Below are 418,076 nucleotides of genomic sequence, written 5' to 3'. Positions count from 1 at the left end.
TCAGAGATGAGAAGGAATCTTGGCAGCTTTGAGTGAGGGTTTGCTAGTTTGAGTTCTGTGGTCTGGATTTTCTTGCCATCTTGCAGTATTGTTTTGGGCAGTGATGTTCAGATTCAGCATCTGGAAACAACTGTTAACAAGGCAAAGGCTCTATCCCAGGTGGAAAGCCTAAGGAAGCAAGAAACATTGAATCATAGAAAATTAGGGTTGGAAGGGACCTCAAGAGTCCATCTAGTCCAACCTCCTGCTCAAAGCAGGACCATCCCTAACTAGATCATCCCAGTCAAGGCTTTGTCTAGCCAGATCTTAAAAACCTCCAAGGATGGAGAGTCCTCTACCTCTCTGGGTAACCTGTTCCAGTGTTTTACTACGCTCAGTGAGAAAATTCTTCCTAATATCTAACCTAAACCTCCCTTGCTGCAACTTGGGACTGTTGCTTCTTGTTCTGTCATCTGCCACCACTGAAAACAGTTTGGCTCCAGCCTCTTTTGAATTCCCCTTTGGTAGTTGAAGGCTGTTATTAAATCCCCCCTCAATCTTCTCTTCTCTAGACTAAAAAAAGCCCAGTTCCCTCAGCCTCTTCTCGTAAGTCATGTGCCCCAGCCCCAAAACCATTTTTGTTGCCCTCCACTGGACTCTCTCCCATTTGTCCACATCCTTTCTGTAGTGGGGGGTCCAAAACTGAACACAGTACTCCAGACTTCCCTTGACCTGCTGGCAACACTCCTACCAAAGGAGCCCAGTATGCTGTTAGCTTTCTTGGCAACAAGGGCACACTGCTGGCTCATATTCAGCCATTGTTCACTGTAACCCCCAGGCCCAATCCTCCAGTTGTCTAGGTTACTCTGAATCCTAGCCCTACCCTCCAGCATATCTACTGCTCCCCCCAGCTTGGTGTCATCTGCAAACCTGCTGAGGATGCGCTCTATGCCATCCTTCAGGTAGTTGATGACTTGTTTCTCTTTTTCCAAGCAGAAAATCCACTCAGACTCCAGACAGTCTCTAGTGTTAACTTAGTTTGGTGGCCTTAATTTAATTTCCTAGAGTGAATTCCTACATCACAACTCCTGCCCCCTTCAAAATTGATATCTGTTTAGCTTTAATAAATCCAAAGATTGAATAGACACTTAGATGGAACTGCTCTGACCTGTAATGATGGGTCTTGTAATTAATGTTAAGATGTATTTATGAAAACTGATGCTTACATTTCTGACTACTTTACTGTATCTGCTCTCTTCTTCAGTGCTATTAATCTGACTTCTTTCTACAGCATTGTAATTTCAAATAATTTTAATATTTGGTTATTTTTTTTTCTAATCCAGCTGTTAAAATATTTGTTTTATGTAAACATTTCTTGTCCTAAACATACCATTTCTCTTTCTCTCTGTCAACCTAAAGTGTATTAAGCTGTCTTGAGAAGATTTATTGGGAATTGTATGGACCTCATTTCCTAGCTAAATGCAATCTGTGTTTTATATGGACTTCTACTGGCATCTGTTGTCTTGTAAACCACTGCATAAGACCATTTAGGCAAAGGAACTTCTTTGCTGTCATAATGTAATTACAGGGAAATTCAAATGAAAGCTGTAATTCTGCTGTTTCCTAGTATGTCCTTATTTTATCTACTCTCATATAGATTTCTAAAGGCTGTATATATTTTATACAATGTAGGATATAAATTAATTTTAAGAACTTGTGAAGGCTGTATCCTTAAACTATCTATTAACATCCACTCTGCCTAATCAGTGTGATTCCTTTCACTGAGTGCATATTATGACAAAGACTATAAACCTTCTGTTACATTAATAGTCTCAATATAATGCTTAGATATTTCACTATGCCAGGTATAAGCACAATTTGATTTCAACAAGAAAATTTATGGCACTAGGGAAAAAAGCATCATTGTGGCAAGATACTCAGTTTAAATGGATAGTTCCAGCTCCACTATGGTGATATGCACCAGTATAAAGATCTCAACAGAATAAGAAAATAGTGATGTTTCAGGGTAAGTATTTGTTGAATTCCCTTTTTACCTTGCCTATCTGGAATCTGCAGCATGATAATAATGGTAATGCTGTTTTTTGGAGAGGGACAGTCATTTTTAAAAGGTCGTTATTTAAGAATGGTCAAATAAAGTGCATCCTTTCCTACGTCAAACCTGACTATGTAGAAGTTGACCTGAATTACCTCCCTTTCCATAAGGGTAAGCTCTTCTTGGTAGTAATACCATGTTCTTATACCTGGCCAGGGGAAATGAAAAAAAATCCTTAAGTAATGTCAGCCATTCTGAGTTCATGCTCTGTTCTTGGGGTTGAGAGGGAGAATAATGTTGGCTCTCTAGTCACCTTTCTACTTCGCTTCTACTTAGGGTTGTTTAGCACTTTCTTCATAAAGCTACTGCTGCTGCTTATGGTGTTAGAACAGACCTTCAAAGATTGTTTTCTCTGGCCAAGATAGTTAAGACACATAATGTGCCAGCCAGGCTCTGTCCTTGTCCAAGCAACGTTTGACAGACCTACTTCACAGGATGAGAACAGCTGGTCAGCTGCATTTATTCCCTGCCCTGTTGCCTCCTCTCCATGTACGTGTGTGTTCCTTTACTATACTGGGACAAAAATATGACCCATTCTATTTGTCATTTCAGCTATTCCAAGGATTTCTATTAAATGTCATTTTTGTATTGACTGACTTTTTTTGTCATCACAAACTTTCTCTAGTAACTTTAAAACAGCTTCTGTAGATGTTGGAACTTAGTTGCTTTGCAACTGTATTTTTGGGGGGGTTTGTAGGCATTTTCATCCATATGAAAGACAGTTTCAGCAATACAGAATAAATCTGTCTTTGAGTTGTATTTCTGAGTAGGAATTCTAAGTGTCATTAGGCATAAGCTGACTAACAGAAGTAAGCAGTATTCTGAAGGCATGGAAACCATTGTTTTGTGGGACTGGCCAGTTGGCTTGGTCTGGTCTCCCATACAAGAACATTCTGATTTAAAATTTCAAAAACTCTAAATACAACATGGAAAGGTGTAGCATAAATTGGCTGCTTACAAAATTGTTTCTGGTTATTTGTCCTGTATGAGAAAAATAAAAGCATAAATCAATCCATACAAAATGTACTTATGTTAGTTACACTTATTTATTTAATTAAAACAAACAAGGCAATGCTATCAGAATTTTTTCTAATTACATGGCTTGTATACCTGTAGGGAAAACTGGTGTATTGCAATAGCTAATAAAATCACTCTGAGCAATAGTGAGTGCAATATGTGAAACTTGATTAACAACCTTGGCTTCAGATACTATACTTACTTTTTTTAATGGCAAGAAAACTCCCCAAACTTCTAAAAGTTGCTACAGCTGTTGCTCTTTTTTTTTTTTTTTTCCTTTAATATTCAGCCCTTCACTAGTACTTCCTGTCGTTGCCCAGAATTCAGTTTTTGGTTGTCTCATCTCTGAAATTCCTAGATTCCAGCCAGATAAAGTAGCACTGCTATCATGAAATTCATAATGGGGAGACTTAAATACCCCTCTATTAGCTTTTTGCTATTATGAGATATCTAGCTCAGACTAAAAAAAAACCTAAGATTTTATTTTTTCCCCAACAGAATTTATTAAACTGTTTGAAGTAATCATACAACTGTTTCAAATGCTTTATTTAACTAAGTTGAAGGATAGAAGTGTTTTAGCGTTAGCTGTGCCTGTCATTGAATTCACTGGTACAACTCAAGTAGGCTTCACCAGTTTCAATGTTAAAGTATTAGTGAACATATTTTAAGATCTCCATGTCAAGTTTTTCATTTTCATTTTCCATTTCTTTACAGATGCCCTTGTTTTATAGTTTTGGAAGTTTTTCTTTGTGAACTACTTAGCGTTAAATGCATGTTTGAGTGTTCTGTTTTTTACTGGCATAATACCAAGGACAGAGGCTGAACTGCTCTTAAAAGAAATAGTGGACATTATGTAGAAATAAATCAAAATTGATTTCAGTATTAGAAAGTTTCATTTCATTTCAGTAAATACAAAACCCAAAGGCATGACCTAGCCATTGAGCTCTTGTTTCATGCCTTGAATTCAGGAGTTGGGAGATACTACAGCTGTGCTCAGATTTGTACCTGATTAGGTAAAATAGATGATTTATTATATTTAATTTTTGCTTTACAAGTTGTTTCTAGGCTTTTTATGTGATGCAGAAGTGGAATCTGTGGAGGGGATAAAAGGCTGAACTCATAATGTTGTAATCTGTGTTTGTTCTGCACTGACATGGTTAATCATCTTTCAGACAAATAATTATACTTTCTCTTTAAAAAAAATGGCCAAAAACTTTAGAGGTTCAAAGAGGTTCTTTTAGTCCCTTGACATGATCAGGAAGGGAAGGATTTTGTGGGACTATCTAAGGCCATTGGACAACCCACTCCCTTTGGAAGTCAGTGTGCTTTGGATACCTTGCTCCTTTAATCTAGCCAACAAAAGTAATTTATAATAGTGAAGACATGATGACAAGGACTCCAATGCTGACTTGTGTAATCCTACTATGGATGCTGGGCCCATACTAAAATTGTTAGGCTAGACTGGAATCTATTACCATAGCTTCATTATAATTGGTACCTGTTCTAGCTAGATTAAGGCCAGAGGCTACCTGCAATACAACTGCACCGTATCGTCATGTTTTCAGTTATTTATTCATTCAGTTTCAGGCTTTTGATCTGGCAAATTAAAATATCAGCTACAAATATTTTCCCTTCCTACTTCCCACTCACCTGTAGACACAAGGGTTTGACTTCAGTTGCAAAGCTTTCCTTTTGCATATAACAATTTGACTACTTGAAAATTAGCAACTTCCATGCTTTGACAATAATTAGAACAATGTAGACAACGCAGAGAAGGGACTGAAGAATTCACAATTAAGGAATGAATAACTTGTCGATCTGCCCATTCTAGATATTCACTGGGATGCTGTGTTTGGATGCATACATTAGCTCTGAGTATTGTTCAGTTCCTCTGTCTAGGTATGCACAAAGGCAGTGTCTTTTTGTTTTGAAACATATTCCCTGGACATAGACCTTCTGGTCTGGCATACCTTTTTGGGAAATGGGACCTCAATATTAACCCCTTCCTTTATTGACTTTCTGAAGGAGGATGCATAAAGCACATGTATACTATTTCTGTCCTTGCCATTTAAGGGGTTTTTTTTTAAATTCAGAGTTCCAATTCCCTACTGCTGATCTTTGCTCCTCCAGCACAGTGTTCTTCCTATTGTGACTGGGGGGAAAGAGTGGGGCAGGGAGAGATTATGAAAAAGACTTGTCCTTTTCTACCCTCTAATACCCTCTAGCAGGCGACACACTCTCATTGGTCAGCTTCATACTCAGATTAAATACAGATTCAATAAACAACCTGCCTTGGGAAGTGGTGGAGTGGTTCTCTGAATAGTAATCAGCTCTTAGTTCACAGCTATTTCCATTCAAAGTTTAAAAATCATCATTGAATACTTCTGCTAAGGACAAGAAGTGTTGGAAAATCTTCTTGTATGTTTAAACTCAATATGAAAGCTACTGAATAAGTATTAAAACAGAGTATTTTCAGTTAAATTGGAGGTTGTGGATGATCTGTACACATGTGATCCATCATAGTATTGCTGGATTAAAACAAAAATAAACACAAGGAAAAAGAACAAAAATATGCTGAGAACTAAATTAACAAACTGCTACCAGCTTATTACTCCTGTTCATGATATTTAGGGAAAATAGCTGGAATAGAACAAATATATTCATATTGTTTTCTTTCTGAACCTGTTTAAAAATTAAGGTCCAATTACTGGCTTTAATTCTCATTTCTGAAATGTGTACGCCAGGTACAGTGAGAGACATAATTACTTACAAAGTGCATTTAGAAACTAGGATGAAAAATGCTCTACAGCATTTCTATAGCAGTGTTATTTGAGAATGCAAATGAATGCACACAAAGGGCCAATGCCATAAAGAACAAAAACATGTTCATAGTCTATTCATGTTTAGAAATAAAAAAGCATTTGAACAGACAAGAATATGAAAACTTGGAGAAAAATGTTGACACATGATTGTTTTCTTCTATTGTAATAATTTGTACAAATAACTCCATGAAAAAAAGGAATGACCTTGTTTTTATGTTAACAAAGCATTCTGTTCAATGACTTAAGTTGCTACAATAATTCATAACCATGATTCCCTACACACCAGACACTACTGTAAACCTACCAAAGATCTTTAGGAAGGAATACAATTAGTAATACTATATAAAATCATGAAACATGTCATGTGTTTTCTTACTACACTTTCCAGTTTATGAACAGCAATGACTAATGATGTAAAACTATCTAAGAGAGGCCATAAGTTATATAGCCCAACCTATTTAATGACCTACCTAGGGAACCAATGGATTTCACAAATCAAACTCTTCATTTTTGTATACTTCTTTTATTAGAAGTGATTTACCTATGCAGAGCTTGTATGAGGTCATATCAAGATGAGTTGGTTACTAAAAATTTTAAAAAATGAACAGAATTAAAATCAGCCTCAACCTCTTATGAAAGGTGTGGCCCCAAAAGAAAATCCTTGAGAGCACAGTAGCAATGTTGGGAATGAGGATACTTCATATGCCATAGTAAGGAACCCAAACAACTGAACACCTAAGGAAGGGAGAAGAACAGAAGGAGAATACTGAGAATAAAGCCAGGGCAGTCTCCCCAGAGACCATGACACCAGTACAAGCAGATACAGTCTACAAGATGGTAATGAATGACAGATAATCGAAGTTGGGCACATAACTTGGAGAATGGATATCAGCATAGTTTTAATGCATGCCATCCTTGATGAAGACTTGGGCATGAGAAAAGTGTCAGCAAACGGCGAGTTCAGAATGTTATGCACTGATCAGAAAACAGCATGAGTTCATATTACCAGGGAATTTTTGAGATGGCCTCAAACCCCCCAAAAGTGGTGTGTGTGTTATTTAGAATGATGTGGGTTTACCACTTGGATCCTGAGACTCCACCAGTGGTTCTTAGCCTTTGTGGACTAAAGGCACTCTGGAAAAAGCTCTTGCTTTTTAAACTGCAGAAAAGTAATTTTTTCTGTTGCAAATAACTCAAAAAGACCACAACAGGTCAGAATGTTTTTGACACTGGATTCTTATTTGAAATCTCTGTTTTTTCTTGTGAATCCTGCTTGCACTCCTAACCTTTCATGACACCCTTGAAAACATTGCAAGGCATCCTAGGGTTCTGTAGCAGCCTGACTGAGAATCACTAAACAGCACAGCATGTTGTGGAAGTGCAAAGACAGTCTCGCTCTCAAAAGTTCAAAATAATGACATTGGACAATAGGTTCTGGCCCAAGTTATTTGGGACAGTGGAAACGAGTTGCTCATGACAGACTACCTCTCAACAGGCAAGACCATGGATGAGAAGTATGATGCTAGAGAACTGTTGTATTTGTAAGTGCAAACCATCAAGAACAAGAAACCTGAATCGAGGAGCTCCGCACTTTCCATGCTACAGTGACCAAATGTGGCTTTGAATTGTGGCTTTTCCATCCATCTATTTCTCAGATTTGCCCCTCTGAAATCTATTTGGTACTCAGCCAAAAGGAAGACCCCAGTGGAAAGTTTCAGTTACGATAATTAAGTAATTGTAGATCCTGAATAGTTGCTGGATATGCAAGACAAGGAGATCTATGACAGGCTTGCTATGTTCCAGCTATGCAGGGTCAAGAGGGATAAGATTTAAAAAAGCAAGAATTTGAAAACAAGATCATTCTTTGAAAGCTAGAAACCAGACTTTCTGATGTTTTTTGCTGTGTAATGAATTTTAGGTGTCTCCTACTGAACAACAGCACAATCCCTGAATATAGCTCTCCAATCCTTACATTTTTTCATGCAGGTATATCCATTATCGGCATGTGAAACTAGATTGGAAGTGAGCATGAACTGAGGTGTGATATTTAATTGTTCTGGTGGTTAGGCTTAGAATTATTTCAAAGGTTGAGCAGTTAATAGTTAACGTGAATATCAGTATTACATATTATTTAGGCCCAACAATAATCGAGAATTCTGTAAAATCACAGGCTTATCAAAAGAAAAAAAAGCTTGTGAACTAAAGCTAAATTTTAAAGTAGTATTTTCAAAAGAGACTTAAAAAGGTAGTCAACTAAGTATATTATCTTGAAAGTCCCAGCCTTATCTTATTAAGTCTAGCCCATTTTCTTCCTCAGTTTTTGAGGTTTAAAAGTAAAAAAATAAAAAGTCTATTTCATCTTTAAGAATATTCTTTCGGCTTCTAAGACTAAGATAAGATCATTTAAATTTAATAAAGGGAATTAGTTTGGGGTTTAAATCTTGATTATACATTTCCAACATAATATTCATAAAAATATCCGTTTTTAAACCAAGATGGCTATCGTTATTATAACAATCTAATATGCAGCCTGAGAAATGTAAATATACAATTCTTCCATCAGATGTCTTTACATTAGGTTTTGACTAACATCACCCCCCTCATGTTTTGATAGAACTTAATTCTGTTCTCATCACTTCGGTGTCTGAGTTTAAGTTGTCCTCTTGATTCAAGGAATAGGATTTACTGCTGCAGAAGTGTCTCAAAATCATGTTACAGATATCTTCTGTAATGCATCTAATTTAAAAATAAGAAAAGAAGGTATTTTAATCTGAACAGCAAGGTTCTGTAAATCTAAATGTTTGAAGATTAGATACACTTAGGTAAACTCGTGCTGTAAACTTATGTTTGTATGTGCAAGACTTTAGTACTGCATTTTGCCTTGGAAGTGACAACTTGTTAATAAGCAATGTAGCTAATGAACCAGTAAAACTACTAGCCTGTATGTTTTAAACTAAGATTAAGCATAATGTAAATAGTCTGCCTACTAATAGTTGCAAAATTAGTGCAGGGACATTGTAGTCAAGGTGCTTGTTTGACACTGTTGCTGTAAATTATATGGCCCAGGGGCCAGATTCAGCTTGTGGAGCCTCTACTGGAGGGCACTAGAAGTTGAGCCCTTTGGGCCCCATTGAGCATGACTATTGATGGCGAGCTTAGCTTGCTGCTACAGGACTCCACTCTCCTGCCAGTCCCTGCACTGCTTCTGGTCCTGCCCCTGCTGAACCCCATGCTGCTGCCCCAGTGGCCACTGCGACAGACTCTATGCTCTGAGTTAGATCCAGCCTGCAAGCCCTGTAGTCTGGATCCTTCTCTGGCCCCAGGTGAGTTTGACATCCCTGGTTTACAGCACAAGGTTTTTTGTTCTGGCATCAATAGCTGTGGAGATCCTATCAGAAATAAGATAGTGGCTAGGGATGTGGCCACAGGAATGCTTAGAGCCCATTCAAAAGGGGAATATTTCAAAAGGGCAGCAGCTGGTATGTTCAAATGGTGAATGAGCTGAGCAAGATTCAAATGAAACGAAATGTGTATGAAGGAGTGTTAAAGGTGGAGTGGTTTTGCTGCATTTGAGTCACTTGCAGCTCATTTGCACACAATTACGCTGTACCAGTTGGTGCCCCTTTTGAAACATTGCCCTTTTTGAAAAGGCTGCAAGGGTTCTGTGATCACATCTTCAGCATGCGTAAATTGGATTAACTAAAGTCTGTTTTACATGGCTTCATCTGGGCTATTATTTTGCTTATTTCCACATTTTTTTTTGCTGAAAATTGCTTTTCCATAGAAACATTTGGCTTGACCAAAATATGTAATGAATCCATACTGATTTTCCAAACTCTTTCAATTAACTCCTCAATCCTAAAATTCTGTAGGGAGGAAGTTGAAGGAAAATCAAAATGCTTCTTCCACGTTATACTTTAGGAAGACCTTTGAATATAATAAGAAGAAAATAAATATTGTATGTTAAATATTTTAAATTTAACAGAATGTTTTGTTTCTGCCACTTCAGTTTCTTGGTTGCCTAAAACTTTTTTAAATGTTTTTTGGAACTGCCAGTGAACCACAAAAAATAGTGATTCACACAACTCCAACCAATTGCTGCTGAGTGAAAATTCAGTTTTAACTGCAGACCTGTATTACTCAATTCACTTATACAAGTGATTTCAATGAAACTGAAGCGATTATGCTGTCCTATTACACAAATAAATCCCAACTCAGGGTTACTTCCAGAACTCAGATTAATTTTTTTCATTTATTTCCAAGAATTGGGAGCATAGAGTTTGGAGAGGTGAGTTGCATTTAGACAGCTGTCCAATCATCATCATCATATGTAGTCCTGCCAAATTTAATCTATTTTCTACAGTTAGCATTTTTTTCCAAATATGGAAACAATACCTAGCACTCCTAGCTTTTGTTCATTTATTCATTTTTATTACTCTGTTTAGAAACATAAGATTATTGTTAGTGTGATTCATAGATGTTAGGGTCGGAAGGGACCTCAATAGATCATCGAGTCTGACCCCCTGCATAGGCAGGAAAGAGTGCTGGGACTAGATGACCCCAGCTAGATACTCATCTAACCTCCTCTTGAAGACCCCCAGGGTAGGGGAGAGCACCACCTCCCTTGGGAGCCCGTTCCAGACCTTGGCCACTCGAACTGTGAAGAAGTTCTTCCTAATGTCCAGTCTAAATCTGCTCTCTGCTAGCTTGTGGCCATTATTTCTTGTAACCCCCAGGGGCGCCTTGGTGAATAAATCCTCACCAATTCCCTTCTGCGCCCCCATGATGAACTTATAGGCAGCCACAAGGTCGCCTCCCAACCTTCTCTTGCAGAGGCTGAAAAGGTCCAGTTTCTCTAGTCTCTCCTCGTAGGGCTTGGTCTGCAGGCCCTTGACCATACGAGTTGCCCTTTTCTGGACCCTCTCCAGGTTATCCGCATCCTTCTTGAAGTGTGGGGCCCAGAATTGCACGCCCGATAGAGGGGAAGTATCACCTCCTTGGACTTATTCATCATGCATCTGCTGATGCACGATAAAGTGCCATTGGCTTTTTTGATGGCTTCGTCACACTGCCGACTCATGTTCATCTTGGAGTCCACTAGGACTCCAAGATCCCTTTCCACTTCCGTGCCACCCAGCAGGTTATTTCCTAGGCTGTAGGTGTGCCAGACATTTTTCCTCCCTAGGTGCAGCACTTTGCATTTCTCCTTGTTGAACTGCATTCTGTTGGTTTCTGCCCACTTGTCCAACCTGTCCAGGTCTGCTTGCAGCTGTTCCCTGCCCTCCGGCGTGTCCACATCTCCCCATAGCTTTGTGTCATCTGCAAACTTGGACAGAGTACATTTCACTCCCACGTCCAAGTCACTGATGAAGACATTAAAGAGTATCGGTCCAAGGACTGAGCCCTGCGGGACCCCACTGCCCATACCCTTCCAGGTCGAAACCGACCCATCCACCACAACTCTCTGGGTGCGACCCTCCAGCCAATTTGCCACCCACTGGACCGTGTAGTCATCCAAGTCACAGCCACTTAACTTGTTCACCAGTATGGGGTGGGATACCGTATTGAAGGCCTTCCTGAAGTCTAAGTATACGACATCCACCCCTCCTCCTGTGTTTCGTAACCTGGTCATAAAAAGAGACTAGATTGGTCAGGCATGATCTGCCTGCCACGAACCCATGCTGGTTTCCCCTCAGCATAATTTGTCCTGCCGGGCTCTCACAAATGTGAGCCTTGATAATTTTTTCAAAGACTTTGCCAAGGATGGAGGTGAGACTGACTGGCCTATAGTTACCTGGGTCCTCCTTCCTCCCCTTCTTGAAGATGGGGACCACATTGGCCCTTTTCCAGTCCTCCGGGACTTGGCCCGTGCGCCACGAGCTTTCAAATATTCCCGCCAGTGGCTCTGCAATGATGTCGGCCAGTGTGTGTCATTTTGATCTCATCTGACAGACAAAAAAACAAAAATCTAAACAACTGTCCTGTATAGCAGGAAAAGTCAAATAGTTCAACTGCCTTTGGATTTCTGTATTTTCTCCATTTGTTTTCCTCTCCAACTAAAGGATTGAGATGTGTGACACAAGAATCTGACTTAAAAATGTAATTAAATTTAATAACATAAGCCCTTGTTATACTTGCATCAACACAAACACTTATTCTCTCTGAAAACTGAAGATCCAAGCCTAGTTTATTCAGCTGAAATGCTGTTTGCAAGAAGTAATGAACACTGCACTTTTAACTTTTTTGCAACATTGTAGCCCAAATGGGTAAAATAACATAGAAATTTAAGATGAACACTAACCTGATAACCAGCAGGTAGCCAGACACTTAAGAGATCTTTCCTAGCAGCAGGTGGGTGAAATGTACTGGGTATTTGGAAGTTATACAAAAGTGCTTGCACTAGCAATTTGTTCTTCATTGTAGCCTTTAGACCAGTGGTCTCCAACCGTTTCAAGTGGGAGATCACCTTTGGCATTTAAAAGCAACCCAAGATCTACCATGCGCTGCTGCCCCCCCTCCTCCCTGCCCAGCAGATCTGTGGAGAGGGAAGGGGGTGGGGGAGAGCAGACTGAGGCAGAGGGAGAAAAACAATATTTGAGGGTGCACCTCCCCAGCAGGTAAGTCCCACCCATCTGGGACCCCACTCAACTTACTCCTGTTATATTTGTGCTGCAATTAATGTCTTGTTGCAGCATAAATGGCAAAGGTGCTACACATGCACTCAATTTAAACCACTGTAAAATGGCAAACCAGCCAAAAGTGTTTTATATATAATGTATGTATGGCAAGGCAGAAAGCAAAATTGTAGGGAATCTGAGATCAGATCCCATTGCACCATTAAATGAACATGTACCAGAGCCCTTAAGCTTAAATGATACTAGCATGTTCACATACAAGAAGCTTTTTACTGTTGTGAGTTTTAGAATAGGGAGGTCCACAGACTTGTAATTTTTTGGCCTCACTTTTGCAGGCCAAGGAGAAAAGTTCAGGGTCTTTGATGTAATTCAAAACAAGGAAGTTACCTGATGAAATAGATGATAAGTGTCTTTCTAATGCCCAGTAAAAATGCATTTGGGTCCTGTAAAAAGAAATTAAGTCATAAAAACAAGAACTGCAACTCTTGTTTTTAGTGTTTCAACTAACTTAACCTGGATTTATTTACAAAATAGCAGCTGCAAGTATACCTGTACAAATAAGGAAGTATTCAATTTGGATTCAGATTCGGCCGATTCAGAGGACAGTAATTCAATTTGATGATTCAAATAGCTGTTCTCATTCACTTTGGCCAAATCAGTCAGAGATTTGGCGATTCTGATTGGTCGGGGAGAGGCAAGCACAGCCAGGTGGCTGAAGGCTCTCTCCCATGGCTCCTCCAGCTGTGCCTGCCTCTCCCCAGGTGGGGGAAGCTGTGGGAAAAGCCCCCATGGCTCCCCTGCCTGGCCTCAGCCTCTCAGCATTTAAAAAAAAGCCCCGCACTCACCAGGTGCAGCAGTGGTGATCAGGGCCTCTGGGGGCTCATGGCAGAGCACCCCCACACAGCATGGGGATCACCCTCCCCCCCCCCCCCACACACACACACACCTGTCAGGAGTTGGTGAGCATGGGGTATTTTTTAGTGCACAGACACTGGGGCTGGGCAGGACAGCCATTGACAGGACTGGGAGAGTGGGTGGGGGATGGAGCCTGTTCAATTCGGAGATTGAATCTCTGAATCAGATTTGGCCAGATCGATTTGGGACAGTGATTTGAATTGCCAAATCAAATCGCTGTCCCCCAAATTTAATACTAGCTGCTTTGCACAGGGCTAGTGCCTACATCAAATTGAGCTCTTACATGAAACAGGGGCTATATATGTCCAGCTGATGTGCTACCATTTCTGAAATGGTTTCCAAGTGCGATACACTTGAAAACATTTGAAACGTTACGTTTGTCTGCCTGCCCTTAAGTAAAACTAAAGTGACTGGTTTGTAGGCACTCTTGTTACCACTCACTCATAAGCATCCCTTTCAACTGAGGCCAGGTCTATGCTACAAAACTTTTGCTAATAGTTATTTCTGGAAGTGGCTTGTAACCAATTTTGTTGTTGCAGTAACAGCTCCATTTTTTCTAGCATAATTATTTTGGCAGCATAGTTTGTCAACATAGCTTCTTGTGGGATGGGGGCCTGCAATAAGTTGAACTGCCCAAAGCTACACTCTTTCTAGCACTGGCTGCATTCATGTGCAGATCTAGGATTTTGAAGAGGGGGTTGTAGGCATGTGGCATAATAATATGACAGGACACATAGAAATCATAGAAAATTAGGGTTCGAAGGGACCTCAAGAGGTCATCTAGTCCAAACCTCTGCTCAAAGCAGGACCATCCTCAGCTAGATCACCCCAGCTAAGGCTTTGTCTAGCCAGGCCTTAAAAGCTTCCAAGGATGGAGAGCCCACAACCTCTTTGGATAACCTGTTCCACTGTTTTACTACCCTCCTACTGAGAAAGTTTTTCCTAATATCTAACCTAAATTTGCTGCAACTTGAGACCATTGCTTCTTGTTCTCTTATCTGCCATCACTGAGAACAGTCCAGCTCCATCCTCTTTGGAACCACCCTTCAAGTAGCTGAAGGCTGCTGGGGAGTAGTAGATATGCTGGAGGGCAGGGCTAGGATTCAGAGAGACCTGGACAGATTAGAGGACTGAACTAAAAGACATTTCTTGAAGTTCAATAAAGTGCAAAGTCCTGCACTTAGGATGAACAATCCCATGCACCAGTACAGGCTGGGGGCTGACTGGCTGGGCAGCAGCTCTGTAGAAAAGGACCTGGGGGTTACAGTGGACAGTAAGTTGAATATGAGTCAGCAGTGCTAAGAAGGCTAACAGTACTATGTCCGGGTTTGGGTCGCCCACTACAGAAAGGATGTGGATAAATCGTAGAGTCCATTCTCCAGTTAAAGAGAAAACTAGAAGCTTTACTAACATGCTAGGGGGCTAGCATTGTAGTATTCAGTTAAAAAATCAATAGTTATTTGTTTTGGCTTTGGAATGTGCAATAATTTGCTAGATATGAAGTTTTTTAAAAAAGCAACACTACCAGGCAAAAAAAAGTTAAAAGTTATTTTTATCATCAGTCCTGTTAAAGTTAAATGTATGTCTCTTACTTAGACTCATAAAACAAAATCTCACCTTGGGCATCTTCATAGCGCACCTCCAATATTTAACTGGCACTTATTTCTATACCTGAATTAAGCTTTTTAGCTAGAGCTAAAAAGAGTCTACGGGGCTGTGAAGCACAAGGGAAACATTCCCAGGAAGTAACAGAGACAAGCAATATTGCAAAAGAAGGGCTAATTTGAATAGTGCAACATCAAGACCATGAGAGAGGAGTCAGCAATGTTTTTGTCCAGAGTACCAAAAATATCCTTAACTCAATTCATGCTTGAACTTGGTGTGCCAGGGCAGAGTGGAGGTGTGAGGGGCCCGATCCTCACTGCTGGCAGCACATGAACGCATGCACATGCAGCAGCTTGCAGCAGGTGGCAGGCAGGCTGGCTGCAAGCAACTGAACTGTGGGCTGGAGCCCTGGCCTGGCACTTGTAGCTGCATACATGTGTTGGGATGCACAACCCTGAGCCCCTCATCCTCAATCTTCCCTGAGGCACACATACACCTGTCACCAGCAGTAAGTTGGATGGGGCTCTACAGATCCTGGTACAGTGGCTTGCAGCTTCCCAACTGCCTGCCACAGCCAGCCCAGGCTCTGGGCAGCTACTGCCTGTCATTGGAGCTCAGGCTGCTTGCAGCAGGGTTTGCAGCCTCCTGGCTACCTGCTGTGAGCAGCCTGGGCTCCGGTGGCAGCTGCCCAGAGCTTGGGCCAGCTGTGGCTTGCTGTGTAAAATGGTCTCAAGTATGCATGACAGGTGGTTGCCGATCTCTAGGATAGAGGTTGTTAACACCTGGGGAGTGGAGACTGATTTCATGGCTCCCCAATTCCTATTAATGTAATAGACTCTCCCAGCAATGCCTGACTAGAAATATGGCTGCCCCTCCCAGGCAGTTGGTTTTAATTTGGGGTGGAGTGGGAATCAAAGAGGGGTACAGCTGCACTATTGCATCTACAGCAGAAGAGCTTTGCAAGTCTAGTATATAGGCTACCTATACAAGCAAAGCATCTAATAATTTTGTCCATGGCCTCCCATCTTAGTAAATGCCTGTCTCCTGTTAACTACTATACACTAGCTGTACCTGTGCCTGCCATTACCCCACAGTAAGGGCCAGCTAAACCCAGAACAGACAAACAAAACTTACCCCCTCTTCATTAGACCATACAGACTTTTTTTTAACCATTTAGGGCTTTACCAGTCCAGATGATACTTTCTATTCCAGAGACAGCCATTCCATGTCTTAGGCAAATGGTTGTGGTGTGTGAATGTGTGCTAACAGGCCACCTGACAACCATTTTGAAGCTAACCTAGAATGCGAGACAGTATATAGCCTGCTATACCCCATATAGTAATTTAATGCTGATAGAGGACAGCAGGACCTGTGATTAGAGTTGCAGCATACTTAACTGTTGCGGAAGTGGGAGGGGTGAGCAGGGAAATATCTAGGAATTAATCAGTCACATCACTCTGGACAGTGGCTGGATTGTTAGTGCTTTGGATTGTTACTGTAGTCTAGTAACCCCACATGTATCAAAATCCTCTCTAAATCACCATCAACTCTTATTGAGATTAGCAAATTGCCTGAAACTCAATCTTCTCTCCAAAGATGGAAGAACTGTTTAATGGTGCTGGTTGAGAATTTGGCAACAGAGAAAGCACACTTATATAAACTGAGTCCTAGGAGAACCCCATCCAGCTCCAAAAAAGTTGGAACTGATCCATTTTATCTACTCAGTCTTTCGTCTGCTGTCCTACCGTAAATCTGCTGTACAGGTCAGTGGATTTATAATCCACAAAATGAAGGCAAACCAATTAACCACAATATAGACATTTGAAAAAAAAGTTACTAAAAAAAGTTACCAGTACAATTTATCCCTCTACCTGGGTAGACAAGAGTCAAAAAGTGAGAGGCACTGTAGTATTGGCTTTTGCCACCACAGCATTTTCTAGATCATGTTATTAACATATACACTACTGGCTGATAATAGTTACTGTTAGCAATCTGGCTAATTTCTTATTGGGAGACTGTATAAACACCTTCCCTCAAGATGGATCTTCACTTTCCTTAGGAGTGCAATGATCTCCATCAGTGGACAAGATAGTATTTTTCTGCTTGTTGTCAGCTGTTAGGATAAGCAATATAGAGAACACATCCAGAGTAACTTGAAGGAATCTCCAGTAGCTTTCAGAACAGTTCTCTCATCAGAGAAAAACTGAATTTTCAGAAGTTTGTTCTTCATTAGAAAAAACAAAAACAAAAAACAGAACAAAACACACACCCAAAGAACTTGAGAGACTTCCTCAGAGCATCTGCAGTCAAGATTCACAGCCATAGCAAGAAGAGATATTAAAAGAATTTATTAGGAATCAGGTTTACTCCATGTTTTCCATTCCAGGCAATCCAAAGCTCTCATTCCTTACGTTTAGTTTCAGGTCATCTGAACACCCACAATGATTTACAGGTGCAAAAGCAAAAAAGGTACCTTGAAGTTACTCTATCAACAGTAGAGAGTGGGTACATCTGCACGTGCAATTAATTTGAAGCAATAAACTACTTGTGTTCAAACTGCTCCAGTACTATCTTACAGCAGTTACTTTACTGTCACCTAATACCATCACATGTATCTATGGTAACGCTTTGCTCTGAAGCCAGTTAGTCTACTTCTCAGTAAAGCGCATGTGTGGACACAGCCAGTAGGACCTAAAGTCCTTAATAAAGTAGTCTACCTAAAAGTTGTCTTCAAGGCCTTTAAGTACTCTTATATCATCAGATTTTCCATCCAAAGAATGGAGGATGGGAGTCACCTCCAAGGAGGATTATTCTGCACTGGTCCGGTCCTGTAGGGAGCATACCAGGAAAGCCAAGGCTGCAACTGAACTCCAGTTAGCTTTGAGCATCAAGGATAATAAAAAGTCCTTTTTTAGATATGTGGGGAGCCGGAGGAAAAGCAGGGGCAACATTGGACCACTGATGAACCAGATAAGGCAACTGACAACTGACACCCAGGAAAAAGCCAACCTATTAAATAGGTACTTTCCGTCAGTCTTTCATCAGTCCCATGGGATGCCCGTGCCCACTACAGGGCAGGGAAGTCCGGGTGAGGGTGATCCCCTGCCCTCCATTAATGCTGACTTCGTGAAGGAACATCTTGAGAAGCTGGATACCTTCAAGTCAGCCGGCCCTGACAATCTTCACCCCAGGGTACTCAAGGAGCTGGCAAGCATCATAGCCCAGTCTCTTGCAAGGATCTTTGAAAACGCTTGGCGCTCTGGTGTAGTGCCTGAAGACTGGAAGGTCAATGTGGTGCCTATCTTCGAGAAAGGGAGGAAAGTGGATCCGGCTAACTATAGGCCCATCAGCCTGACTTCTATCCCGGGGAAGATCTTAGAAAGGTTTATTAAAGAGGCTATCCTTAATGGACTGGCCGACGCCAACATCTTAAGGGATAGCCAGCACGGGTTTGTTGCGGGTAGGTCTTGCTTGACCAATCTCATTTCCTTCTACGACCAGGTGACCTATCACCTGGACAAGGGAGAAGAGATTGATGTCATATATCTTGACTTCAAAAAAGCCTTCGATCTGGTTTCCCATGATCACCTCTTGGAGAAACTGGCCAATTGTCGCCTTGGGTCCTCCACGATCCACTGGCTGGAAAACTGGCTCCAGGGTCGGACCCAGAGGGTAGTAATTGATGGAAGTCAGTCATCATGGTGTCCTGTGATCAGTGGGGTCCCCCAAGGCTCTGTCCTTGGACCCATACTGTTCAACATCTTCATTAATGATGTGGACACTGGAGTCAGAAGCGGACTGGCCAAGTTCGCCGATGACACCAAACTTTGGAGCAAAGCATCCACACCAGAAGACAGGCAGGTGATCCAGGCTGACCTGGACAGGCTCAGCAAGTGGGCGGACGAGAATCTGATAGTGTTCAACGCCGATAAATGCGAGGTTCTCCACCTTGGGAAGAAAAACCCGCAGCATCCTTATAGGCTCAGCAGTGCTATGTTGACTAGCACTATGCAAGAAAGAGACTTGGGGGTCATCATTGACCACAAGATGAACATGAGCCTGCAATGCGATGCTGCGGCTAGTAAAGCGACCAAAACGCTGGTTTGCATCCATAGACGCTTCTCAAGCAAATTCCGGGACGTCATTCTCCCCTTGTACTCGGCCTTAGTGAGACTGCAGCTGGAATACTGCGTCCAGTTTTGGGCTCCACAATTCAAAAAGGATGTGGAGAAGCTTGAGAGAGTCCAGAGAAGAGCCACACGCATGATCAGAGGTCAGGGAAGCAAACCCTATAATGACAGGCTGAGAGCCCTGGGGCTCTTTAGCCTGGAAAAGCGCAGGCTCAGGGGTGATCTGATGGCCACCTACAAGTTTATCAGGGGTGACCACCAGTATCTGGTGGAACGTTTGTTCACCAGACCGCCCCAAGGGATGATGACTAGATCGAATGGTCATAAACTACTACAAGACCGTTTCAGGCTGGACGTAAGGAAGAACTTCTTTACTGTCCAAACCCCCAAGGTCTGGAATAGCCTGCCACTGGAGGTGGTTCAAGCTCCTACATTGAACACCTTCAAGAGCAAACTGGATGCTTATCTTGCTGGGATCCTGTGACCCCAGCTGACTTCCTACCCTTTGGGCAGGGGGCTGGACTCGATGATCTTCTGAGGTCCCTTCCAGCCCTAATGTCTATGAAATCTATGAAACTTTTTAAACAAGTCTCTCTCTCTAAAACTAGGCTTACCCTAATCTGAAAATTCAGATCAGTTCATAAGAAAGCCTTATTTTTTATGTCAAATACTAAAAGAGAGCATGCAGTGAAGCAGCAGTCAACTGCAATAAATTCCATAGTAGACAGGAAAAAGTATAGCTATTAGCAATCTCAAAATCACCTATGCATTTGCAGAGGGAAACTTCACTTGTTATTCACGCAGAATTCAGCTTCTTTCCACTTAGTCATCTTATTGCTCTCTTCCCCCCCACCCACACACTTTTGAGTTGGGATTTTAAATGTTTATTTTGGGGGAAGGGGAGTGTTTAAAAATTTAAGTGTATTGCTGTTGTTTAAGAGTAGGTATTTATTCATTTGCAGACCTTCAGTGCTTCTCTCACACATTAAGTCTGCAGAGACCAATCGAAGAAAAAAAGCCACCACTTGCTTATTTTTAAACAGACTTGTAAGTCCTTCTAAGAGGAAAGTGAGCTGTCAAGGACTGCTGTCAAATAAGATCCTTTTTAAACAAAAAATTATTTAATTAAATATAGTAACTATATTAAGTCAATATGATGTCATAAGATTGCCTCCCATGCTAGTACAACTAAAAATTTCACCCCTACAAGATGTGTCAGTTGCATCCTTTTTGGATAACAAAGACAGGGCTTGGCACCTTTCAGCAGTCAGAACCATGCTGTGGACTATGGTGTTTCTTATATGCCAATAAGTGTCTGTTTTGCTGTACTGAAGCACATCAGTTTTCTCCTCTCCCCTCACAGACTTGGTTTGAAAGAGTTACGACAAGCTATACAGAATATGAAGGTTTATTTCAAAAGAATACATTTGCAAGAATACACATAGATGCACTCAATGTAACAGTACCTTCTGCAAAAATAGGTTACATAATACCCAGAAATGCAACAAATGTTTCTCTAAGAATCAGAAAGCAGAGAGATTATAGCCCAAAACAACTTTCAAATGGAGGTTTATAAGTGTATGTTGTGAAAGTAGCTAACTTTAGAGCGTGACACCACAGAGCTAATGCTGGTAAATTAAACTGTTAGCACATAGCTGAAAACTATTCCTTTATTATTTTTTCTTATTTTTTTTCTTTACAGGATTAACAAATATTTTGGTTCCAATCGTCTTGCACAGCTTTAGTGCTCCAGGGAAAATGCTTATCAAAGATCACAAAAAACTATCCAAAAGTACAACGGAACTATTAAAATGCCTCCAAAATGGAGAAGGTCATTCACCATGTTAAAATTAAAAAAAAAATAAAATAATAATAATCAGGATTTCCAGACAAGATTTCTTGCTTGTTGTATCTAATCAGGTAGAGTTTACAAGAGATTTCAATAAGTTATCTTGAAACAAAGCAGCTGTGGATTTTAGAATCTTCGTGGAGGTCCACCCTTAAACGGTTTAAATCCTGAGCCACTTCCCCTCTGCATAGAATTGCCTGTGATCTGTACAACTCTATTAATTGGTGAAGAGTTACTGGAAACAAAAGTTTAAAAACAAAAATGTTAAAGAATGAAGGCAAGTGGGAACATAATTTCAACAGTTACGTATCTTTGGTGTGCACCTAAACAGGGCACTACTGCTCATGTAACACAATTATTGACTGGGGAACTTCAGAAGAGGCTGGATAAAACATGAAGGTTTCCTGACAATGTTAAATGTATTACAGGACAATACAGCAATGTAGCCAAACACTGCGTCTGTTCAGTAACGGTTTTCAAGTACTAATATTATAGTGTCATGTAACAGATTTAATTTTATTATCATGCCAGTTCAAATTAATTTAAAGATACAATCTGTAGTGCAGAAGCAACCCCTTCAAAACTGATTAAGTGACAGTGACCATTTTTCATGCAGAAGGACTGTTTGCAATTCAGAGCTCCAAGAGCTTAGTAGTGAACTGGGAAGAGGGGTTTCTGTACCTTGCATGTGGAGATATCATGCCACCTCCTCCACGTCCATCTCCCATTCTCCTTGCATCATGATATCCACTTCCTTGAGAACTAGGTCCATGCCACTCTTTTCTTGGTCCAGTTTCCCGACTATGGCGTTCAACGACATGCCTGTCTTCATTATAATGCTATGAATATACAGACATTTTTCATCTGATAAAAGGTCACATTAGCAAAAGCAAATTGTAATAAGTGACTTGAAAGAAATGACTTTTGGATTCCATACAAGTGCTGCATTAAACAACTTATACCCCGTAAAGGCAATTTATCTGTTTCTGACCTAGCAGAAAGGGCCGAAAGGTCAAATTGGCTTATACATTAAGCTTAATGGTCTCTGAACTTGTGCTGCAAGAATTCTCTTGCTGAAATACTATTTCTAGACCTTGTTTTTTCATTAGATGTATCTTAAGGTATTGCAAACTCAGGTACAAGATGTGGGAGGCAGTGGGGTTCTAGAGACGGAACCCAAGTCTGGATTCCTAATTTCCCAGCTCTGCCACTGCCCTGCTAGTAACCCTGGGCAAAAAAAATTCACACTGTATCCATTTCTCCTGTTTGTAAAATGGGCACACCACCACTTTGAAAAGCATTGTTGTTGTGTCTTTTATCCCTGCTTATTATATAAGACTTTCTTCTGCAGACTTTAAGTAGTGGTCTTTTCTACAAATTGCAGTGACAGTTTTGGTAATACAAAGTTAGCAACGTCAACCACAATAAGGCCAGCACTGTCCACGTGTAAAAGAATCTGAAGTCAGGACTGGTTACAAACACAAGCTATGCAACCGAGGAAGATTCTATTCAGGGGCTACATCTATCATTCTGAAGTCACTTTAAGTATGTTAGATCCAAGGGAAGATGTGGGTAGTTTCAGGACATTAAAACACAGGAATAATTGCTTATTTTTGTATTATACAGTGTCATGCAATTCAACAGTTAACATTATGGCCATATGGTCAGCTCATTCACCAAAAGAATTTAAGTGGTATAATCAGACATTCTTAAAAATATACTTTTATAATTTTATAAAAAAAAAATAAATGTATAAAAATTAAGTTACACACACACACACATATATATATATATATATATATACTTACTTGCCCTCCACCACCTCTTTCTCCCATTACTCCTCGTTCTCCCTCCCTACTTCCATAACCAGAAGCGCTGCTACGGCTACCAGGAGGTGCACTTCTCACATGTCCGGACACATCCCTTCCAGATCTCTCTGGTCTGTCGCCCCTATAAAGAATTATGCTTACAATCTTCAATTATTTTAGACTTATAGCTAATAGTAGGCAAAAACTCCTCCCAGTTTTCATATTTTGGTTTCCTACTAATATACAAATAATTTCTTAGGAAGCACTTTAAAGGACCGAGTTGAATTGGAACACTTGCTCCTGCTTCATTAAGTTATGAAACATGTCTGCTCAAAAGTGCATGCAAAGTTTGTTTTCAACCTACTTTTCCACATAAATATTTCTTACCTCATGCTACTTGGCCCAAATTGATCACAGAGAATAATAAGCAATATAGACTAGTTAACAGTAAACAAATTCTTCCAAAAGCCTACTGGAATTGAACTTTGCCATTTTCTGGTTTAGTTTAAGGCAAGTTCTAAAGAGTTAGTGCTATACTTTGGTTTTGCTGGAATCATTAAATATACAGCTCTGGTCTGATATCTACGAGACTTACCTGGAATCTCGTTTGTCTGTGCTTAAGCCTCCCTCACTTTTCCAACTAGTTTGTCTAGGCGGATTTGAACCAGTCTCTCTTGGATGCCGACCATGGGGTATTTCAGGCCTATCATGAATTATTACTGTCCTTCTTTCATCTCTATCTCCTCGTACTTCTCGCCTATCAGTATCTCGAAGTTCACTTCGGGGCTGTGGTGGTTCATTTCTTCTGGACTCACTAAAATTTTTAGGATACCTCTCAAAACCAGGCTCCTCTCTTCGTGCTGTTGGACGTGTCTTTTTTCCTTCACCTTGATTTACAAAGCGTTCACGCCTGTAGGAGATGAAGAGAAGAAGTAATTTGCTTAGTTTAGTTGTTTTTAACTGTATCAGACTCCAGGCACTCCTTGGAAAACGCCAGCTCTTGGCTTTCACTTGTTTCTCGACTACAGAAAACAAACAGAGCAGTTCTGAAAACTTAGGGGGGGAAAAAAAAAAAAAAAAAAAAAAAAAAAAATCACTACAGGCCAGAAGGGTTTCTGATATTGTAGATCCCCATTTGAAGTCTTTAAATTTAATCTCAATAATCACAGTGTCTGCACATCTGAAGACTGCTGATATTGGGCCACACCCCACATAACTCTTAGAAGGATCTCAAGGCACGCAGGGTGCCATGGTAGAGCATCACTGGCCTCATCCATTAACTTTTCAGCCACCGATTTTTTTTTCATGCTACTATACATATGAACAGGTAGATGAAGTGTTTCACCTATGTTTTAAAAATCATGTAAACAAGCCTTCCCTCTTGAGTGTTATGTCCATAGATTTCTATTAGGCCTGTGCCAATAGGGAGGTATTCAATTTGGATTCTGAGGACAGTGATTTCATTCAGAGATTCGGATCACTGTCCTGAATAGATTTGGCCGAATTTGCTTCAGAAGATTCAGCACTGATTCAGAGAAATTTGGATCAGCCAGGGAGAGGCAGGCACAGCTGGGTGGCTGTAGAATCTCCCGCAGCTCCTTTGGCTGTGCCTGCCTCTCCTTGGGCAGGGGGAACAGTGGGAGAAGCCCCCATGGCTGCCCTGCCCAGCCCCAGCACTTAAAAATTCCTGACACTCACCACTCTGTCAGTGGCGATTGGGGCCTTTGGACACTTGTGGCAGAGTGCCCCACCCCCATGCAGCATGGGGATTGCCCCCCCACCCCCACCTGGCACCTGCACAGCAGCTGCCCCATGGCACGGGTGCAGTCCAGTTCAGCAGGTCGCCACACTATCTGGGAGCTGGGGCTGAGCACTTCTGGGCTCCACCTAACACATGGAGCCACCCCAGCTCCCAGAAAGTGCACAGCATACTGCCAAGCCACACTGCACCCGTGCCATGGGGCAGCTGCCACGTCGGTGCCAGGCAGGAGCAATCCCCACTGTCCCGTGCTGTGCGAGGGTGAGGGGTGGCTCTGCACAGAGTGCTGAGAGGCCCCAACCATTACTGCCAGAGCCAGTGAGTGTGGGGATTTTAAGTCCTGGGACTAGGCTGGGGCCGGGCAGCCATGGGAGCTTCTCCTGTAACTCCTCTGGCTGTACTTGCCTCTGCACCGGCAGGGGCAGCCGTGGGAACTATGCCCTGCTGCTTACTGCCCAGCTGGCACGGGGAGGAGACAAGGGGGGTGCGATACAGGCATGGCTCACTCTGGGTGGCAACATGGCATAGCCCCTGCTCCCAGAGCTACCATGCCCAAATCAGTGCTGGGACTGGGGGCTTTGCACTCCCCCCTGGCAAGCAGCAGCAGGTCAGAGCCCCCGCTCCCAGCATTGCCATGCCCATATCCCATGTCCCTCCTGGAGTAATATGTCCACCTGCCCTGGCTCGGCAGTTTGTCCCAATCCCAGCTCCAATCCCTCCCTCCCCCCAACCCCAACAAACTTACCAGGTGAAGGCAGTTGTGTCAACTGCCTGTTTTGTCTATGGCTAAATCTCGAAATCAATTTGGATGCTTCAGATCAATTTGATTCAGATTCGGAGATTTGGTCCCCAAATGAGGCCATATCTCCTCCAAATTGAATCGGCTACCAAAGCTTTGCACAGACCTAATTTTTATGACAATGCTGAAGTATAAAAATCACCCATTCACCTGGGTAAAGTACTAAATATGTCCAAGTTGTGCTGTCACCATAATTTGAGCATCTACATTTAAACTAACTGGACAGGTATTGTAGGATGAAGCATACAGAGGACTGTAGGCTGCAACTCCAAAATAAGCACACCAAGAAATTGCTTTTTTGTATTAAGAAATAGGCTGGGCATATAAGAGTTTAAGAAGAGGAATGTTCAAAAGAAAAATCTGAATTACTATTAGCTTGATGAAAAAGCTGAAGTAACTTTTACAAATACTGCATTCACTAATTTTTTTTTTGAGGTAGAGGAAGTGATCATCAAGCTCTTTTTTACAGCATTTGCCCCAGTTCCAACGATTCAAGTCTTAAAGACATGATTCTGAGCCTCAGAGCCTTCAGTGGGCATGTCTATATGTTCACTGATGCACTTTTACACATTTTCTGGGAGTGGAGGAGGGTACTTTAGAGTCACTCCAAGAGCCACTCAAATATTTTTAATACTCTGTGAAATGTCTGTCAAATCTCATGCTTGGTAGTTACTATCTGGAAGCCTACCTTTCAAAAGACGATGATGGAACCGATGAACTTTCTGGATATCGCCCCCTTTCTCTGTGGTCATAGTCATTAAATCTATTTTGCTGGCGATTGTAGTCTGAACTATGGCTAAAGCGTGCATCTGTATCCAGGGCCATCTTTTTAGTTTCATTCCAGTATGGATCATCCCGCCTTTAGAAGGAACATACATTGTATATAGTAAATTTTCAAAAAAAATTGAATTGTGGCCTTTGCTATAATACAGAGAAAACAAGCTGTCAAATCAAGCCTTTCATCTAGAGACAGTCTGAGAAAACTGACTCCAGCAATGCATTGGGGAAGTAGTATGTATATACAAAGCCTATTATCCAAATGACCTTAAAAGGAGCAATGAAATGAGTCTAAATTAGATGACAGCAGTTTCCATTTTACCTTGGACAGCAATAGGAATACTTTTCTCATCTCCAAGATGAAACACCCATACAAATGCCCAAAACAAAATGCCAACGATCTGCCTATATCACTGATAAGATTTCAAAAGACCTAACAGCCCTCTACCCCCACAAATACTGTCTTCAGGGCAACGCTACAGGAATTAAACATACCTACATATGCTTGATGGGCAAAAATAGCATATAGAATGTCCCACTTATCAGACATTCAAATACAAGACTATCTGATTTTGTCCATCTATTTGCAGCTTTAAGTGGAGGTTTTGTTGTAATGTAACTTTTAAATTAACATCTGAAATCTTATTGGTCTATGAAGTAGGTGCAAACACTTGTGAGGCAAGTCAGTGTGGCAGTCACAACCACCCTGGAAAGAGCACAGGTCCTTAGCCTTTACTGAAAATATTAAAACAGTATTAGTTACGGTTTCAGGTCTATTCTTGATGGGCAATAGATAAAAAGCTAGTTCCAGTCTCAGGGGTCAAGCAACTGATAGGCAAGAACTTCAGTTACTGACATATCTACTTCTGCCCAGCAATCTAGGCACTAAAGTCTCACTGCTTTACCAATTCACTAAGCCATCTATCTCCCAGGAACTGCTAATTAAACAGATATCAAGAGATGGCAACTAGAGCGTCCAGTCATTTAAGTCAGAACAGTTATGTTTCAGCAAACATATATGCAGCTATGCTTTTACTGGAACTCGAGGATTTAAAATCAAAAAGGTGCTTCCCTCCACAACATAGGAAGACAACCTTGCAGTTTGTTTACATAGATTTCAGGAAATATTAAAATTACTGTCCATAACAAGTACATAAGTACTTGTTAATGCAATATGTTGGCAAGTGTTCAGTGGCAGCTGAGAAAGAACGCCCCACCCTGTTCTTTAAACAAGCCTACTTTAAAGTCTGAGCACATTTAATGGTAAAAAAAGAAAAGAAAAGATGGTTTGGTACTAGGATGAAGAACTATAGAATACACAACTTAAAAGCTATACTACCTGTGGTCTACATCCCGTGGACGTTTCAAAGAATTTCTTTTTTCCTGTTCATAACGAAGCTGCTGCTGCTGCCGACGCAGTTCCTCTCGTTCACGAGCGATACGCTCTGCTTCTTTGCGACGTTCCTACCAGAGAAGAAACAAACAATGAGACCCTTACGTCTGTGCTAAAGGCAGGCAGCTGTCAGGGATACAGAATTAATCCACTTCCACTCACAAATCTCATCAAATTCAGTTTCTTTATTAATACTGGGGACTTTTGCTCTACATAGTAGAGCTGTATTAAGCAGGGTTTCAAGCAACTTGCTGTTTAACAGCAACTAAGACTATAGACAGATTTCTACTTTATGCTCTTAAAAAAATGCTAGCACTAAACAAGAACTACATGAGTTTGGTTTACCACCTCATTAGCAGAGACTGGTCACCACAGAAGTTTTACATGCTTCTAAAATTTGTGTTGCCCCCAATATGAAATTGTTTCGTATACATACACCACAGTCTGGAGGTAGGGGAAAAAAACCCACTCTGTGTAAACCACTGAACAGGGAGAGGGTCACTTCGCCGCTGCTCAACCATTTGCAATGTTGACCGCTGATCCATTAAAACTTTCAGCCTATTACATTGTGGCCTGCAAGCTTGGTTAGTTAAATTTGTTTTTACTCTGTTTGATTCTTTCATCTTAAAGTGGAAGGGATTAAATCCAGTACCATACCCTGATATGATGTTCAAGTTGTGCACAATTGACTGTACCTGTTCAATACGAATGCGTTCTCTTTCCAAGCGCTCTCGTTCCATTCTCTCCCTCTCCAGTTTTTGCCTTTCTATTTCCAGTCGTTCCCTTTCCCTCTGCAAGCGCTCACGTTCTTCCCGTTCACGTATGATTCGAATACGTTCCCTCTCCCTACGTTCTCTCTCAGCAATTTCTCTTCGCCTAGAAGTGTTATTTACAAGTTACGCCACAAAACAGTCATCCACGTCTGGCTGCATTCCCAGGCAAATATTGTCTTTGAATATCTCTGGCAAAGATGCTGGTAAATACCTTTTGTTTTTTCTTGCAATTAACTTTCTCCCAGGCCTTAGTTTACTTGGTTCAAGCACACTGACTTTTGCTACACCAGTTGGTGCTAACTCCAGCAGAGCAATAGCCATGTAGGAAAGTCAGCAATTGCTTCCCTGAAGAAAGACGGTTCTAATTTTGTAACAGCTGGCTGTAGACTGACTACAATTCTTGCTTGTGATAGACAAGACACTCCCTAACCCAATGATTCCCAAACTGTGGGATACAACCTCAAGTGGGGTTGTAAAAACAGAGGATGGGGTTGCAAGAAATATAGTCACTTTAATCCCAAGGGTGGGCAAAGTATGGCCTGTAGGCCAGATCCGGCCCACCAGGCAATTTCATCCGGCCCAAAGGCACCCACCAACTAATTGTACCCTGCCCAGCTTGCTCCCACCTCATGGACGGAAGTGCCCAGCCCAGGCAGCATGCAGCTTCCAGGCAGGGCAGCTGCTGATAATGCTGTAGCTACTGCTGGGGACCTGCTTGGCTTCTCCATTGCCCCATTTGCTCCAGCCACCAGGTAGGGAAGTGGTGGGGGGCAGGTGGAGGAGGACCTGCAGCTGGGAAGGGACAGCATGGAGACCAAACCCAGGGGGGAGTCATGACAGCAGAGCTTGGGTACACACAGTGTGGGTACCCCACACATGCCCCCATTGCTGGCAGCAGCAGGAGCTTGAGGTGCTTGTGGCCTGTGCAGGTGCTGCTGTCTGACAGCATGTGGCTCCAGCCAGCACTGCACATGGCAGCAAGAAGCACAGGCCAGCCAGCCTGCCTCTATTGCGTAGGACTCCACATGGTGCATGTGCGGCTCCCAGCACTCAAGTATCACCGGGGGGAAAGCCCCATGCAATGGAGACATCCGCCTTCCCTGTCCTCTGCCGTGCAGGTCCTGGAACTCCGCTAGGAGTGGAGGGGAGCTCTGCCCTTGCCTCTTGCTTCCCAGTGGAATCCCAGACTTGCATGCAGGGGGTGGGGAAGACAGCTGGTTCCATTGCACTGGGCTTCCTCCTGGTGATGTGCAAGTGCCAGGAGCTGCACATGCACCACGTGGAGCCCCGTGCAATAGAGGCATGCCAGCTTGGTTGTGCTCCTTGCCTCTACCTGCAGTGCTGGCTGGAGCTACGTGCTGCAGGGTGGCAGTACCTGCACAGATCACGAGCACCCCGATCACCTGCTGCCAGCTGTGGGGACTGTGCACCATGGGGAAGAAGGATCCCGCCCCATGCAAACCCTACCCTAACAACCCCGCCCCCCCCCGACACATACAGCCCCCCAAGATACCCTATTGCCCCATGCCACCATGGCTGCACAGCAGGAATAGTGGCATGGAGATGTGCCCTGCACTGCTGCCAGGTGGGCAGGGAGCACCTCACCTTAGTGATCATGACATTATGGTGCTCCCTTCCATGCCAGGTCCTGCCCACTGGGCTACAGAGCTCTAGACGGGAGCATAGCAGGGCTGGGAGCCCTGACCCTGCATCCTCCCTGCCCCCTATAGGCTCCATTCCAGCCATGGTGGCCACTGGGGGGTTGAGAAGCAGCTAGGCTCCACGCTCTGATCCAGCCACAGCAGCCGCTACCTCCCACAGGCAGCAGCCAGGGCTCAGGCACTACTGGGGGAGTTGGAGGCTAGGAGTGAGGGGCCATACAGAGGAAGTGGGATCATAAATAGGGTCATGCTGAGGAAATTTGGGAAGCACTGACCTAACCGCTTTGTCACCACTATAATGGAGCTGCAGCTATGGACACATGGGAGCCTACTATAGTAGATTTACATCTGTTGTTAGGTATTCCCCATACTTGGGAAATGCTACCACCAAATGTATTTCTTCATTTTCTGGGATCAAGCCATGCAAAGACATTATACCCTGTTCTGCTGCAAAGAAATCAAGAATGGAGATGGAACTGACTACAAGCAGCAAAAGAAAGATGATTTTCTTCCACTGTCATAAACAGACAGTGAAATATTTCTGACCTTACAGAATAGGTTCTCTTAAAGGTGATTAGGAACAGTCAGCATGGGTTCACTAGCAGCAGGTCATGCCTGACCAACCCGATTGCCTTCTATGATGAGGCTCTTCGGATGTGGTCAGAGTGGTGGGTGTAGTGTACCTTGGCTTTAGCAAGGCTTTTGATTTGATCTCCCACAGCACTCGCACAGGCAAGCTAAGAAAGTATGGGGTGGATGAATGGACTGTAAGGTGGATAGAAGACTTGCCAGAGCATCGAGCTCAGAAAGTAGTAATCAATGGCTTGATGTCTAGTTGGCAGCCGGTTTTGTTCAATATCATCACCAATGGACTTGGAAGAAAGCACAGAGCGCACCCTCAGCAAGCTTGCAGACAACACCAAGCTGGGGGGAGTAGTAGATATGCACTAGAGGGTAGGGCTAGGATTCAGAGTGACTTAGACAAATTGGAGGATTGGGTGAAAAGTTTCATGAAGTTCAACAAGGACAAGTGCAAAGTCCTACATTTAGGCAGGAACAGTCCCATGCACTGGTATAGGCTGGGGGCCAGAGTGGCTGGGCAGCAGCTCTGTAGAAAAGGGCCTGGGGGTTACAGTGAACAATAAGCTGAATATGATGCAGTAGTGTGGCCTTGTTGCCAAGAAGGCTAACGGCATACTGGGCTGCACTGGTAGGTGTGTTCCCAGTAGGTCAAGGGAAGTGATTATTCACCTCTATTCAGCACTGGTGAGGCCACATTTGGAGTGCTGTGTTCAGTTTTGGGCCCCCCACTACAGAAAGGATGAGGACAAATTGGAGAGAGTCCAGCAGAGAGCAATGAAAATGGCGAGGGGACTGGGACACGTGACTTCTGAGGAAAGACTGAGGGAACTGGACTTATTTAGTCTAGATAAGAGAAGACTGAGGGGGGGATTTAATAGCAGCCTTCAACTACCTGAAGGGGGTTCCAAGGAAGATGGAGCTAGACTGTTCTCAATGGTGGCAGATGACAGAACAAGGAACAACAGTTTTAAAGGTGCAGCAAGGGAAGTTTAGGTTAGATATTAGGAAGAATATGAAAAATTTTTGGAAGCAAATTTGGATTCCACTTATGTTGACAACACTTTAAGCCAAATGACATCTTGGAACTTGATTCTTAAGGAAAGCGATCTGATGAGCCATGATCAGATTTTCTAACAGTAGCAAACATTTGCTCAGTTAAGGCTTAAAAAAAAAAAAAATCTTAAATTTTTAAACCACTTACCTCCGGAGCTCAACTGCTCGTCGTATTCGTTCCAATCGAACCATATGTTCTCGCATTCTTTGTTCCTTCATTTTCTCAAAAGGCAAGATATCTTTTCTTGCTCTGTACTCTCTGAACTTCATTTTATCTTGAATGATACGCTCTTTGTTTCTTAATATCTGTGCCTGTAGACAGAGATCGCAGCAGTTGTTTCAGAAGTCATGTGTGTCTAGTAACACTTCACAATATCACAGCTTCAAACTACTCAGTAATACTTCAGATTATGCTGCATGTAAGTGTTACTTGCTCATTAAATGGGAGATTAGGTAAACTGAGGATAATGTAAAGTCTGACCATGACAGCACAACACACTTTGCAGAAGCTTACTTTGTCAAATCTTCCCCTTCTCACTGTCCTCGTGTGACCTTGGTCTCCTTTTGTTTGGTCTATAACAACCATCTGACCCGAACTTTTTCCACCTAAGGGGAGAAAACACACAACCAACCAAAGTTTCAACAAGCAGAGTACAAGTTAGATTGCGGAGTAACAATTTACAACTGACCATCAGAACTACCAGATAAAACTGTAAAATCTGATATGAAGCATTTGCTACTGAAATATAAGATATTAAGCCTTGAATTGAAGAGATAATCCACATATAGGAATGTTAACGTTCCTGCCCTCTCAAAGAAAGTAATATAAAAAGATATTCTAGTAGTTAGTTTAAAAGCTCTAATAGAGAACCCTATTTGAGCATGAAAGGCAAAAAAGTTTTTAGGTTTATCTGCAGAGGCATTATTTGCTGCTACAAAAGCAAGAAAGATTCAGTAAGAAAAAGCAACATAGCATACTTATTCGCTTCTTTTCTTCATTTTTTTTAGTGGATTCTTGATTAGGGCCACTTGATCCATTATCACTCTTCTCATCTTTACCTTCGGTTTTTTTGGCTTCTTTGCTTTCTTTTTTCTCTGATTTGTCAGATTTCTTTTCCTCTTTTTTGGTTGAAGGAGTTCTTGTTAGAACAACAAGAAAAGCCAGTGAGAAAACTTTGGATTATATGGTTTCAGAATACACTCTGATGCCCCCTCAAAACCTAAAGTAAAGCGAAATCTTACTTGTTAGTTTTGTCACTTGAAGCAGTCTTCTTATCCCCCACACTTCTACCAGAACCAGATTTCTCATCACTTTCTTTCTTCAATTCCTTCTTGGAAGGATCACCTTTTACCTACATTTAAGAAAGGTATGCATGTGTATATACACACACAAGCAAATGATCCCAAAATACTCCTATTCTAAGAGTATATATTAAACTTACTTTCTCAACTGAAATTTGTTGTCCGTGAAGTTCTGTGCGATGAAGGTGTGCAATACACCTAGCCACTTCAGTACTAGAAGACATGGTTACAATACCATAACATTTTGCTCCAGGGCTTCGTGCATTTGTGACCACCTTTGCACTAAGGACCTAAATAGACGAAAGTTTGACAAAAGAGGAGGGAGAGCTGAATGTTTTTAATGAAATTGGTCAAATGGGCTTATCTCTACTCTTGGGAAAACTGAAGGGCTGAAAACTTTACCAGCTCCCAGATCACACAAGGTATTTCTGGTGAAACCAGATCTGATACAAATTTAACAACACTTAAAAATACAGAGCCCACAAAATAGAAGATTGAAAGCTAGGACCATTCAATTTAGATGGAGTCTGTTGCGTGGATCCAAGTTAGCAACAATCAACACATGCCGTCAAATACCACTTACATTTTCAAGTTATTTGGCCCCACTGGTCAGTTCTAACATGGCTCTGGAACCCAAAGGTTTAAGACCACTGTTTCCACTCATCCTCTTTCATAATACTGCCAATTTGAGTTGCCAGCAACAACTGAAGATCCCAGATCTGGTAGCAAGCAAAAGATAAGCCCTGCTATATGCCATAAGTGACCCCACACAGAGATGGGAACCTCTTCAAGAGTCAGTTAATATCAGGCAGGGAGTGCCTTTATAGAGAAACAGCCATTAAGTAAGGTACCACTCCCTGCTTTAGGAAGTCCAACTTGCAATGAAGTACTGAGGTATGTTTCCTTGATTTGGCGCACACCGATGCAGCAGTGAGAAACCTCTGCAACAGGTGCAGGAAACAAAGGTTTTCAACTAACATACAAAATTATTCATTAGAGTATCTTCCTGTCCCATTTAAGATGTCAATTTACAACTCTCTTATTTCCAGTTTAGACTGTATATGAATCCCAACCCCCTGCACGCCCCACAAAAGCATGTAAATAGAAGATAGAACCTGAAGCTTTAACATCTGTATCTAAACATGAACACTTTGGAACTTTAACATCTGAGAAAATATGGGAGACATAGGATTGTGGGTTAAAACACGTCAGCTAGGTGTTTGTTAGAATAAATCCAGTATTTCTAAATTACTTCCCTGCCCAACCAACTAGACCCCTGCACAGAGTAGTGGAAAATATGGAAGAGTTTTGGTGAAGCTGGGCTGTAAGAGGAGACATTGTAGTTTAGGTACCAATCCAGTCCTGTGTGTGTTACTACCTCCTTGCTATTTTACTTCAGGTGCTCCAGTAAGAAAATATTTCCTCACCACCATAATGCTACTGTATGGGTTGGGAAGAAGGGGGCAGGCACAACCATCTTGACTGAAACTCTTAATTATCAACTTGATTACATTATGCTCAAGTCATCTCAGATCTTATACTGCTTAAGATAACTATATCTTAACCAAAATTTGTGATGTTAAAAAAGTTGCTTCAGGTTTTTCAGTGCAAGTAATACCTTTCCATATTTGCCAAAGAGATTTTTCAAGTCAGCAGCTTTTGTGTTAGAGGAGAGACCGCTAACCCACAGGTTTCTAGTTGAGCTTCCACTGCTACCGCTCACACTGCTTGCACTTCCTGAAACAAGGTGTCATAAGAGTGCAGTTACTGAAGATGTGGTCAACCATTACCACAAACATGCAACAATTCAGACTTTAAATTATTTAATGACCTCCCTGCCTTAGTCTGACCTGTTGTATAAAATACACACTATAAAATTTCATCCAGAAACCAGGCTTAATATAAGGGTAACTTTTACCTGAAAGGCAGAAAAATGAGACTCCAATAATCCCAGCCCAAAACATTAGAAGTGTGTTTCTAATGTGAAGGTGTTGCTTCAGCCTTGGCCATTGCCTTTTGTTACACCTCCCTCTGATAGATCAAAAAGCACCCCGAATACCTATTATTTTCTTCCCATTGAGGCATTCTTGCAACAACAATAAAAATCAAACTGCCTCGTAATCTTTACCTGGCTACTCTTACGTTCCCCTCCCTGCTTGGTACATTAATTTTGTGAGAGCCTTGCACTCTGGGCTCACAAAACTATGCAAAGAAACAGTTGTTCCCAGAATCTCTCAGAGTTGTCCCTTTCTTGGACTACTAATCCAAAATCCAGGGCCTTAAATATAGCCAAGTTCAAAATGCAGTTTTGTTGCCTGCCTGCATGCCTATAAATAGGCCGCAACCTTTCAAACACAATTATAAGTTCTTGACTCGACATCTTATCAAAGGAAGCTGCATTAATAAAAGCAATTTTATCCCCAACTGAAAACAGGACAGAACAACACCAAGATAGAAAATTTGTTGTCAACCTTGACTTGTAACCCTTGCTTGCTCTTTTTCTAAAAAACATCCTCTTCCTCTCCCTAAGTATCAAGGTCAAACTGACTCATCTGTAATTCCCCAGATCATCCTCCTCCTTGTTTTTCAGGAGAGCACTATATTTGCCCTTTTAAATTATCCAGGACCTCACCAACCTCCAGAAGTTCTCAAATTGAATAGCCACCAAACTTTAACCTTCTCCATATCCTTTATAACTAGATTGTTTTCTTCAATCTGTAAGGGATCTACAGTTTCTTTGGTCTTCTTCTTGACATACTTGTTGTATCCCTTTTTATTACTTTATGTCCCTTGCCAGTTGCATCTTATATTGTGCCCTGGCCTTCCTAATGTTGTTACATATGGAATAATACATTACCAGAGCAGCCAACTTGCGGCAAGGGGCTCAGTCAGCCACTTACTGTGTCATGTGGCAGTTTGAGAAAAGGAGCAAAAAAAGCAGAGCAGAAAATTGGGAAATGGCACAGGGAAGGAAACAAGAAATATGGCAGTAGATTGGGTAAGGGAAGGGGATCAGAGTGGTAGTCAGGGAGTGTGCAGGGCTAATTTCCAGCCTGATTGCCAGAAAGGTTGCCCCACCCCCACTGATGTTATATAAGTGTATTACATATTAAATATTATATTGAATAAGGAATGTGTAGAGCACTTTTTACATTATGCTGGAATGTTATTACTAACTCTACAAAGTTATTTTAAAATGTGAGCCCAAGATGACCAAGACAAAATAGACTTACTGCATCTTAGTCAAGTGATTTCCTTTTTATTTTTTGATTTATCCATGTATGAGACAGGCTACTGATAGGAGGTGGTGAAATCCGTCCTTGGAAAGTTTTTAAAGCAGCCTGGACAAATACTTGGTTTAGTTGGGGATGATCTTGCCTTGAGCAGGAAGTTAGACTAGATGACTTCCCAAGGTTTTTTCCAACCCTACTTTTCTGCTAACCATGAATATACAGATACAGTATTCTAAGAAAGCAATAAGTTTATGTTCAAAGATGCTTTTCTCCATTACAAAATTATCCACACACGTTAGTTTTCTAAAGAATTTGGGGAGAATGGTAGTAAAAAAGGGTTAAGTAGCATGAGTATTTAAAATAAAAGCTCTTCACGTTAGAGACTGGTTCAGTTGGTTGTTATAATAGGCTCGTCTGCTGCACTTTATTAGAAAAATATTTCTTATATCAGAAATAGCAATAGCAAACATTTTCTAGGGTATACCAATACTCAAGAACTTAGGTTCTGTTAAATATACAACAAGCAAATACTTATACTATTTCCACTGACATACATATTTGAAAAGTTATTTATATCTTCTTTTTTAATATCATTAAAGTTTCTACACAAATACTTAAAAGTTTTTCTTCTTAATTTATATAATGCATCAAGACAGATTTCTGACTAATTCAGAAGTGTACATTTCAAAAAAAATTAAACCACCAGAATCAGACATAATTGCCATTCTTTCTTACAAAAGCATGAAGTAGGCAGATGCCTTCTAAGAATTACCTCAGGACAGTGGCTCTCAATCTTTCTCTATATAGTCTAAAGGCATCTTTGATAAAATGCCAGCTCTTAGTTTGCATTTGTTATTTGTTTGTAGAAAAAGTTATTTTGTTGTGAAGAATTCATACATCAACAGGTCAGAACCTCTAGGCTTAATCTTATAAATAATGTTTGTACATTTAGTGCTAAAATTGAGTGGTGCCCCACAACACCTTTGAAAGGATCTCTAGGTACCCTAGTTAAGAATTACTGGTTTAGGACTAACTGTTGACCTGTAAAGAGCCTGGATACAAAAAAAATCCCCATCACGTAAGGACCAGTTTATCCTTACTATTAGTGACTTTGACCAAATGAAATCAGTTATTTAAGCTGTTACTTCATGGAGATGTTCTCTAATAAAATAACCATTTTGTCACCTCAAACTAAATTCCAACTATCGCTCAGCAAAAGGGACTAAACAGCATTTTATGTACTGCAATGACCAGCCTTGAAAAATTAAGGACGTTACCTTTATCATCCTTGGATGTTGTCTTGCTTTCTTTACTTTCCTTAGCAGAGCTAGAGAGGCAAATCATCAAAAGAAAATTGAAAATACAGCATTTGGTAAAACACTGCATTTTATACTATTACTAATAGACAAATTAACATTTCAAAAGAGGGCTGGACTGGGTTTGAACAAGTGATTCCCTTATGGATTCTTGCACTGATTTTCCCCAAGATGCCTGAAGATCTAGATTTTCTGACAATTCTATTCAGAGGACATATGGCAATCTTCTCCAGATTTCAGGACGGGGACTTGACTTCATTTTGTGTTCTTAGAACCGATAGCTGTTCATTACCATCATCACAAGGACATTAAAAAAAACAAAACCAAAAAAACCAACTTTTCAATTTGAAAAATAAATAAACGCCGACAATTCGACAACGCAATCAGTAGGACATAGCGTCTATACGAAGATCTTGAATTTTAAAAAGTAACTTATGGCGGTCAAAAAAAAAAAAAAATCTATTAGGCAGGAGCATAAGGTACTAATTATAAGATTCTTGCAGCTACCCCCTTAATGTAGAGTGATCTTATTGAATGCTGGTACTCAGTATCGTAAAGAACTGACATAGAAAAACAAACCTCTTTGCTTGACCAGAGGCCCCAGTAGACGAGGGACCTTTCTTCACTGTATCCTTTTCTTTATCTCCAGATTCTGCTTTCTTCGAACCTTCTCTGGCTTCCTTCTTGACAGGATCACCCTTCACGCAGTCTTCCTTCTTACCATCTTTATGGTTCTCAGTCATCTCATAGTCCTTGCTTTCTTTCTCCAGGCTCTGTGAAGTGATGTCCTGCCCATCTTTTGGCTTACTTGCTTCAGAATCTGTAATTTTCACATTTTTACCTGTTTCTAGGAGGTCATCACCATCAAAATCCAGAGTGATGGCATCTTCAGCCTGGATTGTAACCGATATGTTATCATCCTCAGCTTCTTTCACAGACGTGTTAGCTTCCATCTCTTCATGAGCCGTGTGATCAGCCTCAGCTAGGCTTTCTTCTGAAGGAAGAGGTTTAGATACTTCTTGTGTACCATCACCAGAACCTGCTTTATCTAAGAGGATTTAACAGGAATAAATATGGCAAAACAAGAAGTTTAAACAATTTCATATGCATAAGCTAGAATAGGACCTAGAAAATACAAAGCCAGTTATTAGCACTGATGGAAGGTTAGAAAAAACACATGGTGTATTAACATTTATATATATCCTTTACCCGGGATCACTTATTCTTCATGGCAAATTACAGTTTCTAGAGACAAATACCAACAAACACTAGGAGTCAAAGCGGTTCCATCCTGGAGATACTTTCTATGAAGAATGGTATCCTTTTTCCAACTTAGAAGCTGTGCCATAGAAGACAAACTTCTTTCAGATGATGCAGATCCTCGTAGTTTGACTAAATCAATCTTTGAAGATTCCTGGTTGCAAGTCTTCTAGCCTTCCCAAATCCTTGAGAATTACAGTCTTGGAGAAGGTAAATTAGGCTTCAGTGTAATTTCATTGTAGTCCTTCTGTCTTCCTTTCTATGCAATTGCTTGGCTGTCAAGATAGGTGTCCAAGTCTGCTGCAGAAATTGAAGCATGAACATGAAACTAGAGTTCGTAGCAAAACTGCTTTCAGTCTTCATCCATTTTGCAGATGTTTCCATATTCATTCCCAGTCCCAGAGTTCTCATGTCCCGTGATCTTGCATTCACATGGAACAGATGAGTCAGCTATCAGGCCCTTTGCAATCAAGGAGTCCGTAGTTTTATCCTGTAATTTCAATACTGTATTTATTCCCTCTTGTGTAAAGTGACTGGGCTCCATGTTCTTTCTAGTCCACAAAATGTAGCATCCTTTGACTTCTCTCCAGAAAGTCTATCTGGTTGATCAGACATGTTAAAGTTGTTCTGTACTTTCGTTAAGTAGCATAGCTTAAAAAAAGCCTGGTGTTTAGACTCCTCCATGTATTTCTGAAAGCCTGCTTTACCATCCTTTGCATAGCTTGGAATTTCCAAGTGGCAGTGAGTCAAGATGATGATGGTCCATAATTTGTAGAGTTTTAAGGTCAGGAGAGTAGTGTAACCAATAGTCAAGCACCATCAGTTACTGCAGTGCAAGGTGTTTTGAACAAGAGACTTACCATATATTTAAAATAAGAGGCCTTGAGTATTTAGTTTGGGCATTTTGTTCAGTTAAATAAAAACAAACCCACAGCATATCCATATTATTCATCCACCACAGTAACTGATATGTGCTATAAATCAGCTCTGAAGAGAAAGATAAACCCATTGATAGAATGGATTCAAGTCCTGAACTTAGAGACAACTGATGCTTAGTACTGAAAACAAATCTAATATTAGTCAACAGGCTGAAATGTACACGTTGAGTTCCTTATTCTACTTTTTTTAAAAACCCTCTTAACTCTACTAAACTTCAAAACATACCTCTCTCACTTTCTTCTTCTTCACCATCCTGTAAGAGAGGGAAGTCAAATAAGCATTTTTTTTGCTTTTAAAACTAAGTTCAAGCACAAGAGTCAAGACTATCATCTCTACAGGAATCCATATTTAGGCACAAGCATTAAACTAAAACTTAACTAGACGTTGGTCTTCGTGCACAGTTTATACCAATGGTAATAAAGGTGAGTCTAAACTCCTTATGAAATTCAAGCAGCTGTGCATAGACACTACTATTTTCCATTTGAGAAGTCCCTGTTTATGAGATTGCAACTGATTGCAATATGCCAATTTCTAACATTTTTAGCCATACTGTACTGTGTTCTATATACTAATATCTGTGAAACCTCATGAACCATGAGGCCATATTACTTCTTATTCTGTTGCACTGTTTCATAAAAGCCAGGCAGCAGTTAACTACTGCTAGTTCTGAAGTACAAGAGACAAGACAAAACTAGATAATTATATAATGCTCGAAGCAAGGGAAAACTAATATAACACATTCTTCAACGTATCTACTTATTTAGGTGAAAGTTAACTTGGAGAATGAAAAGACATCACTTTTTCACTACTGAAATAATACTCCCAGAAAGATATACAAAATACTTTTATATTAGAATGTCTTCACACGTGCCAGAACCCATTGGATCAATTTCAGCACTTGAAGTATTCTTTTAAAACAATAAATGGAAAAATCATTTCCAAAACATTGTTTTTAACATTCTAAATATCAAAATGAAGTTCCTAACTGAAAAAAGCAAATTTTAATACTTGACAGCTATGGTGATAGCAAACACAAAGGATCCTTTAAGGAGATACTCCGAAATATTTGCTGGTCAGTTAGCCAAGCTTATATGTTGAGTGCCTTCCTTCAAGGCAGGGGTTTTCGATGTTTTTGGATCAGCGTACCCCAGGCAGACAGACGCGGTGTGGGAGGGGCGGAGTGGGGGGTGGCACGTGGCTGAATGCAGAGTGGCAGCAGCTGTCACGTGTGAGCTTCCCCCACGTCCAGGTGGCACCTGCGCGGCAGTGCAGGATAGCACATGGTAGCACTCTGTCCCTGCCCACCTGTGCATACCTCCTCAGACCTTCTCACATGTACCCCTGGTTAACAACCCCTGTTCCAAGGTATAGATCACTTCCTGTTGAAAAGCCTTAACTAGTCAAGGTCATGCAGCCTGGAACCTGGGAAGCTTTAAACAGCAACTGTTTCCAGTCACCTAAAGCTCAAAGCCTAAAAACTGATTTCAGAAAGGTCACTTTAGATCAGCCTTTGCTTTGGTTTCCAAATCCATAAATGTAGGAAGAACAGTTCAGAACTTACATGGGTAGTTGGAAATGTATCATCTTCTGTTTCTTGACCTTCAATTTCCTAAATTGAAAAGAAAAAAAAAAGGACTTGCTAAATAGCAACAAACACTTACAAAAACCAAAATCTCAAAATGTTCAGCTAACACAAACAAGCGTTTCAGTTCACAAAGCACACGCTCTCAATTAAGGATGGACATTGTCAAGTAGTCCTCGTGGCTTATGCTTAGAAGGCTAGTGGGCTGCTTTTGCTGGCACCATTGATGAAGTTAAGGATGCACCAAAAAGGTACTGGGGGAAGAGGTGAAAAAGAACCCCACATCTCTAGGAACAGACTTTAAGGGTTTTGGCAGAAATCTGTCAACTAGTGCCACCTTCATTTCAATAAAATAGTCATTTCAATACTATTCAGAGACAAGTTAAGAGCAGAAAGGACCAAGCACTCTCTTTGAGGGAACTGGACAGGACAACCTAAGAAAGAAACCAGTTTAGCTTTCCAGGTAGTTTTAGACAGCAGACAATGGAAAGATGACTTTTTCTGATGCAAGTTCGTACAGTTTAACAAGTGTGGCAAGGTACCTGGCTTTCAGAGTCTCTCTCTGCATCTTCTGTTGTCTCTGCCTGTTCAGAGTCATGATCTCTCTCCTTTTCGGGAGGAGGCAGCTGTTTAGAATTCAAGTTCTCTTCATTTTCACCAGCTTCTTCAAAGTCCTTAAGTTCATCATTTCCATCTTGATCACTTGCATCTTGAGCCTCCAATTCATTTTCCTTTCAATGTGAACAAGATCTGGTATAACTAGAAATATTAGCTAGATTTTTCTTCCAATAAAATGTAGAGCGACTGCTTCTTCAGAAGGGTTATCACATCTAAACTTTCAACATCGATTGTTTATGTTGGTCATTCCTAGAGTTTCCACTTTGAAGCCCACTTTATATTCTCTTGTAGAAAGTTATGCATCAAGATAAAAAATATCGAGCCACATACTTCCATGTGCTTTGAATTCAATGAGCAAGCGTCCTGTAGACTTGTAAATACCTGAACAACGTTTTCAGATTTCCATCTAAGTTAGCTTTTGACAAATGGAGCTTTTCAACTAAGACTTAACTCCATTTACCCAATTAGAACAGACCAGTACATATTTTCCAAAATTTACTTTTACCTTAACAGAGGAATCATCTTCAACTGAAGCATCACCACATAGTTCATCAGCTTCCTGTTTTCTACCTAAAAAGACAGGATAAGCTAATGACGAGAGTTTAAGTCTAAGGATATAGGAAGTGCCTTCATATGCATTAGTAGATGTGATGGGAATTGTAGCTGTTCTGTATAAAGAAACAGCTCACCTTACTCGCTCATCCTGGTATAAATTCCACAACTTCTAAATGTTTTAAGATTGACCTCAAAGACTATTATAAAAATGAAGTTATACAAGCTACTACCACCAAACCGGCAAATATGGTACTTCTAGCATTGCCGCCTTTCTTTCAATAATTGTTTTTTTGGCTGCTATTCTCTAAATAATATTTGACTAAGAATTATCCTTACGTGTCTATTAACAAGGACATTAAGCATTACAGTTTAGAATTAAGACTTCAGCAAGGAGACACACCCATAACAACATGATCACTTAAATTTTCACTTAATTAAGAAGTTAAGCATACATTTCCTGTTCAATTTAGCACCCTCCCTTCCAATTATGGGCAAGTGTCACTAGGTAATGCAATTCCCTCTTCCCCAACAATAGACCCACACCTGAACTGCAGTAGTGGTGAAGCAGGCACATTTGCCTTGATATTTCACTATGTCAACTCTGACTCTTTTGCAGTATCCTACACGCAAGGCAATTTCTGAATATTTTGAAGCTTGCAAGCTTCCTGAAGCTAGAAGACAGAAAAAAAGGGCAGATGAAGACTCTCTCCATTTGTTACACGAGAATCTAGTTGTCTTTATTTATGCTTTATTCAAAAAGCATTACAGAATTCTTAATCAGCATTTTATTGACTGTTCATGTTCAGAATGGTACTTGCCTCTAGGTAAATATTTCACAACAGAAAGGAGTTTCATGAATATAGCAATATGGGTAAAGTGTCCCTTATTCAGTTTGATAAATCCATTATTAGATCAATTCACAAGTTCTTTTTTAAATCTGTTGCCCAAACTTTTAACTGTCTTAAACAAAATGTAATTTGTGTGTTTAGAATGCAATACCACATTTATTAGCAAGTTATAAAAATGGCAAATTAAGTCAGATTCTTGACTCTAAGGTCTCAATTATGTGGTTTTGCAAACAAAAGATTCTTTCCACTCCACAAACTATTCTGATCTTGGAAAACCCTAGATTAATCCATAAGTCTTCAGAATTCCACTATTTTCTGCCTTGTCTCTATTTATATCATTCCAACAGCATGGTAGGATCTATATCAAAGTATGTATGAAGGCAGAATGCAAGACAGAGCAACATGATCACACAGTGACTTGGACATATCCGTCAGAATTCAAATTTGCTTCTTTCAAAAGTCATTTCTCTAATTTAATGTTTTGTTGCCTTCGTACAACTTCTCCATGTTCTACAGTAGATCCTTAAGCTCCTTCTGAACCCACATCCAGTCACCCACAGCTGGTTATAAGCAAAGGCACCCAATGCCAAGGCTTTTAATAGAGGCGTTGTTTCATTAAAGAATGTTCAGTCTCTAGCCTTTTCACAGTAAAGTCTAATTCAACTGCTTGTTGTGTTCAGAAAAGGAGATTAAGTAGAAACATCTCCTGGGGAGTTGACATAAGACCCCCTCAAACTGAGGATTACATTCAGCAATGGCATCTTGGAAACTCAATTTTCTTAAAAGTAGCCTCATCATACAGATAACACAATAAAAAACTTCCATATTTTTGTTTGAGGGGATGGCTCAGATCAGACCCAAGGACATCTGTTTGAATGTTAAAGTCTCTCTTAATATTAAATCCACCAAAACAAAATATTGCAGTAAGGTAAGCCCATGCTTATTCCTCGATGTAACAGATATTCAGCAGCATGAGAAAGGATCCTCAGAGACTGGTTTGAAGATGAGGACTGAGAGCCAAAAAAAAGGATAAAGTATCAATATGGCCAACTCAACTTTTTGATTCAGACGACTCAGATCCAGAATTACTACTTAAAAGCATCAATGCAGTCTTTCCAATGCTGGTGCAGTAGAGCTTCCAGCTGTTGGCAAGGCATCTTGACAAGACACAGGCCTTCACATACAGAAAAGGAAGCGTTTGGTAGCATTCAGTGTTGCTATAGACTTTATTACATTAATGCTGGCCACTCGCAGATGAATCAAGAAGTGATTTGTATGCTATGCCTGCATTGTTAAGACCCCCATCACATGTTTTTCAGACAACACAGGAAACAAAGTGCATAATACCACTGTCATTTAAAGGGACACAAAGTTGTGCTTTGCATGTCTGTCAATCTGTAACGTTGCAGTCAAAGAACATCTTCCAATCCAAGCTATCATGCTGGTAATACATGATTTTGTTTCCTACATGCTAGTCATCTATTCAAAGGCACTTGAGACACCTCAGCCAAAGACTGAATATCTGACCTAGAGCAAACAATACAGCACTGTCTGGAAGGCAACATATCAATTACAGTTTAGAATAGTCTGACTGCTTTGGATGCTATACTTAACCAACATATCTATTGGTCACAACTGCCAGAAAGTTGTAACCTGCTCTATCTGTATGAACCTGCCTAAGCTGCATCACTCCTAGCTTGGACTGGCCAAAAAGATCAGAACGTTTCTAAACTAGCAAAAAAACTACACCATCATACAAGTTTATCTTCCATCTAATTTACATACTCCGGAAAGCTATTTGATTCTTCCTTGTTTGCTGTCTTTTAAACAAGTCATAATTCGCTGGTGAATGGGCTCTTTGGTCTGCATCTTGATAAAAAGGATAGGATTGGGAGGGGGGGTTGATTTAATCAATAAAAGATTCCAGCCAAATCCTTACCTCCAAAGAAAACAACATGTGGAAGGGGTTAATACACAAACATTTGGGCAAATATCCCATACTTTCTTGCATATAAAGACATACCCATGACTATAATATTCACCTTGGTTTTGAAAGGCAGAATGAAGGGGGTCAGAGGAACAGTCTCCTTTGGCACTTCAGAAGTGACTAGTTACTATATTGTTTTAATTAAGAGGTGCATGCTTCAGACATCAAAATGTCTACAATGGTTTTTCAAGTAGAATAACATCCCTCCCAATACTAAATCAGTTTCAAGTTTCACTTCAATGAGATAGTTGAAGAGGCACTTGGTAAGGAGTTGATAAAGGACACGTGAAAAGTGATTTATAGCAATTTGATTTTTTACAATTTTGGGAAACAAACAAACAAACAAACAAACACACTTTAGTTTTCACATTCTAATATTATAAAAGCCTAAGTCTATCCATCTGTCTTGCTTTATTCACACTCTGATTGGCTGTCTTGAGGCAGGCAGGCGGGTGGGGAAACGACTCAGGCCTCTGTCTCTGCCCTCCAGATCATTCTTGACAGGCAATTGGCTAGTATCAGAATAAAAAGTCAACTCATAAGTGTAGAGCTCTCTGTAGTAGTTTCAGAAATGGCGCTCTACATGACAACAGTTTCAAAAAAGCAAGCTTGCTCATTTTCTTCTTCAAATGGTAAAAAAAGCTTTATTATTTTTACATTTCTAGTTAAAAGCTCAAGTTAATTCAGTCCATAACTTAACTTAGATTATGGACAATATAGTTTCTGTGGTGCCTTGAAATGTGCGCTAGCTAATAAATAACTTTTATACTAGGAATGGGCAACCTATAGCCCACACACAGTTTCTGGCCCAGACAATTTGGAAGTTAAATTATCCTCAACCAACAGCAGGCAAATAGCTCAAGAGAATCTCTCAAGTAACAAGCTGATTAACCATAAGCCTTCCTCACTGAATCTAAGCTTACATGAACAGCCTTGGTAGTTAGCCAATAATCAGAACAGAATGGGAGCGTTCATGAGAGCAGACCAAAAATGACTACTTGATTCAGAATGAACTTTGAAGAGTTCACCTTTGTTTCCTCATTGCAACTGCCAGACACAAAGCAGATCATAGCAGCTAACAAGATCAGAATTGTTTCCTCGTTGGTACTTTTAAACCATGTTAATCATAATAGAAATTTGACTGAAAGGGGGGGAAGAATGAGCATGAACATTCTATTTAAACATTATCCTTGTAAACTAAAGACTTGGACTGCATTTCAGATTAAACCAAGTCATTTACGTAGTAGAGAGCAAATTAAGTTGTATGTTAATGCTAAACCAGCACTTCTCAATCCATGGATTGCAAGAATATATGAAAGGGTCACAGACGAACTTTAAAAATGGATCAACCGAACTTAAAAAATGGATTATCCTTTAAAGGAGAAAAATGTGGGGAACCATGGCTTTTCCCTTGCAGGCTGGAAGAGTTCTAGCCTGCAAGGGGCTGCTTGGGCCCCCCTCATTCCCCACACACTGGGCAGCTGGGGCCTAGGGGTAGGGGGTCAGGAGTTGAGACTGGGTTGAGATTAGCCACTGATGTTTACAAATGGGTCCTGGTACAAAAAATGTTGACAGCCATGGTGCTAGATGGACCATTTGTCATTTAAATTAAGACAAAAACTTACAAAATCATATTGCAATGTTAGAAGCAGGGAACATCCAGTAAAATGATTAGATAGCAGGTTTAAACATGCATGAAAGGGAACCTCCTTTTAAAATTAACCTATGGAACACTTTGACATAGGATGGAGAAGCTGATAATTTAGACCAAGTTCAAAAAAAAAGGACCAGCCAAATTTATGGAGGAAAACTTCATGAACTTTGGTATTGAACATGAAAGTTCAGGGTGAGGCTTCAAAATTGGGACTTTTAAGCCTCCGAATGCTATAAGGCAGTGGTTCCCAAACTCTTGCGCACCACCAATTTAAAACGATACAGCCTTAAGTAGCACCAGCAATTTTTTGTCATATAAAGTAACTATAATAAATCTGTTAACGCGTACCGAGAGGTTGTCTGTGTAGCACTAATGGTACCTGTACCACAGATTGGGAGCCGCTGCCGTAAGGGGAGAGGGACAGGCAATGGCCCAGTCTGGACAGGCCTTGCATAAATACTCCTTCCCCTCATCATCTACTTTCTACTGCTGAGAAACAGGTTTGTTCGTTATGCAGGCACAATGAGCTATGGGCATATGGCCACCAGGAAACTACAAGCCCGCCCCCCACCACTCTGCTGGGACTTTCCATCTTCTATGTCAAACTTTTGCTTTGCCATGAAGGGGGCTAAACAGCCTGGTTTTAGAATGGAACCAATTTTTCTTAACTACTGGAATGCTGTACAAACTTGGTTGAGGGTGTCTTATATTCCAACACTCCCACCAGTACAGACTCTGCCTACAGCAAGAATTTTGCAGAACTGCTCTTGTGTTCACACAGCAAGTCATCTATCAGTCTTTTAAAGCCTGTCACATAGTTCAGGAGTAATGCTGGAATACTACTCCAAATCAACACTCCAGTCTAATCACCTAGATTCATGCAGCGTTTCAAAAAAGACACTCACTTGGGAGTCTTCATTCCTCATTTTTCATCAGTTACCACAAAGGATAAAAAAAAAAGCTCATGGGAAAAGGGACAGCACACCTTTTACTCAATCCATTTTCAATGTTCCAGGCAATGCTTTCTCAATCCAGACAGACCTGATCAGAGGAAGTGGAGAGACCTGGCAATTTCACAGGTATGAAGAGTCACTATAAAGGCAGTTATTGGGTTTATGTTCAGAAACCTCTTTCAGTAAGCCTCTGAAAAAAAAGTTTATAGTTGCTTGTTGAACTAAGAAGCAGCTTCAGTCTCCCCACCTCCTTAACTATTCTGAGGATTCTACACCACACTACCCCCAATCTAATGGAACCAATTCCCTCAACACTCCCAAGCCTCTCCTGTTCATATCTTCCCCACCCCAACAGCAGCAGCATGAAGATTAGTGGTGTGGCCAACCTGTGGCACAGGAAGCCTCCATGCACAGCATGAGGCAGACCAAGGAGTTCTGAATAAGTCTCTTGCATAGCCCCTTGGGGCAGCAAATCAGGCAGGAACACATGACATGGAGCAGAAAGCAGAGCAGAGCGGGCAAGGGAAGAAGTGCTTGGAGAGGGTGCAGGGCTAACTTGCAGCACGCCTGCCAAAAATATTGGCCCCCAAGGGGCTATGCAAGAGACTTATTCAGAACTCTGGACAGCAGTGAGACAGCTAGAAAACTGGTTACCTTCACTTTGGGTATGTTAAAAGAAAAGAAAAAAACCCCAAACAAACAGTTCAGCAGCAGCAAAAGCCCTGGAACATTCTGACTGCAGATAATTTGGAAGATAATGCTGCTTTTGTTAATAATAGATGAAATGATGTGTCTATACGTGCATATGTATATACATGCATAAAATGTGGATAGAGATGTAGATTTTAAAAGGACAGCTTGCTTCTGAAAGACAGGCACAGGACATCTCCTGCAAGGGACTTCCAACAGAAAGTTAACATCTGAACTTTAGGTGTCTGTATTCTCAGATTTTTGGGGAAACAACAAGGTTTGACAGACTATTTCACGAGAGAGGAGAAAAATAGAAAGAAAGCAGAAAGGAGACCAAGTTAAATCCATGTAAACAACAGTCCAAGTGACAGGAAGTTCACCAACTGTAGATGCACCAGTCTCTTTCTCCTTTCAACACTAAAAATTGTTTTCACTGGCTCTGTGACAACTAAGATCTGTTGGATCATTTATGTCTAAAATTATTTCCTGCAGTTATTCATCTAAAGAAAGGGAACTTGTATCATATGTGACCAAGTGTATGCCAACGCAAGCTAGGCTTGTGCTTATAATTTTACTAGCCTCAAATCTAAGCAAGGAGAACCTGAAAACAATTCAGAATACTGAATGATCACTGTTGTTAACGAACAATTATTCATTGGACTCAGTGAGTAGTACCCACTTACGATCAGTTTCCTCAAGTTTGCAAAGCATGTGCCTGACCATAAAACCTTAAATCTCAATTAAGACAGCATAGTGTCTTTTTGAAAGGGAGAATCAGTGCACAGGTCACATGCAAACCTACATTTTAACTCTACTAGAAAGCTAGAAACAGCATCTTAACTTGAATCTTTTGACTTCTTGACCCTTACAGCAATATCACTGGAAGGTAGAACTGTTGCTAGGAAAGTATTATAGTAGGACTACCTAGGAATAAGCTTCTCAGAATCTGGAGAGTGAAGGAAAAGTAGAAAAAGGAGAGAGAAAAATCCCTGCCATAGCAGCAAAAAGAACAACTCAGGCTGCATTTTGTATGACCAGCAGACAGCAAGCAGAGATCAGCAAAAGAGTTTTTTGGGTTTTTTTTAAAGCTTCTGTACAGTTTTGTTAACAACAACAAAAACCCAAAACAAAACAAACAAAAAAAACCCCAACACAACTCTCCCCTACCTTAAGGGGAACAATTTGGTTTCACTTCCTTGTGTAATTTTCATATACTTTCCCCCACTTCTCAAAGTGAAAACAGCACAAATTAAATGATGCTGATTATACAAGCCTGTTTCTGTACTAGATCAGTTTTCATTCAAGATGATCAATTATTTTCAAAATGGTATTAGTCACCTCCCTCACACTGTACTGTTTCTGTTTTCAAGCTGAAAGGCAGTTTTAAAGCAGAAGCTGTTCGTTTTCAGAACAACTAGCCAGCACCTGTATTTGTAGGAGGCTGCCCCATGCATAGCGTGCGAGCTATTGGGCCCCAAATAGGCATTCCTCGAGCATCAGCAGGGGAGGAGGGGAAACAGCCTTCCCTAAACGCTCTTGCAGAAAAAAAGAACAAAATTCACTGCTGCACAGCAAACAAGAGAGTCCAGCCACCATCACAAGCCCTTCACGATCTGGGCTCGGGACTGTCAGACCAGCGACCTTTCTACATGTGACCAGGTCACCTTTAACCCGATCAACACAACATCAATGCCCGAGGAATGAAACGGAGCGTCACAGTACGAATACGAGAAGCACAGGAAGGTTTTAACCTTTGCCTTTGGTTGGTTTCTTGGTGGGCGTGTCAGTGGAAACGGTTATTTCGATGTTCTCTGGATCTCCTCCTTCTTCTTCGATAGCCTGCATAAGACACCACGAGTTAGGATGGATGCTTTACCCGGTTTCAACCCCAGGTCCAGGCTTTACACCAAGGATGAAGCCATCCCAGTCATTTGCCCTCTTTAAGGGCGCAGACAAGTGGGGCGGGGTGGGCTGCACTGCACGGGCACCCGAGGGGAGCAGGGGCGGGGAGCGCCCAGCCCGCAGCAGGGGCAGTCGGCCCCGGTGAGAGCGCGGCGTTTCCACAGGCCCGCAGCCCCGCGACAACCCTAAGGGCAGCTCGGACATGCCCGGGCCCGGGCCCAGGCCCAGGCCGGAGCTTCACAGCGCTGCAAGGTGAAGGCCGTGTCCGGGCCGGGCCGGCGATGGCGTCGCAGGGCGGGACGCGGCCGCAGGAGGCCCAAAGGCCGGCCGGGCCGGCGCAGGCCCCGCGCCGCCTCTCACCTGCTTGAGGCGGGCGATGAGCACGGTCTTGACGCCGGTGATGTCCAGGTTGCGCCGCTTCAGCTCCGACTTGAGGTCGATGACGCGCAAGTCCGTGATCTTCTTGCTCTCGGTGGGGGGCAGCGACGCGGCCCCGGCAGGGGTGGCCCCGGCCCCCGCGGCGGGCGAGGAGACGGCGGCAGCGGCGGCCATTTTAGGGCGAGTGAGCGCGGCGGCGGCGCGCACAATAAACTCCCTCCTCCCCCCCACCCCCTGCCGCCGCCGCCGTCCAGGACCCGGATGGAGGCGGCCACGGCCGGGCCCTGCACGCATGCGCACAGCCGCACCTGAAGCCAGGCCGGGTCAGGCGGGCAGCGGGCAGAGGCTGTGGCCTGCGCGATTGGCGCTGTATTGTCCCGGCTCCCCTGGGAAGGGGCCGGCCGCGGCCGCCTGTGCCTGCCCCTGGGAGGCCGGCCGGGCTCTTTGGGTAGATGTGATATCTTTTTTAGACGGAGTAGTTGGGAATAGTTGGGGAAAAGGTCCTGGCAGGCTTTCGGGTGCAGCCAAGGTGGAAAAGAGGCCGTTTGTGAAAAAGGAAATAGCTGGACATTAGGAAGGCAAAGGGCAGGAAAGGAGGCAGGTAGCAGGAGGTGCTTTGCTGCCCAGGCCCGTTGGGAAAGTAGCTAACGGCGCAGGTCGGACTTGCCCCCTCCGCTCCAGTCCCGAGCTGCCGGGGGCTTCTTTTACGCCCCACAAGAAGTACTCCAGGAGCTGGAAATGCTGCGCCGGGTAGTTCAGGCATGGCAGGCCCTGCGTCTCCCAACGCGCAACTGGGAGCCTTGTTAGAAGCTTACTTTGTGCCTGGTTTATTAGAAGGTACAAATTATCCCTAAACTAACTGTTATTTCTACAAGCCAGCCGGCCCTACTAAAGACCCTGACACCGAGTATGCCCAAGTGTTGGTGCACTTGCCTTTCACATCTGAAAGCAAAGCAAAAGAAGTAGTGCTGTTTGAAAGACTCTATGTGAATGCCTAATTAACTATACATACATCATCAGTGATTCTTAATCTCAAGATTTAATGCCTTTTAGTTGCTATAGCAAAAAAAAAAAATCGCTATTTTCCCCTCTATATCAACAGGAAAACTATAAATCTGTTAATACTGTGTAATGGGAAAGTGAGAAGACAGTTGTAGAAATTGGTTTCTGATCTGTAAGTTACTCTAGTTCCAGTGTAATTCAGCTATAGGATAGTGAAACACCACAGACTAATTGTAAATCAAAACTGATTATTCTCTATTTGGTGATTAAAATTATGTACCTTGGCTATGAAATGACCATTTAATCCCCTCATGTGAAGTCAGATTGTGGGCTGAAAGCAGTTTTTTGTTTGTTTTCAGTGTAAGTGTCCTTAATTTGGTCATTAGTTATGATGTGCAATGAAAAATGTAAAAATAAGTTTGATCCCACTTTACAACAATATGGATTGATGCAGTATGTCAGAGAGAGCCAACATTTTGTGTTCAGCCTCTCAGATCTATGACATATGACTCTAAAAACGGAAATGGGGTGAATAATACCATAGGTTTTTTTCCATCTCCAGCTTCTGCTATCTTTTGAGATATTTTCTGTTTTCCAATTTCTCAACAGTTTTACAGTTATGTGTGAGGGGTGCACCTCCAGTGAAATCAGAGCTTTTGAAAGATGCTAGAAGGATAACATTAGAAAACTATTCCTGTATTTATCCAAGGAAATATACAGCACAAAGAGCAGCAGTGTTTGTTTTAGCTTCTGGCATAAGATTCAACCTTCTTGTGTTTCATGTTGTGCCCGCCTAGTCTTGAGAAAGCGCTCCCTAGCTGCCTTGGAGCGTGCACCTGGGATTGGACTCAGCACTTGTTCCTGCAGTCTCAGTATGGGATCACATTCTCTCCGAGGGAAACCCCAAAACTTGCCTGCCATGACTTTGGTCTTTCTTTCAGTGAGGTGAGGCTCCCTCCTGTAGTCCCCTGTGGGTTGGTCATGCTCCCTAGCAGGAGTTCTTGGGGCTCCACCTTCCCTACGCCCCAGCCATACATCAGCCTTTATGACGGCCACTTGATGATCTGTTGGCTCGCCCTCTGGTGTTGACTCCTGCACCCTCCTTGTCTACGGGGCCCTTCATGCCCAGCTATGGCCTCTTTGGGATGCTGGGCCATCCCCGATGTTCCTTTGTGCCTTCCTTAATTGCGCTACAGCATGTAGCGCCACCCTGACCCTCCAGGGTCCCTCCGGGCTATTAACAAAAAGGAATGAATTAACAAAGAAAAAGGGGAGCAGGCCTTCGCCTGTCCCCATTCACAAGCCTGGCACCTGTGGCTCTTGGAATCCCTCGATGCCATCCTTGTCCCTTCAATAGCTTGTGGGCCCCTCTGAGGGGCCCGTCCTCAGGCTTCTCGGTGCTAGCCGGTGCAGCCTGTTCCCGGCGTGGGAAGGACCCTTGCCGCTCGCTTCCAGCTGTGTCTCCCCTGTTGCTCCTTTGTCACCAGCTTTTATTTCGGCCAGGTGGTGTTCGGCGATGATGTCATCTGCCTGCACCACTTTTATCTGGATGTGGAGCTGGCTGATGAACCACATGGGTGCTCTGTTCCAGCACAGCTCGTTCATTTCTTCCTTTCCTGTAACAGGTAAGTTTGTCCTGCCTTCAGAGCTTTCTTTGTGGAACCAGGTTATCTCCACCCCAAGTCCTGCCATGGGGAGGGTCCCTCATGCCCTCATCTCCATTCCCCCAGGACACACATTAGCCTGAATCTAGAGGATTCACAAAACAGAAAGTGGGGGGCACAACTGCCTATATCTTAGCCTCAAACAATGTCATGTTGTTACTTAATAAGAAACCATATTCCCTGTATTATGGATAGAATAATTTAAAGTGACATCCTGCTAATGTTGCTGATGCTAATATTGTATATTGATTAGTGTGTCCTCCCCCTTTCCTGGAGAACATAATGGCTCTGTAGTTAAATACTATGCTACACCTTACATTTTCTTGCATTTGCCTCTCTGGTGCCTCTGCGTTCTGGAACAGGCCATTTACCACAATTACAGCCACTCTTCACAGAATACGCCATTCACCACAGAAACAGCTACACAACATAGTGGTAAAGAAAACATTGTATAATGGGAGATCACTTTAAACATGCTCAGCTGCCACAGTGAGGTTTGGCTATCATCATCCAACACTAAGTTGCAAAAAAACAGTTCCGAGTACCTTTTGCACACACATGCAACCCTGAAAGCACGTGTGCATCTGTGTGTAACACTTCATTCCTCTTTTTAGGTTTTAAGCAGGTTCTACAATTACACATTGCATTTATAAGGTTTAAAATGTACTGTGGTGCTTTTTGCCACATCTATCCAAGTGTTAAGCATATGTTTAATTTGATGCAAGTCATCCCATTGAAGTTGATGGGACAGCATACATGTGTAGGCAACATTTTTCATGTAAGTCTGCCGAATCAGAATCTCAATGATAAATGCTTGTAATTCCTCCACAGTTCCTGATCTAGTTTTTCTGACAGGAACAATACTCCAACTGGTGTCTGGAGATTCCAAGGCTGGCAATTAACAGAGGGCCTGAATATGGAAATATCACAAAAAGTGGACAGGCTTGGACTCAGATACACTCAATAAGACTGAATTCCAGAAGCAAGCTAATTCCTCTTGCCCTGCCTTAGTTTCATTCTTGGAACCTTATGTTGAAGTCTGTCATTTACATGTATCTGTTGTGGCTAGTGATACAGCCTGCTTCAGTTAGAAATTGTAACAAAACAGCCCAGGTATAAGTCAGCCAAAGATGAAAGTTTCTGTCAAAGCTACTGTCCAGGAATCCACGGACAGAGACTGTTTAGATTCTAGACTTTTAAAGAGTTAGTGGGCATACACCCTCTACTCCAGGAGCAGTCCTGCTCTTTCATAGATTCCTAGATTGTAAGGCCGGAAGGGACCTCAGAAGATCATTGGGTCCAGCCCCTTGCACCAAGCAGGAAAGGTAACTGGGGGTCAGGTGACCCCAGCAAGGTGACGGTCTCATCTCCTCTTGAAGATTTCCAAGGTAGGTGATTGTACCACCTCTGGAGGGAGCTTATTCCACAGTCCGGACACCCTGACTGTGAAGAAGTTTTTCCTAGAGTTGAGCCTGAATCAATCTTCCAGGAGTTTGTGGCCATTACTCTTGGTTTTCCCCTCAGGTGCCCTGGTGAACAGTTGCTCACTGAGCCCTTGATGTACTCCCCTAGTGTAGCAGTAAGCTGCTCCAGGTCCCCTCTCAGTCTTCTTTTTCTCAGACTGAAGAGTCCCAGATCCATCAGCCTTTCCTCATATGGCTTGCCTTTTAAGACTCTGATAATATGGGTGGCTCTTTGTTGGTCTCTCTTAAGTTTGTCCACGTCCTTGTTAAAGTGTGCCCAGAACTGGATGCAGTACTCCAGCTGCAGTCTCACCAGTGCTGAGTAGAGCAGAAGAATCACCTCCTTGGTTTTGCCAGAGATGCATTGATCGATGCATGCTAGAGTATTATTTGCTCGGCTGGCTACAGCATTGCACTGCTGGCTCATATTCATACTGTGGTCTATTATTACCCCAAGGTCCCTTTCATTCATGGTGCTAGTCAGTTTGGTGCTGCCAAGCCTGTAGGTATGTTGGAAGGTGGAGCACTTTACATTTCTCGACGTTGAACTTCATCAGATTCCGATTCGCCCAACTTGTTAGCCTGTCTAGGCTACAGATACAAGTGGACCTATCTTAAAGTGTGACCACACTCCCCCATAACTTGGTGTCATCTGTGAACTTGGCCAGTGAGCTCTTCACCCCCCCACACTCAAATCGTTAATAAAGATGTTGAAAAGTACTGGACTGAGTACCGAGTCTTGCGGGACACCGCTGCCCACTTCTTGCCAGGATGACACAGACAGATCCGTTCACTATGACTCTTTGGGTCATAGTTCACATATGACTCTCCTGCAGCTAGTTTCTCACCCACCTGACTGTCTCAGAGTCTTTGCTAATGATTCAAAATGCATTCTTCTGCCAATTGGCATTTTTTCCATCTTCTGCTAAGGTGAATTTTCTTCATCCAGGTCCTTAGTTCTTCCAGAGCCTAAGAGAAGCAGGAAAACAGTGAGAGGAACTTTGTATCTTTTCTCAAATGTCTGAGTCGCTTCATATAGGATTGAAATCCCTGGGACTCCACAGCTGAGAGTTCTGAAAGGAAGAATGAGGGGTTCCATGCTATCCTCTGTAGTATCCATTATCAGAAATGAATGGATCAAATCTGGGGCAAATCTGCCTATGCCTATTAGGTTCTATGGTCAGCGATTAGCACTCTAACAGTGTTCAAGGTCCTATTAGTATAATAAAGGAAAAACTAAATCATTAAACATAATTGCAACTTTGTTATTACAGTTTTTAATATTGAAAGAGCATTAAAGGGCAGTTTTGAAAATTGGCTACTTTCTGCAAAAATCTTTGAATAAGGGTAATGTTCTACTCCCTACCCCTCTCCATGCAAAACTTCCCACTCAGTAAAATGCTTCATTGTTGGAGCTAGTCTGACACCATTTTCACAATGACCTTTCCCAAAAAAAGGCTGATATGAGATCAGTCAGTAATTGCCAAAGCAATTTCTAGCAAGTGTTATTTGGGGAGAGAGGATATTTGAATACTGCCAACAGCTTGTACTCTGAGGGGGAGGCATTAGCAATCATAGTCAATAAATCTGCCATGAGGGACAAGGCTCCATCTCAGGCAGTTGAGTGGAGCTCTGCCAGAGCATCTAGAGCCTTTGACTTTGAAATTGGTAGAATTTTAAGGTAATATTACAAAACCAGGCCAGCAAGAAAGCTACTGACCCCAGGTCTCTGTCACATTTAAGGATGTCCTTTTACAATACATTGTTATTGTTCATGTGATGATCAAATTATTAATGTGCTAGTGAACAATGCTGTAGTCTAGGTAGGAAAAGAGGGATCTTCTGGGTCATCAAGGCCTGGCACCTGCCATTACAAGCAGCAACATAATGTAACCTCACATACATACATTTATCAAGCTCCATTTTAACAGTAGTTTGGTTTTTGGCTTCTACTCAGACTAGCAGTGTGAGAAGGGAGACAGGAGTCCCCCCAGCATGGCCCAGACCCCTAAACAGAGCACCATGGCACTCACTGCAGGAGCAGAGACGGTTGCAAGTGGGAAGGAGACCGGAGCACAGATGCAGGCATAGTCGCAGGCTCAGCAGTTTCGCAGCTGCCTGAGCCTGCATATCAGAGAGAGCAGGGAGCGTGGCTTCTGAGCAGCGCGGGCTGCTCAAAAGGCATCTGGGGAAACAGCTGGCGGCAAACCAGGGGCGGAGGGGCGGAACACCAGCTGGGAGATGCCAACTCCAGAGCTGGGAGGCCCCAGCTCTAGCCACAGTTTCCCAGAGATGGGATCAGCCGTCTACCTGGAGACCCCGACCAGCAAGGTAGGAGGCAGGCTTAGGGGTTGGCAGGAGCCAAGGAGCCCCACTGAGAGGCAGCAATCAGGTGGGACGCCACTGGGGAGCTGCAGGGCTCTGACCAGGAGCTCCAGAACTGTGGCTGAGGGCAGACCCTCAAGCCCTCAACCATCTTCAGATAGCTCTGGAGGGGGCAGAGTATGGGGAACCACAAGCCCCCTGAAGGGGGAGAGGAGTGACACCGGCAAGAGGAGCCAGGATGACAGGACCTCAGGTCAGCCAGGCTCTAGGGCGGGGATGCCAGAAGAACTGGTAGGGGTGGGGCACAAGGGTGCCCCCCAGTACCCCCACCAGTCAGAGGGGAAGAGGACAAAAAAGCCCCTGGGTGGGGGGGTTAGAAAGGAGCCCCAAGAGGAGAGAGAGTCAATCTTGGGAGCTCCACCGGCAGGTGCTGGCATTTACAGTTGAGTTAGAGATGACCTCAGCAGGGACAAGTTTATTTTCTTGAAGAGGGGAAAACCAGCCCAAAGACCAGGGGCAAACACCTAAAGGTTCATGGCTCAGAAGACCCAGCCCTTGCAAGGTGGGCAGTGTGGGGAAGATCTGTGGGGAGCAGCATCAACCCAGGCCAAAGGCGTGGTAAGGGTGGGGTAAAGGGGAGGTTTGGAGCCCCACAAAGACACCCTTAGGGTCAAGACCCCTCCGGGCCCCCAACTGTCTCCCCAACAAATAACACCAAAGACATGGCAGGAGAGAAAAAGGGGCAATGCCTAGACCATCTTAGTGGCATTGGAATAGGGTTTCACCCTGACATCGCTGTGGGGTAGGGCACTGATGAAGAGGTCTCCAAAGCCTTACAAAACCTACTGGCAACAGACAGGTTGTTTCAGAACCTCCTGGCTTTGACCGTAAGAAATTTTCTTCCAATTTCCTGCCTAAGTTAATTCATGGCCATTGTATAACTATTTGTTCTTGTGCCAATATTGTCCTTAGGTTTAGACAACTTTTCATCCTCCCTGGTGCTCACCCATTATGATAGCCAACAATCATATCCTCTTCAGTATTTGGTTTGCAAAGCTAAAGAAGCCAAACTCTTCTAGTCTTTTATGACAGGCTCTCTACTCCCCTGATTTTTCCATGTAGCTTTTTCCTGTACTTGTTCTAGTTTGGGTTAACCTTTATAGAACATAGGTGATTAGAAGTGAACGCAGTATTCCAGATGAGGTAATACCAATTCCTTGGATAATGGTATTAGTACTTTTCTATCTCTATTGAAATTGTCCCAACTGGTATATTTTAGATTACATTTGCCTTTTTCACAGGGTGGCTCACAGTACCCTTGCTTTTTCCTACCAGCTCATTTCCCATTGAGCTCCCAGCTTATATAGCAGTTGTTATTAGTCTATACATGCATGACCTTGCATTTTGCACTACTGAATTCAGTCCCATTTATATTACTTGTCATCAAGATCATCCAAGTCTTTTTGTCATATCTTGATCATCCTGTTCATTGAGAATACATCCTAGCTGTGTATCATAAGCAAATTATCAGCATAATCTCACTTCTTGTGTCAAGGTAATTAATGAAAATATTAAACAAACACGGATTTCAAAACCAGTGTTTGAGAAGCTCCGTTACTAACCTTCCTCCAGTCTGATACTTTCCCTTTCAGCACAACATGCTGCCATCACTGCTTTTTTAATTCTTTACTCACCTTACAATTCTTCTAACTCCCATCTTCTCTATCTTAACTAGTAATTTCCTAGGTAGCATCATATCAATGCTTTTCTGAAGCCACACTAAATGAGATACACTGCATTTCCTCTGTATAGAAATTCAATATCAGTTTAGTCTGTGATGATCTGCCTTTAGTACACCTATGTTGCATTTTAGCTCATTTTCTATTTGCTTCCATGTTTTTACTCTTTATTTTAAGATTTGTTCCAACACCTTATATAATATCAAGGTCAGACCATTGGGCTTGTATGATAATGATGTTCATCAGCACAGAGGCACAATGGCTAATGGAAATGAGAGTATTGAAACAGAAGTTACCACAAGCAACATGTAGCAAAATTCAAAGAGCTTAATGAGCAGAAACTGGATACGCCTTATTCCAGAGCTATGAAAACTGACATGTGAAATTGTCCCAAAGATTTTAAAGAAATCTAACAAGTTGGGGACAGTTTTAAGAAATCTAACAAATCAAGGACTGACTAGAAAATAGCAAAAGTTGTAGCTGTATTTAAGAATGGGGAAAAAGAGTGATCACCTGAATCACTTTTTTCTCCATTCTTTGATCACTTTGTAAGCTGCTGCATGTGCCCCTGTGTGCCCCCCCATGCATCTGGGGCTCAGCCTTTGGGGGGGCTGAGCCCCCCCACCTTTCTGCCGCCTGTGCTTAAAGAGATTCCAGGCTTTCTCCATATCCATAAACTCTTCAGTCTAGGTAGTGTCACTAAGTAGTTCCCTTTGTTTACCAAGGTTTGCTTTTTTATGATTGAAACCCCTAGGTACAGACCAAGTTTTTAAAAGCTTCTCTTTAAATTTACAGTTAAATCAACTCATGAGCCAATGTTCTGTTCTATAGCTTGTTTATAATGTTGTCATTACCAGGGATCCAGGTTTTCTGTTTGCCATGGAAAAAATGCGTGTAACCCAGGCAGTACTCCAAAAGGTACCCCCTCTCCAATTGAAGGGATCAGAGCAGGTGCACAAGTGCTGTGGGAGGTGTAGGGATTCTCCTCCCACTATAGAGCAGAGCCAGACCACCACTGGGGACTTAACCACATACCTTTTAATGAGGGAACATAACAGGTATAATCAGGGGGTATAGTGGACACCACAATGCCCCAAGGGGCAGGATTCAACAAAGGTTAGACACTTACAGTCATTGGCAAAAGACAGGGGTAACAAAATATAAAACACAAACAACAGAGCAAACAATACTGGTTGGGGAAATATAAAAAAAGGCACAAAATACAAAATGTCAGAGGACAAAGAAATATAGGGCCTAGGTCACTGGAGGGGGAGAAAGGGGGGAAGATGCAGTGGCTCCTGTCTACTGCAAGAAGAATTTCTCCTTGTTAGCTCACTCACCCCAAGTCAACAAAGCTGGGACTTGAACTCAGTTCTCCCACAGGATAGGCAAGAACACTGCTATACAGCCACCACTGCTGGTATAGCTCCAAACTGCTAGGGGTCTTGACCTTCCTGGAGCCCCGGCCTCACATCAAGCTGTCTGGCCTCTTAGTGGAAGAGCTGGAAGCCAAGCTGGGACCCCTCAGGTTGCTGCTCAGATCCTCCTGCTAGCTACAGCCTCTTGTAGGGGGTCCTGGAGCCCAGCAGGATGCCTCTCTTGTCATCCACATACCGTGCTGCTGAGGGTCCCACTGCTGCCTGCAGGTCTTGCTCCTTCAGGCTCTTCTGGGGCAACTGCTTCCACCCTGCTGGCCCAGCTCTTCAAAGCTCCTTCCTCATAGTCCCTCACTGGTCTCCTCTTGAATCAGCTGTGCTGCCCCTTTTATCCCCCTCCAGGTGACCCAAGGGGCCAATCAGGGGACATGAGGGGTGAATCTCTGGGCCTGATTGGTGAGGAAAGGGAATCCCAAGTCCTCCAATGGTCTTTTACCCCTTCAAAACCCCATGGGCCAAATCATTACCAGATTGGTGAGGAAAGGGAATCCCAAGTCCTCCAATCATCTTTTGCCCTTTCAAAACCCCTGGGCTAGGTCACTGCCAGCTAGCCCGTCACATCTGGTAAAACCCAGATTTTCTCACTTCAAGGAGAAAAACCCTGATGCTGTGTGCATTCCTGGTGGAGGGGAAAGGGGGCAAATGCTCCCCAGATTTGTGTGCAGGGCAGATGCAGGCTGCCCACTGCCAGCTCAGGCTCCCTGCCCTGCTGCCCTTTCCCTGTGGTCTCCAGAGCCCAACAGGCGGGACCTGGCAAAGCAGGGCAGAATGGGGCTGGGAAGCTCAATGCCACCACCTGGAGTCCTGCACCACCATAGCGAGGAGCCCTCTGCCTCACCTGGCAGTAACAAGGTTGGTGGCATGGAGATGTGCTCCTTGCTGCTGCCGCTATGGCAGTGTGGAGCTCCTGGTAGTGGCACGAGCCTCCTCGCTCTGTACTGCTGTGCCAGGTCCCATGGAGGGGCGGGGGGGTGGAGCAGGGCGGGGAGCCTGTATCTGCCCCCTGTCCTCCAGTGGGCTCCACTCAGATAGTGCTGCCTGTGGGGAAGGGGGAGTTGTGTCCGTGCTCTGCTCTGCCACAGCAGCTGCTGCCTCCCATGGGTGGCAGCTAGGGTTTGGGCAGTGTTGTGGGGTACAGGAGGCTGTGGATCATCCCTGGTCCCGTAGCCCTGGCAGTTGGCAGGGTTGGGAGGCGCAGGGGGCTGTGGGTGGGGAAGGGAACCGGCAGGAGTGGGGGGCTGTGGGTTGGGAGTGAGGGGCATCAGCGGGGCCCAGGGGTTTGTGGGTCAGGAGTAAGGGACAATGGCATGGGCAGGCCACTGGCATATCAGGACTGCTCAGCACTACAAAGCAGTGTTTTGTGGGGGAGGATAGCTACAGCTGGACCTATGTCCTGGTGAGTGGAGGGGCATGGGGAGCTCTAATTTTCCATGATTAAAAAAACCCAAATCAAATGCCAAAATGTATAGATATTTAGAATTTATTATGATTGAGCACTGGTAGGCTTCCAAATTGCTTTAAAATTGTAAGCCTATCAATAAAACATTCAATTTATATATATATATATATATATATAGCGGTGTTTCATTTTAATCATGGAAAAATACAGATTGGGGGCTTTTTAATCAAAGAATTTGCAATATTTTATCAGAGAGTTTGCGATTTTTAAACCAAGAAAAGTGGGATTCCTGCTCATTACTTCCTGAAAGCAAGTCTACAACAGTATCACCTCTCGGCGGTGCTGCCGGAGCCCCTAGAACTTGCAGTATTGCCAACTCCCAGGATTTTTGGCGTTTGGGAATGTGACTTTCTTTTATATATATATCATTATATTGTATTTATAACAGTATATATAATATATAAAAGAAAGAGCCAAGTCTCGCATTCCCGAAGCGTAGACTTTAAGAACAAGGCCAACGATCCTGAGCGCTGGCAGCACTGAACTAGAGTAACCCAAAGGCTGATGCAGAGGGAAGCAGGCCCTGTGCCCCGCCCTGTCTCTGCATCACGCCCGATTCCTTATCGCGCTTGGCTTTGTCACCGGTCTTCCGATGTCCGAGCTACGTTTTATGCAGACAAGTTTCCAGCCCTGGGCACGGGAGAGGAGACGGCCAAGGTGAAGCAAGTGCTCCAGGAAAGACCAGGAACCAAAGAGCAGATTCAATTAATTCAGCATTTACTATTTCAAAAGCTTCTGCGCGGCTCACGCTCGGCCCGGCTCTGTGCCGCGACTGTTGCAGCACCCGGGGCCGGGCAATGGCCACCTCCGCCCGGGAGGGGGCGCTGCCGCGCAGGCCGCGCCCTTGCAGGCGCCGCCCGGGGGCGCTGGCGGAAGGAGGAGCGCTGTCCGGCGCGGCTGCGCTTTGCGGGCTGCCGTAAAGCAGCGGCAAGTGTCGCGCTGCCCCTGGGGAGGGAGGGAGGGAGCGGCGGCGGCGGCAGCGGCGGGGGCTGCGCAGCAAACAAAACCGCGAGCGCCCGGGCTGCGCCTGCCGCGGGTTGCTCTCGGCGCGGCCGGGAGGGCCGCGGGGCAGGGCGCGGGGCCTGGCGGGCCGACCCGATACCCGCCGCCCGAGCCGGCGCCGATGTGTGAGGTAGGTGGGGGCGGCTCCGCGCCGGGCCGGGCTCGGCCGCTGTCCGGGGCGCGGTGACGCAGCGGGGCCGGGAGCCCTTTCCTCCCCGGCCTCGGCGAGGCGAGGGGCTGCTCGGCCCCACGGGTCCCCGCCGAGGCAGCGCCTGCCGCCCGCGGGGCCCTTCGTGCGCCTCGGCCCCGCCGCAGTGTCCTTCAGCCGGGCCGCGGGGGGGGCCCTGGGGCTGCACCTGTTGAAATCGGGGTCTGGTCCTGCCTTAACGCGAGAGCAGGCGTCTCCCCGGGCCCTGCCCGACAGGGTCCTTGACAGCTGTGGAAGGAGGGGAGGAAATTGTGGTGCCAGAGAGGGGGAGTCGCCAGCCGGCTCCGCTGCTGCGCCGCTCCCTGTGCTTTCCTGTTTGCTGCTACGAGGGTCTTTATGGGAAAGAAGCCTTCAGCCACCACTAAAAGGTGAGCTGCTTCCTTAACCTTCACCTTAAGCTGGAGCGTCTTTGGTTTAAAGAGCTGCCCCACTTCTTGTGACCAAGTCCTGGATGAACCAAAGCAAAAGTCACTCATCCCAAGCTGGCACTTGGTGGTCAGTGACTGGCTGTAACGGAAAGTGATAAAGATTTCCACTGAGCTGTTGTCCAAACTGGGGGGGGCTCGTATTAAATCCTTCTTTTAAAGAAAAAAATCACATGGGTTACCTCCTTGCAACAAATAGAGGTTATGTATTTCATTTCAATATGAGGGCCTATGGAAGTGTTAACCGCAGTGCTTCACAACCAAGTCACAGTTGAACTCTCCTGGAAGGTATTTATAGACGCTCGTACTGTGGCATTGGGTGAGGTCTGAGGCAGAATGACTGACTTGCTTGGAGTCATCATGGTTTCAGTTATCCTTTCAATTATCACTGCTAGTGAGTATGGTTTGTGTGTCTATGAAATGACTTGACAGAATTGCATCTCAATGTCATCATGAGGAGTACAGTTTCTGCTTTTTCGTGAAGATGCATGCAGCAGCAAAGAGTTGTCTGCAAACTGAAGAATATCAGCACAACACCAGTATATATGCTCTTTTTTTTTTGTTTTTATCTGATAGTTGTGTTACTACAGCAGCTACGTTAGAAACATTTTGCTGAAGTGTTAAATTGGGGGTTAACCTAAAGCTTCAATAAGGTAAATTATCTTGTAAGGCTACAACTCCTTGATCCTAAGTTTACTATGTTTGCCTTGGAGTAATGTTCCTAGTTACCAAAAAATGATGCCTGCAGCTTTACTGCTGAACAAATCGCAATTTATGTAACAGGCTGAGTTTAACCCAAGGCTGAAACTAAGCACGCTAAGGATATTTCTGGAGTGATTGTCTCAATGTTCATGTACTCTCTTGTTTTGTCAAGTACATTTTTACGTGCATCCATGCTGCAGAGCATGCTCTGTATGCAGGTGGCCATGTACACATTGTTCTATATTGAAGCATTGGTTGTTACAGTTGCTAAGGCAGTATTGAACATTTTTTATTACTCCCTACAGTAGAGAGATGAATTCATAGTGTATCATAGGAGAACATGTCTGTCCTTCCTGGGGCCCTGTACTGAAATGTTCCTTGCCTGCCAGCACATCTAGCCAAGGTGTTTCTGGCTCTATACGCTTTGCTTCATGTTCCTTCCAGCTGGAGCCACGCCACAGATTCAACACCAGAGGAAGAGCTCTTCCTGCTTGTCACTGTGTATTGTTATTGCATGATACCAAGAGAGGGTGCTTTGAAACAGTGGTGGAAATTCTGTAGCAGTTCTTGTTCTCTAGAATAGAGGTGGCTAACCCTGGCATACATGCCACAAGTGGCATGGCCAGCTGGTGCATATGGCATGTGGTAGATTGCACAGGAGACAGAAAGCAGACCAGGCAGTGGAAGGGGATTAGTTTCAGACTTGGGGAGGGTGTGGGGCTAACTTGTGGCATGTATGACAAAAAGGTTGGCCCTTGCTGTGCTAATGTTGTGGCAGATTTGTGGTTGGATTCCGCCCTAATGCAGTTGTGGTACTTGATGCTTGCTGACATCAGCTGGAAATTCCCCCATGCATAGACAGGTATTCTTGGTACAGGACATACAGCACTCTTGGACTGTATTATTATGCTGATCTTTGATAACTAGTGGTGGCTACTGAATTTGTGCATTAGAAAGCATGCATTTGCAGAGGCACATGTGGAGTATGTCAGGACGTGAAATGAGGCATTGCTGGTCCAGAAGTGGTTTGCTGTAGCAACCTTGGGCAGCTGCAGGCCTGTGGTTAATCAGTCTAATGTTGGCAAGCCAACTTTTCAGGTTGGGCTAGCAGATGTTTGAGGTGTTTGAACACTGTGTTCACCCACAGATAAGTGTACTGGTTATACCCACTGGAATGATAACTAAAATTATCTTCCCAGATTGTGTACTGTGGTCATTAATGGCACTTGTGATGGGCAAATGTGGGGGGGACGGGACATAAATCCCAAATGGAAAGTGTGGATTGTTCTGCATCTCTATAGATAGACTTGAGATAAATGAGATCTGATATTAACTTGTTGAGTAACTAGGGACTTAGAAAAATATGTTTAGGGTTTGTATACCCACTCTTCTAGGGCACCCTGCCATGGCTTTCCCATGAGGACCTAGGAAAAGAAGGTTTAATTGCATACTTTACAGTTGCAGAGTGGTAGTGTAGTGTACACTTTAAAGGCTGTCAAGGCAGGAAGGTGTTGCCTACCAAACCATTGACAAAATGCAATCTGCATTATTTTGACATTCTGTGCAAAGCCAATGGTGTAAAGAGTCTTGAGTAACTGTTTTAACCAGAGGGTGCATTTGTCTTCACTGGGGCTGAGTTAAAGCAAGCAAGGGACTTCAGGGATGCCTTATTTACATATATGCATTGCAGGGGGTTGTGAATATGATGATGCTGTGTTGTGTTAAGTTGTAATGTACATGGTAAGGTTTGCTAAACAATTTACAGCGTTGTTATGGTTTTATGATATTGAATTTACATGGATTAAAATTCTTTATTAAAATGTTTGTACAGAACTTAGTGCTACTTCTTTTTCTGAAGCATGTGTGCCAGCGCATAGTGCACTAAAATATTTTATTAATAAAACATATCCAGTACTTTTAGAAAAAACCAGTGTGGGCATCCCAACCATGTGTAAACATATAGGTACAGAATGAGTGAGCCAGAATGTAGAACAGGCTGAGAAAGGAATGGAGTTACTCAGCATCCCCCTTCTCCAGTATCAACATTGACTGGAGAAGTGCTTGGAGAAGACTCCGCCCTTTTGTTCTAAGGTTGAAGTCTCCCAGACTGCAGGTTTCTACTGTAACTTGTCCTTTTGTTCAACCACTGAATGTATTTAAGGAACTCTGACAAGTCTGTTTTACTGCTTGGTCCTCTTTTAGACTTAATCTTTCTCTTTAGTATTCCAGATAATCATCTGGCTTGCCAAATATATTACAGTAATTCAACTCTGAACTGTCTCATTCCTGGGTATATGACTTGATTATATCTTCTGCTGTACATAGATACTCTTACCATATCCTTTATTTAGCCTTTATTCACTGGCCTTTTCAGAAGTGTCTGCCAGTGACACTTGAAAGGCTGTAGAAATGCCATGTTAGGAGAAAGTATTTGAAATCAGTTTTAAAAAAATTGGGACTTGCCAGGAATGGAGTCTCTTCAAAGGGTCCTGGTAAGAGTAATGGGTTCAGAATTTCAGAATGGTGAAGCTGTGAAGGCTATAAATCTGCTAGAGAGTCCACAGTGGGGGAAGGGGAGGTGATACTGTTCTCCAACAAGTAGGATTCCATTATTCTGCAAAGGAGGTATTTTTTGATCTGGTGACTGAGTGCACAGTCTAGTGAGCCATGAAGACAAAAGTTATAGTTTGCTTTGCCCAATGATCTCATCAGCTGAGTGACTCAAATGTCAAGCATCGCCATGCAGGAGTGGGTTAAAATTTGAGTGAAACTTAGCTGAAAGCATTGTGATGCAGAGGCTTGGTAGCAATGAAACTCTTGCTCCCTTGCAATCAGAACAGTGCATAACAAAAATGGATAGGACATCAGATGCTGCTTTGAAAGAGCTTTAGACCTACAAAAGCTACTGGGACTTGTAACCCAGGCACATTGGGATGCTGTGGCAGTAACTGGGAAATGTGTGACCAGGCTCCAAAGAGCAGTGTACATTAATGCTGGCTTGTGCTTGTTCTTAACTTTATTTTCCTGATTCTTTTCTTAATGGTAAGCATTTATTTAGTAAATATGAATTGTTAGTTGCTTGTTCAGATGTTTTCCTTTGGCATCCATCTTGGTTCCAAGTGACTGGGGAGAGGGGTGGTGGTGGTGGGGAGAATGAGGAAGGAGAATCAGGGAAAGAGTGTGGTGTCTACACTCAGAACAACTAAATAAATCACTTCTGGTATCCTTCCTCACAATAAATGTATTTCATATTGCAACATATCTGGGAGTAATTTTCAGGTTATTATAAACATAAAAGTAAAGCTGTCAGATGACACTCACCAAATTCTGGCACTGGTTCCTGCCTCCTCTCTTGGCTGTTCCATCTTTGAAGAGGTTTTGGGAAGAAGGGTCCCAGGGTCATGTTTATGTAGGGCATCAGGGGCCTGATTCCAATTCTGGAGTCTATTCCCAAGACTTGCCCTGTTCCCCACCTCATGCTACTGAGTTCCTCTGTCAAAACAAAACAAAACATGTTCATAAGATGTTTCTGGACCAGAACTGAGCTCTGTATTGGGAGTGGTATTTGCAGCCTAGTTGAGGCACATACATGGGCTTGGTGTTCCCTTCCTCTGCCTTGTAGTGGGTAGACTTGTAGTGCTTAATCCATTTCCTGCCCTGGAAATCAGTTTGGTTGAATCCTCTCAAATATCCAGACAGCTGGCAGAGATACAAATGCAGGTTTCTGGTGCTTCTTTCAACATCATGGGCCTACTGTTATGTTAGAGGTTGGTCAGCAACTTGGTGTGCTCCTTTGGTCACTAACAGGTTCTGGACTTGGCATCTTCTTGGGAAACTGTGTATGTGAGAGCACTGCGCCATAGTGGTGTGGGTAGTGTTTTGTATACTGGAGGCTAGTAGGAAGTTAAAAGGGCTATAACATGCAGAAATTGTGGAGAACTGGCCAAAAAAGAACTTAGCAGCTTGTGCTTAAGCTACCTGCACACTTTTAAGTGGGTGAGTAGAAGCACATCTTAAGGTTCAAAGCATGCGTTGGCCTATGAGTTGGCCCATATCCCTGCAGGTATAAGGAGCAGGGCCGATGTACCTGTAAATATGCCTTAAGGTTTCCTTTGAATTGGACAAGCACTGTAGCATGTCCTATACCTAAAGTGTGGACTTTAGGTATAGGATAAATAAATTAAGTTAGGCTCTCTTGTTGCCAACCCAGTTCAATTATTTTGGTTCAGTGAATTCTAATTACTCTTGCTAGTAATGTGACTTATTCCTAACAGAACCCAGCAGTCTGCAGCAGTGGTTCTCAACCTTGTTAGATTCCAGGTACCCCTTGAAAAATGCTAGTTCTTAGCTCTCTCTCATTTTGACTATGTTCAAAATAATAAAGCAATCTTTTGTTCCAGAGAATTCAAAGACCACCAAAGGTCAAAAGGGTTTTGACCCTATGGATTCCTGTTTGATATTTCTGGGTTTATCTTGTGAATCATGTGAAAACATATACCTAGCCATGTTGATATGGCATGACACCCTTAAAAGGCTTGTGCACGCCCTGGTTGAGAATCACTGGTCTACTGGAAAACCTTGCTAAGTATGCCACCTTTTTATAGCATTAAAAAAGCCTTAAATCTACTAATTAAGCATGCATCTTTAAAAAAAAAAAAAAAAAAAAAAAATCCCCGAAAATATGGGAATATATTTGACTGGTAGATAATTGTGTGCCTTTCCCAGCCTGTGAGAATTCTGTCCTTGCATTAGTATACTGGGAGATATTTTACCTTGAATTCACTCTGTAATAGTAGCTATCAAAAGGGAATGTCCCTGAATCTTTCCTGTGTTTTATAGTGATTGATAATTTCACAGTATTTCTGTGTAGTTTCCATTCCTATTTGCTTTTCTGTGCTTTTAAGTAGCTGTCTTTGATAACCTTCCCTCTGAGTATTTATAATTGGGCAGATAAAAACAAAATGCATTTAGTAAACCTATTAAAGCTGGCTGTCACTGTATGGTAAACTGTTTAGTGACTTTAAACTTGCTCTTACTAAAATGGGTTTTAAAACATTCTATTTTTAAAGGTTACTAGGGAGTATTGTTGTAGCTAGCAGGAAGACTTTAGAGCCTCTCGTAGGCTTCTGGTTGAATCTTGTATTCTTGGCATAACTTCTTTTAGTTTATTTGAAATTTTAGTTTTTAAGTATTTCACATAATTATGTAAGTTTTACATTTCTTATTCTTACGAATAATTATGACTGTTTACCAGGATTATTGAAGGTAGCTGCATGTAATAATACAGTTTCTAAAATCAAAACCCAGAAAACCCAAGCTTTAGAATTACGAGCTGGTCAACACTGAATTGCCCTAATGCAGGAGTGGTGAACCTACAGCAGACATACCACAAGTGGCACAGGTATCTTGTAGAGGTGCACCAGTATATCAGTCCATTGGCACTGATAAATGCCACGTGCATGCACACAGATACTGCATGCATGTGGCCTGGAAATCAGCCCAGCAGCTTGGAGATCAGTGTCTGGCTGATAAGTTGGGGGTGGGAATGGGGCAGATTGAGGCCTCCATGGTGGGAGAGGGAATGGGGCTGGGGTGGGGTAAGGGGTGGAGCTGTGAGTGGCTTGTCTGGGGAGTACATAGACGGGGGTGGGGGCAGCTCCTACCACTGCGTGCACCTCCAGGGGAGGCATGGGGGGCAATGTGTCCCCTGGATTTGTGCCCAGGGCGAGGGCGGGTGCCTGCTGTGGGGTGGTGCTGGGGCTGTGCCAGCCTCTTTCCAATGGGGTGGGGGCTGGACTAGGGCTCTGCGTGGGGTGGGCAGGGGCGGGGCAGGTGGCGGTGTTGGGAGCAGGGGATACGCAGGGTCAACAGCAAATTTTGCGGTGGCTGTAGCCTGGCCTGAGCACAGACCTGGGCTAGCCTCTCCCCACCTAAAAGGGGCTGCCTGGGGCTAGGAGCTGCCTCTAGCCCCAGCCTGCAGTGGGCAGCCTGCCCTCACCCTGTGAACAAATCCAGGGGGCACATTCCACTCATGCCTCCCACTAGGGTGCACGCAGCAGTGGGAGTGGCATGTTCTCCCCACGCCACCTGTGGCTCCTTCCCCTGCCCTGCCCTGGCTGGGCAGCACCTGCCCCAGCCCCGCTCTTCTTCACTGTGCGGGCCTCAATCTGCCTTCCCACACAGCTCTTCTCTCCCTCCCCCCACCTCTCCCCCTCATTCCTTCTCCAGCAGACTTGCAGGCCAGACGCTGCTCTCCAAGGATATGGCTTGTTAATAATTGTCCGTCGGTATCAGCAAAAAAAATCTTTAAAAAAGATGCACCCGTAGTACCTTGTGTGGCACAATGGCAGATCAAGTGGGGGGAGGGGATTGGCACCGTACTTGAAAGGTGCATGCCTGCCAAAAAGGTTGGCCCCCTGCAGTTCTAATGTTCTTCCTTGTCTTTCATTTGGATTTAAGTGGAATATCACATGATGTTCAGAATTACTATAGCAGTCTTTAACTGTCAAAAATAATAATATTCTAAATTAAATTCACAGTGAAATAAACAATTTTGTGTGCCACTCCTTAAGTTACCTGATTGTGCACCTGCATGGACCCCACTTCCTACCACCAGGGTGGTTGGTTGAGGTCAGCTGATCCTTCACATCCTTCTCAGGGGTTTATAGATGGGAACAGGAAGCTGTCAGCTGTCTTCATGGTAAATAGTTGGTTGTGGATGCTGTTAACTGGTTCAAGGTGACTGCCAACAGTATAAAGTTGGTAAATAAGACTAGAAATGGCTAAATTAAGTAGAATTCTTTTTTTGGGGGGGTGGGGGAGAGGGAAGAGGAGGGGTTAAGCTCCTTATTGAAATGTACAGGCCAAATAGTTTCACCATTAACAAACTGCAAGGCTAGTGTTCTCTCAGCTTGCAGGTCTGGGGTTTTACTTACTCATGTTGCATGTCTAAAGTACCAAAGGATTTAAAACTACAAGTTATTCTAGTGTGGTGTTCACCAGCTGCCTCATCTATGTAAATCCTTCCTCCTAGGTCTTGTCTTTTTGCCTCTTTGTGGGGGAGGCACGTAGCATATAATTGATGGCTTTCTCTTGGGCCAGAAATACAGGGCTTTCCAGATTCCTCAGAATAGATTTCCTCAATCCCAGAAAACTTTTAGAAAAGCCTGTGAAAGAATGGATTACCAACCAAAAAATTAGTCATGATTTTTTGGGGTTGGAGGGGAACACAAGGTATTTGTGGAGGTATCCTGAACTCTGATGATAGATTTGATTTAAATCAAATCGATTTTATATTTCTGGTCAGGAATCCTCGACTTTATTCATTGTTTTCTACAAAAAGTGCATTCTTGTTGTTTGATATCCTTTATTCATTTAACTTCTTGAAACTTTGCACTTTTAGAGAAAGGTAAGGCCTTGACTGTGTGTACACAAACTTGGAGAGATTCATAGATTCATAGATGTTAGGGTCGGAAGGGACCTCAATAGATCATCGAGTCCGACCCCCTGCATAGGCAGGAAAGAGTGCTGGGTCTAGATGACCCCAGCTAGATACTCGTCTAACCTCCTCTTGAAGACCCCCAGGGTAGGGGAGAGCACCACCTCCCTTGGGAGCCCGTTCCAGACCTTGGCCACTCGAACTGTGAAGAAGTTCTTTCTAATGTCCAGTCTAAATCTGCTCTCTGCTAGCTTGTGGCCATTGTTTCTTGTAACCCCCGGGGGCGCCTATGTGAATAAATCCTCACCAATTCCCTTCTGTGCCCCCGTGATGAACTTATAGGCAGCCACAAGGTCGCCTCTCAACCTTCTCTTGCGGAGGCTGAAAAGGTCCAGTTTCTCTAGTCTCTCCTCATAGGGCTTGGTCTGCAGGCCCTTGACCATACGAGTTGCCCTTCTCTGTACCCTCTCCAGGTTATCCGCATCCTTCTTGAAGTGTGGCGCCCAGAATTGCACGCAGTACTCCAACTGTGGTCTGACCAACGCCCTATAGAGGGGAAGTATCACCTCCCTGGACCTATTCGTCATGCATCTGCTGATGCACGATAAAGTGCCATTGGCTTTTCTGATGGCTTCGTCACACTGCCAGCTCATGTTCATCTTGGAGTCCACTAGGACTCCAAGATCCCTTTCCACCTCTGTGCCACCCAGCAGGTCATTCCCTAGGCTGTAGGTGTGCTGGACATTTTTCCTCCCTAGGTGCAGCACTTTGCATTTCTCCTTGTTGAACTGCATCCTGTTGTTTTCTGCCCACTTGTCCAACCTATCCAGGTCTGCCTGCAGCTGTTCCCTGCCCTCCGGCGTGTCCACTTCTCCCCATAGCTTTGTGTCATCTGCAAACTTGGACAGAGTACATTTCACTCCCTCGTCCAAGTCGCTGATGAAGACATTAAAGAGTATCGGTCCAAGGACTGAACCCTGCGGGACCCCACTGCCCACACCCTTCCAGGTCGAGACCGACCCATCCACCACGACTCTTTGGGTGCGACCCTCTAGCCAATTTGCCACCCACCGGACTGTGCAGTCATCCATATCACAGCCTCTTAACTTGTTCACCAGTATGGGGTGGGATACCGTATCGAAGGCCTTCCTGAAGTCTAAGTATACGACATCCACCCCTCCTCCTGTGTCCAGGCATTTCGTAACCTGGTCATAGAAAGAGACTAGGTTGGTCAGGCACGATCTGCCCGCCACAAACCCATGCTGGTTTCCCCTCAGCATAATTTGTCCTGCCGGGCTCTCACAAATGTGAGCCTTGATAATTTTTTCAAAGACTTTACCAAGGATGGAGGTGAGACTGACCGGCCTATAGTTGCCCGGGTCCTCCTTCCTCCCCTTCTTGAAAATGGGGACCACGTTAGCCCTTTTCCAGTCCTCCGGGACTTGGCCCGTGCGCCACGAGCGTTCGAATATTCCCGCCAGTGGCTCTGCAATGATGTTGGCCAGTGCCTTCAGCACCCTCGGATGGAGCCCATCCGGGCCTGCCGACTTAAAGGCATCCAGTTCTTCCAAGTGACTCTGCACCACCTCAGGATCTACGTATGGAAGTCTGGTGCCTTGCTGCTGCCTCTCTACAACCCCAGTGAGAGACTTGTCGTGCCCCTCACTTAGGAACACTGAGGCAAAGAACTCGTTGAGGAGTTCAGCCTTGTCCCCCCTGTCTGTCACCAATTGTTTCTGCCCATTTAGCAGCAGTCCTATTCCTCCCTGGGCCTTCCTTTTACTCCCAATATATCTAAAAAACAATTTCTTGTCCTTTACTTGGGTTGCCATCCTCAGCTCCATGGTAGCTTTGGCCCGCCTAACTGCCTCCCTACAAGCACGAGCAGAGGAGGTATATTCATCTTTAGTGATCTCACCCTGTTTCCACTTTTTATGTGCTCCCCTTTTGGCCCTTAGGCTGCCCTGGATTTCTCTGGTCAGCCATGGAAGCCTCCTGGCCCCTTTCCCTCTTTTGCCTCGCTCGGGGATCATCTTGCTTTGTGCCCGAAGGATCGTTTCCTTTAGGCACAGCCACCCTTCTTGGACTCCCATCCCATCAAAACTCCTACTCTGCAGTGCTTCCTTGACTAATCGCCTGAGTGCATTGAGATCAGCTTTCCTAAAGTCTAGCACTTTCACCCTACTAGTTACCTTACCCACTCGCCGTCTTATGTTGAATTCTATTATAAGGTGATCACTGTCTCCCAAATGGCTACCGATCTGGAGGTCCCCTATCATGTCATCTCCCGTTGCCAATACCAGATCCAGCATGGCATTCCCCCTAGTGGGACCATGCACCTCCTGTGTCAGGTGGAGGTCCTGTACACAGGTTAGAAACCTGCGTGAGTGATGGGACCTTGCTGTCTGCGTCTCCCAGCAGATGTCTGGGTAGTTTAGGTCCCCCATGACTACTGCCTCTTTAGCTTTTATGGTCTCCGAGAGTTGCCTCAGGAGCTCTGCATCTATTTCTTCCCCTTGGTGTGGGGGTCTGTAGCAGACCCCTACCACCAAATCCCTTTCTCCTTGCCCCCCATGTAGCCTAACCCACAATCCTTCTACTTCCTCAACCTCGGATTCTGTCTTGATGAGGGTTGATGTATATTGCTCACTGACATAAAGTGCAACCCCCCCCCCCTTTCTTCCCCGACCTGTCCTTTCTATACAATCTATAGCCCTCAATATGTACTGCCCAGTCATGGGATGAATCCCACCAGGTCTCTGTTAGCCCCACTAAGTCATAGGTGTTTAGTGCAAGCAGGAGCGCTAGTTCATCCTGCTTGTTCCCCATGCTCCTAGCATTAGTATATAGGCACTTGAGCCCTGCGACTGGTGCCTTTGCTGCCCCCCCGCTCCGAGTCCCATGGGGCCCATTGTTTCTTACCTTCTTGTTTCTTACCTGTTCTGTAGTGCTGGCCTCCCCATGGCTTTCAGGTTCCCAATGTTCTCCTTCTTCAGGCTGGGCTGTCCTTGTGTGTGCCACATGGTTTGGTGGTCCACAGCTTCCCTTGCCCTCGTACTCCCCTCCCCCCGACGAGCCTAGTTTAAAGCCCGCCGGAGGAGATCCGCCAACCTAGTAGAAAACACACGCTTACCTTTGGGGGACAGGTGAAGCCCATCCCAGCTGAGCATGTCCCTCGTCGTGATGTGTGGGTCATTGTCCAGGAAGCCGAAGCCTGCCTCGAGACACCACTGCCGAAGCCGCCAGTTGGTCTCTCTGTTGCAGTTCTCCTGCCGTCTTCCTCGTCCGGTCACTGGTAGGATGGAAGAGAAAACCACCTGGGCACCGAACTCCTTCAGCACGCCACCCAGAGCACAGTAGTCCGCCATCAGGTGATCGGGGGTTCTCCTAGCCGCATCATTAGTACCCACACGGACTAGGACCATGGGGTAATAATCGGTGGGCTTGATCCTGGCCTGGATTACCTCCGTCACATCCCGAATCTTTGCTCCAGGGAGGCAGCATACCTCTCGTGCCGAGGGGTCCTGGCGACAGATGGGTCCTTCCGTACCTCTCAGGATGGAGTCTCCTATGACGAGCACTCGTCGCCTCCTCCTCTGGGTCATCGTGGATCTCTTGATCTGTTTGGAGTGTGAAGAACGTGGTGTTTCTTCTTGTTCAAGGGTTTCCTCCTCCCCTTCCATCTCCTGCAGGGTCGCCAGGGCCTCGTACCTGTTCACCAGTCGGACTGGAGAAGCTGGTACCGGTTCGCTGCGTGCTGCTCCGGTCCTGGCTGTGACTGTCTGCCACTCTGCTGTGGAGGGTATTCCCCGGGGTGCTTCTTCCTTTGGTGCCTGGGCCTGCAGGGAAAGGAAATAACTATCAATTTCATCCTCCGCCTCCCTGATCCCCCTCAGCCTGCTAACCTCCTCCCGGAGCTCCCTCACCTGCGCCTCCAGAGCCCTAAGACGGGCACCTGCCGGACAGGTGTGGGGGCCCCCAATCTCTGCCCCCCCCCCCGGCCCTGCTGGGGATACCCCACAGGCCAGGAGGTAGGGGGACACCAGCTCCCCCATGGGCTCGGTCTGGGTGGAGGCCTCAGACCTGCCCCGGGTAGCCTTGTCCCCCTGGGCAGAGGCCCTAGCAGCACTCCTCGTAGACACCATTCTACAAGCTACTGTTTGTAGACCTGTGCGGTGTCTACGCCCTACCCCTACAGGAGTCCCACTCCTGGCCCTCCTGGCCCGCCCTCCGGCGCAAACGCTGGCGTGCTCCCACAGAGCGCGCCTGCTTGCGTGCTCTGTTTGCGCTGCGCGGCTCCCTACCGGCTCAGCTATATGGGACCCAGGGGGCTTCCCCTCCGGATCCGGCTCAGCTGTGCCGGGTCCCTCCGCCCCACTTACCTTCGGGGGATCAGCTGCTGCTGCCCCCGCTGCCGATTCCTCTGTTGCTGCTGCCGCCGCCGCCTCCAGTCAGTTGGTTGGTAAAAAGGGCACACGTGCATGCGGGACACACGTGTGCTGCCTCCTCTCCTTCCCGCTGCTGGTTCCCGAGAGAGACAATAGAGTTGATGGGTGGGTAATTGGGTTAGTTATAGCACATCTCCATATACTGCTATTAACAAGGATGTTATTTCTGGAGATGACAAACTCTCCCTATGCCTGAAGAAGGGCGTTTGTGCCCAAAAGTTTCCAAAGAACACATTTTTCCAAATATTTAGTTGGTCTAATAAAAGAGATTGCATCTACCCAACGAACCTTGTCTGCCTATGATCTCTGGAGACACAAATCTGTAGTTTGAGAACTGAAACTAAGCATCACAGAGATGCTTAATGGGATCTTCTAGACCAGGGGTTGTCAACTGGGGATGTGTGTACCCCCAGGGGTACTTGGGAAGGTCCTAGGGGGAATGTGCGGGCAGGCAGGGATGGAGCACCACCACCCACTACCCCATGCTGCTGCCTCCCAGGAGCAGGGCCTGGGGGTGGGGAGTGGGGGGTCAAGGGCAGTGGCTCCCTTCTGTGGGCTGCTCACATATTGCCCAGCTGGCCGGATGTGGCATGGGGGGTTGGGAAACGAACATGCCGCGGATGCCGCCACCACCCCCCACCCCGTGCTGCCACTGCTCCGCATCTAGCCGTGTGCCATCCCCCTCTTCCCTCTCCCCACTCTGTGTCCAGTCACGCACCCCCTTCTCCCCCCTGCTCTGTCTGCCCGTGTGCCACCCCCCTCAGCTCTACGGCTGGGGTACACTTATTTAAAAAGGTTGAAAACCCCTGTTCTAGACTGAGCACTTAGTCCTATTGGGTAGAGTGGTTTTCTTTAATCTTGTAGTAATATATAGAGGAGCCCCTGGGAGCCCCATAAGATTGGGCCCCTAATATACATGGCCTGTTGTGACCTATTTATAAAACTTCCAAAAAGGTTATGCGAATATATTGTCTCAAATAGTATATAATAGAAGTTATAATCCCTGTTCTATGATGATATCTTTGAGCTTTAACATATCTTAAATTAAAGCTATCTTTATATGTTTATTTTTTTTAAAAACATCTTAAAAAATAAAAACTGTGATTAAATAAAAAAAAATCTAATTTTTAAATTAAAAGAAAAATTTTTATTTATTTTAAATTGTTGATTTTTATCCACCCTGTCAGAGTTGTTGATCTACAGCCCATTCACTGGAGAGGAGTATGATAGGGCTTCTTCCTTAAATTGAGTATTGTTTGCATTCTTTCCACCTATCCAGGAACTGGAGATGTGGGTGGGGGGAGGCGGGGAAGTAACAGATTCTTGATTACTAACTAGATGCTAGGAAGAAGGTAGGGTAGAGATGCACCTTTTATATACTAACTAAATCAGAGATGCATAAGTTTTGTGAACAATAGTTTCACTTCATCAGATGCTATGAAAGGACATGCAGAGAGCAGGCTGTCAAATAGGAAGTGATTTGAATCCCAAAGGTGGGGAAGGAAGGAGAGGAGGTATTGCTGAGAGAGGCAAATGGGATTGAATAGAAAAACAGAGTAGTAAACCCATAGGGACACAAGATTCATATAAACCAATCCGGATAACGGGATGGTAATCTGTATGTAGTCCCTGTCCCCGTCTGTGGATGATTTCTTGTTCCCGAACTTTGTATTCAGGTTGATTTTTAAGTTCTATTGTCAGAAACGGTGATTCTGAGGTCAGCGATGGAACGTCCATGGAGGTTAAAGTGTTCCGCTCTTGTGTATTTCTGGAACCGATGTCAGGTCAATGTCCCTTCATGCTGTGTCACAGGAATTGCCCCATCTGGTCAGTGTAGACAGCAGAGGGGCACTGTAAGCAGGTAATAGTATATCTGACACTGGCAGAGGAGCAGGTTAATGAACCTTGACTATGTATATTCATTTTATTTGGTCCAGTGATGATGTGGTCTTTGAGGAGTAAGAGCTGGCATCCAGGTCTGTTACAAGGCCTGGTTATTTGGTGAGAATAGGAGTTAGATCAGGGTTTCTCTTGGTGGGAATCAGGTTGCGGTGGCAAAACTGGAAGTTGCACAGTAGGATTTCCTGTTTCGCTTTTGTGTGCTTGGATTGGTTGCTGGGGGACACCCCCTTCCCGCTGCACCCCCCCCCCACTCAACCAGTGGGACCCCAGGATATTTTGACCTTGTGTAAGTGGGACATAAGGTGCAAAAGGTTGAGAACCACTGAGTTAGATGACTAGTTGCTTGAGAGATGCCATTTGAAGGGTGGGGAGAGCTTGCTGTAAGCCAGGACAGGATTACTCCTTGTGACTACCCTTGAGATGATCATCACTTTTACAGGAAGGGCTAGAGATCATTAATGATGTGTTCAAACTGGGCAGCTAGAAGGATTCTGTTACCCTTGTCACCGGATTGATGTTGTAGGAAGTCACTTGGTGCTGCATGTGAGGATTGGGCTCCAGAAGTTCTGTCTCACCCCCACTTGGCCCTGCATACATGGGCCATGGCTCTTGGGGCTCCCTCTTGACTTAATGACACTGTTAGGGGCTGGATCTGGTCTGTGGGTTGAGCATACCTGATGTAAAGTGTTCTTGGGTATGGACATGCATCCATTTACAGCTGTTGCATTCTAACAGTTGCATGTGGACCAGCTGGGAATGGTAGAAATGTAGTAATACAATTGCTCCAGTTCTAACCCTGGATGAAGCAATGTGACAGGCTTGGGTTTTCTGCCCTCCCTTGAGTCTGGAGCCCCTAGTGCCCAGACTGGTCTGCCTGTGTTCCCTAGCCTACCCCACATCTTATCCCTTGCCTGCCATGACCTGATGTTACATATATGAAGGAGAGGCTGCCCATAGGGGCCGGGGTGACCTGCTTCTTAGTGCCTTTTACTTCTCTGCCCAAACTCCTCCCCTGCCCCCAGCTCTAGTTCCTCTTTAAGAGAATCTTGGTTGCCTTAGGAGTGAGAATCGTGACCTCCAGCTGCCCCATAGTTATGCCCATATCTCGCAGATGACTCTCATTTGCCCTTTGTAGGGGATCTCTCAGTCCCAAATAGACTCTGGGCCCCTCAGGCTCCAAACCCTTGTCTGGGTTTCAGCTTTCTCAGTCTTTGCCCTTTTTATCTGGCTGAGACCCCTGGGCCTCTGGGTTCCTGGGCCCCAGCCCATCACGTCTCTGACCAAAGCTAGTCTCACAAGCACCTTGAGTACCCTGCTTTATGGTCTCCAGACCTGCCTGATAGCCACAATCGGGGCTTTTAGTTGCAAAAGAAAACAAAGCCAACATTCAGAGGGTTAACCATCTGGTTTTATCTCAAACTCAACTCTCTCAGGGCCATAACTATTGTCATATTCATCAGGAGTAGCCTCAGTTCCCTCAGCCCTAGGATACTTCCTTTTCCCCTGGCAGCTATCTGCCTCCCAGCTCCTTTCCCTACAGCTTGCAGGCCTGGACTGCCCACCCCAGATCAGTGTGTGGGCTTTATATGTAGCCAAGCCTTGCCCCTTCTAGTCAGCTGACTGCTGCCACTGGAGATGTCTAGTGGTTCCTACTGAGTTTAATAAGTTGTTGGGCTGTTATTGCCTTGCAGCCTTCCCAAAGTTCTTGGCAGGCCCAGGTCTTGAGGATGGAGTTTTTATTGGGGCTGGCTGTTGCAGCAGTCTGCCCCTGTGGGCTTTGAAAGTCCTGCTCCCCTCTCTGATTGTGGTTGACAGGGTTGGAATTCCCCATTACAAGCAGTATTAAAGTTGAAGCTTTTTTGCTACATTTGTATTGTTCCTGGCTTTTCCCCACAGCCGTTAGAACGTGGCAGCTGGTGTATGGTTTGGGGCAAGAGTCCTTCCTCTCTTTTTGAAACATCTCTGGGGCTAATTACAGACATTCAAAAAGCCCGAGCCTGAATTGATTTAATCTTTGCAGGTTAGTCTAACCTGCATAGGTTGAACTGGCAAACAAGTGATTAGACATTCACTTTTGATTCCGGAAATGCAGGCATGTGCCTGCAGTGGCTCAGGCTAGAAGATGGGAGGGGGGAGGGGGTTAGAGCAAGCCTTCCCTTCCCTTCAGGCTGGGGGAAACTGAACGGGGTGGGGGGATGGCATGGCCAGGCCCCAGTTGGCTGAGTGTGACTGAGGGGTGTGACCTTGGCCTGCAGGGATACCAGCTGGGGTCTGCCCAACTTCTCTCCTGTGCTCATGGCTCAGCACAGCCCAGGACCCTCAGAGACCCCCTCCCAGCCAGGGGGCAATCCTACTGCGCCTTCCCAGCCACTGGGCCCAGAGTTTGGTTTAGGACACCCCAGGAGCAAAGGCCAGGTTGGGGGGAGGCAGGGAAGCAAAATGGCCTCAGGCCTAGGTTGGGACATGCACAGAAGGATCTTGGCAGTGGCAGCTCCATCCTGAATGTGAGTTCTCCTGAGCAGAGGCACCCAGGGCAGGGGTGGGGAAGGCTGGGGAAGGGCTCAAGTATGTCGGCACTAGCCCAGGGCAAAGCCAAGCTGAGCTGAGCATGTAGCTGAGGGAGCAGCTCCTGCCTAGCGGCCCCTTCTGCCCACTGGAGAGTGGTCTCTGGGCTGGCCTTGGCCCTCACAGTGGTGTGCACAGCATGGGCTCAGCCCCAAGCACTATTACCTGCGTCTTCCAGGCTGCTGACTTTTCCTGTACTCAGTGGCTGGACAGCATGGCCCTGTGTACCAGGCACCAGGCGTGGGGCTCTACCCCTTTGGCTTCTCTACTGCCACTGCTGTCATGGTGGGTCTGCCCTCACTGTACTGGTAGGCGCTACTGAACTGCAGGCAGGTGGCAGATGGTGGCAGGGAAACTGTAAGCGCAGCATGGCCCTGTGTACCAGGTGCCAGGCACTGGGTACTACCCCTTTGGCTTTCCTGCCACCGCCATCTGCCCACCCAACAGCCAACTGCAGTTCAGTAATACAGGTGGCACCTGATTAGTGGTGGCAGGGAAGCCATAGGGGTAGAGCCCCATGCCTGGTACACGGGGTCATGCTGTGCCACTGTATGGGAAGAGTTAGCAGTGCACACCCAGTGGCCTGGAGGATGCAGGTAATAGCGCTGAGGGGGTGAGCCCATGCCGTGAACACTGCTGCAGGGGCCGGGGCTGACCAAGGCACTGCTCTCCAGTGGGTAAAAGGGGCTGCCAGGCAGGAGCTGCATGCTTGACTCATCTTGGCTCTGTCCTGGACTAGCACCAACACACTGGAGTCCCTTCCCCGCTACCCCCCACTCTAGCCTGGGTCCCTCTGCTTGGCGGGGCTCATGTCAAGGGTGGAGGAGCCACTGCTGCATCCCTCTGCGCATGTCTCTACCTGAACTTGAGGCTGTTTTACTCCCCTTCCTCCCTCAATCTCGCCTTTACTCCTGGGCTGCCCCAGGTGAAACCCTGGCCCTGATGGCCGGGAAGGGGACCTCTGGGGGTCCCGGGCTGTTCTGAGCCACGAGCAGGGGGGGGAAAGTCAAGCAGACTTTGGCTGGGTTCCATGCTGGTGGGACTGGGGAGGGAGGGGGGAACTTAAACCCCCATTCAGCTCCCGTTCGCTTGAGGCTGCTGCCAGGGCTGGCCACACCCCCTGCTGCTCCAGTGGCAAATTTGGGTGGGGAATACCAGACATGGGCTGCTCCACCCCGGCCAAGCAGACCCTGGTTGGGGTCCCCTGGGGCGGAAAGAAAGGGAGGAAGGGAATCAATCCCCTCCCTGCCCCCTTTGCCTTGGGGGGCCATGCTGCATGGCATCTGGTTACACTCCTGCCCCTGGAGCAGCAAGGGGAGAGGGACCCTGACAGGGGCTGCTGTGCCTCAGCCAGGCAGACCCCGACTGGGATCCCCCAGGGGGAGAGAGGGAGGAATAAACCTGCTGCCTGCCCCCTTCATCTCAGGGGGTCATGCCAGGCCCACATATGGCCACACTCCAGCCCCTGCTAAGGCTAGGGATCAGAGGGGTGGGGCCAGCTCTGCTCTCTGAAACAGACAGTACAGCCCAGCCCAGGGCTGCAAAGCATACTGGGATGCTGGGGGACTCTGATTTAACTTAAACCAGGAAGGGGTCTGGGACAGAAGTTCCATAAACTGGTTTGACCTCAATCAGTTAAGTCTGATGCTACATTCAACCAGGTTTATCTTAAACCAGTTTCAGCCATTTTGAAACTGGTTTATGTGCACTGAGCTTCTGTTCTGTTACAGGTTTAAACCAGTGTCTGATCACTTAAACCAGTTTTTTCTGTCCCTAGCCCAGGTGCATTTGAGTTCATACTCCTTAACAGTTAGGAGACTGTGACTTGCTATCTGTACTAAATAACTGCAACCTCCAGTTTAGTTGCTCTGGAATTCCTTACTGCACTCCCTGGTAGTCAGCCCCACTTCAGATCTTGCTATAAATAGTTCGCAGTGAAGGCTGTTGGATCAATCTGCTGGTGGTCCACTTGAAAGCCCACAATATCATAATTGTCCAAAGTTTGCAGTGTTGCACTTTTCACCATATTTGTACTGTGGACTCTGAATTGCTCATGTGTATAGTTTCATTGTTTCTTTTTCTAGAGCAATAGTATGATGCTCTTCTTGATGCATGTTTAATTTTATCTTTCTAGGCCTTCCTTGCCATTTTCCATGTCTCAATGGACTCCTGAATGTAATATAGTGTATACTCTGAAAGCGGATATGAAGAGTGAAGTTCCTTCTGATGCACCAAAGAGACAGGAAAATCTGAAGGGGATCCTCTTGAACCCTGAGCCCATTGGGGCAGCCAAAAGTTTCCCTGCAGAAGTTGAGATGATTGCCAGTAAAGTAGGGAATGAATTCTCTCACTTGTGTGCTGATTCTCAAAAGCAGAAGGACATGAATGGCAATCGTCCAGAACAAGACAAAGGTATTGTGGTGCGGAAAAAGCGCAAGAGTCAGCAGGCTGGCCCTTCATATGCTCAAAACTGTGGTGATAAAGAAAACCAGGGAATTCTTGGACTAAGGCAGCACCTAGAAACACAAAGTGAAGACAATGATTCATCTTTTAGTGACTGTGTCTCTTCACCTTCATCTAGCCTACATTTTGGAGACTCTGATACAGTAACATCAGATGAGGAGAAGGAGACGTCTGTCAGGCACACTCAGGCAGTATTGAGCGCTACAAGTAGAACTCATAGTGCAAGGTCACAAAAGTGGCCTCGGACCGAGACAGAATCTGTACCAAGTTTATTAATGAAAAGGCCCTGTTTTCAGAGCAGTTCATTAAGACGACTCCCATATAGAAAGAGATTTGTGAAAACCAGTTCCTCCCAGCGGACACAAAACCAAAAAGAACGGATTCTAATGCAGAGAAAAAAACGGGAAGTATTAGCTCGGAGGAAGTATGCTTTGCTACCCAGCTCTAGCAGTTCCAGTGACAATGATCTCAGTAGTGAATCTTCTTCCAGTTCTTCCACTGAAGGGGAGGAGGACTTATTTGTATCACCTGGTGAAAACCACCAAAACAGTGCAACTGTTCCCTCAGGTAACTAAACTTACTTTTTGGAGTGAGTAATCTAAGTGGTTATTCAATTCTCATGCTTTCATACATGTGTGCTTTTCCTTTTTAACATTTGCATTTATAGTGCACAATTTAAAGTGTTTGCTTTTTTCCTTTTTAAAAACAAAGTACTTAGTGAAGGTGAACTGATATGAATGGAGTAGACCATCAATACCACTTTCACTAATGAAAGATTATATTAAAATTCCAACTGTTAACCATAAATTTTAACTTTTCAAATGAACTGTGCCTTGTAATTTACAGTAAGGTGGTAGTTCCTAAAGTAATCCCCTGACCTGTGGAAATGTCTGGTCATGAGTTGCGACATATCTGTCTTAGTTATTAAGTTGTGTTAACAACAGTATTATTTTCTAATAAACAATTGTAACTTAACAGGAGTGTTGTCTGACTGCAGAGTTGGAGAAGGCAGAGACATTTTTTCTGTTAACATGTGATCTGCTTGGACTTTCAGTAGAGTTTTTTTTATATGGTCACAAGACCACAACCGAGATGTAACATACTGCTGGGCAGGTGGTGTCAGTGAAAGATTTGTCAAAACTTGAAATGTGGATATTGAATTTAGTTGCACTCCCTAAAACCTTAAGTGTGCACACACCAGCACTTACTTACTTGAACACTTCAGTACCCACTGCAACCCTATTTCATAAGTTGTTCTGAAGCATAAGGAGCCTAGAAATACTTAATGTTTTTTGTCTGGGAGGTGCTCTGAGGCAAGTTTCTCTACCCCTGAACTAGGAGCATCTCTCTCTTTCATGGTGGAGAAGTGTAAATAGAAAGGGAAGCATCATGACTTACCCAAGGGCACACAACAATAGTGGCATTTAATTTGAAGAGTTCGGATCTTTTCTTTTAAACATCTTCTCTGCTAACCATACCCCACTTTACAGATCATCTTTACTTAAGTGGACAACGTTCTGTGCGTTTTGCTCACCCTTTTCTTTCTTTAAAGAAACGAGTGCATAGTGTGTTCAGACAGAACAGATTACTTCCTTTTATCAGTCTAGATTAGTGATGCTCAGCCTTCCATTCCCACAGGTCGGATGAGTGGTTTAGGGCTGATCCATGGGCTGGTTCCTGCAGATAGGGTCAGTGTGTGGGTTGGATCTAGCATGGGGTCAGATTGTAGGTGTGATCTGGTATATTAACACAATCCAGCACATGGGTGCTCCCCATTAGTCCAGAAATTTGGCAGCAGGGGGCTAGTACAGCAGTAATTACCATGACTCTGGAAGCTGTGGTGATGATTAATGCTGGCAGTGCAGGAGCAGTAGCAAATTTCTGGACCTGTGTGGAACCCTATTGGATGATGTAGCCCCACAAGCTGGATTTGGTCTGTAGGCTGGAGTTTGAACACCACTGGGCTAGAGACTTTCACTTTAGAAAGTAAAACTTGGCTACAGATTGCCTGCTTTCCTTTCCCAGTCGGTGTAAAATAACCAAAACGACAGTAACAACTAAAAGTATGTTTTGGTGTGAATCCAGTCAAAAAACTGGCAGTGCAGAGCTTATGCTAAATACTACATTATTTCTCACAGTTCATTATAGCAGGAAATTCTCTCTGTATCAATATGCTCTATTATACCAAAGTTTTATTTTTACTAATGCAAGAAACTGAAATAATACAGTATTAAGTTTGCCAACTTAAATGAGTAGAAACAAGACTAAATTTGCGGATTAATGCGTGACCATGATCATGTCTCTTCGTATCTGCATTAATTATAGCAAAAACATTCTTCAGGCTTTTGCTAACTTCTGCATATATTTGATATGTGTATCTTTTTTTATACTTTGGTCATGAACTTGTTGATTATCTCAGTCCATGCAAATGTATATAAATCGTTTAGTTTAAGAAAACATTGCCTTAACCAAAGTACCTCCCACATTCTGGCCAGCTTTCCAGTTATCTCCTTTCACTTCAAAAACCTACATTTTCAGAGGGAGTCTATTTTATTTTAAATGAACTAGGGTCATTAACATTCTTAGAATCCAGATAGCGTAGGGATGGGACTAGCAACAACAAGGAAGCTGGACAAAAAGATGCTTCCTGTTCACTAGAGATAAAGTTACATTTATATAAATAAGCTGTCTTGTTTTTTTGTTTTTGTTTTTTTTAAAGGGTTTTTTCGGGGGGGGGGGGCTGATACCAGTTGCTGATTTATTAATGAACCATATTGGCTAATACTGATCCAGTTGCTGATATTCAGCCTGGCAGCTTGGAGAACATCGTCTGGCTGGTAAGTCTGTTTGGTGAGGGGCAAGGGGCATGGGAGGGGTGCAGATTGAGGCTGCAATGGTGAAGGAGGGAGTGAGTAAGGCAGGGGCAGGCACTGCAGAGTTGGGATGGGGGACGCGGGGCAGGGGCAGGTGCTGCACCTTGTCCAGGGGGCGCAGGGCAGTGTGCATGTGGGGGGGGGTGGGATTTCTGCTGCTGTGCACACCCCCAGAGGAGGCATGGGGGGCACATGCTCCCTGGACCTGTGCGTGGGGTGAGGGTGAGCTGCCACTGCAGGCGGGGGCTGGGGGTGACATGGGGCTCTTCCTGCTAGGGTGTTTGGGCCTGGGTTGTGCTCGGGCAGGTGGTGGCAGCGCTAGGAGGGGAAGTTATGGGAGGGCTATAGTGAATTTGGGGGGGGGGGGGGCTGGAGCCCCCACTCCCAGTGCCACCACCAGTCTCAAGTGCAGCCTCAGCCCAACCCCTCCACCAGGAAGAGCCTGGCACTGCCCCTGGCCCCAGCCTTCAGCAGCAGCTCGTCCTCGCCCATGCACACATCAGGGGGGCCTGTGCCCCCCATGCCTCAGCTGGGGCTGCGAGCAGTGGTGGGAGCTGCCTCTGGTCCCAACACTCCCCAGACAAGCTGCTCACAGCACTGTCCCCCACCCTGGTTAGGCAGCCCCTGCCCCACTCCCTCCCTCACTGCAGGGGCCTTGACATGCCCTCCCCCACACCCCTTCCCTCCCCACAGACTTCAGGGCTGGATGCTGCTCTCCATGCTGCCAGGCTGCACCAAGGCGCCCCTGGGGGTTACAAGAAATAATGGCTACAAGCTAGCAGAGAGCAGATTTGGATTGGACATTAGGAAGAACTTCTTCACAGTTCGAGTGGCCAGGGTCTGGAACGGGCTCCCAGGGGAGGTGGTGCTCTCCCCTACCCTGGGGGTCTTCAAGAGGAGGTTAGATGAGCATCTAGCTGGGGTCATCTAGACCCAGCACTCTTTCCTGCTTATGCAGGGGGTCGGACTCAATGATCTATTGAGGTCCCTTCCGACCCTAACATCTATGAATCTATGCATGCTGCTGCCACGCATATGCACGTGGCATTTATTGGCAACGTTATCGGCCACATCAGCCAAAAAAAGCCGATTGCCAATTAATGTCAATTTTCCTTTTATAAGTGCCAATAGGATATAGACCAATGTATCAGTGCACCTCCATTGTATACTAGAGTTTCCTATGGGGAAAATTTCCAGCATTTTTCTTGAGCGAAGGAATGAAAATTCCAACCGTTAACAGTGAATCCACAGTGAAGGCAATCCATAGTTTGGAAATATGGTTGTATCTAAATCCAAGACCAATTTTAAATGATCCTCCAATAATTTGATTCTAGAAAAAGAAAATTATAACAAATGTATAAAACTTTCCATGTCTAGAATCTAAGGGTGTCTACGCACATGCTGCAGGTTGGGAGGAGGAGGCATTTTAATTACAGCAGCTCTTGGAAGCTGCCCTAATTTAAAAAACCCACAGCGTCTCATGCATTCAGCGTCCCACACTTCAAACTGGCCGTGGGGGTACTTTAATTGATCATTTGAGCTTTAATTAAACCCCCCCGCCGCCATTTTGAAATGCGTGGATGCCGAATGCATGTGACGGTGAAGTTGCTGGAGCGTCCTGCGCATGTACAGGCACCCAAATTTTTGGCAGGTACAAGCAGTGGCAGGGAGGCAGGGTGTCATGTGGCCTGACCCCAACCCTATGCCGCTTGTCCCTGCCACCACTTGATGCTGCTGCCACCCCCCACTCCAATTCCTGTACACTCCATGTATGCTCCCTCCTGTGCCCATATTGCACCCCTCCCCCTTCCTCCCTTTACACCCCTAAGATACCACTTGCCACATTTATCTCTGGCTCCTGCTGGAGGCTCAGGGCTGGGAGCACGGAACCTGTATTGCCTCTGAACCCAATCCAGCTACATAGCAGCTGTTGCAGTAGTGTCAGCTTCAGCCTGAGCCCCAGAGCTGGGGTCCGAACTGTGGCTGTTGCTGTGTGGTCAGGTTAGGACCAGAGTCTCCATGTGTTCCATGATCCCTGCCCCTCGCCAGACCTGGAGCTACAAGGGGAAGGTAAGCTGGGTTGGGGGGCAGAGGATGAGGAGGAGCCTTGCCTGCAGCTCCAACTCCAAACCCTTGGGCGGGGCAGGGCTCGTCTTAGGTTCAAGTAAATATGGTAAATGATAGACAGTCTCTTAGGAAACTGTGCTGATCATCTGAATAATGACCAGTAGAATTTTAAGTATTGCTAGTGATTTAAAACACTTTAGATAACAGCGCATTGTTTTAATTTTTTAGAAATATTGTTCGTAGATGCTAGGGTCAGAAAGGACCTCAACAGATCGAGTTTGACCCCCTGCCTAGGCAGGAAAGAGTGCTGGGGTCAGATAACCCCAGCCAGGTGCCTATCCAGCCTTCTCGTAAAGACCCCCAAGGTAGGGGAGAGCACCACCTCGCTTGGAAGCCCATTCCAAATTTTGGCCACCCTTACCATGAAGAAGCTTTTCCTGATATCTAGCCTACATCTGCTTGCCATCAGTTTGTGACCATTGTTCCTTGTTACCCCCAAGAGGCACCCTGGTGAACAGAGCATCTCTGATCCCTTGCTGCCACCCCCCTAATGAATTTGTAGGTGGCCACAAGATCACCTCTCAGCTTTCTCTTGCAGAGGTTGCAGAGGGCCAGGTCCCTCAGTCTTTCCTTATAAAGTTTGTCATGTAAGCCCCTAACCATACGAGGTGTTCCTGCTAACACTTTCTTATGATTTGTGAGCCAGCTTCTTTCTTCCTCTAACATGGAAAATGAAATATATTTTGTGATGGCTATGTAAATAATAAAAGGGATTTCTGGCCAATGTAATGCAGTTGCCAAGCGCATAGATTTATACTTTTTTCCCTTGTCATAAATGAAGAATTGATAAGCTGTGAAATTACACCTCAATTTTAGTTAAGTGTGTGTGTTGGGGGAATGTCCCCTGCTTCCTCCCCCACTTTTTGTCTCCTTTAGGTTGTATAAAGCTCTATGGCTACCTCTGCTGCTTCACAGGTCCCTACAAGTATAACCTCTATTTGGAATGTGACTATAACAAAGTTAACCTAGAGTTGGAAATACATACCAGTTATGTTTCAGGCTCTTATCTTTTATGGAAAAAGTGGAATAGGTTTCTTGTTTCTAATTGTCTAACTAATTTTTTAAATATGAGGTGGCTTTTTTAATGTACTTAACAGCGTTTGGATAGTTTTCAAGCATTGCAGAGTAGTTCTGGTTTTAGGGCCAGTTAGGTCAAGGATCAGAAAATATGACCCAGTGGAAAAATATTATGTTGTCTCCGAGCGATATGAGGACTGTTTTGTGCACATTGTGGTGTGCCCAAACTGTGTGGGTGGGGTGGGGTGGGGAGAAGGGGGGGGCATTCAGAAAGTATGAATGGAAGAGTTACTTCCACAAGGGGTGACCCTTGTGCCTTTGGAAGTCCCTCCCATGAGTCTTCTGGTAAGCCAATTTTTAGGTGACTGGGAGTGGTTACTGTTTTAGTGTGAAGATGCAAATACCATTTTTGAGGCTTGCCAAGTGTACAGAGTTCACTTCTAAGCACTGGAAAGAAGAAAAGACATTTGAAAAGAAACTGTTAAGAAAAACCAGGCATAGGGAATATCTGCATTTTAATAACACCCCAAATTAATGTAGTGTTCTGTTTCGTAAGTGACTTACTTGTGAGTGCTTATTTAGAAGCGTAGTTTGTACTTTACAGTTACGATATCTCACACAGTGTATTTTTTGCCTTTAAATTGATACCCTGTATCATCAGAGATGGATTTCTGGATATCTTTGCAGTATTTTCTACTACAGAAATGCTATCTCTTGGTTACTGTAAGGAACTGAAATAACAAACCTCAGTGACAGTTGTCTGGTGCTTTGTGGGGTTGTCTGCAGGTTATTAAACCTGTCTTATAATGATTTGTGATATGAATGAAGAGCATGAAAGATGGTCTTGTTTCTTTTCCCTGTGCTTATACTGCATTATTTTTCTGTTTTAATTCTTTTCTTGCTTACCCTCATCTCCTGAGAATCAAATGACCACCAAATAAATATCCAGCCTCTTAAAATAGCTATAAAAAGCATGCATAATTTACCCTGATTTAAACCTCAAGTTAATCTAACCCTTGTTGAAGAAAGTAGGTACTAAGGATGCAGAGCCAAATAAAACAGCTCTCCTGAGTTTAACATGCAAAGACTGAGGGAGCTGAGAGCTTCAAGTAATGAGCAACTGTCCATGACTGCTGGGTAGTTAATCTTTATTGACTGTGGGTAAACCTTAAAGGACTTCAAGAAGAAAACTGATAGGGAACAAGATTTTTTGACCTTGTGTTCTAGGTTTGGCTTTTTTTGGGGTGTGTGTACTGTTAAGTGTTTAGGGAAAATCTGATGAAACTTTTCCAGCCTTTGAAAGTGAGAACACCTGTGACTATTTTGGTAAATCCAGAGTCATCTTCTGGGATGTCCCTATCATCTTCCAGTTCCTACTAACTAGTGTACAATGGATTGGCATGATTCTGGCTCAAGGTCAGGTGTTGTAACCCAGTCACAGCTTTATAAAATTCTTCTGATTTGTTGTGGCAGGCTTGGTTTATTAGCCTTCGGTGTAAAATGGGAGTGGCACTTGAGGAACCTAATCTGAGAAGGAAACTGTAGAAAAAGCCAAATTTAGGGAGGAAACTTCATCTTATGTAGCTTGAGATGCCAGTAAAGTCCAAAACCACGATAAGCCAGTGGAATAAGCATGCTGAATAGTTGTAGCTTACTAGAAACAAATTTGTAAGACTTTAGAGATGAGAAATGATTAAATGTATGTGTAACGGCAAGTCTTACTCTGGATGTGAGCTGAAGGGTACATGAGTCTACCCACCTGTAAATGGGTACCTGGTCACTTGGAAATGCTGTAGGCTATAGAGATAGGTGATATTTAATCATGCTAACCTGATGGGCTCCAAGACTGCTTGACCCTTTAACTTATTTGTCACCCTGATTCTACCAACATTTGCCAGCGCCAGGCATCCTAAGGCTTGGTCATTGAGTTCAGTAACAGAAGGTAAACAGTTAGTAGAAAAGCAAGCTAACTAAACATTGCTTGTTCTAACATACCAGATAACGCAGGGGCAGGCAATTATTTTGGGCGGAGGGCTGTTTACCTGGTTTTGGCAAGCTGTCAAGGGCCACATGGGTAGCTCTGCCACCTGGTCACCATCTTAGGACCAATGTCTCGGGGCCAGCACTGGTGGGGCCCAAAGCAGGGCGCAGGCTGGCAGGAGTCTGTGGAGCCGGGCTGGGCTGCACCAGCAGGGAGGGGGGGAGCTGGCCCAGCTCCATAGAGCCTCTGCCAGCCGGGACCCTGTACTCCTGCTACCCTGCTCTGGGCCCCGTCAGCGCTGGCCCTGGGACACTGGTGTGGGCCCTGTGCACCCATGCGAGTCCAGAGCCAGCATGGGGCCCAGGCTGGCAGCAGGGGCAGGTTACAAGCTGGGGCTGAGCGTGAGGGAAAAGTGGCCCCTCACCCACCCCGTGCCCAGTGCCCCACGCCTGAGATAATGTCTTTGTGTTTTTTGCCAACAATAGCAGGAATTGGGCAGGGCCTATGGAGCAGCTGGTTGTGATACAAAGGGGGAATTGCCTAATTCCTTCCCTGCCACCTCCAACTACTTTTCTCCTGTTTCAAGGATGAAGAGAGTAGTTGGCACTTCTCCTGGGTGTTGCATCTCAGTTTCCTCTTAAATGCCACAAGAACAAAAGTCTCAACTTCCCAGTTGCCCATTTTGGTTTCCCCTTAATGTTCCTACGTGCAGTTAGATTGATACAGAGCTACACAGATCACTAAAAATGGAAAAAAATTTTAACAACTTGCACTGCAGAAATCAGATGTCCTTGTCCCAGAAGTAGACCTAGCTAGCTTTATGTTTGTTTATTTGTTTTATAAGTGTAAGGTCTCTCTTTAAACATAAAGATCACTTATGACTAATAGGCAGATATTGCCTTTCGGATCATGAGCATCAGCATAACATCCAAATTTTTGTTCATTTCCTTAGGATACGGTGCTCCTAAATGAGTTGTATGCCTTTTTTTAAAATGTTATCTGCCTACTTTTTCAATTGATTGGAACATTCTTTTGTGAAGTCTCAAGTAAAGAGCACTGTGGTATTTATTCTAATCTACTTCTTATACAGGCATAACTTATAAGAAGTAGATTAGAATAAATACCACAGTGCTCTCTTTACTTGAGATATATATGAAAACAGTCTTTTCCCATTGCTGGAACTTAGAATTCTATGTTCACTTGGCATTCAGAAACTCCTTCTCTGGTTCCATAAACTTTATTTTTTCTGTATGCTTGGGATGACAAACTCAATTGGCAAACATTTACTTTGTAAATTCTCATAGCCTCTTGCTTATCTCGCAAGCAGTTTTCCAAATTTACTTTTGAGGGTGCAGCAGTAATGCAAAAGAGCAGCCTTTCAGAACGGGGGATGACTGACAGATTTGCTGTGAACAGATGAAAAGCTAGACCTGTATATAGGTTTTGACGCATGCATCGGTGCATTGAACTAAATCCACCTTTTCAGGACTCAAAGCTAGTGATGGTGTGTAAATACTAGCTGTTCCTTACTGAAATCATTACCATGATTGGCTAAGGATTGAAAATACTTTATATAACTGGAAGCAGAGAGTCTTGTTCATAGCACTGGATGTTGGATAAGAAAACGGAAACAGATATTGTTTGCCTACGGCCTTTGGGAGGTATAAATTAGGAGAAATTTGTTTACTCCTTTTCCCAAAATGTGTGTGAAAGATGTTATTTGTGAACCATCTTTTTGTTTTTAATGCGTTTCATGCTGTGTTTTAGTTGTTTTTTTTAACTGCTGTGTTGAAATTTTATAACTACAGCACATTACATATACCTATTAATCCACCCTGCACTTCTGCATTGTGTTCTTATCTGTTCCCCCTTGTAGCTGACTACATGTCAAATGCTGTAGTGAACAAGGGACCATTATAGAGTCATACTGAAGAGTAGAATACTTGCTGTCCTGCATGTAACCTGCCAACTACACTTGCTCTGTCATGCTTCCCACAAAGCTGGAGGAAGCCTGATCAGTAGAGCTATGTGAAATTTCTCTGGGTGTTTCGTTTCGAAGCTGTTTCGAGCTCGAAACAGTGAAATTGAAATGAAACAAAAGGCTTTAAAACATCTTTGAAATGAAACAAGGGCACTCAGAATGTTTTGCAAGTTTTGAAAGGTTTTAAGTTTTGAAGCCAGGCTTGCTTGCATCTGAACAGAAACTAAGGAGAGGGGGAAGGAGGAAGAGTGGGGAAGGACTGCTTTGATATTGACATCTAGCTCCCTGTTAGATTCCCCAGCTCTTCCCACGAGCTGGGGAATCGAACTGGGAGCTGGGGTAATATTCAGGTCCCTGAACATTTTCCCCAGGTCCTGGTTGGATTCCCCAGTTCTCCTATCTTTCCCCCAGCTCTGATCACTTCCCCCAGCTCTTCCTGAGGGGTGCAGGCCTCCAGATGATGCAGGCTGACAGCAGGCTGCCACTGACAGCTGGTGATGGCGGTGGCTCTGGGCTATTTCCCCAGCTGGCAGCAGCAGCTTGCTGTTATCCCGCGCACAGATCTGGGGGCCTGCACTCCCTAGGAGGGCTGCAACGCTGTGTCAGACTCCTCCTGGTGGGCACAGGCCCCCAGATCTGCTCATGGGATAACAGCAGGCTGCTGCTGCCGGCTGGGACCAGCACTGGGTGCAGACCGTGCCAAGCGCCAGAAAGCCTGGTGCTGCCACTGGCCCCAGCCAGCAGCAGCAGCATGCTGCCATCCTGCATGCAGATCTAGGGACCCATGACCCCCAGGAGAGCTGCAGGGCTGTGCTTGACTCTTCCCATGGGGTGCAGGCCTCCAGACCTGTACGTGGTATGACAGCAGGCTTCCACTGCCGGCTGCGACCAGCGCTGGGTGCAGCCCATGCCGAGCGCTGGGAAGACTGGTGTTGCTGCTGGCCCCAGCTGGTAGCAGCAGCAGGCTGTCATCCTGCGCACAGATCTAGGGGGCCTCCGGGAGGGTTGTGGGACTGTGCCAGGCTCCTCCCAGGCTGTGTGGACCCCTGGATCAATGCTTAGGATGACAGCATGCTGCCGCTGCTGGCTGGGGTCAGTGCCAGCACCCAAGTCTGCCTGGGTGAACTCCAGAGTCTGGCACAGCCCTGCAGCCCTCCTGGGGGGTGCGGGCCCCAAGAGCTGCACACGGGATGACAGCAGGCTGCTGCTGCTGGCAAATGATGAGTTTTGCTTTGAACATTTCGAGGTGCAATTTCCCAGAATCTCCTGCACCTATCTCCTTGAAACTTGTCAGGCTTCATGCCCTCAGAAGGGGCTACTATCCCTGCAAATTTCGTCCAAATTGGGCAAGAAATGACAAAAGTATAGGCATTTTAATGATTCCTCTTTATAGTCGATGAGCAAAAAGTTGAAACAGCAAAATGGTTTTGACGAAATGAAATGGAACAGTGAAACGAAACACTGTCCCTTCACAACGGCGAAACGGAAGTTGAAACAAAATGGTGCTGTTTCACACAGCCCTAATGATCAGCTTCCCAGTAGGGGAAAAAAGCAACCTTATAATACAATTAGACTAGCTGAACTTTATAAGCCACTTCCCAAAAGTAGGTACAATCTGCTCTAAGTAAAGAAGAGGAAATACAGTGCATCAGAAATGTAACTATTTATGTTGCAATATCCAGGTTTAGTTGCTTGTTACTGTCAGTGTACAGCAGGGGTGTCCAACCTTCTTGAATGTGGGGCCGGATCACGAACTTTTTATCACCCGGTGGGCCGGTGAGCCATATTCAAAGACCTCACAGGAAGTGACATCACATCAGGAAGTGATGTCACGTGACCTTTAACACCAATGAAGTTGCAGGAAGTTGCAGTGAAATGGGTCTGGAAATGTGCACACGTGTGTTGCAGCAGACAGAGCCAAAGCAGCTATTGGGATGTGCTGGGAAGCACATGCACATGCATGCATGCACGCACGCACACACACAGCCCCAACCCAGCCCCAGCTTTATATGGGAACTTACCCCGTACCTCCATCTGCCCTGGCCCGGTCCCAAGGTGTCCCCAGCTCCACGTGGGAACTTACCTCGTGCCTCTGTCCACCACGCGTGCAGGCAGGGCGCGGGCCATGCTGCAGCTCCCCAGGCCACATGCTGGGGACAAGGGGCAGAGCCCATCCCCAGCTTGTCCAGTCAGGTGCAGCTGGGGCAGTCCTGCTCCGTGCAGCCCTCGGGGCAGCTGCGGCAGGACCCAGCTCACTGATGAGCTGGGCCCCGCGGGGGTAGGCAGCTCCCCTCCCCTCGCTGCCAGCTGGGGCCCACGGGCCAGCCCTGCCCGCCTCGCCGCTGCTCTGCCGCCGCGGCTCCGTGTGCTGTGCTCTGCCACCGTACTCCGCCACTGTGGCTCTGTGCTCCGCAGCGGCTGTGCCGCCACTGCTGCGGCTCTGCCAGTGCCGCTGCCACTACCGTGGCTCCACGCTCCGCACTCTGCCACCACAGCTCCACCGCCACTGCCATGGCTCCGCGCTCCGTGGCGGCCCCCCCACTGCTGAGGCTTTGCGTTTTGCTGCCATGGGCCAGATAAAATGGCTTGGCAGGCTGCATGTTGGCCCATGGGCCGTATGTTGGACAAGCCTGGTGTACAGTAACTTAGTGCCTTTTACAAGTATGTAAAGTGTTTTGAAGCCATGGGGCACTCGAACATCAAACTGCTGTTTTAATACATTTGTTGATGAGAGAGCATATTAATTTTGTAAGCTAACTAGAAAATGTATTCAAACATCAACAAAAATCTTATTTTGGTCAATATTTTGTTTAAAAACCTAAATGAAAGGATTTCTTTCTAGTATGCACTGAATCAAAGCCAAATAAAGCATATTTTGCTTGATGCATCTTGGTTGTAGAGTGTTTCACTTATGCATCAGAAGTGCCTAATTTGCTTAACTGGACAATGCAGTAACAATCCCAGCCCTGATATGTTACCTGTTGCTTACATCACAATTAGCATGAGTTATTTGCATATTTAAATGAATAAGCAGCTTACGTTCGTAGAACTGTCCCACTGTCTACTTGTACGGTAACTATAGTCTGTTTAACTGCATAACTTGTGAACTGACTAGGAACTGTTTATTCTAGAGCTGCTGCGGAGGAGTATGGTGTTGAAGGTATGGCCAAATCTGCGTGCTCCCTGTAACCCAAAACAAACTTCCCTGTTGCACTATTTTGTAGTGCTGCATGGAGCACCTGTAGTGCTACAAAGAGTCACTCAGTCCCTCAGCAGCCCACAATGCTCTTTTCTTCCTCTGCTGCCCTTCCCTTGAAAGGGAGGGGGAGAGTTGGGTGGACAGTCACTGACTGCAGCCTGCCTGCTTACCCTTCTCTACTGGGACAGGCTGTTAGTGATTTGGGTACACAACCCCTGTGCTTCCAGTGATAGGCTGGGGGAGAGCAGAACCCGAGGTCTGAGCAACACTGTATACACCCCTGGCTAGAGAGCATGCTACTGACTGCCTTTGGTGCAACTACCTAGCACTTCAGCACCTCTGTTCACATCTCAGCATTATACTTTCAGACTGCACTACAAATGTACATTTGGCTCTGGCCAGAGAAACAAGGTAGTGAGGCTTAGGTGCATAGAGCCAAGCACTGATAGCAGATGGCAGATAACATATTTTATCCAGCATGCTTCACAGATACTTGAAGTGGGCATGAACATCTGCAGGATCCCAGCACAAAAGGCTTTCCTTTGCATTTAATTACAGCTAAGAGAACATCCTAATGAGGACCTGTAGCTAGTATTTTTTTCACACAAGATGCTTTGCCTTCACAGGCATTCTCTTAAATTAGTTCATAGCAGCTGACTTTAATTGAAAAAACGCCCCTCTTGAAAGAGTATGTAGCACAGTGAAAGGTAGGAGTGGGCAATTATGTTGGCGGGAGGGCCGTTTAATAGCTTTTGGTGAGATGTTGAGGGCTGCAAGGGTAATCCCACCCCTTAACAGGTACCCCACCCTAAGCACCATCTTGCCACCAGAAGTCCCTCCCCTTACCCTCCGGAAGTACTCTTTTTGGGAACAGTTCTTACCATCTTGGAACCAGAAAAAAACCCAAACAAATCGTATACTAAAAATCAAACATCTACTATAACATATTTGAATTTTATTTCAAAAAACATTTTTGTCCTGATGGTGCCTCTAGAAGTGGTTTGCAAATTGACTCAAAATAAAGCCTTACAACCCACACCCAATATACAGGAGTGTGTATGTGGGGGGTGAGGGTGGGTTACGGGGGGGCTTTGTGTGGCAGTGGGAATGGGGGTGGGAGGTTTGTGGAGGGGGTGTGGGGTTTGTGTGGGTGTGAGGCCTCCTTTCACATCCCCTCCCCCACACCACGGTGCACAGCCCCTGCTGGCAGTGGCAGCAGGTGTTGGGCCCTTGGGACACTCTTGGCCCATAGCAGGCAGAATGTTCTGGTGACACATGGCTCCAGCTGAGTCCCGGGGGCTGCATGTGGTGACATGGAGCTGGCCCAGCCTGCTGGTGCGTGCCTTCGAAGCAGACCAGGCTGGCTTCGTGCCAGCATGTGGGGCTCCTGGCACTACAGGAGGGAGCCACGTGCCATTGGGCTAGCCTTGTGCTTCCACATGGGACTTCCAGTGGGAAGCTGCATGTGGTGACACGGAGCCCACCTGGTCTGATGGCACACTACTCCCCACAGCTCCCGGTCCACATACCATTGTGCTGGGCAGGCTTTATGCTGCCACATGGGACTCCCAGAACTGCAGCCAGGAGCATGTGCCATCAGGCCAGGTTGGGCTGGCTCCATGTCTCCACATGTGGCTCCCTGTTGGAGTGCTGGAAGCCCCACATGGCAGCACAGAGCCAACTTGGTCTGGCCCTATGGTGCATGGTTCTCACCTGCAGTGCTGGGAGTCCCACGTGGCAGCGTGGAGCCAGCCTGGTCTGGTTTGAAGGCATGTGCCAGCAGGCCAGGTTGGCTCTGTGCTTCCATGTGCAGCCCCTGGAACTCAGCTGGGGCCACATATCACTGGGGGGCTCTGACTGCTGTGGGCCATAAGCGCCCTGAGGGCCTGCTTCTGTTGCTGCTGCCACCAGTGATGGGGTCCCACACTCCCCCACAACCCTTACATACCCCACGCCCACCCACACACAAGCACACCATCAGGCTGAGTGGGCTCCCTGCCACCACATGTGGCTCCTGGCACTGCAGGCAGGAGCTGCCCCCCTCACTAACCAGCTGTTCAGTCACCTGTCATTGTGCTTGGTGCCTCCACATGGGGCTCCCAGCTGCAGTGCTGGGAGCCCCAGGGAAATGGAGGCACAGAGCCTGCCCAGTGTGATGGTGCATCACCTCTGAAAGCCTGCACCTCTCCGACCGGCTTTGAGGGGCAGCTGCGGGCTGGTAATAATTGTTTTTTGGAGAGGCTCTGTGGGCCAGATAGGTCCGGCCTAGCAGGCTGGATCTGCCCTGTGGGCCATATTTTGCCTGCCCTGGTAAAAGTCTTTCTTTGGTATTGCCATTTCTGTTCATTTTTTTCCCTAGAAGATGCTTGTGACTTCAGTTGCTTCTATTTCCAAGAGTTCTGGTAACTCCTAGGAGTTGAAAAGGCATCAGTTTGTCCATACTTGTGTGCGTGCAAGGTGTTCTGTTTTGTTTGGGATTTTTTAATCTGTGGTGTATAAATTTCCTATTTTGAAACTGGCTTGTGGTCAAACAAACAAAACAAAATCCTTTCCAATTCCATCAGAACTCTTTCTAGCAGCTGAAAAAATGTTTCAGGATATAACATATCTCAGCAGGACTGGCAATTCTTTAAAGTACTTTTGTTTTAATTAAGAAATTTCTCTAAAACATTCTTGCTAGCCTCTGGATGCCCTTTGTTTTGATTAATAGGCATATTCATAGATCACTGTAAATATTATTGTCTCCTAAAACTAGCAGTAGTAGTGCAAGGGGAGAAATGCCATTCATTTGACTACTAATTTTAAAAAATAGGTATTATTACAAGCCAGGATGGTATTTGTTCTCTAGTGGGGTTAAAGGCTTACAGCTGTTAATCTTTTGCCTAGTTTATCAGTCCCTACCTACATCCTGTTTCTGGGCTGCTACTGTTCAACCAACAAACATTGCTTTAATTGTTGTGTAGTGCCTTTTTCACTTTATGGTTTCTGTAAAATAGCAGTTATTTGACCAGACACTTCCATTGATTCTATAAGTTGTATGTTAAACATGTCTTCCAAACAACTGTGAACCTGTCTTTCATTTGACTTATTTTAAAATATCCTGCGTTTAATTTTCTAAGTAGCAAACTATTGGATTAATTGAATGCCAGCTTCCAATTTTGGTATTGTACTGGTAGTTCTCAGATCTTTAGGGGTTTTAAACATAGAAGAATAAACATTGCTGCTAGTTCTGCTTTTTTTTCTCTAGCTTCCCTATAAGCATATGGGGCATTTTTACATGTACAAGTGCCACAGTGCTGGTCACTTTGAAAAGTGCCTGGAGCTCTGACGCTTACCATTGTATAAGCGGCGAAATGCACATTAGTGTTGTGAGAGCGATGGCGGTGCGCTTCTGAACTAAAATACATTGCAGGTGCTTTAGTTCAAAAGTGCACCACTGTCACTTTCTGTGCATTGATGTGCGTTTCACCACTTATCCAACCACACGTGATGCAGCACAGTTTGCCTTAGCTTGCATGCAGAGTAGACTCAATTGCTCCGAAGTGGCAGATCTCTGGTGTGTCATGGGTCAAAAAAGTATATGTATAAATGCCCGTAAAGTATGACTAAACATCTTACCAAGTATTCACTCTGTTGAAAGCAGGTATGTATAAATGACTCCTTTGTACAATTGTTACAAAAAACCAGGTCCAAAATCTATACTCCATGAAATGTGACAATGAATAGGTACTTCTACCTCTCAAAATGTTATGAAATGGATCTATGTAACTTCGTGAGACTGCCTTATTTGAGAGTGGTTTGCCCTTAACTGTCAGGAGAAAATCAGACAATAGAAAGTAAACAAGCAGCAGGAAATAAGTTTTTGTTTTAGTTTTCTAAAAGATCACTTGCCAAAATATTAAACATGAAATAATGTTGGTTTGGGTTGTTTTTGATTTTCACTAACTTGAAATTCCCCTTGCATGCTTTTAAGTTCTCCATGTTCCAGTTGTAAGGAACTTCTGTATTTGCCTGCCAGAGGCACCATTTCTAGCTTTAGCATCAGCGACAGATCAAGAAATAGAAAAAAGGAGAAGTTACAGAACTAAAATAAATAAATAAATAAATAAAAGGACACTCTCAGTACTTCTAATATGTCAATAGCAAGTTGTTGAAAGCATAACTATAATCAATCACTTGAACAATTATTCCAACTTTTAAAAATTCTTTAAGCTTACTTTGAAGTCCATCTGTTTTCCTCCATTGCCGTCCCCTGACTGCCACACTGCACTGCCCCGTTACCAGGGGCATGGGCAGGCAGCGAACGCCAGTGGGGAGCCCAAACACTGATTGCAGCCAGAGTAATGAGGAGAGCAGCAGTTGGGCAGGAGCTTGGAGCTGCAACTTTAACCACTTGTGGGTCACATGCATCAAAAGTGAGCTGTGGCTCACAAAAGCTTATGCATCTCCGATTTGATTAGTCTTTGATATGCACTTCTGCTCTGCCTTCTGCATGATTATTTATCTACCTCTCTAAAATTAGGTAAAATTGGCTCATTTGGGAGGGGGATTCCTGTTTTTATACTCTGCAAAGCATTCCAGGGAAATCTCAGCAGAGGAGCATATGTAAAACTTCCTGCAGGGAAGGGATGCCTTGCTAATGCAAGCCAGAGTCATAGTTGTGGTCCCAAAAAAGTGCACCCTCATTTTTCAGAAATCTCATGTTCACGTGGTCATATTTAGGTGTTTACATTTCTTTTTTCCTTTTTTCTAAATGAGAGTTAGATGCTAGCATCTCTTAGGAACTGAGCACATGCTAGTTGTGGCTCGGGTGTGAAGCATTGGCACACATTGCTTCCAAATGGCTCTTCATTGCTTGCTTGCCTAGCCAGTACATTTTCAGAGACAGCAGCTGAGGCATGCTTGTGTATAAGTTGCTCACTTGCTTCAGTTGCCTCTAATAACTGAGCTCTGTTAGTTCTAGGTGTGATAGCCTGATACTTCTGCTAAGTCAGCTGCCTTGCTTCCACTGTGGTTAGATGACTGTTCTTGAACTTCACTTCTGGAGCAAGCTTGACTTTCTATAGAGCTCTTTGATTTATTTTATGACCTCTCATGCTCTTGCTTGCTAAATAGCGTTATTGGAGGGAGTTGCTCCTCCTACACCAAAGCTTTGCTTTATGCATCAGCCTTCCTCTGGGCATGCCCAGAGATAATGGAAGACTGGTATTCTGTAGTGGATCAGGGTGGATCATCTGGCTATAGCAACCACTTTGTTCATACCATAGGCCTACATACAGGAAGAGGAGTTGCTTATGCTCCTTTCAGTCCAGTGGTCCCCTTGAGTGGTAGGGTAGGTCTTCCACTCTCCTTGAGTGACACCCAGGTAAAGAGTGGTTCTACTGTTCCCCATCTTCATGTTTTGTAGGCATGGCAGTCACAATCTTATTTAGCACTTGTGTAACACAGTTTACTCTGTTCCTGTGGATGGTGACTCAAAACAGTTCTCTTCAAAATGTCTAGCTGTCAAACGGTACCTAGCAAGTGGATAAAGATTTAAAGCCACAAAGATCTTTGTGGTTGGGGCTGGCTTAAAGCATATAACCATACAAGCCTAACAGCCTCAGACTTGTTCTGTGGAGCCTTTGTCTGACCCTGCTGCAATCTCTGTCTGTCTTCCCTTTCAACAGCTACTGACTGCTTATCATCTTCAATTTGTCTTCAGGTAGGTGATTTTAAAGGGGTCTTTGGTGTAGAAATAGAATCTAGAAAATTGGTCTCCAGTCAGATGGGTAAGCTCTTACCAATTAATGGCCTGTCCACTATTTTCTTAAGGACCTTTTTAAAGTATTTTCTCCTGAGATAGCTATCTCCAGTTATTTTGTTTCCTACCTGTTAATAACAGCCAGTTCATAATTCAACTCTGTAGTTGAGCATTATAACATTAAGATGGTAAGCTGTTGTGCATGTAATTATAAATAAATGGGAAATACTCCCACCTTGTTTGGTAAGTTTATTTGTAATTTCATGACTGATCCTTACCCTTGTGCTTCAGTGGTGAGCTTCCAGGATCCAATGAGAGTTGCCATAGAAAAGGAGTGAAGAGTGCAGCTAGAAACTGTATAGGAGCCACTCTTCAGACTCTTGGTCTTGGTCTTCCAACAAAAATGGTCTATAACTAGAGCAGAACTGTGAAATGTACATCAGTGTGTCTAGTGAATACAGGCCTCTGAAGTAAGAAAACTTAATCATGTGTCTGTAGGTCCCTTGTCTATTTGTGAAAGACCTTTAAAAAACAAAACAAAAAACCCAAACAAACTTTGTTCTGCAGTTTAATACTGATCATCTTCCACTTTCCCTTTTTAATTTTTTAGATGAGGATTAAAGTCTTAAATAGGAAGTGGTGCTGGTTATATTTAAAAAAACAAAAAAAAACCCATAAAACCAGCAGTATTTATACTGTGCATCAATAGAGATTCTTCATATAAATCATGGCTGAGGAATGAAATAATGAGGTGGTACAGGTAATGACCAAAATGTTTGTTTATGAGCTGTATGGTAGAATGTTGCACAACTATTTCCAGTCTGTCTAATCTTTGTGCTTCCTGGTTTTTGGTTTTTTTCCTGTGCACTAATTGTGGAGGAGCTTAGGAGTGATGTCAAGCTGGAGTATCTCCAAAATTGAGTTGTCTAATCCTGTCTTAAGTCTCTGAAGATGTCGCTATTTGTAATGGGAACGAATGAGACTTGACAGATGCTTTTGACTTGGTTTGTGCTAAAGTTTGTTACATAATTTATGCTGCAGACTGTGTCCTTCTTTTTATATGCACCATAAAACACGCATTAAAATGGTCTCTTTAAAGACGAATAACTTAAATTTATCGTTGTAGGGTTGTGATAAATGTTTCATCCAAACTTTCCTTTCTCTTTGTTCCAGGAAGTATAGATGAAGATGTTGTAGTGATTGAAGCATCCTCCACTCCCCAGGTCACTGCCAATGAAGAAATCAATGTTACCTCAACAGACAGTGAAGTGGAGATTGTAACAGTTGGAGAAAGCTATAGGTGAGCTACCCCCTCTCTGTCTCACACACATGGAGCAAGACATCTGAACCAGCTTGGCAGTATTCTTAAGCAGTAGGATGGATTGATTTGGCTCGGGTCAAAAGTGGGTTAGCACTAGCACTGTCAGTGCTACTTCTCCTGACTTGCATGGATCTGGCTTGCCAGGGGTTGCCAAACCCTGATTTCTGTTAAACTGTTTAGTTAAGTCTTTTTTTTTTTCCTTTTTTTAACTTGTTTGTGCCTATATTTGTTTGGTGTATCATGGTCTTCAACATTGATTTACATTGTAGCTTGACCACAAATCAGATTAATGTTCAGGATTGTTGGTGTATATGGAAGATTAGGTTTCTCTTCCATAACTTAATTTTTTTAAATTTCCAGTAGAGGTCCTTTGTTTAGAACAGTGGTGCCCAACCTTCCTGCCCCATAGACTGCATGGGGTCAGTCCATGGGGCAGATCCTGCCTGGGGCTGGTATGTGGGGTCAGTCCCTGTGTGTAAGTCAATGTTGTGGGGCCCATCTAGTGCACAGGGATATACTGTCTGGCTCTTGGGGCTCCTCATGGGTCTGGACATTTGGCAGTAGGCAAGTGGCAGTTAATGCTGCTATTACTCCTCTTTCACCAAATTTCCAGACCCCTGGGAAGACAAGTGGGCTAGATCTGGCCCCCATCGTGGGGGTTCTGGTCTCTTCCCTCCCACTTCAGAGTGCTGTTTCTCTTGGGCTGTGCAGTTTTAGCACACTGCTTCCAGTTTTAACAGGGGTTAAATATGCACAGCTTCAGAGCTGTTTGATCAGTCCACATTAACATACATTATTTATTAGAAGCATTCACTGAAACTGCAGAAACATTTAGAAAGACTCTTCAGATACCTCTCAAGTTATCACTTTCAGTGTTCTGTGTTCCAGATAGGCTTTAAAGTGTCAAATTGATCTAGATCCACCTGATCTGTGCTCATAGAACATTCATTCAAGACTTTGATTAAAGGTAGATGGAGTGTTGTTATATGTCCAGCTTTCTCTTTGCACAGCATCAATTAAAAGTGGCTTGTGTACAAGCTGTAAAGGCTTGAAAAAGAATATTGAGTAAAAACTATTGGCTTATTATCTTCTCAGTTACTAAAATATCCTCCCATTGCTGTCACTAACTCCAGTAGAATGAGGCTTTTATTTATCATGTTTTACTCTTTAGTTCTCAAGGCATTTTGATGCCAGCTGTCAGTATAAAGGCCTTACTAACTTGCAGATTCCGGGTAAAGAATCTGTCATGTTCAAGTATGCTTTATGGAATGATGGAACAAGATTTTTTTTAATTTAAGACCTAGTTCTGGAAGCATTGTTTCTTGACAGAAGCCTCCCTAAGGTACCTGCATATGTGTCTACTTTCTGCTTTTTTGTAGTTTATACTGGCAATTCTGATAATTAGCTAATGACTGAGGATAGCCCTCAGTGCAGCTTTTGGTTTAAGGACTCTAAGCCTGATCGTTAAATACCACAGTATCCTTCTAATCGGTCCGTCATTTCTTACCTTAAAGATATGCGAGTACTTCCGCTTCAGACCTCCTCATTTGGTCTGCTCAGGCATATTGCAGTGGTCCCAGAACCACATTATGATGGTCAACTTTCTACTGTGCTACAGCATCAACAGTGCCATTTAGGATGAACCTGGCGTTCTTATTTAAGATTCTGTGAATAAAATGGACGTTATAAAAGTTATTTACCATTCTTTAAATACTGTTCAAAACAACATAAGTGGCTTGTTCTGTTCTTGTGTTTTTGTATTCTTTGTTTTCTATTTCACGTATGTTGTATATAAGTGAGACAGGTTACTGCATTTTTTAAAATCTAGGGATGTATTTGTGTGTTAATATATACATGTGTGTTAATATCTCAATCGAATCAGAATAACAATGTAAAGACCTTGCAGTACTTTAATCCCTGTTTCATGTTTTTTTTTAACTTACTGAAGAGACATTCTTTCTGTTTTATCATAATTCATTTTGAGTAGGTAGCATCACATTTAAACACCTTATCTGCCTTCAGGTTTTTAGTGGTACTTGAGCTTGTCTTGGATTCAGTACTTTTGGATGGCTGTAAATTTAAAGAGTAACCTCTTTGATTCTCAAAGTTTTCTGGTGCTCTGAGCATTAAACATAAACAAAATACTTGTAACTCATTTTTTGGCAAAATCCTGACATTATAATATAAATATGTCAGCCCTATCAAAGGAGATGAGGTACAATACATGATATCTGAATCTGGTCCATCTCAATCCATGTGGATAAAGGTGTTGTGTTGTTTTTTATTAGTTTGTTTTTTAAACTGGTTAAGTGGATCTTTGCTCCCTCATAAGCAAAACAAAGTCCTTTGTTCTGTGTGGTTATTTCACAACACTTATTTTAAAAAGTGACCATGCAAAAGAACCTTTAGCCAAGCTCCAAAAAATACCCATCTGATAGAGGGCTAATTTTCAAACAGGAAGAAAAAATTGGATGAAAACTATACTTGCTTTACTGGCCTCTTGAAGTTGAAACATTACTAGTAAAAGTCAGAGAGCAGGAAATATAATTTTAAATGCAGCTTTTAAACTTGTCTGGCTTACACTGGGCCCTTTTTATCAATTATTAAAAGATTTTAGAGAAGAGAAAGATACTGAGTAAAATTATGCCTACTAGCCCTGGGAAGATGTGAAACCTAATATCCTCTATGAAATGGAATTACCGGCTCTAAATCTAAAGGAAAACAAAAAGCAACTGTTAGGAGACAAGCGAGTTTTGTTGGAAATGTTTTGTTCCAACATTTAGACCACTTGGACCCAGAACAGAATATCAACTAATTGCATGACATAGACAGAAAATGACATTGCTTACTTATCACTGGGAATGGGGTGAGGGAGGGTTGAAAAGAGGACCCTGGAATTTTTAAATTCCCTAGGAAGGGTAGTGAGAAGGGAGAGTGTCTTAATGTGCCAGGTGCAGCTGCTGATGCTGATGCACCAATGTTTGGGAACTTTTTTTTTCTTGTCGTGGTAGCACCCAGAGGTGATGAAAAATCCTGTAAGGGTCTTTCAAAGAGCCAGCCTTATGTAGGGTGACCACAGTCCTTTGAGGGAAATCTGGGATAGGCAGGGCAATTTTATGTATGCACATCCCCTCCCCCTTCCCAACCCTGTGGCTCCCAGGAATGGGGCTAGAGAGGACAGTGCAATGTGCATGTGCACACATGAGTGTGGCCCCCCCCCTCCCCCCACTTGCTCCCCCAGACTCTGCTTGCAGCCCACCAGAGTCCAGAGTGGCTGTGGTTCCTGGAGAAAATCAAAGCAAAAGTCCTAGATTGGCATGAACTCCTCCTTCTGTGCCTGACCTCTTACTCAGGAGCTGGGCACATTTGTGCCAGTCCAGGACTTTTGCTTCAATTTTCTCTAGCAGCCAGGATTCTGAGACCAGTGTCCAAAATCTGGGACATGTAGTCACCCTAGCCTTATGCCAACTGCCCCCCACCACAGCAGTGAGCTTGGCTTTTCAGTCCTTATTGCCCCATCCCCAGGTATGACCCACAACACCTTTGCCTAGGCCCTATACTGATCCAGAAAAGCTTTTCCTGGAGGATGCCAAAGAGTAAGCCCCAGCATGTTCTCTTCCGTTGGGTGACCAAGGAGCTGAGACTGTGCTAGGAAGCTCAAGGAGTAGGAAGAGGTAGTGGTTCTAGGCCAGTTATTCCCATACTACCACAACTTGGTTGATGCTGGCTTCCAATTTTTTGCTACTAATGCCCAGACCATATCTCTGCTGTGGGAGTTAAGGGAGATAGTTGATCATTTCACCATTGGTCTTAAATGTAGTCAATTTGAAGGAAATAAATAACCCCAAAATGATTCCAACAAACTTCCTTGTTTTATTAGAAAGGTCTTTCAAAATGTCAGATAAAGCTTGTATCCAAAACTTCTGTTGATATTTTTGTGGCCTAAGTTACCATAGAGGTGACTTTAAAATTTTCCCTCTTCTGTCCCAAACTATACGCCCTGCATATGTTCCAGCCCCATATATTGACTTCTACACTGAAACCAGTATCACATGAGAGATGGTGTGACAAATTCTGAAAATCTGTGTTAGAATGCTTCCGTGAGAGGTATACAGGAAACCAGACAAACTTAATGTAATGTAATGCAGCAAACTCCTACCTTGTTTTCACATTTGGAACTGTTAGTTTGGAGGAAACGCCTCCACCTCTACAAGCTATCACCACCTCTCAACACATCAGCAAATTCAGCACAGCACAGTAGCAATAACTTTCTGTGTACATTAAACACAAAAGTAAGCAGTTTTGCTGATGAGCAAAACTAGTTTGTTCCCTGTTGGAGGCTGTGGAAAGGGGGGTTTCCTTGTACAGCTCCTTAAACCTCCTTCCAAACCCCAGAGGAGCTAATACACAAAAATACTTATAGCTGTGGCTACCAGGTCTTTTCTTGGGCTACTGCTGATGTCCTCTGTCACTTGGTTAAGTGTTCAGTGTTCACTCTGAATGAACGCTGAACTCTGCATTTGTGGTTGAGACGTTTGGAGATGGTTGCTCCTGAGCTGCTAAAGGTTTAGATTCTTGATGGTGAGTGGGAGAAGTGGTTGGCAGTTGCTGTAATACTGACTGCACATCCTTATTCAGAGGCCAGTGGCAAAGGTGATTCATCATTGTTATATCCCTCTACTATTTTATAGCATCAGGACCAGCACATTCCTCAAGCTGGGAAATGGCAATACAAACCATTCCAAAGCCCTCTTTCTGTTTCTTAAGTAACTACCTGTCATAGTACCCCCATTTTACCTTGTCTGCAGTACTGGTGGTATCTTGGGATAACTGGGGACAAAGGACTCCAGCTGTTTCATGTTTCTCAAGTCTCAAGCAGATTATATACTTTTGTCTCCTCATTTCCTTGGTGAAAGAAAAAAAGCTCTAAGGCTTATGCATTTGTGGTCTGAACCTTTTTTTGTATTGCTCCTTCTACTTGCTCCTCCTACTTGCTGCCTACTCTTTTAGGACATTGTTCCCTAAGATGCTCTGATTCCCAGGAAGGATTGCCTTGGGCCATCATTTGGTCTTCAAAGTTGGTCTCTATTAGTTCTTCCCAAGCAATTCGCTTACTGTCTGCTAGGGAAAAACTTGCTTCTCCATGTTGCCCAACTTTATGGTTGTAGGACATGTATACATTTCTTTAGTGGCCATGGTATGGGTACAAATTTGGAGGCTTTTATCAGTTCTTTCTCTCCCTCTCTTTTGCTGCCCCATTTTCTCCCTCTAAGCCTTTTAATATACTGCATATGACCAACTGGAGTAGCTGCAGAACTTGCTAGTTACTGACAACAGTGTTTGCACCCTTGCAACACCATTTAGAAGTTATACCCTGTATAAGGAAGTGATCACTGTGCACTGCCTCTGGAATTTTTTTTCCTTGCCACTAACCATGCAGAGGAGCAGTTATACACCCCTCTGACCATACTGCTTCCCCTGCACTCCCCCCCCCCCCCCCCCCAGCTGTTCCTGATATAATGCAGTCTTTAAGACTCTCCCCTGACTAAAGGTGTTCGTCTTGCCTCTCTAGCTTTTCTTATGTTGCTTCCCCAGTGGCTGAACGGCCATGTAGTCAGTTGTCTGACCACTCTTTAACACATCACTAGTCCAGGTACAGCTTTCTACCCTTAATAACAGTTTATACTGCACTTCTCTGAGCACCATGTATGGCATGGACCCCTAATAGCAGCTGGGGGTGCAACCATCAGGTGTCTGGAGCCCTTGCTCCCCCTGCCATGTGTATGGAAGGAAGTCTGTCTATGGCTAGCATTCTTGCTACCTCTGGGCTCCAAGACTGAGTTCCTCTCAGTCTGTATGTATCCCTTCATAAAGAAGTGTACACATGTAAATGTTAAGTTTAATCTGTAAGGGTAGTTGCCTACTGGTAGCTTTTCTCTGGGATGCCATCCTTTTTTTTTTCTTTTTCTTTTCTTCTTTTTGTTCTGGTTGTTTCCCAGTGTCTTCTGAAATGGATCCCTACTGCTTTTGCTCACTATATTATCCAACTGTACATGTACATTCAAGCAACCATTCTGAAATGTAGTCAACTGCATGCTGTGTAAATAATCCTACATCTATCCTTTCCTCCCATCTTGAAATTTTTGTTCCAGTGTTGTGGAACTTAATAATGGACTGATTGATCTCTATGATTGTATTTTAATTGCTTTGTAGTATGCAACTCGCCCCCTTATGTTCTTTCCCCATCTTTATAGAGAAATCATTATACAGGAGATAGTCATTCTGCTGTTGGTACTGTAGAAAACAGTTCCTTCAGTATGAGGGTAAATGTTTCCACTTGAAATGCTTCCTAAAATGGCTGGGTGAGGAGAAGGGTCCAATGTTGTATTTGAAAGGTTTTTAACATTGTCTGGAGCTAACCTTGGCCTCCCTAATTCCACCCGTGGATCCATAAAACTGGTGTGTTGCTCATGATAGTCTCATGAATTGGATACGCAGAATTTTGGAAACACTTCTATGTTCAGGTTGACTAAAACCAGTTGCTGATACAGAATCACAAGTGAGGTCCTCTTTACAGCACCAAAGCTGTTCATCATCAAGGTTGTACCAGTTTTTGCTTTCTTAAAGAAGAAAAATTCAGTCTAGATAAATGTAAACTTTATTTCGTTTAGGGATAATCTCAACAAGTAGAGCTTCATTTTATTACCGGTTTTCAATTACTTTATTGTATTTTACTCCTATGTAGATTTTAACACTGACCCTGTGACTTCAGGCAGTGAAGTCAGTTAACCTGCCCAAAGGCTTTGTCCATCTGCTGCTTAGATCAGTTTTAAAAATTCATGTGCCATGTTCAGGCTTAGTGTCCGAGTAGACTGACAGTTGTATTTGTTGCAACATGGCTGACTGATCCTGTGTTGCATGTAAGAATATTTAATGTTGAAAGAGCTGGATTCAGCTTACTTGCAGAGTGCTGAAGTAATTGAAACTTTGATAACCAGGGTCATCTCCCTTGCCTTATCACAACTATATCATGCACCATGTCCCTGCCGCACTTTTTATGTAGATGAGCATATCTGACTGGCAAAGTGGACTCTGACTCTTCTTCCTCATGAGATTCTGCTTCCAAGTTTTCTTCTTTCATTTCCAAGGGTCTGTGCTCTGTAACTTCTTCAATGGGTTTTCTACTGAGAGGAAACTTCTGAAAATGGCCTTTTTCTTTATTGCTCTGCACTGTTCCTGAGATGCTTTACAGCTACTTGGCACTGGGGTCTGCTGCTCCTGTTCTGCTTTGTGTAATAAAAATTCACTCTTGCTCTAATAGCCTCTGAAACATGTTTTTAAGCACTCTTTTTCTTCTTCCTCTCTCCCTCCTGACACTTTTCAGAGGATTGCTTCTTTAAAGATTCTTTTCGCATCTTGCAGAATGAAGAGGGTTTGAACAGACAGGCTTGGTGAGGTGAAATTAAAATCAATTAGTAATTATTACTTTGGGCAGCTGTGGCAGTGAGCATCCTGGCTAGGACGGAATGATGGACAGGACTTGCTGACAAACTGGTCTAACCCTGTTCTGACGGTCCTTAATCTGTCACTTTACCCAAATGATTAAGGTTATATCATTGATTCTAGACCATTTCAGGCAAACTTAAAAAACCAGCAGGCTGCAGCCTACTTTTCCTGTCTTCACATGAGTAAGATGAACAAAGCTGAAGCAATGCGTACTCATCCAGTGAAAAAACATAGTAACAGGAGTGAGTAATATGCTACATGGCCATGGAATTTTCCACTGCCCAGTCAGAATGAAACTGAAGTTGAAACAGAATAAAATACTGCTTGTCTTGTTTCTGAATTCTTAGGTGAATTTGTCTGTCTGTCCTGACAAGTTGGCTAATTCTGGTGAAAATCCACGTTAGTTTTTCTAACCAGCTCTAATGCTCTCTTTTGGCAAACTGACAACCAAAGCTTATTATTCACAGTTCTCAGATGTCTGACCCAATAGACTATAGTGATTTTGTTGGGAAACAGGGTAGTTCTCCACAGTTTTTAGAATGTGTCTCCATCTTGCAGAATGAAGAGGGGAACAGACAGGGTTGGTGAGATGAAATGAAATCAATGTGTGTGACACGTATCAACAGTAATAGCCAAGACATTGTGGCAGCTTTCTCTATGTGGGGCTTCACTTTTCATTCCACAAAGCCCTTTCAGAGTGTACCTGCTGCAAGAAAATGCATACTTTATACTTTTCTTTCCGACAGACTGGAGAATAAAAACTGCACTAATATTTGAAGTTTTAATTCTTTACTCATGTAATTTAACTGCTTAGTTAATTCATTCAGCTTCATTGGAGACAATGTTACATAGGAGAGATGTTGGGATCATGAGACCTTCCAAAAGCTTACCTTTTTTTTGAGGCTGTAATAACTACAGAATCTGTGCAGGTTTAAGCTGATATAGCAAGTTCTTTCTATAGAAATAAAACTTCAATAATGTGTATTCTGCCACTTCACTCTCTCCTAAATGGCATTTATTTATTTTTCTGCAAAAAAAAATTGGCCTGTCGAATTCAAAGCAAAGAACTTTCGTTGTTTTTTTTGAGACTTAGAACTAGAAATCGCCTTTCAACTTCAACATGTTATAAAAATAATAGCCTCTTTTAGCTTCCTAATTTCAAAGTGGTTACCAATGCTAGGGGATACTGTAGTATTTAAAAAAAAAAAAAAAAAAAAAAAAGCAATAATCTTGTTGACATTTTATTAGAGAACCTGATTCCAGTAGCTCTTACATCATGAATTATTTTACCCAAAAAACCCAAACTAGTTTGGCATAAGAAATTAGAATGTTTGGGGTTTCTTGTTTACTTACTTAATGTCTTTATGAATATTTTTACTACTTCATACTTCTTTTACATTTTCAGAGACTCATGGGCTTAGCAGGATTCAGTGTTTATCAATAAATGTTGATAAATATTAATTTCACTTCACACTCACAGACTGATGAAAAAATATTTCCATCGTTAATGCTCAAAATTTATAGAAAGTGGACATAAGAAAAATGCTGGCTGATGGTGTGTGATGGCAGGGTGTGATGAACTGTGTCAAGTGTGGTTTGGACTGCAACCCCTAGAAACACAAGGGGACTGGAAACAAAGGAAGAGGAAGTGACAAAGTGGACAGGGGAGCTACAGGTGAACGGAGTTGGGATGGATGGCAGCTCTATGGCTCAGTTGGCGGCAGTGCTACACCCCCTCCCCCCCATCTCTAATGTTGCATAATCCTGAAAATTTTAAATGGATAAAAATTGAAATCAGTGCTTAAAAATAAATATTGATATTATCTGTTGAAATGAAAAACAATTAAATAAAATAGAATTTTTAGGCTTAGCAGAATATGTAATATACAAGTTCATAGAGGTTGTTACATGAGTTAATAAAACTATAATAAAATTATCTGCTCTATGAAGGACTTCTCTTAAAATGTATCAGTAAATTAAAGGTCTCTTAATATGTTTCAGGAATCATCTATTTTCTTATAACTTGGTGGTTTGTTTATGGATCTCTTTATACATGTTTGTATTTCTGTGTTAATTTTTAGTGAAAATGTTTATCCTTTCCTAGTCCCTTTTGAATGTTCGTTTGTATTTTATGCACTTCAGTAATCTTTCATTTTCACAGCAGCAACACCAAAACATGATATGTATTCTGAAATAAAAATCCAGGTCAAAGTTGTTAATATGGAAAATAGTCCAAGTTATATACTAAGGGAATAGCCATAATTATTTTAATGGATGGAGTACATAAAACTAGTGCTCAGGATATATCTAGTATTGGCTCTTTGTCAGTGTGATCCAGGAGACTGATTCCTGTTTCAGTTCAAGAAAAAAGTCATCTTTGTTTTCCACTTGCTGAATTTCTTGAACTCTTGTCTGTTCTCTAGTCTGCTTTAAGAGCTGTAACTTAGATTCAGTAATTTTGAAAAGATGGCTAACAAATAGAACAACATTAATAAAAGTAGTTATTTTTAAATGAATGTGCACCATTTAGGTATCATGCTAAACTTCTTGACTCCCTCAATGGCATTTTTGTCACACCTGGTCCTATTAGTCTCACAAAAAGTCTAGATTTAAAGGTTCTGCTTTTACTGAATCAAGTCACAAAATTAATGCAAACACTTGAACCAAATAAATAAATATGATTTTCCATCCATCAATTCTACTGACAAGGGGTGTTTGAGACCTTGTTTCTTTCAGAAGTTACAACTAGTGCTTTATAGGGCTGTGCGAAGCTTTGGTCACTGATTCGGAGGAAATTAGGGTCGGATTCGGAGGCCGAATCTCCAAATCCTAATCGAATCAGGAGACCCTTATCTCTCTAAATCGAGTCAGAAGCCTCTGAATAGATTCGGAGAGATTTGACGATCCCATCATAGACACATCTTTATATGTTTTTTCTACGTACCTTGAGGTACCAGGCACGGCTCGTGAACGCTGAAATGGTAGGGTGGATGGAGCATCCCATGGGAGCATGGGGAGTCCCCCACATGCTCAGCAGCAGACCCGGAAGTGGATCAGAAGTACTTCCGGTCCACTTTCGGGTCCACCACCAAGCGCGCGGGGGACCCCCCCCCCTCCCCCCGCGCTCCCGTGGAATGTTCCATCCTCCCCACCATCTCAGTGTTCATGAGCTGCACCTGCTACCTCAGGGTACGTAGAAAAAACATATAATGCTGTGTCTATTGCCTGAATCGCTGATGCTCCAAATCGGAATCGAATCTTCAGATTTCAGATTCGGCCGTATCAAATTGGGACAGTGATCTGAATCAGCAAATCAAATCGGTGTACCCTAAATCGTGCCGAATCTGAATCAAATACTGCCCGCTTCGCACACCCATAATGCTTTATTGATCTAGCCTCTTACTAAAATGTAACTTTATGGGCAAGTGGAAATACAAAAGCATTTTATATTTGATTCACTTTATGGCTTTCATGTACAAATATATAGCTGCTAAATACATAAATTACAATGACCCTTCCCCCCCACCCCCCACGGGGGGGGAAAAAAAAAAGTTGAAATATGAACCAAGCCCAAGTATCATTCTAGAGGAATGGAGTGAGAAAGTTGGTTATTTTCTCTGATGTCAGAAAGGTTTATTGTGTTCATTTGTTTGGAGTTTTTGTCAGAGTTAAAGATCTGTTCAAGTGATGTAGTGGTAGGTTTTGGCAGGAAGCAAATGTGGATGACAAGCTTGTGATGCAAACATGGTAGAGTTAAAATGCAGGGTTTTCCAAATTTAAAAATTAGGTGGGCTTAAATATTACACAGGTGGATACCTACCACTGCAACTAATAGCCAAAGGAGGTTCAGGTACATAATGTCTTAATGAGGATAAAAGTGAATTTTTACCCTTTTAAAGCAGCGGTGCTCAACATCTGACCTATGAGGCAGTTTTATATGGCCTTCAGTCCTCCACACGGTCTGGCAGTTTGTCTCCTGCACTGCCAAACTTCTGGAAAGCGGGATTTGGAGGGAAGGGGGAGGAAGTCCTGCGGGACCAATCTGTTGTTGTGGGGGCTGTGCTATGACCAGATCTGGCATGCTGTGGCTGCATCACTCATCTGGCCCCCAGGACTGGAAGGTTGAGCACCACTGCTTTAAAATAACAGTGGGAAGGATGGTAGACCTGGGAGGCTGTATCAAAGGGGCAAGTAAATGGCCACATTTTATGGTGTCCTGCCTATCTGCGTTCCAGACAATGACCCATGCTCCACAATAGGTTTCTTGGATTAGAGCATCATTAATAGTCCTCTCCACATGGATTCTGTGGCTTGCTGGTACATAGTACGCAGCAGTAGAAAAAGTTATGGAAATCAGGGTATTCATGATGGGCTTAAAACCTTAAAATAAATCATAGTGTACAAGAGGTGGTTCCCAAGCTGGGGAACTGTTATGAAAGAAGCTACTTTGATTTATCAATATATTTATTTTTTCACTAACTGGAAAAGCTGGAGTGTCTTATTCATAATGGTATGGTGTCTTTACAGATTCCATCCTTCATCATTGGGAGACAACAAAAAGCAGATTTTCTGAACAGCATAGAGAAAGCACTCCTCAACTCTTTAAGATTGCATAATCTGCCTATTATATTGTCGTTAATTACAGAACCAATAAATATTTTAAATTGAGGAAGGAAATTCACCAAAGGCTAGTGTGGTGAATAAGAATCAGCTTGCATTCAGGACCTGTAGATTTGGAAAAAGGTGTCTGCTGGTTTTTTCTTTACTTTTAATCTCTATACGTTTCTTCACCTCAAAACTGTATGTTGAGATGTAGGCTAGGTTTGTTTAAAGTACTTATTTAAGAATTTTAGGGTAACAGTAGACATAATCTCAAAGGAGTCTAATTCTAACAGTAAAAATACTGGAACAAGCTGATGAAGGGGAGAGCCTAGAATCAGTAAGTGGGTAGAGCTAAGATCATTTCCTGTGCATTTCCATATTTTTTTCATGTTTGACTTCAGACATCTGAAAATCCTTGGCTGTAATGCTGGTATTGATCAGGGTTGGACAGTTTTGATCAGTGGGATTTTTTTTTTTTTTTTTAATTGCTGGTTTAAATTATTTTGGTTGTAACTGAGCTTTGGCCACTTGCTTTTCCAAAAAATGTTTTGTCAAAGGTTGGCCTCCTTAAGAAAATGGTTATCATTCTGTATTAAGGCTATAAAATGATATTTTGAAATGTATATGTATTAAGCCTATGCACAAATTTTCAAAAACAAACACTGTCAAAAGGATATAACTATAGATAGGAAGCATTATTTTATAAAAGTTATTCTTATGTATTAAAAATGGCATTTATTTGAACTAATACACACAGATTTACTAACTACCAGTTGGTACCATACTCTACATCCATTTAAAACAAGGCATTGAAAAATGAAATTAAATTTTTAATAAAGAATGGAATCTGAAAATCATTTCAAGCATACAATTGTATTTTTAAAGGAAGAATATCTCAAGTCAGTTTTTTTTCCTAAATAATATTTAACCTAGGAAAGGTAAATAAGAAAAAAACACTGCGTTTTGCATTTCATTCTCTTCGATTATTCTCATTTGGAATTTGGCTCTTTTACCTATTTGGCATTTAAGCTTTTTACAGCACATTACAAATTTGCTTTCTGTCTCCATTCCTAACCTGTTTCTCAATTAATTCTGGATGAAATTAACAATAAGAGGATGTTTTTCTACACAAGTGGTTGTTATTATGTATACTTGTGGATGAATTACAAAGGTAACAAACTTCATTGAAGACCACCATGTTCCTTGTTTTGCATCAATCCTCATAGCATGCCTGGAACTGAATCACAAGGTATGAAAGCTTAGGATTAGTTTCTTTCACTGTTGAGCAGTATCTTAGTCTACACTTACTGTATTTTCTAACATTTTCATGCACCCTAAATAAGACAAACACCTTGGTTTTTTGGAAGGTAGAATGTAGAAAAAAAAGTTTTGTTTTTTTTTTTTTTTTTCCTGGAGCCATGGCTGACTGTGATATAGAACAAGTTCTCCTGAGCACATAAAGCATCCAGAAAGTCCAGCATCCCAGGAGATAGCCTGGTTGAGGCAACAGGAACTTCCAGATGTGGTAGGACAACAACAAGGCTAAACCTGGGCTGCCCTGGTAGGTGTGGTGCCAGCAGGTCAAGGGAAGTGATTATTCCCCTCTGTTCAGCACAGGTGAGGCCACATCTCGAGTACTATGCTCTGTTTTGGGCCCCCCACTACAGAAAGGATGTGGACAAATTGGAGAGAGTCCAGTGGACGGCAACAGAAATTGGGAGGGGGCTGGGGCACATGAGGGAAGACTGAGAGAACCAGGCTTATTTAGTCTAAAGAAGAGAAGATTGAGAGGGGATTTAATAGCAGCCTTCATCTGCCTACTGAAGGGGGTTTTGAAAGAGGATGGAGCCAGACTGTTTTCAGTGGTGACAAAAGACAGAACAAGGAGCAATGGTCTCAAGTTGTAGTAAGGGAGGCTTAGGTTAGATATTGGAAAGCATTTTCTCACTGGGAGGGTAGTAAAACACTGGAACAGGTTACCCAGAGAGGTGAGGGAATCTCTATCCGTGGAGATTTAAGACCCAGCTAGACAAAGCCCTGGCTGGGATGATCTAGTTGGGGATGGTCCTGCTTTGAGCAGGAGGTTGGACTAGATGTCACCTCCTGAGGTCCCTATCAACCCTCATTTTCTCTGATTCTGAGGCCAAGTTTCAGACTCTTTCAAGGCCAGTAGTAAGACTTTTACTACTTGACTACAACATACCAGTTCTTGTGAATAATAAAGTGTTGTTTCTATGCCACTACACTTGTCAAGATACAGCAGACTACATGTGGCAGCTCATTCGTCCCGAGTTTACTCTGTGCTCTTTCAGGCACAAGCTGCGGTGCTCAGCCAAGAGCTACTGCTCTAAGAGACTGCCCCTTCTTGCTGGACGAGAGGCAAACTGCAAGCATCTTGCAGCCAGTAGAGCATAGTGTCTGTATGCTTCTAGTCTAGCAAAGAAGCTTCCTCACTTAAGATTCATGCCTCAAGTTTTGGGAGAAGTGCAATTCTAGAACATTCTCCTTTGCCAAATAAACCCTTGTTTGGATGGTTAAATAGTATCTAAATGGCCTGGAGAATGCAGTGAGGATCATTAGCAAGATATTTTCCCTATATTTAAAATGACATACATTTAAGAATTAAAGATGCAAGCAGATATGCTGGCAGAGACGGTCTTGAACTTCCCCCTTTTTTAAGACTAATAAAACACTCCTTTGCCCTAGAAACCTACCTGTCTGGGGTGCAAAACTACAAACAGGGTGGCAGTTACTAGATTGAGATTCACTCTAATGAGATTTGAGTTGTTATGGGCTGTTGGTGTTGGACCCTGTATTTGGAAAGAATGTTCTCTTGTGGGAGGAATGAGTAAATGTATTAAATTGCTACTTGTGGTCTTGTATGTTCTTTGAAGAAATAAGAGGGAAGTGGATCTCTCCATTAAAGGAAAGTTGTAAATACGGGGCTAGAGAAGACAAAAACAATTTGGCTTCTCTATAACGATTCAGAGCCCATCCTGTATTCCTTAGGTGTATTTGTGTTCTTTGCCCCAAGAATAAAGGCCAGAATCAAACAAGCCAAAAATCCTATTTTGCCTTATTGTCCACCACTTCATTTTATAATTTCTTTTTATATCATCATATACTACGTTCTGTTTTAATTTTGTGTAAAATGATAGAATGGATAATTTGTGTGTTTTAGCAAAACACATGTTATTTTATTATATATAATTCTATTTTTCATTTTAATGTATTGTTTTGGCAAAAGCTATAAATAAAGAACTAATTTTGGGCTGATTTTTTTTGGGGGGAAGGGCATATGGTATTCAAGTAAATACAGCAAAATTAATCTCTTTATTGTGGAAAAAGTTTGTAGGTTAACAAGTGAGCTGGGAATTGCACAGTTGTTAAATCTAGATGTGACTCGTTTCACATTCAGTTTTGGCTCTTTGTTACGTATTCTGAATAGCTACTTGTGTTACCTCTGCAGTTGTGGCCACCTTGATCTGGCGTTGGTCAAAAGCAACTGCTATAGCTTTTAATTGCTCATGGGGGTGTTTTATCTCTCTGTACAACTTCGTTGTTGATGATTTTTTACTATGTTGTCCAGAATATCGCTTTTGTATTCATTTACAGTTTTCTTATAAAACAAGCTACTTATCTATCTTGTCTATCCTAGCAGCTGGGGCATAAGAGAACCTTTAAAGTTGCTAAAATGGCTTTCTACAGCATGTTGGTTTCAAGAAGTATTTTTGAACCTCTTTGACTTATGTAACAGGGTGAAGCCTATTGTGAGTTGTCATTTTTCCAGAAGATTCATAAAATGAGATGCGTGAGCATAGCTTGGTGCTCTGGTATTCCTGGCATGTTTATTAAACACAAGTTTCTTCAGTGTTCTCTCCTTAACTTATATGCTCTTAAACATAATACATATTTAATATATTTTATTAGTCTTGATATTTAGCTTGTGGATGGATAAGTTGAATGCATCGGATATAAATTTCAAAGTGAAAAAACAGAACTGTGCATTCCCTTAGGTGTGGGTCATACTTATTCTTGCCACACTTCCTTAAGCTATGCAAAGCAAAATTCTGTCATCCCTAGATCAGAAAACAGCACATTTCTAATGGGATAGAAATCCAAAGGTTATATTCCAGATTTTTCTTAAAAGCACAGTGGTAGTTCTGTGACGGCATGTGGCAAAATAAACCTCAGATGTACGTGTCCAGAATGCTTCACATTGCCAATCTACTGTTCCAAGTGCTTGTTCCTTTCATTTAGTAGTTAACAAAATGGATACAGATAGTGGTGTAGAACTGAGTGGTGGGAGGCCATGTACTGCTTTTTCTAATTTTTACTATACATGAGGGGCAAATGTAGCTTCTAACTGCAAAGGTTTTTCTTTTAGCTTGTCTGTATTTTCTAGCTGTATAGTGGTTCTGTCTCTCCAGGTAGACAGTGGCAATATTAAACTAACAACCTTTAATTTGGATCTTAATTCTGACTATGCTTGGATATTTGTCTAGAACAGAATACACCCAAAGCTGTGATCATACTAATAAATATACTTCTGTTGTAGTTGAGGGGGGGAAAAAAACTACTTAAAATGATGTTTATATGTTGTCCTCCCCACAAGGTCTCGTTCAGCACTTGGACACTCAAGATCCCACTGGAGCCAAAGCTCTAGCTCTCATCCTGCAAGACCTCAAGAACAGCGAAACCGTAGTAGAGTTTCCACTGTCATACAACCACTGAGACAGAACGCAGCAGAAGTGGTGGACCTTACAGTGGATGAAGATGGTAAGTTACAGTGGTGATTTGTAACTAATGAAAATGTTCAAGAACGAGATCATTAATCAGAAGACAGAATTACATTTCATAGTAACAAATCAATATTTGGGAAATCTAACACAACCTTAAGCAAACTGATCTCCTGGGTTTTTTGAAAATGTTCAAGTATCTTAACAAAGCATTCTACTTGACACAAGATAAGTTATTCCAAATGTGTCATCCTTTGATTTTTTTTTTTTAAATTTTTTTACCCCCTAAGTTTTGTAGGTCAATTTAAGTAGCCAGAAACTATAACTCCCCCTTTCACCCTCTTTATACATATCACTTGCAACAAGACGTTCATTTTCTAGGAGGAAAATGAGTGTTGACTGGTAGAAAAGAGTTGTTTATAGTCCTGCTTCAGTGTTTGATAGTGAGAGAGAATTTTTCTAAAAAGTGTTGTAAAAAGCTAGTAAAATGACAATAGGCTTATCTGCTAGAGTTCTAGCACTGACATCTGGATCCTGCCAAAAGTTTGGAGAAAAAGAAAAATTGCGCAAATCTAACTTTGTCACCAGTGGTGCTCTTCCCTTTTGCAACCACCCTGATTGTCTGGTGCTTCAATTGAAGCACCAGATAATCAGTCAATATTACAAGACTAGGTTTCCTTTCTTGGAGATGGCTTAAAGTGCATCAACCTTTAAATAGGTATGGAAACACTGATTGAAATTAAGCAAGAAAGCAGGTTGACTACTTAAAAGGAGAGCATATGTTTTTGTAGACTTGCTGCTCAGACTTCTTACTTAAAGGTGGGAATACATTTATTCCTTTGGCAAATGATGGTATTTAATTTCTCTTTCATAATAAACCTTGCTACAGCACATTTTTCCTCTGTTTTTTAGTTGACTGCTAGAGGAAGCAGGTTTTGAAAACTGTCCAAGAATCCCGTTTTCAGAACCATAGTTATTATAAACCTCGTTTCATAGACCAAATAATTTAACATTGTAGGGGAAGCGTCCAAACTTACAGAACTGATGTTTTTAATGTTATTTATTATAACTTTCACCTTTGCAAAGGTGTGCTGACCGAACTATTACAGCCTTCTAATACTCCTAAGATTGCATTTCACTTGATAAATCTGTTACTCCTGTGAACCACTGAAATTACAAATATGAGGTATGCCGAAGGGTTTATATTGTTTCTAAGCTAGCAGCATAAGACTCTCCAGCTACTAGTTCTTCTGAAGGGATCATTATTGCCAAGTGAAGCAGAATTTTACCTCCATTTGGAGCTTTTAGTCATTTACTTCTCCAGATGTTAGTATATGAAAACCACAGCAGAGGCTATCAGCATGGGTTAGTCTGTAGTAAGAGTGAAGTATTTTAATGTTGGGCAACATTCTGGCAACAGATTTGCCTTTGGAGTTTACCAGGTTCATGAGGTTGAGGAGTGCATAATCAGGTCAGTTTGAGATTTTGGAAGGCCCCTAGCAGACATTATACTTAAAGTGTAATTAATAAGTTAAATATGTCTTAAGTAGTAATCCAGCCACTTGTTAACACAGTGCAATAAAGCAAGACATAAGCCACAAAGTTAATACACAAAATACATGTAATAACTTTGTGGCTGGTTCCCGTAGCACCTTAAATTGTACATGTGGCCAGGTATAAGCTGATTGGGGCTCCCAGCCTCAGACTCATGAAACCCTTGACTGATGTGCCCCCTGAGGCTGCGAGCACTGATCAGCTGACTGCCACCCTCAGTGTCAGGCGTATATTAGATTCAGGGTCTCTAACGTGGCCCTGAGGTGAGGAGCCGTGATCAGCTGCTGCTTCCAGCTTTGGGGGCACATCCCATATCCCACGTTCATACCTCCTGTCATACATGGGTGGCACGGCAGGAAGTGTGATGGTTGGAATTGCAAATCAGATTTCATGGCACCTTTAATTGAACGTTTGTGAGGGATCAAAGTGCCCTATAGCCATCACTCATGGAAAAAATAATCTAAGAGATTTTTCCTAAACACTTTTCCCAGAACTTCTGCTTTTAAATAAAACTCATACCAAGCAGCGCCCACAGAATACTAAATGCTAACATATGTGTATACCAAACTTTAAGCAATATATTTGAAAAGCTCATGAGTGTTGGGACTTTGAAAAATCCCACATACTCCTTCCTTGACAAAATGCTGATTTAATCATTAAATTTAAAGAAAATATTTGCTGTTTAACATTTCTATCTCAAAATTATAACTTTATCGTAATAAAAATACCAAATATCTCTCTCTTCTGACAGCCCAACAGAGACTTAATAAATAGGTCAGGTTGCTTCAGATGTTCTCCTGTTTTCTTTCATTCTGATTCATAGAGACCTGTCATGAGACACTAGACAGTTATTAGGGAGAAAAATTTGAAACTCTAAAACAAGCCAGCCTTTGATCTTAAGTTAGACTTGAATTGTCTTAGTGTGCATCTCTTAGTCTTTTAATCCACTACAGTTGCACAATGAAAAGTATGGTTTATCTCACCTGTCTGTTTTACTTTCTTCCCCAAATTAATCCAGTAAAAGGTGGCATCTACTCTTTGTGTTTACTGTGCTAGACTGATGTATTTATTTTTAGCATAGACACTAAAACTTAATTACTGTATTTATGTGCAAGGTTTATTTTGGTTTCTCTTTTTTAGTATGTCAAGTCAGGAATTACTGAATTCATGTAAAGAACATCTAAGATGTTTCCATGCATTTTGGAAAACCATGGGATCAGTTTGCCAAGTTTGCTGCTTTTTCATGTGCGTTAAATGTGTGCTGTGAGGTATAATTAATTATATATTGTTTGCTTAGGGATGTTTGACAAACAGTAGTAAGCATGTGAGCCACTGTTTGCCTCATCAAATACCAGAATGATTTGATTTCTTTTCTGTTTATGTCTAACTATGGCCAAGTAAATAAAGCTTTGTGTGGTTTGTGAAATCATTTAAAATTGACTCTTAAAGTGTGACTTGACTAAGAAGTAGGAGGATAATGAATTTTAAACCTGTTCTTAATTTGGAGTTTTTGTGCTTCTGGTGGAAACAGGATTTACTTTAACATTATATGTCTCATTAGCCCCTTTGTTCGGTCTTTCTCAACATCTGGTAGAAATGGGTTCCAAAATGTCCTTCAGGATAACAAGTAATGAAAACTGAATTTTTTTAACTTGAAAAGGCTCTGATATTAGTGCGATCATGATGATCTCTCTCATTCCCACACATCCGCAGAGCCCACAGTTGTGCCAACAACCTCAGCTCGAGTGGAATCCCAGGTTGTGAGCTCTACGTCCAGTACCAGTTCCAATACCTCTACCTCAGAGCCGGCCTCTGATGCAGCTTCAGGTGTCTCCAACAGCCAGCCCTCTACGGTGTCAGAGGCTTCGACTACTCTTCCCAGTAGCAGCACTGCTGGGACTTCAGCTGGAGGTACAGAATAAGAAAAGAGTTTTCAAAGTCTGTCTGCTAAGTTGCTTATTACTTGTGAGAATATGTTTAGATCTGAATTTACCTTATTTAAAGGTATTTGTGCCTTTTGTCTTTGTGCAGATCCTTTTTAAAACAAAATAGCAAGTCAGAATTTTCCAGAGTAATACCCTGATAGTGTCATGTTAATAACCTCTAGAGAGGATTTATGTCCCCCAATAAGTGCGCTACAGAAGAGAGCTCTTAAGGTAGTTTCCCAGATTAAAACAAGCCAAGGCTTTCTCCTGCCTGTAGCAAAATATGAGGTCCTTAGTGCTGCTTGGCTCTGCCCAGGGCTTATACATAGATTGTAAGGGGCTGGAAGGGACCTCGGAAGATCATCGGGTCCAGCCCTCTGCACCAAGCAGGAAAGACAACTGGGTATGTTGGCTGGGCATGTTAACTTTGTCGGACTTTAACTGTGTCCCAGCAAGCAACCCAGTTCCACAGAGATGAGTGAGGCCCAAGCTCACTTGTGGCCCCCACACTGCCTTTTACAGCTACATGGGTATTTTCAGAGAGGTAGGATCCAGGTAAGAAGCCTAAATCCTTCCCTGGGAGTGAAGCCTCCCATTTCAATGTGGAGAGGTATTCAAGAAATGTATATCTTACAGAAAGCTGAGGTGTTCTAAGGATTTCTTGACTTTATCCCTGTGAAGGTAGTAGGGCAGGGTGGCACCTTGGATATTATCTAGTTCAGAGAGGCAAGAGCCTTCATAGGCAACAACCTATTTTCATAGCCTCTGACAATGGATTGGCAGAAAGAAAGGGTTTATATAGAAGGGAAAGGGACAGGAGGAGGGGACACTCATAAGAGGTGAAGTGGGGCAGGTTGTTGCCTATAGCTCATGCCTCTGAACGAGTTAGTTCAGGGGTGGACAAAATGCGGCCCGCGGGCCAGATGTGGCCCACCAAGCCATTCTATCTGGCCTGTGGGGCCCCTAAACAATTTAGAAAATTAATATTAATCTGCCCTCAGCTGCCTATCATGTGGCCCTCGATGGTTTGCCAAAACTCAGTAAGCGGCCCTCCGCCCAAAATAATTGCCTGTCCCTGAGTTAGTTTCTAAGGTGCCATTGTTTTCTGCGTTCTGCCTTACTGCAGACTAACATGGTTAACCACCTTTCTGTCCTGCGGACTGCATCGTTGAATGATGATCTCTTCTCCCTAATAGGGGACTTGCATTTTCCATCATCTCTTCTCATGACATGTGGCTTATGAAGGGTGGAAGGTCTGATGTGTGCCTGCTCCTTTCTCTAGCTAAACAAGACTTATTCAGCAGGACCCAGGTGTAGCAGAGTTCTCCTTCTGTAGACCCCAATAGGGTGCCCTTGTAGACAGCACAAATTTGGGGCTTTGCATCTGTTTGCTTCACCATACTGAATAGTGATGGGGGTCAAAATTGCTTAAAAAAACTAGAAAAATGTTCAGGTGGAAAGAGTTAGTAAAGTAAGTAAGTAAGGATCTATCTTGGAATAAGCATTAAAGAGGGGGTAAGGTTAATGAATTCATTAGCTTTTAGTGCTGGAGGCAAAAGACCTAGTAGCTTTTTGCAGACATACTTAAAACCTGGAGATTGGAGAGTAAGTCAGAACTGGCCCCAGTTATAAGTACACCCAGTTTGGGGGCCCACTAAATTTATGAAATATAAACAAACAGGAGGGTAGGTACCACCATTAGTAGTAGCTTAAGGAAAATTCATTACCTGAAGGAAATCTGTAGATTTATGGGGTATAATGCCATCAAGGACCAATCTAGTTTGACTTCCTTTAAAATACAGACTTTTGTATTTCACCCTGTTGAGCACAGTAACATTTTCGGCTAAAACACAGCTTCTTGAAGCACATTAGGTAGCACGTAACAACTTGAAGCTCTTGCGGGGCAGGGAATGCTTTCTGTTTTCAGTACCTGCATGTTGCTTCTTCCATTCTAATCGTAACCGAGCAGCTAACAACGTTCCTATGAGGTGGAGGATGTACTGTCATCCCAGTTTTATAGTTAGGGAACTGAAGCAAAGGCTAGCATTTTACCAAGGTCTCCAAATAATCTGGTGACAAAACAAGGAAATGCTGTGGGGTCCCCTGAGTTTAAGGCTAGCTCTTTCCTCTTCCTTTGTATAGTATCTCATGGTCTGCTTTGGAGTAATATTCCAGTCAGTCCAGTTCCTCTGACCATATATATAAAAAGATCTAACTGAATAGTTAATTTCAAAGCATTCATTAGTCAGACTTTAAACTATTTTAATAGCCTTTTAAAATATTTAGTAAGTGTTACTTGTTCACGAGATGTAATTTTCCTTGCTCTGGATAGGTAATTAATTGTTGTTTTATGGGTCCATATTTGATTAAATGGAAATATTACCCTTTCAGCTACCATGTACAGATACAATTTCTGTTTCATTGACTTTTTGTTTTCAACAACACTAAACTTGTTTAATTTCTTTCTTTAAGATGATGTAAGGAGAACTGCATCTAGCACTACACTGGAAACTGGCCCTCCTGCTATGCCAAGGTTACCATCATGCTGTCCACAACATTCTCCATGTGGAGGATCTTCACAGAATCATCATGCATTAGGACACCCTCACACAAGCTGTTTTCAGCAGCATGGCCACCACTTTCAGCACCATCACCACCACCACCATAATCCTCACCCAACTGTCCCACTGTCTCCTTCATTCAGTGACACCAGCTGCCCTGTTGAAAGGCCTCCTCCAGTGCCAGCGCCTTGTGGAGCAAGCAGTAGTTCTGGTGCCAGCTACCATGACCAGGCATGTTCAGTTTTTGTGATTGTTTTCACTTTGTTTTTAAGTGACATTTGAATGTATTATATAATTGAGTAAGATGCTGCTTTGGGAGTTCATTTCTCATTGCCTTTAGTGAGCATTAGAAAAGGCGCTTACGATAAGAAAATATAAAGCGTAAGTGCTGTTGAAAAATTTGAAAACCAAACAAAATACCTTGTGTGTTAACAGTTGTCACTTTGTTATTTGGATCCCTGTCATTGGCTTAATTTTTTCCTGTTTTATTAAAAAAACAACAACAACAACAACAAAACCACCCCCACCATGGCTCCAAATACACTCCAGAGACTTTATACCTTAGTGCATCCAAAAGTTTCTAGCAGTTTTCACCAATATGACCTGTAACCCCACGAGGTTACAGTGCATCAGTGAATAATTCAGCCATTACAGACTCAAAACATTGATTTAAAAAATACTACTTGGTGTATGGGCTTCAGTACTTCATTTTACATTAATTTTAAAATACTTTAAAGCTTTAAAGTTCCTTTTAGCAATGACTCATTTGTACATTTAAAACTGCTGTTTTATACTCTGGTGACTACATTTTAGAACCTATGATGATTTATTACTATTAGGCATGTACATCAGGCACAACTAAGCAGAATACTAGAGCACCTGTCTCTGTCTCAGCAAATGTGCAGTGTAACTTCCTTTTGGGCATCAAATTAAAATTAGTACTTAGTGAGCCAGTTAAGGTACAATAGAACATATTGAAATTAAACTGGGGAACTCAAAGAAGAATGTGAACATCCTTATCCAATTCACCCTCCTTAATGGGGGCCAGTACATTTTATGAAATGTAAATAATCATACCTAAAGAACTTTAAAGTAGGGCTGTAAGAATGTTATCACTTAAAAATTTATTTTGCAAAACATTGCTTTTGATGCAACACTTAAAGGGGGGTGGGGGGAGGGCTTATTTTAAAATATATAAAGAATTGCTTGAAAACAAGGCAGGTTTTTTTTGTTGTTTTTTTTTTTGTACAGCAGGCTCTGCCAGTGGACTTAAGCAACAATGGTATAAGAAGTCATGGAAGTGGTGCTTTCCATGGAGCATCAGCATTTGACCCGTGCTGTCCTGGTTCTTCATCCCGAACTGCAATCTATGGGCATCAGGCTAGTGCTGGCCCAAGCCAACCAATAACAATAGATGGATATGGATCAAGCATGGTTGCACAACCCCAGCCCCAACCTCCTCCACAGGCTTCACTCTCATCCTGTCGACACTATATGCATTCTCCTTGTAAGTACAGCGTTTTATCTAAAAAAAAATAAATAAATAAAATAAAAATACAACTTTGTGAAATACGGGAAAGTAAAGCATGGCAGCATTGATTGTTTTAAGGTTTTACCATCCACTTTGATTTTTAGCTTTAGAAATAGCATTCTTGCATTCTAAACTATGGGATGTTTTACGCTTAGTAAACTGTCTGAGTCCATCTAAAAATCCTTCCAGCACAGAAAAATTGAAAGGGGGGAAGGGTCCAGTCTCTCTTGCTTTGTGCATTATCCAGGGTAGCATTTTTTTGTTTATAAATGAATTCACTGCCTTTTCAGATACCAGCTTTATTTATAAATTGTTGTGGGTTGAGCTTGAAATAGTGAAAAGTTCCTTTTGTTGCTGTTTTGTTGAGTAGCAATCCTTCTTTTGTTATTTTAAAGTCTTTTAAACTCATATACAGTGGTGTGGAAAACCATTTGTATTTGAGATATTAAGAACTGAACGTTTGGTAATGCGAAGTGATGCATAGAGCATAATTCTATTTTGGCTTATTGTTCAGTGGAATCCTGACGCATTAATTCTAAATTGTAGTAAAGTCATATCAAGAGCTTTGACACACTTCCTTCTCTCTCTTGCTATTTTAATTGTTCACTTTCTGATGCAGTGAATATTGGATGCTACTTTCTCTTGCTGTCTATCTTAGCTTGTTTTAGAGATTGGTGGCCCTTATGCACTCAGTTCCTGCTAAGGATGTGGTTTCCTCCATTATTGACTGATTGATTTGGTATGATATCTTTTACCTTGGTCCTAGTGTTGCAACAAGCTCCACTTGGGCACGCTTAGATGTAAGTTACTATACCACACCTTCTCTAAACATGCAGGATCTACCTGTATGGCAGCATGGCAATTGCTGCAGCATTTGAATATCTGGGCCTTTTGTTAGTTACCACTTCGCTTCTCACAAAATTTCATTTTAAAATAATGGGTTTGATAAGTTCTTTTAAAGATATTATACATAATTAAATCCTCCTTGTAAGGACTGTGGTGTCTGAAGGGCAACATAATTAGCATTTACATGTCAGGTGAGGTTGCCAGAGGACTTCCTTTCCTATAACACTTACACTTTGAGAGCAGCAGGTAAAGCAAACTTGTTAAGAGATGTTAGCTTTGGGGTTTTTTGTTTTGGTTTTTTTTAAGTGATGATTACAGGTAAGAACTAGCATGACATGGTGTTATTTATGCATTGGTGCACATATACACAACAGAATAACTTCTCTCCCATTCCTATTTATATTGTGAATATTATGGATGATTTAAGAAGAAAAGGCTTGCATCATCCCACTAGTCCTGATGTGGTGTGGTATTTGGATTTCTTCCAGACATTTCCTTTTTTACCATATTAGCAAGTACTTTTTAGGGTAATGTGATTTTTTTTTTCCCCTCCCCCCCCTCCTCTCCCCACGCCCATCTTTCCTCTGTAATTGATGCCCATTGCCTTGTGTGGTCTTCTACCTCCACTAGGCAAATCCTTTGAAATTTGACTTTCTGGTTTTGATTTTGTTCATTTAGGTTGATGGGGCACTTTATCATTTCTATCACTTCAGTGAATTTGAGACAGTCATTGTTAATTCTGGCTTTAACTACGCAATAATAATGGTCAAAAGCCAACTATTCCTATAATGATAATGTTATTATAAGAGTGAGGATGTAGCTGTGATAAGATAAATGATAAAGAAATGTGTGTAATATAGTTGAGTACAGTACCACAATGATGTGAAACCATTTTAGTTTCTTATACACTTACTCAATAAGCTTTATGTAATAGATTGAAAATGGTCAATGTTTTTATTCCAGATGCTTCTTTGACCAGACCTCTTCATCATCAAGCTTCTGCATGTCCTCACGCTCATGGAAACCCACCTCCTCAACCCCAGCCACCACCTCAAGTGGATTATGTTATCCCACATCCAGTGCATCCTTTCCATCCTTCAATTTCCACCCATGCATCTTCTCATCCTGTACCACCACCTCCACCAACTCACCCTTTAGCAAATGCAGCTGCTCCAATTCCACAGCATCTTCCAGCTACACACCAGCCTATTTCCCATCACATCCCTGCAACAGCACCTTCAGCACAGAGGCTGCATCCTCATGAAATGATCCAGAGGATGGAAGTCCAGAGAAGAAGAATGATGCAGCATCCAACGTATGTCATAAGTGTCGTGAAACAGTAACTAAACACTTAATTAATTCCCCTCAGGTTTGTAAAATGCTGCATGTGACTTTTGGTTGTAACTGCATGGCTAGATGACCATCAGAATTAAATCCTGGTAAGAAGGGGACCTCTATTGTTATACCACAGCTGCTGCCTGAGTGTTAGGGTTGAACCTGTCCTCTTACCTCTCAAAGTTCTCTCTCCAGATAAGGTCACTGGTACACTGGAAGGAACATTATTGCTTTTGTTGGCCATGCTTTATCTATCCTGGGAATACATGGGGTTCGTTTTTCAGGCAATTCTGAATGTTGTTGTCATTATTATTATGAATGCTTAATGTTAGTTTTCAAATATACTATAATTAGAACTATCACTCATCCCTGCTGTTAGCTAGATTTAACTCACTCTGGCCAGCTTCCCAGCACATCCTTAAACTTGTTTCCACTGTAGAAATTGGCAAGGTTCTCTTTATACATTGACACTTAAAAAACAAATTAACAGCTTACTGCCAGAAGTGATTTATATGGTCAAATTTATAGAAGAAATTTAGATACATTATTTAAATAACTTAATTTCCATGTACATTAAAACAAATGTTAGGAGTAGCAATTATTTGACTGTTTCCTTACAGTGCCTGCTGAATGATTTGAGAAGCACACCTTAACAGGAAGGAGCTGGGCAGTGTTTTAGCTGGATTATCTTTGAAAACTTGTGGTGATTGGGAGAGGTCTCAGATATAGGAAAAAGGCAAATGTAGTGTCCATCTATAAGAAAAGGAGGAAAGAGGATCTAGATACCTGAGGTACCTTCCAAACCTAATTTTCTATGATTCTGTGAATATGTACCCAGGTCTACAGTTATTCTGGATCCATATTAATCATTTTAAGAAATTGCCCTAAGGCTGTGGACAGATAAGTTACAGATTTAAAATGGAGGAGGGACTTTCTGCTCATGTGCATATATCATCTGATCAGCGGCAAGTGTCCCATGTATGTTTCTGTCCCACAGTAAATAGAAGGTAAATCAGGACAGCTTACCTTAAAATTAGAGCTGCTAAATTACCTTGTTTCACCTATTATTTGCAGAGGAGAGTGGGTATGTAAAACAGTTGCAATAGATCAGTTTGAAACATGACACATTCCGGTCCTCTAAATAGGTGTAATTGTTAGATTTGTTCATAACCTTAGTATTTTCTTATACTACTTTATTAAAATTTTTAAAGAGAACATGTCACCAAAGCTGCTGTTTTAATGTTAAACTAAACTAAAAATAAATGCAGTTACCAAACTAATATCAAACCAAGGTCAAATGAGACATTTAATGTCAACAGCAGTTTAGAATTAAAGCCAAATATAAATCAACAATTTATTTTTTAAAGATAACTCTTACAAATTCTGAAAAGTATTTTGAGAAGGTGGCTGCTTGGTTGTGAATCCCAACTAAAGAATTCTTATAAATTCTAATCAAATCTGATTTTGAGCAATTAAAGTTAATGCCAAAGCCAAATTATCTAATGCCTTGAACCACAGCTTTTGATTTAAATAAGTTAGTTATCTCAAATATGTGATCAGGGGTAACATTTTTCCTTCCCCTCCCAAACTCATTACAATACATAGTCATGTCTTCTAGATGTTTGTATAATTGTAGACTGAAGATTTTTACTTGGTACATCATGCTGGCAGTGTGCGTTTTCCACTTCACAAATTAAGCATGAAAGATGGTTCCTAATTAATACCTAGTTTTTTGAATGACCATTGTCTGGATTTCAGATATCAGATCAGTCCAAAAGTGGTTTATATATGACAAAAATTTTTGTTTAATGGGTGGATAATCTCAATATGAGTAAATTACATCTTCCATGTTTCTTACTTGGTGTTCTTCTGTTATCTTAGACGTGCACATGAACGGCCTCCTCCACATCCTCACCGAATGCATCCCAATTATGGTCATGGCCACCATATTCATGTGCCTCAGACTATGTCCTCCCATCCTCGACAAGCTCCAGAGAGGTCTGCATGGTTAGTACTTTAATTACTCTGGTGTGTCCTGTGGCTCTTTAGGTGTTAATTTATTGGTATATATCTTATGTTCATTGTGAGAATTGTATCAATCATGCTGTCTGCATCTTAGTTCAATAAACTATGCACATATACAGGAGAAAATGCTTAAAGATAAGAGATCTCTTTAAAATGCCACTTTTAAAACTCACTACTTCAACATTATTTGCATCTATTTTATAAATCATTGGAAGTTTCTGCCACTACTTCAGAAATGTGCGTGTGTGATTGAATTAATTTGGTTCCAGCTATTGCAATGAATTCTGAACCTGAATATTGCTGCAAAGGTATTTTTTACAAAGAACATTTTTTCAAGTTAAAGGTGCAGACCTTATTTAAGCTATTAATTACTGTTGGTTCAATCTGGTGTATGTATGAACTTTTTTAAATTATTATTTCAAAGACATTTGCCTCTGATATGGTTCTTTACATGGAACTTTACTCCTAGGACCTTATGGTATCAAAAGTGCTGGAAAGTTCTAGAAATGTAAAAAATGGGTTTGAGCCACTAAAAAAAAATCTGTTGCTGAAATGATTAATAGTAAACTGCAGAGCCATTGTTTTGAGGAAAATATAACATCCTAAATTACTAATAGAGTTGATGTGCCTAACACATGATTCCTATGATGACAGTTAAGCTTCTACAGATTTGTTAATTTATCTTTGCTGATTTAAAAAAAAATGTTTTTAAGCCATCTACTTAGCCATAAATGCAGTCTGGGAAATGGTGATATTAGTAAGAACTGGTTTAATGGAAAAGACTTAATTAGTCTATCTTGGGCATGCCTACATGTGCATTGAGGCACGCCTAAATTTTAATGCACATTTAATGCGCATTAAAACAATTTAGGTTCACGTCTACATGTGCACACATTAAAGTACATTAATGTGGTGCACGCAGGCTGACATGGGACCAAACTTAGTCCCAAGTCAGTCCATACACAGTATTAATGTGCCTTAACGCATCTAAACTTGTGTTAATGAGCTTTAGCTATTTGTGCCTAAATTTGATACCTGCTTTTGCAGGTATCAAATTTAGGCATGAATAGCCTAAAATTGCCATTTTTAAGGCACATTAAGGGCGTGCACGTGTAGACACTGGGGTGCACTGATAAAGATTTTCTTGACCAATACCGATGGCTGCTTATTAACCAGCCATATCAACCAATACCGATCTGATAGCCGATTTACACTAATGCAGCCCAGGAACTTGGAGAGAGCAGCCTCCTGCTGGTAAATCTGTGGGAGGGGATGGGGCATGGGGGAGGGAAGGGGTGTGGGGGGCGGCAGATCAAGGTCCCCCATGATGAGAGAGGGAGTGGGGCAGGGGCTGCCTAACCAGGGTGGTGAATGCAACCCCCCCCCCATGCCCCCCAGATTCATGAGCTGCCTGTGGCTCTGTCCTACTCCTGGGGTCACATTCACCACCCTGGCTGGGTAGTGTCTGCCTCATTCCTCCCTCACCATGGGGGGGGCCTCAATCTGCCCCCCGCCCCAGGCCCCATCCGTCATCATTGTCCCGTGTCATGTCGTCCCGTTTCCCACTCCCCCCCCCCCCCCCCCCCAACTTATGTGCTGGACATTGCTCTCCAAGCTGCTGGGCTGCATTCCTGGCTGTGTGCATGCTGTGGCTGTGTGCATGCATGCGGCATTTATTGGTGACAGTATTGGCTACACCGGCCAAGAAAAGCTGATTGCCAATAACATTAATTTTCTTCTTATTGGTGCTGATCTGATATTCGACTGATATACTGGTGCACCTCTAGTAGACACGCACCCTTAATGCATCTTAAATTGGGCTAAAGCACCTTAAATTGTCATGTGTAGATGCGCCCCTTGTGTCTTAATTTTTCTGAGCATCTTTAGAAGCCATGATATAAATTCCCAGAACATTGGAGTTGTGTCTGGGGGCAAGAAGTAACTGTTTTAAAATGTTACATTTTGCTTCTGCGACAGGGAACTGGGAATTGAAGCTGGAGTGACTGCAGCCACTTATCCACCAGGCCCATTGCACCCTCATTTGGCCCATTACCATGCACCTCCTCGACTTCATCACTTACAAATAGGGGCTCTTCCTTTAATGGTAAGATCATTTATGGTAGTTATGTACTACCTGCATGTCTTAAAGCATATCTCCTCCTTCATGCAAGGTGTGTTGCTTTTAAATTGGATTGGTAGGAACTGTTGGGAAAGTTACTTATTGGACTGAACAAATGAAGAAAGATTTACTTTATTGATTCTGTTTATGATTCTGCTTCATGGAAAGCTAGAACAAATAAAATGAGTTTAGGACACTAACGTTTCAACTTCAGCCTTGTAAAATGGAAGACATCTGAATGAAATTGCCTCTTGCATAATAATGCATTGACCCTCTGCATCTGATTTTTAAAAGTTCAGGTCCTGCTGTAACCAGCTTCAGAATACTAATGTTTTAACTTACCAAGCAGTATGCAAGAAATTAGTATTGATGCTTATTTTAGATTTCACCTTACAGCACAGTAGGAGTTTATATACGTGTAATTGTTTCAAGATAACATTGAATGTCAAATAAACCAGTTTTTTATAATGAACATCTTTTAAAATGGAGGTTAAGTACATACATTATGTTAATGAGAATAATGGCACAGGGAAGCCAAAATATTGGTGATGGAACATACTTTCTCTTGTTTTGCTAAATTACGAATTTATCCTACGTGAAGAGACTCAGGGAAATTAACCCAAATCAACTAACAGCATGACTTTAAAGTGGTTTGATTAAACTGTACTAAATCTCCAAATGGTAACTCTTATTCTGAAATAAAATGGCTGTAATCCAGTTTCATTTAATATGTTTTGAAAATGAATTTAACTAAACCAAAGCAAATCTCCATATAGGATTTTTAAGGATATTGTTTGAGCCACATAGGTGTGATAAATTAGTCTGAATTGAATGTCAGTGTGTAAACAAGCCCTAGAATAGCTATTACCATAGAGAAGTTGATTTTAATGGTATAAAGTGTATCTTCCCTACCATGTACAAAAATGAAGGCTAGGGGCAAGTTATAAACCTGCAACCTCTTGGATGAATGGTTTTGCACTTTTTATAACTTGTTTGCACATTGCTTTATTCTTTGCTAGTTAGCTAGCATGGCAAAACATCTCCCAGTTCCTTAAAGACATTTCAGTTTCTGATGCATTGTTGTACAGTTAGCACACCTTGCTGCAAACCTGTGCCTTGGAAATATTTGAAAATAAAGGATGATTAACTTCATGATTAGAGGAATCGCCTCTTTGGAGCAGTCTCTATGTATTTCTGTACTTTAGTATAGTTAAATAGCTTCTGGTCACTGTCAATTTAAGTATGTTACATTTTCATCTTTGTGTTGCACGAACCATCTGTGCAAATCCTAATTCTCTGTGTACTTACTAAATTTGGTCAGTTCTTCTTTGACAGGACAAAACTGGGTTTTTAATTTCACTCTCCTTCCCCCTTTTTGTATTGGTACAGTATATAGGAAATAAACATGAATTATGAGTTGCTTTTAATACAGTTTCCTAATGCATACGGCCGCTGTAATAGTCCAGCAAATTATATTAGCATCAGAAAGGAGTGAAATTCAGCTTCTTTGCATAGTTTTGTAATAAAATTGAAACAAAGATAACAAGTCTGTGTGGTGCAATATCTTTCTGACCTTGGAAATCTTTCATCCCAAATCTTCAGAATTCAGATGGCTCTAGATTTTCATCACTTGGGAAGTGGTGGACATTTTACCAGATGTCATAAACTTGCTATGTATCTATTTTCACATGGATGTGACATTTCACAGATCTGTGGCTTCAGCTAAAATGTCATTTTAGGGAGTGCATTGGACCCTTTTATAGGCTATTATGTTAACAACAGAGTAGGGGGAGCTGTATACATTTTAGATTCTGGCTTCCACTCCATAGGTTTATAATAGGAATCTTTTGTGTCTGAAGGTCAGGGGTAAGACTTTCTTCATTCATGCATCATTGTGTAGGGACAATTAAATGGAAAAGCTGTGGTTAATCCTGGGAAGGCTTTTTTGTTTTGTTTCGGATTTTTTTGTTATTTAATCCTGGTCGGGTAATTTATAGATTAAGGAGAAATTGTGCATTATAAGGGAGACTTTTTTTTTTTTTTTTTTTACATACAAAGCAATTGGCATGCCTTGAAGTGCAGTTATGTTCTTCCTGTTACCTTGTGATGGTTAAGGAGGGAAAGCAGCACTTGTATCATTATGCCGTGGTATCTTTGGGGTCAACTGAGTCTTTCTCTGGCAGAAGACCAGTGGTTAAAGTTAAGATTATGAAACGAGCATTTAAAATTAATTCAGGTCTCTTAGAAATGTGAAAGGAGCATTGGTAAATGGTAAGCATGCCTTGAGTTCAGTGTCTGTTGTGTAAGCTTGGTGTTAAGAATTTTATGACATGGTTGTCATGAATGTAAAATTTCCTTTACTGCTGTGTGCGCCACTAAACTGCAGTCACTTACAACTATGTAAGAAGATAGCTCCTTCCCTTCATACACTGGCTGAACTATGTGCCAGAAGAGCTGCTAAGATTACTGCTTTGTGCTTATTCCACAATCCCAATGAGACTTTAGGAATTGTTTGGGGTTATAAACTATCATACTTCACGGTGCGTGGTCGATCCTAGTTTCCCAGTGCGAAAAGTTAGGATTTTCATAGGCACGGCGTATAAATCGGGACTGGGCTCAGCACTTGGCTGGCATGGCCCCATTCTGTGGGTGGTGCTGCCTGAGCTGCACCAGCCAAATGCTGGCATGGCCCTGTCCCCTGTGAGTGGCGCTTGACAGTGCTGCTTGCAGCAGACAGGGCCAGGCTCGGTGCTCAGCTGGCACAGCCCCATCCCCTGTGAGCCCAGCACCGCTCTCAGAGGATGGGACCGAGTGCTGAGTCCGTCCCCATCCCCTGCAAGTGGTGCATCCCCAGCCAAGTGCAGAGCCCTGTTGAGCAGCGCCGGGTGCAGCAGCCTCCTGGTGCAGATGAAATCATCAAATTTCACTGCTTCCAACTTCTTTTTTTAGAGAAGGCTCTGCTAAACAACTCACACAATTCCTAAATTACTCATGTCTTGGACCCATTTTTTTTTGTAGACGTGATGGTGAATGGGAAACAGCACTTAGCTGATTTGATTTCCTCTTGAATACACAGCAAAGGCCAGATCCTGTTCCACTTCCCAGGCTTCTACAATCCTATTCCATTCTGTTTGCATTTCTGGGAGCCATTACTTCTTGTAACACGTTCATCTTAGCCTTAAGACTTAACTCCCAAGAAATGAGGAAAAGATGGAGCCACAAACCTTTTTGCCTTAACAGTTTTTCAGAGACTTGAGCCAGGGTAGAATAGAATCACATTTAAATACTTATGTCAGCTCAAACATCTAACTGTTTAAGCTGATAGAAAATAGATTAGTACCTCTTTGATTCTCTCAACAATAAGAAATTATTGACACTGCCACTTTAGCAGTGCCATGTCAACACTTAGCCACTTCGTCTGAATGGGCTCATTTAGATGCTGCTCTCTATGCAATAATGTCTGGCTGCTGTTCTGCCTATAAACATCTCTTGTAGGGTGCTGCAGCCCTTTTGTACAATGTGAGGATGTGAAGGGTGTGATAACTAGTGGGTTGCTTAGGTTGAAGTGCAATCACTATTTTAATGGTACTCCGCTTGAAAACTTTTTGATTAGATCCACGTGATTTTAGTTTAAATAATAATTTATTTTATTATTTTGCATTTTTATGTTGACTTAGCTACATAAAGGTAGATTCACTTTGACTGGCTACATAAAGATAAAACTACAATTTGCATGCTTAACCTAAAATTTTACAACTTTATCACATGTTAAAAACAGTCCTGATTTTCCTAATATAAAGGTGGCTTGCATTTCTAGGGGCTTTTTTAATGAAGATGGGGAGCGAGCTAGCTTTTTAGCTTTTAGGGCAGGGGTAGGCAAAGTCTGACACACGGGCTGGATTAGGCCTATGGCAAACTCCCATTCCCCAGAAGCCACTGTGGCAGCAGCTCCTTTTGGTTGTCGCCATTGGACCCAGCCCTGCTGCTTGGGCATCCCGGCACATCTTGCCCACACCCACCACCCGGGGCAGGACCCAAGTGGGCAGGGTGGGTGGCTGGGATGGGGCTGTGGCTGGGAGCAAGATGGGAGGGCAGGGCCAGGGAGGCCACAGGATCTTGGGAGGGCCAGGGCAGAGCCACGATCCAGTGCCCACACGCCCCTGCGATGAACCTGGGTTCCGTGGCAGGGGCATGCAGGGAGTAGATTACAGCACTCCCTCGGCTCTGGCTCCAGATTGCCTCGGTGCAGTTGGTTCTGTTTGGAGATCCTTACTTGTCCTGGTTCAAGTGCCACACGCTTAGCTTGTAGGCCATGATGTTGAAGAAGTCAGGATTCAAGTAGGACATCTCTTGTGGAACAGAAGTCTGATCTGATTTGGGCTAGCTTTGTGTATAGATCACAGAAAGACTGAGAAGTAATTGAAAGTTTTGGATTTTTTTTTTTATAGAATTGGATTTAGAGCTTCATTACTCATTTCTTAATATCCCTAATTAGAGTCTCTCACTGGGACAAACTTCTTTTAGAGGTCACTGGAGTAGAAGTGCAGAGAAGCTTTGAGATGGCTGAAGTGTAGTCCAAGAACCTTTGGGAATGGTACATTCCTCCCCACTCTACCCCTAGACTGCAGTCTTGCCAAATTAGAAAAGACCATGCTATGGATTTATCTGGCCATATATACTGTTGCTATTTCACTCTGTTTAAGAACTTTTACAACAGTAGTTCTTGGCAGATCCTACCATCCCTGACAAACCTACTGTTCTGATACCTCCTTCTCTGTTGAGACTCAGCATTTGGATTCATCTGAGATGACCTAAATTGAGGCATTTCAGTATTTGAACTATTTGCCATCTGGGAGTGTGATTAGAAAAACCCCAACAACACACAGAAGGGACCTTTTACTTCTGCGCCTCATAGATGTCTCTCTTTACAAGAAGTGCCAGAACACATCTTCCTGAGTGCTCTTCTGTGCCACAAGGATGTACTGTTTTAAAGGGCTTTAATGTATTAGCTTATCAGCCAGTGATTCGGTCTTTAACAGTCATGAATGCTATTTATCTGTTCTTTATGAACCTGTATATACAAAGCTCTGTCATCACTTGAAATTTTAGGAAGACTAGTTTTAATTTTTACTCATGGAGGGTTGTCTTGGATTGTGATAAACTAAAACTAGTCATTGGATTGTATCTGAAGTATATAGATTAGCACACAAAGGTAACCTGTTGTTTGTTCATCGTGGCTGATGTAGTAACCCAGCCTCTCTTCCTCCATTTGTTTAGGCAGTAGATAAACTTCATTACCTGAACGTCTGTTGAGACCTGTATTGCCATGTAACATGATCAGATTCACCAGTGGTGGTTGCTGCCAGGAAAAAGGCAGATTAACAGCTCTTGAAATATGCTGCAGGAAAAAGAGGTGAAGCAGATAAAAGTAGTTGTGTAAAAATGTGTTCCTAGCACAGTATTGCACTTGCAGCTCAACTGTGGGGACATGAGCAAACTTAACATGCATTTTGCAGTTTCTGGCCAGTCGATGTAGAGACTAAAAAGGTGACCCAAACTCTTAAAAATGACAAATAGCAAGTAGGTATGATGTGGATCCCCCTGACAAAGCATGTTGTATTGGCTCTGGTGGTCTGTTTAGTGTGCATTGTTGCAAGAGAACTTTGCCCTTCACTAAGGTGAAGATAAATTAGTAAGATGCACTTTTCTTGGGTCCAAGAATGCTAAAGCATGCAGTGTTTATAGTGGGCAGGCAGCAAGCTAGGATTCAGGTCAGTGAGACCATCCAGGGGCTAACAGCTATGAAAAATTATAGAAACTTGCAAGGCAAGATGATGTTAGAAAGACCTATGTGTATACGCATTTTGCTGTTTCTCACCCCCTGTTCTCTGTAAACCATTTATCTCCTTAGCTGAATGAATGAATAAATAAATAGTTGGTTTTGAAGAATCTATTTTTGAATCCCTAATTTTGAATGTCACACTTTTCTGCAGTAAAAGAGCTGATTGCTGCTAAAAGGGCTGATTGCGCCTGTTTTGTTAACATGGTTGGGAAGCAGGAGGGCCAGACAGTGCACTTAGAATTCATAGATTCATAGATGTTAGGGTTGGAAGGGACCTCAATAGATCATCGAGTCTGACCCCCTGCATAAGCAGGAAAGAGTGCTGGGTCTAGATGACCCCAGCTAGATGCATATCCAACCTCCTCTTGAAGACCCCCAGGGTAGGGGAGAGCACCACCTCCCTTGGGAGCCCGTTCCAGACCTTGGCCACTGTAACTGTGAAGAAGTTCTTCCTAATGTCCAATCTAAATCTGCTCTCTGCTAGCTTGTGGCCATTATTTCTTGTAACCCCCGGGGGCGCCTTGGTGAATAAAACCTCACCAATTCCCTTCTGTGCCCCCGTGATGAACTTATAGGCAGCCACAAGGTCGCCTCTCAACCTTCTCTTGCGGAGGCTGAAAAGGTCCAGGTGCCCTAGTCTCTCCTCATAGGGCTTGGCCTGCAGGCCCTTAACCATACGAGTGGCCCTTCTCTGGACCCTCTCCAGGTTATCCACATCCCTCTTGAAGTGCGGTGCCCAGAATTGCACGCAGTATTCCAACTGAGGTCTGACTAGCGCCAGATAGAGGGGAAGTATCACCTCCTTGGATCTGTTCGTCATGCATCTGCTGATGCACGATAAAGTGCCATTAGCTTATGGTTGAGAATGGTTGAGCTGCACAGTTTCACTCTTAAGAGATGAAAGAATCCAGGCTTGTTGCACGAGGGGAGCATTCAAGAGGGACAGAGATGTCTGTAGTCAGGGCCATCCCTAGGGTAGGGCGAATCAGGGTGCCCGCCCCGGGCTCCGTGCTTTGGGCGCTCCATGGAGCCAGACAGAGCGGCTGTGGCCCCTCCTGTGGGGCCCACCTGGAGCTGTAGTCTCAGCCCCGCGTCACACAAGAACAACGGAGACCCCCGCCGTCCTCTGTTATCGGGGGTACCATGGCCCCACGCAGTATTAAGGGACCCCTGCACAGGCTGATTTGCCCTGGGGTCAGCACCCCACTATGGTCGGCTCTGTCTGTAGTGCAGCCCACCTTTTGGCCATGACAGACTAATTAATTCCACATTTGCCTGCGTACTGTTTCACTCTTTCCCAAAAAACAGATACTGGAAATTCAGGGGTGTATTATTTGTGAAGAAATATGGTAACAGCAGTTTCTACTGCTTAGGTTTTGTCAGGGCAAAAGTGAAAAAAAATCTGGACAGTGTAGCATTAAGTGGCTGTTAACTGACGCATCCTCTTTGTTTTACATGATTGACAGGGAGCAGAAGGAGCAGGCTCTGCTCCCTGACTGCTGCTATTCACTCACTCACTACAAGGAAAGATTTTTTTTTTTTTTACTTCGTTCTGCCTTTCAAAAACAAGTGCCGGATCTTATTCCAGGGGCATACTGTATGCAACAAAATGTGGTATTCTCCTTCCAAATTGAACTTAACACAACTGGGATGACTTCTCTGGCATTTCAGAGTCCCACTTCAGAAAAGGAAAAAATCCAGATAAGCAAATGAATTTTCTTTTTCCTTGTGGATACCCAGAGTTGCATGATGCACTGTAACTGGGAAGTAGCCAGCAGTGCAGCACATCTCCCTATATGGGAGGCAGACTGGAAACATCAACAAAAAAACAAAAGGACCTACGAGGATGGAGTGTTTCAGTCCTCCTCCGAAGGACAAGCGAGTGCCCTTTAGAATTTTGCCCGAAGGGACTTTTAGGCACAAACATTTATTTAAGAAATAAAAAGACTGGAAGACCAACAGGCAAAGCTACTCGTGTAAAGCCCTTTGCCATTCTTGTCAGGAAATGACAGCATTCTTACTTGCGTGTCATCATAGAAATAGGGATCTTCTGGACAATTTAAACCAGACAACTTCCAGAGATGCATGGGATGTACGTACGAGTGTTCTGCAGCACTGTTTGGGGTCACCTCTCTAATCTTAAAATTGTACCTGATCTTCATGTTTTTATGTAAACATCTTGAATGTACCAACTGCATCTTAAGGGTGAGGTTGTCAGCAATGTTTTTGGGCAGGGTGCCAGAAACACCCACAGCTTCTACTTGTAAGATGTTGGAGTGCCAGGGGTGGATGGCGCGGGAAGCCATGAGGGGCCCAATCCTTTTTGGGGCAGCACAGCACTGGCCCCTTCCCCACTGTCCACCCTGAGGCATGTGCGCCAAGCAAAATGCCTTTGCGTGCCACATTCTGGCTCCCATGCCAGTGGTTGCCTACCCCTTTCTCCTGTTTGTATAAGTTTGAAAACACAGAGGCAGTTCACTGTCCATGTCACTGAAAACCATAATTTGAGGATAGAAAATTCCGTGGCAAGCCAGTGGATCATCTGATCTGGGATAAAATTATATGGAAGGATTCCAGATGGATAAAGCCTTGAGTCTAAATTTGCTCTAAAAAGCAAAACGTGGTTGGTGTCCGGCCAGGATTCTCCGAGTTGTTGCTTTGGAGCTCGGGAGGATCTGGAAATAAAAGCTGCCCTGGAGCAGGAGTGTTCAAAGTGATAAATGAAGAAACCTGAAAGTAGGCATTCAGACAACTTACCTTTTTGAGTTAATCTGACAATGCAAATAAATACTTTTGTTCTAATTTTCATGCATGTGGTTGGCATCCTTTAGTGACCTATAGGCTTTTTTGTTGTTGTTTGGTGCTTAAATCTAGGATACCCCTTGTTACAGTCTCAAGAGCAGAGGTTGTTCATAATGAAGGGTTAAAAAGTACAAAATATACAATGGCACTACTGTAAAGAGAATTACCCTTGCTTCACTTTAAACATTTGTAAGTTATGCTGAACTTTCTTGGAAGTGTCAGATTCCTGTGGAGCTTTTCATGTAACTAAAGCCAGAGGGAAGGTTAAGAGCAGAGCGGTTCTGTGTTCTGGAAATGCCATGGAGGGTTAGGAAACTTGTAGAGTACAGAAATTGATCACCATGCACATTTCCCATGCAGCCCCAGGTGTGCTCAATATTCGAGGGGAGTGTGCATGTGCCTCTGATAGATGCCCTGTTTTTTGAAAGCTTTAGTTCTCTCAGTTTATCCTATAAACACGGCTGCATGCTGGCTATGGTATTTAGCTTCACTTTTACCGGTAAGTAACTGTTGCAAATCAGTTTTAAGTATTGCATAACACTCTAGCTATGTACTCTTTAGATTGATTCAGACTTGGGATAGCCCCCTCCCCTCAGCCCCTCAAGTTATTTTGCAAGAATTGGTGGTGACAGCTGCTTGCTTACGTTTTGTTTGCTTCCAAATATCTGCTTAGTGTGAAATACTTTAAAAAAAAATATGTTTATAATGAGAGTTTAATCTTACACTATGCTCCCATCCATAAATCTCTACTTAAATGCAGTCAATAAAATTAAGCATTTCTGAATAATCAGTTGTAAGAATACATCGTAGCTGTACCAAAACTAGCTTAAAGGTGAAGTCTGCTATTGGCATTTAAAGTTGTATTACAAATGTCAAGTTTTGAGTAGTGAAAATAAAATTAAAGTTAAACCTAAAAGTGTATATGCATAAAAGCACTTTCCTTTTATTCTTTCTTTTCCAAAATAATCAGGACAGAGAAATATTTGGCACAAAAGTGAAAATCAACTTTTCCTTGATGTAATCAGGATGAACTATTGACATCTTGACATCTCAGGATGAACTATTCTGAGCCATCATTTATAGCACCTGTAGCTAGTTGCCTTCATTGAGGGGAAAACTGCATTTTTTCAGAAGCTAAAGTATGGGGGCGTTTTTTTTCTCTCTCATTGTTCCCTACAACACAGTTTGCAGTTTGACTCAGTTTTCATTTTAATTTGCCACTTGTTTCTAAAGCAAACTGAAAATTTCGCCCTACCCCCACCCTTTAAACAATAAGCGCTAAAGAGGACAATTTTTATGAAAAGTATTAAAGGTATATTTTAGACATTGAGTCAGCACTGTTAGTCACTTGTTGTACCCAAGGCGGCCAGTTGGGATAGCTCTACTGTGTAAACGTGGACCCTGCGCCCAAGGAGTTTACAATCCCAGGTTCTTAGGGTTGTATTTGAAAGACTTCTGTAAGCTGAGAGTTGCATCTTGGATTTGCCTTCTAAATTGTAAGCATGCCAAAACACATGTTGCTTGAATAAGATAGGGCACTGACTATTGTTATAGAATGAGTGTTTACTTTGATTCTTCTGTGATATCACAAGTCTTATTTGAGAATCAACAGCAAGTTTGATAGTGATTTCACATATCAGTTTGAGGTGTTGAGTTTAAATATATACAGATTTTGGTATGGAGTGTTTATACAACTCAGGCTGTGACTGAGCATTGTCAAGCTTAAACCTTTTTTATTTGTTACTCAGATGGTGTAGAGAACTATTATAGAGTGTCTAGTTTGCCATGAGGATTCTCGCTTCTGGTTATATTTAGAGAGCAGCCTGATAAGGAAGCTCAGAGGTAGCATTGCAGTATGTTATCAGCTGGAATTGTATACACTAGTTCAAGCCAAGCAGTATAAATGATGAAGAGTGACTTGAATAAAAGCAAAAGGATCTTATGTTTTGCAACATGAACAGTAAAATACTAAAACTGTTCCAAATAGGTTTAACTTACGTCTACTATTTGAATAGGTTCCAGACATGGCGGGCTACCCTCACATCCGTTACATTTCATCGGGATTGGATGGAACATCATTCAGAGGCCCTTTCAGGGGCAATTTTGAGGTTTGTAATAGAATAAACCTAGATCTATGCCAAAATGTGTCATGAGGGAAGGAGGGGAGGGTATGCTGCAGGACTAGTTCTGTATTTGAATGCAAAAGAAATGTAAGCAAATACCGTTTAATTTTTAGTTTTCGGGGAGCTGAGATGCTAAAACCTGAAACGTTTCTGGAAAAACGAATAAACGGTGACCTTTTTCTGGACAATGTAGCATTAGGTGGCTATTAATGGACACATCCTTATTTTACTATAAATAGGATCTGATACTTTCTAAGACATGATGAAAGATACTGGTGCCTCTAGATAACTATACAAAGATCCACCTAGCTGGAGTGGAGTTTGGCACTTTGACAGCGCTGTTCTTTGTTTATCATGTAGTGCAGGAATTGAAACTAAATACAGTATCAGATGCAGAGAGTTAATGAACTAGTTCACTGAAAAAAAGTCTTCAGTAAGAGCTCATGATCCTACTAAAACTGTGGTGCTGGAGAATAAGAAATCAGTCACTGTAATTCCATCTTAAGTCATTTCTTCTTTTTTGAGCCATAATGACCGAAAGCAAACATTGGAGTATCATTTTAATTACTTTTTCCTCATTTGACACAAGTATGTTTGAACATACTGATTGGTTGTTTCTAGATGATAAAAACGTTCCAGTGCTTTTGGGAGTAAAACAGTATTTCCCTATATCCTAAAACATCAAACAGTGCTGTGTATTTGTTTGCAGAGAGCCCCAACTTTTCCTGCACAACATAATTTAATTAAAAATTTTGCTTCTTTCAGGTAAATTGTGTGTAAGTGGGAAAATTTAATGGTGGTTTCTGTTCTGTCAAGTGGATAGAACTAGCACTTAGTTACAGATATGTCCCAGTTTTCACACTGGTTCTCTCTTGACTTCAGGAGCTGATTCATTTAGAAGAGCGATTAGGCAATGTTAACCGTGGAGCGTCCCAGGGAACTATTGAAAGGTGCACATACCCTCACAAATACAAAAAGGTAAGGAGAATATCTCAAATCACAGAACTGCCTGTTACTTTATCTTCTGAGGATATAATAAATACTAGCACTTCCAGTATTGTTGAATTAGATATTTCAGTTCATGACCAAGGACATAAGTCTTCTCAATGGGCCCAATTTAAAGGATATTGAGCAAAGAAATGTCAATTTTGAGGTTATTTTCCATTTTGGAGTAAAAAATGAGGATGGAGGAGAGTCTTTAAGGGTGAAAAAATAATTCCCAGATTCTTGAGGGATACAGAAAACTTGCAGATCTGGAGCTCCATCTCTTTTCATTAAAGGTACCAACTTTTAAAAAGTGACAACAGATGTAGTTAATTTAAGGGCTGCAGTTGTTTTATATAGAGATGAGGAGTGACTTGTGTCATTTTGGGTATTTGAAACGTGAAAAACAGTGCCATACCTTGGAACGTGTAAAGGAAAGGAGGTCCATACCTCTTGAGAAGATTTTCAGCTCAACTCCAGCCCTTGGCCATATGAGCTAAAATGTTGATGCACTAGCAGGTTGGTTCATACAGGTCTTTGCCCTAAGTAGAAAGCTGGAAGATTGAATCTGTGCTCTTCATCCTCTGTGGCATATTTGACCTAAGATGTAGAGCAAGAGCCCCAGAATTATGCAGTATTGTCTTCCCCAGTCCTCTCCTCCCCTTGCGCTTTCTGTATGGTCCTGTCAGTACAATATTCCTTTTAATCTTCAATTCATTTTACTGTTTCTACATTGTATATTCCATAAAGTGCTGCTGATTAGCACGTGTTGCTGGATTCACTATTATGGCAGGGAATCTGAAATGCGGTTGCTTGGGATGGGATGCTTTGCCTTCCTAAATGCAGGAAGTTGCGGGAAGTGGGTTTGGGTAGTGGGATTCAGGAAACAAGTGGAAGTAGTTGTACTACAGAAGTGATGCATATTCACTTTAATGCCACTTTTTTTATTAAGGAGAGGTTTCTAGATTTTGGTTCTTCCCCCTCCCTGGGGTAGTTGGCTCTCCCAGTGTCAAGATATCAACAGTACATCGGAAGCAAATAATCATGTTTGTTATATTGCTGGTGAAACAAACCATGAAATAGCTAATTCTGACATTTTTATTATCATCAGACTTTTGTGTTGATGCCTCCATGGAGTATAATAAATGCATAATTCATCCTAAAAATTGCAACAGCACTGTTTATATCACTGCCTCCATTATTCTGCTTAGGCTAAAGTCCTAAAAATCCTATTTTCAGAAAACTTTTGACTCTGGAATAGTTCTGTGGTGACTTAAACATAATCCACAGCCATAAGCCAATTTTTGCCATCATACATCCATTTAACTCTGTGCTCATTTCTATACTAATTCTGTACTCTGTTGTCATTTCAGTTTCTGAGCTGTTAGAAGCATATATTTGAATAGTTAATTTAAATGTGAAATGTACTGTGTCAGTAAATACAATGTTGAATATGCCTAATAACAGATTTTACTCAGTTTGTCAATAATGTCATCTCTGCTAATAAGGTAACAACTGATTGGTTCTCACAGAGGAAACTGCACTGCAAGCAAGATGGGGAGGAAGGAACAGAGGAAGACACAGAGGAAAAGTGTACCATCTGTTTGTCTATATTAGAGGAGGGTGAAGATGTCAGGTAAATAAATGCTACTAGTATTTAGTATTCAGCACGAATGCTGTAGCTATAAGACCACCTTTGGACATGGAGAATACCAAATGAAAGGTTTACAAACTCAGTTAATCCAGAACAATCAGTCTTTCAGTTAGAAATAATTAATTCCTATATTGTTCTTTGTTTATAAAAACAGTAAAACTACACAGTAGTATGAAACTCTTTAGGGGCCCATTTGTACTTCAAATTCACTTTCCTTTCCAACAGTGGCCAATGCTGTTGGTCCAGTGGAGTAAAAATCTTCCTAATATATGCAGTGGATTGCATGATTTTGTATGATTGGCAGGAACAGCATATGGGAAGGTTTCTTCAGTTAGCACCTGCAGTTGCAATCATAAATTTCAAGGGGATGCAGTCTCAGCTAAGCTTGAATGCCAACTGCAGAGTTTCTTTTTAAATCTTAATATGCTGCTTTCTTTGCAACCTTGGACAATAAACTCTATAGGTTATTTCTACGTAGCCAAATTCTGTTCTGCTAACGTAAGTCTGGAGTAATAATACTGCTGGTCCATCAGATTTAAGAAAACCCATGCTGGGACAAAACATGGGCCCACGTAGCCCAGACACCTCTGCTGTGACAGACAGTGAATACTAATAAAGGAGAGAGAATTTTAGCACAACATACCTAGGCTGATCTGTCCTGTGCCCCTTCCCACTTCATGTTGTGGCATTCAGAAACCTAAGAAGTTCTTAATTTTGAAGCTTCACTTTTTAATAATTGTCATGTTGAATCCCTATTGATGGACCTAGCCTGCATGAATTTGTCCAATCACCTTTTTGAACTAGGGTTGTAAATATAATTTTTAAAAGTATCCGTTTAACCTCCTCTAATTATATTGGTTAAATGGTTAACAAATAACACATACCTAGTCTCAGCTGGGGTATGCGGAGCCCCCAGGCTAGTGCCTGCCCTGCTGCAGGGGAGGGGCCACATCCGCCTGCCTGGAGTAGTGCGGGGAGCCAGGGGCACGCACAGACCTGCTTGGACACAGCTGCTGCTGGGAGCTACTCCCTGGGGCCTTCGACGGAGGCAGGGAGGTGGAGGCAGCAGTGACAAGCTCTGCCAGACAGCGCTGCCCACAGGAAGCTGCAGGTGACAGCAACAGGCGAGGGACTTTCCCAACATGCTGCAGCCCCTGGCGTGCTGGGAGGGAGAGCAGAGGAGTTATAGTACTAACCGTCCCTCCCCCCGCCCCATTCTTCCCTCCCTCTTCCTTGCCTACTTTTCCACCTTTCTGTTCCTGAGGTACTGTGCTGCTTACCTTCCCCACCAGATTGTGCCCTGCACTAAATGTTAACTGGTAATGCATTACTGGTATAAATATAGTTATCATCTAAATGTTTAAACTTTCACATCCCTATTTAGAACCTGATTAAAAGTAAAAGCATCCGTAACGTTCTACAGCAAGGAGTTTTGTAAGTTTAGTTGCACATTGTCATTTTTGACACTGTAACAGAAGAATCTGTCCCAGAGAATTAAACATAAAAAGGCCTATTATTTGTGATCCTATTGACATGTAACTTAATTGGATGTATCCTGTGTTCTTTTATTTTGGCTAGTGTCTATTTTATCCATTAGAGTTCAGCAGCTAAGAGAAAACTAACATTAAAAAAAACCCCATGTATGAAACGAGCAGTCAACTTAGAATGGAAAGTCCATGCTGTTGTTACTATCAGCTTACGTGCAATTTTTTTTTCTCTCTCAATAACAGGCGCCTTCCATGTATGCACCTTTTCCACCAAGTGTGTGTAGATCAGTGGTTGATTACTAACAAGAAGTGCCCCATTTGCAGAGTGGACATTGAGGCTCAACTGCCAAGTGAAAGTTGACACCATTTTCCAGAACTTTTGTTCCTCCCTTTCACTCCCTTCCATCCTTCCTGGTACTGCAGTCAACCAAAGATGGCATGACTTACCTGCGCAGATTTGGAAGCATTGAACCTAGAGTGCTGTCTCTGCTACATGGTACAACTAATGCTAGACCTACAGTTCATGTAGACAGTTGAGTTTCAATGTATTTATAAAGCTTTTTTAGGTTTTACATTGTTTTTCTTTTAATTCATTTTACTGTATTTTTTGCATGGTTCTTTGTATTGCATTTGTTTGCACATATTATGGGCTTTGTGACCCTAAACTTGCAGGCAAGATTAGCTGCTTTAGTAAGTAGAGTTGTGTGGTCTTTTTTGTTTTTTTATTTTATTTTTACATAGCATCAAGCTTTGAGAGTATGATTTCATTCATTACTAACCGTGGATCCTTAATTTAATCAATCACGTATTTTAGTTTAATGTAAAAATATCATCTAGAAAAGGATAATATTGTGTATTAAGACATTCCTTAAGTAGGAAAAAATGGCTGCTGTATATTTACAATATCAGTTCTGAGTCAAATACCATCCTTAATACGGGGAACAGAATACAAACAATATTCAGTCGGACTGATACAGATGGAATACTCGTCACCAGAGTATTGTCTGATCAAATTTGTGTTATGTTTTTGAACTTGCAGCACAATGCAGATATATTTGAATGTCAATATTAAACATTTAGACTGCTGTTCAGGTTGTATTTATCATTTTCTTCCACTGTCTAGAAATTTGAATCCCTAACTTAATATTTGCTGCTGTGAAACAGCTCTAATGAACACTAAATATTGATTTCAGTTAGCTGGATTGTAGATACTTGCAGATTGAATGATTTTTTTTTAATGGAAACGGAAGACAGAAATTTGTTCAGTCTTCTACAAAGTACTTTAAAGTATCTGCACACGTTGGTTTTGTAAAACCATTCAATCAGGACTTAAAACTGCAGTTCTTATGGCAGGTATCCATGCATTCATAGAACTTTTAAAGATCCCAAATCTTTCATGGGATTTTTATTAGTTTTAAAGTTAATAAAGTTAGCTAAACCCACTTGTCTCTTGTTTTATTTCTCACTAGTAACTTGAAAACGTGTAAATCTGTGTAGAAACAGACACAAATTATGTGGTTACCTAGTCTTGCCTTGATCATAGATTCCCTCTTTATAAATTACCAACAGTCCATCACTGATTAAAATATTTTCTATAGATAAGATCTGCTGGATAATATAGTATATAGAATTAAGTTAACATACTAACATTTCGCCTTGGAAGTTTTAATCCACTTCAGGACACAAGTTCCTTATCAGAATTCTTATACACATAGCATAGTATAGTTTATTTAAATGTGCTCAACAGATGCTAAAAATTGCAAAAACATTAAGACAGTATTACTGTCACCACCTGGAAGAGATGTTCTTATGGGATCATATATGAACATGTCAATAAGCTTGCGTTAAGCCACCTGCTTTGTAAGTGGATTGAATAATAAATACCTTTGGTTTCCCTTGTCTTCGTCCTTCATAATCAGATAAGTGTAAAACAGTTTACAGTATAACATAAAAATCAAAATGTTTTGTTTACATTAAACAATTTGTGATCCATTTATAAATGTGACCTTATCTAATTTGATGCCTGTTTGTCTGCTTAAAGCTGCTTCCCCTCTTTTTAAATCAGTTTGTTAGGAGTAGCATTTCTAATGCAGTGTCCATTGCTGGCAATAGACTTAACACCTCTGCAACTAAGGCATTAAGCAGGGAGAAGTTTTGTCCCAACATTTGTGATGAGTGGAATTTTCAAGCTTAATTGCTTTGTTAAAGGTAAATTTAATTTGATGGCTTAAACCACTTTTGTGTTAGATTTGGGGAGTATGGTGGGAGAAAGGGAACGTGTGATGATTTTTTGGGGGGTTGCTCCAAACTGTCAAGGTTTTAAATTAAACCTGCTTGAAGACCATGTACCTGCAGGGAACTGTGGGTGGGTGTGTGACTGAAGCTATAGTGGGGAGAGTTACAATGAGTAAACATTTACTGGAAAGACCCTAAGGCAAACATCTTCCATTCTTCAATGTATGTGAAGAAAGCAAGAAAAGGTAGATCACCACTGATGCTGCTCACCTGCTAGGTACTTGATGGGACCTGGGGGAAAAAAAAAAGACCTGTGGAAATAAGCCCTGAGGTGCATGTTGAGTCCACTTTGGCATTCCCAAGGAAGAGAGAAGCACAGATATTTTGTGGGATTTCTTTATGCACCAGATTTGGCTGCCTGGTACTAGAGGTATTTAAGTGGCCCATGAGTTGACTTATTTTATAACTGATACTGATGCTGTGTCTTGCTTTTAAGTGTATACATACCATGTTGTAATGTGATGTTAAACACTTACGTATTTGCCAGGAATCACAGTTTCCTGATATTATGTGCTAATGCAGGGGCTAATAAAGCTGCAGCCTACTCTTATTTCCAGAAAGTTGTGACCGGACATAATTTAAGGAAAAGAAAATAAATGGGCTTTTGAAATGTCTACCACTTACTGTGCTTTACTTGCTTAGATGCATTGCCTTAAGTTTTCTGCAGCATCTTTGACTTTCAAGATAAGATTCTCAACAGTATGCATCAAATTACTTTTCATATAAAATTCCATTGTCAAAACAAATCCTTTTGTATGCAATAAATAAAATGTTAGACTGATAGCATTTGAAGGCTGTGTTTTCTTTCATTAAAATAGCATTCATGGTATGTTTTAATCATCTAGTTTATAAGACTTCATCCAAAGAACAGCTCCCTAGCATTGCTGTTTATGTGTGTACATACAGTAGATTTATCTGGGGAGGAGAGAAAGAGTCTCCAATACAGAAGGATTAATATAAAGTGCTAGCTATATACAACACTCAATATCTATCATCTTAATTAACAGAGCAGGTTGTTTTGAAATACTGCACCTGCGTGGCCTTGTTAGTTTTTCCACGAATAGTCATTTATACGACTTCCAGAATTCTGTCCACTTCTGTTGTTAAGATAACATTTAGTCTTTCAACTGGGTTTACATGTATATTTAAGTATGAAAGAAAGAAACTGCACAGAACTAAAATTTTCTCCTTCAGCAGGTGTTGCTTAAGTACTGACTGAACCAATGTAAAAGATGATACTTGAGTCTAGGAAAGTGACAGGAACATGGGTAGAAAGGAACAAATCCCCAAAGCCTCCATGTGGATTGTTGTACAACAGTTTCCACATCCTTGATTGCATAAGAATTGAAAACTTGAAAGTAAGAGTGTGCATGCTTCCTTCTGAAGAAAACTGACAAAATGATTAAAACAGCTTGAAGTATCCCAAACCAGAGTCATACCATACTACATTTCAGTATGGTAATGTGTACCATATTTCAGTGCTCATCTTTGAACTAGTACCGTTTCCCCTGAGGTACCTTGAGTTACTCGGGGAAAGCTTGAGTTACTCCAGATATGATGTCTGGACAGTACACATGTTAGGCTCTAAATGAGCAAACTTCTAATATATGAGAACTCTTCCCATGAGTTTGTTGAGTAAGACCAGCTTAAGACATCTCACGCAGGCCTTTCCTGTTAAAAAGGAGTCCCTGCTTAGAAATACCAGTTTAGACTCTTGAGCCAATGCAGTAAGCCAAGTAACTACTTAGAAGGGCAGCCATCACAAAGAAAAACTGAAGTATTTCTTTACCCAGTACAGAGTAAACAAGGCAGACAAGGCCAGGGCTCTGCAACACCAGCAGCATGGCAGTGTTCTGAGGAAGATGGGCTTGTTTAAAGAAAACCTATTAAAATGAAGGGACAGGCACAGCGACACAACAAACATGCTTAACAAAGCATGGACCACACTAGAAAGGTTAGCTATAGAGCTCCATAGCAAGCAATTGAAAAAGCCGGCACTTGAAACCTTATTATCAAGGATTCTGGTTTTTCTGTTTAAAAATCAGATTCTCTGATAAAATCTATGTTTTTCCACGATCAAAATGAAATAACACGAGAGAGAGAGAGAATCAGCTGTGAACACATTTTATTGATATAGTTACAATTTTAAAGTTTGGAAGCCTACCAGTACCTCAATCACTATAATAAAATAAATGCTAAGTACTTAGGGTCCAGCTGCAGCTGTTCCACCCCCTCTCTTGCTTTGTGGCACTGAACAGCCCTGATATGCTGGTGTCCTGCCCATTAGGCCTGTGTGAAGCAGTTAGTATTTGCTTTGGATTTGGCTGATTCGGGGGACAGTGATTCGATTCAGTGTCCTGAATTGATCTGGCCACTGCCAAATCAAACAGGCCCCATCCCCCCACCTGCTCTCCCAGCACCCAATGGCTGCCTCACCCGAGCCACCTCGCTCTTAAAAAAAAAAAAAATTTAAAAATAGTAATAATTTTTTTTAAAAAGAGCCAGGAGCTGGGGCAGCCATGGGAGGGGGCTCAAGGGAGCCTGGGGGAAAAGGCCATGGGAAGTAGTCATGGGGGTCCCCTACTTTCCAGCATGGAGTCTGGTCCTGCTCCCTGCAGCAGCAAGCGGGGACTGCCCTTATCTCCGAATAGGTTCAGAAAGCTTTGAATAGATGCGGACCTTTTTACTGGTCTCCCAATTCACAGATTGGGCCGGATCTCCTCCAAATCGAATCCGCACCCGAACCTTTGCACAGCCCTGCTCCCATGTCACTGCCCTCGCTCCCCACCTACAGCCTCCCAGCCCTCCCGTGCCCCTCACTCAGGAGCCACAGCTCCCCCCCCCCCCCCCCCCCGCTGGTCTCACGCTGCCATGTGCAGGCCACAGATGAGGCGGAGGGCCGCCAGCACGGCTGGGGGCCGCGGCTCCCGGCCCAGGCCCCACGAAGCGCCCGGGCTGGGCAGCCTCCCCCATGGGGGCCTCGACCCCCTCCCTCCCTGGGGCAGCGGGGTCATGCTGCCCCGTGCGCCTCCTGCTCCCGGGCCTCGGCCAGCCTGCAAGGGGAAGCCTGCTGTTTCCGATGCTTTTCTGTTTTAAAGGAGCGTTTTTCTCCTTAAAGAGAAAACAACCAGCACTTTACCACGTTTTCCCGCGGGCAACGCAGAACCCGGCTCCCTGCTTGTAGCCCCTCCTGCTTCCAGGGTCCTTCTGGCTGGAAAACACCAGACCCAGAGGATTTACAATTTAAAACAGGGGGAAGGGAGCACCCAGGGACGGAGCCCGGCCCCGCCCGCACCCGGCTGTAGCCCCGGGACGGGACGGGGCGGGGCGCACGGAGCCGCCGCCGCGCCAGCGCCAGGGGACAGCGCCGCCGGGGTCTGCAGAGCCCCGCGCGCACGCGCAGCGCTTCCGGACTCGTCCGCACAGGGGAAGGGGGCGGGGCTCCGCAGTTCCCAGTAGCCCCTGCGCGGCCGCCTCGACCCCGAGGAGCCTCTTTTAAAGAGCCGAGCGCATCCCGTGGAAGCTGCCGGCTCCTTCCGGCCCGAGGGTCATCGCCATAGCAACGCATGGGGCAGGCCCGGCGGACAGCCAATCAGGTGCAGGCATTGTACGAAGTTGTCCAATGGCGGGTGGGCGGGGCTGCATTTGAACCCGCGGGCGGCGCGAGGAGTAGTCTTGCAGCTGACGAGTACTTGAGCGGCTGCAGCTCCGAGCGCCCGGCCCAGCCGCCCTCCCGCTCCCGCTCCTGCTCCTTCTTCTTTTCCTCCGCCCCCGCCCGGCCCCATGGCGCTCACCCGGCGCGTCGCGGTGAGTGCTGCCCTGGAGGCCCAGCCGGCGCCTGGCGCGGGGGTTGGTCGAGCTGAGGCGGGCCGGGCTGGTCCCACCCTGCGCTTCCCCCGCTCTGGGCCTCTACGCTGCTTCTCCCGGCGAGCGCGGGGCCGCCGCGTCGGGCATGAGGCTCGTGGGACCCCCCCCCCCCCCCCCTCCTCCGCGCGGGGCCGCCTCTGGCTGCTGCGAAACCCCGGAGCCTCGCGGGCCTCCCTCCGCCGTGCAAGTCGGAGTGGCGGCGGCGCCCCCGCCCGGGGACCCTGCGGCCGCCTGGGGAGGCTCCGGGGCGCCGCGGGCCGCTGCAGCGCCGGGCTGGGACCCGGGCTCCGGCGGGAAGCTAGGAAGCCTGCGAGACTTGAAACGAACGGGGGTGCCTTGGGGGAGCGCGGCGTCCCGCGGTGGCCGGCCGGCCCCAGCCCAGGGAGGAAACCCCGGGGACACCCCTGAGGCACTTGCGTTTTGCCAGGAGCAGCATTAAAACTGAGTGGTGACTTAAGGGTGGCTTGCTTTAGCCTTCAGGCAGTACGACCCTCTCTAGGCCACGTGGCCGGGCTCTTTCTTAATGTCACTGGGCTGCTTTCAAGGAAGTAAGTACCCCACAGTAACTCGACTTGTAAGTCACAGAAAACTGCTTCCTTGGGGGGGGAAATGGGGTACAGCTCTAACCTCCTTCAGTTTGACAAGGCTCCCCATAATTGCGTGATCTCGGCCTGCAGCGTTTTGTTTTTGCCCTAAGCATGAGCTGTGGTGGGGAAGGACATGGTGCAGCAGTGGGTACTGCTTGTGAAAGGGCTCTGATGGGTGACTGCTGTGGAAGAGCTGATGCCTGCAGATCTTTTGGGATTTGCCTATTGTGAATTCATGCTCTCTTCTAGGTTACAAGGGCGGTGGACAATGCTATGATAGGAATCAACAAAGATAAAAGCCAAATGCCTGGCAAAAGAACTGCTTTGGAAGAGATCGGAAACAAAGTTACAACCAGAGGAGCACATGTAGTAAAGGTAAAGCACTTTAAACTCCTAGGTGTGGAAAAGCATTGGATTAATAGTTGATGGGTAGGGGTGCACCAGTAGAGAGGGGTTTTTTTTGGCTGATACTAGCAGCAGATTTTTAAGGAGCCATGTTGGCTGATGCCCATCTGATTCAAATACACAGCTGAGCAGCTTGGAGATCAGTGTCAGGCTGGTAAGTGTGTTGTGGTGGGTGGGAGGGAGGGAGGGAGGGAGGGAGGGAGGGGCAGATCAAGGCCCCCATGGTGAGAGAGGGACTGGGGCAGGCACTGCCCAGCTGGGGTGGGGCAGGGCACAAGAGGGAGCTGTAGCTTCCCCAGGAGGCAAGGGGGGAGGGGCAGCTCCTCCCCTGCACATACCTCGGGAGGGTTTGGGGGGGGATCTGCATGGGGATTATGCTGGGCACTTCTGGGGTGGGGGCTGTGCCAAGCTGTGCTTGGGGAGGGTGGTAGCACTGGGAGGGGACTGCAGGGGGGAAGTGGGCTGCAGCCACCCCAATAATTGCCATAACCCTCTCCCAGCCCTGTCGCTGGGAAGAGCCTAGTGCAGCCCCCAGCTCTGGCAGCCCATCCTGCCCTGTATGCTGACCTGGGGGCACACTCCCCCTGTGCCCTCCCAAGGTGAGCATGTTGGTGGGAGCAACCCCCCTGCATCCCCCGGACAAACTGCTCATGGTTCTGTCCCACACTGTAGCCTGGCTGAGCAGCGCCTACCCCACTCCCTCCCTCACCATGGCGGGGGGGGGGTGTCTCTATCTGTTTTTCCCCCCACACACCCCTTCCTTCCCTACACACCAGACTTACCAGCCTGACATTGCTTTCCAAGCTGCTGGGCCGTGCTCCTGGCCACGTGCATGCTGCGGCTTTGTGCATACACGGGGCACTTATCCACCGCGTCAAGCAAAAAAGCTGATTTCTGATGCTGTCAATTTTTCCTATATTGGTGTGGATCTGATATGGGACCAGTGTATCAATGCACTTCTATTAATGGGGTTTGATTTGTGTGGCTTTTTTCCTGTTTTAATAGAAAACAGAAAGCTTAAAAGCATCCATAAAGCCCTCCAAAGGAGGTAACAAGTCAACAAATGTAACGGCACAATCAAAACATCTAGCTGCGGTGAAACCACTGAAGGAAGCCAGTGTTCCAAAGGTAGGAGGAAACTGTTTGTTGTTGTTGTTCTCTGGCTCTAGACTTGGAGCCTGCCTCTTCCTAGGCTGGAAGTGTACCATTTGCCCCCTTCAGAGAAATCAGAATGTCCCTATGCATCTCTGGGCTTGCAATATGTTGGTTCATTACTCCTAGTAAGGGGAGGAAGAGGATACAGGAGAGTTAAAAGTTATATTTTGTTAACTGGATTTTTTTTTTCTTTTTTTTTTTTTTATTAACACAAGCAAATGAATAAAGAGAACCTGCAAATCAAATGTAAAGATCATTAAATGACTCCTATACATGGGCAAAGTTCTTATGGCAACAACAGACATCTTGGTTCAAGATGATGTCTGTGCCACAGTGGCAGAAATTGTGGGCTAATACTACAGGGTTACTCTTTCTATTGTTGGGGGGGGGGGAGGAAAAAGGCTTAAAAAGCTGTCCAGTTACTAAAGCAGTATGGACTTTACGTTGGTTGCACAACGTGTGGGTTTTAATGACTGACATATCAAATAGATTATGTCTCCAACCCCTATGGACATATCCATGAAAGAAGAGGATCTATGCCAGGCTTTTTCTGATGTACTGCTCAGCAATGTTGAAGACATTGATGCTGATGACTGGGAAAACCCTCAGCTTTGTAGTGACTACGTAAAGGATATCTATCTATATCTAAGGCAGCTTGAGGTATGGATGCTTACATTTTCTCTTACAACTGCAAATGCATTTAAGCTTAAGCATTCAGTCAATCACATGGGTATTTCTCTGAACAGTTGCAGCAGCCAGTACATTCACGCTATCTTGACGGGAAGGAGATCAATGGGCGCATGCGTGCAATCTTAGTTGACTGGCTTATTCAAGTCCACTCAAGATTCCAGCTTTTGCAAGAAACCCTGTATATGTGTGTTGGCATTATGGACCGTTTCTTACAAGTAAGTGTCTGGAACATGATGCTTTATAACATAAATGTGGATCTGGCAAATCCATTTAATGACTATACTTAAACACCGAACAAGAGCAAACTTTTCAAATGGGTTCTGGGTTTCAGTTGCCTGCATATTTTATTAAGTGCATAAATTACTGAAATGAATGCTATCTCTTATCTCCACTATCCATTTAGTAACTTAACTGAACTCCATTCCACTGTGCCAAAAACAGTGAAGGGGGAACAGCTGTCAAAAGGCTGCTCTTCCCCTTCAATGCAAGGGGACCTAGCTAGTTCCAGGACCAGAGTTATCACAGTAGTGTGTGCTTAAGGAGCATTTTTGACAGTAAGTTCCAATAAGTGCACATTGCAGGAAAGAACATAGCCTTGCTTCGTCTTGAGATGGAGAGCATATTTTGCTTAAATGAATAATCATACTGGAAAAACTAAAATTTGTCTTTATTGTGCCCAGAATCGCCTAGTTTCCCGAAACAAACTTCAATTGGCTGGTGTGACGGCACTGTTTCTAGCTTCAAAATATGAAGAGATATTCTGTCCTGACATCGCAGACTTTGTTTATATTACCGATAATGCCTACACTACTGCTCAGATCAGAGAAATGGAGGTGGCAATTCTTAGAGAACTGAACTTTGACCTGGGGCGTCCCCTTCCACTCCATTTCTTACGGAGAGCATCAAAAGCTGGCGAGGTATGTGCTTGGCCCAATTTTAACTTGAAGCATTCATGCTGAATTTCAAGGTAGCCATTTTGGTTGGACAGTGTCTTTTCAAGCCCTTTTCTGGACTTGAGGGATGCCAGAGTAAAATGGATTTAAAGAGAGGTGGATTAGAGAGCATGTATAGCAGAATGCTGTTTGGTATGTGGTGGCAGTTCTTTCTTTTTATGAAAGAAACAGTGGCTCAAACACTGAATTGCAGAATATTTTTAGATAATAGATTGCACATTGCTTCACTTATGACAAACATGCTGGGAACTAGTTCTGGTGGTAACAAGATAAGGAACTGATGCAGCTAACTGAAGAAAACAATATAACTGAAGTTTCACTAGATAAAGTACTTCAGTGTATTCTGGGTATTTCGGGCCAGATAAGAAAAAAAACAAAAACAAAACAACAAGTCAGAGGCCTGTTCTGAAGTGCTTAGGGACTTCCATGTAATGGTAGGTAGTTCCCTGCTGAATCTAGATCCAATCTGTATTGGCAGGATGTCCCTTTTTTATAGTGCATGGGGGAGCCTAGAGAGCTCTAGTGTTGCATTTGAGTTCAAGATCTAGCACCCTCTTTCTCTGACTTCTGGCTGTGTACTAAACATAAGTAATGTGCTGCAGCACTGGTTCTTAAGCCCTCTTTTTGAATCCAGCTCTCCATTCTTTGCCCAAGATGAACAGAACAAAATAAAACAAAAACAGTAGACTTGGACAGTGAAACTCCCACACCAGATGTGATTTTTTTTTTTTTTAAACCTAGCCATATGGTATTTGCTGCAGTACAGTAAAGTAACCCTTCTGCTGTTTTCTAACACAACAATGTGAATTGGGTTTTAGTTTCTAACCTAGAAGAGATGCTCAACCCAAGTCTCCCTTCTCATGGAATCCAGGGTAGGATGCCCTTTGAGTGGGGCAGTTGCAGTCTCCATTCAGGGCCACTACCAAGAAGCATATCTTTTTTCATTGCTGCTTGGTTGGCTGTCTCTTATTTCCAGGGTCCAACACTGACTTGGAGTGGCTGAAGCATGTCCCCAAGAATAGTGCTGGCATGTGTACTCAGGCTCATGCCAAGCCAGAGCTGCACAGTCTCATTTTCTTGCTGTTAGGCACTGAGCAAGAGCATGTTTCTCTCTTCCATGAGGAAGTGGCATAAACCAGTATGGGTGTGCAAAGCGGACTGTATTAGATTTGGATTTGGCAGTGAACTTGATTCAGATTGCTGTCCCCAATCTTTTTTTTTTTTTTTTTTTTTAATTCAGCCAAATCTGAAAATTCAATACTGATTTGGAGAATCAGACTTGGACATAGTGTGGTTTTTTTTTTTGGGTTTTTTTTTTTTTTTTTTTTTTTAGTGTTTTATTTTCTACATGCCTCAAGGTACCAGGTAGTTCATTAATGCTGTGATACTAGGATGGATGGAGCGTCCCACAGGCGCTGGGGAGCCCCCCCTGCACTCACTTGGCAGCAGACCTGGAAATGGACCAGAAGCACTCCCAGGTGCACTTGGGGGGGCCTGCATGCTCCCTGGTGGGCCCAGAAGTGCTTCTGGGTCTGCTGCTGAGCACGCTAGGGAGCCCCCCACACTCCTGTGGGACGCTCCATCTGCCCCAGCATCGCAGCACTGATAAACCATCTGGTATCTTGAGGCATCTAGAAAAAAACACTTAAAGCTGTGTCTATGTCCAAATTTTTCCAAATTGATTTGGCAAGATTAAAGGGTCTCCTGATTCAATTTGGCAGAGATTTGGCAGCCAAATCTTTGAGTCGGGGGACTGAAGCTTCGTACAGCCCTATAAACTAGCCCTAGGAAATTGAATTAACAAAGCAGATGCTGCTTAACTTTTTAATCCTTTTTCAAATGCTACCCCAATCGTGTTAAAGCCTGGATCATTCTTCAGCTAAAGAAATGAAGCTTCACACACTAACAAGTACTATCCGGCAGGCTGATGCTGAGCAGCATACACTAGCAAAATACCTAATGGAGCTGACGCTCGTGGACTATGATATGGTGCACCATCATCCTTCGGAGATAGCAGCTGCTGCTTTGTGCTTGTCTCAACAGGTTCTGGGCCAAGCCAAATGGGTAAGTTTGTTAGTCTTCCACTTTGATCAAGATCTGTGGAAGAACCATTCTTAATACAGACTGAGTTCCAGCATTACAAATGGCTGAAGGACTAATATAAATGCAGTGGTACCTATAGGGTGCTACTGCACCTCAGTACAGCTTTGTTTTTAACCCAAAATGTTCAGGCCTCTCAGTAATTGCAGGTCCAGTACATAAGTAGCTCTGCTATTTTGCATAAAGGCTATGCCAAGCAAGTAACTACCACCACTTTTTTGCATTTTGCCTGCCCTGCATAACAAGATCATATGTCTGGAGTATTTGCCTTCAATATTAAAGGTTGTCCAGGTGAATCAGGAGACAACTTGATAGCAGGACCTAACAGCCAGTGAGCTACTTAATTGTCCTGAGTCCCACTTCTGAAATTGCTGACTCTTTGGCTTTCTTAAATATTAGACTGGTGACTTGGCAATTGCCCCTTAATCAAACTTGCAGGTTCTTGGGGATTGGAAAGATTTACTTCTATCACTGACCACCCTGTACCATGATACCACAGATAGTCTATCTAGTACACCAACATTTTTGGGACGTGCCAAAAGTTTCCCACAACCTCAACTTGCGAGAAGTTGGCATGCCAGTGGAGGAGCTGCTAGGGGCCTAATCCTTGTTGCGGCAACACAGCTCCAGCCCCTTCCCCACTATCTGCCCTGAAGCATTTGCACCAAGCATAATGCCTTTGCATGCCATGCTCTGGCATCTGTGCCAGGGGTTGTCTACTCCTGGTCTAGTAAATAAAGACTACCCTGTTCCAGTAAATGTTCTGTAGTGATGATCATCCTGTCTCCTTCAAAGCTGCTCTAAAGGAGAATAGTTTCCCACCTGGACTGGGAGCTGAGAGAGGTTCTTGAGCTCTGTTCTACAGCTCTGACTAAAGCATTTGACACGCCCCTTGCTATGGTGGGGATAGTCTCTCCCGCTTCTTTGTAGTTGTGGGTTTGGAATTGTACTGAATAACTGCCCTGCCTCTCCTCCACGGAGGATTGGGCTGTCAGCACTCTGGCCATCTTGTATTGCAGGGAATAAAACAGCAGTACTACACTGGGTATGCGGAAGAGAGTCTACTCCTAATCATGCAGCATATGGCCAAGAATGTAGTCAAAGTAAATGGGAATCTAACAAAATATGTTGTAAGTATTGGTCACTCTTAACTCCTGTTCCTATACTGTTGTGTAAGTACCTACTTTCATTTCCTGATAATCGAAGATCATGCATTTCGATAAATAATATCCTGTAACAGACTTATGGTACAGAGTTGCTTCCATTTTTGGCTAAGACTTGTTTTTTATTGTTGCTTTTGATGTTGGCTCCCTGTATACCTTGTAGTTTCCATCTTGAAGCTCTGTTGTATTAGCATGGCACAAAATATTGCAGTCCATTTGTCTAGACAGTGTTGTTCCTCTCATTCCTGCAGGCTGTAAAGAACAAGTATGCAAGCAGCAAACTTATGAAGATCAGTACACTTCCCCAACTGAACAGCAAAACAATCAAGGACCTAGCTGCATCTGTCGTGGGATAATCTTAGGTAGCAAATTCTTGTTCCGTGCACTTTGTCAACTTGCCTACTGAGGCAGAACTGCTGCTTTTGTACATATCTCTTCTGTTTTGATACAGACGCTTCAGATTCACTCTGAAAGCAGACTTTTTAAACTTGCCCTGTGATACATGTGTATATCTACAAATAAAGCTCCTTTATTAAAAATACTGCTCCTCTTTATGCTGTTTACAAAAAAAAAAACAAAAAAAACCAACCAAACCCCCCAAACTAGCAAGCTGACAATTTTAAAGTGCAGGGATTTTCATTAGTCAGTTGTACCAAGGTTCAATTCCTTGCTGTAGCTATAAGCCACCTTACTTGTGACAAGACTGAGGTCAGAAATCATACCTGCTTCTTACCTTTTTTTTAACTCAAATAGCTGATTTGACTCATTCATTTGAGTACTGCAGGCAGTTTACTGCAGAAATCCCTGCATGAGCTATAGTTGAGGGAGTAGAACAGTCCGAGGTAAAGTCAGACATGCAGAAGTTGTACTGGTAGATCACACTCTTTACATCATTGGGCTTGATGCCCAAAATAGCACTGTATTGGAGGCAAACAGATCAACTGTCACTTGTGATTTAGGTTCCTCCCTTGACAAGACTCCAAAATTATCGAAGTTAACTATAAGTCACTTCTGGATAGTAGTGAGAATGAGGCCCCAGGTTCTTCGTATGTTTAAAAAAAAAAAAAATAAATCTATTCTCTCTTTCATGAGGTGTATTAACATAATTCATTCTTCAATCTACTTCAGACTACTCTGTCTATGCTACTTGGGAGGGGAGGTGTGTGGACAGTGAAAGTGAACTGAAAGTTGAAAGGGAAGCTACTGGCTCTGCTGAAAATCTCCGTTGTGCCACTAATTACTCTTGCCTCTCTTCTAGCAGACAAACTTCCAGATTTTATCTTCTCTCTTATGGTTTAGGTTTTGTTGTTGTGTTTTGTTTTGTTTCTTTTTACAGTAGAAGGTACTCCAAAGAAACTACTGGTTAGAAAGTAGATGCTAATAACTGTCCTGAAGTTGCAAGCATGTGCAAAGGTGCATGATTGCTAGCTTTTGAGTTTTCTCTTCTAATGTGTGCTAGTGAAAAGGGCCTAGCAATGCTGCAGACCTTTAATATTTGACAAGTTGGATGGGTGGAAACATATTGGGATGCTGGTGCTTTTCATTTCAATTGGTAAAACAGTGTGGATAAAATACCTGAACTGGTCTTGGAGCAAGAATTGGAACCCATGTAGTCTCCTCTAAAAATAAAGAATAACGTTGTCAAACTTTTTATTTTGAGAGGCTAAACTTTATCTTTTCTATATTACAAGGTAGAAAATAGGTTGGTTGGTTGGGGGGGGGGGTGTGTGTGTGTGTGTGTGTGTGTGTGTGTGTGTGTGTTAAGGTGCAGTGAGCTGAAAACTGCAGGGATGGTGGCACAGCTGAGTCCATGAAGCCTACCAGCTGTCAAGGAGATGGGTGCAGTGGGGTTCTGGGGCCCTGCACCCCTAGTTGCTAACGCAGACTAAACTCATGCCATGGGTGCTTGTGCAACTGACTCTCTGTCTTGGGGCAGTTGATTATATTGATTATTTCCTCTCCTTAGTCTGTCTAGTTTTGTAGGTGTTGATACATGCTGGTGAAGTTACGTAGTAGTTAGGTACTGTGTACTGAGTTGGTCCCTGAGTGAATCATGATTAATTGGTAACTAGTAACACAGTAGCTTAGCAGCCAGGCCTGCAGTAGCCCCAAGCCAGACACAGTTTCACAAGCACCTATGTCACAAATCTTGCTTGTCCACAGCTTGAGGTGCAGTTTTTCCCCCAAACATCTGCAGAGCCACATACTACACGGCTGCACTCATCTAGACACAGCATGATTGGGTTTACTTAAGTTGATGAGATGTTGGAGGGTATATGTAGGACCTCTTCATGTTTAAAACCTAGGGTACCTCAAGAAGTAGATGGCAGCTTGCTGTAAATTCTTGAAATGTAAGATGGTACTTACGAATTTTTGTGCCTATACCTGTTTGTTTTTACCTGCTCCATGCTGTAGATGGTGCTCATATGACTTATGAGAATATGCATTATACTTGCCTCTTCCCAGATGAGTCCATGTAGTTTCAGACTGGGGTGTGGATGGGTGGATTTGCCCTTTCTTTGCTCCCCCTTTGCTGAACATGGGTATGCTAGGAGCCTTTATCACTCTGGAATGAGATTTGCTTGTGCGAATGCCTGAAAAACAACAAATTGCAACCAACAAGCCAACTAACTCCAGGTCACTGGTTCTTGTGTCTCTTTATTTATGGCATTTCAGAAGAAAAAGTACAGATGCTGATTAACCTGTATGATAAGCAACAGCTATGTTTTAAATGGTGGGGGGAGGTAACTGGGCTTAAAAGCTTTAACACTGACTTTATCATTTGAAAATGAGTAGTGCATATTTTATTTGTAAGTACCTGGCACAACTTCTAGTCAATCTACTTTATAGTTAAGTACAGTGAAATACTACGTTATACATTCATATATGTTTCTACAATATTAGAATTTTTTTATATACAGTATATGATCTGCTTCTACAAATGTACAGCTCAAGGTAAAGAGATGCTTCCTGCAACAGGTACAGCATTAAACAAATCCAACATGGGCCAGCCATATTCTAATATAAATCAAGGCAACGTTGTTTAGTGTACAGTACTGCTTTTTTTTTTTTTTTTTTTCTTTTTCTTTTGCAGTGCCTTTTCTTGGAGTCCCTAGACATTACTGGCAAATAGTAAACGAGCTCTATTACATCTGTACACAATTACTTTAAATATACCATTGCCGTGATACCTAAAAACAATCCTAAATCTTTGACATGTAGCAGCATACTTTGTGTTCCTCAGAATGATTGGTATCAGAGGAATGTGCATATAATGCTCTCTTCAATTATAAGAAAGAAACTACTGAGATTTAACTAAAGGCACTTAATTATACAACCCTTCTGAAGTCCCTGGTCCCAGACTGCAAAGCACCTTGCAATTTCAGGAAAAACAAGGTTTGAGTGCGCACCTCTGTTCAGTCTGCGTTCAAAAGAGGTTTAAATACAATAAATAACTTCTTGGTCAGTACATCCACACTTATGTTTGAGGCATGGAGTTGCACAATTCATCTTACGGACAGTAAACGGAGTGACTCTTTCCTGCTTGTACACAACTCCACTGGAGAAGATGCTGCTAAGAATTACAGGCCTCTGAGAAAAAGGGTGGGAGGAAACCTCCCTCCTGCATCTCAGTCACTGATAGCTTCATGCTATCCTTTATTTAATAAAGCCTCAGTCCTTTTATATCTTGGTCACGTAGTTGTTGGGGAACAATCCTTGCTTCCCTCGTAATCGCCCTGTCCACCAGCCAGAGGGATCTGCAACAGAACAAGCAATAACACCTTCAGCACTCTTGTTTTTAGCTTTTAGAAAGAGACAGGTACAACTCTTCCATGTGCATATTCAAACTTGGAGAGCCTGGTTTTATTAGCCTTTCAAGTTCATTAAAAGGCTTTATCTTTCCTTGGTATCATGGTAGATGGGAAGGACAGAGGGTAGGACTTAAATGATTTGTTTTCAGTTGATGTGATGTAGCTATAATAGGCCCTGGAGGCAAGTGTAAGACTACAGCAGCATGCTTCCTAAACAGGACAACTAAATTCAGAACTCCTATTGGGGTGCTAATGTGCCATCATTAAGAAGGACCACTCTGGCATGAGGGTGTATGATGGGGGTTTCCTGGTAAGCCATGAACAAGCTTACTAGATATGTTGCATGGTAGGTGCACCTCCCCTGCTTCCACTACATTATGCTAGGAAGCCCCAGTGTCCTGTGTGACCCACCACCCCCATATGGTGCTGTGGCTCTCACACTGCATTGGGTTATCTAGTCTCTCTATCGCAGGCTCTGTGAGCTGCCTCACATCACCCCCCCTAGGTGGGGGCAAAAAGCAGAAGCTGCAGGGAAGAGGAGCCCAGAGACTGGTAGTGGCAGCAGCAACATGGGGGTAAGGGGGAGGCAATGCCTGGACTGGGAGGCCAGGGGTGACAGGTTAACCACTGGGGATTGGCCTTGCGCGGGTGACAAGCTGATGGTTGGATAGCCTCAATAGTGGTTGTGGAGACATCTTTGAACTTTGAACCCCTGCCCCAAAAACCCCCCGAACCCGCTCCATTTACATACCTTCCTTGATTATATCGATTACATCATTGGCATTAAAGCTAAGTTCATCTGTGTCCTGAGCATCGTAAGCATATAGTGCCCTGCACTGTGGTACCTGAGGCTTGGGTTTTGGCTGTGGTTTGGGTCTCCCTCCAGCTGGTGGGGGCCGGCTTGATGTCTGCCTGCGAATGCTGCAGGAGTGGGGGAAAAAAAAGATTGACAGAGCAGTCGCTCACTGTAAGGCCATTAACTCATCCAACCCTCCTGCACTAGCACCCTGCCCTTGTCTAATGTTCATTACAAGGTTAGCTCCACCAATAAAAAACCCTAACTGTATTTGAAACACAGATCTACACATTTAGATTACCCTTTTAATCTGTTGACCTAGAAAGAGGTTCTTTTATAAAAGTGGAGTATTGGTAGGACTGGGGCTCTATGGCCCTAGCTCACAACTGCCTCTGGCAGTATTAAAGCATTGCAGCATTAATAACAGCCTAAAACCAAGGTCTTCTATGGCTTTATCTTGGGTGTAGGGCCTTCATTTACAGGTCTAGAAATTTTGAATGGGCTCTGAACAAGGAACTGGTTTACACAGATGCAGCAGCAAGAGCAGTTTGATTTACGAAAACCATTTGCTTGGGTCTGGTCACAGCCAGGGATTGGAGGAATAGCTAGCTGAGACATGATGAAGGCAGGCTGGGCATTAGCAGGAGAGGGTTAATATTCTAGAGTTGGTGGGTTTACCCTTTATAATGCCAGTAAGGTCTCAGCCATTACAGATGTGATAAAACTGGAACTCCTGCTGCACAAAGTGATGGTTCAGATAAAATGTAACTGTGTTACCAGACATCTGAGGCTTGGAGCCACCAAATATGCAGCTGCCCTGCCATTGTTTGTCTGCTAGCAATATTATAATGCTTCTCCCTTGGGAATGAAATATTTGTGAAAGAGCAGCTGTCCAAAAGACTGTGCTAGTGTTTTGTTTAACTTGGTAAAAAGGATCATTAATGTTGAATACAGAGATAATGAACTAGAAAGATGATGCTCAAGAGAGATCCCTGCAGCCTGATCCCTCTCTCTCTGGGCCTTTCACTCATTTTTTGTTCCCATGAGATAAAGAGCTAATATAACACTGGACAGTCTTCCCTCTTGTGATTTTACATTTGCTTTCTATGACCAGTCATAAAGTAGAGAAAATGTTGGAGGTTTTCTCCCCTACATGAATGCTTGTAGCTGCTATTAATGTTGCTGGGAGTTCACACATGTAGCTGATGACTGATATTTTTAGCGGATAAAAATGAAGTCTGTAACTACTTCTGTTCCTGAAGATTGATTTCCTGTTGGAAACCTGTGCAGGAGGGAAAGGGCTCTTGGAACTGAAATTTAAATAAAAGGCAGCTGAAGAGGGTCTAATTCCCCTGAGCCATCACTTGTATTTGCAAGGCCAGATAGGAAAGTAGGCTCAGCCTTTAAAGTGCATAAACAGTGGAAATGAATAGTGGTGCTTCAATAGACTTTGCGTATATGTTTAACGTACACATTTGCTCCTCTTTGAATGGAATATGAGGTGTGCTGCCCAGCAACTGATAGAGAAGGAACAATACACTCTGGATTCCAAGAGTAAGAAAAATGATGGCTTTAGTATCTGATGTGGAGCTTGGGGTACAGTCATCAGACATTGCTTCAGCCCTGAGTGGATTTCTGAGGCCATCAGGTCCTGCAAGCCCTGTGGCAGCCCCAGAGAAATCAAGGTAAGTGAAAACTTCAATGCACATGTGACAGCTATTCTGGCAGCTGGCTGCCAGCACACAGGTGTTTCTTTCTAGCTGTTCACACCACCACAGATGGAGAGCTGTGCTAACAACAAGGAAGAAGAGGAAGAAGATCTAGCCACCTTTGAGTGGTAGAAAAGAAAACAGAAGTTCAAAGACATGCCTGCTAGATCCAAATGGTCTCCTTGTAACTGTGAACCAAGCGACATGCCTGATTCTTCAGCTGTAGCAAATAATCATCCTGATGGTAGGCAAGACTAAGGCTTCTCATTATTTGACGCCTAGTGGAAATTTTAAGCAGCTGTTGACAGCTGGACTGTAGCTTAAACAATTGCTTGCAGCTCCTTTGAGCAACTGAAGATCTGAGGTATGAAATGTTCTGTTAAAGTTGTTCTGAAACTGCCCAAAGCTTTATTGATATCACATTAGGAGAACAAGTGTTTAATATATGTTCCAGAAACACAAAATAGGTTAAATGTTCTGGACACTCATCCAAAAAGTGACTGTTTCTTTCATAGCCAGCAAGTCTTCTAAAGCAGCTGTGATTTGCACTTCCGGTTTAAAACTTTGAATGAGCAGACATCCCTAGTCGGATCTAGATGATTCAATACCCGTGTGTGCATGCGTTTCCCAGGGAAGCCACATAATTCTTAGATGATGCTGGCAAGAGGAGATTGGTCTCTACCCTGTAGGCAGACAATCCTCCATCCCCAGTGTAAGGAATAATTAGAAATAAAACTAAAAAAAACCTCAACACTTTCTCTGAGATTCTCCCCTGCAGTTTTCATTTCGGCACCTGCTGCCCAGGGTTTTATACGGTAAGGCGAGTTGTCATGCTGTAATTAACAGGTTGTTGTCAAACACAAGCAGGGCATTTTACACCTTGGTTATAGTATTAAATGAAATCTACAGCTTTGCAGGTTGGGTTGTAAGGGTCAGCAAGTTTTTCCTTTGGTCTGAGTGAGAGATGGAGAGCTGATTTCTTCTTTTTATATTTACAAAAAATTCTGATAGAGGTGAGGCAGGCCTGGGAAAAGTGCATCAGTAGAATAGCCATCACGTTAAAAGACTAACCAGCAACACCGAGCCACAAAAAAGCGTGTTAGAGGATGACAGTGCAAGAAAATCTTTCATGGTCACCAGCAGATGGAGCTGCTTATCATTAGATGTGATCCTCTCTAGCACAGAGAGCAGACAGACTCGGGGTGGATGTTTTCAATGATTGTTATGATGCAAGGATTACACACAATTCTTGGTTTAATACAAGAAATAAACTGTCTTGTGTTGGCAAAAATTCCCATATATTATCTGCACAGGAATTAAAGGGTTGGGTTTAGGAAGTAGTTCTTTGCTTTGCTTGCTGTGGGACACTTCCCCCCGCCCCAGTTCTACCAAATAGTATCAAAACTCTTTGAGAGGATGTAGTGGAAGATGCTGCAGTGCAGTGGTCTTTACTGCAAAGAGATCAGATCATAAGATGTGGCTTGGAAATGCATACTGCACTGTACCTAGTGCAAAGCAGCTGTCATAGAGGAAGGGGGCAGTTGGTATAGACTAGGATAAGAATAGTAAAGCGTGCTGATTGATCAGAATTTGCTGTGTTAAAAAGGCAGAAACATATCTCAGGCCATATCAAAGTCACAAGCTCTTCTCCCCCAGGGTTCTTCTTTTTATAGGGCACTTTATATTTCTCTGTTTTCAGGCTACCGAAATACTTCTCATTGTTAAATAGACATGAAACTAAATTATCGACTGTTAACTCTCATGTTTAACTGAAGCCGCTGTTATCATCTATAATTCCTCCAGACAACGAGACAAATTACCACTATGAGTTTGCAGGATATTGGACTCAAAACTCTATTGTAGATACAACCACAGTAGTACAACATGAGTTATGTACAAAAAAAATTGTCTCTTGCACCAGCTGATCTGTAATGGAGCAATCCTGTTCTGCAGGGTCCATCCAGCACAGCTAGGAATCAGACAGCCCATAGATTAAAGTTTTGTTTTAATGCCATAGCATATGAAATAGTGTTGCAGACCTTTGTGTCTGTGGATATGCCCCACCCTCCCATTTTAACTGCCAGACTGTTACTGCAATGCTATTTATAATTTTGCCTTGCAAAAAGGCTAAAGCAAACTCCCCAGGAATCAAAGAATTTAGTCATGCCTTGCTCTCTCAGAGACCTTCCCTGGCTTCTTATTGAACATAAATCTGTCTACAGACGCCTACAGAGCTCCTACTGGTACAGCCTCTATGGTACATGCTGGAATTCTTGATTCTTTCAAGGTCTGAGCATACTTTATTCTCTGATCCAGCAGTGTGCCGCTTATTCCAGGAATTCTCCCCTCCTCCTCCCCCATTTGGAACTTCATATCAGCCTGCCTTTCACAGACCAGCGTATGGGTTCTTTCTACGTGCTCTGGACACAATTACTGCTGTAGCTGCTTGTGATTTCTCTACTTACCCTGAATTCATACAGTTGTCAGAAAAAAAAAGAAAAATCTTTGCATTGTCTGAGCTGGGGCAATCTACATTATTCCCAGTATGGGCTGAGGAGGACAAATAATAAAAACAATACCATACCACCAAAATATTCAAAATTGGGCAACAGGAATATATGATCTTCATTCCATGCTCCTGGCCTTAGAAAATCCATCAGCTCTCTATATGCTTACAGTTTTTGATGTGTTTTATACCAAAATTATTTTCATGCCTTTTTTCTCTCCTTTCGTACTGTGAGGATTAATTAGTTCATAAATTACTTGGCTAAGGGAAAGAGTTATGTAAGTACTGTGCTAAGCGTTACCACATGGTAACCAAAACTGCACTGAAAAAAGGGATGCCAAGCTACAAGATGAGAACAATTTTCAAGTGTGTGTGTGGCAGGAGGGTCTAAAGGCAGGTTATCCAGACATCCACTGAGATCTCTGTATTATGAAGAATGGTTGCTTTTCTGTAAGGCTGATACCAGATGGGTAGGTACTGTACTACATCACAACTTTAACCAGCATTAGATCCAGATGAAGTGAAGATGATGTGCCAGGAGACCACCTGGCACAGAAGAAAGTCAAACATTTGTCTACCCTCTGAAGAACATGTTGCATTAGACACTTGCCTTGAATTTGAGAGGAGTGAATTGGAAGCCACTCCCTGGATGATGTCCCAGACTGAAGGCAAATGTGATGGGTTGTCACAGTGAACAGATGACTAGAGACTGGGCAAATCAGCATTTCTGCCAAAGCATTTTTAGTACATAAACTGATATATCTGGCAAAGTGACTCACTATCAGGTTAAAAACTTGACTGACCAATTACAGCCCGGCAGAAAAATGTTATGGCCGAGTTTTAAAAATCTGCTTATAGAGTAGCAAAGGAAATGCTGAAGTTAACACAGCTGTGTGACTTCATAAGAGTAGCTGGTGTGGGATGGAGCAGAAGGACCGCTACTAGCATGTGACCTTCCGAGCCTCCTTGAGAAATCCAGCCCTCCTTTAGCAGACTTCCTTGTATGGTGGTGACTTTGTTTTTACTTCAACCTCTTTCTCCACCTTTGGGCGATACTTGGGATCCAGCTGCTGTGGTCAGTGAGGGCTTAGACTCAGCAGTGAGTCACTTGGAGCAGTGGTGCAACATAAGCTAATTGCTGCCAGCTGGTTTTTTGCTGTGGTGGGCCTGGCCAGATGACTTCTCCCACTTGAGAGAAAGATTAAGTATCCACTCAAAGGACTGTTTGGGGAAAGAGAAGCCAGGAAGTGGATGAGATGAAAAGAAATTGACTATGATGGCAGTGGTCTTTATTTACCCATGGCCTTGCTTAAATATGCCTTTAAGTTAACATAGTACCCCTCATTCCATGGTACTTCAGACTGAATGAGTAACACTTCATCATTTTCAAATAGGCAAAGACTGAAACTCAAACTACATTAAAAATGACAGTACATCCCCTTCCCGAGGTGACAGTCAATGAAGCAACAGCCAATTCCACCCTGAAAAACAGTGACCTTGCTCTCCTCTGTGCCATTCTCCCTGGGGAATTGTAAACTACACGATCTCTGACCCTCTTTGCTTCGTGATGGAACTTCAGGCTGGCGGTGGGCCAGAAGTCCTAGGTGCAGTCATCCGAAATATGCCAGTTGTTCTGGAATATTTACCAGTGAAATCATAAAAAGCCTTTGCCTAAAGGAAAGGATGGGGCAATACAGATTCCTTGCAAGAGTTGCAATGAACAGAAGAAACAGGCAGAGAATGTAGGTCAGAGGTACTGTTGAGACAGGATGCCCCACACTGTAACACAGGAACAGGCAATTATTTTGGGCAGAGGGCCGCTTACTGAGTTTCGGCAAGCCATCGAGGGCCACATGACAGGCAGCTCAGGGCAAATTAATATTAATTTTCTAAATTTTTTAGGGGCCCCACGGGCCGGATAGAACAGCCTGGCGGGCCGCATCCGGCCCCTGGGCCACATTTTGCCCACCCCTGCTGTAACACCACCAGAAAACCTACCAGTGTGTGATCAAATGTTTCCTGTGACTACCCCTTATCTTAATACAGAAGTTAGCTGTATTTCAAAATAATCCCATAACATGATGCTCTGTGTTGTTATTCTGAATGGTGATCTTTGATGGTGTAATTTCTGAGCCTCATTCTGTCATGCTAAAGATTGGGATGCTTACAAAAGCTTCGTTTTTTATAATTTGGGCCTAACCACTGGGTGTTGGAAAGTTGCCAATGGTGCCCTCAGCTGAACAAAGCTTGCTTCTGCCCTCACCTGTTTTAAGTAAGCATCACGTACCGCATGGGGCAAAACAGAATGATGATCAGAATGCAAGATCTGATCATCTTGCAACACCTGCTGGTGTCTTGCTGTTTTAATCAGCAAGACACCAGCAGGGTGTACTCAATGTCTGTTTATTTTAATAGGTCACAGCCTGCAAAGTGAAGCCTGAACCAAAAAACATCCCTAAGCATGATAATTAATCCTGACTTCAGAGCAGATTTTACTTTTACCCACACAAGCCACATTTATCCTATTATACTGTATTCTGGAACATTTGGATCTCAGCCAAATGAATCTGGATTCTTGGTGAAACCCTTTCCCTCGCTATACCAGATAGGGAGCTAAATGCAAGAAGTGAGAATTGCTTATGAAAGATGAACAGTGTTTTTCTAGAATAACTGAATATGCAACAGCTTTTGATCCTGACAATTAAGTGGCATCCAAATTCCCACTAAAGCAAAGCTCTGCTAATCTACAAAAGCAGAAGAGAAATCTTAGTTAGAAAGGAGGAATTTTTATGCAGTCAGTGTAATAATGACTGCATTAGATTGCAATGACTGCACATATATTGTCTTTAACTATATATTACATTAAGAAATTGTAGTACTTGGGAAAGTACTTGATGTTTATCCCAGAGCCTAAAATAATTTGTAGATCCATATGTCAGTGACAGCCTAAGAAACTGCTAAGCTTGATTGCCCCAGGCTGGACCAATATATTTCAGCCATGACTTGGGGAGTCCATGTAGAGTTGAGAACACAGTTCATTTTCCAGGACACATTTAGCCCCTGGTCTCTCTGCTCTCTCTCTCTCTCTCTTTGCCAGTTGTGGGGCTGCTGATACTGACACCTTTCCAGTGGGAAGCAGGTAGAGCCCAAAGGTGAGGGGTGGCCAACCTCTGGCACAAGTGCCATGAATGGTACAGGCAACCTCCATGTGGGATACACTGCAATCAGGGAGGACAGGCAGCACAGCATCAGATAGGGCAGGGAGCAGAAGGCAGAGCAGCAGATTGGGCTGGGGAAGAGGATAGAAGGGACACTCAGGAAGGATGCAGAGCTAATTTGTGGCACTCCCAGCAAAAAGGTTGGTCCCCACTTACATAGGCCATCAGTAGACATCAGCCAACAAGCTGAGTTTGGATAAGGACTTGCATTATTTGGAAGGGCTTATTATTAACTGGGAACAAAAGTACTCTTTCTCTTACTGATTTCAGCTCATAAACCTCAGCAACATGGCAAAGCAAAGGAAATGTTTCCCTAGAGCATGAATAGTTGTCATAGTAACAGATTATAGGGGGGAAAAAGCAATTCTGAGCTATTTTCTGTTACATTTGACACCAAAAGTAACCTGGAAATCACTTTTTGTTATTTTTCTTTCGTACTTTAATCATATCCAGCACAAGTGTTAGCAAATGTAGTTTGGTACTATCTTATCTTCATCATGTACAAGGCATCACTAATCCAGTAAATTATGAAGGAAATACTGAGAAATGTGTATCTCAGTTTTGATTCACTAATAGGTAACTTCCCCAAAGTAACTAACAATTCTAATTGCCCATTTGGCTTAAGTCCTATTAATGTGCATCCTTCACCATGATATTAGGATCATCTAACAGGATCAGATTCCCTCCTCTACTACAATCTACAGTGCCATGGCATTAGTAAAACCTTACCCAGCAACTCCTTGATCCGGCACCTTAAGGAAATCCAGGCTTTGTGGCTGATGTGAAATCTTGCCTGATCCCCCTGAAAGTGGCCGTGGTAAAGGTGGACATGCCATGCTTGTATTCAGATTCTTCTGACTGGCTCGTTGATTTGCTGGAACTTGGGGATGTGGTATAAATGGCGTGGTTCTTATCACTCCATTTTGATGATGACCTAGAGAAGAAAAAACAAACAAACCATAAGCACAGGGAGTATAACCTTGAGGATATTAACTTTTCCAAAAGCGGTCTCCTTTCTCTGGATACAATTTGTGTTGGCAACTTAATTTGAGAAACTCAAAGCTAAATTCAGCTAGAATTCAGAAGTTTGGTCTAAGCACAGACCCAGTTCCAAAGAAAACATCTCAGGGTCATGGTCTTCTGAACTCCTTGCTCAAAGTAACATACAACTACATAGCTATAAATATTTGCCTGTTTGACAGGAGTACTAAAAAAGATGTATACAGATCCTTGCTTCTACTTCAATAGCTCAAAAAGAGGCTCCTGTTCTGAATTTTGAAAGCAATAAGGATGACAATAAACTAAATGTAACAGAGTTTAATATAACCATGCAAAGGAACTTCTGAAACTTGTTTGCCATCCAAAACTTGTTTATTACATACATACATATTATATATACAGTATTTCTCATAATGTTGAACTGATTGTTCACATTTTAAATCTCATTTCAGTGTTGTCCTGTACAACATGATGAGTTATAGGTGTGATTTAGTGTGAAATATAGCTGTGCTCTTGTTTTCTGTCTCTGAAACAACATTATGCAGCACTTAACACACTGTGCAGAACCCTCGTCTCCAGACACGAATTTAAAACTTGCAGCCACCCACCTCTGAGCTCACTGCAGCTTATGAGCAAAACCCTGCATTCCTTACATGCCAGAACTCCCACTGAATTCAATGAGAGAAAAGCAGGGTCTGCCATGACTTACGCACTCTCCCCGATTCTCTCCTGTTCCTCCTTATGGTAAGAGGCAGTAGCCAGCCGAACTACTAGAACAGTGAATAGCTATATGGAAAGGGGAGTCCATTAATTATTGCTTCCTCTGATCCCTGGGTTCTGGAAGAGCTTACTGCAAATCTGGGAAACACTGGCTTATTAATGATATTTTACAAGCTTCAGTGCCAAAAGCAACCAAGCAGGCTGGATTCTCTAAGATAGTCCCACATTTAAAGGCTGTGTCTTAGAGACTCTGAAGACTCTCTGAAATTGGACTTTCGTCCTAAATTTTAAAACTTAGCTCTGACTGACACCAGGAAGCATCCTGCTGCATCTTCTGAGAAGATCCCGCAAAATCCTGCTGGGCATTGTGGGAATGTGCTAAGCTGCTTTCAGGTCAGGGGGTGGAAGCAAGATAGTTACATTCACATGACACTATATCCATTTCAGCTAATGAGATCTTCCTCTCAGTAAATCATGAACGAAGCTATACTTGGTTGCTCCACTTCTACCCACAGTACCACAACAGAGTGATTACCATAACTGGAACCAGAACTAGGGACAAGTGCTGCTGGTCCCAGACTTGGCTCCCTGAAAGATGGTTGCATCTTCAGCACCAGAGACTAGGGCAGTAGGTTAAGTCCCACAGTTTATTCCTAATCCTGTATCTAACCTTTATACATACTAGAATCATATTGCATCATTTCTGACCCCTAGATAAAAGGGAATTACCTGTTTATGGTTGTATAAATTAACATATACATGATACTCTGTCCTTCTATGGTTCTAATAAAAGTCAAGGTAGTCCACAAGACATTTTTAAGGTTGGCAGTGGTCCATTGGTTCCAAAAGTCAGGGAACCACCATCTTAAATAACTAACATGACTGGCTGACACTGGTTGGAAATAAGGTGGAATAGAACTATATTTAGTTGCATGGAACTAATTTCCTTAACCTCTTTGTAAACTTTCAATCAGTAAGTTTTAAATGTTTTGGGACGCTCTCTCAAAGTGGTAGCTTTCCTAAAAAGGATGTTTTCTTGAACCTGTATCACCATATTAACACAAACTCAGTAATATGAACAGTAAGTGGCTTTTAAGTGTTGGGCAAAAGGCAGGGTAGACTGCACCTTATAGACTAACTAAATCAGAGATGCATACATTTTCATGAGCCTGTGCTCACTTCCTCAGCTACTGTGAAAGGACACATTCACAGGGAAATTATTTTAAAATTTCTTCTTTTTGGTTTTTTTTTAATCTAAAGGACAGCACAGTGAATAAGCCCAATGTACATGTCTTTTATATTCCAGCATCTTTCAAACTGTGGAGGTGAAGTGTTTAAAAATATTATTATAAATAAACAAAGTCCTCTTTGGTTGACTTTTCATGTTTCACTCACCCCTGAATAAATATTTACTATCTTATCAGAACTTAGAAGTAGTGGATTGTAAATCTATTTGGTGAAGCCAGGCTTAATGACAGCAGTGCCAGCATCCTGCTGCTTAATTAGTACCAAGTAACTCAACATCTTGAGAAACAATTCCATGATGTCCTCCATCCAAGACTTGTACTCAGCTCCATCTTGCCTGTGTCAGAACTGTAGCAATTGTCCTACTGTTACCATTTAACTGGGTGAACAGCATAACGTTTCAAATCTGGAATTTTCTCCTAACACTTTACTTGTGTAAAATGAGTGCCTCCGAAAGGGAGCAGTTTCTACAGAACTCGTGGGCAGTATTGGGTCAGTGGAATAGTGCTGCGGGTTGAGATTCTAAACAAACCTTATTGTTAAGGGCCTAAGAAAAAATAAAAGATGACTTCAGTCTGGGTTTAAACTCTGCATGCCACTTACTGGCACAGCTAACATGAATCAGCATTCAGTGCATAAAAACCTGTTGCATAACAGGATGGCATTATGAGGCATAAATCACGTTCTATTGTTTCTGGTATTTGAAAGCACAGAGACATTGCTGAGTGCTGTCTAGGCCAGTGCTGTGTGTATATATTTTATACTAAACTGTAAAGTGGAAAGGGGCATGGAATTGGTTGTAGTTGATTGTTTTGCAGCAAGTAGCTGTACATACTGGCATCTGACAGCTGAAGTGTGATATCTCTAGCTGAATACTACTCGACCCCAAAGGCTGATTTGATACAGAGCCTACTGCAATTATGGTGATTTCACAGATATTTTATGAAGCGGGGGGAGAAAAACCAGTGCAAAGTATTCACATCCCCCCCCCCCCCCCCTTCTGGTTTCAAGAGGCAGATTAAGTATGGAGCACTTTATAGTTAAAGAGGTTGAAAACTTACCTGGGGGAGGTGGAGCAGCCCTCATTGGGTAATTCTGAGTTTGAGTCCTACCGAAATTCCCTCTACTTTGTGTAATGTTCCGTCTAGTGGGACCTAAAAGAAGCACACACTATTCTGTCTGATTGCTATTTTATGCGCAGTATTTATTTCATAAGTCCAGCTCCCCATTTGTGATCAGGGGGAAGAGTATTTGAAACTCAGGGTCTGAATCGCAGATCTTGGCCAAGGTTAAACTTTGCTCAGAACCTGAAGGATTGGCAAAAGTGACTTAACACCACGTTTACAATTCCACCCACCCAGCTGTGGTCCAATTCACGGTCTGGCAGCTCTAAGTAGTGTCCATATGCCAGTAGGGGCTATTTAAGAAGTTAAGAATAGTGGGAACAGTGGTGCTCTGACCACACATTTTTACCAAGGAGATATCCACTATGCAAGTGGGTAACTCTGGGCCTGTGCCACCAGGAAACTCTCCCATCCCAAGAGAGATCCCAGCTGGCTTGCTTTTTGGCACCTTTGCCCCACAGGAATAACACAAAGCCCAAAGTAGACATATCATGGCTAAGAACTCTTCTGTTTTTAATTGCAGTGCTGTTAAGAAAATTGTGCATGTATTACTGGGCATGAGAGACTGAAAGGTGTACACCAGAAGAAAGTTAAATCTGGTTTGGACCTAATTCTTTGGTGGGAACTCAAGTTAAGTTTCTGAAACCTGTCATGCTGTTTAATCTTTTGCTACGCTTAGAACAGGCCTGGGCATCTGTTTGTACTTAAAATTCAGACTTGTAAAAAGAAATATATTTCTGGTACATCTGTGACTTTTCCTTAACCTGAGGAGATGGCACCAGAAGACTGGGATGCAATACAGGAGAGGCTTCCTCCTATCCCAGCCTGCCCCCTCTCTTAATGCGTGCACACCCCCGCAACTTTCAAAGGCCTCTCCATGAGCTATATGGGAAATGGTGCTCTTAGTGTTCAGAGGTGGAGAGGATGATCCTGCCCTAAATGAATGGCTGATGTGCTGTGTATACTCTTTATTCTATGCTAAAGGACCAGATTACTGAAATGTCAAGGCCATACATTTTACATGTTTCCACCAACAGTCACTGTGTGCTGCTGAAGGAGATAGGGAACAGCCTGAGGATAGACATTTGTTATACCATTTAAGTCTGTTACCCATTCTTTCTGCGAATGCTTCAGAGAAACAATGAAGAAGATAGTGTACATGGTGGACAGGAAAGAGAGATCGGTTCAGTAGGCCAGTCAAAGGGAAATGAATACTTACGGGAATTCTTTGGTAGCCCTGGTCCGATGCTGACCTGCAGCACCTTGTTACTTGGCTTGAGAATAGCCAAATCTCCTTGGCCTTGCATAAATTGCACTTGGCGAGAACCACCAGCACTCCATGGTCCCCATGTCTCCTTTTTCAGCTTTACATCAAGTCTATTACAAACATATGGATATAGGGGAAAAAAGAAGCACTCACATACAACAGAAGAGTCCATCACTATTTGTTAAATACCTTGTAATTAAGAAAACCTAATAGGGCCCCAGAGAGCTGAGAAAAGTACATCCAGAGTAAACAGATTGACAAAAAAAACAGACTGAATCTTGCTGTCCCTTTTTGTATGTTATTTGACATTTAACTTTTCACAGGGAACCTGCATAAACAAGATGCTCTCAAGGGTGCTGTAAGCTTTGAGGCTGCATGTTAAAAAGTCTGAGCAGCTGATGTGCCTACCATAAACCAAAAACATCTAAAGGAGGTCATGCTTCTTAACTAATTGTGGCTTATGCAAATTACTTAATGTACACATGCAATCCTAGTTGCTGTGGATAATATACAGGTACTCAGTCTGTATTTTGCAGGTGCACTAGTGTCTTCCTTGGTAAACAGACACCGCTGTCAAAATTTATATATCTTTTGCAGCTTACATCTGGAAATACATATTTATGCAATATACAGACAGGCTGGACAGCTAAGGAAGTCATGTTTGATTTTGGCAAACCCTCAGTTCTTATTCACTGCATTTAATACTGGCAAAGCCCAAACTGTCACTGGTATTGGCTCTGAATTCCCAATCTGTAGGAATATGTGGAGTGTTTTGTATGTCTCCCTGCACACTTGTGGCTGTCAAACTAAAATAATAATCTCCTTTTCTCTCACGTACTTCTTACACTTCTCTGGAGGGAATAAAATAAACATGCAAGTCCCAGGCTCAGTGTCACTAATCTATTTACAATGTAGGAGTATTAGCAAGTGCACACTTTATGGTTTCCAACAGGCCCTTACAGCAAAAATGCAGGCATAAGATAGAGGAAACTGGCCCCAAATCCATTCAAAATCTCTGTGTAAACTGAAAACTTCTTCATGTTTGCTGTTTGCCTTTGACTTACCTCAGGACACCACCCTCCTACCTCCCAACTTGCAGGCCTCTGTTCTGTCTTTCAAACAGCCACCTACCACAATAGCCTTTTCTAGGCACAAATATCACATATATCACTACCCTTTCTGCAGCTCTAGCTTAATATCAATGAAGCTGGAGAGTATCTTCCCTTCTCAGAATATAAAACATTACCCAGCTACTCTGAGTTACTATCGCCCTGTCCTTCAAAGGAGGGAAGGTTTGGATGGCGGTCCACATAGGTGTGCAGTGACTGGCCTGATACTCGCTGCATGCACACACACATGCACACATGCACAGACACACGCACACACCCTCTGCTGCAGCATGCTGGGATGGGACTTCCCCTGGTGTCATGTCTCTGCAGCTTGATCCCTGTCTCAGTAGATGGAGCAGTTGGTTCTGCAGCATTAAGGTGCCACTGCACACAGAGAATGAGATTTGGGAGGTTACCAGTGGTTGGCCCTAAGCTATTATTCTGCCTAGCAAAGGAAGTCCTCTGACTTGCTCAGCACACGCTTACATAGATATTTATAGCTACTGACAAACGTGAAAAAAACAACCACCCAGTGCTTTAAGCTTGGTGCACCCCCACACCAAACACAGTGCATGCCCAGAAGAGGCACTGTTTTAGTTTGACCTGGCTTGCCCAAGGTCTGTATAGATCGGGCACTTCAGTGGGCCTTTTGGGCACTTTTATCTAATAGCCAACTGAATCAGATATTAGATAAAAGAGCCAAAAATCCTGCTGAAGTGCCTGATCTATACAGACACTGGGCAGCTGAGTAGAACTAATGTGCTTCCTCTTTCAGTAAAGGGCTTTTGGGGGTTTTTTCATGTCTGTAAGCAGCCTATATGCTTGGCTTCTCCCCTGCCACTAGTTCTGTACCAGAGGATGGGATAGGGAGCCGAGAATCTGATATTTACATAAACCCATTCCTTGAACCCAAACTGAAGCAGCAAAAAGAAACATATACTTTTAATTTCTCTTTAAAATCCATTGTGCAAACCATTACTCACGTATTGCTAAATTTCAGAGGTAGTTTCCTTTGTGTTTTCTCCTCATATCGCTTAGATAAAAGGCTTAAAAATTCTGTTTTGAAGATGGATTCAAGCAAACTGTCATATTCCTGCTCATGCAGAATGAACATATCGTCCTGAAGTGTGCTGTAAAGAAATTGGACCACAAATCATTCAGGCAACAAAAACATTCTTGTGTTTTAATAGAATTTGAAAGGCAATCATTATGACTTTAAAAAATAATAATAATGAAGAATAAATAACTGAACTCTGTTTTTTAGGTGATGGATTTTTGTGTGTGCAGCTGATAATGGAATCCCCAAAATAATCCCCATATGAGATATATGACTGTGAATTAGTTGGTTTAAGTTAATTATTGTTTTATGAAATGGGAACAAGGGCTACAATTAAAAACTCATATCCTTAACAACAGCAAAGCTGGTGATTAAAACTGAATTTGTAGTATGCTGTGTAAAGTTTAATTAAAACACTGAAAACAAACTTCTTCAAATGAGACTGAAACTCAGGCTAATAGAAACAAGCAAATACATTTTAAATGAAGGTTCCCAGTCCTATGCTGCTTTGCCTTGGACTTCAAGAGTCCTCCTCCATTGCCATTAGTGAAACAATGCTGACTTAAACCAGGTGCAGATCCTACATGCTGCTTCATTCAGACACATACAGTAGAGGTGCATTGATATATCAGTCCATATTGTATTAGCACCAATAAAAGAATAATTGATATTATTGGCAATTGGCTTTTTTGGCTATGTGGCCAATAATTTCACTGATAAATGCAACGTAGATGTGTGCAACTGCAGCATGCACGCAGCCAGGAATGCAGTCTGGCAGCTTGGAGAGCAGTGTCCAGCCAGTAAGTCTGTGGTAGGGAAGGGGTATGTTGGTGGGGCCTGATCAGGGCCTCCATGGTCAGGGAGGGAGTAGGGCTGGGGCAGGCACTGCCCAGCCGGGGCAGAGCAGGGTGCGGGATGGATCTGTGGGTGGCTCATCCGGGGTGGGGTATGAATCTGCAGCTCCCACTGCTGTGTGCACCTCTGGAGGAGGCACAGGGGCATGTGCCCCCCAGATTTGTGCAAGGGCCGGCTGCCCTCTGCAGGCTGGGGACCACACCAGCCTCTTCCCAGTGGGGGCTTGGCTGGGGCTGTGCTTGGGGCGGGAGCAGCTGTGCTGTGGGGGGGCGGGGGGGGGGCCCACAGGGTGGCTATGGCAAATTTTGGGATGGCTGCAGCCCACCCCATAGCCCCCGTCCCAGTGCTGCTGCCACCCGCCCAACCCTGCCTACCCCAAGCACAGCCCCGGCCCATCCTTCCTGCCAGGAAGAGGCAGGCACATCTCTTGGCCCTCACCCCATGCACAACTATGAAGGGGCACATCCCCCCTGTGCCTCCCCCAGGGGTGCATGCAGTGATGGGAGTTTCCCCCCTTGGATGAGCCGCCTGTGGCTCCGTCCCACGCCACCCCCACCCCCAGCTGGGCAGTCCCTATCCCTGTCCCAGCCCTACTCCCTCACCATGCGGGGCTTCCATCTGCCTCCCCCATGCCTCTTCTCTCCCCAACTTCCCTTCCCCACCACAGACTTACTGGCAGGACACTGCTCTCCAAGCTGCCGGGCTGCATATCAGCAATTGGATCAGTATTGGCTGATACGGCTGGTTAATATTAGGCCATTGGTACTGGACAATCAGTGCACCCGTAATATACAGGTATCTTGCTGAAGTCACAGCCTGCAGAACTGGGGAACTGGGATGATTCTGCATCCTTCTGCAGTCCTCAGAGGGGAAAATACTCTCTTGTAATTCTAAGGACCCTGGCAGATTAATTAGCTAACATCTTAAGTAGTAATGTGGCCACACGTTAATGCAATTAATTGTGCAATAAAATAAAGAATACGCCACAAAGTTGTTACACAAAATATGCGTAATAATGTTGTGACTGTATCCCAGGATGTCTCAAATTGCACGTGTGGCCAGGCTGATCAGGGCTCCCAATGCCCATGCACCCTCAAGGCTTGACTGCTGCTCCCAAACTTGGGGGTGCATCAGAGTCAAGGGCTCCAACATGCCCCTAATTCTGGGAGCCCCAATTAGCTGCCACTCCAGCCACAGGGGCACATTGGAGCTCTCAATTCTGATATGGTCCTGAGGCTGGAAGCAGGGATCAGCTACCTGGCTCCCCAATTCGGGTGCAGGGGGAGTCTGGCATCACGGTCCCAGTGCCACAGTTGTGCTTCATGCTACGCTTGTGTGCTGATCGGGATCGCACATCAGATCCCATGGCTTTTTTAGTTGAACGTCTGCCACAAACCTTAGTCACCAAAACAGGTATAATATTATTTCCACCTTAACAGCTTTAATAGTTCTTGTTTATATTTAGTGGCATCTTGTTACACAAATCTAAGAGTAAGTCTGGGTCACCAAACCAGTAACTTCTGAGCTGAACCACTGAGACACTGCCTGCTCCTGTCTGCCCCACATTTCTCTGTGTTAAAATGAACCAAAATCCTTACCTTCCAGCACTTCACAGACTGAGTTAATTATTGGTGCATCAAACACCAGTATTCAGCATATTTATTACTGTATTATTGATAGAGACCTACAGAAATCATGATTTCACAGAAGTGGGCAGTGCCCACGAAATCCACAGGGAAAAAAAAACTTACTGAAAATAAAATTCTGGCTCCCAGAGGGGGCTCACTGAGGTGGGCAGCAGGCTGCCAGCTTGATGGCTGCTACCCCTTGCCACTGACTGGCTGTGAGGGCGGCCTGTTATGTGGCCCTGCCCCTCTCCAGCAATCAGCAGGGAGAGGCAGGGCTACATGACAGGCTGCTCTCACAACCAATCAGTGGTGAGGGACAAACCACTAGGATCCTTTGGCCAATCAGAAGTATGGGGTGGAGGGGAGGGGTGCACCATGCTCTTCCTGCAAAATGGCTGCCAGAATCCAAGTTCTGCCCACGAAATTGGCAGGCAGCCACCTCGAATTAGGCAGGTCCCTAGTGACTGACTTCATTTGCGCTGTGTTGATTTACACCACTCCAACTGGGTCCTAGTCTCTTCTTTCCTTTTTTTGAACAAAGATTTTGTTATAATGATTCCTTGAAGAAAATGTAATGATTAGCATTACATTACAGCTGTCCCTTTTGTAGAGTTTACTCTACTACAGTACAGCTGAAGTCAAAGTCTCTCTACTATCTTATTTATTGTAAGCACCTGTTGCATCTCTGATACATGCCAGTTTTAGCATTAATTTAATATTCCATATCCTGCAGCTAGGAAATGAAGCTTTTTGCAGGAAACTGGGAAAAGATCCTAGAAGTCCTTTTTTTTAAGGGATGGAATCTGTTGCTCTAATTCACCTATATTTTTTATAAAAGACTCCAGCAAATTAAAACGTGAGGGCATGGATATTGGGGCTACATGCACAACCAGGGACAGAAGTGAGGAAAAGGGTGTTCGATTTGTCACAACCTGTTCTATACCCCCCAGCCCCACATAGGCATAACTGAAAAGCTTCACTTTATAGTAGGGTGTCAAAGACACACAGCCCATGAGCCAGATTCAGCCCACAGAGCCCTCTTATCTGGCCCTGGTGCTGTCCCTGGGTCTCACAGTTCACTCATGTGGCACGCATCGGACTGGCCCCGCATGTATGTCCTCAAACCAATACATGCAACACTGGCTCCAGCTGGCTCAGGATCTGTGGTGCATGTGGATCACCTGGACTAGCTGGAATGGGTACTGGATCTGGCATGCTGGGGGTGGGGGGAGCGGGGCCATGAGTGCCCCATATGCCAAATCCAGCACCCACTCTGGCTGGTCGCGCATGGCTTGTGTCCCAAACTCTAGCTGGTTGCATATGACTGGCATCAAAGCAATCAGAGCAGGCACTGGATCTGGCATGGCGTAGGGAAGGTGGTCCATGAGCCTGATACAGCCTGCAGGTCTGAATGTGTTGGACACCCCTGCTTTAGAGTGCAGAATGAATGAAAAATCATTAGAAAAGTCTTATATCATCATCAAAAAGCATCCCCTCAACCCTCTTGGCATTATTCTGGTTACAGGCATACAGCCACTTACAAAAGCTTGCAGATATATTTGTTCACCCACTCAGATTCAAACTTATCCTTGGATCTGTCCACTGCCTTACTCATGGGTTTGGGCTGCAATTTCTTACAGATGTTAGCAGTTGCATACAGTTTTTAAAGGCACCCAAACCAGCCTGTGGCTTTGATTACTGGCATCTTTTATCTCCTGCTCTGACTAATGACATTAGAAAACACTGTTTTACTGTTTAAATCTCTTCTCAGCATGTTATATGTCGCATACTAAGCAAAAGAGGAGGCCTTAGTCTGCAGTTCTTTGAAGAGAAAAACCATTCATTAAGCTTTCAACAGTTGAAATCCTGTTAGATTTTGAGTTAACATTTATTAAGAACGGCTGCTTTTTAGATGATAGTTTATTAGAGGTAGCTGCTGGCAGAGTATTCAGCAGCGTAAACATCCATGTGTCTTAGTCACTGCAGCTGAAAGCAGGGGCAAGCCAGGCTTCTCTGCAGCCAGGTGAAAGGGAAGTTCAAATTAGATGGCTGTCAGCAAGGAATGGCTTCTTTTCTCTAGTAGGCACATGAGGTTGTAAGCTTTAAAGGAAACGTCATTGATGTTTAACAGATCTGGATATTTATTACTTCAGCATAACTTATCAAAATAGAACTAGTTAGGTCAGGGGTTTTCAGCCAGGAGTACGCGTAGACTGTCATGGGAGTCCTTTGCGTATGAAAGACCCCGGGGGGTATGCAGCAGCAGCGTGAAGCCGCCGGCACTTCCGGGACCCCCTCTCCTGCTCATCAACCAGCTACCAAGGGTACCCCCGATCAAAAAAGATTGAAAACCCCTGAGTTAGGTTAAGTAATCAGCACACAGGGCTCCTGTTTCTGAATGCAAATGCTCTTTCGTGCAGCTAATAGTGGCAGAATTGAGTTTACTCACTGTTACAACCACCTACTTCTTGGTGATCTGGCTATGATGAACTTACCTCTTCGGGCATGCCTTTTTATACCTTTCCTTTCCCAGCATGCTTACCTGACAGCTGGCCCTTTAAATTTGGGACAGGCAACCAGCCACAGCCCTTTGGTGTTCATTTTCTATCTGGTTGCTATGGGCTGCAATTTCTTCCCTACAAACTTTTAAGCAGGTTTTTTTAGGTGTCTTCCACACAGAACGGGAAGAGAACCTATCTGTGTGCTGTAGGAGCTCTTGGTATAATTTACAATACAAGTGCCAACATTGCCATTTCCTCCTATGTCATTCCTTGTTAAGAGCTAAATTTCCATATGCTTCCATATACTTCCCCAGCCTTACAACTTCCCTCTGATTCCTGTCCTCCCACTCCTGTCTCACCCCACCCCCCAAACACTGTGAAGCACTGAGCTTTCTTATCAGGGGAAAGATGATGTGTGAAAAGATGCATTTAAAAAAAAAATCGTGTAATTTATAACTAGTATAGGAATGAAAATTTTACAAACAGAGCAAAAGTATGACCTATGATCATGCCAAATAAAGCAACACTGAGAGAGACTGTTAAGTGAAGTACACGTGCAGTAGGAAGCAGTGCTGGTGGTTCAGTAGGTGGTACCCTTCTTGATGAATTGAGTAGGAATCCCTCTTATTTATGGTGTTGATAGCACTGTACTGCTCTCTGGGTGAACTGTAAAACCCAATTTATTCACAGTCATTAAAGACACTGTGGCATTTTAACAAGAGCCTGGGAAGCAGCTTCATATTTTGGATAAAATCTATTTTGCAACTGTACAAAGCCACATAAATAACCATGATTTTAACATTTTTCTAGTATAATTACATTGGGCTTAACTAAAATGCCCCCTGTTGCTTTAACTGGATAGTCTTCACCTCATCATAAATGTATGTAGTATCGCATCTCCTGTTAACTTGAGTTGACCTTCTGAAAGCTACTATGCCTTTAAATTGTATAAAAAACATGATCTAATCTAGTATATTATAGAGATGATAATATATTGTTGAGATAACAGTTGCTTAGGTAAACTAGTATTTGAAAAATAGATTATTATCTTTTTTTCTCTCTCACTGTACTTCACCCCTGTATAAACACACACACACACACTCTTTTTTGGTATCCCTATTAAATTACCACATATTGAAGGAAGACTATAATCTATACAAGTATTGAACCATTTGAAATATATATATAATAGAAGAACATTTCAGATTCATTTCAAAGTTGGCTCAGTGATCAAATGATTTAAAAAAGATGTGGAATATTTAAGGCTGAGAGATTAATTTAGTTTATGAAAGAATTAAAAATATGAAAAACTTTTATTAAAATCTCAACGTGGCATCTCTAAAAAATTAGGCCTGGCATTTTTTGTGCATTAATATTCGGTGTTAGTTTCACATACATGCAAACATATAGGCATTAAAATTGCTGCAGGAAGATGTAATGAATTCAGTAAACAATCTATTGAGAATCTCAAGGAAAATTTTAATTCTTGCCACCCGAGTTCTCCGATTCTCCATAATGGACAAATAATATTTTTTGTTGCTTGTTTCTTACCCCATTTAACATTATTTTCCTAAATCAATACAGAACAAGACCACTATGCAAGGCTTGAGATCACTCTAAAATGGACACACCTTTTCCTGCTACTAGAAAACTAGAAAGAGCTGTGAATTAAGAACAATATAGAAATCTAATTTTGCTCTTTGCTAAGCACCTCATAATGTCTATCCAAAGGTTTTTAAATGAGCTAATGAGCCAGGGATTTATAAGTGTGTACTTAAAATGGTGGTAGCTCTGGCAAACTGGAAACAAATGCAAAAACAGCAAGACTGTTCTCTTTCTTTGAGGGATGAAGTGATTTTGATGAAAGTCCATTTGTCTGATGTGTAATCTCTTCCTGTTTTGTACTTAGTCACCTGGAAGTGGGTTTCTCAGCTTTATATGGATACAGAAGCTATTTCCTGCAATCTGGGATTTGTTTGGCACTGAGTCAGCAGAAATGCTGAGAAACCCACCGGGATTAAAGGCTTGACATAGAAAGGCAAGAGTAAAAATGTCATTTCAGCAGGCTTTACTGGCAGCACACCAAGAAGCATAGGGCTCATGCACAGTGTACCTAAAAATCACTGAAAATTACTCTTGGGAGGGGGAGTTTGGATCAAGACTCATTAGCATCTAATTAACATTAATTACAGTGATTGATAATTCTGTTGCAAAACAGATTTTCTGGGAAAACACTTGATAAACTGAACTACTGGTAAAGACAGTACCACTTTAACTGGCACTCAGAAAATGTGTGTGCGTTTCTGAACTTAGCATATTGACAAAAATGGAAATGAACTGTAGTTTCCAGAACTGGTCCTATTGTTGTCATTAATTTTTTAATTAACTGAGGAGTGCTCATGTGATTTCAGCCTTTGTAAATCATCTCCTTTTTCCCATTTCTACAGGGGATTTTTCCCCCCTGCCAGGAGAAAAGCCCCTGGCTAGGTACTGACCTTAGAGAAACTGTAAGAACTCTTTCCACTTCAATCTTCCTCTTTAACACCTCTTTCACCAGGCCCCTCTCTGGACCTTGCTTCACTTTTTCACGACCAATTAAGTATATGCACTTTGGAGTGAGGACAAGGTCTCGCTTCACACCCTGAAATGTAAAAAATAAATTTGTGGTACTAACAAAATGTGGAGGCACCTGTGATCATTTAATGAGAAACACAAAGATGCTCCATAGGCATATAACATACAGGCAACCCCCACTTAATGTGGTTTCAATTAGCGCTTTTTCACTATAGCGCTCATTTAAAATTGATACCTGATTTCACTGAGCGCTCAGCCACTTTTGCTATAGCACTCAGTGGAATCAGCAAGTTTTGGCGAGAAGGCGGGGAGAAGCAGCAGTGGCGGCAGCAGCAAGTGTGTTGAGTGGCAGCGGGTGGGGGTGGAGGGTGGGGAGAATCCAGGCATGGCTGGTGAACACAGACTGGGGGGGGCAGTGGAGCATCCCATGGAGGGGGTGCGGTTTTGCAGCTGGCCGGGAGCAGGGTGGGGTTTACAGCCAGCCAGGCATGTAGTGGGGAGGCTGCAAACCCCCCTGCTCCCGGCCGTCTGCAAATATCCACACCGCTCCTGTGGGATGCTCTGCCGCCTGAGTTCACCAGTCGAAGCGGTGGAGATGGTGAGGAGCGCGGGGCCTGCACCAGTGCCCAGAGCCAGGGCCAGTGGGGGCCTGCACCCAGGTGGGGCAGCAGGAGTACAGGGCCCAGGGCCAGGGCTGGCAGGGGCCCAGGCCCAGAGTGGGGCAGCAGGAGTGCCAGTGCCCAGGCTGGCACATGGGGTCAGAGTGGCCGGTGGGCAGGCGGGTGGGCAGAAGCGGCAGCAGTGAGAAGCAGCGAGTGGTGGGGACAGGCATCAACGCAGGGTCTGCATCAGTGCCCGTGGCCAGGGCCAGCAGGGGCCCAAGGCAGGGTAGCAGGAGTGCAGGCCCGGGCTGGCACATGGGATGTTCCATTAAAGCACACTGGACGTTCCATTAATGGGTAGCTCCAAAAAGACACGGCTGGACTCGTGATCACTGGGTTTTTCCCTAATCATACCTTAAATCGTCTGTCATATTTTGTGACAGTATCAGCAAAATCAATCTTTTCTCTCTTGCCCACAAACTGGCGTAGCTCTGGATGCTCTTCCATGCCTATGTAGTCCCCAATAAAGTTCCTGTTAATGCTGTTTCGCCTTCTTTCTTTCTTGTTCACCAACAGATCTGAGGCTTGAATACCCAAAGTAGTCATTAGTTAGTGGTATTTACTAAAGAAAGAGCTAAAAGGACTTTATATTAAGTTTCAAATTAGGAGGAAATAAAAACAAAAATATTTGTCTGAAAGAAGGGGGCAAAAATATAAGTTTCCCTGCTAATCCTTTCTACTGGCTGGGATGCACTTTCAGTCAGGCCTATTAAAACATACTGATGTCTGTCTAATAGAAATGAAATGAAAGCACTTCCAGAATTGGGGAAGCTCTGGGATAAATCTAAACTCTGATTAATGAGGACAATAGATATGTTTGAAACTGGTGGGGTTTTAAGTGGGGGGGGGGGAGACAGACATTTCTAATTTAACACAAATGGTTAATAGTACATGAATCCAATCCCTTGAGTGTTGCAGTAGTCAAGACCAAAGGAGCCATTAAAGGCCTGAACATACTCAAACACATGATTTGGGACTCTCTGACAAAATAGCTCTAAAAAAGCATGCAACTGTTGTGTTTAGCAATATTTTCCCCTGGAATACACGATAACAATGCCAACACCAGAGTACTATTCAAAGTCCTTTGCTGCCATAAGAGGTTTGTCTTGTAATAAGCATTCAGACTTAAGAGTGTGTCATTTCCCTAGAAGGCAATTAAGCATGACAGCTATAATGCTGAATTTGTACTAGCCCCAGGCTACCCAGGTTCTGTTTAACTCATGGGAAGCTGCTTTTCCCTCTTCCCTTCAAAATGCTAGTTAACATTTGTCCCCCAGCCCTTCAACTGGCTAGCAGAATGCGCTTCTTCTTAAGTCCAAGCTTGTACTGCAGTGCAATTGCTTGCACTGCAGATGGGAGGCATTTCTCTTGTTCTTTTTGTTTTATTTCTGTCTTTGAAAAAATTCATTTAGTTCTCGCAGCATTACCTACCTTCTTCTCTCATCTGTACATATTTTTTCTTGGCTGCATATTTCCGCCAGGCCTTCTGGATTGCCCGAGCATATCCATCATACTTCCGCTCTCTCATCTCTTCCAACAAAAATAGCTGCATGTAGGGAGGTAAAATAAGCCAAACAGTTTGAGGATTAAGATTGCTTGGAAAAAGCCATGTTTTACTTTTAACCAACCATCTATTTGCTTCACTCTAGAACAGGGGTAGGTAACCCCTGGCATGGGTGCCAGAGCATGACATGCAAAGACATTTTGCTTGGTACATGTGCCTCAGGTTGGACAGGAGGGAAGAGGCTGGAGCTATGTTCCCACAACAAGGATTAGGCCCCCTCATGGCTCCTCTTCTGTCTGCCCCTGGCATGCCATCATGTTACAAGTTGAGGTTGCAGGTGTTTGTGGCACTCTGCCCAAAAACCTTGCTGACCCCTGCTCTAGCACAAAGACTGCCTTACATGCAGGAGGTACTACAAGGTGGCTAGATACCATCTCCTGCCCAAACATAGCTTCTAAAAGATCTGGAACCAAAATTGAGGAATTAACTATAGAAATCATGACATATTTTTATTGATATAATTGTGTTAGGTACAGATATTTCAATTTTCTAATAAATATACTGGAGGCTGTTGCCAAACCCAAGTACATTCCTCTTGCAAAACTGTTAAAATCCATAAGTGGGTCATGAATTCCTGTAGAAAACATGGAAAGCTCCTTCTAGGATTCTGCATGAAGACACCATATCTCATGTGTTTTACTGGTCACAGAGTCCTATACGTAGTTGCTCAATTTTGACCAGAGACTGCCCAATAACTATCATGGCAGATTTATAACTAAACTTCATAACGTACAGGATTGATACATTCAAAGATGGTCTAGTCTGACAGCATTAAATCATGCTATATGCAGACAAAACCATGTTTAGAACCAGTTGTGGTGCTGCTACAACATTATTTAAAAGTTACAATGTAGACAGGGACCTGCATTTTAAAAAACATTCCCTTAACAAAAATAGCTGTGGCACAACAGCATATATTCTAGCAGGGCCCAGGGATGCCTACAAGCATGCATCAGATTATCTAATGTAACAAATGAGGGGGTAGAAAAATGCAAGTGAAGCTGACTCAGCACAATACCCCGCCATGTAGATGAACAAACTGAAGATGTAAATACTCTTCTTTCACAAGCTTCTTTCTGTTTTAGTCATCTGAAAAGCTACATGTAAAAAGTTGCTCAAATTTTTCATGCAGAAAGGGTGTTTCCAATTTTGTCTCCCCTTCAAAGCACAGCATCTGAACTCCAGGGTAGGTGTGGAAGTACCTAGCCATGATTTACAAGCTAAATCCTGAGATTTTAAGAAAGAATCCAGAGTGTCAGAAACATCCTGGCCTGTTATACTCTTTTTGACTTCTTGGCAACAGAAGAATTGTTCTTTTATTTTTCTCTCTGGTCAAAAAATCAGTAAAAGCTAAGAGCTGGCATTTTCCACACAGTGCTTTGAGTCTAACAAGGTTGAGAACCACTGATGTAGCAGGTCAGATTTAGGTGATCAGAACAGTAATTTCTGGTCTCAAATGTATGCATATTATAGGAACTCTGGCAGAAAAGAAAAAAAAAAATTCTGGTATGAAAAGCTCTACAGCTTATCTAGCCAGTCTAGTAACTTTCATATCTGGGTAAAAAAAAGAAAGGATTGACATTAGGAACACATACTTTATATTTTACTTGCCAGATTTAAGATTTGACCTGCTGCTTCCACTGCTGACACAGAGCCAAGTTCACAGCTTGACTCCAAGCACAGATATGGACAGCAGTATGTGTGTCAAGATACAATGTAATTGGGTAACCCTCAACTATTCATTAGATTTAAACCTGATTGGGACCGTTACAGCCATATCAGGATAATGTCAAGGGGTTCTCCAGGTGATGACAATCAATAAAGTACATTTTAAATGTTAAAACTTCCCCTCTCCCACAAACTTCTGCTGTGCAACAAGAGAAGATATGCTGGGAATTAAAAATTGGCTATGCCTCCCTAGTGTTTCTATATTGAGGACTCTGTGTTTGTGTGCATGTACTGAAATGGGCATGGGAAGAAAAGGGTATTTTTTCTACTGAAATGTAGAACTTAAGTCAGTCAATGTGGAGATTAGATACAAAAATTTAATATTGAAAAATTACCACAAGCCTTTTAGAAACTGGCTTTACTTCTGTGTGTTGACTATCTAGTATCTCAAAGCCATGCACAGAATGATAAAACCTATGCAAACATGTATGTAAAACCCCAATGCCATAAGAACATCCTCCCTATAATCAACTATTTTAGTACTGGATACCACCCACAAACATAAAACAATCCTCCTCACTCAATTCTAAAAGTATAGGATATACACGCTGACATTGATTTGAATATTTTGATAAAAAATGTGAGAAACTGGGTCTCTCCTTTGTTATCCCCACATAAAGAACCTGATGTAATCTCCTCAACTACTGCTTCATATTTTTAGTGAAAGCTTGTTGCAATTTTTTCAGTGAAATGCTGCTTAGAAGTAAAATACCAGTTTGACCAACTGAAAACCTAATGGCAATGTGTTACTTTCACTGAAACTTCTGGTAAAGGTTTTCAGGGTGTTAGGGCCTCTGACCAATCAGGCCTGGCTGGGCCAAGCTCTTGAGCTTTCACTTCTGACCTTGATCCTGGCCTAATGCGACTTCCCACTCAGCCCTTTTAAGCACACCTGCAGTCTCAGCCTTGTGTTCACTACTGTATCCGATTCCCCTGCATCCTGACTCGCCTTTGGCTTTGGTTTTCACTGTCCTGATCTTGGATCTTCCCTGGAACTCGGCACCCAGCTTTCTGATTCTTCTGGGTTCTGCCCTTAGCTTGCACCTTGTACTATGTCTCTCATAGCTCCCTCTCGGCTCTCTGGGGACCTGGTCCCGCATTTCATGCTCCATTGATCCAGACATCAACCTGATGCCCCAGTAACTGTACCCTCACCTAGCTGACCTCCTGGTTCCCTCCAGGGCCTTCCCCCAGGCCAGCTGCCTATGCCCCAGTCGAACCTTTACACTGGGCCAGGATAAATATATATATATACACACACATATACACACACTGTATAAAAGCACCCAGTGAGATTCTTGATAGTGGGCTCAAGAAGTGAAAGAAATACTAGCTCTTATCACTTCAAATTCACATACTTGGTTTTATTAGTATTTGCATTAGAACAGTTTCTGTAACTGCGATAGGATAGACTATATTTCAGTGCATCAGTATATGGCACTCCAATTTTTGTTTAAAGGATTGTTATTTTTGTAAGAGAACTCTTTCCTCCTTTCTTAGTATGACTGTCAGCAGCCCCCGCATCGAGCTAACTTTGAGATCAATTCACAACTGTATTGTCCATTTGATGGTTACTATATCTTGCTAGAGTGTTATACTACCACAGGCAGTTTTTTTCAAGCTGCCAAAAAGACATCACTGAAAAACAATGTAAACAATATTATCTGTTTTAGTCACCTAAAAAGCTACATGTAAAAGGTTCCTTAAATTTTTCATGCAGAAAGGGTGCAGATCAGAAAGGATTTGCTTTAGAAAGCCCCCCTCTTTTTTTTCAATTTACCACCTAAAATCCTGTAAAGACTTAGAAATGCTATGTAAAAATAGTGTCATACATAGATTTGAAGTAAAAGGAAACTTAATCTAGTAAAAACAACTTTCACAAGGGCCTCCCTTGCCTTTATACATAAAGATGAAGTTATTTATTCAGGTGTGCAATAGAAATATAAACAACCAAAGCCTTCTGCCATACATAAAATCTTACTTCTCAGTTATCTGGTAATCTTCCATATACAGAAAGCTTACATCATTCCCTTCACAAACATGCAAACGTTAGATAGGAATTTTAGCCCTCAGGATCAATCACTAAACTCCAATCAACTGCAGTGGGGGAATGATCAAGCTAGTAGCTAGTGCACTTAAGATTACAGCAACACTACTCATGTTGCCTTTTATTTTTTTTGCTCAGTCCTATGGATTGCAACATATCAAACCAAAACATCCAATCAGCTGTAATTTAAGGCCATCAAAGTCACCCTCTCCCTCATCCAATATAAATATTAAGATTAAAAAATGCTCTCACTATAAAATAAGTTGTGAAGTAAAATTCCCAGAGAAAAGTTATTTAAAAATATATTCATTATGTAGTCAAGTTCTTTCACAATCCCTTAAAGCAAAACAAATTTTATTTCTTCTGTGACATCATAGTATTCTTTTTACTTGGACTACAAAAACCAGAACAAAACAAATATCAAGAGACAGTCTTTAAAGGCTTTCCTTCTTTTAAAAGAAATGTGACCCTAGCAGTATGATGAATTTAATAAAATGAAATTTATAGAATAATGATTTTGGGAAATACAAACCTAGCTGGAAAATGTTTGCTTTCATCCAACCTAGTGGAAAATTAGGATTCTAATTTAAAAAAAAAGTTTCAAATTCTTTGCTAACCACTGTCAAAAACAGTGTGATTCTCCCCCTTCCCCCAACCTCAAAAATTGAGGAGGGTGAATATTTTTCAATATTTTCAACCAACTCTCAAGAATCTTCCATGAATTTCTCCCTCATTATTTCTACTGAATCTTCCAGTAGATATTATGGATATATGACTTAGTTTTAAATCTAAATCAGACTGGACGCCAGTCTAATATAATAAAAAATATAAAGAAACTTTTCCTGGTTAAAGATACACTACACTGTCTCTTTATGTCATTATGTCTGTTTATGTCAGAAAAGTTAATTTCCATGTCCAACAGTTGGCTGGGATGATCTAGTTGGGGATGGTCTTCCTTTGAGCAGGAGGTTGGACTAGATGACCTCCTGAAGTCCCTTCCAACCCTAACTTTCTATGATTGTATGACTGCAAATGAGCTAATACCTTTTTTTGATTTCTAATTTGTGTGTTGGTCAAAATGCAAAGCTATCGTAGTAGTGTAATTCAGTTATGTGACTATGGCCCCTGGCAGATGTTCAACTAAAGGAGCCATGGGATCTGAAGCACAAAACCAACAATTATGCTTCCTGCCATACTACTCATGACAGGAGATGCAACTGTACGACCAGGGATCGGATTCTAATGTGTCATATTGCTGGTGTACGGGGAGCCTGGGATCATGATGTGATTGTGACTTTATACAAACAGTGCATTAAATATCATTTTCCTTTTCAGCTAGTAGGAGTTGAAATCCTTAACGTTCCTGAATAATCAATTTTATCTCATAATATTTTGTGGAAAACATGCAGCTTTTGTTATGACTGCTAAGAACATCCGTAATTTTTTTTCCTTTTACGTGTAAGACAGCAGTCTTTCCACATGATCAGGCATAGCCCACTTACTGTCTGAATTCCTGGTACTTCATACAGCACAAAATGAATGTCTAGACTGAAAAGGAAAATCAATAGAACAATCAATAGGGCAAAGGTTTCTGCTTTTACTTGCATACAGAACTTAAAGTACTACCTGAGCAAAGTAATCTCCGATTTCAAACCTGTCCCCATGCACAGTCATCCATAAAACTTAATCTGCCTCAGGACTGATGATAAATGTGTGGTAGTGAATGAGATACATTTTTCTTAGTTAGATTGAACTTTTCTGAATAATAAACTTAAAAAGAAGAAAAGATTTTTCAATAGGTGTGCACCAAAGTTTGGCAACTAGGGATAATTGCAGCCCCCCTCATGCACATTAGGTGTGAGATCTGAGTCACAGGCATTTTACAATGTTTGGTGCTTATCTAGTAAAGACAAACATTTCTTCACCATAATATCTTGAGGGTTTTCTCTTAACTTCCTCTATCAGTTAGGAGTATTCTTTCACTGACAATTTCCTATCTTGGACCAACGGTTATATACTGTGACTCCCTCTCCTATGACAATTTATGGCTACCTAAGTACAGCCACGAAACCTTCATGGGAAATGTAAAAGAAATCTCTACCAAAGCATCTTTACCTTCTGTCTTCTCTTGCTTATGAAACCTTCTTCCTGCTCACTGCTTGAAAATAAATTTTTAGCTCCCTTATTACTTATTATGTCCCTTATACAGGGACCACTAAGCCTTTGGATACAAACATCTATATATCATCTGCCCAACCTATCTAAATTGACACTGCAGGCCTCTTGCATAGCATCTGGGTAGGCAGCTACCTATCAAGGCTTAACACTATCCTGTTTAAAGAGGTAGGATCTGACATACTCACAGACTCTGGAGCTTTGATGAAGATTTTAGTTTTCCCAAGCTGGAATTGGTCAGGGTCCATGTTGACTGACTGAAGCAAGTGGAGAACTCCTTGTTTCTCCTCTCCTTTCCAGGAAGGCCAGGTTGCTTTTGTCAGAATGGCATATCTTAAACAGCAGTGAGAGAGAAGAAAAATAGTAAATTTTGGCATCAAACAACAGGAGTAGAATGTCGCCATCTCTCAAGCAGTGTTCCCCCACTGGGCTTGCCCATCTGTTCTGTCTTGCGCCAGTATTTCTGACGGGGCAGATAGTAGAAGGACATATTATTTTAAAGCTTTCTTCCTTTCCCAAACTGATGCTGTTCAGTGTGAATTACTACAGTGTTCAAACTTCCCAGTCTCTTATTGTGCGAGTGTGACTAAACTAAGCATTATAAACTTTGCTTCCTTTACTCTTAACAATATCTTAACACACATTTATCAGCAGTAAATTATACTCTGGTACAAAGTATCTCATCTTTTGTCCTTCACTGATTCCTTTCCAAACATGTAAGTAGTTCTTCTTTCCTGTGCTGCTTACTCTCTCCCATAGTCCTGTTTTGGTCATTTGAAGCATCCCTAATTTGTAAGGAAATGGGTAGTTTCAGTGCAGTGCTCTTCTTGTCTCTGAGCCACGAAGCCCTGGCTTGTCCTCTGCTCCAGGAGTGCAGACTGTGACACTCTCCAACTGCTCAGAGATTAGAGATGCTTTGCAACTGGCCATAAAGAAGACTAAGGGAATGAAGCAGTGAAATGCTGTAATGGGGAACAGGTTACATGTTTGGCCAGCTGGAGAATGAGGTACCTAGTATTTACAGCCCTGGAAACTAGCTAACTCCCACAGTACAACCACTTGTTAGCTGCCTAGTTTCCAAAGGCTTACCGAGATAGAAACATAACATTTTGTAGCTGATGACCTGCAGTTAAAATGCTTTCTTGTTTCACTGTCTACTGATGTGTTAGGTTTTAGATACTTCAGTATGTCTAGGGTTAAGTAACTTTTTGGAGCAGCAGTTATGTAGTCTGGTTTGAGAATCAGTGTGGGAAAAGATATTCTGTTGAAATCCACCTCAAACCCATGCCAACCCTCCTTGCAATTGATATTCATCTCCATTTTGGACAACTTTAACATAACTTTGTTTTCCTAACACTTACCAGGCATGCTAGGTGTACAGAGTGAACGATATTTATTAGTGGTAATAGTGGAAATAGTGGTTGGTGCTAAACGCTGAGTTTGGTTTCGTTTCCTGTGTTCATACTTTTCATAAAGATTCAGGTAGCTTTTTCAGTATTAGTGAATGTGTTCCCAAACTCCAAAAGGTTCCCAAATTTTCACACAAGGAATTGTTAGAAAATGTATATTGGGGCATCTCCATTATTATTTCTTCTGTACACAAAGTTACTCAATCAAACAGGGAGCAAAACCAATGCCATGCAATTTGAGTGACACACCACACAACATAAATAACAAACCATAAACAATTAAAGGAAGGAGACAGACTGAAGAATCCAGCAGATAAATTATTTGTCTGAACTTCAGCAAAAATTGGGATAGCTTGTAAACAACTCGGTAAAGGGGCTATATTTATAATAACAAATTGGCTAGCTTTATGCACCCATTAAGGGGAAATGCAGAGGTACTATTGGCTATGATGATGCAACTTGGACAATACAGGATCACTATCTTAGACTTGCATATGCACAAACTGCATGAGAGAAATTTTTATGTGGAGAAGTAAGAAGAAATAAATTAAATGCCTTCCCTCCCATTTAAGTTAGACTGGATCATAAGCACATATATTCATCAATAGAGTAGATGCAAGTAGGTTAATGTCTGTATCTGGCAGAGTCTAAGTTAGTGTAAGGAAACCTAAATGACACCTACATAAACAGAAATGGGACAGTTTAATCTTTTCAATATAAATAAACTCCACAGACACAAAATAAAAATGCATTTGAAACTTCCTTTTCTCACCAGTTACATCCATCATGATCATTTTAAACATTCACTACATGAAATGTCTTTCAGCATAGCCACATTAGTGTATAATGTGACAATACGATTGTATCATTGTGTACTACCATGTGACACAGCACACTCCAGGCACATGTGTGTATCTTACAAAGCTGTTCATTTCAATTAGTAATATTGCTTTCCACATATCTAGGCTGTTCAATCTCACATGCAATTTGAGGTGGCAGAAGGCATCAAGCACAAGCACTAGCCTGTGGCTAAAACACTTCTGAAAAAAGGCCAACTCATGACTGCCAAAAAAAAAAAAGTAATCCATTCTAAACCCATAGTAAGCAGCTAGGTCATATGTCTAAATATGGAAGCATGGAGTTTAGCTTTTGGATCGGTTATGCTTTAAAACACATAGGCCTTTTCAGTGACTTTGGCTTTTGGCATGCAAATGTAAACTTCAGACATAAAAGTCTATTCAGCCCAGAAATCACCACTTATATGGAGCTGCCAAGGAGCTCCCAATGAAAACAACTGTACAAGCATGCATTTCCTGTCCATCCCATGCCTCGGTCCACTTTTTACTCACACTGACTCATGGTGTCAGAACAGAGCTTGTTCTGGATGTTAGGGAACTGTGAATGAAAAGGGTGCAGGAAGAGTTTTACTTATAACAAAAAGTTAAACTTTACAAAACTGCTCTGAAACAAGGGACTAACTCCTACTGCAGGCAGGTTGCTTGTAGATCTCTGCATATGAGCAAGGAAGTAGAATTCAATTCACCTTCCTCCTTAGCTGCCATGCAGCTTTCATTGTTCAGACCTCTTATTCAGAGAGATTTCCGCATCTGCATGACCCTCACACATGGTCAGTGTTTCACCACTATCTAGCAGAGGCTATATTTAACAACTATTATTAGTTCATTATTCTGCCTGCCAAAGAGCATGTATTCTCTAACTTTTAACTCTCAACATAACATTTTGAGGCATGCTAAGGCAATCAGGAGCACATAAATACTGGAAGTAGAATAATGTGAAGGGTTATTCCAGGATGAATCATTCCAGGATAGAGAGACAATTTATTTCTGGAATAACTCTGACTTCTCTGGAGCTACTTCACCAGTGAATTTGGCCTAACGTTTTCTAAAAGAATACACAGGCTTTATATATCCTGAGTTTGGTTAGGATATCCCAAATATCACTCTTGACAGAGTGAATCTGGTTTTATACATGACATCTTCGTACTGAGACTGAACTGGTCTTCCTGGCTGAGGCATGAAAGTGAATGAAAACTATTGTCATGCTTATTATTACAGACCTTCCTTAACCATAAAAGTGTTAAAAATCTCTGACAGGGAGAGGTGGCTATTCTTGAGCAGCTTGGTTCTGTCCCCTCTAAGGGATGCAGATGGTAATGTTGGGTTGACCTTCCGATCCCATTCTTTGCAAAAATAACTTAGTTTAAAAATGAAAACCTTGAATCTCAAATGTAGCACAAAAGCTCTTAAGAAAAGAACCAGTTTGCCAATCTGCCATGATTTGATCCTAAGTAGCTGTACATTAATTACTTCAATAAAAGTTGAAATACATATAAATATTTGAATGAAATTACTTTAATTTCACCTCATAGGAGCCAGTGAATAGTTTAATGTTTTTCTCTATATACAGCACTAGCCAGCAGGAGCTCTAAAACATTCAGAAGAAAATGGGTTTCATAGACAGAGTGTTCTACTGAATAATTTGTTAGCTCTTCATTCCAGTTGATCCTAATTCTTTATCTCTGGGGAACTCTCATAACCCACCTTACAGGAGGAACTGACACTTCAGGTAAACTATGATGATTCTTAATGGTAAAGCTGGCTTTTAAAAGCCCATGCTTCTTTAAATCTCTTAATAAAATGTAATCCCTTAATATCTCTTAAACAGAAAAATCACTCCCTGTCACACCTCAGTTCTCAAACTCAAAGCAAATCTACCAACCACCTTCAAAAGGCAAGAGGGGGGGAGGGGGGGAATCATTAGCCTATTACACAAATGTACCAGGGATTTAACCTAGACAGTGACTTCACGGTCCATTATAATCTACCAAATACTTGCGAATCTCTGCACTTCACAGGTGATAAAACCCTCCTGAATGATCATGTTCTTCAATTATCAGATTTTTACTGCATTTCTCCTGTCTGTTGGCTACCTGCTAATTTATCTTGTGTCCTATTTTTGCCTACATATGGAGCTGTGCACAAGCCCTTTGTTCCATCTGCCACTGTGTCTGCTTCTCTGTGATACTCAAAAGCTTATCTATGTTTCTCCCAACTATGCAGTTAGTTCAATAAAAGATATCATACACAAAAATTCTTGATCTTTACATATTTCATGGACCATTGGGACAGAAGTTACACATAAACTGGTTTATGTAATCAGAAACTGGTTTAAACCTGTAACAGAACAGAAGTTCGGTGCACATAAACTGCTTTCAAAATGGCCAAAACCAGTTTAAGATAAACCAGGTTGAATATAGTATCAGACTTAACTGAGTTAGGTCAAACCGGTTCATGGAACATCTGTCCCAGATCCCCTCTTGATTCAAGGTAAATCACAATCCCCAAGCATCCCAGGATGTTTTGCAGCCCTGGACTGTGCTGTGCTGTCTGCTCCAGCAGAGCAGTGTCTGTCCTGCCCCTCTGCTCCCTAGCCAGAGGAATATCATTGCTCCAGCTGGCAGAGAAGGGGTTGGTGGGGGGAGGAAACCCTAGCACAAGACCCCAGCTGCAGGGAGAGGGGGAGGAGGAGAAGCCTGGCAGGGCCAAGCTCTCAGAGGGTTCCTCTCCCTCCCCATTTGAGCAGGGAGGGGGGCATGGCTAGGCCCTGGCTTGGCAACCTTAGCCACACCCCTCCTGTCTGCTTGAGCAGGGAGGGGGGAGAACAGCCTCCGAGGGCTTCCCCCTGCCCCACCAGGCAGACCCCGGCTGGGGTCAGTGCAGGCCAGGGTAGGGGTATAAACTCCTCCCCCCATCCCCGTCATACTCAGGCAGCTAGGCTGGGTCGGGGACTGGCCACACCCCACCCTTCTTTTGAGTGGGGTAACAGGGTGGAAGCCTCTGATGGCTTCCCCCCACCTCCCTGCCTCAGCCAGGAAGTCCCCAGCTGGGGTCAGTGCGGGCCAGTGTGTGGATTTAAACCTCCTCCATCATAATTAGCAGGCTCCCCTCCACTTGAGCAAGGAGTTGGGGGGAAACCTCTGAGGGCTTCCTTCCCTTCCCTTTGGCAGTGGCTGGCAGGCTGGGAGGCATGCTCTAGTGCCCCCCCAGCTTCTGGCCTGGGCCACTGCAGGCACATGGATAAGCAAGTGAATGTCTCTTCACTTGCTTATCAGTTCAATCTATGCAGTTTAGACTAACCTGCAAAGATTGAATCAATTCAGCCTCGGGCTTTTTGACTGTCTATACTTAGCCCATGGCAACAACATCACTTCAACAAAGACTTAAACTGTATGTTTCATAATAAAGATCATTGGGAGAGAACTGAAAGCTTTCATGGCTTGTGACATTTTTTTCTCTATTCACCATTACGCAAACTACAGTCCATGAATTTTCCAGTGCCATTACTACTATACCTCTGCAAAAACTTTTTGAAGATTCTTCTGTATGCATAGCCTGCTCTCCTTACTCGAATATTTTCTTTCAGTCCTAAATATTCCACTTGATGCTTTACCCTGTGGACAAAAAGAACCCAAATGAGACTTAGTATTCCTTTATAATTCCAACATGCTAGTGAATTGATGTATCCTTACAATTCTGCATTCTGTCTAATGCTTCTATTTCCAAACCCATGCAGATGTTTGTGCATTCTTACTCTTGGGAGAATATGGAGGGAATAATATATCTCTCCAGGGTGGCACTAAATCTTGTTTCTCAGAAGGACTCATATTTGCATGGCACTTCTGTCCCTTGTAAGGGAGTCTCATCTCATATTTTGTTCTCTGTTCTCTGTTTTGTTCTCTTGGTTAACCTCATTCACATTTATTTAAATGTCCTTTTTTTTTAATCAAATTTTAACTTTCCAGTTTGAGTTTTTTTTCCATTTTGTTTAAATGAAAGCTCTAATGCCTATTTCAAGATTTGATTAGTTCACTGTTCTTGGTTCTAACACTTACTGACTTGTTTTCTTTTTTTCTTCAGCCATGTACACACATTCAGTTTCTCCTGGGAAAGCAGCTGCTTTCTGAGTAGAAATCATGAGTGTACAGATGTTCAGGATTTTTCTCCCAGAGCAAAAATGACCACTATAGGAGAAAAATAACCCAGGAACAGCCAGGGTTAAATGACTCCCAAGACTCTTGGGAGAGCGAATGTCTGTACACAATCTCTTCTGAGATCCTCCACTATCCCAGGGTTCTTTGCTCCTGCCCCCCACCCACCTTGCTCCAGGAGACATCATGTCACTCACTAGATTCTACTGCTGCAGCTAAACAGGGAGCAGAACAAGCCCTCTTCATAATCTCTACATGGGCTGTAGGGAGGTGCAGGCTGAACCCGAGCAGTCAGGGTCAGCTGTAAGCAGCCCCCCCGCCTGCACAGTGTCAGCATCAGCAATGCAAGTTCTTTGCTCTTCAGGGTTTCAGCAGGGTCTGTTCAGCCATTTCCGGGTAAGTTTTTTTTTTTTTTTTAATTAAGAAAACAAACCCAGGAGAATTTTCCCAGATCTTAGCAACATGTGTACATAGCTTATGTAATTTTCACGTAACTTTATGTAGCTTAAAGTTAAGCAATAAGTAGGCCTACAAAAGATCTGAATGTGGCTATTTAGAATCAAGAATATTCAAAAAGGGCTAAATTTGATGGCTGCAGAACCCCCCAAAAGCCACATTGCCACTTTATAGCCAGAAAGCAGACTGTTTGGTTAGCATGATCCTGTGTATCATGAATACTAGCTCTGCAGTGCCGTGGGCAGGCTCAGAGAATGGCCAGAGTATGTCCAGCAGTTTTCACACTGACAGTTCTGGTGTCATAAAGACCCTCAGGCTGTACTAACAGTTTCTAAACTCTGTACTCTCTACAGACTGGGATGCAAGACCCCATTCTTTTGGTATCTCTACAGTTTTTTGTGTAAAGCCCTTTTACATCGGTTCTGCACACTGGCTAATGGTTTCCACTTACATACCACAGGAGAAAACTAGGGGTGCACTGATAAGAGATTTTTTTGGGCAGATACTGATGTCCGATTTTTAACAAGCCATGTTGGCCAATACCGATCCAATTCTGATATGCAGCCCCACAGCCTGGGAAGTGGCGTCTGGCTGGTAAGTCAGTTGTGGGGGAAGGGGTGATGAGAGGGAGGGGTGGGGGGGGCAGATCGAGGCCCCTGCAGTGAGGGAGGGAGTGGGGCTGGAGCAGGTGCTGCCCAGCCAGGGTGGACGGAGCATGGGATGGAGCTATGACTCATCCAGGGAGCACACGGAAGGGAGTGGGGGTGGCTTCCGCTGTTGTGTGCACCCTGGGAGGGCATGGGGGGCATGTGCCCCCGGATCTGCGTGTGGGGTAAGGGTGGGCTGCTGCTGCAGGCTGGGGGCTGTGCCAGGCTCTTCTCAGCAGGAGGCTGGGCCAGGCAGCACTCTGAGCGGGCGGTGGCAGTGCTGGGAGGGGGGCTATGGTGAATTCTGAAGCCTCCCCCAACCCCTCCTCCCAGTGCCGCCACTGTCCACCCTGAGTGCAGCTCGGCCCAGCCCCCACAGGAAAGAGCCTGGTGCAGCCCTGGCCCCAGCCTGCAGTGACAGACTACCCTCACCCTGCACAGATCTGGGGGGCACACGCCCCCCCCCATGCCCTCCAGTGGTGCACGCAAAGGCAAAAGGTGCCCGCCTCCCCCATACCCCCTAGATGAGCCGTGGCTCTGTCCCATGCCCCAGCCCCAGCCCCACTTCCCCCCTCACCACAGGGGCCTCAATCTACTTCCCCACGCCCCTTCCCTCCACCAGACTTACCAGCCAGACCGGGCTGCTCTCTGGCTGCTGGGAGACACTTATGGCTGCGTGCATGCTTCGGCTGCACACATGCAATGCAGCATTTATCAGCCACATTATCAGTCACATCAGGCAAAAAAATCCAAATTGACAATACTCTCAATTTTCCTCATATCGGTGCCGATCCAACATGGAACCAATGTATCAGTGTACCTCTAGAGAAAACCATCACAGGAAAGGTTTGCCTTTAGTATTTCCTTCTCCCTTTCTGCAGGTGGTGACTATACTTTACTTTTGTTGCTGTTGAATGAATCTTATGATTCTCCTTTGAATTTTCTCCAGCTCCTGAATGTTTAACATAGAGTAGTTGAAGGAGCAACTGTCTACTAAGGTGGCTTACCCTTTTTTTGGTTTCAAATTTCAATTTGTATAAAATAGTATAAATTTAACTTGCAATAAGAAAGACTGCTAAGGTTTTATTAATGTAAGATTTACAAACATTAAATTAAAAAAAAATCTTTAAACAAAGACTTACAAGTCATAAAAGGTAGGACTAGAAAGGACTTTTATTTTTTAAAGGCTCCCTTACTCAGCATTTCTTCCTTCTGTATAAAGATATTTCAAATTCTCATTCTTCTTGACCATCACTTCACTGAATGTACTGAATGTTTAATCTGAGTTTTGAAAAAATCTGAGTATGTTTTGAACTCATTCCAAGGCTTCTTGTACAGTAGAATTGATGTTCAAAAAGATATGTTCCTGTTTATAGCTTTCCTTCCTATTCACATCTGGAATAATGCAGTGAAGCAACAATATTACTCCCTTTTTCTTACCATCCTGCCAAATACTAGTTTCCAGCAACACAGAATTTTTGAGACATTTCTATTTTTCCTTTTTTTTTTCTGGGAAAAGTACTCTGAAAGTCTTCAGACATCACCCATAAACAGGTCAAAGTCTGGGAATTCTGCTAATGTAGCAACTTTGAAATTAAGTCTAAGTGGCTGTGCCAGCATTCAAAGAAAAACATGTTTTAGAAGAAACACCCCAGTTTCTGGAATAAGCAAATAATCCTGCTATATCTTAGATTTGATACAAGGCTTCTCTTAAAGTACAAAATTATTTGGAACTATTCAATTGCAGTAGACACCTACAGTAACATGGGTTTTAGCAGCAAAAAGTAAAACAGACTTCTTTTGGCACAGTTTCTTTAACAAGACGACAACAAAAGTATTAAAGTCCAATAACATGCTTAGTAGTGAGCAGATTAAATATTCAACCACAGGACATTTAAAAAAAATATGTGATCATGCGTGTGGTGCATGAAACAAAATGATCACAAGAAGATACTTATTTCAAAAGCTAAATTAACATTAGTCAGCAAAGTACCACTGGGTAAAACCCAATTGTGTGTATTTCCAGTGTCACTGAACTTTCCCATAGCAGTAGGTTCACAAGACTACGTAAGGAAAACAAAAACAAAATATCCCTTCGGTTAATCTTATGAACCTTCACTCCAAAAATGAAACTGTAGTTCAGAGTTTTATTTTGGAAATACTTATGACTAAACATAACTTCTTCTGGTGATATCACTAACAGCTACTTGTGTTTAGCATTTTATTTTTCTGGACATAATCTAAAAAATTGAAATCCAGTTTAAAGAACAAAAGGCTGTAATTTCAAAAATAGGGGAGAAGGACTTGTTCTTATGAGGATAAATTAAGTCGACCTGCTTCTCTGCACTTCATCACCAATGACCTTAGGATCTGTAGGACAACATCCATTTTTGCTGGAAAACTGGAAAAAATTTTCCCCAGCCTTGCTCTGAAATGAGCGCGCATTTTCTTGCAAATGTGCCTATCAATACTTTCCAAGAAAAGAGGCCTGTTTTCAGATTTTTTTAAACAAAATTATGAAACCCTTACATGTTTCATGTAGCTTTTCAATTTGTCACAATCTTTTTGTACACTTTCTCAGATCACTTTCATCCTTTGGCCCAAATTTGAGTGGGAAGTTGCCAGTGTTGAATGGTAGGATTTTCCTGAAGTTTTTTTCTTCATTTAATGCCAACATCTAAATGACAGTCTCAAGGTGTGGTCATGGTTGTGGCTTTGGCAATGAATGATCTACATCTGCACGTGACTACTTGCTCATGAACCAAGTGGCAATAAGTGAATTCTAGTATGTCCCTGATGTGTGGAAGAACACTCTTGATCCATTCCCTTTCCTTTAATCATAACGCTATCAACTTGTTATATGAGAAATTATAATTATTTTAGTATTATTTAAATAATTTAGTGTGCCTGATTCAAAAAAGATTTTGAAAAAGAAAGGTGTGTATCTTGCAACATAAACAAATGTTATACTCATTTCATATAATATTTTATTACTTTTGGTATGCATTAACTTATTTCAAACGCTTGTTTGCTCATATTGGGGTGAATTCTCTAGCAACAGCTGTCATGTAAAATAAGATAAAAAATATCAGAAAACATTTGTTGCAGTAAACCCACCCTGTGCCAATATTTTGGGTAGTACAGACAGACACCCAATACTATGATCCTCAGTGATTTCTGTTCAAAGTGCTAGCTCATAAACATTTTAAATTAAACTAGAGAAGTAAAAACCTGCCATGCTACTTTTATATAGTTTTCTTTTGTACACATATTTGCTTTTATGAATCAAACTTTGAATTATAAAATATCACATGGGTGCCTGCCTAGCTACCTAGTAAGTGTTTTCCTCCCCCTAAGGAAAGTAAAAGTAACAAGTCCCATCCTGCTAACGTGTAACACTGATAATTTTTTCTTACTTGCCTAGTAGAGTTAATCAAATAGGTTCTGTAAAATGTGATTACCCAGAAAAGTTAAAATAAACTATTAACTGTGAATGCTAATTAGCATGAGGCTACTGTTCTTCTCAGCCCCTCTACCCCCACACCACAGTTTAGGAAAGGCAATTGAACAAATGGCTATACAGGAAACCCTCACTATTTGCAGGTTTGGCATTCGCAGTTTCAAATATTCGCGAATGCTGAACCCGCATTTTAAATACACTTTATACACTTACGGGAGTGCCTCGGGAGCTTCACGCTGGCTGCTGCCAGGCTCCCACTGCTGTGCCCCCACCCCCGCCAGCCGCCAGGCGCACTGCGTTCATGAACGCAGTGCCTTATTCATGGATTTTGTCATTCGCAGGGATACAACAGGGGCAGGCAATTATTTCAGGCAAAGGGCCGCTTACTGAGTTTTGGCAAGCCATCGAGGGCCGCATGACAGGCAGCCGGAGGCAGATAAATATTAATTTTCTAAATTTTTTAGGAGCCCCGTGGGCTGGATAGAATGGCCTGGCAGGCCGCATCTGGCCAGCGGGCCTCATTTCGCCCACCCCTGGGATACAAAACCATATCCCACGCGAATGGTGAGGGTTGCCTGTATAGGCTTCCTTTCTGAAGGCTTTCTGAAAGCTTCTCTAATGAGTTATCTTTAGGGTGTCTGCTTCTGTTCCTCTATCATGTGATTTACAAATTTTCTATTTCTGTGGCTAAGAGGAAGCCTTGTTTGGACTGCTGCTTTGACTCTGCTCCGCTACATCCTTTGCTTACTCATACCTGCTCTCCTCCCAGTCCCGAGGTTTCTTTGTCTCATTGGGCTTGATGCAGCGTATGTAATGAGGTGTGCATTTCATCAGGGTGCCAACAAGATCATTTGCTTGTTTCTGTAAAATGAAGAATATTGTTTCGATATGAGCTGATTAAGATGAGTGATCTGAGATGTATCTACAATGGGTCAGTCATCAAATAATCATTTTTTGGCTGAACACTACTTGTTTGTATAATAGGCAGCATTAGTGAAAAAGGGGCTAAATCTGACACTACAGATACTATTCAAATATGTATAACTACTATATGAAAACATTTATGTGCTTGGGAGAAAAGGCCACAATTCTGTTCAACTTGCTAATTTTGAATGAAGACAAGGACACTTAACTCCACAATTCTGAGCAATTATCTCTTTCTGGTATTGTAAGCCCACCCTTGCTCTAACAAAAAATGAAATTCCATTTAATTGATTTAAATTTTAAAATGTATCAGAGCTTGTCATGAGTATGTGTATATAGTAAACAAAATCAATCAACAAAACTGCATATCCATTGAGGCAGTGTTTTTCAACCTGTGGTCTGCAGATCCTTGGGGGTCCACAGAATATAAGGCCTGTACGGAGTGGCTAGTATTCACCTCAGATTCGGATTTGGCCAATTTTGGGGGACAGTAATTTGATTCGGTGATTTGAATCACTGTCCCAAATCAATTCGGCCGAATCTGATTTGGAGATTCAGCTACTGCCAAATCTTCAAATCACCCAGGCCCATCCCCCATCCGCTCTCCCAGCCTCGGCAATGGCTGCCCCCACCCACCCCAGCTCCTGGCACTTTGAAAAAAAAAAGCCCCAAGTCACCAGGTGGTGCTGGGGAGGGGGGGGCGATCCCTGTTGCCCCCCACTGCGTAGGGGGGTCTGTACGAGCCCCGCAATCCCCCCCTGCTCCTACAGCCCCCTTCCCCCCCATGGCTGCCCTGCCCACCCCAGTTCTGGCCCTTCAAGGAAAAAAAACCCCAGAACCCTGGACTCACCAGTTCCTTCCCCGGTAGGGGGCGATTTCCACTGCCCCACACCATGTGGGGGGCTTCTGCACGATCCCCCCAAAGCCTCGGGGCCTCTGGAGCTGGCGAGTCCTGGGGGTTTTTCTCTCTCTCCCTTTTTTTTTTTTTCCTTAAAAGGCCAGAGCTGGGCTTGGTGGGGCAGCCATGGGGGGGGGCTGGGGGAGTGGGCGGGGGTTGGGGGGCTCGTGGCAGAGTCCCCCAAGCAGTGTGGGGCAGTGGGGGGCAGCAGGGACTGTCCCCCTGCTGGACAGCACCCAGTGAGTGGGGCTTTTTTTTAATGCACTGGGAGCTGAGGTGGGCAGGGCAGCCATGGGGGGGCTGAGGGGGCAAGCGAGGGTTGGGGAGCAAGCAGAGGATGGGGCCTGGCAGGGGTCCTCCCATGGTCCTCTCCCCCCTCTTCCAGCCCCCCCACCTTCCCCGCCCCCTACTTACTAGCTCTGAGTCTGGGTCCAACTCCCTGCTGCAGCGGGCGGGGACTGCCCGAATTGCTGAAGTTCTCCGAATCTTTTCCAAAGTTTCGGAGAACTTTGGATCAATTCAGACCTTTTAATTGGTCCCCTGATTCAATTTGGATTTGGAGATTCGGCCACCAAATCAGGCTGAATCTCCTCCATATCAAATCAGCACCTGAAGTTTTGCACAGCCCTACAGACTATGTCTAAGGGGTCTGTGAAAGATAACTACGATTCATCAAAAATATGTGAATACCCACATTTTAAAATTCAGAGGGATCCACACCTCCATTCAAAATTTCCAAAGGGGTCCACCCCTCCATTCAAAATATTTTAGGGGTCCGCAAATGAAAAAAGGTTGGAAACCACTGCATTAAGGAACTCAGTCAACTTCCTCCAAAAAGAAATAATCTTCCATTCCCAACCCGCTGCCCCAACTCCAAGCCACCTCTGCAGAAATGTCATTAGTAAAGAAGACTGTCATGGTACAGTGCTGGAAAGGAAGAGTAAGCTAAGAGATAAAGGTGCTTAAGGCGTCATCATCATCCTGTCTCTAGTCCTAAATTCTTAAAGCTAAAGGCTGTTAATGTGAGTGCCTCAGCTGAACTTGACCATCAGGGTAAAACTGAGGAAAGAGCAAACATAGTATAGATTAGCAGCCAAACATTTTCAAGGTTTTGGGGTATTTGGATTTGGCTTATATTTTCCAGCCAGTCTCTTAATAAGAGGCTAGATTCAAAACACTGAGACCTGATTCATTGCACAATGTAATGGACAGAAAGGCTACCATTGACTTCAGTGGGTGCTGGATGACGCCGGGAAAGGGGAGGGGGGAGGTGTGCTTTTCTGGGCAGTAAAAAGATCCATTATCTGTAGTTAATTGTAGAATGTCAAGTGGCTGAGTGAAGGGGCTTATTCATTATGCACATGCCAGTGCTGTTATAACTACTATCAATTGCCATTTTGGAACATTCACCACTGAAGATAGAATACAGCTGGGCAAAAAAAGCAAAACTAGTGAAATACTGGTTTGTGTACACTGAAACAAAGTTACTTTACGACCAGGGCAGCACTATCATTGTCTTATTTAAATAAGAGTTTTACATGGTAAAAACTGCTTTTATTCTTTAAATAAAGACAGGCATACAATAAACACACACAGATGCACACAAACTGAACATACTTTGATTTTACTGCCAGCAGTGGTTGGGCGGCCTTTCTTGTCTGCTTGGAGGTTTTCAGGAAATAGAGCCTTTATAAAAGGTCTGGAAAGGAATTAGCAAGATGTCTATATGAATGGACAGGGCAAACAGGCACTCTGCAGACTACAGCTAGATCAAGGCATACATCATAGAAACTGGTAGCTTAATAGAACATAAATGGTTATTTGCAATCATATATCTCTTTAATATCAACACTTTCAAGAGCTGTTGCCATATGGAACCTCTGCCTTTTCAGTTATCATCTTGGCAAGCATATGAATTTCTGAAGGATTACGAAGTTCCAGATTCAAGGAATATTATTTTTTAAACTGTTAACATTAATCATTAAATGTATATAGTGATTAATAATGCTTCTTTGTACTTTCAACCCATAATCTTTCATCTGTTCATTTTAAAATGTTTTACAAATCATTGGGTTAGTTCCTAAAGCACCACACTTGGGGTCTCTCCAGATCTTAGCAATGTCTATTTTGTTCTCTGAATGTTCCTATATAATTATTCACATCTATACAAAGTAAATGCAAACTGACTGCAAAATGCTCTTTCTGTTTTGGTCATGTTTTACCCCCACTTAATCACAGCGATCAAAGATTATATTGGGTGCAAAGCAGTAGAGAATCAAGCCCCTTGCATCTATTTTAACCAACATATTTATTCTCAGCTTTAAACATTTTTTGCCTACTTACAGCTCACTGCTCTGCATGAGTTCAATCAGGTCCATGAAAAGAACATCCCGATTCCGTTCACAGAAACCATCCATATCATAGGATACCTAAGCAAAGTGAAATCAAATGTTGGTGGTTAATTGATAATTTGATAATTAAACAATATTTAATCTCTTTTTCCATCCCCATTTTTTCTGTTTCTGGGAGATTCCTTGGTAATTAATACACCCCTGTACAGCATTTACCTCATGAGTTTGCCCAGTATAAACAAGCTGATATCCACTATGCATTTAGAATATAAAAAAGAGCTGTAAGCAGCTGGATAATGGTCTTGGAGTAAACTTCATTTCATCCAGGAGAAAAAAGCATTCTGCATAAACAAGGTTTGCTGTAATACACTAATAAACATGGCAGTATTGAAAAGTTTTAGAAGTAGTCAGGGGGGTTTCACAGGGCTTAGTGGCAATATAAGAACATTTGTGCGTTTACTCCAGAGAATTAATAGATTTCTAACCAAGATGATAGCTAAGCACTGACACAGTTTGCTTAGAAAAGTTATGGAATCTCTATTAATGGAAGTGTTAAATTCAGGTTAAACAAATGTTTGTCTAGGACGGTTTAAACAGGACTGACCCTGACTTGAATGGGTATCAGATTAAATATCTCTATATAAATCATACATGTATTTTGCTTTACTTAGTAAAAATGCCTGTACACAACATCTTGTCAAATTAATTATTTCTCTTGTAAAATCCATTTCACCATTTGTTTCTGTGGGCCTTGTATAGTAAAGGATAGTGTCATCCATCAGTAAAATATCACAAAAATGGTAGCCTAACATACAGAAACCCATCTCTAATTGTATAAGTAACCTATTTTGATCAGGGGACAAGAACTATTCTGAACTTGTATATGCTACTCAGTAAGAAAACAAGATGAAAACCTGTCTTCCAGGTAGTAAATGGCTTCAGTTGCTTTGGAGGGAGAGGGGGTTAGATTTTACTCTGAAGATCATGTTGTGTTATTTTTCAAATGGCTTATAGATAGTATTAGATACCTGGCTAGGAGATAAGTTATATATAATATGACATGATCAAGAGCAGATCCAGAGGGGCTACAGTGGCATAAATGTGCACCCCTCTTTCAGTTGATGACAATGCAGAATCAATATCTGGGTACTTTTGTAATTACTGTCCTTTTTGTTTGGAAATATATTAGACAGCACATAAAATAAGTGTCCTCTTCAAAAATTATTTTTCTGTGGCACCTTTCCAGCATAATGATGAACGATAAATCCCTGGTTCCAGCTGTTGAAATGTTCATGAGTCCCAATCTGCATCTGGAGTTTCTGGAGTAGTGTTTGGTCAGCTCCTTCGCCCACGGCATGCATTGTGGCGCACACATCATCCAGAATGCTCATAATCCCTGGGGGATTCTGATAGGGAAAGCACAAAGGGAACAAAACCAAAATGGTAATAAGCTACATGCAAAGCAATACTGGTATTTTTTCAGAAAAAGAGAAATTCTTCATGCTGAATTAAAACATCAGATCAAATTTATCTCAGGTATAATCCCCCTAAGTGGAGTTATAATAGAGAGAAGTTTATCCATTAGCAGGAAAGATCAGGAAGAAGTGCAAGTCATAGCTAGAGCGAGCTAATTAAAGGGGGACCTAGCAAGTATGTCAAAAGAAATCTTTCCTTTTTTAACTTAGAACTCTTTCCCAGATAGAGTTACCTTCCTTCCAGCATCAAAAAGTAACCCACATTTTAGATAATGTAGTTTCTCGTCCGACAACTTGCCAATTTTGTTAATCAACATCCTCAAAGTGCAATGTGGCACATATGCACCCTGTATCTTACCATTCCTTGCATGTAGATGAGAGAGGCAAATTTGGGAATGCTTTACTATATTATCCAAACCAGGAGTGCTCAACCTCCAACCCACAGACCCATAACATCTTGCCCATGGGCCTTCAGGAACAGCTGAAGCTCCATGCAGCCAGCTCCAGCCTCAGCTTCCCCACCAGGTGTCTGGATTGGAGCTGCTTCACCCCACTACCCATGCATCTGGATTGGGGTTGGGCTGCTCCCTACCCCTGCTTGCATCGAGACTGCGACTAGGCTGCTTCTTACCCACCTCCCTCTCCTGCCCCCAACCAAGCATCCAGATGGGGGACGGCTCCATCCCGCCCTACCCTACTCCCACCCCCATCCTGGGCAGACAGATTAGAGTCAGGCTGCACAACCCCCTGCAGCCAAATTGGAACCAACAGCCAGATCCAGCCCATGGGGGGACCTGGCATTGTCCATCCAGTCTGCTCAGCAAAAGTTGTGCATCACTGATCTAAACTAGTCTCAAAGACTATAGGGTTTGTATGTGGATATATAGTAGAGTTTGGGAAGGTGGGGGGACTTCAGCTCCATAGGAAATTAGTATTTTTTTTCATTCAAAATCATGGTAAGTCTTGACTTGATTGACTGCAATGCAATCCCAGTGATTAATTTAGTTAGACAAAGAAGTTCTCAGTTTCTTGCATCTGTATTTATGACAAAGACTCACCACTTTGTTTTCTATGAGATCACATACTATCTTGTTATTGAAATAATCTATGGGTGTCCACCTAATTCCTTCTTGCACATATTCTTCCTGTGAGATAGAAAAAAAGATCCAAATATTCAGTCATTTTATTGGTTTACAAGTGGCTTTTGGATACTGCATATACAAATTCACCAGGATTTAAATATGTTTACATAGACCTGTCAGCAAACAATGCTAGAAGTATTTAGCTTTCTAGATGGTGAATAAAAACTTGTTTCCTGTAAGTTTGCCATATGCAGCAAAAATAGTTCTTGCCTGGCCTATTTCTAAAGATGCAAATAATGAGCTATTTCTTTTGTGGAGAATTCAAGCAAATGGTGGAGTTATGCCAGGGATGAGTCTGGCCTTATCAAAGTAAGTTCAATAAAATGATGGTAATAGTGGACACAAACACAGCAGCTACATCACCTTCCTCTGCATCTCAGACCTCTTAAGCCTTCCAGATTTCAGATTTATGGTTGTGTTATGTGAAAACTCATACGGCACAGCTGCAGAATTTACAAAAGACTAGTGCATGTTTTCATTCAGATGGCTTGAGCAATTACTAATAAAAACAGAAGTTTTCCATCAGCATATCTTTCAAATTCTATTAAGTAAATATTAACAAAACAAGCTTCACAACACCTGAGGCAGGAGATGCAGTTTTGGGACCAGTTCTGCTGTGCAGATGTGGCATGGCATGAGGTGTGATTGTTGAAATTAGGAATTGGATCCTATGGCACCTTTAAATGAATGTGTGCCAGGGGCCTATGTTGCATGGTGTCATTGATCTCCCATGTAGAATTCCTCAAAATTTGTAAAAAAATTAGGGCAGAGAATGTTTATAATTTTAAAAGGTAAAACAAGTGAAGTGAAAAGAAGTACAGACAAATTAGCTAAAGTCTCTTTTTCATTAAATATAGGGAAAAGCAAGTGTGGAGGAAACTGAGAAATAGTGTTTTCCTACTTAACTTTTTGTGCCATGGCCAATGAAAATGCAGAGATGGAATCAAGCTGCAGTTTTCCATTCTGTCAGTGAGTCAGAGCACGCACTAAGTCTCTACAGAGAGTCATGAGACTGCATGAGTACATTGTATGAGAGACTCACTTTTGTATCATTGTTGCAAGGAATAATTGTGTCTGCAACTGCTGTTTACATTTTCAAGGCTAGCCAGCCACAAGGAGTATTTCTTTGTCTTGTTTTACAAGGCAAATTTTACTGTCAACAATTGAAACCTCATTCTACCATCAAATGAAAGGGTGACAGCTGGTACTATGAATTTGAGCTCAGAAATGATGACTGGTTACCTGTTCTGCTTTCAGTGTCAGTTCTATAAAAATCTGCTGCAGTTTTTCATTAACAAAGTTGATGCAAAACTGTTCAAAACCATTTTTCTAGAATAAAACATAGGAAAAATTAAAATGTTAGCTTTGTGCTCTACATCCAATAGCTTTTCATATATTATATTATCAATATCCAGAGAGGTTTCAATGGACCATTTTCAGTGCTGGAGAGTAGCTGATTTTATGATTATCCTGCGTATTGCAAAATCTGAGGATCAAGGCCACTGACTGAGATTTTCAAAACTAATTTTGTTATTTTATTTTTATTTCATAGATTTCATAGACACTAGGGCTGGAAGGGACCTCGGAAGATCATCGAGTCCAGCCCCCCTGCCCAAAGGGCAGGAAGTCAGCTGGGTTCATAGGATCCCAGCAAGATAAGCATCCAGTTTGCTCTTGAAGGTGTTCAATGTAGGCGCTTGAACCACCTCCGGTGGCAGGCTGTTCCAGACCTTGGGGGCTCGGACAGTAAAGAAATTCTTCCTTATGTCCAGCCTGAAACGGTCTTGTAGTAGTTTATGACCATTCGACCTAGTCGTCACCCCTTGGGGTGCTCTGGTGAACAAACATTCCCCCAGATACTGGTGGTGACCCCTGATAAACTTATAGGTGGCCATCAGATCACCCCTGAGCCTGCGCTTTTCCAGGCTAAAGAGCCCCAGGGCTCTCAGCCTGTCATTGTAGGGTCTGCTTCCCTGACCTCTGATCATGTGCGTGGCTCTTCTCTGGACTCTCTCAAGCTTCTCCACATCCTTTTTGAATTGTGGAGCCCAAAATTGGACGCAGTACTCCAGCTGCGGCCTCACTAAGGCCGAGTACAGGGGGAGAATGACGTCCCGGGATTTGCTTGAGACGCATCTATGGATGCAAGCCAGCGTTTTGGTCGCTTTACTAGCCGCAGCATCGCACTGCAGGCTCATGTTCATCTTGTGGTCAATGATGACCTCCAAGTCTCTTTCTTGCATAGTGCTAGCCAACATAGCACTGCCGAGCCTATAAGGATGCTGCGGGTTATTAAGTGAGATGTTGCTGCTAAGCACTTAAGTTTGTATGAATACCCAGAAAGTTCATATTCCCTTTGTTCTGATTGGTGGGGGAGTGCTTTTTCCTTACCTGGAATATTTCAAATCCATAAATGTCCAGGACCCCAATGTTATATTCTTCATGGTCCTTCTCCATAGCTTTATTAATGGACTAATAAAAAAGACCCAAAGAAACAGAAATAATGTTTACATAAAATAATGTATAATTTATATGTATAAATAATAACATCTGAACTGAAAAACTTGGGTTTCTACAATAACAAACTGTTTCTAGGGATTATAACATTGCCACCCACCCAAGGGAATTTAATTTTTACTTAAAATAAGCTCTGTCATCAACTATCAGATGAGTCCTATGTAGGGGTGCAGCAACAGAGATTTTGGAGGCTGATACCAACAGCCGATTTTTAAGGAGGCATACTGGTCAATACTGATCTGATTTTTGATTCGCAGCCCTGCAGCTTGAAAAGCTGCATCCAGCTGATAAGTCTGTTGTGACGGAAGGGAAGGGGGGAGGAAGGGACGTGCAGGGGCAGATCAAGGCCCTTACGGTGAGGGAGGAGTGGGGCGGGGGCAGGTACTGCCGAGCCAGGACAGGGCACCGGACAGAGCCACAGCTCATCTGGGGATTGGGGCAGGGAGGGCGGTTCCCGCCACTGCGTGCACACCAGGAGGGCACGTGGAGGGGGAGGTGCCCCTGGATCTGTGCGGGTTGAGTCAGGCTGCAGCTGCGAGCTGGGGCTGGGCCTGCACCAGGCTCTTCCCAGAGGAGGCTGGGCTGGGCGGGGCTAGACTCGGGGCAGGTGGTGGCAGCACTGGGGGGAACTACAGGGATGGGCTGCAGCCATCCCAAAATTTGCCATAGTCTCCCCATAGCTCCCTCTCCCAGTGCTGCTGCCCGCCCTGAGCATAGCCCCAGCCCAACCCTCTCCACCATATGCTGGGAAGAACCGGCACAGCCCCGGCCCCAGCCCACAGTGGCATCTCACCCCGCCCATGCCCTGAGCAGAGCTGGGGGCACACGCCCCCTCCCATGGTGCATGCTGCAGCAGGAGTGGCCCCCCCACACCCACCCCATCCAGATGAGCCGCAGCTTCATCTCATGCCCCACCCTGCCCTGGCTGGGCAGTGCTTGCCCCAGCCCCACTCCCTCCCTCACCGCGAGGACCTTTATCTGCCCCCCCCCGCCACTTCCCTCCACACTCCCCTTCTACCACACAGACTTACCAGCTGCACGTAGCTCTCCAAGCTGCCAGGCTGTGCTCCTCTATGTGCTGTGCTGCCTATGTGCTGTGCTGTGGCTGTGCGCATGCACAAGCATTTATTGGCCAAATTATTGGCAACATCAGGCCAATTTCCAATACAGCCAATTTTATTTATATTGGTGTCAATCTGATATCAGACCAATTCATTGGTGCACCTCTAGTCCTATGTTATTCTGTTGTCTAGTTGAGTGAGCCTTTAGAACTACTTCTTAGACAACTGTTCCCATTAGAGTAGTCAAAAAGAGAAACAAATCAGGCAAAAACCAATAAAAAACTGTTATAAGAGCTCAATATTGAATATCTTCTGCTCATGAGCAAAAATTACTTCCACTAATTTTCCTATTCTTTGTTTTGCTCTTTCATGTTGCTGACAGCAGTAATACTTGCTAAAACCAGTGGAGCTGCCATAGTGAAGTGCCCCACCTAGAACCAGTATCATGACCACAGGCAATGGCCAATGTCTGAAGCTTCTCCCTCACCATTCCAGCCTAGCCTTTCATTTGTAAGCGGACTATGTTGAGAATGGTGGGGCGGTGTGGGGGGAATGGATGGAGAAGAATGGTGTCTACTGGAAAGCAACAACAATGGGACTCTGAGGGAAAAGTGTCACAATTCCTTCTGGAAAATGAGCTGGGGTGATTCAGTATCAGGATGTAGCATTTTTCCTCTATCCAGTACCTAGTGTTCCCATGGTGTGACAGGGCTGCTTACTCTTGCCACTGTCCAGAGCATCTCTTGGCTCTATGATCGAAAAGCCCAGGTAAATTATGACTTATGCCAGCTCAGGTGCCTGATGGGAAAAGACTGGTTGCACCTCTTTGTTCTACCCTTCAACAAAACTGCTCTAGGCCCTTGATCTGATGAAACAGCAGTTGATTTGGCTATGCTATCTGATGGTGTGTGTGGATGGGGGAAAGAACAGCTGTGTGTTAGAAGTTAATGTGTTTAATGATAGAGGAATATAGTACAGTGAGGAAAAAGTGGACAAAAGTAGAGAACTGTAGGAAAAGCCCAGGCTGAATCTTTACTCTTTTCTGCATTTAACATTAATAACATTATTAGATTAAAATTCAACTTACGTCCACCAGGAAATCAAAGACACGGGCATGAAGGGCTTTGGCTAGAGCATCTCTGGTGTAGCAGGCTTGTTCCACATTTAGTGTCACATTAATGGACTCTGATTTGCCTCCCCACTTACTGTCCATCTGCCTGCTGGTCAGTTTCTCCTTTAGGCGGTCCTGGTTAATTCCCAAGAGGAAAGCAGGGAAAGCCAAAACTGCAAGAACAATCAGGGTTACTGTTTTTTAGTCTTTCAATCATAATCCAACACAAAACAAGGAAACCCACAAGTATCTCAAGTAGCAGTCAGCAGAAATAAACTTGCCAGGATGTGGTAAAAAGGGACTTATTGCTCAAAACTTCCTCTAAACCCTCCAAGAAATAATAGTTCAACTCTTTATACTTAAATGCATTGAATTAAGTTGTACCCTCCCTCAGAAAAGTCAGTTTCTCCATCCCAGTTCTTGGAATGTAAAAGCCCACCTAAATCAGAGTTTTCAATACAAATATGTCACTCCTTAGAAAAGATAAAAAGAAAGTATGGAACTGAAGCTGTGAGACATTACATGCAACTGACACCACATTTTTGGTCAAACATATACAATCTTCCAAATGTAGTGAAGGAAGGTCATGGTTACAAGGTTCCAGTGTCTTTTTTCTTTCCTATCTCCTGTAAGTATGCTCCCCCTAGTACTCCTGGACTCTTTCGGTGTCTTACAAGTGCTCCAGGGTGCGGGTCGTGGGGGGTGGAGGGGCACTTTAATTAGAGTGCCTCTCAGGAGTGTCCCCAGCCCCATTTTGAGGCGTGGCGATGCTGAATACACGTGATGTCGAGGCTGCTGAAGCATGGTAATTATCATGCTCCAGCAGACCTGATTAATTGAGTCTGCTCTGACATGTACTAATTAGCACATGTCAGAGCAGGTGTCAGGCACATGTGTAGGTGTCCTTTCAATCTGCCTGGGGACTGTGAAGGCAAAATTTCTAAAGCAGCTAATAACTGCATTTATCTCTTCATCTTTCATTGTGGGGCCTGTTTTTGAACCCACGTCACCCCAATAGGATATTAGTCCAGATTACCCTTGAAACCTCCAATGAACTTTCCTGCCATTTGCTTTCTGAGGATGTGTTGGGTGTATTCAAGTTGGCATGGCCTCATGACATTTATTTTGGAGTATTTTAGCTGAAGCAATGTTTAAGATATTAGAAAACTTGGAGAACTAATAGTGGATGGGAGAGGACTGAAGAAGAGCAAACATAGTACTATATTACCTCTAAAACAAAGAAAAAGTAGGACTTAGGGAATTATTAACCAATTAGCCTAATGTCAATGTCTAGGAAGATATTGGAACATATTTAATGAATAATCCATTTATATATGCAATAAAATGATAGACAGCATATCATATCAAACCAATTTAATTCCCACCTTTGACAGAGTTAAAGACATAATGTATAAAGAAACAGTATATGTGTTATACCTTGACTTCAGTAAGACACATGATTTTCTCATAGGTGAACTAGGGAAATGTGGTATATACATTACTAAGGTGGGTATGCAACTATTTAGTTGGAAATCCACCTCCAAAGAGTAGTTTTCATCCAACTGGGCAGTAATGTCTCACAGGGGTCAGTTTGGGATCTTGTGGTATTCAAAACTTTCATTAATGTCTTAGATGATGGAATAAGAGTGCCACTTATACAATATGCAGAGAAAAGTCAGCTGGGAGAGGCTGCAAACCTCTTGGAGGACAGGTTTAGCATTCAAAATGATCTTGATAATGTGAACACGTGGTTTAAAATAAAAAAAAAAGATTAAATTCAATGAAGACAAGCACAAAATACTACACTTAGAAAAGAAAAAATAAACCCCCAAATACAAAATGGAGACTATCTGGTGAGGGATAAGGGCCCAAAAGAAGGATCTGGGAAATGGATCACAAACTGAATGAGTCAACAATGAGATGCCACTGCAAAAAAAGCATATGTCCTTTTGGGATGCACTGACAAGAGTGTTGTATGTAAGACACGAGGCTTCACCACTTCTGTGAAGATTGAAATGATTACCCTTAGCTGAAGTACTCAGTTCATTTTTGGGCACCATACTTGCAGAAATATGTAGAAAAACTGGAAAGAGTCTAGAGGGAGCAGCAAAAAAAAGAATCTGTGAGGAAAAGTGGAAAGAATTTGGGTTTATTTTTCTAGAAAAGAGAAGAAGAATAGGTTAGACAAGGAGTGTGAGGGTAGGCCAGACATACTCAATCCCACCTCAGTGCAGAAGGATGAATCTGCTTACCTTTTAAGTACTTTGCCAAGCCTATGTTTCAATATATATATAAAATGATAATATAGGACCACGTCTTTAAGCCCTTTCTTGGTTCTGATGTAGAAAACCTTATTATAGCCTTGACTTTTAATAGCACTGTAATCTTGTCCTACAGTATTTTCATGTACAAGGTTCTTTGCTATTTAGTGGGATGTTGCTAGGCTCGATTATTGATAGATCCTTGTATCCTTGTAATCAAGGCCTCCTGAAGGTGGACCACAGCTGATGGGGCACTCCAGCTGCCTACCACTGATGTAACGTGTTACTGGTGCAACAAGTAGCAAGAGAGGAACAGGACATGCACTAAATGTAGGTCCTATTCCATAGTTACATCACCTCATGATTAACCTGAAGGAGATGTAGTTAAAGATGAGAGCTGTTTACTACACACTGCCCAGAACACAAATTAGGCCACCACTTTCAATGCAGAAATCTAGAAGTCACTATGTCCTATCACGTTGTGGGTTTAGTTCACTGAGTCAGAAGTCACCTCAACAAAGAGGTTTCTTTATTCATGCCAACAGAACCCAGACAGCCAGACAGACAGGCTCCTCTTGCAGCTCTCCCTCAAACTCTGCCTACCTCTAGCTATGTGCAAGTGATTGCTAGAGGGGAACTGAGTAGCAGCCTAACCCTTAAAAGTATACAATCTTCACATGTCTTTCTTGTTCAGTGACTATAGAAAATACACTGCTGTTTCAATTGCATAACTTTTCTTTGTCTATAATGAAGTATTATATCATAGGTCACCATGTAAAATTTGAAAGTATTAAGGGTAAAGCGTAGTAAGTGAAAAAATAGATATATTATGATAAATACATCTGAGGCGTCTCTGGGTAAAAACATTTAATTGTCTTCTTCAACGTGGTGGATCAAAAGAATCCTACTCTTGGAGAACATTCACGTCATCCTTTTTGTAGACTGTCACAATAAATAGGATTATTTGATCAATCTGCAACAACAACCATGGTTGTTTTTACAACAAAAAATAAAGTGCTTTCTTTGGAATGGAAAGCAAAGAGTACCCAGCCTCCTCATAATTGGGAAATAGATCACAAACTGAATGATAGAGTAATCATGGACAACAATCTGAGGGTCCAAAGATGGCTGACAAGGCCAATCCAGGATCAATGGGTTCTATTATAACTCAGGCATCTGTTTCCATATGGAGTGTGGGTGGCCCTGGATTCTTGGTTTGGTTTATGACATGCTGTTTCTGCCACTCCTGCTTTTCCATCTCCTGTTCTCACTGTGAGATTTCAAAGTACTGAGATCCTTGCAGCAGATTTTTCCTCCATTTGAGGTGATATTGATGTCAAGGTTGCATTTTTTTCCAAGCTGGCCTTGAGAACATCCTTGAAGTGCTTTCTCTGCCCTCCTTTTGAGTGTACACCTTGACTGAGCTGGGTGAAGATTTGTTTTGGGAGTCTGGAATTGGACATCTGGATGATGTGGCTGGCTCAGTGAAATTGATGTTGGATGATCATTGCCTCAATGCTCAGATGTTTGCTTGAGAGAAGACACTAACGTTCTGCTGCATCTGTCTTCCCACTGAATTTGAAGCATCTTCTGCAGGCAGTGTTGATGGTACTCCTCTAGTGTCTTGAAGCATCTCTTATATGCTGTTCATGTATCAGCTCTGTACAGTAAGTTGGGGATCATGACTGCTTGATAAACCATGAGCTTGGTTTCAGATTTGATGTCACAATCTTCAAACACTCAGGCTGGAGGGATTCTGTGATTGTCTCTAACTGGGTGTTGCGGGATGGAATTGAGAACTCTCTAGTCAACAGCAGAGTCTCTATTGAGAAGGTCTTCAAAATGTTCCTTACAACAAGTGTTGATGACTCCCCTTTCCTTGATCAGGTCTCCTCCATACTTAGGTCTCAAGGGGGTTGGTCCCTGAGTGCTTGGACTTTGGATGGCTTTGGTGGCACTAAAGAAACCGCTCGTATCATGGATGCCAGTGAGACATTAATCTCTTTCACTTTGTCTTCCCACCATCTGTTCTTTATATCGTGGTCCTCCACTGGACTTTTGCCTTGGCTTGTTGGTGATTCAATTTCTTTTTCTTGGAGTTGGTGTCATTCTGCCAAGCATGAAAGGTCTTGCACTTGTAGCTGGTCCAATTTTTGGATCTCCTGCTCATTCTCATCAAACCAGTCGTGGTGCTTTCCAGTAGAGAATCCAAGCGTCTCATCGCAGGTGCTGATGGTGGTGAACTTGAAGGTACTGCAAGCACTGCTATCATTTTCCCATTGTTGTTGACCGGAATTTGCCAATTTTTTGTTGAGGCTGGTGGAAGAGATCTCACTTGATTGGGTCCTTGGGTCCTGTGATGCTGACCTTCTGTTGGCATTGCTTTTGCTGTAGTCACAATTTGGGAGGCAGTTTGAGTGAAATAACTGAGCAGATGCATCAGTGATTGGTCCAGCAATCATCAGATTTTAGCATAGCTCGAGTGATGTAGTCATCTTTGTGATCCCGGGCACAAACGATGGCATAGTTAACCAAGTGACAATGCTTAGATTGTGGGTGTTGCCATGATGCCTTGTACCTGTTTTTGTAGCGGAACAGAGTGTTGGTGATCGTGAGTCAACATTCCATGCATTTGATCAGGTGGAAGATACTATTGGAGTTAACTTTCCCACTCCTTCCTTGCCTATGGTTCCATTCCAGAGGTTTGAGTCCCATCCAGCTCTACCATTGAAATCGCCAAGCAGAATAAAACAGTCTTCCTCCAGCACATCATAAAGGACGTGCTCATGGTTGGTATAGAATTTCTCTTTGTTCTTGATAGCAGCATCAAGACTCAGGGAATACATGCTGATGACAGGAGCATATTGGCTCCCTGCCAATTTGAGACAGGTGCTCATTAATTCTGATAGGGAACTTGTTGAGCTGGTTTACGAGTTCATTCTTAATGGCAAAGCCAACTTGGGAAATCAATGTTCTCCTTCCTGTTTACTCTTCCAGAACAGGGTATAGCTACCACCTTGCTCTTTGCGGTGCCCACCTCTCACTTGCCGGGTCTCACTCCGTGCAGTGATGCAAGTGTTCTTGCCTGAGTTCTGGAGCCATGACTGCAGTGCAGTGCTCTGGGTTTCATGGTTTCATAGTTTCATAGTAGCAAGGGTCAGGAGGGACCTGAACAGATCATCTAGCCTGACCCCCTGCCACAGGCAGGAATGAATGCTGGGTTCACAAGACCCCAGACAGGTCCAACCTCCTCTTGAATTTGCCCAAGGTAGGGGCGAGGACCACTTCCCTGGGAAGTTAGTTCCAGATTTTGGCCACCTTAACTGTAAAATATTGCCTTCTGATCTCCAACCTAAACCTATTCTCCATCAGCTTATGACCATTGTTCCTCGTCACCCCAGGTGGTGCTGGGGAGAAAAGAGCTCTGCCTATTAGCTGCTGATCCCCCTTGATGAGCTTGTAGGCAGCCACCAGGTCCCCCCTCAGCCTCCTCCTGCTGAGGCTGAAGAGGTTCAGGTCCTTCAGTCTCTCCTCGTAAGGCCTGTCCTGCTGCCCTCTCACCATTTTCACTATTAGACCTGTCCATGATGGTCCTGATGTTCCAGGTTCCAAAACTGATTGTGTGACTTTTTTGATTTTGGCCACAGTAAAGATGATCCCACTGGACATGGTTATCTAGTCAAGAAAAAGGTAGCTAGACTATGTTTAAGACATCTTTTCTAGCCTCCTCCCCATGTGGGGTAAGCAGAGAGGATCCTAAAGAGAGCTACTCAGTCACAGTTACAGCTGCTGAATTTCACTCCTGCCTTGTCCAAGTGCTAAATGATCCTGTAATGATGATGATACCTGACATTTAATGACCTTCTCGTAACTGCTGCCTCCATGTCAGTTCATGACCAAGAGCTGCTAGGCCTCACAATCCTGCTCCTTTCATCACTAGCTGGTTGTTGAAGGGATTGAAAAATGTGGTGGGGGGTGGGGAGGATTGGAGAAACCATCAACACTTCAGATATAAAGGACCACTGATAGGACACTGATCCTAAAGCCTGATCAAAAGCTGTAATTTCCCCAAGAATTCTGTATTATAAACTAATCAGAAGTTTTTAAAATAACAGCTGTTAAAGTAGTTGCACAAGCTACTTCACCAGTGTGTGCTACGCTAAATGTGAGGAAGTGCAGGAATATTGTTATAGGCTAAGCATAATAACTAAGACATATATATCAGCTTGTCTTTTCTTCCATAGATATGGAAATAGCAGGCGTGGTACACTGAGCAAAATCTGTAGGAACCCAGGACAAGAAGTTGTGGATAAGGAAGTGTTTATAGGGTAGAAATGGACCCTAGATGCAGTAGATACTATTTTATACTATCTATGTCCTGAATTTCAGTGTTATATAAGTAATACACATTCAATTTAAAAGGCAGAATTTTGAGGATGAGGATAGTCAAGCTAGGATCACACTTTTTCAGGGTCATGACAGGTAAAACAGAGAATCAAATCCGGCTGGTATCTGAACACCGCTGCATTTGAAGGACATTAAGTGTGTCCACCAAACTCTCACTCAAATACACAAAAACATTTTCTTTAGATTACGCTCAAAGTGTAAAATTCTGCTGTCATTAAATAAGTTACTTGGATTGCATGGTGCACAGCAGAAGTCTGAATATGGTCCAGGTTTTTTTTAAGAACCTCTCAGATCATGAGAAATGATGCACTGTATTTGGATAAGCAGCTTCCGAGTGCAGTTCATTACATCACAACATCTGAGCCTCAACCTGCTGCATCACCATTAATTCTGTAATGGTTTCCAGAGCTACCTACACTCCTCACTCTCCACAGCAGCATAGTTGCCAACTTCTTTGAAGCTGATGTTTCCCAAGTGCAGGATTCCTGCCACTATTTGTAGCACCAGTGTCTGCTCTTCTGCAAAGATCCCAATCACGTTCATTGCATGCTGGTGAAGAAAAAGACATCACGTTTCACATTCTGTAAATAGTTTTTGGGCAAGTCTTTTAAATAACTCAGAATAAAAACAATTAATTTTAAGATAAAAAAGTGACACATAGTATATGATTCTACTACCACAGGACAGTTATAGTCTGTCTGGCTTTGGCTGTGTACTTCAGCCAATCATGAAACAACTGCTCCACAGGAATAATTTTTTAGGATGTGCTGTTAATAAGGAACTCGATTTATAAAAGTCCTACCTGTCACTTCTGCTACATTAACTGATCCTGTAATGATGATGATACCTGACATTTAATGTTTCATACTGGTGGCTTAAAGGTATGCTGCAAGGGTAGATAAATATTACTACGCCTTTAAAAATATTGTAAAACTGAGCATCCAAGGTTTTCTTGACATACCATTGGCTGCACAGGAAGTCAGTAGCAGCTGGAGACAGAACCTTAGAGTCCCCATTTCAAATCCACGCTTCAACCCTTCAGGCCATGATACTTCATATATATAGAATTCTCTTTTTCACTTTTACTTTATAACTGAAGCTCTTTAGTGAGCTATGTTGCCAAAAGATGCCTTCCTATAAATCCCTGATGAAAAGCATGTTCTACAAGGTAACTACCTTAACAGAATGACCAGAGTGCAATTCAAAAGGCCTATTGTAAATTTACTGTACTCTAGAGTGGTATCCTTAAGCACACTGTGCTATTTCCCCTACAGGGGAAGCAATGCTCCTGCCCTCACATGATGATGCATGCTGAGTAATTAGCATGGGCATGTTAGCTGGCATTGTCATTCAATGCTAATTAGCCTGCCTGTGTTACTATCTGGATATAACATGGCTTCCAGTTTATGAAGCAGCCCACCTTGAGCAGTGCATCATGCTTGAGGATGCCGCTCTGGACCATGTTAAAATTTACCACATAGACATGACCTCAAAAGGTGCCCTTTTAAAAAAGGACAGTTTAAATGAAATGGGTGAGTTTTTATCTACCAGCATTTTCAACTTGAGGCTCTCATTCCAAAATTCTCTTTGTCATCCTTATAGTTATGCCTGTTTGCAAAGGTGTGACAAGCAGAGTTGATGTCCTGGGCAAATCCTGCGGGAAGGTGGGGAGCGCACAGGGAGTCCAAGAGTTGGGGGAAGAGAAGGTAGCCCCCAAATAAGCTATTCCTTTGCCCTTCCCAGCTGTTGCTCTTAAAGCAGCAGGAGCTGGGGACTGTTTTGGAGTCCCAGCATGGATAAGCCCTGGGGCTGCTCTTTCTGCTGGGGCACAGGCTTCACAGGGGTGGGAAGCAATTCTGGCAACTTTCCTAACTTGGCACCCAGGGCAGGTGCCCGTCTCGCCCACCCCAAGTTACACTACTGCCTATTTGTCTCCCTTTCTCTCTCACACACACACACACACACACACACACACACACACACACAACCTCTTTGTTACTCTCTCTCTCACACACACTACTGCCTCTTTGTCTCTTTCTTAAACACACACACTACTGCCTATTTCTCTCTCTCTTTCGTGCACATGCACACATCTGCCTATTTGTCTCCCTCTCTCTCTCTCTCTCACACACACACACACACACACACACACACTGTACTGATTTTAAAAACATACCAGTGTTTCCTGGAAATCAGATTTGTCATTAATGTCATCTACTCTGTAGGATCCAGAGAGGCTCAGGTAGTAATAGTAGTCCATACTGGTAATGCCCAGGTTGCTTTTTTGCTCTGAGGAGGCACCTTCAATAAGCTGCAAAAGGAAACCACCAGAATCAGATAAAATCTAGCTAAATATCCTGGATCTTTCACATGAAACAGTACCAAAAGAAAAATATCTCTTAGGAAAAGTCTTGCAGAATGTAACAGAGTTGAAGCCTAGAAGGTTCTATAGAAATGATCTTACATCTGACATAACTTTATAGACTGGCCTCTTTATTTTATTTTTCCAGCATGCTATGGAATCCTAGAGCATAACATGTAATTAATTATAATTATATAGTGGTCTGAATTATAACTGTGGGAAAGTTATGATTTTCTGTAGCATATTTTCTATATGGGAATCCACAGTGAATTACCAAATAAGCCCCAAGAAATACTTTAATGCAGAGAGATATTTTTTTCTGTATTTGGAAAGAGATTCATGCCACTGAGTAGGTCCATATCAAAAAATGTCTTGATGTGTTGTAAAGGCTTCCACCAATAACCAAGTTGCCCTCAAGAATATGCATTCAACAGCATGACTGTATTGAGAGAGACTTTTCAATAAACATGAAAAACTGGAAAACTTTTTTAATAACTGAGAAGGAAACTATGCTTCTAACCTGGTAAAAAATGTGAAAACTCCTCTCTCCAGGATTCCTCATTACTACCCGAGATTTTTCCAGCAGGAAGTTGGAGATTTTCCCACCATCTGGTTCTCCACCTGGGCTAAACTGGATTTCAAAGTATTTTCCCTGCAATAAATAATTATAGAGGGTCATGAGTGATTAATAAATTTTAAACTTAAAGCACACACCTGTTGCAGTACAATTCAAGGAAACTAAGTGGGATATTTATTCTGCATGGCTTCAATCTTCTAAGCCTCTAAAAGCTAAAATAGGTCTGGATTCTTAAACAATTAAGTCTTCCCTCTTTTCCATGTGTGTTTACATAGTTTGAAGCTCAGGGTAACAATTTTAGACCATATTGGAACAATGATTTTAGGCTAACTGGGGACTAATTTCCTCTGCTGAGTTGGTTGATATATGTTAAATGGATTGGAGTAAAGAAATAACGAGTGCCAAATTTACTGCTGCTATGTGAGGGAGCAACTGCAGGCAGTCAATGTATTTATACCCACTCAGACTAATGGTGACTATGCCCTTTTAGTTTCAAATGAGGTAAACCAATAATACTTTTGTGTGGTAGACTGAGGAGTTGCATCAGGAACCATTAAGGCAGCTGAAGAATGAGCTCTTGCATCTCCTGTGCAAAGGGGCAAAAAAGGAATGAAGGAGTAAGAAATCTGTTGTGCTGGTTGCACTGTTAACACAAATAACAGTCTGAGCAAAGGAAATGCACTGGAAACCAACAAGAATTACAATTGTTTTGTAATTTTTTTTTCTGTTGCAGCACATGTCAGCTGCATACTTTATTTTGCTTTATCTCCAAACAGCTGTCAAGATATTAATATTATATGTGGTATATTTTCAGAAAGGATTTAATTTTGAAAAATGTAGGTTATATTCCTTGCTGGTGTAAACAATATCCATTAACACCAATAGTGTGTTCAGCCCCGTATGTGAAATATAATTTTGCTTCTATTACATATTACCCATGCTTACATGTTTGCTCTTCTCAAATATATTTGAAAGGGTTACCTCATTCAAGTCTAACCCTAAAATATAACAACAGGCTATTATTTAGTATATGTAGTATCACATTTACAATGAAATGCTGAAAATAATTCCTCACTGCTTTTCAGAAAAGATCAGTATCCCTATTGCCTGGCAATGATGTCTAGGAATTGCTTCAACTATTAAAACAAAGCTAGAGCTTATAATTTTACTAACTGAGAAAACATATATACTAATTCTTTCCCACTCATTCTTTCCTGCTTAGGTTGCTAGTGGTCTCGTTTACATATCAAATGCTTATAAATATATTGTCTTATGTCCAATATGTAGAAACAAATGGGCCGCTTTGATCTAGGGGACCTTGAAATATATACCTCTCTCAATTTATATAAAAACCAGATTTTTCCTTCATAAAGATGCCCAAACCAAACCCACAGATGCTAAGAGGATAAAGCAATCTTTGGGAGAGAAACTTACAAATCTGCTGGAGTTGTTGTTCCGTACAGTCTTCGCATTCCCAAAGGCCTCCAGCAAAGGGTTTGACTGTAGTATAATGTCCTTTACATGCTGAAAATTTTTAAAATAGCAATAAAATATCTATTTCTGGACCCTGGATTAGTCTCAGAAAACCATTATTTCTAAACTTAACATGTATAAGGAGCAGGGAGGCCTGCCAAGAAAGACAGTCTTCTGGGCTGGCCAGGAAATCTACACCATCATATCTGCAATATCTAGGCTTTTCTTTTTTTTTTCTTCCAGAAAATCATCCCAACTAAACCAGAATGTGAACCCAAACACAAGCATCTTCCTGGCCTTTTTCTGTGCCAAGAACAGCACCATGAAATCAGTCTTTTTCTAGATGGTTTCACAGGATTTTGAATCAGAGGCAGGCATGTGGAAGTTATTCATGCCATTCCAGAGCAGGTGTGGAGAAACAGGGACTCTGATGCCTCCCTTTCACAGGAGCCAGAAGGATAGAGAGAAATAAGAGCACACCAGGTCAGGGGTGGGCAAAGTCTAGCCCAGGGGCTAGATCGGGTCTGCAGCGGACTCCATTTCTCAGCGGATCCTGCCCATGTCACTGCAGCCGGTTTCCATGGAGACCCCAGCAGTGGCAGGGCCGTGACAGTGAGAGGCCAGGGTTTCCATGGAGACTGGCCCCAGCAGCGCTGGCAGGGCACATGGCTGTGCGGAGAGCTGCTCCAGGGCAGGGATCTTGTGGCAGTGACAGCATGATAAACAGCTGAGGTAGAATTGCTATCTGCTGCCCACACGCCCCAGGCAGCTGATCCCAGCTCTGCCCAGGCTCTGGACCACATTGTCACTGCCACACAGCCCCAGAGCAGCTACCCATTCAGCCACGCACCCTGCCAGCACTGCTGGGGCCAGTCTCCATGGAAACCCTGGCCCTGCACTGTCATGGCCCTGCCAGCTGCTGGGGACTCCATGGAAACCAGCCAGTGACATGGCAAGGGGCTGCTGGGAAATGGAATCCAGCTGTTGCCTGGATCCACAATTGTGCCCACCCCTGCACCAGGTGGAAAAGCAGACCAGTGTAGGCTTTTGCCTTTCCAGAGCCAGCTGTTCTAAAGCATTATTCCTGGAACCTGGTGGTAGATTCCAGATATTTTTGTATCTATCCTTGGACTTTGTTCCCTTGCTAGAAACTGTCTTCTAAATTCTTAAATTGGGTAAGCGAATTGCTGGGCCTGAAGGGAAGGTAGAACAGACAATCTCATATTTTTACAGATCACTGCCTGCTTCCAGTGGCAGGCTGCTAGATTTAATTAGGTTTAGATCCTGTATGGTGCATCCTATATCCCTGTTTCAAAATGTACACATATCAATACCTTAATTTTTATGAATTATGGACAATATTCTAATCTCAGCAACTCTGTGTTAAATGAAAGAAGATAATTCAGGAATATGCCAAGTGTTACTGAGAAAAGAATCCAGCCCAAAGTGATAGCATTCCTTATCTTTTTTTTTTTTTTTGCCATAAACTTCTTTTCTCAGGGTATGTTCATATTACAACAGAGTTTGATGGTCACCAAAGCTGTGAGAGAACGTGCTGACCCAGCCAATAGTGTGCTTTTCATCCCACCACATATGCTAATTAATTAGAAGAGGTCACAAAACTGAAAACTACCCTGATAATGGGGTTTGTTTTATTTGCATAAGGATTACAAAGCTTGTATTAATGTGTGAGGGCTTTGGTCTTTTCAAGGATTTGCAGGATTGGGCACCAAGGTCTGGAGGTGAATCAATGAGTGATGAATTTAAACACAGAAAAGAAAAAACTCTGAGACAAACACAGTAAAAATAAATTATCGCCATCTTGATAATCCAGAGGTTGTGGAGGATCAACACACATCTTAGATATTTTTTGTCTCATTTTAAAAATCCACACTTTATATTTTAATTGGTTTGAAGCTTGAATGAGCTGGAATCACAGTCTTTAATAAATAGTGGGCACGTCTACATGTTCATTAATGTGACATAATCACGGCACATTTAAGTTTTTAGTACCTGTAGTAACAGGTACTAATTTAATGAGCTTTAATTGGCACTACAGTGCAGTAGCACCGGCGCATGCTTTTTTGTGACGCTAATGTACAGTAGACTAATTTCACTGCGCATTAGCACGGTTTTTGCCTGCCAAACTAATGCACAGTAGAATTAGTCTACTGCACATTTAGTATTTCATGTAGCACCTAGTATCTCTCAACTCTTCCCTACCAAATTTTTTGACTTCCTCCAGTAGATTAGAACTTATTTTGTTTGCTGTTATTCTCATTTTCTTCTCATTTGGACAATATGTCTCACTCAGGATAAGTACACTGTAAAGAGAATCCCTAGCTTTGATTTACTAGTTCAGGTGTCAGGAGCAGTGAAGTGGTCACAGCATGGACTTCTGATGCAGCTGACCTGCATCCAGGGTCCTGTACAGGCTTGTACAACCTATTGTGGAGCTCATACTGCTACAGCTTCACTGCTATTGGCACCCAGGCTAGACAGATTAAAGGTAGAGAGGCAGCAGTCCATAGGCTGCACAAAGGCAGCAGTTCATAGCAGTGACTGTGGAAAGGTCATTTACTTTCCTAGGATTAGGGCCAGTTTGTTCAATTTTTGCACAAAGCTAGTGGAAACAGGGTTTGTATTGGGAGGGTTGGATTTCATCCCAGAAGAATGCATTATTCAACATAGCTTATCAGTTTTATCAACTGATTTGTAACTACTGAGTTAATTTTGCATTTGGTACAAAGAGCTTACTTAAAATAACTAAACTAATTATTTATAACATGATTGTCTGTTCCAAAACTAACACAATGCATATTTCCTCTGAATTATTTGCTTTGCTACTGAATAACTTTGTGCAATGTTCCTTAGATCATTGTCTCCTAAAACAAAACAGGAAGATCATAATCAACATCAGAGCTTTCAGTAAGGCATTATGGTATATACATTATAGTAACCAAAAAAAGAGCAGACTGGTAAAACGTAGCCTACTTACCCAGAATAGCTGCCAGTCAATCAGCTGATTATCTCAAACAACTTAATTAATGGAATTTCAGGGCTAACTCACTGCATTCACTTTAATTAATATGTTTATGTGGACTGAGCAGTCAGGTCAGTTCAATGCTTTCTAGACCTGAAGGCCCAATTAGTGAAAAAATCACATTTGATCATACTGCTAGATAAGTGCATGTTTTTGGACTTTAATAAATAAAATGTGGTTACCATAAATAAACTTTTCTCACTACAGTTTAAGATTAGAAATGCTATTAAAAACATTTTCCCCCCAAATTTTTAAATTTAGCATGAAACTTGTGAAGAGAGGCCATTTTAACCTACTGAATTTCTCTTCTGTGAGCTCCCTATCATTGGGGAGGACCACAAGATCCGTGCAGTGGTAGATCTCTCACCCAGTTGAGTTGTGTTCTAGAGTTTAAAAGTCAGGGAATCTCACACTTCCACCACTGGGACAGCAGAGACACTGGTTTCTCTGGCAGAGATCTTCTGTGGATGTTCATGTTGGGACAGGAATGTGGTATTTGTGCTATACAATAAGTTTTGACATGATGTCCTTCCTGCAGCTCTACACTCACCTGTACTTTGGGGCCACCTCCTGATACCTTTGAGATGTAACTCATGATATACTTAGCAGCGACAGTCTTTCCAGCACCACTTTCCCCACTAGGAAGAAGAACACATAAGAGGTTTAGACCTAAAAACAGTATGGAAGTCAATAAAATATTGTGACACCATCATAACCAGTTATACTATAACACTGAGGACCATACTAGATCATACCTGCTAAGGACCATAGCAACGTTAATGAAAGTCTAATATGGACTAGACCACCGGGCTAAGTACAGTCAAAAAGCCTGAGGCTGAATTGATTCAGTCTTTGCAGGTTAGTTTAAGCTGCAAAGATTGAACCAACAAGCAAATGAACAGACATTCACTTTTGATTTAGGAAAGGTAAGCCACATGCCTGCAGTGCCTCAAGCTAGAAGCTGGGGGGTGCTAGAGCACAGCTCTCCAGCACAGTAGCCAGCAGGGGCTCTGTGTTTGCTTCCTTTTCCTGATGCCCCCAAGGTCTCTGGGGTTTGCAGTTCACAATCACAGAAGTGGGACTCTGCAGGGTTGCTCATCACTTCTTCCTGTTTCCAGGTGCCCCTGGGTTTTGTAGTCCACAGTCACAGCCAGAACTAAGTAAGCAGGACCGGGTAGCTCCATACTTGGGAGAAGGGAAGTTTAACCCTTCTACCTGGCCCCTGCACGGGTTTGCCAGTGTGTGTGTGTGTGGGGGGGGGGGGGGGGGGGAGAGGGAGAAAGCCAGTCAGTGAGGCCAGTAAGCCAGCCCTCACTGCTCTAGCTAGGGAGCAAAGGGACAGGGCCAGCTCTGCTCTCTGGAGCAGACAGCATAGCCCAGCCCAGGGCTGCAAAATACTAGGATGCTGGGGGACTGCGATTTAACTTGAACCAGGAAGGGGTCTGGGAAAGAAGTTCCATAAAATGGCTTGACTTGAATCGGTTAAGTCCGATACGTCTTTCAACCAGGTTTATCTTAAACCAGTTTAAGCCATTTTGAAACTGGTTTATGGGCATTGAGCTTCTGTTCTGTTACAGGTTTAAACCAGTTTTTGATTTCTTAAACCAGTTTATGTGTAACTTCTGTCCTTAGCCCTGGAGTTAGTCTCAAAACTAAAACATGAAAATAGATGTGACTGAAATAAAAAAGGTGAAGTGTCAGTCCTACTGAGAGGCTTTCCAGTTTAAGCATAATTTTTTTTCTTTGATACACTGGTAGAAATCTAGAATCGCTGGTGAAGACTACTGTAAAACTGGAGAAGTTCATATTTACACTGGCATAATTAAGGTTTATCATATTTAACTATAATAATGAACTCAGGTAAAGTGATAACAGAGAATGAGAATATGACATAATATTCTCATGTGCTAGTTAGGTATGTTTATACAGACATGAAATCTCTGTCCTTACAAAAGGGAAAGTTCATAACTTGAGAATTATAAATACACTTAGGTTCTTTGAAAAATCAGCCTAAGGCCTAGGACCCTAGGGTGCCTATACACAACCTGGGAGGCTGCTCCAATGCGCTGTAATTAAGTGCTTCGGAGCAGACTCGATTAATCAAGTCTACTGTGCTTCAGGCAGCCTCCACATCTTGTGCATCAGCATCCCTGCACTTCAAATGGCAGCAGGGGTGCTTTACCTAAAGCTAGTTCAACAAGGTTTAGTTAAACCACCTCTGTTGCCATTTTGAAGCATGGGAACACTGATGCACAAGACTTTCTGGGTGCTTTAATTAGAGCAGCTTTTGAAGCCTTCCTCCCTACTAATAAAAGTCTCCTTTCCCCCTTCCCTGCCCCCCACAACTCCCAGAGCATGTGTAAAAACACCCCTAGTTCCCAGTGAATGCTAGTATTTGGTCTCCTACTGCCCTTAGGCTTCCTTGAAAATTTATGTTTTACATTTTAAACTATCTACCTACAGTTGGTGCAGCAATCTTTTGTTTTGGGTGTTCCTGAATGAAATAATGAGATTTTATTAATCACATCCTGTATGACAGAGAACTACCTTCCTGTTCTTAGGCCTCTTGACACCGGGTATGAGAAGTGTTGATATTCCACACCAACTTTTCACAATTCCTTCCTTCCTTCCTTTAAAATAGTTCTTTTCAATGAGGACATTAGAATACATGCTGTAACATAACAGCCAGGGGAAAACTATAAGACTCCTCAAGGAAATATACAGTGCTGAACGAAAATGAGATAAGTGATACTACATGAAGGTTTACATCTGAAAATCAGCTTAATTTCAATTAAATATTTTCTGATTAACTACCTTTCATTCAAGGCATATCAATCCTTGTATTTCTTGAGTTATCCATGACCAAGGGTGACCAACCTGTGCTATGAATACCACAAGTGGCATGAGGAGTCTCTGTGTGTGGCATGTGGCAGATCTGCAGCACAATAGCAGATAGGGCAGGGAGAAGAAAGCAGAGCAGGAGATCAGGGAGGGGACATAGGGCAGGAGGCAGAATGCAAAGGAAGAGATTGGGCAGGGAGGCAAGGAGTAGGGAGCAAAAAGCAGAGCAGCAGATTGGGTAGAAGAAGGGTATCAGAGTGGCACTCAGAAAGGGTGTGGGCCAAATTTGTGGTGTTCCTGCCAAAACAGTTGGCCCCCTCTGACTTAGATCATTGAAGAAATAAAACAGGCCCACTCAAATGTTTATCACAAATCATAATAGTATTTTGAAATCCTTATCTTTGCGTAGGAAAGTCTCCATAATCTTCAAACTCTGAATAAATTTAAGACGTTTCAATCCCAGGGTTACACCATATTACTAGATGTAAATCAACTACATGTCCTTTCTTGCCCAAATCCTGCTCTACTCATGGCCTTGTCGTAGTGGGGAAGAGACTTCCTGGGTGATGCCAAAGCAGAAATGATGGATAAATTTCCATATGCTCTGACTTCTATCAAGTACCCAAAACCCAGAATTAAAACCTCGCAAAATTTTTGCACTTCCAGATGGTTAAAAAATTCTGGTGAAAAACTTTTCACTAATTTGACTATGTTTGCTTCTTATCCTGACTATGAAGCACAGATCAGCCATAAAATATAACTCTTGTAAAGCTGGCTAAACCTTTTTGAATCTCTCAAAAATGTGTTCTGAGTTTACATCACCTCTGAGTAAATGCTGGGGTCAGTTCCTTCACTATTTAACTGCTTCATCTATCCTTAATCAGCATGCAGAAGAGAGTGCAGCCTTTCATGTTAGCCCCTGAAAATGCATCCTGGAACAGTGTAAGTTCTGTTCACAGTAACAGGTTGGGTAATCTCAAGTGGATGGTGAACTGTGTTTGCAGTCCATATCAACAGACAAGTCTGAGAGCTAAAAATAACAAAGGCACAGTCCTTCAAAGCAGTCTGGCCAGAGTATGGGCTCCACAACTGCAAATTTTAGAAATAGGAAGGATACAACCTCCAGCAGATTCTTGATCTAATGTCTCTTGTAAAAAACAAAACAAGAACAAATAAACAAAAAGAATATAACAATAGTAGACATGCACACCCAACCCTGAATACGCCCATGCTCCTTCAAAAAAGAAAAACGAAAACCTAAACAAATAAAGTAAAAAAATCTGAGAGAAGAGATATATATTTTGATTCCTGATTTCACGCTGGAAATAACAGAAATAGAAAGCCATATGTTTCTAGTAAATATTTTCAACGTAAATAAAACTTGCAAGAATCAGTATGTGGAAAATTAACATAACAGTAGCAAAATCTAAGGAGAAAAATTACACCTACAGAAACTTATAGGCATTCAAGTATTCATACCATTTCAAAAACTAGCAGATTTGCTGTATTTACCTGAATCCAAGGTGACTTTGAATTCAAAATGACCCACAGGAATAGGAAAATGTGTAAACTCCTTATTATTTTCCACATATAAAATGTAATTAATTATTGGAGGGTCATCTAGAATTTATGCCCTGCCCCCTCTCCCCCATTGTCAGCAATTCCTCAGTTTGGAAATGAGTTCTACCATGGCTCACTGATGGTCTTGAGATGATTTAAAAGTCCAATCCTTGAGTCACTGATCCATCCACAAAAGTTGCAAATCTTTCTGCAGGGGACAGTAAGCTGCAGGCTGGGATTCCTCCCCTCTTCTTTTCTCAGCTCTCCTCTGTATTGAGGGCAAGACACTTAAGCTTGAAATGGGTTGACTCTTCACTGAGGTTGTGATGCCATTGCAGTTGGTCTGCAGCCAGCTTTTAATGTCAGCATCCATTTTCTTGAGGTATGCCTTCAGCGTGTCCTTGTAGCATTTTTTCCTGGCACCACATCCTCTCAGGCCATTACTAAGCTGGGAGTAGAGCACGCTAAGCTGGGAGTCAAGAGTCAGGCATCCACACACAATGTGTGGCCCAGTAAAGTTGGTGCTTGAGGATCTCTGACTCAATGCTGAAAACAATGGACTCAGCAAGGATGCTGGTGGCATTATTGCAGTGATCTTCTCATGTGATGTGGAGGATTTTCTAGGTGTATTGTTTGTGATGCCTCGACAGGCTCTTCAGCTGGCAACAGTAAGCCACCCATGTTTCACATCTGTAGATGAAGGTGGGGGTGATGACTTCATTGTAGACCTGGATCTTGGTGTCCTTCCAGAGATTGTGATGAATAAAGACATACCAAAAGCAATTTTCCAAAGGAGGCACTTGTTGTACTAGTTCCTGTGCTGGATCTCCTCATCAATGGTCACTCTCTGAGAGAAGTGGCTGCCAAGATAGGGGAAGTATTCTACTACCACCAGGATCTTTCTCTGGGGTAGGTGTCACATTCATGGTCCAAGGTAGGCTGATAGAGCACTTTAGTTTTCTCAATGCTGAGAGAGAGGCCCAAAGTTTGGTAGGTTTCTCCAGAAACATCCAGGCAGTCTGGAGGTTTTCCTCAGCATGTGCAAGGATGGTGCAGGCATCAGCATATTGAAGGTCAAGGATGGCTGTTTTGAGTACTTTGGTTTTTGAGCAAAAATGTCTCAGATTGAAAAGTCCTCCATCCATTCAGTATTCAAATTCAATTCCAGAAGGAAGCCAGTCCTTAATGAGAATCAAGATGACTATCAAAAAATGGAGAACAGAGTTAGAGCAAAGACACATCCTTGCTTGACCCCAGTACAGATGACAAATGGATCTGTTTCCAAAAGAATATAAAGAATGATCTTGTCATGGAGACGCCTCAGAACCTGATGTACTTTTCAGGACGTCCAAGTCTGGCCAGCACTTCCCACAAGGCTGCACAATTGATGGAATCAAAGGCCTTCACAAAGTCAATGAGCATGTCATTGGATGGTCTAAAACCACACTGAATTTCTGGCAGGACTTCCTCAGCAAGAGATAGAAGCCAGTTCAGGAGAATGAAGGTGAGGATTTTCCCTGCTGTGGAAAGCAAGGCAAAACCTCAGTAGTTCCCACACACAGACAGATCTCCTCTCTTGAAGATACTTATGACGTTGACATTCCTCAGGTCCCCAAGGTCTCTTTGTTGTCCCAAATTTGAAGAACAAACTCATGGAGTCTCAGTACCAGTCCCTCATAACCAGCCTTGTAGATTTCAGCAGGTATGTCATCCAGTCCAGTAGCCTCATTGTTCTTGGTTTCTTTGATGGCATTCCAGATTTCTAGGATAGAAGAGTTGGTGAGGGATCCCCTTTCAGGGTGCTGGGGGGTGGACAAAATGGTGGTATCCATCACAGTCAACCTACGGTTCAAAAGTGTCTCACAGTGCTCTATTTAGCTTGGATAGATTCATTGTCTTTGAGAAGTGCCAAGCCATCCTGCGATCTCAGGAAAGTAGGACCATCGGAAGTTGGGCCGTAGATGGCTTTCGTTGCCTGGAAAAAGCTATGCATGTCATGTTTGTCAACTCAAAGCTGGATTGCTTAGGCTTTATCTTGCCACCCCTTATTTTTGATTTCTCAGATCCACCTTTGAGCTTTGGCTTTGAGCTGATACATCTCCTTCTGCTGAGATGAGGTGTCATCTTGCCAAGCAGAACGAGCTCTTCTCTTCCAGTCAAGAAGTGTTTGAATCTTGGCGTTGCACTCATTGAACCAGTCCTGGTGTTGACAGGTAATATAATTAATGGATTCAGCACATGCCATATGGACAGCAGTTTTAAACCTCTTCCAGAGTTCCTCAATGTTGCCTTAATTTGTGGACAGGGCAGAGAGCTTTTCATGGAGACACTATTAGAGCTCCTTACAGACCTTTGGGTCTTGAAGAGATTTAGTGTTGAGTCCTTCAGATTGCTTTGGGCCGTGTTTCAGAGCAAGCTGGATGCTCATAATGGATGTGACAAGATGGTGATCCATCCAGCAGTTACTGATTCCTTGCATAAGCTCACATGATATGGGTATCCATTCAGTCACAGGTTCTAATGATAACATAGTCAAGGAGGTGCCAGTGCTTGAAGTGAGGATGTCTCAAGATGGTCTTGTTTGTCACTTTGTCTGAAGATGGTGTTCATGACAAGACCATACTCCATGGATTTGCTCAGGAGAAGGATGCTGTTAGAGTTGGCTTTCCCTATTCCTTCCTTCCCAATGATGCCATTCCAGAGTTCCAGGTCATGTCCAACTCTGGTGTTAAACTCACCAAGAATAATGATCTTGTCCTTCTTGTGAGTATTCGTCAGCACATGGTCAAGGTTGGAGTAGAATTGTTCTTTGACATCAGCAGCAGCATCAAGCATTGGGACATACGCACCAACAACTGTGGCATACTGGTTATTGCACAGCTTAAAACAGAAAGTCATAAGACTTTTATTAATACCTACTGAGAGCTGTGTAAATTGACTGACAAGCTGATTCTTGAGGGCCAGGCCAACACCATGAATGCATCTGTTCTGGGCTGGTTTCCCCTTCCAGAGGAAGGTGTAGCCTTCACGCTCTTCCCTCAGCTGACCCTCATCAAGTTGCTTGATGGCAGAAGGCAAGCAGTGGTAGGTGTATAATTGGTGAGGGGGCAGGAGGTGGAGGAGCCAAGAGGCCTGGCTCCCCTGTACCTGGATGCCATGTCACTTGCCCCCTCTCTTTGCCTACATGCCCCAGCGCCTGCCTCCCCATGGCTCCTACATGCTGTGGTGCCTGCCTATTTTCCCCCATCCCTGACTGGGACTTACTTTCATCATGGCTTCAGCTCTGGTCCTGCTCTAGCCTGGGTAATGGAGTGCATGGTAGCTCTAGCTTCTGCCCAGCCATGCAGAAGTGGCTGCAGTGGCAGCAGTCCCAGCCCCAGCCCCAGCACCAGCCCCAGCCCTGGGATCAGTTGGGGCTGTATCTGTGGCTGCAGCTGCCACAACCACCATCACTACTGCCTCATCAGGCAAGAGCTAGAGCTCCCCTGTGCTTTGTGCCCCAGGCTGGAGTGGGGCTTGAGCCAGAGCTGTGACTGAGGGTAAACGGCGGCAGAGGCATGGGCAGAGAAAATGCGGGGTAGATGGGTGGGGCAGAGGCTGCACAGGGCAGGTAGCAGGGTTGGGGACAGTAGCTGCAGCTACGACCCTAGGCCTGGGACAGGGCCAGAACTAGAGCTGCAGCACCACCCTGCCCTTGTGCCTTGTACTTTAAGCCAAGATGAAGCTTATCCCCCATTCAACATGGTCTTGATTACATGGTGGGGCATGGGGGAAAAAACCTTCACTTTGGATTCGAATAAATACTGCACTTAACGACATCAGCATCTCTAACAGTAGCAGAAGACCTGTTTCCAAACTGCTCAAATATTAGTCATATCTCTGTTAAAGCATGCTGTTACGTAAAGGGATAAATATTTATATGCTTGAAATGCTTCCTCCCATATTGAGGATTCAATATGAGCTAATATGAGACACATCCTTCCCCTACCCACTGCATGCTTTGTGATGCTCTGTAAGTGTGCAGAACAACCAGAAAGTTGACCAAAAACCAAAGATCAGAGAACTCCCTTAGTATAAAGAACTTTTCCCTCATGCCCTCATCTAGTACAAGTATATATTACTGCCAGAGAATTGTGACACTGGTAATTCCCATTTACCAGAATGGCCTTTAAGGATTATTGCTGTACCAACAACTTAGTTCTCATGCTGAGGCTGAAATAAAGAGCAGGATTTGGCTAAACTGAAGTGTTTTTGTTGGAACAGAGGACAGGATTGGATTCATGGCAATTCTGCAACAGGACTGTTTGTGCCAGCAGACAGCCTCCATTTTTACTGTGCTGAGGAAAATGGGTGCGATTCTCTTTAAACTTGGCCTGAGTTGCGTTTCAGCATTTTCATCCTTGGAACTGTTTGTGTCTGAAGACAGAGAAACTCTTAAGCATCAGGTAATAGACTGAAAGAGGAAAACCACGGTCTGCAAGTCTGAAATAACTCTATCTTAGGGGCAAGGATGGTGATATCCTATTTCCTTTGTATAGCATCTTCACAGCTACATAGGTCCTTATTTCTACTATAAGTAAACAATAAGAAGAAGCAATAAGAAGAGGCACCAAACTATTTAGGATTTAGATAATTTGGGAACCTAAAATGGAGACATTAGCTAAGCAAGAGAGAGAAAAACAGTGTGCATAGATTAGCTGTGTTTCAGAAACTAAACATATGAGAAAAACTGAAGCTGTTTTGTAACAAGGTCATGTCATACTGTCAGCAAGAGCTAAAGTGTACACAGGCCCATGCTGCATCTCACTCTTCAAAGATGACCAAATTCAATATGAGAGAAAACAGAAGACCTTCCTGAAGTGGCACCCTAAAATCAACCTCAAGTTACACTTTCATTTATAAGAAGCGTTGTTTTGCCTTTGAAAGAATCAACAATGACCTAGAAATGCTGTTTTCTTCCTGCTATGCTCACTGGGATGCTTGAACATCAGAGTCTGGCCCACTAGCAACCGATGATTTTCAAAGATACTTTCTGAGTAAAGTAAATAAGATCTATGTTTAACCACAGCAGTTCATTATAACAGCTGGAATTTTAAAAGGATGGTAAAGCTGGGCAGCGCCATCCAAAATCTGGTAGAATTTGGGAGCATTATTTCTTTAAGTTTCTTTGAGAATCCTAGCCAACATAAGTAGGCAGGTACATTCCTTTTAAATGAGGAAGTATGTAAACTAATCCCTATAGGCACGGTTCTAGCTAATCTATGTTTTCTCATTTGTGGCACATGTTGCAAGACCAACCTGTAGTGGTCTTATGTTATGCAATATATGGAACATAAACATTAAGACAAACAACACAGCCTTTATTAAAATTAACCCCAATTAAAATTGGCTTATAAAATGTTTCAAACAAAAGCTTTTTTCACCGCATAAATCATCCTTTTGTTCAAACCATGTGTGGCTTGTATCATATATTTTAAAACAAATGCCATAGCAAGTGATCTGAAGGATCGTAGAAACAAGTAACATGGGAGTGCTTGCATTTTTGTGACTTTGGCCCACTGGCTGTCTTCTACATTTTGCTTTAGATTATGCATGCACATTTTTTCTGGTTTTATAGTTTTTATTGATCAGAGACTGGTAAATTGCCCAAATTAACTAGAACCAAAATAGAGTAATGGTACATTATTTATACACTGCAATAATTTTATCTGCTGCACTTCTTATTGGGATAGTATCTTGCCTTCTCCTGAGTAAAGCACAAAAGTAGTCAACTGCCTCTAGGGAACTGTGGTAATTCCAGCAAATGATTACACATGCAGTAGTTTTTCCACAGACGCCTATCTGCTTTGTTGCTTTTTCCATGATTTAAGACTATACAAAAGTCATTATCAAACATTGTCCCTTTATGCATAATAGAACTGCACAATTCGTAAACATGGGGAATATGGCGATAATTAATTAAGGTGATAAGAGAAACAAAATATTAATATAGTCCATTTAAGACAATCTCACATTAGAAAAGGAAATATTTTGCTATTATGAAAACTGGAACATGTACTATGGAAAATAAATTGCTTGTGGCACTGATGATTATGTTTCAGCCTGAAGTCTTTACTTCTTGAAAATCCAAAATACTTGTTTAATCATGAAAAATGCTTTAAAGTTGCTTATACTTCATTAAAAGTCTTCATATATTTTTCAGGGATACTTGCTACTTTGAAAGTGTGTCAAACTGTGCCCCAAAATCACTCAATATTTCACTGAAATCAGAATCTTTTTCCTGGCATTTTAAGTTTTATTTCCATTTCTTCATTGTTGAGAGGAAGAGTGATCTAGTGATTACAACATGGGGCTGGGTATCAAGGCTGAGCTCCGTTCCCTTCTTTGGCACCAATTTACTGTGACTTTAGGGAAATTGTTTAACTCTGTGCATCAGTTTCTTCATCTGTAGGATAAGAGGGGTAATACCTGCATCATCAGGATATTATGGAGATTTATTAAATAAATCTTTATAAAGCACTTTTACATTTGTCAACAAAGGGCACTCCAGCTGTTTGGAGAAGCTGCCTAACATTTTCTACTATGTATCTCTTTAGTGTTGTTGAAAGGAGTTGACCTTAGTACAAATACCTTTCCCTCTTTTCTTGATGGCTTCTGCTTGTTCCCAATATATTAGACTTTTATGGGAAAACAACTTCCTAATGAGCTATAATAAAAAAGGCTCAGTCACGTCTCTAGCTAGATTCTGTGCTGTAGAAAGTTTAGCAAAATCAGTCATTTTGCTTGAAGAGGCTTTTGTCATGTGGCAAAAGGATAGGATTTCTACTGAAGTGAGTTAATGATGGTAAAGCTGTTGTATCAACTTAAGGTCAAGATATAGGATATGTAAACTTCCTGTAGATAAAAATTAACAGATGCAGCTCAAAAGTCCACCACTATGAAAAACAGGAATAGGGACTTTAATTGAGATTGTCTACATAGCATACTGAAATAACTTAAGGAGATGGGTGTATCGGTGGGGTGGTGCAGCAGGCTGTGCGCTGCATGCGCAGCGAGCTCTCTTGAGTTCACAAGCACGTCACTGCTGACTCCTAGAGCTCCACACATGCTCTGAGCTCACAAGCTGGTCAATTCGGGGTCTGGCCAGAGCCCGTACTTCATGTAGCTCCAGAATCCAGTAGATGACGGGTGCTTGTGTTCATCCTTCCCTTTTTGCCTACTCCCCCAGAATTCAGCAGCAGGGGAAAAGTGGGGATGAGCGTCAGTGGAGCTCACCTCTGGGGTTCTGGAGCTGGGTGAAAGCAGGGGCTGAGCACTCCTTCTGCTGCCCATCCCCTCTTTTCCCCTGGTGCTGGAGAAAAGAAAGGGGAGGGCAAATGTCAGCAATACTCACCCTCCTGGGCTCCAGAGCCATGCAAAAACAGGGTCTCTGGGCAGACCCTTTGGCAACCAGCTAATAGGCTCAGAGCTCTCTGAGCTCACTTGGCATCCAAGATTGCAATGAGGGGGTGCAGTCACACCCCCTCTGGCTGCGTAGAACATCCTGAATCGGCTGTATAGAGCATCCTAAATCCATCTGTACTTGGGAAAGAGGTCACAGAGCTTATAAGGGGAAGCAAAGCCTTCTCTTTTACAGAATCATACTGCTTTAAGAAAGATCTGAAGGAACCATTTTTATTATTATACAAAGTAGGAAACTAGTAATCATAATGGCCAGTGTCATAACCACATAATCACAAGATAATGAATGTCCAGAGGTAACTGAAACCTCATAAAAAAAAGACTCAAAACAATTCCTCATAATTAAAACAGTAGGCTAAATTAATCATTTCTAGCAGTTCTTAAGTATCTATTGAAAGGCAGCCATTTTGGGGAGTTGGGAAAGTGGGAACTCTTCAGAAGTCCACTAGAGTTTGATTCAGAAGCCAGGTGCAATAATACTGGATACAGGGGTGTAGGTTGTAGCCGTGTTGGTCTAAGAACATAGGTAGACAAGGTTCTTTGGGTGAATCTGATATCTTTTATTAGACCAATGTAAATAGTTGGAAAACAATTAAGCAAGCTTTCAGGTTCAAAAACCCTTTGTCAGGCTAAGGAAGTTCCAGCAGCTGGTGTGTGCTCTTCCTGGATGGAAAGAAAAGTAAAGAAGCCAGAGGCTGGGCTGGTATGCATACAAGACAGGTAGTCCGTGAAAATGTAGATTGAGGAGTCAATGTGTGAGAGACAGGCTACGTTGGTCTAATAAAAGATATCAGATTCACCCAAAGAACCTTGTGTGCCATAATACTGGATATGCACAAATAAAGTAAATAGAAATACACTTAATAATATACTGAATGTTTCCTAAACTGCATATCCAATTCGTTCAGGCTGCCTTGTCCTCTGTGCACAGGAATAAGTGCATGTATGATAGATCTGTTTCCTGTGAATTTCAGATACTGGTACAAATAACTGAAGGTGTTAAATACCCATACTGTTGAATCAATAGATTTCCAAGGACAATTGGAATAAAGGATTTCTTTGTGAGCATTATTTGCTTGGCTTATGCAACTCAGAAACTGCCTCCCAGCATTGAATTAATATTCCATATTAAAGTATTCAAATACATTCAAATATTCTGATTTGTGAAAATTTGGTTTAACAGGATTTTCATGTTTAAAGTGGGCAAATTATAGTGACATTCTGCTCAGGTTGGTACTTTGTGTTTCCCTAGAAAAGAAAGGACAGGTGATCGGGCAGTAATGAGAGCTGCACAAAACATTCCCTTCTTCCTTGCACCTGCACACCCACTGAGCACCTGCATTTTGACCAGGCAGAATAACCTAATTGTGTTTATATTGTTCACAATCATTCATAATAGCTCAAGGTGACACATGGGCATATGACAGTCTCCATAGACACACATGCTTTAAATATTCCACTAATAATACAAGCTTGTTTGGCCCTGGGAATAAAAAATATAATTTTCTTCCTAGATGCAAAAGACAGCCTCCACTCCTCTACCTGGCTAGCTGGTCAGAGAACTGTGTTTTCCTTCTTTGCTTTGCGTTCTTAGATAATACTTTGCCACTTTGAATGGAATGAACTATATTCAGATAGTCTCATAACATTAGGCATTCTGGATTTAAATCTGTTCATGCTTAACATATGAACTTTTGTGTGTGAGAGCTAGAGGAGGAGATTGGAGGATCTTAGAACTAAAGATGGATGTGCCTCAAAAAGCCTCTGTTTCATCAATGATCTAGAATTTAACCGTGCACAGCAAAGAATCTCAGGCTTTGCCTCTTTCATCTAGTAGAGACTACAAAAAGGGATAGGAAAAGCTGAGTCTAAATATCAAAACGTCAATATTCTTGCAGACTATTTTTTCATCGTCTGAAATTCATCTTTTATATGCTGGTGAGGCATACACAGCCAAAGAGTCTAGCCCTACCAACTGATGCCAATATCAAACTTTGCATTGTATTATTATTTATAGCATCTGACTGGAGCCTGGCAGTGCTAGCCTCTATGCACATCACACTTTGTCTGTGCCTGGAAAAGCTATTGATCACAATGTGATATGAGTCGGGTCAAAATGCTGACATGTTTTCCCTTCTTTTTCTTCAACTCATCTCTCCAAAAGATTACCTATCACCATGGAAAACAAACAAACAAAACAAAACTGTGGGTTTGCTTCTGTATTAGTTTGCACTACTTTTATATCATTTTAACTTTTTTCACATCACTGAAGTTATTCCATATTTAAATTGGTATAAATAACAGGAGAATCAGTTCTGCATCCTGTAGTATGCTATAACTGCAACAATGTTAAGTAGAGATGGTCAGAAAAGTATGGATGAAGCATTTGTTTTTGCCAAAAAATGAGGCATATTTTAGCTGGGTTCAATGAACTTCTGCGCTTGAGACAGGGAGCCCCAGCCTGCATTTTAATGGGACAGAGATGCTGAAAGCTCTGAGCATTAGGGCAGATATAACTGTCAAGTGTGCTCTGAAACCAGGCAGCTTGGGAACCCCCTGCAATTGTTCAGTTGTAAGACTATTTTTTGTAAAAAATAAATACAGCCGGTGTAAACAGGGAAGCTGACAAGACAGACAATTTCGCTGAGCAGGTGAAGGATCTGGAAATTTTCTGGTTTACTAGAAATGTTGAAAACATTGGTCCAAACCCTGCTTTTTGGCCAGCTCTAATCATTAAAAGCTCTGGCATCACAGTGAGAGGAACTGTGAGAGTAATTCAAGCCAAAATACATGGACTTTGATCAATTCATATTTTAAGGCTAAAATATCAAACTGAGCTAAAATCAAAAGTATGATTTGTTTAATTCTCAGTTCTTAAAAATCGAACAGTTCAGCAATTTAGCATACACAACCATCTCCAAAATCAAACACCAACATGAAAAACATCTGTAAGTCTAGTCTCCTTGTTTTCCGGTATTCAGCTCACAAAAATACTCCTAGGACAAATAAACATGCATCATGGAAGAGAAACCTCTCTTGTAAATAAGGCCAATAATGAAAACATGATTTTCTTCTGCTGATATCTTTCAAATGTATCAAGCACAACGCAGGAAGAGTGTTATGGGGTTACAAACACATTTCAGGGAACACAAACCACTGTTCAGGTACACAATAGGTGAGGATTTCGAGAGATCTCATTTCTCCAACTCCTTTCCTCCCCCCCCACTTCAAAGCACTCATATTTCCAGAACTAGTTACCTAAATATCCGGCCACACTGTCAAAAAAGGCAGCACACAGTGTATTAAATAGGGTGACCATATTATTTCTAAGGAAATCTGGGACACTGTCTCCCCAGCCCCCCAGTCAGCAGCGCTGCTGCAGGAAGAAGCAGACAGACAGGGATGTGGGGTGTAGTCCAGCAGGGAGTGGAGCAGCATGGAACAGTAGGCAGACAGGCAGGCACCGGTGCTGCTGCTGCTGTGCAGGACCAAGGTAGGCAGAGTGGAGCAGTGCCCAGTCCAGCCAAGTCCTCTACCACCCCCACCAGCTGCTACTTAGGAGGAGCCAGACCAGGCACGTGCAGGTGGCAGCAGAGGTGCCTGCCTGCCTACCTGCCCCGGTGTGATGGACTACACCCTGTGCCCCTGCCCACCTGCCTCTGCTCTGCCTGCAGCAGCCAGTTCTAGGACTTCTGTTTCAATTTTCACCAACCGGCTGGAACGGCCTAGGAAATCCATGACTGTCCTGGCCAACCTAGGACGTACGGTCACCCTAATAAAACATGTTTTAAAACCTGGTTCTTATTTAGGCACCAAAAAGAGAATGAAACACTTGTGAAAATCTGTTCCATGGAATTCAGCTCATAGGTTCACAATTCAGCATAGCGCCTTTGTGTGCACAAAACAGATCAGATCCAGGATTGTTTATGAAACATTGGACCTGCTTATGAACCAGCCCGAGCTCTGGTTTTGAAGTAAAAAGCCTAAAACAAAAACAATTCATATTTTACCCCTTTCTAGCCTGTCAAAATTCAATGACAGGGACAGATTACTTTAGTATGACTACAGTTTATCAAAACTTGCCAAAAAAAAGAAAGCTTGAGAGCACTGGAAGTCTAAGCTGTGACAATGTCTTTGCAAATACATTTCTTACATATGCAAAGACAGTGTCTTTGCAAATACATTTCTTCCAAGGAGCTAATGATGCCAACAGGTGTACCCAAAGATCTCTTCCACTGTGAGATGTTACCCAAGGAGCTCTGCCAGGACTACTAGGCACAGTTCCAAACAAATACCACAATGAGTATAAGGGTTGCTGGTTGTAGCCATGTTGGTCTAAGGACACAAGCAGACAAGTTTCTTTGAGCAGATGTAATATATTTTATTAGACCAACTAAATAGTTGTAAAAATTGTTCTTTGCAAGCTTTCAGGCACAAACACCCCTCTTCAAGCTTAGGGAGAGTCTGGTGCTGTTTTGTGTGCTCTCCTGGGTAGAATAGAAGCCAATATGCAAAATTCAGATCTGTGAAAATGCAAATGTGTGCCAGTGAGGATCAGAGAGAATAGGAAAATTCTCTAATTCCCTCTCCCATTCCCTCTGATCCTCACTGCCACAATCCCAGGCACATGAAAACAGCCCTTGAAGTTTTTTTATATGACAATGGGGAAAAATGACTTCTCTCCAAAAGGTACAGTGAGCAGAATCAATTAACCTGCGGTCCCCATTACCTGCACACAGCTATTGTTTATCATGCAATAGCACATCCAAGAATGTGACCAAGCTAAGGCACGTTTCTGGGAAGCAGGTTTCCAAAATATTTTTAACCTGTGAATTTCATGACAAAATACAAAAAAAAAAAGCTAGCTAATGACTTTTCAGTAAACTCCCTCAGTGTGCTATTCATGTGAAATAGTGGGGAGAATAAAAGTTATTTAAATGACTTTATAATCACCTTCCTCCCTGCTCCCCATTTCCCTAACCTCCCCTTCTGGGATCACTGACTACATGTACAGACAATTCTTGCAAGGAGAAGCATACATATATTTGACTATAAAAAGAATGCAGAAATAACTCATAAAACCCCCATGTTCATGTCATGTTGACAAAATGGTGAGCCAGCTGCCAGCCTATCAATATGGTTTGTGGTAGCGTATTAAATGTAGTAGATGTAACATTATCTAGAGTGGTTTCTTTTTTTGGTATATTTTTTTATATAATTATGTTCTTCAGAGCAGATTTACATTTAGATTTAGCAAAGGGATCCTTACCAAGAAATCTGAGTAAAAGGGAACGTGGGTCTTGTTAAACTTAAAATAGACGTTATGTTGCAAAACAAAAATTAGGCTCCAAAAGGTGTTTCATTATAGTACAAACCCCTGAAATTCTCAATTAGTTTTCATTGACACAGGTTTTTATTATTACAACTAAAAGTAAACTTCTGAATTCCTTGCAGATGAAAGAACACAAAAGCAATGAAAAGGAAAGGAGTATACTCTCAATGGGTTTACAGAATTCAGCTTTAGCTAAAGATGTGTTGGAAGGCTGCTTCTATTCTTAAATTTAGTTGATTGTAAGTGTTTAGTGCATTATAATTTTGCAGTAAAAGGCAACAGGAAGTCTATTTCTGGGTGATTATAGCATCCCTTGGGTGGTGGTGGAAGGCACAAGGCCAAAGAAGAAATTACTTGAACCACATGGGAATGCAAGAGTCCCTTTTAATGGACTCTGCTTGAGTTTCTTACTGCTTTTCTGAAATTCAACTTTATATATGAACTATAAGAGAGACCTCAAAGTTATACCTTCACTGGGTATTATCACTGCAATTATAACATAACTGGTATCCAGTTTAAAGCTCCCTTATTCTTTAAGTTCTAACCATTCCAAAATAATATATCACTGACATTATCTCATATCCAGCAAAACAAAAATACAAACAGGTAATTCTGCATAAATAAAGGAATCCGGGTATAAAATAAGATTCTGTTCCCTTTTGAAAAAGCTCTTAATATTTAATCCTGAAATTAGTAGATGTATTAGATAAACATCAGTTTCTTACCTGATAATGACACACTGATTTTCTCTGTCAATAATCATGTTTCTGTACATGTTGTCTGCAAGAGCATAGATATGTGGTGGATTTTCATACTGAGCCTATAGGGGGGATACCAAGGTATATTTCAGACAGTACATCAAATAATACAGAAAAAAATGAAATATGTAGTTAGCACAGTTGCTTGTGCTAGTTAAAATGGCTACAGACAGACATTCAGTTTCTACCAGGAGAACTGTCATTCTTCCAGTGGACTCCGCAAGTGTACAGACATTCAAGCTTTTTCTTCTAGAACAAAAATGACTGCTCTGGGAGAAAAATAACCTGGGAACAACCAAGGTTAAATTGCTCTAAAGAGATTTTTCTCAGGAGACTGAATGTCTGCACACTTTTCCCATGGCTTAAGTCCTCTTGGGGACAAGGAGCAGTGGAGCTGGGGGGAAGGCTCCTGTGCCTTCTTAAGACTGGGGTCAGCAGCCTGGAGAAGGTGCAGCAGCAGCTGCTCCCACCTTTCCCATAGACCCTGTGTGAGAAGCAAGCAGGAGCGTTGTGTGCTGCTTCTTCCCACTTGGCTGCTGGGCACCTGGGGCTGAGCACAGGGAATGGTGGTGTCCTCTATTGGCTTCCCCTTGGGCCTGCTGGCACTCAGCTGAGCAGTGAGAGCAGTTATACAAGTCAGCATGACTGAGAGTTGGGCTTGGAGAGGCTTTCCCCAGCCCAGTTTTTTGCTCAGCCAGCTTCCTATTACTGGTATGGAACTGGGTTCAAGGAGGCTCTCTCTGGGATAAGCAAGGTAAAGCCAGTGTCCGCTCCTTGCACCAGAATCCCAAGTATGTGGAGCAGGCAAGGGTTTTCTTCCACTTTCTAGCTTTGGGAAAAGGCAGGAAGAAGCAGCCCTTGCACCCCTCCTGTCTGGCTTAGGGAAGGGAATAGGGCTGTGCCTCTGCCCCCTTCCCCTCCCAGACTCCTCTTGGGCTGGGGGCTCCCCCAGCTTTGCCCCAGTGCTCTCCCCACTATACTGGCAGATGGAGTGCAGGAGGCTGCTTCCCCATTCCCCACCTCCCCCTCTGGTCTTTCCCTACTACTCTACTCTCCCTGGGGACCAGAAGTGGAGCAGGTACTGAGCTCTTTCCCTTCCCCAGACCAGGATCACTCTGTCTTGGAAAGGCAGGAAGAGCAGGGGAGAGGAGACAACTGCAGACTGAACATGTATACTGCTCCCTCTCTCAAAAGGATTTCATCAATGTAAATTTCTCAAAAATGAATGTCTGTTTGTGGCCAATGTGTATTTGAAATTGACACTCGGACACCAGCAGCTAGATAAAAATAATCACACAAGTTCTTTCCAGGAAGACTTTTATTGAAAGCCTAGTGCCATATTTTCAAAACTGGCATCTAATTTTGGATGCCTCCATATTTTGCTACCCAACCTTAGAGGTCCAGGGCCAGATTTGGTGGTTCACAAAAGCTGTTTTGTCCTTTGTGAATCGTGCATGTAGCTCATGAAAATTTCCGCCCTTCAGACAGGGCCTGCCTGCTGAGGTACACCTGATTTTGGTCAAATATATATAAAGATACAAATCTAGTTTTCAACTCTTCATTGTATATCTCAGTGAATTAAACTTGAAAACTGAGGATTAGGCAGAAGCAGGACTTCAAAATTATATGTGATCAACAAATAAAGTTTCCGATCTTAGTAAGTTATACCAGCATCACAGCCAGACAACATACACTTACATCAGTTCAGAAAAGAATCTGCATACTACAAAATGGAGCAAATTTTACACAACACTTTACTTACAGCTCCCTGGTACATTTCAATTTCCTTTTCTCCAAAGTATGGCATCTGTTTGAAAGGATTCACAGAGATTAATACAGATCCAATATATGTCTGTGTTCAAAAGCAGTTAAGGTTCATAGAGTAATTTCAATAACTATTATTTCACAAAGAATTACATCATTACTACTGATGTACTACATAACTTTTAAAAAAATATTACATAATACAACAAAGCTTCAAAGTATTTAAATTATCTTACCGAATAATACAAAATAATCATAACTTGTAAAGATCTTTAAGAAACATTATTGGGCTTACAGGAAGACAAACATACCATTCAGGTAAATATTTCTATGATGTCAGGAAATATATATATATTTTTAGCATGAATTAAACTCTTTTTTTTTTTTAATCACAAATCCAAAATACAGAAAAGAGCTAATAATGTACCTATACTCTTAACTACTTCTGCTGCCTGAAAAGGTCTGCTTAGTTGGAAATTCACAGAAAGATGCATTGTAAAGTTTTAGAGAAATGATCCTAAATTCTCAGTTTTGTTAAGTTTTGTTGAAGCCTCTCCATAAAAAACAGAGATAAGCAGAGTTCAGTTAGGTTGGTCCAGGTCTTGGACAGAAGGCAGAGTAGAGCTGCATGTCATAGACTAGTGAGCAGTTGCTTACAAAAGCTTACGTATCTCTGAGCTAGTCTATAAGTACAACTCTGCCTTATATCTGCCTCATTTCTGACTAACATAGCAAACTACTGTACCTCTCAATTTCTGGATGTGAGGCTTCTAAGGGGGCTGCAGGAAGTGGTATTGGCACCTCAAGAAATGGTGCTATTCTGTATTAATTCCTATTAAAGCAACACTTTGACACACTGCTGAAAAATGTATCTCCCACTATTTGAAATGCCATGATATTTCTGCAAGATTTAGGATGCTATCTGGCTCAATTCTGATTTAAATAATTACAATCTGGAACCTGAAATCATCTAGTACATACAATAGATATGGAATACTTCATCTTCTCTCCTAAAATATAAAAGCTGTACTGTGCACTCTGAAGTAGGTACAGTATTCTACTTTAGAGGGTGACAAAATTTCATTTACAGAAGAGGGAATTTGTGTGTGCACACATGCTTGTGTGCAAAATATACCCACCCATGTAGTTTGTAAGACATTTTAGGTTCCTTTGAAATAAAAGTATCATGTACGTGTCTGAGATGATAAAAACTATTTTAGTCAGATATGTTCACTGATACATCTGGATATACTTGGATATAGCTATGTATCTGTATGCAAATGCCAAAAATATGAAGTATTTCAGATACTATTTAGCTATCTGGAACTACTCATGGGCAAACAATCTTGGCCCCAACACCTCATAAAAAAAAAAGGTAGCATTGGCATTTAATGGCCTACAAAAAAATTTATTGTTATGGTATAATAGTAGAAAATGATGTCATTTGTCAGACAAGAGATAATAAGTCACTGAGCATAATTTCTTTATTGTGAATTTGTAATGCTTCCTTCATACATTTTTGGATTTAATACAAAAAAGAGTGACAACATCCAAGACATCAATATGGCAAATCAAGCATTCATTGTGTTAGTATAAACATCTGAAGTGATAGTTTTCTGTTGATAAACAATGCCAGCATTTTAGGGAAAGATGCAGTAATCTCTATGACCAAAGTGGCACAGAGTATGTTCATTCATGCATAGACACATTAACAGCCAAAAGATTCAAGATCTGACCTCCAGTTTACGAAAAGAAAGCTTGTACAGAATTGTAGTAGGATAAAAAAGTAATTATAATATTTTACAAGAAGTATCTGATATCTAAGATTCTCATTTAACCACTGATTCTTGTTAAAAAAAAAAAGCATTGAATTCTATTTTCATTGGCAGACTGTTTTTATGCAAATCCCTTGTATTTGCATAGTGAGAAAACAAAGAGTTAACCTGCTTTTACCAGTGCAAAACTCAGAACTGAAAACTCTGCAAGTGTAATCCAAGAAAAGTAAAGCTCCAAAGGGACAAAGATACTTTGTATTACTCATGGGGAGACCACTGTACCCTAACCCTAACAAAATAACCCATGGAGTTTTGACAAATATTACATAACTTTACCACAATTCTAAATAGCCAGGTTATTAACTATTCAGTAAGTGATTTTCCTTGTTCAATGAGGACTTAACAAAAATGTCAGCACATGGTATTAAAAGCTCAGGTAGTTTGGGGTGTGACTGTGAGGGCAAGTGGTCTGAGATATTATTTCCATCCTGAAGTCTAAACTGCCTAACTGATAGGCCTGTGCAAAGCAGCTAGTATTGGCTTCGGATTTGGCTGATTCGGGGAACAGTGATTCAATTTGGTGATTCGAATCACTGTCTTGAATCAGTTCTGCCGAATCTGATTCGGAGATTCAGCCACTGCTCAATTGGCCGAATCTCTGAATCAAACAGGCCCCATCCCCCTCCTCACTCTCCCAGCCCCGTCAATGGCTGCCCTGCCTAGCCCCAGTGTCCTGGCTCTTAAAAAAAAAGAAAGAAAGAAAGAAAAAAAAAAGTCCCGCACTCACCAGCCGCTGCCAGGCAAGGGGGAGGGGGAATACCTGCTGCCCCCCACTGCATGAGGGGGCTCTGCCACAAGCCCCCAGAGACCACTATGGATGCTGCAGCAGCCAGTGACTGTGGGGCTTTTTTTTTTTTTAAATAGCTGGGACGCTGGGGCCGGGCAGGGCAGCCATTGATGGGACTGGGAGAGCAGGTAGGGGTTCGGGGGGTGCTCATGGGGGCTGGGGGATCAGGCAGGGGATGGAGCCTGGCGGGGGTCCCCCCATGGTCCCCTTTCCCGTCCTTCAGCACCCCCCCCCCAACTTACCAGCATAAAGTCTGGGTCCAGCTCCCTTGTGGCAGTGGGCGGGGACTGCCCAAATCTCCAAATCTCTCCAAATCTTTTCTGAATCAATTCAGACCTTTTTATTGGTTTCCCAATTTGATTCAAATTTGGAAATTTGGCTGCTGAATCTGGCCAAATCTCCTCCAAATCAAATCAGCACCCAAAGCTTTGCACAGCCTTAGTAACTGATGTCTAACTGCCATAAAATTAAAAACTTCTAGTCCCTCCTACAAAAACCTGAACTCTTCAAATGAGCTGTCTTCTCTTTATACTTCCAAGAAGTCTGAAATCAGATTTTAAAGCCAAAGGAGAAAACAATCCGTTCCAGTAGACAATTCTGCTGACTAGTATCAATTAGATTTGTTTCTGCAGATTACATTAGAATATGAAAGCTAAAAATGAAATAGTGACCCAGTATGTTTCACTTAAATGGAGTCTTTTCATATGATGATATTTCTAACAGAAAAGCAAACTTTTGCAGCTGTAATCCAAGTGTTTTTCCTGTAGGGTTATATGTTCACTTGTTTTTCTCTTTCATCTTTTAATTTATCTTAGTAAAATGTCCTGGGACTAGAAAGACAATGGACCTTCATAATACCTGTTTCAAGATCCTACTATATACTGTATTAACAGTTCGAGACTAAACTAATTCAGCTTCATGTTACAAGAGAAACAACACTGTTTTGATAGCAGTATTTACGTGCCAGAAAAAGAAATGACTTAAATCATGACATAGGGTCTCATTCCATTAAAATTTAAGCAGGCAAGTAGCCCCGTTTAATGAACTGGATTTACACCCATGAATATTATTCACATGGAGCAGCAGGCCCATATTAGGAACAATGACTAGGAGCAGTACTAAGTACCTAGAATAATGCAAGAACCTACATAAAAAGCCTACATAGAATAAAGTCCTACACAGAATGAAGTTCAGAGCATATAATGTGCTTAGTGGATGAAAAGCATTTTGCATAATTCCAGGTGAATTTTCATATAGAAGGCTCAGCTTTAAATGAACAGTTTGCTTAACTGTGATACACATCACTCATTAGATACAAATTGCCTACATCATCTCAAGAAAAAAAAAGTATTTATAAAGGATACAAAGATGTAATCATCCATATATCGTTTCTTCAGGTTCTCCACGATCGAATCCTCTGTGATTTTAGAAAGCAAGACCATATCATCCACTCCACTGTGTTTGACATTGTGGCTCAACCAGTGATACCTGTAGTGTACTTTGCTACCCTGTAAGAAAAGTCAATATATATCAAAAAGGTTAGCATACTTCTCATTGTCTTTAGAAAGTGAAAATGGTGTATTTATTCATAAACTGAACCAAAAAATATTATCTTACATTCAGCAGTGGCCCCCATGCCTATTTGGGTCTTGGACTGAAATATACCTCCTTTCACCTAAATAAGTCAGATTTATTTATTTCAGTTAATAAATGAAGCACTGAACACTTGTTTCTGTATTTGACTGAAGAGAGATCCAGCTGTTGGCTGCTGTAGCTCTAACAGGTCAAACTACAAAAAATATTAGAATTTTCACAGTGAGCATAATCTGCCACTAACGCAGAGGCATGGTAGATTCCTTACCACTTGCAGTCTTAGGTCAAACCTACATCTCTTTGTAAAATGTATGTTCTGACTCAAATGAACAATTCGTAAACGATCTGGCGACTGGACACTGGTGTCAAAACTGGACTAGCCAAGTTCGCTGACAACACCAAACTTTGGGGAAGAGTCTCCACGCTTGAGGACAGGTTGGTGATCTAGGCCAACTTCGATAGGGTTGCAAGGTGGGTGGATGAAAACCTGATGGCATTCAATACAAAGAAATTCAAGGTGTTCCACCTTGGGAATAAAAACCTGCATCACACTTATAGGCTCGGCAATGCTACACTTGCTAGCATCATGACTGAAAAAGACTGGGGGGTCATGATTGACCACAAGATGAATATGAACCACCAATGTGATACCGCAGCTGGCAAAGCAAACAAAACTGGCTTGCATCTACCAGTCATCTCAAGCAAGACCCAGGATGTCATCCTCTCGTTGTACTCGGCCTTGGTGAGGACGCACCTGGAGTACTGCATCCAATTCTGGGCTCCACAATTTAAGAAGGACATGGAGAAGCCTGAAAGAGTCCAGAGGAGAGCCACGTGCATGATCAGAGAGCAAGAGAATAGGCCTTATGAAGAGAGGCTGCGAGCTATGGGACTCTTCAGCCTGGAGAAGTGCAGGGGTGACTCAGGGGTGACTTGGTGGCTGCCTATAAGTACATAAGGGGTGTGCATCAGGATCTGGGGGAACACCTGTTCACCAGAGCACCCCAGGGGATGACAAGGTCCAATGGTCACAAACTCCTGCAAGACTGTTTTAGACTGGACATAAGGAAAAATGTCTCTACTATCCAAGCCCCCAAGGCCTGGAACAAACTCCGCCCGGGGGGTGCAAGCACCTACTCTGGACTCTTTCAAGATATCTATGAAAGTTATAAGCCTGCCACAGAAATCACTGAATAAAAATATATGGCTTGTGTTATACTGTATATTCCTAATACCCCCTTCTGTCTTAAAAACTATTAATTGTTGTATATAATTGACATCCAAATAAGAATTTGCTGTTAGAAACAGCTTACTATCTTTCTGTGAAAGCCCCATTGCTGTATCTATTCGACTCATGATGCTCAGAGTGCATACACAGAATGGCTTCATCACACTGTTTAGTATCTATGCACCTACCCTTCAAGCTAGCAATGAAGAAAATAACTTTTTCTACCAACAACTTGAAAAAGAGACTGAGAAAACTCACAGAAATGAGACTATTATAATATTTGGCAACTTCAATGCAAGAGTCGGGTGTAGTTTTAAGAATTGGCTGGTATTCTGGGCAAACATGAAGAGGAAAGGTAGCAGAAGGGCTGGCAAGCCCTCCAGGTACAATAGGGACATTGTGGTCCTCTTGAAAAAGAAAAAAGAGGCATACACACAATGGAAGTTAGGGACAGTGCTCAAGGAGGACTATACAACAGTGGACCGCACTTGTAGGGAAATGATTAGGAAAGCTAAGGCGGTGACTGAGTTTAAGTTAGCCAAAGGAATCGAGGACAAATAGAAGTCCTTCGTTAGGTATGTAGGGAGCAGAAGGAAAACAAATGGAAGCATGGGGCCCCTGTTTAACACCTCGGGACAGCTGGTAACGGACACTCGGGGGGTGGGGAAAGCTGAACTCCTGAATGCCCACTTTGTTTCGGTACTTCACCAAGGGGAAAGACAAGCGAAATAAGGATCACAGGGGGCATGGTGGGAATGATAGCCTTCCTACTGTGGATGCTGAGCTGGTACAAAACCAACTAGAAAAGCTGGACATTTATAAATCGGCAGGATCAGATGGACTTCACCCAAGAGGGCTGATGGAGCTGGCTGAGGTCACTGTGGAACCCCTGGCAAAAGTTTTCCAGAAATTGTGGCACACAGAGGAGATCCCTGAGGATTGGAAGAGGGCCAACATTGTGCCCATCTTCAAGAAGGGGAAGAGGGAGGACCTGGGCAACTATCAGCCTAACCTCCATCCCAGGGAAAATCCTGGAAAAACTCATTAAAGAATCTATGTGTGATACGCTCGTTGAGGGTAAGATTCTCAATGACAGCCAGCATGGCTTCATTGCAGGTAGGTCTTGTCTTACCAATCTCATCTCCTTCTATGAACAGGTCTCTTGCCACTTAGACATGGGAAAGAAGGTCGACATTATATACCTAGACTTCCAAAAGTTTTTTGATCTAGTATCCCACGATATCCTTGTGGAACAATTGGAAGATTGTGGGCTTAACTGCTCAACAGTTCAGTGGGTGGAAAACTGGCTGCATGGTAGGACCCAGAGAGTTCTCATGAACAGATCTGTCGTCCTGGCAAGAAGTGGCCAATGGTGTCTCTCAGGGGTCCGTGCTTGGACCGGTGCTTTTCAACATCTTTATCAATGATCTGGGTGTGGGGGTGAAAGGCTCGCTGGCCAAGTTTGCGGACGACACCAAGTTATGAGGGAGTGTGGCCATGGCAGAAGTCAGGTTGCAGATATAGGTAGACCTGGACAGGTTGGAAAGCTGGGCAGACAGGAACCAGATGAAGTTCAACACTCAGAAGTGTAAGGTGCTCCATCTGGGGGCAAACAATCCCCAACATACCTACAGGCTCAGTGATGACAATATGACTTGCACCACAGCTGAAAAGGACCTGGGGTAGCGATTGACCATCGCATGAACATGAGCCAGCAGTGCAATGCTTTGGCCAGCAGGGCAAACAACGCTCTGGCATGCATTAACCGTTGCATCTCATGCAAAACTAAGGAAGTGATACTCCCACTGTACTCCACACAGGTGAGACCGCAGATGGAGTACTGTGTTCAGTTCTGGGTGCCGCACTTCAACAAGGACATGGAAAAATTTGAGAGGGTCCAGAGAAGAGTCACCCATGTGATCAGGGACTTGCAAGGCAAGCCATACGAGGAGAGGCTGAGGGACTTGTGCCTCTTCAGCCTATAGAGGAGAAGGCTGAGAGGGGTCTTGGTAGCAGCTTACCGCTACATCGAGGGAGTACATCAAGAAATCAGTGAACAGCTATTCACCAGGGCACCCCTGGGGAAGACCATGAGCAATGGATATAAACTCCTGGAAGGCTGCTTCAGGCTCAATTCCAGGAAAAAATTCTTCATAGTCAGGGTGTCCAGACTGTGGAATAAACTCCCGCCAGTGGTGATGCAGTCACCTACCCTGGAAATCTTCAAAAGGAGACTGGACAGTCACCTCGCTGGGGTCACTGGGCCCCAGTTGTCTTTTCCTGCCTAGTGCAGGGGGACTGGACCTGATGATCTACAAGGTCCCCTCCAGCGCCTAACAATCTGTGAATCTATGACTCTACGAACATGGAATTGGTAATATGAATGAAAATGACCAACAAGTGTTAGAACACTGTTCAGGTCAAAATGTATGTGTTACTAACATCATTCACTCATTACATCAAGGCATGAAGGCAACTATAGTGTATGAAAACAAAGAATCAAATGCCTCTGAAATCAACAACAGGGTGAAACAGCAGGTGTGTGAGCCCCTGTGCTTTTTAACATCCATTTTTCATTCCTGCTTCTTCATGAATTCAAGGACAGCAATGATTGCATTTATCCTCAAACCAAACTAGATGGAGGCTTGTTCAACATCGCAAGGTTTAGAGTGAAAACCAAGTTGAAAGAGCTGGTTCTGAAGGATTTCCTGTTTGCAGATGATGTGGCCTTGGTTGCCCACAGTGAATCTGCCCTGCAAAATCTCTTGGGCAGATTTTCTGAGTCATGCAAGAGCTTCAGGATGCCAATTAATCTCAAGAAGACTGATCACGTACCAGGGCGTGAAAAAACCAATACCCCACATAACTCTGGAGGATAAATCTTTTGGTATTGTTGACATTTTTTACTACTTGAGTTCTATGATCAGCAGAAATCTTGACCTTCAGACTGAACTGACTAACAGAATCAGAAAACCAGCAAAGAATTTTGGGCTATTACAGAAACATACATGGAATAACATCAAACTATGAGCTAAGGTGAAGATGTGAATCTACAAGACTTGTGTGCTGTCATCTCTACTTTATGGTTCAGAAATGTGGAATACATATGCTAGGCATATCAAGAGACCAAACAACTTCCACGTGAGATGTCTGTGTAAGATTCTGGAAATCAAGTGAGAAAACAAAATACCAAATACAGAAGTACTGCAATGCACAGGACTGACACACTTAGAAACCACTATCAAGAAGAAAAGGTTGCGATGGATCTGCCATGTCAGGAGAATGGGAGAAGACAGTATCCCCCAGAATATGTTGTATAGTGAGATTTGAGATGGCTTTAAAAAGTGGAGTTGCCCTCTATGATGGTTCCATGGTGTGTGCAAAAATTATACAAAGTCATTCAATCTCAATTTAGAAAGCTAAAAGGAGAATGCAAAATCCCATCCGATCTAAAGGGAACATCTGGCAATGGGTGCAGCTCAACATGAAGCGGCTTTGACCCAGAGGATAGAAGCAAAGTAAGAAAGAGGAAAGCATCATGCTGTAAACTTGAACTCCAGTTCAGACAAATATGGATCTGTGAAACTTGTAACAAGCTGCATCACTCTTGAATTAGGCGTGTCAGCCACAAACCGATTCTATGGGCATCTTATGAGACTTCTTACATGTACACCATAATCCAGAGGATCAACAGTTGTCTACTAAATAGGAATTTTCCATGCAGGCCACTGAGCTCCTCAGGAGCTACTCTACAACAACTATTAAAGATTTCTTGCATTACATGTTGCACCAGTTTATACTAAAATCAGTTTTAATATTATGTTAGTTGAATGGGTGCAAAACCCTGTGTAGATGCTCTTACGTAGATTTAAATCTGGATTATATTGATGGAACTTGATTTGATTAAAAATCAATCAATCTATCAGTCAAGCAAGTTTAAATCTATATTTAGGAATATCTATATCTATACTAAATCTATATTTAGGAGTCCTTGGGAAGACCTTTGAGAAAATTATCAAGGAGCACATCTGCAGGGGCCCAGCATGGGAGGTAATGCTCAGGGGCAACCAACACAGGTTCACTGCCGGCAGATCCTGCCTGACTAACCTTGTTTCCTTTTACGACCAGGTCACAAAGTCCTTGGATGTGGGTGTTGAGGTGGATGTCATCTACCTGGACTTCAAGAAGGCCTTTGACACTGTTTCTCACCCCATGCTCATAAAAAAGTAGGTGACTGTGGCACTGAAGCCTACACAGGCAGATGGGTGGCAAATTGGCTCAATGGTTGCACCCAGAGAGTGGTGCTGGATGGGTCATTTTCAACCTGGAGGGATGTGGGCAGTGGAGTTCCCCAGGGCTCAGTCCTCAGGCCTGTGCTATTCAACATCTTTATCGGTGACTTGGAGGTGGGCAAGGAAAGCACGCTGTCCAAATCTGCTGATGACACAAAGATGTGGGGAGAAGTGGGCACACAGGAGGGGAGGGACAGAATCCAACTAGATTTAGACAGGTTACAGGGGTGGGCTGATGAGAATAGGATGGAATTCAATGCAGACAAGTGCAAGGTGCTGCATCTAGGGAGAAGGAACCAGCAACACACCTATAGGCTGGGGAACACCCTTCTCAACAACACAGTGGCTGAAAGGGATCTTGGAGTCATTATTGACTCCAGGATGGACATGAGCCACCAATGTGAGGAAGCGGTCAGTAAGGCTAAGCGCACCTTGTCATGCATCTACAGATACATCAACAAGCAGGTCTAGGGAGGTGATCCTTCCCCTCTATGCGGCGCTGGTCAGGCCACAGTTGGAGTACTGCATCTGGTTCTGGGCACCGCACTTCAAGAGGGATATGGCTAACCTTGAGAGGGTCCAGAGGAGGGCCACTCACATGGTCAGGGGGTAGTAGGCCAGGCCCTACAAATATAGACTAAAGGGCCTGAATCTATTCAGCCTCCACAAGAGAAGACTGAGAGCGGATCTGGTGGCTGGCTAGAAACGCACCGGGGGGACCAGCGGAAAATAGGTGACGCTCTGTTCCCCCGGGCACCTGGGATAAAAAGGAATAACGGCCACAAACTGATTAAGAGTAGGTTCAGGCTTTCAGGAGGCATTACTTTATGGTTAGGGCTGCCAGGCTCTGGAATGGGCTCCCAAGGGAGGTGGTGCTCTCCCCTACCTTGGGGGGTCTTCAAGAGGAGGTTGGATGGGGTATTATGGCTGGGGTATTATGATCCCAGCACTTGTTCCTGCCCAGGGCAGGGGGTCGTGATGATCTGTTGAGGTCCCTTGATGATCTGTTCAGGTCCCTTCCGACCCTAGAAACTATAAAACTATGTATCCATACTGGGGTTTGCACCTATTTCATTAATTTAAAAAAAAACAACCCAGAAGCCCTCTAATTCAGAAAACCCAGTGAAACTGAAATCTACAAAGCTCAAGATTCCCATCCCAGTATCCTGAGAAACTGATGGAAAGAGTCCCATCAACTTCAAAAGATACTGGATCAGGCCTTTAAGCCAAAGTACCCAGATGAGTGAATATATATACTCTTGTTGAGAATCTCTGATCCCAAACTCTGGTTAGTCTTGCCGATAGTCTTTTTGAAACTCTAACCCAGGGCACTCAGAGAATCTGTCTATCTGCACAGCCCCCTAAATCCTATAACATCCCATACAACAAACTCCACTGGGTCCTCTGCAGCCAGGCCTCTCCACTTCTATGGGGCTGTAGGATTTGCAGTCTTGAACACTGATTTTCATTTTCATAATATCAAACCCCATTAACACTCATTTCACTAAGTTATAGCATCATGTGCATTGCAATGTACATAAAAATATACTGAATGTTGGATGGAAATTCTGTAACTTCTTCCTGCTTGACATCACTTAACATTTGAGTCACATAGTATTTTTCAAAATCAAATCTCTACAAACAGGACACAAAGCAACATTCTCTCAAAAGGATTCTGTGCAAAAGAACAATGAGAGTAACAATAGTGTGCAGATTAGACCATATTGGATAGTATAAGGCATCTGGACAGCTTAACATGAGTATTTTGATGGTTCAGCAGTTTGGATAGGGCTGTGTTTATTAAATGTATTGCAGCATTACTGTACTGGTAAAAGCCTGGTTGCTGGTATAATTTATCTTGCTTGGAAACTGATATCAGCTACACTGGTGAAAGCATTTTTTACTAGTATTAATTATGTCTACACCTGGCAAAACTTCTCTAGTATAGACTTGCTTGGAGATACAGATGTCTCTCATAATATGGAATCTCAGACCAATTTCTTTTCTTGGGTCTTCACATTTTCCAATAAAGGACTCTAATTCTCTTGTAACATCAGTAGCATTCTATTAGATACTCTTTAAAAATAAAAGGGATTAAATACTAAAATGTATATTAAGACTTAGAGATGTAAAGAGGTAAGGATTTTGGGGGGGTAATATCTTTTCTTGTACGAACAGCATGGTGAGAATAAGGTTAGACAATCTTTTGAATACCTCATCAGGTAAACTCGGACTGAGATTTTTCACTGCTTCCACTTAAAATCACAATCTTTTATTTTATAATAAAATGTTCTACTTTTTCTGCAATTTTGTGCTTAAACTGTAATCTGTTCTAAAATTACTTTTATACGAAAAGTTTATTTGAAATTTAAAGATTAGTCTTTAAATTTGGCTGGGGTGAGGTGCAAAAGAATCTTAATTAAGTGATAACTTGTGACTGCACATTTGCATGACTCAGTAGGTGATAGTTCTTTCAAATAGTATTATTGGCCCATGAGCATTCAAGAAGGTGAACAATGGAATAGAAGGAGATAAACATCCTCAGATAAAGAAAAACCTTATCAAGATTACTAGACTTACTGGGCAGAAGAATTACTACGGATGTATCTGCATTACGGCCTTATCTTTACAAGGAAAAAAAAGGGTTAACTAAACTCATTAACCAATTCAAGGTAAAATCCCACTGAAGACTAGGCAGTTTGTAGCTTTCACACTCATTAGCTGATCAAGTTGTACCATGTGAGAGCCTAATCTTTACCTTGAATTGTGAACTGTTGTGAAAACTACAAACTGCCTTGTCTTCATGAGGATTTTACCTTAAGTGGACCAACTTGAGTTCAGAAAAGGCTGGTTTTCCTGGTGAAGACACAGCCTAGGACTTTTTGGCTTTAACAAAATAATTTTTTATTAGTTTTCAGTTACTGCTAATTCTGGTTCAGCTTCTCAGAATACGAAACACTGGGCACATCTACACAAGATGCAGTACTGAGCATCAGCCTAGTTTACTAAACTGTACAAGTGAGCGTCTACATGTGCACACCCTTACTGCACAATAAATTTCCTCATTGTGCTTAAATTTGCACATGCAGGTAGCAAATTTAAGGGCAATTAGTAAATGCACAATAATGCATGTATAGATGCAACCTGGCAGCTGCAGCCTAGGAGCCTCTCCTGCTCCAGGGCTGGGCTGTCTCTGTGGTAGCTCCTAGCTGCAGGCGGGCTCTGTGCATTGGGGAGGGAGAGGCGAGGAGTCTCTGTGTGTTGACGGCGGAGTGGGGAGGGATGGGAGTGTGAACTGTGAGGGGAATAAAGATATGTTCTTTGGATACCTGCCTGGCATGAGAGTGGTGCTGGGGTTGAGCAGGGGGTAGTGCAGAGAGATGCAATGGGCACAAACACAGCTGCCACGCTGCTCCCCTATGCACAGGAACTGGCTGCCCAGAGAGAACAGAGCAGGGCTGGGACTTAAAGTGGGGTGCCAAGTGCTGGCACCTGGGGCTGGAGCCTGGAGCCAGTAGTTTACTGCACAGTAAATCTAGTCATGCTTAAATGCATATGTGGACATGCCCACTGGGTTTATATTTATAGTCCCAAGTATGGTTATGGTCACTTTATTAAGCAGTTACCCTGTGAAACAGGTACTTATGCATGTTTCTTTTAAGATCCACTTTTTAACATGTCTCTCATTTCTGCATATTCACTTTTTTGCATGTACAGTTAAAACATATGAATGACCAATTTTTATTTAGTTTTGGTGTATTTATAGTGACTATCCCAGATGCTGGAAGTGTACTTCATATACAAACAGTTTATGTGTAGAAAAAAGTAGTCTTTTAAAACTGTGATCCTTAACATGCAAAACTATTCTTACAAAATATGTGACTGCATTTTACATACCACTGCTGCTTTATGAAATGGGGTTAATAATATTCAGGACTCTTTCTAGGTTATGTGGAGGATGATCTAGTCATTGTTTAATGGTACTTTGTATAAGGGAAGTGCTAGTTAGGAATGTGTGAAATTTCACTGGGTGTTTCATTTCGAAGCTGTTTCAACACGTTTCGAGGTTGGAACAGCGAAATTAATATGAAACAAAAGGCTTTAAAACAAAATGAGGGCACTCGAGACATTTCAAAAGTTTTGAAACATTTCAAGTTTCAAAGCCCGGCTTGCTTGCAGCTAAACAGAAACAAAGGAGACCGAGCAGGAAGAGCAGGGAAGGACTGCTCTGATATTGATATCTAGCTCCCTGTTCAATTCTCCAGCTCTCTCATCGCTTCCCCAGCTCTTCCTGGGTGGTGCGAGCATGCAGATCGGGGCCCACACCCTCCAGGAAGAGCTGGGGGAAGCAATCAGGGGGCTGGGGAATTGAACCAGGAGATGGGGGAATGTTCAGTTTCGTGAACATTCCCCCAGTTCCTGGTTTGATTCCCCAGCTCCCCGATCTTTCCCCCAGTTCTCTGATTGCTTCCCCCAGCTCCTTCCAGGTGGTGCAGGCCCCCAGAGGATGCGGGATGACAGCAGGCTGCCGCTGCCAGGTGGTGATGGCACCAGCTCTGGGCTATTTCCCCAGCCAGCAGCAGCAGCCTGTTGAAACTCCATGTGCAGATATGGGGGCCCGTGCCCCCCGGGAGGGCTGCAGGGCTGTGCCAGACTCCTCCCAGGGGGTACCGGCCCCTGGATCTGCATGCGGGATGACAGCAGGCTGCCACTGGCGGCTGGGACCGGAGCTCAGTGCAGCCTGCACCAAGTGCCAGGAAGACTGGTGCTGCAGCTGACCCCAGCCAGCAGAAGCAGCATGCTCTCATCCTACATGCAGATCCAGGGGCCTGCACCCCCCCGGGAGAACTGCGGGGCTGTGCCAGATTCTTCCCAGGGGGTACAGGCCTCCGGATCTGCACACAGGTGACAGTAAGCTGCTGCTGCCAGCTGGGACCGGTGCTGGGCACAGCCCGTGCCAAGCACTAGGAAGATTAGTGCTGCCACTTGTCCCAGCCGGCAGTGGCAGCCTGCTGTCTTCCCGTGCACAGATCCAAGGGCATGCACCCCCCGGGAGGGCTGCAGGTCTGTGCCAGACTCCTCCCAAGGGGCACAGGCCCCTGGGTCTGCATGTGGGATGACAGAATGATGCTGTTGCCAGCTGGGGCCAGTGCCAGCACCCAAGTCTGCCTGGCACAGCCCATGCAAAGCGCTGGGAAGAGCCCAATGCTGGCACTGGCTCCAGCCGGCAGTGGCAGCATGCTGGCATCCTGTGCACAGATCTGGGGACGTGTGCCCCCCAGGAGGGCTGCAGGGCTGTGCCAGATTCCTCCCAGGGGGTGCAGGCCCCCAGATCCCCCAGGTCTGTGGGATGACAGCAGGCTGCCACTGCTGGCAAGTGATAAGAGTTTTGCTTTGAACAGTTTGAGGTGCAGTTTCCCAGAAACCCCTGCACCTATCTCCTTGAACCTTGGCAGACTTCATGCCCTCAGAAGGGGCTACCATCCCTGCAATTTGCATCTGAATCAGTCAAGAAATGACAAAGTTATAGGCATTTTCATGATTTCCAATTAGCCTATGGGTGAAACATTGAAACAGTGTTGAAACAGCAAAAGAGTTTCGACGAAACGAAACAGTGCTTCGAAACAGCAAAATGAAACACTGTCCCTTCGCAATGATGAAATGAAAGTCAAAATTAAACGGTGCTGTTTTGCACAGCCATAACAAGACTAAATATCTTATGAGAGTCTATGATCTCACCATGTCTTCAGCATGCACAAAAGCTTGTATCTAACTAAACATGTGTTTTTAAGGTTGAGTTAACTAAGTTGGTTAACTAAAAACATGTTTGCAGACCTAAAAGTGCTAATACTGCATGGCACCCTGTAGCAGCCTTGACAGGATATCAAGGCATCTCAGGGTGCCATGGCACCCTGGTTGAGAATCAGTGAAGAAATAAAGAAATCAATTAATTTTTTGGAAGTCAGACAGCACTTGTAAGAGAGTTCATATAATGTGAAAAATCTTTCTGCATGAGGCCTATGAATTTTGCCTTGACACTATGAAAACAATTAATTGAAAGCAGTGAAGAAATAAAGGAACCAATTAATTTTTTGGAAGTCATTGCAAGACATACGACTAAAGATCAGTTGAGGGTCAGGTTATTTGAGAATACAAGAAGAATTAAAACAGAAGCCCAAAAGAAAAGCATAATTTCTTTCAGCATATTCATCAACTGCTTGAGATATTATCTTTGGAAATTTGGACTGGAAAGGTAGACAGACAAGAGGTATAGAGTCAAGATAAATACAGAGAATTGCAATCATTTCAAAAGTATAAAGAATGTGGTTAATGTTGGACAGCTGAGTGAGCTAGGGGAAATGTATGAGAAATGAACTACAGAGGGAATAATCATGTTTCCATTGAAGTTGGTAGCCTAACGCCCATTGATGAATTTAGTAAGAGGAGAATTTGGCCAGGAAGCCAGAATGGATGGAAAATGAATACTGAATTAAATAATGGAAGGCTTTTCAGGGTGGGTTTGATTTAAATCAAATAGATATAATTCATTATTTAGATCACAATTTAAATCACTGGTCAGGAAGCATTGATTTAATCATTGTTTTCTACAAAAAGTGCGTTCTTGTTTGATATAACTGTAATGCATATTATTCACAACTCAGAGATAGATGCAGGTTTCGTTTTAGAAGGTACACACTATACATTTTAAAGCAGTGATTTATTTTGATATTTTTCAGATGAATAATGTAGCTACATCAGGAAACTGAATTATGATTTGGTTATTTTATTTACCAAAGCTGACTGAAGCAAATACTTGTGAAAGTCATCTGGAGGTGAACTATCCCCAATTCACTAGATTAATCATGGATATTTGGGGGATATTTTTGCCATGCTGTATTAGAAGAATATCAAATGAGTGCTGCAACCATGTGTTATTAGCTTGGGGCTTTCTTCACTTCCTCCTAGATTTCTCCTCATCTTTGATTTCTTCTCTCTTACAGCAAGGCAAGCCTACTGCCATGATCAGTTTTCCCTTCTACCATACTATACTCAGAAACATATTCCTCAGGACTTCTGGAATATATTGTTCAAAATATTTCTCTTTTGTGTCTACAGACTCCTCCTCCTTGCCCAGATCTACTCTATCCCCAACAATCCTGTATTCATTTAATGTCTTGAAACTTTGCTCTTTTAGAGAGCGGTAAGGGCTTGACTCTGTATATCCAAACTTGCAGAGAGACAATAGGGCTGATGGGTAGGTAATCAGGTCTCTTGTCTCTCATCTCCATATACTGCTGTTAACAAGAATGTTATCTCTGGAGACACAAATCCATTCTGAGAACTGAAAGTAAGCATCACAAAGATGCTTAAGGGGATCTTCTAGACCAGGGGCGGGCAGTTATTTTGGGTAGACGGCCGCTTACTGAGTTTTGGCAAGCCATTAAGGGCCACATGCCAGGTAGCCAGGGGCAGATAAATATTAATTTTCTAAATTTTTTAGGGGCCCTGTGGGCCGGATAGAATGGCCTGGCGGGCCACATGTGGCCCACGGGCTGCATTTTGTTCACCCCTGTTCTAAACTGAGCATGGAGTCCCACTGGGTAGAGTGGTTTTCTTTATTTTTTTAGAAAGCATCTTAAAATAATAAAAAAAATAAGTAAAAATAATCTGATTTAAATAAAAACATCCATTTTTTAAAACTTTTTTTTTTTAATTGCTGATTTTTATCTACACTGAGGCTTTTACAGAATGCAGTGCCTGTTGCTGAATACAGATATTTAAAAGACATTGGGAGGCCAGACCATCTTACCACATGACCAATGCAAAGCAGTATGAAACTGGGTGGATCAAAATTCACATAGCTCAGATCGCACTTTATAGCCACTCTCCATACTTAGAAATACACATTTAAATTAGTATGTATGTGAATGTAGACCCTGAAAGGTCATAGGCAGCCAGATGAAAGCGATAGCAGAGATGTCATTAATGATCTGGAATGAAGTGCACCCTCAGCAAGTTTGCGGATGACACCAAGCTGGGAGAAGTAATAGATACGCTGAAGGGTAGGGTTAGGATTCAAAGTGACCTAGACAAATTGGAGGACTGGACCAAAAGAAATCTCATGGGGCATGTTCAGACAAGCACGCACATGCCTCTTGCCCTGCCTCAAACCCCTTTGAGACGGGGCAAGAGGCATGTGCGGGAATGAAAAAATGTTCTCCGCACTGCAAGTTTGCAGCACGGGGAGAAAATCAGACCCTTGGATATCCAGGGGTCTAAAAAAACTGGAGCAAAAAAAAGCAGGACAGGGCTGCCAGAGCATCTTCGTGGTTGGCCCCTCGCCCTGGTGCTGAAACGTGCAGCCTCCCAGGTCGCGTGATCAGCATCAGGGCTCCAGTGTTGGCAAGTAAGCGGTCAGTGGGGCTGGAGGAGGGGGAAGGGGACCATGGGAGGGGGGGGACTCCCGCCAGCTCTGCCCACTCCCCCAGCCCCCCCAATCCCTGCCCTGTCCAGCCCCTCCTCCTGCCAGCTCCCCCTTCGATCACTACCCAGCCGGGTCCTGCCGCCCTTTGGGCCCCTCTGCCACCCAACCAGGCTGGACCCCCGGAGACGGCGCCACACCCACCGGATCCTGCCAGCCTTGGGGCTGCTCCTGTCACCCAGCCAGGCGGCAGAGGGGTGCCAAGGGCAGCAGGACCTATCTGGGCCCGGCCACACAGTCCCTGCGCGCTGCATTGGATCCTGCCACTAGGGGCCCGACCCGGCTGGGCGGCAGAGGGGCCCCGAGGGTGGCAGGTGCTGCCACCAAGGTCCTGGCCTGGCAGAGAGACCCCAGGACCCAGCTGGGCCTGGCACACGGTCCCCATGTGCCGCGCCGGGTCCTGCCACCAAGAGTCTGGCCCGGACGGGTGGCAGATGATCCCCAGGGCCAGCAGGGTCTGGCACATGGTCCCCGCATACTGCGCCGGGTCCTGCCACCATGACTCGGCCCGGCCGGGCAGCAGAGAGCCCCTCATTTTCTGTGATTCTAAGTACAACAAAGCACTGAGAAATAAATCTGTAAACAGTCAGTAAAGCTATGATGTAAGGCAGTTCAAAGAGAGAAAGTCACGTGCTGCAGATTAATATTGTATTGTATTTAAGCTGCAGTTTCTATCAATATCTCTACTGATATCAATCTGTGAGGCTTGATTATACCTTTAAAAAGCACAGCCTTTTGTTAGGATTGTGGAGTAGTGCCAACTCCCCATCCTCTTCAAGGAGACTACCACACCTAGCATAGTGATATGCTTTGCCCTGTCAGCTACACTGTGACTAGCTCTTTCCTGTGTTGGGACACAAGATGCTCTTTGGGCCCTTTTCTAACATTTTATCACATTCCAGAAAAAGTAGTCACAACGTGGTCTTTCAGTTTCTATATTATAACTTTACAGTCCCTGTCACTGTACCACTTCCTACTGGCATCACAGAACACTTAACTCACCCTACTCACATGGTACTCATCCAGAAAATAAGAAGAGAAATGTATGTGCAGTTCTGAAATCCAAAGATTTCCAAATGATAATCCAACTAAACAGAAGTTTACTGCAGAACAGTTGTTTTCATTAGTATTCCAAAGTCTTATACAGAAAAAAGCACAGGTGTATATGTACAATTACGTTTATTCCCAAAAGATTACAGTAGGTGAAAACCTTTTCTTCTCAAATTGTTCTGTGTATTTGTAGGAGCTACTTTAAATATATAAAAATGAAATAAGAAGCTTAGAGAAGCATAGCTTCAGTACTTACAGAATACAGAAGAAAGACTTAAAATATACATGATTTATAATTTGTTTGACTTTCTTAAGTAGCTGTCTTAAGTGGAAAAGCTTTATTAAAGCATTATTAAAGTTTCATGGAACATGCAAAACAACTCAACATCAATAATTATCTGGAAGAATTCTGTTGGCAAGAAACTTTATTTTTTCATTAAATAATTCCAAGAGACTGCTGTTATTCATTGTAACCTGCTAACAAGGATGTACAAGTGGACAACGGTTAGGAAGTTTCTGCAGATCAAAGGAAAAGGTTCTACAGAGAATAATATTGGTCAGTAAGAGATAATAGGCCACCACATGTTATACAATAAGGGCTTGTATTACCCTCCATTTTGTGAGGGTAATATAAATAGATCTAGGAACTAAAATGAGTTCTTATAATAATAAAAAATATGGAACACCATGTACCTGGAAAAGCAATTCGTAAAATTATGTGGACTACTCAGAAACTTGGCAAACATTAGCACCGACTAGCAAAAGGGTTGATGCCAACCTAATGCGGGGGGAAAAAAAGTGAAATTTCTGCATCTCCTTTCCGACTGCTTACTTTACTCCCAGGCTTCAATGCATTTTAAAAGATTTTTCTTGCATAGAGTAGAAAAAAATGAAAAATAAAATATAAACACTATCTTTAGATAGTCCCTTGAGTCTTGGTGCTGAACACAGATTTCATGCCTGGCCCCTGAAGAATAAACCATGTTAGCAGAACCAGTTTTAAACCTGGGTCATGCTAATATAGTGTAACTAGTTTTTAAGAATGTCTTGTCTCCTCTTAGGATTTAGTGTGAGATGTTTTATAATGGCGGGGGAGGGGGGCGGGGGGGGAAGGATGACACGACTTTGTGTCTGCAGAGGGGAAGTCTAAATAACTTAAAACAAGGAACTGGGAATTTAACCCCCCTCCCCCATGCTCCCCCCCACGTAAAAACCTTTATCTGTACAAAACTCCTCGGAACCAAAGATTAGAGGTGAGCCACAGGAATGGAAACACCACTATTTAATAACCTGGCTGCCAGGCATCCCTCAGCAATGCTTTATATGTGTTCTTCAAAGCCAACACTTGGAACAGTGTTAGGAACTACTTTTGGTCTAGGAAGGCAGGAATAAAGGCGTGTACTGCACTACTGTCAGCTTTTATTTTTCAGTTGGTTGCTGTTTCAGGCTCAAGATCAGATTCACTTTGCATTCTGTCAAGAATAATATTTGTGGACTGTATGGTGACCCTATGAGCTAACAGTCTGCTGCCAGAGGTGCACCACTTTAGGATTACCAGTGCAATGGCTAACACAGAGAGAGACCTAGACAACTGAAAACACAATTATATTCTTGCAGTCTTCTACTCAGCTCTGTTGTTATTCCTTTGCATCAAAACCCCTGAACCTAAGAGGTTCACTCTGTACTCATTTAAAGCCTATGCACCCACAGGTATATTTCCCTTTCATAGATTGTAAGGGGCTGGAAGGGACCTTGAAAGATCATTGGGTCCAGCCCCTTGCACCAAGCAGGAAAGATAATTGGGGGTCAGGTGACCCCAGCAAGGTAACTATCTAGTCTTCTCTTGAATAGTACAAATCAACTGCTAAATTAATATATAGGAAGAGGCATTTGTACCTTCAGGAAAATAACAGAGTAACAGCAGAGACAGCAAAACACCAAAGCTTAATGGATTTTATTACGATTAATTACTATTTTATTACTATTAATTACTTATATAATACTTTTCTTCTGCAGAGTGCTGGCGATATAAGAGAAATCTTCTGCTTAGATAACAACATATTTATGGTATGGTTAAAAAGACTATCTTCATGTTTAGAATGGATTTTTAACTTAAGCATGGACTGGTATTTATTTACAGATGCTGGGATGTCATACACCACCGTGTGCTACAATGGCAAGTGTGTTCTTCCGTCTGTCCTTGTTGTTTCTTATTCTTCTTCACAACATCCTAAGCTACAAGTATTTGATGTGGCTATAAAAAGTTTGGGTCATGCTGGGACACACAACAGGGCTTTCTTTAACTGGAGAAAACAAACATTTTATAGTTCTAACCATTTAAAAATATTCCATCTAAAAATAAAACACTTAAAAGAATAGCTCAGAAGAGACTGTACACTCAGTCCCTGAGAAAGGGCTAGAGGTGCCTTATGGCTTTTCCATTTACTCCAGGCATCTGAATTAGCAGAGCTTGAGCCTTTACTAGATCTTTGTCTTGACTTCTGCCACTAAAAAGGTTACTAAGAAGGTTACAAGCATTGATTTTTTGGGTGCATTTACCATAAAAGAATTCACACCTGTGATTTATCGTCGGTGACCTTTTCCCCTGCAGCAGGTGATTCAGTCGCATGGGGGAATAAGAGATATACTTTCCCCAGTTAAAGGTGTACCAGCTTTCTTGTTATAACCCCAGCAAATTTGGATAACTTAAGATGTGGCTGTTTTTCCTGGCTCATAACATGGTGTAACACAAGATGCCAAACACAGGATGTCAAAAGGGCTGCACCCAACCTACACTACAGCTGACATCAATGTTACCACTTGTGAAGTTACATCATCAGCGAGGGAATCATATTTTTTCCCTAACGCTAGGGTGTGGTTCCAAGAGTGACAAAAGGAGGGGAAACATAACACTACCAAAATATGCCTCTCAAAAATTAAACAGAAAAGGACTCAATGGCTGTCATCAGGCCTTCCCCAACCCAATCCTTAGTTAAAGCCATTCTCTGTGAATTTTTCATTTCAAAGAATATAGTCTATATGATGACTCCAGTTATTGCTAAATGTGGGCAGTTGCACTGGTTTTTCCACCCTTCCTTTTTATACTTAACAGGAATTTTGATCCTAGATTATGGTGATCAAAATCAAAAGGCCACAAGAGAGAGAAGAGGACTTAAAAATAGATTCTGTACATATAAGTTAAAAGGAAGTATAGGAATATTGGCTGGAACAATGAGAGACTATTTGAAAGAGGAAATGAAAGAGCAGAAGCACTAAAAAAAAGACAGACAAAGATAAAAGGCAAATGATTTCAATTAAACATGATGGAAACATTAAAGAAAGGAAAGGAGACAAAAGCACTGCTGCAGATGTGAGGAATGGCAAAGAAAAGAGATTCAGTATTTAATTGTAGGATGGACTACTTGAACAAAGCAAGAAAATGAAAATACCATAAAGATATTAACAAAGGGAATAAGAAAAAGGAAGCTATTTCTATGCCTAAACTTCCATCACATCAGTTAGGAAGGGTAAAAAAGAAATCTCTGGATAGGGAAAAAGTGAGTGTTTTCTTCACCTGAACCAGTCAGTAAAAAACAAGGAAACAAGAATCTCAATTTACCCTGAACTGAAGAGCTGCATGGGCTCCCAGTGTAATCAGAGAAAAATTCCCCTTGACTTTAGTGGGATAGTCAAACCTCATACTGGGAATATTTACCTCTGGTGTGTATGCGTACAACTCCTTTGTTTTCCATTCAATTTACTCCTTCGGTAAATTTGTACCGAGTCTCAGTATGTATAAAATATGTAGGCAAGATGTATGTGTACATATTGTGTTAGGAAAATACACATCTTGTGTTAGGAAAATACAAGAATTTCCCCTGCCCTGTAATATATGCTTTTGAAAGGGTTTTGCAGGACTGTACATCATATAGACAATAATGCAAAATGTGCTGCATGTAGTTTTAAAAGGGCATCATTGAAATATTATACTTATTGTCACAGTGTTCCATACAGTGCAGATGTTTTCATTAGTGCAGGGGTTGGCAAACTACGGTCCCCCACATCCATTGGCTGCTGCGTGCCATTCATCCTGCAGCATTCCAGTGCCATACTCCACCCCTCCCCTACCAGACATACCTGCTCTTTACCCTTGCCACTAAATTTGCTCCCCAGCAAAGATGCTGGGCATGGGAATGGCACTCGATGGTGATAGTAAGTGGAGACTGGGGAGGTGGGGGTTGGCGGGAACAGAGTAAGAGCGAGCACGTGAGCAAACAAGGAGTATTTGGGCAGTAGCAGAGAATTAGCAGCCTGGAGAGACAGTGGTGTAGTAAGCTGTGGCCTATTGTTCATAAAAATGGCTGACCCCTGCATTGATCCCTGCATGAATGTAAGTAAGGGGTATCTGCACTGACCCCTGAATGAATGTTATTACTTAATTAATGTATGTCATTTTGCTCAGTTTTAAGTGATCATCTAATGAAAATACCTTATTGCAATGTGTACATTTCCTGATATGTTTCTTGTGGTCCTGAGTATGACCGTAAACTGTATCCAACTGGAGGGCCTGCTGGCAACAGGGCTATTCATGGCGAGGTAGCTCCTACAAATACCAGTGTTGCAACCTCCACAGTAAGGCAAGTATAGAGGGCCTCAAAGCCCTAGCCCTCACTGCCTTATGGTTAAGGGACATCACCTTGACAGAAACATGCCCTCACTGTGGTGTTAGGCAGCCAGTAGCAGTTCTTGCCTGTTGCTCTCTGGCAGAAGCTATGACCATTGAGGCACTGAACATCTGGATTCTGTATCAATGGTCTAAAGGGGGCATGGTGGGTCTTGGGCAGCCTACATTCTTCCATTCTCTTGCTTAGACGTATGCATCAAAGGTCTTGGTGTGATGGTTGCCTGATGAATCCACAATCCCCCATGGCTGAGTAGGGCAGTGTGAAGTTTCAGTCCCTGATTCGATTCGGCAGAGATTCGGCCAGATTCAGTGGCTGAATCTCCGAATCCAAATCGAATCAGGAGACCCTTTAATCTCTCCAAATTGAATCAGAACCCTCCAAATCGATTTGGAGAGATTTGGAAAGATTCAGCGATTCAGACGTAGACACAGCTTTAAGTGTTTCTTCTATGTACCTCTAGGTACCAGGCAGCTCGTGAATACTATGATGGTGGGGGTGATGGAGTGTCTCACAGGAGTGTGGGGAGCTCCCAAGAGCACTCAGCAACAGACCTGGAAGTGGACCAGAAGCACTTCTGGTTCACTTCTGGATCCGCCAGAGAGAGAGCAGGGGGACTCCCCGTGCCCTCATGGCTTGGCGACTGGTGCCTCCTGGGTCTGGGTGGGCACCCGGGTTCCCCCTGTGGCTGACCGCTGAGCTGGGGAAGCACAGGGGGGCCCCCCAGCATGCTTGGTGGTAGACCCGGAAGTGGACCAGAAGTACTTCTGGTCCACTTCTGGGTTTGCCGTTGAGCACACAGGGGTCCCCCCCGCGTGCCTGGTACCTCAAGGTACATAGAAAAACATTTAAAGCTGTGTCTATGGCCGAATCGCTGATTCTCTGAATCAGCATCGAATCTTCAGATTCAGGATTTGGCTGAATCAAATCAGGGACAGTGATCCAAATCAACGAATTGAATCACTGTCCCCAATTCGGGCTGAATCAGGAATGAATACAGCCTGTTCCACACACCCCTACGGCTGAGTGGCTGACCAGCAATTAATACTGTGGCTTTTGCCTCTCAGCCGCTCAGTGAGAGAAGGGGGCTCGGGAGGGGTGCAGCAAAGAAGTGAAATTAAAGGCACTACTGTACCTCAAACTTCTGCTGCGATTTAGGTAGGTCCCTAATCATGATCAGAGGATTGAGGGCTGCCTATGTTTACTGACTGGTGTCTGCAAAAAATGTAAAATTCAATCTTAGTGCTGCACTGATTATAGGTCATGTATGATGTGTCACAGATGAGAACTAAAAGAACCAGAAGGAGAAAACATGCAGCTATTGGCAACCAAAATAATTCAGGTTAAGTGATCTGTTTCACAAATGTTTAAACCCCTGACTGGTGTCATACAAGTATAATTAGTTTCAAATATCACTAATAAATCTATACACTATTGCTGAGTGACACATTGCATGTCCTTCTAAACACTAACAACAGAAGTATCTCCCTGAACTCAGTGAAGCATTAGCTTCAAAGTCTGGTGGAGGTCATGTGAATGGTACCACTGCAAAGCAGTCTACAAAACAGGAGCAGTTCCTGATTTCTGTGTTGTCAAAGTCTTTGTGTTTGCTTTCCTCCCCTTCTAAGATCAGAGCAAAGTAGGGCTGGAAGGGACCTCATAAGGTCATCTAGTCCAGCCCCCTACTCAAGCGCTATATCAGACTCGGTGCTTACTCATGTTTCCAAGCAGGATTTTCCTGTCACACTGGCTCACATAGTAGAAACTCAAGGCTTTCTCTGCTCATTCATGCCTTAAATTGTTCCTTTTGGTTCTCCAGCTCAGGAACTATTATTACATGGATGATGGGCACTAAGGTCTTTCCCCCTAGCTCCCTTTAGAAAGTCTGGTAACAGATTTGGTATGTCACCTGGAAAAGCGTCCCTTTGAATGCATAGTAAGGCAGATAAAGAAAGCAGGAAATTTTCCAAAAATTATACTGTAGGGTGCCCAAAAACTATTCTGTTAGTTTGTGGACAAAGGGATTTCACAATATTCTTATTAAAAAAATAAATGAATTTATTCTACTTTAATCAGTATATGCCCTAGTCACATAGTACATAGTACACGATTTGGCTGAAAACAATTCCACTAAGTTTGAGGACAGTAAATTTGTAAAACCTTCCACTGACTTTGTCAGTCACATTGCCTGAAAATATTTTTCCTTCATCACTCAGAAACCAAATGAGGAACAAAACTGAACTTTAAGCCTGCCATATGGCTTGCATATAGAAGAATCTAAGAATGACATGAACCAGATTCTGTACACATGGACCAATGTCTCCCATATATACTGTTAGAAAGCAAGATGTTGATTCTGTGTTGTGTATGTTGGGTACTGGTACCAGCTGGAGCGTTTGGCAAAAGCAAAGCCAGTGAAACATTACAATAATTTAATATATATATTTAATATATTTCCTTATTTCACATGCTTCCCTCCCCCTTCCCTTCCCCCATTTTCCAGGGCTTTGGAATCTCAGTTTAACACCAAACCCTTTTCATAGCCCACAATTTACCCTAGCAAATTCCTATCCCTATAGTCACTGCCCAGTTTGCATTTCTGTAAATAAACAGCAATTGGAAATCATTCTTTTTTTCTTCCTGACATCATTCCTTGTTATATTTGTTTTCTCACCAGACTGATGCTCATCAGCTATTGAGATGTAACACAAAGAGTGGAGGTCAAATTCTTTTTCCGTGACCCACTCCAAATAGACAGCTATGTCCTGTGAGGCTCTCTGAGGACAGATTCCATTCTGCAGGCTGTAACCTGGCTACACCCTGGCTACACCGGCATTCTCAGCAGTTCTAACTCTGCAAGGAGGATTTGGCTGGTAGCTCTTCGTACCTGCGCCCCGTCTTGTCTAAGGCAGTTTACACGGAAGATGGGGATTACAGGAGCTGTATGGTGATGACTGTTTAAGAATGCACTAAGTTAGCTCTTCCCAGGCTAGTGGTACCCTATTTTCAGCAGTACAACCAACTGGAAGGCCTGCTAATGGAGAGCATTTTGGGTGCATTGAGCATCCTCCTGTCTGGTAAACTGTGCTTGCTTGGTGGTTGCTTGTGTTTCTGCTATACCTGATCTGGAGAACCTGCTATGGGCTTGAATATCAAAACCAGGGATATGCACACTACTCCTCAGACTGGCTTTTCTGATTTCATTAATGCAACTGTTGTTGCTCTGAAAAGCTCGATAGTCTATGGCTACAGTGAGCTTTATATTGATTGATTAGTTTGTTGCTGTCTGCAAACAAGAATCAATGGTTGTGATGTTGGGGAGTGGGCGGCCATTGTTTTCTGCACAACAGCCTTATGCCCCTTGTTTTATGGTCCCAACCTCTGGCTAGAACTTACGCTAGCAATGTTTTGAGTTCCTTTCTACTACTTTCCCCCTTCTGCTGTGTGTAATTCTCCCATAAAAATTAATGGGAATGAAGTACTGCATTACATATCCAGGGGAGAAAAACAGACTGTGTTTTTTTTTTATTTAAAGCCTATTTTTAGCTGCAAATTTTGCTTTCCTTTGCATAAAATATTAAGGCAGAAAATGGCTAAGATTGATTACAAATGGCACTTAAACTGGCACATCTGCAAAACAAAACCTTAACATAAGATATTAAGCCCCATGCATCTCTGCAGTGCTAACGAAATTTTTTGAAAGATCCTTGCACTTTACTATTTCCAGGGAACAAAAATGTTCCTATTATAGCAATTCTGTTAGCTCTTTTATAGTTGAAGAGCATGTAGTGTAACAAATGAACTCTGCCTGCTTTTACAGGGAAGTTTTCAAGGGCAGGTTAGACAGACACTTGGCTGGGATGGTTTAGTCAGAGATGATTCTACTCTGAGCAAGGAGGCTGGACTAGATGACCTTGAGAGGTCCCTTCCAGCCATATGATCCTAAATCAGCTCAATGCCCTTATTTTTAAAACAAAGATAGTTTCAACCCCCACAAAAAACCTTGCAGCTTTGTACACTTTAGTTAATGGATGAATTAAAAGTGGCTTGATTTTGAAAAATAGTTTTTGTAAGGAATTTGTAATTAAAATGCACAATGGTATCATTGCCACAAAAGGGAGTTTTGTTTTAAGCCCACAAATATTTACACTTGGAAAAAAGGTGTCAGGACATGAAATATAATAATATATGTTAGCATGGAGAAATTCTATTAATATGAACTATTTATTTGCATTTTGTTTTTAACTACAATTAAGCAAAATTTCCAAACGAAATTCACTACTGATTTTGAAGGGATTTTACATAATAAAAGCAATGCACACAAGTGTTTCTTGGAGTAAGAACAATGTGTCCCATCAACAAGAGGTCACTTTGGTTTTATAGTAAAGGTACATTATTTTCTACATAGAGCTTATTAGGAGATGGTTTTCCCATCCTGCAAAAGCTTGAGGTTTCAAAAATGTTCCTGTTCTGCACTGGAATGAATTCAAGACCTTTTAAACTTTTTCAAAGTGGAAAAGGTCCAGAAAAAGATATGACAACCCCACACCAGAGTAGCCAACAATCCAGTGGTTAGGGAACTCATACAGCATGTGGAAAATTAACATTCAGGTCCCTGGTCTGACTCAAGCAGATTAGGGACCTAAAAGCTAATCTTCCACAATTCAAGTAAGCATCCTGACCACCTGCTCATTTGTTATTCTGGGATGGGACTCTTAAAACATATGCTGGTCTTTTTCTACATTGCATAAATAATTATACATTTATTGGGCCCAAAAGTGAAAATGACTTGCTTGGGATGGGGAGAACAAAGTTCATGCCCCTGCTCCAGTGTATACAGGAATGAATTTCCCCCCAAGAAAAATATCATGCAGATAAGCTCTGCAATTATTGGCAAAGCTGGTAGGGTCACCTGAAGCTAAGGTTGGAAGATGTTTTCCACTAAGGACACCTGCTTTAAGTTGTTTGTATCTTTGCCAAACTTTAACGTTTCAGGTTGAACAGTTCTAGGGTGGAGCTTTGCCTCAGACTGGTTTTTTTTGTTTTCTTTTGTTTTTAATTTCAGCTTACATTGTATGTGTGAACAGGATTAGACATAGGCAGTGGAAGGCCAGGGCTAATGGGGCTTAGTGCCCCCCCCCCAACAAAACAAAACAAACAAACACGGAGCAGTGGTGGCAGCACAGAGGGCGACAGGGCAGCACGGGCTCCAGGCAACTTCTGTGGGGAGAGGCACGCACAGATTCAGATGTTCAGGGATCACAGCCCAGTGGCATGCAGAGCACTGCCCGGCACGGCAAGCAAGTCTGAGAAGAGGAAGGGAAAGGGGTGGGGGCAGACCAGATCGAGGCCTCTTCTCTCTCCTCTACTCCTTCCCCTCCAGAAACTTACCTGCTGGGCAGGGAGGGAGGTGAGTGCATGCATGTGTTCAGCACCCCCGCCCCCCCCCGAATAATATTTTCTCCCTCCACCTATGGGATTAGAGGAAAATATGTTTTATCCTTTTTACAGTAGTGTAAGAGTAATGTTGCAGCCACAATGATCCAGAATACAATCATCATTAAGAGCACCTTTCTACCAGAACAACCACTGTCTCTGACCTATCTTTGCGCTCAAGGGAAATCTACCTAACACCTTTAAAAGGCAAACTTCAGAACAAAAATTCATTAGCTGGATGGAGACTACAGCTAGAAACAGGTGTTGCTGAATGGAGAAATTTGGCTGTGCCACTATGTATTGTGGCACAGACACAGCTGACTTGCTTCACTGGGTGAAACGCAAGTTGCCGCAACCCTTGTCTTGTCATTGATGGTGTGCAACAAGTGTCTGGGGCAGCGGGGAAAGCGCCACAAGGTAATAGACATCTGCTGCAATAAAGCAGCAGAGTCTGTTATTACCTTTTGTTGTGCCACTGATTTTCAGAACATGTGGCATAATAAAGGCTAAGGATGTCTGTTTGCTTTGCATTTGTGCCCCATTCCCCGTTTTTATAGGTCTTGAAGTCCTAGTACTCAACTTATTTTGCTAATTGTGTGTCTGCTACACCTGAGAATTTCTCCCAGCCCCTGCCCTATGCTGTGCTTAACTTGCTAGGCCTAGCTTCCTAGAATAAGAGACCTGAGGAAGAATGTCTCACATTCAAAAGTTTGTCTGACTTAAGTACATAGTTGGTCCAATAAACGATACCACCCTAAGAAATCCTTGTCCTTGTTAAAATTTTTTGCAATCATTCATTGTGAAGCTCTGGCACTTCAGTGTTATGGAACGGAGATTCAAAATCTGACAGTATCAAGCATCACAAAGCACATGCACAATGAATGGAGTTGAATTAAACTTATATAGGTAACCAAAATTCAGGTACTTTCAAAATGTTTGGTTCTAGGCTTAACCTTAATGTTCTTATAAAATGCAGTAATGTAGGGCATTTAAACATATTCTCTGGGAATGTGTGTATGGGAGGGCCACTGTAATTGAAGTGTCATGTGTATCAGCATCCCTGCACTGAAAAATAGTGATGGTGGCACCTTAAAGCTTGTTGAATGCCATTTTTCAGCACGGGGACACTGATACATGTAATGCTGGAGTCTGCTGGAGCACAGTAATTACCACACTGCAGCAGACTCAGTTAATCAAGTCTGCTCTAATGCGCTGTAATTACAACACATAGGAGCAGCCTCACTGCACGTGTATCGGTGTCCATACAAACTAGTACTAACTAGTTAGTTATCCATGGATCATGAGTGATCTGTTGAGGGAACTGTGACCAGTCTGAATCTACAAAGAGCTATCCTTTTTAGGATGTGTAACTTCTTGGGGAATCTTCTCTATGTAACTTATGATTTCCAGTTAGATTTTCAATCATTAGTATCCTTACAACTTTCACTACAATCTGCCTTATGCTGTTTACTGTAAAGAAACAAGGGAGTGGTGCCAGCATGTCTATTCATGAATAGGTTGATTATTAGAGAAAGCTTGATAATTTTTTAATAGGATGTATGATGTGGTTAATTTGACAGCTGAGGCCTGAATTCTCTGACTGAGAGAGAGAAGAATGAAAAATAACTGCATTCTACTTTCCCCAACTTGTCTACAATGAACTGGGATGCAGAGGCTGTGTCTACATGTTAGTTAATGTCCTGTAGTTACTGCACATTAAGTTTAGTACTTGCATAACCAATGTTATCCATGTTCATTAACTGGCACTACTGCGTGGTAGTGCTGGCGCATGGCTTTTTAGTGATGTTTACAGCACAGTAGCCTAATACTACTGTGTAGCAAGGCATTAGCATGGTTTCTGCCCTACACACTACTGCACAGTAGAACTAGGCTACTGAGCAGTTACTGTCTCATGTAGACGTGCCCAGTTTCTCCCAGAAACAGAAGAGAGAAATCACTTACTAATGCTGGGTCATATCAGTCATGGAACCTGAAGGATTGAGAGGGACCTGGGGAAAGCCAAGACAGAGGGGCTTGCTTTTGTAACAAAGAACTCTTGAGTGTTAATGAGTCAAAGAGAAATTGAGGCATTGTCTAAATCTAAAGATTTCCTGTACTAAAATTCCTTTCCTAAAATTCTCCCAGACATTATTACCATCTCCCCATTTATGAAGGTCTTTCTAGCTTTATAAAGTCCTATATTGTTAGTGCCTGGGTCATTTTATTTCTGCTCTTTTTTGAGATCAAGTTCAGTTTGAATATCCCCAATTTCACATAAGAGCATATGTGATGGCATAATGTTTTCACTGTTATGTTCTATATATACTTTGATGTTTTATTTGCTTTGTATGATGAATACTGAGTTTGAGCCAATGCACTGCATGATGATATCAAAAGGACATTAAAGATGCATTTTAAAAAAAGTACTTGTAAGCAATTTGAAAATTGCAAATCGTAATAGCAAAATGAAGGAAAAATACCATTCAGGTTCAGGCAGTGAGAAACAAATGAATGCAAGTCTGTAAGGATGTTGTGGCAAAGGTAAGGAAACAACTTTACTAAACCCTTGATTTTCTATCTAAGAGTTTAATTAAAAATAGAGACTTTGAGGCCTCTAAGTGTACATTGCATTTTGTTAATACTCTGCCTATTCATATGTCATTACCCACCACTGCCACAAACCTACTTGGTTTTATTATTTGCTTAGGATATCCTAAGACACTTGGCTGCAAACCAACTTAGATCTACTGTATTGCAACAACACGAATTTTAGCAATAATACAGCGTCTGTCAGTGGTTCACTTACAGTGAAGCATATTTGGATTTTATGTACTAACATTTATTTATTTACATATCTATTTCTTGTTGGTTAATTAAATAATATGTCTTGCTTTTCAAATAGATTGCTCATGGTTATTAATATACTTTATAGGTATTCTAGGGAATTGTAGAAATTGGTATGGATCTTGTTTTATTATTGCTGTTTTTAACTGAGAAAAGCAAGGAAACTAGTATTTTTACAGCAGCCACTTTATCAATTTAAATGACTGTCCCTCTTAACTCAATTATGAAACCTTTATTTATAAAAGAAACTGATGACATTCAGCCTTGATTTCCACTACTCTAGGGAATATCACTAAAAAACTTCCCACACTCGTGGAAATATTAGAATAGATAAGCCTCTGCTGACTTCAAGTGTGTTTATAACCATGGCATTTGACAAGGTGATTAAAACACTGGAAGTCAGTGAACACTAGTCTGCACTAAGGTTACCGATGGCCCTATCATTTGTGCAAATGAAATGAAGGCAGGATCCATGGGATTTGTTTGCCTGAATATCTGGTCCAGATACGGACTATACTGCCATCTCATTGGACTCTGTTGGTGCAACTGAGCAGTCCATAGTTTCCAGCTAAGCTTGGGCTTTGATGAGAGATAGCAGAACAGATGGAAAACAACCCTGGGGGTCTTCAAGAGGAGGTTAGATGAGTATCTAGCTGGGGTCATCTAGACCCAGCACTCTTTCCTGCTTATGCAGGGGGTCGGACTCGATGATCTATTGAGGTCCCTTCCGACCCTATGAATCTATGAATATAGTTTTGCTTTGGGTTTTTGAGCTATTAGGATACACTGTGGTCAGATTTACATATTTTTATTTGAGCTTAGAGATGTTTTAATTAAAAAAATTAAAGCTAGATTTACATCCATTCATCTGACAGAAGGGGATTAAGAAAACCCTTTATTATCACAAAATCACAAGAGCTGGCAACATTTGGCAGTCATAGTGATCAAGATAAGATTTTTATCAGCAAGAAGTATCCTAAATTGTTTTCATTGCCTGAAAACTGTGCTAGTGCAATGTGGTTTTTGTGGAACTATATTTTTAAATTGCTTGGAGACCTCAAAGCATAAATGTGATTGCCCATGTATTAACAAGTGTTTTATACAGTGTTCCAAAGTAAGGTATTTGCTTTGATCAACACAGCTCTGGGAGCTCAGGGCCTGGCTGCCGAAGAACCTGTCCTTCTGTGCGACACTGCTTCAGTTGTGATCAACAGAAAAATGAGAGAGAAAACTCCTATTATTCCCTATTATTAAGGGTGGTGTTTGGAAGCAGTGCATCTTCCTGACCCTGAAGCTAACCTACCAACCTCTAATTTGATAGTTGCTTGATGTGCAGGAGTGTCAGGACCAGCTGTAAGGCTTATCTGGGATTTTAGATGGCAGAACAATACATGCTAGTTTGGTGACAGATTTTATTTTCTGTCATGCTAACAAACTGGGAAGTTAACCTGAGAAACAAGTGCTAGTCCTTTTTTATGGTCATCCTTAGCTCTGTAGACTTTATTATTTTACTAGTACTGTCCTGGACAAACACTTTTGTAAGTAATGAAGACTTCTCTCTGAACGCAGTCAGTTTTCTTGCACGTTCAGCACTTCACCACTGGAATGAGCAAAGCTTTATAAGCAGACAAGTAAAGTGCAAGTGCAGCTTTTTTCTTTCAATCTGATGAGAAATTATTTTAAAAGCTCAGCACTTTGCATCTAATCCAGTAACTGGTAACAATGTGACTGATGTTTCACCATTGCTCATCCTGGGAACTGGGAGTTCTGTCTTCGTGGGGGGAGTTCTGATGTTAAATTATTCTGCTTGTTTGTTTTAATTTCATAAAATGCTGAACAGATACACTATAAATTCTCCAGGACTACAGATGCTTCCTGTTTACCTCTCTGGTACTGAATCTGCATGCTAGGTTAAACCCTCAGGGAGTGATGCTGACCTTACCTACACTGTAAACCATGACTGACTCTCAGAAATCAACAGAACTACAGTTTGTGAGAATAAGACCTGAACCTAAGGGGTTATGATCTCCATATCTGATGACTCTATCTTCCCTTTAAAATGGCAGAGCTTTAAGTTTTATTCCTATACACAAAAAAGCACATGTTGCATTGTTTAAACAGCACAGAATTATAAGAATTACAACTGGACCCCTTCACACAAATTATCTTTCACTTCTAAAACTAAATATTGTTTGGATACAAATGCAGTTCTTATGGGCCACATCCTGTACAGTCACGCCAACTACCACATTTTTTTTACTTCAGTATCAGAAGATACAACTTCAGTATACAGAAGACCGAGAGGGGATTTAATAGCAGCCTTCAACTACCTGAAGGAAGTTCAAAGAGGATGGAGCTAGACTAGTGGTTCTCAATCTGTGGTATGCATACCACCAGTGTCATGCAGACAACCTGTCAGTGGTATGAGTTAACAAATTTATTATAATTACTTTATATGACAAAAAAATGCTGGTGGTACTTAAGGTTGTATCATTTTAAACTGGTGGTGCGCAATCTGTCAGTTTGGGAACTGCTGAGCTAGACTGTTTTCAGTGGCAGCAGATGACAGGACAAGGAACAATGGTCTCAAGTTGCAGCAAGAGAAGTTTAGGTTAGATATTAGGAAGAATTTTCTCGTTAGGAAGGAAGTAAAACACTGGTACAGGTTACCCAGAGAGGTGGTGCAATCTCCATCCTTGAAGGTTTTCAAGACCCGGCCAGACAAAGCCTTGTCTGGGATGATCTAGTTGGGGGGTAGTCCTGCTTTGAGCTGGGGGCTGGACTAGATGTGACCTTCTGAGGTCCCTTCCAACCCTCATTTTCTATGATCAGGCCCAGGCAGTGGAGAGTTTCTGATGGTTGTGCTCTTTGCAGACAGGACTTGCTTAAACATACCTCACTAGTTTGTAAAATGAAATAATGTAGCTGCACATGAACATTTACAGTACAAATAACCTTGTACATGGTACAGGATGATTTTACAGTTGATTTATGCAAGGCGAGAATTTGGCCCAAAGTTAATATACTGCCATATCCTAAAAGTGACTATGTTTTTGTCATTCTGATTTCAATATATATGGGCTTCAATTATGTTAAATGTATGTTACCACAGTAATTGCAGTAGGTTACCATTATGCGAGAAGTCTGGATTGACTTCCAAGGGCAGACTTTAAGTACAACAGCAATTATAGTATTTCCTTCAAATTGTTTATATTCTAGAATTTTTAAATATACATTTTATAATGATCAAGCTGAGTGTTAGTTAAACAAGACACTAACTGAAATTTAATTCAGACATGGTTATCTTTATGGCTGAAACTTTCTACCACATGTTGTAACAGCTGATTTTATTTGTAAATTAGCCTTCTTCATGCTGTTGCTATAAGGAAATGGATACTATCTGAGCAGCTTCACAGATATACTGATATGGCTGTGTGTCTGGCAGTAATACTAGCTAAACCAAATATGACTGTGTCCAAAGATATTTTAAAGGCTCTACATGGTGTGTTCCTTCATAAAGCCAATAGTTTTATCAATGTCTTAGAAGTCAGACACAATGCAAACTTTGAAACCTCTTATGGCCTGAAATTTAATATTAGCATCATAAACACACACAGACTTCAAACACAAAGAAGTATGGCACAATACAAACTTTTGTTTGAAACTGTAGGGGGTGGGTGAGGGGTTGTTGAACACTAACTTTGAAGAAGTATCTGTTGTTGTGTACTACTGCAGGTAAGTGATCCAAATCTTCTTATTTAAAAGAATAGCTGAACTAGAGCAGGGCCAGGGTTTTTTCCCCCCTCTGGCTGTCCGGCACTGCATGAGAGACTGGCTTCTTGCCCACACAGCTACAAGGATTATTAGCATTTGCCTTATTGAAGACCTCTCATTTTATGTAAAGTTCACTAATTTTAGGTACTCAGAGTGCAAAGATATACAAGTAGTAGAGCAGAATGTCAATTATTTGGAAGTCCATTATCTAAAAGGTCCCCCAATCTTTGCCTTCATTCTAACATGAGCAGAGAGTGGCTGACTCTCTGATAGCCCATTGTCATGAAAGAGGAAAAGGAAGCACCCTGCCCCTTTTCAGAGGGGAAGGGGAAAACTCTTCCTTGGGATGATCCTACAGCCAGCCCCAGTATGGCTTCATAAGGGACAAGCCTCTGGCTTTGAGACCCTGGCTCTTCTCAGTCCCTGGTTCTCCAGTGATCCATAGCACCCTCACCTATGGATAGAAGTGCACTGATACATCAGTCCAATATCGAATCAGGAGTGATATAAAGAAAATTGACTATATCAGAAATAGGCCTGATGTGACCGATAATGTGGCCAATAAGTGCCACGTGCATCCGCACAGTAGCAGCGCAACACATAGGCAGCAAGGAGCACAGCCTGGCAGTTTGGAGAGCTGTGTGCAGCTGGTAAGTCTGTTGTGGAGGAAGCAGAAGGGAGAAGGGAAGGAGCGTGGTGAGGTGCAGATCGAGGCCCCTGCAGTGAGGGAAGGAGTGGGGCTGAGGTTGGGGCAGGCCCTGCACTGCTGGGGCAGGGAGGGCACAGGACGGATCCATGGCTCATCTGGGGGGCATGGGGAGGGGGCGGCTCCCACCAATCTGCGCACCCCAGGAGGGCATGGAGGGGCATGTGCCCTCTGGATCTTTGTGAGGCAGGGCAGGCTGCTGCTGTGGGCTGGGGCCAGGCTCTTCCCAGCACAGGTGAGGAGATGGGGGCAGGGAGAGGGGGGGCTGGGATGGGGCTGCACTCGGGGTGGGCAGCAGCAGTGCTGGGAGGGGTGTTGGGGGCCTACGGCAAATTTTGGGGTGGCTACAGCCCCCCCCCGTAGCCCTCTTCCCAGTGCCACTGCCCACCCTGAGCCCAGCCCAGCCCAGCCCATGCTGGGAAGAGCCCGGCACAGCCCTGGCCCCAGCCCACAGCTGCAGCCCGCCCTGCCCCGCGCAGATCCGGAGGGGGACACGCCCCCCCCATGCCTTTCCAGGGTTCAAGCAGTGGTGGGAGCCACCCCTCCTCCCCAGACGAGCCATGGCTCCATCCCGCACCACACCCTACCCTGTCTGGGCAGCACCTGCCCCAGCCCCACCCCCAGTCCCACTCCTACCCTCACCCCAGGGGCCTCAATCTGCCCTCCCCCACAACGCCCCTTCCTTTCCCCCTCCCCTTGCACCACAACAGACTTACCAGCCAGACACTGCTTTTCAAGCTTCTGGGCTGCATATCAGAAATCAGATTGGTATTGGCTGATATGCCTCCTTAAAAATCAGCTATCAGTATCAGCCCCAAAAATCTCTATCGGTACACCCCTACACTGCTTCAAAACAAACAGTTCCCTCTGTCCTCTCTCTGCCTGCCCTGGGACCATCCCTTCTCCATCCGCCCTGGGACATTCTCTCTGCTCAGGTCCCTCAGAGCCTCACTCCCTCCTCAAGCCCAGACAGCCATACTTGTAACAGAACAGTTATAAAACTATAATCCTAACCCAGGGACAACAGTCACTCAATACAATGAAATATTAAGTCATGAACCAATCAGGGGAAAGAATTACAAACCTACATGAACTCAAAAAAATCACTGCAAACCAAAACAAGCCGAGTTTCTCATGGCACTATAAACTTTGCTGCCAGACTCCCAGGTAATACAGACCACTTTTCATCTAGAATTTGCTTTCTGCACTCTTAAGAAAGCAGCTGCTGTCAGGACTGAGTGCTGACTCCCTTGCTACTACCAGCACACACCAGGAAAAAGGCAGGTGCATGTATTTACTGGCATCTGTTTTTTATTTTTAACTGCTCTGCATTTCACTGCACTTTGCTGAAGGCTAGAAAACGATTCAATTTTGTTTGGGCTCCACTGTTAAAGCAAGACTTACAGCCGTTTTAAAATCAAATATTGGCTCCACCAGCATCATGCACTGAACTGATTTTTCTGTAAACTTTTATGTCAGCTTATCACACAACATATCCATTTGTGATCACATTATAAATCAAAGGATCGGCTCAAATGTTTCTACTATGCCATGATGTGTTACCATTGACTCCCTTTGCTTTTAAATACAGTTAGCACATTTAAAGTGCTGTACAACTTACCTGAGGAATGGTCTCAAAGGCAGTAGTGGAAGCTCCATTTATTACACTCATCCATACATATGAGACATAAGTGGGGTGACAGAATAGGATGAAGAGCATAATTGTATGGGTGTTTATATATGTACTTTAGAGCTATAAATACGGAAATGAAGTGTTCTGTCTACCCTAAAAATGTGACAATGCTATTTAATGTTAACTTATTCTACATCAGGGGTGTCCAACCTTTTTGAATGTGGGGCCGGATCGCAAACTTTTTATCATCCAGTGGGCCGGCGAGCCATATTCAAAGACATCACAGGAAGTGGTATTATATCAGGAAGAGATGTCACGTGACCTTTGACACCAATGAAGTTGCAGGGGTTGACACGGTGCTGGTTGACATGGCATGCATGCCCGGGTTGACATGGTGCTGCAGGAGCCGCTTGGCAACAACCAGGTTGACCTGGTGCTGGAGAAGCTGCGGGGCCAGGCCGGGGTTAACCAAGGGCTCACCCGGCCTGCCGGTGCCATGCCCTGGTTGACATAGTGCTGCAGGACCCGCCTGGGCAGAACGGGGTCAGCACCAGCCAGGAAAAGCAGCATGCAGCTGAAGCTGGCTTCCCATGTGCTGCTGGGGACGGAAGGAGGCTGGCCAGGTCTGCACCGGCCAGCAGATGCGGCGGCGGAGCCGCATGCTGCTCGGGACTGACCGGTGCAGGCTCATCGTGGCCTCGTGTGCCTTGTGCACGGGCAGCCGGGCCCAGAGAGCTGCAGCACCCAGGGGGAGACTGTCCAGGGGGTGGGGCAGGGCAGGGCAGCCAGGCTGGCTTGAAGTGGGGCGGAGGGTGAGGAGGCAGGTGCGGGCCACAGTGCCAGCAGCCGCTGCTTGGCCTCCCGTGTGGGGCCACTCCCCCGGGCCCCGTGGGGGTAAGCAGCTCCCCTCCCCTCGCTGCTGGCTGGGGCCCGTGGGCCGGCCCTGCCCGCCTCGCCACGGCCCCGCTGCTGCGGCTCTGCGCTCCGCAGTGCTCCCTGCCCGCCTCGCTGTGCTCCCTCCATGCTCTCTGCCTGCCACGGCTCTACACTCCGCAGCACTCCCTGTCCGCCTTGCCGCACTCCATCTGCGCTCTCTGCCCGCCCCGCCGCTACAGCTCCGCAGCGCTCCCTGCCCGCCTCACCGCGCTCTCTGCCCGCCTTGCCGCCAGAGCTCCGCAGTGCTCCCTGCTCGCCTCGCCGTGCTCATTCCATGCTCCCTGCCCGCCTCGTCTTCGCTGCGGCTCCAGGCCAGATAAAATGGCTTGGCAGCCCGCATGCCATATGTTGGACAAGCCTGTTCTACATCAATCTAACTGAAAATGGAAATGGTTAAAGTTATGCTGAAGCTGATAGATATGTTCTCAAACTCAAAAGGAAAGTTATCTCAGATCAAAATGTCTCCATGTCACTAGCACTGACCACAGCAAGCATTTAGCTGAAATATGTAAAAAGATGTTTTCCCATGGAGAACAAAAGGAACCATCACCCAGGTAGAGGGTGAAGGAGTCAAAGCTAGGAATGCCCTCAAAGAACAAAGTAGGCAATACATAATTAAATAAATTATTATTAAATTGAGCATACTTGAAAATTTGATTTTGCTGAAGTAATCCATCCTCAGCCTAATTATATGAAAATCTACAGCTTGTTTCTGAACATTCATTACTCTAAGAAGCTAATCAGAGACTGGCTAACCTTTTAACCCATTTTTAATAGTGCAGTAAGATACATTTGTTACCCGGGGTTACTAGGAATAACAGCCACAAATTGTGAGAGAGAAGGTTCAGGCTGGACATCAGAAGTCATTACTTTACAGTTAGGGCTGCCAGGCTCTGGAATGGGCTCCCAAATGAGGTGGTGCTCTCTCCTACCTTGGGGGTCTTCAAGAGGAGGCTGGACAGATATTTGGCTGGGGTGATATGACCCCGGGCACCCATTCCTGCCTGGAGCAGGGGGTCAGACCTGATGATCTGTTTAGGCCCCTTCCGACCTTAAGTACTATGATATAATACCTTATAAAAAGTATTTTTAAAAATGTACACAAACATAAACAGTAAAAAACTAGTGGCACCCGGAGGCTTGCAGAGAATAAATATTATTTTTATCGTAAAAAATTCCAGCATTATCATATAAATGATAAACCTAACATTAAATATTTAAGTTTTCATTTTGTAGTATTTGTACTTGGCAATACTGTTCACATACAACTGAAAGCGAAGAAAGGAATCTTTAGTAAAAACAATGAGCTAGATTGGAAGCAAACTTAAAAAAAAATAAAACAACCCACGGTTTGGAACACTTATTCTTCATGGAATGTAGAAGAAAATACAAGAAAAGGAGAAAGAGGTTCTGTGGGCCCTTGAAATGCAATATGAACACTTGGCAAACTGCCAGTCTTTAAGTAAATGTACGAAAGATTTTATCCTAAGGGCATTTGTTGTTAATCCCAGTTAATGAACAGTACAAGTGTCAGAAAAGGAATGTGGTCAGCAAGTCATCTTTTTATCTTTCACTTAAAAGTTGTTTGATGGCAAAAGCAGTAAATGAACTTATGTATGAATAACACAAATGCTAAAATATTTGGATTCTGACTTTTGACAGCCCTGTTCTTCTAATCATGAAAGCAAAATTAGAAAGAAACAATCAAAAGAACAATGAAATAGTCATGTATTTGTAATAACATATCAGCATGACTTTAGTATTAGAGGCATTTGATTCACGACCCAGATACATGACATGTTTATACTTCTGTAATGTACATGGGTTTTATACACTGATGTAAAATTACACCAAACAAACGGGCATTAATTCCAAGATGGCTGTAGGCAGTGGCAGTACTAAGCCTTACCAATAAGTGGTCAGTAACAGGTACTGTATTAATCAGAATCCAAGAAGACTCTGAATTTAAGATTACCTCCCCACAATGGCAGCTCTGGCCCCAGCCCAGTGGTGGTGTCATCACTGGCAGCAAATGTGGCTCTGGCTCTGGGTTGGGGCAGGAGCCAGAACAGCTGCCTGCCCCGGGCCAGTACCCAAATCCAAGATGAGGCTCCCTGCACTCATATGTTGAGTTGGAAGCAGGGGAAGGAAATCTAGTCTTAGATTTGAGTAAATGCAGTGAGAGATTGTGTACCTGGAGCAGATGGCTACCATGGAATAGCTCTGCAAACTTAACACCTATGCTCCTATAAATCGCATCAATCTAGTTTAACTAAAATTAAATTCTATGCCGGATTCAAGCGTAGTTTTACCCCTGATTTTTCCTGTGGTAATCTGTACCAGATTCAAGTGAGTTATACCAACAGGGGTGAGTTCTGTGTCTTCTTCCTTTTTCATGCTTGCATAAAGAATGATGGTCAATTATGTCATCAAAGTCAGTGATTGTGATTCTCAATGAGTGTGCTGGGGAACCCAGGGGTACCATGAAATCCTTTGAAGAGTACTACAAGGTATGAGGAGATAAATAGCTGAGTGCAGGTTTGGACACAGTCCCTGCCCCTATCACCCAGCCAGTCTGCAAGCACTTAAGCACTGTTATAAATTTGTTTTTGAAACAGGGTGTCACTCGATTCACAAAAGTTACAGAGAGGTGCCTTGAGTCTAAAGAGGTTGAGAACCACTGGTGAAAGCTCTTAGCAATGCTTGAAGAGCAAGCAGTTCCCATTTAACACCCTTCTTTTAAAAGACTGAAGATTCTTCTCAAATTATGCATTTTCCTCTTTGTACATCTGGCTTCTAGAGATCCTGAGCAAACTGTGAGCTAACAAGTGATGATTAAACTTTCTTATGATAAATAATTAAAGACCTTAATTCTATTAATAATTAAAGGTAAATGATAGGCACTATTCTTTCACAAGAAACTGATATCCAGATAACCATGATTTCATCTAAAATGTCAATTCTTAAAAATGTGTATTTATTAATTCATTATACCAATTAAAGGATTCATTTTTAAAAGCAGCAGTTCACTATGATGAAAGACTGCAGCCAAAATAAAAGGCAGTCAGTCCCTATTCTAAATTATATGACTTCTGAGGAGAGGCTGGGGGAACTGGGCTTATTTAGTCTGGAGAAGAGAAGACTGAGAGGGAATTTAGTAGCAGCCTTCAACTACCTGAAAGGGGGGGGGGGGGGGGAGGTCAAAAGAGGATGGAGCTGGACTATTCTCAGTGGTGGCAGATAACAGAACAAGGACCAATGGTCTCAAGATGCAGCAAGGGAGGTTTAGGTTGGATAATAGGAAAAACGTTCTCACTAGGAAGGTGGTGAAACACTGGAACAGGTTACCTAGAGAAGTGATGGAATCTCCATCCTTGGAGGATTTTAAGGTCTGGCTCAACAAAGTCCTAGCTGGGATGATCTAGTTGGGGATGGTCCTGCTTTGAGCAGGGGGTTGGACTAGATGACCTCCAGAGGTCCCTTCCACCTCTCATTTTCTAAGTTTTCTGAATTTCCAAAATCTTGCTGAGACAACAAATGACTGCAACAGGGACAATATCCAAAAGTCCCTTGGGAGTCACTGCTCTTCAGATAAATGCCCCCATTTGGAGGGGCCTCAGCAGGCAAAAGCATAACAATATTAAGGAAAAAGTTCTCACAGCATTGTCCAAATTGGGGGGTGGAGAGAGAGAAATCAAAATATCCCAGAGTTAAAGTTCAGGTCACACATAATGGGGGCTACAGGGGGGAAAGGGGCAGGGGCTCTCACACATGAGGCATAATTTTAGCTCTGACTGAACTGTGTTCCATGTAGAAAAGAGGAGAAAATGCAAAAATATGGCTACAAATAGATCAGAAACGTAATTGAACAGTGACACAATCAAATCCATGTATATTTTAAATAAGCATTAGGTCATTGTTTATTCAGTACAATCTGAAATGTCTATTGTTTGGCAGCCACAGCATGAAACCACTTTTATTTCATCTACCTTAGAAGAGGAGTGACTAGCAAAACATCCATTTGTCTTGTAAAGGATGTGATTTAAGTTACTATTTAAGGATCTTAGTGATTATTCTCTGAACTAGTATTCTGATGGAATTATACTGTAGTTTTATTGCTTTGTTGTTTTTTTGTTGGATTTTTTTTTGTATTAAGATCCTTATTTTAGTCAAGAAGAATGACACCATGAGATTTTTGTAGAGAACATAGTGCACATCAGGTTTCCTACAGATATAATTCAGTGCAAAACAAGGTAAACAAGGCAAAATGGAGGAGCTGGCAGCATTTGGCAACTACTAGAACTGTTAGGTTCTCTCACAAGCTGAGCTCTCTGCAAAGCAGAAGGCAGTTACGAAGTTCCTTGGCATGGCTTGTAATTATAAGTGTTCACCAGGGATCCTGGTTTTGTCTGTTCAAAAATCTCAAATTCTTTGACTAAAACCCAAAATCCATGTTTTTCCATGGTTAAAATGAAACACCACTATATATATATATATATAGGTATCAGTTGAAAACAATGTTTTATTGATATATTTACAATTTTAAAGCAATTTGGAAGCCTACCAGTGCCTCAGTCATTACAATAACATAAATTCTAAATACCTATATATTTTGGTGTTTGATCTGGGGTTTTTTCATGGAAAATCAGAGCTCCTCCTACCCACTTCACCACCCTGGATGCGATTCCAGCTGCAGCTGTGTCCCCCACTGCTTTATGATGCTGAGTAGCCCTCATATGCCATTGCCCTGTCCCTGCTTATGCCTTTGCCACTCACACCCAACCCCCGCCCCCTGGCCCTGCTAGTGCCCCCCATCTCCAGGTCCCAGCACCCTAGTGTGTGAGGAAGGGGGGGGTGTGGGCACAAGTGACACAGCAGTGTGGGCAATGAGAGGGGACATGTCCCCCCCCCCCCAAGATTTCTGTGCCCATAATCTGCTACAGTTGAGCCAGACCAGATCCAGGCAGGAGCCACCTCTGGGGTCCAGTGGGCGGGACCCAGGATGAGAGGAACTGCTGCACTACCATGGCCACCAAGATGAGGTGAAGCAGTGGTGGCAGCACGGAGTTGTGCCCCCTGATGCTGCTGGGTGGGCAAAGGGTGCCTCACTTTGGTGGCCGTGGTGGCGTGGTGCTCCCTCCTGCACTGGGTCCCATCTGCTGGTCCAGCCTGATTGCAGCCCTGCACCCCACTGTAGGTACAGAAACCTCAGAGGGCATGTGTGCACACCCCTCCCCCTGCTTTCATCTGTGCTGCCCCAGCCCCAACACATGGCTTGTGCCTCCCCTTCTCCCCATCCCCTCAACGTGTTGCCTGTGTCCCTCACCCCCATAGACTTACATGGGAGGGAGCTACTCTCCACCGCTGCCTGGCTGCCACATGTACATGTGTGCACATGCATGTGGCGCCCCCTGCATCCTGCTCCCCCCAGCCCCAAGCAGGTCCTGCCAGGCTGAAATTTGTGAACTGTGTTCACAAGTTTGTTTCTTTGTTTGCTTGATTTGTTTTGCTGCTCTTTTGTTTTGTTTTATTTATTATTTAAAATGCTGAAAAAGAATTAACACATTCTTTAAAATGGCACTGTAACAACATTGTGGAACTCATTATCATAGGAGGTTATGAGGCCAATAGTATAGCCAGGTTCAATAAGGACTACACAAATTCATGGATGACAGATCCATTAATAACTATTAAACCATCAGCAATGGGATCTAAACCAAAGATGGTAGATGCCAGGGAAGGTATGACATTACCATGGGCAGACAGTATACTGCATCATCACATATGACAACACATTTCTCTTTAGTTAAAGAGAAACTAGAAGCTTTACTAATATTCTAGGGACCAAGAGCTATATTACAGTTTAATATCAAAGCAAAAACAAATATAGCTTTATTTGAATGTGCACTAATTTGCTAGTTAATATATTGTGTTTTAAAACAAACACACAAAAAACTAGGCAAGAACAGCCCAAAGAGTTTGTTTCATTAGTCTTGTAGTCATTCTAATTAAATGTACATCTCTTATTCAGATTTGTAAAACAAAACGGAGTCTTCTTGGGCATCTTGACAGTGCCTCCAATACTGTCAGTCATTTCTACACCCAAGTTAAGGTTTTTAGCTAGAGCTAAAATTAGTCTGAAGGACTGTGAAAATAAAAGAAAAACATTAGCAAGATAACAGAGAGCAAAACTGCAGAAGAAAGGATAGTTTAAATAGTGGAAAGGAGAGAAGACCATTAACACGTATGGAATGAAGAGAGTAACAGGAATCAGGTAGATCAGAGGTTCCCAACCCCTGGGCTGCAGCCCAGTGCCAGGTCATGAAGGGTTGGCTGTCGGTCCACAGAAGGGCTGGTTGCTTCTGGAAGTGACCGGCATACTGCAAACCAGCAGCCTTTGTTACTGAGTATAAAAAAGGGTTGGCTGCCACTCCGCAGTACATTGGTCACTTCTGGACTACAGTTTGCCAGCCTGCAGTCACTGCCGGTCTATGGTTTGCCAGTCCACAATCTAAAAAAGTTGGGAACCCCTGAGGTAGATTATAATAAGCCAAAAACAACTGACTTAGGCACTACATTAATTTATATTGCAATTATCATAACTTAAAGGAGATTAGAATTAAAGCCTGAAACAATAGGCTGCCCTCTGTTGCACTAGTGAGTAGGGTTGAAGGAGATGGGGAACATTTCTACTCATTAAGCAGTCAGAAAGAACAGTTCCATAATGTCCAGGTGCACACAGTGAGATACTAAACATGCTGCATCTTGCATGTGTTCACTCCTGCATGCTCTGTGGATTTAGGAATTAGAACAAATTCACCTAACTAGATAATATTTCCACTGCCACTGGTGCAGTAGCTCATGGAAATGCATGTTGCTATTTCCTGTAGAACGTGGTCGGTTATATTATTTGAGAACATAATTTTTATTGTTGTTAAACATTCTGAGGGGAGACAACCTGATGCTAAATAAGGATTAAAGGCTTTCTGGCCAATCACTGTGATGTTGCTTACAATCTCTTTTGACTTATACTAGCAAGTGGCTCTTGTTAGATCTGAGCAACATGAGTTGGAGTCTACTCAGGCTAAGGAAACTTAAGTGTTGGGCAAAGGAGTCCTCCAGGAAAAAGCCTAGGAGCATCCCAGTTCAGGGACAGTACCTAAAATTAGTTTGTTCGGCTATCAAAGTTAGAAAAAAATAAGTCCACACAAACCTAAGTTTTAACTATATAGCATATATACGTAATATTCAGAGATGTGAACTCTCTTGGTATTATTTCCCCTTGAACTTACTGAAGTTCTACTATATGACCCACTGCATCCTTAAATAGTCTTAATACCTGATGATCTGTGAAAGCTCTTAAAGCTTTCTTATTTCGACAGCATAATTCCACAGCTAAGGCAACAAAGTTCCTAATCCAGTGCTCAATAGGTCTTTCCATGGGCTTTGCTAGCTTTGGATGATAACACTCTCCACTCACCTCCCCCTTCACAAAAATCACATGACAGAACATCATGATTTTCTGTTGCCTATTGCCAGTGACGTTCAGAGACTGCCTCCCAATATAAAACTAAAATAATAAATAGATTTGCCACAAAACAGAAGGAATACTGCCTCTTCAACATCACTGTGGAGCCTCCCAAAAGAACTCTGTAAAAAACTGGTATAGTCAGAAACTTCTTAATGTGGGATTGTGTTGCTCCATTCAGTAGCAATGTAGGAATTCTGTTTTTAACTTTTAAAACATTCTGTATTAATAATAATTAATCTATCCATTTAACAGAACCTTATAAAATTCATGTTCCATTTAAGGGAGAAAAAACCTTCAAACTAAAGTTTAGGAGGATGGAACGTATGAAAAAAACTTTATAGAATGCCATAGAAAGGATATCATTTTCTATTCAAATTTTACATCTTTTATAGAATAAAAACTATAAAACATCTTTGCTGTAGGTGGGTTTCAATTTCTACATAAAAATCTAATTCCCTGTATAATTCTTTATTACATTCTTTAAGTTCCATAGAACCCTATTCTATTTCTATACAACCCTGCCCTGAAGATCTTACAGTAAAAGAATAAGAAAAGAAACAACTGATTAATAGAGAGGTGGGGAGAATACAAGGAAACAATGATGAGCTGCAAGTGGGCTGAAACCACTGCCAATAATTGTGGTCGCTTTGCAGACATTTCTATGGAGGCCCTCCAAGCATGAGAAGCAGCTTGGGGACTTGTTTGAAAATGTAAACAGATGGGCAACAGAAGTTGGCATTGTGGTCCACTTTGAGAAGGGAGTCAACATCTTTATATTAAATGTGAGAAGACAGGAGAGAAAGGCTTTAAAAGCAAAAGGCGCACTGAGGTGATAGGTCCTTTTATCAACACTACAGGTAGGATCTTAAAAAAAAAAAAAAAATCACTGAAATCAATAAGGATATATTGATTTAAAAAGCCCTTATTTCAAATAACTCTTCTAAAAACTACCATATTGCTTCTTGCCCTCTTGTAAGATAAGAGGCCAAGACGCAATATGGTAGTTTTTAGAAGAGTTATTTGAAACTCCCTTAATTCTCTACCCATCTTTTAGTGCCATTTTACACTTTAATTTCCTATTTAAATTTAATCTAAGAGCCCCTCTTAGAAGTCTCTCTAACATATGCTGTTCTATTTTACAACCTCATTATTGCATCTAATGGAGTCATGGTGGGAATATGTCATGCCCTGAGCACTCAGTTTAAATATTCCATTCCTCTGGTCATGTCTCATTACTTTTCCTATATAAATAAAGATCTATGCAGGTGAAAATTCTGTCTTTTATTGTTAAATGTACCTCATCAGGTCAATAAAAGATTATAAAAGATAATGCAATTAATGAATTAGAGCAATTTTCAGGTGTTCATTGGCATACTCCTTGTATAATTTGAGTGCCAGAACCATTTAGCTTCATTTTGTTCACATTATGAATGTGCTAAACAGCTAGATTTCCTGAAGCCATTCCATTTAGGGTGTTGTTCCTGTCAGATCTTATAAAGGTAGGGAGGGTTGGGACAGGATTCTCTTGGGAGTGACAAGAGCTAAGTCAGTATTGAGCCCATGAATTCACTGGAAGGTGAATTTAAAAAAATAATAATAATAATGTAACAGATATCCTGACTATGTTGTCCTTCAAAGAACACATCTACTTTTACAAAATGTCTGATGTGATCCTGTAGAGTTTGGCTCGGGGATTATTATATTACTCTGAACTAAAATGCCCCTTGTGGTTTCTAAAGGTATTCTTTATTTGAAATCATACTATGATTGTCTGCTATGCAAGCCTAGTGGAATAGAAAAGGTTTCCTGCACCTTCACTTACTGCACACGCACTTAGCAGGGACATCTAATCTCTATTAATCTAACATCTAATATTCCAGGTGTATTATTGCAATACTTCTATCTACAAGTATAAGTATACACTATTTATCATCACATTTTAAGTATCTTGCTGATTCAGTGCTGAGCACATTTTACTGTATTATTTGGAATTCTCTATTAGCCAACTGAAACTGGGGACATTGCAAAGGTATAGCAGTCACTTGTTGAAGCAATATCACAGATTCCAGTTGTGCTGGTACTTGGAAAACCTAGAGGTTCCTGAGTAGAGTGTCTTGCTGTTCTACTCAGCACACAGTCATTCCAAAAAGATGAATATGACTCCTTATCAGATAAGCTACGCTGGATAAAGAAATAGGGACTGAATATGTGTGTACATAACTCCTTCACCTCACTGACAGACTTTATGTAGAAACCGGATTACAATTTGCCTGTATCCAGCGTTCCCTCTGAGCTGCGTGGCATGCGCAGCCACACCTGGCAGTGCAGCCTGAGCACGTCTGCGCAGCCGTTCATGCCACACAGGTTAGAGGAAACGCTGCCTGTATTGTATGTTAAAGTAAATTGCAGTTTAACAAGTTTTCCATGTGTGACAGGAAAATTACTGCAAATTGCTTGGTATTTAGACATTACAGCTGTAACTAGATTCCTTAACTGGTAGGTGTCAACCCAGAAAACATTCAATTATATGATGTTATGTTATTATACAATGACTGTACTAGGGTTATACTATATATTAGTTTAAACTTATTAATAACAACATATTTATTTTTAAAACAGACAAGGCCTAAACAACTTGCCCAATGACATACAAGTTGGAAGGGAAAATGCTGGAAGAGTCAGGTACATTTTGATACAGTTGACTATTCATGTCTTCTTGGAAGCTTGTTCTCCCTTGACTTCCATAATTTTCTTTCTCCGATTCTCCTCTTACCTTTCCAGGCAAAGAGAGTGAGTATGGAGGACTGGTTCTAAGTTTTGGCTAAACAGAGTTCATTAGAAATGCTTTCGAGTGGTTGCAGTGAAGTGGAAGCATTGGAGGGGAGGGTCTCCATACAGCAGCTGTAAACTAGAGCAGTGTTTCTCAACCCACAGTACACGTACCCCTGGGGGTACGCGAGACACGGGCAGGAGGGGAAGGGTGGGTGTGGGGATGAGGGCGGGGCGGTAGATTCCGGATTGCCCTTTTTTTCGAAAAGTCATCTTCACCTTAAAAAGGATGGAGGCCACCGATTTAATCTTTAATAAATAATTAATAAATAATAATATCAGGCAGTGGGACAAGCAGCAGCTGCTACAGCCCAGGGAACAGCAGCAATTAGTCCTGCCACCACCAAATTTCCAGCCCTGGCAGGCAGTCCTGTAGCCCAAAGCAGCCCACAGAACAGCACTGGGCAACTCCCAGGTTTGATACCCCTGTTCTACACTCTACAGGACAACTCAGAGTGGTCTTGTGCTACTTTCTAGCCCGGGTGTGAGATTTCTGCCACAAGCAGCAGAGAATTGTTGCAATATGGCTCCAGCTAAAGTAGATTAAAGGTTATCCATATAGCACTGCCATTACAATGCACTGATATTCTGTTTTACCTTTACTAATCCAAAGAAAAACTTTTCATCTGTTTTAATCCTTGAGACAGTTTTAGAAATACTAGGGTTGGGAAATTATTTTAAATTGTTGCAAGCATCTCATGGCAATATTCTGCCAAAGGTTAAGCCCATAAAAGCTCCCAGCTCCATTACAATGAGGTAGATTTCCTTTTTTCTCAAAACATTTCAATTGGCTTATTATAAAATGCCAAAATATCCTTAAAAGGACATATTACAGTTACAGTACTTAAAATGGACTTCATTGTTCGCAGTATCCTGTTGCCAGTCTGAACTTAAAACTTTCAGTAGCTTCTGATTTTTGTGCCTTTTGCTTTGACAAAAATCAGGACCGATACTAACTTCCCCCTTTTCTTCCTTGTTTGTACACCTGCATTCTTAATTACTTGAAAGCCTAACTATACCCAGTACTTTTTTAGTAGTTTACCTGCCACAACATATCCTGGGAAGGAAGAATGATAAAAAAGAGGGTGATAAAAGCACCCTGAAAACTGCAGTTATCTGGTTTGATCCCCTCCCCTCCCCCAGTGGCAGCTCTATAGATATTGTATTCCCATTGAATTTCTCGTAATTACAAGGATATAAAATCAAAACTAGATACTTCCCTGCAAGATGATGGCAATTTCAAGTGTGTGATAAAACTGGACCTGTAACTACCTGCATCATTTTAAATAACCTAAATATTATCAGCTCACTCCATCTCTGGCTATATTTAAAAAGGAAAAAAAAACCCCTAAGTTTCCAGTGATTTCCAAAAGTAGGAAGTTACCATTGATATTTTTGGCTGAAGACTTTCTGCACCATAATAAATGAGTGACTTAATTGTTCCTGTGTATTAAAGATCCAGTAGAAACCATAATCACTGGGTTACACCCAGGCCGACTAAAGCAGTTTAACTTGCTTTGTTCCTTGTAGTCAGACAACTTGGATGCCAGTCAGCTTAAAAACACACACACACACACACACACACACACACACACACACACACACACACACACACACTATTTTTTACAAACATCTAAGAAAGAGGCTTTCCTTTCCTAAATACAAACAGGGTGTGAGGAATTTCATGCATCTCTGAGGATCTTTGTACCTTTTGCCCCTTTCCCACGTAGGCTTCTGAGAGCCTGTCACCCTTTCTATTTGCTTGGAGGGAAATAAGATCGTTCAAAATACTGCCAAGGGGAAGAGCCTGCTCTGGGATTAGGGAGGGGAGCCTGGCTACAGAAAATCTGATAAATAGGGAAAGACATTTGCAAAAACCTCTAGAAAAAGAACTGAAGGAAAGGGGGAAGAAGGCTTCTGACCCAAACTGCTCCCAATTCCAGGATGCTTTGGCCCTGGGATGGCCGTGCAGCTGCAGCAACCCCCAGCCCCGCCAGTTCAGTGTGGAGCAGAGCAGCATGGAGTGGAGCAGCATGGGGGGAGCCCAGGTTAGGGTGCTGCGTCCAGGGCCAGGGCCCAGTCTCTATGGAGACCATGCATGGCCAGATGGAAAGCTGCATCTGGGGTCAGTCTCTATAGAGACCTGCCCCCAGGCTCAGATTCAGTACCTTCACAGGGGCTCCTGCCACTGCCCTCATGCTGAGCCATGGAGCTGGGGGCTGCCACTGCTGTCTGGGCATCCCTGCGTGAGATGCTGGCTGACGCGGGATGGGGGTGCCCCAGCACCACCCGCCTCCCCTGGTCCCAGTTCAGTCCTGACCACTGCTTCTGCAGCTCCCTGCCTGGCCGCCCATGGCCTCCATGAAGACTGGCCGCAGCCCCAGATGCAGTCCCCTGCCAGGCTATGTGTGGTCTCCATGGAGTCCACCCCTGGCCCCAGGCACAATGCCCTCACTAGGGCTCCCGCTGCCCCCATGCCACTCTGTTCTGCCCCACACCAAGCCAGCAGAGCGGGGGACTGCCACTGCTGCACGGGCATCCCAGGGTAAGCTGAGGGCTGGCATGGGACTGGGGTGCCCCATTACAACTCACCCCCCCAGCTCTGGCCCGGTCCTGACCGCTGCTTTTGCAGCTCCCTGCCTGGCTGTGCAGTCTCCATGGAGACCAGCCCCCAACCATGCGCAGTCTCCATGGAGACCGCCTCCTGACCCTGGACACAGAGCCCTTACTGGGGCTCCCGCCACTGCACCCGCACCACTCCACTCTGCTCCACACTAAACCAGTGGGGCTGGAGGCTGCCACCAGCACACTGGCATCCCAGGGCCAGCTGCAGTCTGGCATGGGACAGGGGTTCCTCAGTGTATTTGGTCCATATTTTGCCCACCCCTGCCTTAGTGTTTAAACCACAATTACCCACCTCAGAAAAGGTACCATTATATCTTAATTGGGTCTGTATGCCAACCTCTCCTCACAGCTTTTTAATATATTCCATGGTGAGAACAGATTAATATTTTTTAAATATCAGTGAGATAAATGGCAAGCTGAGTAATGGAGGATTATGGGAAGCACTGAGTCAGTTGGTTTCTATTATCAGATTAACTAGATAAAGGGCAAAAACTTCAGTCACAGGTGAACACCCTAAAGGTGTGTCAGAGTAAATAACTCCTCTGTGATCACTGGGATTATTAAATGAGAAAGCAACACACCTCTCTACTGCATTCAGTACAGACTTATTAGAATGCTATCAATGGCTGCAGGAGGTTAGTAAACTGTGAATGTACTTTAACGAGTACGCATTCACAGCCAGAATGCATATGCAAACTACTGCAGCTCTTGCCTTTCCCACATCCAGTTAGACTGTTTGCAAAGTGTTTATCAAATGGTGTGATTAGATTCTTTCCTAGGGAAGGAGGTTTCATGGACGGAAATGGAGTATTTTCAGTTTTAAATAAGCCATAAAACTTATCACACATCACTGCATCAAGATGTTAGGGGCAAAAAAAAGTTCCTATTGTGTTCCCTTTTTGCATTTACACTAACATTTTTGTCTAAAGGAAGTCATAAACCATCTCAAATTCCAGGCATTAGCCATTGAGGCACATGACTTCTGCGGAGAGGCTGAGGGAATTGGGCTTACTTGGTCTGGAGAAGAGAAGACTGAGGGGAGATTTAATAGCTGCCTTCAACTACCTGAAGGGTGGTTCCAAAGAGGATGGAGCTAGACTCTTCTCATTGGGTGCATCTACACATTCATTCATGTGCTGTAATCAGGTGCATAAAAGTTTAGTACCTGTTACAGGTACCAAGTTAATGCGCCAGGTACCAAGTTAATGTGCCATAATTGGTGATACTGTTAGCGCACACTTTTTTGTGATGCTAATGCACAGCAGGCTAACTTTACTGTGCATTAGCATGGGTTTTGCCTGCTATGTTAATGCGCAGTAAAATTGGTTTATTGCACCTTTAGTGTCTCATGTAGATGCGTCACAAGTTGCAGCAAGGGAAGTTTAGGTTGGATATTAAGAAAAAAAACTCTCTTACCAGGAGGGTGGTAAAGCACTGGAATGGGCTATTGAGAGAGGCTGTGGAATCTCCATCCTTGAAGGTTTGGTACAGTGGGCGATGGTCCTGCTTTGGGCAAGGGGTTGGACTAGATGACCTCCTGAGGTTTGTTCCAACCTTAATTTTCTATGATTCTATAATTATTTGTTGATTTCTTACTTCATTGTCAAAATCCCAATTACAAAATACCTTACCACATCCTGCAACTGAATTAATTTATAATTTTATTATCCTTAGTGTTTTTCTTCAGACAAATTTTTTTTAAGGCTGGGACCAAAATGCCTTCCGGAAACAAAAAAAAAAAAAAGAGGTCAAATAAGGACCAAAAATAAGGACCAAAACCATCTTCCACTGGAAAAAAAAACCAAACCAATGGGACTTTTGGTACTGTATATATAGGAGCAGACAGCTGCCAAAGAAGCTCGTGGAGGGCCTTGTGTTTTTAGAGATTGCAAAGCTGGGTTATTTTAGAAGAATTCTACGTTTATTTTTCAATTCAAATTTGCTGAACTGATGATCTATTAAGGAAACAAGCTTAAAAGTTTTTATTTTTGTAATTCCATATATTAGTACAAGTAGTCAGATAAGATTACCCAACCTATTTTCTCCTTGATCTTTGTTTTATGGATATATTTCAATTATATATTTTATTAATTTATTGTTACAATCTGTTGTCAGTACCATGGATGGTGCAATAACATAGTTCATAAATCATCTTTTGGAAGTTAGTAAAAGGCAAGTTCTACCTCTCCAGTGCAAGTACACAGGCCTCAAACAACTGGAACTACCAAATTTATAATGTACAGGGATTACAGCCCAGCCCAGCCCAGCCCAGGGCTGCAAAATGCTGGGATGCTGGGGGACTGTAAACCCATTTCAGCCATTTTGAACCTGGTTTATGTGCACTGAACTTCTATTCAGTTACAAGTTTAAACCAGTTTCTGATCGCTTAAACCAGTTTATGTGTAACTTCTGTCTGTACCCCAGGACATGGCACAGAATAGGCAGGTTCTTCTCACTGGGCACATCTACATGAGATGCTACTGAGCAGCAGTTATTACGCATTTATATAGTATTTGTATAAGCAGTCGTGTTACAGAGCATTTGTTTAGTACTCACTTATACAAGTACCAAATAGATGTGCTGTAACTGGAGTTACTTCACTGTGGCACTGGTGAATGCCTTTTAAGCAACCCTACTGTGCACTAGTAGCCTAATACTACTGCACAGTAGCATCTCATGTACACGCTCCCATTGACAATCAAAATAAGAACTCTTGACGGTGAGAAGACTGCTTACCCTCTGATACAAAAGCCATCAGTTCCAATTTTCTATTTTAAATTCTATCCTTTATTTTTTAAATTGTACTATCAAAACCAAGAACCTAAGTAGAATACTATACTACCCTTAAGGCATACGCTGATGGGAGTTCTGCTAAAGAATAAATGGCTCAACAGAAGGGGCTTTAATTCCATAACAAGCAACAAGATTTTAAGGATGCAAGAACAATGCATCAGAATATTTGTAATCATGGTCAGCAGTATCAGACTACTCTAGTATTACTTGACTGTTCAGAGGCAGATCCAAAGGGGGTGCAGTAGCATGGCAGGAACCCCCTTTCTGACCACATAGCAGAAGCAGCAGCTTTGGATTTTTTTAAGTCCTTGAAGAATGTAAAAACCCCTGCACCCTTCCCCCCCTCCATCCTCAAAGGCATGTCCTTATCTTCTCCTCCCTCACTCGTAACATGGAATCACCTCCAGTGGTCTGCCCACCCTAGGGTGGAAGGAGGGGAAAGAAGAGGCTAGGAGTAGGGAGTTGCAGCCCGCTTTGTAAAATCCTGGATCCACATCTGTGACGATTTAACCTAACTACAATCCCATAAAGTAAACTACATGGTACCCAAGGGCCCCAAGGGAAACAAAAGTGTGATGTGACCCTGCTAGGATTAACTTGCAGTTCCATCAAGGCTCAATTGTTACCATTTGCTCCATCTGGAAATCTACTAAACATTGGAATGAAGCATCTACTGCTTTTTAGTTCTCCCTCCAGTACTCCTAGAATGAACTGGGGGAGAGGGAGAATTAATTCAAAGCTAGCTACTAGCAGAAGCCACTGTTGGATATGAAGCAGTTCTGCACACTGAGATCAGGTCTCAATGTATAGGGTGTGCTGGTATTTTAGATATTAAAAACCTGGAACTAAGATTCCTATTTAACCACTAGGAAAACTTCAAAGGGGATAGTATTTTTGGGAACAGCTTTCAGATTTCTAGAAAAAGTCAAGTGAATAACTGACATGCAGAACTGGAAAGCTTAATATTCATTTCATACTAAATCTGTCTGTTAATGGAGCAATACTATGTACACGAGATCACATTAATCTATCCTTTACCACTGCATACTACTATAGTTTTAATCACTGTATATCCTGAGTATGGGTTCATGCACTTTGCTAAATTAGTACATGTCTGAGGCTCAAGCTAGAATCAATGGAAAACCACAGCAAATTCTGCAGAGGAATTAATACATATTCCATATGTATGGAGATTGTTTAAGCTGGGAGACTGGATACATCTTCATTGTCACTTAATGAAAACATTATCTGTGCACTTATTTTGGCACACAAAGTAAACCCATATGTCAATTGTAGCATTAATTGCAGAGAGGGCATATATGCCAACTGAATTATCCAGAGTACAATATTATTCTAAGCATGGTTCTATTCAGTATGATGGTCCTGGTTCTCTACTGCCTTGAACCTTGTTTAGTCATATATACCTGTGAAGTGTGAACCTCAATGATCAAACCAGAACAGCAGTTTTATACCTACTTTGCACAAGATATATATGACCATAAGATAGAAAGCATTTGAGAATCACTCCAAATACCTTAATTGCTAATCAAGTATAGTTACATGTCCATGTCTATAGAATTCTGCCAGCTGTCAAGCAGTATCAATTATTTCCTTCATTTCAGCAAAACAACACTAAACTGGCTCTCATCTAAAATTTTAGTTGAGAGGATAGATCTGTATCCTCTCATCTTAAAGAAAGAGAGAAGAAAGCTTGCAAAGAACTTTTTCCAACTTTTTAGTCGGTCTAATAAAAGATATGACACCTCCCCAAAGAACCTTGCCTGACAGAAGACAATTAATGCATCTTGAGCTTTGTGAGCTCAATCCAGAGAGGGAGGGCAACAAAGGGAGAAAACGAGTTGCTTGTTGGCCAAGTTGCACAACAAAGGAACTGTCCTCTAGTAAAAGTAATTTTTCTTCATACAACCTCAATATTATTGGAATTCAAATTCTAACTTAAAAGGGCTAAATTATGAGCCAAGGGCCACATGGGACGGGGGGGACAGGACAGGCAATACAAAACAAACCACATGAAGCAACAATAATTGTATTCCACAATACTATTCTAGTCATGTTTTTTGACCAGTTTGGCCTACATTTTTCACAGCTATCATGGGCCACATAGACCCATCCCAGCCCTGCATGCCGCATGCAGAGCATGAACTGGGCCCAGCACCATGCTGCATGAAGCACAGGGGCTTGGTCTGGAGCGCACACTGCATATGGCACCCACAACAAACAGGCTCTGCGCATTGGCTTTGCGGCTGATCCAGCAGGAGTGGGCTGTTTCTCATGCAACGCAAGCTCCAGAGCAGGGCTGGTGCTTGCTGCATGCAATCTGGCCCAGAAACCCTCATCTAACTCACAGGGCCAGATGAGTATGATACCATAGTATAAATCATTTAGCAAGTAAGATTTCCTAAATCAAGAAGTAATAAATGCATTTTGTATTGTGCTCTACCATCACATTTAAGAGTTTAAAACAAACACAACCTGCTCTGGAGTCCATCACCAAAATAGGGCCTAATTGTGGTGACACTGACAGGCAAAACACAGTTTGACTCAAACTGAAGATGGAGTGGTCTCTCTGAATTATGCCTGGTAGTGTTTCTGTTCTGACCACTGTATTTTAATAGTCAAGCCAAGTAAATTCTTGTTGGAGGACAAGATATCCCAAAAGGAATTCAGACTTTAGGAATGAATACAACTTTTACATTATCACTTTTGATACTCTACTAGTATTATGAAGCCATTTATAATGAAATCAGATACTGTAAAATTGTTTGAGTTAGTGCAGTTTTCAAAATAGCTAACTTTGACTTAAAAGTAGGCTTTCATTATGAGAACTGCAGGACTGGTCCAATAAAAGTGGTATTAGTGAAAGAAATTTAAAACTGTAGAATCAAGAAGAAACCTTCAATGTGAGTAAGATGGGTTCCTGCATTGGTATTAATTACATAATCAGTTGGTGATTTAATCTTTATGTGCAATTTGTGTATTCATTTGCCTGATGAAGTATCCCTCCTATCTCTAGTTTTTCAGATACTTCAGCTTAACTCAGTACTCCTGATTTATGTTTGGATAGAAAGGGACTTAAATACTAATGCCACAATATTTATCTGGGGAAATTATGTCTCACACGATCTTGTGAAAGTTAAGACCATAAGGATCATGCAAATTGAAATGTATGTAATAGTTATATAAAATTCAGATTTTAAGAGCATAATAGCCAATATGTGGAAAATCAATTTTTTAAAAGCAAGGGATGTTGATTCATGGTTTTGGCATTCTTACTTTAATTCTGTTTGCTGAAAATAAGCTAATTGTACTGCAATTAACAGAACAAACTGCCTTAATCAGAGTAGGGATTGTTTTAGTAGAGAAACAGTTGAAAATAAAAAAGTCTTTCTAAATCATTCTTACACATTTTCCCCCCTTCCTCATATATGTCATTCCAGGACCCAGTTCTTCTTTTTAAATCAAACACAAGACATGTAAACAGTTTAAATCATTCCTCTCCAAGACTGGGGGCTGGGGGGGGGGGTGGAGAGGGGAATAAGAGAAAGCATTTTTATCTCATCTTTCAGGATGACAAAATAGCCTTTGAGATTAGATCGCTGGAAATGTACCTTTTCTTAAAATTGGCTTAAGCCATATAGAAAGTTCACATAGCTTTCAGCTAATGAGTAAAACATCAAAATATTTTCCACTTTACATATAAAACATCAGCCATTGAGTGGGCAGAAAGAAGGCTGGAGAGATCTGTAGGTGACCAAAGTGTCTATTACATACCAAAATAACCACTACAGCTAATGAATGGTAATACTCCAAAAACGTAGGAAGAATCCAGCATGAAAAATATTTATAAGTCAGTCTTTGCCTTTGGAATTTTATTACAGAAAATAAGGTTGTTGTAAATTTCATACCAGGGCAGCTATTAATCTCTCAGTGTCCACGTATGTACCCTATAAAATTAAAATATTTTGTAATCCAGCAAACCAGATTTATGATTTAAAATTGGTCAGCAACTTCTATTTACAGAAAGTTCAGGTAAATATCTTGTTAGCATAGTTATCCAGTCCCCTGATAATGCAGAGAGAATAAGAAATTCTACTATTAAAATTGAGGAATACCATAATATTAAATTGTGAGATGCATCCAAATTTCGAAGCTGTAACAGAGAGCCTAGGGCTGTCTGTTCCTGTAACGGAAAAGTAGCCCAGTAAGGGAACACTGCAGGCTGGGGAGGGCGCAGCAGCTGCAGGTCACCGTTGCAATGGGGCAATTAGGCCAATTAGCAGGCACCTGCAGGCAGCTCAGGCAGTCAGCTGACCTGAAGGGGGCCAGACCCTGGGAGTATGTAAGCCTGAGGCTTGGGCTAGCAGGCTAGTCTCTCCCTGGAGACAGGGCTCCTGAAAGTGCTGCACATGGATCCCGGTGAGGCTAGGGGAGCTTCCTAGGATACAGCCCAGGCTGGGAGGCTATACTAGTAGAGGGGTAAAGGAAAGTTTTCCCCCTTAAAGGGGCAGAGGGCTGCTTCCCCTTTTGTTGTTTATGTTATAAACTGTGGGCTTATGTTTTATGTTATCGTTATACCGGCGGTTTGAGTTGGGACCATAGGGGCAGTATGCGGAGGTCCCAACTCATATTGTGGGGCACACAATTACATTGAGCCCTCCCAGGAACAGGTACAAGGCTGGAGTGACTATTGAGTCCAGAGAAGGCACAGAGTGAGGCCACAGAGCCAGACAGGGGCCCGGCCCCCAAGACGGGTGCAGCCACCCAAGGACACAGCAGACAGGGGCCAGGGGCCTGGTGTCCAAAAGAGCCAAACTAGAGCTAGTGCCTCAAAACCAGGTCTGATACAGTGAGCCCAGGTTAGAAGACTTACCTGAGAATAAAGGGGCAGAGGCCAAAGCCCCAAAGAACAACATTATGATAACACCTGTGAGGTTTGTGGTGTGGTGTAGGTGAGGATTGGAGGCTTTAGGTGCCATGCAACAGCACAGTCAGAAGGGCCTGGTAACAGCAGAGGCCAGTGTGGGTCCAGTTGGACTGGGGCTATGCAAAGGCCCATGAGCAGCCTCCCTATTATTATAACATCAAGGCATAGCAGGAAAGAAGGGAAAGCACCCTAGGGGCGGAGCAGGGCACAGTCATGGAGCCACCAGGGGACAGGATGTCACAGCTGCCCCTGGGACCCCAATGTGCTACAAAGCATTGTGGTTTTATATAAGTTTGTTAGTCATCAAGTCAAAAAACCAACAAATTAACACCTGGCTGCTGTCTGACATTTCAAAAAACATTGTACTGATAAAAGAAAAGTTTATGTCCATACTCTTACATTTCTGCTATTAGGTAGTAAGGACTGAAGCAAGAATGCACTGCATTTGAAAGCTTGTTTAAGTCTATCCCAAGCAAGTACTTGGTCCAATAAAAGATAATCATCCTAACAAACCCTTGCCTCTTGCATTTTACTAATAGCAGAAATATGGAATCCAGAAAAGGCACGGGGATGATTAATCATTTCAAAATGGTATTAAATTAATACCACTGGCAAACTGCCTAGAACAGTGGTTTTCAACCTGTGGTCTGTGAACACCTGGGGGTCTTCAGACTATGTCTAAGGGATCTGCCAAAGATGACTATGATCAATCAAAAGTATTTGATTACCCACATTTACAGTTCAAAGGGGTCCATTTGAAATTTGAGGGGTCCGCAAATGAAAAGAGGTTGAAAACCACTGGCCTAGAATATTAAAGTCTTTTGAAATTCTGCTGCATTCATCACTCAAACAAAAAACCTGCAAAGATGCTGGATGCAAGTAGAGGTACACCAATATATTGGTCCATATCAGATTGATACCGATAAAAAGAAAATTTAAATTATCGGCAATTGGCTTTTTTTGGCCAATGTAGCCGATAATGTCAATGATAAATGCCACATGCATGCACGCAGCTACAGCATGCATGCAGTCAGGAATGCAACTTGGCAGCTTGGAAAGTGGTATCTAGCCAGTGAGTTTGTGGGGGGACAGGGGCGCGAGGCGGGGGTGGGGGCAGATTGAGACCCACCTGCACCGTGGGGGAGTGGAGCTGGGGCAGGGCCAGGCGCTGCCCAACTGGGGTGGTGAATGTGTCCCCAGAAGCAGGCCAGAGCTATAGGCAGCTTGTCTAGGGGGCACAGGGTGTGGGGAGGGGGGGGCAAAACCCCTGCCACTGCGCTCAGCCCCAGGGAAGATATGGTGGGGGCATGTGCCTCCTGGATTCATGCACAGGGCACGGGTGGGCTGCCTGCTGTGGCCTTGGGGTCAGGGGCTGCGCTGGCCTCTTTCCAGCGGGGGGGATGGGCCAGGGTTATGCTTGGGGCAGGCAGGGATGGGGTGGACAACAGTGCTGGGAGGGGTGGTTATGGGGGGCCTACAGCAAATTTTGGCGTGACTGTAGCTCACCGTGTAGGCACCCCTCCCAGTGCCACTGCCGCTCACCTTGCATGCAGCCCTGATCCAGCCCCCCCCTCCAGGAACAAGCCGGTGCAGCCCCTGGCCCTGAACCCACAGTCCACCCTCATTCCATGCACAAATCTAGGGGCATATGCCCCTCATGTCTCCCCCGGGGGTGTGAGCAGTGGTGGGGAGCCACCCCTGCTCCCCACCCTTCAGACAAGCTGCCCACAGCTCCACCCCACTTCCAGGGTTGTATTCACCACCCTGGCTGGCGAGCGCTTGTCCCAGCCCCAGCCCCACTTCCTCCCTGACGCTGTAGGCCTCGATCTGCACCCCTCCCCGCCGCATGCCCCTTCCCCCCCACCCCCGACTTATTGGTCGGATGCTGCTCTCCAAGCTGCTGGGCTGCATATCAGCTATTGGATCAGTATCGGTCGATATGGCTGGTTAATAATCAGCCATTGGTATTCACCAAAAAAATCTTTACCAGTACACCCCTAGATGAAAGGTACAAAGATGCTGGATATAATATTTGTTTACCAGACTTTATTTCACTATATTCCCCTTTAAAGTGTTCAATGATAGTGCATACTATTTGTTCCTAAAAGAGACATTTGTAAAAGATTTAAATCTGAGTGGGAAGTATACATGACGATATGGAGAGGTCAGTCTTTAAGAATCATAAATTAGGTTGCATTGTTAGATTTGAACATGACTTGGATGTCTAAAATTAGACACAAAGACAACAGTAACAATTTAAGGATCTAGGTTCAGCTGACTAAGGTGATTCAGTGAGTGATTCTGAGCTGGCTACAAAAGTAGCTCTTGCACTTCCTGGGTAGAAATGCATGCAGCCAGTCATTATGAGACTGAGAGTCCAACTTATGTGATGCTAAATTGGTCTTCTTTAGTTAAATTGTCTCCTTTATATTTCAGACTGTGAAACCAAGTATCCAAATAACTTTTGGAAGTACTTTTTTTTTCTTAACTCATCCATGTCCAATTTTGCCAGGAAAAACTAGGTTAAAGAAACACATTTATTTGTGCTTACAACAAGCTCTGCCCAACACGTCAAAATAATGACACTGTATTCTGGACACTCAACCTCCAATATAAATCTAGTCCAACTGAACTGCCACATTATCCCTGGTGCATATGAAAGCAAACTCAGTGCTGCTCAAATTTGTGCCAGTTGCTAACATCCTTAGTCAGCCCAGTACATCATCTAGAGAGTCACGTACACACAACAGACTCCTTATACCATAACTCCTCAACTCTCTGCTTACTGCATCTATAGTCAATGCATGAGCCAAGATCTGGACCTACACTGCTTTATGGTCTTATAGGAACTTTAATTCATTGAAGTTCACCTTCAGCTAGTAAACGTGTTAATTTACCATGTCATCTAGTAATATTTTCTGGTTATATAGGATCATCCATATGTGAGGGGCAATTGCTGGATTATTCTTTTTGCTACTAACCTTAGTTCCACCCTCAGCTCTGACACTGGTTTTCTGTGTGACCCTAGGCAGATTCCTTAACTTCTTTGTGGATATGGACAAAATGTACTTTTTAGCTGCTTTAAAAGAGGATGGAGAGTTGCTGTTTGGGAGTATGCACTGACTGTTTCAATCCGTTATACCTATATAACTGTCCTGTAGTTAGGACAATTTAGCTAATTTTTGGTCCTAATTTTGACCCCGATAAATTAGGATTAAAAAGTTGGAGCAGTATTCCTACATAAGGGGCACAGTAGCCAAATAATACTATGCAGTAGTGTGTCAGAACACCAACAGTGCTAATACACTACTGCACAGTATTAGGCTACTGCGCAGTAGTGTCACCAAAAGGGTGTTTCCCAGTGTTACTGCGCATTTATTTAGTACTTGATTATACAAGTACTAAATAAAAGCACAGTAACCACTATTCATTAATGTCTCATGTAGACATGCCCAGAATCATGCAGAAGCATAGCTGCAGTGTAACAGCTTGTATCAGTATCCTTGAATATTAATACAATTTATGTCAGTCTTCAACTATCCCGGTCATTCTGTAGTGAAAGTAACGATAGTTACCCACATCACTTTGAGGCCTTCACATGACAAGTACCAATTCACTATTACAAACTATACCAGTGCATACCCAGCATAACTACACTGATGTCAGCAAATTGCTCGGTATTTTATAATCGTGGATCTGGGTTTTCTGTTTCCTGTGGAAAACCAGAAAAAAAACTGTGGATTTTCTCTTTTACCTGAGGGGAAAAAAACGTAGATTTTTCAATTTAACTGAGAAACATGTGGATTTTGCTCTTTTGCAAAGAGGTCTCTGCAGGGTGGCAGAGTTCCAGCCTGCAAGGGATTGGGGGGGGGGGGGGGGGGGGAGGAGAGCGATCAGGCAGGGGGCATTGTGCATGTACATGCACAAGGCCTCTAGATAGCCTGGAGAGCAGCTAAGTGTATGTGTGTGTGTGGGGGGGGCAGGATTGAGGTCCCCATAGGGAGGGAGGGAGGGAGTTGGGCAGGGCGGGGCTGGGGCTGGTGCCCAGCCAGGAGGTACGTAGGACTTGGGACCTGGGGCCCAAGCAGGGAGCGAGACAGAGCCACAGACAGCTCATCCGGGGGCCGGGGGGGTTGGCTCCCCACCACCACGCACACTCCCAGGGTGATGTGGGGCACCTCCCCCCAGCTCTGTGTGCAGGGTCAGGGTGGAGCTGGGCTGCCCACTGCAGGATCAGGCTCCCCACCCTGCTCCCCTTCCCTGGGGCCTCCACAGCCCGGCTGGCAGGATCTAGCGTGGCAAGGCAGAGTGGGGTCAGGCAGGGAAGCTTATTGCAGCCACTGCGAGCCCTGCGCTGCCCTGGCAACATGTCCCCTGCCCGCCGTGGAGCAGAAGGGATGGCAGCGTGGAGTTGCACCCCTCGCTGCTCTGGGGCAGGCATGGGGAGCATCTCCAGGGCAGCACAGGGCTCCAGCAGCTGCAACTAGCTTCTCCACCTGTCCCCACTCTGCCCTGTCATGTTGGGTCCTGCCCACCAGGCTCCGGAGGTCCCAAGTGAGGGCTGCAGGGTGGGGAGCCCAAGCCTGCAGCGGGCAACTTGCCCCCACCCTGCACACAGACCTGGGAGGCATGTGCCCCACCATCCCTTGAAGTACACGTGGTGACAGATAGCCAGTCCCACCCCCACCTGAGCTTGCAGCAGGTAGCCTGCACCCGACCCCACCACGGGCTCTGCTCTGGCCATGCCACCCATGGGGGACAAGAAGCCAGGCTCCTCACTTCAGCCGCAGCAGCTGCTGCCTCCCACGGGCAACAGCAGGGGCTTGGGTGCTGCTGCAAGGGGCAGGAGGCTGTGGACCTGGGTCCCTCATCCTGTAGCCCTGGCAGTTGGGGACCCACTCAGGCAGGGCTGGGGGGGGGGGACAGGGGGTTGTGGGGGGAGGGTGTGGGGGGCACCATCAGGGTTGGGGGGCCGTGGCTGGGGAGTGAGGAGCTTGGACCTGCTAAGAGGACAGAGGGAGCTCTGATTTTCCATGATTAAAAATGTAAAATCAAATACCAAAATGTATAGGTACTTAGAATTCATTTTATTATAGTGATTGAGGCACTGGTAGGCTTCAAAATCGCTTTAAAATAGTAAATATATCAATAAAACATTGTATTCAACTGAAACCTCTCTCTCTCTCTCTCTCCTTCTCTCTCTCTAGTGGTATTTCATTTTAATTGTGGATTTGGGAGGTTTTATCAGAGAATTTGCAATTTTTTTATTAGAGAAAACCAGGATCCCTGTTTATAATGGTATAAAGTAGTCACTTTTTGGAATGCTTTATTTCAACAGCTTAAAGGGGAACACACTGAAATGTTTTGTTTACCAGATGTTATAGTCATATACTTAAGTATAGGGAATCTGCCATATACAACAGGTAGGGCTAACAGCACCATTTACTATTAAAGTTTGCTTATAAACTTGCCAAGCCTTAACCATTTTGGTGGAAATTTTCTACACTAGGTCTGTAGCAATCTGAAAACTTCTGGAAAGTTTTCATAGATTTCATAGATTTTCATAGACATTAGGGCTGGAAGGGACCTCGGAAGATCATCGAGTCCAGCCCGCTGCCCAAAGGGCAGGAAGTCAGCTGGGGTCATAGGATCCCAGCAAGATGAGCATCCAGTTTGCTCTTGAAGGTGTTCAATGTAGGCGCTTGAACCACCTCCGGTGGCAGGCTGTTCCAGACCTTGGGGGCTCAGACAGTAAAGAAATTCTTCCTTATGTCCAGACTGAAACGGTCTCGTAGTAGTTTATGACCATTCGACCTAGTCGTCATCCCTTGGGGCGCTCTGGTGAACAAACGTTCCCCCAGATACTGGTGGTCACCCCTGATAAACTTATAGGTGGCCATCAGATCACCCCTGAGCCTGCGCTTTTCCAGGCTAAAGAGCCCCAGGGCTCTCAGCCTGTCATCGTAGGGTCTGCTTCCCTGACCTCTGATCATGCGTGTGGCTCTTCTCTGGACTCTCTCAAGCTTCTCCACATCCTTTTTGAATTGTGGAGCCCAAAACTGGACGCAGTACTCCAGCTGCAGCCTCACTAAGGCCGAGTACAAGGGGAGAATGACGTCCCGGGATTTGCTTGAGAAGCATCTATGGATGCAAGCCAGCGTTTTGGTCGCTTTACTAGCCGCAGCATCGCACTGCAGGCTCATGTTCATCTTGTGGTCAATGATGACCCCCAAGTCTCTTTCTTGCATAGTGCTAGCCAACATAGCACTGCCGAGCCTATAAGGTTGCTGCAGGTTTTTCTTCCCAAGGTGGAGAACCTTGCATTTATCGGCATTGAACACCATCAGATTCTCGTCCGCCCACTTGCTGAGCCTGTCCAGGTCAGCCTGGATCACCCGCCTGTCTTCTGGTGTGGATGCTTTGCTCCAAAGTTTGGTGTCATCGGTGAACTTGGCCAGTCCGCTTCTGACTCCAGTGTCCACATCATTAATGAAGATGTTGAACAGTATGGGTCCAAGGACAGAGCCTTGGGGGACCCCACTGGTCACAGGACACCATGATGAGTGACTTCCATCAATTACTACCCTCTGGGTCCGACCCTGGAGCCAGTTTTCCAGCCAGTGGAACGTGGAGGACCCAAGGCGACAATTCACCAGTTTCTCTAAGAGGTGATTATGGGAAACCAGGTCAAAGGCTTTTCTGAAGTCAAGATATATGACATCAATCTCTTCTCCCTTATCCAGGTGATGGGTCACCTGGTCGTAGAAGGAAATGAGATTGGTCAAGCAAGACCTACCCACAACAAACCCGTGCTGGCTATCCCTTAAGATGTTGGCGTCGGCCAGTCCATTAAGGATGGCCTCTTTAATAAACTTTTCTAAGATCTTCCCCGGGATAGAAGTCAGGCTAATGGGCCTATAGTTAGCTGGATCCACTTTCCTCCTTTTCTTGAAGATAGGCACCACATTGGCGTTCTTCCAGTCTTCGGGCACTACACCAGAGCGCCAAGAGTTTTCAAAGATCCGTTTTTAGCCAAAAGATTCAGCTGTCTCTAAAAATAAGGCTAGATGTGGAGATTGGTAGGTGAAAGAGGGAAAGAGTCTTTGTGAAGAAGGACTGAGCAGGAAACTGGGATTCACTGGGAGTCAAGAGGACTGATTTAAGATTAGCTAAGCAGACTGGGTCTGGGAAACACTAGATTAGGGCTAGAACTGATATGACAAGAAGCCATGATTCAATAAAAGATCTGGGATAGAAGACTGGATCGAGGAGCCTAGGGAAGAATAATCAACTACTGTTGCTGGGAAATGTAGACAGGAAGTTTGCAAGGGTGGAAGGGAAAGACAGGAGGTGCTGAGAGGAGGAAGAACTTTGGAATCTTAGTCCCAGGCTGCTTCTCTGAGGGTAACTCCACAACTTGGTGTGCAAATAGCCTGGACTGGCTAGATGAGAAATTTGAGGGAAGGAGCAATGAGCAAGGAAGAAACAGGACTAAGAAAAGGACAGGTCCCCAAAAGCTTGAGTTTAGAGAGATACAGATAATCTGTGCCCACTAGGGATACCCCCCTCCATAAATTAAAAATTGAATCAATATTTTAAGTCTCCTCTGCCGTCAGCAAATACCTATGAATCATAGTGGCAGAATGTGCTTTTCCTTTCTAGTGCTGGTCCACAGAGACAACTGCAACTTGCTATGGGGTACCCCATCAGCAGCAGTGACAGAGATCAGAGTAGCAGATGTTAGAATGATCTATACGCATGTCAATGTGATGTCAACAATGCAATGAGACTATTTTGATTTTTTCTTCCAGTTTTCTCTTTAAAAAGTCTAGCAAGTCACACATATACAAACATTAAAAGAATGTTATGGTTACAAAGTCAAACGTTCAAGAGTTAGAAAATACCAGAATTAAGACTTTCTAGGATGAAGAACATGAGGGTAGAAACAGGGCTGGCTAAACAGGGATCCAGCTGAGAGGAAAAAAATATAGTAATTAGTCACATAATTAAAGACTGTATCATAATATATATGTACAAAGGAGCCAACTTAAAGTTGCATGTGCAACCTTAATTCTGGTACTTCCTGACTTCTTAACTTGCAATCTTAATAATGCTCTTTCAAATGTAGTACTTGTGCATAGTGTCTTTTATAGAAATATTTGTAGAGCTGTTTATACGAAATTGGAACCAAAGCTTCATATCTGTCTTTATATATTTACAATGAAGTTATCATATGAGTAAGGAACATTTTAGAGGCACAAACAAAAGTTAGCAGCCTCAGCTCCTAGAAGACTTCAAGCAGGAATTGGTATCTAGCTCTTGCCAGTGCATTTGAACTTCCCCTCTACAAGATTTATAAATAGGTTCCTCAAAACTTTTCCTCAAAAAAGATGTTTTAGTCGCGTACATCTGAGTGCTAATGAAAAGCCTCAGCTCCAAAAAAACCACCCACGTTATACATGGTAACAATGAGATTTGAATTGGCTACTCCAATGGGCTAAAATGGTTCCATTTGGAAAGTTAACTATAAAAGCAAGCCAACATTTTCTTTGCCAAGATCCTTCCCTGTTGATTTTGTCTGTGTCTGTAGAGGAATTGTACTATTTTCCAAAAAGTAATTTCTGTAAGACAAATACAGGCATATATACTCTTCTCAATTCTGAGAATTGCTTCTTTGATTTTCTTTCTATTGTTGACTTGTTCAGTCCAAGAACAAAAACTGTCTGAATTAGGTTGAAAATCCTGTCCTTCTATAATTGTTTGTGGTTTCCAGTTATATCATTCCACACAGCTCCTTGAATCAATAGAGAATTAGCGTTGGAAGGGGCCTCAGGAGGTCATCTAGTCCAACCCCCTACTCAAAGCAGGACCATCCCCAACTAGACCATTCCAGCTACAGCTTTGTCAAGCCAGGTCTTAAAAACCTCTGAGGATGGAGATCCCACCACCACTCTAGGTAACTTGTTCCAGTGCTTCACCATTGTCCTAGTGAGAGTTTTTCCTAATATCCAACTTAAACCTCCCTCGCTATCCTATGGTGCTTCTTAAAAGAAACAATGTAAAAAGCACCTGTGTTATATTAGCAGTCAGTCCACTTGAAGGGAGTACAGTCACACTGATTTACAACCACAATTGTCACTTGTAAATGTGACAGGAACCAGAATGCAAGATGAGTGACAAAAGTAATGAAACAATATAGCATAGCTGATAGACTGACATTGACACCAGTCTGGGATCTGGCCCACAACCAGTATTGTTTCATTTTAATCAACTGAACTTAATATAGCTGAGCTGATTTATGCCAGTTTAAGACCTGTCCAAATGGGATTATTTCCAGTAGGGTAAAGTACAATCCTCTTTACATTATCTAATGTCCTAATCAAAGCAATACGTTAAAGCCAGATGCCTAATGAAAGAAATGCCATGAAGTGAACCAAACACTGTTTTCAGCTGACCTTGCTCACCTTCTTTTTCTGGGTTTCTCTGCCAGATGGGATGATTGCAATGTTAATTATGAATTAGATAATGCATATATTTGGTTGCTATACAGGAGTAATACTGTAACTATCCTAGTGAAATGTATTTACCTACACATACCCTTATATACTCATGCAGTAGTGCCATGTTCAAGACATGGCAATTTAGAAAATTAAAAGAAAATTCTTGTATATTTTGTCTATTTTTAAGAAATAAAAACTTTGGCTTTTTATGGTTGTTACAGAGTACCACTCTATTTCAATTATTTTACTTGTATTGAAAAAACAGGTTACCTGATATTTCTGCAGATCTCAGCTCCTTTGTAATCAAGTTCAAGAAAATGTATGTTAAGAGCTGGACACTCAGTACCATATTTACGTGCACAGCACACCCCTCAAATAAGACTCACCCCCTTTACATTCATTCTGTTTTCCCATACCAAAGATTTTTCCTTTTAACCAAACTGTTCAGAATCAGTTTCTTTGTTTTCAATCACTAATTTCCAGAAAAAAGGCAAGTTGTAGCATGTGAATAAATAAGGTAATATTTCCCTTAAGAAACCACAAGAAATGTTCCCTTTTAAAGATGGGCTATCACTATTTACATGACTTATTTTTACTACTTACATGGCAGTGGGTGATTATTTTCATAGTCACCTTAGCTTATATAGTACACTTTATTCTTCAGGACAGCATCTTTGAGATGTCTTGTCTACACAAATGGAGTAAGAGTTGGGCAAATTATCCCTTAACTTGATTAATAAAAGAATGTGATCAGTAGAATTCTTGATTGCGAGCCATACAATGACAACATTATCACAGGTATTCCTTCTATACTGTTAAACGACTAAATTTTTTGCAATCTAAAAGTGTATAGAAAACAAATGAAAGAAACTAGAGGCCAAAGTCCTTTTTACAAAAGTTGTGCATAACTAACTGTGCGGGCCGGGAGCGGTTCGAGACTTTCGGGGGCGTGCGGCGGGCTGTGGCCAGGAGCCCGCAACGGTAGGGCGGATACTTTTGCACGACGGACTAGAATTAGGCACGAACTCGTAGCGGTTAATTAAAGATTGTTTTACTTACACCGTAGGTGGTCGCGGTGCAGGCAGGAAAAACTTTCTTGAGTCGCAGTTACAGACAAGCACAAGTGGAGTTTGCTAGGCTCCACCGAAGACACATGAGCGGAGTTTGCTAGGCTCCGCAAAACAAACACGACAGAGCTCTGGATACCCTTGACGAGCGCGCAAAAAACCGTAGATGCATCTTAAGAAGAATTTAACAAACGAGACGGGAAGAGGTTGGTGGTTGATCAGGCCGCCGAACTCCTCTGAGACGCACACAAAGTTTCTATTACTCTGCCGCGTGCTCAGAGTCCCCACGAGATGGTTGTGGAGTCCTCTACAACTTGGGCGGAAACTGCTCAAACTTCTTATATGACTAGCAAGCCAATCGCTAGCCGCCACGTGGGAATAATTTAGAAACAGCCAATAATGGGGAACAAATTTACATACGGGTGGCGGGAACTCCTTTGCACCGGGGTTTTCTTTCTGCAGCTGAGAATTGCACCGTGCAAAGAAAGCTCTATGTGGCGGGAAATAATTCTGCAGTGCCAAAGCACATACACAATCATTGGGTCATGACACTAACTATACACCTAACATGATACAGGTACAAATTGTGAATGCAGCTAGCCAAAACGTATATGCATGAGCAATTCCTGATTAATACATAAAATTGTGGCAACTGTTTATATGAAAACAGCCACAACATTCTGTATACATTCTTGTCCATGCAAGTGAACCTCTACTTTTAGAAAAAATTCTCTTAAAAAAAAAAATAAGACCACCACACTCCCAAAAGCAAAGTGAAGCCCATCACAGAAAAAAAACCCCAAGAAAATCACAGAGTTTTGCTGTTGACCATGCTACCATACTTTGCTATAGTTTTACATATCAATGAGACTAACATCATGTAGCTAGGAGATTTTCCATGCATGTACCTCTAGACGCAGAGTTCACATAATACAAAGCACATGCTGTTATAGACTATTCCACATTTGGCAGAGAACAGGGTTGGAGCTAATGCTACTGTCTGCGGCACTAGACAGAAAAGCACCCTTGAAGTGCAAAAGTACACACTGCCTAGCTTATAAATGTCTTAAAGAGACACTTAAAATAATGATACAAAGTTCTAATATACATCATACATTAGCTCTTAAAGAGCCCGAATTTATGATGTACTGAGCACTTCTGGAACAGCTTTCATTACCACTAACTTCTACATAAGTTGTGGCCACTCAACACTATTCAGACCACGCTTAGCATCCTGCAGGACTGGACCCCCAAGTACTACAACTCTGTTTCTATTGAGTATAGTTGAACTGCTGTGCTGAAATGTGATATTTCTGATGATGATGAATAATAATAATCTAAATTAATTCATCCACCAGTTCTAGTAAAAAGGGAGAATATAAATAGGTGAGAAAAAGCAAAGATGCCAACAAGAAATGCCAGTCCTGACTACTACAGTAAGACTATTAGTACTGCGATGCTGGTTTAAGAACATTTTGATTTGATATGGGTGAACTTGACTGTTGCTTGTTTATTAGGTTATACATGATTCCAGGTAAACCGTGACTATTTGTTATCAAGTCTGCAAAGTAAAGCTTCATACAAATTGGCCCAGGTAATAAAGAGAAATGCAAAATACTTTTAGTGAAATTAATCTATAGCAAAAACAATGCTAGGGAGATCATTGATGGGTTTCTTTTGAGAATTATAGTAACATGTTGTGTCTTAATTAGTCATTTTATTATGTTTCCTTGTTAACACCAGAAAAATTTTACTCTCAAATGATGTAGAGCCTAATCAAATATTTTAGTCAAAATTCACCTCCAAATACCAAAGGACACTATCTCCTATTATAAAAGATTAGGCTACAGAACTCCTGTGGTTGAAAGGAGCAAGATCAGGTCCTAAGCACATTACCATTTTGAAAAGATTTTTCAAATCTAGCTTGCTCTGCAAGTGGCCCAAACTTGGCTGAGCTATAAGACTGTACAAGCCAGTTTGTTACACCATACAGGCCAGGTCAGAGAGACTAGTTAACAGAAAAAACTTTCATAATGAAAGTAGAAAGGTCACACATAGCTAACCTGGTCTTATATTTAATTGGAGACAAACAGACTAGTTTTGCTGAAGAGTATCAGAAGAACCTGGGCCACAACATTTTTGTGCTGAAGTTTTGTAAATGGTAAGTTCTAGTTCATTCTTATTGGCAGTTTTCCACTTTAATTCCCCCCCCCGCCCCCCTCCCCCCAGTGTGATCATATAAACAGAATCAAAAGATCAAAAGAGCAGGGTAAATGAAACTACTTGTGTAAGTAAGCAAATTTACATGGGTGTGGTTTTACAAGACAGTGTCTACTATACATTAAACGAACACTAACAAGCTTGGCTGCCTTTACATCATAAAGGGGATAGTTAAATGACACTTTTTAGAGCTACAGTAAACGTAACAGAACTTGAGAAGCAGCTATCGGCAAGAAGTATCTGTAATAAGCACTCATTGTATTTTGTCCTCTACTCACTTATCTATTGGACTCCCCCGCATTTCTTCGAACACTTGGTAAGGAAAGAGCATCAGGCATGATTTCAGCCTTTAAAGAGTAAAACAACTTGAAGAGCCTTTACAAAAAGATGTTACAAGGCACTGGACAAACTCAGCTACAGTTGAAGGTAACACTAGCTGAGGGTGCTCAGCACCTTGCATGTTTGTGCCTGATATTTAAGGATGGAGAATACCATATTTACTTGGATTCAAGACAAGGTTTTTCTCCCTCCATTCAACATGGGGAAAGAGAACCCCTAGTCCTAATCAGATTTAAGATAACCCTCTCAAAATTAGATATAAATTTTCCATGACTAGAATCTAATTATTGGGGGTTCATTTTAAATTTAATGTGGTCTTGGATTCATTTAAATATAGTATGCTCATTCTATAGACTGATAAGATTATATACAACACCACAGAAGTTCCATCTTCATTTTTGTAACTACTGAAAGAGCAAAAGTGAAAGGGCATGAAAAGGGGGGTAGATCTGTATTCTCTGACCTGGCCTACATGGTACAACCAAATCATAATACAAAGGCTTTCATAACCCAGCCAGGCTTGGGTCACTTGCTTGCATATCCAAGGCTCTGCAAGTTTTGACAAAACTTTTTAAAAGTAATAATGTGATAAGGATCTGATCTTGCACCTCTCACCTACAGGAATTCTGTAAACTAGTCTGCCAGCTTTTTAAGACACAATGATTCTTATATGAGTTTTCACTGATGATATGAATAGCAATTTCCAGGGAGAAAAAAACCCCCAAACAAAAATACAAAACAAAACAAAAAAACTTTTCAGGGAAACAGAACTACAACTTTTCAGCATGTTAATAATGATCATGCTTTTTGTCTGAAAATAGTCTGAAAAGTACAATTTACCATAACTGGAATCTCAGACTGATTTTACTTGGCAAAAAGGAATCCCTGACTAGTATGACTTGCAGTGCTCCTTAAGTTTTAAAAGCCAAGCTCCACCGCTTATTAGTAATAAAAAAAAATTAATGAAATTAATGAAATCTAAAAGACCCAATTCTAGTGGGGAAATATTTGTTGTTAGGGTTTATCAGGTGGGAAGAGAAAGGAGTACAGAAGAACTTTATGGGTTCTTTCCACTTTATTCTTAAACTGTAATTCAGCTTTCTGTTGGTTAACAGCACCATATGATAAAAATGCATTAACGTCAATCAGTTTCTATTGACACTCACCCCCAACTATTTTGATTCTAAAGGAATATTCTAAAACATTGCTATATTGATTGTATTTATTAGATATATATTTTGAATTTATTACAGACAGACAGAGAAACAGACAGACAGATACCAAGGAAGCATTATAGTCTTTCTGAAGGCTTAATCCAAAGCCTGCTAAAGTTAATGGGAAAACTTCCACTGATACAACCAGCTATGGATCAGGTCCCAAAAAAACAGAATGCAAACCAAAATCATTAAAAGCAATGTAATCTGATGTAAACTGATTTTAAAGACACACCTTCAAGATGTGTCAAGTATAGAAACTCTTCAGAGAAAGCTAAGTAGACAAGAATTTCCTCCATCCAAGTTTTCTTCTCCTTCTCCCTCTCTCTTAAAAGACTGTACAGGATTGGGGTTTTGTATGTCCCCAGAGCATGTAAATTTAAATGGTTGTCATATTATTATGTTTAAAATTAAGTTACAAGGAGAGTGGAAATAGATTTTTGTATATCACTTCTAAGATACCTTTTCCACATTTTAAATGCAAAGGAATGCTGGCCATTACACAGGAAATAAGTCTCTTGGGCTGTGGCTTACTGGAGTCTGTAGCAAGAAGTTGAAAAATGAAACTATATTAGGAATAATGACCAGTTTAAGAACTAAAGGTTTCTTTGGCAAGATTTCTCAGTTTACTACCAGAGAACATTCAAAGGCATTTTATTTAGGTTTACCACCCACAGTGAGTTCAATTTGTTTCCTTAGTTAAAAATATCCTTTATATCATGAGGAATTTCCCAGAATGTATGATGTAACCATCCAAGATGCATTTAAAATTAGAAATTATTAAAAACAAACAAAAAAACCCTGGGAACTTTCAAGGGTATCCTAATGGATGCCCCAAAATCCATCAGACCCCAGAAAAAAAAAGACGACAAAAAAAGTTATCCTGGGCAAGAAGCCATCCTGGTTAAAATGAGATGTAGAAATTACAATAATACACATACATGTGCACACTAGGTGGGAAAAAAAAGGAAGTAGCAGGCAATGTGAATTAGGACAGGTTAAAGTGTAAGCAACTGGTAAGTGAAACTACAGAAATCAAGGATATATTTATTTAGAAATACATTATTTATATTAAGCCTCCTAAATACATGGTAAAACACCTCTAAGTCAGGCATAAATTCATTATTAGATGTGGGTGGCAAAACTGTAAGTGAAATGAAAAATAAAAGAAATGTGAAACAAATTTCTGGTCTGCATTTGGAATCAAGCAGGAGAGTGCAACTACCCTATATGAAGCTATGAGTGAAATGTTTAATATCTGTAACAAAAAAGGACAAACGGTAGCATTTGCCTAAATTAAGGGTTTCAAATCAGCAGGTCCAGATTATTTATACTCACTTTTTCTAAACTACATGAGGACTTCCAGGTCACTAACAATGATTTTTAATAGTCTTGGAAAAATCTTGGAAAACTAGGGAAAGTCCAAAGAACTCTAATAATGCCCATATAGTTCCAATATTTAAGAAAGATAAAAGGGATGATGCAGAAAAAAAATAAAAATAAAGCTGATTAAACCATGCTGCCTGGCATTCATTATCTTTAGCTTTTAACTGAGTTGTTGTCAACTAAGCTCCAAATTATTTCAATGTGAGCATGTGTACACGTCGCCATATGGTGATGTTACTACTGCACTGTGCTTTAGTACTTCCTTTGGAAAGTACCCAAGCACCTCGTGTAACTGCCCCTACTGCAGTTACATTTTGTCACTATGTTGACGTAGCAGTGTACAAGAACTGGGGAGCGTGCTGCTGCAGAGACGTAGCTGCTGATCACCTGTAGACCCATGTGATTGCTATGTCGCCGTACTGTACCATACAGCGATGTAGTGTGTCACTATGTTGCCACTGGGTGATGTGTAGACGTGCCCTGTTTTATCTAGGATGGATTTCAGTTAAAGGCAGCTATGCTAACACAGCATATCTTGGCTTCTCCCAAAAATTTGTGACTTAGTACAACATAACATTTTGCTTAAAATCTTTCATTATATAGAATTAACAGGGTACAGAGTAAATGGAATAAAGACTGACTTACTGACAGATCTCATGGGGTAATTGTTAGTGGGTAGACATCAATGAACAGGTCTGTTTGAAGTAGAGATGCACCGATACATTGGTCCGATGTCAGATCGGCATCAATATAAAGAAAACTGACTGTATCGGAAATCGGCCTGAAGGGCCTGATAATTTGGCTGATAAACAGCTGTGTATCCACACAGCTGCAGCGCAGCATGTAGGCAGCAAGGAGGAGAGGGGCATAGGAGGGCAGATCAATGTCCCCTGAGATAAGGGAGGGAGTGGGTCTGGGGCAAGGTGGGTGTGGGATGGAGCCGCGGCTCGTCGGGGGGTAGACGGGGCTCCCACAACTGTGCATGCCCCAGGAGGGTGGGGGTGGTGGGCTGTGTGACCCCAGATCTGTGCGGGGTGTGGGCAGGGTGGGCTGCAGCTGCAGGCTGGGGCTGTACCAAGCTCTTCCTGGCATGGGTTGGGGGGGAGGTTGGGTTGGGGTTGTGCTTGGGGTGGGCAGCGGTGGCACTGGGAGGGGACTATGGATGGGCTACAGTGAATTTGGAGGGACTGCAGCCCCCCCCCCATGCCGCTGCTGCCCACCCTGAACATAGCCTGGCGCAGCCCTGGCCTCAGCCACCTGCAGCCCATCCCACCTGTGCCCTGTGCAGATCTGAGGGAACATCCCCCCCCACCCACCTTCCTGGGGTGTGCATAGTGGGGGGAGTGGCCCCGCCCCCCAAATGAGCTGCAGCTCCATCCTGCACCTGCCCCGCTCTACCCCGTCTGGGCAGCCCCTGCCCCAGTCCCACTTCTCCCTCACAGCAGGGGCCCCAATTTGCCCCCCCACGCCCCTTCCCTGCCCTCTCCCCTTCCACCACAACAGACTTACCAGCTGCACACAGCTCTCCACACTGTATCGGAAATCAGATCAGTATTAGCCAATATGCCTTCTTAAAAATCGTCTATTGGTATCGGCCCCAAAAATCTCTATCAGTGCACCCCTAGTTCAAGGAGCTCCCCAGGGATCAATTCTTGGTCCATTGCTATTTATTTTATCAGTGACTTAGTTGATGATATTGGTGTTGTAATATGGGCTCTGAAGGCAGTGTTGGGGCAAAAAAAAAATTAAAAAGGTAATATGATGTTGGAAATATAGAATGGGAGTATCAAGTAGAAGCAATGAAATAATTTTGTCTCTATGAGCAAAACTGGTTAGGTAACTACTGGAGTCCTGTTGCTCATACCTCAACAAGCATGATAGTGGCAAGCATTCAAATGACAGCCACAAAGTGATCTAGAAGCTGGAAAACAAGCTGCATTTTACAAAGTTTAAGGAGTGAAAGTTGTTTCCTTTATTGAAGAGAAGTTTGAGAGTCCCCTTGCTCACTCTGTTATCATGTAGGTCAGGGAAAAAATGTGATAGAGCAGTGTTTCTCAACCTGTGGGTCGTGACACAAAAGCGGGTCTCAAGAATATTTCAAAGGGTCATGAGCAGGGGAAGGGTGGGGGACAGCTGCAACACCAGGGCTGGTGCCTGTGCTTCCGGGGGCGGGGCAACCGGGAGATACTGCTTGGAGGCCAGGAGGGGTCGTGACCAGCCTGCCTGGCATGGGGAGAGAGTGAGAAAGGGTTAGATATATAAAATAGAGTTTCTGGAAGACATCCCTATGATTTGATGGGGGTCAAGTCTGGCTAGATCACCATGCTAGTCTTTTCTGACCCTGGAATCTGTTGAGTCCTCCTGGTCAGTTCCAGTGCGGGGAGAACAGGCCTGCCTTTATTCTTGTCAACATGCTCATAGCAAATGCAGTACTGTGCTGAACCAAAAACTATAATCAAACCTCAGTCTGCTGTGTTCAAGATCAGTAAGGGTTATTTTATCTCCCAATCTCCTTCAGTTGGTCATGTATTGAAGGGTTTGAGGGGTTTTTTGGCCTGCCTCTGAAACATCTGTAATGGGTCAAAGCTGGAGATGGGACATCAGATGGAATGGTGCAATGCTCTGATGTGGTTCAGAGAATCCGCTTCCTAGATGCCCAATGATGCATCTTGCTCACATACTGAGGATCATTGTCAGTTATGGATCTTGCATGTTTTTTTGCTTTCCCTGGTTGGAATGGAGCTCCTCCCAATTCACCTATTGGGATCATAGGGGCATATTTACCATATCAGTTCCCTGCCCCTGCAAGGGCCTTGAGCATGGGTGGCATTTCCATTTCTCCTGCCCTTTCCCTGTGTGAGTTTAATCCCCCCAAGGACTGAAATGCTTTTGTCTCTTTTTTTGTGCTTAATATAGGGGTAACTGAATGAAATGTAATAGTCTGTGATAGAGGTCAGTTTACCTGACCTAATAGCTTATTCTAGCCTTAAACTCCATAAAGTTATGAAGAATAATATATGTTAAAAGTACAAGTAACACACTCTTTCAAATTGTCAGATCCTCTAATTGAAATAAACTTTCACTACAAAGTTTTAATTAATCTGTAAAAGTTTGTTTGAAATATTTAACATGTTCAGCTGTTGTAAACTTTAATTTTTCAATGTAAGACATCTAAACTCTATGAAACCCTTCCTGTGTTATATAAAATGTCAAGGCTCTGTCATCAAAATTAATAAAGCTACTAAAATAATATTCAAAAAATTAACTCTAACAAAGAAAGCATTAATAGCTACTGAAAATGAAAGACACAATAATGATAACATATTTCTTACAAAAGTAACATAATGTTCAAAGTTATGGTTAAAACCCGTACTCTGATGAAAAGAGCTTTCACAAATCCTTATGAAAACATGTCTCCAACTATTATGAGACAAGTAGTGTAAGCTTCATATTATGCTGTTCCAGAACATATTTACTTACACTAAATCAATACTAAGTGAACTGCAGGTGGCTACTAGAAGCTGAATAACTTATTCAATTCAGTACTATAGTAAAGACTTGCATTGGGCATCTCTGCTGCTTTCTGGCCACATAGCTTCTTAAAAAGCTCATGAATTCATGTAGTATAAAACAGGACAATAGTAAATTAAGACTTCTAGAATAAACTCAAGTTTTAACAGGCGCATGCTCAGATTCATAACTGATACATTTTTTCAAACTGAATTTCACAGGCAAGCTTTTTGCAATTAGCTAATTTGGGGGGGGGGGCCATGAGATTTGGTCCATTCTATCAGGATTTCTTTTTTTCATTTCAGTCCTCAACTACTGTGTCATGTTAGGTGGTTGAAATTATTATGAAAGATGTTATTATAATTCATGGCAAGAACACACACCCCCCTTCCATAATTAATGCCTGCCACTCAGTGTGGTTCAATATAGTAAAAAAGTATACCACATAAAACAAAACAGTTTAAATCTTTTAGGGGTTTTTTTGTAAAAATATGTCTATAAATATACACACACACACACCATCTATCATCCCCTTCTTCAAAACCTTTAACCCATTTTCAAAACCTTACACCCATAACAAAACCTCGCAGATCCACTCCAATGCCGCTCAGAGCTGGATTAGTGATGATGGTGCATCTCCTTAGTCCAGTGGCTGTCAACCCTGTTAGCTTGAGCCCTGCTTGTAAAATGTCAGCTCTTAGGTTCTCACTTGATTTGACAACAGAAAAAAATGGAGCAATTCGTCTTGCTATGTTCTAAAAGCCTTGATCACAGTGATATGAAAATAAATTTAAATGGAGAGAGAAAGGCATGATATGATGCAACTGTGACTACCACCAAGACAGCCTATGCTGCAAGAAGCATCATCATTCCTTGTAAAAAGGTCGTAAGGAGTCAGACTACATACAGTTTCGGATGCAGTGATGTCAGGCACACTTTACAGAATCAGTGGTGTGCTTAACTACTGTGTTGGATCAAGACCATGTTCAGCACCTTGCAGGATGGAGCCCGACGTGAACATTCAAGAAATACAATATTCCTTTCAGTAGGACTAACTGGGACTACAGAGTCCTGTTTCAGGAGCCCTGCGATCAGCCTCTGTACAACGCTGCGCACAGTGAGAGAACCAAAACAAGAACAGCAATGCTAATTGGAGGGAAATGTGACTAACTCCATCCATTCTGCTTGAGTAAAGCTAGTCCGAAGGGAAGTCCCAGCTCTGTTACAACAATTCCATGCAACTTAGGAGCCTCATAAGGACTTAAGTTTCTTAATAAAAAGAGTCTAAGTCATCATAAAACATCCATGTTGGCTATGGAGTTGTTTTCCCCACACTTGTTACAAAATTGAAAAAGTACTGTAATGTTGTAAACATGTAGAGAAGTCTAGTCTCCTTCCTCAGGAACCACAGTACTTCTTGCCACTTTTATGAGGGGACAGCTGTGCACTGGGCTGCACTCACTGCTAGGGTCCGTGCAATCACAGGAAGGATGAACTGGCCCGCTGTGTTTCTAATCTGGAAGCCCCAGCTTTCACAGATCCTTAAACCCGTCAGGTAAAGAGGGTCACCGCTATATCTCCTCTGCGCTGTACATTACACTGTACATTGTGTTTGCACGTTCCTCTCCAGTCAGGCTGGAGGGATGCAAAATAGGACCTTTGGGGAAAGTTCAGACTTTTCATTAAAACCAACCAACCAACACACACATACATAGACACACACCCCAAAAACACCCAAGGACAGAAAAGAGTTTGGCCCCAAAATCATAAATCTGGGAAGCCATAAACCCCAAAAGTGTGTGTGTGGGGGGGGGAGAAGGGGGGTGTCTAAATCTGCAGATGCCTCCTCAGCCTGACGAAGGGTGTTTTGTGCCCAAAAGCTTGCAAAAAAAATGTGCAACTATTTGAGTTGGTCTCATAAAAGACACCGGCTTTACCCAAAGAACCTCGCCTGCGGATGTCTACGTGTGGGACACCCCCGAAGACGCGCGCGCGGGCGGGCGCCACGATGCAGACACGCGGGCTCGCGCCCCTCAGCCAGACCCTCTCGCGGGGGAGCGGCGGAGCCCGGGCTTGGGCGCCCGCTTCTCCACGAGTCGTTGCGTGGCTGAGGGCAACTGTGCCCAGATACACACACGAGACACACACCCCGCCACACACTTCTCCAGGATTCACACACGCACACGCACGGCTACGGGAGCTGCTGCGTGGCCGAGGCGGCGGCCCCTCCCGGCGGCCCCGAGCCAGGCGGCAGCACAGCGCGGGCTTCTGCTCTGGGGCTGTGCCCGCTGGCTCGGCGCGACGCGGCGCGGACCGGCTCGGCCCTGCCCCTGCCCCTGCCCCTGCCCCCGGCCCGGCCGGCGGGCTGCCCCGAGCCCCCAGGGGACGCTGTCAGCCGGCGGCCCCGGGACACTTACCATGGCTGCGGCGGCGGCGGCGGCTGGGCGCGGGGGTCGCCTGGTCGGCGGGCGCGAGGCGCAGGGCAGCGGAGCCGGCTCAGCGGCGCGGCGCGGGCCCCATGCGGGCAGCGGCGGTGGCGCTGTTGGCGGCGGGAGCAGGGGCGGGAACGGGCTGCGCCGGCCGCTCCCCGCACACCTCGGCGACCCGCGCACGGGGCGATGTGTCCATAAATGGAGATCGGGCCGGCCGAGGGGCGGGCGGGCGCGGCGGCGTCATTCCTCAGGGAGCTCCTGGCAGCGGGAGCGGCTCCCGGGGCCGCTGGGCCTTGTAGTCCCGGCCCGGCCCGGCCCGGCCCGGCCCCGCGCTGCTCCCCCGGGCGGCACCGGGCTGCCAGGTGCCCCCGGGGGCTGCAGCCGCCCCCGCCCGCGGAGGCCGCCCGGGAGGCAGGTCCCTGCGCGCAGCCCTGGCCCCGGGCGGGCGGGCGAGTCCCCGCGCGCTCCCTGGGGCTGGGGCTGGGGCTGGGGCAGGTCTGGAGCACGGGCCCGGCCCGGGAAGTTGTGGGTCGCGCTGGGGAGAGGGGGTTGCAGGCTGGGCTCGGAGGGGAATAGGGAAGGAGGGCTGGAGGGCACCTCCCGGGGTCATCTCGTGTCCAGCCCCCCTCAGAGCACGGCCAGCTCCAGCTAGACCATCTCCTTCCCTCCTCCGCCCTCTGGGCCAAAGACGCAAACAGAGGTGGCAGCGCCACTGGGGTGGGTTGGCAGCCAGCTCCTCCCAGCTCTTCATGTCACCATCACTGCGTCCCCCCGAGGCCTGCCTGCAGCCTGACCTCCTAGGTGTCTAAGATGAAAGGAGACCGGGGCATCTGAACCCCGAGGCCTCGGGGCCTGGGGCTGGCAGCACACCTGCCTGGATCTGGGGAGAAGCCAAGCCCCAGAGGGATGGGGCTGGGAGGGAGGACGCTCGCCCCGCCAAAGCCATCCAAACTTGAGGATTGAGCTCTGCTCACTTGAGTTTTGAAACTTGACTCGTAGGATTTGCCCAATTGCATTTTGAACTGATTTGACCTTGATAAAGCTTATTTTTTTCAATAGCTTCCTCTGGCCACAGCGAGATGTCAGGCCAGAGCTACCTGCATATCTCTATTATTATGTACCGGTGAGAGAAGTGGGAATGCTTTTTGCTTATTTTGACTGTGCTAACATGCTTTTAACAAACAGAAGTGCAGCTCCCAGCTGTAACTCGTGCAATGCAGGGTCAGATTTTCACCAGATTGGCCATTTTTTAAGCTGTCTGTAGCCATGCGCTTGTTTGGTCACAGCTATAAACTGCTTTCTGTCGACAGATCTGGTGAAAATTGTCACTTCTGTCTGCACCCAAAGAGACCAGGGGAGTTGGGTGTGTGCACACTGGCCCTGCCTCCTAAAATGGTAACATTTATAAAGAGCAGCAAAGATTTCTAAGGGTGATCTCTTTAACTGGAGTAGCTATGTTATTGGGATAAAGTGAGACAAGCTTTCCAGTACAAGGCATTCTTAGAAAAGAACCTCTTGCACTGGAAAGCTTGTCTCACTTTATCCCAGTGACATAGTTCAGGGGTTCCCAATCCCCGGGCTGTGGTCGCGAAGGGTCAGCTGCTGATCCGCAGGACGGATGGCTGCTGGACCAGAAGTGACTGCGGACCGGCAAACCGCAGCCCCGCAGAGCCAGGCAGAGAGGCCGCGACTCCTCCCGCAGGGCCCATGGCAACCATGGTTGACATTTGGCCTGCCTCCCCACCCGGCAGGTGGAAGTATTTTTACCTGTGTTCCAGCTGGAAATTTCAGCTGCAGGGCTCTGTGTGGTGGTCCACAGATTGCTGGTCCACGGCCACTTCCGGTCCACAGTTTGCCGGGCCGCAGCACAAAAAGGTTGGGAACCCCTGACATAGTTGGCCCAATTAAGAGAGATCACCCTAAGAAATCCTTGTCTCTGGTGCAATTTCTGGACCATCACAGCCAAAATAGCACTCCTACACTGCTGTAACAAAAGTTTGTAAGAGCACTGATGCTATAAGAGAAAATTGGGTAAAGGTTGCTGAGGGGTCGGTGCTCACAATGATTTGTGTGAATGTCTAAGGTGGAGGGACCCTCTGCTCATGCCTCAGAGGAAGGAGACGTTCTGGATAGGAGTTTCTTTTTTTGTGGGGTGGGGGTGGGAGGAGGGGTTGCCAGGGATGCCATTGCATTTAGCAATGTAGCTGGACAGGGAAAAACCCTGGTGATGTTTAAATATGTTTAATGGGTTTATGGTGGGACCTGTTCTCTGTTTGTTTTCTGAAGTGCTAAGACTACTGGTGGAGCAGGTTGAAGCTTGTCCCTGCTATGCGACACCCCCCTCCTATATGCAGCAGAGGAGCAGTGCCCCCCAGCAGTGGTGAAGCAAGGGAGAGCTTGTGTTAGCCACTGCACTAGCTCTACTGCCTACCAAGTTCACTCTGTGTACACTAAATATATTGACGGCTAAACTGTTAATAGTTGATTGAGGCGGGCTACTGATTACTGAGAGTTTTCCAAGTCTGTCTGTTGTCCCATTTTCCTTCCCCCTTCAATAAACCCTGTCATCATTTAATATTGCTTGCAAGTGGGGAAGTTTGTTCATTTTGAACACCCAGGCAGAATATATTTACTCAGGTTTCTGGGGTGGGGGGGTACTCCAGGCAAAATTTACTGTCCCAGGTTTCTGGGTGGGGGCTCAAGCCAAGATAATACATTTGTGTAAAACCTTAATTGAACTTGGTCCTTGTTACTGCTGTCTCATGCCTGGCAGAAAGCTTACATAAGAGTTGAGAAGAGGATGAAGCACCTTGAAATCAGAATTGAGTGAAAGTTTTTGGTCAAATATTTCACTGGCCTGAAAAGGCACATCTGGGTTGACCAAAGCCATTTCTAAAGTTGTGTCAGTTCATTCAATATTTTTGGTGGGGAAAAAAAAGGGGGGGGGTAGCCTTTGAAAAACGTTAATGTTTCATTTTGATATTTTAGAAGTAAAACATGTTGATACTTCATTTGAAAATGTTGTTTCATTTCAAAATTGCCTGAATTACATTTAACAAGTTTAAAAAACAAACCATTTTGTTTTGGTTTAACTGAAACATTTTGTTCAAACCAAACTTTTAATTCTTTTTTTTTAATATATTTGTTTTGCAAGAAAACTTAAGAGTCTTCATTTCAAGTCAACTCAAAACAATTTTCTTTATTGCTTTGGTTTGGCCAGAAAAAAACGCTGTTAGTCACTGTTCTCCTTAAAATAATACAATGCTTGTGTCCCGTTAGCCATTAATGCACAGTCTCTATCCCCAAAAATCCACAGTCAAAGGTCCTCATCCTGTGGGTATTTCTGCAGGTAGTGCTTTTGGCATAGGAGTCCCAGTAACATGTTGAATGGGATTTCACGTGCAGCTTCTAAATCAGAATGTAAATAATGAAATAAATAGTATTCTAACAATTAGTTAGCTGTATAGTCATGTAACGCATTCCTTCCAAACCATTTTGAAAAGGCAGTGCCCACTGCTATTACTCATTTCAAACAATTTAGTATTTTTCAAATTAACCTCTGACTGTTAAGAATAGTGGGTAACAATGGTTAATAGGAAAAACAGAAACAGGCAATGGTCAATAGAAATACAGAGCTTCCACCAGATACTCCTTATTAAATAAAATTAAGTTCCACAATCATTTAGATATTAGCCATAATGGAATAATTTATCCAAGGCCAACTTCACAAATATTTGGTTGGCTAGATGAAGTAGGACTCTAGTCTGAGCTATTCCTGGTGTCTGGTGTGTGTTCTGATTTTGCAATTGGTTCCATGGGGTAGACAAAAGTCAGCAAAGTTCCCTATAGGTAAACAAATGTACTTTAATGGATCAGATTGCAGGATCGACATCTTGGCTTGCAAAGCAGGTCTGAACCACCCCTGGTTTGCAAACATAAAACCTGACTGATGAGGTGTTGCAAAATCCAGACCACCCTGGTTTGTTCATTATAGAAATGTGACAAAACTTAAACTGTATTTATCTGGCTTCTCCTTTAGTCCCACAAATGTTGGTGGTTTGGATAAAGTAGAATAGCTCCCTTGAATTAGATCCATGCTTGGTTTTGAAAAATCAGACCGTCATTTCCTCAACTCAGCTCTACTTACATTACTGACCAAATTAAACTTGTGTATTGGATGCCTGGCCATCATTTGACATTAGCACTGGGGGGAAAAATAGTTTAACTGAAAAAATGGTTGGATGGTAAATATGATCTCAAACTACTATTAATATAAAAGGTATATCTGACAGAGTTATAAGTGACCAAGAATTTATAGGAATTGAGCTTCACACTTCAGTTTTGAGTAGAACAGTAGCAACAGTTTTACTAGAACTGGATAAAAGTTGGTTTGCATAGTATTTCACACAAAGAAAATATGTAAACTATATACAACAGATAAAAGGTTAAAAAATCAACAAAATGTCGCTCTTTCTGCATTAACTTCTGTTATGGATATAACACTACACAAAAATCTAAAGAATAATGTGTATTATTGTATGTGCGTGTTTGCTTCTGTGTGTGTATCATTTGTCTCATATGGATTTTATAGTGTGTGTTCTTATATTTGTTTTGTACCTGGCATTTATGTTTATTTCCTTTAGGGAATATTGAAGAGATTAGAAAGGTAAAATACTGGAGATTAGGAAGAAACTTTCTCACCACCCTATGCAAAGTTATTAAATAATTTTCCATTATGAGGTGGATTTTTGTTTGTTTGTTTTTGTTTGTTTTTTGTTTAATGTTTGGATGCAGTTAGTACTGACACAGGACTAGGCTAGGTATACCATTGGTATTGACCCAGTATGGAAATTCATTTGTTATATGTATTTAGGAAATATGTAATGCTAATATTAAAAGTATGTCTTATATGTAACATATCATATGCTCTATATAATATATAATATAATATTAGAAAATGTTGACGAAATAGAATATGATTGCCTTAAATTTAATGTGCCTGTCATACACCTTTTTTAATGAGGGGTTATGTCCACAAAATGACATGCTTGTAGTTATTATGACAATGAACATCATAGCTTTTAAGTCTATGGAGCAGAATCTATAGTCCAGAGTCATTTATCTAAGCTCCCTATACAATTCATGGCTTGGGGGAGGAGGGCAGGAGGGATATAGACCTTGAAATAGATCCACAACATCCTCATGCCCAGGCAGAAACTGCCTAAACCAACCAGTAGGAAATGCTGAGGACAGGAGTTTGAGAAGGGTGTGCTGAGAAAGAGAGAGACCTATTGTTTTAAAGCCATGGCACTTAAAAAAAATATCACGATTAACTGTGCCGGAAGTTTGAAGCAAGAGTAAATATGATTCCTTAGCCTCCCATTCACCAGTGTACTCACCAGGGAGGGAGTTGCCAGCCCAGACTGCTCCGAGAAGTGTTTATGCATTTTTATAGTAAGAGTCACTGGTTAAAATGCATATGCATTTTACATTAAACAGACATACTATATAGGAGAAATGCTAAGATTCAACTGAGAAAATATTTTTATAGCAAATTTTTAAATTCTTGTGAAGAGCCAATAAAATTCAAATGCTGACATAGCTAGGAAAGCAAACTACTGTACATAAAACTACAAGGTAGTAATGTCTTAATTTAATATCATGGTATGCAAGTTACCTTGCTGAGAGTACATTTTTAACCAGTTGCAGAAGAAACCCGAGACAGCCTAAGGTTGTAATGTCATAGAGCTGCAGAACAAAGGTTTACTACAGAAATTAAAGTTTTAAAAAATGGAGACTGGCAAAGGTGGAGAGTATAAGACAAAACTGTCATTTTGATAACCAATGTAAATAGTCACTAGAATTTGTGAATATATTTTCACTGAGGATTTCTTGTTGAGTACAAAAGTATAGACAGATAGCTTGAGCGTGTGGCATATTATGGAGTCTTTATTTTCTTTCTGTTCATACTATTTAATGTAAAAATGACAGAGGCATAACAGAAAGGTGGCCTTTGGGAGATTATCATGCTGGCATTGGAAGTAGCAAAAATGTCTTAAGATAACTTTCTACCCTATGAGCAAGCATGTTTTGTTCATACACAATGGGCCTGATTCACGTTTCCAATATGAGCGTGTTTGTATTATGAGTTATATCAGGATAGTTATACAGGGAAGCATAAATATCCATACTGCATTGTATTAGGAAAAGGAAGATTACTTGGACAGGAGTTAGGAGAGCTGGGTCCTGGGGAGGCCAAAGGGAAAAGAGAAGCGGCAATATGTGACTACTAGAAGAAAAAGTGTCTGCAGAATTAGAGCCACAGATTGAAGCCAGCCACCACTTTCAAGCATTGTATAGTGGAACAGCTGAGGAAAAGGCAGAGGACTTCAGCAGGCATGATGCAGGGGACTCAGTAGACTAGAGAGCAGAAAGGGCAGGGCTCCAAGGATGGGATCCCTAGGACCACTGCACCAAGAAGGAAAAGTGGGGTCATGGTGGTTGCTAACTCTCTTCTGCAAGAAACAGAGGTACCAATTTGTCATCCAGATTTGGGGTTGCTTGGAGTCTGAATTCAGGATGTCACAGAGAGACTGCAAAAGCACATAAATCTATCAAACAACGACCCTTTCCTGCTTGTCCATGTAAGCACCAACAATACTGCCAGGAACAACACTGAGCAGATCAGAGGCAACTATGAGGCTCTTGGCAGGAGGGTTAAGGACTTTGGAGCACAAGTGGTGTTCTCTTCGTCCTTCCCTGTGGAAGGCAAGGACCACCATATCTTGGAGGTAAATGCATGGTTGAGATGGTGGGGTTCGTGTGAAGGCTTTGGATTCTTTGACAACAGGTGAATGTTCTAAGGAGGAGGACTGCTATCAAGAGCTGGGGTCCATTTGACCAGAATAGGTAAGACCATCTTTGGGAGTCATCTGGCCAGCCTAATAAGGAGGGCTTTAAACTAGGTTCCATGAGGGATGGTAATCAAAACCCTCCAGCAACAGAGCAAACAATCCACAGGGGATAGAACCAGAAGAAGCAGCTCAACTCTGGGAAAGAACCAGAAAACCACAAGACAGTAACAAGTGATGCAAAAGGGAACCAAGTAGGTAAAAATGTGAAATACGCCCAATGTATATATGCAAAGAGTATGGGGAGTAAGCTGGACTGGAAGCTGCAGCCTGCGGAAAGAACTATGACCTGATTGGTATCACTCAGACCTGATGGGACAGTTCTTATGACTGGAATGTCAACATTGAGGGTTACACTTTTTTTTGGAGTGACAGGGTTATGAAAAAATGATGGTGTCACCTTGTAAGTCAAAAACACACACTTTTTCTTTGGTTCAGGAGGAAGAAGACAGCAGAGCACAATATATTTGGGTGAAGAAAAGTGAACAATGCAGCACTGATATAATGGTGGGGTTTTATTATAGGCCACTAAATAAGGATGAGGAGGTAGATGAGGCTCTTCAAGAAGGTGACAGATCTATCCAAAAGCTATGGTATGGTCCTGATGGGAAACTTAAATTTTCCAAACATCGGCTGGAAAAGCAGTACTGCCAAACGTAAAATGTTGAGTCAATTCCTAACTTGTGTGGAGTCTGCAGTGTGATGCAGCTGCACAAAAAGTGAATACAATTTTGGGATGCATCACTAGAATCAATAGGTGCAAGACGTGGGAGATAATTGTTGCCACTAGTTAGGCCTCATCTAGAATACTGTGTGCAGTTTTGGGTTCTACATTTTAAAAAGCATGTGGAGAAGTTATAGAGGGTCAGTGGTGGGTGACAAAAATGATAAGGGGCTTGGAAGGCAAGTCATATGAACAGAGGTTGAAGAAACTAGGCATGTTCAACTTGTGGAAAAGATCCTTAAGAAGAGGCATGATAGCAGTCTTCAAGTACTGCTATTTACTTGAGAACAAGGTGAGTTTTTTCCCCCAATCAGCATAGGGGAAAAATTCCCTCGTTTTACATTCACATGAAAGGAAACATCATTAAATACATTGCCTATCCTTAAACTTCTACCAAAAGCAGCATGTGCTGAGTAATAGAAACTAACTATGAAGTTGATTAAATGCAGCCAACACTAAGCATGACTATAAAATACAAGGCCCATATTGAGCAAGTATGCTGATGGGAACCGACCACAAAGATAGGTTAATGCAGCCCATCTCAATAAGATATATGGTAGTGCCCATTAATGTAGGTTCAGTGTCAAAATCCATCATAACTTCAAACTGATAATCCTTTGAGCAATTTGTGTTTGATTTCAGTCTCAGTGGATTATAGAAATCCACAGTGTTCAATCTAGTGCTCAAGTTGTTTTTGTTTACCAGTAATGACATTTCCATTTAAGTCTTTCAGCAGAGCTCTTTCCTTCTTGACTGGACCAGTTGCTCATTTGATGCTTTCATACATTCCAAAGCCATCAGCTTTGTCAGCCGTTTTCTGAACATCATCACAGAGTTTCAGCCGAAAATGTTGGGCACACTTCTTAGCCTCCTTTTGCATTACTCTTCGAGAAGGATTAGCACAGTTCAAAGTTATGATGGATTTGAACAATAAACCTATATTAGAAGATTTCCAAGAAGCCATTAAATTGATTCCTGGGAACAAGGCTTCTGGCAACAACTGTTTCCTGCTGAAATCTACAAATGTGCTAATGACAAATTATTTTGAAAACTTAATGATATTATACTGCTCTGTTGGAAAGAGGAGGTGGTGCCACAAGATTTCAAAGATGCTTGTTTTGTACCATTTTACAAAAACAAAGGGGATAGAAGCAACTGTGACAATTACAGAGGTATCTCCCTCTTGAACGCTGTCGGAAAAATTGTCACTCATATCATGCTCCCTAGGCTGCAGTCTCTAGGTGAAAGAATCTATCCTAAAAGTAATGCAGTTTTCACTCAGGATGCTCCATCATTGATATAATATTTTCAGTCAAGCAACTGAAAGAGAAGTATAGAGAAAAACTAATACCATTGTACATAGCCTTTGATATAGTCAACAGACGGGGCCTTTTTACTGTTCTGAAGAAATTGGGTTGTCCCCCCCAAACAGTTGAACATTATTCACTTATTATATCAAGGCATGAAGGCAACTATAGTATATGGAAACAAAGAATCAAAAACCTCTGAAATCAACAACAGGGTGAAACAGGGGTGTGTTTTAGCCTCTGTACTTTTTAACATCTACTTTTCATTTCTACTTCTTCATGCATTCAAGGACAGCAGTGATTGCATTCATCTTCAGACCATACTAGATGGAGGCTTGTTCAACATCACAAAGTTTAGAGCAAAGACCAAGTTGAAAGAGTCAGTTCTGAAAGATTTCCTGTTTGTGGATGATGTGGCCTTGACTGCCCACAGTGAATCTTCCCTATAAAATCTCTTGGGCAGATTTTCTGAGTCATGCAAGAGCTTCAGAATGGCAAATAGTCTCAAAAAGATTCTGATCTTGTGCCAACGGGTGGAAGAACCAATGTCTGACATCATTGTGAAGGATAAATCTTTTGGTGTCATTGACAGTTGTTGCTACTTGAGTTCTACAATCAACAGGAATGTTGACCTTCAGACTGAACTAGCTAACAGAATTGGAAAAGCAGCTAAGAATTTCAGGCTATTACAGAAATATGCCTGGACTAACAGCAAATTATTAGCTGATTAGCAAATTAAGGCGAAGATACAAATCTACAAGACTTTTGTGCTATCATCCCTGCTTTATTGTTCAGAAACAGTGAATACATATGCTAGGCATACCAAGAGACTGAACAGCTTCCATATGAGATGTCTGCATAAGATCCTGAAAATCAAGTGGGAAGACAGAATACCAAATACAGAGGTACTGGAATGCACAGAACTGACACACTTAGAAACCACTGTCAAGAAGAAAAGGTTGTAATGGATTGGCCATGTCAGGAGAATGGGAGAAGACCATATCCCTATAGAATATTTTGTATGGTGAGATTTGAGATGGCTCTAGAAAGTGGGGTTACCCTCTATGACGGTATTATGATACGTGCAAAAATGATATTAAGTATTTCAATATCAGCATAGAAAGCTTGGAGGAGCACACAGAATCCTGTCCAATCTGGAAGTAACATCTGGCACTGGGCGCAGTTCAACAAAGTGGCTTTGACCCAGAGGATGGAAGCAAAACAAGAAAGGGGAAAGCAGCATGCTATAAACTTGAACTCCAGCTCAGACAAATGTGGATCTGTGAAACTTGTAACAAGCTGTGTCACTCTTGAATTAGGCTTATCAGCTACAAACAAATACATTAAACATCTGACTAGAGGTATTTTTTTTAACTATTTATTTCTTTACATATAAATAAATATAAATAGATATATACCTGTGCCTCTACAAACCTGTCTCTTGACCACTATGATTCACTTGGCAGCCCAAAATATACTTTTACAGTTACACCATCCTCATTCCCATTACAATGGCTGTACCATGCACCCACAAGCCTGTGTGCTCATGTGTCCATCACCTTCACCTTTAGCCATCACAATCACAAAAAGGACCACTCCCACATCTCCCTCCTATCCCCCAAGCTCCCTTCCAACTCCCCCTCCTGATTCCCCAGTCCTTTCACTCATCACTATAAATATCATCATCATTATGCTCATCACCATCATCATTGTCATCAGCATTGCTCTCACTGGCTGATGTATCTCTGACCAGTCTGTGCTAGTCTTTTCTTTTCCATATGATCTCTGCTATCTCCTCCCCAGTGTCTTCTCCTGACTTCCTGTAGTATCCCTCCATCTCTCTCAGCCCCATTTTAACACCATCTTCAACTGAGAGGTTTGTGTGCCTGTACATGAGCAGGTTCCTAGTCTTCCTTAGACCTCTTACATCTTTTTTTTGTAAAAAAATATTTAGATAGCTAGCTAGATAGATATCCCAGCTCAGCCAAGGCATACACTCAAAAGGAGGGCAGAGAAAGTGCTTCGGGGACATTCTCAAGGCCAGCTTAAAAAACTGCAACATCAATGTCAACTCATGGGAGAATATTGCCCAGGACCCCCCCACAAAGGAGGAAAAATTTGCTGTAGGGATTTCAGGAGACAACAGTAGGAGATGGAAAAGTAGGAGTGGCAGAAAAGCATGTTGTGGATCAAATCAAGAATCCAGCACCACTCACCGCACACAGAAACATACGTCTGAGCTTCAGTAGAGTCTGTCGATTCCGGATAGACCTCATCAGCCATCTTTGGACATACAGATAAGACAGTCATGGAAGACAATCATCCCTGACTGCAACGGATTGCTGAAAATGAAATTATATATATATATATATATACCTCTGTCAACCTGCCTTGTGACCGCGGTGGTTCACATAACAGGCCAAAACACACCTCTACAGTTACACCATTGTCATTCCTGTTACAAAATTGCACCATGCACTCATACTATTCTCCCTATATAGGGTCTAATTATTGGGGGTTCATTTTATACTTGAGTAGATATGGTACTTGAAAGACTGCCATAAAAAATGGGAAAACATCTTTTTTCTTTTGCTGCAGAGTAGGACATGGACCAGTGGCTTGAAGTTGCAGCAAAGTAGGCTTGGATTCAATAGAAGGAAAAAATTCTTCATGGTTAGAACAGTGAGGCAGTGAAATAGATTGCCTGGGGAAGTTGTGGGCTCTCTGTCACTGGAGGTGTTCAAGAAGAGGTTGGACAGGCATTGGTCAGGGATAATATAGGCATAGCAATGCCATTTTGCTACTATAGGTATTTCTCATACTTCTGGGCTTTGCTGGTTGCTGAGTGGGGCCAGGACAGAATTAATCTGCTGGTGCTACATGTATCAGGGGGGCTTTTTAACCCTTCCTCAGCATTATAGGGTATTGGCTTCAGTCAAGACTGAGGATTGTGACTAGAGTATACCAGTACTCCTCCTGGGACTTAAATCTGGAGGTTCCTAGCTAGAGGGTCTTGCCTCCTGCTCAGGATCAGCCCAATCACTATATTTGGGGTCTGGAAATGGGGGGCATAGCCAGCAGTGGGTGTGGCCTGGTGGAGAATCCAAAGCCTTGGGTCCATGGTGAACATGGCCCCAGGTAGAGCAGGTGAGTAAGAACTATGCACCACAGCCCTTGTGTGCTCTTCAGCCATCTGGTCTGCTGCCACTTGCACTCTCTGCCATGGCAAGCAACTGCTTGGTCTGCAGCTTCTTGTCCCACTGCCACCCTTCCTGTCATGGTTGCTACCATCACTGTGGAGACCACCAGAACTGCCACCACCACTGCAGTAGCCGTGGCTGTTGTCCTGTGCCCGAGGCTGGATCTGGCCCATAAGGAACCTTGCAGTCCGAATCCAGCCCAGGGCCCCAGATGAGTTTGACACCTCTGGTATAAAATATGATTTTACTACTCAAACAAACACGCCCAGAGGATATTAAGAATGCATTTACCTAACTAAACATGAACATCAGAATCAGAAATCTTTCATGTTGATTTGTGTTTTGGTGTCACTACCTCAATGAAGTGATGAGATCTGAACATACAAAAGTCATTTGCTTGACTTGAATACTGTATACTTTGTGTTCACTGCTGCTGTGCACTTTTGCTCTTATCCAACAAAACACTTATGCACAAGGTTAACTTAAAGTGCAGGAAGAGATTCATTGATTTACTGGTAGGCATATGTTTAAGTGTTTTGTTAAACCAAAGCCAGGGTGTTCAGCATCTAACAAACTTATACACTGAAATATCTATCTAAAATTATCTTCAAGAATAATTTTTTAAACTTTTGAAAACTTCACAAAATCCTACTTTTACTTTGCCTTCAATCTAAAAATCTACTGTAGTTATGGAAACTCAAGGGAACTCTATGAATTGGGAAAGATTCAAAGTTTTAATTAAATAAGCACTGATTTGTCTGCTTTTTAATTGATTAGCACTGATTTGTCTGCTTTTTAATTGGTTAGAGCTGACAGTAAACACATGTGATGTTTACTTTTCTATTATAATGTTTTTACATACATTTAAAATGAATTTTCCAGACAGCAGATTTGTGTTTATTGATCAGAATCATTTTATTGATATTAAAATGCCTGAAGCCACTAAGATGTCTTGTAATCATTCTTGCAAAATAATTTTATGACACATTTTGTGTTTTGTTAGAAAGATGTTGAAATTATCCTGTAGGAAAATAAACAGTACATCTTAACCAAATTTTAGCCATTTTAGATTTTGTTTGATTTTCTTTTCAAATTGTAAATGCCCACTTTAATATCCTTAACACGTTTGCCAAAATACAGACTGGAACATTCTGCTCCCAGTTACACTCGAGTAAACATAGAGTAATTTCTCTTGTACAAAATGACAGAATCCAAGGAGACTTTTGGGGGAATACTGAAAGAAGTACAAGGGCAACTATTAAAGGAGAACAGGAAGTTATGGTTTCATTTGATTGTGTTTAAATCACAATGTGTAAAAGATTTAAATAATTGTAATGAGCAGGTTTAGCAAGCTGTAAGTCAATGTAATTATTTGACTGAATTTTATCCCATCCTCTGAATCACATTCTGATTCACCATTGAAACACAACCTTACTCTGTTCTTCCTCATTTATAATGCATCAAAAAAAGCACACGTAATCAAGAAGCATGTCTAAACCAGACTTAAGCATGCAGTTGTTTAGTGTCTAGGACAATTGAACTTTGAGGTAGTTACTAGAAAAACAATACCATATTTACCCAAATCCAAGATGATAAGTTTAAGACAACCCACCCCCCCAAATTAGGTTCTATACACAGAAAATTATCCATCTGTTATATATTTTTTTTCATGTATAGAGTCCACCATTGCAAGGTGGGGGGGAGAAGCAGCAGGACAGGGCGGGGGGAGAAGCAGTGGTGAGACAAGTGGCCAGAGGGAACAGGCAACTTGACCCTAGTCCCTTGCCCCCATGCGATTTGTCACCCTGTCACTTCCCCTCCCCTGCCCCCCACCTCTGCCATTCCAGGTACCCACGTGCCTGCCTGTCCCTGGTGCCTTGCCACTTACCTTCACTGGTTCCTGCCCCCGTGGCCACTTGTTTCCCCTGCTGCCTGCCCCCCCCCCACCTGTCACCCCTGTCCTTTGGCCTCCACAAGAGCCTACGCGACTCCTGCATTCTGAACCGCTGGATGCCTCTGCGTTGGGTCCCTCACCACACTAGGTCCCACAGCACTGAATGTTGCACACCATCCTGTGCCTCTGTGCCATCCGTTCCACTCTGGGTCTCTCACTGCTTGGTGCCTTTACGTCGCCATGTACTTACATGCTACTCTGTGCTTCCATGCTGGGTCCTCTGCACTGGGTCCTGCACCAGTCCTTGCCTCTGTGCTGGGTCCCAAGCCACTCCCTGCTCTGTGCTTTGTTCTGCACTGTCCTGTGCCTCCAGACTGGGTTCTGCACCACTACATGCCTCTGCACTGCATCTTTCACTGCTCTGTGCCTCGCTAAGTGGTTTCTTGCTGCCTCTTCCAACTACAAGTACTGCACTTTTACTTGATACTTGATTCTAAGATGAGGCTCTGTTTTCCCCGTGTTGGATGAGGTATAAAAAACCTTGTCTTGGAATTGAGTAAATACAATAATACTAGCAAGAACAACATAATCAGTAGATTCCTTCTGCCTTTTCACTCTATGCCAGAGAAAAATTATGCAAATCTGTCCTTAAAATTGTGATTTTAGATTGATTTTAGATCTAATTAAGGAATAGCTTAAACTTAGGTTCAGGAAGTTAGTCTCCTTTTGCTGAAAATTCTATTCAAACAAAATTTTGCTCTTGCTTCTACCGATATTAATCTGGAATGACTATACTGAATGGAAATTAGAGGAAGATTTCTAATTGACTGAAGGAATGAGAACTTATTTCATGATGGAACTTGATAAGCAAATGAATTGGATTGTACAATGCCATTGCCTCTGATAGAAAGGGATTGTTCTTTCCTTCAGGTGACTTGAAGAAGAGACATTTTGTGTTCAGAAGCTAGTCTAACATCTCTTCCCACTATACTTTCCACTTTAGTTGGTACAACAAAAGATATCACCACAAAAACTTTACTTCCCTATTAAATAAATTGTTGTTATTGTGGCATCTTGACAGGGAGAGCTATCTAAATACATCTTGGAAAAAATTTAATCCATCTTTCCATTATCAGAAAATAAAAACATCAAAGGACTAGACAAAAACAAAAAGTTTTTGTTTTCCCTTTGTTGATGCTATCAAGCAAGCCTGGGTACAGGTACAAAAGCAACCAGGCTTGATAAGGTATCATTTATAAGACACAATTTTAATTGGCTTAATTTTAGCTTAGAGAAACACAATCACGTTTTTCAAATTGTCAAAGGAAACAATTAGTTTTCCAAGTTCTAGGATGATATGAGCAACAAAAAAGTTAAAAACCATAAACAATTATTTGAAAAGCAACTTTAAATATAGTCAGCTGAAAAGCTGCTTTCTACTGTAGAAAATTTAAAAGATAGTATCACGTTTCAACTCTGATCCAGCATAACATCGTTCTGAAATGGACCCAATATTGACATCCTTTTTCCAGGGAAACAGTTGTTTGAAGGGAATCGGATATTTGTTTAAATCAAGACTGCAGGACTATGCTTTTTAATAAATGAGAGATTAAATAAATAAATAAATAAACAAACACACATTTTATAGGAGGACACAGAATTTTAATTGGCCACATAAAATGATGCTTTGTGCTCTTTCTGATATAGCAATCAACTAATTAATACACTGAGAATTTTGACTTTGTTGTTGCAAAGAGAAAAAGTATGTAAGCTAAGTCCTGTTACAAGAGGAGGGGGAAGTTGGGAAACATTCTGTGTCTGACCAATAACCTAGTGTGGGGCTAAATTTTAGTATTAATTTCAAGATTAAAAGAAGTACAAAAATGAAATAAAATAGTTGTAAATTTAAAATACTTTAATATTAATTTTGTTTAAAATTGGTGTCTTCCTCTCTCAAGTCTGATAAAAAGCAAGCATAAGGGTACTGAGGCAGATGAATACTCCAGATAAATCTATGTCTAGATTTGATATAAATCTAAAAACAAAATAAATAGATAAATATCACTATATAGGCAGGCAAGATTCTTTGAACAGATGTGATATCTTTTATTAGACCAACTGAGTACTCAGTAGGTTTAATAAAAGATATCACATTTACTCAAAGAACCTTGCCTGCCTATGTCCTTAGACCAACACGACTACAACTAAAAACCCAGTAACTATATCTATATTGCTTTGTATTCCTTGCACAGTGGAAACTCATAAGTATCAATGGGAAGTAGAAATGCACAAATATTTCTGTTCGTTCAAAAAGGAAAACACCGCTCAGCTCTGAATAACAAAAAAACAAAACTTACTTTTACTTTTATGCATGAAAACCTTAAGCTCAAATCTCCAAACACTTATGCACATAAATAGTTTGGCACCAGAGTAGTCCTTTTGGTGTTAGTGGGTCTACACATACATATAATGTTAAGTATAACTAAGTATTTGTAGTATGAGAAAATACAGTTTTATTTGAGGACCCATGTTTGTCAAGTTACTATTTAATTTTGAAAGTATCTACTTCCACATTAGGCCTAATCCTCTGAGATACAGTTGACTTTACTCTAAAAAGAAGGCAATCGACACATTGGTTCAGATCCCTAACTACTTTTATATAAAAGTATATGAATACCAATATAAGCTTATTACCACATATACTTGACTGCTACCATTGCAATGATTTGTGTTGATAACAAGAGTGGTATTTGATATCTGTTTCAGCCAAAAGTAAATGTAGTTGGTATCTGCTTGGCTACACTAGGTTTGATTACTGCTAGGTTGCACAAAGGCAACTCAATCAAATCAACAGAATCATGCCAGTGTAAAAATAAAGGGAGAGACACACCCGACATACACTAGGTTTTCTGGCGATATGTTTCCTATGGATCACATGCCTTATTTGTGCAAATGTACACGTTTGAATGCTATAACACACATGCGTGTTTTTACAGAAAGAAAATACTAGACTAGCTTTGTGACCAATTGAAAATATGACCCTTAACATTTCCAACTTTTCTTTAAAATTGTCAGTCATTCAAACTGACACACATTGACTGTTTTGTATTCTACCCTGATTTGGGGAAAATCCACATTTGTAGGACAGATTTTTATTTTGCTTACACACGGAGGAATTCAGAGTAGCTGAAATCAGTCTCCACTAAACTCCCTTTCCCCGCCTGGCACGATATGGATTAGTGCAGGGACTCCGCAGACAGTGCTGAATAGAGGGCAGGCTAACCACAGCTGCTGCTTTTGTGCTTGGCCCAATACTGTGTCTAGAATCTGTCATTGTTAGTCATTCACACTGTAACATATGAAATAAGGTTTTTATTTGCTGGATCTTTCCCTTCCCTCTTCTGCAAGGAGCTGACATTACTGTGAAATAATTGTGAGGAAATGGTGATTAAAAGGAGATTTGTTCTGGCTGCTGGAGTGTGTGTGAATATTTGCCTCCTATAAATAAGTCTTTCTCTCTGTTTATTGGGAGAGGTTTGGCTCTCTCAGATTGAACTGCAGGTTTCTATGGTGACAGCGTCCTGGCAACAACTCTCAGCAGCTGCTTTTTCCTCCATCAACCAGGCCTAGTGGCAGCAGGCCCAGCAGAGAGGGAGAGGACCTGGCTGCCGCCAGCAGCAGGAAAGGACGGATGGACACCCGAGCCGTCTAGCTGCAGTCTGCAAATCTGCATACGGCTACCACAGAAGTAAAACCACGCTAAAAAGCTGAGCGGAGACATCCAGCAGAGAGGCTGCTAGGATGCAGGGGAAGGATAGGCAGCCATGTCCTCCCCTAATTCAGCACTGGTGAGTGAGAGCAGTGGCTGTAAAATGACTAAGAGTCTGTCTGAACTTTGACCATTTCTGTTGCATGACAATATCATGATATTTGTGTTGTGATGTTACATCAGTTAACTCCCATTATGCGTTTCCAGGCTCATGTCCATAATTGTATACATCCCACATGGAGGTGTGTTGCAGTCACTTTAGAAGGGGTCTGTGAAACTTCATAATATTGCAATGCAGTGTGGCAATGTAGTAGCTTGTTTGATGCACCTCGGTCATGGTTGTGTTTAATCCATCCTAACCTTGGCACACTGACATTTTTATTCACTTCAGAAACCTGTCCGAAGGTGTTGCAGTGCTCCAGTGAAACATTGGGACACTATGACTCCTGAGTTTGTCCTGTCACACACTTCATGTCACAGTGTATCATCTCCAAAGATGTTTCTAGATACAAAGGGTGGCTAACACATTAGCTATAGATTTGGGAGGCTTGGGTTCAGGTCACTGCTTTGAGACGGCATCCCTGTGTGACCACAGAAAAATCACAAATTTCTTTGTACCTCTGTGTCCTGTCAATAAAATGGGAATAAGCCATGTCCCTACTTCACAGGCTCTTGTGAGCATAGATTTATAAAAGGCCCCGAGATGCTCAGGAATGTTAGTAAGTACCTGGATACATTGAAATCAAGTACAGAACTGAGCTGCTACAGGTGCAATTGTCTCTTAATTTAGGGCAAGTGGAAAGTGAAAGACAGTGCAAGATCTTCCCCTGTGTTATAGTAAGAGAAGGAGGCTATAACAAAACAAAACTTGACCCAGCATCAGTTTCTTTAGCACATCCTACAGTTTTAGGTCCTTATTTCCTTGTTTTTCATTTCTGGTATCAAAAGATTTACAGATTTGAATGAGATAGCTGAGGCCTAGGGCAACTTTGAAGTGCCTGTCTTTGTAGTCAGATATGGCGCTTAGAGCTGAAACGTGTCTTTATATCTGCAGTCGTCTAAACTTAAAGAATACTCAGAAAAGAACATGCCAAAGTTATGCCAAAATACAGGACTTTAAGATCTGTTCCTTTGAATAGTATTTTTAATGCTAATCCATTTATTAACATTAACGGATATTATATACATACATGGAGCGGGAACAGATCTATTATTTCTGATGTATAACTATTATTGTTTAGAGCAGGGGCTGGTAATTTGTGGCCTGTGCCCTGGATCTGGCTCACAGAACTATTGGATCTGGACTGTGGAAAGGGGCTGAGGGAGGGCACAGCTTCACTCACACTGCAGCTCGGTGACTTACCTGTGCTGTGGTTGGGTGGTAGGGAAAAGCAGCAGTGGCTGTTGCTGGGTTCCAGTCTGTCTTGGAACCAAAATGGGTTATTTTGGCCAGCTACCAGAAAACCTTGCCATCTGCTGGTTTATAGGCTCTACCAGCATATACTCATCCAGGTCTGCAGTAAACTTTATGGGTTGTGAATGTTGGTAAACTGTCATAACCCAATGATTTTTAGTGCCTCGGCACATTGGAATTTTCCCGCCACATGGAGCTTTCTTTGCACGGTGGATTTCTCAGCTGCAGAGAGAAATCCCCAGTGCAAAAGAGTTCCCGCCACACGTATGCAAATTAGTGTCCCACTATTGGTCAATTCTAAATTATTCCTACATGGCAGCTAGCAATTGGCTTGCTAGCTGTATAAAAGGTTAGAGCAGTTTCCGCCCAAGTTGGAGGACTCCACAACCATCTTGTGGGGAACTCTGAGTGCACTGTGGAGCCTAGCAAACTCCGCGCGTCTTGGAGGAGGACATAGGGGCCTGATCAGCTTCTAGCCACTCCCCGTCATAGTGGAAAATTTGACGTATCCCCCGTGTTGAGCGTGCGGAGTCGTGCATCGACGACTCATCTCAGTTCGGTTCGGAAGAGATCTCACTTCTGTTTGTTTGTGTGCAACTGCAACTCAAGCAAGTTTCCTTCCTGCACTGTGACCATCGGCAGTGTAAGTAAAGCTTTCTTTATACAACCAATACGCTTCTGTGCCTAATTCTACTCTGTCATGGAAAAACCCCACCTGACGGTCCGGGCTACTGGCCATAGCCTTAGACCACCCTCGGCTCCCACATGGCGTCACGAACAGGATGCGGGGAAGACACGATGGAGTTAGAGTTAGTGAGAGACTGCCCTTGGCGCAGTGGAAAACGGCATGTAACAGATGCCGAAGAACTAGAGGCGCATATTGCTTACCATCAGGCGGTGGAACGGGTGAAAGGCCCATCAGCGGCTACTTTTCACTGAAGGGAGAAGAGAAGGAAGCGCATCTTCACCCCGGAGCTTTCGGGTGTGTGATGGGTGGAGAGCGGGTCCTATTTAGATCCCGAGAGGAAGGGGGCACTGTATCCTCAGTCCGAGTGAAACCGGTGGGCGCAGTAGACCTGACCCTCGACCCAAAGTATACCCGCTGCCTGCGATATGTGCAGGAGATGAAAGACCAATTCAGTTCCCAAGCAGTGTTGTCTAGATTGAGGAGCTGCGAGCTCCCGTCCGATCTCTGTGAGAGTTTGGAGACAGAGGGACGTGCCACAGCTGAAGGGGCAGCCCCGAAGTGCGACAGGGGGAGAATGTTAAGTGTAATGTTCCATACTATGACAACTCTAATGTGGGAAAATGCAAGTTTAAAAGCCCAGCTGCTTGCAGCCGTTCAGGCGGCTAAAGATGCGGCTGTGAGAGAGGATCCTGAGACGCTATTTCAAGATGGCGCCGAGCAAGAAGGGAGCCACGCGGAGGAGACGGAAAAGATGGGCGGAGCTTCAAAAGAACAAGCGAGAATCCGTCCAGCGGTCCCACCCACTGAAGTGACGTTGCCTCCGGCAGCCCCGCCTTCTTGCCACGGGGAGGGAGCATCGAGAAGAGGAGAGCATCCGCCCCTCCTACCAGAATCAATAATGGCTCTAGCAGCAGTTTGCCCTGTGACAATGACCTGCCAGACAACTGATCCACTGAGTGCAGCTTGTACTACCACCTATCGTGCTCGTACTCGAACTGAGTTGCAGGAACTATACGCAGAGTCAAAGATCAAGCCTGAAGAGACCCTAGCCGTGTGGATGGGACGCCTAGTTGTGGAATTTGGGCCCGACTTGCTGGACTTGGAAGAAGCAAGTTTCCTGATCCAGCGGGCCTCGTGGAGCGGAGGGCATGCCATCGACATCAGCACAGTGACATTCAACGTTCATTGGCCCATTCTGCTTCCGGCGCTTGCCGCGGGACAAGTCGGTCAGGAATCTCACGCGTGGCATGACAGCTGGCCGGAGAAAGCCAGCGTGGAGCAACTTTTGCTGGCCATAATCGGGATCTCCTACTGCTCCTGGAACCCCAGAGCATGTGTACTGGGACTAACATCATCCCAGCAGAGAGGGCCATGGCCTCACCACTATCTGCGAAATCCTGGGACTGTTCTAATAAATCTAAACAGCATGAAAGCCTGTGTTGAGGTCTATGGAGGAAAGAACACTGTCATCCTCCGGATTTTCCTCAACCCAATGGTTGGTCAACCTGCAAGCAACCTTTTGTGTCAGCTTTCGCGATTGCGCATCCTTATGAAGTCAAGAACACCTAGCGACTGGGAGCATCGATCTACTGTATACCCGATTGAAGCTCAGGCCTCAAGCCATAGCGAATCTGATTATTAACCGTTGCCGCAGAGAACGCCCAAAGAGCGAATCATGTTTGGATTCCTCATAAACCATTCTGGGCTCACTAAGTGACAGCTCCGAATCCTGGGGGACGTGGGGCAATTGCAACTGGCCTATGAACTGGGTTTTCAGTATCCAGACAAGCTAGACGACGACTCCTCGACGTTGTCATTGACGTTTTCATCTTGCTGAACGTGGATAGAACCCCGCGGTGTTTGCCATCTACTTCCGCGTCAGTTGTGTCCACGAGTGTGCAGGAGAAAAATCGTCCAGAGCGGAGCCGTGCCCGAGCACCTGTATTGTGTGCTGTAAAAAAGCGGGAAGCGGCGACAGATCTGGCTGACTGCCCTATCGCGCGCAGTTCCATATAAATATTGTAATATAGGTTAATTTATCGTCTTGAGGATTTTTTTTTTACAGGTCCAGGACTCAAAGCGCGTGGGGGAGGGAAGTCCCGAGAGAGAGAAAGAGAACATCATTGAAGAAGCGAGGGCTTGACTTGTGACTTCGCCGTGACACCTACTGAAGTCCTGATAGTTGAATTCCTTGTTATGAATATAATTATGTGTCTGTGTGTTAGTGCCGGCTATTACTTAATTCGATCCTTAGAGGACGAACTTATTTTGTTGTCTGAATTTGTGTTTAATCGTTTAACTTATGAACCAGCTGAGAGAGCTCGTAACGACTCAAATGACGCGAATGTGGTTTAAAATTCCAGCTGTGCCATCGGCAAGGGGGCATGTCATAACCCAATGATTTTTAGTGCCTCGGCACATTGGAATTTTCTCGCCACATGGAGCTTTCTTTGCACGGTGGATTTCTCAGCTGCAGAGAGAAATCCCCAGTGCAAAAGAGTTCCCGCCACACGTATGCAAATTAGTGTCCCACTATTGGTCAATTCTAAATTATTCCTACGTGGCGGCTAGCAATTGGCTTGCTAGCTGTATAAAAGGTTAGAGCAGTTTCCGCCCAAGTTGGAGGACTCCACAACCATCTTGTGGGGAACTCTAAGCGCGCTGTGGAGACTAGCAAACTCCGCGTGTGTCTTGGAGGAGGACATAGGGGCCTGATCAACTTCTAGCCACTCCCCGTCATAGTGGAAAATTTGACGTATCCCCTGTGTTGAGCGTGCGGAGTTGTGCATCAACGACTCATCTCGGTTCTTTTCGGAAGAGATCTCACTTCTGTTTGTTTGTGTGCAACTGCAACTCAAGCAAGTTTCCTTCCTGCACTGTGACAATCGGCAGTGTAAGTAAAGCTTTCTTTATACAACCAATACGCTTCCGTGCCTAACTGTACTCCGTCGTGGAAAAACCCCACCTGACGGTCCGGGCTACTGGCCATAGCCTTAGACCACCCTCGGCTCCCACAGTAAACAAGACCCTACAAATTCAGATTATGGAGTGCTTCAGAAGGGGCAGCTGCTGTTATGTTCTGATTATTACATGTGGACAAGCTGGGGACAATGCAAAGGTAGCAAAACTGTTTCAACTTTAACACTGGATGTAGCAGTGTTAAAGCTGGAGCAGTTTTGCTTCCTTTGTATCATTCCTGGCTTGTCTGCACATAACAATTATAACCCATCAGCTGTTGCCCTTTTGAAATGGCTCCAAATGTTCGTGTGTCCAGACTCTCAATCATAAAGTTCTGAATTTAGGGTCTGATCAACTCAATGGAAGAATTTCCTCTATCTTTAGTGGGCTCTGGATCATGCCTTTATTGAGGTTTGCCTGTTGGAAATACAGAGATCCCTGTTCCGCCTACACTCAGACTATGGTTGATTAAACTTCTGGTGCTTTGTCATGGGTTCTGGACTGGATAAGGGCCTTTGGATTTGGCCCACAACCGGTGTGTCTACACATGCATCTACACCAGCTTAAATTTACTGCACAGTAAATTACTATGCGATAAGTGGGAATAGGCTAGAGTTAAAGCACATTAACACTGTGTTAGTCCCAAGCACTAAAGTTAGTCCCAAATCAATCCACACACACAGTATTACTGTGCAGTAAGGCGTCTACATCTACATTACTGCGCAGTAACTAATCAGATGTAAATTTCATACCTGCATCAGATATAAAATTTATGCTCAAGTTGGCATAAGTCACCATATTTACTGTGCAGTACAGGTGTGCATGTGTAGACATGTGCCCATGTTGTTCAGTAATGTAGGTTACTGTACAGTAAATGCACATGTGTAGATGTACCCAAGAAGAATTTAAAAAAAATCACATTATGGAACTCCAAAACTGACAAGAGACGTAAACCAGCAGAAATCTAGCACTGAAATAATTGGTGAGGACATTAAATATAATTCAGGGTGATATAACTGCCTAAGGATATCACTTTGGAAGGGAATTTTGGGTGTGTGAGGTCTAAGGTCTAGAGAGACTTGAGTGTATACCAGGGGTTGGTTTTATACTGAAATTAACATGTGACTGAATAATTAATATTTGGAAATCTATTTTACATATGTCAATACTTTTGATCAATTTTAGGACATTTTGTATTTGATCATATATCTGTGACTACTCGGGAGGAGGAGAAAGAGAAATTTGAAATGTTCTGAAGTCTTTCTGCTCCAAATATTAACTTCAATAGCAATTCTGTGTGCACAAGGACAGTGGGATTAGAAAATGGTGTGTTGGGGTTAAAACATAAAAAGAAACTCATTAAAATATAGCCAAATAAATATTTTAAAATGTTAAATATTTTTTCTTAAGTTTATGGCAGAAGACCAGATACTTTACTGGTGTAAATAAGAATATCTCTAGTAACAGGGACTATTTCTGAGTTAAAAAACAAGTTGCATTTGACAGAGTTTTGAATATGTGAACAACAATAACAACTTTCTCTTATATAGATATAAAAGAAAACAGAGAAAACAAGTATAATTTTCCCCATTTAAAAGATTGGCAAAATGAGTTAAAGAGCATGCAAGTAATTTGTCTAAGGACAGCCAGAAAACCAGAGACAGAGCAGAGAACTGGAAGTAGGTCTTCTGAATTTTAGTCTAGTCCCTGCCCCAGTACTACGCAGTCAGTGCCTCTGCACATTCATTATTAATGTGTCAGAGATACTGCTCGTTAAGTTTAGTACTCGCTTAACCAAGTACTAAATCAATGCACAGTAACTTGCGCTACTGCACAGTAGCATTGGCAAATGGGTTTTTAGTGATACTTACTGTGCAGTAGCCTAATACTACTGTGTAGTAGTGTCTTTAGCACAGTTTTTGCCCAGCATGCTACTGCTCAGTTTTATTAGGCTACTGCACAGTTAATGTCTCATGTAGACATGCCCAACATTGCTTTAAAAAGCATTATATCACTTTTTAAAATTACTTGTTTATGGACCACCATGCTGTGCTGAACACACACGCTGTTTTAAAAATGCTTATTTGTTCTTTTTTTTATTTTAGTACATGAATATGCTTTACATTTTGATGGGGGGTTTTTCAGAATATTCCTTCCAGCAATTTTGAAGTTTAAAAGCTAATGCTTTAAATTGATATAAACTTTGTTTTTAAATTCTGCATATGTAGATATGCACTGCATTGTACCAGATTTCCTCAGCAATTCCAAAATTGTCTTCATATAAATCAGATCTCTAGTTTTAAATGGGTATTTCAGGCTTACAGAAAATTTAAGATCAAGCCTGAAATGGAAAAGGAATGAGCACTAGGCTGTGTAAAAAAACACATTGTTTTGCATAGGGTGGAGTAGTTGGATTTAATAGAAGTAGCTACCACCCTTTTTTGCAAATACTCAGATGAGAACAAAGATATTGAGCCAGATACTGATCTCACTTACACTGGTTTAAAAATCACAGTTGCTCTACTGAAGTTAATAGTGTTATGCACTGACCTCAGATACTGGCTGACTACAACTAAAGATCATAAATAGGCTTCATAGTTGCTACTTTTCAAAGCGTGGCTGCTCAAAGGAGAAAATAAATGGTTAATGAGTCACTTCTGGCCAGATTTTCAGTGTTCGCTGTTTTTACAGGCAAAAGTTAGTTAGGTGTCTAGCTGCCAAGATTTGCACCTGTGGAACATGTTCTACCAAATAATTTGCTGTCATTTAAATAATTTTGCTCTGTTCTTCAGCACACACATCCTTAACATTCTGTGTTGTCCCATATGTGTTTTGTTTTTGTATCAATCACTGAGGTTAAAACATTTCCTATTTCTGCCTTTATTATTTCCCGTAAGTACCATAATTTAGCAAAGCTGACTGTGCTTGCTGCTTTTTCCAGCTTCTGATCCTGGATATTCATTAGTCAATATACTTTATTTTTGTGTGTGATTTCCTTTCTTTCTTAAGACTGCAATATACAATTAGAATCAAATCAGGGGGCCTAGTTAAAGTGCAGTTAGGCTATAACCCAATATAGAAGGCTTAACACTTGTATTATTGTATTGGAAAATGTTTAATATACATGAGAGCTCACTTAGGTTTGAATTACAAAAAACTGTTATTAACTGTGTCATAGAGTCTGCCTGTCTGTTTCAGAAGAGATTTTCAAATGGCTGAGTTTCTTGTTCTAACGTGGTACATTTCTAAGTGTGAACTTAACACTAAGAGCTAGATTGTGATACTCTAATTCAGGGGTGTCAAACTGATCTAGCTCTGTGGGGCCAGATGTGGGCCAAATGAGTGGTGTGGGATCAGTCCATGGACCAAAGGAATGGAGTGGAGCTGGTGTTGCAGGCCTGATTGGTCCCATGACCCCTTCCACACCTTCAGGTCGAGGACTTGGCGGAAAGAGGCCTAGCATCCCAAGTGCTTGGCTGCTATTATGGGAACAAACCATAGTGCTGGGATCCTTCCCACAGTGCTGCTGGCATTTGGCTACAGCTGCAGGAAGATCCCCTCATCAAAGCTAGGGGCCATCTGACCTGGCTCTGTGGGCTGATTCTGGCCCATGGTCTGTCTGTTTGTCACCCCTGCTCTAATTCACATTGAATAGTAACCACAAATTTCTGGCATTTTAATATCAGTTGCTGAGTTCATTTAGATAATTATAAAACATTCTTGTAAGGCATTCTTCTGCCTTTGAGTTGCTAAATTAATGAAGCTTTCGCCTGGAGTTATGTCTCTTAACTTTGACCATTGTAAAATTTCTCAGAGATTGGTAACTATGGTACAGCTGTTGATGCTAACCACCTGTCACTCTTGATCCATGCAATATTTAAGCAAGGCTAGGAGAGGACTGTTGCCTTTGAGCTAATGTTCTTGTTTTAACTGCTTTTAAATAATTTAGCATTATTTCTATGGATTTTTGTATACCTAAACATGTGGTCATACAGGGGAAGTAGTTTAGAGAGTTATAGGTGTCTTTAGTTTTAGGTGTGTTCACTTGATCACAGCTGTCAGTGTTAAGTCACGAGGGCAAATCCTTATTTACTCTAAGTTGTTATAATTCTCAGTTCACTGATAACCCACCCTAGAGTAGTGATTTCAAAGCCCAGTGCTACAGAAATGTACTGCTGAAGTTAATGAGACTACTCATGACACTAAGGCTGGGGACAGACATTCAAAAAGCCCAAGCCTAAATTGATTCAATCTTTGCAGGTTAGTCTAACCTGCAGAGAATGAATCAGTTTCCAAGGTATAGGCATTCCTTTTCTATTCAGGAAATGCAGGCACATGCCTTCAGTGGCTGAAGCCAGAAGCCTGGGGGCGCTAGAGCTGAAGAGGGTCACAGGGAAGCTGAGCTGAGGAGGAAGTTGTAGCCAGGCCCCAGCAGGCCTGCCCCAGCGACACCCTGACAGCGAGAGCAATCCCAGCACATGGCACATGGGGCTGTCTGGCTTCAGAGGGCAACTCTTCCCCCTCATCGCTTCCCCCTCCCCCCTCTCTCCCACTGTTGCGGGGCTGGGAGGGGAGCCCTGTTCAGAGCTGGGGGTGCTCTTCTCCCTCCTCCTCTCCCCTCTGCTGCCATGGGGTGGGGAGAGAGGCTCTGTGAGGCTGCCTGGCCCCAGAGGGGGACTCTTCCCCCTGCTTCTTTCTCCCTCATCACTACAGGGTGGGGACAGGGGGCTCTGTGGGATACTGCCCAGTCCCAGAGTGGGACTTCTCCCCCCCAGGTCTGGGGGAGGCTCTGTTCCATGCTGGGGGGAACTATTACCCCTCCTCCTCCACACTTTAGAGGGGTAGTGGGACTGCAGAGCTCAGCTGGGCAGGTTGTGGGTGTGAGGGTGGGAGGTGTAGGGACCCCCACACACTGCTTCCATGGTGTGCAGCCCATGCTGCCTGGAAGCAGCAGTAGGCAGGGAGGTCAGGCTGTTCGTGCCCAGAGCATGTGTGGCTCCATTCAGTGTTGTGTGGGGGGAGGGACCAGAGAATGCCCCATCACCGGGGCTCTGCTCCCTGTGCCTGCAGCTCCAGCACTTACAGTGGGGGAAACCCTGCACTGGAGCCTACTGCCTGCCCTGCTCCCTGCTGTGCAGGTCCCTGCACTTTGCAGGGAGTGGAGGGAGCCCCGCCCCCTGCTTCTGCATAAAGTCCAGTGCAGGGCTTCCCCACTGCGAGTGCTGAGCTGCAAGTGTGCAGCACAGAGCTCCAGGGATAGAAGCAGCCAGGCAGGCTGCATGGGGCTGTGCTCCTCACCCCCAGTGCAGTGCTGGCTGCCTCTATTGAAAGGGTTCCATTCCGCATCCTTGCAGCTCTGCACTTGCAGCGGGAAATCACCACGCTGGACTCCGCACAGAAGCAGGGGATAGGGCTCTCTCTACTCCCAGCAGAGTGCAGGGACCTGCACAGCAGTGAGCAGGGAAGGCAGAAGGCTCCAGTGCAGGGCTGCCCCTGCTGCAAGTGCTGGAGCTGCAGCTGCAGCATGGAGCCCCAGCAATGGGGCAGGCTCTGCTCCCTCCCCCTACACAGCGCTGGCCAGAGCCATGATGCACAAGGCACAAGCACCCTGACCTCCCTTCCTGCTGCTGCTGCCAGGGAGTGGGGGCTGCATGCCATGGGGGGAGTGTGTGGGGGTCTCTATAACCCCACCGTCACACCCACACCCTGCCCAGTTGAGCTTAATGCTCCTGCTGTCCCTCTGGGGGGAGGTGGAGGAGGGGAAAGAGTTCCCCCTGCCGCCACCCCTGCTCTGGGCCAGGCAGCATTGCAAGGACCACCCCCACTCCCAGTCCCATGGGAGTGGGAGGGCATGGGGAGGGGGAGGAGGAGGAAGAATCCCCATCCAGCTCCTTACAGAGTCCCCCTCCCTACCCTGGGGGGAGGAGGAGGAGGAGGAGGAGGGGGAAGAGTCCCCCCCAGCACAGAGCAGAGTCCCCCTTGCCACCCTCAGGAACAACCAACCCAGCATGGCCCCATTAAGGTGAAGGGGGCAGCGAGAAGGGTTAATTCCTCCTTCCATCCCTTCCCTGCAGCTGGGTCTGCCAGCTCTGCAGCCCCCTCCCCTCTGCTCCCTGGCAGACAGGCTGACCCCAGCTGCAGTGGGGGAAGAGGGGAAGGAGGGAAGAATTAACTCCCTCCCTGCCTACTTTGCCTTAACAGGACCTTGTCGTCCAGTGTCCCCATTAGGGTTGGTCCCTGCTTGGGCTAGAGAGCAGAGGGGCGGGGTCAGCCCTGCTGCAGAGCAGAGAGCCCCACCCAGCTCAGAGAGCATGCTGGGATGCTGGGGGAGTCTGGTTTATCTTAAATCAGCAAGGGGTCTGGGACAGACATTGTATAAACTGGTTTGAGCCAAATCAGTTAAGCCTGATACAACATTCAACCTGATTTATCTCAGCTGGTTTCAGCCATTTTGAAACTGGTTTATGTGAACTGAATATCTGTTCTGTTAGAGTTTTAAACCAGTTTCTGATCAGTTAAACCCGTTTATGTGTAATGTCTGTCCTTAGCCTAAAGGGAAAATTCTCCAAGATATAAATGTAGGGTTACCATATTTCCAGGACCAAAAAAGAGGACACCTGGCAGGGGGAGGGGAGGAGGAAAGGAGGGAGGGGCATATGATTGTGGTAGAAGGGAGTGATATGCTTGTTCCCTGCCAATCCCCTCAGTCCTAAACCCCTGCCCCCCCAGCCCTGCCAGCCCCCATTACTCCCAACCCACAGCCCTCTGCTCCCCCCAGGCCTGCGGTACCCTTCACTCCTGAGCTGCAGCTCCCTGCCCCTCAGCCCTGCCACGGCCCTACACTCTGGACCCACAGCCCCTGCCCCCCAGCCCTGCTGGTGCCCCTCACTCCCAACCCACAGACCCTGCTCCCCCAGCCCTGCTGCCCAAGCAGCTCCCACATTGCGTGCGTGCCCACTCACACACACACACACACACACACACACACACACACACACACACACACACACACACACACTGTGTCTTTACCTGGCCTGCTGGGGCCTGTGTGGGGAGCAAGTGACCCCTGACAGCTAGTCACCTTGCCCGCTGCTCCAGCCCCAAGCAGTCCCAAGCAGCTAGCCTGGGAGAGCAGAGGAAGAGCAAAGAACTCAGACATTTCCTCTGATTTTAAAAATGCTCCCGAACACAGCACAGGGGGCCAAAAAAGACGACATGTCTGGGAAAACCCAGATGTATGGTAACCCTATTAATAAATAGGAATTAGATGCCTACCTCCCATTAATTTTTCACTGCACTTTGGGTGCCTTGCCACTGTTGGTGCATTTAAAAATCTCTAGATTTGATAGTAATAATATGTTTTTAAAACACGTCAAACAGTTCATACATCCATCCATCCAACAGGAAAAGTACAAGAATCATTGGAGTATAGTTTACTACCAAATTGAGGCGCTTGCATGGATTCTAGCGTGAGCAGATTTTGGTATAAATAAAAAACATTTGAAAGACAAAAAATGTATTCTTGAATATATATCAGCAAAACAATTTAAAGCTAGCATAATCAACATTAATTTCATCTAACCATTTTCTGTAGCAAACCACTAACAATTCCAGTTTTGTAAATTCTCTCACTTCTGCTTGTAAAAGAATGTAGCCCTGATACCTAGGGGGTGGTTAATGAGTATGAGAGGCAAGGATTTTTTCAGGGGTGATATCTTTTACTGGAACAACTGCATGGTTGGGAGTGGTTTTAGCAGCAGCATAACTAGGGCAGGGCAAGCAGGCTACCAGTACTGGATGCCAGCTAGGAGGGGGTACCAGAATTATGCCCCTCAGACTTACCACTGCTTGCCCGTAGGGGCCAGACAGTGTAGCACTGCACCAAAGGTAAGTGAAGTGAGCAGTATGGAGCTCCCGTTGCTTCCTACCCCCTCCTCTCCCCTCCCCTCCACCCCTGAACCGTTGCCAGAGTAGGTATAGCCCTATGCCCAATATATATGTATGGGCAGGGGAGGAAGTGAAAAGGACACTGGGGCCATGGGCCTGCCACTGTCTGAGTGGGGATCATACTGCTGCTGTTGATCAGAGGACAGTTGCTTTTGAAGATAAGTTGGATGAGGTCACAGGGTTATTTGAAAGCCAGGAGGTTAGGGGAAAGGGAAATTGGGAATATTTTTCTCAAAGTTTAATACTTTTTGAGTTCTGCACTGGGTATAGTCAGTTTTGAGGCTGGTGAGGTGGGTCATATTATAAATGAGTTGTAAAGCATTTTACCTAGGTCAATAATGGCTGGAGCTTATAATGTGAGGGCTTCCAGTTGAGTGTGTGAAATACTTTGCTGAATCTCCACCAAGTTTTTAGGAGGAGTGTATCAACATCACAAAAGCAGAAATGGCACTCACTAGCATTAAAAGTAAATCTGATGAAAAAGGCCAAGGAAAGCAAGTAAAATTCACTTCTGGCAGAAAACCTATCCCTTGCTTAGTTTCATAGGAGCCTTTCCCAAAAGCAAACTTTACCTTGCATGAGCACAAGAACAATGATATCTCCTCATTCCTAAAATCTCTTCTTTTGATCAGGTCTGAGGCAGATAGGCAGATTGGTGTCAGGGGTTTGTTTTTCCTCTGCCCTACCAAACCTGTTCTGTGAGTAAAATGAGGTTTTCAGCCTCCAGGGGTGTTGGTTTAACCCAGTGGTTCTCAGCCTTTTTAGAGTCAAGGCACCTCTCCATAACTCTTCTGAATTTGGTGGTACCCTGGTTGAGAATCTCTGAGTTAGCATCTAGCTGTTTCCAGGTGGTGGCTGCAGGGGCAGGCCCTCACCCCACTGTGTCCTGCACTTTTTGCCTCCCCATACCTAGTCTATCCCTGAAGAGGCAAGCAAAGTCTCCAACACCAAGGCTGCTCCTTTGGGCTCTCACATGCCAGTGCCTGGAGCCACTTGACCTTAAGGCTCCTCCTGCTCACCCTGGAAGTGCTGGAGAGAATGAGCTGGGCTGAAAACCATGCCTCCATGTATCACGGCTGCCTGCCTGTGGCAGAGTGCATTAGTCAGAGCTTGGAGACTGCTGAGGGCTCGTGTGGGGGACAGTTTCAGAGAAGCAGTCATTGACACCCTTTCTCCATGAAATACTGTTGTGGGAGGAGGGGAGAACACTTATATTGTTGCACACGAGCCAGGCAGCACAGCACCCACAGCATCCTGTTTGCAAATCACTGGTCTAACTCTTTTCATGAATGCTGAAACCATCTTCAAAAGCTCTTTAGTTGTTTTCAGTCAACAAATTTTCTTTCCCTTTTTGCTGTTTTATATCAGATTTTGGACACAGGTATTTTGAAAGTGTGATATTGTATAAAATATCCAACATTGAAACTCTCAGCATAATTTTAAGATATAGCAAATGCATTAAATCATTTCAGTGCCAGATATAAACTGTTAACTAATATAAAGTTGTTGATTTTTTTAACAGACATAAATTATTGGATAGGAAATGGCACAGCGAAGTCCCATCTTTCCAACACTTGGTCCTACTGAAAGGTATGGTTACAAAATTAAGAATCCAAATAGAGGTTTGCAGGGGCAAACCCAGAAGGGGTGCTTTTGTGGAGTAGAGCTCTCTTAATTCTCTATTTTATTATAATGCTTTAACATGGAACATTTTGTTCTCAGTGCAAAAATCAACTGAAATAAATACTGAAGACATAGAGAATTCATATCTAATGCATGAGCCAAATCATGAAGTCCTTGCTGAGTTTTTTTTTCAGTCCTTTCTCAAGCCTTCAACTGGGACTGAGGAAAAACAACAGACCTCAGGACTTGTACAAATGAAAACCTTCCAGGAGTAAGGAATATGTGTAAAAACTCAGGCCCAGCCAAACTGGCCTTCATTTACATCCTTCTTCAGCTCTGTTGACTTCAGTGGATTTACAACAAGATGTAAGTGAGAGCAGGTTTTGAAAGGATTTGGTTCCTGGGAATATCAAATAACATTTACAGAAAAAAAATGAAAGGAAGATATAAGGAGTTGATTTTCAAAGGTATGAAAGGAGTTGGGTGCCTATATTAGCTTTATGCTTTTGAAAATCTTCCCCTAATGATTACAGCACATCTCTAAAAGATTTTATGTTTCAGTGGCCAGAAGTCACAGCAGCCAGGAGCCCCCATTGCTTTCCATGAAAACTGTGGGGTGTAGAGCTCCTGTGAAAAAAATGGCCCAAAACTAGGTCAGGTACATAAATGGAAACAGAATTCTTTTGAAATTTTGGCTTCTACACTGTGCAAACCTTGTATTTAGTCTCTCCTGGATTTTAAAGCTTTAGACATACTTGTCCAGTTCGCAGGGCACAATCTTTTTGTATTGGTGCTCCAGGAGTAGTCTGTTTGGCAAAGAAAAGAATAGACAGCAATTTAAGATATTCCTTCTTAGTCTGTTTCTATTCAATGTACAATAGACACTTCTTACAGTTATTATGCTGAACAAGGATAGACACAAGGATGCACACATGTAACATAGTTTGCACACATGCTAGCCAAATTGAATAGAAACTGAATACAAGTATTCTGAGTTCCTGTCCCAGTCAAAGTACTGTGTCTGTGTCCTAGTTTCTCTCCAAGCATGTCAAAGTCCTATTAATAGGAGCACGTGCCTCAAGAAGATACTTTAGAGCAGTGGCTTCCAACCTTTTTTTGATGACTCTAAATTGGCCACCAACAGGACTTCTTGACCTAGCGCCGTGGGGGTTGCTGGGACTGGAGTGTGGCGGTGGCTGGGGACTGGGGGGGGGGGGGGGGGGGGGGGGGGGCTGCCATTGCCCACTTTGTGCATGGCGCCCTTGCCTTGCCCGCCCACCTGCTGCTCCTGGGCTGCATATGTGAGTGTGCATGTGAGTGTGTGTGCAGACCCTTCGCGACCTTACTGAGGACCCTGATTTGGGTTGTGCCCCAAGGTTGGGAACGAATGCTTTAGAGGGAGTGTGAAGAAAGTCCTCATTTCTTTTTTCAAATACCACATATCCTGCTCCTTTTAATTTGTAGATCAATCAAGTATTCTGAGAGTTAGTTTTCTTTCTGAGTGGACAGTATTTCCCAGTGCTTTCTGCTAGGGTACCAACCCCATAACCATGACTATGACTAAAAGCCACAATAGAGGTTTGTGTACATATTTTATAATAATAATAATACACGTGTTTGAATATTTTTTCCTTTTCTTAGACGGATTCGAAATATACCACTCCATAGCCAGGCTTTGACAGCAGTTCCATTAGCATCTGCGAGTCTAGTGGATCAGCTAGAAGACAGAATTCTAAGCCATGAGAAAACAACCGCGGCCCTTGTGGAACACGCGTTTCGCATTAAGGAGGACATTGTTTCCACTCTGCATAGAATGCAGAACAAAGGGGGAGGAGATCGGTTGGCTAGGCAACTCTTAGAAGAACACATCCGAAACATAACTGCAATAGTGAGGCAGCTTAATCGGGACATTGAGGTATGCTATGGTCTTTCACAGGGTTAACACTGTCTAAACTACTGATTTTTTTCTAAAGTAATACAAAAATTAGCAAGATTTAATAAGCAAAGCTATTGTGAGAGCAGAAGAGCTTCTAAGCTCTTTATACCTTCTAACAAAGGGTATGCAAATTGCATAATTCTTTTGGTGGCTTTAAAAATAGCACAGGATGCCAGCAGGAGTTTAAATATAAATCCCACACACAATTCTTTGTGATATTAGTGTATTTTCTTTCAATGCAAAGCTAGAAAACCTAGGCAATAGGTAGGGCGGGGTGGCACCTTAGAGACTATCTTGTTCAGACAGGTACAAGGTTTTTTAGGCAACAACGTATTTTAGCAGATGCTAGGAATCAGGGGGCACTTGTGCCTCCTGAATCTGGGTGGGGGTGGACACAATTTGTGGGCAGGCCTGCGGGTGGGCCAAAAGCCACTCCTATACTTTTGTGCCATGGCTTAGTGCCCCCTCCCATGCTGCTAGCCCATATGGCAAATAAAACTGCCCTGTCCTGAGCGGTGCCAAGTCGGGGGCCAGTCTCAGGGGGGGGGGGAGGGTACATCCCCCCTGTGCCCTCCCTACCAGTCACCTGTGCTAGGAATGGACTAGCACAGGGGTGCTCAAATCTCAGTCTGTGGGCCAAATTCAGCCTGCAGAGCCATGGCATCCAGCCTATGGGGTCCCCATGGGTTGGAAAATTTGGCAGTGTGATAGCTACGGAAATTAATTCTGCCACCCCTCCCCTGCTGCCAAATTCCCAGCCCCATGTTGATGGATTGTGCCTGGGCTGCCCCTATGCAGCTGGATCAGGCCTGCCCCCCTTTGCCCTCCCATGTAGTAGAATTGAGGCTGAGCTGTCTCTCCCCCTCCCCCATGTGGCTGGATCGGGCCTGGGCTTCTGCCCCCCATGTCCCCCATGGAATGGGCCCATCAGCCTGATCCAGCCCACAGACAGACTGGCACCATCCATTTGGCCCATGGGGGAAAGGTTGAGTACCATGGGACTATCAGAAAGACGCTACAAATATTGTTAGTTAGTGCAGCGCTCACAGTGGCATAAGTAGGGTGGGGAAGACTGGGGCAGTTGCCCTGGGTACTGACTTGGGGAGGGGGTAGAGGACAGAATTGTGCTAGTGGCAGCAGCAGCAACCAGAAGTTGCCACAGACATTGTCTGGCTGAATTGAACACTCATATCTAGGTCAATGATTCTTCTGCATGCAGACACTTAGAGGGTGGGCACAGGATGCCTGGAACCCTTTCAAAGAGGGAACTTTTCACAAAGGGGTCAGCTGTACATTCTAGTTATGTGTGAACAAGCTCAGAATGCTTCAAAGGGAGCAAAATTGCTCCAACTTTAACACTCCTTCATCCAGGTTTAAAGTTTCGCTTCATTTGAATCATTCTCAGCTCAGTTGCACATACCAGTTATAATGTACCAGCTGCTGCCCTATTGAAACGTTCCCCTTTTGAAAAGGCTCCAAAAATTAGTGTGTAAATACACCTCCTAAATACACTTTAAATTCTAAGAATTTAGATGTACAGGCCACTTTAGACCAGTTTAAACTTCCTGGAATGATTCAAAAGCACATTAGAAAAATCAAATACTATTTGGAGCTGGTCCTCCTTGAACTAGTTCAATGTTATGTGCAGACACAGAGCATTCCATGCTAGTGTCACTTCTCCAGGCATCCCATGCTGCACTGCTCCTCACCCCCCAAAAACCATGCAGGGCAAAGGGGCTTCTTTACTGCCCTTTAGCTCTATTGCCAACAGAAACCAGTCTGCAGGGGTGGGGAAGCAGAAAGCCTCTGTGTCAGTTTGACTTCCCTACTAGGAACCTTGGGTGGGGATCCTAGGTTTATTTAGAGGGGTGGATTAACTAGGTGTATGTGTGGTGGGGAGGAGTTGTAGCCCTTTGTCTAGGTGAGTGGGTGGTTGTGACTGTATCAGTAACCACCAGAAATTGCTGGGTGGGGTGGGAGGAAAGACCTATTGCACAATGGGCACTTAGCAGAATAGAATGGCTATCAATTCCATGCATGTGCAGTGAATTAGCCCATTAACTGTTAGTTGCTCCTGCCCTCTGTGCTGCACTCTTGCAGCAGCCCTGCCAGGCAGGTGCAGGTTCCACTCTGCATATGTATCTCTGAGCAATTGCTGGCAATGCAGGGTAGTTGAATGGTTAAAATAGCTAGCGAGGTTTGAGGAAGGGGCTGAGCACACCAGCACCCTGGGAGCCACAAGCAGGGGGCCACAAAGCACCTCAGCACCTGGCAACCCCTTCACTCTAGTCCCCTGCCCCAGTCCAGATCTTCCCTCTAGAGCAGGGATGGGCAGAGGGCCACTTAGGGAGTTTTGATGAGCTGTTGTGGGCCAGGTCAGCACACCCACCTTCTCTCCAAAACTCGCTAAATTGCTGTGCCCTGCACATAGCTGAGTGGATGGGATGGGGCTACAGGCTGACAAGAAGCGACATCTGGAAGCTGGAGAGGTGGGTGGGGCTGGGATTAGGGTCTCTGGGCAGTGACAGTGCAGGGATGGTGCCCGAGGCAGAGACATGACCTGCTCCCCACACACCCCTGCAAACAGTACCAGTTCTGTCACTGCCCCGTGATCTCAATCCCAATCCCAATCCCAATCCCAGCCCTGGCACAATCTCTGCCTACCCATCCCACTCCTGGATGCTGCTCCCTGCCTACCTGCATCCCCATCCCATCTGTCCGGCTGCCTGTGCAAGTTCTGGGCCAGTCTCTATGGAGACTCTGCCTGCCCGCTTTGTCTGCTGCCTCCAATGGTCAGGTGGAGTACCCAGGCAATGGGGCCAGGTCCAGCGGCATCAGTGGAAACTGGCGGCAGCAGCCGGAAGAAGTTGCCGCTGTAGGGGCTGCTGCAAAGCGAGTCTGGCTCCCATGCCACCCTAGCTCCTCTGTGTACCTGGGGGTGGTAGGACCAGCTGCACATGCCACACCCCAGGCTGCCCCCCATGCCTGGGCTGGTCAGGGCCAAAGGATCCATCGTGGGCCAGACAAAATCCCTTGGCAGGCCAGATCTGGTCCAGGGGCCATATTTTGCCCACCCCTGCTCTAAAGAAATCTTGGACAGACTCTGGGCTGCAACCCCTGGAAGGCATGATGGTCTGGGTACTCAATTGCCCTCTGGTGGCATTTTGGTAGCAATACAGTCCCTAAATGACGAGGGCTCTGCTCAGAACATTTTGTCATGTATGTTGTTCTGTCCAGTGCCATTCTTGAAACGGTTCAAGAGTTATGTCTGTTACCTCTGCCACTCACTCCCTTTTGCTTCCAACATAACACACACATTCCAGAAGCTGCTTAGACAAACAGCTTCAAGCCTGGTATCTTAGAAATTAACAGAATAAGGGATTTGGTGGAAAATGAGAAAGCGTAAGTTAATATTTGAGGGTCCAATTCTGCTGCTCATCTATACCTTGCATTTTAACTGAATTTGAGAGTTTTATATGTTGATTGGGCCCTAAAAATAAGAAGTCATAAATGAATATAGTGTTCCTGTTTTAGCATATTCCTAAACACAGTTGTTATTAAAAGTGTGGTTATGCTTGAATTGTATTTAAAATATAATGAGTGCCTAACTGAACATATAGTTAGTGGCCTGTTGAATTCTTTTTGTACGTTAATGTTTTATAGACGCTTCAGGAACAAATACGTGTCAGAGATAACCTCAGCTATGGAACTAATTCTACCCTGAAGAGTTTGGAAATGCGGCAACTCTCTGGTTTGGGAGATCTTCGGGGGAGGGTTGCAAGGTAAGTGCCAGTTTGGGGGATATTTTGATGCTGATTTTCTATTAATCTTACAGCATGCACTTCATTTTCAGTGGCAATGGGCCAAATTCAGCTTTGGCCTTATTCCCAGAATGAATTGGGTCCTGTAGTTTCAAGAAAATGCATTTGCGTTCAGGTATCAAATATTAAAGATAATTACATCTCTCTTAATTCTGGTAATTAAGTCTGAACAAATGAGCTTAAATTTGAAAAATGTTTGAGTTTTGTTCAGGTTGAAAAGGCTTTCTTTTTGGAACCATCTCATTAGCACACCTTCTTAAGATGCCCTGGAACACTTCAGTCTCCAGAGGGCACATTAAATATTGTTTTAATTTTGTATGCATTTTAAGGAGGGAAAATAAATCACATAAATTATTTAAAAAAAAATTATTAAAAAATAACAACAGTTGCTTTTTATCCCTGGGGTTTAAAGATGAATGGCAGCACAGAGTCACAAAGGTTCTGCAAATTAATTATACCATGAATTATACTTGTGCAGTTTCATAGCCTTTAGATTATACGCTCAATGACACCTGCATCCAGGTAATGTGATTGTACAAGTATTGGTGACAACATACTCTGAAATTTCTGGGATGACAAATGTGTCCTTAACTTTGCTGCAGGTTCTTTGACTAACACCTTCATTGTAAATGCAGCATGGATGAATTTGTTCCATCATCTGGATTTTTTGTAGACTTTTTATTAGCATCACTATTTTTTGCTGGATCAGGTTTGCTACATGATTACCATTAATCTCTTTTGATTTATTGATGCCTTCAATTGCCTGGAAAAATCTAGCTGATACGGTGGAAGGTTAAAAGCTTCTGTAAGATTTCCTGATTGTCTCTTGAACAGTTCAAAGTTTCCATGAAGACTTGTTAGAGCAGTTTCCAGGGATTATAGGATTGATTTTTTTCATTTTTTACAGTGAGTACCCTTAAGTATAACAGAAATGAATCAAACGCATACTTAATTTGTTTTTTCAAGTCAGACAATCTGTTGAAAATATGTTTATAGTTATATAGGTCGATAATCAGCGATCACTGAAGTATCCCCTGCAAATTAATTTGTGTGAGTTTTCCTGTATAGCTTTCTTTTCATATAAAGTGTTCACAATGAGATTCTACAAAACCCTCAGACAGGTTCTATATTTGAAGTTCAATTAGCATCAGTTTGTGGAACATTCATTTATGTTGGTGAAGGCTTTTTCATGCCATTGATTTTAATTGGATAATTCATGCGAATGAACATTGGCCAACATATGGTCTACAGTCACGGTGGGGGACAATGGTAATCTATCAATATTTACACCTCTATTTCTTTTTTACATGTCTACTAAGAGAACCTCAGTTTTACTGCTTCAGGTCCTGTTTCCTTGATGATCATAACAATATGACAGTGATTATACATAATAAAATGTTTCAGGGTGGTTGTTAGTATGTCTTGAAGGCTAGAAATCCATATTTGTTACTCACAGAAAATCAGTTCATTTTTGCTTAATTGTTATTTTTTAATCTGATATTTATCTACCATGCATTTTGTATAATAAAATCTTCCCCTGTGAGGGGAGGTAAAATTGCTTTATTTGTAATGTGCTGAATTCAGTTAGAACATTGTTCTGTGAGAGGAAATTAGCTGCCTTCAGCTACAAGCATATTTTGCTTAAAAATTATTGTAATTGGTGGCACTCCTGTCTTTCTCTGCTTTTCCCCCCATGGTATCATAGGGGTTTTTGGGCTGTTTTATGGTTGTGATGTGCAGGAAGGACCAGGCTGGATGTTGTTGTGGGCTGCTTTGGATACCTGTTTATTATGTTGTTGCCTGTAATTGCAGGGAACTAGAAATAATGGCCTGGGAGGTCCTGTCCAGTTCTATGTTCCTATTATAAATCCATCATTATTATTTAGTTTCTAGAAGCCTCAATTAAGGTTGTCCCAGGGGTTGTATCAATGCATACTGAGAAACAATTACTGAATGCTATGTTCTGCAGTTATGAAATGCTGAAGCGTATAATTTCATCCTGACAGTTCCACTAAAAAAAATCAAGGAGTGAGACTACCTTGCTGGCTTTCTGATGATATTTTATAGTTAGATTCTGTAAAATTGCACGTTAATCCCAGCTATTTATTGCCTATCTAAATCCTGGTCCCCAGGTTTAGGTTTAGGTTGATACCCTAGATGTGAATGACATATCTAGTCCTATCTTTATGATGGGATAAACTGAACTGTCAGAGCTGAATAACCTGCAATAGAGACTTGATTCCAGATTACTACTGTTGCTTCAGGTCCATCTATACTTTAGAATGGGCTCGGACCCCAAGCAGCAGGAGCGAAGGGGGCAGTGGGCCCGGATTGGGGGTGGGGCACGGGGCTCCATCCCCACCCGCTCCCCACCCTGACATTCTTGATGGGCAATTGGCTAGTATTGTAATACTGACACATTGTTATGTGGCTGCTCTTTTTTCTGTTTGTTTGCCAGTTTAGATTTTACTTTTCTTTTGGATTTAAACAGTAATAATGATATTTGCTATAACTTGGAGGATGAAAATGCATCTTGGCATGAACGTCCTCTGCCTGAAAGAATAACCAAAAAAAGGTTTAAACATGTCACTAATTTGGATAATGGTTTACCTGCCATTTGTTGTAAGATGACACTGCCCTCTGTCTTCCTAAACCTCCGCTCCTCCCTGTTCTCAGTCAATTTCATATATTGGATCATCTACCTTTGGATATTACATATTTTCCTGAACAGAAAATACACATTAGTCATACTTTTGAGAAGTCTTACTTCAAATCCTACCGTACCTATATTTTTACAATGTAGTTAATGTACTTACTGTACTACTCACTGTAGATTAAATTAATCCATCAAGAATATTTTTTGAAACATGGGATAAAATACATACATACCATATAATACACTGCCTGTCCTACAGACATTGAATATAAAAGGATACCAAAGAGGGTGATGCTCATTATTGTGATCCAATCATAATAATGCATCTGATGGCAATTTTGTCTGAAAAAGAACTAATGACTGTTGAGTTTGCCCTATTTTGTTTATTGCAGTAGTTACTGTAGTTACATGGTATTATTTTGTGAATGTAGGCATAAATAACCATGCACAAGCTAGAAAACTTAAAATATGACATCTTTTGATAATTACCTTGATAATTACTGTATTAGCTACATCTAATAAGTAAACTGTGTGAAGGGGCTGACAGAGCATCAGACTCATGGCCATTTAAATATAGTTTAACAGATGTTTGATGTATTGTGAAGAATAAACTAAGGTATTAAAATTGTTTACCTTCATAATGCGATTTCCATCACTACAAAAACATGTTGTGTCCAAATGATTTCAAAGATGAAATATTTTGGATAGTTGAATATATTGGAGTATGATGACGTACATCAGTCAGGGGGATGGTTGGCTATGTGCCATGAGACACGATCATTTCTTAAAATCTCAAAGAACTGAAATGCTTTTCTAGACAGATCAGCACCTTTATAGCAATGGCCATTTTAGCACTGATCATTTTAAAAGGCTTGAGTTGTGCATCGTATTCTGCTGTTGTCACCAGTTCTTTTGGTATTTATCTGAACAGGTGTGATGCTGGTTTGGCCCGACTGTCTGCAGAGCATAAGATTACATATGAAAGACTTCAGAGCTTGAGCAAAGACCAACAAGCTTCTAAAATGATCTTAGAATCAAAAATCAAAGAGGCAGAAATACAGGTATGTTATACGTTTTAAATCAACTGATCTTCATGAGTGAGAGAGTTCAACACCATTAATGAGGATACCATATTGTAAATGGATACTCATTACAAATGGAGGTTCAAGCATCCAAAAGAGGCATTGCCAATATCTTGAGTACGGTATACTCAAGTTAAGTTCATATTCTTGGGACTGAAAAAGGCCACACACTGACCTGCATTTTTCCAAACTTAATGTAAACACTGGTCATTCTTGCGCCATGTTTTTGTTGCTGTGGTGTTAACAGCTTCAAAACTGACTGTCATTTTTCAGAGCTGCTAATAGCCAGTTTTGGGGCTGGTATTAGAAGCCCGGAAAATGAAAGGTAATAGTTTTATGACTGCTCTTAGGAGCCTTGAAAATGAGGAGAGTGAGTGCCCTAGCTTTAGTAATGTTCAAGGCTTCTACTGTTGGTCCTGAATGTAAATAGTAGGTAAGAAATTGGGACTATGTTCCTACTGAATAAAATATCCTTAATCCTGAGGGAACAAAATCGACTGATTTTCCTTTCCCTAAAATACTGCATACCTCAGATTTGAGTCATTCAGTGTCTTACATAAGAAATCCTAGAAATGGCAGTAGGGCTCCATTTGGGCATCAGGGACATACAGAGGCAAGTTTCTCTAGGTCAGGGATGTAAAACTTATCTGGCCCCATGGGCCAGATAAATATTGTGGGTCTGTTCACAGACTGGGCCCACATTTTGGTCCTGCCCCAACCACCACAGGGTTGTACTTCATGGTCCCAGAGCCCCTGCCATGGAGCTGTGCCGCAGTGCCCTGGATCTCTTGCCACATGCAGCACATCCCCAGAGCTTCACACAGGTACTCTGGGGCTGTGCTGCTCTCAGCAACAGCTCCACTGCTCTGGGCTTTGTGTGGAGCCATCCAGTGCACTCCACATGCTGCACTCCACATCACTCCAGGACCCACAGGCAGCACTGGGGCATATGTCTTTGATACCTCTGCTTTAAGTGATGCCCTCCCTGCATTTTGCACCAGCCATTTGGCTTTTGCCAGTGGCTTATCCTGGCATATCAGTTCTCTTCCATGGGTCTGGATGGAGAAGGGGAAGCCTTGACTCCACATGTTGTAGTCTGTGCCCCCTGACAGCAGGCCTACAGGTGGGGGCAATAGCTCCTTGTTTGTTTCTGTGCTCAACATAGCCAAATAGAGGCTACTCAGAATCTAGGCTTATACCATATTTACCTGAATCCATGAGGATGCTGAATTTAAGATGACACTCCAATAATTAGATTCTATACACGGGCAATTTATAAATTTGTTATTGGAGGGTCTTCTTAAATGCATACCCCTCCCCCTGCCCACTGCTGCAGTGGGGCAAACAGTGGCAGGTAGCAAAGGGCAGGGATCAGGCCACTGGATTCTCCTACAGCCTGACTTACCCCCTGCCCAGTGCCTGCGCATTCTAGCACATGCCCCCCTGGGGTGCACAGGCACCACCCCTTGCATGCCTGTACCACCTGGGCTCCCCACTATGCCTGCGCCCACCTGTGCTCTACACTGTATCCTCCACTACTTGCCCCCCGTACTTGCTCTTCCTCCCACCTGTCCCCCTCCCCGCCTTGCAGTGCCTGCTCTCCTCACCTGGTACATGTGCTCCCCACAGCCTCTGACCCCTGATGTCTCCTCCCCTGCCACCACCTCAGTCTCCCCTACCTTCCCACCCCACAACTCTTTACTGTCTAGCTTCAGCTCCTGCCCAACTCTGGCTCTGCTCCAGCCTCGTCATGCAGTATCAGTTTTGGCAGTGGTAACTCTGGGCCCAGTCCTGGCCGTGGCTGCATGGCTGAGTTGGGGCTGGAGCAACTACAAGTTCAGTGCTCTGGTATGGAGCAGGGCCAGAGCTGGGCTGAAGCTGGAGGGCAAGAGGCAGTAGGGGTTTGGGCCTATGGTAGGCAAAGGCAGTAGTGAGAGTAGAGAGGGGGTCAGAGGTGGTGGGTTAGGGCAGGCAAAGGCTGTGGATCCAACTCTGACCCCGACCCCCACCTGGAGTCAGTGTTGAAGTTGGAGCCTCAGCAACTGTCTGCTCCCTCACTTGTATTCAAATCCAGAGTGAGGAGCATTTTTTCTCATGTTAAATGGGGGGGTGAAGAACCTCATCCTGGATTTGAGTAAAACTGGTATGTGGTATGTGGGAAGTTAACATTTCTGTAAAACACATTAAATAATCCCATTGAATTAGCCATGAGTACTGTAGGTGTATTAGTCATAAAGGAAAATTGATCCCAAGACATTTCCAACAGCTGTATTTAAACCCAGATCAGAAAAATGCTCAACAAAGAAGTTTTCCATGATTCAAGTAGGTTACATTTACCATTTTAGAACATGGAAAATCTATGTTCTATAACCTATTACAGTGTCACTCTTCAAATTGCTGTAGTTGAATGTAAGCATTCCTATTGCATGCCATAAAAATTCGCACTGATCTAAAGCTTGGCACACAAGAGCTGTCTAAAAACCCATTAATATTTTGCTGGCAGCTTTTTAAACAATCTGTTCCATATTTTTTGAATACCACAAATAAAGATATTAATTCCTTTAAGATGCATTTTCTGCACTTAATTAAAATGTGGTAGTAATTTATAAAATCAGATATGTCACAGGTTAAGCAACTGAGAGAATCTAATTATTTACTATTTTGGGAGGGGGGAAGAAACATGGCAGTGAGGTATACATTTTTAAGCAGTAAATTGGAAAGATTGTTATGATACTGACTACTAGAACAGAGCTTCTTTGAGAAGCCACAATTTATTCTCAGTCTTTATGTGTAAGTGTGATGGATGTCAATGAAATAACAGTATAACATGGCTTAATATGAGTGAATGCAAATTGACAGGAATTAAGTACATTCATCTGGGGATGAATCCTGGTCCTTTATCTCCCCAGGCTTTATATATGGCTTTGAAGTACCCAATGGAACCAATACAGTGGTGGAAGGGACAAGGGCTTGTTCAGGAGCTCCTCACTCTGTGTGAAAGGGACTCTGGGAAGGCTACATAGAGTTTTTGGGGATGAAGTGTGGTTTCATCTATGAATACCCAAATCTACCAGTTAGGTTACTCCTCTGTCTTTCTCCATTACTTTCATGAGAAATAAATACATTACTGGAAAAGAATTCTGGCTTCCCTTATCATAGAATCATAGGAAAAAAGGTATGGAAGGGATTTCATGAGGTTTTTACTTCATCTCCCTGGTCAGGGCTGGATCATTTCTGTATAAAGCATGCCAGACAAACTTTTGTCTAAGTTGCATGCTAAAATGTCCATTGATAGAGATTCCACAGCTTTTACAGGAATATGTTTTAATACTTAACCACTCCTTGAGTTAAAAAGTTCTTCCTAATATCTGACGTAAATCTCCCTTATTGAAATTTAAATCTGTTACATTTTGTCCTGTTCTCATTGAACACAGACAACAATTGTTCTGATAACCAACCGTTTTGTATTTGAAGACTGCTACCAAAGCCCCTTGTAATCGCTTCTCTAGACTAAATAACCCCAGTTCTTTTGACCTTCCCTCAGATATTATGTTCTCAATATTTCTGATTTCTTTTTGTTGGTCTCCTGCCAATTTGTTCACATTTTTTCTTGAAGTGTGTTGCCAAAAACTGGACATAATGCTTCAAGATGAGGTCTTCCTAGTGCTGAATGAAGATATTGAACAGTAGAAGATGTAGGACAGATCCCTGGGGAACCCCACTTGATATCTCTTTCCATGTTGACATTGAGCTGTTGATGACTACTCTTTGGATATGTTTACCCAATTAGTTATGCACATAACTTATAGCTATTTTATCAAGCCCATATTTCCTTAATGTCTAAGAGTGTCAGAAAGTGTCAAAAGTCTTACACAAGCTCAGGTATATCACATCCACTGCTCCCCCTCCAAGTCACAGGTTGCTTAGGTGCTTGGAAATAGATTCCTTGGTGATGTGCACCAATATCTTTCAAGTTATCAAGATTAGACTGACTATTCTCTAATTCCCTGCATCCACCTTATTTCCTTTTTGAAAAGATAGGCACAATATTTGCAGTCTTCCAGGAGCTTCTTCCATGAGTTTTCAAAGATAATAACCAATGCCTCTGCACTTACCTCAGACAATCCCTTGAATACTCTGGGGTGAGTTTCATCCAGCAATGCTGATCTGAAAATATTTAGCTTATCTAAATAATTGTAAACTTTTTCTTTCCCTTCCCTAGAGTGAGCACCTCCTTCTCTGTCTTTGATGCTACCTACACTAATCATCATTCTACAAGATCTTTTTTTATGAAGACTGAAGCAAAAAAGCCTTAAAAACTTCAGCCTTTTCTGCATTCTTCATTGTTAGTTTCCTCTTTCCATTTAATAGGAACTTATGCTTGCCTCATCTTTCTCTTTCTTCTAACATATTTATACAATGTTTTTGTTGCCTTAATGTTCTTTGCTAGCTATACCTCAGTTATATACCTTGGCACCATTTAATTTTGTCTCTACAACATTGAAAAATACTCTTATTCTCCTTCTTGGTAGTAGGGCCAAGGTTCCAATTTTTGTAAGGTTCATTTTGAAGTTTAAAGTAATTGAAGAACTCATGGATTTGCCAAGCAGGGTTACTGCTATGCTTCCTTCACATTGAGATAACTGCTATGCTTTTTATCCTTCCTTCACATTGGGATAGCATACTTTGTGCCTGTAATACTGTATCTTTAAGGAGCAACCACTTTTCCTGCAGTCCTTTTATCCTTAGGGTTGTGTCCAATGGTATCCTACACACCAGTTATCTGAGTCTATTAAAATCTGCTTTTCTGAAGTTGAATATTTGGAAAGCTGTTGTTCTAAAACCATATCCCTACAGACTCAAGACTTATCTCTAGAATTTTGTATTGGTTATACAGTAGCATCATATACAAAGTACTACATGGTATGTGAATTGGAAATAATGGATGTGTCTACACAAGACACTTTACTATGCAGTAGACTGATCTACTGTTCTGTAAAGCATCACTGTGTAACCATGCACAGCAGCTACTGTGCATGAAAATAGTCTGTGTGGTTTTCTATCACGTGTAAATATAGGTAGTAGATTACTGTGTATTAGCTAAAGCTCAGTAGCACATAGTTACATAGCTGACTAGGAGCAAATTGCTCTTGGTCAGCCTAGGCAGCAGGGGTAGGAGAACTGTCCCCTCCCCCAGGCAGCTGCCTGCTTCTCAGCTTCTGCTCCAATTGACCAGTTGCAGCTGGGACAATGTCCCTTGCCCCTGCAGCAGGCAGCTGCAGGCCCTGGCTCTAAGACTGGGACATTGTCACCTGCCCCAGGAAGCTGCCTGCTGATGGGACCAGCTCCAAGATCAGAGCTGAGATCCGAGATTGGATCTGTGGCTGGGATGCTGTCCCTTACCTCTGGCAGCTCTGTCTACTGCTGGGGCTGGCTCCAAGATTGGAGCCAGGATTTGAGATCGGAGTTGGCCCTGACAGTAGGCAGCTTCCTAGGGCAGGGGACAGTGTCCCAGCCCCGGCTCTGACCTCAGAGCCAGGGAAGGGGACAATGTCCCAGCCGCTGCTCCAATCTTGGACCAGGGGTTGGGCAGCAGAAAAGCTCCCAGGGCAGAGGTGCAGGGTGGGAGGCAGCTGCCCCAGAGGTAGGACAGCTCTCCCCCACCCCCCCAGCCCAAGCCTGACCCCAAGGTTCCCTGCCAGCCCAGGACTGGCCTAGAGCTCCCCCTGGCTGCCATATGGGAGCAGAGCAGGGCAGGAGTAGCCCTTCCCTGAACTGCTCTCATTGGGAGCATGTGTAGATGTGCTCCCAGGGGAAGCCCGAGGAAAGCTTACTGGACAGTATTTTACTGTGCAGTAAGCTTTCTGCACATTAATTGCATGTGTAGACATGCCTAATTAATCATACCATGTTGAGAATAATCAATATTGTCTATTAGAGGTTATTCCTCAATAGTGCTCTATTATGTTTTCAGCAACGATATCCTGTATCTTGTAACACAATAATCAGATATAGAACAGTAAAGTTACATATACCTGATAAAGTGAGCTCTTACTCATGAAAGCTTATTCATCTCTGATTCAGTTAGTCTGTAATGTGCATCTCTACCCTTCCTTCTGCCAGACTTCAGTCTAGTATGGCTAACTACCTTTCACAGTATTTATACTTGGCACAGTCACCAATTAAACAGGATAAAAGGAATTTATTTTCAAATGGGAATGAATTGTAACTCTTGATAATGTTTTGCATGAATAGCTTATTCCTAGTATTTTGTCACTAAAATGGTTTTATACATAAACCCGTACAGAATGTTTCTCAGTGCTAGCTGTGTCTACACGAGACACTGACTGCGCAGTCATTTAGTACTTGTACAAACAAATACTAAATGACTGCACAGTAAGTGGAGTTACTGCACAGTAGCATCGCCAAATGGCTTTTTTGTGATGTTACTGTACAGTAGCCTCATGTCCAGCTTTCTGCCATGCGACGCTACTGTGCAGTACTCATGGGCTACTATGCAGTCGGCATCTTGTGTAGACACAGCCACTGTCCTGTAAAAGAATCATACTGTTTTTTTGTTCTATACGTGTACTGTGTGCAGGTCAAAGGTATTCATCTTGCTCTTCAGCAGAAGCTTTCTTATACATGCCTACATGTCACCTATTCCCTTGCCCCTGACAAAAACAAAAAAAGAGCAGATGCTTTCAGTGCAAGGAAATATTCAAAGCCAGGTTATTTTTGGCTGAGAGATCTCTGTCTTAGTAATGCTGCCACTCCTGTTTTGTGAAATCACATATTTTTCACTATGAGGAATGTTTAAGAAAAAAACTGAATAGAAAATGTGCAAGTTGATTAAAACTGTGGCCTGTCAACTCAAGCAGCATCTCTTTAAAATATTAATTCATTTCATATGTATTCATGTTCAAAACATAGTTTGATGAAAGTGAGGAAAAAATAGTAAGCTCATTATTCTGTTTCAGATTTCTCACCTTCTGAGTCGAGTAGAGCAGTCAATAATGCAGCAAGAAGCAAAGCTTAAGTTTGCATACAAAGAAAGCAACCAACAGCTCCACCTTCTGGACACAAAGTGAGTATTGGTCTCATGGGAAAATCATGTTACTTAAAAATCCAGGGATTAGGTCTTCAAATACTTAGGGTGTTCTTACATATTAACTTAAAGATGAGTTAAGGGGTCTTAAAACAGGAGTGTCCACACTTATGCTAAGGGCCCTTAGAGTGGCTTAGAGATTATCCTTTTCCATCAAGGATTACCAATCACTGGTTTTGGGCAGCTCATGTTGCAGTCACATGCAGGGAAGAATGAGGATCCAGGGCAGAGCAGTCGGCCTCACCTCAGTCTCTGGAAAAATCATGGAGCACGTCCTCAAGGAATCAATTTCTAAGCACTTGGAGGAGAAGAAAGTGATCAGGAACAGTCGGCATGAATTCACCAAGGGCAAGTCATGCCTGACCAACCTGATTGCCTTCTATGATGAAGTGACTGGCTCTGATGACTGGATGCATGTGTATAGGTGTCCATTTAGTCTGCAGAAGAGAAGACTGAGGGGGGATTTGATACTAGTCTTTAACAATCTGTAGGCTGGTTCCAAGGAGGATGGAGCTAGACTCTCCTCAGTGCTGGCAGATGACAGAACAAGGAGCAATGGTCTCAAGTTGCAGCAAGGGTTTAGTTAGGGTTGCCATATTTCCAGTTTCAAAAAAGAGGACACCTGTTGGGGCGATACCTCACTCCCAATCCACAGCACCCTGGCCCTGCCAGTACCCCTCACTCCCAACCTGCAGCCCCCCATCCCTGCTGTTGTCCCTCACTCCTGACTCGCAGACCCTTGGCCCCTCACTCCCGACCCACAGTCCCTCACCCCCATGGGCTATACTGGTGACCCTCAGTCCCAACCTGCATCCCCTCATCCCTGCTGCTGACCCTCACTCCTGACCCTCAACCCCTGTCCCTGCTGGTGCCCCTCACTCCCAACCCGCAGCCATCTGGCACTACCAGTGCCCCTCACTACCGAGTCATAGCCCCCAGACCCCTTAGTGCCCCTCAGTCTCAACCCACAGCCCCCTGCTCCCCCAACCCTGCCAGCGGGGGCCTCCAGCTACCCCCACCCCAAATGGGCTGGAGTGCGACAGCTCCAATTCATGCAGCTGGTGGCAGAGCGAGTCCGGCTCTGGCATGGGTGGGAGGGAAGAGGAGGGGAGGCCTGTGGCACTGCCCCCCCCCCCGCCTCCCACCCCGTCCCCCGCCGTCCCCTTGCCTTAGGTTGGGGTTCCAGCACTGAGTCAGGTAGTTTGGTCATGCTCCCGCTTCCCCCCCTGGGCATCATCCCCTGGTTGTCCTGTCCCTGCAAGCATGGACACCAGCCTATGTGCTGCTGGCTCAGCCACGTCACTCCCTGCTGCCCTCTAAGAGCACCCCCCACCCTCTTGCCCTGCTGCGGGGGCAGCTTCCTTCCCTCCATCCCCCCTGCTTTGCTGCAGCCCCAGTGCCTGGACAGCTTCTCCAAGTGCCACCAGGTACTCGCCCTGCCTCAGACACCCATCCCATCCACACACCCCTGCCCCCTCCCACCCACACCCAGACAATCCCCAAGTCTTGGCCCTCTAGCCCCCACCTACTATAGACTTACCTGCATCCAGCTGCTCAGGCTGCTCCCACCACCCTGCCTGACTGCATGCTGGCCACATGCGTATGTCTACTCACTCACACATGGTGCCCCCTGCATCCAATCACCCTCCCCCTGCTCCTGCCAGCCCCAAGCAGCTCCTTGCTAGGGCAAGCTGGGAAATGCCAGGAAAAATATAGCTGCCGAACAGAGCAAAATCCTGGACATTTGTTCAGTTTTCAAACTACTGCCCAGAGTGAGATTGGTGGATCCAAAAATAGGACTTTTCCAGGAAAACCTGGACTTATGGTAACCCTAGTTTAGGTTGGATATTAGGAAAAACTTGCTCACTAGGAGGGTGGTGAAGCACTGGAATAGGTTACCTGGAGAGGTGGTGGACTCCCCATCTCTGGAGATTTTTAAGGCTCAGCTCATCAAATTCCTGGCTGGAATGATCTAGCTGGGGATGGTACTGCTTTGAGCGGGGGGTTGGATGATGTCCTGAGGTCCCTTTCAACCCTCTTACTCACATGACTGAGTAGTCCAAAAAAGACAAGCCACAGAAAAACTTTGCATAAGTGGAGTGCTTACCAAATTGGCATCGCATTCATTTATATAGATTCAAATCTTGATTGTGTAGTCCTTATTTAGTCATTTAGGGGCAGTAAAATGAATAGAATATCACACTTGTTTTCAAAATTGTGGTATACAGTTTCATGAAGAGTATGCATCATACATACTTAAATACTGTTATAATGCTTTGTAAAACTAGTATTGTATTACAGTCTCCATTTTTAATTTTTTGGAACAGCTATATAGAAATCACATCTATTTTTCCCAGTTAGTTAAAAATTTTGCATGAATATGGTGTTAAATATGGTGTAAGGAAAATGTTTTTTATGATTATTGTCATCAGAATGCCACAGATCCTCTGATACCCTCTTTTATATCTCCAGAGCTCCATGCTAATTTATTTTTTTCTTAGATTAAAAAATGCAGTTGAGGAATTGAGCACCCAGATTTTGTCTGCACGTACCTGGCTGGAACAGGAACATCAGCGGATTGAAAAAGATCTTTTACAGAAAATTGAACAACTGTCATTGACCATTAAGGAAAACACTGTAGGTGTCTGTATTAAAATAATAAAATGTTTTGAAATTACTTCTAGGGAAGTATATGGAGGTTTTATTAATGATAAGAGACTGTTGTTATTAAAGTGGGATTTTCAAAAGTGCTAAATATTATCAGAATTCTGGTCTCATCACAAAAGTGACAAAACTTCCATCAACTAAGAGACTTAAAAAAATTACCCTTTAATATCAGGTAAATTTGAACATCACTTTTAAAATTACTAACATTTTAGTTTCTAAAAATGTAATTTGTAATGATGACCAAGGTAACGTGAGAGTTTTTATTAACTGTTCATAATTTCTTAAACATTAACAGTTTGCAGAGATGATAATAAGAGAGAATTTTTGCATGTCTAGGGGATGACTAATATAATTTATTATCTGAAAGTAACTAATTATAATTATTATTTTCACTGAGCCCAGGAAATGAGTGAAAGTGCCATTGAGATGAAATTCAGCCAGCTCTCAGTGAAACTTGATAAAATAGAAGAAATTCAAAAAATAACTATGGAAGCACATGGAACAAAACAGACTGAAGATAAAATAAATGTTCGAATCAGCAAGCTTCAAAATGAAATTAATGAAGATATAAAAGAAATGAAAGCTGAAGTTAATGCCGGTAGGGCCACAGTTGTCGAATCTTTTACTGTGACTTGTGATTTAGCTATAACAATAATACTTTCCATTAAAGATCTCAATGTAGTTTGCAGGTTTTTGATAAGATTTATAATGGGCTATGCAATGGGTGCACAGATAAGATATATATTCAACAGCCATATCCACAAGTACCTACAGAAGAAAAGAATGGAACCCAATTAGCTCGAGAGTTTTTTCTCTTCGTGTTATTTTATCTGTTTTTAGAAAAAAAGGGAACTCAGTAATCTGTTGGGAATAGCCAAGAAAAAAGGATATGTTTACATTTTTTTCAACAACCCGTGGCTCATGTAATCCGTAAAAGAATACACTTTCATTGACTTCAAGTTAGTTTCATCCATCTATACCAGCAGAAAGTCCTGTGTCTTCATTAAAAACTTTTGGTGTCCTGCAATGAAAATGTACTAAACGAACTGTTAAATTGTAATCTTGAAACAAAAATAGCTTTTGTATAACTTCTAGGCTTAATAATAAAGCTACTTCAACTTCTGTCTACACTTAGGCTTTGCAGCTATCTACGAGAGCATTGGGTCCCTGCGGCAGGTTTTAGAAGGTAAAATGAAACTTGACAAGGATGAACTACAGAAACAGATTCACCAAATGAAGCAGGAAATACCAACGTGGGGAGAATCAGGTCCATGACTGATTACAAACTTTTGTCTGAACGAAGGGCATGTACATGTCTAAATAGACAGGCTGTAATCCCAATTCAAACTGTAATCTAAATTAAATGCATGTACCAAATGACATGAGCTTCTGTTCCACAGGTCTGTATCTTTACTGTAAGTGGCATATGCAAACTTTTGATAGCTAAATTGATAAATACTTCTTAATGACTAAAGCCATGGATAGCCATTGCATCACTCCAGTTGGTTTCAGTGGAGTTGGTGATATAAAACGAGAGAATCGCATTGCTGAAGGTGGTGCCAAATTTGTTAAAGGAGCTTCAGTGCTGCCCCTGTTTTCATGGGCATGTTTGGGGAGTTACGTTCTGAAATGTCAGCACTTTCTTGTATTATTAATTCAAAGTTCTTTTTAAAATACCCAATGTAAGAGAAAAAAAAATCCCCAAAGATTAATATCACTTGGTAGTTCAACATCCAGCTAGATTTTGCTACATTTGAAGTCAATGGACAGTCTCTCTTTGGTTTCATTTGGAACAGAACTGGCTCCTAATTAACCATTTAAAAAAAATCCAGATCCCATCAGAGAATAATGTATTTGCTTCATTTAAAAATATTTTGTGTGTGTGTATATATGTGTCAACTAGATAGTGATTTTATAGTTATAGGCTAAAATTAATCTGTTTAGCAACATAGGAAATTTAACATTTATGTTGTCCTTAGGTGTTGTGACCTTTAAAAATATTAAATAGATAAAAATGAGATGGGGTTAAAGATCTGTATGCAGTATTTTACTAATATCAGTTGTGTACTTGTGCCTTCTTTCTTTATGTCAGTAAAACTTTGAGGGCTTGATGTCAATTGAAAGAGTGATAATCCAAACAATTCTGGAAAATATCAGGTAAAAATAAGATGCGTTGTATCATGAATTATCATCAAGTAGGAATTTTTATTACTGATGTTAAGACCACTGACCCCTCAAATTTAATTAATATATTTAGATTTTAATAACTTAGCATGCATAAGTAGATTCAAATTGGTAATACATTTACAGTATTTCCAAAGAGTATTTTAATCTCTTAATGTACTTTACTGGTGCTTATTTGAATTTCCGTAATAGATTACACAATGAAAATGAGCACCAACACTGTATAGTAATCTAGATGGAAAAATAAATATTTTATATTTCATTTAGGACCTAATCTTATTCCTGTTCCCTTCAAGTGGTACAGGATCAAGCATATATAGTCTCATCCAGTACTACTCATTGAAGTTAGCATGAGCCTTGGCATTATTTTAAGCAAGTTTTTGCTTATGTCCATATTGCCAAATGCTTTTTCTATTTAATAGTCTGTGGTAAACCCTTGTGATTTGTCAGGAACAAGGGTTTGGCCCACATAGTTTACAGGGGTTAGGGTCCCAATCCTGCAAAAACTTATCCTTTTTGAGTTCATTAGACAATCAGAAGGCAGGGTAGGTATGCACCTTTAGAGACTACTTATAAAGTTTATAGACTATTCATTAGACAATAACATGTGTCCAATAAAGTAAATGTATAAGTCTTGACAGGATCAAGGCCTACGTTTGCATTCACTGCCAATATAGCCAAACAAATTTTTAACGTATTATTGAGCAGAGCTTAAGATTTTGCAGCTTCAATTTCCGATACTAATAGCAAATGTGACTCGAAGTTCTACTTTGTATCATTCAGCTGGCCTCAGGCTGTGAAGTGTAATTAAAATGGCAGCTAGAGATAAGAGCTCTGTACTTTCAAAGAAGATGGTGAAACATATACAGGTATTTCTTAAAAGTTGTTTTGAAAATTCCTTTTTCTTGATGTCTGTCTTCTTAACTAGTAAATATTTAGCCATGTATGGTGGAGAAGAAAGTACTGGTGTTTTGTAAAAACAAAAAACCAAAATATTTTTCTTCTGTAATGGCAAATCTGTAACAAAGAGATTACAGAAAACGAACAAGCGTACAGGAAGTCGGAGAAACAATTTATATATGATTTTAATAAAAATGTTTCTCTTGTAATGACTTGTGTTATCAATCCTAAATATAAAGTAATATAAGAAACACTAGCTGGGTACTTCCTTTTAATCTTTTGAAAACAATTTCTTGTCTAACTCTGAATAAAAATGCATTTGTCAGGTCAAAAATCATATATTTCTAAAATAATAGCAATATCTGTATTACATTAGATCATTGTTGCCCAACTTGAAAGATGCAATGCCAGGTGGAGGATGTGAATTACAGAAAAGGGCTGTGGGTGCAGATGTAGGGTGTGGGGTGGGGTGTGTGTATGGGTGGGGGGAGATATGCATGCATGTGGTTGGAAGTATTAGAGGGATAGAAATAGATATTTGACCTTCTTCTGCGCATGTGGAGGTAAAGCCCTTCTACCTTCCTCTCTTCTGTGATAGCTCCTAACGTGACCAGTTATGGGAGCAGCATGTTACAGGGTTACAGGTTCAGGCACTGGTCTATTAATCCAAACTTCTCTGGCCTGCTCAGTTATAACAACACATACAGCCCAATCTCACAGAACATACAACATGCATCCGTTTCAAGCCTAAGCAGGATGTAGATAATGGTTAGTGGGCGAGTTGCGAGGGATGTCCAAGTGGGTTGTGGTGGAGGAAGAGTGGAGGAAGAACAGGTTTGAAAAGCTAGCAGCAGAGAAAGAAAGAATGGACATAAATAATGCCACTGTGATGGAGTGTAAATACAGGAGACATGGAAGAGGAATCCACTTGCAGATGTAGCACAAGAAGGGTTTAAACCCAAACCAGGAGCTATTGACTAAGCTAGAAACACCTTGTACAGAAAGAATATACCGCTTTAATTTACAAGTCACCAAAGGCATAACAGAGCAGCTCTGCCTTCTGTGCAGTGGTGGTGCACAGCTGCAGTGGTGGCTATTTTTGCACCCTCCTTCCCTGCCACTCAAAAACAGCACCCAAGGCTGCTACCCCAGATACGGCTTTCCTCAGTTATGCTACTGCATATCACTATGAGTGTTCTAGATTTGTCCTTTGCATTTCACTTGGCTTGAACGGTAGACAAGAATGAGATTAGATGAGATGAGATTCATTTTCCCTTCAGTCACTTTCCCTTTCTGGTGTGCATGTGGTAGCACGTGCTGGCTTGTTTCATATGCTACTGGGGAGTTTCAAAGCAGGGTTTTAGCACACATCTTGGAGACTTTTAAAATGAAGTATCTGCTGTTCTGAAAATATTAAGTAATTTATTTCCCTGAAACAAATACACAGACCCAGGGACATTTTAATTGATAACAGGTTTTTATAAAATCTTGTTTTGCAAAACTAAAATTTGGTTCCAAATTGGACTGACAGAAATCCTTTAAAACCAAGAGGAAAGTTTTCAGGTGTTCATGAAGCAGAACAACCTTCCCTGATGTTTAGTTTCATATTGCCATCTTGTGGTCATTTCATTCTGAAGGCAGGGTAGATTTGCACCTTATAGACTAACCAAAGTAGATAGATAACACAAGATTTCATGGGCTGAAGCTCACTTCATCAGATGCAGTGAAAATGTTCATAAAGCTTTGTATAAGAAAGAGAGAGAAAGTGGAATGCAAAAGACAAGCGAGAAGGAGAGAGTGGGGCAGGGGGAAATGCTGCAGAGGCAAACAAACAAGCAATAAACACATAGGAGCAAAGAGGTCATAAAGGCTAATCCAGGTAACAGGATAAGAATTCATAGTCCCTGTTTAAACCATTTCATTTTACTCAGTGAGGGACAAATATATTTACCCATTCTTTGACTGTACAGCCCTTGTGACAGCAGAAATAGTGGGCTTTCCTTGCACGAGGAGGGTGCTGGCCCCATGGGAGGAAGCAATACTCAGCGTCACCTTTGTGAAACTGGATGGAGGATTCCTCCCTAGCCCTTTCTTGTTTGGATCTCCCCAGGGACCACCGTGAGTAAGTAGAGTAGGAGGATTCAGAAGGAATGATATCTCTCATCTCACTTCACGTGGGAACCAACGCTTCTCTTCTCTTGGAAGTGGTTTGATTCAGTTTAAGATTTTGGAATGGGCAAAGGTTGGGAGGTGAGTTGTCTTTATCTTTTTCCAAACAGGTTCTGCCTTACTACAAAGTCTGCAGGATCAGAAACTTTGGTGCTGGATGCAACTGCAATGTTTCTTTTTGATGAGTCTTCCATTTCAATATAGCTAAGTTTGCAGTTCATGCCAATGGGATGGCTTCTGGTATGAATATGTGCACTGTGTACTGCTCTGATGCCTTTGGGCACTATCAGCAGGCTATCATACCTATGCAGCAGCTCTGTATAGGTATTATGTGCAGGTTATCACAGTTATGCAAGGTTTCTGGCAGTAGAGAGATGCGTTTGTATTGCTGCAATAGCTATTATGTAGAGGTTGCAAATTCAAGCAATTGCTATCATGCCTATGATGTCTTCTGGCAGCAGGGGAGGCTGTCTTACTCCCTCACTACACTTTTTGGAGGCATGCAAAGGCTTTGTCAAGAGGCAGAGTACAATAGGAAATGTGTGAAATAGATTAAAGAGAGATTTGGCAACCTGTGCTGTGGTGGAATGAAATATGAATGCAATAAGCCGAGAAAGTATAGCAAATGTTATTGTACTAGACCAGGCAGAACTTTTCCCAAACCAACAAGAGATTCAGCTTGTAGGGTCCTTTCCACCCATCCAGGCACAGCATGCACCCAGGTTTTAATTTAATAACCATCACACTATTGCTTTCAACATGAGAGCGAGAGAGAGATTGCAAATATGATGCAGTTTTTTAAACCTGCAGATAACTTAGATCCAGATTTCCCCCCTTGCCCTATATGTTCTATGGAAATTATTGCAGTCAATGTGGTTTTAAAGATATCCCTACAGCCTTTAGAGCTGACTGTAAACAATGAAGAGGGTGCACAGCAGATTTATAAAGTCTGAAATTAGCAATTGCACCTTGGAATCATCTAGATAGGAGTAAAAAAAAAAAAATACACAGGTGCTGTTGATAAATTCCTGACTTGCCATTTAGGAGGTCCAGCTTTGTTACCTTCTCCTGCAACACACCCCACTCCTAGACACATCCTTGAATAACCAAGAATAATCCATCTGGGACTTCACCTTGTCTTTAAGTCTGAAAAGACCAAGCAGCAGTTTATGCCAAACAAGGGTGCATACACCCTCATCATGGACCATGTGGCACCATTGCTCAGTAACATAACTAGGATGTGGTGAGAGGGCACCAGCCCCAGGCACAGACTTAGAGCGGGTGCCAGCATGGCCCGCTTCCCACCAGGAGTCTTACCACAGCATGCAGAGCCCTGTGCAACCTGGCAGGGGCAGCATCATGCCCAGCATTGCAACTGGTCCAAGGCAGGTGGGGTGGAACGATGCCATGTCTTCCCCCAGTGGGGCTTTGCCATGGGAGGGTCAGCCCTGCCCCCAGGCGTGGGGGCAAACCGGGCTCCAGAAGGGGCCCCCAGTTCTATTGCCTGTCCCTCAGGGGCATCAGCCCAGTGCATGCTATTAAAGCAGCAGCAATAGCAGCTGCACTCAAGTGAGGAGAGCCAGTGAGACTCCTCTCCCTCCCACTTCCCCCATGATCTCCAGTGGTCAGTATAGTTCCTCCCTCCTTCAGCCCTTCCTGCTGCAGGTGCTGAAAAAGCTTGCGATGCCTCTGCCTTCTCTTCTTACAGCTACATCCAATGCTTGAAAGGCCAGACGTGATTCTTATTACCCTACAATGCCCTCTGCTGCCTGTGGTTTCCCCTCTAGTGTCTCTATTGAGCTGTAGAAGATTCAGCTGTGGCAGCCTCTTTGACCAGAAAAGTAGGGCTGGTTTTCTGACAGTGGCTCATGCACAAAAGGTTTACTGACAGACTGAAGGTTAAGGAAGCCTCCTTCTCACAAGACATTTCCCTGCTGAGTGAGGTATATTGGTAGACTTGCATAACTCTCCCAGGCAGGTAATAGCATGGACATCACAGGCTGTCCTCTGTATGGAAGACTTTCTCATATTGCCACTGCCTCTTAGGTCTGGGGCCTTGTTGTCATCAACAAATGAAACGAGGTGTGTGCAGTGGAAGTGTTTCTTCAATGAAGTAGGTGACTGTTTAGTGACAGCCAGAGTCTCTGGTTCAGGTTTTGTTTTCTGTTTCTCTTGGGCTCACTGAATGTCTGCTTTTTCCCCTGCAAGCAGTGTTCAGAATAAAGAAAAAGCAGGAAATGTGAAACACAGTTCACAAAAGAAGGTATTTTTGGTCATCTTGGCTTTTTTAAGGGAAAAATAGATATTTTTTCCCCACAAGCAAAATTGCTCAAATCTGCTTTAGTCATTCTTAAGAGTATTTTTGTTGCATTTCTTTCCTGAGCAGTTTAATCAAAATAAATGTGAGTAAAATAATTGCCATTTATCCATTATGAACTGTTGAGTTTTTGGACTGAAGGAGGAACTTTCTAAAAGAAAAGGGTTCCTATTAAGGCTGGTAACTGACCCAGTATAAACTGACTGTGTAGCTATTTCTCTGGAGGAGGTGTTTTAAAGTTTGAATAACTTCTTTTTATATTTATCAGTCCTTGTTTTTTCTGAGTACTTTGCCAGATTCTGAGCGACCTGGAAGAACATGATTATGCTACTGCTCGTACTGACCAGAACTGTTGTTCTGTTGCAGAGTGAACTATAGGTGTTTCAGAAAAACTCTTTTTCATGTGAAATGAGTTAATAAGAGATATCAGTTTCCACCATTGGTCCCAGAACTTGTGAAGAGGAAGAGACACAACAGCCTTAAGAGTGACTGTGATGAGCTTGTGATGAACCTAGCCTCTGCTGTGGTGTCCCCAAGTGTCATTCTTGAGGTACAGACAGAAAACCAAGTAGTGATTCAGTGATGGCTGCATCTTTAAGCCAGATTCCTTATACAGATGCTTTGCCAGAAGTGGATCTGTTTTCTTGGTAGGCTGCAAGCTATTGAGGCTCTATCTCACCAGATCTTTGCCTACTGAGCAATGCCAACACTGGTGCACTGCACAAGGCATGCAGTGCAGACTGTGGCTAGGGACAGAAGTTACACATAAACTGGTTTAAGTGATCAGAAACTGGTTTAAACCTGTAACAGAACAGAAGTTTAGTGCACATAAACCATTTTCAAAATGGCTGAGACTGGTTTAAGATAAACCTGGTTGAATGTAGTATCAAACTTAACTGATTTAGGTCAAACTAGTTTATGAAACTTCTGCCCCAGACCCCTTCTTGGTTCAAGTTAAATCACAGTCCCCCAGCATCCCAGCATTTTGCAGCTCTAGGCTGGGCTGTACTGTCTGCTCCAGAGCAGGGCTGGCCCCACCCCTTTGCCCTCTAGCTGGAGGAGTGAGGGCTGGCTCCCTGTCCCCCTAGGTTGTAGTTTTCAGAGCAGACTTCCTCATGTGGCTTAAGTATTCATGACTACCCTGCAGTCACTGCTTTAGTTGCACCTTGTGTAGACACATACCTGAGCTAGCTTCAGAACAGGTAGCTTGGGTTCTATTCCTACTGAAATAATGGACACCTAGATGTCAGTAAAGGTGTAAGATCCACCAGAGAGAAGTGGATAAATACTCAGATAGTGAGCTCATTCTGAGTTTGGTGCAGGTGCACTCCCATCAGTACTGTAGTCAGCTAATTTAGAGTTAATTTGAATATCATATGTCTACATGAGCTGCAGTGGCTACAACATAGATGTACTTCCCCTAATACGCTTCATATCCATTTCCTCCAACTTGTCCCATCTCTGAACTACTTCTGTTTTTAAGGAAGTAGTTAGATAAACAAACCCAAGAAGTAGAAACAAAGCCTGAAACTCATTTGCACAGAAGAATGTACATCTTGGTGATATTTGCTTTCCTAGGAGAAATTTCAGGTATGTTTCCTTATGAGAAAAATTGCTTATAGCTGTCCATTTCTCACTGTTGTAGTTCCTAAGAGTATTCTGTATTTGTTTTAATTTTTTTGGGAAGTTTAATACAAGTGAATGCAAATGCAGGCAAGCATTTATTCATTATGAACTGGTGTGTAACTAAACCAAAAAGAGATTTAGGGGAAAGAAGCAACAGTAGGAATAGCTTGAAAATAGGTACATAGAAAGTATGGAGAGGGGGAGTGGGGCAGTGTTTCTAAAATGTTTGGAGCAGCCTGCGAAGTTACTTGACTGTGGTGGTTCCCAGTAAGTTTTAGAGCAGTGAATCTAGGATCCACCCTGAGATGCTGCAGAATCTATGGCTCCGAGGACTCTGGGAGAACTTTTGTAGCCCCAGCAAGAATTTCAGCATTAAACACACTGTTTTCCATTTTGTCCAATGTTAGTATGTTTCACATAGCTGCTAGCGTAGGGGGTAAATGCTACAAATTTCACACAATTTTTCACTTGGCAGAATGAAGTGCCTCACTTCATATGGAAGTGTATTTCCTGTTCTTCTGCATAGGGGACCACATCCTGTCATCTTATAGAACAGCACTTCACTTTGTGGATAGCCCCACTGAAGTCAATGGCAGAAACAAGTAGAAAGAAAATAGTGCTCTGAATAGAGAACCTAGAAGCTGACCCTTGGTGCCCACATCAAAGTGCCAATTCATGACATTTCCATAATTCCCACACATGATGCAAAAATAGTAAATGTTGTCATGGGAATTTAAGCAAGATTGGAAATGTCAGTCAGCTGTATTATTAATTGGATATGGGACTAGTTCTAACACTGAAATAAGAGTTTCCTTCATACTTCACAGGAAGCAGGTTGGTGCCTGGAAATCATCTATCTGAACTGTGCATAGGACCATGAACATCAGATTACTTTTTAGAAGGGTGGGGGATGGCGGGGGTTGGGGGATGGTGGGATATGTTAGTATTTTGAGTGCTGCAACATTGCAATGCAATTCCTGTCTAGACAGTGAGCTAACTCCTCCTGAGGAGATGAGGGCTGTCAGGGAGAAGTTTTGTCTTTGGCAACTAAGATCACGAAGACCGCATCCACACATGCAATTAACTGTGAAGTAGATGAATTAGCTGTGAAGTAAAGTATCGCTGTCTCCACGTGCAATGCTGTTAGGCCACGGTAAACTAATTAACGCTGCTGTAAGATAGCACTGTCAGTAAAATTTAGTTACTCAGAGACAGCACTATTTTACAGGGCTGTGCAAAGCTTTGGGTGCTGATTCAATTTGGAGGAGATTTGGCCTGATTTGGTGGCCGAATCTCTAATCCTAATTTAATTGGGAGGCCATTAAAAAGGTCTGAATCGATTTGAAGCTCTCCAAATCAATTTTGAAAAGATTTAGAGAACTTTGGAGATTCGGGCAGTCCCCATTCGCTGCTGTAGGGAGCTGGACCTGGACTCTGTGCCCATAAGTAGGGGTTGGGGGGCGCTGGGAGAGGGGGGAAGGGACTGTAGGGGACCCCCACCAGGCCTCATCCCCTGCCTGCTCCCCCATCCTCCCTGAGCACCTCCCAACCCCTGCCTGCTCCCCCAGCCTCATCAATGGCTGCCCCACCTGGCCCCAGCATCTTGGCTCTTTAAAAAAAACAAAAAAAGCCCTGTACTCGCTGACTGGTGCCAGGTGGGGGGGCGATCCCCGCTGCTCCTCATTGGCCTGTGCTGCATGGGGGGGCTCTGCCATGAGCCCCAATCCCTCACCTACTCTCCCAGCCCCATAAATGGCTGCCCTGCCTGGCCCCAGCTCCTGGTTCTTTAAAAAAAAACCAAAAACCTCTGCACCCACCAGCTGCTGCAGCGGCTATCAGGGATTCTGGGGCTCATAGCAGAGCCCCCCATGCAGCATGGGGCAGCAGGGTGAAGCAGGGATTGCCCCCCCATCTCACCGGCCTGGCAGGAGCAGGTGAGTTTAGGGCTTCATTATTATTATTATTATTATTATTATTATTATTATTATTATTATTATATATTTTTAAAGAGCTGATGGTGGGGCCGGGTGGAGCAGCCATGGTGGGTGCTAGGAGAGTGGGTGAGGGATGAGGACTCATGGCAGAGTGCCCCCATGCAGCATGGGGCAGTGGGGGGCAGCGGGGATTGCCCCCCCACCTGGCAGCAGCTGGTGAGTGCAGGGCTTTTTTTTTTTTTTTTTTTGCTTTTTTTTTTTAAGAGCTGGGATGCTGGACCTGGGCAGAGCAGCCATTGATGGGGCTGGGAAAGTGGGGGGTGGGGCCTGTTTGATTTGGAGATTCGGCTGATTTGGCGGTAGCCAAATCTCCAAATCAGCTTCGGCTAAATTAATTCACTGTCCCCTGAACTGGCCAAATCTGAATCTGAAGCGAACATTAGCTGCTTCACACAGGCCTATTATCTTATGCTATCTTACCCTGCTATAAATAGTATCTTTCATCAGGGTAATTAACTACGATTAAACACATATGTAGATGCTGATCATGGATATAAATTGTGCCCAGTCAGCTCAGCCAGCAGGGGACCAGACTCCTGCCTAGCCATATGGCTGTGCACATTCAGCACCCTAGTGCCCCAGCTAGCCCCTCTGCCACCCAACGCTGCCACCTGGAGACCAGGACAGTAGTGTCCCTTGCTCTGTCCTGGCTCAAATTGCTGCTGTCCCAGGTGCACGTGTAGATGCTGTGCCAAGGAGTAGTTTCTTCTGGGTCAAACTGTTCTGAAGTTTATTGCTTCAAATTAATTGAACACGTAGATGCACCCATATAGTAGTACAGAGAGCTAATTGCTCCCCTTTAACATCTTCTGAACTCATTTTGCAGTCATTACCATGGTCAGAAATGTCCATAAGAAGCCTTTTAGAACAAAGCCAGCGCAACTAACCAGAGCCTGTAATTTGATCCTCAGTTTTGGTGGTTAATTCAAAGTACTACTTCTTCCACAAGTTCAAGTCTGACCCCCAGATTTGTGTTCTTTGGGATATATCTTACAGTGCATTTCAGGGGTGACCATGAAAACCCCGGGTCCCTTCAGCCCTCACTTTGTGGGCAATCACCCTTTCAGTCACTTGCCACACCTTGATGTCTTCTACTTTTATATGAGGGAAGCTGCCCCTGGGCTTCCTAAATTGCTATCTCAAATGACCATCAGGTGCCACAGTCACTGCCTTATGGGCTAATTGCATGGCTCCATTCCACCCCTGTACCATGCCCAATACCTCACAGATGGCATCCTCATTGATGTTCTCTTCCACTTAATCCCTCCTATGGGCTCCTGGACCCTTGCTGACCCCACACCCTCAGCCCCTCAATCTGGGCTCTGGACCCCTCCCTTGGTTCCTCCCTAGATCTTCAGACTGCTTTAAGCATTACCCTCCATATTGATCTTTTCGAGCTGGAGCCATTCTGCTGAGGTGGTGTGCTCTCAGGCTGTTACTGCTGGCTCATCTCAGGGCCTGGGCTTATATCCTACCTAAACCCAGCCTCCCTCCGGGGTCTGATGACTCCATAATCAACCCTGGCTGCATCTGCAGGCTACCTCAGCACTAGCCTGCCTGCTTCTCAAAGTGGAAGGAGCACCATCCCTCCTGCTACGCTCTACGAAGTGCTCAGTACTCCCAGCTCCCACTGATACCAAATGACAAGATGTTCAGTGGGCACATCTAAATGTGAAATTAATGCGACACAATAAACTCTGGTGCATATCATGACAGAGTTTATTGCTTCTGGGTGCCACATTATTTGTGCATCTGGCACTGCAGCAGGTTGAGCTGGGTTGGAGCATCCCTGGCTGGCAGGGGGCCCAGGGGATCAGCCTGCCAGCCTGGAGCTGCTCTGACCTGGCTCAACATGCTGCAGAGGGGCTGGCTGGGGCATGAAGGTGCTTTAGTGCAGGGCTAGCTGGCAGGCAGCCTCTATACTGAAGCACGCTTGTGCCCCAGCCAGCCCCATCAGCATCTACATGTATGTTGCTACACAGTAAATAATGCTGCCGTAAGATAGTACTTGTGTATTTACAAGTACTAACCTACAGCCATGTTTATTAGTTTACTGAGACCTAATAGGGCTGCACATGTAGACGTGGAGACTTTACTGTGGAGCTAGTTAGGCAGCTCTACAGTAAACATCTCATGTAGACTTGCCCAGTACATACTAGGAGGCATACAGTAGCATCCAGTAGGCACTCATCCCTCTAGAACTGGGTTCTCAATTATGGCTGTAGGATTGGTAAAGAAATTCAAATATGGTTTGACCAAAACAAAACAAAACAAAACAAAACAAAACACACCCCTAAACCTAAAGGAACAAAACTAAAAAAGCAAGCAAGCAAGCAACCAGAACCCCCCCCCATCCCTCCCCCCCCCCCCAAAAAAAATGAAGAACTAAAAATCAACCAGGACAGGCTGCAGATTATTTATGAGCTAAGTCCAAATTTCTGGATCCTTTTACATAATAACCACCTAAATATTTTTAACAGGTGAAACTTACTTTTATTGTCAAGAAAAAGGAAATCTTACACTTTCATGTAGTAAATCAGCTGCAAATGACAGTAAGAAAAGAGTCTGGTATGTAGCTGAAAATTCTCTGGAAAAATTCTGTTTAATCAACTGTTCTTCTGAGATCACAGCTGAATGTAGCTCAGAAGATACACAACGCGATTGGGACCTGAAGTGTGTCTCAGATCAACTGTCATTTTTTTCTTTGCAAAGAGGAGGAGTATTTGCCTGTGGAGCAATTCTAGATGAGAAAGAATCAAAGACTCGCCCACTTTTTAGCAACGTGGCCCACTGCCGACATTACAACTTTTTTATGGTAGTCATAATTAACCAAACAACAGGTGAGTGATACATTTTATATCTATCTATCTATCTATCTATCTATCTATCTATCTATCTATCTATCTGTATATATAGCAAGAGAGAGAGAGATTTATAAAGTCTCCTGCCAGCAAAGAAAACAAGGAGCTTGGTTAAAGACTGAATACAAGGTTCAGCCACTTTCCCTTACATTTAATAATACTTTGGTTTCGTGATTTCAACACAGACTCCTTTGGGAGCAAGGAATCATATGAGTGATGAAGGCTGGGACATTGGCTTCCAGTGAATTGGGACTTGGGTGAGTGGTAAACAGAGTCCAAAGCTGTAAAAATCCAGAACTAATGAAAACAACAGGCTGAGAAAAAAGTGGTCTGTATAAATGAGAACAGTTTGCTTGGAGAAATAGAGGAGGGCTGTGAACTTGGACTGAAGACAAAAGAAGGAGGCAATCTAATTATTGGAAGAGCAAGACTATTTAGAAAGGAAGAGGATTGTTATTACCTGTGGAGTATAGAGAGATGAATAGAAGAATTTGTTAGATTGGAATGACCCACAAAGATACCATCTGTATTACGTCTAGACTTTTTAATGTCCAGTGAAGTTATGAGTTTTTATCTCATGATGATCTGATGGTGTTTTGTAAATTCCTTTTGAACATGACGATTTCGAGATCAGAAAGGGGCTGATTGTTCTGTGAAAGTGTGCTCCTGCTGGTGTTTATGTGTCTCTGTCCTTTATATTTTTTTTCTGTGAGAGTTCCTTCTGGTGAATAGTTTCCATCTAGTTTCACCCACATAATTTCCACGAGGCCATTTAGTACGTTGGATGAAATATGTTACATTCAGTGATATACATGTATAGGGTCCGTGGATTGTGGTTGTTAATGTGGCAGTAGACAAGTGCTTATATGTTTTGCATTAATTGGTAAAGCAGGGTTGTATCCCATTTTCTGTTTGTTGATTAGAGGGGAGCTTGCCTCTGATGATGAATTGGGCAAGGTTTGGGATTGCTTGAAGGCCAGAAGTTGGGGAAGGGTTGGAATATTTATCTCAAAGTTCTCCTTGGTTATAGGCTATACATGTTTGATGATCCTTCTTACAGGTTCCGGGGTAGAATAGTATATAATGACCAAAGATGTGCCTCAGTGGGGTGCTTGTTTTTGCATTGTAGTAGGTTATTGTGGGGTGTTTGGGTGACTTGTCCAAAGATACAATTTGTTTCTTGGTTGGACTGTCTTTATCAGGTAAAGGCACTTTTCAGTTGTTGGTGAGGTGTGTTGCAAGTATTCTCCTCAGAGCAGATATGGTGGTATCTGAGGGCCTGACTATAGATTACAGCTTTTTTGGTGTGTTTGGCATGGCTGTTGGTTAAGGATGTATGTGTGATGGTCCATGGGTTTGTAGGGTGCCATCCTGGATGTGGATCATGGTGTCTAGAAGTTGATGTTGGTATAGGAGTATTCCATAGAGAATTTAATATAAATGTCATAAAGGTTGAAGCTGTGGTATAAGTCAATAAGTGCATCCACATATTCAGCTCAGATGATAAAAATATCATCTATGTGATGCAGGTTTGGTGGTACACTTTAAAAAAATTATTTTTCCAGGTAGTTCATGAAGAGACTGGCATATTGAGGGGCCATCTTTGTGCTCATAGCTGTGCCCAAGGTTTGGAGGAAGTGATGGCTATTGAAAGTAAAGCTCCTGTGGATGAAGATGAAGTTGGTATAAAAAGGATTTGATGTTTTTTGGCAAATATTGGTGTGGGATCCCCCACAAGTTCTTTATAGTAGTTGGTGTCAGGTGTCTGTTGGCCTCATTGATGTAGTCTTAACAGTTGAGGATAACCATGGCTCTTCCTTTGTCTGTTGTTTTATTACTATTTCACTCTTAATTGTAGTGACTGTATGGCTTTTCTCTCTAAGAAAAACTGCATGTGGTGGTACTGGTCTTCCTGGAGAATGACATAGTGGCTGATCAGGTGGGAGGTGTCTAGTTTGTGTTTTTTTGTGGATTGTGTCTGCTGTGCTTACAATTGACTGTCACCTCCAAAGTTATGTTTGTGCCTATATCCTACAGCCAAACAACTGTTTGAGAAACAGGTTAGGCACCAAAATGGCAAAGCTTAATGTGTGCAAGTGATTGCCTAGCATTCACAAAATAGGAATGTGCTAAATGTTGTGGGTGTGGTTTGTAAACTGATGTAAACTTTGACATGTTGGCTTACAAATGGTTAGCTCCAGATGCTCAGTCTAAGGGCAGCTGTTTTGTTAAAATGCCTTTAGTTTCTCAACATGCTTTTCATGTTCACTGTAGTTGAATCACTCCAGGTATTTAATCTTTAATAGATGTTTTATACTTTGAAACCCCTGCAACTCTTAGTTTTACCAACCGCATTTGTAGTTGATGCTATTGGTGCTTGGGGCACAATCCTCACATCATGTGTGTGGGCAGAACTGAAACATGTAGCAGAAATGACAAAAGGGACTTACTGGAATGCAGGAATGAGACATTACTCTTGTCTTCTCAACTTCGTGGGCCACTCTTTATCCTCCACTAGTATATGGAAGAATAGGTAGTAAGTTTAAACTAACAAAAGAACATTCTTTTTTTCAAACAGCATATCATTAAAGTGTGAAACTCATTGCCACAAGATGTTGTGGAAGCTGACAGTTTACCCAGATTCAAAAGGAGGAAAGGTATATTCCTCCTTTTGAATTAAAGGCTAGAAATTGTTTTTTAGATATATTGGGAGTAAAAGGAAGGCCCAGGGAGGAATAGGACCACTGCTAAATGGGCAGAAACAATTGGTGACAGACAGGGGGGACAAGGCTGAACTCCTCAACGAGTTCTTTGCCTCAGTGTTCCTAAGTGAGGGGCACGAGAAGTCTCTCACTGGGGTTGTAGAGAGGCAACAGCAAGGCACCAGACTTCCATATGTAGATCCTGAGGTGGTGCAGAGTCATTTGGAAGAACTGGATGCCTTTAAATCGGCAGGCCTGGATGGGCTCCATCCGAGGGTGCTGAAGGCACTGGCCGACATCATTGCAGAGCCACTGGCAGGAATATTCGAACGCTCGTGGCGCACGGGCCAAGTCCTGGAGGACTGGAAAAGGGCTAATGTGGTCCCCATTTTCAAAAAGGGGAGGAAGGAGGACCCGGGCAACTATAAGCCAGTCAGTCTCACCTCCATCCTTGGTAAAGTCTTTGAAAAAATTATCAAGGCTCACATTTGTGAGAGCCCAGCAGGGCAAATTATGCTGAGGGGAAACCAGCACGGGTTTGTGGCGGGCAGATCGTGCCTGACCAATCTAGTCTCTTTCTATGACCAGGTTACGAAACGCCTGGACACAGGAGGAGGGGTGGATGTCGTATACTTAGACTTCAGGAAGGCCTTCGATACGATATCCCACCCCATACTGGTGAACAAGCTAAGAGGCTGTGATGTGGATGACTGCACAGTCCGGTGGGTAGCGAATTGGCTAGAGGGTCGCACCCAAAGAGTCGTGGTGGATGGGTCGGTCTCGACCTGGTAGGGTGTGGGCAGTGGGGTCCCGCAGGGCTCGGTCCTTGGACCGATACTCTTTAATGTCTTCATCAGAGACTTGGACGAGGGAGTCAAATGTACTCTGTCCAAGTTTGCAGATGACACAAAGCTATGGGGAGAAGTGGACACGCCGGAGGGCAGGGAACAGCTGCAGGCAGACCTGGATAGGTTGGACAAGTGGGCAGAAAACAACAGGATGCAGTTCAACAAGGAGAAATGCAAAGTGCTGCACCTAGGGAGGAAAAATGTCCAGCACACCTACAGCCTAGGGAATGACCTGCTGGGTGGCACAGAGGTGGAAAGGGATCTTGGAGTCCTAGTGGACTCCAGGATGAACATGAGTTGGCAGTGTGACGAAGCCATCAGAAAAGCCAATGGCACTTTATCGTGCATCAACAGATGCACGACGAATAGGTCCAAGGAGGTGATACTTCCCCTCTATAGGGCGCTGGTCAGACCACAGTTGGAGTACTGCGTGCAATTCTGGGCGCCACACTTCAAGAAGGATGCGGATAACCTGGAGAGGGTCCAGAGAAAGGCAACTTGTATGGTCAAGGGCCTGCAGACCAAGCCCTACGAGGAGAGACTAGAGAAACTGGACCTTTTCAGCCTCCGGAAGAGAAGGTTGAGAGGCGACCTTGTGGCTGCCTTTAAGTTCATCACGGGGGCACAGAAGGGAATTGGTGAGTATTTATTCACCAAGGCGCCCCCGGGGGTTACAAGAAACAATGGCCACAAGCTAGCAGAGAGCAGATTTAGACTGGACATTAGGAAGAACTTCTTCATATTTTGAGTGGCCAAGGTCTGGAACGGGCTCCCAAGGGAGGTGGTGCTCTCCCCTACCCTGGGGGTCTTCAAGAGGAGGTTATATGAGTATCTAGCTGGGGTCATCTAGACCCAGCACTCTTTCCTGCTTATGCAGGGGGTCGGACTCGATGATCTATTGAGGTCCCTTCCGACCCTAACATCTATGAATCTATGAATCTATATCAGTAGCATGGGAGTTGGGGCCACAGCATCTGAATCAGAGCTTCCTAGACCTTAAAGGCTGGAGGTTGCAAGTAAGAGAGGAACAGTGGAAACAAATTCAGGTCATACCCTGTTCACACTCCCCTTCAGCATCCACTCTGCCATTGTGTGACACGGGATACTGGGCAAGATGGACTTATGGTCTAAGCCAATAAATGGCAGTTCTTATGTATTAGTATAGTGGTGACCATGCATTAACTTGCTGTACAGGGCTTGGGGTTTGGGAATTTAGCAGTGGGGCAGGGTGGCCGTATTTATTGCCACTGCTTCCTTGCCACCAAATTTCCTGATCTGTGGAGGGCCATGACAGGTGGATACTTATGGCTCCATGGGCCACATTTGACCTGTGGGCCAGATGTTGAGCACTTTTGTTTTAGTGTGTCAGTGGGATTTCATGAGAAATATCAGTGGGTTTGGCTACTGCTATGGAAGCTGAGTGTTGCAAGGCATTGCCATCCAGACCTTCAGCTCAGTGACTCAGAGGCTAGATGCACATCGTGAAATGGAGCAGCGGGGAGTGCTGGGGGTTTCCTGCTCAGCACAGGTCTGGAGTAGTGGGGAACATTAGGTGTTCCCCCTCCCAGCCAGGCCTGTGGGGCTGGCTGAGGGGGGAGGCACTTTCCCCTCTGTACCTGGCACAGACCCACATTGTGGGTATGGGGAAGTGGGGAAAACACCACAAGGTAATAGACATCTGCTGCAATAACTCAGCACAATCTATTACTATCTTTCATACCACTGACTTTCCTGTCACATGGTACAAGAAGTGCCACCTTAAATATGTTAAAGGGAGCACAAATGAGAAATCAGATGACATCTGTTTCCATGCAGAGTGGGAAGTAACCGCTAGTAGCCAGCCCTGCTCTTGTGCAAGCAACAGCCAGCTGGACCTGCCTGAGTATTGCCAGATTTCACAAGGTTAAATCCCTAATACTTACTTTATATGTTGGGTCTTCCACTGCTTGGCTTGTTAAAGTAAAAATGCCTTGCAGGTAGTTCAGATATATCACCAAAAGCACTTTAAATTCTATAAAATTGTATCTGTTGTAGTTGAGGTGGGACAGTCGTCATTTTAAGAACCATTACAAGGTAAAGCATATCTAAGAAGTTACAGTGCATATTTATAATCCCTTTTGTGTTTGTTTCATTTTGCATTACAGAAAACAATGTCTTTGTGAATGGTACTGCAAAATTAGAGACTGATCTTACAATAGAAGAAGGGAAGAACATCACACTCTTTTGTGGATTTCAGATGAGAAAGCCAGGACAAGTGTTTGTCATGTATTGGATCAAATCTACTGACAGAAGTGAATGCCTGTTTTCTGTTTCTTATACTGGTCCTTTGTCTTATAATACACACTGCTGTGTTGATGAGAAGATCAAGAACTGGGTACTGAACAATACAGTTTTAGATGAAAAACACGTGGTAAATAATCTGACCATCCTGAACGTTACTTATTCTGATAATGGGACATATTTATGTGTTGTAAATGCCTGGTCAGAAGGTAAACATGTATGGAGGATTGCAAGTAAAGTGTATCTACAAGGGAGAAAAACACCTACCCCATGTAAGTGAGAACTATATCAACAATATGCCGTAGCTTCTAGAACTATTGCCTGCCTGAAAATGATGACACTGGGTTTTTTCATTTCCCATATTCTGGCGTTAAACCACCCAAGATTTTTTATGCCTTAGTGTGTTTAAATCAGTGATTCTCAACTAGGGTTCCAGGGCACCCAGAGGTGCCATAAGATCCTTTGAAGGGTACCACAAGGTGTGAGGAGATAAGCCAATAAATTGAGCAGATAAACCAGGTTTAGGCTTGTCCCTGCTTGGACAATTGACCACACCTGCTGCCCAGGCCTTGTGTAAGGAGGCTAGCACTATAATGCATACATTAGTTTTTGAAATTAGGTTTCATTCAATACGTAAAAGTTATGGAGAGTTGCCCTGAGCCTGGTGAGGGTTGCCTTGAGTCCAAGAAGGTTGGGAACCACTGGCTTAAATGAACACATGGCTCATCTCATCGCTAGTTCAATTGTTTTTCCACAGGAAAGATTATTTGCTGTCTCTAAGGAAAAAGAATTAGCACAAACATAGTGAATGTGAATATTTCATGGGCCTCTGTTTTTGTGTACCAGCTCCATCCATTTTGATTAGGATAGACACTAAAAGCAGCTCTTCAATATGAAAATCCTTTGGAAAGGTATTAATGCTATCATTACGAGTTGTATACAACATCAAAGGAAACGGCACCTGGCCTAAGAAGTTTAGAGTCTAGATTTATTTTTAAATGACTTAGATTGAATAACTTGATTCATCATGGGCACAAATGATAGTCTTTCAATGTTCTGCAGCTTGCTTGTTCTAACATATCACATATGGCTTGAGATCATGAAGTCCTGGCCTCAAGAAGTTAATGGAAAACATGCCGTTGACATCAGTGGAATCTGAATTTCATGGCCAGACAAGTAGGATCTATTATGCAAGCAGGAGGAGATTAGAAAGATCCTGGGCTTCATCTCTCTCCCACACTAGTATCTGCATGGCCCAGCATGCCAAAAGTACCATGTGCCTAGTATAAACCGAGTGCAGGAACAAGGGAGAGGAGGAGGCGGACTGTGGTTTATTAGATACGTGCTGCAGAACACCACCAAATCCATGATTTATACTGACAAAAGATTATAGAAACAAATGGAGACCCTTCTAAAACCTGTTAAAAAATATGAACCTCAATGTATAGGAGTACTACTAGAAAATATATTATTTTGGATCTGTATTGTAGAACACTGGGTTTTTTTTCTTATAATGTGAATTAGTTTATGGGAAACTAGTTACCTCTTTTAAAAAAATAATTCAGCACCAACATACAAAATTTTCAGGTCATTGGAATCAATATATTGTTGAAAGGAGAATACCTAACATTGTTTGATTACTTGTAAAACATTGTAGACATGATAATGATAAAGTGCTTTAACTGTCACCTACTTTGGGAGGTTAAGTAACTCTTTTCTTTTTCTTAGCCTCTTATTACATGCCAGTGTATGCTACAACTGGAGTGATAGTAGGGATTATTTTCGTCATTGGATTAGCCTGTTTGATCTCTAAGAAGAAAATCAAATTACAAGGTAAGAAACAGGGTGGATTTGATTTAATCACTGGTCAAGAAGCCTTGATTTAATCATTGTTTTCTACAAAAAGTGAATTCTTGTTGTTTGATATAACTTTAATACATATTATTCACAACTCAGAGATAGATGTAGGTTTCATTTTTAGAAGGTACACCCTATACATTTTGAGGCAATTATTTATTTTGATATTTTTTCAGATTAATTTTGCCGCTATATCAAAAACTGAATTAATATAAAAAACTGAATTATGACATTATTTTATTTACCTAAAAAAGCTTATTTATTTTGGATATTTTTCTTCAACAACAAAAATATACAATTATATTAACAAAACAAGTATATGTATTTTTGAATTTTTAACTATTTTAGTTATGTAAAATGTGTTTTTAACAAAAATCAAATAGATTATTTCAGCCAGGTCAACATGAGAAACTTAAAATCCTGGTTATGCAGCAAACTCAGCCTTCACCTTCCTCTTCCCGTTTATTCCTAAACTAGAAAAGAAAGACAAGCTATCTTGCTTTTTCAGTTCCCAAGTGATTTCTTAATTTAAACTGACTTAGTCCAAAGGAAGAAAATGTTCTTTTTATACCTGCAGAAGAAGCTACTGCTGGTAAAAGGTGGATTATCACTTCACTAGTCTCTGATGGATCCAGGTGCTTAAGTGACTTCCACCAGTTCACTGGTGTGACTTTCTTTAAAATCTCATCAGCAAACATATATTTCATACATAGTTCACCCTTAGCCCTGAAATTTATTATAGTGGGTATTATGGAGGGACGATTGCTAGATGCCCATGTCATAGCCAGCTCCTCTTCTTCAGGAGTTAAGGATTGGCCTTGGTACTGTGTATTGAGAATACTGGCAAGAAAATGAGCTGGAGGTATTGCTTGATCCATTTCTTTTAATGCCTGTAATTTAATTCTGTCATTGCTTATTTCTCTTTTCAAGGTCTCACACAGTCCCTTCCACTTTTCAACAGCATCAGCAATGAAGCAATGATTTCCCTGCACTTTGTTCAAGGCTACAGAAATAGGCTTCAGGATAGTCAGCATATGTTCTACATTTCTCTTTAGCGCAATGTTGAGAACTTTTGGCTATGACAGTTCTGTCTGTTTTGTCATGGGTTTGTTGACAAATTGTCACCAGGTTAGGCCAGTTATATTGAAATGCATTTCAATATATTGCTCAAAACAGTCCGCTGCTGAGTTCCGTTGCACATCTTGTGGGAGAATTAGTTTGGTTCCTTCTGCTTTCTTCAGAGCAGCTGCTGCAAAGTGGTTGCTATGGAAGTATTTTGCAATTTCAGCAACATTAGCCTCTATTCTGGAGCGCTGAAGTCATTGTCGAAAGGGTGCATCAGCCATATGTTCTTAGCTTGGGGCTTTCTTCGCTTTCTTCTAGATTTCTTCTCATCTTTGAAACATGTGCAGCATTGTGTGTGACAAAGCTGCGTACTAGACATTTGAATTTTTTTCAGTTTTTTATAGCTTTTACTGCCACTTCTTGGAAGTATTGTGCTGCATGTGCATTTCCTGATGTATCAATTGTTTCTGTAAAGTAGACAGTCCCTTCTCTTGTCACACAAGGACATATTACTGGATCATTGTGGACATTGCTCCACCCATCAAGACCCAGGTTAACAATTTTCCCCACTAGACTTTTTGCACACTGTTCAGTTTTTGTTTCTCCTACACTTTAGCCAGCAATATTGTCTTAAATAGTATATTATTAGAAGTTATAATCCCTATTCCATGATGATATATTTGAACTTTAATATATATTAAATTAAAATTATATAGTTTTATTTTTTTAAAATGCATCTTAACAGAAAAAATGAAATAAAAAAAAGAGATTTAAATTAAAAAAAATCTTATTTTTTTATTTTATTTTTTTTTTGTTAATTTGATTTTTATCCACCCTGGTAAGAAACAAGGAGTAATGCTCTCAAGTTCCACCAGAGGAAGCTTAAGTTAGATATTAGGAAAAACTTTGTCACAAGGAGGGTAATAAAGCACTGAAACGGGTTACTTAGCGTGGTTGTATAACCTCCATCCTTGGAGGTTTTTAAGACATGGATAAAAAAGCCTTGGCTGGGATGATCTAGTTGGGGATGGTCCTGTTTTGAGCAGGGGTTGGATTAGATGACCTCCGGAGGTCCCTTCCAGCCCTAAGGCTCTATGATTTTAAACCATTGTGAAGTTTATATTGAATTAAAGTTGGACTAAGATGAATAAATAAGAGTTGTATGAATACTATAACCATTATATCTTTACAACATGTTTCCTCTGTTACAGGCACACCATCTGCACACCATGCAAGGTACTTCCTTGAATGCACATTATCAATGAAATATTTGTAATCATTGTCATGTTTTTTTCTCCAGCTGATTGAAATGACTAAATAGATTCTCCTGTTGTCTTTTTATCTTAGAGATCAGGGTGCTAGTGAAGTGCCAGGAGATGAATGTAAGTGTTTGCTTCGGATAAGCCCATTTAAAGTGGTCGACTACACAGAATGATTTGAAAATTGTGCATCATGCATTTTTAGGATTTGTTTACCTTAGAAAGTCAAAAGGGAGTTATGACATATGAGGCTGTGAATTTAGAGCACAATAGCTATTTTGTTAACTCCTGCATGGATACTTTCCCCACCTCAAAACCATCTTTTAGTAGTTTAAATTAGCCCACTTTCAGAACAGAATAAAAAGGCATACTGCACATGGGGAGACAGTGTGGAATAGCTAATGCTGAATGTTTATTCTAAACCAGCCTGTCTGGCTATTCCCTTTGTAAATAATTCCTTAGATTGTCTGTGCATAGTATTAAGTGGGCAAGAAAAATGTATGAATCAAATTCATTTAATTTCAATAGACGTATTGAAAGGTGGTTTTATGACCTTGGTCCAGTTTCTTAAGCACTCTGTGCCTCACTTCTTCCTTTGCAACATGAGATAACAACACTTTCCCTTCCCTCCACACCGGAGTGTTAAGAGAAATTCCAGTGTTTACAGTGTTTGTGAGATTTTCCGATCCTACAGTGATTGAGGTATGAAAGAACTTAGTTAGCTGAATATTTCAGAATTCTAGATAGTGGTGTATGGCATAGCTAGTATACTTTTGTTTGGAAGTTTGCAACCTAATGAATTGCTTGTTGGGTGGTGGGAAGAAGCAGAAGCAGTGGCAGTGGCGGCCAGGTTTCCAACAGCTGCTCTTAAATTGAATCTAACTGGAATAGAGTAAAACTACTGTATTGGAAGATTGGGCCTGAGAAAGCAATTGCTTATTTTCTTGTTCAAAGAGCGAGAGGTGTTTTATTTGGATAATTTATTGTGTTGCTATTTAATTTTTAATGATTTTTTATTTTTACAGGTTCCCCCTATGCAATGAGTTGCAGTAATGACATGCAATGCAATGAAATGCCTTATTCACTTGTAACAAGTTCATTTGAGGGGCCAAATGGAGCCTCCACTATGACAAATAGCAGCACAGCTTCTGACACAGTGCCAGCCAATGAAATACACACTGTCTATGCACTGGCGAATAAATAGCTGTTCAAATATGTCAGGACCTCTAAGTGAGAGTAGTATTTTGACAAATGAAATTGCAGATAGAATACTCCTATGACTAATGAAGGCTGAATAGGGGCTGTACATATGTGCATTAATTAACAACTTCGTTCTCTGAGGACTAAACATCTACAATCCTCTGACTACTACACACAACTCCAAATATGCTTCACAGCTATGTAGAAGAACTTCAGAGAAAATTAGAAATCATCTACTTCAGCTAATCTACTCCAAAAGAGACCAACTCAGGAAGGAAATCACCACATACTACAACAGCTTAAAAGACAGAAATGGAATCATCTTCCCTAATAATATACAATGGATACAAAGAGATTACGCAAAACTTTCTGCAACATTCATCCCACATATAAAGAAGAAATGGAACAAATTATTCCAAGAACAAGTTCCCCAGCCACAAAACAACCATCAGAGGAACAACACCAACACCTTACAACATCCCAACCTCAGACTTGATAAAACTGAAAGCAACAACCAACTCACAAATATTATCAATCTCTCCACACACACACTTACCAAAACTGAAAAATCTGTCCTTTCTAAAGGCCTAAATTTCTGTCCAGAAAAATACCCTAATAAAATACTTCAATTTGGAGAACTAGAAGAATTCTTCCGACACCTCTGCCTCAAGGAATATTTCCACGACCAAACTGAACCCAGTCCCAACAACAACTCATCCTCTGACAACATTCAGGAAAAGATCAACACCAAAAAACACCCAAAAAATCAGATTGGACACTGTAATGAAACCCTAACCTTGACCGCTACATTGTCTGCTTCAGGGAAAGAATGAACAATGAAATAATCAGCAACACACGCCACCACAACGACCTCTCTCCACCAGAGAAAAAGGCCACAGAATCTCTAAGATCTAACCACCAAATAGTAATAAAACCAGCAGATAAAGGAGGAGCCATAGTCATCCTAAACCATGAAGACTACATAAAGGAAGCCAAGAGACAGCTCTCTGGCACCACCTACTACAAAGAAGTACAAGAAGATCCTACTCCCCTTTTCGCCAAGAAACTCAACAATACCATCAAATCATTTCCATCAAGACTACAAGAAAAACTACAGACCTTGATGCCCCCGCTACCTAACCCAGGGACTTTCTACATGCTTCCTAAAATCCACAAACAAGGGAACCCTGGCAGACCTATCATATCCAACCACAGGACCCTAACTGAGGAAATATCAGGCTTTGTTGAATCAATCCTAAAACCACTCTTCACCCACAGAGCGAGTTTTGTACAAGACACTACAGACTTTCTACAGAAACTTAAAAACATAGACCACCTTCCCAGCAACACACTCCTAGCCACCATGGACATTACCAGCCTATATACCAACATCCCACACCAGGACGGCATCCAAGCCTGCCTTACATATCTACAGGAACAAGATTACAACTCAGAATACAGACCCAAAGATATTACTGACCTTATACACTTCATCCTCACACAACAATTTCACTTTTAATAATCAACACTTCCTCCAGATGATGGGAACAGCTATGGGCACCAATGGCCCCACAGTATGCCAACCTTTTTTTGAGCCACCTGGAAGAAGACTTCCTCAAGAACTGCACCATCAAACCCTTGCTATACTTAAAATATATTGATGACATCTTCATCATTTGGACTGAAAACCTGCAATCTCTGATTGAGTTCCATCAGAAATTTAACAGTCACCATCCCTCCATCCAACTTTCTCTAGAATACTCCAGCACCAGCATCTCCTTTTTAGACACGATGATCAGTATCCAGAATGATAAAATATAGACCATGTTATACAAGAAACCCACAGACCAACATACATATCTGCACAGAACCAGCAATCACCCTAAGCACACCAAAAAAGCTGTGATATACAGCCAAGCCCTCAGATACCACCGCATTTGTACTGAAGAGAACACCCGGGATTGCCACCTCACCAATCTTAAAAAGGCTTTCACCCAGCAAGGACACTCCTCCAGAGAGAGAGATTGCACGTTTGAAAGAGCCACCCGGATACCACGTGAAGAACTGCTGCAGTAGGAAGAAAAACCCCACAAATCGTACACCGCTTGTTATGACATATCACCCCTCCCTCGAACCCGTATGGAAAATCCTCAAACAACTGCAACCCATACTAGACAGAGACCCTATTCTTAAAGAGATCTTCCCAGAGCCACCCATCCTAGCCTTCAGACAAGCACTGAACCTCACCAACCTCATCACCAGAAGCAAACTTCCTCAAGCCCAGAACACACCAAAAGGATCCAGTCCATGCCAGGACAAGAAATGCAAGACCTGCCAACACATCTCCACCACCCCCACTATTACTACACCCCAAAACAGAGCCATCAGCATCCCACGATCTTACAGCTGCACCTCCAGAAATGTAATATATCTCATCCAATGCACCAAAATGCCCTGATGGAAGATATGTAGGAGAGACCAGACAACAACTGCGCACCAGAATGAACGCACACCGGGAATCTATCGAAGACAGAAATACCCAATTACCGGCGGGGGCACATTTCTCACAGGAGGGCCACTCTCTCTCCAATCTCTCAGTCCTGATTCTCAAGGGAAACTTGCACAACACTTCCCAGGGACGAGCCTATGAGCTCCATTTCATCAACCTCCTGGATACTAAAAACCATGGACTAAATATAGACATTGGATTTATGACACATTACAACCTGCCTAGCATCTGACTCCCCAGGTACTTCACTATTCATCCCCCTTCCCCGCCGCCTGTCTCTCACCCATTGATTCCTCAATTTACATTTTCACTGACTGCCTGTCTTGTATACAGACCAGCCCAGCCCCTGGCTTCTTTACTTTTCATTCCATCCAGGAAGAGCACACACCAACTGCTGAAGCTTCCTTAGCCTGACGAAGGGTCAGGCTAAGGAAACTTTGAACCTGAAAGCTTGCTTAATAATTGTTTTCCAGCTATTTAAGTTGGTCTAATAAAAGATACCAGATTCACCCAAAGAACCTTGTCTGTCTTAATTAACAAGAAGTAGTCTTCCAGTTGCTTGACTTTGCTTGGTAATATATTTCTGGTAATATTGGTTATGTGCACAAACAAGAATGAGAGGAAAGGTACAAGAAGCCTTCCCATGGTTTGTAATAATTGCAGTCTCCATGATCTCCTGGTCTCTGCAAGGGGCTGACCTGCCCAAAAGAAAGTGGAGATTGCAGGGAGGAAGGATACTCATCAATCATCCCACTCTCTGTGTCCTGTCTTTCCATGCTGGGGAGTTTCATAGTAGTTTCATAGTAGTTTGGGGTCAGAAGAGACCTGAACAGATCATCTAGTCTGACCCCCCACCACTGACAGGAGCACACACTGGGCTCACACGACCCCAGACAGGTGTTTGTCCAACTTTTTGAATTTACCTAAGGTAGGAGCGAGGACCACTTCCCTAGGAAGTGTGAGTGTTTGAGACAAGTAAATTGCTCCCATTCACACATACCTTTAAAGAAATGCTGAAAGGCCTTTCACAGTTAATTTAAGTCTGCGATGGTTACAGTTCTGAAAGCTGTGTTCCTGTGCATAAAGCTTTCCATTCTGTTCTCTATTTAAGTTGAGCATTAATCTAACTTTGTGAAACAACAATGGGATGTTTTTGGCTTCTTTTGGAAATTGAATAAGTCACTTCAAAAGTTATACATCATAGTCTTGTCCCTCAGTTGCTTTGAGGTTAGTAGAGTTGCAGAGGTTTATTTGACAGGAGACTTTGGCTTCTTATCTTCAACATTACCAGTGCTTTAAATACACTAATGAAAATGGACTTTCTCAGGCTGTTTATACATGTGCTGGGGGGAGGGGGGGGCACTTATTAGAGTGGCTCTGAGAGTCGTTCGAATTAAAGCACTCACAGAGTCTTGTGTTTCAGGATCCCCACACTTAAAAATGGTGGTGGGGCACTTTAATTAAAGCTTTTGAACAAGCTTTACTTAAAGTGCCCCTGTTGCCTTTTTTCAGCATGGGGATGGTGATACACAAGGCACTGGAGTGTCTGGAGCACAGTAATTACCAGGCTCCAGCAGACTCGATTTAATTACAGTGCATTAGAGCAGCCTTGATGCATGCGTGCAGGTGCCCTCAGAGACCAGCCTGTAGTCCCAGTTTGGAGTGTGTTAGCTTATTGTTTGTATATAACAGGGCCTGAATCATGTTATTTTTTTCCCTCAAAGTATTAAGAATTCTGAAATATTTTTTCCTCATGGTTTTTCTTTGTAAAGGAGCTAGTGAATGCAAACCCATTTGAAAAAGACAGTTAACTTTTGACTGAGCTGGAGAAGAAATCCACAGCTACTTCTAAAATTCATCATTATAAGGCCTCATGGAACTCACTGGCCTCGCTTTCTGATGATCAGATAGGATCTCTCCAACCAGATGGTTGTTTCACATAAGAAATTAGATCTAATAGCTCTTTTAGTATTCCCATCCCCTACTAGCATGGGGATGCCCATTTATGTGCTGAACTTGGACCTGCTATATGACAGTACATAGCACACCAAGGTGGGCTATTAGCCCACCAAGACAGCTTTGTTGGTCAACATGCAGCTCCACTGGTAAACAGACTGAGATTTAAAATGCATTTCACACAGGCCATCAAATAGCCTTCAGATGGTAATGTTTTTGTCATTACCAACCTGAGATGAATTATCTTCCAACCTATTACACAGATTACTGAACTATAAAGGCTATATAGCCAAGGGGTTCAAATGATATGGAGTTCAAACACCAAGGGGTTTGAATGATAGCATGCTAGCCAAGAGCCTGAGGAGTTTGTGCTGTCATTGGATCCCTGAGGTGTGTGTATATATTTTGTACAGTCTTATCAACTTTGTCTGTAGTGTTTTGAAATCAGGATGTCAAAAGATTATAGTGAGTAAAATCTTTGTTTAAATATAAAAAAAAATAGATCTTTTGAAATGTTCATAGATTTCATAGATATTAAGGCTGGAAGGGACCTTGGAAGATCATCAAGTCCAGCCCCCAGGCCCAGGGGCAGGAAGTCAGCTGGGGTCAAAGGATGTGATGCTGGAATGCCTGGGATTGGAGCCCTGTACACCACCACCACCGACTTCTGACTCTCAATGGGGCTCCCGGTGCTGACAGCAATCCCAGCACGAGTTGCACTCTCCCCACCAAGACCACCTCCCTGCAGAACAGTCCGCTTGCTGGCAGTGCTCACTACACACAACCCCTCCTTCCCCCCCTGCCCTCCCAATAAACAGGAGATTTCTAGCAGAATGTAGGAGACAGGAGGAAGCTGAATGAGGCATCTGGGAGACGGGAAGCCATTTCCTTTACAGCGTCCAGTTACATCAGCTTTGTCTAGAGACTCTTACAGTTTTCAACTCATTTATGTGGAGGAGGCGATCTCTCTCTGATGTGGGCAGGGCAGATTGTTTTGTCAGCCAGGGCGACTGGGTGCTTTGGATGCCCGGAAAAAGGAGGCGGTAATCTAGGGGTAGCCTAGCTTTTATATCTGTATTGCATGCAGAATAAGTTGAAGAAGGTTAATAACCTGTTATAATATGTAGCCAATCAGCTACTGGAAACAAAGCAGTAGCAATA

At 42.9% G+C, this 418,076-nt stretch overlaps 6 protein-coding genes across 15 annotated transcripts; 4 read left to right on the top strand and 2 right to left on the bottom strand.

Annotated features, from left to right (window-relative positions):
* Window positions 1–20,608: 20,608 nt before the first annotated feature.
* SLTM (SAFB like transcription modulator) lies at window positions 20,609–51,081 on the bottom strand. Of its 2 annotated transcripts, XM_014599892.3 has the most exons (21): window positions 50,870–51,081; window positions 50,359–50,446; window positions 42,426–42,490; window positions 41,845–42,033; window positions 41,282–41,329; window positions 39,946–39,973; window positions 38,101–38,569; window positions 37,483–37,532; window positions 34,591–34,709; window positions 33,113–33,262; window positions 32,913–33,022; window positions 32,649–32,809; window positions 32,185–32,276; window positions 31,819–31,982; window positions 28,297–28,477; window positions 27,548–27,672; window positions 26,120–26,290; window positions 23,469–23,783; window positions 22,874–23,015; window positions 21,747–21,904; window positions 20,609–21,300 (listed from the first exon to the last, which is right to left on the bottom strand). In XM_014599892.3, the coding sequence occupies exons 1-21, from the start codon at window positions 51,059–51,061 to the stop codon at window positions 21,192–21,194; spliced, it is 3,126 nt and encodes a 1,041-aa protein (XP_014455378.2). In that variant the 5' UTR covers window positions 51,062–51,081; the 3' UTR covers window positions 20,609–21,191. The 2 variants fall into 2 exon arrangements, with proteins under 2 accessions (XP_014455378.2, XP_019333263.2); XM_019477718.2 differs by lacking the exon at window positions 41,845–42,033.
* Window positions 51,082–52,678: 1,597 nt separating this feature from the next.
* RNF111 (ring finger protein 111) lies at window positions 52,679–152,086 on the top strand. Of its 7 annotated transcripts, none has more exons than XM_019477759.2 (15): window positions 52,682–52,834; window positions 53,393–53,514; window positions 82,800–83,695; window positions 103,223–103,349; window positions 120,094–120,257; window positions 123,485–123,682; window positions 126,169–126,488; window positions 127,512–127,764; window positions 129,598–129,949; window positions 131,851–131,976; window positions 133,972–134,098; window positions 144,773–144,865; window positions 145,763–145,858; window positions 147,397–147,500; window positions 149,249–152,086. In XM_019477759.2, the coding sequence occupies exons 3-15, from the start codon at window positions 82,819–82,821 to the stop codon at window positions 149,364–149,366; spliced, it is 2,955 nt and encodes a 984-aa protein (XP_019333304.1). In that variant the 5' UTR covers window positions 52,682–52,834; window positions 53,393–53,514; window positions 82,800–82,818; the 3' UTR covers window positions 149,367–152,086. The 7 variants fall into 7 exon arrangements, with proteins under 7 accessions (XP_019333305.1, XP_019333304.1, XP_019333302.1 ...); XM_019477757.2 differs by having other exon boundaries at window positions 147,373–147,500; XM_019477756.2 differs by having other exon boundaries at window positions 52,683–52,834; window positions 127,509–127,764; window positions 147,373–147,500.
* A 2,722-nt stretch (window positions 152,087–154,808) lies between these two features.
* Window positions 154,809–162,759, top strand: CCNB2 (cyclin B2). 3 transcript variants are annotated; one of them, XM_006263846.4, is made up of 9 exons: window positions 154,809–154,896; window positions 156,004–156,129; window positions 157,165–157,287; window positions 157,804–157,974; window positions 158,061–158,219; window positions 158,685–158,921; window positions 160,881–161,021; window positions 162,077–162,187; window positions 162,472–162,759. In XM_006263846.4, exons 1-9 carry the CDS (start codon window positions 154,867–154,869, stop codon window positions 162,574–162,576), a joined length of 1,203 nt encoding a protein of 400 aa, XP_006263908.3. In that variant the 5' UTR covers window positions 154,809–154,866; the 3' UTR covers window positions 162,577–162,759. The 3 variants fall into 3 exon arrangements, with proteins under 3 accessions (XP_006263908.3, XP_014455416.2, XP_019333440.2); XM_014599930.3 differs by lacking the exon at window positions 154,809–154,896 and adding an exon at window positions 154,963–155,107; XM_019477895.2 differs by lacking the exon at window positions 154,809–154,896 and adding an exon at window positions 155,500–155,715.
* A 2,099-nt stretch (window positions 162,760–164,858) lies between these two features.
* MYO1E (myosin IE) lies at window positions 164,859–335,723 on the bottom strand. Its single transcript, XM_059714827.1, has 28 exons — window positions 335,469–335,723; window positions 257,801–257,944; window positions 253,813–253,902; window positions 252,018–252,112; window positions 234,649–234,736; window positions 231,017–231,106; window positions 229,526–229,657; window positions 228,820–228,954; window positions 227,060–227,192; window positions 219,952–220,148; window positions 217,678–217,758; window positions 216,529–216,615; window positions 215,203–215,289; window positions 213,908–214,075; window positions 212,662–212,747; window positions 211,936–212,017; window positions 209,251–209,357; window positions 203,298–203,396; window positions 197,705–197,849; window positions 191,434–191,548; window positions 190,357–190,526; window positions 189,262–189,407; window positions 181,709–181,855; window positions 179,569–179,726; window positions 178,287–178,379; window positions 174,991–175,195; window positions 166,784–166,953; window positions 164,859–165,978 (listed from the first exon to the last, which is right to left on the bottom strand). Exons 1-28 carry the CDS (start codon window positions 335,469–335,471, stop codon window positions 165,902–165,904), a joined length of 3,330 nt encoding a protein of 1,109 aa, XP_059570810.1. The 5' UTR covers window positions 335,472–335,723; the 3' UTR covers window positions 164,859–165,901.
* Window positions 335,724–353,085: 17,362 nt separating this feature from the next.
* FAM81A (family with sequence similarity 81 member A) lies at window positions 353,086–390,481 on the top strand. The gene is made up of 9 exons (XM_019477389.2): window positions 353,086–353,367; window positions 367,818–367,885; window positions 369,560–369,833; window positions 373,518–373,636; window positions 377,263–377,392; window positions 384,394–384,500; window positions 387,023–387,158; window positions 387,591–387,786; window positions 388,324–390,481. Exons 2-9 carry the CDS (start codon window positions 367,839–367,841, stop codon window positions 388,461–388,463), a joined length of 1,149 nt encoding a protein of 382 aa, XP_019332934.2. The 5' UTR covers window positions 353,086–353,367; window positions 367,818–367,838; the 3' UTR covers window positions 388,464–390,481.
* Window positions 390,482–396,269: 5,788 nt separating this feature from the next.
* Window positions 396,270–412,454, top strand: LOC109280635 (uncharacterized). Its single transcript, XM_019477461.2, has 7 exons — window positions 396,270–396,348; window positions 400,859–401,218; window positions 406,934–407,341; window positions 408,798–408,902; window positions 411,203–411,227; window positions 411,339–411,373; window positions 412,276–412,454. Exons 1-7 carry the CDS (start codon window positions 396,306–396,308, stop codon window positions 412,452–412,454), a joined length of 1,155 nt encoding a protein of 384 aa, XP_019333006.1. The 5' UTR covers window positions 396,270–396,305.
* The last annotated feature ends 5,622 nt before the right edge of the window (window positions 412,455–418,076 follow it).

Source organism: Alligator mississippiensis, chromosome 11 (assembly GCF_030867095.1).
Source record: "Alligator mississippiensis isolate rAllMis1 chromosome 11, rAllMis1, whole genome shotgun sequence".
In the NCBI taxonomy this organism is placed as follows: Eukaryota; Metazoa; Chordata; order Crocodylia; family Alligatoridae; genus Alligator; species Alligator mississippiensis.
This window is presented reverse-complemented; position numbering and strand designations above follow the sequence as displayed.

Excerpts from the sequence above, each read along its gene's own strand:
- SLTM (XM_014599892.3), bottom strand. The coding sequence starts at position 51,061 with ATGGCCGCCGCTGCCGCCGTCTCCTCGCCCGCCGCGGGGGCCGGGGCC. Across the intron at positions 33,023-33,112 it reads AACAAATTTCAGTTGAGAAA|GTAAAAGGTGATCCTTCCAA; the intron begins GTAAGTTTAATA and ends TCTTAAATGTAG. Across the intron at positions 21,301-21,746 it reads ATGATATCTCCACATGCAAG|TAACTCTTCACCAATTAATA; the intron begins GTACAGAAACCC and ends TTTTGTTTCCAG.
- RNF111 (XM_014599972.3), top strand. The coding sequence starts at position 63,522 with ATGGGAAAGAAGCCTTCAGCCACCACTAAAAG. Across the intron at positions 120,258-123,484 it reads CCTTACAGTGGATGAAGATG|AGCCCACAGTTGTGCCAACA; the intron begins GTAAGTTACAGT and ends ACACATCCGCAG. Across the intron at positions 147,501-149,248 it reads GAGGAGGGTGAAGATGTCAG|GCGCCTTCCATGTATGCACC; the intron begins GTAAATAAATGC and ends TCTCAATAACAG.
- CCNB2 (XM_006263846.4), top strand. The coding sequence starts at position 154,867 with ATGGGGCAGGCCCGGCGGACAGCCAATCAG. Across the intron at positions 158,922-160,880 it reads GAGCATCAAAAGCTGGCGAG|GCTGATGCTGAGCAGCATAC; the intron begins GTATGTGCTTGG and ends ACTATCCGGCAG. Across the intron at positions 161,022-162,076 it reads TTCTGGGCCAAGCCAAATGG|GGAATAAAACAGCAGTACTA; the intron begins GTAAGTTTGTTA and ends CTTGTATTGCAG.
- MYO1E (XM_059714827.1), bottom strand. Across the intron at positions 252,113-253,812 it reads TTGAAATGTACCAGGGAGCT|GCTCAGTATGAAAATCCACC; the intron begins GTAAGTAAAGTG and ends TCCCCCCTATAG. Across the intron at positions 197,850-203,297 it reads TTCAAAAAGTTTTTGCAGAG|ATATGCCATTCTGACAAAAG; the intron begins GTATAGTAGTAA and ends CTGCTGTTTAAG.
- FAM81A (XM_019477389.2), top strand. The coding sequence starts at position 367,839 with ATGGCACAGCGAAGTCCCATCTTTCCAACACTTGGTCCTACTGAAAG. Across the intron at positions 377,393-384,393 it reads TCAAAGAGGCAGAAATACAG|ATTTCTCACCTTCTGAGTCG; the intron begins GTATGTTATACG and ends ATTCTGTTTCAG. Across the intron at positions 384,501-387,022 it reads CTCCACCTTCTGGACACAAA|ATTAAAAAATGCAGTTGAGG; the intron begins GTGAGTATTGGT and ends TTTTTTTCTTAG.
- LOC109280635 (XM_019477461.2), top strand. The coding sequence starts at position 396,306 with ATGTACATCTTGGTGATATTTGCTTTCCTAGGAGAAATTTCAG. Across the intron at positions 411,228-411,338 it reads CCATCTGCACACCATGCAAG|AGATCAGGGTGCTAGTGAAG; the intron begins GTACTTCCTTGA and ends TTTTTATCTTAG. Across the intron at positions 411,374-412,275 it reads TGAAGTGCCAGGAGATGAAT|GTTCCCCCTATGCAATGAGT; the intron begins GTAAGTGTTTGC and ends TTATTTTTACAG.